The sequence below is a fragment of the Phyllostomus hastatus genome, unplaced genomic scaffold, assembly GCF_019186645.2.
Source record: "Phyllostomus hastatus isolate PE091 unplaced genomic scaffold, TTU_PhHast_1.1 phas_contig_58, whole genome shotgun sequence".
In the NCBI taxonomy this organism is placed as follows: Eukaryota; Metazoa; Chordata; class Mammalia; order Chiroptera; family Phyllostomidae; genus Phyllostomus; species Phyllostomus hastatus.
Window position 1 is genome coordinate 30,242,703 of NW_025333916.1, and position 576,716 is coordinate 30,819,418.

The following is a 576,716-nucleotide window of genomic DNA, read 5'->3' on the forward strand; positions in this document are numbered from 1 at the left end:
TGCAAATCGCTGGGCAGAAACATAAATAGAGCGCTCCGCTGACACGGGGGTAGCGGGGGCGGCGGGGTTGGGTGCCGGTGGGTTGTGAGAATGTCAGGCTTCCGTGACGCGGTGGGGCGGGGCTCAGGTGGGGTTCCCGCGGGAGAGAGCAGGCCTCGGGACCTGGCCCAAAGTGGATGGGTCTCTGCGCCCCCTTTACTGAAGTTCCCCTTCCAATTCCCTGCCTCTTTCTGATGTCCCGCAAGTGAGGGCGCGCCTCGTGGTTCGCTGCGGGGATGGAAAGGGAAATGTAGGGGGATGAGCCCAGAGAAGAGTCCGGGCTAAGTGGGGGGCGGGGCCCGCGGGCCGAGGCCCCACCCCCCGGTCAGAACTAGCCCGCCGGGGGAAAAGCCTCTGGGCGGAGGAGGCGCTTTCAAAACAAAGAAATGCGGCGTGGAGCCCAGGGGACGGGGGTGGAGAGGAAGGCGGAGGAGGTGCGGCTGTAGTCGCCCGGCTGTCCGCTTCCCCTCCGACTAGCCCGGGGGAACTCCCCCCACTTCCAGCCGGGGCTGCGGCGGCGCGGGGGAAGAAGGCGGAGGCTGCGCTCGGCGGCTGTTTTCCAGTTCACTTTTGTAGACACGGGTGAGGAAGGAGAGCGCCCGCTCCGCTGCCCAGCTTGGCTTCAGCGCACGCAGCCCCGAGTCCCACGTCCGCTCGGTCCCGGGGACTGGGCTGCTGGCCGAGCTTGCCAAGATGTCCGAAAACGCGCAGAGCGCTCGAAACCTACCCCGCAGCTGGGCTACACGCATTCCGAGCGGGCCGCGGCCGCCTTGCCCTCGCGCTCCCTCTTCTCAGCGCGGAGCTGGGGAACTTGACCCAGCCTTCAACTCCCCTGCGGCCGTGCCGCCGGAGACCCTGCTTCAGGCCCAGTGGAGGATACACACGGGTAGTGGATTTAGCAAACACACCTTTGTGAGTACGCAGTCCACGGGAGCGCGCGCACACGCCCCACGAGCGCGCGCGCACCACCAGCCGGCTGCAGACGGCGCGCCCGGGACGTTCGGCGGCGGACGGCGGCTGCGAGCGCTCTCAGTGCGCACTTAGACCGGCGGCCCGGCTCGGCGCCGGGTGCGGGACTGCGGAGAGCCGAGGAGTTCCTGGCCGGGCGCCGCGTTCTCTGACCCCCTGGGGGCACCCGAACGGCCCTCCCTTTTCGGGATAGGCAGCCAGTGGGTAGCACGCGAACGAAAGCGAATAGAGAGTTCTGCTCGCTGGCGTAAGAGTGCTGGCGAAGAAGCGAGTACAGAGCTGAACCAGGAACCCTGCGGACATTGTTCTTTGCGCTCCGCAGAGTTTGGTCAAATCTGGGTCCAAGCCACGGACCTAATTAGTACATTAGAGACATCTTTACTCTATGCCCCACCTTCTGTTTTTACTGTAAACCGTGTTACTGATACTATCGCTATTGTAGAAGATGAACTATCTCCTTTGGCACTTTCGCATCTATTAAGGTTATTGGCTGACACCTGCCTTCGTCGTTGCTTGAATTTAAAGGGATAGAGCGCTTCCGAGTTTTAAAGAAAATCTCCCACTCATGGCCGAGGTGGGAGACCTCGAGCTCCAGCTCTTGGCCCTTCCCCTTGGTAGGCCTTACCAAGGGCTGCAGGTCCCAGAGGGACTGGACACTGGCAGACTTTTCATAGCTGCCTTACTTGTTAGGAAAATTTTGGTGACATTATGTTTTTGTAGATTCCTCTGGTGTTTTTCTGGGCACCTCCTCAATGCTTAGGAAAAGGCCTGGGCAGAAAACTGGAAGAATATCTCTATGGCAGATGAACCTCTTAAAAATAAGATTTTTTAAGTTTTTTAAAAATATAGACGGTAGGAGTACAAAGAAAGTTCAAAAGTAAAACACTGTCCTCAAATACAGTCATGATAGGACTTAGGTTTGTATACTACTGTGTAGATTTCCAAGCATTTTCATACACACACACACCCATACACCCATAGAATCAATTGAACTGGAAAGTTAATGACAAAACTAGTGCCCCCAGACAGAGTAAGTAACTCATTCAGGGTCATAGGAAGTGTTGATAGAAGACATTAATCATACTTAACAGGAAAATAGACATCTTTGGAAGTCTAACGTTTAGAGACCTCAATTTTGTAATGAACCAAAGAGACTGCATTTAAGACTTTGTCCTACGTTGGAAGGATTTAGTTTAACGTGAAGACAAATCCAGAGCCACCACCTGACCCAGTTTTCCCTCTGCATTCTCTAGTACTAAGACCACTCTCTCCCTTTTTACCAGTATTAATCCCTTGGGTTTCCCTGACACTGTCCTTATCCCTCCAGCGCCTCCAGTTTTCTCTTTTCTGCCTTGTTTTTGGGTTTCTCTTTCTCTAAACTGGTTAATGCTGGGATATGCAACCAAAGCTCACCTGAGCTCCGCCTCCTGTTCCCTCCCCCACCCACCCACCCCATTCCACATCTACCACGAAACCGGTCCCTGGTGCCAAAAAGGTTGGGGACCGCTGATTTAATGTATACCCTGTACTACAACCTAGCATGGTCCTCCTCTATTTTTGCTGACCTGCCCCTTAGAGAGCTCCCCCCATTTTTTACTCCCAACCTTAGTCTCTGCTTCAGCTCAGTTATTTCTTCCTGAGGGCAAGCTTCCTTTTCATACATACATACTGCCAGGAGGGTATGTATGGCCACCTCAAACCCAAAGTACCACCTTTCCGTGGAAACCAGGTTCCTTCCCTTAGGTTGTTATTACTGTTGCCACCTATTCATAAGCACTCAAGCTTTATTCCTGTTTGCCTTTGCAAGTCCCAAATAGGTTTATTTGCTTTGTTGTTTATCCCAGCCCTTCTCAGGCTGTATTATTTCTCCCCCTCTGTGCAGAGCCTCCTCACTAGTATGTCTGTATAACCTTTCCTCCTCCATATCCTCCCCCACCCAGCTGCTGTGCTTCCTGAAGTGTGATGGTGTCATCCTTTTGCTCAAGTGCCTTTAAATGGCTCCCTGAGGCCTACTGGAAAAAAGTCCAAACTCAAATATGATCTTGACAAAACCCAACTTCCCAGCCTCATCTCCCACGAAATCCAACAGAACTTGCAGTTCCCCGACAGGAACTTTGTCCCAACAGGACTTCTCCCTGTACCTCAGAAGTCATTCCCACTTTCCTTCTCTGCATTATTTGCTCAGGATATCCCTGCTGCCTGTAATGTGTCTTCCTTGCAACATGTCAAATTCCTGCCCTGTCAAATCCCAAAGACTTGCTCAAATTTCACTTCCTCTGAGAAAACCCACCTGGATGTGTGATCTCTCTCCTGGAGCCCCTCTGCCACATTGGATCTTCCCTGTAACATTAATACTGTTCTGCCAGGCATCATGGTTATGTTTACACTTGCCTGAGCCATCCGTCTCTTCCCTCTTCCCTGGTTAGATACTCTCTGAGAATTGGGATTATGCCTCAGCCATCTCTGTAGTCCCAAGTGCCCCACACTGCACTGCAAGGCTTCTGTCTTCTCAGAGGTAAGCTATACCCATGAGCTAAAGGAGAAGTGACAGTATGTTCTTGTTGGCTGGTATTTGTGCCACCTCTCACTTTTGGGGCATTTATAGTGGTTTTTTTTCTGGTGTTCATAGAAATCATTACTAAATTACTTAAAATTGCTTTTTTCTTACAGGCCCCTACTCCAGGGACCAAATCAGGGCTAAATGCCTCTGGTTATGCTCCCATGTTTACCATTAGGCAATGGTAGGAAATCAAAGTACAGAACGTCTACAGCTTTCCAAATGCAGTGACTCATCATGTCACACCATACCACATCACATTGGCTAGTGTGGTCAAGAGCTAGGCTTTCAGGCAGACTTCATAAACATCGACTTCCAGGACTCCATAAACGGATGGCTGCAAGGAAGAAAGACACACCTCCCCCTGCACCTGGCATGTTGCAGTTGGATGCATGAATGAATAGATGGGTAGATGGATGGATGGCAAAGGACTGTTTGAGAGGGACAGTGGAGTCCTGTTCAGAGATCTGTCATGGTTCCTTTAACTGCCTTTAATTTAAAAATGAAACAATTGAATTAAATTCAACAGATATTATCAAATTCCTGGAGCAGTAGTTTTGAAAGGGAAACCCTTAGGATTCCCCAGAGCATAATGTACACAAACTTGGAATAAGGAACTGGAAATTGACACACACTCCCTTCATGAATCTTCTTTACACTCAAGTCTGAAAAATACACTTTGGTGGCAAGAACTTCGCACAGTTCCAGTGCTTAGGAGGAGGCATACAGAAAGAAAAAAAAAAATGACATTGCCTCGTCAGTATTGCTAGTCATCTAAGCTAATTAAGAGAATAATTTGCCATTAATAAGATTCCAAGACATGAGAATTGGATTAGGTCTAGGGGACCTCAAGTCATTTGAAGATGGACACAAAGTTATGTCCATTTCGATGCTCTTCTTCATACTAGGACATACTTTTTAATATTATGACCAAAGCCATTTATGTTTCCTAGGCTATAATTAATTGTTTCGAGAGGACGAAAAGCTTAAAACAGCACAGTTAACCTGTTAAGGAGGCATTATTCTCTCCTCCAGTTGAATGACAGAGAATTCTTATCTATGTGGCTAACAACAAGTAAAAAGTATAGATGACACTTGATCTAGGCCAAATATCCAATAACACGGAAAAGTGCCATGAAAACCTTGGTGGTCCATCATTGCCACCAAGCAGATAGATTCTTGGGCAAAATAAGAAGTGAACAGAGAACCTAGAACTGATGAACTTAAAACAATTGCTCCATCTTTGAAGAGGGGGAAACATTTGATCCATTTCAACTTGGTTAAATTCTAGAGATTTGAACCACTAATATTTTACTATTAATATTTTTAAGAAAGTGGGTACCTATACAGTGTTAGGTCCTTTACAAACAGTAACTTTTTTGGTGTCCCAGTAACCCCCCATAAGAAATAAATGAGGAAACTGAGACTCAGTGAAATTTGCTGAAGATTTTTCAGCTCTATTGTGGCCAAGCAGAGATTCAAGGTTAGTCTGTCTAACAATAAAGGCAGAATTTTCTCCATTATCCATTATTTCCCAAACTTGCCAGATCAGAAAAAAATTGCCCTGAGTACTTGTTAAAATATATAGATTTCCTTTATCTCTTCTCTGCAGAGAGAGTCAGAATAGGCAAAATTAGGAAGTGTCATAATTTGATGTCGTATTATCATTAACCCACTGTTTTATTCCTTAAGACATACCCATCTAGAATTTGCTGTAATTATAAAAAGTGTACTCAGCTAGTAATCAATCAACCAATTTTTTTCCATACTGCTTCTAAGAACGCTGTGTCCTGTTAAAATGGAAGCCTTTAAAATTACAATCTAGACTCTGACCAAGATGGAGGTGTAGATAGATCCACTTTGCCTCTTTGCACAACCAAAAGAAGAACAACAACAAATTTAAAAACAAAAAATAGAACTGCCAGAGAATTGAACTATATTGAAGTCTGGCAACCAAGGAGTTCAAGAAGAAACATTCATCCAGACTGGTAGGAGGGGCAGTGATGTGCAGCTGGGGTGGAGAGGACTACCAACAAGGTGGTGGCTGGTGGACTGGGTGGTCCCACATTTTTGTGCAGATAAACCAAGAGGAACAACTGGGGAGCAAGACAGACCATGCAACCCAGGGTTCCATCATGGGGAAAGAAAGCCTCAAAGCCTCTGACTGAAAAAACCTGTGGTGGGTTGAGGCAGAGGGAGAAACTCCCAGCCTCACAAGAGAGTTCAGTGGAGAGACCCACAGGGTCCTAGAATGCACACAAACCCACCCACCCAGGAATCAGCACCAGAAGGACTCAGTTTGCTTGTGGGTAGCAGAGGAAGTGAGTGAAAGCCAGCCAAGAGCCAAGCAAGCAACATTGTTCCTTCTCTGTCCTCCCCCACATACAGCACCAAGATGCAGTTATTTGGATTACTCCACCCTGGCCAATACTTAAGGCTCTGCCCCTTACAGTGTAAGAGGTGCACCGAGACAAAGAAATATGTTTCAAATGAAGGAACAGGTCAAAGCTCCAAAAATAGAACTAAGCAAGGAGAAGAGAGCCAACCTATCAAATGTAGAGTTTAAAACACTGGTAATCAGAATGCTTACAGAAATGGTTGAGTATGACTGTAAAATAGAGGAAGAAGTGAAGGCTATACAAAGTAAAATAAAGAAAAATATGCAGGGAACCAACAGTGAAGGAAAGGAAACTGGGACTTAAATCAATGATTTGGAGCAGAAGGAAGAAATATACATTCATCGAGAACAGAATGAAGAAACAAGAATTGAAAAAAATGAGGAGAGGCTTAGGAACCTCTGCAACAACTTTAAATGTTCCAACATCCCAATCACAGGGGTTCCCAAAGGAGACGAGGAAGGGCAAGAAATTGAAAACTTATTTGAAAAAATAATGAAGAAGAACTTCCCTAATCTGGCAAAAGAAATAGACTTCCAGAAAGTCCAGGAAGCTCAGAGAGTCCCAAAGAAGTTGGCCCCAAGGAAGCACATACCAAGGCACATCATAATTAAGTTACCCAAGATTAAAGATAAGGATAGGATCTTAAAAGTGGCAAGAGAAAAGCAGAGTGTGAACATATTCTCTGGGGAGACAAAAATGCTCTGACATGTATGGGGAATATGTTTGTATAAAATGTCATTCCCCCAAATCATTTAAAAAAATATGGCATGAGAATTTTCCAATCAAACAATATTTTGTTTATTCTCATCCTCATCTGGAGGAAGTAAAGATGTACAAGTCAGACAAGCACATAACTTTAGGGGGCACCTTATCCTAGATAGAGAGTACATGCATTTAAGAGACAAGCATGGAAAACAGAGTGTACAATGCGAAAGCCAAATTCTTTTTTAATTTAATTTTTAAATGTTTCTTTTTAATTTAATCTTTATTGTATTTTTTCCATTACCATTAGTCCTCGTGTACCCCACACCCCACTGTAATCACCACACTCTTGTCCATGTCCATGAGGAGTCCTTTTTCTTATTTGCTTAATCCCTCCAGCCTGTAACCCACCCCTACCTCCCCCCCTCCCTTCCACCCAAGGCCTTTTTCTTCTTTGCTCAATCCTCGTACCCTTTTACCATGCCCCCAAGAGCTGTCATCCTGTTCTCCATCTACGAGTCTGTCTCTGTTTTGCTTGTTAGATCAGTTTGTTCATTAGATTCCACATATAAGTGAAATCATATGATATTTGTCTTTTTCTCACTGGCTTATTTCACTTAGCATAATGTTCTCTAGGTCCATCCATACTGTCACAAAGGGTAAAATTTTCTTCTTTTTTAGAGCTGAGTACAATTCCATTGTGTAAATGTCCTATAGTAGTTTTATCCACTCATCTACTGATGGACACTTAGGCTGCTTCCATATCTTGGCAGTTGTAAAAAATGCTTCAATGAACATGGGGGTGCTTATGTCCTTTCAAATTAGTGTTTTAGGTTCCTTCAGATATATTCCCAGAAGTGACATCGCTGGGTCAAAAGGAAGACCCATTTTTATTTTTTGAGGTATCTCCATACTGCTTTCCACAGTGGCTGCACCGATCTGATCCCAACAACACTGCAAAAGGGTTCCCCTTTCTCCAAATCCTAATCAGCACTTGTGGTTTGTTGATTTATTAATGGTAACCATTCTGACAGGTGTAAGATAGTATCTCATTGTGGTTTTAATTTGCATTTCTCTGATGATTAGTGACATTGAGTGTGTTTTCACATGTCTATTGGCCCTCTGTATGTCCTCTCTGGTGAAGTGTCTGTTCATATTCTTTGCCTGTTTTTAAATTGGGTTGTTTTTGAGTTTGGTTTTTTTTTGGTGTTGAGTTTTGTAAGTACTTTATATGTTTTGAATATTAACCCCTTGTCAAATTTATCGGTGAATATGTTCTTCCATTCTGTGGTTTGTCTTTTTATTTTGTTGATGATTTCCTTTGCTGTGCTAAAACTTTTTAGTTTGATGTAGTCTTATTTATTTTTTTTCTTTTGTTTCCCTTGCCTGGGGAGATATATCTGATAAAAAATTTGTACAGGTAATGTCCAAGATTTTGCTGCCTATGTTTTTTTGTAGGGTTTTTATGGTTTAGAGTCTTATGTTTAAGTCTTTTCTTGTGTGTGGTGTAAGAAGGTGGTCTAATATCATTTTTCTCCATGTATCTGTCTGATTTTCCCAACACCATTTATTGAATAAATTACCATTAGCCCATGGTATGTGCTTGCTTCTTCTGTTGAATATTAATTGACGATAAAAGTGTGGGTTTATTTCTGGGCTCTCTATTATGTTCTTTTGATCTATGTTTCTGTATTTATGCCAGCACCAGGCTCTTTTGATTACTATAGCCTTATAGTATAGTTTGATATTAGGTAGTGTGATTCCTCCAACTTTGTTCTTCTTTCTCAGGACTGCTGTTGCTATGTGGGGCCTTTTGTCATTCCATATAAATTTTTGAAATATTTGTTCTAGTTCTGTGAAATATGTCATTGGAATCTTGATAGGAATTGTGCTGAATCTATAGATTGTTCTGGGTAGTATGGACATTTTAATGATGTTAATTCTTCCTATCCATGAACATGGTATGTGCTTCCACTTATTTGTATCTTCTTCTTCTTGAAAACCCAATTTTGTGTATTTACTAAAGGCATTTATCACCTATATTTTTAAATATTCAAGAACTTATTCCTTATCAAGAATAACATTATGACAATTCAGATATGAAAGTGTCACGTCCAATGACTTCAATCAAATCCAGAATTAGATAACCTGTGAAAATGAAGCAGTCTCAGGATAATCTGCTGCATCGGGTATTTTTTCAACCTGAAAATCTGTATTAACACTCTCACAGGACCATACTACAGTAAAACTATGGTTATGCAGAAACTTTGTAAGAGCCATCTTGACTAGATGATTTTCAAAAAAAACTGATCTATTTTTCAACTACAAAACCCTTTTAATAAGCTTAACCCTGTAGGCAGGAAATCTTTCTAAAACATGACACACTTTGTTCACTTCTTAAACATGAGGTCTCATTACAGACAAATGATGCCCTCAAGATGTGCTCAGGCATACAAGAGGAGTGTCCATAGCTAGAAGCCCCAGATGGTTTTCATTCTTTTCTTCCTTCCTTCCTTTATTTTTTTATTTAAGTTCTTGGTTTTTATGTCTCTTTTTCTTAGTTTCTTTTTGAAAAATTTTTGTCCCTTCTACAGTTGTGCCTGTCCCCTGTTACTTTTAATTTTTGTCATATACCACCCATCCTGTCTTCCTTTCTGGATTATCGCTCCCCATCTGCTGTGGCCTTGGAACCTGGAAAACACACATGTTACAATTGTGTATAAGATTAAAAAAAAACAAAAAGCTAAGTTTTTCATGAGGACCTCCCATCTGGTTAAAATCTGCGTCGTCTTTGTCACATTTATTTTGACTTCTTGCAGATCTTTTGGCACCCCAGCTAGGTCCCAGATAAAGAGGCGATTATTAGATGGAGAAACTCTGGCTTCTGAGGGGTTAATATAAGATGATAATTGGAATTCATGATGATGATTCTGAGGTACCTACTGAATAATCATACATGAAATAATATATCTTGAATATGATTTAGATTTAAAGTATTTCATACAACTATAATATTTGAAACTTGGTGGCTCACATCTGGAATTATGGCAACATTCCGATAGGTTTCAGATGAACCAGAAGCTGCCATTCCTGCATCACACACAAGAAGGGCCTGTCACGCATTCCTATTATAGCTTGAGTTCACCCTGGAGTGAGGATGGATAGTGACCAAAAAATCCTTAACAAACCCACCCCATAAGACTCAGTCAAGGCTGTGTATTGGGTATGACCTGGCATCCGCTCACCTCCCCAGTTGTCCTTGCCCCAAGTTCATTTCCCTCACTCTCTGGGGTAAGACCGATTCAGGCAGCTCAGGCCTGCTTTCGGATCCTTGAACACTTCCCCAGAGGGCCTGAGTCCAAGGGTTCCCACTGCCTGGAATGCTCTCTCTCCCAAGGCCCTGTAATCACTGCCCAGTTTCCTCCCACTCAGCTTAAACATACTTCCTTAGGAAGGACTGGCTGCTCTGACCTATCAGCTCTGCCTATTACACACTCTAGTAGTTACATGCACATCTCCTAGGAGCCCTTATCAGAGCTGTAATTTTTCATTTAGTTGTGTGTAGGACAGATTACCTAGGAAATAGTAGGTGCTTAATAAATATTTGTTTACTTCATGGAAGGGAGGGAGCAAGGGCACTTCAGCCAGACTTGCCTCCTCATTGTTGTTAACATCAAGTCTTGCCAGGAGAGCAATTTCCAGCGTCTTACCCTCACTTGATTGCTTCCAAGGCCCGTGGGTCTCTCCTTTCCTTTCTAGAAAAGAATAAAATTGAATCAATGAACATTCAGTAGTATGGTGTGAAGCTATTACTGCTATGTTCTGAAAACCATTGCATTATTTCAAGCAAAGAAATAAGAAAATCTTACCAAATTTCAGAAACTTTGCCACACTGTTATACATGCTGCCTATGACATTTGTCTTTTGTTATTTTTTTGTTGTTAATTTTTTTCTGGCTTTCATCTCAAGTATCTCTCAAGTTTTGGCAATTTTGAGTCTTGTAGTTACCATGGAAATAAGAAGCAATAATATCTAAAGATTAAGAGGGGGAAAATATCCACTATATTGGGGTTCTAGAGTTTTTCTCGTTTGATAATATTTGTGAATTCTGTGTCATCAGTAAAAATTTAAAAGAAGTTAGTTAACAGAAGGTGCCAGATAGGAGTGGGGAGGGAGGACTGGGTGAAGAAGTGAAGGGATTAAGTACAAATCCGTAGTTATAGAATAGCCATGGGGGTGTAAGTACAGTATAGGAAATGAGAAGCCAAATATGCATGACCCATGGACATGAACAACGGTGGGGGTACTGTCTGAGGGAGTAGGGGGTACTGGGTGGAGGGGGGTAGAGGGGGAAAAATCAGAACAACTGTAATAGCATAATCAATAAACTATAATTCAAAAAAAAGAATTTATCTTTGTGCCTATACTGTGTGAGGCATTGTTCAATACCAGGAATGCCTTCAACTCCAAATTATCATGTTAAAGATAAACAAACATATCCCGTCCTAGATGTAGGCTGTCAGGCTTATCCTTTAGTCAAATTTGAACTATTAAGCATAAACGATGAGCTCTAAGTGAGAACCTTTCCTTTTTCCCTCGAGGAATCTCCATAACACTTCGGATACTCTACACAGCTCTTCTGACACATTGAAAACATAGGTTACAAAGAACCGTACTATACACTATCTCAATTTATTTTTTCTTTCTCTATTTCACAGGTAGATAAAAATTTCTTAACTTTCAGAGCAAGAAAGAAACATCTGATCTTGCTTTTTTGGTTGTTCCATAGCATTAATTGTTGATTGTTGCTCATACCCATGGAAACCTTGACCAGTAAAACTGAAAAAGGAAGAAAATCATCTGTCTCCTTAATAAGCAAATGTCCACAATTTTAGAACCTATGTGCCTCTGTATGGTTATATAAGACTTGGTTTTAAACACATTATATAATATCCTGAATTGTAATTTTCCACATCTCATGTCACCAGAAAATTTCCAAGTTCCCTGAAGGACAGATATGGAAGATTCTAACACCGACTGCTAGTTGCTTTCTGTGTGGAAGTCCAGCCTGCCGCCTCCCCCTCTACGTGTGAGGCATCAGGGACACCGGTGGACTGCTCCCCCTGCACTTCCCCACCTCACTGTGACCACTTTTTCTTGCCTGTACCTCTGGCTTTAGGAGTATTCAGAGGTGATTTCTATGTAAGTTTGAACAAGGCCAAGTCTCTAAAGATTTATAATTCAAACATTAGAGGTTTAGTTCTTTTGGATCTTCAGGAGTTCCTTTGGAAAAAAATATCAATATCCTCTGGAGGGCTAAAACTTGAAGTCATTACCAATTTATAATCCCAAGGGATTAGTTAAACTGACTGAGTGGCAATGGCTCCCCAACCCCCCACGGAAAATTAAATTCAGGACAGGCCTTGCAGGGTGGTGCTAATAGGGAGCAGGATGCTGGAGTGGGGGTGGGGGGGCCACTGAATGAACTTCAGTAATTTTACAATGTTATCTTGCCTTTCAGTCTCTTGGATTCACATGGCTATCCCTGAAGTTCTCTTTTTCCCCTCCCTCCTTGTTCCACCTTTGCCCTCTGGCCTAAGTTTATCTCTGTGTATGCATTATATCCGTGTGTGCAAATATCTGCACATATCCTCAGGTCTTTCTTTGTCGTAACACCAAATTGTCTAGCTGTGTAACCATAAAAAAATTAATTCAGATGACTTGCTGGATGATTTAGGTATTTTCAGCTTCATTAACAGCTAATCACCACACAATGGATTACTCAATCAGGGTTTGAAGTATGCCTTCAAGGTGGCTAGACTAACTAGAATGATCAAGTAAGGGGACTTCAGGAGGGCATCATATACAAAAGCTATTATGTCTTTGTGGGAACATGTGTTTGCCTATGAATTGCCTATGCATGTTTTTGGCAGGTCCCCTTTCTTATTCTCCATTCCCTGCCCCACCTCCACCCCAGCTTCTGGCAGGCCTGCCTACAGATCCTTTAGTCCTGAAACCTCCCAGAGAAAGGTGAGAGCTCCTTTGTGTCCCAGGGTAAGGCAGACAAGCCAACTGTACCCCAGGGTTCAGAGTTGGGCTGGGAGGCCATTGTATAGCCAGAAGGCTTGGCAAGTCACCTACTGGGGCCACAGTCAGGTATCTTGCCACCCTCAGAAAACGCTGTCTTGCCCTGGCCTGAGGAACAAATTAGCATCAGGGAGTGTAGTGTGACCCTGGAGCTAAAGTTTTATGGGGACTCCTTCTCCAACCACTGAAAATATTCCGGTGGGTATGGAGGCTTGGTTGGTGTGGAAGAAGTTGAGACCTCAGTCCCCCACCCCACAGATGCCTGCAACCCTGGCTTTGACTAATAAAAGCCAACTTAGCCAAAGTGGCAGCAGATTGGCAAGCCTAGGCATTCACTTGCAGTTTCAGTTTTTTGCAGGTCTGGCACAAATCCCTAACTCCTCTAGCCACACAAAGTGCACTGTGGTTAGGACTAGCCCCATTTGCCCTTCTCAGGGACCGTTTTCATAGCTGGTTGGATTTGTTAGGGGTTTGCTGTTAACATTTGTCCATGACCATTGTCAAGTGTTGCTAGGGTTTCAAGAGAAAGGTTTCACTTGATTGGTTGAGCAACTGTGTTCTATAACCAATCCAAATGCTGTGCTCAGGGGAGGGAGACCCCACATGATAGAACAGTATCAAGCACAGGCAGACACATTCCGGGTACTAATAAGGCGTCTGGAAAAATGGAATTATAGTGTTCAGGAATCCCATGCTCTTCTCCAGCTCCAGTCCTGATGTGGCTGCTGTTCAAGATGTTACAGCCTAAGTTAAAGCCATTCCCACTGATTGGAGGATATCAAGATTTCAAAAGCAGGGGAGTAGCAATTGTAAGGAGGAAGTAAAACTCCTTGCTCATTGTGTTTTACAGCCTTCCTTAGTAAAACTGCTGAATTGTAATTTAAAATATTCCACCCTTTCAAATAAATTAAATACAGTCCTTAAAAACAGGAAATGAGAGAGGCACACATGTATTGTCAACCTAACAGTCACAGACCCTGTACCACAAAGCAAAATTGAAAATCATGGGACAGTCCTCTGAATTCACTTTAGAAGGATGATAACAAGGGTCACCACAAAGGCAGCCCTGATGCCTCCAGCAGTGCAGTGCACTGGCTGCTGGGCTGACAGCCGAATGCTAATCAGGAAACAAATGAAAGACAAACATTAACTCAAAGGGAAATTTGTATCTTGCAAGATCATAGACATTCTGAGATTCAGATAAATCTTATGGCTCTAAGGAAAGTTAGAGAAAACTTGACTGTAGCGATGGCTGAACCTTCCCTTCAGAGAACGTAACTGCCAGTCAGCCAGATGTTCCTGTGAAACTCTGGCAATACATCACAAGCAAACAGCATTATCTTGCCTTAAAAATAAGTTAAGCTTCTGTACAGTACTGTTTTCTATTTAGTTTTCAATAAAATCACCAAACTTTAGCATTTTTATTGTCGGTTTTTATTCAGTCACAAGAAAATTTAGTCTTCTTGTTGTGTCTGTCCTTTTACTCCCAGACCTAGTCCTTAGAAGATGGAGCTGCCACCCAAAAATACTAGTGGAAGAAAGGGAGAGAGAAAGAAAGACAGGGAAGAAGGGAAGGAAGAAGGAAGGAAGATGTGACAATGTTTGCTTCTCATGGGCCCCCTCCCTGCCATCCATTTGCCCTGTCCAAACCAGGCTGTCTGCCCCCGAAGGACTCCACAATCAAGCCAAGTTGCTTGAGCTTAGTTTCAGGTTGAAATGGGGTTTCAAGGTTTTGCATTTAATTTATATACATTTTGAAGTAGCTCAAAATAAGATAAAAGAATAAGAGATTTCAAGACTGAGTGTAAGAAAATTTCACCTCCCACTTCCATTAGTATAAAAAAGAATATGCAGGAGCAGAAAAGGATCTTGAGGAAGGTTGGAAACAAGACTGCTTTAAGAGTTGTGCAGAAAGTACAGCTTTATGACTGTCTGCAGCAAATTCAAGTACAGTACCCACTTATCTCTACCTGCACTGTGAGCCACTGGGACCCAGCTAGCTCAGACTTTGCCCAAGATCCTCAGGCACCTAATGGAGATACTATAAAAGCAGGAATCACTATTCCAAAGGGAAAGAAACTTGGAAAGGATTCCTGGTTCACTTTTTGTTGCATGTGATGCTAAATGCAGATATTTGTGCTGTTGGCAACATCTTAGGAAGTGATTTAACCCACTTGCATAGCCAGACGCAATTCATCATGTGGTCCTATGACTTGAACCCCATTCATTTCTCCCTTCTGATTACTTCAGTCATGTTTATGTATTAATTATTTAGGGCATATCTTTATTTTAGGGGCCCTGAAGTCCTACTAGATTTTTCTAACTCAGAACCTAGCCATCTCTTATCCTGACCTTATCTGCTCTCTTTAGGAACAGATCCAGGAAGCCAGAAAAACTTAACCACCCACATCTAATCTTTGCACTCAAGCCACTGGAAGAGGACTGGTGGGTTAGGAAATTCATCATTATCCTAGATCCTTTCCCAGCCCAGCAAACACACCCACATAGTCATTGGTGAGTATTCTTAGGGTTAGAACTGCCCAGAGCTCTGCAAATTGGTGCTCTCTCTTCATAGTTCATCTTTCAAGATAACTTCCCATGAGAATTGTACAATCAGTAACCAAAATAGTAGGTTATAAAAACCTACCGGATCAATAAAAACCAAAAATTCAACTGCTAATTTTAACCTGCAATCAAACAGGAAAGATCATCCATTTAAGTTTCACCCTTTTTCTCTTTTGAATCGCAGTCTCTAACAAGGAAGAAAATTTGATGATAAAAAGTAGAGCACTGAAGAAGCAAAAGGCTCGGGATAACCCACATCTAAATTAGCAGTTGCTGAACATGAATGATCACAGGAGATGGAATCAGAGAGGGAAAGACACCCAAGGGAGTTTGCATGGAAGTTTGAAAGACAGACCACATTCAGTATGCACCCTCAAGAAAGTGTCTAAGAGAAAGTGGGCCAGAATAACAATGAAGTTAGGGTGAAAAGATATGAATTTAGTTTTCAAAATGTCATGTCCATATTGAGTGTCCTTTTGGTCCAAACAAGAAACAAAGGGAGAAATCGAACAGCTTCACTGACAAGCAGAAGAGTTGGCTGAGTCTGGAGTAAAAAATTGGAGGAAGTTCCAATGTGCAACCTAAAAACAGGTTTGAAGAATCACTACATCCCTTTAGCTGGTCTCTGTTTTTCCAGATCCTGCTTTTCTTATCACTAACTAACTATTCTCCTTTTCAATCTGCTTTTAATTTTGCCCCATGCCATCCCTGACACCTGGGTCTCTCTGTGAAATTTTTTCTTTTAGTTTAATTTTTAAGGCCTTTATGGGGAAGACTTTCCATTCATGCATATCAAACCATTTAAAGTATCATTTCTCAATAACATATGATTGATTTATAAAAACCCATTTATAACGCTCATAAGAAGGGCTGACTTGATACCATAACAAGACCATGACCAGGTGGTTTTATTGGTGGTGACTCTTTCCACAAATTAAACAGAAGGCTTGTTATTATATAGCCAAGTGGAAAGGTTGCTTTATTCTCTGGATGCTCTTGAGAGTGCGTATTTACCAGGTTTTCCTCAGATGTTCCTAATATACATGTAAATGGATGTTTCTTTAGACACATCTATCACAATGAACCCAGTGAAGATTTGAGTTTTATTGAGCCTACAGTAGATTTTGGAAATACCATTTACTAAGATCAATATGCTTTGTTTGGGTCACTGGAAGCAATAACCATAAAAAAAAGTCGATAAATCAGACTTTATCAAAATAAAAAACTTCTCATCAAAAGAAAAGCCATTAACAAAATGAACAGGCAAACCATGGACTGGAAGAAAATATTTGTGAAATGTGAACTCGACAGAGGACTAATGTCCAGAATGTATAAAGAACTCTTATTCAAAAATACAACAAAAATGTTTTGGGAATGGACAGAAGACTGAAACAGACACTTCATAAAAGAAGATACATGAAGTGCAAATAAGCACATGACAACATGTTCAATGTCCTTAGACTTGGAAAAATGCAAATTAAAACCACAATGACATATCACTACACACTCATCAGGATAGTTTAAAATGAAAGGACTAAGCATAATAGTCTTCAGTTCCATCCATCCTATCAGAAAAGGTAGGAATCCCTCCCTTTTTGTTGCTGCATAGTATTTCATTGTGTAAACATATCATGGTTCTTTGATCCAGTCATCTACTGGTGGCACTTAGGCTGTTCCCAAATCCCAGCTATTCTAAACTGTGCTATGAACATAAGGGTGCATAAATTCTTTTGGATTGATATTTTGGGACTGTTAGGGTATATTCTCAGCAGTGGAATTACTGGATCAAAAGACAGTTCCATTTTTAATCTTTTGAGGAACTTCCATACCATTTTCCACAGTGGCTGCACCAGTCTGCATTCACACAAACAGTGCACTAGGTTCTCCTTTTCTCCCCATCCTCATCAGCACTTGTTGTTTGTTGATTTGTTGATTTGTTAATGATGGACATTCTGACAGGTGTGAAGTGGTATCTCACTGTGCTTTGAATCTGAATCTTTCTGATGGCTAGTGACACTGAGCATCTTTTCAAATGTCTATTGGCCATCTGTATGTCCTCCTTGGAGAAGTCTCTATTCAGGTCCTTTGCCCATTTTTTAATTGGAGACTATTATGGTAAGTGAAATAAACCAGTTGGTGAAAGACAAATTCCATAATGAACAAAATAAGCTAATGAGCAAAATAGAACCAGAGGCATAGAGTCATGGAATAGACTAAAGTTGTAATTGGGAAGGGGGAAGGTGGGTACTGACTGAAACAAGGTGATGCTATTAGTCAAAGATATGAAGGACCCATGGACATAGACCATGGTGTTCAGATTCACTATGGAAGTGGGGTTGGGCTGGGTGGATGGAGACGAAGGGGGAAAATTGGGACAACTTAATAGCATAAACAATAAGATACTAAGAACTGTGGAAAATAATAAATGCCATTCTTAAGTGATAAAAAATAAAAATAAAAAAAATAATAAAATGAAACAACTGAGAACACTAAAATATCATCAAGGATCTGGAGCTACTGGAACTCCTACACATTGTTGGTGAAAATATAAAATGCTACCCCCACTTTAGAAACAGGAATAGTAGTTTCTTAAAAACTGAACACACACCTCTCCTGTGATTTAGCAATTACAAAAGTAGGTCTTTTCCCAAGGGGAATGAAAACATATATTTATAAAAAGAATTGTATAAGAATGTTCCCAACAATTTTATTCACTGTAGCCAAAAACTGGATTCAGCCCGGGTGGCCGTGAGCAGGTGGCCAGCTCTGCAAAACTGTGAAGTAGTCACACAGTGGAGCACTAGTCAGCAATACAAAGGAATGAAGGACTGTCACACACAGACATCACTAAACCTCAAAAACTGTAGGCTGCATGAAAGATATCTTACCCAACAGAGTTCTATTTCACTGCACGTATACGAAATTCTAGAGTAGGTAAAACTAAACTGTGAAAGTAAAACCAGGGGTTGCCTCTGGAAAGAGGGGTAGGGCAGAACTGACAGGGAGGTGGCATGGAGGAACTTTCTGGGCTGATGGTAAAGTTCTATTTCTTTATAGGCATTCAGGTACACAGGTAAACGCAGAAAACATACAATGAAGATTCTATATCTCATTATATAGGAAGTTTACATCAGAAGAAAAAAGTAAATATTAAACTGAAGTTTTTAGGTGGAAATTGGTCAATGCCCACAATTTACTTTTAAGGCCATGAAAAAGCAAAGACAGATTAATGGGGGAGGGAGGGATGTGCAGATATGTGATACCGCAGGAACGGTAAAATGTTAATGGTAGATTCCACAAGATGGTGGGTGTACGGGTGTTCACTGTAAAATTCTGTCAACTTTGTGTGTATTTGGAAACATTCATAATAAAGTACTGGGGGGAAGTCTGTGTGCTAGTCTGGCCCGTGGACTCTTTTCGGTTGTTAGATCTGAAGGCTCTCTCGTTCAATGTGCATATTAAAATATGCATAGGAAGGATGAAGGCTTGGATTTGAAAGAATCTTGTATCTGACTTCTTTTTCTTTCCATATCTAGTCTTTGGTATCTTTTTATTTTAGCAGACAAAAGAAGGCAGGAAGTGGTTATTATGAGAGGAAGGGAGGAAGAGAAACCTGCGACCCTAAAAACAAACACAAAACAAAAACAAACAAGAACAAAACCCTCCTACTGTAAGATATTGAATCTCAAAAGCAGACAGGCACTCCAGACTTGTAGAATCAAGAAATTAATGAAAACACTGAGACTGCATCATCCTCAGAACCACTGAGGAATGATAATTACAGACAGTATTTCTGGAGCAGACACATAACCTTGATTCCCAGGATACCCCCTAAAGCACTCTAATAGTATGCTATTTGTGGAAGGTTTTTCCACCTTTAATAACAGAAAAATAATGTTAGAAGGAAAGAAATCCCTTATTTAGCCACTGGGGCGTCATTATAAAGCCCCAGATGAAGGCCCCCTTAAAAGCATCCATATGGTAAAAGAACATGTTTCCCCACGAAATCAAAACTGAGTACATCTGAGACTTCTGAACATCTTTTTCCTTGGATCTTAAAATGGATTTGTGCATATTTGTGAAAAAAAATTTTATGATGTGCGATCTTCCAAAGTGAATGGTTATTTATAATTCATAAAAGACCTGAGCACAGGAAAATTCTTCCCTTTTATTAGCCCTGTAAAGTTAGACCAGCTGATCTTTTAGTACATATTACACACTTTACATCCTCCCTATGGTTGAAGATTCTCTCCCTGAACTAAATGCAAAGAGGCAGTGCTACCGAAGCTGTTGTTCAAAAAGCTGGTGGGGTCCAAATCTCTTTTGATTAAATGTTAAACAAACAAACAGACAAAAAAAAATCACTCACAGAGCCAGTCTCTAAAGACACAGAAGGGAAAATACTTGGAATGCTAAACATGCTTTAGAAATCTTGCACGGCCTTTTGTAAAACACAACAGCATATTTTTTTAACAAATTTTCTTTTCTGTTTCCAATATTTAAGCATTGTCTTTGGACACAGTTGCCACTTCATTTCCTCCCAGCTGCTGCTGGCTGCTTGTGAGTCAGGACAGGTTCATGAGCAGAAGTGACTTGAGTTGAGGAATATGGGGACCAGGGATTGGGGACTCACTGCAGGGAGTCCTGGTGCCAAGAGTTCCCACCCAGCTGCACCTGCACGTCTCTGTCATGACATCACAGATAGTTTTCTTAAAAGAATCCAGCTTTGTTAGCTCGCCCTACCAGGGGCCCATCCACCTTGATTATTGGCGTGCCAGGGGCACACATGGGAGAATTTCACAGGGTTTTGAGAGATCTAAATTCAATCTGAGAATAACACATGGTTTTGCTTTCTTTTATGTTTTCTGCCCTCTAACATTCCAGATGAGCCTTTTGAGCTCTGTTATACAACTACCTGAACCCACTTCTGGGAATATATCCGAAGAACCCAAAACACTAATTCAAAAGAACAGAAGCATCCCTATGTGCATTGCAGCATTATTTACAATTGCCAAGATACAGAAACAGCCCAAGTGTCCATCAGTAGATGAGTGCATAAAACAACTGCGGGACATTTACAAAATGGAATACTACTCAGCAGTAAAAAATAACTACGTGGAGATAGAAACTCTTGCCATATGCTGACTTTTAAATACCTTAGCTTAAAATATAGATTGCTAACTGCCACACACAAAAAGCCAACTCACCTATGGAATGAGATCCTTGGTCAAAACAATTGCCTCACCTTGCAGGCATAAGAGATGAATGGTTCAAATGTTTTTTAAGCAAGGTTTTTACCATCTGGGGCTATCTGACTCAGAAGATAAGAATGAGGAGATCTCAACCTCTTAACGATATGCCAGCTGCGCTGTAGTGCCGGCAGTGAGAATGGAAAAGGCAATATTTATTCTGAGGGCCCTGACAACATCACCATTAAGTCATTCGCCCACTCCTAAGTGGTTTGCATTTTACAAGACCCAGAGAGAGGTCCATGAGCTGTAATTCTAGGCATTTTTTCCCTTTCCACCCTCACTCTTATTCAACATATTTAAGCACCATTTGGAAAAAGCTAGATAGATGACAAAACCAAAAATGCTATCATATTTGTTTTAGTTTAACACTTTCAGAATTTATTTCCCTATTACTACATAAGTGAACTCTTTCACATCCTTCCTCCTTCTCATCTACCACCCAAAATATTAAATCATTACATAACACCAATGTTAATTATGCACTGTGTCATATTCCTCCATCCATTTGTCCATCCATCATCCATCCATCCATCGATCCACCCATCCTGCAAATATTCCTTGAGTACTTACCATGAGCCCAGCCTTAATGTGGAGATACAGACATGAGTAATTTTTATAATCCTTACCCTTCAGGAGCTATTGGTCATACAGAAGATGTCTTCATCTGTGTTTACTATGCCTTCATTGAACACACTTAACTTTCTGCTGTTGCTTCATCAGTGCAAGAAAGTAGGACTGCTTACTTTGCTGAGGCACTACCTCCAGGTTCATGAGTTTTGCCTACTCCATTTCTTCACTTGCCACCCACCCTTGTCCACTGAAACCTGATACACAGTCATGAAAAAAACTAATGTTCAGTGCACTGAAAGCAAATATCAGGACATAGCTCGGACAAGACACAGAATGGTGTCAAATATTCACTCTGCATGCCTAAAATTTACACAGCCACTGCCAACCATAGTGCCTTGAATTTTCTCCCCTTTCTCTAGGCTAGTGACCCCTCCTCTAGAACTAGGCTTTTGGGGTTATGGTTTTTCTGACTAATGCACCCCAATGCATCCTTCAGTCCAATCATTTTTCTGGTTCCCAGAGATAAGACGTAGGATCCTGTCTTTTGGGAGGCCCTAAGTATAGCTGCCTTATCCAACATCCACTGAGCTGAGTCCTTTGAAATACTGTGTGCTTTTTTGGGAGTGGGAAGGAAACTTAACTGGAAAGAAACCTGGGTTGGGGAGAAGATGTCAAGAAGGCACCCAAGACTTCTTTGGAGCTGCATCCCGCAAGGCCTCTAATGAAACTAGGGTTTGTTTATGGTATTTTATCAATGGACCAGACAAGCTCCCTCGGCCAGATGTTTCTTCAGGACAAGATCTCCCTGGTCTGTCTGTTGCAGCTCACCAAGGCAGGGTTCCAGGTAAGCAAAAGTGTTATAGGTGGGTCAAGACACGGATTCTCTCAGCCCCAGAGCTAGTGGGTCAGAGCTGCAGGCAGCTGGGGCAGCCGCTGTGAAAGGCAGGTCAGCTTTGCCCATGGCTGGGCTGATAAGAGTCTTCTGGGGAAATGACTGAAGACAGAGCCCCCATTTGTAGAAAAAAACAGAAATTCTGGTCTGCCATCGGTCCCGTGTGCTGAAGTCTGGTGCAGAGGCCTGCCCCAAGTTTAGCCCTAATCCTCACAACGCCCCAACCTTCCAGTTCAGGTTCTCCCTCACCCTCATTGCTTCTTGCCTTGTACCAAAGGACAGCATTTCTGGCTGCTCTGCTGCCCCGTGTTTACGACCTTCACTCTGGGTGCTGCTGGCCCTGGGTTTCTCTAGCTTCTTCACCCTCGGTCCCCGTAGTGCAGCAGGGCCAACAGGATAGATTGACAACTACTTCTCTGTAATTTAAAATTTCCTGATAGCCACACTTTTAAAAGTTCAAAATAAATATTTTTGTATCCAAAGGTATTTATTTTAAACAGCTTTATTAAGATAAAATTCACATACCATACAATTCACCCATTTGAATTGTATAATTGAGTATATTCAGAGTTTGCTCCGGCACCATAACCAGTTTGAGGACGCTTTCATCACCTCCTAAAGAAACTCCACGCCCGCTAACATTCACTTCCCGTTTCCCTCCCAGGCCTCCTAGCCCTAACCAGCTACTCATCTACCTTCTGTCTCCACGGCTTTGCCTCTGGCTGTTTCATGGAAGTGGAATCACACAATGTGTGGCCTTTTGTGTCTGGCTTCTTTCACTTAGCATAGTGTTTACAAGTTTCATCTATACTTTAACATTTACTTTAACAGTGTCTTTCATTTAGCTCAATCCATCCAAAATATTATCATTTCAACATGTAGTTGATCTTAACAGTGATTAATAATGTTTTTTTTCATTCTTTTTTTCACACTAACTGTGACCTTTGGTGTGTGTACTACATTTAGAGAACATCTCAATCGGACCCGCCACATGTCAAGAGCTAGTGGCCTTTGTGGTGGACAGCAGAGCCTCAGCCAGAGTCCTTTCTGTTACTCTTTGATAAAAACAACAGCCTCCTCTGTTCACCACCATACACCTGCACGTCCTCTCTACCCTGTCAGCACCTGCCGCCTGCTTCACAGGTGGCTCTAGGGGTTTAAGGCACGTACTGTACTTCTCCTCCCTTGGAGAGAGCCCTGAGCCCGTGCACCCACCAGGGCAGTAGCCCCTGAGATCAGAACCTGCTCGATGAATCAGAGCTGACACTGCCTATTCGCTTTCCTGACCCAGGCACCAGGGCTGATGGATCTTTCTAAACTGAAACTTTCAACTTGGAAATCTTAACAAAAGAAGCTTTTCTCTTACTTTCAAGATATAAGCCTGTCATTTCTTAACTTTCTCCCTGGTACATTTTCCAGCCATTGTTTTGCTAATAATAGCTCTAAGCACACAAAGCTCATTGGTAGTTGCAAATTGGGGAAATTACTACAAGCTTCCTCACAGCTTTATCCTGCTCCTCTCAGCCATTCCTCCCCCCAAAGTGAGCACCTGATCAGTGCAAGCCTACAGTTTATTAGTCCAGCTCATCAGCTTTCACCTCTTTCCAGGCTCAAGAGAAAAGATAGAAACCTCTAGTGCCGCCATCAACTGCCCAGGATGCAGGGATCTCAAGAGGAAGCTGCACCTTTATGAACTAAGCACATTATTTACCTCAGGGTGGCTATGTTTTTAGGGTAATATGTAAGTTATTTCTCAACATTTGTGAGTCTTAAGTTTAGCACATGGAAATGTTTGTGAAATTACCTTATTGAAGGAAAAGCTTACAAAAATTGGCATTGAGTCCACAAAATGGAAGATTGAGGGCAAGTTTAATATGTGTGAATTTAATAGAGATGTAAGAACAGCAATATAAGCATCTCTTCTGCTTCTCCTCAAAGCAAGAACAGAGCACAAGCTGGCGTTGCCGGAGGAGCAATTCAGGGGTTGAAGACCTTCTTGTTGACGACTCTGACGGAAGGAAAACCTCACGTAAGGAGCCTCAGGGCTTTGGTCGACATTCATTCTACCAACGTTTACTGAGCACCTTCTGGGGATTTCTTGGTGTGTGTCTGATTCTGTCCCAGAAATAACTCAGGAAGATCTCACCCAAATGCTATTCTAGACTCTGGTTTTCCTACCTTAGTATTTCTCTCTCTCTCTCAACTTTTCATCTTTTGCCTCAGCTACCTATGAAATTTTACAGTGCCCACAGTAGTCCTAGAACCTGCCTCCTTCCTCCCCAGCACCCCTCCCCCGCAAAAAAATCTTTAAAAATTAAGAATTATTTTAAAACCTGACCCACTACACTGGTTGAGGCTTTGGGCTCTTGGTCATGCAGGCGCTCACAAGGCAACGGCATTTTGGGAAAACCAGGCAGCAGCCATGGTAGTCGGCTCTGAGGTCTAGGGACTTCCCGTGAGCTTGTTTCTATTACCTACCTCGTTTTACTCGACTGAAACTTCCTTTTGTTCAGAAAATGGCAGCACCATTATCATTCAAGAATTCCGTATCTTAGGCCTCACCCTACAACTGCTTGGCTGGCTATCCAGAACAGTTAAAACACCCAGTGCCCCAGGGAATGTCGTAAAATTTCACCCTATTCAGTGACGCCCTGTTCAAAATCGCTGAGAGCCAAGTCTCCTTGTGAGCGCCTGGCCGGGACTCGCTGACTCAGTGACCTCCATGTGGAATCTGCGTTCCCGTTGTAAGTGATTTATCCTTCATGAAATGAAGGTGCCTGACCTTTCTTAGGGATAAATGCCTAATTCCACGTAACACCAAAATTACTTCAGCTGTTTACATGGCAATTTGGTGTGATCCCAGCAACTCTACTAGTACAGCTGTCATTTTAAGACCATTTGAAACATCTTAATAGCCGCCCCCTTTCTTCTTTTCCTCTTGCTCACTCCTAAATGGAAGGAATTCTTATGAGGTAATAGGGTGGTAGGGAGAGAGACACTTTACATGAGCTCCTGCTAGTAATTCCAAGTTATGGTTGAGTGGGTTATTTGTGTCTGGTCCCTATTCGTTAACATCAATGAGCTACGTGTGCATAACTAGACCAAATTATAAAAAGACTTCCATCTTGAATGGTTAACTCTCATCAAAAACAAGACAAACAAACAAATAACAAGCTCTAAACTGGAGATACCAGCCTTGGGAAACCTGTGTTGGGGACCAAAAAAAAAAAAAGCACCTCTTAAAGTTCATAACAAAGCCTCTCTGGTTTCAATTTTCCCTCCCCTTTCGAAATAAGACCCAGAACCCCCAGCCCTTCACCTAGAGGAGCAGCAGGGACTTGGCAGGAAGTGAAGTGGCGGATCACCCAAGAACTGGGGGTGTCCGAAGGGAAAGGTCGGCGAAAATCTGAAGACGATGACGAGTGGATGAGAACGAGTCGTGATACTCAGGTGCCCACGTCTCTCCAGTGCAGACCGTCCCGGTTCCACTGTGGTAGTGTTCGGTGAGTCCTCTGGCTAGAAAGAGCTGGGCTGAGTCACTCTACAGTGCACACCTCAGCTTCCAGGCAGGGCACAAACTACCCCCTTGAAAGACCTCCAGTGCTTTCAAGTTTCTGTTCTCCAAACTCCTCTGGTTGTCCTTCGTCAACACACCTCTCTTTCTCACACCCTTTTACTAACAAGTGTTTTCCCCATCTGCTGTGTTTGGTCACTTCCAATAAACTGTGAAGTTCTTGAAGCCAAACAGCAGGTCTTGTTGCACCTGAGAGTGCACCTCCATGCCAGTACCTGAGATAGGGTGTCACTCAGTCCACACCGCTGGGCTTGAATTACTTAACCAGTTTTATTATCACTCTGGATCAAAGTTCTCTCTTTTAGATTGCAAGATTTGGGAGGGCAGTACCTCAATTAGTGAAAAGCTCAGGTGACTTCCTTGCCAGAGTCAGCTTCCTTGGTAGATAGATGAAGCAGCCACATCTGGGGTGTGATTTGAGGGTTTTAGAAACACCCTTTCATCCTCACCTTCTGCAAGTCCACCAAGTTACACCTTTTCACTTCCAGTTTTCATCCCTGTTAAAATATACTTACCCCGGGAGCAGTCAGTAATCTGCGGTTTACAGTAGGTGAAGGGAAAACACCGAGCTGGGGTAAGGAGGGGGAGATAATGGGGGGAATGCGGGAGGGGACGCTGGTGTGTCAGTTGGCTCGGTTCACAGCACACTCTTCCCAAGGAGGTGTGCTGGTGGTGCTGATTATTCTTCTTCCAAAGGCCCAGCCCAGACTCCTTACGTATAGACAAAATATTAATAAGGATGGGGGACATTTAGAGAGTACTCATGTGCCAGACAGTGCTCTAAACACTTAACAAATAGCAACCCATTATACAGTACTTCACAACTTGCAGAGTTTGGCTGTTATTATCCCAATCTTAAAGTTTGGGAAATTGAGGCATGGAGGGTCCAAAAGGTGCACAGCAGAAGGTGGCAGACCCAGGAGAAGATTAAGAATGATGGACACTGTTAGACAATTAAGCTTGCCTTCCTCATCCCTTTCCCACATTCACTCCGTGACTTTCACCCTCCTCCCACCCTTGTGAAATGCCTGACCTCAGACAATCCTAATGAGTCCTAGGCAGCTAAGAAAGCAGAAACAATGATCTAGGTATACACAACTCTTAAAAAAAATGCCAACCAATATGCTGTCATTGATAACACTTAAAAAAGGTCCATTGTGACCCAATGCTTCAGAAGTACCCAGGGATTCCTCTAAATTGCAATATGCCCACTGGGGGTGCTTTTCCCCCCACTATCAATGAAACAGATGATAACCATGGCAACCTTTATATCGCTTGACAGACATCCATGGAGATAGCATTACTGAGAGAGGGGACACAGCCCCTGTGCACATATATGCTGTTTGTGAGGTATATATAAACTTACAAACAAGACTCATCCGATGACTTCATTTCTTTGAGGAGGATGGGTTGAGAAAACTCATCTTGTGCAGCAGACTAGAGAAAATTGACTCCTTAATAACCTTCAGATTGGAAAAATAAAATAAGCATTGGCTTCTGGAATTGGAGGTGATTGCCCAATAATTAGAAGTTCAAGTGCAAGAAAAAAGCAGATACATAGTAGACTGGACCCCGTGCTTCGTTCCCGATAGGTGCTCATGGTTTGGAGGGTCTCGTTAAACGGAAGGTATGGGATGAGAAATTGAATACCCTCACAGTGCTGCTCATGGGGCGACATGACTGGGAGATGACCTTGGGCACCCACATCCCTGTCAACCTCAGAAGAGGAACTCCAGGAACAGTCCTGGTGCAGGGGAAACCAGTATGTCACCCAGGTACTGCTCCATCCTCAGAGGCCTACAAGGGCAGCACTGCTCTGTGGCCCTGCGGGGTCCTGGGAATGGCTCCTAACCGGCCAGCATCAGAAATCAGCAGCAGAGGCCAAACATCTGGGCTTTCCCTCTACAACCCTTCCACGACCTTTCTGGGGAGCCTGAAGTGTTCTCACATATTGTGTGACTTTAAAACTTTTAAGTGATCTTTACATAGTTCCTATTAAAGGAATAGCTCTTTGAACACCTCTTAACCCTTCAGAAATTGTCTTTATAATTTGAAGGCTTTGGATTAATTAATTTCTTTGATGAAGTTTGCAGAGAACTTCCCAAACTTATTCTTTCCTTTCATTATTATCCCTGGAGGCCACACTTTATGTTCCTTGCTATAGGTAGTATAGGTTCAGCTTGTTGAGATTTGGGGGGGGCTTGTAACTACCAAGCATTACTAATTACTGTACTTTGCTCTTGCATTGTAAAAGACAAGTAGTATAGTTTTTACTTTGAAAGAAATCTTACTTTCATATTGACCTTGACCTATAGCTATATAGATACATATATAGTGTTGTAAAGGGTATTAATAGCTGCCTAAGTTGGGCATCTCCTGCTTTTTGTCATCCACGGTTAAAATTAGAGACACACTAAGGACTCTACCCAGCTCAGACATACCCACAGTTAACAACAGTTGGAGGGATTCTCTTTCATTCTGGAAGGAAAAGGTATTTTTTATATTTTGTTTTTGATTTGAGAATGACAGGACCCACACTTGGTAATAAGCATGTTTTATAATGGGTTCAGATACAACCTTCAGTTTATTCTTATTCGGATGTACAGATTGCCAGTCATAAAGACAGTCACGGGGGGTGTCAAGTGCAGCACGGGGAATATAGCTGATAATATTGTAACAACTCTGTACGGTGCCAGGTGGGTAGGTGCTAGACTTACTGCGGTGGTCACTTTATAATGCTAATTATAAACGCTAATCTATAAATGCTAATCACTATGTTGTACTCCTGAAGCTAATATAATAGTTTGCCAACCATAACTGAAAAGTTAAAAAATAATAAAAAGTCAAAACAACAGCAATCAGAAAAATAAATAAATAAAAGGGAAAAAGAACTGGTGGTAATCCTTAGCTGATGGGCGGGGGCAGGGGGGACCTAATTGCTCACGCATACTCTGGAGCACAGGGGAAAACCCCACGAGGCTTTATTATTAGGTCTGTGTTGGAATGTCAGTTTCTTTCTTCAGGATCTTTAATAAGGATTCATTTCTTTTTTAAAAAAGTACTGTGTTTAAATACCAAGTCCTTATCAACTTACTCTTGGGGAAGACTTAGATCTCTAATACAGCTCTTGCTGAGTCCTCTGCAGCCCTTGGTATCTCTAACCAGGGCACTATGTGTTTGCAACCACATTCTTAGGGTGCAATTTAGTTATTTTCTAGAGAGAAGAGGGGAGGGAGAAAGAGAAAGAGAGAGAAACACTGATATGAGATGGTTGCCTTTTCACGTACCTGGACCAGGGACCAAACCTGCAACCCAGGATGTGCCCTGATCAGGAATCGAACCAGTGACCTTCTGTTTTGCCATCTTATATCAAATTTGTGTGATATCACGTCATGCAGATCCTAAATTAAATCCATCAAATTCTCAATTCTCACAATATTTTCAGGAGCAGGACTAGATCCAGCAGTAAGCGGCCTTCAAATTTGCAAGCTTCTCTGTCCTTTCTGAGGTTCCTGGACAGCCCACGTACCTGCTGCTGCAGTAATACTTGACCAATTACTACAGCCAGGACTGGATTTTTATGTCAGCAGATGTCAGTCAATGGGTGCATCAAAAATCATGACAATACTGAGAATGACTACGGAGTGTCCCAACAGCTAAGGAGGCATTCATCACCCACGTTGCTGGCCCACTGGTAAGAAACAGGGCGAACGGAAAAGCAGTGCTGGCCCAAACGCACAGTGCAGACAGATGAGACAGCTGATCCTGGCAGAGTCCTGCATTACTTCGAGGAGAGAGCCAAGCTGTGGCTCTTGGAAGAATTGTCCTCTCCACTTGCAAGCAGAGACAGGGCACACAGGAGGAGCCCTGAGAAGCTGGGGCTAGGCTCAGGCAAACGTGAAACTCAAGCTCTCAAAGCTAAGCCCCAAATCCAAATATGCTGTTACGCAAAACGTTCGCAGATTGGCCCGCGTTTGATTACCGTATGAGGTTACTTGTTGGCATGTGCTGAGTAATTCCCTGGCATGCCCGTCGCTCGTCAGTGGCATTCCTTCCCAAGTCACCACTGGACCAACAGCCTGGCTTGGGGAGCAGGGGCCAGCGTGGTCCACAAGGCTATCTTTTGGATGAAACCTAACGCCGGCAGTCCCAGTTTGCTGATGTCAGCCAGCATGCTTTTCCATCTTCAAAGATGAGCGGGTAGGCATTTCCAGTGAGTGTTTGACAGACTGGGGGAAACATTTTGGGGGCGCACATAACTGTTGAAGTGAGGAATATTTATCTGTCATCAGCTGGATGAGAAAAGCTAAATTCCCTGCCAGAATCTTGGAGGCCTGGGGAGATGGCATCTCTCACAGGAGCAACATTAGGCCAATTACAATGCTCAGCATTTTCCCAACACTCTAGGTTTGGAGTTCTTTGTGATCAGTTTGTTTCTTTAGCTGAGTTTCTTAAACACACACCACCCTTTGGGCCTCCACCCAAAAGCTAAAGGATACAAAGAGGAGGAAGAAAAGACAGAGCAGCCGGCTCTACCCAAAGAGAGAAACCAAGCCAAACATTTCAGTGTTTCATTATCCTCCAAAAGCCTGTCAATGGGGGAAAACCAAGAACAGCCAAAGCGTGCAGCAATAGAAGGTTGGCCACATACAGTATGGAAAAATAAGCAGTCATTAAAATCATGCTGTAGATTGTAGAAGAAACTTTAATGACATGGAAACATAAACAATATGTTGTTAAGTGAGGCTAATTATAAGACAGCATGGACAACATGACTACATTTTGTAAATAAATATATATATTTCTCTGTGATATACACAGAAAAAAAGATTGAAAGAGTAGAAATTAAAATGTTAATAGCCATATTTCTAGGCTGAGCTAGGTTATAAGTGATTTTCTTTTTTTTTTCCCTTCAAACTCTCTACAACAAATATGTTTGAAGTTTATTTCCATCTTTACTACTATTATTATCATTATCAAATAAAGCACGCTCACAGTATAAAGTTCAAACAATACAGAAATGTGTAAAGTTGAAAGTGAAATTTTTCTTAATCCTGCCTAAGAGATAATCCCTGCAATATACAGATCTATACTTTTAAAATTATTTGAAGGTGCTTGTGCAAGAGAATTACATACAGTTATTCCATTTGCCTTTCTGCACTTAAAGTATCAGGACAGCTTCCGTGGTATGCATGAGTGCTTTTTTTCTTCTTTTTTAAGTCGATCATCCGGGGCCCTGGCAGGCCAAAAGGGAATGGGAGTTATAGCCACAAACCCACCCTCCTGCTGCAGATAAGCAGGAGAATGAGCAGGCCCTGGAGTCCAAGAACATGAGCACTCAGAGATATTAAAGGAGACTTAACTAACCCATCCCTTGCGTGATGAACACACAGAGGTCCACAGACTTTCTAGACTTCTAACTCCACATGCCATATTGGCTTTACTATACCACACTGAATACTATAAAATTGCTAAGGACTTCCCAAAGAGCTCTCAGCTTGCTAACCTTTTGTTGCAGCTGCAGAGGGACCTGAGGAGGTTATCTGACTCATTGTATAAATGGTAATGCTAGCTAACATCTGCTAGGCACTTACATGCCAGGTTCTCATATAAGCTATTTGTCTGTGTTATCTCATACAGTTCTCACATGGACTCTGAGGTCGGTCCTATTATCATGCCCATTATACAGGTGGGAAACATGAAGGCTCAGAGGCATTGAGTAACTTCTCAAAGTCCCACAGCTAAGTCATGTGGGAGCTATGTTCAGTCCAAGAGTTCCTTCTTTTAAACATTGCACTCTATTTCTTGCAGGCTTAGCACATGAAGTGTTCACATAAAACAAGTTTTAATTACTCTTTCCCTTTGCCCTTTATTATCACCCAGTCCTTTTCAAAGTATAAGAGGAATGGCATTAGAGAATGCAATTTGGTGTCAGGCAGGGTTCAAGGGCCCCACTCAGTGTTCAGGACTTTGAGCCAAACCCTGGGGTAAACACAAAACAAAACACCCGCTCCAACCACAGCTATTCGCACAGTTGGCAAGGGATCCACCTGGCACTTCTCCTCTCAGGATTCTGCGTGTCCCGTGCAAGGTGGTAAATGGCTTGCTCCCCAGGTATTTTTATTTCTTATGTAAGTGTGCACTCGTTTCAACTCAGCCAACACGTTAGCACTTGCAGGAAAGAGCAGTTTTTTTTTCAGTCAGACACACAATACACACTGAGTCACATGTACAAGGCCCATACAATGTTGTATTGTGAACAAAGCCCCGAGGGCCTCGTCTCACGATCCTCACTCACATGTGTGGTGCCCTGCTGTGGCAGCACGGGGCCATCTGCATAGAGCAGTGGGGGCTGGGTGTGCGGTGGGCGAGCTGTCCCTCCACCCACCCAGTGCTGGCCCTCCATGAGCTGGTGGTTCCGAACTTTCCAGGACATGTTTACTACAGCCTTCTTTATAATTGGTTCCCCTTCTTCTCTTTCTTTACACTCCTAGTGTCCCCCTTTCTCTGCTCCTTCCTGTGCTTCTGTGAAATCTCTCTGCTTTATCCATTTTCTGATTTGTGTCCTGGAAACCTGCCCTGGGTCCACTACTGATCTGTAAAGCACAGAGCTGGCCCCTTTTCTCTTTCTTCCATACTCCCCAAAGCCCTTCTGAGCCCCCTTCCCTGGCCTGCTTTCTCTGCTCACCAGCCTCTCTGACACCGTAATGCCCACTCCCAAGAAAAAGGCTGGAGTACTTTCCTGAACATGGGCACTGTGTGTGCTGAAATGATTTCAGTGTATGGGCTCGGGGGCCCGGTTTGCCTGGGTAAACTTCTCAGCACTGCTATTTACTAACAAGGTAAGCTCGAGGAAGTCATCTGGCCTCTCTAAATCACATGTTCTCTCAAAGTCAAATGGGGATAATGAAGGTCCCTACTTCTTGGAATTGTTTTGAGCTTTGTGTTAGGCTCTGTAGCTTCAAGTTTGGGTTCCAGACCTCTATCCCTTACCAACTGGGTGATCTTGGCTCTCTCTGCTTCAGTGCCCTTACCTGCCCTATTGATGCATTGGGAAGGTTAGTTAACACAAAAGCACTAGAATAGTGCCTGGTGCATAGGAGCCTTCCCTCACATTGTCCATCATGAGACATTTGTTCATGGATGTAAGATGCCTAGAATGGCTGCCTGGAACAGCCAGAAACACTCAAGAGGTGGTAACTACTACCCCATTTGCTGGACACTTTATTCCTCTGGCTCTTCGGTTGCCCATCTCCTGGGAAGCCTAATCATGAACATTCTACCCAGAGTCTGTTCTTGTAAGAACTTCTCTCTGCACCAAGTCAAGCAAGACCAAGCCATGAAGAAGCCAAGCCTATGAACCTATAACTAACGAACTGTACAGGAAGAGAATAACATGGTAGCTTTGTATTATAGTATACTTTGCTTTTGTGCTGATTTATAGGTGAAACAATGTCTTTATTAATAGTTCTACAGAATGGTTTTAGCAAATCACATCATCTTTAATTTTTTCCCTTGAATGAAAATATGTGTATTTTCATATTTGAATGAAAATATTTGTAAAGAGCTTAGGGCAGGTCCTGGGGCTCCATAAATTGTAACTCTTGTTTATTTTATTCTTGTAAGACTAATATAGCCACATTATTAAAAACTTAAAAGATAAAGAAAAGGTAAAAACATCCCTTTCCTTAAGTTCACCACGGTCATTTTGCACTCTCATATTGTAATGCATTGTGAGAACTCACATTTTAAAGGAATTCTACTGAGAAAATTTTGGAAATAAGGCTTCTTTCTCACATTAGTTTGGTTCTTCAAGGTTGCAAGAAACAGATGTGCCTGAATTCCCCTCAGTAATGTGAGGAAGCCCAGAGTGTCATCTCCTTGAGTGATCTCCGGGTCAGAACATTCTCAGCATCCCTTCGAAGATATTCTGGGCATCAGTGTCCCCTGAGTTTATATTTTCCAAGAAAGAAACTGATAGGATTCATTTGTCATGAACCAACTCAAAGGAGAGAATATAGCACCAGATCACTTCAGAAGCACTGGAGTTCACTGTTCTCGGAGGTGAGCCATGGTTGTAGGGTAGTGAACTTTCATTATATGAAGGGTAAGGCTCGTGGAGTTCTTTTTTGTAAAAGTAAGAGTCACTCTGGTTCCCCTTCTATAGGAACTAAGCCTTGCATCCAGTGGGCTCCCTTCAAGGGCGGCACGTATGCCCGTATGTAAGCAGTCAGCCTCCCGGGGCAGCGCTGATGCTGGTGCAGCCTCTGCATTCTGCACGTTCACTGCCCCTCCCTGTCCACACCACAATACTCAGTGTACGGAGTCACAGAAAGCTTTTATCTCATAGGAAGAAAGACTATGACTATGAGTAAAAAAAGCTTTCAATTTGGAGAACTCTACAACACCAATAAAATCATCAGCTTTTAATAATGAGCAACATTTTCATGGCACTATGTCATTTGCAAAGCATTTCTTTTAATAGTCATTCCATATTTACTCACTTGTTAACTTATTCTTTCAACACCGGGACCACATTATGGCATTTGTGCACCCTAGGCACTTCTGTCTTTTTGGGCCCCTTCCTCCATTAAAAAATAAAACAAAAACAAACAAACAAACAAACAAACAAACAAACAAACATTAAGGTAATTGAATAGACTTTAGGACCCTAAATTTTTTTTCTGATATGAGGAAAACTTAAAATATTTTCTTTGACTCTAACTGTTCCTTTATTCTTCTAATTTCAAGAAAAATTTTAAAATTTTCATAGACCCCTAAACACTGCTGTGAGCCCTAAACATAGTACATACTGTGCCTCCTGGATAAACCAGGCCTGCTCCTACCCTGCGCCAGAAACGGGCTGCGTGCTAGAGACGCGAAGGTGAAAAGCCACGGTTCTGCCTGAAGGAGTTCCTCGGTCCCGGGAAACTGGAGCCAAAGACAAGCCCACGTGAGGGTGCACTGCAGCCGGGGAAGGCTGAGGGCTGACGGCAGCCAGACGGGAGCACTGAGGGGCCAGCTTCTCCCTCTGGGGAGGGCCGGAGGACGGTTTTGTGGAGGAGGCACTGCTTGAGTGACTCTTTAAGCAAGTGCTTTTCAGCAATTTTCTGTTTGAGGCCCAGTTTCAACTTTTAGAATTTCTGGCAGACCACTTGTGGTTATTGAGAAGTGAACACTGGGGCAAAGAAGCGAGTTTCAGAGGCCTGAAAAAAACTTACTGTTAGTCTTGGTATATGGAGAGATGCACAGTTTTCTACTATGATCAGTATGTGAGATTATGTCTGCAAGACCCACGGGTACCTCTAGTTTGCTCGGTGTCGGCAGGCACTGTCAAGCTGAGCGGTCCTGTGGTGCCGGATGGAGGGCGACACACCTGGCTGCGAGCGAGGCTGGGACGCACGGGGCATCCAGCTGGCTCCGTGGGAAGGCCACTCGTTCAACGGGGCACGAGAAACCTTTCCCTCCTGATTCTATAAAAGACCATAAAGGAGGCAGGTGATAATTCTCAGTGCGGAAGAACAACCAAATAAATCAGGTGATGATAACATTTAGCCTCATTTAGGAATAAAAGAACATATATTGGGTGTGAATCAAAATCTGGCAACACAGTTAATAGCAAGGTGTGTAAGCCATACCAGCTGCCCAACTACAGTGGTTGAAATCCACCATTCTCAGGATAATAGCAAACACTTAGGATGTCCCAAGGACCATTCTGAGAACTTCATATTTGTTTTCAAGCTTCATAACAATCTTACTATGTGAGTGTGATTACTATCACCATTTTTAAAATGAGGAAACCGAGACATGGCAACTTTAGATAATCTGGCTTAGTAAGTGGCAGAATAAGATTCAAAACCCTGCCTCCTGCTACAAGATTTGTGCTCTCAGTCACTGCACTTCCCCATCTGTGTGGTCACCTTTCGTCATCATGTATCTGGCCACTGCCGCCTCCGATCAGCCTCACACAGGGCCCACTTGCCAGCACCTCCCCTCCGGCTTCTGACCTGACACTGCAGAGTGTAATGGGAACACGCCTCACCCCATGTAACACAGAAGAGCTTCAAGAAGTTATGACCAGGGGGACCATTAACTTAGACCAATGGGAGAAGGGGACAGATGGCTCCATCTCAAGGCAGATTTCCTATGACTTCTCAGTCCCAGAGGATCAATCATTTAGTTACTGATAAAATGCAGGACTCCCAGTTAACTTTGGATTCCAGAGAAATAACAAAGAATTTTTTACTATAAGTATGTCTCAACTATTATATGGTATATACACTTATAATAAGACATTCTTTGTTGTTTATTTGAAATTCAAAGTTAACTGGGCATTTTGTATATTATTTGCTAGAAGTGACAACCCTGAGCAGTAGCCACCCTGAGGATGCCTGCTTCTTTCCCTGCATGGCTCCTTCACGCCCTATGTGCTCCCTAGGGTCACATGCACGATGAAGAACTCGAGTGGAAGCCTTGTCTCAGCCCCAGCTTCCTGGGAACCCAGATTGCAACCCAACAAGGCAAGAATTTTGCCAGGCAGAGGTGGAGCCACCATGCTCACAGCCATCCTGTGAGACAGGCACTGCTCTCATCATCAGGGCACTCAAATGGCAGATAAGGCAACCGAGGCTGCAGGAGGTCCATCTATTTGCCGGACTCACATTCAGCTGCTCTGGCCCTGCCAGCCTCTTACTAGAGAAGAGCTCTTCAAGCTGTTCCTGAGAGATACTGAAGCATTATTAGAACAAGCACTAACTGGTTTGGATAATCGTTGACTCATGTAATAATAACCTCCATTTGTTGAAAGAAACTCCCCCATCCTCACATAGGCAAAGTGACACAGTGACATAGGCATGGAGAGAATCAGCCTCACAGAGGCCATAGAGTGAAGGTGGCCAGCTTCTCCAGGTGCATGCTAGTCAGAATGACCAAGGTTAACACACTCATCTCCTTCATCCTCAGCTCTTCACGGTAAACCAACAGCACACTATTGTTTCTATATATATCTGATTATGATGTATTCCTTCCAAGGTGATGGCTGATTGCAAAGAGATACATTCAGAAAGCCTTCAAATTATATTTACTTTTGACTCACACCAGAAACTTGGTTCCCTCTCCAGGTACCATTTTCCTACAGGTTAAACTCCTAAAAAACATAACTATAGCATCAGTTGAGACCACAGCAAACATTAGAGAAAACCTGTGCTGAAATATTTGCACCTGGTAGATTTACACAGGAATGAAACCTCTTTGCTAACTTAAAAAACAAGCCAAACCTTGGCAGCATTAAATAAGCATAAAATGAGACAGAAGTTCTTTTTTTTTTTGTAAACTCTATGAAACAAAACCTCTGCTTTGTTCCTCTTTGTCTGTTGGAATCTTCATTATGAAGGAAGGAAACTACGAGGAACGAACCATCTTGTAGAGGTGAGAAAGTCTTTCTCTGCTGTATTGCTGGATTTGCTCCTAGAATCAGCCACCTCTGTAGCTCTCTCTCCAATGACACTTTTTCTCACAGCAGCCCAGGGAAGCAGATGGATTGGATGGCTGGCTCTGGTTACCTATGGCTGCCTGCCCAGTCCCCTGGGCATTCCAAGGCCCCACCTTCCACCTGGCTCATGACCTCTGAACCAGCCCTGTGGCCAATACTGGCTTGGGGGAAGTAGTGGGGTGTAGGTATCGGGCTGCCGGGGCCCAGGCCACAAATGAAAGAGTCAATTGTTTTCATTCCTTATGCTCACTTGTGAGGTCCTCGGAGCCGCAGAACTGGTATTTCTCCAGATCCTGGCTACTCATGAGGCTGTGTAGACAAGCTGTACTTGCAGTTGGACATGTGTATGTGTGTTTCAAGGGCGGCGGCAGGCTGGCTCCCAGTCCCAGCTCTGCCATCGACTCACTCTGGGACTTCAGTGAGTCCCTTTGTCTCTCAGGGGCCTCAGTTCTCTTGTCCGTGAAACAGGACAGTTGGATCCCTGCGGGTGCGTGGCCGGGCTGGGGAGTAAGCTGCGGGGCAGGGGGCTGCTGAGCAGGCCGGGCCCGGCCGCCTTCCGTCATCTCCTCACCACCGTCCCAGAGTCAGCTGAAATCATTCCACTTTTATCTGTCCTGTATCGTGTGCTCTCACATGAGATTTTCTTTGAAAAAAGGTTTTCGTTGTTTCTAAGAACCAATGGAGTAGGCTATCTCCAAGTAAACTTGCAAATTTATTTTTCTACAATTCCCCAATTCCAAAACAAAAGTTAGACTTGGCCTTCTTAAAGGATTGCATGCTGTTTTGGGGGGTGAGAAAATTACGATGTATGTGCCGATGCGTTTCTGATATTGAAGATCCTCCAATGCTGCCTCCCCTAGGGGACATATAAAGTTTCCAGAGCCCAAGCCCCCTCCTTTGTTACACCTGATAAAGGCTCACATGTTAATTATTTAGCCCCTGGTGCTAACTGAAATACAGTATATAATGAAACTGCCTTTAAAACATTTTCATGTGAAACATAGGGCTCTTGCAATTGAAACATATTTTTCCTTCTTTCTTATCAGCAGTTATTTTTATGGACAGGGTTTAGACGGCGTAGCAACAAAGGGCACTGAATTGGTGAATTATTCATGTAATCTACATTTCCTGGCTGCTGTGGATAATTGACAGGTGTCATGTCACCTTCTACAGACGTCCCACAATTAGGGACTATATATCAGTGTTTGACTTCGATGTAATGCTCCCTTTCTAAGCCAGTTTCATGTTTTATTTACAGCGTGGTGGCGTTTTTGACTTGGCTGCCTATTTCTCTCACTTTCAATTCCAAGCCTTTTGCTCCACTTAATATAACCAGGAACATTTAAATAATAAGCCTCCCTCTCGTTTGCTAAAGGCCGTCACTCATCGCTGCCGTGTTTTATTCATTCAGCCATTATGATAGTCAACTTCTTGATTTAAGAAACCCAGGATGAAATGCAGCTATAAGGAAACCACAATATAAATTTGATTTTATGACTTGTTTGGTTCACTGGGAAAAAACGAAAAGCAAATCTTCCTGGGCTCTGACACAAGTTGTAAACTGTGGGGAAAGTTAGCTAGTTACAGGCTGTGACTGACTCACGGAGCCAAGGGACATTTCAGACCTCCACCAGAGCTGGAGGGCTTCTAGCCTTAGGAAGAAAGCCAAGCTGAGGTCTGTTTAACCCCAGTGAGAAAAATCAGGTAATATAAACCTGGACTTGATAACCCTGAAGAGAAACGAGAAAACATAGCCATAATTTAAATACCTAGAGTGAAACGGAACCCTTGAAATGCTCTGGTCCTACCTTCTTACATTAGCTAACAGGGGGGCCCAGAGCATGCGAGGGCTTGCTGTCACCCTGCACCAGTTAGTGGCAAAGCTGCAAGTTCGGCCAGCTGATTCCTACTCCAGCACTCTTGCTGCTCTGCAGTGTCGTCGATCATTCCCGTTACCTCTTCAGGATCCACTCACCCGCTGCAGCCAATACTTACCACTGTTGTTCCTTGGGAGAATTCACCCATCCTCATTCTCAGTTGCATGATTTGTGCGGAATTATCTCATGCTTACTCTACGTGTAAACATGACTGACTAAGTCCATCAGTGAATCCGTGTTCCCAAATGGATGCTTCAGAAATGGCCGTGTGACCTATGTCAGACCAGAGAGAGACAGTGAGTTCCAGCCCTTGTCCAGGTGCCAGTGCAGGTGATTTTCTGTCCCAATGCATTGAGCGGTGTCAGGGTGTGAGGTCTGCAGCTGCTACGGACATTTTGCTACCACAGGGAAGAAGCTGGAACACCCGGGAGTGGGAGGAGAGAAATGTATCATGTGATACTAGAGGGTAAATCCTGCCACAAAAAACTGATCGGATAGAGCAAACCTTCATTAAGTAAACATATCATTTATCTGGTAAACTAGGACAACTTTGAGAATGAAACGGGGCGAGATGAGCGCCCAACCAGACAGGATGAAGAAACTGGACCATCCTGGGTAAATAGGGACTTATGGTCGTCCTGTTCCACGATGGCATCATCTGAGCTGCTGGATTTAGCCTCGGCCCTGGGTTAAGCTAGCAGAATTAAGCTGGCTTTCTCTTTGGCCTTTTTAGTCTAGGTGACAATGAACTCACTTCATCATTGAAGCCAATATGAATCAGAGTTTTGTAACTTGCACATAGTGGTTTTGACTGATACTAATAAGCTGCTTCCTAAATTCGTGATTTCTGAAAATTTGTCCTGTATCATATATATGCTTGAACTTTAGTAAATGTGAAAACATTACATTTAACATTTTACTTCAAATAACAAAAATGATCACTTATAGAACCTTTTCAATTTACAGAGAACTCCAAAGTTGTCTTATTTACATCAATACCCTTGTGAAATAGGTATCACTCAAGGTTTGGAGAAGTTACAAAATTTACCCAGATTCTAATGGCTGACACAGGTAGTGGTGACTTTCTGCAGGGGGCAGGTCCTACAACGCTGAGTTGTATTGTTTGCCAGTTTCTGTGGTGCAAAGATTCCAATAACAGCCAGTTTCAAGGCATCAACCTGACATCCCAAACGTGTGGGGAAAAGAGAGAGATGTTGGCCCTCATGAATCAGCTTCAGCACCTCACTGCATGGAACATGAGTTTAAGGCTTCTTACTCCATTTTTAAGTTTACTGTATTTTTAGGTTCAGGTGTCTGGGTGGAGACAGTCCATTCTGAACTGTGCTCTCTTAACAATAGCAGTTGTGCCTCAGGGCCAGCGGGCCTATGAGGCTTCAAAAGAGATTTCCCTGGGGCAGAGCTGCAATAGCCAATCCAGTTCAGACCTTGTGCTTCCTGCCTCTGGGTCTCCAGCATCTGCTCTTCCTCACTGAATGTGGCTACTGCCCTGCCCCTCCTTTCCCATTCTCCTCCTGCTGCAGCTGGTTTCAGTGACTTGTTCAGGCCCTCTGCTCTGAGTCCAGGACCACTGGGTGGAATGTCTGTCTCCCTTTCCCCAGTAAGAAGCTGAAGCTTTGGAATGTCCTTTGTCCTAGAGTTCAATGGGCTGGCTCAGTGACGGCAACTGTCTATGCTGTTTTCTGATCACTGCTATTAGACCTAAGCTTCCACAGGGAAGGGACACTTACAAAGCCCATTCCCATTCGTAATCTCATTGGAAGGGATTGACTGGATTGTGTGCTAAATGTTTTGTTTCGGCAGAGAGAGTTTGGAGAGGAGTTGAGTCATGTGAAAACTCTGGTGGCAGCAACCTAATTCCAGATCTGGGGCTTAAGGGAAATTAGCCAGGCTTTATAGGACTTGCTTTCCAAGCTCAAGCCTACTGATTCTGAGCAAATGCCAGAGTAGTGTTAATTGTCAAAAGTCATGGAGCTGTTGAAGCGCGTGGTAAAAGTCATTTTGCATCTTTAACACCCAGACTATGTAAAAATTGAGAATAAAAATGTCTTCTAGTAGCAGTTCAACTCAAATATTTATAGGCCACTTTCGAACTGGGACTGCTCATTCATCCCTATGACTTAGGGAGGAGGGAAGTGATGAGGACACCGCAGCAGTGAAAATGGCTGATGCTACTATGGGCAGCGCTCAATTGTCCACTCTTAGAAAGATAGTTTAAGTGATCATTTAGGCTTCACTTTCGAATGGGATTTTATACTTAGGCATGAATATGGCATGTCAGAGCATCTGAGCATTCCCTTAGAACAACTTAATGAAGCAAGTGTATGAGGAATTAATTGGGAAGCTGCCCCCTCTCTCTGGCCTGCCCGCCTGCCTGCAATGGCAGTTCCTGGGGGAATAAAAGTTATTTTATAGAATAATTCAAAGGTTTGTACCCATCTAGCTTTCCTTGCAGAAGAAGTAACGGTGACTGTGCTTCATCACGTGCAAAGAAAATAAAATTGAAGTGGATCAACCTACATATACGTATCAGGATGACACTCAGACAAGATGCATGCAGCATAAAGTCACAGCAAAGGCCACGGTCTCAGACCCATGTCAAAGTTTGTGATTTGGTTCAGGGGCTGACCAACTAAACAGCAGGAAGCAATCCATTGCAGTTTATACTAAAACATTAAGATGGTATGAATGGCTAAAGCTGTAAAGCAGGGGTGTCAAACTCATTTTCATCGGGGGCCACATCAGCCTCACAGTTGCCTTCAAAGGGCCAAACGTAATTTCAACTCCTTAACAGTTAAGGAGTAGTTACATTTATACAGTCCTAAAATTATTTCAGCCCTTTGAAGGTAACTGTGAGGCTGATGTGGCCCCTGGTGAAAATGAGTTTGACATGCCTGTTGTAAATGTTCAGAAGAATTGGAAAACAGAGAAACTGGGAAAGTCAGAGAAGAATTCAGAAAAAAGGGGAGACTTAATCTGGGCCCTGGGGGCTGGACTGGAAAAGGAGGACATCCAGCTGTAGAATGGGAGCATTCTGGGACACAGAGAGGCGGGAGGTCCAGGAAGGGGGGGGCATTGTCCATGCATGAGTGCCCTTAACCTGCCAGGGCTCTCCCACAGCAAGTAAGGGAGATGTTTCCAGCTTCTCAGGGGAGGAGGTGTTGAAAGTTCATAAGGTCAAGAATAAGCAGGCCCTGCCATGAAAGAATATGTGGCTAATCTAGCCACCATTAATTGGGAATCAACCACAGATGACATGTATCAAACTGTGACTCAATTACTTTTCTTGCAACATCCATGCATATTCAGATTGAAAAATCCTTCTGATATTTTCAGTGCAAATTGGATTATGCATACAACAGATTTGATTTTCTGTATCATCCACATTGTTGTTAAGATGACCCCCCAAAAACTAGACATTGAAAAATTCATGAATTAAAGTTATGGACTGCATGTGGCAGAGAGTCCAGGCCCAGAGAGCACAACAGTAACGAAAATGAGGACCATTACCTATTCCTTCAAGGTTGAGGTGGTTCTGCTGAATGAAGGACAGTGGCTCACACGGTGGAAGCCCGGTAGGACCCCCATTTCCGTCACACTCATCGCCAGTCTTCCCTTGTAGACAGTGGAACGACCAAAAGTTCTGGATCTTTCCATAGCAAAGTATGTCTGTTTGACCCTGTTTAAGGTTAAAAAATGTTCAGCTTCCTCACACACAGAAACAGGCTGAGAGGCCACTCCTGCTCCCTGCAGACAAACAGGCCCCCCAGTGGAGGGGACTGGGCTCTAGAGGAGGAAACCGCTCACCCAGGAACGGACTGAGCAGAGCCGGGGTGCATGTCTCAGACAGAAGCAGGGTGGGAAAGCCAGATATTCTACCCAGAGCAACTAGAAGAAAGAGGATAAAACCCCAGTATGTGCAAATATCAGATAGTGAGGCCTCATGGCAGATGAGTTCCATCTACTCTTTGTGAGAAAAATTAAGCAAGTCATTGGAGGAAGTTAGGGAATCTTCTTTCATAAATATTTAGGGTTTTAAAATACAGTATTTATTTGAAGACAAGTAAATGGGAATAATAACAAACTCTTTCTGTTTAGTTTCTGTTCAAGTTCTGCTCTCAGATATATTTCTGTGAGACAATAATTTTTAAATCTTATTGGAAAAATGGAAAAGCCCAAAGTAATCAAGTATAAACTTTGTAACTGAGTGAACACAGGAAGAAAAAAAAATGCCTTGACACATGTTGAGACTCTTGGCCACAAACAACAAAGGCTCTGTCAAGTTTTCCTGGAAAAGTGGGAGGTTTACCATCAGGATGCACGCGGACTAGAAGCAGATGCGGAAGCTCCTAGGAAAAGTGCAGCTCTGGGTCCGGCTGTGCTCCCAGCTGTGTCTGCAAGCTGCCCCGACTTGTCCTCTCTTCTTTCCTGACCAATTTCTTGACCTCATCATAGTATCTCCTGCCTCCTGACTAGCTCGGATCTAGTACTATGGTCTCTTAGGCTCCTCTCTAATTAGGACTCTTTAGTTTCCGCTTCTTCATACTAACTAGCGCATTCTAGCTACACTTCAACTCCTCAGAAGACTAAATCTGATTGGCCCAGGTCACCTGTTGGTGCTAGGTCACAATATAGGCCATCATCTGGCCAGTGCAATGGTCGCCCTTGGGTCAGATGCCCGCCACTGGTCCAACTCCTCCAAGCTAATGAAGGATGCGGGGTAAAAAAACAACATGATCAGGGCATTTCTCATTAGAAAGGGCTGGGGCATGGGCAGGCTTTGCTGTTCCTGTCAACATGTAATGATAACTGGCTGTTCTTCAGAACTAGCCAAGTCCTCTTAAACTACAGCTTGTGGGAATTCTTTATAATTTTATTTATTCAATCATTTATTCAGTCTGACCTATCTTGTCACAAAACATTTGAGGTGACTTACAATCTAGATCTGATATACAAGGATCAAATAGTTGAGGAAAATAGGCAAAAAAAATAAAAAGCCAGGGCAAAATTATCACCATGTAGTGTGTAACACTCAACATTAGGAAATTGTTAAACGTGGGCCTTGAATTTGTATCTAAACCTGAAACCAAGTGGCAAGTGCAGGGAAAAGCCCTAGTAGAAAATGTCATGTATATTTAAGCAGGGTACCAAGGAAGTGTGTGGGAAGCCTGTACCTCCAAACAGACAGATTCCCCTCCCTTTTTAAAAGAACTTATGGAGCCCCTTGCTCCTCCCACCCCACCTGGAGCTGTGCTGGGCCTGCAGGTCTATGGTGAGCTGCGGACACGGGTCTCCCTTCTGCAGGATGGAGTTTGTTAAAGTTGTCCAGAATAAGGCCTACTTCTACAGTGACATTTAGAAAATGACAACAGGGTAAAATTCATTACTATGACTAGAAACACTGGGTAATCCAGGATAAAAATACGTACAACACACCCAAATACAGGACAATAGTTTGTGTAACCAATAAAAACATCATTTGTCAGATTACTTATGCTTGTATAGAAGGAGATACAAGTTTGTATAGCTTATGCTCATGAACTCCCAAAGTATGGTGTGAAGGTCGGCCTAACAAATTACTCTGATCGTGCTGGTGTGCTGCTGGCCCACAGTCTTCTCAATAGGACAAGATCTGTGAAGGCCAAGGGCAGGTGACTGGAGATGAATGCAGTGGGCAAAGCACTGATGGTCAACCTGGTGCCTTCACCTGCTCTTTGGATGCAGGGCTTCACCTGCTCTTTGGAAATATAGTTTTGTGGGCCCTGAAGGGAGCTGTGGATAGAGGCCTGTCTCTCCCTCACAATGCCCAGTGATTCCCTGATTTGATTCAGAAAGTGAGGAATTCAATGCGGATGGACATGGGAAGCACATCATGGGTCAGAACATGGCAGATCACGTGTGTTACCTAATGGAGCAAGATGATGCTCACAAGAAACAATTCTCTCAATACGGAAAGAACAATGTAACTGCAGACATGATCAGGGAGATGTGTAAGAAAGCTTATGCTGCTATACAAGAGAATTTAAGAAAAGAAGCCTAAGAAAGAAGTTAAAAAGAAGAGGTAGAACCATCTCAAAATGCCTCTTGCCCAAAGGGAAAATCATGTAGCTCAGAAGAAGGTAACCTTCCTCAGGACTCAGGAACTGGCTGCTGAGAGTTCTTGAAACCACACCACAATTTTCTATGAAGATTTTTCATATAAAGACAATAATAAACTTGACCAGGCAGCTAAAAAAATAATTTATGGGCCACCACGATGAGAAAGGAAACCCTAGGTTATGTCCGAAGGCTTCTTCTGGTCCTGATTTCATAACACTGGTTGAGATTTTATTGATCAAGCAAGAAAAATAATTAAAAGGGCCAGGTTTTATGTAGCTGAAACCAACCTCCAACACAACTTCATTCCATTGAAGCTTTAGCCTCCAGTCCCCTCCAAAATCATAGAAATACTTGACTTGGAGTGGTAAACTCACAACACAGTGCACAGATGATGTGTATGGAATTGTGCGCCTGAAACCAGTATAATTTTGTTAACCAGTGTCACCCCAATAAATTCAATAAAAAGGAAAAAATTAAAGATGTAGTTTGAAAGCTGTAAAATCAGACCATAAATTTCTCATTTCTTTTTTATTATGCATTATAAGGCAAGAAGTACACAGGAAGGCTGGCTCAGTGATTTTTCCACTCCCCAGTTTTTTTTTGCCTGTGGCATTTCTGACATTCTCAGATCTTTTAAAGCTCTTTATTTACTCTTTTTCTTCTTCTTTTGATTATAGAATAGCAAACAGTCCTAGAAAGCTTGGTCCCGGTGCGTGATGATGGAAGAGCTCTGCCCTAGAGCACCAGGCTGGCCTTGCTAGAGCAGCCGCACTGCGGGAGCTTGGGAAGCGAAATGGGACGATCTCTCTCAGACTGGACCTGGGGATCATTCTGTTTAAAAGGACAGCTGTCCTTTAATATTCATTGAGTGGCCACCATGTTCCAAGAGCCACATGAAGTACATATGTGATATGACATTTAAAAAAGAAGAGACTAATTTTAATAGGAACCAGTTACTACTGATACTTGACTTGATGACTGTATAGAAAAGGGTAGAAGGGATTCCGGGTGTTTTTCACTTTTGCTGAGAAAAATGCTAGGTGGCTTGCCAAGATGGTGATCCTGAAAATCCATTTACAATATTCAATTAACAATAATTAAGGCACTCAGTGGGAAGCTCCTGACTGACTTGCTAAATAGCAAAAATTGGTACTTAGCATTCCCAGTGGGTCAGAGAAAAGATAATAAGTACCCAAAATGTAAAGACAATCGAAATGAAACCAATTATGATCAAATTATATTACTCAAATAGAAACACAAGTTGAATCAGGAATATTTAAGTTTTTGACGAGAAATATTAAAAAGAGATATAATAACATTTTAGCCATTAATTGATCGTCTAATCTACTTTAGTTCTGGAAAGGGAGCTGGTTTATAAGCTTTCAAGTTACATATGTTGATAAGGGACCACAGTCTATTATAACAACCTCATATTTTTAGGAGCTGGTAAAGGCTAATTTTCCGTTAATATAGTTAATAATGGACCCTAATTGATTCTATTACCAATAGTCTTGAAAAGACAGCTAGTCTTTCTGTCCATCTTTTCCCAATCACATAATCACACACATGAATGCTAATTTGATTTCTATGTTCAACTTTAGTAATTTTAAACTATCCCTCCCCCAACTAATTTTCTATGGTAGTAAAACAAGGATTCTTATTTTTAAACTTCCTTGTAGAGTAGTCCCCTTATCTTCTGGGATACATTCAGAGCCTCCCAGTGGATGCCTGAAACCACAGATAACACTGGACCTTGAATATACGATGTGCTTTTCCTATGCACACATACATACCTGTGATAATGTCTGATTTAACAATTAGGCACACTAAGAAATGAGCAATAACTAAAAATAAAGTAGAACAATTATAATAATATTCTGTAATGAAACTTAGGTGAATGTGGTCTTTCTCAAAACATCTAGTTGCACTGTGCTCACCCTTCTTCCTGTGATGAGCAGAGATGAGAAAACTCTTATGTGATGAAAGGAAGGGAGGTGAGTGACACAGGCATTGGGACCTGGCACTAGGCTGTCACTGACTTATGGACAACAAGTAACAAGCACTTCGCAGTTTCTCTTTAGCATATCCAAATTGCCTGCATCACTACTCTCGCATTCTGGGGCTCTTGTTAAGTAAACAAGAGTGACTTGAACACAAGCACTGCAGGCCTGCAAGTCAAGCCCATAACTAAGACGGCTCCTCAGTGACTAGGGCGGGAGTGCACCCAGTGTGGCGACGTGATTCGAGTTCTGGACAGGACAAAGAGGGACTCGTGCGATTTCATCACACTACTCAGGCTGGAATGCAATGTAAAACTAATGAATTGTTCATCTTTGGAAATTTCCATTTCATATTTTCAGGCTGTGGTTGACTGCAGGTAACTGAAGCCGAGGAAAGGAAAACAGCAGCTAAGAGGGTATTAAGGCAGTTTTTCCTCACCTACTGTTATAATACTATAGTTCACATTTCCATCAATTTTCCCTCTTTCATATGTTTGAAATCGTACAATCAACTTCAAATTTACAATAATTCTGCAAGATCTAATTAAGTGTGTGTAAAGGGTTGCCTGTATATGCTTGTAATGCAGTGCACCTAAATCATGGAGGACATTAGATGTAATATAATCCAACCTCTCCACTCCTATGTGAATATGTACGTATCCGCATTCTAAATTCACTGTCATTTAAGTCTGAAAACCTAACCTATCCTGATTTCTGGCAAGGAAAAACAATTAGTGTGTTCACCATTAATCATGAAAGCATTAGTGAAAGTTCTCTTTCACATCCTTTGGTCTACTCTTCCGTACGTCCAAACCTCTGTCAGCTCAATTAAACCTTTGCTTTTTAAAACTTTATAAGCCTATTTGAGCAAAATCCTCATATTTATTATCAGAAAGCTAAGCTCAATGAATCCTTTCATATGAAAACTCTGAGAAAGGCATAAATCATGGCTATCATGCATATGTAAACATATATGTTCCTGTGTATATGTTACACATATATGTGTAAGTGTGTATATAAATATATAAAAACGTGTATACAGTATATGTAACTGATTTTCAAAAACTTGGTCATACTTTTCTGTGGCCTGCTTTTTTCCTTAATATGTTGTAAATATCTTTCCATTCCAATGAACATATATCAATTTTACCAATTAATGGCAGCATAATAGTATGGATGTATTGCAATAATTTACCTCATTTCCTTAATCCTCTGTTGTTCAGCATTTAGGTTCTTCCAGTTTGGTTGTACCTTCATCTTTACAGACTTGTCTAATTGTTTTCTTGGGATGAATTTCTGCAGGTCATATATTTAAACCTTTAAATACATATTGACAATTTACCTTCCAGGAAGGTAATTTACCACCAGGGAGGTGGCTTCATTTTGCATTGCCAAGGGCAGGGCAGGAAAGTATCAGGTGACTCTCCTGCAGGAGGACTCTGGTTTTCCCTTATCTCATAGATGGAAAGAGGTATCCTGATGCTGTCTGTGTTCTTCAGTTACTAGTAAGGTTGAAAATGCTTCAGTATGATGATTGGTCATTTTTTGCCTATAAATTCCCAGGTGATGTCCTTAGTCCATGTTTATATAGTAAGAATACTGACCCTTTGTCAGTCATATCTACAGTCTTGCAAATGCTTTGTCCAGCCTGTATTTGTCTTTTAAATTTGTTCATGGTATTTCTTTCTGGCTAGTTTTGCATGCTTGTTTTAAAACATAAATATTAGAATCAGTTTTTAACAAATTTCAAAAAATAAATCCATTTTGGAGACTGAGAGGAATATTGGCAATTTTAAAAAACAGCTTGTAAGTGGCTATGATTTTCAGTGTGGATTCCGGAATACAGAAGCTGTCCTGGACGTTCTTTCCTTATGGACGTCTTCCATGTGAAAGCACGAAGCTGGCCATTGTGGGGCGATTTGGATGTTTACTCCTGACCCCTGTCTTCACTTCTGTGTGAAACAAACAAAACAACTACACACAGTTGGATGCAAGTGCACATAAGAGGGTAGGAGAGCGGTGGCTTTGGGGTTCAGAGTTTGAAAGACAGTGGCGGTTGCACGGAACCTGTGGGGAGATGATCAGTTGTTGCCTTGGTGGCCAGACTGCTTTAATTCGGGGATTAGTTGAACGTGCCGCCTTCAGTTACATCCTGTGTCTCCTTCAGGACATTTATCTATTCTGATCCAGTCATGAACTCTCATTTGGAGCAGAGTACCAACTTGGTCCTATTAATTCCGGCCATCAAGATTTTTTTTCATTCAGATAAAAGCATTGACCTGATCTCACGTATTTTACTAGGGAGAACGTCTGCCGACCTCTAAGATTTCCATCAAAATCATAGTTTGCCAAGGTGTAAGCTGACCACATCCTTTATAGGCATGAGGATCGGCCAGCTGGCAAGGCCTCGCCGCCGCTCTCTCCAGGCAATCAGCCAACAGCCCAGCACTCCCAGCAAGATTCATGCCCACTGCAACATTTATTTTTTTTTTTTTTGAGGTGTTAGCTGCATTCTGTTAATTGGGACCTTTTGCAAAGTCTTTCAGGCACTTTGCAGTGCCTGTTCTCCCATCAATTTCTGCTGAAAATTTATTGTTCTGTCACATGTGTCTTCAGCAAGAAATCCGTAAAACAACTGAAGTTGATTTTTTTTTTACCTAACTCAGTGTTGCAGAAATGAGGCAGAGGAACTGTCAGTCATTTCTAAGGATGACAATTTTCACTGCTTGACAATCTTAAATATAAAATTCTAGTTATTTGGTGAGGTGCCTGTGTACAGCCCATCCCCTAGATGAGAAGTGTGGCAGAGCAGGTTTAGAGTCCTTTGCTTAGGCATGATAATTTAGGGAAATAGTTAGCTCATCAAAATTGGCTGGGCGCCCTGTTTTCATATTATCCAGACAGAAGTCACTGAACCACAACTTTGCTGCTTAGAAACAGACACTAAAAGGCAGGGAGGGAGGGAGGGAACTATGAATAGTTAGCCAGTTACCATATTCAATCTTGAAGTGTACTTTACACTCAAGGATAAACTGATACATGTTAAATTATGACTGAAGAAATGTCGGGAAGAGCACTCAAGAGATCTGCTGGCTGCACACTGCTCTTGCCCAGTCAGGTGACTTTAAGCAAGTCACTAAGGCTCTCTGAATCTGAGCTTCTTCACATGCAACCAAGAGAGTCCGCACTGATGGCCTCTAAATTCTAAAGCTCTATGTTTTAGGGACTTCCTTTAAAGAGCCACAGTAATAATTCCATGTTTGGGTATACTCTACTTTTAAAAAGTCATTCTTCAAAACTATGAACTTACCATCCATTAAGCAATTGCTAACATACTTGGTTTAGTTCAGAGCATACCTTGTCTCACCTTAAGAAGTTCATGGGCTCAAAATGGGTGAATAAAGTCAAGGCACAAATACCCATCAGATAAGGTCACAGAGGCCCAGGGTGCTGTGGGGTTTGGAAAACTAGATGTGATCCCTCCCACATCCTTCGTGCTGAGACTCAGACTCCCTGGTATCTGGTTGGAGACTGTGCATGGCGCAGCTGGCATTTGATGAGAACCTTGAATGAACACAAGATTTACAAAGAGGGAGCTGAAGTGGAGGAAATTCTAGGCAGAGAGAGTAGAATAAACATAGATGCAGATACGAGATACTTCATACAATATTTAAAGAATTCCTAAACCCAAACACCTAGAGAAAACAAATCCAATTTGTTTACAATCCAAATTAAGGTATTATTTACCTTTCCCACAAATATTGGTACTTACTGAATGTCCATTCTGTAGGTCACACTATTCTTGGTGCTATAGGACATCCAGAGATGACTGTGGAAGTTCAAATATAAGTTTAAACTAGGCTTTTAAAAAAGTAAAAGAAATATATGCATGTTTTGTACAAAATAAGGAAGACAGAAGAGGACAAAGAGCTAAATTAAAAATTATATACCTGCCCTGGCTGGTGTAGCTCAGTGGATTGAGCGTGGGCTGTGAACCAAAGTGTCGCAGGTTCGATTCCCAGCCAGGGTACATGCCTGGGTTGCAGGCCATTACCCCCAGCAACTGACCTCTCTCTCTCCCTCTCTCTCTCTCCCTCCCTTCCCTCTCTAAAAATAAATAAATAAAATCTTAAAAAAAAAGAAAAAGAAAAAAGTCACAAATTAGTTAAAAAAATTATATACCTTATTTAAGTTTATAGACTTTGAAGGTAATATATCATCTAGCACACAGACTCAAAGATATAAATTTGGATAAGTACAGAAGCAATCACTGATTAGCCTAAGGTAACATTTAACTTGATCTTTCAGTGAAAAGGCATTAGAAAAAGGAATCTAAAAAAACACCTGTTTAGATGCATTGGAATCAACAATTACATTCTTCATGGAGTGAGCAGTTTTCAGGCCTTTGTGCCAATGAGATGCAAGAGAACTTAACATTTTTATTACTATAATCAAGAACATTTAAGGGGGCCAGAAGCAAACATTCTTACCTACTTCTTAATCTTGGAGAGGAGGCCAGTCCCTTAAACTACTCACTTCATTAGCATAGGCTGCGACTGGAGGAGGGGATACTCTGTAGGATTCCTTCCTTGACACCATTCTTTAAGAATTCTGGGCTCTAGACTTTAGAGTAAAAGAAAAAAGAGAATTAGTCACAAACATGTGACCCAAGAAGTCTCAGGCAGTGAATCTGATTGGCTGAGAGCTGGAAAAAGCAAGGTGGTACCTCCACACATCCTCTGTTCTATGGGTTAGTTCTAAGCCAGTATATCTGCACAACTCCAGGGGGCGTCATACACAGAGACAGTGATGGGAATGTCAAATGCGAAAGCTTGTCTTCACTCCTGGTTGCCCCCTCTACAGCCACGTTCCTAATAATAATAATAATAATAATAATAATAATAACAGCTAACATATCTACTGAGTGCTATGTGCCAAGTGCCATGCATTTTACGTGCAAATCCCATCAATTCCTTGCAGCTGCACCATGAGCAGCTAATGCTGATATCACCATTTTGTAGGTGGTGAGTGACCATACAATAAATTTATTATCCCATCTGGGGCACTTCTGAGAGAGAAAGAAGTGCTATTACTAATGACAGTGGGGCGACAGGCGTCAACCAGGAGCGACTCAGGTGAGCAGAGCATGCGGTCACTCTGCAGATAAGGATGCTCAGGTGCAGAGTGCTAGCTTGTGCAAGATCAAGGATACTTCGCAGAGTCAGCCTCAGAGTTCTTCCACTGCACAGCTTTCATCTTTGTGCCAGGGCTTCCTGAACGTTGGTGTTATTATCTGTAAAATGGAGCTAATAGAACCTACTTTAGGAAGTGATCTAAAGATTTAATTTTGGCAAAGTACCTAAACCACGGGTAGGAGCTCAAAGTGCTAGTCAATCAGCCTCAGTTCCCTTCTTTACAGTCAGGCCTCTGAGTGAGCTTAGCAAGCCCCTTCACTCCGCTGGCCCTCCATTGCATCGTTCATACAAGAATAGGATCGGATGAAGGGCAGAACATTCTCTTGGCTTTCCTTCTTCTCTGGTCCTTTGGAATCCATCCACATTCACTTGCATACAAGGAATACCCCTCTCTTCTGCCTATAGTTCAGAGAAATGGCTCCTTCAGGCTTACTCTCATTGTCTAGTGTTTTCTCTTGGACGTTGAAAATGGTGGATGTGGGAAGCCTTTTCTCTCCCCTCTTCCAGTCTTTCCATTGCCTTTTGCTTGTGCTGGAGCTTCTTATGTAGATCGCTCCTCAAGAGGGGGGAGAGTACTGGGGAGCAGGCGGACATGCCGGACGAGGGATCCCATCTGGATCTGGCTGGAATTTTTTCCCTTTCAGCATCACACCTATCATCTTGTCCTTTCCTGACATCACAAAAATGTCTGTACAAGGAAAACTGTGAATTTGGAGATCACACAGAGTTGTGGTCTGAGATGGTCCCCTGTGATCACAGATCCCACGGCAGTGTGGCCTCCAGAACAGGCAAGGACACCCTGCTGCACTCTTTCCTTCCCTTCCACCCTCCTCTCTCGCTTCCTTTTTTTAACGATATTAGCTGAGTACCAACCATGTTGTATATCAGGAACTAGGCTAGGCTCTAAGGGTTGAATTAAATAAAAAATAGACATTGTCTCTGCCTTCACGGAGCTTCTCACCTTACACAGCAGTGAGAGATGTTAATCTAATAACCCCAGAGGCCGGGCCTCTGAGGAACGCCACGGAGGAGGACGCACGGTGCCGTGGAGAGGTCTGACCCAGTTAGGGAGGCCCGGCAAGGTCTCCCTGAGGAAGTGAGGAGGCTCGGGGGCCCAGACGGAAAGGATGAGTCGGCATTCCGGGCAGAGGAAGCAGCTTGTGTAAAAGCCCTGAGGTGAGAGGAAGCTTGGTGGGTTTGAAGAACTGAAAAAGGTCAGAGTGTCTGGAGCCTTGAGAATAAGGGGGGAGGGGGCAGGATGGGGCTGCAGAGGGAGGAGAGCCCGGACCACACCCAGCCCTATATGGCTTTGTAAGTGTTAGGGCTTCTCCTAAAAGCCAGAGAGAACTTCTACAAGTATGCGTAGCAGGAAGGGTGAAGGATCAATTAAAAGGAAATTACCACTCCAGGAAAGTGGATTTAAATGAGGCAAGAAATGAGGGGAGGAAATAATAGGGAATAGTGGTAGCTCATGGTTATGGAGCGCATTGCTGTGAACCAAGTATTGTCCTATGAACTTCGTCTCATTGATCCTCACACAGCCCTATGGACCAAAATGCCATTGTCCCCCTCTTTGCACAGAAGAAGAGACTGAGACACAGAATAAATGGGCCAACGTTGGTTGGCTAGTAAGTGCTGGAACCAGGCAGGGACCTGGGCAGTCCATCTCTAGAGCTCCCTGCTTAATTCACTACAGTGGAGGCTTCTTCCTGCCCTTGGGCCAAACAAGAAATGGGGTGGTGGCTTGCTCCAGGCTAGTGGCTGTGGACAGACCCATGAGCTATTAAGTGGTAAGGACTGACAAGACTCAGATTGGCAGCTGGGGTGAGGGTGAGTCCCTAGTTTCTCTGTGGGTAAGAAGCTGGGAGGGAGGGCAGCTTAGGATGTTAGAGAGCCAGGGAGGGGCCAGGTGTGTGGTGGAAAGCAATGTTGGTTCTGGCTACTTCTTTACAGCCCTGGATCTACGGGAAAGAAGACAGCTTTGACAACCCAGTGTGAACATTCATGTTTGGGGGTTCTGGGGGTTTTGTTTTTTTTGTTTTTTGCTTTCTTTTCTTCTTTCTGGAAATTCTATAAGTTCTGCTAAGAACTAACCACTTTAGTTCTCTTCTTTTAAAAAGTAGACCTGTGCCATTTCTTTTCCTGCTTTATTTATTTATACAACTTGATGTTTAATTCTTTTCGTTTCTTAAGGTTTTACTTTCACTCTGACTACATTCCTAGAAATTCTGTCTGAAGGTTACTTGGACTCCCAGGCTCACTGATTTATTTTTTTCCTCTTCTCAGGGTTAATCTGAGCAAATAGCCAGTTTTCCAGCTTCCAAACACTTTATCTTCTGCCAACAACTGACATTCTTAATTCTGACATTGGTCAGCTTTGAGTTTTGGAAAGTATACATTGCTTTATTTCAACACTGTGCTTTAGGTATCTGCATGTTAGCATTTCTTAAGTAACACAGACTGTACTCATCTGTAGCTGCCACTAAAAGACATTTTTAAATATACAGTTACTACATTCTTGCCTCAAGATAATTTTTGGAAAACTTGCTAAAGAACAATCTCACAAGCTTCCAGTTCAAACCAGTGAACTTCAGAGCCCAGCCTGGCAGAGCTGTTCACCCTGTGCACAGGCACACATGGAGTTTTAAAAAGGGAGATGAAGGCATGGACTACTGCAAAATTTATTCAAAATTTAAAATATATCACCATAGAGACAGCTCTAACAAATTAGGCAGAATTTTAATTCTAACTCTGGAGAGTGCATTGGCTAAGCTATTTCCCCCTAATGATCCCACAAAATCAGCAAAGACTCCATTTACGCTTCTTTGTCAAATGCATTTTGAAATGGAGCTTGGTCGTGCCGTCATCAATTTGTGCCACGATTATTTGCCCTTGACTCTGTGCCAGAGGTGGTGTCAGGGGGCACAGTAATGTTCTAGGAGGGCATAAGCTCCATCTGAAAAGTCAATCTTGGGGAGAAATTGGAACTAAAGACACAATTACGTGACTGAGTTTCTGGAGCAAGAGAGCTTAAAGCTGAGACATAAAGGATGAGTAGAAGTTATCCAGAAGAAGAGAAAAAGAAAAGGGAGTTCTAGGCAGAGGGAGTAGCATATTTAATGACTCAGAGGTGAGCAAGAACGTAGGGCATTAAAACATTGCAAGTTCAGAGGGGCTGGATCTTAGAATGCAAGTGGGTGGTTGGTGAATAGACAAGGTCAGGAAGAGTGTTGTAACCATGGTGAGGAATTTGAAATTTACCCTGAGGGTAGTGGGGAAGCCATTGAAAGGGTTAGATTGAGAAGCTGATGTAATGACACAGAGAACTTGGGGGTCTGAGCTAGGATAGCAGCTGAAGGGGCATAATGGAAGGATAACTGGAAGGTTGACCTTAGAAGATCAGCAAAGGGAAGGTGACCAGACGACTTCCAAGTCTCCAGCTTGGCCACCTAGATGGATGACAGAGCCATCTCCTGAGACAGAGAAAACACAAGGGGAGACAGGTTTCAACATGCCAAGGTTGGTGTGCCTGCGGGATACCCAAAGTAGACAAATGTTAGTTAGTTGGTTAGTTAGTAGTTAGTTGAGAGATTGGAGCTAAAGATATAGACGTGGTAACTGAAGACAGATGAGAGTGCCCAAGATGAGGTGTCCAGTGAGTTTAGCAAAATGGAGGTCACTCGTGATTGGAGGGGCAAGTTTGGGAGGATGGTGGAGGCAGGAGCCAATTTACAGAGTGAGCATGGGAGAGGAGCAGGTAACAGGCAGTGTAGACAACTCTTTCTAGAAGTTTTCTGGAAAGGAAGAAGAGGGTTAGGGGCAGCTGCTAGAGGGTGGTTTAAAACCTCGGGTGATTGTGGTTAATTTAAATCTCAAAGACAAAACCTCAAGAGGGAGGGAAGGGCTGAGGGTTCAGCAAAGAGAGGCAGGTCCTGGAGGAGCTAGGGATGGCTTCCAGGGACAGGGTGGGGTGGTGGTGGGGGGCGGGGTGGGGGGGGAGGAAGTGTAAAGGGTGGGTGTGGTGCTGGAAAGATTAGAGGCTCTGCTTGGGGATGAGTTAAAGATATTCTCATTGAGATTTTATTTATTTTTTAGTGGAAGGCAAGATACTCCGCTAAGTATGAAGGGACAATCTGAAGGATGGAAGGTAAAAGAAAATGTAGGTTTTCTTTAAAGAGAAAAACTAGTGTTTCTTAATAGATAAAAAATACATGCCATGATTTTTTTAAATCCAAGAGTTAAACAGTAAAATGTAAGTCTGGGCTCCACCCCAGCAGCCCAGACCTGGAGCCCTTCTCTCTGGAGAAAAGCACAGTGGCTGCCTCTTGTACATCCTTTCAGAGATATTCTACGCCCTGTCCTGAACCAAGCTTTTTCTCTTAACATCGTGTCCTGAAGATGGTTTCACATTGGCACAAATAAATCTACCCTACTATGAAGCATATTTTATTTAACCTGTTCTTGTACATACTTTCCAGCTCACACGTGAGAGTGGGTGTTCGTGCAGGAACAACGTGCGGCGTGGCATCGCCTTCTGAAGAGGTCCACACTGTGTTCTGTCACTTTACACTGTGGTAGACCCCCGCGTTGTGCCAATGTCATTTATGAGTGAATTACCCTATCTGATCTGCAAAAGATGAAATCTTCTGTTTGCTTTGGATTTTTCAAATTGTGAGGAGGAGAATTATTTCATGTGTTTAGAAACCAATCTAATCTCTTTTCCTATGAACTGCCTGTTCATGTCTGTGATGGTTCAGGGTATAGGTCAACTCGACTGGCCCAGGTGCCCAGATTAAACAGTCTTCTGGGCGTGTCTGTGAGGGTGCTTCCCAATGAGACCAGCATTTGAATTGGTGGGCTCAGTAAAGTAGATGGCTTCCCCCATATGGATGGGCACCATCTAATTCACTGAGGGCTTGAATAGAACAAAAGGCAGAGGAAGGAGGAATTTGCCCTTTTCTAGCCTCACTGCTTGATCTGAGACACCTCACCTCATCTTCTTCTGCCCAGAACTGGGTTTTGCACCATCAGCGCCCCTGGTCCTCAAGCCCCCAGATGTGCACTGAAGGACACCACCAGCTCTCCTGGGTATCCAGCGTGCAGACAACAGAGTGAGTGACTTCTCAGTCTCCACAGTCATGTGAGTCAATCCCTCATAACACAGCTCTTTCTACAGGTCCATATACATATCCTATTGGTTCTATTTATCTGGAGAACCACGACTGATACCATGTCCTTGTCCATTTTCTGTGGGGCTGTTGGTCTTTTTGCTATTGATTTGAAGAGTGGAGAAGGTTTGAAGTAGCCTTCATGGAAGAGAGGGAAGGGCTGAAGAGGGCCGGCGTTGGAGAAGCTCTAAGCTTCTCCCTGTCTGCAGCAGGAGCTAAGTACAGAGCTCTGCAGGCATTCCTTGAATTGAAAAGATTTTTCCTGAGTTCTCTGTTTGCAGTTCTGGCCTGTGACTTCTTTCTCTAAAAGGTTTATAATTCCCTGAGGCCCCAGCAGACCGTCAGGCCTGCAGTCAGAGAAGGAAGGAAGGAAGGCCCCATTCTTTGAGTTCCCATTGTGGCCTGTGAGTGGGTGGGGAGAAGCTGCCCGAATCCCTGAGTCAGCCCCCGGAAGGGACTTGGGGGCCTCCTTGCAGAGCCTCGGTGTTTACTTGGGGCACCAGTTCCTGCACCAGAGCTAAAGAGTGCACTGCACAGCTGATGCTGTGGTGGCCATCCTCCTTCTGGAGGTTGCTCTTGATGCTGCCTGCCCCCATTGTCCTTCACACAAAGAAGGTCACACAGCTGTCAGCCACTGTCCTGGTCCACATGGAGTCCTAGGCCCAAGAGCCAGAAGGCAGGGTGCTGAGGAAGCTGAAGATGCAGGATGGGGCTGGGGCTTCCCTCCTGCTCTTTTGCATTTCCCTGAGTCCCACAGCGCAGGCCCTGGACAGTGTGAGGAGCCCAGTTATCCCCTAAACTCCTCAATGGGGAGCCAAGAAAATACCTTTTCCCAGGGCAGAACTCGGAGCTTCCTGCTACCCATGAACCCCCAAAGTGGTGTGACTTGTTTTGAAAACTGTCTTATCACAACATACAAGTCACACAGTTAAAAATGACCTAAGTAGTAAAAGAAATTGTTCTCAGCCTGAAAGCATCTGCATACTAGGTGGGATATCTAGGCAGATTGCCCCAAGCCTCATCACACATTCTAATAATTTTTTAGCACATGTGATACACCAGGTACTTAACTAAGGGCTTTACAGGCTGTGGCCCTTACAACAGCCTTATAAGGAAGTGACGAAAATGAGGCTTAGGAAGGGTTAAGTAACTTTTCCTAAATCACAGGGCAAGTGGCAAGGCAGGCATTTGAACTTAGCTCTGTGTAACGCAGAAATTTGTAAACGTAGCGTTAGACTACTGCTTTGTGCGCCCCTCATGGACCCCCAAACAATGTAGCTGTGGCCAGGGAAGTCCTTACTGACTTGCAAGGACCCTCACAATTCTCAATGCTCTTCAGACTCCTCTTTTCCTAAAACAGAGGCCCGCCTAGGAGTTCCACTCCAGAAGACTGGGACTCATCACAGGTTGTCAAAACCAGACCCCTCTCATTAAGCAGGCGCTGTGTCTGAGTCCAGCCGAGCCTCTCTGACCAGTGACTAGATGAAGGGCTGGCGGTGCATGGATGATTTGCGTACACTACTGAAATAATTACGAAAAGGGGTCGTCTCATTACAGCTCCTAATATCCAAATGCAATGGGCCATCTAGCATTTTGCAGTGAAATTTTCATAACCATTTACTGTAGATTCCCCTTCTTGCATTAAAAACAAATTTTTGTCCTCCTTTGCTTGAGAGTGGAGGGTTAGCTGGGAGCCTGGCATCCGAGGAGCTTTGACTGTGAGTTAACTAACAGGTGCTGGGTGCAGACCCACAACTAGAATCCACAGGGGCAGATTATTTTCTTTTTCAACTCTCTTGATGCCCGAGGTGCTAAACATGTCACTCTGTAACAGCTGAAAAGGAAATTGAACACAAAGGAAAAAATGACACACCCCTTAACCCATTGCTTGAAAAGAAAAACATTCAAAACATGTGGACTGTGGAAGTCCCCCCACTTTTTTTTTTAACTTTACTTCATAAGGGTTATTCATGAAAGGTCTCACTGAAATTTTTTTTTAAAGCTTTCACTTTTATCGTTTAGGTCGATGCTGACATGAAAGTACTACCTTTCTTTCTAACACATACTCTTTCCAGGGACATTTATGGGGACAGAACCACATAGAAATGGGAACATGCTCATATGAGCAGAAATTACTATAGTTCATTAACTCCTCAAAAGATAAACAATTTTTGTAAAATCTTTCCAATATCCATTATCCCTTTGTCTGTAGAGTCCAACATTCTTTCAAAATTTCTCAAGCTATAAGTAGTACATAGCTTCTGAAATGCAAACAAATAAAGTAAAAGCCAAAATAGTACTCTGATATTCAATTCCTAAGCCCTTACCGTGAAAGCTTTCTTCAGGGTGGGGAGAAGTGAGGCTTTTTTTCCACAGGCAGTGCAAGTGACTGCAATCGTTTTTAGTTCCTAATAAAGAAAAGTACAGCCAATGGAAATGGCCCAAAATAAGTTAGTGTGGAAACCAGCTTTTTAAATTGGTGTAGTTGGAATTGAAAAGGATGAGTACTTTTTTTAAAGCAATCATGAATGGGATTGTTTTCTTAGTTCCCCCTCCTGATAGTTCCTTATTGGTGTATAAAAATGCAGCTGATTTCTGGATATTTATTTTGTATCCTGATACTTTACTAAATTTATTTCTCAGCTCTAGTCATTTTTTTTGGTGGAACCTTTAGTGTTCTCTATATACATTATCACTTCATCTGCAAATAATGACAGTTTTTCTTCTTCCTCTCCAATTTGGATGCCTTTTATTTCTTCTTCTTGCCTGATAACTGTGGCCAGGACCTCCAGTACTATTTGAATAACAGTGGTGAAAGCAGACATCCCTGTCTAGTTCACTATCTTAAGGGAAATTTAACTGAAGATGTAAAAAACTTAACCTGTACTTAGAAAATTATAAGACACTAAAGAAAGAAACGGAGAAGAAGATACAAATAAGTGGAAGCATATACTGTGTTCATGGATAGGAAGAATTAACATCATTAAAATGTTCATACTACCCAAAGCAATCTATAGATTCAACACAATTGCTATCAAGATACCAATAGTGTATTTCACAGTACTAAAACAACATTCCAAAATTTTATACGGAACAACAAAAGACCCTGATTAGCCACAGCAATCTTGAGAAAGAACAAAGTGGGAAGAATCACGCTACCTGATATCAAACTATACTAAAAGCACATAGTAATCACAACAGCATGGTACTGGCATAAGAATAGACACATAGATCAAGGGAACACAATAGAGAGACCAGAAAAAAAAACCCATGCCTTACAGTCAACTAATATTTGACAAAGGAGGCAAAAACATACAAGGCAGTAAATATAGTCTATTTAAAATAAAGGTGTTGAGAAAATGAGCCAGATACACGCAACAAATGAAACTAAACATTCTTACACCATACACAAAAATAAACTAGAAATGAATCAAAAACTTAAATGTAAGACTCAAAACCATAAAAATCCTAGAAGAAAACGTAGGCAGTAAAATCTCAGACATTTCTTGTAGCAATATTTTTTTCTGATATATCTCCCCAGGCAAGGGAAACAAAAGGAAAAATAAACAAATGGGACTACATCAAACTAAAAAGGTTTTGTATGGCAAAGGAAACCACTGGCAAAATCAAAAGACAACCCACAGAATGGGAGAACGTATTTGCCAATGATACATCTGATAAAGGGTTAATATTGAAGAACTTATAAAACACCACCAAAAACTCCCCAAACAATACAATTAAAAGGTGGGCAAAGGAGCTGAATAGACACTTCTCCAAAAAGGACATACAGATGACCAATGAACACATGAAAAGATGCTCAACGTCACTACTCATCAGATAAATGCAAATTAAAACCATAATGAGCTATCACCTCACACTTGTCAGAATGGTTATCATCAATAATTTGACAAACTACAAGTATTGGTGAGGATGTGGACAAAAGGGACCCTTTATGTACTGTTGGTGGGAACACAGGCTGGTGTAGCCACTGTGGAAAACAGTGTAGAATTACTTTAAAAAGTTAAAAAAATGGAACAGCCTTTTGACCCAGTAATTCCACTCCTGGGAATTAATGTGAAAAAAAACCCCAAACATTAATTCAAAAGAAAATATGCACCCCTATATTTATTGCAGTGTTGTTTACAATAGTCAAGATTTGGAAGGTTTCTGATGAAGGCAGAGATACAGATAAGGCTCACCTCTTTGCACAATGACATCAAAATTACAAATGAAATACAGAACAGCCATCACTCAGGAATGTGAGAAATGGAGTTGAATGGAAGTCTGACAATTACGGAATTGAAGAAACCACGTCCTTCCAGACTGGTAGGTGGGGTGTGGATGTGGAATGGGCTGGCCACACACCTACATGGGTAAAAATTCAGGAGGGATATCTCAGGACCAAGGAATCCCAGGCCCACACCAGGCCCCCCAGCCCAGGATCCCAGTGCCGAGAAGAGCCCACAACTTCTGGCTGTGAAAACCAGCAGGGATTGAGTTGGTGGAGGAGGCTGCTGGATCCCTAAGCAGTCCCTCTTGGGGAACCCACACACAGACCCACCGACTCAGACTTGCTCCCTCTGAGCTCCAGCACTGGGGTGTCAGCTTGAAGGGCACCAGTGATGTACAGGGAGAGATTGAATACCTGGCATTGGGGCAAGCAGAGACCATTGTCTCTATGCTAAGCCCTTCTCCCACAGAGCCGATATGCTGGTGCCATATCTGAGACCCCATCAACATGGCTAACACTGTGTGACCCACCTCGGAAATCCACAGAGACTCTTCTCCACCCAATTTATGGCCCACCCAAGCTGCTTCTCCATAAGAATGGCTGGTCTTGGCTCCTAAATCCTATCAAACAAGCCACAGCAGGCTTCAGTGAGTTGCAGCTGCAGCAAGATTAGAGTCACAGCTTGGCTTCACCTGGGAATCTTCAAGCCCAGCACAAGTAGTAGCCATCTCAGACTGTTTTACAGTTCAGACAGAGTGCCCCAGGTACAAAACAAACAAACAAACAAACAAACAAATAAAACAGGCAGGGGCTGACCTTGGCTTGAACCACCAAGGAAACCACAGGGCCAGCGCACCCAGGGGATAGCTACACCACCACATCAGAACACCACCACCCTGCCCCTGCACAGCTGATCCTCCATGAAGAGCAGAGGTTGGTGGTCAGCAGTCACAGCCAATCTTTGCAGCTGACTGGCCTGAGTAAATCCCTCCTATTTATCTGCCAACAGCAACCAAGCCTCACGTAAAAGACAAGGGTGTGTACTCAGCCCACATGAAGGGCACAACTCAAGTACCCAGCTTGGGTGATGGGGAGGCTGTGCCACTGGACCCTACAGAACACCTACTACATTAGGCCATGCTACCAAGACACTAAGTCAAAGCAGCTCAATCTAATACATAGAAACAAACAAATAGAGGCTGCCAAAATGAGGAGACAAAGAAACATGGCCCAAATGAAAGAACAGATAAAATCTCCAGAAAAAAGGGCTAAATGAAATGGAGATAAGCAATCTATCAGATGCAGAGTTCAAAACACTGTTTAGAAGGATGCTCAAGGAATCTAGTGAGGACCTCAGCAGCATAAAAAGATCCAGTCAGAAATGAAAGATACACTAATTGAAATAGAGAAAAATTTACAAGGAAACAACAGACTGGATGAAGTTGAAAATCAAATCAATGCTTTGGAACACAAAGAAGCAACAAGCAACCACTGAGAACAAGAAGAAAAAAAGAATCCAAAAAATTGAAGATAGTAGAAACAGCCTCTGGGACAACTTTAAGAGGTCCAACATTCACCTCATAGGGGTGCCAGATGGAAAAGAGAAAGAGCAAGAAATTGGAATTCTATCTGAAAATATAGTGAAAGAAAACTTCCCTAATTTGGTGCAAGAAATAACATGGAAGACCAGGAGGTGCAGAGAATCCCAATTATGATAGATGCAAACAGGCCCACTCCAAAACACATCATTATTAAAAGGCTAAAGTTGAAAGATAAAGAGAGAATCTCAAAAGCAAGAGAAAAGAAGTTACTGGAAGTAACTTCTGGAAGTAACTTAGTTACTGGAAGAGTGCCAGATGGGAGTGGGGAGGAGGAGAATGAGTGAAAAGGTGAGGGGATTAAGGATACAAATAGGGAGCTACTGAATAGCCATGGGGATATAAATTATAGTATGGGAAATGGAGTGGCCAAAAAATTATATGCATGATCCATGGACCCCCAATAATGGTGGAAGAATTGCCTGAGGTAGTAGGGGTGCTGGGTGGAGGGAGGCAAAGGGGTAAAAATCAGGATAACTGTAATAGCATAATCAGTAAAATATGATAATTAAAAAAAAGATTTGCAATTAGCCCAAGTGCCCATCAGTAGATGAGTGAATAAAAAAGCTGTGGTACATTACACAGTGGAATACTACTTGGCTGTAAAAAAAAAAAAAGAAGGAAATTTCACCCTTTGCAACAGCATGGATGGACTTGGAGAACATTGTGCTAAGTGAAATAAGCCAGTCAGAGAAAGACAAATACCATATGGTTTCATTCATATGTGGAATCTAATGAACAAATAAAGACAGACTCACAGATGGAGAGCAGGATGGCAGCTGGTGAGGGGTGTTGAGGGGTTGAAAGAATAGAACAAAAGACAAAACAAAAGAAAGGAAAAAACTCATGGACACAAACAACAGTGTGGTGATTACCAGGGGAGGGTGAGGTAGGGGAGGTGGAGGGAAGTATGGGGTGGATCAACCGTGATGGACAGAGACTCAACTTAGTGTGGTGAACACACAACACAGTGCACAGATGATGTGTTGGGGAACTGTGCACCTGAAACCTGTATAATTTGTTAACCAGTATCACCCCAATAAATTCAATTAAAAGGAAAAAAAATAAAAGGGTGAGTACTAATTTACAAATGGCAAGTCACACAGGAAGTTAAAATACGCCTAAGCTTCAGGAACACAGAGTAGTACCCACTAGTCGGTCCCTCCTAGAGCAAGACATCAGCGACTGCCCATGTGGGGTTCCTGTATTTGAGGAATACACTTCCTAGTGTCCTTGATTTTTTTTTTCTCTTAAGGCAGGTGAGTATATAGGGAGGGGAAAGCTAGGAAAGGGATACGGAGGAAGGAAAATACATTTCCGAGTTAGAGAAACTTCATGGTGTAAAATCCCAGTGGACATGAACTGAATTTCACTGGCAACTACACCCATGGTCAGAACAACTAAAGAAGGTCACTTCCAGAGGAAAATTCCAAGTTCTGGAGTGCTAGGATTAGAAACTAATGGCAACTCGCTTGAAGTTCTAAGAGATGGTCTTCAGTTCTCTTCCCTCCCTCATTTTCCAAAACCCTAGCCTCAGTCTTAAGCTAAATTATAATGTGATATTAAGAAAACCATGGCTGAGGAACATGTCTTCCACAAGAAAGGTATTACATTATGTTACAGAGAAGTCAATAGGGTCTTTGGAGAGCGGCCCAGGTACCCACCCTGACTCTTGGCTTACAAGCTGTAAGATACAGTCAAGTTCTGTGACCTCTCTGAGTTTTAGGATGCTCATCTGTGAAATAAGGGCCATAGAACTTACTGTGTGTAATTTTGAGGGGGACTGTAAAGAAGTCCATAAATACAAGCCTCTGGAGTCACACTGCCCAAATCCTCATTTTTCTCTGACCACTGTCCAGCTATGTAACCTCATGTAAATAACTAGCTTATATGTGCCTTATATCCCCTTATCCATGGTTTCACCTTCTGTGGTTTCACTTACCCACAGTCAACCGTCTTCTGAAAATATTAAATGGAAAATCCCAGAAATAAACAATTCACAAGTTTTCAATTGCTAGTCATTCAGAGTGGCGTGATGAAACCTTGCACCATCCCGCTCCATCCTGTCTGGGATGTGAATCATCCCTTTGTCCAGCACGTCCACACTGTATACGCCCCTGCCCGCTGGTCACTGAGCAGCCATCTGGGTTGTCAGGCTGACTGTTGTAGTACTGCAGTGCTTGTGCTCAAGTCACCCTTGTTTTATTTAATAATGACAGTTCGGATATGCCCCAAAGAAGCTGTGCTTCCTTTAAGTGACCTCATTTTTAAGTGAAAAGGTGAAAGTCCTTGACTCAATACGAAAAAGAATATAATATATATGTTGGGGTTGCTAAGATCTACAGAAAAAAACAAATCTATTCCTGAAATTGCCTAATATATAAATTAAACTTTATCGTAGGTATGTATGTTGTGAACCCCAAGAAAGAAGATACCGAGGAAAAAGGGCTCCTGGAGGCTAACTGGGCTAAAATATTTTTTTTAAAAAAACCAGCTTATCAGCCATTTCTGCACAGAGGCCTCTCACTCAAACTGCGCTGCACAGAGAAGCCTGCATTGAACTGAGGGTCTATACTGTGCTTTGGCCATAGGGCCAGCCTTTATAAAGTACTACCTAGAATCTTATTTCAACTCAGGACTGAGGCTTTCCGATTGGAGCTGCACCATTCCAACCAATAAGAGCAGCTCTATTCTGACAAATCAGGATAGTGGCTTTTGGACCAATCAAACTACAAGGACTTGGAGTTCTCATGGGCATGAGGACAGACCAATCAGGGACTGGGGCAGGGAATCCTATCCATATAAGCCAGCTCCTTTCTGGCTCTGGGAGCCCACTTTCTCTTTCTACTGAAGACTGAGGAGTGCATTTTCCCGGCTGAGCTAAAACGAAGTGGAGCAGACCGGTGCAACACAACACAGACCACACAGAGAAGAGCAGAGCAGACCAGTGGGGAGCAGAGCTGGCTAGCTGGTGAGGGGTCTGGCCCCGGAGCTGCCTCACAGCCCAGGTGTAACACTGTCAAGTTGTTCCACGGCTGTGCTATATCACAAATGAAGAAAGTTTTCTTTTGTACTGCACCCCAAACTGGCAATTCCTGTTAGCATAAAATTGGTGCCAAAGACCATCTGTTGAAAATGTGTAGGGAAAAATGTTATATATGGTTCAGGGTTCAGTGCTATCTGAGGTTTCAGGGGGTTCTTGGAACATATGTGCTGTGAATAAAGGGGGGCTATCCTATAGGAGTTTCCTCATTTTTAAAGAGAATACCCACCTCTGTAGTCAGGGATAATAATACCTACTCTGTAAGGTCTCTTAAAAATTAGATGAGTGGCCTAAGTGCCCATTAGTAGATGAGTGGATAAAAAAACTGTGGTACACTTATACAATGGAATACTACTTAGCTATAAAAAAAAAAGAAAGAAAGAAAATCTTACCTTTTGCGACATCATGGATGGACCTGGAGAAGGTTATGCTAAGTGAAATAAACCAGTCAGAGAAAGACAAGTGCCATATGATCTCACTCATATGTGGAATCTAATAAACAAACTGAACTAACAAGGGAAATAGAGACAGACTCATAGAGTGCAGATGGCAGCTGTGGGGGGTGGGGGGTGTCTGGAGAGATTGAGCAGAAAAGAGAAAACAGAATTCCTGGACACTGACAACAGTGAAGTGATTGCTGGGGTAGGTGGGGGGCGGTGGGGGAGGGGGGAGGGGATATGTGGTGATGGGCGGCGACCTGGGTGATGAACGCCCAATGCAGCACACAGATGTGTGCTAGAGTTGTGCACGGACAGTCTGTGTTGTATTGTGTCAACTTGTATCATCCCAATAAATTCAATAAAAAGGAAAAGATTGGATGCGGTAGTTGGTACACCCCTTACAAGTATCTGGCACACAGGAGATGCATAATAAGTGCTAATTGTTTATTATTGTTGTTGCTGTTGTTATTAAAGAACGTGCAATGTACTAGGCCTCCGCTGAGAAAATATATTCTATAAATTGTTACTTGTACTAGTTCAAAAGCTGTAATTGGTTATGTTCTGGTAAATCTTCAGTTATTCAAGTTAAATATACAGGCACATTTCTCTGTAATTTTAAATGTTTTATTGAATTATACATACAGTAAAGTGCAGGCATCTTAAGTGTAAACTTAATTCTATTTAACCTTGTTTTTAGTTGACTTTAAAAGCTAAGAAGATTTTTCTGCTGTCAATTAAAAGAAGGAAGATTAATTTATCTAATTAAAAGACAATTTTATCCAGAGGGAGAAAAGAAGAAATGCAATGTTGAATGTACACATTTAAACCCACGAGCAGCACACATTTTCCCACACACCCACCACCTTCACTCACACTCAGAGCGGCCCTGCGGGGCCGGGGCCGGCAGCTGCTGCCCCGCCCAGCCGACACTTTCATCAAGTGCCTCTGAGTTTGACCTCTTAGCCCTCCTGATTTAGATTCTCAATGTTTTTTCTTTTATTGATTACATCTTGTGGGAAGTTCAACAGCTTCTCTTGAAAGAGTTTGACAGACAGATGTTTTGCATCTGAGCGAAGCATAAACACCAACATCTCCTGGCTTCGAAGATTCTTTATTCTGAAAGATTTACAAGCAAATGACAATTCCTCTTAGCAAGTCCTCTTCCTAGCAGTTGACATGTTTATTTTGACAATAACTGTAAAGCTGATTCTAATTTCCTAATATATTCAAAAGTGAAAAAGCAGGTGGCCTAGAATAGAGGATACATTATTTTAACATTTTGTAACAATTCATATTGCCAAGAGCAATCTGGGTTATCGATGTGTGAAAAGAAAAAAAAGACAAAACTGTGCAGGACACTGATTATGGCTCCTCTATTTGACTTCCTATTTTGGGACCAAAGTTGTAATAGGAGCCAGAGATTAGAAGTTAGGGTTTTGAGTATTTTCTCCGATGCGTGCGTCACTTCATGTTAATATTCATCATTAGTGTCTACTCCATGGTAGGCACTGTGCTGTGTACACGATCTCTCCTGGTCTTCATAAATGTCCTATACATTTGGTATTATCCATTTCTACCGACAAAGAAACTGGGTCTCAGAAAGATTTTTGTTTAGGCCAACTCATCTATACGGAAGAGCTGAGTTCGAACCCAAGCCTGTCAGACTCCAATACCTAGACTCTGAAATACGCACGGTCACTGTCTCCACTTGTGCCACGCTGAGGATATTCACTGCACTCAGAACACCGTGAGTGACCCCAAAGACCTGTTGGGGTAGGGGAGTGGAAAGACAGATAAATGTTTATACAGGGGCAGGCAAAAGTACCTTAATAATAATACTAAATAACACAATAATTAATAAATAAATGACAGTACAAGAATAAACTCTGTTTCGCTTACTCACAACTATAAACCTACTTTGCTCACTTCTATCACATACACACCACAATTCATTAGGGGATCTCCTTTCACTGAAGTTGTATAAAGCATAAAAACCTCACTGGTGTAGAATATTGGAGAGAAGATCATATTGAATTAGGGAAGAGTGGGAATTTTAAATTCGTTTTAAATAAGATAGATTTTACTTATACTTTATGGATTTCAAAATGGGTTCCCACCAATTCTCTCATTTCACGCTCATAAAACCCTTCAAACTAGGCGGAGTTGGTGTTATCAGACTAATTTTACAGTCAGGGGGAAAAAAGAGCTGAAAAAGCTCAGTGTCTTGCTGTTTAGTGATAAGCCCACACCCCCCTACTCTGCAGGGTGACCTCACAAATTCTTCCTGACAATTATTGGATAAGAATGATATGTGTTCTTATATTATTCACATATTATAAGCGGTGGCCCGAAGTACTGAAAGATGTATTTCAAATGTGCCCCCTGTAATCACATTTACATCATTCTTCTGCATTCCTTAGCAAGACAGGGTTTGCTAAATGAAGGAAAATTTCTGCCCAGATCCCAATCAAGTTATTATAAATTCCAAATTAATAGGGTCTAAATAAATAAGAGCTTATTATAGGGCTAAAAGCTTATTATGTTATTTGTTTCTATCTTTCCTCATTTGCTCCAGCCCCAGTTTGAGTATTCTATCTACTGCTCTTTTTCCCCATTTCCTCATTAGAGAAACAGGGCAAAAGAGGCACACAAGGAAAGAATTTCTTGTACACGACCAAAATTAACAGCCTGAAATTATAGAAGGTGGTGGAGAGGCATCTTTTTGGTAATTTATCATAATGTTTAGTGACAGCAATCTGCTGTAATGAAATAACTAATCTTTACTTCTCCTGGGTGCGTGTTGTGTTTACCCATTTATGCTTTACTTACAATTTTTTATTACTCCATTTGTTAAATTATTTAAACTTACAAGGCAACCTCTAACTTATTAATAGTAAAGCAGCCTTCTGAAACGGGAGTCATGCAAATAATCATTTCATTTTTGTATCCATATTAAGGAAACAAGATGTTTTTGTCATTCCCCAGGGGATTGATTATAGGGACTAAAAAGCTTGAGATCATTCACGCTGCCCCCCACCCCGACCCCCACCTGCCCCTACCACCCGCACAGGTAACCCAGCTTGAACTTGAAGGGCTCTGAGAACTATCTCTCTAAAGTAAACTTGATATAAAAGCCATCTGGGTGGAAATGGGGTTTTCCTCACGCTGGGTTTCCTGAGGCTTTTAAAAGAGTCCTAAGGGATTAGGATGAGTGAGAGACAGGCTGATAACATGAAAGACCCAGTGCTCGTCGAGGTACTTCTTCCATGATTAAAAAGTAATGATTTTTTTGTTTGCCAGGTGCAAGGAATAAACACTCCTGGATTCCCTCTGTTCCGTCTTTCCCCTCTAATCTACAAACAGGCCCGGAAGCGTCTCTGTTCCTTCCCGTGGCCGCATTTCTCATTCAGACGTCCTTTCTGTTTGGGGTCCTGTTTACTTCCATTTGCTTCTTTCCTCTCCTTCCCTTTCCTTTCCTGCACGGGCCTCTTCTAAGCTTGTTTTCAGGGTTCTCACATTTTTCTATTTCTGAACTGTCTCCCTCTGCAGGAAACAATCTCCGCATCTCACTCCTTTTTCATTTTGCTCCGTCTGTTTTGTATCTCGTATTATTCATCATCTTTGTTCCTGTTTATTTCTCTTCTTCTAGCTCTTATTTATCTCTGGCCCCTATTTCCTCTCCTTGGTTCTCCTGTTTCCATCTCGATGCCCTTTGACCAAACATCCTCTCCCTGCTCCCTACTCAGAGCAACTGAAGAACGTTCCCCACTGGCATGGACTGGAAAGGTTAGAAGAGAGAAGAGAGGTGGCAGACTGAACTGGGAAGAGCGTGTTTGGTCCTGTTAATACCTTCGCCATCCTCCTTGGGTCCCCTGCGGGCTCTCCCGCACATGCATGCATCCCAGCCTGAGAACAAGGCGGACACAAAGGGAAGGAAGCCGCAGAGGGAAGTGGAGGTGAGGCCTCAGGGACAGCCACAGAAGAAGCTGTTTTCAAAGACCGTCAGGTCAGCATTGGCTCGGACACGACAGAACGGGACTGTGTTTAAAGCACAGAGCCACTCGGATCAGCTTCCCAGCAAGCCAGAATCCACCCCCTCTGGAATCTGAAACTGAAGGTTTGAGGCTGATCAGAATGTTTCCACTTGACCCTGAATCACTTGAGAACTACCTGTAGGAGGGCGCTAATGCCAAGGACCCCCAGAACAAACATCTCGCTTCATGACTTGGCTGTGACCCAGCCCTCTCTTGGCATCTTTTATTTTAAAAATATTTCCAGATATGTTTATAAATAAATCACGCCTTTTTGAACTGCTTTGCCTCTACTCAATTGTACAGCAGAGGAAAAATCCGTGACAGTTGACATTGTGGAAAGTTTGCTCCTCTCTTAGCCTTGGGGGGAGGGGGGAGAGGAAAGCACAGTAAGTATTTAAAAGCCAGAGGAATGAGCAGCTCTCAGAAAAACAACTTCATCAGCCCAGCAGCAGTAAGACAATCAAAGGCACAAACAACTTGACCTTTCTTCCTCCCCTGCCGACACCTGGGGCAGTGATGCCCGGTGGTTCCTGAAGCGTGGCGCAGTCAGTAGTTTGGGACAGCATGGCCCAGGGAGACTCGTTCCCCGTCCCCACTGAGTGCTGCTGCTGAGGAAGGATGATGACAGAGCTGACTCCATTTTTCCCTTTTCAGGCAGGTGTCAGTTTGTTGATTTTGAAACTGGCTCCCAGGGAAAATACCTCTCTGTTCAAATTCTTCAAAACAACAGCAAACCCTGAACTTTTCACATGCTTTTTATTTGGACAAAAGAACTCTTTTCTTTAGGGTGAGGTAAATAGGGGAAGCCACCCTAAATTTATAACACTGTTTGCTAGTATCCTCTGTGATGTCAGTCCCCTCTGCCCTCTCACCCTGGCCTACTGTTCAGACGAGCTGCATCTTAGGGAGAAGGAAAGCAAAGGCTCAAGATTGAGGTCTGCTAACCCAGCACAGAAGGAGGGTGGGTCAGAGCACAGGGCTGGGTCCCGGGCGCAGGACCCTAGGAGGCCTTCTTGGTAAGGCGGCCTCAGGCTGGAGGTCTGCCCCCTCATGTGGGAAATTACCTGCCTTCTTGGTCAGGGGCTTCTCTTTATAATAAAGTCTGAGGATTTTTGTTTTTATTTTCTGGCTCCAAAAAGATAACAAAAGCATGAGCTGAGAACCGAATCGGTATAATAGAACCACACACACACAGAGGAATCAATTATATTCTCACAAATACACACACAAAAATAATGCACTGGGGTTCCAATGTTCGTGCTATCTTTTCCCCCACTAAGGCAGGTTTAAAATAAAAAGAAACAAGAAACAAAAATGAAACAAGAACAAAGAATTTGTGGCCAGATAGGGGCCAGTTCCTGGTGTTCTTGAGATTTTTAATTTCAGTTCTGTTGGTGAACCCTCCTGCCACTGATTCCTGTCTCCATGGCTGGCATGAGAAGAAGGGTCACTGCCTGGTCTCAGGGCATTGATCTCCTTTTGGGAGCCCCAGCACTGTCTTTGTCTCCACTTGTTAGAAGGTTGGGTTTGAAGCAGCTATGCACACTGTGTTAGCTCCTGCACCAAACCGAGCAATGGTCCAAGTTAGGATGGTGTGCCAGGCTGGGCTCTGCACTTCTCTCTGTCCTGCCACAGAGGGAGGGCTTCACTGGCTCTCTACATTCCATGGGAAGAGAGGTACCTCCGGGCCATGGGTCCCCGAAAAACCCACCACCACAGTGGAGAAGCCATGAACCGCTGTTACTTTGTCACACAGACATGTCATACTGGAATAGGCTGAGGTTTCCACCCTTCCTTCATCTTTCTGATCCTTGTTAAGGACACATGACTCTAGTAGATGTATCCGTTTCTGCCATAACAAAGTATCACAGCCTGGGTGGATAGCTATTTCATAAAGAGAAACTTACTCTGTCACAGTTCTGGAGGCTAGCAGTCCAAAGTCAAGGTGTTGGCAGGGCCATACTCCCTCTTAAGGTTCTGGGGAACTGTTCCAGGCTCTCTCCTGTCTTTTGGTAGCTTCAGGCATTCCTGTGCTTGTGGATGCATCACTCAGGTCTTCTGTCCTCTCACTGTATTCTCCCTGTGTCTTCCCATTTTCTCCCCTCTGTGGCTGTCTGTCTCTGTATCCAAATTTCTCCATTTTATAAAGACAAAAGTCATACTGGATTAGGGCCCACCTTAATGGCCTCATTTGAACTTGATTAAATCTGCAAAGACCCTATTTCCAAATAAGGTTACATTCTCAAGTTTAGGGATTAGTACTGCAAGATATCTATTTTGGGGGACAAAAATCCAGCCAATAACAATTGCCAACCTTGTTGTTTAAATATTTTCTCAACTTACAAGAAAAACTATTCTCTGTTGTTTTGTGGGCCAGCACGTGCAATGTTTTATAATAACTAGATTCAAACAAATGGCAAAGAAGAGCTGTCCTCTGTAGGTTGAATAGTGGCCTTGGCTCTAGAAACCTCTGCTTGGCCACTTCCCCTGGTGTGGTCCTGCTCTGTCTCCTCTTCCGGTTTCCCTGACTGCAGTGGGGATCTGATTTGTACTTTCAACTGAGGATTCTCTTTTCTAAGCTCTCCTCCAGTGCTGAGACACATCTGAGTCCCCTTTCCTTTCGGTGATAGTGGCCCTCTCAAGTAACAGAAAGCTTATTATTGATGGGGGGCAGGTGGTGCTGGAAAGTGTGTCAACACAGGTGCTAAGAGTTGCCCTCTTAATGGTGTGAATAGCAATTCGCACCATTAGTGGGCAGTCACATTATAAGACTGTGAATGCTTAAAGAAAAAAGACACCTACTAAGAAAGGCTCCTGGTGGCTAACTGGGCTCAAATTTATTAAAAACAAACAAACAAACAAAAACAAATAAAACAGACCCTAGCAACCAGTTCTGCACAGAGGCCTCTCATGCAAACTGCACTTCTCAGAGTAGCCTGTGTGCTGAACTGTCTGCCTGCTCTGTGTTTCTGCCATCTGAGCCCACCCATGTAAAGGTTTCTTGGAATCCTGTTTCAACCAATAGGACTGAGGCTTTCTCCATCCAGTCAGAGCTATGTAGCTCTAACCAATCAGAGTGGCTTTATTCTGACCAATCAGGACAGTGCCTTTTGGACTAATCACACTATGAGAATTTGAAGTCGTCATTTGCATTAGGACAGACCAATCAGGGACCAGGGGCAGGTGAGCCAGCTCCCCTCTGGCTTGGGGAGGGCAGCTTCGCTTCCAGGGAAGAATGGAGGCTATGTCTCCCTGGCTGAGCTATGACAACAAGGATGTCTCACCAGAGCTGAGCTGTCTAGCCAGCAAGGGGCCTGGCCCCAGAGCTGTCCTACAGCTGTGCTGTTTTCACAGCAGTGCTATATCACAATTGAGCTGTCTTGCACTGAATAAAGTTTTCTTTTTGACTGAATCCCAAAATGGGAATTTTTGTTGCTCTGCATTGGCACAAACAACCATCAGTTGGCAAGACTGAAAGTGATATTTAAGTCCTGAGATTAAAAGTATTTGAAAGAACAATTATTGAGATTGGGTGGTCATGGCATTTTCTTTTTCTTTATTTTTTATAAGATTTTTAAATTTATATTTAGAGAGAAGGGACAGGGAGGGAGAAAGAGGAAAACATCTTTGTGCCCCAGCCAGGGACCAAACCTGCAACCCAGGCATGTGCTCTGACTAGGGATGAACCAGCGACCTTTCACTCTATGGAATGACGCCCAACCAAATGAGCCACACTGGTCAGGGTGTCACGGAATTTTCTTAGTAAAACCAGAGCACACTTGTGTTAATGAACGTCTTGGGTTCTCCTCATTTTCTAGGCAATATTCACAACAAACCTCGGGGCTTACCATTGCTTTGGCGTGGTTGATTACCTTTCATTTCCATGGTCTCCTCCTGCCGCATCAGATCCTCATGTCCTCCTAAGATATGAAGTGTGGGTGACAAAAATGACGTGGTTAAATCGTGAGGGGATCCCCCAGGTGGTCTCTGGGAGCACCAGGGCCTGGGGCTCCGGCCTAGGGCTGCCCTCCTCTCAGCGGCTGCTGGCTCCCTGCACAAACCAGCGGTATGCTGAAACATGTTGGTTCCATTGACAGGTTGGGCTAGTTTTCAGTGTCATGTCCAGACTTCTGTTTTTGACTTTGATTTTCCCGTTTTTCTAGTTGGGCAAGACTTGGGTAGATAAGTTGGATCCGAGGAGAGATTTCTCACCTATCCCACTCTGGCTACAAAGGTTCCCTCCTCACAGGTGAAATTTAAAAGGGAAATAGGTAAGAGCGAGCCTAGGAGAGCCAGGTGAGAGAGGAGCCAGCCCTTGTTTTTGCATAGAGCAGGCAGGAATGATTCATGCAAACAGGGGTGGGAGACGGGATAGCTTTTCTTTTTTCTTTTTTACTTTTTCTCACAGTTGGAAAAATTTATATTTTTCTTTCTGATAATTTATGAGTGCCATACAAAATTAAACAGGACAGAGAAAGGGAAGGTTTCTGCGATCTCAATGCTTCCACACATTGTCTAGGGTGGCACGCCAATGGCAGTTCAGGGTATTTCCTTCCAGACTGGTTCATGCAAACACTACAAAGGTCCACATCCAGATCTCTATCTAAATGGAATCATTAACAGGGCCACAGCATTCATACCGGCTCTTTGTCTTCTTCCAGTGCAGGTATTTTTCATATCAAAGCATGAAAATGTAATCTATTTTTTAAAAAAGACACGTTTCATGTTTTAAAATACAGAAATTCTTGCACAGATTCAAACTATACAGAAAAGTATACAGTGAAAATGAAAGTCTTCCATTCTTTACCTCCAGTCCTTTTCCTCGAATGTAACCATTACAACTATACTAACAGCTTTTATATATCCTTTCAGGAAATAGTTACCAGTATTTCCATATATGTACACATAGATAACTTTGGTTCTGTTCCGTACCTTGCTTTGTTTATGTGATACACCTTGAAATTTTAAAGAACCAATGCATACAGACATACCACAGTCTTTTCTACAGATAGCTCATCGCATGAATGTATCATCATTTAATCAATCAGTTCTCAATTAATGCACACTTAAATTGTTTTAAGATTGTGTACTAAGACAAAGAGTGCTGGAACAAACATCTTTACACACAGGCCTCTGCACACAGAACAAAACGTCGGTGCTCATTTCTCCAACACTCCCAGCAGCACGGGGCACTTTATTGATTGGTTTCTTTTTACAAACATTTTTGCCAATTCTTAGTGGTGATATCTTGCTTTAACTTTCATTTCTTTGATTATTAAGGAACCTAACCCTATTTTATATGATTTGTTGCCCTGAATTGCCTGAGTATGGCTTTTGCCTTGATGTGACTGAAATATTTATCTTTTTCTTATTGATTTATAAGAGGAGAATTGTATTTCAGATGAAACATGCGCACAGAACTCCAATAATGGATTTAGAAGATTTTCACAGGCATATATTCTTTACATATTCATAATTATGTAATAAACCCAACAGAGACCAGGCTAAAGTTCATCTCTGTGAAAGCAAAGTTTTTTTTCTTAAAGTGGAAATCATGTAAAAAAAATAACGTGGTAATCATGTTTTCAAAAACAGACACAGGACAAAAGAACAGCTTGTTTTCCAGCATCTCCTGCCATTGAAGGAGCATTTTCAGGGCGCCCGAAGGGAATTCCTATCCATTGAACACACATTCCTCATCGGCAGCTCTTTGCTATCCTATCTTAAGATGCACATTAGTAAGAGTAATAAAACAATTCTAAGGGACCTCCACTCTTTCTGACTGATTCCCCTTCAGTCGGTCCAAATCATGAGCTTTTTAGATAATACTCAAAAACAAGCCCATTTCCAGAGCAGTGACACCAGAAGGATCGGCCCCCCTCACACATTTCCCTACTGGATGAGTGGCTTCCTTGTTCAAATACGGAGTTCACTGATCACAAAATGGCTTTCATCCAGATGCAAAATATGAAAAAAACGAACTCACGGGAAATGACCCTTGAAATGCACAGCACCCTCTAGGCTTGAAAGGATTTTCTATTTCATCAACTTTAGATGAGCCATCATAATAAAACATAAAATATTATACAAAGACTAGGAAATCAAGAGCCGCATACCTCATAGTTCCTCCCCAGTCTCATTTCCTTAGCCTCGCTCTCAGCACACACAGCCAGCCCCTTGGCCTCTCCCCAGGAATCGCAGCCTTCCTTTGAGTGTAGGGTTCCTCCTCTGCGCTTCTAGAACACTCTGGGCACACTTCTCACCCATCACTTACTGTAAAATTTTGAAATTTGATGGAAGTGTCTTCACCCCACCTTGATTTCCAGCATCACAGGTCCAGGGCCATGTGATATTCATCTTTGTGGACCTGCTCCCTCTCGCACTCCCCGGCACTTAGTGGGTTCTCAGCAACTCCTTGTTTTGTTAGGTACTTGATGTTTTGAACTACGTGGAGAATAGTGTGCTCCCATCTTTCGTTCACCTGTGAAAAACAGCAGATTGCCCCTTAACAGCCATTGCTGCCCTTTCCCACTATATCCTTGCTGGGGGAGCCTTGGTTTGGTTTGAAGATTCACTCTCCAGTAAGCTACGTGCTCAGGAATGAGTCCTCTTGCTGGGCTGAGCCGGGCTGGGCCGGGCTGGGCTGGGCTGGGGGCATGAGTGATGACCGCTCAGGGCAGTTTGGCTGTCCCAGTCCCCTGGCCTGTGGGCCAGTCCTAGCCAAGGAGATCTGAGAGTAAGTCATCTGGTGAGCTTTGAGAAAAGGCTTTTCTTATAGTTTAGCATGCTCATGGGAGGAGAGCCCTGTCTTCCACTGGGCATCACTGTACTGCATGGGGTATCCGGGGGTATTGCAGACATCTCGCAATTCGAGGACACCCGCGACCCGCTGAAGACTGTCGAGACATCCCCCGTGCGTGGGCAGCAGGGGCCCTGCCTGCAGATCTCACCAGGAGATAATTAACCTCTGAATGTGCCCTAACTGTACATCAGCACACAATAAAAATGGGGAGAAACCAGAGCAAAGATAGGAGCCTTCTCTTGGGGAAAATAGAATCAAAATCAAAAGTTAAAAGGAATCAGTTTCATCTTCTGGTGGAGCAGCCCGTGGATAAACCTGGCTGCTGTTTTCGAGTTCATAGAGGGCATCGTGGGTGACATATCACACAGTCATTCCTCACAACTTCCAAAGACGGAACCGGAAGATGAAATTGAGTTAAAGCAGGAGAGACTTTGGCTGGATTTAGGCAAGAATTTGCCTGCAGAAATTACAGACCCTGCCATGGGCCACAGAGGATAAGAATCTGTCCTTTGAAAAAGGACAAGAATGGAAATCATGAATCTCTGGGCAGTTTATCACCCACTTCGGGTGATGCGAGTACACGTGACACCACTTGAAGTTTGTAATTTTATGCTAATCCAGATTACAGAGGTGACTGAAATTCAGACAGATGAGGAATCAGCTCCAGGCCTCCAAAAGTATTCATGTGGCTATAACAGCAGTTTTCAACCTTTTCCATTTCATGGCATGTATAAACTAGTTACTAAAGTTCTGCAACACATGAAAAAAATACATTTTTTACCAATCATGACAAAAAATGGGTATAATTTTCATTCATTCACACTGGATGGCTATTGTATTGGCTGTTGTCATTTTCTTTATTCAACAATCTCAGGGAAAAGAGGTCAGTGCCCTTGACAAAACAGTCAGGCATTACATGTTTTAAAAATTCTCTCGGCCCACCGGTTCAAAATGGCTGGACTCAAAGTTTGATCTGACAAAGCTGGAAATACCTGCTTCAGCACTATCAGGCCAGATGTCAGTCTGACTAGTTTATAATTTACATTGAACACACACTACTTATCGGAGCTTTGTGATTAGTCACATGCCCACAGCGAGGACATTGCATGAGAAATGCAGCCTCAGGGAAGGCAGCTGATTATTTCCGGGGTGTTTATTAGTAAGGCTGATCCTAATCTGAACCCACTTTTCTATGCAAGAATGTAAAAATGAGTACCGGAGCGGGTGAGTCCCTCTGACCATGCCAGTACTCTGAAGTACACACAGCATTCAAGTCACCTGGCAGCCAGGTGCAGAGCAGCGCTGCTTGGGGCCACCCAGTCCCGAGTCCAAGGTTTGGGTTAAAGGAGTTGCTCAAACCAATGATACTGCGAGTTGATTTACTAGCTGTGAAATTAAAGCATGGATCATTATGAACCTGGGGCAATAAGTACCTCTCCTCTTACGATCAATTTTATATAAAACAGTTATTAGCAAGACTCTCACATTAACCCCAGGAGCTAGTGCAAATACAATAAGGGCATATCAAAATCAGTTTTTAAAAGTTTGCTTTTACTGGTTTGATTATGTGTACACCACCACCTCATTGAACTGTAAAGGTGGCTGAGGAGGCATTTTTTCTCCATCTAAACTTGGTAGGACAAACTGAAAATGCAGATTTTGTGTACTGAAACTCATACTTTCCCAAATCAACACGGATGCTTTCAGTCATTCCAGGCCCGTTCCTCCTGAGGACGGTGTCTGAGCTGACGCAGACATCACCGGGGAATGCGGGCTCCCCTCCCAGCCCCCCTTCTCCTCTCCCCTTGCATGGACTCGCCCATTTCTCTCCTTGCCTTTCATCTTGTTTTTGAGGCTCCCTTCATGCCCTGCTTAATTCTCTCCCACACTGGGGCTCGCATCCCTGGTGGCTCAGCAGCCCTGGAAACAGCCCGTGGGTTTTGAAAGACCTTCAGACGAGACGCTGCGAGGAGCCGTGTGAGCCGCTGCCGCCCACCCCTTCCCTTTATCTTCTCACTGCCCGGTGCTGGCAGTGGGTAGACGGGAGTCTCCGAACTTAGTTGGTGCCAACCGGACTGTGTTGTTGGGTCCTCATTCTCTTCAGCTCGAAGTGCGGAACAACCTCTTACCCAGGACTCCAACACCTTACATCTTGGCTTTGGAGTCACCCAGACCTGGGTATGGCCCATCCTCCGCCACTTCGGTTTCCTATAAAAGACAAGAAAATACCTACTTCCAACATGGTAAGAATTAAGTAACAGACATTTAACAAATATTAATTATTCACTGTCACTACAGAGAAGGAAATACCCTTTTTTAATAGCAAAAAGAGACTTCTAAATACCTGTGCTCAGAACATGGAAATACAGAGCATGGCCTCCTGCACTCCAGTCATTTCCTTTAAAAGATAACCCCCATTTAGGGGCTACGACCCCAGCAAAGTCGCTGCAGAGCCGAAGGACCTCATGCCCGGGCACAGAAGAGGACTGTTTTCCTAAAGCAGTGGAGGCGACAGCAATGTTGCGTGTAGCACAGGCCTCACTGGGACACAGGAAGGTTAATGAGATAACATCTAGATGGAAAGTGCTGAGTGTGCTAAATATTACCGTGTTGCAATTACCCTGACACTGGAGCAAGCTCTCCTTCGTGCAGACTACCCAAGAGCGTGCCACTCTGAAAGCAAAGCTGCACAAGGTGAGGAGTGATGGAGGCAAGTCAAACCCGGCCGACCCGGGCACACTGCTCAGTGATGGTGGGAGCCACAGACAGGAAGGGACTTTGGCCTCTGCAGTGCTGCAGCTCACCTGTTTCACTTTCTGGGTTTAGAATGATACCCAGACACGTCTGCCGGGTTTCCTGGAGGCCGCTGACTGCCCAGCCTCGGTGGACCCCTCCTCAGCCCTGGGACCTGGGCTGGCCATGCCACCTCTCTGAGCCTCGGTTTCATTACTTGGAAAACGAAGAGAATAATCCCCATCTATTTCACACCATCCTGAGGCTACACAGCAAAAGTGCTTTGAAAATCATAATGTGATGCACATTAATGTGAACCATCAGATGCCACTTTCTGTCTCTCATCTCTTATCGGACCACGGCCAGTGTTAGGCAAAGGTCTCTGACTTGCATGTTACCATCTATCACATACCACAAAGTCTAGATGAGTTTCTACAAGGCTGCATATGGATTAGGAGCACTGAGAAAAGAAGGCACTGTTGTTTCTGTTTTTAAGGACCAGCTTATCCATGGCCCAGTGCTTATAGTTTGTGGATCCACTAAGCCGTGCTATTAGATAGGAATAGACTTATCTTTTATGTATGCAGCACTAGAATTTTTCAAAATCCTTTTACATGTATTATATCATAGTGGTGTTTAGTGTTCACCTGTGGGCCCCTCTCTCTCCCAAATACATCTTTTGGGATATCTGCTTTTCTCCCCACCGTTTTCTAGTACTTTGCTCTGGAAGAGGCAAAAGCCCAGAGCTTCGAGGAGCCAGGGCATGACCCCGAGAGTCCTACTGGATGTGGCCTTGGTGGCAGCAGTCACTAAGGAGATGAAGACAGCTCTGGGCAGCCCAGCCAGTCTCATGGACTAGACACAGACAGCGCTGTTCACAGGGAGAGAAGCACCCCTCCATGACCTGCGGTCACCACAGCGGTTTCAGGAAAGGCTCCCACGTTCCCAGAGACTCAGCTTCTGCCGACCGACAGACCAGCCCCTCAATAATCTTATTGTATGTTTCAAAATAATTCTCTGTAATGCCCCAAGAATGTCTGAACTTCTCTGTGAACTCACTAGTTTGCATATTTTTCAGCTTATTAGTGGGAACCTCGATAAACAAGGCCCATGACCTTGCCTTTCCACGGATGAGAGGAAGCGCAGTGTCTCCTGCTGGTGAACTCAGAGTGCCCTCCTGTCTCCTGATTCCCCCTCACACCTGCCCCAGCCCCGTTCTTCCTTGCCCTCCATAACCAACGATAAGAAAGATATAGCCACGGTTCAATGACAGGCTCCTCATTAGAGAAGGCCACAGGATTCTGGTCCTGTATTTTCCATGAAGCAAGGTTCTGGAAAAAGGGGAGAGAGGAGCCGGTGCTGTGTTGGATGGCCTGTTTACCCGGACCTCACACTGCTGGGAAGGGAGCATTCGGCTTCTGGTTTCAGGATGACTGCACATGACCCCACTTCTAACATAGCTTGTCATTCATAAATCCCCGAGACGTCACAGGCCCAGCCAGATGTGATGTGGCCTGCTCTAATCCTTCTCTGGAGATGCCAGAGAGAGTGGAAGTTATGCCTTAATTAAAAATGAGATCTGATATTAGGAAGTTAGGGTTTTAAAAATGTTTTGAATGGGGCCTATTTGAGAGTATATTCGAGTGCATGGGTACGTCGAGTTAGGAGATACTATCTTATTTCGCTAGATGCAGCTAATTCTATGGGATCATAAAGAAGATAAATACTAAATTTCATAGCAATAGGACAAAGTGTTTCCCTGAACCTCCACCTATGCTTCCAGAATGCAGCACGATGCATTTTGATCCACATACGGATTTCCAGTCAGAGGTATCTGTCTCAAAAAATGACCTCAGAGTTAGGGTCCTACAGCAAGGACAAGGGGCTCTACTGGTAAATATTATTTAAAAGTAAGTTCCAATTTTTGGCCTAAGCCCTCCATTCACTTACATATTTATTTGTTCTTTACCAGAAACCTTTATTTGTAACTGGCTTCGCGCACGGTATACTCTGAGTGTGCTATACACAAGGAGGAGGTATAGAGAGTTATTCTGGCCACCCAATGACTAAAAGTCATGCTCGGGCAACAAGAAATTTGCCTCTCAACTTAAATACCATTGCAAGAAACGTCACTGCACATACACTGCTAATAACCAAGTGACTGCTGCAGAAAACGAGGACTGGGAACAGAGAGAAAGTCTAGCTGCAGAGTCGAGCAGATCAGTGCTGAGCGGGGCCTCGAAGGATGGAGAGTGGACAATTTTGGCTACATTTCCACCTTTCCTTCCCCACAAAAGGCAGAGGGAACTGTGCTCTTCTTTCATTACACCTGACTATCCCCCAGTGGGAAGTCTAATGTGTATGCAGTAAAACAGCTAGAAGGCCGAGATTCGGAGGGAGAAACAGCGGGTTCCAGGATGAACAGGTCCATTAACATCACAGCCCAACTGACTCTAGCTTGGAGGGATGAGCCCTTTAAACTACGAGCACTTGCTCCGGGAAAGGCTCTCAGTCATTATTAGATTAATGAACGAATGACCAAGGTGATCCCCAGAACTTCCCAGTCTCAACCTTCCCTCTCTTCCCAGTGCCCTTGCCGCCTGCGGAAGTGCAAAAGGCAGTCCTGCCCCCTGGCTCTGTAAACGACTAGATGCTTGTTATTTTGCCCTTTCCTGCCCAGTGGGGTTGTGCAGGGATTTGAAAAAGATATACACAATGATTAGGTTGTTTTCACACCTTTGCTAGTAAGGCAGTGTAATGGTGAACATCCTTGTCTGTATTTTCTTGGGCACGGGAATAAGAATGTTTCTTGGGTCGACACCTAGGTGCATTCCCAGCTTGCCTAGATATTGCCAAATAATTGCCTTCCAAAGTGGTTATGCCAATGTACACCCCACAAGCAAAGTAGGATAGTTCCTGTTTGTCCACAGCCTTGCCAGAACTCGGTACCACACACTTTACCAAGATAAGAAGGGTAAAAATGCCATCTCATTGTAGTTCCACTTTGCATTTCCCTGATTACTACTGGAGCCTTTGGTCTGATGTCGTATGAGATCTGTGTGGGAGTTATCTACTCCCTAGGCCTCTTAGCTACCTTCTCATGGTTTTGATCTCTGTTTCCATTCCACTTTATGAATGACATCTTTGTCATCAATTTTCTATTTAACCAACCCAGAGGCTTTTTAATTTCAATTATAATATTTTTTATTATTTTAAAAAATATTTTAAAGATTTTATTTATTTTTAGAGAGGGGAAGGGAGGGAGAAAGATAGGGAGAGCAACATCAATATGTGGTTGCCTCTCATGTGCCTCCTACTGGGGACCTGGCCCACAATCCAGGCATGTGCCCTTACTGGGAATCAAACCCATGACTCTTTGATTCATAGGCTGGCAATCAATCCACTGAGCCACACCAGTTAGGGCTATTTTTTATTTTTAGAAATTCAATTTCCTTTGCAAATTTTCAGGATCATTACTATGGTCTTTTTTTCCTTATGTATTTTAAGGCCCCTTTATTATTACTTTTTGCCAATTAAAATGCACTCATTTTATGTATGACTGATCATTACAATATTCAGGGTCATTTGTGGCTTGATTCTTCTATTATGTTTCCTGGATATTCCCAACGGTGTCTTGATTGCTTGTGTGTTTTGTGAGTTTTGACGGTCAGGCCAGATTCTCTGGTGTTTCGTTGTAAGAATATTTGGAGGCCTGATTTGAGAGTAGTTTCCTCCAGAGAGTGTTGCTTTTATTTCTGCCATGTGCCCAGAAGCGATTGAAGCCTGAAACTACTTTAAAATAAAATTTTAGCTTGAGATTTTTTTGGTTCTCACAGATAATGGAAATTTTGCATTCAGAAATATGCAAAATACCACAAACCCCTGCGAGGGTTTGCTTGTTTTTGTGAATCTTCAAGGGAGACCTTCCCCCACCCCACCCAGCACAACAGTCACGATAAAGGAGCTTCCTGGTTGCCTCCCACCTACGGCTAGCCGGTTCCCTCACGCACTGAAGCTGTGGAGCCTCGGCTTTATGGCAGGCTCTCCCATTAGACTTTGGGCTGTGGCCTTGGCCTCCGCTAGTCCACGCCACCATCCAGGCCCCAGGTGAATGCCAGCTGGGCTCTGCAGAGGCCTCGGGGGAGAAAGAGAAATTCAGGGCACTCTTACCTTCCCAGATTCCTGCTTTTACTTTATTAGCCTCTAAATATTTCTTACTGTCCCACCAGCTCTGTGATGCATTTAAAAATGACTTTTAATTCTGATATTTTATTTGGCATTTTTAGTTGTTTTCAGTGAAGGGATGTTCAGAGCATCTAATTTGCTGTACTGAGGCAAACAGGAGTTCTACTATATTATTTATTGCATTTTCTGTATGTTTGTAGTGTTTTGTATTTAAAAGAATAGCAATTCTAAGAAAAATCTCTGGAATGATTTTTTTTAAAAAAGTGTTAAGTTAGGATGGTGAGATTACTGATTAGTACTCTCTATCCTCAGATACCACGCAGACACCTAAAATTAAAGTTGGCAACCAAATGAAAGTCTTTAAGATCATATCCGAAGTAATATTTCATTTCCATAAACTTAACTGCAGAGTAATTAACTTACTCTAATCAAATAAATTCAGAAAGCAAATATATCGCCCGCTGAAAAAGACCAAGGAAGTGGGTAACACTGAGTATTAGTAAAAGCAGCAAAATCCCTACCCAATTTTAATGCATAAAATGATCTTCTCTAGAACTTGTCCTGAAAGAGCCAAATACATATTTTCCCCTTAAGTAACGTTTCCAATAAATATATCTTAGGAGAATTAAACTTTAATACTTGCCCATTAGATAATATGATTCGTTAAAATTTTTTGAATCTCTTAAATGTATAAAAATGACTCTATAATGCTTTTTTTTGAGTAAATAGTTCCCGTCACACTGATTACAGCATCTCAGCGTCCTGAGCATTTGTGGACGGAGGGTCCTCAGCCCTCGCGGCGCTCCGGGTGAGGCTGCGTTTCAGGCCCGTCACACCGCTTCTGACCTCTTCCTCCCCCCACTCCACAACAGGAGGTTATCAAGTCCCCAAACGGTTGCCCATGTGGTGAGCAAGAGTAACATCTTATCGTGGATCTTTTGCCCTTTTTGACAGCAGCGCAATTACCACCACGTGTTAACAGAAGAATCTGCTTTTATTTCAATAGCTTCTCTGTTGATGGTGCTTTAGGCTCCTTTCAATCTCTTGTTGTTATAAGCAATGCCACAATCAATTTTTCTGGTACATACATCTTTACACATTTTCTTACATCCTTAAGATTAATTCAATATTTTGCTGAATGTTGCCAGACTGCCTTACATTGAGGTGGGCACATGTTCTTACTTTAGATAAAAGTTCTGAATAAAAATTTAAATCCCTAGATTGAATTTCTAAAACTAAAAATATTTTCACTTATATTTTAAAATTTTATGTTGTATTACTTCACAGTCTTACTGCCTGCCATTATCTATAGATGTATCTTGCTTTTAGGAAAAAAGTAAATACAATTGCCGAAACTCACAAAACAAATAAGTTAGGGAGTAACAATTTGCATTACAAAATTACTATTTGCTTTACAAAATGGGACCAATTTAAATTTGGGATATTGGAAATATGACCAAATTTGCAAAATTTCAATTTATACATAACTTTCCCAGAACGCATCAAGCACAGAAAGTGAGTTATTTTTACTTGAATGTGATTTTATAAATCTGTGGTTGATCAAACCTGCTGCTGCCTTTTTGAAAGGCAAATTGTGTACAGTGTGAGGACTCTATGAAGGATGAACAAAACTGTAATTATGTGATATTTTTTCCCTAAAATGCTTGTTTTGTTTTGTTTTGAAGCCTGTGTTTCAGAAGTGGAATCTGCATTTCCCCGCCCTTGCCTCTCAGGCTCCCCACTGCGTGCCAGCCAGCCGAGTGGCATATGGCACATAACATGCATAGTCAACCTCCCACCAGCTATTTGCAGAACCAACAGTACATATTGAACTAAACCACACCTCATGTCAAAGACTTTTAATCATCCTTTACTCTTTGGTGTAGGACAATGGTGGTAGTTGGGGGTGGAGGAGGGAGATCTGGTTGTTGGCAAGATCACTGAAGGGAAGAGAAATATATCATTACTGAGCGGGGTGGTGGCCTTCTCATTCATTGGCTCTAATTCCCTTGGCAGACAAATGAAATGACAATGCTGTAGGGCTTAGAAAAATTGGGGCAGCTCTGGGGCAGTGGGCGGCTGAGAACGTATTCACGACAGCCTGCCTGGGCCTTTGAGTGGCAGATGAAATACACAGATACACACTCCTCACAGTCAACCAGCCCCAGTGCTGTCTAACGGAGACTTTCCCAGTCTTTTGTCACAATTGCTCATCTTTTTTAGCCAGATTCAGCAATATGCAATATTCCATTTAAAACACTATTTAAAAATTGATTGTGTGAGAGAGAAAGAGGGAGGGAGAGAGATTTGTTGTTCCACTTATTTATGCATTCATTGGTTGATTCTTGCATGTGCCCTGACCTGGGACCGAACCCACAACCTTGGTGTATGGGGTGATACTCCAGTCCACTGATCTATCATCCTGCCAAGGCCCAAACACTTTCGTCTTTGCCAAGAGGGTCTAACATAGAAGCTCGAGGGAGGAGCTTGGCAGGCTTCTAGCACATTTGGGAACCCCAGCCTGCACTCTGACCACAATTAGCATGTGGCCTTCAGAAGAAGCCTAGGAGGAAGGAGGAAGGAGGAAGGAGCCAAGCGTAGGCCGGGCTCTCTCAGCACTTCCTTTCTGCTTGTCTTCACTCCCTCCCCTGGCCTCCCATCAGGCAGCCTAGCTGTAGGCAGCGCCCACCGGTCCCCATGAGATACTGTGCCCAGGGATCCTCAAAGTTTATGTCCTCTGGCTAGAAGAGGGATGAGCCATTTTATTTTATGAGGAGGGTGGGAAATCAATTAGCGGGAAAAGAACTAGACTGGTTGTCAGAAACTTGGGTTTACTTCCAGCTGGGACACTACTTAGCCTCATGACCTTGCACAAGAAACTCAATCCCCCCAGACCCAAATTTTCACAGTTGAAAAGTGGAGGCTGAACTAAGCGATCTAGGGCTCAAGCTCACTTGAACTCATTTGATCGATTCTGTGTATGTAGGTAGCTGGCCTGTGCGGCTGTGTGTGTGTGTGTGTGTGTGTGTGTGTAGGGCACCAAAAGATAAACTCAAAGAAACGTGGATTAAAGCGACCACGTGCAAACACTCAGAAGTGAAAGGAAGCAGCTGGAAGGATGAACTGTGTCAAAGGAGACAGTTCGTTTCCTTGGCACTGCATACTAAGTTACCCTTTAACTTCGTGGTGTGAACCAAACAGAGATTTATTTAAAACTGGTTTTAAATGATTTTGTGGGGTATGCATTCAAGAAGGGCTCAGCTGCTTTGCTGCCACAGGGGGTTTCTCATGAGGCTGCAGTCAGATATTGGTGGGGGCTGCAACCACCTGAAGGCTCAGCAGGCTGTGTGTTCAAGACGGCCCGCTTATGTGGCCAGCAGTGGATGCTGGCTCTTCCGGAAGCTCAGCAGGGCTGTGATCAGAAGGCCTTTCCAGCAAGACTTTCTCAGTGGAAGCAGCTGGCTTCTGCCAGAGCAAGAATCCTAAGGGAAAAGAGCAGGAGCAGCATGGCCTTTTCTGGTCTAGCCCGAAAAGTCACACAGCGATGTTTCCACCATAATTTATTGGCCAAAGCAGTCACCAGCCGTCCTGATTCAGGAGAGGGGACAGGGCTCCTGCTTCTGATGGGAGGATATTAAAGAATGTTGAGATTGAGTTTTAAAAGTGCCACAGGCACCTGATAAGAATGCTTTTATATTTAGCAGTATCTTTGAAATAAATGTCTTGATAATTTATATAATTTGATCAGCATTTTGACTTAAGCGGCTTCCTGAATAATCTGGTTTGCTGAATACTCCTGAAGAAATGCACTTAAAGAATCACTGTGCATTTCAAGTAAATTATATAGCTGTGAATCTGACATAACGTTCACCTCCGCAGCTGCTTGATGTGAATAAAGTTAGCTACATAACTCCTCAGTGCAGGGAATAGGCTGTGAAAAATGAAACAACCAGGCTGTTATTTCTAGACTGATTTGGATACTTTGGAAGCAGGCCTCTGCTCTGGCGAAACTGACGGCTCCCGGTGCAGACGGGCAACAGTGCTACACACACGTGGGAGATACCCAGCTCCCCCTTTCTCCAGAATCCATCTCAGGTAAAACGCATGCTGCCTGGACCTGAGCCGTTTGGATGCCGCTGGCTGACAGCAAGCACACTTCACGCACTCTTCCTGGGGTCTAATGTCAATGGTTATTCCTTCCATCCTTGTGCAGCCACCATCAGACTGATTTTAGTTCCTGGGGATTAACCAGTTTCTGAAGGTTGTTATCACTCCCCTTCAGTGGAGCATATCTTCAAACACCTTCCTGGATAATTACCATGGCCCAGTGACTGGGCAATCACCAGTGATTTTTAAACACACACACACACACACACACACACACACACCCCTCCAGTGTGTTCCTTTGTGTTTGTTTTGTAGGACAAAATAAGAAGACATATGGTAATGCTTAAATTATTCCCCAAAAGGGAAAGTGTCCAATATGAAATTATTCAGTCTTTCTACTATTCTGGGGTCGGGAGGGAGGCATTCCAACCAAGAAAATCATAGTATGCCCACAACGCCCAGAGGAGAACTGAATTATATTATCAACTTCCAAATTCAGTCAGCAATATCTCATCAGAAAAGCTGCTTTGCAAAAATCAAACCTCTACTGTTCACACGGGGAAATACCTGCAGCCCTCCTCTGCCATCGCCCCCAGGCCCTGCACACGCGTGTGCACACACACGTCCTTCTTCCCAAGGTCCCCCCTCTGTCATCCCAACACGTACACAGGTGACTCTGCAGTAAGATGCCCAAATGCCTCCAGAAGTAAAAATTACACAAACTAGAATTTTGTCTCTTACTTTTCAAAATGTCCTAAGAAACTGTAGACTCATCTGATACATGCCATGGAAATGGCAGCCAGAAAGAAATCGATGAGACAATTTCTTGAGCTCTTTTTTCATCTAAATTGATAAGTAGAGGAGGGAGGTGGGGGTTGAGTTTCAGTTTCCTGTTATTTTTACTCAGCTTGTGTAACTTCAACCCATTCAACCCAGGCTTAGGCATGCTATATAAAGCTTTTTTGAAAAGACAAACTTTGAAAAATATTCTTTAATTTTAAATTGAAAAACAGGTGCTACATATACATGATCCAATATGAATAGAATGTGGAAATGTGTGTGTTGGGAGGTCGGTCCCCCTCGTCTGCAGTCCCTCTGCCTTCTCCGCCCTCTCCTTACAGGCGAGCACCTTGTCAGGTTTTTGTGTGTGTTCTCAGTGTTCAGGCTGAAACGAGCAAACACGAACACTCACATTTTGTTCCCTTCCCCACTGTTTTTTACAGAGAATTGAAGAGAGAAGGAACTGGCCTTGTTCGTGCCAGTGGTGGGAGTATAGGAATAGAGAGAGCATAATGGGGTATTGAAGCTTATAACATTAATAGTTAGCTATTTAAATTGCCAGAATCACATTCTTTGACATTGGTTCTTTGGTTACGCCCATTCTTTAGGCCTCGTAATTTTTTAAACATCCAAAATCCTTGTTGTCTGCACAAGCAAAGTTTTAGAAGTCATACAGCTCATCTCTTTTGCCTAGTAACAACAATGTGCATATCCTGCATCTTCAAGAAAATAACAAGAAAGCACAATAGCAAGTGCAATGCAGTGTCTGTTTAAGAAGGGCTCACTACCCCCAGAGGTCTGAAAAGGGACATCCAGTGGGGATGGTGGCCACAGCTCAAGGAGGAACCTTTATTTGGACCCTAAAACTCTTCTTTATCTACATGCACCCGTGCTAGGGAAAACAAGGACCTTAGCCACATCTTGCTCTTCTGACACTTGGGTGTCGACAAAAGAATACTTTTGTGGGTTTTAGAAACCACATGGGAATGTGCATGTGACCGTATAAACGACACAGGGCTTGTGTGGGACGGTGCCAGGTCCCAGAACAACTTGTTCTAAACTCACGGTTTGGAAGTGAACAGGCAACAATGACCATAATCTGTCTTTCAAACAAGTTGAAACACAATAATGACATGATTTGTTGTCATTTTCTGTGTGTATAGTATTATATTATATGCCAAAGGAGTAAAGGACAAACTAAACTGTGAACCACATGGGATTATCCAATAGGTGGGTATTATAACCATTGCTTCACCTGGTCAATGTTTTCTGAAAGAGTTACATGATAAGTGAGTTTGTAAAAATCAAATACAGTTTGATTACATATTGAAAGAAATCCTGAAGAGAAAACATTCATTTTGATTTCTATGTGTTAACTAGCTTTTCTATTGCAAAGAAGCAACATGAACGTTGTGAAATATTTAACAGCACATAAACTGCACAGCTAAACCAGTCTCCATCCCAGCTGCCAGCCAGCTCCTCAGACACAGCCAACACACCACTTTCTCACCTTTCCTATAGAAAATCCTGCATGCTGTAATATGTAAATATCTCTATTTTATTATTGTTTTTTCCATTTCCATGCATCTCCCTTCTACTCTTCCACCTCCACCCCACCCCATAGTCACCACACTGTTGTCCGTGTCCGGGAGTTCTTTCTCTTTTTTCGCTTGATCCCTCCACAGCCCCAGCTCAGTCCCGCCCACCCCTGGAGCTGTCAGCCTGCTCTCTCTGGGTCTGTCTCTGTTTTGCTTCTTAGATCAGTTTGTTCATTAGATTCCACATGTGAGTAAGGTCACGTGGTCCTTGTCTTTCTCTGACTGGCTTACTGCACTTTGCATAATGCTCTCTAGGTCCACCCATGCTGTTGCAAAGGGTAGAAGTTTCTTCTTCTCTATGGTTGAGTAGTATTCTGTTGAGTAAATGTCCCACAGCTGTCTTATCCATTCCTCTACTCATGGACCCTGGGCTGCTTCCACAAGAGCATGTTGTAAACCCATTTTCCCTTGGCTGTAGTCTGTATCAGCACGGCCACACCTGTGCTGCTGAATGTCCCATTGCGGGAAGGCCTCGGGCTATTCAGGCAGCCTCCACCGTGGGTGAGTCTTCTATGCAGTAAGTGTGAGCATCCTTGGCAGAGTAAAGCAAAATCACCTTCCAATAATCTCTTTTTGTAAACCTATTTGTCATCTCCCAAGTGCTGTCCAGCTCTCCCTTCCCGGCCTCTGGACACGAACCGGTTCCCTTCTTGGCAATCACTGCCTCGCTGCCGAAGTCCATTTCTCAGACACTCGGCCCGGTTCCCAGCTGTTTCAGGCAGGAGGGTAGATCTAATCGCTGCTACTCCATCTTGGCCAGAAGCAGAAGTGCCATATTTTTTAAACACCAAAGTGTTTCCTAAACTTGGATGTATACAATCATCTGAGCAACTCATTAAAATAGAGATTCCCGGGCTCCCACCCAGGAGTTCTGATCCGGAGGGCTGCCTGGGGCCCTGTGTTTTCCACCAGCTCCTGGAGCAGTGTCGATGCAGCCCTGCCGTGGACCAGGCTGTTGTGTGGGAGCCATGGGCCCTAAGGGTGATATTTATTTGTCAGCTGTCCTCAAGTGATACAGCCATATGGATGCTTTGTTTTTCAGATGAACAAAATAAAAATAAATGGTGAGAGTGACTTCTTGCCAGACTCAGAATTGCCGAGTTTCTGAAAACACACAACCACCTGTGAGGAGTGGCTACAGAAGCGAGAGTCCTGCTCTGAAGGGACAGCTCTACTCCACATGCGGCACAGCGGCCCCAGTGCTCTGGGAGACAGGTTGGGCATCGAGTTGGAAGGGGAGCATATACTTGTCTGCACGGAGAGGGCACGCATCCCAGCAGCTTCAGCTTAGTTCAACTCATTTTGGAAAATATTTTTGGCTTGTGTGGTTTCATGCTTTCAGAGTTCCATTTTTAAGCACGGGGCTCGTCCAAACCCACTGAAGCTGAGCTGAAGCATCCAAAGAAGATGCTGAGTTTCACACAGATCTCTGCTGAGTCTGTAAAAATTTCTCAGATTTGTCCAAACTGCTTTGTTGAGAAACCAAAACAAAAATCACTTAATCCCAGTGGGGTTTGTAGGGTCCTGTGGTTTTCATACAGAACTATGGCAAAGCAGTGGCCGGTCATGTGACTTACAAGCCTAAAGGTTTCATTATGAAACCTGAAAGAAACCCACAAGCTTCAGTCTTAAAATACACTCCCATGAGACAAACAAAAAAAGAAATAGAGAAAGAAAATCTTCTTAGTTTTGGCCTAGAAGCATAGACTAAGAAAACATGTCCAAACCAAATGTTGTCAGGACTCACTACATTTTAAATCCAAAGCTGAATTTTATTCCTTTGGGAACATTGTTTATTAACACTGTCTGTGGCAATCGGATTGTCTAGAAAAGTTCGGGAGAACTGGAGGGCCCTCTTGTTTGTGCCAGAAGCAGAACTGGCCGACCATCCAAGAAACACAAATGATGAGATTTTACTTTGCCGTCTCTTCCTTCCCTCAGGGTATGCAGATGAGTTATACAATGGATTATATTTTATATTCTTTAATATAAAATTTTACTCAGTAAATGTCATCTCTTTTCATGACAATGACTCAAATTCTAGGACACACAAGAATAACATGGAGAATTTGTTACATCCGCATCTTCTTGTTATCTATCGCTACCTGAAAAACTATCCCCAAACTCAGAGGATGAAAGCAACAACCACTCTATGATCTCGTGGACCAGGAGTTCCAGCAGGGCACGGCCGGTGAGTCTTCTGCTCCCTGTGATTGGGGCCACCCATTGGTTTTCAGCTGGCGTCCAGGCCCAGTCTTACCTGGGGAGTCCAAGACATGCCTGGAACATTGGAGGGGATGACTGTAAACCTGGCTTGGGTGGGCTCTCCTCCCTCTCCATGTACTTCTAGGGGCTCTCCACGTGGTCCAGGGTTCCCAGAGACCAAGGCGAGGCCTGGATCTGGCAGAGTATCACCTCGATGTTCGGAGTAGCCATGGGCCAATTCCACGGGGGAGAGAAGCAGGCCCCACCTCTCGATGGGAGAAATGTCAAAGACTGTGTGGCCGGTTTCCATCCACTGCAATGGGAATGACAGCTGTGCTCCCAGAAACTCTGACTGAGTTTGTGTGTCGGGGGGTCCGAGAATATGTGTTTCAGAGAGCACCCAGCGACATTCTGGTGCAGAGGATGTTCACAGCACACTTTGAAAAACACCACTTCAGAAAATGTGACGGCACATGTGCTTACTCGCCCGTCAATGAACAAATACTGACCGTACGAGACGAGCCCATGATCGTGTTGGTGAGTAGAAAAGGAGCGTAAAGAAAGGATCCCAGATCAGACGGTGCTCACACGTCACTGCAGGTCGGGGTGGAGAGGGCAGGGGTTAGGAGTGGAGCCTGAAGGCCAGGATGCCCCCATAGCAGAGGGCCGCATGGGGGGCAGGGGGCAGAGTAATGCGGGCTCCAGTGGCCAAGGTGACTGGGAACGGCACCCGGAGCTGAGCTTCAGGAACCTATCAAAGGTGTGCTGGATGAGTAGGTGGCCAAAATGAATTTCTGGGGAAAGGGAGCAGGACCCCGCAGTTTGCAGCTGGAAATGGGGCCGGGGCAGAGCAAGGGCACAGGAGGCATGGTGGCTCCCGGGCACATTTTTCAGTAATTATTTTTCTCTCTGGCTTTTGACAGAATCCCTTCCCTTTGTCTTGTATTCCTCCCCAGCCCTGGCCCTATTTGCCTTGCTGCTCCTACCCCAGTAGGCCGTGAAGCTCAGCTACAGGATGGGGAGGCTGGTCCTTCCAGTAATAACATGGACATTCAGTGCTGGCTTCTGACTCATCTTGCATATGGCTTCAGCAACCATGTCCTCTCTGGGTCCCACCCCCAAAGCAAGCTCAGGCTGTGTGTGTGTGTGTGTGTGTGTGTGTGTGTGTGTGTGTGTTATAAGGGGGGTGACCCCGGGGGGAGACATAGGGTTGGGAGGATCTCAGGAGTCGGGCCCAGCTGTGAAGGATGTTATTGAGAGTCTGAGCACGGTGCTGAGAACGGTACTGAGAAAGATCATCTGTAATCTAGAGATGCCCGGATGAGATAACAGTGGTGTGTGCCCTGAGGCTGCAGACCAGAACGGGGTGGGAGGGGTGCTGGAACACGCGGTCCACAAGGCCCTCTGTGAAAAGATGCATGTGTAGGATGCCTCAGTGGTCAAGCCTGGCTGCTCAAAGATGCCTTATTGGTCTGGACTGAAACACTCCACCCCATAGAAAACAACCCCTCCTTGTGCCTGTCAGAGGCTGCTGTCAGTGCTGAGCCCCAACATTTTGAAGCCCAGGGTCAGAACTGAAAGTCAGGCCCAGCAGCACCCAGGGATGGCGTCAGCAACCAGGAGGAGCCTGGGCACTAATAGAAGTTCAGGGCTAAGCTGTGAGCCAGGAGTCAAGCAGGCGAGGAGCCCGAAGGCGGGCTGACAGCAGGCTGGGCAGCTATGGCCCCCACGGCACAGGGCGCTCCTTGGGCTGGAGGGTGCTGTGCAGACAGGCAGTGATCAGGGAGGCAGATCGCACAGGAGCAGGGCTGAGCAGAGAGGCCAGCCCCATGCTCTTGGTTTCATTCCCAGCAAAAGCTGGGGCAGGAAGCAATTGCAAATCAGCCCAGGGCTTCTGGGTCCAACCTCGTGACAGGATGGGGAGAGAATACGAGGCCTCTGCCAGTCAGACAAAGGTGGTCCTCAGCAAGCAGTGGACACCTGTATGAGAAGAAAGGGCCCTCCTCCAGGCAGGTGCGAGGTGCAACCCCCACCCCAGGTTTAGCGAGCAGAGTGCAGCCTGGATTCAGCCCTCCCCGGTCCCTCAGCAGAGCCTTTGTGCAAAACCACATGAGGGGACTCTGCGGGGGAGGCAGGGACAAGGGCTGATTTTCGTCCTGAATGTTTGAATACACTGTCTAGATCTTGACATTCTGGACCCTAAGTCCGGAAAGTTTGGGGTTTCTCTGTACCTCCTCAGACAGGGGTGGTAAATTAGTCACCACCAGAGGGGGAGGAAACATTAACCGTGGGCTAATTGGGCAAACAGGGGGCAAATGGGCAGGCCCAGGGGCCCTGGGGCCTCAGCATGGTGGTGCCAGCCCGGCCTGTCCAGTAAGTGGCTGGCTTGTGCAGGGGACAAGCTGAGAAAAAGCTACTGAATGACACTGCTGCCAAAAACATTGTTCCAGTTGAATGGTAAGCCATGTTCCACACCCTGGCAACTGGAGGACAAAAGCTTCTGCTGTGCTCCTTTTAAGATCAGGAAAACACCACCTCACTGCGGGTCACTGCTGAGGATTTCAGGACACTTGCATCAGAAAGCAACAGTGTTCTGCACACTTCACCACCCCCCGGGAGGCCGGAGCCCCTGACCAGTAGGTTTTTGTTTTGCTAGTCAGAGAAAACCCTTAAAATACCTCCACTTCCTAATTTGTCATCCACCCATTTCCTTATCTGCAGATGCCAGCTTTCCCAGTGAGTGTGTTGGTTCTGGCAGGAGGCTCTTGACCTGATTTCTCTTTGAATAGGTCGGACCAGTTAGGTCTTACTTAGGCTAATCTTGTGTTCAATATTATTTGAATGCCAGAGCTGACCTCAGGGAATGTGGGGGTGATTATGACATGGTCCCTTCTCTCAAGAGTGTGCAGTGTGTAGGAGAGACAGAGTCGTGGCTAGTGGCTGGCCAGTTCCTCCTTCCTCTTCCTAGCAGAATCCTAAAACTGTTCTAAAGCCTCCCTTCACCTGCCTGCGCCACCCCCCACCCCCGCCCCCTGACACACAGAGCCCACTTTGAGGGTAGGGTACAGGGAATGTGCAGCCAGGGGCAGAATGCATCAGAAGCTGTTTTAAGGGGGAGGGAGAAGGGCCTGCACTGAAAGTCCGAGCTGTCCCAGAAAGAGCCAGCTGCCCCATCCTGGAGCTGAGCTGCATGGCCTGCTGGGACAGGGGCAGCCCAGGCCAGAGAGACTGGAAAGAGAGCCAGTGCATAGTTGCTGGTCAGGTATTTTCACTGTTCTAAGATGTTGTATTATGTAAATACGCTGTAATTTATTTCTTCATACAGCCAATGGGCATTGGGTGGTTTCTAGTCTTTTAACATTGTATTTCTTTGAGGGGAGTTGTTTGATTTTTGTTATTATAAACAATGCTGTTATAAACATTCCTAAACAGGTCTCCCAGTAACACAGGCGAATGTTGACATTTAAAAGATAATAACGGATTGTTTCCCGTCCTGGTACCAACTGACATTTCCACCAGCAGTGTGCATGCGCTCTGTCCGCTCCTAGCCTCGCTCACTCAGGGTTTCACTCCACGTTCTAATTTATAAACATCTAGTGCCTTCTGAAGCAAATCTGATTTTGAATTTTTCTGCGAGATAAAGCGTAGGATCGAGAATACTGGCCATTTGTGTTCCTGCTTCTGTGAAAGCTCGTTCAAGACCTTTGCCCACTTTCATTTTGAGATACTTGTATTTTTCTAGTTGACTTTTTAGGAGTTATTTATATATTCTGAAAAACAATAATTTATCAGTTCTGTTTGTTCCAAATATCTTCTTCCATTTTGTAATGCATATTTTCACTTATGTTATAGTGTCTTTTAATGAACAAATGTTTCTCATTTTTAAGTATGCTGATTTATCAATATTTTCTCCATGGTTGGTACTTTTTGGTCTTTTTAGCAAGTCCTCTGCTCCACAGTCATAAAGACATGATCGTCTATTTTCTGCTAAAAATGTCCAAGTTTTCCCACACGCCTTTAAGTTTAATTCACTTAGGATTGGTTATGTGTGTGGTATGGATGACCAAGTGTCCCAGGGCAATTTATTTATTCTTCCTTTTCCCCAAAGTCTGCAATGTTAACTTTGTCATACATGAAGGTTCCAGATGCACGGGTCTGCTGCTGGGTCAATTTGTTTAGTCTGGAGCCAATACTGCCTTACATTGCCATAACTTTATGAAAAAGCATTGATGTCTGGAAGGACAAATCTCCCACCTTCTTCCTCTTTAGTAGCACTGAGCTATTTTTAGGCTGTGCTCAACAATATACATTTAAAATCGATTTGTCAAGTTCTTTGAAAACTTCTGTTGGGGTTTTTATTGGAATTGCACTAAGTTTATAGATCAATTTGAGAAGAATTGACATCTTCATAATACTGAGTTTTTCTATCCATTAATACAGTGTATCTTCATTTCTTTAGGTCTTTTTAAATGTTTTCTTTCACTCAAAATCAACTGCTCTGTGACAGACACTACTTCAAGGGTCAAAACCCCTTGCCCAAATGGAACATACATTATGGTATAAATGAGAAAATAATAAGTAAGTAAAACAAAACAGTAAAAAAAAATAATAAAAGGGAGGTCAGAAAAAAGTGAGAAAACCAGCCCCGTGCCTCTCTGAAGACGGTTTCATCCGGGGAGTCTGGGCTGGCTGCGGAGGGACAACGGAGGCAGCTGCTGGAGGAGAGATCAGGAGACAGGGACCGACTGGCATAGGTCAGGGTGGTGAGCAGGGGCGGGATGTGACCTGACTGTGCAACAGGACTGTCCTGGCTGCCGCACGGAGAACCTGTAAACCAGGAGTAGGAAGTGGGAGGCCCGTATGAGGTCCCTGCAATAATCGAGATGAGATGTGGTGGTGGCTTGGACCAGACAACCGTCGACGCGGTGGTGAGAAGTAGCCAGTGACAGGTAGTGCCAAGATTTGCTGATGGACCAGAAGCGAGGTGGGAGAGGATCGGGACTGATCAGTTCAAAGATGTTTGCCTGAGCAACGGAAGGACGGCACTGCCATTGCTAGGAGAGGGAAGAATGGATTGGAGGGAGGAAGTCAGGAGCTCAATACCAGTCATGACGAGTTTGAGAATTCTAGTAGATGGTTCGGAGGATCAGAGGAGTGCTCTGTGGCCTGCTAGCAACACACGACAGGAGTTCAGAAGAGAGACCCTGAGTGAGGTTCTGCATTTGGAAGTCATCGACCCTCTATCATGCAGGATCCCAACAAAAAATAATGGTATCACCACATTAGGAATAGTTAAAGAGAGCTTCTTTACAAAGGGACACTTCTTAGAAGTGAGCGTGTAGGGAAACACAAAGAATAGTGGGATATCTTGGGTGTCCCCAGTACCCAAGTAATAAAGGAGATAGTTGTTATTGGAACTAGGAAACAGAGAGTTGGTGGAGAAGGCAGACTTGAAGGGAGTCATCTTCGGTAAAGAGTCCTCGCACTGGAGGAGCAGAGGGAGTAAATAATCCAATGTCACTCCTTTCTCCCCAGTGTCCTGCCACCAATCGTTACTATTCACAACCAACCAGAAGCAAGAAGGCACAGAGGGGCCTGTTGGTAAATTACGCACAAGCCAACCACCTGAGGCAGAGCAGGACGGAGAAAGATGCAGAACAGATCTGGAAGGAAAGAACTGCCTGGAGCAAGCAGATTAAATGGTATTTAAAGCCCCGAGACTGGTTGAGACAACCAGAGAATGCCAGTAGACAGAAAGGGAAGGAGGTCCCAGGACTGAGCTCTGGAACATTCCAGTTCCTAAAAGCTGGATAGATAAGGAACACTCAGTGAGGAGGACTGAGAAAAAGCAGTCGGAAAGGAGCTCCAGGAAAGTATGGAGTCTCAGGAGTCAAGTGAGAAACCATTTCAGGGGGGGAGTGTCACATGCTGCCTGTAGGTCCAGTGAGATGAGACCTGAGAACTGACTACAGAACAGCAAAGCAGAGGCCACTGGTGGCCTTGACAGGAGCAATGGCAGGTGCGGGGGAGGGGGCCCCACTGAAGTGGGCCCAAGAGAAAATGTCAAGAAAGAAATCAGAGAATTGAAAATAGGTAACTCTTACAAGGAATTTTGCTGGCAATGATACGATTACACATAAAGGCTTTGAGGGAAATGGGTGTTTGCTGGAAGGGAAAGGGCTCAAGACAGGGTTTTGTGTTTCACATGAGAGGAGATAACAGCCTCTCTGTGTACTGACAGGAATGGTCTACTATAAAGGGGAAACAATGGGTGATGGACGAGAGAGGTGAATTGCTGAAACAAGCCCTGGAAGAGATGAAAAAGGAAGGGGACTGGGGCATAAAGAGAGGGCCTGGGTTTGCCTGAAAGCTTTGGGAGTTCACCCATAGGAGCAGGGGAGGCGCGGTGTGTGAGCGCAGGTGCTAGCAGCGCACAGGTGTGGGGGCAGAGTGCAGAGGATATCTTCTGATTGCCTCAATGTGCTCAGTGCAGCAGAAATCAGGGTCATTAGCTGGGAGAGAGAACCTGGGAGATGTTAGCATTTTGCAAAGAGAGGAAAAAATATCAAGTAGTCAACTAACAGTAATCATCAGATTTTTTTTGCTTGCATATCTCCTAAATATTTTGAAAGTAATGTATTTTCATACATTTTAAGGTGACATTTAACATTTTTCATCATAAATTTAAATCACTCTAAAGGATATAAATTCACTTATATATCTAGTTGGGAAAAGGAATTTAGTTAAAGCACAGTTATGGAACTTTTGAAACTTGTGAGTTATTTATCAAAATCCCAAAGATTATTATAAAATTAATTTTATAAATATTTTATATCTATTATTAAAATTATTTTAGTGAATATTAGCTGACTACTCATTAGTCCTTGTTCAGTTAATTAAAAGCAAAGAATTGGAAAATAACTGAGTTGCAGTAAGAAATATTAACCAACCATGGATCATTCGTTTTCTCAACATGTACAATATTTCAAATGACTTATTTATCTGGTTTCTTGCCCACTGGAGCCATGCACCATAGTAAGATTTATAATAATAGATGACATGTGCAACTAAAAAACTTATTTTCATAAAGAAGAGAACGACAGCTGTGAAAGGGGACCCTGAACATCAGATGTTCTCAGGCAAACTAGTTGTGGGAAAGAGTCTATCTGCACCGGGATGCCCTGGCCCACATGCTTCTTGGGGAGTATTCATGGGACAGTTAAAAAATTGTGGTGAAATATACATAACATAATACTTAACATTTTAACAATTTTAAGTGTACAGTCAGTGGCATTAGGTACAGTTACATTGTTGTACACCAGTCTCTGCTTTTAATTCTTTTGAGTAAACACCCAGAAATGGAATTGCTGGATTCCATGTTAATTCTATGTTCCTGCCTCCAAGACATTGGTCTAGGAGAACGGGAGCAAGAATGAACAAATTGATCGCATAATTCCAGGGCAGCAGTTGGGCCCAGCTGAGGTGAGCAAACCTGAACTCGAAGCAAACCGAGCCAGCACGTTGCATTGTTTTGTTCTGGCCACATTCAGCTGCGAGGCTGCAGGCACGGTGGTTGGAGTGTTGGTTGTGACGGTGATTTCGGTTGGGCAGGCCAGCATGTCAAAGCAGTAAAAAATGCCGTGGACTTGAAGGTATGCATCTACTCCTTGGTGATTACGGTTATTGGTTATGGAATATAATCTGGGTAAGGTCTTCAAACAAATTTTATCTTTTGTTTTTTTTTTCCCATACTGGCCTGGAAGTCCTTTGTTAGGTTCATTTCTAGGTTCTTTATTTAAATAGCCTTTTAAGGTATCTTTTCCAACTCTTTGTTGCCAGAATACGAAAATAAAACTGGCTTTAATATATTGATAATATTATCAAATAAATGTGAAAAACTCTTATTAACCTTAATTCCTTGTACATGGGTTGCTTTGTGTTCTCTCGCAGGTGGGCCTGTCCTGCATCAGTATTATCAGTCACGCGTCCTGCCTCTTCCATCCTTATTCTTTTCTTCCTCTTTAGCGTCTTGGTGGCTAGTAGCCCCAGTATGACACTGACTACAGGCATGGCCATAATGACTACTATGTCTTCTGACCTATTTAAATGGAATGTTTCTTTCATTTTTTCATTAAAAATGTTTACTCTAGGTTTTTGGTAGGTACTCCTTATCAAGTAAAGGAAGTTTTTAAAAGCTAGTTGGAAGTTTTTATCCAATGCATCTGGTGAGATGACATAGTTTTTCTTTAATAATCAATTAATAGGTGAATTACATGTGTGTACTTTTTATATGTGAAATGACTTGCCATGTTCTTGAATAAGCCCAACTTGATCATGATGCAAAATATTTTATATGGGACTAGAGTCTTTAAATAGTCACAATCTAAGGAGATGGGAGTTATTATGTCCATTTAATAGACAAGAAACTAATACTTATAAAAAACATAATATTTAGAAGGTTTATACCTAGCAGGTGGCAGGACAGGATTCAAACTCAGGCCTGTATGAATTTTTAAAATTTTTATTTATTTTTTAAAGATTTTATTCATTTACTTTTAGAGAGAGGAGAAAGGAGGGAGAAAGAGAGGGAGAGAAACAGCAACACATAAGAGACACATGGATCCACTGCCTCCCACATGCCCCCAACGAGGAATCCGTTCCAAAACCCAGGCATGTGCCCTGACCAGGAACCAAACCGGTGACCCTTCAGTTTGCAGACTGGCACTCAGTCCACTGAGCCACACCAGCCAGGGCTCAGGCCTGTATGATTTTAAACTTATGCTCTTTCCACCACCTATTTTTCTTGTGGAAAGAAACCAGGTTTTGCTTCTATGTCTCAAATGCCCAAGGCAGTGCTATGCTTATAGTACCCCACTGAAGAATTTGTGTTAAATAAATGCTACCAGCTTATTGAATGGATGCTTTAGGACCCTACAGATTCTTTAAAGTTCACTTAACTAGAAAAAAAAAACCACTTACCCCATCTAATTAGTTCATATTAGGTAATGGTCACAAAATGATGTTAAATGTAAACAGATCTGTGAAAGTGGGCCTAACAGAGAGTCCTAGTAGTTTTTACTATTGAAGTTCTACAAATTCTTCATCTTATCGGAATGGATTGAAAAGGGCCAACAGGAGATAGAAAATAATGAAATGAAGAGGAAGTCTCTTAAAATGTACAGTCTCTTTCGGTCAATGTTTTTACTCAGGACCAAAGAGAAATCAAAATCATTGATGCTCAAGCTTTTGTTCTAGTGTCTCCATTTCTTCCGTACCAAAAAAAAAAGTGGCGTTTCCTGGGCAGAAATGTTATGGAGAGATGTGGCATAAGCCTCACCAATTAGAAAAAGAGGAAGAGCATGCAAAGGCCTATCTGAGAATGGTGACAGGTAAAAAAAGCAGGTCACAGTGGCTCTGGACAGAAATCCTCCTCCAACCCACAAGACCCCAGGAAGGCCTCCTAGGCACAAATAGGGGCAGGACACTCTCTACATGAAACTTTTGCCAAGATGGGAAGAAGGAGTCAATAGTTGTAGCCAAAATAATATTTCACTGCTTGTCGCAAAACAGGGAAGAAAAACTACACTGTCACCTCTTCTGGGAAAAGCAAAAATAAAGTTGTATTTCAACCTTAATTTTCCACCTTGTGGGCAAAAATAAAAGGAAAATTACTTTGGGGCAGTACTGCACGTATTATGAAATAATGAGCCATCCTAGGAGGTTGAGCAAGAAGCAGAGCCACCGATGTTCTCTCTAGAAAAGAATAATGCAGTAATTTCCTTTAAAGTCAACCTTAAAAAGAAATGCTACCTCCAAAAGGAGATACAATGAGAGACACCATCAAGGGCCATGTAGGAATGCCACACTGGTCCCTACTGAGGAGACGGCGTAACACTGCCTCCTTCAATAAACTGGGAATGAGTTGGAAGTTGAGCATTTGGGAGGCTGATCTGATGCACACATGGCTCCAGCGCTACCTCATGGCCTGCTCTACTTGGAGTCATTTCACTTCAGTTTTCTTCTTTCCTTCTCTTTCTCACTCCCTTCTCCCTCCACCTCTTTTTTTTTTGTGTGTTAAATGTCGATTTCACTGACCAGTTCAACAAATTTTGCTGTGAAGCCAGGCAAGATGATCCTAAATGCTACCAGCTTTAAGACTGGCTTCTAATTGCAGATGGGGCCCCTCTGCATCTGTATTGGCAAAATTCTAAGACAGCCAACAAGAGTCCCATCCCCTGGTGTATATACCTGTATAATCCCCTCCCCTTGAGTGTGAGAGGGACCTATAAATACATGGGATAGCACTTCCGTAATTGTTATAAGACAGAGGGATTAGCAAGTGTAATTATGATCTCTATTTCGTTGACTTTGAGTTAATCAACAGAGATGCTCCTGGGTGAGCCTGACCTAATCAGAAGATCAGGCTCTGATCTCGTGAATGACCTAATCATTCACGAGATCAGAGAGATTTGAAGTGCGACAGATTTCTGATGCTGGCCTTGAAGAAGTAAGCAACCGTGTTGTGAACTGCTTATAGAGGAGGCCGTGTGGCAAGGACCTGAGGGTGACCAGAGTGTCCCTGACCAACAGTCAGCAAGAAGCTGAACTTCACTCCAACAACTCAAGGAACAACTCTTCCAACAACCAGTGAGACTGGAAGAACCTAAGCCTCAGATGGGATTGAGCCTGTGCTGACCCCTTGAATTCAGCCTGATGAGACCCTCAGCAGAACACCCAGCTAACTCATACCCAGATTTCTCATCCATGGAACTATGAGATAATAAATTTTTATATATGTTGTTTTAAGGCACTAAGTTTGTGTAGCAATAGAAAACAAACAAATAATAATAATGGTGATAATAACAACTCTATCCTTGAGCTTTAAAGTTCAGTGACAGTATCCTTAATCTGAGGTTTTGAGGTGTAGTAGTATTTATTAGGTGATGTGGGAGAAGAAGCTAATGAGCTCCTTCATGAGTGCCTCTCTTGTTTTAGTTGAGGGCATGTGAGCTGCTGTTCACCAAGTGTTTCCACCTCCTTCACTCTAGACCCATGACAGCTCTGTGCTGCCAATGCCCCTGGTGCGGTCCTTGCTGAACAGGCCATGTGCGTCATGTTGGTAATGTGTATCACTTCTGGGCCACAGCACTTGATTGATGCAAGGTCCCCCCGGAGCTCTCTTTCCCTCTGCTCTAGTGCCCAGCAATGATCCTGGTGGCCTGGGTCCTAGAATGAGGTTATGTGGGGCAGAGCCTATCCTGCTGACTCGTGATTTCACTGTAGAGTGAAAAATAAATCTTGCTATTAGAAGACAGTACAACTTTACAGTTGTTTGTTACAACACACAACTTAGCCCATGCTGACTTAAATAGGGAGTTATGGAACTACACAGCCAAAGGAACAACCAGAGACACAGACAAGAGAAGATAAGAAAATAGGAGGATATATAGCCTCTTACATGTTTTTATATAACTAAATTATTTCCACTTCTCATTGTCAAAAAGGAAACTAATAAATGAAACAATAAACACCTTAAGTAACTATAAGCAGAAGAGAAACACCATGAGAATGTCACCCATCCCTCATCTATGTTGAAAAGCATGAGGGTCCACCAACGTGTGAGAAGGCAGAACCAGTCAAGGGGCTGGCTCTTCACTCTCTGGGGGAGAAAGGTGGAGGGAGCTGTTCTTTACAACTCTCTTGGGGACAAATGTCATCACCAGTCTTTGGAATTTCCATGTTGCCTTTATTTCGAGCACATAGAGGGCAGAGTCTTCATATCCTGCTCAACATGACTGTCAAAGATAATGTAGGAGTGTATCTATCCAGCAGAAACAACACGAACAAAAGGTCCAAATAAAAAAAAAAGTACCATCATAAGAGAAACAAAGAGATGAGCATTAAACTCCTGCTTTTAAGAGGGAGAGAAACAGTATCAAGTTGATAGGAAGATGTATGTTAAATGATCAGTTTGATCAGTGTTGAAGTCCTTTTGAAAACAGTTCAGATGGTTTCTGTGGCAAACTCTAAACTTAGATCTTAAAGAAAGAGGTTCTGGTAAAGTGTTCTTTGGAAAATTAACAGAAATTCCATTCTAGAAGATTTGGATTTTGAAGATAAAAATACCACAGACTCTGTGAATAGTGGGCTATTCAAAGCAGACATGTATAAATTGAACTAACCTTATGTATATCTTTTCAAAGTGTTGTTCTGTTCAGACCACATCAATAATGTATAGCCAAGGAAATGGATTAGGGAGGGAAACAGATCTCCTTACCCCAGCACCCAGTGGCTCTTGACTGATTATTACAGAAGTGACTAGATTATACTTGTCAGAGAGGTAAATTTGATCAAAAAGATTCATCACAAGAACTAGAGCTGGACACTATTACTTGTGGCACATTTTTCAATTTGAATATATTGGCTGTGTCTATATAGTAAGAGGAAATGAAATACCAAGGCAATGACTTGGTAATTTAGGCCATAAACTTATATTTACAATGAAAACATAAAGTAATTGTGACAAAATAGGTTGTTAAATTGAATCACCTATGGTAATTGCTTCAATTCCCTTGCTCCACCATTTTTTTTTAACAGATGCGTATAGCCTTTGGGAGAGATGATATTATGGGCGCTTGCATAGTGGACTTATGTGTTAAGGGACACACTCCTAGTGGTAGCCAAAAGCTATTCTAAGTGCAAAATACTTGCCTGCTAGTCATATGCTCTTCTCACCCAATGCTAGGTGATATTACTAGTATATGGCTTCCATAGGCAAGCTGGTTGCTATTTTTTCAGGTTCTATCTATATTTCCCTGGACCTGTGCAATGAAGTCATCTGGATGATGGGAACAAAATACATATTCTTTAAAGGAGTGTCATTCTGCTGTCACAACACAGAGAGTTAACAATTTAGGGTACGTTCAAACGTAAATAAATACAGCAGATTTAGCAAATGATCTTATTACCAAAGAGATACTACAACAGGCAACTGATGGCCTTTCATGGTCCCCCCAAAATTGTAAGAAGGTGGCACAAGAGGTAGTCTGGGTCTTTTTAAAGACTCACTTCCTGTCTAGAACCAGTTATCACTCTTGGTTTCTCAGCTTTTCTTCTAAATAGCAATGCTGACGCTTTATTAGTTAATCAATAAGACATGATACAGAGTATGGTTATCATAAAATAATCATACCCTGGAGCATTTTGAGGCCCAAGCCACTTGCCTCTAATCAGATTGGGTTGAGATTACCTTTGGATAACCACACTCTTGGGAACTGTCTCATTTCTATTATGAGTACATTTTATAATAGGGAAAAATGTACATTTCTGCAGGGGGAAAATGAAGTTGGAAGCTAATACCTAGCAATCATTTCAGTTGAGCTGAGAAACATTCCTCGATTTGAACAAAGTCAAACTATGCTTCGTCTATTCGAGCAATGTCAGAGAAAAGAGGCAGCTCACATGTGGTGTGGGTAATTCGATACAATGGAAACTGTATTTTACTTTGGCACTGCAAGCTTCAAATTATATGCAAACATTCAAAAAGGGCATTTGAAACTTGGCATGCATTTTTATAAATGGCACATTCTGAATCTGGAGTGGGTTTAGGTGTCTAGGTTACAATAACAGATGATCTCCAATGTAAAAATGGAACAAAGCCTTTCTTTAACTTCCTACAGAGAAAGATGTTCATTTCTGCTTCAATTATAATCCCAGGCACACTGGAGGTTCTGTTAAGAGCAATTTCCCTCTATTTTTCCTTATCCTGACCAGACAAATTTTTAATCAAATTATATATATTGGAAAGTTAAAGACAGAAAAGCCCAGTGAGCCATGAAGCACACTTTACAACAATGTGCAGAGCATTCACCCCACTGGTTTAAAATGATGAGAAAATCTATGTGAATGTTCGATGCACACATTGCTGGCTGCAGAGATGATTATGAACTCTGAGAGCTGTACGTTTCCATCCTATTTTTCTATGCACAGCATTTATATCCAGGAACTTTTAACGTGGGAGAAGTGATAAAGAAAAGAATAGATGGTGAAAATACTTACACAAATTGCTTTGTGATGGGAGTGAATATTTGTAATTGATAATGAAAGTAAGATACAAGAAAGTTGAGCAATACTATTGCCATATGGATAGAATCAGATGATACTCGTGTTAGCCTTTGTTAGCTGAATAGTCTCATAATAAAACAAAATTATTTCAGATTGATCTTTCAAATAAAAGGAGAGAAGGTGGGTACCATCGGGGGACACCATAAGGAGAACTAGTCTCATTTATGGATTTGTTACATTAGAATTAAGTTCGGCTTCTATATGGCAACCCTGCACTTGATTCATGATACCCCTTCCCAATGTCGGTTATTTCAAGAGTCTCAGAGTATCTGTCTTGGGTCCAAAAATTGCTTAATCCTTCCTACTTATTTCATTTCCTCAGAATTCTACTTGACTTCTGCAAAATAGCTAGGGCAGCTGGACTCCTGGCTTGAAAGAAACGAGGCCTGGCCAAAAAGAAACTAAGCAAAGATTTCTACTCATCATTAAAAATTCAACTCCCAGAACCTGATGGAAGAGTCCATTTTTAATTATTCAGAGAGCAGAAAGGCTCCGTACCTCAGATTTCCCCAAATCGGTGGATTACTTGTGTTTTCTGCTAAAAGTCCCATTTTTGTCTTGTCCGGAAGAGTCCCAAAGCAGCTTAAGTGCAAACTGCGGTGCTGCCGCACATGTCCCAGCAGAAAAGCCAGCTGAGGGCCAGGTACGCAGTTAGACTGCAAAGGGCCTGGGAAAGCTCATTCTCGTCTAGAAGCAGTGACTCCGGGCCCAGCCCTGCCCTGGAATGGTGTGGGAGCTCTCCCAGGCCTGGACCCAACGCTCCTCTTCACACCCACTGACCCGTTAATTCCCGACAGCCTCCACTCTGACTTGACCGCTTCATCCCAGCAGTTTTCTCTCAGGTCACGCATAGTCAAGTGAATGGCTTTACCAGCCTTTCCCTTGAGTGTTGCTACATTCAACTCTATTAATCACGCAGCTCTTGAAATTCCTTCCTGCTTATGGGACAGTTCACCATTAGCTCCTCTCCCACGTTCTGCTGATCTTCTCTACTTTGGTAGGTACTTTTTCTTCCCTAAGTAGTAAATATCTCCCCAAAACAAGGGCGTCTTTGGTGCTTTACTCTCCTCCCTCACAGCATCACAACTACATCAAACCTACAAGTCCAGCTTTGACTTTTCATCCATCATTAGCTTCTTATCTCCCCCTAACACTCAAACCTGGCGTGGACTGAGCCGTGGTCTGCAGATTCCAAGGTGGCTCCCTGTGATCCTGCCCTGGGTATCCATACATTTGTGTCATCCTCTCTTCAGTGTGGGTAGAACCCACACTGGCTTCCAGCCAACAGAATATGGCAAAGGTGAAGGAATTCAGCAGATGTTATTAAGGTCCCTAATTAGCTGACTGAGTTAATCAAAGGGGAAAAATATCCTAGTTGGGCTTATCTAATCAGGTGATACCTTTAAAAGAGGGTACGGGCCTCATCTAAAGAAAAGGCTCTGAGCAAGAAAAGATGCTCTCCTGCTGACCTTCAAGGAGCAAATAGTCCTATTGTGAACTGCTCAGGGAGAGGAGAGCTGAGGCTGAGGGCCTCAGTCCTATAATCACCAAGAACTGAATTCTGCCACCAATCTGAATGAGTTCGGAAGAGGACTCAAGCTCCAGATGAGAGCATCAGCCCACCTGACACCCTGACTGCAGCCTGTGGGAGCCCGAGCAGAGGACCCGCTCAGCCGTGCCCAGATGCCTGTTCCAGAGGAATTGTGTATTGTATAATCCAATAGATTATGGCTGGTTTTTTTTTTTTTGGCAGCAATAAAAAACTAATATCCTAACCCTCCCAACTTCCTTATTATTGTCCTCCCAAGTTCAAACCTTTAAAGCTACTTGTGACTCCTTCCCTTCATCAGATACCAGGACTTGTCTTTTTTTCTCCACCACTATCAATTGAATGAAACTTCATTTCATTTAAACCCCTCATTTATTCAGCAATTATTTGCTGGACACTGAGTCCAGCTCTAGGTATGCAATGATGAATGAAAGAGGCATGGTTCCAGCTTCATGCAAAGCATAGTAGATATAATGAACATTGGACACATAATTGCAAGGTATCTTGGGAGAGTTCTGCAGGGGACTCTAGCTGGGGGAGGAGGCAGGGAAGGCTGTACTACCGCAAGCCTGAATTACTGTGCCAGCCTTCTAGTGTCTACCTGATTCTCACTCCTCCAAGCAGTACACATGGAGTTACTGGGGTTCGTCTTTCTCAAAGGTATCTTAAACCTACTGGCCTGTCTGAAGATGTTCAATGGCTCTCTATTAGCTCTTAAATGTAATAAGCAAAGTAGTAATAAGGGAGTAGCAAGTGTCAATTGTCCCTTATCTAACAAAGGCTCAGAGAGGTTTAAAGGCTGAAGCCACAGAAGTGGTGGAAACAGGGCTGAATTCCCTGTAAGCTAACTGAATCAGACTTTCTTTTTGTACTATTGGTACTTATTTGATATAATTTGAAAGTTTCTAATCATGAGTATGAAGCTTACAAATGTTATAGATTAATCAGGTATACTCCCCAGAGGAAAAGCATTTAATCCATCTTTGGCCCTTATCTCAGCTGAACGTTTCGGTTAGTCTACATGCTTAAAGATCTAAGATCAATATTTGGTTAATACAGCTGAGGCCATAGCCTAATACAGTGAGGTTCACATTTACATTTATGCCTAAATTACTGTAACTCTGAGAACACCCGCTGCCAAAGAGGAATATGGCATCTGCGTTGGTGTTCCTGGTGCCCTGCCCAGCTCCCTTTGATGCTGGTTTGGGCTTTAACAAGACAACAGCTCCCTTTTCTCCAAAGAACTATCCTCAGGAGCCTCTCATTGGGAAGACTGTTCCAAACCTCCATACTTTAGCTAAACTTTGGCCAGTGAATGGCTGATACACAGACTCAAAAAACCAGCCCCCTTACTTCAAGGTGGGACCAATTCTGAGGTGCTATCCACCCTCCAGAGCTCTTGTGTGAGGTCTGGTTGAAGCCCACCTCTGTCTCAGAGCTCACTGCTATCTTCCACGGCCTGATCGGACTTCCCTCAAGCCCTTCTCCTGAGAATTGTCCTCAAAGCAATCACTCGAATAAAAATTCCGACCTCAGGCTCTGCTTTCAGGGGACTTATTCCCAAACAAGAAACTTAATGTATTTCTTATTTGTTTCTGTGAGCTGCCCTGTCATGGAGGACCGCGTGGTGTCCACCACCTCTCCCTCTCCCAGTCAGAAGTCCTCACCACCAGCCAGGAGGCTGGCTGAATGAACCCCACGGCGGAAGGCTCTCACTCTGAGAGTCCACAATGTCTATGCCAAGGATGCTGCTTTTGGCCATTCCTCACACTGCTAGTCTTCAAGGTGCCAAGCTGACCCGACTTTCATACAAGTTGGAAGAATGGCCTCCAACTTCACTTTCTGGATGTTGGGACACCCAGGCCCTACAGCAGGTCTGATTGTGCCCAAAGGTTCAGGAAGTCTGGTTTCTGGCCTTTATTTTTCTCATTCTGAGGGATTAAGCTCATTTCTAAGGGCAGGGGGCAAAGCTGACTGGCAAAGCTGACATCATCCCTTTAAAATCTCACAGCCTGTGCCCCTTACCAAACAATTCCTACTGTTCTGGATGAAAACCAAGGCCCTGTGGTGTGCATGGGTGTGCGGGGAGGGAGTGCTGTTTACACTAGCATCTTCAGCACACAGTTCAAACATCTTTCTAAAAATCTGGCTTATATTTTAAGCCTGTAACAGGGAAACCCTCTTCCTGAAACTATTTTGGATAGACAACTTATGTTAAGAACAGATACAAACTGTTTTAAGAAATTCTTTCAGTGAAATCTTACCATTTACGACAACACGGATAGACCTAGAAGGTAGTAGGCTAAGTGAAGTAAGTTAGACAGAGAAGGACAAACACCATGTCATTTCATGTATGTGTGCAATCTGAAGAACAAAATAAATGAACAAACGAAACAGAAACAAATTCAGATACAGAGAATAAACTGATGGTTGCCAGATGGGAGTGGGTTGGGGTACTGGGTGGAAAAGGGGAAGGGATTAAGAAGTACAAATTTGTAGTTACAATATAGTCATAGGGATGTAAAATTCAGCATAGAGAATATAGTCAATAATATTGTAATAACTATGTATTGTGTCAGATGAGTACTAGACTTATCGGGGGGGGGTCACTCTGTAAGTTTTATAAATGTCAAATCACTATGCTGTACACCTGATACTAATATAAAATAATATTGAACATAAAAATTTTGTTATCAGAAAAGAGAGTAGTGATAAAGATACTTTTCAAAATTGAAAAAAGAACTTCTTTCATAAAAGTTATTAAATGTGCTTAAATACACATAGAAGAAATTTCTGAAGTATAATTCTTCTAGCTTTTACAAAATTTGTTCAGTTTTAAATAAGGAAATACTAGAATGAAATTCAAGGTGTTTTCCATTTCTCTTTCTTAGAGTTTTAATGTTTATAATGTTATTTCCTCTAATATTTTATTAAAAACATTTTCAAACATACAGCAAACTTGAAAGAATTTTATAGTAACATCTCTATACCTAAATATTTTACAATGAACATTTTTCCATATTTCTTCACCATTTACCTATACATCCATCTGTTCCTGTCAATTCATCTTCATTCTATGATGGAATTTTAATTATTTTTAAGAGACATTTTATCCTTTGACTTAGAACAAAAATGTCTAAGTAAGAAAACTCTACTACATATTATCTGCTCAACAACAAAAATTATGCTAGAAGCATAATCTGTTATGGTCTCAAGAAGCTGTGCTTGACAGAGTGGCCTGGCAAAGAAATCTTAAATTATCTTAAAAAAACACAGGTTCTGGGCAAATATTGCTTTAAAGCCACAGGAAGCTCACTCATGAAATAATTGCATGGAAAGTTGAGCACAATGCCAAGTAAAGGTTTAAGTAATAATTCTCTAATGTTCTGGCTTGCTCAGTCATCAATGTGGGACGCTATTTTTATATAATCAGTAGGTAAGTGTGCCTATTCATTTACACTACCCGTGTATGAAGTCAGAAACTGAACTTCATTTACAATATTAATGCACTAAATGAAAGCATATACTTTAGCACATGATTTACAAAGATCTGAATCACTTCTCTAACATTTTATGATCTAATCATCAGAAAAGTGTTAAATTAGGAGCAATACACTCCATTCTGTGATGTCATTTTTGATGGGGCTCCAAGGAAAGAGACACAGCAGCCTGATTTAGCAGGAAGCAGCCATGTGTTTTGATTCACTTTTATAAAAGTAAAGTTTGAATATGTTGGTACACCCAAAGTAGTTTTATTGCTTCAAATAAAATAACCAGACAGCTGACTTCCGGTCAAGATGGAGGTGTAGGTAGATACACTTCGCCTCCTTGTGCAACCACAACAAGAATCAAAACTAACCTCAAAACAAAAAATACCTAGAACTGCCAGAAATTGAACTTTATGGAAGTCCAACAACCAAGGATTTAAAGCCAAATTCATCTAGATGGGTGGGAGGGACAGAGATGGGGAGTGGGTGTGGAGAAGATGCGGTATGGTGCACAGTGGTGGTGGTGCGACAGCGGTGGGACGAGTGGTCCCACATTCATGTGTGGTGGATGAAAATCAGGAAGGATACATCGGGAGCTAGCAATCCTAGCCTCAAGCTGGACCGCACAGCCCAGGGTTCCAGCACCAGGGAGATAAAGCCTCACAACTTCTGACTGTAAAAACCAGTGGGGGTTGGGGCAGCAAAAGAAACTTTTGCTTTCTCCTGCTTTCTCAGGAGAGTCTGTTTAAAGGGCCCACACAGGCTTAGAACATATGCAAATCCACACATTTTGGGAATCACAATCAGGGCAACAGCCAGGAGGGTGCCAGTCATATACGGGAAGTGGGTGAAGTGACTGGAAATGGGGAGAGTGCAGAGCAGTCCCACAGGAGCCAGGCAACAGCACTGTCCCTTCTCTGACCCCTCCCACCACACAGAGCCACAAAACAGTGAAGCAGGTTGCTCCACCTTGGAAAATACCAGGCTCCACCCCATACAACTTAACAGGTGCACTAAGAGGGAGTGAAAGCAGCTCTACCTAATACACAGAAACAAACACAGGGAGGCTGCCAAATTGAGGAGACAAAGAAATATGGCCCAAATGAAAGAACAGGAAAAAAACTAAACAAAATAGAGATAGACAACCTATCAAATGTAGAGTTCAAAACATTGATGATCAGGATGCTCAGAGAACTAATTGAATATGACAAAAACATAGGGGAAGAAGTGAAAACTACACCAAGTGAAATAAAGAAAAACCCATAGGGAACCAACAGTGAAAGGAAGGAAGTCAGGATTGAAATCAATGATTTGGAACATAAGGAAGAAGTAAACATTCAACCAGAACAGAATGAAGAAACAAGAATTCAAAAAAAAAAAAACAACAAAAACAAAAAACCAATGAGAGTGTAAGAAGACTCTGGGATATCTCCAAAAGGGTCAACATCTGAATCATAGGGATGCCAGAAAGAGAAGAAGAAGAGCAAGAAATTGAAAATTTATTTGAAAAAACAATAAAAGAAACTCACAACTTGCAACAAACTCAGAATTATCAACAACTGAATCTAAAAAATCCTTAATTTAGTGAAAGAAATAGGCATACAAGTCCCAAACAAGTTGGACCCACCCCAAGACACATCATAATTAAATACCAAAGTTTAAAGGTAAAGAGAAAATCTTAAAAGTAGCAAGAGAAAAGCAGAGCGTTACCTACAAAGGAGTTCCCATAAGACTATTAGCTGATTTCTCAAAATAAACTTTGCAGGCAAGAAGGGGCTGGCAAGAAGTAGTCAAAGTGATGAAAAGCAAGGACATACAACCAAGATTACTATATCTAGCAAGGCTATCATTTAGAATGGAAGGGCAGATAAAGTTCTTCCCTGACAAGGTAAAGCTAAAGGAGATCATCATCACCATGCCCTTATTATATAAAATGTTAAAGGGACTCATTTAAGAAAAAGAACATCAATACTATGAATATTAAAATGACAAATATCAAAATGACAACAAACTCACAACTATCAACAACTGAATCTAAAAAACAAAAACAAAGCAAACAACTAGAACAGGAACAGACTCATAGATATGGAGATGATTTGGAGGGTTATCAGTGAATAGGGGGAAGAGGAGAATGGGGAAAAAGTTGCAGGGATTATGAAGCATACTGGGAAAGTGCAAAATAGACAGGGAGATGTTAAGAATAGTATAGGCAATGGAGAAGCTGAAGAACTTATATGCATGACCCATCAATATGAAATAAGGGGGGATGATTGGAGGAAGGGGGGTGCCAAGCAGAGATGCACAAAGGGGAAAAACAGACAACTGTAATAGCATAATCAATAAAACATACTTGAAAAAATAACTAGACAGTTGACTCAGAGAGAGATATGGCTGATTTATTGCCTAAAATTACTAGTCCCTTGAGAATGCTATAGGAGGATGGAATGGTGGTGAAAACTAAACCCCTCCGTAAAAACAGAGCAAGTAGACAGCAAAACCCCAAATCTGTGGACTACATTTACACCCAGACTTGGTGACAGGGTATCTCTATGGATCCCAAAGTGTAAGTGGGGTGGAACAAACCAACAACAACCTTAAGATCCGCTCTGGGAAACACAGAGAAGCTAGAGGGAATGTGTCAGATGAGAACAGGAGATCTCAAAACTGCCTCCCGGTTTCACCAAAAGCATAGCAGGCCAATTAGAAGACGGCAGCTGAAACTGGAAGGATTTTACCTAAAAAACCTACTCAGAACCTCCTCACGTACTACGACTGGGCCCCACCCTTGAGCTGTAGGAGATAAGATACGTAGATAGATGTTTCCCCTGTAATCTCCCCAGCAGACAGTTCTGAGGCACATTTTGTAAGACTCTCCAGGGTCTTATAAATCAGGGTCTTGTGAATCAAGCACCAGTTCCTCCAGGTGCCTACAGCCATGGCCAACTCCATAACACAACCTTGTGTTGGCTTTCTCTCCTTCTTTGTGGTCTCTCGCTTTAGCTCCCCAGAGTCTCTCCCTAAACAAACCATCTGCATACAAGTCTTGGTCTCAGACCTTGCTTTTGGGAGTGTCAGTATTTCAAGAAGGAAAAAAGGATTCTATTGTGTTGAATGCTGCCAAAAGGTTAAGAGTCCACAGGTTTGTGGCAGATGGAATTCCTGGGGACCATGACAAGAGTAGTTTCAGTGGAGTGAAGGGGCAGAAGATCAATAGGGGAGGCTGGAGAAAAGAGGAGATGTGGAAATGGGGACAGTGAACTGTAGGTGCTCTCTCAATGGTCCCAATCCTGTGGACTGTCGACTTCTCAGCAGCATTCAACACTATTGAGTGTTCTCTTCTTTTTGCCAATGACTAGGAAGACCAGAAATGGGACAGCAGGTCGAGTGGTAGGTAGGGTCAAGGAAAGGGATTTTGAAAATGAGGAGGCAGTAGCCCATGGGGATGATGAGAATGTCCAGCAAAGAGAGAACATCTCATGCAAGAGAAAGAGGGGGAAATTGAGAGTGAGAGCGGGGTAGAATCTGGAGGCCAGGAGTCAGGTTGGCCATTCATTCCTAGAAGCAGAAGGAAGGCAGAGAGCAGACAGGTATGGGGATGGGTAGGTCTGATGTTTTAGATGGGCGGGCGGGGGGGTAATGGAATTCATGTCTGGTTGTTTCTATTATCTCAGTGAATTATATTGTCAGGTCAAAAGCTGAGGAGAGCAGTAGCAGATATAGCAAGTTTGAGAAAAAAAGAGGAGTGAAATAATTTTGGAAACTAAACACAAACATATTAGCGAAGTGACTGCTGAGTTGCACTGAGTGTCCATTTATTTATTTCACTGGAATGATTGCTAATACATTTCTATCCCATTTTCGGGGCAGATGGCTTTTTAATGTCTAGGGTTATATTCACCTACTGTCTGTTTCTAAAAACTATTTGTTACTGACATGATGGAGTTCGAAGGAATATTACAAGGAAGAAGAGCAAGATAGGGATCTAGCCTCTCAGACCCAAAGGAAGGAGGCAGCGAAGGCCAAAGGCAGCGAAGGCCTCCCGCAGGCCAACTGCTCAACAGAGAGCATGGGCCACGGAGGAACATTTAATTTGGGTCACACAACTGGCTCAGTGCTGTCAATGTCCATCAAAAACTCCTATTGCAAATGCACAGGTGACTTTTCAGAAACAGAACACTTTAGAATACTTATTTTCCTTCAAACAATGCATTAAAAAGAATGATGCTATTTCCCTTATTTTCCCCTTAAAAAATAAAAGTTGTATGAATTTATTACAGAGGTGGAGGTGAGGCATTAAATAGTTATAGGCTTCCAAATCCATGAGCCTAAACCGAGAAGTTAATAAGTACCACGCTGAGCAGTGACATCATTGTTTCCCTAGTTACTCAATGTGGAGGCAGAAATGAATAAGCTAGATATAAATGCAATATCTAATAGGGTGGGAGTGTTAGAACTTTTTATGGCCATGAGGTCGGTAAACCTTGTAACTCAAAATATGGTCACTCAAAACATGTAACTAAAAAATGTCATGGGGCCTGTCAACTCACTGCTTATGGCATTGGCAAAGTATGTTCTATACTCATTTGGTAGTATATATTCATATGCTAAATATAGCTAGCCATACCTAAAATCCTGAATTAGGGCTGTGTGGATATGTCAACACAAAAACATACTCATGTTTTGTATTTTCCACAGAGTTAGCAGATAACAAGTATCTAGTAAATATCACAAGATTTGAAAGTATATGTGTACTTATTTATACAATACACATGGTTCATTCCTTTTAGTTAAATCGCACCTACTTTTCAGACTTGACTCTGAAAAGCTGAACCAATCTTTTTCCTCCCTTGATATGAAACTCAAGTTCACTCTTTCTTTGTGCTTATCATAATATGTAAATCAAACAGTCCTTTTTTCTTTTTCAATTTATTTATTTTAAGCTTTTTCAGATTGTATCTTGTTCCATTACCATTTATTCCCCTTACACTCCCACCCCCTGCAATCCTCACACTGTTGTCCACGTCCATGAGTCCTTTTCTTTTTCGCTCGATCTCTGTACCCCTTAACCTCCTCCCAAGAGCTATCAGCCTGCCCTCTGTCTATGAGTCTGTCTCTATTTTGTTTATTCATTATATGTATCAGTTTGTTCATTAGATTCTGCGTATGAGTGAAATCATATGGTATTGCCATTCTCTGACTGGCTTATTTCACTTAGCATGAAGTTCTCCAGGTCCATCCATGCTGCTGTGAAGGGTAAAATTTTCTTCTTATTTATGGCTGGATGGTATTCCATTGTGTATATGTACCCTAGTTGTTTTATCCATTTATTTACTGATGGACACTTGGGCTGCTTCCAGATCTTGGCAAAAATAAATAATGTTGCAGTGAACATAGGGGTGCTTTATTTTTTTAAATTAGTGTTTTGGGTTTCTTCCTATAAATTCCCAGAAGTGGAATTGCTAGGCCATAGTGATCAAAACAGCATGGTACTGGCATAAAAACAGATGCATAGATCAATGAAATAGAATATGAAGCCCAGAAATAAACTCATGCCTTTGTAGTTAATTAATATTCAACAGAGGAAGAAGCACATACAATGGGCTAAAGACAGTTTATTCAACAAATGGTGTTGGGAAAATTGGACAGATGTGTGCAGAAAAATGAAATTAGACCACCTTCTTATACTACACACAAGAATAAATTCAAAATGAATTAAAGACTTAAATATTAGACCTGAAACCATAAAAATCCTAGAAGAAAACATAGGCAGTAAAATCTTGGACATCGCTTACAGCAATATTTTTTCTGGTATATCTCCTCAGGCAAGGAAAACAAAGAAAAAAATAAACACATGGGACTACATCAAACTAAAAAGTTTTTGCACGGCAAAGAAATCCATCAACAAATTAAAAAGACACCCCACAGAATGGGAGAACATATTTGCCAGCATATCTGATAAGGGGTTAATATCCAAAATTTATGAAGAGATGTGCCTATCATCTCTTTATAAAACTCAACACCAAACAAACAAAAAATACAATTTAAAAATGGACAAAGGACCTGAATAGACACTTCTTCAAAGAGGACATACAGATGACCAAGAGACATATGAAAAGATGCCAATGTCACCAATCATAGGAGAAATGCAAATTAAAACCACAATGAGATACTTTCTGATTTGTCAGAATGACTATCATCACACCTGTCAGAATGGCCATCACCAATAAATCAACAAACAAGTGCTGGTGAGGAAGTGGAGAAAAGGGAACCCTCCTGAACTGGTGGTGGGAATGCAGACTGGTGCAGACTCTGTGGGAAAACAGTATGGAGTTTCCTCAAAAAAATAAAAATAAAAGTAAAAATAAAAATGGAACGGCCTAAAAAAGACTATTTGATTAAATAGTCTTTTTTTAAGGTGACTATCTTTGACAATCATCTTAATCGCTTTTAGGGGTAACTCTAATTACTAACTTAGAATGATTATTCCCATTTTAGCACTGGCAAAACCAAAATATATAATGATTAAAGGTTCTGTGCAAACTCAGCTTTTACTGTTGTTGTAAATACTTCTTGTCTCAGTGGCCAAAGAAGACAGCTTCTAAATTGTGCCTCATCCTCACATCTAGGATCAGTGCCAAGCCTGATATACAGTAACTGGAAGATAAACCACTGTCTGTGGCTAAGAGACACGCTGCCAAAAATTCAGCCTAGGTAACTACTAAACATGCCTAAACAAAAGTATACTTTCCATCAAAAGTGAAGAACTGGATTTTTTTTTTCAGTATTGCAAAAATCCTCATTTTTTACAGTGTTTAACAATGTCACATCATCTGGAGAATAATTTTTAGGACTTTCTTTTTATCAAATAGTAAGTTTTCAATTCTTTTTATGGAGCTTTTTTTGTAATCAAAAAAAGCCATATCTTGGCTTTTGTTGTTGTTGTTAGCTCATCATTCCCAAATAAAAGTTGAACCTCTTTTCAGAATGTTAGCACTGAGCACTATACTATCAATGTAATAAGAATCCATCAGATGAACACACATGAGCACAGGCACAGCATGCCTCTGCCATGGGGGAAATGGCAAAGAAATTGGCTGAAAATCATTTGGTTGAAATAGTAGATCAACTGATAGGACAAGTTTCAGGTAAAAGAGCTTCAGGCACGTTTCCATTATTTTCCCTCATATGTTTCTTTTAACGTCAGTTAGTCCTGACAACTCCTCTTCATTATTTTGATTCATTTTTTTTATCAGTTGCAACTTTTAGAGACAGTTTAAAGAATCAAAGAGCTTAAAACACTTGTTATAAATACCAATTTCATTCTCACTCCCAACCCCATCACCACACCTCCAAGCAACCATTTTGAATTCTGGTAGCAAATTCTGTTTACCTCCTTAGTTCTAATATTATACAATTATTTTGTGGCTTTTTCATTTTAGACATTATCTATAAATTTCCCAATATAGAAGATGAGGATTTAATAACCTTTCACTTCCTGCTCCTCTACACAAAGACCCACTTTTCATCCCCAAATTTGGCCCTATCACAAATTCAGTTAGATTGCTATTGAGTACTTGCATTGCTTAAATGCTATCCCATCTGTACCACATAATACACATGATTATATTTCCTTTCCTACATGAATTCTTTCCTTTTAAAAATTGAACCTGAGGTACACAGATATGGATTAATTATAATTCATGACAGACACTTATCATTGGTCTGTGCATGGCCTTCTTTTATTTAGTTACCTAATTAGCTGTTTTTAAGAATATGATTGACTCCCTTGAACTGACACCTGAAATGAAAGCTGGAGCCTGGAAAATAACCTACATCTCAGCATCTTCTCCCACCCACAGTCCATCCATCTTTCTGCCACCACTACCTGATTTAACCATAGTACTGAGTCTTGTGTCTGTCGTTCTTTACCTTCATCTTTATATAACTTCATTGCACCTATTTGTACTCCTACATATAAGGATAAACAGAGGTAGTACATAAAAAGTATCTTTTGGGAGTTCACTTTAATGACAAACTTTGTAACTAGGATCAACCCTTTCACTAAGAACAGATTGAAATGCTAAAGAAAATAGTTTTAAAAATCTGCTTGAAATTATCAGAGAGAGAAGCAAACAACAGAGAACTGTAAGGTCATGATCACAGAGAAGAAACTTCAAGAGGTAAGCCAGGAATTCGGGCTGTACTCCCTTTAGTCATATGCTGATTTTTTCAGAGGTGACTGAATAACTTAAGAAAGATTCTCATAGACTCATTGGGTCAACAAGACAAAACTGGAGTTCAGTGCCCACTAAATAAAAGGGTCTCTAGGATGTCTGCTAGGTTTCAGATTGAAACAATTAAAAGTTAAATCCTAGGAATAAACAGTAAATTGGAACTAGATTAATCCTCTGAGAGAGTGAAGCCCAGCTGGAATTTTCTCAGTCTTCTAAGGGACTAAAGTGATCCAATACTGCCAATGCCTTTAGCTGTCTTCTGGAAACAAACTCAAATTTTTGCTAAAGAAGACCTCATCTTAGACCTCAAAGTATCTATATAAGCTTTCATATACAATGATTGGCATTCAGCCAAAGATAACCAAGTATATAACAACATGATGAAAAACAATAATAGACAGCAGAGGATGAAGATAGTGAAGTTATCAAACACAGACTTTAAAATAAATATGTCTAATATGTTCAAAGAAATTAAAGACAAGATGGAGAGCTGTAAGAAAGAATAGAAAAATCTAAAATTTTGGAAGCTGTAAGAAAGAATAGAAAAGTCTAAAATTTAAAACAATAACTTCTATTGAGACCCCAGTGAATAGATCTGACACACAGATTAAACACAGTGGAAAAGAGAATTAGTGGATTGGAAAATTGATTAGATAAAAACATGAAGCAAGACAGAGAAAAAGGAAAAACGAATTTTGTTCTTTTTTGTAGCTTTCTTTCTATAAGAAATACAGAGAACACAGAAAGAGAGGACAATTGGACAAAAGTAATATTTGAAGAAACGGTGATTTACATTTTTCTAAAAACAGTAAAATATGTGAACTGCAGATTTCAGTCACATCATCAACCACAAGCAGGACAAACACACACACGCACTCTTAGATGCATCATAGCACAACTACAAAATGTCAACGAGAAAGAGAAAGAAAAACACAGAGAAAAATGACAGACTGTCTTCAAAGGAACATCCACTAAAACAGAGGCAACTGAAGCTGAAGGATAATGAAATAGTATTTTTAAAGTACAAAAAAAAATAAATTTCAACCTAAAATTCTATTCCCAGAAAAAGTGATGCCCAAACAGGAAGTAAATATATTTTTCAGACAAAACCTGAGATTAATTAAAGGATATTCATTGAGCAGAAGGATTATTTCAGAGCAATTCAGAAATGTAGAGAGGAATGAAGAGGGAAAACAGATAAATTTGTCGGTAAACCAAGTCAATATTAATTATAGAAAACAATGGTAATAAAGGTTTGTCAGGTTAAAAATATAGAAAAAGATTAAAATACCTGACAATAGTGGTAAATAAGTAGAGAGAGTGATAAATGCAATTTAGTAGTTTTAAAATCTTTGAATTATCTAGGAAGAGAAAAAAGTACTAATTTATAGTGCTTTTGAACTTTGTACATCAAGTATACATGTTATAATCTGTAAATAACCACAAGAACAGTAAAAGAATATATGACTAATAAGTGGATAAAAGGCAATAAGATTTTTGAAGAAATTTAAATTTTATATGAAGTACATCATGCTATGTATGTGTTTTACTTTTTCCACATATGATAAAATTGTAAAAATTTATCCGAACATTTTATCCATCTGTCACTTAGGTATCTAATCTTCTGGACTGGCCTTCTCATTTTAGCTTTTTTCCCCTACTTTCTTTATCTTCATCTTTTTTGTTTTACTTTCTGGGAAATTTCCTAAATTCTACCCTCTGTATCTATCTTCTACTTTATTTAAGCCCTCTCCATATCTGTTATGATAATTTTCATTTCCAAAAGTGTGTTTCTTTGTTCTCTGAATGATTTATGTTTAACACAGCACCATATTCTTCTTTTATGAATGTAACAGCTTCTTTATTTTCTAACTTTCTGAACATCTCGGTCATAGCAGAGGCTTCCCTTGCCCTTCCGACGTTCCATGGCTGTCCCGGTCGGACCAGAGGCTGCCCGCCCGAAAGTGGGTTAGAAACTGCATGTACCTGTAGCGTGTTGACTGTAGTCTTCGTTGCAGGGCGATTGAACTGGGCCTCTTCCTTGGGAGATTCCCAGTGTCAAAAATCTTAGTTCTTTTCTCTCTCCCAGAGAAGAGTTCTATTTTTCTACCAGGTGCATGTTTGTTGACAGCCAACAGACTGGGAGCTGAGATGGGCAAGGGATATTGCTGTGCAAAGAAGGGAAAGAATAAAGAATAATTGCTTCATTAACACACTGTCAGTGAAGCCTTAACCCTATCTGCACCTTCACCTTCCAGAGATCCCTGGGTCTTGGGGGAGTTTGTGATGTAAATTGAGTTTCTGTCTGGTTCTCCTCACTGACAGTTAGGGATTGCTTTCTCTAATCTGCTAAGTCAGTTCCTATGTACTTTCCAGCCTCTAAAATTTTCAGACTGTTGTCTTCCTTCCTGTTCTCTCTTTTGTTTTAGGTTTGTGCCTTTAAGCTTTTTAAAGGATTGTCAGATCAATTCAACAAGCTTGTATCGAGCACCTATCATGTGCCAAGTTCACAGATCCATCACAACATTAATGGATTTATGGGCTCTGGGCTGTTATTAAATGCTGAACTGGAATGATAGATGCTTCTCGAGTCTTTATTGTTCTCCTGGTAACCACTGGGCTACTTTCTCCAGCTCTGAGGTCCTTTGTTTATTTATTCTTTTCTCTCCAGGGTACTATTAATTCTTTTCTTCATCTTCTATTGACTGAAAACATCTTTTCTCATCTGAAATTTCCTTTTAGATTTAAAGATATAACCTATTTCTGAGTCTGTGTATTCTTTCTACATAAAAATGTCTCCTGTACCAATCTGGAATAAATAGAGAAGATTTTAAACTCTGTCTAGTAAGAAAAATTACTTCCAATTTGTATTCAAGCTAAAAACAGATAATCCTCCCCATTTCTACTGGGCAGTGCCGTGACTCTTCCTGTGTCATAGACCTGGTAACAGTGACTCAGAGCTATTACAGTTAATCACTTAATACACTAAAATGACCATTATTTACTACAGCTCACCACATCCTAGGAATTTTCACGCGTGTTGGGCAGTACTGCTTTCTGGAGGCGCAGTGTCGGAATTTCAGCTCCACCAGTTATTAGCTATGTGCCTTTGTATGAATTACATTTTCATGCTTAATTTCTTTACCTGAAAAATTAGGAAGATAATGGCACCTCCTTCAATTGACAGCTTTTTCTTCTGCAAAATGAATATAGTAGTATTATCTCCTCCAAAAACCTCTTTGAAAATTAGAGGACTTACTATGTGTTAAGTCCTTAGTATAGCACTGGGTGCATAGTAGGCATCATGTGCTGTCTATTATCATTCCTATTGTATTATCATTATATCTATCCTCATCCCATTTAACAAATTAGTTAACAAAAGTTCAAAGAAATTCATTTAACTGGTCCATGGCTGCAGAATTAGTTAACAATACAGCTGGAAGAGTTTGCAGTTGCCAGAATTGCAAACTCTGGCAATTCTGATAATGCTAACACCTTTTTAAAGGACTTAGTGTCAATATAGCATGTGCCCACTTAAAAATGTGGTTCTTTTTTAGTGTTGTTAAGTACTCATTAATTGCCAATTATGTACTAGGTAACACGGAGTTCAGATAGAATGCAATGGACCCAGGTGTCAGGAACATTTCTCAAACGGATGAGAAGAGAAAGTGGGGAGGAGCCCATTCGATAGAGCAGTCTGCGACAGGTATCAAAGCCTCGGTGGGTGAGGAGGGCGGCCACGTAGGTTGGGGCTGGAGGAAAGGGGGCAGCTGCAGCCCCACGCAGAATGTGAAAACCCAAGAGGGATGAAGAGGACATTTGTGTGGGGGATGGGGCAGCATGGGCAAAGGGAGATCGGTTATTACATATAGGAGAATTAATAGAATTAATAAAATAAATAGCCCTGGCTGGTGTAGCTCAGTGGATTGAGCGCGGGCTGCGAACCAAAGTGTGGCAGGTTCGATTCCCAGTCAGGGTACATGCCTGAGTTGCAGGCCATGACCCCCAGCAACCACACATTGATGTTTCTCTCTCTCTCTCTCCCTCCCTTCCCTCTAAAAAGAAAAATAAATAAAACCTTTAAAAAAAGTTTGCATCTATAAAAAATTTTTTTTAATCAAATAAATAAATACATAATCAATTAAAGATGATGGGAGACAGATTTCTCATTGTCAGTGAGGAGAATTACAGCATGGAAAAGAAGAACTAAGACTGACGTTGTAGTGTTGCATTGGAATTGGGTGTACTGGTACAAGCTGCATGTCCTTTCTAGAAATAGCGGTTTGTAACCTTCCCATAAGAAAATTTCAAGCTTATATGGCTTCAGAGTAAAATTTTCCAAACATTTAATAAAGAAATAATAACAATTCTATTCAAAAAATGAAGAGGATATTCTTCACAACTCATTCTATGAGGCTGGCATTCCAATACCAAAGTCAGGCAAAGATATTCAATAAGAGAAAATTCCAAACTGATATCTTTCATAGACATAGATGCAAAAATCTAAACAAAATTTTAGCAAATCAAACCAAACAATGTATTAAAAGGATACCACCTCATAACCAAGTGGGATTTATCCCTGAAATACAGGGTTGGCTTAATATTAGAAAATCTATCCATGGAATGCATGTTAACAAACTGAAAAAGAAAAACATGTGATTACCTCAAGAGAGGCAGAAAAGGCATTTGACAAAATTCAACTGAGACTCTGCTACTACCCTGTCAAGGGAAGCCGCTGTTGAAAATCACAGTTTTAGAGGGAATAACATATAGACAGCTGTCTGTTCTGTCCTTGAAGATACACAGCAGTGGGACTCCATAGCCAATCTTGTTTCATGCTGCTAACGCACATTCTCACTTTCAATGACCTCTTTTCTAAATACGTTACGCTACATATAGTTTAACTCAGTGTTTCACAAACTCTGTTCCTTAAAACACTAGCGCCCTTTAAAATAGAAGGCTTTCTTGTACCCTCAAGATGCACATTAACGTATGAAAAGTTCTCACTCCGGGGAAGAAACCATATTCAAGGTTTTTTTTCTTTCATGTGAATTTCAGTTATTGCTGTCCTATCAGGGCAAATTATTCTATATTTGCTATGAAAACATTTATACTGACTCGTCTATTCTTGCTTACATATTGAATAATATTTCAGAAAGTAGCGTGGGTAGAGCGGTCTGGGACAACACCATGGAAGGGCAGATGTTCTTGACCCTGGCCTGGGGCTGGAATGGCCTCCTGTAAACACCCCTTCAAGTGCAGCACTGCTCTGCTTGCACACCATCCTGCACAGGCCAGCTCTGCACCACGCCATGGAAACTGGCACTTTTCTTAGCTACTATTCTACTTCTTTGATATTTACTATTTTTCAACTTCATAAAAGAATCTCAATTTTTTTTCAGATTTATAAAAACAAGTTGTCAGCCCTGGCTGGCGTAGCTCAGTGGATTGAGCGCGGGCTGCGAACTAAAGTGTTGCAGGTTCGATTCCCAGTCAGGGTACATGCCTGGGTTGCAGGCCATAACCCCCAGCAACCGCATATTGATGTTTTTCTCCCTCTCTCTCTCTCTCTCTCTTTCTCCCTCCCTTCCCTCTCTAAAAAATAAAATAAAATAAAATCTTTTTAAAAAATAAAAAAAACAAGTTGTCAAGAAACTATTTCAAAATCTCAAAGATATCAGTCAAAAAGATACTTCCCTTGGACTCGTAGAGGCACATTAAGGGGGCTTCTCTCCAAATACCAAGAGAAAGCCATGCAGAAAAATGAAATTTCTGCTGGTGTTTGCTAACTGCTATGGTTTGAATGCTTGTGTCTCCCCCCAAATTCCTATTTTGAAATCTTAAACCCAAGGTAACGGTATTAGGAGGGGATGCTTTCGGGAGGTGATTAGGTCTCGAGTGTGGAGCTGCATGAAGGGACTAGCCCTTATGAAAGACCCATTTTTCTGCCATGTGAGGTTGCAGCAAAAAGCGAGCTGTCTGTGCCCAGGAAGCAGGCCCTCACTGGACACTGAATCTGCCAGAGCCCTGATCTTGGACTTCTCAGCCTCCAGAGCTGTGAGAAATAAATTTCTGCTGTTTATGAAATGCCTGGTTTATGATACTTTGTTATGGCAGTCCAAACAGACTGAGACACTAACGTAGTGTTTCTTTCTATAAGCATGGAAAACACATTAAAGGGAACTGTGTCCTGTGAGAGGTGAGTCTATAAAGAAGCTGGGCATCAAGTCATAAACCCACCACAGAAAAACAAAACAAAATGGGAAATCCAGCAGAGCATTTTCCTTTGGTGGGTCCAGGGGATTAGTGACTTATTCTTTGTGCTAACCTCTGCACATCTTGAAAGCAAATAGTTTAAATAAGGTAGTAATATATTTAAGAGCACCTTTTGAAAGTTATAATCCCCAAGGAAGACAAACCATAAGAATCTTTTCATTGCAAAAAAAGAATTCAAACACATCTGTTACAGCAAAAGAGGAAAATGAATTGTGGTATGGATAGTATGCTGAATTCACAAGCAGCAGCATTCTCTGCCACCTGATTCTGGATACATAATTTTTCTATTAAAATGCCTTTTCCTCACATTTGAAATAGTTTTTGAATGAGTTGTACAGTGTTCATGGTAACTGCATTAGGCCAATGGTCATTTTTGTGTAAATAGGAACAAGACTTCAGCTAACCCAGAGAGTGTGACATTTTGATTCTTCTGTGAAAGCTTTAGAATGGAGCCCACCTATATAATTAGACAGACAATTAAATCAGCTTACCATGATTTGGCCTTACCTGGCAAAATCAGGCCTCACCTTAAAACACAGATGCTTTGAAGCACAGGATTGTTGGAAGTGATAAACTTGCATCTTAATGTATTGTCTGTTTTGTCTTCCATTTTGAAAAGCAAACAAAAGGCCCAAATTATAACTTTAAAAGACCTCAGAAATACACAAATATTAGCTGACTTAGGACATCTAAGAATATGATAAAAAAATAAGGAGAAAATAGATGATTACATTGGCTCATCCAAACTAGTATTTTTTATATCTTTCAGGAAAGAGGCTTTGGAAACAAGAAAAAAAAAATTAAGTTAAGCTAATCTATTCCCCCACCCCCACTTTAAAGGATCTGCTCCTTAGCGATTACACCCTTTGTATAAATAATTTTGCTCCAGAGTAAATTTTTTGAGGGAATGCATATTTAGTAGGGACTCAACATCTTTCCAGCATTGCCGTGGTCTCTGTGAAGAACATAAAAGAAATGTAAGATACACTCTCCACCCTCTAAGGACATTTCACCCTAGATATTTTAAAATTCTAGAACTCTAAAATTCTAGAGGTAGCTTAAAGATGAAAATATTTTGTTTTCTTGTTGAAAATACCAGTAGACATGAATCTTAAGCACAGCCACCATCCTGGACGTCTATTTTTTATTTACCTGGATGGAAATTACTATCTCTGTGTGTAGACAGCATCTGTGACCTTAGAGTGACCAAAACAATGGTTGTTTTCCTTCATTAGATAACTGGCTCACTATACTCGCATTTAGGAAGAGATAGTTCCATTGCCTCTTGTCACATCATGTGCAAAGACACAGCGTAAGAATAGTTACAGCCACAGTGTGTGCAGTAGGTGCAAAGTGTCAACAACCTGGATGTCTGACACAGAAGAGTGAATAACTTCCGGTACCTTTATGCAACAGAATAGTACAGAGCTATGAGAATGAATAAACTACAGCTACACTCAACAATGTGGATAATAAACGGAAGAAGTAAGACTGAAGAATCAGCGAGTGTGACTCCATTTATATAAAGTTGCCGAACAGACAACCCTGAGCTCTACGGATGTTTCCGGTGCAGACGGTGCACACGCAAGTGGTAAGACGAAAAGCAAAGAAATGAGCACCTGAAAAGTGAGGCTGGAGCTTACTCAGGGCGATGGGACAAGTGCAGGGAGAGGGTTGTTTAAGAAGAGGTCCATGAGGCTTCTGATGTGCAGGCCAAATTATTATTTTTTATTTATTTTTTGCCATGGGTGGCAGCTACAAGGGGTGTTTGCTCTTCGTAAAATGTACGTGTTATATTATCACTTTTTTACAAGTACATTATAGGTCATAGTAAAACACATCTAAAAACCCCATAGGTTACTATGCTATATATTAAATGCACACATACATATATACATATGTGTGTATAATACACACATGGAACCCTACTGGCTTCAAGGGGAGGGAAAAGAATAATGATTATATAGATTATATCTCAGACTTGTTCCCCACTCTTCTGCTGAACACATATTAAGAGTTCAAATATATTATAACATGAAAGAAATAAGGGTTTAAAAGTACACCAAAATGTACTATTTCCTGTCATGAATGTTATTTGAGATTTTGAGAGACTTATGTGGCTTTTTGGCCGATGGTGGAATTGCATGTACATATTCTTAGTCTCTCCTTTGTGTACTGATACAACTTGTTGATATAATTATGCCCAAGCAGCACCTGAGAAACATTGGCATCACCCGACCCTACAGCTAGGACACAGAAGCAGCTGTGCTTGGATCTTACACCTAATGGCCTGCCCCTAAGTTTCCTGCTTCCACCAGCAATGTTGACTCTAATCTTAGAAAAAGTCGGCTTCTTTGAAGAAAAACAATCCTGAACTCAGCTGTGTCCACCTATAATACAAAGTGTCTGACTTGAGTTAAGCCTTGATCAACATTTTTCTTTATACTACCCTTTCATCTGCTCTGAATTAAACCTACAACATGTAAATACTGGTGATACAATGTCTCAGAGACTCTTTCAGCAATGATCCCAATACAAATCTTGGTAACAGACCGACAATATCAAACTCTGATGTATTTATTACATGAGAAAAAAACTGGGTTTGCCAACTGCTCGCCTCTACACTCTAGAATAGATTCTCTAAAGTGAACACAGAAAAATCTGTACAGCAACTTTATTCTTCCCTCTGTGATCATTATTATAATATAGCTCCTGGGTAGGTCAAACCAGTTTTACATTGAAGAACACTGAATCTGACCTGTGCTCCTAGAAGTTAAATTTCACTTTTCAAAATCAATACCACAAAGGAATGTTCTGGTAGAAAGAATGTAGAGGGCAATGCAGTTCGTTCTTGGATCTTCCAAAGGTCTATCCACTGCATGGCTTGCTTCAAGCAAACCTTGGTCTAGAGCTTGGTAAAATAGCCACCGATACTGCTTAAGTCACATGTGGTCAACACTCTGTCTATTTAATCTGACATCCAGAATCAAGGCCTTAAAGGAAAAATAATGATTTGCCCCTCTTAATCCTGGCAAAGACAAGCACTGAAAGAAAATGGCCATCTCTGTTTAGACCAGTGCTTTATTTCATCCCGAGATACTTCCTTTCATTGTTGTTTTAAAATAAGGTGACTAGAGATAAATTCTGCAAGGAGGAAAAAAAAAGATATAGGACAATCTCATAATGAAGCTGCATTATTTTACTTAAGTAGTATCCGCCTTATAGCCCATCCCTTGGCTCAAAAACACTGTGGGTCAAATGTTATTTCCCCAAATACTGTAAGAACATGATACTCTAGATCATCACTGGTACCCTGTCCCCCAACAGCACTGTTATAAAAGGGGTGACACCGAACTAGAATTTCCCAAAATGCCACTTGCATTCAAACACAAATTCTGAGTTACTTTGAAATCAGATCTCATTGTGTTGGGATTAGTTATCATTTGGCTTCTGTATACCGTAATTGCCCTCACTGACAATGAAATAAGAGAGTGACATTCAGTACATAACATTTTTTCATGGAGCAGAAGCAAGTGCGTTCTAGGACAAAGTATAAACCTCATATAATAAAAAAGCATTTTAAGAGGGGGGATAAAATTAACATCATGTGACATCTGTAACTGAAATCTATCTATTATTTATCTATCTATCTATCTATCATCTATCTATCTACTAGAATTTAAACCCAGGCCTTCCAACTACATGGCTGGTGTGTTTTCAAAGCAGCTGTCCTGTTTTCCTTAAATCTCCATAGGAAAAAAAGTTATGTTAGCAAGTAACTGCAACACCTGCATCTTTTGGTTTCAATAAGACAACACTTATTCTCATTTACTTCTACCCTGATGATTTACCCTTCCCAGATGATTAGGTATAGAATAAAATCAGAGTAAAAAAAAACAACACACATTTAAAAAAATTGTTTTTATTATTTATTGATTTTTGAGAGAGAGGGAAAGAGAAACATCAATTTGTTGTTCTACTTACACATTTATTGGTTTATACTTGTACGTGCCCTGACCAGGAATCAAACCCACAGCCTTGGTGTATTCTGACGATGCTGCAACCAACTTAGCTACTCAACCAGGGCCATATATTTTTTAAGTTTTTAAATAACTTTTTCCCTGAAGAAATATCATAAGGAATTAGACTGCAAATTAGATCACAGCCATATGCTTTCTTTTCCCACTCTTCAGCAGTAGTCAGTGACCAAAGAGCCAGACAACCAAAGCAAGATTAGGTTCCAGAGCCTGCCCATGATAGTAGAGATGATTTTAATTGAGCTCTAGAACAGAAATTAAGTATAGTTTCTAAATCAAATATGGTTTAAGAGACTATCTCAGCCTGGCTCACACTGTGTGCCCCACCCCGATGATTCCCCGAGACCCTGCTCCACCCACTTTCAAGCCCACCCAAGCTGTTTGCAGTGGCTTTTCCATACTAATGGCCTGTCTTGGCTCATGCTTAGAGATTTTCCTAATATCTCTCAAACAAGCAGCATCTGGCTTCAGTGTGCTCTGTACCTCTCCTAAGTGGACCCAGGCCTGGCACTAGCAGCAGCTGTCATTGCTTCACAGCTTGGCCTCAACTGGGTACCCCCAAGCCTAGCCCAACTTGCAGGCATTTGCAAATTGCTTTGTAGCTTGTGCCAGGTCCCAGGAAGAACACAGGTGGTGGCTGACCTTGATCTGTACCTCTCAGGAGGCCCCAGAGCCAGTGCATCCAGTGGACAGCTTCAGATCATGTCAAAGCATCACCACCCAATGGCCTTCACAAGGGACAGGCTCAGTGGGCACTAGAACCCTGCTGAAGTAAGTCCTGCTCTGTGAGGTGGGACCCTGCACAGCTGATCCTCCACAGTAGTCAGAGGTTGGTGGTTGTTCCAGTCCTTGCAGCTGATTGGCTTGGGGATAAATCCCTCCCACTGATGTGCCAATAGCAATCAAGACTCAACTTCAAGAGGACGGTATACACAGACCATTTCGGGGGGAGGGCACGCCTTGAGTTCCCAGCTTGGGTGATCAGGGAGGCTATGCCATTGGACTCTATAGGACAACTACTAAATAAGGCAACTCTACCAAGCCTGGGAGACATAACAGCTCCAACTAATACACAGAAACAAACACAGGGAGGCTGCCAAAATGAGGAGATAAAGAAACATGTCCCAAATGAAAGAACTGAACAAAACTTAAGGAAAAGAACTAAACAAAATAAAAACAAGCAATCTACTAGATGCAGAGTTCAAAACACTTGTTATAGGGATGATCAATGAACTTAGGGAGAACCTCAACAGCATAAAAAGAACCAGTTAGAAATGAAGGATACACTAACTGAAATGAAGAATAACTTGCAGGGTATCAACAGAGTAGATAAAGTAGAGTAGATAAAGCCAAGAATCAAATCAGTGAGTTGGAATATGGGGAAGCAAAACACATTCATTCAGAAGATCAAAGAAGAAAAGAATCCATAAGAATGAGGGTAGTGTACAGAGCCTCTGGAACAATTTCAAGCATGCCAACATTCACACCATGGGGATGCCAGAAGGAGAAGAGAGAGAACAAGAAATTTAAAACTTATTTGAAAAAATAATGATGGAAAACTTCCCTAACCTGGTGGTGGAAATAGACATACAAGTCCAGGAAGCGCAGACAGCCCCAAACAAGATGAACCCAAAGAGGCCCACACGAAGACTCATCATAATTAAAATGCTAAAGGTTAAAGATAAAGAAAGAATCTTAAAAGCAGCAAGAGAAAAGCAGTTAGTCACCTACAAGGGAGCTCTCACAGGACTGTCAGCTAATTTCTCAACAGAAACTTTGCAAGCCAGAAGGGATTTGCAAGAAATACTCCAAGTGGTGAAAAGCAAGGATCTACAACCAAAATGACTTTACCCCACAAAGCTATCATTTAGAATTGAAGGACAGATAGAGAAAGAGCTTCCCATAAAAAGAAAAGCCAAAGATGTTCATCACTACCAAAACAGTACTATATGAAATGTTAAAGGGTTTCTTTAAGAAGAAAAAAGATAAAAAATATGAACAATAAAATGGCAATACATATCTATCAACAATTGAATCTAAAAAAAAAACACAAAATAAATGAACAAGCAGAACAGGAACAGACTCATAAATACAGAGAACATTTTGATGGTTGCCAGATGGGAGGGGATTCTGGGTATGGGTGAAAAAAGTAAAGGGGTTGAGAAGTGCAAATTGGTTGTTACAAAATAGTCATTATTACTATGTATGGTGTCAGATGGATGTGATTCATTGAGAAGATCACTTAGTAAGTTATGTAATGTCTAATTACAGGGGTGTACACCTGAAACTAATATAATAATGTATGTCAAATGTAATTTAAAAATAAAAATGATTTTACCATGAAAAAAATAATATGGTTTAAAATTAATTACTTATAGCAAGCAGCTCACTTGTTAATTCATTAAAGTCAAGATCACACTTATTCAGATAATTTCAACCATCCAGCAGCTTCAATTGCAATTTTATTTTCTTTAATTAATCTCTCAAGACACATATAGGCACATAGAAAAAGTATTCTTTTATTGGGTTACACTAGTTAGACTATTAGCTTTAAAATTTTATAGACCATCATGGTGGCTATTTGTACAAATGCTAGAGTTATGATAAAGGGTGTCAACTATGTATATTCAGTCCCTATGAGTAAACAGTTGTTGTTATATTTAAAATCAAGCTTCCTTAGTTTGTGGAAAGCCAGTGATTGCTTATATAAATAAGTAATGTGCTGTGTATGTAAGGAAAATAAAATTTTAACAGCTTATCTTTGTGTCAAACTGTGCCAAATTGTGTTTCTTTAAACAAGGCAAATGGACAATTCTCACTCTGAGTTAGATATTTTAAAGATGACTAACTCAAAGAAGGAATTCTAAAACAATCACACAAAGCATGACAAAAATGTCACCCTGGTGGACCAGAGTTTCATAAAATTAACTGCATAAGAACCTCTTAGTATCTGAAAATAAAAAAGAAAAAATCTGAAATGCAAAATTTTTATTTGGAAAACTTACAAATAAAAACTGTTGCCTTTCAGTGATTAAATTTCCTGTCATTCTGTGCCTCTACTTAGGCTCAAAGCTGGCAAAATTGATGGAGAATCTGCACAGCAGAGAACCTCCCACTAAGGGCAGCGTAGGGAGACTCTGAGAAGCCAGAGCTGTGCTCTCTTCCCATCCTGAAGTTAACAGTCGTCTAATTCAGTAGTTCCCAAGCTTGTCTGCACAGTGGGATGACCTGAGGAGTCAAAACACTCCTGTCCCACCCCCAGAAAGTGTTATCTAATTGGCCTGGGGTGTGGTCTGGGCTTTGGAATTTTAAAGAGATCTCCAGGTGTTTCTAATGTGCTAAGAAATTTAGAAAAAAACTCATCTATATTCTTTTACATTTTTATCTTTTTTTTTGAGAAATTAGGTTCATGTCCATCTTAGTATACTTCCTGTATTAGTCTCATACCATTTGGGAATCTATGGAAGCGCTACTTGTTCTGGAATATTGCCACAACTGTAAATCCATAGAGCTAAACCAAGACCCAAAAGCAAAAAGTAAAGCCTAATTTTTTATCATTGTCAAAAGATTACAAGTAGGAAGAAGGGCATGAACATGTTTCTTCATGACAACAATTACTAGTGTATGGATGATTTTTCAAATCGAAGCCCCAGAAACTTTGTTTGCCATCCTAAAGCCAGAGGGAAGAATCAGAGAACACTGCCTACAACAATCTGAGTCTGGGCAATGACCTGGATTTGTATGACCTGTTCCAGCTTCCCACTTTATCAGATAGGGCAGAGGCACCTTCTGGAACGAGGCATAAGGAATTGGGTCTTACACATGAATAAAGCTGTGGAGATACTAAGCTCATTAATGTTCTTGTTGGCAGGAATCAAAATGACTTCGAGGCAGCCAAGTTGAATTACAGGTTTGATTTACTCAGGAGATACAAGTTATGCAAACATCAGCATTTTTTTTTACACCAGCCTGAAGGTGGGCTTGACGAGGAGACAGAATGCAATCCTTGCACAATAAGATTCAGTTGTATTTCCCTGAGGCAGGAAGCAAGAAAACAGCTCTAAAGGTTCAAAAATGTCAGTTTATCAATAGCAAATAATTGGAATTCTAGATATCTCTGTTCCTCAACATAAAAAAAAAAGCACCCACAACACTTGCATAGATGGAAACAGGAAGGCACATATGACAGTGTCAGGGACTCACAATAGCAATGTGTAACTTTGCTCTGATACATGGGGTGAACATGCTTTAAATAGGCTGAAGTACTCAGCTGAGTGTATTGCTCCTTTGAAATTAAAACAATGAGTAGATCATAAAGAGGACATGTGGATGTCACCATCCAAACCCTTCCCACCTCATGACACAATGTAATCTGATGTCAGTTCAAAATTCTACTAATAGTTGGGCAAACCAAGGCATTACTCACCCAAATGAGAGGTGGAGCAAAGGTTCCTGAGGAGAAACATGTGGTGTGAGTGGACCGAACAGTGAAAAGCAGCATGCATGGTTCCATTTTAAAGGTTTCTTTGGTTATGGAAAATAGATTGCTTTCTAAAAGCCAACATAACTAGTTCTCAGGATCTCCACAGTCTTACTAAAAGCTAACTGCTAATCACTAAAACACATGGAGACAAAACAGAATCAGTAATTCTTCATCTACTCACTGGAATTGAAAAAATATTGAGGAACTTTTAAAAATACCAAGGCCTGGACCTTACCCCAGACCAATTCAAACTGAATTTCTGGGGACAAAGCTCAGGCACTTGTATTTCTTTATAACTCTACTGATCTGAATATTGTTAGTGGTCAAAAACCACTGTGCTAAATCAGTTATCTGGAGTTGCTAACTAGAACTGTATCAAAAAAAAGCCTGAGGGTCTTTTGTGCTTTTTTTATTTTTAAGAAAGAACACTGTGTTAGTCATCTATGGCTGAGTAACAAATTATCCCTGAATTTAGCAGTTTAAAACAACCAAATCTCATCATCTCTCAGTTTCTCTTGGTCAGGAATCTGGGCACAGCAGGGCTCAGGGCTCCTCACAAGCCTGCGTTCATGGTGTCAGGAGAGCCTGTGGTCACCGCCAGGTCTGACAGGAAGAGCTTGCAGCCAAGCTCACGCATGTGGTTATGGGAGGATTCAGTTCCTCACCAACAGTTGGCCAGAAGCCCTCCTTAGTTCCCCGGCCTGTCCGCAGGGCGGCTCATAGCATGGCAACTGGCTTCCACTGAAATGAGAAAGAGAGGGTGAGCAAGATGGAAGCCAGATTCTTTCTGTAACCTAGTCTTGGAAGTGATATCCCATCACTCTGCTATGTTCTATTCATCAAAAGCACATTATTAGGTCTAGCCCAAACTCAATGGGAAGGAGTAGTACAAGGGCATGGAACCGGGAAGTGGGTATCATTGGGAACTACCTCAGAAGCTGCCTACCACAGACATTTAACGATACTTGGCTAAAAAATTAACCTACCGTAAAGAATCCCAACCAGACTATCTTAGTGCTAGGAATATTCATTGGTTTCCTTGTGAAACTGATCCAACCTGCTTTGACAGAGATGAACTAAAAGTAAACTGACAGGTGCACTTTCAAATAATAAATTTATATTTTGTTTCATTACTAGTTTTATCTAACTACAGATACATTCATTTAAGGCTATTTGTCAAAGCAGGTCAGCCTGCATAATTCTAGCCTCACATGACCTTAGGAATTAGGTCAATGTGCTTTCCAAAGATTAAAAGTGCTCCTCTTTCTTTTCCCAAACATTTTCCCAGTTATGCAAGTTCACAGAAAACAGGTCAGTTTAGGATTTAACATAAAATTTGTTTTTAGTGAAGAGCATGCAACAGTAAGTGTAAAGGTACAAGTGTAAAGGTCCTTGTTAAGGCACAAATGACTTTGCATTCTTGAACATGAAGTTCACAGCATATTTACACAAAATCCTGAACTTTTATATTCCAACTACAAAATGCCATCTCTCCAAAATCAATTAGTTTTTAACACAGAAAGTGCTAGCCTTTCAGATTAGGAGTACTGCCTTTGTGATAGCATGTTTTTCCTTGAACCATTCTCTAAATATTTGTTCAAATATTACTAGCTCATAGAGCCTCATACAATTTTTAGAAGGTATGATCCTAACACAAAGTTATAAAAGATGTAATTGTGCTTTAAGTACATTATGCATGGGCAGGAGTGACTTATGAATGATCTATTGTAATTTGCTTTTACAAATGATTAAATAGCACCTTGGAGGGCAAATCTGCCCTTTCCTTCAGCTGAGGTGGCAATTCTTAGTGACATGATTATACTCACTGAGACTGGGACAATAAAGCCATGATCAGCTACTATCACCCACCAAAAAACAATTCTGTGTCAGACACTCTGAGTTACGGCAAACCTGAGGATTGAAGCTAGTGGTACAGGCTGTTGAAGCTCCCTCACCCTTTAAGCATTCATTCCCTGAGCCTCTCAGTTTTTGTAGTCTAGACACACTTATTTGGAGCTTAAGTTTGAATTTATTAACCTCATTGAAAAAATGGCTCAGATGGCTGCCAAATTGAGAGATAGGTTGAAAACAAATGGGACACCTAAAAATCTGGTCAGTTTTCCTTTCACAATAATGAGTTAATGATTCTCAAATAACCTTTCGTGTATTCTAGCCTTGAGCAAATGAGTAAATATATTGAGGATAAGGGCAGCCAGGTTTCTTTCTGTTGAGGGAGTTACCAGTTGGAAAAGGGAAAACTAGAAAGTAGTGATAGTCTAGAATTGAAGGTATCAATATAAACTTGTGGCTTTCAATAGGTATAGAAGTACTTATAAATGTCTGTACATGGTTCTGCCTGCCAAGAGGGCCTATCAGCAATGACACACCAGCAGCAATGAGCAAACGCAGCACTCAGCTCTTGGTTCCTGAATATCATTCTCCACAAAGGGAAAGCAGGGCTCTTGGAAAATATGGCTGATTCCAGGGCTGGGGCAGAGACAGTACAAGATGACCTTGGAACATGTGGTTGTACCAAAAAGTAATAAAGGGCACAAAGAATGATGAGGATGTGACACAGTGGGGCTCCTAACACACACAGGACACATTCTGGGGCTCCTATTTGTCAAATCTGATAATTAAAACATGTATATAATGATAGTAACAGATTTTAGTGTTAACTAAGAACCATAAGTCTATCTGTTATAAATAAATAAGTGGGGAAGAAGGGAAAACATTTAGGATTTTAATGTTAACTAAGAACCATAAGTCTATCTGTTATAAATAAATAAATGGGGAAGAAGGAAAAACACTTATTAGAATGTCAACTAAAACGTATAGGTAGGATGATGGAGTTAGAAAACAGGCCACTCACGTGGACAGGGACAGCGAGAAGCGGCAGGTTTAAGTATCCAATGGGGAAGCATTCAGTCTCTGCAGGGCCCAGCTACATTCTTCGAAGAGCCGTTTCTCAATGAGTATACAATTACCTGCTGATGGCACGATGGCTCTGGAGCCCAGGGCCCTGCGTCATAATCTCCCCCTGGACTTGCCATAAACCACACTGTGTCTTTTCCCACCATTGACACCCCTATGGCCTGCTGAATCATATGGTCCAAGTGCCAGTCAGGGATGCTTGCCCCAAAGCCTACAAAACTGGCAGCCTTCCATGTCTCTTGGTAACTTGGCACATAAATGAGACCATTACTCCTCATTTAGAATGTGTTGTCTCCAGAAGCAAAAGAGGCCTCCATAGTGCTCTTCTCTCTTCTTTGTGGTAGTGGCTGCTGGAGGCAGCAATTTGTCTTTCATTTTGGAGGGGATATCCTGGCACTCCCCTGACCAGTGGATTGCCAGCAACTTTATTGCAGTGGTTAGTTCCTGAATCTTCTTAGTGTTTACCTCTCACCCTCTGGAGTGCACATATCTTAGCAAGGCCTTCAGCATACGAGCCACCTCTTGCTCATCCGTCCAATCAGCATGATGTTGTCAATAAAACGGACCAGTGTGGTGTTCTAAGGGATACTTAGGTGGTACATGTTTCTTCATATTATATTACGGCTGAGGATGGGAGTGTTAACACAGCCCTGAGGCAAAACTCAGTCTAAATCAACACTGTTGACTGTTCTTCATGAATGTAAACTGTTTGGTACTTTTCAGATTGAAATGGGAAAAAACCACCCCACATTTCCAAATCAATGACATACCATGGATCTGAGGCTGTGTTAATCCGTTCCAGCAATGAGGCCAGCACAGAACAGCAGCTACGAGCAAGGGTATCACTCAGTGTAGTTGCAGGAGTCCACAGTCCTACACCAGGATCCATCCAGTTTTTGAGGACAGATTAGCAAATCATTTATGTTGCACTAATTTAATTATTTCCCCAAGATACAATATTGTGCCTGATTTACTATCTTGGCAGGAGTGGGTGAGGATGGGGGCAGTTTCAGAGGGTTCCATTTGGCAATCCCCACTATGGTAACTCCTACTCCTCACCAGAGACCTGATGTGGCAGTTACTGCCACCTAAATTCCAATTGTGCACTTGGGGACTAGGAGTGACCACTGGGTGGGTCCATGAACCCAGTGGGCCCACTGTGAGATGAATTTTAGCCGGAACACCTGGTCTGGGAGGCTCCCATTCTAACAGGAAGGCCATGATATTGTTTTAGATCTCCAGATATCAACATCAACTCAGATTCTGAGACCAAGAGATCTCAAAACACCTGATGCCCCCCACACCTGACCTTTCCCCCATGTGCAGTCACTCAAATAAATGGTAATAAAGTCCTGAAAATTCTTAGGCCTGGGAACTAAGCAAGGGATCATGACTTTATTGCAGTGTCTACCCTCAGCCCCCTGCCCCTTTATTCTTGCGTTTTATGGTAGTAGCTGTTAATCAGCACCCTGGTGGACTGCCCATCTATTTTGCCCCAGGGAGACTATGCTCTATTAGCTGTCTCCACAACTCCTTGTAGGTCAGCTCCTTTGGCTATAAGAATGACCTTGCCAGTAATTATGGTAATTGTGGCCTTGTAGCTTCTGGTAGTGAAGCGACACCACCTGGCCTCTATTACTACAGGGATGTTACTCCCATGGTTGTTAATGAGCCAGCTTTGTGGCTGCTTCTCCTACCTCCATCCCTGGCCTACAGAGAAGAGATACCACCAAACCTCTTAGTGATACCTCTCTCACCAGTGCTTTCCTGATGGCATTGGGAGAACAGTACATCAGTACATCCTCTGGGCCTTCTCATGAAGCAAAATCCTTTGATGTGTCTTCTGGCCTTATCTAATATATCTATTCCAGCATGCTCACTGCCCTCAGCTCTTTTTAAAAAGAATATATTTATTGAGCCTTGGCTGGTGTGGCTCAGTGGATTGAATGCCAACCTGTGAACCAAAGGGTTGCAGGTTTGATTCCCAGTCAGGGTATGTGCTTGGGTTGTGGGCCGGGTCCCCAGCAGGGGATATGTGAGAGGCAACCACACATTGATGTTTCTCTCCCTCTTTTTCTCCTCTCTGAAAATAAATAAATAAAATCTTTTAAAAAAGAATAATTTATTGACTTTAGAGGGGGAGGTGAGAGAGAGACAGACAGACAGACAGACAGACAGACATCGACTGGTGGCCTCCCATACCCACCTCAACTGGGGATTAAATCCACAACCTAGGCATGTGCCCAGACTGGGAATCAAACCCCCAACCTCTCGGTGTACACGGCAGTGCCCCAACTGAGCCACACTGGCCAGGGCTCCCTCAGCTCTTTATCCCTTTCTCTACAGTCTGACATAGCAACTCATTTTACTTTTATTATAATTTTATTTTACGATTACAGTTTACATGACACTATTTTGTTTGGTTTCAGGTGTACAGCACAGCAAAGAGACATTCATATAGGTTAGTGTTCCCTCCGATAATTCCAAGTGCCCACTTGACAACATAGTTATTACAATATTGTTAACTATGTTCTCTACACTTTATCTTATGTCCCATGACTATTTTGTAAGTACCAAATTAGTACTTCTTAATCCCATCACCTTATTTCACCCGCCCCAACACCCTTCCCCTCTTGCCTCTGTCAGTTTGTTCTCTGCATGTCTCAATTTTGTTTATTTTGTTCCTTAGATCCCACATATAAGTAATATTATATGGTATTTGTTCTCTGTCTGGCTTACTTCACTTAGCATAACACTCTCTAGGTCCATCCATACCATTGCAAATGGTAAGGTTTCATCCTTTGTTATGGCTGAGTAATATTCCATTGTACCGCCACTTTTTATCCATTCGTGTACTGATGGGCACTTGGGCTGCTTCCAAATCTTGGCTATTGTAAATAACACTGCAATGAATATATGAATGCATGTATTCTTTTAAATTAGTATTTAGGATTTCTTTGGCTATATTCCCAGAAGTGGAATCGCTGGGCCATAGGGCAATTCCATTTTTCATTTGTTGAGTAGTCTCCGTACCGTTTTCTACAGTGGCTGCACCCGTCTGCATTCCCACCAATGGTGCACAAGGCTTCCCTTTTCTCCTCATCCTCGCCAACACTTGTTTGATTCATTGATGACAGCCATTCTGACAAGAGTGAGGTGGTATGTCATTGTGGTTTTAATTTGCATTTCTCTGATGATTAATGACATTGTACACCTTTTCATATGTCTATTATTGGTCATCTGTATGTCCTATTCGGAGGAGTGTCTGTTCATAAACATTCTTCACTTCACTGAGATTGGCTGTTTCTTCCCTCAGTTTCTAAAAGCCAACCCATTCGCAAGTTTTCCCCCACCATTAGGGCCTGTTTTAGTCTGTTTGGGCTGCTATACCAGAATACCATAGACTGGGTGGCTTAAACAACAAATTTTTATTTCTCACAGCTCTGGAGGCTAGGAAGTCCAAGATCAAAAAGCTGGCAGATCTGGTGCCTCGTGAGGGCCCACTTCCTGGCTGAGAGACTTTCTGCTGTGCTTCACAGGGTGGAAGGGGCAAGAAAGCTCTTTTATAAGGCACTAATCCCATTAGTGAGACCTCCACTCTCAGGAATTAATCTCCTCCCAAAGGCCTCACTTCCAAATACCATCACATTGGGGATTAGGTTTCGACATATTAATTTGGGGAAACACATTTAGTCCATACAAAGATTCCTCTGTGTCTGAGAAAGTACCCCCAGCTCCTGAATTCATTCAATCTCATGTCCTGGCCTTCTTGAACACCTTTATTATCCAATTCTAGATGTGCAAATCCTTTTTAGTTTAATGCAGTTCCATCTGTTTATTTTTTTCTTTTGTTTCCCTTGCCTAAGAAGACATGTCAGAAAAAATATTGCTACGAGTAATGACTGAAAATTTTCTGCCTGTGTTTTCTTCTAGGATATTTATGGTTCCAGGTCTAACATTTAAGACTTTAATTCATTTTTAATTTATTCTTGTGTGTGATGTAGGCAGGTGGTCTACTTTCATTTTTCTGCACACATCTGTCTAATCTTCCCAACACCATTTATTGAATAAACTATCTTTAGCCCATTGTATGTGCTTCATCCTCTGTCAAATATTAGTTGACTATAAAGGTGTGAATTTAATTCCGGGCTCTCTATTCTGTTCCATTGATCTATGTGTCTGTTTTTATTCCAATAACATGTTGTTTTGATTCCTATGAAATTACAGTATAGTTTGATATTAGTGTGATTCCTCCAACTTTGTTTTTCTTTCTTAGGACTACTATTGCTATTCAAGGCCTTTCATAGTTCCCTATACATTTTTGAAATATTTGGTCTAGTTTTATAAAATATGTCATTGATCTCTTGATAGGAATTGCATTGAGTCTATAGATTGCTTTGGGTAGTATGAACATTTTAACAATGTTAATTCTCACTATCCATAAACACGGTATGTACTTATACTTATTTGTATTTTCAATTTCTTTCTTCAGTGTTGTATAATTTTCCAAGTACAGGTCTTTTACATCTTGGTTAGATTTATTCCCAGGTATTTTATTCTTTTTGAAGCAATTGTGAATGGGATTATTTTCTTAATTCCCGTTTCTGATAGTACATTATTGGTATATAAAAAGAACTGATTTCTGGATATTAATTTTGTATCCTGGCATTTTACTGAATTCATTTATCAGTTCTAGTAGTTTCTTGGTGGAATCTTTAGGGTTATGTACAATATCATGTCATCTGTAACCATCAACAAATAAAAAGACAATACATCTGATAAAATTCATGAAGAACTTACAAAAGTCAACACCAAAAAAAAATCCAATTAAAAAGTGGGCAAAGGACTGAATAGACATTTCTGCAAAGAAGACATATATCAGAGAAATGCAAATAAAAAACCACAATGAAATTCCACCTCACACCTGTCAGAATAGCTATCATCAATAAATCAACAAATAAGTGCTGGTGAGGAAGTGGAGAAAGGGGAACCCTTTTGCACTGTTGGTGGGAAGGCAGATTGGCACAGCCACTGTAGAAGGCAGTATAGAGTCTCCTGAAAAAACTAAAAATGGAACTGCTTTATGACTGGGCACTTCCACTTCTAGGAATTTATCCAAAGATACCCAAAACACTAATTCAAAAGAATATAAGCATCCCTATGTTCATCGCAGTGTTATTTACAATAGCCAAAATCTGGAAGCAGCCCAAGTGATCATCAGTAGATGAGTGGATAAAACAACTGTGGTACATTTACACAATGGAATACTACTTGGCTACAAAAATGAAGAAAATTTTACCCTTGCAACAGCAGGGATGGACCTGGAGAACATTATGCTAAGTGAAATAAGCCAGCCAGAGAAAGATAATACCACACAATTTCACTCATATGAATCCAGTGAACAAACTGGACTAACAAGGAAAATAGAAACAGACTCATAGATGGAGAGCAGGCTGACAGCTCTGGGGTGGGGAGAGGTTAGCAGGTGGAGGGATTGAGCAAAAAAGAAAAAGGACTCATGGACACGGACAACTGTGGTGATTATGGGAAAGGGATTGGGAGGAGGTGGAAGGGGGTATAAGTGGGATAAATGGTAATGGAAAAAATACAATAATAAATGTAAAAAAAAATCCAGTTCTAGGAATCTTCCCCTGGTTCCTGTCAGATGCCAGTTAAACTTTCCAAATTTTTAGGGGACTAGCCTCCTTTGCTGGGATTTAACTCAGTTATTGGCTTGGTTATTGGTTAGTCATTGGCTCAGTAGCCAGAAAAGGAGAGGCGCAGCATAGGGAAGGACAGCTACTGCCCCGTGGGCAAGTAACTTCTGCAGCACCTTCCAACACAGCAAACAAGACAGTTTTCACTAGAGAGGGGCTACCTCTGTAAGCCCTAAGGGCCCAGAGGGACCTCCATCCAGATGACCTCATCCCATGTTTAGGATCCTGGGTTTCCCCACCTTCACATGAACAGACCTGCCTTGCCTAAGCCTTCAATGCCCCAATGTCTCTGGAGCTATGTGACTCCAACAAGGAGTGAACTCTTCAGCTGATGGTTCAACTGAGTCTGTCCTTCCACCAGAGGTGATAAAAACATCTGTATCAGCTCTCACACTTAGCTATTAATTGCTTATTATCAGCTCTGTTCCTCATTTTTCTACTGTAGTGCTTCAACTTAGTAGTAGTCATCCAACTCTGTTGTCATTGTAGGTATTATTTCTCTCAAGTTTTTGAAATACCTGCATCCTCACACCTACCACAGCTCTCCTCCACTGGGACACTGACCCAGGTCAATGCTGGTGAATTAACCTGCAGCCTTAGCTAGGGGCCAACGAGCACCCCACCTGCCAACCATGGGATGTCTTCCGGTTAGGTAATGGATGAGCCTGTCCCAAATCCCAATTTTACCATCCTCAAAGCAAAGATGGGATCATTTTTATTACAAGAAATATTTGTAAGAGAAAATGGGGAGAAAGCTGGGCAAGACTAGGTGGACTGTCACACCATGATGGAAGTCCGACTGCAAGTGAGAGGGAGGGGAACAGGGCTGGGTGGAAGTGCCCTAGATTGCCACGTAGTTTATGGAAGGCTTGGAAAGGCAATGGAGGAAGTCTCTGAGCCCCAGTTGGCCATCAGGGGAGGCTTGTGTCTCTCAGAAACAGGACTGTCTTGGTATGTCTGTCACGTTTAGTCACTGAGCTGTGAAAGAAGCAAGGCCTTGGCACAGATAGTGATGGATTTCAGAGCACAGCAGCTGGGACCCTTGGTCAATTAAGCTCCTTGTTGTGTGGGTCTGTGTGGTGCATTCTCAGCCACTTCGTCATCTAGCAAGAGGTAGAGCTGGAATTCAAACCAGGTACTTTGATTCCAGAGGCTATACTACAAACACTGCACTAAGGAGGCATCTCTTAAAATTGCAGAGGTCTGATATAAATGGTCCTCTATCACACGGAAGATTTATATGGCAGGCTGGGTCAGGCTGGTAAGGATCATTAGGCTCCTCTAAGGAGTTTGTACTTCATTCTACAGACAATAAAGTGGGGTAGAGGGACACATCACAGATTAATGTATATGAATATGTTCCATATGCATTGCATACACACATGAATAATTTATAGATCCATATGTAACTTTCATTTCCTGTGGTATAAAAGGGTTTAGCAGACCTGCAAACAGCTGCAACAGTGACTGCAGGATTGCATATACAGTGAGGTGCATCACTCTGCACATATGGTAAGATGGTCAAAAGGTGCTGACAAAGCAGTCATACCATTTAGGATATAAAAATTTGAAAAAGACTAAGACACATTCATTTTCCATCATTCTTTATAAAATTCTTATTATTGTATAAGGCAACCAAAGATTCAATTAATTTTTACTAATTTATTACCAGTATTGAAAAATACTATATTTTCAACAATTTTTATTCAGAAGCACTCTTTCCACTTATGCTGTGTGTCAAACAGGCATTTAGAGGCTAAATGAGGAAGTTAACTACTATTAATAACATAATTCCCTGGGAATCAGAGTACACTCCTAACAATCAACTTACAAATGAGTTTTACAAAATACAATCTTTTATTAAAAGGAAGCTACATGTTTATTCATTAACTAGTCAGTGTTGCAAAAAATAGGTATATTTTATAGACATGGTAACCTAGACACATAAATATTAAATGATTTCTTTGGTCCTCATAATGAGATCAAACATAAACCTAGAACTAGAGATTAAATCAGATTCTTATACACTTATAGTCATTAATAATACAAGTCTCCAAATGCAGTATAGTTCCACAACAGTATACGAAAACCTCGAGACGAAAAGAATCTCCAAAGAATATTGGTCCAACTTTTTGTATGAAGGCAGGCATTATTATCTGCTACTGTAGAGAACAGAAAATTATTTAATCAAGGTCAAATTTAAATAATAAGGAAAACTCAAAATTCAATACCTCCAAAAACTCATCATATGGAGCACTATTATTTATTATACTTCAAGAGAACATATATGAATCAGAATAGAGTTTCTGGATTTCAGATGGTTTCACTTCCTAACTTAACCCACTTCTGGGTATTCACCTGAAGAAATCTGAAACACTTATCTGAAAGGATATATGCCACCAGGATGTTCACTGCAGCATTATTTAAAACAGCCAAATGTGGAAGCAACCTAAGCATCCATCAGTAGATGAGTGGATTAAAAAGTGGTAGTACATATATATCACAGTGGCAAACACAAGGCCTGTGGGCTGAATCCGGCCCTCCTCCTTGTTTTATCTGGCCTAGCACCTTGTTTCTACCCAGCGGCAGCGCCGAGCTCTCGCCTCACTGTTAAGGAGCAGTTACCTTTACACAGTCCTAAAATTACATTTGGCCCTTTGAAGGCAACTGCGAGGCTGACGTGGCCCCTGAATATATAATGGAATATTACTTAGCCACAAAAAAGAGTGAAATCTTACCATTCCCAACAACATGAATGGATTCAGAGGGTATTATGCTGAGTGACAAATCAGACAAAAAGGACAAATGCCATTACGATTCCGCATAACAAAACAGAAACAAACTCATAGATACAGAGAACAAATTGATGGTTGTCAGATGGAGAGAGACTGGAGGGATGGGTGACAAAGGTAAAAGGGATTAAATACAAATTGCCAGTTATAAAAATAGTCACAAGGATGTAAAGTACAGCATAGGGAATATAGTCAATAATACTGTACTTAACTGTGTACGTATGGTGTCAGATGAGTACTATGCTTATAAGGGTGATCACTTCATAAGGTATATAAATGTCTATTCATTATGTTATACACCTGAAACTAGTATAATATTATGACAACTGTAACTGAAATATAAATTTAAAAATTAAATTAAATTAAAACTTAAAAGAGGTTTCTAAAACTTTTTCAGAATCACATTCTAGCCTACCTTAAATGAGATTTTATATAAAAGGGCACTGTATCACACAGGGGACTATGTTCTCGAAAATACAGCAAATGCAATTAACATGTTTTATATGGTTACTTCCTTCCAATAGCTTGCTTAGATGAAGGTGAAGGTATCAAATTAAAATCTACTTAGCAAAGATGAAGCTGCTAGGGGCTGTTTCTGCAATACACATTCCTTTTACCCTGAAGAATTCTTATAGCATATATGGATTAGTTTTTCCAATTAGACAGCAATTCTTATTTAATGATTAGAAGATGCCAGGACACCTGGCTGGTGTAGCTCAGTGGATTGAGTGCAGACCTGTGAACCAAAGCATCGCTGGTTTGATTCCCAGTCAGGCCACATGCCTGGGTTGCAGGCCATATCCCCAGTACGGGATGTGCTAGAGGCAACCACTCATTGATGTTTCACTCCCTCTCTTTCTCCCTCCCTTCCTCATCTCTCTAAAATAAATAAATAAAATCTTTTAAAAAAATAATAAAAAAAAGATGCCAGGACAGAAGTAAAAGGTGACTTGACCTAGCTAATATAATTATATCATTTAGAGACAGACCTAATAATTGAGCTTCTAGATTCAGCAGGAATGCTTAGTGTCTCTCAAAACTCTAACAGGACTGCAAACGAAGGCTTCAGAAGCCTTCAATTTGTTGGCAATTTTACCCTCTCAAAAGGGTGCTCTTCTAAGGGAATTAGTTTGCTGCAAGTGCATATATAGTATATTCTGGAGATACAGAATTAAATTGTAAAGGTAAATAATTTCAGTGTTTAACAGCAGAAATGACCAATTTTCAGTAGTATGTGAAAAAATGTTATGAATTACTCAAAGCAGCAATATATAACCACCTGTATTAACTGTATTTCTAAAATGCATGGAAAAGGGCAGAAAGAGCAAAGAATAATCAACAAGAGAAGCATCTGCTATCTAACTTCAGTATTTCTCCCGCAATCTGCTTTGGGACTCATAAAGCTGGAAAATATCTAGAAAGGGCATCTAGCCTGCATATATACTCATACCCCACTTTCAAAGATCTCTGTTTAGATCTCTAGCATAGCTTGTTCTTGTCTTATTTCTCAGCACCTACAGTCTAGGACTAATTCCTTTTATCTTATCAATAAAGATGATGAATCACTACATTCCTAATACATACTTTTACATGCTTGAAAATCTTTAAGCAACTAGTTTTCTTTCATTAACAAGCTAACCACAATTACTTTTACCTTTCCCCAAACATCTTATCTGCTAATCTTTAGACTTCTTCTTACTGGGGCATCCCTTATTACCTTCAAAACCTGCTGCAACGATTTGGTACTTTAATATGAACTTCACATCTTCCCAGGATTTACATGAGTTCATGGTTTGTTCAGATGAGATCGGGTGGGTTCAGGGTGGTATGGCCGTAGACTTATGATCTGTTCAAACACTAAGTTTTATTTGTAAGTATAAATGCTGTAACTTGGAATCAACTATTCAAAACAATATTATTGGTTCTGGGGTAACTGATCTCATATAACTTACATTCTAGTGTGGAAAACAGATAATAAATAAACCAGTCAAGAAGTAAGATATCAAAATGAGGCTTTGTGAAAAAAATAAATGATAGGGGTAAGGAGGGCTTTCCTTAGGAGGAAGGCAGGCAGTAGGCCTGCAAAAACATGAGAAGTGTTCTAAGCAAGTTTTGGCCAAAGTGGTCTAAATAGCTATTTTGCTATGTATATTTATATGCGTTCCTTCTGAATTAGAGAACCTTGCACTGCTCCCTAAATCTTGTTATTTTGAAGACTAATTCTATCTTTTAAATGTGCTTCATTACCTCCTTAATTGGTAAAACCTGTAAGTTTTCAAGAAACATGCCTTAAGCAAGTATTTCATAGTATTAGCTAATTATATAAGTTACATTTCACAATGGGCAAAAAATAATATTTGAAAAAAAGTTCTTTGTGTTATTGGATAGGTCTAAATGAACTTTCTAAAAAATAATTGGGTGATACTTTGCAGGCAAACTGGCTGGAAGCAAACTGGCAGCCCAGCATCCCTTCAGAAGACAAGACTGAAGAGAGGATGGAATCACTGATCAGTTGGTCTAACACTGAAAGGGCCCAACAGAGAAGTTGGAGGTTGGTGGACAGTGTGTGCACATGAGATGAACTGGCAAATCAGCTGTCAAGGCTGGAGAGACCCTTCTGCACCTCCACACCTCTTTGAGACATTATGCTACCACCTGGGCAACAGGCAATTTTAAAGTACAGGAAGATTTTAGTTGTGGTTATCAGTTAATTAACAAGTTTAGAATAAAAAAACATACTTTCACTTATGAAACCAGCATTTTTGCCAAGTCTTTAATATTAAAAAAGACCAGGGACTTTGGCAGATGTGCTTAGAACCCTGCTATACTTTGCAAGTCCCTGGTCCCTATTGCATCCGGTTGTTTAGTTTTAGGATTAGTGATAACAGATGTGAAGCATCCAGCTCAGTAGGTGGTATATAGTAAGAACTCAAAATAGCTTTAAAATTATTTTTCAGTACGATCTTCCAAATATCACTAAAACTTATCATCACTTTTTAATTACATAAATATGCCTATTAAGAAATGTGTTTACATTGTATATCTATGAAAGAAAAAACTCACAAAATAAAACTTAAGGAAGAAACCAATTCCATCAAAATAAATCAAATATGTGAAGTGTTACCGCATGGAAACAAGCAAAATGTTGAACAGGTAAGAAAGCTCTCAAAATATTTAGTCAGGTCTAGATTATTATGAGAATCTTATTCAGGCTTCACTCATTTACAATTTTGATAGGAGTCAGGGTGAAATGTAACTTTCTACCACCGAAGGGAAAAATACTTTTAAACAGACACATGACAAAAACTAAGAATTAACTTTTTAAGAGGAAAAAAACTGTTACTATTTTGTGAAACTCCATTTTCAAAATGTAACTGCAACAAAGCAGCCACATTCAACCTTGTTCATCTCATGGCACACAAACTAATTACTGAAACTGCGGCATACCAAAAATCATTTTTTGCAGATCTGACCAAAAACAAGTATAATTTTGACTCATTCACACTGGACTACTATTGTTGACTGTTGTAATTTTTTAATTTGACAATCTAAGGGAAAATAGGTCAGTGCCCTTGACTAAATAATGAGGTAGGTATTGCATGTTTTAAAAATTCATGCTGGCACACAGGTTGAAAAATCACTGCAACAGAGTAACTAATGCAGATGGGGCTGGTGGTGTGACATGCTATGCAGAAATTATTCCAAAGCAAAGACAAAGCCTCCTTAATTAAGTGTAAAGTTTAGTTACCAATAATTTGGTTAGTTATGTGGGTAAGACTTTATTTCTGAAAAAATAAATACTGGCCAATCTTATTTCCTTGTTATTCTAAGTTGGCATTCTGAAAGACACTTGAGAGGAGTAATTAAAACCCAATTGTGGACTTTTTCAAGTAAAGAATAAGACCTTAAGAAAACTGGCTATGATGTTTCCACTAAATTCCTTATTCTGCTGCTGCTTAAGAAGCACAGAAAAGGTACAGGGAATAAGAAGCATAAATGGTAGGTACAAAATAGACAGGGGTAGTTAAGAATAGTTTAGGAAATGTAGAAGCTGAAGAACTTACATATGTATGACCCATGGACATGAATTAAAGGAGGGGAGTGTGGGTGGGAGGATGCAGGGCGGAGGGAAATAAAGGGGGTAAAATGGGATAATTGTAATAGCATAATCAATAAAACATATTTAAAAGACAAAAAAGCATACATCAGAAAAATGGCCAAATCCAGTCCAACTGACAAAACTTCGATGCTGAAAAAACACCAGAGATAACCTAGTACACTTTCCACAAACAGAAAAGGAAACAGGCTCAGAGTGACTTAAAGTATACAGATCAGCAGGGACAAGTGAATCTCAACTCACAAACTGTAAGACTTTCACTGTAGAAAGAACAAATCTTGGCACCACCTCTCATTAAGGCAATGCAGGTTGCAATAAGCAGCTCAGCAGTTGCAACTCCATCTTATTCCTGAACTTGCAGCCTGCTCTGGAACTGGAAGCTAGCTCAGTTAATATCTGACTGTGAAAGGATGATCTAACACTAGAGCCAAAGAGCTACATACAGTGTTTCCTCCTTATGTGCAAGATCTTCTGGCCCAAGACTTCTATGTGTTTAATGAGGGATGCAACAGAGCCAACTATTGGAGAGGTAGTAATTGGGAATACTGTCTCTTCACCTTAGCTTTGTAATAAAGGACGTTAAAATAAATTCTGATCCCCTCCTGGAATTACTATTTGGGCAAGTTTTAAAAGTTCATATATTATTACCTCCAGCAAGTAAAGTGTTGAGTACACGCAATCCAGTGACTGAGTCCATTTTTTTTTTCTGGCTACTACAGGTACAGGCTAGATCCAGCAGGCCAAGCTTTGAAACCATCATCCAAGTCTTTAAACAAGAATGAGTAGGGAAACAACTGCTGCTAATACAACATGCAAACATTAACATATGCCCAACGAACATTATTTTAGATTATTTGCCAAAAGCCTGTTCCCTGGTAAACAACAGTTAACGTTGTTATACCTAAACTAGTTATACATGTTACAGCTTGTTCCTCAAAGAGAACATTCTATAGTCTTTCAAGAATAAAAACTTTCTGTATTTGTCATACAACAATGAAGAAGTCTTGCAACACTTGCTGGAGTAGTCAAACAGTGCAGTTCAATGCAAGCAATCACAAAATTCAGTCACCAACCAAACCAGAGCTAATCTTTCAGTTCCTGTAGATTAGAAGACAATATTAATTCACTCCTCCTGCTTGTTGACTTTTGTATCCCTTTATTTGTGTACTGAAAGAACAAGTGCCTCTGTGGGAGCTCTATACCCAGTATAATTATTTATCGTTTACTTTGGGCAAATATCGATTTTTGTGTATGTGTGTGAAATGAGTTAGGTTCTTAAATTAAAAACAAACAACAACAAAAAGCCCTCCTCGCACAGCATGGCTGCATTTTCCCTTAGTAACCAGATTCAGTGCATCCACCCGAGTCCAATTGCTGTTTTGCCTCCTCTACGTCAGGCTTCAACTACTGTCCAACCAGGAGAGGAGCAAAGGGGGACTCGTGAACCAGAAGCAACTCGCCAGAATACTTCGGAAGTCGTTGTGTGCCCCTCACCTTGACCGTGGGGACCAACTCTTTTCCTGCCGACGCTCTTTGGTCTGAGTTTCCAGGGACCTCAATCCTCACCCACCGGGGCCCTCCATCACCTGGCTCCCGCAGGGCAGGGGGACTGTTTCCCGGCTGGCCTAGAGAGCAAAGGTAGAAGACCTCAGTGAGTCCGGACCCATTCCCAGAGGCCTGTGCCCACCCTCGCCTGCACGTCAGCCCCGGAGGTGGCCCAGCGCGGTGTCACCTGCCGCTGGCGGAAACCCCGGCGCCGTCCCGCCCCCCGCCCCCGGCTCTGGAAGTCGAGGTCCCGGGACCCAGGCAGCAATGGCGCAGCCGGAAACTGGCCTCTGGACTTTCTCAAGCCGGATTCAGACTGGGGCAGACCTGTGGGCGGGGCAGGAAAGCCCGGGCTTCCGCATTCCTGCTTCCGGCCCGGTGGTGAGTGGCGGGTTGGGGTCCGAGCCGAGGTCCTGGGCACGGTGCGCGGGAGGATGGTGGCTTGCTCCGGTGAGGTTTCGCCCTGGTGCCCAGCAGAGGCGGTCGCGGCATGCGAGATGCGAGGTGTGGCGGGGCCTACCCTGTGTTCCCCGGGACGGCCGCTCCAAGTCCCTCAGGGTCTGCACTCGCCGAGGCCGACAGCGTTGGGTGAATGTGGGCCCTCAGGGACTGGTTGGCCGGATGGGCTAACGAAGGAAGAATGAACTAGGGGGAAACCTAAGGAAGAAGCGGAAGTGTCATCAGCTACAGCTTCAGGCGCCGGGCAGGTCCGCCGATCAAGCCGGGTGAACCCCTTACGGAAGGAAGAAGAGTACTATTCCTAAAGTGTGGGAGGCACAAAGGAGGTGTTAACGCTTTTCTTTGTGTTAATGGTTAAAACTTGGCCACAAACCAGGCCCTTCACTCCCACTTTACCCTTTATTGTAAAGTTCTTTTGCTTATCCCTGTATTTTGCATTAGTTAGTTCATTGCTGGGCTGGAGAAGTTGAAACGGACGATCACTGTAGGGCCTAGGTCCGACTCTGTAGGTGGGGCGTACGATTTGGGGGGATGGGAAGGCGGGCTGCGATGTTTAACATACTCGGCAGTTTAATGTGTTTTCAGTTGAAAATATGAAGAAGCCAGAGGACATAATTAAAACCAGTGGCAGTTTTCTTGAGGTGATGGAATTGTGGATAGTTTATATTTTGTTTTGGTTCTTTTTTGATTCTTTTAGGGAGAACACGAATCGTATAATAGGGGGAGAAAAAAGAACCTTTAAAAAGTAAGGCAAGGTGTTTCTTTTTGTAATTATGTACTTAATCCTGTAAATGCTGTAACTAACATCAGTGAGTTAAAGTCTTTTTATGTCAGTGAGTTATAAAATTTATAATTATATTGTTTAAGTAAGTTACTTAGTAAAATACGTGATCTCCAGGAAGTAAGAATTTTTTTTAGAGAGCATTTGCAGTTGTAGTAATTATTTCTTTTTTTCAAAGTAGGAAGAAAGAGATAGATAGTAGATGTCTGTGGTGTGCCAGGCAATTCTAGGTGCCATTTATAGGTTGCATATGTACAATTTAGAAGTTTTTCACTTAACTTGTATTATAATTATCCTGAAAGTTGTGACTTAAACTTTTTATTCTGTTATCTATTCTTTTCAACCCCTCCAGCATATAGAATATAAACCTCTCAAAAGCATATAGTAAAGCTAAAGAAGAAGACAATCAACCAAGGGTCATCTATCTGAAATTGTAATTGGCTCACTAATAATCCCAGGACAAAGTTAGAGATCACAACTCAAGCCTAAGGTAGATAATTTTTTAATACCCGCTGAAAATACGAGTAACTGTATATAGACCCATTCCTACCACGGTATTCTAATTCTCCTCTTTGAATAGGGGTTGACACAAATGTGAAAGGTAGAAAAGCCTCTGGGGCAAAATAAAAATGACACTCAAATCCACGCTATCCTCATTTGCCAGATGGCCCTCCTTATCAACTCAAAAGGGAACAAATGCATGGCACCTGTTATGGTTAATTTTCTCATTATTAAATATATTCTCATTTATTACATTATGTCCTCAAGTAGGAGTCCTCAAAGCTGAAAGAGCACATCAAATAGTATGTCACATTTTGCTTTTATCTCTTTGTATCTGAATGTGGATATTATTGTGGTTTCTTCTTTCTATTCCTGGAAGTGGTCATTCATTACCTCTCCTTCTCCAAGCATTTCATGTAGTCTCGCCTGTCTTTTTCACACACCAAATTTGATGATTTGTATTTTTGTTAATTAGTACTCAATAGTACTAAGGCTGTGTAAAAATAATGATAAATGGGGCTCAACAGTTTCCTGGAATGAATATATAAAACTCAAGATTCTTATAAAAGTTTGCTACTAAAATTTATCTCAATTATAGGCAGCATGTGAGAATGCATAGTCCTTTATGACAGATTCCACATGGTTTTCACTTTTATCTTCTATACCTTCACATTTTTTGAGTGTCACTCTTGTTGTTGTCCTAACTGAATTATTCTTTTTTAACTGGAGATATCTATTAAAATAGTACCAGTTAATACTTTTAAATAGTACCAGTTAATACTTTTAAAAACAACTAATGAGTGATAATGGAATTCTGAGTTAACTGATTGTATGATGTAACTTTTTCAAAAGTTCATTAACCACATATTCTTTTCTCTTGTTCTCTTCCCCCCAGCCTCCCTTTCCTAAGACCGCCACAAAGATGTTTGACATAAAGGCTTGGGCTGAGTATATTGTGGAATGGGCTGCAAAGGACCCATACGGCTTCCTTACAACAGTTATTTTGGCCCTTACTCCATTGTTTCTAGCAAGTGCTGTCCTGTCCTGGAAATTGGCCAAGATGATTGAGGCAAGGGAAAAGGAGCAAAAGAAAAAACAAAAACGTCAAGAAAATATTGCAAAAGCTAAACGATTAAAAAAGGACTGAAGGAATGAACAGGCTCTGCCACTGGAGAAAACTTACTTGGGAAATTATGCAGCTTGCAAGGACCCTCTAAGGTTTCTTGTCTGGATTTATGACTAGTAAATGAAGTTTGAACATATGGAAGATTCATGTTAGTTCTGACCTCTGGTATAGCAGCTTTTAAGCTTCGATACAGAAGTCTGTTGACAGTTATTGTAAATTGGCATTTATTATACTGCAAATTCTTTATGACTGACTTAGTCATTTGCCATTTTGCAGCTTATCTCCTGAAATGTAAACATCCTGTGGGGGGAAAAATGACTTTAAATTACGAACTCTATTCAAATAATGGCTCAAAATGGGGTCCTGTTCTGCATGAAGGAAACTGAGAATGTAAAAATGAAAATTGTCCTGAGGTGAAAAGTACGCTTTGGCTTAAAAGAGATCCAGTATATTAATTATATCTTTTATCCTTATTGCTTGTTTCTTAGAATCATTCTGGCTTTCTCAAAGCAAAATATTATTAATCAATGAGTACTTCAATTTTCTGCATTTTTCTCATTTTTGCCTTTGAGATACTGGTAATTATCAGATATCTTGCCTTTTTAAAATCAAGTTTTATAAAAAATTCTCTTATTATTTTGTCTATATAGAATACCACCTACCGGATATAACAATTTTTGTACTTACAAACACTGCCATTTACTTAGAGATGATTTGTTGAATAGAGTAACACTATGATACAAAGCTTGCAATAAAAATTCCAAACCTTGTAGTGCTTTGGAACCAGTTTATTCTTGTGCTAATTAGAAATGTGAAGTAGTTAAAATGTCTTAGCTGATAATTTGCTGATTATTTAGATACTTTTCCTTTTTATTCCATTTGTTTTAACTCATGGTAGTGATGTCCTGATTTTTGAGCTAACAAGTTAATAGTGAAAATTAAAATTTCAAATTTCTTTTAAGGAACTTTTAAAAAGTAAGTCATTTCATAAGTGGTAAAAAAAGGCTTAACATTTAGAAAAATTTTGTTTGGTATAGTAGTAATTGGGTGAAAAGATAAATTATGTCAGAATGAGTGTGTGTTGTAATTAGAAATAAAATGCTAAAGGATATTTCTTTAAAACTGGAACTCTTTACTATGAAATACAGCTTTTATATATGCATAGTCCAATAATTTTACTTGCTGTCGGTATTTAATAGCTTATTAATATTTTCTTCATCTCTGGTAATGAATTTTAAATTACAGAAATTACCCAAGAGCTTTAATTTAAAAATGAAAGTAGGTATTGAAATAAATTTGATACTTTTTTATAAGGAGGTGCTGGGTTTTGTTTTTTGGGGGAGGGTAGTAAAACAAGTTAGATATGTTACAGAAGTTAGACTTTTCAAAGGGTTTGAATTTCATGTATAGCTAAACATTCTTGTAAAAGTTGAGGGTAATCCTTCTCAAGTGAGAACCCAAGGACCCCTGAGAATATTTACAGACTGGTATGAACAATACTTACTACTATTATTTAGGTTGTCAGTTCCTACTTGATGCCACTGTAATCAATACATTGCAACCCTACGCATTGAAGTAATTCAGTGTTTAGTTATGAGTTAATAATTCAAGTGACCTAGGATATGCTTTTTGTATTATTGAAATTAAAACAAAATTTAAAAAAATGCTTAGGTATAACTATTGATCCTTATGGATCTGCAGAGACCAGTTTAAGAAAAACTATTAAGATATATCTAAAGTGCTTTCAGGTCTTTGTCATCAAGCTGTTAACAAAAATAATTTATATACATATGTACCGCTTTTCGCCACATTTTAGAGTAAAAGTACTATAGCAAAAGATACATTCATCTCAACCCCCAGTTATCTACTAAAGCTGTGGTTTCATTGGTACTGTTGTGATAATGTAAAGGTATTTAACTGAAATCTTTTAAAAATAATTTATTTTAAAGTCCTAACACATTTCAATTTTAAATTTGTTTGGCATATACCATTTGTTGTTTCTTCAGCTTTCCCCAGCATTTATGGAGCCTTTTTATACATGGCGAGGTCAACAGGTTTTACAGTATTTGTGTATCTTTGTGTGTGTGTGTGTGTGTGTGTGTGTGTGTGTGTGTGGCGGGGGGTTCAAAATATATACTACTGTGAGATTTTAGACTCTTCAGAAAAATCGATCTTATTGTAACAAATAATACTGTTGTTGAAAAAATCCCATTTACTATTATCCAGAATACTTCCTTTAAAATTTGCCTACTTATTTATATTGAAGTTCTAAGAAGTAATACAGTCAATTACCTTTTTTGGGCCGGTTTTGGGGGTGAAAAACAGGCTGCCTGTAACAAACATTTAATGCCTCTGCCCTCTGCAACACACACACACACACACACACACACACACAGTTTTTGTGTCAGAATTTGATCCATGTGATCAACTTCAGTGTGGTACTATTACAGTATCAGATTTGCAGGGCATTTTCTTTAATTTCTTGAAATTAAGCATACTGGAAATAAGTTTAGGGAACTATGAGCTGGAAACCCTGATGTTGAAATAAATTATAGTTAACACTCGCCTCTTCTTTCCTTGTGAAGTAAGGGAAAGTGGCAGGGGCACTTGACACCTGTGTTTTAAATTAGAGAAAGTTTGGTTCCTGTTTAGGCATGATTGTTTTTATGCTTGCAACTGATTAAAGGATCACTCTGATTCACTTCATATCTGGAATAAATATATAAGGACAAATTCTTTATTTCTCAAACATTAGAAGGGATTCAATGTTCAAATACCAAAAGTTTTGGAAACACAAGGTAAAACTTAGGATTTATTCCTGTTTGGTATCTTGGAGTCTTTGAACTTAATTCGACTACCATAGACTTACCGATATTTTTTTTTCTCCAAAGAACACAAAGTTTGAAAAAGCCTTGGCTAAATAAATTCAGGTTTCATTTTAAATAGTGTGGTTCATGAGATAGCATTAAGAAAATATATTGGTACTGGTTCAGGGCTGATTAAGAAATAAAAACAGAGAAGGAAAGATAAGTACCATATGATTTCACTTAGGTGAAATCTAAGGAACTATATGAACTAACAAGCAAATTAGAGATAGACTCATAGGCTGATAGCTATGTGGGCAGGGAGGGGAGCTGGGGGCAGGTGGAGGGACTGAACAAAAACAGGTACACAGCAGTGTGGTGCTTGTGAGGGTCGGGGGAGGTGGAAGAGGATAAAGGGGAGGTAAATGGTGATGGCTGCAGACTCTGGTGAACACAATACAGTGCACAGATGATGTGTTGTAGAATTGTGCATCTGAAACCTGGATAATACTGTTAATCAGTGTCACCCCAATAAACTCAATAAAAAGGGAAAATATTTTTAATAATGTAACAAAAATTAAATGACAGCCAGAAATCAGTAAAACTAGGAATGGAAAAAGATAATAGATAATGGGAAAAATATTTCTTCCATTTTGTTAATTTTTAACTATAAATATCTAAGGCATAACTATTAGGCTAAATTTACATGATTAAACTCTGAATAGACTGCCCTGACCAGTGTGGCTCAGTAGGTTGGGCATCGTTCTACATTGCTCCACAAAGCGAAGTGTCCCCAGTTTTACTCTTTGTCAGTGCACGTGTCTGGGTTGGGGGTTCCATCCCCGGTTCAGGGGCATACAAAAGATAACTGATGTTTTCTCTCTAACATTCGTGTTTCTCCTCTCCCAGCCCTCTCTCTATAAATAAATAAACCAAAAAAATAAAATAAATCTTTAAATGCAACAGCCAACACACTTTCTATATTGGAGCTATTAATACACAAAATAAACCCATTATTGATGTAAAAATATGCTATATGTATTGTAGAGGCATAAGAAAGGATTTACCTATGAGAAAATATATGTATAAAACTCCACTTATTTAAAATGAACATTTTTTTAAAGATTTTATTTATTTATTTTTAGAGAGGGAAGGGAGGGAGAAAGAGAGAGAGAGAATCATCAATGTGGGGTTGCTGGGGTTCATGGCCTGCAACCCAGGCATGTACTCTGACTGGGAATTGAACCTGCGACACTTTGGTTCGCAGCCCACACTCAATCCACTGAGCTACGCCAGCCAAGGCAAAATGAACATCTTTTGAAATTTAAAAAAATGCATAGCTTTGAAGTCTGTCTTGAAGAGACAAAAAATATTTTCATTTAAAAAATATAAATACCCAAAATACAATTATTTAAAATATGAAATATTGTGGACAAGCTAATATTCTATTTAACACTTAATTCTGCTTTGCATGTGCCTGGTCTAAAAGCCAAGTATAATGAAAAGATTGTTAGTTAGGCCAAGATTACAGTTCAGTTTTTATGTAGGACATTTAACTCAGTTCTGATACCACCTAAGAGTACAACTGGTCATCCTAAAAATGTTAGCCTTGAGGAAAGCAGTGTGGATGGGTTACTATAAACTTCCCCACCTGTCAAAGTCACTTTGAAAGGGCATACTCTAATGATGGTGGGCCAGTACCATCTTACTACATTTCCCCACCTGGGCTTGGCTGGAATTTCTTGTTTTTTGCTGCTTGTGTAAAACATCTTAAATGAAAACTATAAGTGATAAAGTCAACATAAATTCTGTCATATGTTATCTATAAACATGCTCTATGGCAAATGTTCACAAAATATATATATAGAATATAATTAATAAACTAATAGGTATTTGGCAATAGAAATATTCAGGCATGTTAGAATTTGCAGTTTTTCCTGTAATCCAGGATTCAAAAATATCTTTTTTCTTTTTTAAATTCTGACCGGAGGACACTTTTTCATTGCTTTTAGAGAGAAAGGAGAGAGAGAAGGGAGCGAGAGAAACATCAATGCGAGAGAGAAGCATTGATTAGTTGCCTTCTCGAGGATTGTACGTACTTGGACTGGGGATTGAAACTGCATCCTACGTATGTGTCCTGACTGGGAATCAAACCCGAAACCCTTCAGTTATGGGATGAGGCTCCAACCACCTGAGTCACACTGGCCAGGGGCAAAAACACCTTAATCTTAATTTATAATCATTCTACAAATTTTACCTCTTTTATGTTGTCTAGTGACTAGTTCCTATTTTGCCTCTATGGTATGATGTACTAATACTTTGTAATGATGTAAAGAGAATGTTTAACATGATAGTAACAAGGCTGCTGAAATATCACTATTATCACTTAGTGACTTTGTCATTCAATAAATATGCTATGGTGATTATATATGATTACTTGTTTTAGTATAATTAATAAAGTTGTATTTTTATGTAGCTTATTAAGCAATAAAAATTTTGACAATTTTTTAAGTAAAAATCTTAACCTATGTTTTTAGGAGTTCAGTGTTAACACTTAACCAAGGATTTTAAAAATCCTTTACTCAGAGCATTAAAATTTGGGCCATTTATGCATACATATTTATTGTCTATTATAATGCCAAACACTCTAAAAAGAACTCGGTATTAAAATTAATGACTAATTAGCAACAAAACTTGGTAGTACACTTCAGAAAAATGTATGACTATTCAAAAATACTTCTGTAATAATAGTGTTTAATGTCATCTATCTACATCTTTATTCAATATACAAACCACTGGGACCCCACCATCAGTGGAATCGCTCTCTTAGAATTCTCTCCTATTTTCCATTTTCTCAAATTTTTAAGCCCATGGAATTGTAATTATTATACTATTTCCCTGTTTACTGTTCTTTTAGACTTTTCTGATGGATAGTCTACTCATACTGGTCCTAATTCATGTTTTCAACACCAATCTCAATCCATAAGCTCACTTTAGTCTCATCTATTCATCAAGGGCAAATGATCCCCCACTAAAAATTTTTAAAGATTTTATTTATTTTTTTTAGAGAGAGGTGAAGGGAGGGAGAAAGGAAGAGAAACCTTGATGTGCAAGAGATACATAGATCAGTTGCCTCTTGCATGCCTCCAAGTGGGGACCTGGCCTGCAACCCAGGCATGTGCCCTGAATGGGAATTGAACTAGTGACCTTCTGGTTCACAGACCGGAACCCAATTCACTTAACAACACTAGCCAGGGCAATCAACTAAATTTTCTTGGCCTGCAAATGTTCTATACAATTTTATGTTCCTTTAAAAAAATTGTATTGTATTTTTTCTATTACCATTTGGTCTCCTTATATCACCTCCCCAATGACATAATCACCATAATGTTGTCCATGTTCATTAGTCCTTTTTTCCCCCCTCAATTTCTCCAACCTCTAACCTTCCCCAGGCCTGCCCAAATTCCTGCTCTCTATAAGTCTGTCTCTATTTTGCTTGTAATTTCAGTTTGTTCATTGGATTCCATGTATGAGTGGAATCATGTGGTATTTATCTTTCACTGGATGGCTTATTTCACTTAGCATAATGTTCTTCAGGTCTATCCATACTGTCACAAAGGGGAAAGTTTTCCTCTTTTTCATGGCCAAGTAGTATTCCATTGTGTAAATGACCCATAGTTGTTTTATCCACTCATCTACTGATGGACTCTTGGCTGGTTACAAATCTTGGTGATTTTAAATGATGCTGCAATGAACACAGGAGTGCTTAAGTACTTTTGAAGTAGTGTTTTGGGTTCTTTCAGATAAATTCCCAGAAGAGAGATCACTGGGTAAAAAGGCAGATCCATTTTTAATTTTCTGAGGTATCTCCCTACTGCTTTCCACAGTGGCTGCACCAATCTCCATTCCCACCAATAGTGCAAAAGGGTTCCCCATTCTCCACACCCTCACCAGCACTTGTTTGTTGATTTATTGATGATGGCCATTCTGACAGTTGTGAGATGCGATCTCATTGTGGTTTTAATTTGTATTTCTCTGATGATTAGTGATGCTGAGCATCTTTTCATATGTTTATTAGCCATCTGTATGTACTCCTTGGAGAAGTGTCCGTTCAGGTTCTTTGCCAGTTTTTTAATTGAATTGTTTTTTGGTGTTGAGTTTTGTAAGTCTTTATACATTTTGGGTATTAATGCCTTATCAAATGTATTGGTGAGTATGTTCTCCCATTCTGTGTTGTCTTTTTCTTTTGTGGATGTTTTCCTTTGCTGAGCAAAACCTGTTTAGTTTGATGTAGTCCCAATTTATTTATTTTTTTCTTGATTCAATGGGGAGATATATCTGATAACAAATTTCTACAGGCAATGTCAGAGATTTTGCTGTCTATGTATTTTCCTATGATTTTTATGGTTTTGAGTCTAACATTTAAGTTTTTGATCCATTTTGAATTTGTTCTTTTGTATGGTATAAGGTGGTCTAGTTTCATTTTTCTGCTCGTATCTGACCAATTTTCCCAACACCATTTATTGAATAAACTGTCTGTAGTCCATTTTGTGTGCTTGCTTTGTCTGTTTAATATTAATTGATGATAAAGGTGTGGGTTTAATTCTGGGCTCTCTATTCTGTTCCATTCATCTATGTGTCTGTTTTTATGCCAGTACCATGCTATTTTGATTACTGTGGCCTTATAGTATAGTTTGATATTAGGTAGTGTGATACTTCCAACTTTGTTCGTCTTTCTCAGGATTGCTGTTGCTATGTGGGGCCTTTTGTGGTTCCATATAAATTTTTGAAATATTTGTCCTAGTTCTGTGAAATACAGCATTGGACTCTTGATAGGAATTGTGTTGAATCTATGTTGAATTAAATGAATCTAATTGTTTTGAATTGTGTTGGATTGCTCTGGATAGTATGGACATTTTAATGATGTTAATTCTTCCTATCCATGAACATGGCATTTGCTTCCATTTTATTTGTATCTTCTTCAATTTCCTTCTCAGGGTCTTATAATTTTCTGAGTACAGTTCTTTCACACCCTTGGTTAGGTTTATTCCTAGGTATTTTATTCTTTTTGAAGCAATTGTGCATGGGATTGTTTCCTTAATTTACCTTTCTGTTAGTTTGTTATTGGCATATAAAAATGCAACTAATTTCTAGACATTAATTTTGTATCCTGCTACTTTGCTGAATTCATTTATTAGTTCTAGTTGTTTCTTGGTGGAATCCTTGGGGTTCTCTATGGACAGTATGATGTCATCGGCACATAAAGAGTTTTACTTCTAGCCCTGGCTGGCGTAGCTCAGTGGATTGAGCGCGGGCTGTGAACCAAAGTGTCGCAGGTTCAATTCCCAGTTAGGGTACATGCCTGGGTTGCAGGCCATGACCTCCAGCAACCGCACATTGATGTTTCTCTCTCTCTCTTTCCCCCTTTCTTCCCTCTCTAAAAATAAATAAATAAAATCTTTAAAAAAAAGAGTTTTACTTTTTTCTTTCCAATTTGGGTGCCTTTTATTTCTTCTTCTTGTCTAATTGCTGTGGCTAGGACTTCCAGTACCATGTGAATAAGAGAGGTGAAGCGGACATCCCTGTCTTGTTCCCGATCTTAAGGGGAAACTCTATAGGTTTTCCCTGTTGAGTATGATGCTGGCAGTGGGTTTGTCATATATGGCCTTTATTATGTTTAGGTATGTTCCCTGTGTTTCTACTTTGCTGAGAGTTGTTATAAATTTGTGCTAGATTTTACTAAATGCTTTTTCTGCATCTATTGGTATGATCAAGTAGTTTTTACTCTTCATTATTTTTTTATTGTGGTGAATCACATTTGTTGACTTGCAAATGTTGTACCAACCTTGCATTCCCAGAATAAACCCCACATGATCATGTGTATGATCTTTTTGATGCACTGTTGTATTTGGCTTGCTGATATTTTTTTGAAGATTTTAGCATCTATGTTCATTGGGGATATTGGCCCATGATTTTCTTGTCTTTTTTCTTTTTTGTAGTGTCTTTATCTGGTTCTAGAATTAGGATAATGCTGGCCTCTTAAAATGAGTTTGGGAGCCTTCCCTTCTCTTGAATTTTTTGAAATAGTTTGAGAAGGAGAGATGTTAGTTCTTCACAGAATGTTTGGTAAAATTAACTTGTGAAGCCATCTGGTCCAGGGCTTTTGTTTGTTGGGAGTTGTTATTGCTTCAGTTTTACTAGGTGTAATGTATCTATTCAGATTCACTGATTCTTCCTGATTTAGTTTTGAAAGATTGTATGTTTCTAGGAAGTTAACCATTTTGTCCAGGTTGTCCAGTTTGTTGGCATGTAATTGTTCATAATATTTTCTTACAATCCTTTTTATCACTTTAGTGTCAGTTATTTCTCCTCTTTTACTTCTGATTTTACTTATTTGGGTCCTCTCTTTTTTTCTGCATGAATCTGCTTAAGGTTTCATCAATCTTGTTTATCTTTTCAAATAACTAGCTCTTGGATTCATTGATCTTTTGTGTCCTTTTTTTAAAGTCTGAATTTTGTTTACTTCTCCTTTGGTCTTATTATTTCCTTCCTTCTACTCACTTTGGCTTGTTCGTTATCTTTTTTCAAATTCTTTTAAGTGTAAAGTTAGATTGTTTATATGAGCTTTTTCTTGTTTTTGTTTTTGTTTTATTTATTTTTTTAGATAGGCCTGTATGAATTTTGCTCTTAGGATTGTTCTCCCTGTGTCCTACAGGTTTGGGATTGTTGTGTTCTCATTTTCCTTTGTTTCAATGTATCTTTTGATTTCTTTCTTGATCTCATTGTTGACCCATTCATCGTTTAATGACATGTTATTCAGCTTCAATGTCTCTGCATGTTTTCCAGTGTTGTTCTTGTGATTGATCTCTACTTTCATAGTATCGTGGTCAGAAGAGATGTTTGATATGATTTCAATCTTTAATTTATCGAGACTTGTTTTGTGTCCTAACATGTGATGTATCTTAGAAGATGTTCCATGTGCACTTGAAAAGTATGTATATTCTGTTACTTTAGGATGAAATGCTCTGAAGATATCATATAATCCATTTGATCTAGTGTGTTGTTTAAGGCTCCTGTCTCCTTGTTGATTTTCTTTCTGGAAGATCTATCCATTGAAGTGTATGGGGTCTTAAAATCCTTCACTATGACTGTAGTTCTGTTGATCTCTCCATTTATATCCATCAAGATTGGGTGCATAAATATTTACAAAATTATATCCTCTTATTGGATTGTTCCCTTTATCATTATGTAGTATCCTTCTTTTGTCTCTTACAAGCCAAATAGCCTTGGTTTTAAAGTCTATTTTTTCAGATATAAGTATTGCTACCACATCTTTTTTTCTTCTCCTTTTGCATGAAATATCTTTTTCCATCTCTTTACTTTTAGTCTGTGTGTACATTTCAGTCTGAGGTAGGTCTCTTAGAGGCAGCATATATATGGGTCTTGTTTTCTTATCCACTCAGCTACCCTGTGTCTTTTGGTTGGAGCAGTTAAGCCATTTACATTTAAGGAGATTATTTACAGATACATATTTAGTGCCATTTTATTATTAGACTATTTTTCTCTCTTTTTTTGTTTCTTTCTCTTTTTCTTCTTCTTCCTCAAACAAGCCCTTTAACATTTGTTGTAGTACTGGTTTGATGCTAACAAACTCCTTTAGCTTTTTCTTGTCTTAGAAGCTCCTTATTTCTCCTTCAATTTTAAATCATAGCTTTGCTTGGTAAAGTAGCTTTGATTGTAGCTTCTTGCTTTTCATCACACCACTTCCATCTGGCCTGAAATGTTTCTCTTGAGAAATCAGATGACAGTATAATTGGTGCTTCCTTGTATGTAACTACCAGCTTTTCTCTTGCAGCTTTTAGGATTCTCTCCTTGTCTTTAGGCCTTGCCATTGTAATTATGGTGTGTGTTGGTGTAGGCTTCTTTGGGTCCAACTTACTTGGGACTCTTTAAGGTTCCTGGTCTTGTGTGTCTTTTTCTTTCACCAGATTAGGGAAGTTTTCAGTCATTATTTCTTAATATAGATTCTTGATCCCTTGCTCACTCTCTTTTCCTTCTGGAATTGTCAATTCTCATGACGTGGATGTTTTTATGCTTCATTTTGTCCCAAAGGTTTCTTAAGCTCTCTTTATTTTTTAAAATTCTTCCTCTTTTTTTTTGCTGCTCTGCTTGGGTGTTTTTCTACCTTGTATTCGAAATCACTGATTCAATCATCTGCTTCATCTAACCTACTGTTTATCCCTTTGAGTGTGACCTACTGTTTATTCCTTTGAGTGTTTATTATTTATTTCAGATATTGCATTCTTTATTTTTGACTGGTCATTTTTTATGGTTTCTATGTCCCTTTTTTATGGTGTTGCATATCCTTATAATCATTACTCTAAACTCTCTAGTTGATAAATTGCTTGCCTCCATTTCATCTAGTATTTCTGGAGAATTCTCTTGTTTTTTCATTTGAGACCTGTGGGTTTTTTAAAAAAGATTATTTATTTATTTATAGACAGAGGGGAAGGGAGAGAGAGAGAGAGAAACATCAATGCGTGGGTTGCCTCCCACATGCCCCCCATTGGGGACCTGGCCTGCAACCCAGGCACGTGCCCTGACTGGGAATCAAACTGGTGACCCTTTGGTTCGCAGGCCAGAGCTCAATCCACTGAGCCACACCAACCAGGGCATAGGGGCCTGTGATTTTTTATATTTCCATTTTGGCTGCCTCTGTGTGTTTGTTTCTATGTATACAGTAGATCTGCAAGACTCTAGTGCAGCCCTAAGACAAACCCTGCCTGTGACTGGCCCTGGGCAACCTGTTTGGAGCTAGCAACTGTCCACAGTGTGTGGTTCCCTCTGCTGGGCCTGGATGTGTACGGAAAGAACCAGGCTGCACTCTAAGTCTGGCTTTTATCAGCACTGGGCCTGGGGGAGGGTCAGCTAAAGTCTCAGAGCTCTCAATGATCTGTTCCTGCACACAGACTTTTTGTTGGGTTTATCAGTGAATGTCTTCTAGCTGTATTCCTCAGTGGCAGGGCTTAAATACCACAGGGTGGGGCAGAGTAATTCCTGTGGATGGGGCTATTGCTTCCCTTCAGGCTGATGCCATTCAGAGAGGGGTATTCTGTCTGAGAAAGATGGCTTCTACAGTATGGGGAATGACTCAGCACAGAAATCCTTGTGCTGGTTCCTTTAGTTCTCTCCCCTGAGCCACCAGCCCCAGAGTCTCCCTATGTGTCTCTAGTCCACTCTGCCCTCCCTCTGTTGGAACCCAGGGTAAGTGGCTGAAGCGGAATTTTGTGTGTTGGTCCTTTAAAAAGCTCTCTGCATCTCCAGCCATTACTCCCTGGTGGACAGATACCCCACTGCTTTTCATAGCCATAAGTTATTGGGTTCCTTTCCTGGTTCTGGTGCTATAGGCTAGGGAGCCCAGCTTGTGGTTTAGACCCCACACTTCTCAGGGGGAACCCCCCAGCTGCTGAAATATCCCTTCAGAACTTCAGCTGCCACTGTGCAAACCCAGATGGCCCTCTTGTGCCTCCTCTGTACTCCCTACCAGTCTTGTTGCCGTGAAGGGGTTTCTTTTGTCTGTGTTTGGTTATAAGACTTCCTTCCAGCTAGTGTACAGTTGGTTATTCAGGATGATTTCTCTACAACTTAGTTGTAATTCCAGATTGGTCCTGGGAGGAGATCTACTTACTCCTCTGCGATTTTGGGTCTCTCAATTTTATGTTCTTTGTTAGTGCTTAGAAACTTATAGAGTGCCTCTCTAAAAATAGCAGTCTTCTCATTTTTTTCTTTTATATTTGATTATTTAGGGGAGCTCACTATCTTTATTATCTCTACCAAGATATATCTTGGGGATTTTTAAATGGTAAGGATCCAGAATCCTGAGCATTCATGGCTACATGTTATTTCCTATGGCAGCACATTCATAAACAGAATGATGACTAAATCAAATGAAGCATTTAAGTTTAAAAGAAGTTAGTTCATAACTTCACCTTTCTTATATATCCTGAAAAAGAATTCTTAAGTTTAATGGAATAGAAAACTATTGTATAGTCATATAATCACAAAATAAGTTTCTACTTTATTCGATAAAATAGTCACATACATACAAATACAACAAATTTTTACCACAGTGCATTATTGATTGTGCTTCTTGCTGTCTTGTGGCATCCAGGATCCTGGTTGAAAAGTTTTACCAGTGCTTGTGGGAGCCACTGAGGGTTCTTCCTTTCCAAAGTATGGAGCAGATGCATGCCCTTTAATCTGTGTTTCAACGGGTGGAGCCAAGAGTTCATTGCTTTCTTTACTAAGGAGTTTTTCTTGTTCATCAAAGTCTTTGCTTTTTCTTTGAATTTCTTCTCTATATTTTTCATTCTTTAGTATTTCCTGTATGAATATATAAATGAAAGAAACTTAAATTTCTAGCTAGAAGACAACAACCTACAGGTTTGAAGAAAAAAAACTAGTTAAAAATAAAGTACATATATACATAACACTTGCTTTGCATTCAAATAATATATGGATGTATACAAGATAAATTTGAGAAAGCTATCTTATAGTATACCAATGTTACTGTATTTTGCTGTGTATAATGTGCTCCCATGCATAATTTGCATCCACATTTTTGTGTGCATTATATACTAGTATACCCATGGTATGTAGTCATCATACCCATGTATAATACGCATTCTTATTTTTCCCTAAAAAATTTGGGCAAAAAAGTGTGCATTATGTACAGCAAAATACAGTATTTGAATTAAACAGCTCTGTTTTTATATACTATAATAAAGAGACATGGAGGACCACAACATACAAATATTTACTTCCCCAAAAGTGAAACAAACTACTTAACGTGAATTATTACACAAGGCATAAAAGTGACTCTATCAAAGATTTTCTAAGCCTAATAGCTATTTTTTGCTCCAAAACTAATAATCAGAGATTATACCTTTTACTAGAGATGAAGTAAAGGTAAGATGGCCTCAGAAAGATGCCCCACCAGTCTTTTCTCTGTGGGAGTTAAAGCATGGCATCCAAGGACACCCTCTGTCCTGCCAGAACTGAGCCCCGTCTACTTCCCATTCACCTCTGGAGTGTTATGGCAGTGAAGAGGCAAAATGCAGTTGGAGTTCAGCATGCCCTACACACCAGTTCCAGAGAGGTACTTTGCAATTAGAAATGTTTCCTCAAATCAGTGCAAGCAATTTGTGCAATGCAGTCTGTCTCTCACATTTGCTATTCTACCTGTAAGGCTCTATACCCCAAATTATAAGGAATCTTTTACTGTATTTCATTGACTACAAGTCCATCAAATTTTAAGAAACACCATTGTTATATGTATCACTTAAAAAAGCAATTATACTCCTTCACATCTAATTTCAGAGATGGTAAAATCTGAAAAGATGTGCATCTTAAAAATAGATGAAATAGAATAACTATATATTTTTGTTGATTACTTCCCCCTATCATAATGATTATTCCTAAGTGGGTGTAATTTTTAATGTTCTTTTTGTTGTGGTATTTTCTGATTTTATTTTCAATTCCTCACCTGAGAATATGTTTATTGATTTGAGAGAGAGAAACATTGATCAGTTGTCTCCCGTAAGTGACCCAGCTGGGGATTGAATCCACAACCTAAGTATGTGCCCTAACCAGGGATCGAACTTGCAACCTTTTAGTGCACAGGATGACACTCCAACCCAACCAAGTGAACCACACAGCCAGGGCTATTTTTCAATTTTTTTAAGAGAACATATTTAGAATATGAAAAAAACTTATTAATGTAACCAGTATCTGACAATACTGTAAAACCCAAGTACTCAAAAGTTGTTTTTTAGTTTCAACATTTAAAAAAAAATGGCACTTAAATGCAACATCTGGGTATCTGAATGTATGACACAATCTTGGTTTCTAATGTGAATTTCAAGCAACAATAATCTTTTAAAAACCTAAGCACCAATATTTAAAATTACATTTAAAATAATGGTTTGTACTTAAAGTGAAAAAAAAGGTTTTAGGGGCTATAGTGTTACAGACTTTTAGTTTTAGATGCAGAGAAGGGCCCATCTAATGAAACTTCTCCCTCCAAGCAAATGTGAAGGAAAGAATATTTATAAATATTCTTGTAATTTCCACAAAATAGACCAATTCCTCAAAGTAGTTTACTTCAATAACTACAGTAACTATGATATTAGAGCCAGTAGCTGTGAGTGAGGGTGACAGTAATCTTTGCCTCTCATACACCCTCTAGAATTCTTAGGTGAGGTGACCATTAATCACAAAGAAAATCCCTCAATATGATACTGGAGGTAGTAAAACAAAATACTTTTCCATGCCTCTACACTCTTCAAGATCCTCTTTGAACTAGCGTCTTCATGGAAGTTCTTTCTCGTGAGCAGGTGAGAGGATCAGGACTGAGCTGAACTTGCACTAGCAACCCAACACAGATAGCAAGCAGCTACTGAGGTGTTTGTTGTTTTACAGCTTGCTTGGGTTTTGTATGAGGATGACACGTGGCCTGAAGCTGCCTATGCCTACTTTTCTTCAGTTCTACTGTTGCACTCTTAAAGCTGGTGCAAGCCTGTGCCTTCTGCATAAAAGGAAACGGAGGGCAGAGAGCTGTTCTTTTTTCCTGCCTTCACATCATTTCTCTTCACTCTCCATTACTCTGCCAAGTCAGTTTCTTTTTTATAGCAACTGCTTAGGCAAATGGAAAGCCAATCAGAATATGTTAATTTATTTAACATATGAAGATGGAGTAAAAATTTCAGAATTGAAAAAATAGAGGCTATAATTTTTCCTAGAAAAGAATTTTCCTTTTGTCTTTTTAAAACAAAACTAACTGTATCAGTCCCCTGCTAACAGCTTCTCAGAAAATTAAACAGAGCATAAATAATTTATGAAAGGAAATCTGGTTTTGTAAATATTTGGAATAGATAAGATGAAAGTATTTAGGTAGAAAAATGGGAATTTGTAGACTTACAGTAAACAAATCATTTTGTAAGAGAGCCTATCTTACAGTAGAAACTGCCATAATGCATGAATTTTCCTTATATTCCCTTGGAATAATATCACCTTATGTCTCAATATGTTTATCAGGAATAACAGTATGTTTGTTTCAGTGTTTGTATGGGAATAAACCAAAAGTAAGTGGGTCTTCCTTCACATAAATGATTATTTATTTATTATATATTTAAAATAAGTATTTATCCTTTTACATACTGCTTGTCTCTCTGTCAATAAATGTTCTTTAATGTTTTATTTAAAAAGGTGCTCTTGTGAGCCCTGACCAGTTTGGCTCAATTGGTTGGGTATCGTTCCTCAAAGGGAAAGGTCACTGTTTTGATTTCTGGTCAAGGTATGTGTCTGGGTTGCAGGTTCGGTCCCTGGTTGGGGAACATACATGAGACAATTGACTGATGTTTCTCTTTCACATCGATGTTTCTCTCCCTCTCTTTCTCCCTCCCTTCCCCTCTCTCTAAAAATGAATGAATAGGTATGGGGGTGGGGTGTACATAAAGAGCTTCCCAGATCAAAAACTAAAGGAGTTCATCATCACTAAACCATTATTATATGAAATGCTAGAGAGACTTAAGAAAAAGATCAAAATTATAAACAACAAAATGGCAATAAATAAATACATACCTATCAACAATTGAATCTAAAAAACAAACTAACCAAACAGGAAGAACAGGGGCAGAATCATGGATATGGGGAGTGTTTTGATGGCTGCTAGATGAGAGGAGGTGTGGAAGAATGGGTGAAGAGGTGAGGGGATTAAGTACAAATAGGTAGTTATAGAATAGTCATGGGGATGTAAAGTACAGTACAGGAAATGGAGCAGCTAAAGAACTTAACACAGATGACCCATGGACATGAACAAAGGTGTGGGGTTGCCTGAGGGAGTGGGGGCTGCTGAGTGGAGGGGAGCAAAAGGGGAAAAATTGCAACTTTAATCGCACAATCAATAAAATATAATTTAAGAAAATAAATAAATAAATAAAATCTTTAAAAATAGGGTGGTTGTGGTATTTTATCACTTGAATTGTACAATGATTTATTTAACGACTACCCTACTGTTTCCAGTTCACTTTTTCATTTAAAAAAAGCACTGTGATGATCATCCACATAGACAGTTCCTTAACACAAACAAGTATAGTTTCAATTCCAAGTCTACCTCTTACTAGCTGTACACCAAGAAAGTCATTTAACTTTTTTAAGTCTCAGTTTCTTTACCTGAAAATGAGAATAAAGTAATAGTGCATGTATAAATATTTACATCTTAAGTACTTATCTATATACTGTTCACATTGTTAGGTCTTCTGGAACTTTAATAGTGGTTAAGAACATGGGCTCTGAAGCAAGGCTACCTGCATACAAAACTTCCAGTTTTGCTATTTACTAGCTGGGGGGTGCTGTCAATGTTGCTTAACCTTTCTGTGTCTCAGTTTCCTCATGTCTAAAGTTGAGTTAACTATTGTTTTCTTTAATGGGCTACTGTAGTGACTGGGAAAGAACTGGGTGCTAAACATGAATAGTAGAACATCTCATGGTTATAGGAGACCATTCTGCATGGCATGGGCCCAGCTCCCACTCTGAGATGCATAGGACCCACACCCACAAATAGGTTCTCCCATGGGGAATCAGGCCTGCATTGTACCTAGGCTGCTTTGAGACTTGCTTTTTGCTAAAACTCTCTCACCCTGAATTGAGGCAGCAAGTGCCTACTGTAACTTCATAAAGTCTGTGCTAAACCTCCCCAGTATGGAGTGTAACCGGTTCAACCACTTTTTCATTTGCATTTGCAAATATCCTTCTTCTCTGATGTGATTAGCAAGGGGTATCATCTCCTTTGTTTTCTGTAAAAGGTAACCACCTAAAGCGAACCTGTGCATAGTAAATGAGGACCATCATGTAATGTGTCCAGAAAAGAAATAAAGGCTGGTCAAGGCAAGGGCCAAGGCTTTTTCTCCTCTTGAGAGAGAAGCCATGCTGTCCCTTTTCTTCCACAGGACTCGGTAGTCTGTATGAATTTCTCACGCCTCATCTACAATGTGGCATGCCCCATGAGCCGGGGTCCGCATCACATGGTACAAATACTTTATAGTCAGCACTTATACTTTAAGTACTTAAAATTTTTAATCCACTAGTTTGGAAAAATTTTGTAAATACCAGAATCCCCACATCAATTTCTACTTTCATGAAGAATGAACAGACAATATTCATAATTTTCTGGGATGAAAAGTCTCCAATGTTTTTAATGTACTGTAGCCTCCAACAAAGGCAGCAACCATTACCAGACTGAGATAAAAAGTGTTAGACATAATCTACAGGCTTGAGAACAAGATGGAGTAATTGGTGCTAGACTAGTCCTGCCATAAATAACTAGAAAATCAGACAAAAACTGGACAAAAAATAAACTTCAGATAGTAAACGGGCAGTGCAATACTATGATACTTGAGAGAGGGGATGCAGATGAGATAAGCTCTGTATCACCATAGCTTTCTGTGTAGTGGCATATTATAGGCTGCTGCACAGGGTGGGGGCACCCAAGCAGAGGTTGGAGCTCTCACTGAGCTAATGAGATGGTTGGGGAGACTGAGGAAGCTAGAATTTTTGAGGCAGAATATCAGAACACACAGAGAAATCTGCATAGGGGTCCACTTGCATGTTCAGCTGAACATTATGATGTATGTGGGTAGGGTGAGACTCTAGAGGGCCAGGAATGTCAATTCCTGGCTAAAGAATAACTACTGCAAAGCTGTAAACTGAACAACTGCTGGAGATTGCGTGAGACTAGGAGACATTCAAGTTCCAATTAGCTAGAGATTCCTCACTGAACAGGCAGGGCATTCATATAAAGACTTCCAAAAGATCACTCCTTAGGAGTAAGGATAAACTGGCATGTAAGTAGAGGGAACTCTAGACCTGCACTGTCTGATACAGTAGCTACTAGTGATACATTGCTATTCAAATTAAAATAAAATAATTCAGTCCTTCAATTGTACCAGATGCATTTCTTAAAAAAAAAGATTTTAATTATTTTTAGAGAGAGTTGAAGGGAGAAAAAGAGGGTGAGAAACACTGAAGTGAGAGAGAAACATTGATCATTGCCTCTTGTGTACATCCCGTGCCTCAGAATGAACCCACAACTCAGATATGTGCTCTAACCAGGAATCAAACTGGTGATGTTTTTCTTTGCAGAATGATGCCCAGCCAACTGAACCACAGCGGTCAGGGTGTACCTGACACATTTCAAGTGTTTAGTAGCCAAATATGACTAGTGGCTACCATACCGGAAAGTGCAGTTATAGAACATTTCCATCATTACAAAACTCCTATTGGACAGCACTATTCTAGATCCACCCTAACAGAACTTGAAAATAAGTCTCTAAAAGTTTGCACTGATTCACATCTAAAATAATATACTCCCAAACAAAACTCAACATTTTTTAAAGGAAGATAACAAAATCCAGACAGTAAACAATATATGATTTCATTGTTCATCATTCAATCAAGAAGTGAAGGAAAAATGTGTGATCTAAAACCATTCAATATAAACAGAATCAAACATGACAGAAATGATAAAATTAACAGACAAGGATTTTATCACAATTACTAGCTCTATGTTCAAAGGCCTAAAATGAAAATGAACATAACATAAAGAGAAAACAAGTAGAAACTATTTTTAAAAACCAAATGGAACTTCTAGAGGTGAAAAATACAATATGTGAAATGAAAAACATGTAATGCATATGTTTAAGAGAACATTAGACACTATGGAAGAACAATGGATCTGAAAACAAGGCAGTGGAAACTATCCAAACTGAAGCAAGAGAGAGTACAAGTTTAAAAAGTGAACTAGACCCAGAGCCTCAGTGAGCTGTAGGACAATATCATGAAGTCCAACATACATGTGATTCGGGTCACAGAAAGAGAAAAGAGAAGGAGGAGAGAAAATAATGACTAAAAATATTTCAAATAGATAAGTATATAAATCTACACATCCAAGGAACTAAAGAAACTCCAAGCAGGATAAATATAAAGCCAAAGCACATCAAAATCAATTGTTAAAAACTACTGATAAGTAGAAAATCTTAAAATCTGTTATAGAAAAAAGATATATTTATACAAGAGACAAAGATAAGAAATACTACAGTTCTCATCAGAAACAATGCAAGATATACAACAATAGAATGACTTTAATATGCTGAAAGAAAACTGCCAACTTAGAATCCTATATCCACTGAAAATATCCTTCAAAACTAAAGGCATCATAACATTTCAGACAAAGGCTGAATTTGTCTCAAGCTAGCTTCTACTAGAAGAAACACTAAAGGAAGTACTTCTGGCCAAAGGAAAATGATATAAGACAGAAAAATGAATCTACACAAAGGAATGAACAGCAACAGAAATAATCAGAATGAAGGACTTCACAGCAGAGGAAAATGCTAGATTTTGGGGCCTTCTGCTAGGTACTTAAATGCCCTGTAACTTTATGTCCACCCACTCCAAAATCCTTCAGCATGTGAAGAGCATCATTATACTGTCCATTGAAACAACTTCTAGGGATTTTGGGGCTTATCATGATTTTGTACTCCCACCTATAGGACTTTTCAAACTTTGCAAAGATGTCAGTTACCACTAAGTTGAGAAGTGAAGCTTGAAAGGCAAAAGGATAGTAGTGTTCATATGCAACCTTCAAATTAATAGCAACTATCTGGGAAGCAAGACAATTTCCTTCCTATTCCCACCTGACAAAGAACTTCTGCCCACCAAGCCTTCCATGTCTCACACTATTGTCCTGGCTTCCCTGGCCTGGGTTTGAAGCAGTATGCCAACAGTGGAACTTTTCCATCTGAAGCTGAGTGCAGTGGAGCTGACAACCAGAAAGTCATGCATGAGGTTAACCCCATTTTAAGAAGGGCCCCAGGAATAAAGTATTGAAGGATACCAATGTCAGAGAAGAAGAGAAAGAAATTCTAAAGACAATAAAGTGTGAGCTGTATCGAAATCTGTTATTTCAGACTTTGCCTTAAACACATTATCTACGAATGATGACTGTTCTGTGACAACCTCTCTCCTTTCAACAGATAGCAGGGATGTTCAGTTAGAGCAAATACTCTTATCCTTCGGTTGTTTATGGAGGCTTGATATTGGGAAAACAGACATTCTGTTCTAAATGTATTGTATATTAAGTATTTGAATTTATCTGGGTTTTTATGTCAGATTATAAATTAACATTGTTTGTGAAGGACTACACTGAAAAGAAGATTTAATTTAAAAAAAGCTCTGGATACCTTTAACAAACTCAGCCCTGTTTTTGTAGAACAGGTAAAGTAATGGTTATTTATTGTGTACTTATTCATTAATTCAGTGATGTGAACCCAAAAGGCTGTAGTTCAAGTCCTTTCCAATGTCAATTCTTTGCTAAGAGCCCTGCTTAAGAGCTCTACTGGTAGCTGTACTATTGTATTCAGTGCTGTAAATTTCTAAGTGGGGTAGTGATAAGAGGCTTTTAATGCTTTTTTTAATTAATAAAATACAGACAGACAAAAACAGAACTTGAAAATGCAATTTACTAACATGTTGACTTATACAGCTCATGCACAGATCTCAGGCACAAATACAACCCCACTCCAATTATACAGTCCCTTATGTGAAATTCTAGTATACATGAATATTCCAAGATGGTAAACAAAAAATCAGCTCTAACACACAGTTACAGCTGTGGAAGATATTAGATAATAGAGCTGGATACTAGAACTACAAAAAAAGAGGTAAAACAACTAGCAGAATAGGACTAAGGTCTCTGTGATGATGCTTTGGGAGAGATGAAGGAAACTAAGGCAATGTAAAACTGAACCTTGAGCTGCACTCTAGTATCTGAGAGAGAGCTGACCACAGGTGCTCTTTGATAAGTTATACTGGCTGGAAGAAAGTTTAGTTTACTCAACAAGTATAGGGGAAAGAGAAAGACAGGGAAATATCTGAGTTAAAAAGGTTACCCAAAGATTTTTGTCTTAGGTATCCAAGTCATTCTGCATCTCTGGGACCACATTTCAACCACAGGGTGGGAGTAAACAACTCTGAGTCTATACTATTAAGTAAAATTGAATATTTGGACACAGCTCTAAGCATACATATGAAAACATTTTAGAAATATTACCTGTTATTACATGTATACCTAGTGAAAAATAGAGTATAAGTACAAATAATAAATTATTCATTATTACTAATTTAAGATATGTAGAACATCACTAGTATTTTTAATTTAATGTGCTTATATATTTGTGCCACACATATATGCAAATAAAAATAAATAACAGTTTTCATAATATAATTCAAGACCTCAATCCCCTAACCCTGTATCTCTCTTTAGAGTCTCAACCTAGTCAACTGAGAATTCTTCCATCAAGGAGTATTTCAGTAATGCTACCTATATACATATATATGAGGCTGATGGTGTTATATTCATGTTAAATATAAAGTTCCATAATAACAGACCTCAAAATTATTTGACAATTTTTATATAAATCTACCTAGAAATGAAATAGAGCTAAAAATTGTCAGTCCTTTATTAGGGAATAATAATGTTTGTTTTAAAAATGCTATGAATCCAGCTAGGAAAAAAAAAAGGCGGGCAGAATACATATATACGTCTTATAACTTGTTCTTTTTTGTTGTGCTGGCTCCACGTTCCTCTTTAGTATTCATAAGTGGTCTCCGTTTGGCTTCAAGTGCTTGTGAATTAATAAAGTATACTATATATAACTATGTTCAAACTTAAGTATAAAACACATCACAATATCTAAATACATTTTAAAGTAAATTCAACAGTGCTTTATTGTTAGAAAGTTTGCTATATTCAAAAGCAAGCAAACACATAGGAGTCAGTCTTATGGATAATAATAAAATTGTCCATGGCACTGGATTTTTTTAGTTTTCTATCAGAACAAAATCATGTCCATTTCATAATGATCAATTATATTACATACAAAAACAGAAACATTAGTTTTTAAAAATAATTTAAAAGTATAAATTAGCAATAATTTTCGGCAAAAATAATATAAATATATCTTTAATAAACTATTTTTCAAAGTGTACATTAGCTCAAGATACAATGAAAGTTTGGGTTTTACAAATAGATCACCTTTTTAAATATTTAAATTCCTAAATACATTCTTTCTACTCCATACACTTTTCAACTTTTGGTAGGTATGAGTTATAATATGCGATATAAATATATTTGATAGCACCCTTAATTTCTTTCTATAATTTATACATACTTATGAATACTTTTGTTTTAATGAACATTAAACATTTTAAAGTGTAAGTATATTGACTGAGTCAATTTAAGAAAAAATACTTTTGAAGAATACAAAAATATTTAGTAAATGTATTACAAGTAAAAATTTGGCATGAAGTATGTTCCAGGTCCCCAAACCACAGATGTTGGTTATGACAGAAAGTAGCCTCCCAGAATATACCATAATTATCTGGTATGGTATACCTCACAATCAGCATAATTATAACAGGAATTTGAGGAACAACTGTTTCAAAGCGTTCTAAATTGAATATTCTTTTTACAGTGTCAATTTTGTAACATACCAAGAAATAATTCAGGCCTAGCAAATATAACAGCAATGCCAAAGCTTGAAAATACTGCCAAATTGTTTAATTAAACTACATTTTTCAGTTCTACAAGTTGAACTGCCAGGATAAAATAATAAGTTATTAGATCACCCTTTTCAATATATGAAAGAGAGACGGGGGGGGAGGCACACAGATCCTCAAAATGTACTCTGTGTTCAGACCTGAGGCAACACCTGCTAGATTAGTAATTGAAAATGAACTTAATCTTGCCTGGATGGGAGTAGAAACCAAAAGGGTAAATAAACGACAAAGTTAGGTTAGTATGATAGCACAGGGTTGCTAAGAAATCTATTAGATGAAACAACAAGCAAGCAAGTTCTGCTCCAGCAGAAGCTGCTCCTGCTCTGTGTCGTTGCCAATCACTAGTGTGCCTCTGCCAAATTAATGTCACATTTAATTTATTCACATTCAAATATACTGCAAACAGACTTTGATCAGTTACAATAATGAAAATTAGACTGAGTTTTGTTGTTTTGACCTGCTTTCTTGAACTTTTTCCCTGAAATTTTTTTCAAAACATTTGTAATCGCAAGAAGTTGATGTCAATTATTCTAATTATTTGAAGGGACAATTGTAAGGTTTGTTTATATTCCTTGCTGGCTAGGAATTTCTGGCACTAAGTTTTCTTTCTTTGAACTTGAGCCAGATTAATGATTAAATCTCAAAATGTCACTAAAATGAACTAATCACAGAACCTAAGTCATTAATAGTTTTGTAGGTGGTATTTCCTTTAATAATATAAATGAAATTCCATATATATGAAAAAAGGCCTTTGAGCATAAAGATACAATTATTTAATTGAAAAAAAATTTAGCCATCAAACATTAATAAAAAAGTAATTAGAGTCACTTAACTTTAGTCCTACTTAATTGAATTGCCCTGGTGGGAGACAAAGAAAACCTTTCTCCTTGTGTGAGAGGAAAAGACCATCACCCTTGGGAGAGAAAGTGACATCAGGTCCTCATGGCTTTCCAGGCTTGGGCTTCTTGAGTGGCAGAGAGGCAGGAGCCCTGGAGGAACGAGGAAGCTCCATCTGTGAGGGATTGCTAACATTTATTGAGTTGTTCTGTGCCAGCTGCTGTAGGGAGAAAACTTCTCTCCTAGGTTAAGGAAGAGAAGTAGAGGAGTTAGCTAAGAAGAGGTGAGGTAGAGTTAAGAGAAGCTGCAGCTCCAGCTTTACAGTCTGCCCTAGCTAGAATCAAAAATGTTGTGGCTGAAGGTTGCCCTCTAAGATAGATTGATTCATTCATACATTTTTTCATTCTTTCTTTTATTAAGTAAATATGTCCTGAGCACCTACAATTCAAGGCCTTGGGGATACAGAGAACAAAATCTGGCTCTTACTTTTATGGAGCTTCCGTGAGATAGAGAGGGCAGGCAAAGGAGATGGCTTGCTGCAATGCAGACTTATCCACGAATCAAGGCAGGGAAGGGCTGGGAAAGCACCAATGGCCACTTACATGGCTAATGTGTATGGGTTCCTGCCTACTTTCTCACTCATTCATTGGTTCCTTCATATTTTGACAACCCACTATGTGCTAGGGATATAGAGTTACAAACTGTTAGCTCCTTCTCAGCCAAATTTCTGAATACTGAAGTGCTTTAGGACTCAATTCGAAGTCCTCTTCTTTTTCTATACTTTCTCCCTATGTAACCGTTCCAGTCTTATAAGTTTAAATACTGTTTATATATACTGAAGAATCTCACATTTCAGGCCTAGCCACTCTCCAAACTCCAGAATCACAAATCCAACCATCTAATTGATGCGTCCACTTAGATGTCTAATGGATGTTTTAAATGAAATATATCTAAGATCACTGAGGCTCAGAGGACTAGCTCAGGGTCATACAATTAACCTACACTTGAAATGGAAGTTTCTGCCTCCATGGTGTAATGAGTAGTAGAACACTCCTTGTTACACCTCACACAGTTTTCAGCAAGCCCCACTCTGGGCTCAGCATACACCTGAGCTCACTGTAGTGTTGCCTGACTAAAGTGTTACCCTGACCCCTGGCAGCTTTGCCTTGTTTCACTCAACCCTTGATATGTTTCCTTTCTTTACATGCTGAGATACAGACAAGCTTCAAGGTGACACTCACTGCACATACACAGCGGGGCCATCCAGCTAACTGAAGTCCTGAAAGTTAGCTATCATACTCTCAAAGTAGCCTCTCTGACATATCAAATGCACACCAGTGGGTTGGTCTAGGAAGGAGGAAGAGGCAGCTGGAATGTCCTCATGGTGGGGAGCAGCTAAATCAGCCTCCCTCACACAACTGTACATTTGCTAAAACTTCCTGTTTTCCCCTTACCTCCTACATACACTTAACACTAAATTTTATCAATTCCTCCTCCAAAATGTATCTGGATTTTTGCAGTCTTTCCATCTCCATTGCCAACTATTTGCATTTCTTCCCTAGACTGCAATAGCCTCCTAACAGGTTTTCTTGGTCCTCTATCATCTAATGTTCACATAGTTACTACCACTGACCTTCCCTGCCACTTCCTTAACAATCCCTAGGACAAAACCCAAACTTGCCATGGCAGAAAAGGGAATACTCTGATCAGTTTCTCCCTTACTTCTCACCTGTGGATACTGTGATGAGCAGACAGCTTCTGAAGTATAGGCATATCATTTGGGTTGTTTGTCTTTTACTATGCCACATTTTCTATTTCTATTACAAGTAGACCTATGAATTATGCCAAATGGCATATTTTCACCAGATGCCTACAACAATGCCTCGCATATAACAGGTGCTCAATACAGGTGTCGGCAAAAGTAGGTTTACAGTTATAATACAAACAAATGATACAATAATTAATAAATAAAACAATAAACTGTGTTTTGTGTATTCACAACTGTAAGCCTACTTTTGCCTACCCTTGTATATATTTGCTGAATGGATAAATTTGGCTACCTGCACTTTATTCACTACCAAATGAGGAGATTAACTTTGTATTTTGCAGTTATGTTATAAATCTAAATCTAAACTTAAAAAGCTATTTATTAAGGATAAATCATATTCTATCATTAATAAAACAAATTCTGACTCTAAATGACTTAAAGTCCTTCTTTTCATAATGTTGAAAAAACATTAACATGAAAAGTGAGAAAAGATAGGTACAAATTTATTTATACTCTTGGGGGTTTATACTAGTTTTTAAAAAATCAATGTGGTAGCCCTCACTGGTGTGGCTGAATGGATTGAGCACCGGCCTGCGAACCAAAGGGTCACCTATTTGATTCCCAGTCAGGGCACATGCCTGGGTTGTGGGCCAGGTCCCCAGTAGGGAGTGCACGAGTGGCAACCCACACGTTGATGTTTCTCTCCCTCTCTCTCTCTCTCCCTTTTCCTTTCTCTAAAAATAAATAAATAAAATCTTTAAAAAAATAAAAATCATTGTGGTAAAGATGACTGGTTACTCTTGAAACTTAAGAAAAATTAGTTCTTCCATTTTCTCTGAATATCTTTCACTTGTCAACCAGTAAGTATTTGACTTAAAATATATTACTACCAAATACAAAGTTTTAACTTAAGAAGTTGTTATAGTAAGAAAGTTTAATAGTAAATCAATAATTTTGGTCTTAAAATACTTTTTTCAGAGAAATAGTGTTATAGTGATGGTTATATTTCCTGCCCAGTACACATTAAGCGATCTAACCACAGTATAGCACATTTGCAATAAAAAATATAATGTGATAGAATCACAATACATCATCCATAATGCCTATGACTGACTGAAATTTCAAAACCGGCTGCTGGCATCTCAGGGGCACTGCTGGTGCTACTTCCCAAAAGAAGCAAGGGTACTGTGGGAAGGCAGATGGGTAAGGGAGCCTCAGTGGCTTCAAATGGAACTCAGGACTCCACTCTCCTCACTCCAAAGTTAGTGCAAGCATTTCCCTTCCCATTATGTGACAGGAGAAGGTAGAAATAAGAGGACAGGATTGGGAAAGGGTGGGTAGTGGTAGGGAGAAGGTCACCATGTAGCCAACTAGAAGTGCAGCAGTCAGATAAACAGCCACCACTACCTCAGCAATGTCAACAACATCCATTTCGGCAATGTGAGTAGCACCCACAGACAGGAAATCAGGGCAGCCTGGCAGTTATACTGGAATTGGAGCAGAATTCCCAGAACATTAGCTGATGAAACCAACCAAAATGACACTGTGGGAAGGAGGAATGATAAAAGGGAGGAACCACAGTAACATCTTTTCTTCTAAGAGAAAATGAAAGGCTAGACTATTGTTAGGATTATAGAGTGAGTGCTAAAGGTCAGGCAACCAGGTAACCAAACAGGTGTAAGCTCAAGTGGGCCTCAGTGGTAGCTCAAGAGCCAGGCTTCCTTTAGGTTTGGTGGAAAAGGGAGATGTAGAGATGTTCTGGAAGTAATGGAGATGGGAAGATGAAGAGACATAGGGGGCAGGGTGAGGTGGGGTGACAGTTCTCCTGGCAGTTGGGAGAGTGCAGCAAAATGATCACTGGGAAGTAGAACAAAGGCAAAAGGAAATCAAGGACACAGGAGCAGAAGCTTCCTAAGCCACTCACTAAGAGACCTTTTTCTTTTACTTTCATTCACACACTCATTTGATAATGTCTAACGCCTACTCTGAGCCAGGCTGTGTTCTAGATCCTAGAGATAGGGCAGGGAACAAAACACAATTCCTACTCTCATCAGGCTAAAATTCTAGTAGGAAGAGCCAAACAAATAACACAGCTATTGAATGTAAGTAAGCAGGTGACTACAACTGCAGAAGTAATGGCACTTCTCATTTAATCAGCCTACCCTTTTGGGTTTGCTAAGAACAGGAAACTTGACTAGTGTGGGAGTATTTGCAAAGGAGTAAACAATTTTTTAGCTCCTTTTGAATGTTTGCCCACCCTCAAAATGGAAATCCCTATTCTTTCTACAAAAGTATTCATCTTGAAACAAGTACTGAAACTTCAAACAGAAATCCATGAAGTCCAAAATGTACATCTCTCATAATTTTATATCCACTGTTAAAAAGACTGAGTCTATCATTATAGACTTTCCCCTAATGCTCATATATATTTATAACATAAACATATTGCCCCTCATTTATAAGTGGATACTTCTAAATAAGATATGTACTATGCATACTATTCCATAACTCTTCATTTAATATTTTTTCAGGCATCTTTTTGTGTCAATATATAGATGTACATTATCCTTTTTTCTATCAAGTTTTTAATGTATGAAATCTGAATTCTGTTGGTGATAATATACATAGCTACATCAATTTTGGGGGTCAAAGTAGAGGCTAAATTCACTTTTAAATTCAATTTCAAGCAGTTGAGCCAGCTCTCTGTAACTTATTGGGAGGAATGTCAGCCATTCCTCTCAATAAGACGAATCTACTGTTACAACCTGTGTTAATTCCATCATAATATTTATTACATATTTTAATTACTAGTTTATCAGTCTCTCATTAGACTGGAGTTCATTGAAAGCAGGAACTTCCATGTTCACTTTGCTTTGAAGTAAGTACCAAATTATTTACTAGATGAGTAATGAACAACATTTCTATTCAAATGGTGTGTATTCATAATGATTGAGCATTAATCTCCAAATATTCTATAATCTGATTTAAAATACTCAAATTTACACAGGAAATTTATACTAATGCTTTAACTTAGTTTGTGCTAGATTATTTTTAAAATGTGTGGCTTTGAAGCATTTTATTATAGAAAGCTGGTACTCATATAGATAGCTAGTAAGAACTTAAAATTCATCATAGATTTACTTCATCTTTTTTAAAAGCTTGATCTTATAGTAAATGTTTAGCCTATACTGATTTTGGCTGCTATATGAGATCCTCCCTTGTCTGGGTAATTTAAAAGCATAATTCATCAATGAGCATCTCTTACTTTTTTCTTTACTGGTGGGAGGGCTTATACTTAATGTTAATGAAGCTTCCTGGTTTGTCATTTTGGGTTCAGACCCACCTCTGTAATAGCCACCATGAAAGGTAGATGTTGGTAGACTCTAAAAAACCTGTTTTCCTTGAGGTTCCACATACTTCATGGCTTCAAAACATACAGCCATGGCTGTGGCTCAGCTCTCTTGCCTCCACCAAGGGTGTGGTTCATCGCAGCCTAGAGGCCACAGCCACCACCTCCACATCCTACCAGAAAGCAAGGCAGCCACTATAAGCAGGGACAAAATGTCTACACATGGACACCCCAGAAAATGGCAGTGGTAGCCACCTATATATTCTCCTTCTTAAAGGTTGCATAGTAGATAGTAGTCCATTGTACAGAAGCACTATAATTTATTCACTCAATCCCCTACAGATGGGTGTTTAGGATGCTTCATATTTTACAATACTAAAAACAACATCCTTATATAAAATTTTCACATGTTTTCCCATCATTCCTCAGGACACATTCTCAGAACTGGAGTTACTACATCAACAGGTTCCCAAATATTGGGAAAACTGCTCTCGAAAAAGTCAACATCAACTTACACCTGCATCTGTGGGTTTTTTTCCTCTAATGAGAATGCCTGTTTTTCTGTAACTTTGTCAATACAAAAAAAAGTCCTTATTTGTCTTATATTTTTAAAACTCCCTCACCCCCTAGTCTTTGGTTAATCTTTTGACTTTGTCTAGGATTTCATTTTTATAAAAATCAGAAATTTCTTGTGCTGTCAAATTTTCTGTTCTTTTTATTATGGTCTCTGATTTAGGTGTCATGCCACTGACTCTCCATCTGGCTTGTTGCTTTTTATCCTTCAGGTCCCAGTCTAAATATCACTTCACAGAACAGCGCCCCTAAATATTCCATCTAAAGAAAGCTGTTCCTGTTAGTCTTTCTCAGAGTCCTTGATTTTTCCTTCAGAGCTCTTTTCATACTTTGTAATGATCCATTTTTGGTATTTGTTACATGTCTGTTTCCCCCTAGACTATAATCTCCATTAGGTATACAATGTTCCCCAGGTCATCTGCTTATTTCCCACCATACCTACAACAACTAGCATAGAATAGACACTCCTAAATAATTTAGTGAGCAAGTTTTAGTTTCTTCCTTCTTGGGGCCTATTGCTAGTTTCTCCTTGAACAATGTTCCTTCTAAGAGGTTAAGTGAATAGTAAGGGCAGTTGAACTAACCTTTCACTATAAAGTAACTTAGAAGAAGGGAAGGTAAATTTCACTCATTTCTTTTCCAAAAAGGAAAAAGAGAGAGGGAGGGAGAGATAAAAAAAAAAAAGCATCAAAGTCAAGCACTGATGGACCTACACTAGTCAGTAAATATTTGGCTGGGCTTAATTGAACAGTGTAATATGGTAACTGTGTTAATAAGTCAGGCAAGTTATATGACCTGAGGAAATACTTCTGGTTCAAGGATTTGCAAAATTGCTTTTTTGGCAGCCAAGGGTGCATCCACATACTGTTATTCAAGAATTTTTTATTGTTTCAAAATCCATCATTGGTTCATTTTCAAAAACGAATACATGCTAATTTAGGGTAGAAAACAGAGTGTTATGATGCCAGAGCACCCCAAAAAGTTGGGAACTGGTAACTTATTTTCTACTAATATTCTCTATAATAGAAATTAATCACTTATTTCAAGGAAAGTCATATTTGTTTCAAGTATTTAGGCATAAGCTCCAGCAATAGTGATAGTCAATTCTTTGAATAGTATCAGTTAATAAGGTCATAAACTGAAAGTTAGGGTAGCATGTTTCACAATTTGCTAGATAAAAGAGTTCAAAGATATCAGGGCTGGTCCCTTTTTATTCTGACAATAAAAAGCTCTGTTGTACTTAGATTAGATGGGGCTTTTTTTAGGGTAATTCTTTTTAAAAAAGATTTAATTTACTTATTTTAAGAGAGAGGGGGAGGAAGAAGAAGAGAGAAACATTGATGTAGGAAAGAAGCATCGCAGGTCTCTCTCGCACACGCCCCATCTGGGGATCACACCTGCCACCCAGGCACGTGCCCCACCAGGAATCTAACTGAAACCTTTCACTTTGGGAAACAAAGCCCAATCAACTGAGTCACACTGGCCAAGGCAAGAATAATTTTTAAGAATATCCTTTTCCTTTTAGACTAAAATGTCTTTTAACTGTGGCAGGAACTAGGAAAGTTCCAATCTGGGAATTTTTCTCAAGAATACTTTTGAATCAGGATTCAAAAATCTAATATAGATATTTAAGTTGAACAAAAGCTGGGTTCTATTTTTCCTCATGTAAATTAATAATATCATTATCATTTACTTGTAAATTCTTTTGCTTCTTAAATAGAGAGACAATTAAGAGGCAAAAACTGTGCTGATTTCTAGGTCAATCCATGAAATGTATTAACCTTCATTGAATACTTCATTGGACTTACATGCAAATATTTTTCCAGTACACAAATGAATTTTGTTAATAAATATTAGTCTATTATGATAATACAGGGTTGGGCAAAAGTAGGTTTACAGTTGTGAGTATGTAAGACAGTTTATTCTTGTACTGTTATTTACTAATTATTGTATTATTTTCCATACAAATAACTGTGAACCTACTTTTGCCCAAGCTTTTATACCCCAGTTTTTAAAAAACAATTATTGCATTGTCCTGCCTGGTGTGGCTCAGTGGATTAAGCGCTGGCCTATGCATAAAGTCACTAGTTATACTCCCAGTCAGGGCACATGTCTGAGTTTGGGGGCTAGGTCCCCTAGTTGGGGACGTGTGAGAGGTAACGAATCTATGTATGTTTTGCACATTGATGTTTCTTTCCCTGTCTTTCTCCTTCCCTTCCCATCTCTCCAAAAGTAAATAAATAAAATCTTTAAAAATTTATTACATTTATATTATGATGCAACATTATTTTCTTGGCAAAAATAACAATCTAATGGCGAAAATTTGCAAATCACTCAATAGAATGATTTCTTTATTGTCTTTATTCAACAAACACATATGAAATGAAATGTTTTTATGATAAACTATCATGTAATTTGGTGGTCAAAAACAATGCAATTAGTCTAACTTTGTGAAGGAGAATATTACTGCATCTTTATACTTATTTGTCCTCACTAAGATATACCCTTTCCTTATGGGTATATTTTAAGAAGAGAGACTGTCAAGAGAGACAGGTAATTATTTTAAAAGCTAGAAATAGTTTGAAAGAAGATAGGACAAGAAACTTTATTTTCCTCTTTAACATTTCACCTTATATTAGAGTGGGCAATTCAGAAAACATTTAAGTTTATTACTGCATATTAAGAACTTCATACATTAAAATTGAAAAGCAATCAATTTTTAACCCAATGTTTTTCATACTTTAAGTACAAATAAAGAAAAAACATGATTTAATAAAAAAGAAATTAAGAAAAAATTGCTAGATTTATGGCATCAATTTGAAGTAAAAAGCACTTCTACATCTTTCCTCAGAAATAGATCTTTTCTTCAGTGATACTGTATAATGGACTTTTAGTGTGATCCATTTCTAAGCTATTGATATGACTGGATGCACAGGATTTGTGGCGCACTGAGCGCAGGATGCACTGACCTGTAATACTCTTTTATAGCATGTAGGTTATTTATTAGCATTGTTGCCAGGCTTTAAAGTCATCTAAGATTACCTAGAAGCAGAAGAATTGGCCCATAATAAATGAGACTAATCATTTCTAAATTTTAAATATATAAGACTCTCAGTTAATATACAACTAGGAACAAGCTATTTTTAAAATGTTAATTTGTTTTTATTGTTCTTTAATTTCTTTGCATTTGTTAAATTAAGACAATTTTCAGCTTCACTGAAGTATAACTGACAAAACTGTAAGATATTTAAAGTATACAATTCGATGATTTGATATACATATACATTGTGAAAGGGTTCCCCCCATTGAGTTAACACATCTATCACCTCAAATATTTAACTTTTTCTTTTTGTAAGAACATTTAAGTTCTATTTGCAGCATATGTCAATTATACAATAGTGTTATCAACTGTAGTCATATTTTAAGATCCTCAGACCTTATTTATCTTAATTTAAAATTTGTAATCTTTTGCCAGCCTCTCCCTATTCCCCACATCCCCCAGCAACCACCATTCAACTTTGTTTCCATGAGTTTGATTTTTTTGTTAAGATTACACATATAAGTTATACCATGCAGTATTTGTCTCTCTGTCTGTAGCTTGTTTCACTCAGTATAATGCCTCTAGTTTCATTCATGTGGCAAATGACAAGGTTTTCTTTTTAAATTGAATTTATTGGGGTGATACTGGTTAATAAAATTACATGGGTTTCAGGTGTACAATTCTATAATACATCATCTGTATAATGTATTTCTGTGTTCACTACCCCAAGTCAAGTCCCCTTCCATCACCATTTATCCCCCTATATACACTCTCTTCTACTTCCTTCCACCCCCTCCCCCTCTGGTAACCACTACACTGTTGTCTGTGTCTATGAGGTTATGTTGTTGCTGTTGTGTGTGTGTGTGTGTGTGTGTGTGTGTGTGTGTGTGTGTTGCTTAATCCCTCCACCTTTTTCATCCAGCTCCAATTTCCTTCTTTTTTTAAGGCTAATAATACTTCATTGTGTGTATATATGTACACATGTGTATATATACGCACACACTACATTTCCTTGATCCATTCATCCACTGACAACACACCTAGGTTGTTCCATAACTATTGTGAATAATGTTGTAATGAATATGTGGATATAGCTATTCCTTTGAGATAATGGTTTTGTTTCCTTTGGGTACATTACCAGAAGTAGGGTCATCTGGTAGTTCACATTTGGCAACCACTCTATGCTATGAGTTTTGATTGGAGAATTTAGTCCGCTTATATTTAAAGTAACTACTGATAGTTATGGACCTATTACTGTCATTCTGTTCATTGTTTTCAGGTCTGAAAATTCCACTGTTTCTCTCTTGCTCTGTGATTTAATGATCTTCTACAGTGGTACGCTTTCATTCCGTTCTCTTTACTTTTTGTGTATCTACTATAGATGTTTGTTTTGCAGTTACCATAAAATGTATTTGATGCTTACATAAAAATATTTACAACAGTCTGTTTTAACCTGACAACTTAAGTTCACACTCACACAAAAGTTCTACATTTTTATACTACTCCTCAACATTTTGTTTTTGATATCACAGTTTACATTTTTTTTTACATTGTGTATCCATTCACAAATTATTGTGCTTTTAGTTATTTTTAATAATTTTGTCTTTTAAGTTTCATACTAAAATTATAAGTGATCTAGCCACTATTACAAGAGTATTCTTAATTTAACTATACATTTACTATTGCCATAGTCTTATAGCTTCATACATTTTCCTGTTACTGGTATCTTTCATTTCAGTTTGAAGAACCCCTTGTAAAATTTCTTTTACTGCCAGTCTAGTAGTAATGAATTCTTTCAGCTTTTCCTTGACTAGAAAACTCTTAATCTTTTGAAGTCTAAAGGACAACTTTGCCAGGTAGAGTAGTGGTCCCCAACCTTTTTGGCACCAGGGACTGGTTTCGTGGTTGTGGGTAGGGTGTGACAGGAGGTGGAGCTCAGGTGAGCTTCCCTCACTTGCCCGCTGTGGGTGGAGAACTGGGCAGGGGTCGGGTGGGGTGGAGGGGGGAAGAGACAGGAGGCAGAACTCAGGCAAGCTTCGCTGGTGGCCCAGTTCCTAAAAGGCCAAGGACCAGTACTGGTCCATGGCCGGGGAGCTGGGGACCCCTGAGGTAGAGAATCCTTGGTTGGCAGTTTCTTCCTTCAGAAATTTGAATATATTATGCCACTCCCTTCTGGTCTGCAAAGTTTCTGCTAGAAAATCTGCTCATAGTTTTATGGAGGGTCGATTGTACATTACAAATTGCTTTTCTCTTGCTGATTTTATAATTCTGTCCTCATCTTTAACTTTTGACAGTTTAATTATAATGTGTCTCAGTATGGCTCTTTTTAAAATTCCTCTTATTTGGACTTGTGAGTTCTGGCCAAGATGGAGGCACTTCGGTAGAAACTGTTCACTTCCTTGCACTACTGAAAGGAGGATAAAAACCAATCTAAAATCAATAAATAACCGAAATCACCAGAAAATCAAACTGCATGGAATTCTGAAAACCAAGGAATTAAAGAAAAAGCCAACCAGACTGGTAAGGCGGAGGGCGCTGGCTGACTCAGAAAAACCTCCGCCAGGCAGTCGAGGGGTGGGGCTCGCTGCCCAGCTCTGCAGAGCTTCAAGGGAGGGGCTGACTTAAGGGGAAAACTCAGACTCAGAGCTGAAAGTGGGCTATGTCTGGGAGAAACTCCCAGTCTGAGAGGGGAGTCTGCCAGAAAGTGCACTAGAGAGGAACAGGTGAGCTGCACTGCTCCCTCTCTGGCCCCTCCCCCACAGGCAGCGCAGCAAACAGGGTCACCCTGCCCAGGTGAATACCTAAGGCCCCTTATAACCTATCAGGTGTACCAAGACAAAGAAATGTGGCCCAAATGAAAGAATACAGAAAAACCTCAGAAAGAGAGCTATGCAATGAGGAGATTGCCAACCTATCTGATGGAGAATTTAAAGCCCTGATAATCAAAGTGCTCACAGAACTGACTGAGCTTGGTTGAAAAATGAAAGAACAAATGAAAGATACCCAAAATGAAATAAAGCAAAATATTCGGGGAACCAACAGTGACAAAAAGGAAAAGGAAACCAGAATTCGAAGCAAAAATTTGTAAAAGGAAGAAATAAACATCCAACTGGATCAGAACAAAGAAACAAGAATCCAAAAAAATAAAGAGAGGCTAAAGATTTTCTGGGAAAACCTGAAATGCTCCAATATCCAAATTATGGGGGTGCCAAAGGAGAAGAATGGCAGCAAGAAATTGAAAACTTATTCGAACAAATAATGAAGGAAAACTTCCCCAATCCAGCGAAGGAAATAGACTTCCAGGAAGTACAGGAAGCTCAGAGAGTCCCAAAGAAGTTGAACCCAAAGAGGAACACACCAAAGCACATCATCATTAAGTTACCCAGAATCCAAGACAAAGAGAAGATTCTAAAAGCATCAAGAGAGAAGGAGACAGTTACCTACAAAGGAGTTCCCATAAGACTATCAACTGATTTCTCAAAAGAAATCTTACAGGCAAGAAGGGGCTGGAAAGAAGTATTTGAAGTCACGAAAAGCAAGGACCTACATCCAGCAAAGCTATCATTTAGAATGGAAAAGCAGACCAAGGGCTTCCCAGATAAGGTCAAGTTAAAGGAGTTCATCATCACAAAGCCCTTATCACATGAAATGTTAAAGGGACTTATCTAAGAGAAAGAAGATCAAAACTATGAACAATAAAATGACAGCAAACTCACAATGAACAAATGAACTCACTATTAACAAATGAACCTAAAAGAAAAGAAAAACAATGAAAACAAAAACTAAGCAAACAACCAGAACAGGAACAGAATCAGAGAAATGAACATCACACAGAGGGAGTTCAGTGGGGAGGGGGAAGGGAGGAATGGGAGTGAAGGTACAGGGAAGAAGAAGCATAATTAGTAGGCATAAAATAGACAAGAGATAAAAAATGGTATAGGAAACAGAGGACTCAAAGAACTTATATGTACAACCCATGGACATGAACTAAAAGGGGGAATGCTGGAGGGTTGTGGGGGGGCGGCAGGATGGAGGAGGGATAAAGGGGGAAATTGGGAAAGCTGTAATAGCATAATCAATAAAAACACTTAAAATAATAAAATTCCTCTTATTTGGAACACCAGGCTTCCTGGATATGAGTGTCTGTTTCTTTCCTCAGGTTAGAGACTCTGCAGCTTTTATTTCTTCTAATAAGCTTTCTGATCCTTTCTGTCTTTTCTTTCTGAGATCCCTATAATGCATATATCGGTCTACTTGATGGTATCCCGTAAGTCCCTTAACCTCTCTTCACCTTTTTTTCATTTTATTTTATTTTTGTTTTTCTGATTGGATGAATTTCACTGCCATGTCTTACGTTCCCTGATCCTTTTTTCCTCCTTGATTAGGACTGCTATTGAATCCCCCTATTGAATTTTCAGTTCAGTTACTACATTATTCAGCTCTAAATTCTATTTGGTACTTTTTAATATTTTCCATCTCTTTAAAATTCTCTCTTTGATCATGCATTGTTTTCCTGACCTTGGTGATTATCTTTATGATGGTTATTTTTTGACCTCTCTATCAAATAAATAACATCTCCATTTTTAAGATCTATTTCTGATTACTTACCTTATTCTTTTGTTTGAAACATATTCCTCCATTTCTTTCTTTTCCTTGACTCTCTGTGTTTTCCTTATTAGATTAAGCAGCCCTCTCCCAGTTTTTACCCCGTGGTTCATGTAGGATACGACCCTGATCAATCAGACCCAGTCTGAGCTCCTGTCTCTCAAACCTTTGTGATTGTCCAAGCCACCTTCTTGATCTTAGTAGTTCACAATATTTGAGATTGTGTCAAGACCCATAAGTATCCCAAAGAGGATAATTGCATGCAGCACCTAAATATAGGCTGATTGGAAGCTGAACCCTTAAGCAGCAGTTTGAAAGTATGTAGTTTACCCTTCCAGGAAGAACATGGGAGATGGGTGTTTTTGCCTGTTTCCGTTGTGATGAGCTCAGGTATACAGCTGAGGTGGTGGGGTTACAGAGGAAGTATGCTCCTGCTCTCATTAAGAACTGCTTCTGTGTTTGTTGCAGTCCTGTGAGACTCATAAATGCAAGCGCCATTGGCTAGCGAAGCCAGATGATCCAGGAACCCGTCTCATGGGTAGTTGTTGCAAAAGCTGAGGCATCAGATGTGTATACAAGCTCCTTGCAGGGAGATACTGGTGACCTGAAACAGGCTAGAGTGAGAAGGTGGTGAGGTGTCTTCTGGTTTCCCTGGGCTCTCAGGAGGACTGCTGGTGGCCCCTAGACATGTACTAAATTAGAAGTATGACCCATAGGAAGCGGCTTTAAACTCCTGCAGATGAACTTCTTTCAGGGAAAGACTGGCAGATGGGCATTTCTGCCTGATCCCTCCACAGTGAGCCCTGAGGGCATAAGTGTGGTGGGTGCTTGTGCCCATTAATAACTGCTACTTTGATTACTATAATCTTGTGGATGCAAGCTTTATTTATTTTCAGAGCTACCAGTTTTGGGGGCATATCTGTTGGGTAGGAATCTTAAAAGTGAGGGTGCTTGTCCTGGCTGGTGTTGCTCAGTGGACTGAACACAGTCCTGCGAACCAAAGGGTTGCTAATTCCATTCCCAGTCAGGGCACATGCCTGAGTTGTGGTCCAGGTCCCCAGCAAGGGGCATGCAAGAGGCAACCACACATCGGTGTTTCTCTTCCTCTTTTTTCCTTCCCTTCCCCTCCCTGTAAAAGTAAATAAGTAAAATCTCTTAAAAATGAAAAAAAATATTTTTAAAAAGTGAGGGTGCTAAACGTGGGGTCCAAACCCTTCACTCCTTAGTGAAAAGCTAGGAGCTCTCTCTCCATTGTAGGGTACCGTGATGAGGGTGGGGTTTATGGTGAGTGTCCCTTAGCATTTCCCACCAATTTGATGTAGGTATTTTTTTATTCCCTCTATGTGTAGAAGCTGCTCATCTAGTTTTTAGATTTCTCCAGAGGTTGTATACTCAGTGTGTGCAGGGGAAATGGGGAGTTAGAAGCCTTTTATGTCACCATACCCACCAACTCTCTGCAAGAAGCTTATCTTCCATTTTGGGGGACTGGACTAATTATCTTTAATCTGAGGTATGGGAAATCTCTAGTTCTTTAATTAAACATGCTTTGTAAATATAGTTTAAAATGTAGATTTTATTCTATTTTAAAACTCCTTACGGGAGCATCCATTAGACATAGAGATATTAGTCTTTCAGTTAAATATTAAGGCAAGATTACTGATGCTGGTCTTAAATATAATGGGTTTAAAAAACTATTTTTGAAAATAAGAAATACAGGCAGATGCCTATAACTTTTTAATACTGTGGCCAGGTATTTAAGATCTGATTCCATTTAACATAGAGTCAACTCAAAATTTTTAATAAGAGTATAAAAAGAAAAGTAGAAAAAAGAAATATAGAAGGTGAAAAAGTTTTAAGTGACAACAGAACACTAAGATGATGGAAATGCTCTAATCTGTGTAGTGTAGTAGCTGCTGGGCTACCAAGCATTTCAAATGTGGTAGTGTGAGTGAAAAATTAAATTTTAAACTTTATTGAATTTAAACTAATTCAAATTATAATAGCCACATGTGGCTAGTGGCTACTGTATCAAACTAGACAGTCTACACTAGGTTATAGAGTCTAGACCAAAGATGGAGAACATAAGTAATTATTAAGATAAGTTTTAAGATGAAAGATTTACAATAATAAAAATAAAATCTGAGAACTATCATAAGGGAGTAATATGTCCAAAGTAAAAAATTCTCCTATAAATTTCACATTTTAATAAAATTCTTCAGAAACTGCAAACTACCCATTCAAAGATATTGGTACAAGTGTGTATATGAAACAAGAATTTCAGAAAATAATACTTATTCTTACTAAGGTTTTGCATGCTAGTATTTTCTATTCCATATTTTTCTACTTCATTAAAAAGAAAAATTACTTATAACCCACTAAATTGATTTCACAGTCCACTAACATATCACAGAAATTGAAAAACCCTGCTCTAGATGACACATCTACTCACTCATGTTTTAGACTACTGCTGAAGAAATGTGTCAGTGACATGAGACTGTGATATTTGAGAAGGAAATTAAGTGTATTTGAACATAATGAACATACATAGATCTAAAATATCTCTATAAAAATGCCCAATTCCTTATTACCATAGCAATATCATATACCTAGCAAATGAGTATAGTATTTTATCATGGTCATAATGCATATTTGAGAATAAAATATGACATGCCTAAAGACATAACAAAATCAGAGCAATCAACTGGTGTCCTAGCAGATATTTCACCCATAAAATCAAAACCATTTCCCTAAACACCATTACCCACCCCCCACATTTAAAGAAATCAAATTATATCTGATAAAAGTGGTCAGCAGCAATTTATTTATTTTTATTTAAAATTATAAAGAAAATCATTACTTCTCCAGCATGGGGAGAATAAGAAGAAAATCATAAGAAATTGTTTTGGTGAGATAACTGAAAAAAGTGTGGATTAAAAAAAAACCTACCCTTATTTTAACTCCCTTAACCTTTTTCACTCTGGATATAAGCCCAGTTCTAAAACCTTAGTTATATAACTTAGTAAGTTATAATGAATCTTGGAAGAACCTGAGCACAAGTATGTCTAAAAATAATGAATAATACAATAGCACTTTATTTATATACAACTTAAAAAAATTTATATTCCACTCCTCAAAAGTCAGATAAAGGTCAAAATAGAAGAAAACTGTGCTAAAAATAAGCCAAGCTCAAATTCAAGTCTCAACTTTGTATAAACTATATAAGAAGCAATCCTTTTAGGCCCTGGCTGGCATAGCTCAGTGGATTGAGCGCGGGCTGGGAACCAAAGTGTCCCAGGTTCGATTCCCAGCCAGGGTACATTCCTGGGTTGCAGGCCAGAACCCCCAGCAACCGCACATTGATGTTTCTCTCTCTCTCTCTCTCTCTCTCTCTCTCCCCCCCCCCTCTAAAAATAAATAAATAAAATCTTAAAAAAAAAAAAAAAGAAGCAATCCTTTTAGACTGAGTGGTGTGAATGCTTGACATTAGAGATACTACTTTTTAATAAGACCCACCTAAAATCAATGTTTTAAAAATAAAAAAAATTTACAACACAAACTAGCATAAACTTTCCTTACACAATTAATAAATACCTATAGTTAGAAAACCACACTTGCTAGTGGTTAACAGCATTAACTTTGAGGAGCTCAAAATACCCAAATGATGCACTCTCATTTACCACCACACTTTTCTAGAGAAGCGTGGCAAATTTTACATTTTCATTTTTACAAAGCTAGAGGTAATATCAAAGAAGGTACATGAAAAAGGCATCTCAAAGTGTTATGCTATTGTTTCTTTTCTTGTATTTTTTCCATTACCATCTATATCCCTTACACCTGCCTCCCTCTGCAATCACCATACTGTTGTCGATGTCCGATGTCCGTTGAATCCTTTTTCCTTTTTGCTTGATCCCTTCATCCCTTAACCCCCACCCCACCACCAGAGCTGTCATCCTGCTCTTTATGAATCTGTCTCTATTTAGCTTGTCAGTTCAGTTTGTTCATTAGATTACACATGTAAATGAAATCATATGGTACCTGCCTTTCTCTGGCTTATTTCACTTACCATAACATTCTCCAGGTCCATCTATGCTATTGTTTCAAGCATTTGTTTTTATTCACTATAATAGTTAAGAATACAGAACCAGAATACAAAATAGTAAGTATACCAAAATTACAGTTATGTACCAATGTATTCATGGGTAAACTAACTTGTTAATATTAAGAATTATGTAGCCAGCCAAAGGATTTGGGGTAGTTTATTATTTCTATTCTAAAAATTATTGTTATATTAATGTTTTTTAAAAGTTTATTTTTTTGGTTATGCTATTATCATTGTCCCATTTTTTCCTCCCTTTTATTCCCCGCTGCCCTGCAACCCACCTCCCACCAGCATTCTCCCCCCTTAGTTCATGTCCCTGGGTCATGTATAAGTTTATTGGCTTCTCCATTTTCTACACTATTCTTAACCTCCCCTGTCTATTCTGTACCTACCATTTATGCTTCTTATTCTCTGTTGGAACCCTGGGTTTCAGGGTCTGTCTTGCTCATCCACATGCTAATGTGGGACTACCTGGTCCACTTCAGCCTTGCCGTCACATCCTCTCTGCCCCAGCTGCCTGTCTCCATCCCTCCTACCAGTCTGAATGAGTGTTTCTTTTTTAACTCCTTGGTTGTTGAATTTCCATACAGTTTGATAGTCTGGCAGTTCTGGTTGTTTTTTGTTTTTAAATTTGTTTTTGTACTTCTACCCATTCTACCTCCTCCCCCTCCCTGCTGATAACCCTCTTGCCATCCCCATTGCTGTGATTCTGTTCCTGTTCTAGTTGTTTGCTTAGTTTGTTTTTGTTTTAGATTCAGTTGTTGATAGTTGTGAGTTTGTTGTCATTTTATTGTTTTCATAGTTTTGATCATCTTCTTTTTCTTAGATAAGTCCCTTTAACATTTCATATAGTAAGGGCTGGGTGATAATGAACTCCTTTAACTTGACTTTATCTGGGAAGCCCTTTGTCTGCTTTTCCATTCTAAATGATAGCTTTGCTGGACAGAGTAATCTTGGATGTAGGTACTTGCCTTTAATGACTCTAAATACTTCTTTCCAGCCCCTTCTTGCCTGCAAGGTTTCTTTTGAGAAATCAGCTGACAGTCTTATGGGAACTCCTTTGTAGGTAACTGCTTCTTTTCTCTTGCTGCTTTTAATATTCTCTCCTTATCTTTAATCTTGGTTAATGTAATCATGATGTGCCTTGGTGCATGCTTCTTTGGGTCCAACTTTTTGGGGACTCTCTGAGCTTCCTGAACTTCCTGGAAGTCTATTTCCTTTGCCAGATTGGGGAAATTCTCCATTATTTTTTCAAATAAGTTTTCAATTTCTTGCTCTTCCTCTTCTCCTTCTGGTACCCCTATGATTCAGATGTTGGAACATTTAAAGTTGTCCCAGAGTTCCTAAGCCTCTGCTCATTTTTTTGAATTCTTGTTTCTTCATTCTGTTCTGGTTGAATGTTTATTTCCTCCTTCTGGTCCAAACTGTTGATTTGAGTCTGTTTCCTTCCTTCACTTTTGGTTCCCTGTATATTTTTCTTTATTTCACTTTGCATAGCCTTTACTTCTTCCTCTACTTTGTGACCATACTCAACTATTTCTGTGAGAATCCTGATTACCAGTGTTTTGAACTATGTACCTGATAGATTGGCTAAGAGATCTTCATGGCTTAGTTCTATTTTTGGAGCTTTGATCTGTTCTTTCATTTGAGCCATATTTCTTTGTCTCAGTGTACCTGTGATGTTGTAAGGGTCAATGCCTTAAGTGTTGGCCAAGGCGGGGCAACCCAGGTCACTGCTTTGTGGCACTGTTTTGGGGGAGGGGTCATAGAGGGAACAATGCTGCTTGCTCTGCTCTCTGCCAGCTTTCAGTCACTTCCCCTGCTACCCACAAGCAAATGGGGCCCTTCTGGTGCCGATTCCCAGGTGGGTGAGTTTGTGTACATTCTAGGACCCTGGGGGTCTCTCCAAAGAATTCTTCTGTGAGGCTGGGAGTTTCTCCCACTGCTGTAACCCCCACAGGTTTTTATAGAGGTTTTGAGGTTTTATTTCCCCTTGTTGGAACCCTGGGTTTCAGGGTCTGTCTTGTTCATCCACATGCTAATGTGGGACTACCTGGTCCACTTCAGCCTTGCCTTCACATCCTCTCTGCCCCAGCTGCCTGTCTCCATCCCTCCTACCAGTCTGAATGAGTGTTTCTTTTTTAACTCCTTGGTTGTTGAATTTCCATACAGTTTGATAGTCTGGCAGTTCTGGTTGTTTTTTGTTTTTAAATTTGTTTTTGTACTTCTACCCATTCTACCTCCTCCCCCTCCCTGCTGATAACCCTCTTGCCATCCCCATTGCTGTGATTCTGTTCCTGTTCTAGTTGTTTGCTTAGTTTGTTTTTGTTTTAGATTCAGTTGTTGATAGTTGTGAGTTTGTTGTCATTTTATTGTTTTCATAGTTTTGATCATCTTCTTTTTCTTAGATAAGTCCCTTTAACATTTCATATAGTAAGGGCTGGGTGATAATGAACTCCTTTAACTTGACTTTATCTGGGAAGCCCTTTGTCTGCTTTTCCATTCTAAATGATAGCTTTGCTGGACAGAGTAATCTTGGATGTAGGTACTTGCCTTTAATGACTCTAAATACTTCTTTCCAGCCCCTTCTTGCCTGCAAGGTTTCTTTTGAGAAATCAGCTGACAGTCTTATGGGAACTCCTTTGTAGGTAACTGCTTCTTTTCTCTTGCTGCTTTTAATATTCTCTCCTTATCTTTAATCTTGGTTAATGTAATCATGATGTGCCTTGGTGCATGCTTCTTTGGGTCCAACTTTTTGGGGACTCTCTGAGCTTCCTGAACTTCCTGGAAGTCTATTTCCTTTGCCAGATTGGGGAAATTCTCCATTATTTTTTTCAAATAAGTTTTCAATTTCTTGCTCTTCCTCTTCTCCTTCTGGTACCCCTATGATTCAGATGTTGGAACATTTAAAGTTGTCCCAGAGTTCCTAAGCCTCTGCTCATTTTTTTGAATTCTTGTTTCTTCATTCTGTTCTGGTTGAATGTTTATTTCCTCCTTCTGGTCCAAACCGTTGATTTGAGTCTGTTTCCTTCCTTCACTTTTTGGTTCCCTGTATATTTTTCTTTATTTCACTTTGCATAGCCTTTACTTCTTCCTCTACTTTGTGACCATACTCAACTATTTCTGTGAGAATCCTGATTACCAGTGTTTTGAACTATGTACCTGATAGATTGGCTAAGAGATCTTCATGGCTTAGTTCTATTTTTGGAGCTTTGATCTGTTCTTTCATTTGAGCCATATTTCTTTGTCTCAGTGTACCTGTGATGTTGTAAGGGTCAATGCCTTAAGTGTTGGCCAAGGCGGGGCAACCCAGGTCACTGCTTTGTGGCACTGTTTTGGGGGAGGGGTCATAGAGGGAACAATGCTGCTTGCTCTGCTCTCTGCCAGCTTTCAGTCACTTCCCCTGCTACCCACAAGCAAATGGGGCCCTTCTGGTGCCGATTCCCAGGTGGGTGAGTTTGTGTACATTCTAGGACCCTGGGGGTCTCTCCAAAGAATTCTTCTGTGAGGCTGGGAGTTTCTCCCACTGCTGTAACCCCCACAGGTTTTTATAGAGGTTTTGAGGTTTTATTTCCCCTTGTTGGAACCCTGGGTTTCAGGGTCTGTCTTGTTCATCCACATGCTAATGTGGGACTACCTGGTCCACTTCAGCCTTGCCTTCACATCCTCTCTGCCCCAGCTGCCTGTCTCCATCCCTCCTACCAGTCTGAATGAGTGTTTCTTTTTTAACTCCTTGGTTGTTGAATTTCCATACAGTTTGATAGTCTGGCAGTTCTGGTTGTTTTTTGTTTTTAAATTTGTTTTTGTACTTCTTTTGGTTGTGTGAGGAGGCAAAATATATCTACCTACATTTCCACCTTTGCTGGAAGTCTGTTATATTAATGTTTTAATAAAACAAAGGAAAAATATCAAGTTAAGTCACAGTACAGGCCAAGTCAAAGAGTCACAAAAGTGCCCCACAGTTACACTAGCTGGTATAAACTGCAGAGCCTCAGGCATTCTAAGTGGGGACAAACCTGCTTCTGTGCCTGGTCAAAGGCAGGCACAAATGGGTTAAGCATGAGAGAGGTCAAATGACTGGCATGAAACCCTGGCCAACAGGGACCTTTCGTTGTGAATGGAGATAAACCTATTCAACCACATCTCCTCTGGGAGGTAAAAATGCTAGTAAGTAAGTAAAGAATGGGACTTTGATCAAGCTAAGGATATAATCCTTTCTGGTCTCAGAAACCAAAGGTCCCTGAATGACTATACTACTGAAAACATAATGCACCTATGTAAACTTGTAATAAGATCCAATATCTGAAGGCAATATGTGAATGCTTTTTCTTTGCAACCTTAAAGAATCAAACTAATTTAGTTTTACAGAGAAAAAATGTATGAAAATAGAATCTAAACATAATATAACAAAGTTATGATATCTGGGAAGGGTGGTATGTACAAAGAAGTCTACAAAGAAATTATGTTAGTCATTAAGCACATACCAGGTGCTTAATAAGTATTATAAATGAATAATAAAACTATGTAAGCATTAAACTTTAAAGAGGAATGCTAAAAGCTGGGCCACCACAATGATTGTTTCTTATGCATACTGCTATGATAATTCCTTAAGTATCTTTAATGGTTTACAATTTCAAGTATTTCACTTCTCAGTTTATTTTGCATATTTTATTTTTCTTTCAGAGACCCAACCTATTCTCTTAAAATATATGATTGTAAGATTTAATTATATTCTTTTTAAATAAAATATTTCATGTATATAAATATAGCTAATATAATATATACCCATCTGCCCACCATCCGACTAAAGAAATAGAATAATACAAATATGACCAAGACACTAAAGGTATGACCCAACATCCACTTTAAGAAATAAAACACTACAGATATGACCACACCAGTTAAGAAAGCACTATAAATATGACTAATAATATAGTGCCTACCATCCAACTTCAGAAATAAAACACTACAGATACGACCAAAGCACCGCAGACACGACCAGTAAAACTCTGTGACCTTTCCCTCTTACATTCTCCTTACCCAGAGGCAATAACCATTCTAAGTTTCTTGTCTTTCATTTTCATGTATGTTTTTATACTTTCACTACATCTTTATATGTACATAAACAATAGCAGCAGTTGTTTTCTAAAATTTTTTGCACACATCTCCTAAACCTTTTGAAAACTATGTACCACCTTGGACATTTGATGTTTAAATAATGACAAAGGATGTATTTTCCAGTTTACTGCATATTGAATGCATGCTTTAAATATGTTTTGTTAAAGCTTTGGAGATTCAGTTTAGCTTGTTCAATTTATGGAAAATATAACCATACAATTTAACTGGCAAAGCCAGTCCTCATTGTCGAACCCAATCAGCCAAATCTGACTTACCCTGTCAGAAAAAGTCTAACTTAATATTTAGATTCAAATTAATGTGTTATGTATACCCATGGCAACTTTCTCACTTGTGAGGTTTAATTTTAAATAGATAAATGGACAGCTAGCTAGCTTGCTAAGAAGAGGAACTGTAAGATACGGAGCCTTGCATGAGTTTGTTGCCTGGATGAAAGAATGTGTTGCCCCTTCAATAATTTTTATTGAAGTTTTCTCTGCTTTGCTGTCAAGGGACTCTCCCTCAGGAGAGATTCACTCTCCAATAGTCTCTTTGTTTTGGTTCCCTGGAGATTTTTAAATCCCAAGGCAATGCACCATAGTAAGATTTAATATAGACAAGGGATAAGGTTTTCTTTTGAAAAGTGGGAGACAGATGATTATAAAGTAAGTCAGAAAGGAGAACTGGCAAACCAGAAGGGAATTCTCGTGCAGATCATTTTTAGGAAAGAATACATATGAAAAGAGAGAATATGGAAATTAATTCTTTAAAGCTATCCATATCTGTATGTCCCTTAGAGAGTCTTTATGTACCCAGTGGTACAGGTATCCCGATTTAAAAATCATCAGTAGCAGGGGTGAGCAAACGAGGATCTCCTTGTCACCTCGTATATACAGTTTGGTATAGAGAGTTCCACTGGATGTTCATTTCCATATTATCTATAACTGCTTTGATACTACAATGACAGAGTTAAATAGTTACAATAAAAACTTTGTCTCACAATGCTGGAAATATTTACTATCGGGAACTTTAAGGAAAAACTTTCTTACTCTCCATCTACATAATTGTGTGTATGCTTTTTAAAAGTCTTTTCTTTACATCAAAGTTATATACTTACATATTTTATAGGGCCAGATCATTTTAAAAATCTTTTTATGAAAAAGTAATACTTCCCTCTCCTCAGAAGAAGCTACCTTATATTCTTTTAGCTAATGTTTGTGGTTATAGTACAGCCAAACCAGGGAGTCACAAAAGTGTGTCACAGCTGTAAAGCTGACCGACCCATCCATAATATCTAAATAACATCCTTATATAATGAATTCTTTATTTTTCAGTTTTAAATAATATGTTAACTTCTCATTATTAAAAAGACTTTTCCATCATTCTTGTGAACTAATATTCTCAATATAGTTGCAAATCAATGTTCAATATTTATATTATGAATAAACACTGACAATAAGGGAGTTATCCAGTAGACTAGGATTATTTTTCCTTTTCGAGCCAAGTTTTTTTGGGGGGATAATTAATAAATTCTGTTTATTTTCCATGTACTTGTCTATAATTCAACCTCACTTGACATGTTCAGTATGTATGTGTTCATTTAATTCCTCTGTTCTCAGAATGGTATGTCTCCCCTCAATACTGTCTGGAAAGCAAATGACACTGTTTTCTCTTTCCTATGAATAAAAGCTCCAGCTTTCAACTGAGTTGAGAAACTTGCCTAGTTTTCAGACTTTCACAAAGGAATTTTCTTTTTCTTCAGGAGACTTAACATTGATATAATGATTTTCTTTAATATATAGTTAATATTCAAACGTTGTTCTTCATGATTAGATTACAGTTGTGTATTTTAAGAAGTACTACATGAATGATGTCTTATTCTCAGTGCATCACACGAGGCACACAAGGAAGTGCACAGGATGTCAAATCTGTCCTACTTGGTGTAACTTTTGACCACCTGGTTAAGGTGGTAGGTATCCTTTAAATTTGTCCACTAGAAAGGTACTTTTTCACCCATTGTAATTAATAAGTAATTTGCAGGGAGCTACCTTGATATCATGTAAATATCCTGTTCTCTAACAAAATCTGACCCAGTGGTTTTAGTCTCCACTAACAATTTTTCCCTGAATCAATGAGAGTTGAAAAATGGTGATTTTTCCTAATTATTTCTTCTACATTTATTGGTTGGCATCTAATGTCTTCTTAAACAGATTTTCAGCTAGGGTATTGTTTTTAGCACAAGCCTCAGTTCCACTTTCAGAGTTTCCTGGCACTGCCAATTACTAAGCATTCTGGGGTTTTACGGTTTAAATTGGGTTGCTTCTGGGCTTTCTCCTCTGACAGATTAGCAGTCATTCTTCTCAATTTTGCTAAATCTGTTACTACTTGTTCATCTACTTTCTAGCTTCCAAAACATTGTTGCTGTTTTGCCTATTCAATTTTCCTTGATCTTGTAGGTTTATGCTTTTAAAAATAAATCCCTTTACTGCCATTTTAATTAGGCTTGAAAAGAAAGTAAACTCATGTGTTTAACTCACTAACTTTACTTGAAAGTTCATTATTCATTCCCTACTTTCAAACTTCATATACATGGCATTATATTGCATGGAATCTTATTCAACTTGCACCTTTTTTCCCCCCTCAAAATGATGTTTCTAAGATTTATCCACATTGATACATGTTATAGTTCATTCATGTTATAACCCAGTGTATGAACATGCCATAATTTTCTTACCCATTTCCACTCTATTCCCCAAAGTGATATTGAGAAGTTTGGGGTAGGGATCTATTTTTCCACGAACATATACACTCCATATTTGCAATTTAAATTAATAGGAACATAGGATTATATATGCAAAATGTTGATTTTAAGACATTTCAATTCTGTAGCTTATAAAATGAACATAATAACACTTGGTAGAGAGAACTCAATAAATGTCAGTTATTTGAAGACAGTTGTGAATTGGGCCTCCAGAATTCAGAAATAAGATTCTTCTGAATGTTAAACTGCAAGATCAACACATTATAATCCAGAGCAGAGAATGAAAATAGTAAAACAAAAGAATGGCTGCAGGGCCAGCAACATTGGACCATAATATAACTATTGTAATAGCAAAGTACATAATATCTCAATCAGAATAAGGAGGCAAAGAAAAACGAATCATAAAGGCAAATGCGGGCAGTCCATAAAAACACTGTCCATGGAAGCAAAAGCCTTACCAGCAGGTGACAATGTTTTCTATTCCAAATCATAAGGCTATTCTTAGGATAAAGATGGCTATTGGAATTGTGGCCAAATTTACTTAAATATTCCCATTCTTATATGTCAGACTGTCCCTATTTTGGGATGAATACAACATGAAATTTAAGCCTGATGTGACAAAACATTTATTTTACTAAATCCTCTTATCCTAATGCCATACTCACCAGATAACCTACTGTTTCTTTTTCCTGTGCCAATTTAATTTCTTTTTTAAAAAAAGATTTTATTTACTTATTTTTAGAGAGAGAAGAAGGGAAGGAGAGACAGAAGGAGAGAAACATCAATCCATTGCCTCTTGCACATGCCCTGACCAGGGACTGAACCCCACAACCCAGGCATGTGCCCTGACCAGGAATAGAACTAGTGACCTTTCGCTTTGTGGGAGGACGTCCAACCAACCGAAATCCTGGCAACTATTTCATACTCACATATGTTTTAGTCACTATGAAATCTTTTCGAGTCAAATTGCCTTATACATGGACAAAAATAAGTCTTCAGAGCCTCAAGTGCAGATTTGAGAACAAGTAATCAAGGTATGTGAGTCTGTCTAGCTGCCTTAGCCTTTCCTTAGTCTATACCATAATCATTTCCAACTCCATTCTCTACTGGTTTCTAGAATTTTCTCTTCCTCCTTCATGCAAATATGTATTAAAAATAAAGTGGGAGAACTCTAATGTTGTAGCTTTCTACTACTGTCTATAAACCTATCACTGAGTCACATATTTTGTCATGGCAACACACTGATTCACTTTTTCAAACAGAAAAGTTCATTCTGCTTCCTACAGTTTTGTCAGTGTGAAAGGAAAAACAATGTTTGAAAATATTTGCTATATTTTGCTGCTAGTGGGATAGAGTCAGGACTAGGAAAAATTTACCTCATTCATTATGTGAAATGTTTATTCAACTTGTACTGCACTGATGAATTTCTATGAAAAAGGTATAGGCAATGCTCAGCTTTGAAATATGTTCAGTTTTACAGGGTTATTTCATGGTTGTTGGGAATTCAAACTCTTAAGTAAACCATGTAATATACTTATAGGGCATTGAGATTTTCATGTCTGTCAATAAAAGCCCATCTAATAATGAATTAAGCTTTGTGTTAGGTGCTTATGACATACAAATGAATAGAATATAATCCCTGTGCCATATGACTCACAATATAGTCAGAAAGATGAACAAATAAAACAAATAATTATAATTCTGAACTCAAAAGGTTATATAGGTACACAAGGCAGTGTAGTTATGTCAAGAGAGAAGTGATTAACTAACTGCAAGTTAAGAAGTTTTAAAAAAGCTGAAGAAAGCATCAAGGATTTAAAGGGCCTTTTTAAATGGAATTAAGCATGAGCAGAGCAGAAGTATGCCAACTAATGGGAGTGGGGGAAGACATGAAACTTGAGAAGCAGCCACGAGTTCCTTAATGAGTGGGGTGGGTATAACAAGTATAAAGGAGGAAAGCTAGATAATTGGGCTGGGCACAAATCAGAAGCCCTTGCATGGTATGCCAAGGAATTAGCCATGCTTCCCAAGAAGGGTGCCAAAAAATGTAACCCTTCAGCCTTTAAGGTAATCAGGAGAAAAATTCTTGGGTCACAGGGTAGGTGTGTGTTTGATTTTATAACTGCCAGGTTTTGAACATGGATGTATCATTTTACACCAGCCACTACTGTATGAAAGTTATGGTTACTCTAGTTATGTTTATGTCAATCTTTTACATTTTAGCCATTTTTGTGGGTTGTAGTAGTATCTTGTGGTTTACTGATGACTAGTGATGTTGAGTACCTTTTCATATGCTCAGTGACCATTCTTGTATCTTATAAAGGGTCTGTTTAAGATTTTCACTCAATTTTTATTATCGTTGTCTTTTTTTTAATCGAGTTGAACTGTTCTTTATATAGTCTGCATACAAGTCCTTTGTCAGATATACTATGATTATTTTCTCCCAGTCAGTTGCTGCCTAAAGTACTCTTTTGAGCAGCATTTTTAACTTTGACTAAATTCAATTTATCAATATTTTTCTTTTATAGATAGTATTTTCTGTCTCCTGTCTACCCCAAAGTTGTGATGATTTTCTACAATATATTTTTTTCTAGAAGCACTACAGTTTTAGCTTTTTTGTTCAGTTCATCTTGAATTAGTACTTCAGTAAGATGTAAGGTAGGAATCAAGGTTCATGTTTTCCCACACAGATATTAAGTTATTCTAGCGCCATTTGATGAAAAGACTTTCTGTTCCTAATTGTGTTCCTTTGGTGCTACTGTCAAAAAACACTGGCCACACACAGTCTGTGTCTGGACCTTCCATTCTTTTCCATTTATTTATTTAAATAATGTCCTTAGGCCAGTACCACACTGTTTTGATTACTATAGTCTTTTTTAAAAAAATATTTTATTTACTTATAGTCTTAAAGCTAGACAGTGCAAGTCCTCTAATTTTGTCTCCTTTTTCATGACTGCTTTCAGCTATTCTTGGCCCTTTGCATTTTCACATACATCTCAGAATCTGCATGTTGATTTCTACCAAAACAAGTCTTATTTGATTGACTCTATAGATCAGTGGTTCACAGAATGTGGCTCTGGACCAGGAACATCAGCATCACCAAGAAATGTGTTATAAATACAAATATTCAGAAATTACCCCAGACCTACTGGATCAAAAACTCTGGGGATAGGGCCCTGCAATATGTTTTAATAAGCCTTCCCAGTGACTCTGATGCATGATGAAAGTATAAGAATTACTGCTGTGGATCAATTTGGGAGAATTAATATCTTAGCAATACTAAATATTCCAATCCATGAATATAAATATTTCTCCTCATTAATGTAGGTCCTTTTTCATTTCTCTCATATATGTTCTTTAGTTTTAAGTATATATGTCTTGCATATAATTTGTTTAAGTTATATCAGGGTATTTTATGTTTTTGATGCAATTGTAAATGGCATTCTAATCACTGTAGGCTAACTTTTAACTATAGTATATAGGTCATGTGGCCAGAAGGCTATTTGGGGGTAGGAGTTTACTAAGATATTTGAAAAAACATAAGAGGTCAAATGATTGGTAGCATCTTGAAAATGAACTAGTTTTAACAGGCATTTAGGAATAGGAGTTTGTTTCCAGTGAAATGATATAGGGATTAAGCATAAGCAACTGCAAGGATCACAAAAAAAAGGGACAATCAGACATCATCCTCTCCTATGGTCTTGCTGAACATTCTCTACTATTCTTGACAAAAAGGTTAAATATGAGTATATAGCATCTAGATCCAGCTGCCAATTTGGGAGAAAGACTGAGTAACGTGAAGAACATAAAATCAGTTAAATTGAGACTATGGCAAACTCTACAGGTCAAATGGACTACAGTTTTCAACAAATAAATTTATAAGGAAATAAGATGGAGGAGGGACATATTATATAGATTGAAAAAGATTTAAAACATATGAAGTTTTTACAAAATAGACAAGTCTAAACTATAATGTAGATTTAAGTGATAAAATTATTTTAAAATGTGAGGAAATAATTATAAAAGTCAGGTTCAGGGATGCTTTTGTGAGGATCGGAGGCTGTACTGAAATGGGGCCTGTGATTCTGGTGTAGCTGGCAAAGTTCTATTTCTTCACCTGGGTGGAATTCATGTCATAAAGTAACCTATTAAGCTATACATTTAATTCTTGTGGTTTTCTGTAAACCTGTCTTTTACATTAAATAGGTTTTCCCCTTGCCTTAACATGACATATCTAGAATCTGTAATTAAAGAGTTTATAGGTTTTAGGGGGAGAATAGTTTTTGGTGAAGATAAGAACGAAGGTGTGGCTATGAAAGCAGGTGCTGCCTTGAGGTAGAGATCCTATGTGGATAAAGGCAAAGAACTGAACGACTAAGACTGGGAAGACACTGAGGGGAGAAGTCTGCGAATCTGGTTCTAATTTCTGTATCTGTGTGGAAGAGTGGCCTGGAGATTGGCAAAGATAAAAGTGACAACCAAGGAGAAAGAAATATACTTGAATTGCAAAAGTACTACACTCCCCTGGGCCCACAAAACGGAAGAATATTTTAGAAGGGACTGGGAGAAGGGAGGGACAGTTGAACCCACTTTCTTTCTGTGGGCTGTGGGAAAATAAGCACAATTTACCTCAAGAAAGGAAGAAATCTTCCAGACATAGACAGATTTCAGTGTAGGCTATGTGGTAGAGAAAGTTCCTAGGAAAATATTAAAGGTGAAGGGTAATTTGCTAACAAAGAAACAGAAATTCCTGAAACACAATGGAAAGGGTTAGGAGGGAGGGAAAGGGGTGTGCGTGTGTGTTTGTGTGTGTGTGTGTGTGTGTGTTGGGGAGGGTACAGAAGAATTTGAAGAATGATGTGATTAATAGTATATTAGAAAAGAGGCTAGAGAGAGCTCCTTTTTAGATATTCAAGAATATAACCACAGCCCTGACTAGCCTGGCTCAGTGGGCTGGTGTCTGGCAAACCAAAAGGGTCTCAGTTCATTCCTGGTCAGAGCACTTGCCTTGGGTTGCAGGACAGGTCCTTGGTTGGGGGTGTGTGAGAGGCAGCCAGTCAATGTTTCTCTTGTGCATTGATATTTCTCTTTCTCTATTCTGTCCCCTCTCTCTAAAAATAAATAAAATCTTTAAAAATAAAAAAAAAACATATATCACTGATGGAATGACTTGGTCTCACTCAGATTGGAGCTTGAGATGCTGGGATTGCTTAAAATTTACTAGAGGGGTGTCTTAGGACTGATCATTGGAGTAGCCTCCAACTAATAATCACTTTGCATATCAATGGTTCCACAGAAGAAGGCTTCCACAGTTCTACAGGACAAACAATGGAGTAACGCCTTTGTTCTTATGACCAACAGAAGGTGAATCACAAGGGCTCCTTGAACTATCCTACCTATGTAAATCACTGGTGATACTTCTAAATTTTGGATCACACTGACTTTTTTCTCTTTTATTTCAAGGTTCACTGATATTAGAAAGAAGGGTCTGAGAAAAGTAGAACAGGGCCAAGGTGGAAACAGCATGCAAAACTAGAGATGGGCTTAGAGATGTGCTCACTCAAACTTCGGCCAGATGAACATTGATGTGGTCAGTATAGGAGGAATGGAGCAAGTAAAGAAAGTATGCCAACCTATGGGTGATTACGGGTTCTTCCCTGGAATACTCTACCTCTCAACAAGTGGGTTCTAAGTTTTGGAGCTCATTTATGTTGTCATACAGGTTTGTAGTAGTGAGGGAATAGGGAAGAGAAAAGAGGAGGGAAGTCCTAAATAGCAGAAGAAAAGGAATAATTAGTATACTAGTGAATTTGGAAATTTTCCTTTTATGAAATACATTTATGTCTTACAAAATATAATAACACTTTATGCTTTTGTTTTAAAATAAAAGTTATAAAATAAACATGTTTTAAAACACATATGCCACAGTATTGCTATGCTTTTTATCCTGCATACCACCAAAACTATATTTTAAAAGTCTTAAATAAAAATACAATTCAATGAGTAATTACTGAGTACTGCAGGTTATAAACTTATTGATATTTAAAAGTTTTTTTGGTTCTGACCGGTGGCTTGGTGGGTTGGGCATCATCCCACAAGGCAAAGGATGGCCAGTTCAGTTCCTGATCAGGGCACATGCCTGGGTTGTGGGCCAGGTCCCTGGTTAGGGGTGTGCACGAGACAACCAAATGATTTTTCTCTTGCACATGGATGCTTCTCTCCCCTCTTTGTCCTTCCCTTCCCCTCGCTCTAAAAAGAACAAATAAAATCTGTTTAAAAAGTTTTTTTGTATACTCAATAGTTCAATTTATGTAAAATTATGACATTTTAAGTTTTATATATAATAAGGGCAAACAAGTATAGCATGATTTGGATAGGACAAAGATATTCAGTGTTTCTCAAACTTTTCCACCAAAGCATCTATATCAGAACAGAGAGCTCTCAGGGGCCAGGGGAAACATCCTGATGAAAGCTGCTATAAGTCCAAACTTTCTAAAAAGTATTTTTACTTTGTTTTAAAATTTTATTATTTTACTTTAAAGTTTATATTAATTTTATTACATTCCATAATTTATATACTTATTTTATTATAAAAATGTTTTAAATTACTTTCCATGGAATAAAATGAATACTTTGGCAAGATGTATCATATTTATTCTGAGTCCTCATGTATACCGGGGGGAACAAATTCCCAATTGAGAAACACAGCATTATAAACACATGCTATTTGAATATTTTCCTTGTGCATTCTTACCTCCATAGTAGGTGGAGTTTTTCTTGTTCTTCTAATCCAAGCTAGAAAAAATAAATAAATGTAAGTTTTCTATAACTTGCACAAACATTTTATTCATTCATGCATAAACTAAATATTTATTGAGTAACTATTATATATTGTTTTAGGCACTGGAGATACAACAGGGAATCAAACACGAATTCCCTCGCTCCTGTAGCATATGTGCTAATGAAGGGAGTACAGAAAAGAAAAACCCAAACATATGATGTCAGAAGGTAATCTGCGTCATGAAAAAATGTAACCATTTGGGAGGATAAAGAGAGGGCATTTTCATATCTGAAATCATACCTCATATAACCATCTAAATTCAAGTTAATATATATATGGCATATATGCCAATCACAGTACAGTAAACTTCAAGGCGATATCAAAATTATATTACCCTGAAAGCTTTAATTAGTTATTGCTCAATTTACAAAGGAAGGGACATAGAAAGTTTCAATTTAAAAGATTTTTCTTCTGATCTGCTCTGGCAAGCAGCCTAACTCTTAGGGTTGGTATCATCAGGTCTTAACTCTAGCACCTGGGAGATGAACTGCTGAGTAGAAAGAGCCCATATTTCTTAAGTGTCTAGTGGGCACTGAGCACTGTTGTAGATGCTTTACAGCAATAGGGAATGGGGCTGCCTCTATGGAAGTGTATCAAAATCACTGATAGTAGAAAGAAGGGTCTGAGAAGAGCATAAAGAGCCATGTAACTAATAGTGCATTAGATGGCCACTAAAATCAGACTTTGAAAGCCTTACAAATAGTAATTAACTTCTTCCAGAGGAGACTGCTGTGGATTAAATTTTGAGAGAATAGTAGGTAAGAAGGAATGATAACTTTCAATTGGTTACATACCTTCCTTGAATAACCATTAACATGAAGAAGGAGATATTTCAAAGTGAAATATTTAAGAATTTAAAACAAAAAAGATAATGGAAATATATAAACCTCTAAGACTTATTTTTTGCTTCATTCTCTCAATAGCATTTATTTACTGCCTACTATGTACAGTACACAAATGTAAGTTCTCTGAATGATGCTAAGGAGAATCTCATATATATCCTGCTTGGCTCCTGAAGTATTTGCAGGTTGAAAGAGATGTCATAATCACAAGGAACTAGAATTCAAGGTGAAAGGTATTTTCAAGTGGAAGTACCCATAAAATGCTATGGAAATTCAAAGGTGGAATGAACATCCCAACCCCCACCCACAATTAGGAATTCACATCTCAGTTTGAATAAAAGATAAAGAATTCCTCTATAAGAAGCTTACATGTTTTATTGTAATTACTTGTTTTATGTTACGTACACTTTCTATTGGGCCATAAAATCGATGAGACCCTGTACCTTGTCTGCTTTGTTCATGACTGTATTTTCAAGGTGGGTGGCAGGTTGATGTGTACCAACAAATATTTGTTGAATGAAAAAAATAGTACATTAGGAAAGAGGTAAGTGAGGGCTAGGTTTTAGATGTTGAAGAATGTAAGCACCATGGATGGAATGACTTGGTCTCATTGTTTCTGATGGGAGCTTGTTTGAGATGTTGGGATCTCAAAGTGTTTAGGAGAGTAAAGGCAGATTTTCTGGGTTCAAATACCAGCTTCATTATTTACTAGCTGTGCTACCTAGGGCAGTTCATTTAATTTTCTAGGCATCAGAGTTCTTATGTATAAAATATGAACTATAATAGTATCTGCATTTTAGTGTTATTATTAAAGCTACATCAAATAATATATATAAATTCTGAGCACAGAGTTTGGCATACGGTAAGCATGCAAGTCTAGATTGTTACTATTCTCATAATTATTCAATAACCTGTATTTTTACTACAAACTCAAAAAAAGCAAAGATCAATATCTGTTTGGCCTATGAAGAATATTGAAAACTGTGAGAAAATATAGTGTAGGGAATATAGTCTTTAAAAAGTACAAAACTGCTATTTTATCACTTTATAGATTCAATCTTCATTACAAAATTGCAAGGAATCCTTATTTTATAGAGAAATTGAATAACTTTCCCAAATTTATACCTAAGCAGTAATGGTGGGATTTGAATCCAGATCTGACCCTGCCTCTGGCTCCAAAAGCCACCCATGGTCTACTAACTAAGCAGTCTCTTAAACTTTAGTAAACAAAGAACACTAAACTAGGAAGAGAAATAGGTGTAATTACATGTAAGAACATAAAAATTATTGACTTTTTACAGTCTGGGAACTGAGTTCAGAAAGATAAAGTAACTTGCCTAAACTCATATAACTAGTGAGTAACAGATTGGGAATCAAATTTGGTTGAACTGACTCTAAAAATCTGAACTCTGTTGGTTCACCTCCTCTCCTGACCACTTACTTCCACCAGCCAGCCAGCCTTCAGTGATTCAAGTAATAACACCAGAACCTAGCCTCATGACAAGCCCAATGCTGAATGGTTGTGGGGAAGAAAGAGCAACATTCAACTGTGGGCCTGGGATTAGTTATTTCTCCCTGCTCTTGTTTTCTTTTCCACTAATCCCATGCATCTATTTTTAATACAGCCCTAGTGTTTTGCCTTCTCTACTCCTGTTTCTGAACTTCTAACCCTGTTATTCTTCTCCACGATGTCTTTATTAATAGCTTCCGATTTGGTCCATTTCTACCCATAACTTGTACAGGTTTTATATCCTTGTTAGGCTGTCAAAGGCAGGATGCATCTGTAGGAGATTTATTTTTCTACCACCTAAATTCCTTGAAAGAGTTGGTATTTAATACAGCTGTTGAGTGAATACTTCCACTATAAAATAATTCCACTGTAAAAATTTGTTTTAATGGGATTTTGACCTGTATGAGAAAATCCAGGTTTGTAACAGCAAGATTCCTCTGTGCAATCAAGGAAAGAAGTGGTTTATGGAATTTTTTAGTTACCTCTTTGTGGTCAAAATAAAATTTACTTATCTATATTTATAGGTATTTTTCTATAAAACGGACTTCTTTTAAAATAATTCAACATGAATCATATAACTTGAAAAGGTTTAAGCACTAAATCTTCAGTTTTATTCTGGATTAAAAACTTAATCCAGAAAAATCAACTGGTAGGGCAGGGGTTGCAGACCATAGCCTGCAAGCCAAAACTGGCTAACAAAGAACAGTATTTCATAACACATAAAAATGATATAGAATTCAAATTTCACTGTCCATAAAAAAGGATTTATGGGAACACAGCCACACTTATTTGTTTATACATTGTCTATGACTACTTTTCTGCTACAACAAAAATAAGTAGTTATAACAGACCACATGGCCCAAAATGCCTAAAATAATTAACATCTAGCCCTTTAAAGAGATTGTTTACCAACCCCTGTTCTAGGGCAACCATTAAGTATTAGCCTTTCAGCAACAACTATATATCTTGATTCAAAACACTTTCATATTACCTAGAATAAAAGTTATTAACTAGCACACTTTTTACTATTGATTATTATGTATTCTAGAGTCTATGAAAACATACTGTTGGCATTAGATCAGGCTGAAAAAATATAATGGGACAACGCACATTTACTATCACTATGAGAAAAATTACTAAAAACAGCAATTTGTCTTATTGATGAGTCTATAAATAGCATTTTCAGTTTTTCTAAGGTTAGAAAAACAAATATTTCAGTAGAATCGAAATAATTTTTTAAAATCCCAAGGCAGACTAATAGGTGGAGGAAACTCTGATATGTGTTTTCTAAAGCTTACTGTTTTTCGATGTTTATAAAATTCATTCATAGATGTAAGAATGTAATATAATTCAGATAATGTATTAAGTACCACCTAGACTATTCACTTTCATGGGACACTATTCTCCAAGAAATAATATAGGAACTTTCTTTAGCTTTGTTTTAAATGTTCAAAGAAAAAAAAATCTTTAATCTGGATATATGCAATTGCTAACATAAATTTGTATATTTATAATTTTACAATAACCAGATACTTGAAATGTCTTCATGAGATGATGGTTGATGTCTATTTTTTGTTATACATCTAATAAAGGTTTACAACTGGAAATTTTCAATGTGACTTCTCATTTATATAACATCCCTAGTTTCCCACTCCCTACATACAACAAAGGAAATGTTCTGCTGAAGGTTGGCCAGATTTAGGAGGAGGAAGGAATAAAAATAAACATTAATATCAAATCATTACATTCCTTTTTTTATATCAGAATAATCTGGAAGTGAATCTGTATCCAATTATAAATTAGATAATGATGCTGCCTTTGCTAATGATATCTGTATGGTAGACTCTATATCAGTCTTCCTTATAATGTAACCATTGTTTGAATAGAATTTAGCAAGATAACTGGACAGTTTATGCCTTAAGATCCTAGTATTCCTTTTTCAACATTTATTCGCACTCTCATCAGTATGCATAAGATTTTCATTGAGTTTTAATACTCTTATTGGAACATAACACACTATAATGAGCATAAAAGTGAGCATGCAAATTAAAGCTAGCACTAATAACTAAAAGAGACTAGAAGAAGCAGACAGGAAAATACTTCATGAAGCATACACTCTACAAATCTCCACAGGCACTGAAACTAGCTAATATACTTTTAGAAGCATTGTCAACAGAGGTTAAGGTAAATGAGACATTTACCACCAGATTCAGTAAAGTGACCATTCAGAACTAAAATTGTAGAAAGATTATCAATAGTCTGAACCAGAAGATATTATGTTAGAAATATGTGTTGTTTACTTCACTCAAGGAAAAGCCATCATAATAAAGCCTCATCTTTACAATACCAAAAAAATGATCTTTGTTAGTTGTGAGTGTTGACACATAAAGAACTATAAAAATCCACATTTTTAATTATGAAAATTTGTCAACACATGAAATGAGCCATTTTCTGATTATTGACTCTTAAGCATATCTGAAGGATATTAATAGATTTAGTTGGCATATTGTGATGCTCATCACTCTTACCGTTCTTTTCTAAATCAACTTTATTGAGATATAATTTATATACAATACAGTGAAATTATTTTAAGTATGCAATTCCATGAATTCTGACAATGTGTACAACCTTATGACCAGCACCATGATCAGTATAAACAGTACTTCAATCACTGCTAAAAGTTCCCTAGTGTATGTATGCACACACCCACCTTAACCTCCTCACAGCCCCTGATGAGTGATATACTTGGTCACTATTGACTACTTTTGCCTTATCTACAATTTCTCATAAGTGGAATCTTACAGTATATACTCTTTTGCATCTAGCTAATTTTACTCCACATATTGTTCTTAAGGGCATTCATGTTAGTATGTGTAAAGAACAAACTCCTAAGGTAGCCTCCACAATCCCTACCTCTCAGTGTACCAGCCTTTGTGTGATCTCTTCCCCTTGAGTAAAGGCAGAACCTGTGACTTACTTCTAACTATAAAAATATGGCAAAGGTTATGGAACATATGTGATTAAATGATTGATTACTTGCATCAACAGTGCAGAATTATTAGTCTTAGATGAAACTCTGCTCCAGTCTACCTGACAAATCTTAAAAACCAGCCCTGATAGGATCAAACTATTTCCAAGAAACTTAACTGTGTCTTAGAACAAAGTTCAATGATACGTATAGGGATACAAAAATATTCAGTATCCAAGTAGGCAAAAATTCAAAAGGTTTGATATCCAACCAGAAATTGCTATGCAAACAAAGAAGCAGGAAACACTTCCCATATTGAAAATAAAAGAATCAACTAACTGAAAACAGACACAGGTAGTAGAATAAGCAGACAAGAATATTAAAAGTTAAAATTGTACTCCATATATTAAAAAAGCTAGAGGAAAGATTAAAATGTTAAGTAGAGACCTGGAATATATAAAACAGACCCATATCAAAATTGTAGAGATGAAACTACAGTGCCTAACATGGAAAATACTCAAAATAGATTAATAGAAATTTTACACTGTAAAAAAAAATATTAGTGGATTTGAAGATACAGCAAGAGAAACTACACAAAATGACACTCAATGAGAAAAAAGTCTCCATAAATGAATGGAGCCTTTGTGAGCTGTGGGACAACTCCAAGCAGCCTAAAACTGTAAATGTACCCAAAATAGAGGACAGAAAATGACAGAAAAAAATGAAGAAATTATGGCAAAACTTTTCTAAATTTGATGGAAACTATAAATCCACAGGTCTAAGAAGCTCAAGAAGCTATAAGCACAAGATACACCATCATGGTACATCATAGTCAAATTGCTCAAAGCCACTCAAAAATGAAAAAACTTTAGAACAGCCAAAAAAGAAAATACACATTACACACAGAGGGATAAAGATAAGCACAACAACAGAATTTCTCAGCAGAAACTGTGTAAAGTAGAATATTTTTAAACCACTGAAAGAAAAAAAATCAACCTAGACTGCTATACTGAGAAAAATCTCTTTAAAAATATATTTCAGGCATATAAAAGCTGAAAGAGTTCAATACCAACAGACTCACATTTGAAGAAACGTTAAAGGAAGCCTTACAGACTAAAGGAAAATGACTTGAGATAGATATCTGGATCTAAAAAAAGGCATGAAAAACATTACAAACAGTAACAGTACAATATGTCATATTTTTCTAATTAATTAAATCTGAATGCTAGTTCACTGTTTACATAAAAATAACAATATAGTGTATAGTGTGTAACATGTGTAAAGCTGTGATGATATGTGATAATATGTGACAATAACAACATGTGTGACAGTATCAACAGAAATAGTAGAAGGGAAACATGGTATACTTTTATAAGATTCTTATACTCCATATGCAGTGGAATAATCACATAAAGACTGTTATATTGAGGATGTAGTCTATAAAATCTAAAGCAACTACTAAAATACAAAATAAAGAGATATAGCTAATAACCTACAAAGGGAAATAAAATTGAATCATAAATGGTACTCAAGAATGTATTCATTTGCCTGTGATGCCATAAGAAAGCACCACAGATTGGGTGGCTTAATCAACAAAAATAATTTTTTTTTCACAATTCCGGAAGTTAGAAGTCTGAGTTTAAGGTGTTGGCATGGTTGGTTTCTTCTGAGACTTCCCTCCTCAGCTTTTAGATGGCTACCTTTTCTCTGTGTCTTCACATGGTCTTCTTTCTGTACCTGTGTGTCCTAATTACCAGTCATAATAGATTAAGTCCTATCCTAGGAACCTAATTTTAACTTAATTACCTCTCAAAAGACCCTGTCTTCAAATACTGCCTGGGGTACTATGGGTTAAGATTTCAATATAGAATTTGAGGGGATACAATTCAGCCATAACAACGAGGAATAAGAGTGGTCACATTGCTACAGATTCTAAAGACATTAAAAGAATAATAAGAGTATATTATGGTCAGTTTTATGCCCCCAAAATTGGAAACGTAGATTAACACATTCTTTGAAAGATACAACCTACCAAGTGTCTCTCAAGATGAAAGAGATAAACTGAATATCCTAAATCTAATAAAGAAATTGAATTTGTAGTTAAAAACTTAAGGCCTAGATGGCTTCACTGGTTAAATTTATCAAATATTTTAAAAAGTATTATTAATTCTACGTAAACTCTTACAGATTATTGAAGAAAAAAATATGTCCAAACTCATGAGATCAGCATTACACTGATACTGAAACCAAGTAAAGACATTACAAGAAGAAAAAGAATTAGATTTCTCCTTCCGGCCAAGATGGAGGCAGAGGTAGACAGACATACTGTGCCTCCTCGCACAACTGGGCAACCCAGAGTTCCAATGCAGGGGAAATAAAGCCTCAAATCTCTGACTGAAAACACCTGTGGGGGTTGAGACGGCAGTGGGAGAAACTCCCAGCCTCACAGGAGAGTTCATTGGAGAGACCCACAGGGTCCTAGAATGTACACAATCCCTGGGAATCAGCACCAGAAGGGCACAATTTGCTTGTGGGTAGCCGGAGAAGTGACTGAAAGCCAGCAGAGAGTAGAGCAAATGGCATTGTTCCTTCTCAGACCCCTGCCCCACATACAGCGTCACAACACAGTGAGAGGGGTGGGTTGTCCCGCCCTGGTGAACACCTAAGGCTCCGCCCCTCATTACCTAACAGGCCCACTGTGACCCCCCCCAAAAAAAAAAGGGGGGGTGCCAAATGAAGGAACAGATCAAAACTCCAGAAAAAAAAAAAACAACCAAGTGACGAAGAGATAGCCAACCTATCAGATGCACAGTTCAAAATACTGGTAATCAGGATGCTCACAGACTTGGTTGAATATGGTCGCAAATTAGATGAAAAAATGAAGGTTATGCTAAGTGAAATAAAGGAAAATGTACAGGGAACCAACAGTGATGGGAAGGAAACCAGGACTCAGATCAATGGTGCAAATCAGAAGGAAGAAAGAAATATTCAACCAGAACAGAATAAAGAAACAAGAATTCAAAAAAAAAATGAGAGGCTTAGGAACCTCCAGGACATCTTTAAATGTTCCAACATTCAAATCATAGGGGTGCCAGAAGGAGAAGAGGGAGAGCAAGAAATTGAAAACTTATTTGAAAAAATAATGGAGAATTTCCCCAATCTGGCAAAGGAAATAGACTTTCAGGAAGTCCGGGAAGCTCAGAGAGTCCTAAAGAAGTTGGACCCAAGGAGGAACACACCAAGGCACATCATAATTACATTAGCTAAGATTAAAGATAAGGATATAATCTTAAAAGCAGCAAGAGAAAAGGAGACAGTTACCTACAAAGGAGTTCCCATAAGACTGTCAGCTGATTTCTCAAAAGAAACCATGCAGATGAGAAAGGGCTGGAAAGAAGTATTCAGGGTCATGAAAGGCAAGGACCTATGTCCAAGATTACTCTATATAGCAAAGCTATGATTTAGAATGGAAGGGCAGATAACATGCTTCCCAGATAAGGCCAAGTTAAAGGAGTTCATCATCACCCAGCCCTTATTATATGAAATGTTAAAGGGACCTATCTAAGAAAAAGAAAATAAAAAATAAGTACAGTAAAAGGACAACAAACTCACAGCTATTAACAACCAAACCTAAAACAAAAACAAAAACAAACTAAGCAAACAACTAGAACAGGAACAGAATCACAGAAATGGAAATCACATGGAGGCTTATCAGCAGGAGAGTGGGTGGGGAGAAAGGGGGGAAAAGGTACAGAGAATAAGTAGCATAAATAGTAGGTAGAAGGTAGACGGGGAGGTTAAGAATAGTATAGGAAACGTAGAAGCCAAAGAACATATATATGAACCATGGACGTGAACTAAAGGCGGGGAATGTGGGTGGGAGGGGGTGTGCAGGGTAAAGGGGAATAAATGGGAGAAAATGAGACAACTGTAAGAGCATAATCAATAAAATATATTAAAAAAAGAATTAGTAACTAGTATCTCTCAAAAACATAGATGTAAAATTCTAAACAAAACTTTAAATAACCCAATCAGCAATATATAAAAAAGATTAATATTTGAAGAAAAAGGCAAGGACGTCCATTTTTATCTCTCCTATTCAACAGTGTACTGGAGGTTCTAGCCAGTGTAAACAGGCAAGAATAATAAAATTATAGGCATCTAGGTTGGAAAGAAAGAAGTAAAATGTCTTTATTCAGAGAGCACATGCTTTTCTACATAGAAAATCTGATGGCATTGACAAAAAAAGCTACTATATTTAATAATTGAGTTTAGCAAAATCACAGAATATAAGACCAATTCACAAAAACTATTGCATATTTATATAATAGAAACACTAAAAAATTAAAAAAATTTCTTTAAAATAGCAAAAATATGAAGTACTTAGGGGTAAATCTGACAAAAGATGTGCAATATCTATACAATGAACACTACAAACTTTGAGGAAATTAAAAAAGTCCTAAATTAAATAAAGAGATATACAGAGTTCAGAAGATCCTTATTGTTGAAATGTTAGTTCTGCCCTGGCTGGTATAGCTTAGTGGACTGAGCATGGGCTGTGAACCAAACAGTTGCCAGTTCAATTCCCAGTCAATTCCCATGCCTTGGTTGTGGGCAGGTCCCCAGTGGAGGCCATGTGAGAGTCAATCATACATTGATGTTTCTCTCCCCCTCTCTCCCCCTCCCTTCCCCCTCTCTAAAAATAAATAAATAAAAATATTAAAAAATAAAATGTTAGTTCTTTGCAGAGTGATCTATAAATTCAACATAATCCCAACTCAAATTCTAGAAAACATTTTTGTATAAATTAACAAACTGATTCTAAAATCCATATGAAATGATAAATCAACAAACAAGTGCTGGTGAGGATGTGGACAAAAGGCAACCCTAGTGCACTGGTGGTGGGAATGCAGACTGGTGCAGCCTCTGTGGAAAGTAGTATGGAATTTCCTCAAAAAATTAAAAACAGAACTGCCTGTTGACCAATTGATTCCACTGTTGGAAATATACCCTAAGAATTCTGAAACACCAATTCAAAAGAACCTATGTACCCCAATGTTCATGGCAGTGCTATTTACAATAGCCAAGTGTTAGAAACAGCCCAAGTGCCCATCAGTAGATAAGTGGATAAAAAAACTGTGGTACATTTATAAAATGGAATACCACACAGCAGAAAGAAAGAAGTCCTACCTTTTGTGACACCATGGATGAAACTGGACACTGTTATGCTAAGTGAAATAAGCCAGTTGGTGAAAGTTATAAGTGAGGTTATATCATAGATCTCACTTTTAACTGGAAACTAATGAACAAAATAAAGTAATGAGAAAAATAGAACCATAGAAAAATAGAGCTGTAGGAGAGGAGGAGGGAGGGGGGAATGGTAGGAGGAAGAGGAAGGGATTATTAGTCAAAAGAACATGCATGAATGACAAACAGATGTGGACAGTGGACAGGGGATTGACTAGGCAAGAGAGGTGGGCTGGGTGGAGGGGGCAAAAGGAAAAAAACAGGACTATAATAGAATAAATAATTTTTAATACTTAGGGAAAAATAAATACCACAAATTATTATTCACTTGTGAATAATCTGTGAATTATCTGTGTTCATCAATATCGATGTTTCTTAAAAAATAATGTTGAGTAAAAAAGTGAGCTGTTAAATAATGTGCATAACTACTTCATATTAAAAATGAGAAAAATATAAAATAAATTCCATATGAAAAGGACCTAGGATATAGCAAAAACAACTTCAAAAAAGAATAATAAAGTTGGAGAACTAACAGCATCTGATGTCAAGACTTTCAGGCTTACAGTTATCAAGGGACTGAGACCTTCAGTCAAATAGCCAGGAAGGACCTGAAGCCAGGCAATAGCCATCTGAGTGAGCCTGGAAGTAGATCTTGTATGGCCTGACAATAGCTACATGAATGAGGTAGAAAGGGGGTGATCCATGAGAGAAGCCTTGAGATGACTGCAGCCCAGGCCAATATCCTACCTGCAGCCTTGGGAGAGATTCTGAGCCAGAACGTTCATCTAAGTCATCCTAGATTCTTGACCCACAGTAACTGGGAGATTACACATATTTGCCATTCTTGGCCTCCGTCTAACTTTTGGAGTAATTTTTTATGCAGCAACAGATAACTAATACATGTTGCAATCCTACTATCTGATACAGGAGATCACCATCAACTCTGCAATTCCCAGCCAAGCAATTTGGTTGACCAGTAGGTCCAGAGACCCTGGGTGGAGCATAAGTTTATTAGAAACATTTCTAAAAGTCATATAATCATACAACATTAGAGACAGATGGAACCTTAAGGATTTTGAACCCAGCCTTTTAATTTCACAGATGAAAACAGAGAGGTAAATTGATTAGCTCTAAATGACCACAATGGTAAATGGCCACAAAAGGACCTGAAAATAACCTATGTCTTCTGATTCTGGGACAAGGACAGTATCATGCTCTGTCCATTAATTTAAGAAACTTACTGTGATAATTCTTGGTGGGGATTTCCTGTGGCCTGAAAAAGACATGCTCACCAATCAAAAGTACATATGACATTTTATACTTAGATGTTGTTCATTATTAACTGTGTTAATGATAGTTAGGTATGGTGTAGTCTATCTAAAAAGTAATTTTTACCAGATTTTATTCTTAAGTTTTATTCTTACATTTTAATGAGTACATCTGATTAGTAAAGCTTAACTTGCCTTTAAAAAGAAATACCAGATCAGGGTCTTTCTGATTTTCCTGCTATATTCTACTTTAGGGTATTTTAGGGTTCACATAAATAATGTTTATTATTGCTAGCAGCAAGCAAGCTTAAACTTAGCATAAACAACAAAAAAGGAACAAAATTGGAAGATAAAATGGTATTTGAATTATAGAAACAGATTTTGAGAAGTTCTGTATAAGAAGAAGACCTCATGCTGTGGATTAAACTTAAAAGAGCTTCTGAAACTTTGTAACTATTCAATAGCTAGTACTATTCTATCTCCTACAGCTGAACCTTTATCTGAATATTCTGTATGTTTGGAACCAATTGTTGTGGTGTGTTCTTTCATGTACTTCTTTTTTTAAAAAGATGTAATTCAATGTCTTCTTTGTTTTTTTAAATTTTTTACTTAAATTCTTCATTTAAAAAATTTTTAAAAATTATTTTTATTTAAGTATAATTGATATACAATCTTAATTAGGTTATATTATCTTCAGGTATACAACATAGTGATTCAACATTTTTATACCTTGCAATATAATCATCCTGCTAATTCTAGTGATCATCTGTCATGTATAAACTTATCACAATATTATTGATTATATTTTCTTTCCCCTTCTCACCCATCCCCACTTCCTCCCATATGGTTACCACCTTGTTTGGTCTCTGTTTATATAAATCTGTTTTGTTTTTGGTTACATATATAAGTAATACCATATGGTATTTATCATTCTCTGCTTGATTTATTTCACTTAGCGTAATACCCTCTAGATCCATCTATGTTGTTACAAATGGCAAGATTTCATTTGTTTTTATTTCTGTGTAATATTTCAGTGTGTGTGTGTGTATCATATCTTTTAAAAAAGATTTTATTTATATATTTTTAGAAGAGGGGAAGGGAGGGAGAAAGAGAGGGAGAGAAACATCAATGTGTGGTTGCCTCTCACACACCCCCTACTGAGGACCTGGCCTACAACCCAGGCATGTGCCCTGACTGGTAATGGAACAAGTGATCCTTTGGTTCACAGGCTGGTGCTCAATCCACTGAGCCACACCAGCCAGGGCTCACATCTTCTTTATCCATTCATCTATCAATGGACACCTAGGTCTCTTCCATATCTTGGCTATTGCAAATAATCCTGCAATGAACATAGAGATGCATAGACCTAGCCACAACAATCAGACAAGAAAAAGAAATAAAAAGTGTCCAAGTAGGAGAGGAAGATGTAAATCTGTCACTCTTTGCAGATGGCATGATACTACATATAGAAAGTCCTACAGAATCCATCAAATATTAATAGAATTAATAAAAGAATTCAGTAAAGTAGCAGGATACAAAATTACCATATAAAAATCTGTCATGTTCCTATACACTAATAAAGAGCAATCAGGAGGAGAAATAAAGAAAACAATCCTATTAACAGTTACATCAAAAAGAATAAAATAGCTGGGAATAAACTTAACCAAGGAGGTGAAAGACCTCTACTCTGAAATGAGACATTGAAGAAATTGAGTAGGACACAAATAAATGGAAGGGTATACCATGCCTATGGGTAGAAAGGATTATTATTGTTAAAATTACCATAGTACCCAAAGCAATGTACAGGTTCAATGCAATTCCTACCAAAATACCAATGCCATTCTTCTCATAACTAAAACAAATAACCCTAAAATTTATATGGAACCACAAAAGACTTTGAGTAAGCTAAGCAATCTTGAGAAAGAAAAATAAAATTGGAAGTATCACACTCCATTATCTCAAAGTATATTACAAAGCTGTAATAATTAAAACAGTATGGTACTGGCACAAAAATAGACACATGGAGAATACAGGGCCAAGAAACAAATTCTTAGTTACATGGTCAATTAATCTATGATCACAAAGGAGGTAAAAGTATGCATTAGAGTAATGACAGTCTCTTCAACAGTGGTGTTGGGAAAACTGGACAGATACATTCAAAGGAAAAAGAAAAGGGAACTAGACCTCTCTTACATCATATACAAAAATAAATTCAAAATGAGTTAAAGACTTAATGTAAGATCTGAAACCATAAAACTCCATCTACTTCTTTTTTTTTTTGTCTGATTTCATTCGTTTATTTTTAGAGAGAGGAGAAGGGAGGGAGAAAGAGAGGGAGAGAATGGACTATTTCCAGCAAGTCAACAAAGTCCCCAAAATGTTTCTTCCTTATCTGCTTTCAATTTAAAATGTATTCATTCAACAAATATTGATAGAACTTGTACTTATTTTACCTTAATTATTGAGGTAGGCCCTGAGACTACAATGACAACAGGGTAAAGACCCTATCCTTAAACAAGCTCTACATCCAGGGAGAAGAGGTAGATAAGTACACAGAGAATATTTTACAGTGTGTTAAGTGTTATGCTTGAAGGAAACATAAAGTGAAAGAAAAAACAAATAAGAAAAAGGAACATCCCAATTAGCACCAGAGGGTGAGAGATAGGAGTCAGAAAAGATTTCCAAAGGAATCAATGTCTACTCTAAAACTTGAAGGATATTTATGAATTAGCCAGTTTATTAATGAGGCAGGCAATATTATATTAAGTGTAAAAACTTTGGAGACAATTTGGGTTCAAATGTTGGCTGTAGCTGCTGTTTGTACTTAGGATGTTATTTAACCTGCCTGTTTCATTTGGAGGAATCAAAACGGAATGTACGCAAGTTGTCACTACCACCTATCTACCTTCTTCTACGTCCATATACTCTACTTCTCTGCTATCACCACAGATGAACTTTCCATGCTCTTGTCAAAGGCCAAGTATTCCACAAATATACTAGATCCTGTTCGGCCTTGCCTTCTCAAGACCTTTCTCTTTTCTTCATCGTTAATAGTTCCTTTCTGACTTGATCTTTTCCATCACTATTACAAAATTCAGTTACTTCTGTCTTTACAACAAAACAAAAAACAAAACAAAACAAAACAAAACAAAACAAAACATTACTCTCTTGACTCCACTTTCCTCTCCAGGTACTGCCTCAATAGTCTCCTTTCTTTTACAGATAAACTAACTCCTCATAAGCATTGTCTATGCTCATTCTCTCCAAATTCTCTCTCTCTTTTGTTTCTAATACTCTATGGAACTATTTTTGTCAGGATCCTTGACTTCTCTGCTGTTAAAGTGAGGAGTTAATTCTCAGTTCTCATTAGACATGGTTGATTACTTTTCCCTCCTTGACATTTGGCTTCTAGCACTAACACTGTTCTTGATTTCTCCTACTTTTCTGGCTGTTCCTTTCTTTGTCTTGTCTCTAAAACTTATACCTAGGGGGGCCAGTCTTTCAACTTCTCATTTTCTATTTACACTCATTCCCTTTGTAATCTCATCCAGTCTTCTGGCTTTACTTGTCATTTATTTGCTATCAACTCCCAAATATTATCTGCAACCCAAACTTTTCCACTAAATTCTTGGCTTATATACAACTTACCATTTCTACTTGGATATACTAATGTAATAGGAATCTTGAACTTAACATTTCCAAAATTTATTTCATCTTCCCTCCCAAATTTGCTCCTCCCACACAGTCTTGTGTCTCTTAGTCAATAGCAACTCTATTTTCCAGGTTAAGTCCCAAAATCTTAAGTCATCACTGACTTCTTTCATATTCCACATCCAGTCTGTCAGCAAATGCCATCAGCTCTGCCTTTACAATAGATCTAGAATGCAATTGCTTCTTTCCATGCCCACTGTTACTTGGGTGCAGATCACAATTATCCCTTGCATGAATTATCACAAGCGCCTCCTGTCTCCATGTTTTGTCTCAGTCTCTTTGCAGTGCAGCAGCCATAGTCATCCTGTGAATTATAACTCAGAGTATACGACTATTCTTTTCAAACTGGCCTATAAGACCCTACATAATTAGGCATCCTGTTTCTTTTCTAACCTTATTTTTACTTTCCCTCTGGCACTATTGCAGTCATTTCGGCTTCCTTGCTATTCCTTAAAACACCTGAGCATGCTACTGCCTCAGGGCTTTTGCACTTGCTCTCTAGTTATGCTCCTCTGCTACTTATCCTCATGGCTAGCTCCTTCTGTATTTATTCAAAAATCATCTTCTTAGCAAGGTTATTTCCTTACACTTCTTAAAATTACAAAACCTTCTCCAACACTATTTCCTTTCTATGCTCAACTTTCTTTAACATTCTATATAGTTATTTGTCTGATTTATTGTCTTTTTCCCTCCCACTCCAGAATGGAAAGTCCATGAATGCAGAGGTGCTCAACACAGCATTAGTCATGGTAAATAAATAGATAAATAAATTAATGAAAGGGCACACTGTCTAATACATACTGTGGTAGGATATGCAGTTTATGGGTACCTGTACTTTGCTACTAATAATTGACAAATATACTATCCATGTGGAACTAAAAGTACTTTAGATTCATTTGGTATTGACGCTATTTACCATAAAAGATATTTTTCTCTTTCCTTTCCTGTATATAGTGTTTTGTGAATTTATGTATACTTTAATTTACTTTTTCATGGTATAAAGTTCTTATTTTTTACATTTAATCGATGTGTAACACTACAAAACTAATTCTAGTTTCAGTGTTTGGTTAATACATTTGTTTTTAGGGTATGCCCTATGGGATAGTTATGCTGAATTAGTAGATTAGGACAGAACCATAAAAAGCATTAGAACTTCATTCTAATTCTCTGAAAGTCTTAAAGGCTAAAAAATGAGTCATTACCTACTTGTTTATTTATAACTTAATTTATTTCTATAAACATTTTAATCCTGTACTATTATTGGGTAAAATGATAAAATAGGCTCATTTTAAGAAGGCACAAACATTATTCGAGAATTACAAATATAGCTTACAACACTGGAAAAGTCTGATAAAAATAAGAAAGCTCAATTTACTCCTCCTAGAAGTTGCCAGTTTATATTCTGTATTTCTTCAAAAAGTCTCTGGTATCTACCCATTTTTATGTTCTTTTCTCATAGTTCTACTATTTTCACAGCTAATAAAAAGAAATGGAGGAAGATATTTCCAAGGAAATATTTACACTCATACACTGGCTTAAAGTAACAATGCCTATAGCTAATATATATATATATATTATATATATATTAGCTATACCCACCAGGAAGCAATGAGTCTACTGCTTAGAGTGTATAGCTGTAGAACCTAGGCAATTTATATAATTATTCCAGACCTTAGATTCCCTATCTATTAAATGGGTATAATTACAGGTGTCTACCCTATACGATTGTTATGATGATTGAACTATATTATGATTATAAAAGCAGTGTCATAATAACAGGTATACAGGTAAACACTTGAAAAGTGTTAAGTTATACTTAAGATAGGTATTGGTATTTTAGTTAAGGTTCTTTTAGTTGTAAATAACAAAAGCTAGCTTAAGCTAGATTTCACGTAGTCAATATATATTTACTAAAGCACTTACTTACTATGTGTCTACCTATGAGCCAGGTACTAAACTAAGAACAGGTAAGGAAAATGGGAATATTTATAACAAGGCTATCAGGTGGTTCTTAGAGCTCAAAGGCAGACTTGCTGTTGAACTTCATTCAGAAAGAAATGAAACTGGGAACTGGAAAGATGATGAAAACCTAGGAAATATTTTGCATCTTGCTATGTACTTCTCTTGGAAGATTGGTTTCTGTTGTCTTCTAAGTAGATCAGCTTTTTATGCAACAAAGCTTAGATAGTAGATTAAAGATAGCCACCCACAAACTATCAAGTTCAAATGTTACTGTTCCTGCCATACTGAGAGACAGCTCCTACTGCTTTATCTCTCTGATCTTTTACCTTAACTTCAAAGTTTGATAGGGATCAAGTGTCCATACTTGTCTACATAAAGGGTCAGTTAACAGGGTCATGTGGTAGCTACAGCAAGTATTATCTACAATTTATAAAGAGAAAAGCAAGACAGAAGTATGAGTTACTTTCCCAAATTCATGTGGGTACTGAGTACACTTGTACAACACCAGCACATGACAGTGCCCTCTTCAGTTTTCTATTTTTGGAGCTTCGCCTGCCCTAGTCCCAGTTCTTCAAATGCTTAACAGTTCTTTTCATGATATGGGTTGGCCAAAAAGTTCACTTGTTTTTTTCTGTAAGATGGCTCTACTAGCACTCAATTGTCTTAAACTTCATTCCAAACAATTTTGTTAGATTTTACTGTGACACCTGTCATATCAGTGTACATTAAAAAAAACATCAAAATTGGTGAATTTTTGTGTAGACATTTTAATGAAGGTGGAAGAAAATATACAACATGTTCAATATATTATGCTTTATTATTTTAAGAAAGGTAAAAATGCAACTGAAATGCAAAAAAATATTTGTGCAGTGTATGGAGAAGGTGCTGTGACTGATCAAATGTTGTCAAAGGTGGTTTGCAAAGTTTTGTGCTAGAGATTTCTTGTTGGACAATGATGCTCCATGATGGGGTAGACCAGTTGAAGTTGACAGCGATCGAATCGAGACATTAATCAAGAACAATCAATGTTATACCATGTGGGAGATAGCCAACATACTCAAAATATCCAAATCAATAAAGTTATTGGTGAAAATAAAAAATGTGTCTTTCATTTTACAGGACACACCATACAGACTTGTTGGCCAACTCAAAGCTGCATTCCCTCACCGTCTCACTGTTATGCATTCCCTCACTGTCTCACTGTCATGTGTTTTCTTACTAAAATGTGGCATCCGCAAATTTCCAAAAAAAATGCAATGTCAAAAAAAGTTTCATGGATTAAGGTTTTAAAAGGTTTTTGCAAGAAACAATAAACATATAATTATATGTTCTCTTACTGAATTTGCATATAAACAATTTGCCTTCCAGAAGATACTACAAAAAGCAGAAACTTACCTTCCCATTCTGTTGGGATATCTCCTACGTCATAGTCTATTTCTCTTTTACTTGCTGCTTCTACAATTCTTTTCTCTCGAATAGTCTGTCCTATAAGATAAAAGTGGTTATTACATTTTTAAATATTTTAATGTATTTATTTATTTCTAGAGAGAGAGGAAGGGAGGGAGTAATACAGGGAGAGAAACATTAATGTGTGGTTGCCTCTCATGTGCCCCCCCACACTGGGGACCTGGCCCTCAACCCAGGCATGGGCCCTGACTGGCAATAGAACTAGCGACCCTTTGGTTCACAGGCCAGCACAGAATCCACTGAGCCACACCAGCCAGAGTGATTATTATACTTTTAAATGAACTCATGACACAATAGTTACAACAAGTAAGGTTTTCTCTTTGAATATTGTACACCTTTTCATATGGTAAAAGAATTAACAGGAAAAAGAATAGATTCCATTTAGAATTAGGCAATTTCTACATGACTGCAAAAAAATTTAATTTCCTACCTTAATTTTAGTGAAACAAATCTAGATTCTATGTACAGAAAAAGAGGAGCCAATTAATCTGTAGGGCACTAATGGCTGACAAAAAAAGTTTTCCTTACTAATCACCAGTGCTCCATTCCCTCAACTTTGCAAGCGCGCGCGCGCACACACACACACACATACATACACACACACACGTGACTTGTTACTCAAAGGGATAGATATTTATGGTCCCTACTAAGTCTGTAATCAACCACAAGACTCTGCTGCTACCCTGTCCCCATAGTACACTGGCAAACTAAGAGAATAAAGTCATAGGTTGAATTCTGTGACCCATTTGAGTAACTATCTCTCAAGGGAACCCAAATAAAGAGGTACAGAAACTGGTGAGTTTTGGATATGGGCCTTAGGTGAAATCAACATCTGGAACAGGATGGTGGCAAATGGGGAAAACATAAAAGCAGAGAGAGCAGTAAAGAGAAAGTTGGAGAGAGGCACAGATGGGATGAGAATGTCTGCTGCTTATATTTTTCAATAATAAAAAGTTGATTAGTGACTGCCAGCCAAGATGGAGGCACAGGTAGACACACTGTGCCTCCTCACGCAACCAAGATAGGGACAACAACAATTGAGAAACAGAATAACAACCAGAACTGACAGAAAACTGAACTGTATGGAAGTCGGACAACCAAGGAGTTAAAATAGACACATTCATCTAGACTGGTAGGAGGGGCGGAGTCGGGCAGTGGGGTGGAGAGGGGTCACAGCACAAAAAGCGGTGGTGCCAGGTGTGTAAGGCATCACGGGTTCACAAGACCACAGCAGGGGGACCTTGGGTGCACAAGCGGCAGCTGGCAGACCCCAGCCAAGGGGTGGCTACTGGCAAAGCAAGTGATTGTAAAGCAAGGCACTGAGCGCAAGGCGACTGGCTGACCAGGCAGTCCCAGGGCCCCAGCACCGGGAAATAGAGCCCCGGGGCACTGATTGAAAACACCTGTGGGGGTTGAGGCACAGGGAGAGACTCCCAGCCTCACAGGAGAGGTCATTGGAAAGACCCATGGGGTGCACAAGCCCACCCACACGAGAATTAGCACCAGAAAGGTCCAGTTTGCTTGGGGGAAGCAGCAGAAGGGACTAAAGTCCAAGGGAGAGCAGAGCAAGCGCCATAGTTCCCTCTCGGACCCCGGCCCCACATACAACGTCACAACCCGGTGACTGGGGTGCCCCACCCTGGTGAACACCTAAGGCTCCACCTCTCATACACAACAGGCGTGACAAGACAAAAAAAAACAAGAAGAAGAAGAAGATGGCTCAAACAGAAGAACAAATGAAAGCCCCAGAACCAATACTTTTAAGCGACTGAGAGATAAACAACCTATCAGATGCACAGTTGAAAACACTGGTGATCAGGATGCTCACAGTGTTGGTTGACTTTGGTAGCAAATTGGATGAAAAAATGAAGGCTACAATAAGTGAAATGAAGAAAAATGCACAGGGAACCAATAGTGATGGAAAGAAAGCTGGGTCTCACATCAATGGAGTGGACCAGAAGGAAGAAAACAACATACAATGAGAAAAGAATGAGAAAATAAGAATTCAAAAAAAATGAGGAGAGGCTTAGGGACCTCCAGGACATCTATAAACGTTCCAACATCCAAATTATAGGGGTGCCAGAAGGGGAAGAGGAAGAGCAACAAGTGGAAAACTTATTTGAACAAATAATAAAGGAGAACTTCCCCAATCTGGCAAAGGAAATAGACTTCCAGGAAGTCCAGGAAGCTCAGAGAGTCCCAAAGAGGTTGGACCCAAGGAGGAACACACCAAGGCACATCATAATTACATTAGCCAAGGTAAAATGAAGGAGAGAATCCTAGAAGCAGTAAGAGATAAGGAGACAGTAACCTACAAAGGGTCCCATTAGACTGTCAGCTGATTTTGCAAAAGAGAGCTTACAGGCAAGAAGGGGCTGGAAAGAAGTATTCCAAGTCACAAAAGGCAAGGACCTACACACAAGATTGTTCTATCCAGCAAAGCTTTAATTTAGAATGGAAGGGCAGATAAAGTGCTTCTCAGATAAGATAAAGTTCAAGGAGTTCATCATGACCAAGCCCTTATTTTATGAAATGTTAAAGGGACTTATCTAAGAAAAAGAAGATAAAAAACATGGATAGTAAAATGACAGCAAACTCACAATTATTAACAACCACACCTAAAACAAAACAAAAAGAAACTAAGCAAACAACTAGAACAGGAACAGACCCACAGAAATGGAGAACACATGGAGGGTTAGCAACAGGGGAGTGGGAGGAGGAGAGAGGGGGAAAAGGTATGGAGAATAAGTAGCATTGATGATAGGTAGAAAATAGACAGGGGGAGGGCAAGAGTAGTATGGGAAATGTAGAAGTTAAAGAACTTATGACACATGGACATGAACTAAGAGGGGGGGAATGTGGGTAAGAGAGGGTGTGCAGGGTGGAGGGGAATGAAGGGGGTAATGGGACAACTGTAATAGCATAATCAATAAAATATACTCTAAAATTTTAAAAAGTTGATTAGCGTTTAAGTTCATAGGAAAGGCATAAAACTATTTAGTATTTTTTTCTGTTTTCAAAATGTCTTGATTATATCCTTCAAAGTAGGTTTGTCAAACTTGTGGTTTCAAAACATGTTCCCTTTTCTTTTTTCTTTTGTAGAGAATAAAGTTTATTCACTGCCCAGGAAAGGAGAGGGGTATGGTGTGGAGAGATACAACCAGCATTGAGGGATGAAGGCTTTGAACTTTTATTGGATTATAATTACATTTAAAAATGTAATTATAAAAGGGTGGGAGGGTACTGTTGTGTGGACCCTGGGTCATTGGGGTGTTGTAACAGGAGGCTGCAGTTTGTTCCAGTGTTATCTTCTGCCTGTGGATACAGGGAGCAGTTAATTCTGTTCTTGATTTCCAGTACGTTCCAGTGCTGGGGACATAGGCTCAGAAGAGTAAAATGGCAGTCATGGTTAATGAGGTTATTGGTCTGGTAGGCAAATGGTACCCAATAGCAAATGGGGCTGACTTTATCCTTTATTCCCTCTCTGGTTTTAAAATGGATTTATTCTTTTTTTTTTTAAATGCTGAATTTTTTATTCAAATCAAGAGTTCAAGATTCTTTGTCTCATTTCAATTAAATCTAGTATATCCTAAAGCAATCTGAAAGACAAAAATACTGATACTATATACTTTTTAGCATGAAAATAGATTATATTTTTATTTATTTTTGCTAGAGATTAGGGTCAAAATTGGCACTGTGAGGATACCATCTGTATTGGTTTGAAGCAGGAGTTCAATCATGTCTGTTTTGTCCCTCAAACAAGTAAAATCACAGTGAGTAATGACAGTATACTTGTATCATATAGATTTATTCTTAATGACCTAGCCTGGTTCTGGTTTTGGGCAGTAGGGACAAAGGTCTCATATTCTGTAACTACTTCAGGTGGGCCAGGGATATATAGCATCCCTGACTGTGGGTCCAGGTATGAGTCACTAAGGAGAAGTGGGTGGAATTGGACAGCCCAAAAGTGAGAGCTGTGGCCGGAGGCCATTTAATCTCCCAAGCCTGGATGCTCTGTTGAAAGATATAAGATATTTGAGGAGACATGGCCTAAAAACAAGAATAAAGAAAAAGACTGCTATAGGTCCTAGAAAGGGAATCAGCCAGGAAACGAAGACCAGATATTGACCTTAAAATCTCCAAAAGGGAGAGGCAGAGTAGCAGGTAAATTCTGTATGGCTGACACTGCATCAGTAGTTCTCAACAAGTCAAAGGATGAAGGAAAGAAATGAAACATTAGCTTGGAAGAAAACTAGGAAAAGCAGAATTCAATCCATTTGTGGGTGACAATTGGACATTGTGACTTCCACTGAAACACAATTTCTCTCCCTGAAATCACCCTCATTTTATTAAAGAGACTGAATATAAGTCCAGTTTCAATTTGGCCTGATTATTTGTATGAACACCAAAAGAACAGTAATCGATCATGTAGGCTTTTGTGTTTAACCAATTCCTTGATAATTACTGAAAAAACACCTTTGTTTACAAATAGATGACATCAAAGATGTATAAAAAATGATGTACACATCTTTAGATGTGTAAAAAAAGCCATTAGTTTATAAAATAAACTCTTTGTAATCAGATATGAGATTTCCCCCAAAAAAGCAAATTGTTTTAAAACTACTCAATTCTTTGAAACAAATCCAACTTGAACAATTTTTATGAATTGGTAATAAAATTTATGCCTCCTACTGAATAAGTAATTATGCACAAACTGTACATGTACTCATACTAACAGTTGTAAAGACAATTATACTGATCACAGCAAGAAAATTTCCACCTAGTAAATAGAGCAAATTTAAGTACCTGCTAAAGTGTCAAAATTTTAGGATCTAATTTACATTTAAAAATTAACTTAAGACTTCCAGTCAAGAGAGTGGCATAGGTAAATGTGGTACTTGCATCTTCGTACAACCACATCAAAAATACAACTAAACTACAAAACAGCCATCATTTCAGAACAGCCTAAAATCTAGCTGAATGGAAGTCCTACAACAAAAGATGTAAAGAAGCCACATTGAAACTGGCAGGAGGGTTGGAGACAAAGAACGGGCTGGTCTCACACCCATGTGCAATGGATAAAAATTGGGAGGAATATCTTGGCTGTGGAGGGCCCCTTTGGTAGCAAGGGGTCCCAGCCCCACATCAGGGCCCCATGCCCAGCACTCCAGTGAAGAAAACTCCCCAGGAAGAGAACTCATAACTTCAGAATGTAAAAACCTGAGGGGACTGTGGCTGAGTGAAATAGAGGGCTTCTGGAGTCTCAAGCAATTCCTCTTAAAGGGCCCACACATGAACTTACTCAGACTTACTCCCTCTGAGTTTCAGCACTGGGGCAGCAGGTCAAAAGGGACCAGGGACATAGGAAGGAATAGGAATGTCTGGCATCAGGGTGAGAACCAGAGGGGCAGCTTTCTCCAAGACAGAAGTGCTGGCAGAGGCCATGTTTTCTTTTCTGAGTCCTCCCACAGAATCAGCAGGTGGGTGCCATATGAGTCTCCATCAACCTGGGTATAACTATTCACCCCTGCCCTAGGGATTCCCTGAGCCCTGACTCACCAACTTGGGGGCCCGCCCAAGCTGTTTCCAGTGACTTTTCCATATGAATGGCCAGTCTTGTCTCGTGCTTCAGGTTTCCCTGAAATCTCTGAAACAAATAGCACCTGGCCTCAGCATACTCCATACATCCCTCTAAGAGGCCCTAGGCTCAGCACTAGTAGCAGTTGGTCTTGCATCACAGGTTGGCATCACCTGAGCACCTCCAAGCCCAGCATAAGTAGTAACCATCTAAAGATTGCTCTGTAGTTCTTGTGGGGTGGCCCTGGGCAGAAAACAGGTGTGGCAGAAAACAGGTGTACCTCATGATAGGCCCCAGACCCAGTGTACCCAGTGGATAGCTTCAAACTACATCAAAGCACCACCCAGCCACCTCCACAGGTGACATACTCAAGGGGCAGACTCAGTGGGCACCAGACCCTGCTAAAGTAAGTCCTGCTCCATGGGGTGAGCCTCTGACTGCTGATCCTCCACAGCTGACTGGCCTGGGGATAATTCTCTCCCATTGACATGTCAACAGTATCAAGGCTCAACTACAACAGGAGGGTGTAGTTGTACATAGTGGGGGAACCTTGGGTACCTAGCTTATGTGATAAGGGAGGCTATGCCACTCAATCATATAGGACCCGTACTACATCAGGCCACTCAACCAAGCCCAAAAGATGAAGCAGTTTCACCTAAAAGATAGAAACAAACACAGGGAGGTGGCCAAAATGAGATAATCATGTCCCAAGTGAAAGAACAGAACAAGACTCCAGAAAAAGAACTAAACAAAATGGAGACAAGCAATCTACTAGATGCAGAGTTCAAAACACTGGTTATAAGGATGCTCAATGAACTTAGTGAGAACCGCAACAGTCTAAAAAAGAACTAGTCATAAATGAAGGATACAGTAACTGAAATGAAGAATAACTTAACAGGAAAACAACTGTAGAGCAGATGAAGTTGAGAATCAAATTAGTGGTTTGGAATGTAAGAAAGCAAAACCCACCCAATCAGAACAACAAAAAAGAAAAGAGAACCCAAAAGAATGAAGAAAGTTTACCAACTCTGGGATAACTTCAAGCCTACCAAAATTCTCATCATGGGGGTCCTGGAAAAGGACAGAGAGCAAGAAATTGAAAACCAAACAAGATGAACCCAATGCTAAAGGTTAAAGACAAAGAGAGAATCCTAAAAGCAGCAAGAGAAAAGCAGTTAGTTATCTACATGGGAGCTCCCAAGACTGTCAGCTGATTTCTCAACAGAAACTTTGCAGGCCAGAAGGGATTGGCAAGAAATACTCAAAGTGATAAAAAGCAAGGACCTACAACCAAGATTGCTCTACCCTGCAAAGCTATGCACCCCATAGCTTTGTATACATAAATTGTGATGCAAGTACCACATGTAGAACTGAGGGACAGAGAAAGAGTTTCCCAGACCAAAAAAAAAAAAGCTAAAGGAGTTCATCACCACCAAACCAGTATTATAAGAAATGTTAAAGGGGGGAGGAGGGCAATATAAAGGGCAAAACTGCAATAAATACATAACTATCAAGAATTGAAGCTAAAAGTAATAAACAAGCAGAACATAAACAGACTCAGATACAGAGAACAATTTGATGGTTGCCAGATCCAAGGAAGGTTGGGAGATTGGATGAAAACACTGAAGGACTGAGAAGTACAAATTGGTAGTAATAGAATAGTCATGGGGATGTAAAGTATAGCATGGGGAATATAGTCAGTAATATTCTAATAACAATTTATGGTATCTTGTACTAATAGATTAGTACAAGAATTATCAGAATGATCACTGTAGTAAGTTATATAATGTCTAATCACTGAGGTATACACATGGATCTATTAGAATCATGTCAACTGTAATTAAAAAATTAAAGATCATTAAAAAATTAACTTAATACCAAAATTATTTAAATAGTACATGTATAGGTTTAATAACTCCTAGTACAAGAAGGAACAATTGACAGTGGTAAATTATTGAATTTACCACGTGTTAAGTAAAACAATGCATAGTTGTCTAACTTAATATTAAACAATTTTAGACTTACTCAAATAGTCAAAATAAAAGTTCGAATTCTGGTAGATCAGAATGATCCATGGTACATGAATTTAAAGACTATAGTGTAAGTAACAATATTATTGCCCAAACTTAAAAAAATTTAAAGCTAGCTGCCATTGGGCTAATTCTAAGAGGATAGCAGATTTCCTCTTCTTTTGTTTAGAAAAATATGGAACCCATGAAGAGTGATCCTGGGTATTGGGTAGATGACAGGCTTAGGTAACAGATTTCATGTTTTATCAGGTTTCTGGGACAGAGTATGCAAACCCTGACAGTGATATGGGAAGGAAGATCTAAAGCAGAGAGTCCTAAACTTCAGTCACTCAAGTATCAGCTTTGCAATCTTTGTCACATTGTATAGTATTCTTTCCTTAACATTTTTCTTTAAATTGGCTTGTCTTTTTCTTCAATAGTCACTTTTACCTTACCCTAAAAAATAGAATCATTGATTGAATATACTAGTTGTATTTTGTGTTCAAACACACATAAAATAGATGTATCTTTAAAATGTAAGAGGCTGTCTTTGCGGCCCATGAAGTCATCAAGCAGACCACACTTTGTAAACCACACTAGCCCATAGAGACACAGGCCCGGCAACACAAATGGTGATGCAGGGCATAGAAACCAACACAGCAGTACGAAAGTCCTGGGGATGGGAAATGGCTGAATAAACTCTTTGCAATCAGATATAAATATCAAAGTCTTGCTTTGATTATGTTTAATCTTCATTTTTATAAAATCCTATGTTATGTACAAGGTAAGTTTGAAAGAAGACAGCAGAGGTTCTGGAATTCCAGGAGTGAGCAAAGGGGGGAAAAGCTAAACTGCATGGCATTGTTACCATATGCCAGACATTGAACTAAGTTTTACTTTGTAAGGGTAATTTTATTTAAACTTGACAATCCTCTGACATTATTATTACTCCTTTTTATAGAGACTGAAGCTTAAGAGAACTTAAGAAATTTACTTTCAGTCACACACAAGATAAGAGGAATCTAGATTTGAACATAGGTCTTCTGATTCCCAATCACAGACACTTAGCCATGAAGCTATGTTGCCAAACAATTAAGACATCTACAAGTGTTATTCTGTAAATATATCACATTTCAGTTAATAAAATAGAAGGGCCAAGCTAAAAAAAAAAGGAACTGCCATTTCCCAGAAGATCAAAAATCAACTATTTCTCACCAAAAAAGAAAAAAACACTGCCTTTCACTAGGGTATTTTCAGAATATAGAAAACACATTTTAAATAATTTAGTGTAACAATCCTGACAGTAATTTAACTTTCAGTAAACATTCACTGAAGAATGTCTGGAAAATACACACAAAAAAGTTAAAGAAGAAAATAAAGTCATCCATAATATCACCACCCCAAAAAATCAGGTTAATACTTTCTTGTATTTCCTTTCAGTGTTTTGTCAACATATAGATTATAAATACACAAATGCTTATATGTATATATTTATAAGATTAAAGTTTAACACTTGTCCCTTTCCACTATGTAGACAATATGAAATTTCTCACCTAATTTCATATCTTAAGAAATTAATAAGTATTCAGTTTCCAAACATGTTATAATATTATGAGGAAAAAGAAAACTCTTGTATAAGTGTGTATATTTCTTTTATTTAATTGTGTTTCAAATGTAAAAAGTAAAAAAAGGCTTGTCTCTTTAAGAATACACAATAAAGCAGGTTAAAAAATACATACTAAAGGAAATTTTATGCTAATTATAGGATAAGTATCAGGTATGTGTGCAAAGTAAGTTTTACAAACTATGGCAGTATTTCATGATCAGGAGAGGAAGAGGTAAAGTACAGTGATTTATTTCATATCTTGGTCACCAAAGGAACTCTTTTGAAAGACAAAAGAAAACCATCATGGGAAAAAGTCTTATAGCCCTTTCTCTTTTTTCTTTTCAGGAAGAAAGGTGAAGTAATCCTGGCGAGAGGAAAATGCTTTAAGGAATCCCCTTAAGTAAACAGGCAGTTACTTTCCAGAGAAAAGGGGTTCATTAAAAACCACCACTGCTGAAAAGAGAAAGCCCAAATATTCTCTACTATCGGATGAAGTCTCTGCAAGAGAATAATCAGAGTATGTCTTTCTGAGAAGTAAAGAAATGACCAAAGAACAAAGAGTTTTGGATATTTTGAGCACCATTTTTAGAATGTAGATTTTATGGTCTTGCAGTATTCCCTTTAAGAATATAAAATTCATTTATTTTTTGAATAAGCTATATCAGCTCAATTGTGAAAGTCTCCTTCCCATTTCTGTCTCTTGGCCATTCAGTTACCTTCCCTGGTAGCAAACATGATGGCCAGTTTCTGAAGTAATTTCCTAGGGACAGCTTATAGATGTACAAGAAAATATGTCTGTAGGAATTCCATGGAGACAAAAATGGTGGCATACCCAAAGTTAGGGATTCAGTGTTTGTGTCCTCACTCCTGCCACCCCCTTCCCACAGCAAGCAAATTCACATATTGAAATCCTAACTCGCAGTACGATGGTATTAGGAGTAGGCCCTTTAAAAGGTGATTAGGTCATAAGGGTGGAGTCCTCATGAATGGAATTGGTGCTCTTATAAAAGAGATCCTAGAGAGCTCTCTGCTCTCCATTATGTGAGGACAAAAGAAGAAAGCCATCTACAAACCAAGAAGCGGGCCCTCACAAGACATCACACATGCCAGCACCTTGATCTTGGACTTCCCAGCTTCCACAACTGTAAGAAATAAGTATTTGTTGTCTAAGCCACCCGGTTTACATAAGTTTCTTATAGCAGCCCAAGCAGACTAAGACACCAATCATACTCTTTTCCATCTTGCTTTTTTCCTCCCTTAACAACCTACTTTGGAGATGTTTACACATGAGTATAAAAAGATCTGCATCATAATTTTAAATAAACATTGAATAGTGTAGAATGGGTGTATCATAATTTTAAAAACCAATTCCTGTTTGATGAATATTTAGGTTACTCCCAATCTTTTACTATTACAAATAATGCAGCAATGAATAATCTTATATGTCTGTTCATGTATTGTAAGTACACATATATACATGAGCTAAATCCCAGAAGTAGAATTGCTAGGTCAGATGGAATGTACATCTGTACTTTTGATAGCTATTTCCAAATTACCCTAATAAAGGCTGCACCAGCTTAGCTCCCACAAGAGTGGTGTAAGCACACATTCCCCATGTTGTTACCCTTTGATCTTGCCATATGTTGGTTAAAAATGGTACCTTGCTATAATTTCAGTTTTTGTAAATGGGGCTGGCATCATTTCACTATAAGATCATTTGTACTTCTTCTTCTATAAATTATTTGTTCATGTCCTTTGACCATTTTTCTTTGTTGTTGGTCTTTACTTAATAATCTCCCTTTCCTCTGCATACAAGGTGTTCTTACACATATGAAAGCTGAACAAGACTTACATATCAAAAGGATGGTTGGGTAAGGAATTATAAAATTCTAATTTCTTACCAACATACTGCCTTCCTAGGGTCTTAGTGACCCTTTAGGTGATGAAGACCCTTGACAGATGCCAGTTTGAGGCAGGTGATACCAATGGCCTGAAGAATAAGATGGCCTGATATCAATGGCCTGAAGGCTCAGGCACCTCTCCTTCCCTTGGGCCACTGCTCCTTCCCTAATCCATCCATGTAGTCTAGGGAAGATATTTGGGCAGCTTTAATCTTTAAATTTTGGAGCCTCCAAACACAGAAGAAGGACTTCCGGTCTAGATGGAGGCATAGGTAAACATGCTTGCCTCCTTGTACAATCACAGCAAAAATTACAACTAAATTATAAAACAACTATTATGCAGAACTGTCAGAAAATCAAGCTGCATGGAAGTCCAACAACCAAGGACTTAAAGAAGTCACACTCATCTAGGAGTGTGGGAGGGGTGGAGACGAGGAGACAAGATGTGGAATGGGCAGTCCCACGCCCTCATGCGATGGATAAAAATCAGGAGAGAGATCTTAGAAGTGAGGGATCCCAGCCCCACACCAGACCACCCAGCCCAGGGTTCCAGTGGCAGGAAGATAAGTCCCCATAAGTTTTGGCTGTAAAATCCAGTGGGTGTTGGGGCACTGGAAGAAACTGGGATTCTCAGGCTTCTCCTCTGAAAGGGCCTGAAATCATCTTAGGACTTATGCAGAAACACTCCCTCTGAGTTCTGGCACCAGGGCAGCAGCTGGAAAGGTACCACTGGCATATGTGGAATTACTGAAGTGTCTGTCATCCGGGCAAGTGCTGGGGAACAGCTTTCTCCCAGATAAAACTCCAGTGGCCAGCAGTGGTCACTGTCCCCTTGCTGAGCCCTCCCCAACACAGAGCCACATGGAGGTGGGTAGCTTTGTATCTGAAATTCCATCAACCTGGTTCACACGGGTTGCCCCACCCAGGCAATTACCTAAGGCTATGAGTGCACTTTTATACAATAGGCCATGCTGCAAAGACAGGGAGTCAAAGCAGCTCTTCCTAATACATAGAAACAAATGCAGGGAGGCTGCCAAAAGGAGGAGATAAAGAAATGTGGTCCAAATCACAGAACAGAGAAAAACTACAGAATAGAACTAAATAAAATGGAGATTAGCAACCTATCAGATGCAGAATTCAAAACACAGGTTATTAGGATGCTCAAGAAACTCACTGGGTACTTCAAAAGCATAAAAAAGACCCAGGCAGAAATGAAGTTACACTAAGTGAAATAAAGAAAAATTTACAGACAGTCAGCAGTTGAGTAGATGAAGCCAAGAATCAAATCAATGACTTGGAACATAGGAAGAAAAAATATTCAATCAGAGAAACAAAGGGAAAAATAATTCAAAAAGATGAAGATAGGGTAAGGAGACTCTGGGAGAACTTCAAAGGTATGATTTGAATTATAGGGGTGCTGAAGAAGAAAAAAAGCAATAAATTGAAAACCTATTTGAAAAATAATGAAAGAAAACTTCTCTAATTTGGTGAAGGAAATAGACATACAAGTCCAGGAAGCACAGAGAGTCCCAAACAAGATGGATGCAAAGAGGATCATGCCAAGACACATTATAATTAAAATGCCAAAAGTTAAAGATAAAGAATTCTTAAAAGCAGCAAGACAAAAGCAGATAGTTACCTACAAAGGAGTTTCCATAAGCCTGTCAGCTGATTTCTCAAAAGAAACTGCAAGCTAGAAGGGACTGGCAAGAAGTATTCAAAGTGATGAAAAGCAAGGACCTACAACCAAAATTACTTTATCCAGCAAAGCTATCATTTAGAAGGAAGGGCAGATAAAGTGCTTCACAGACTCCTTTAGATAAAGCTAAAGGAGATCATTATTGCCAGGCCTTGATTAAACAAAATGTTAAAGGGTTTACTGGTGTAGAGGTGAGGGGATTAAGAAGCATGAATAGGTAGTTACAGAATAGTCCTGGTTTAAAGAATGGTGAAGTGGGTAGTGTGGTCAAGGTAAGACAGTTTCTGTCTGACTGATGTCTGGCTCTGTACCCAGTGGCAGCAATTAGTGTAACCTGGTGATAATTCTAAATCAGTTTGTCTGGTGATAATATAAAAGACTGAATTTTGCATATATAAGGAGGCTTCGACGTGTCAATGCATAATATATGAAAGTGAGGGCAACTGAAAGCAAAGAACCACACTACATATAACAGATTTGAGAACTTTACACATTACTATTCTGAAGCATTGTAAATTTAAAAATAAATCAATTAAGACTACAAAAATAATAATGCTTATATTGAAAGCCATTTTCATGTAAGAGTTTTCACATAATTTGACTGAAGTTATCAGATTTAGCATCTATTTATCAAGAGCTTGCCGTGTACCAGACAATGTTTAGGTGTCTTCAATATATTACCTCTTATCTTTAAAACAATCTTTAACTGATGAGGAAAAAGAGGCATAAAGTGATGAGCTTACCCAAATGCATATCTCGAATTAAAGTAGCCAGCATTTAAACCTAAGCATTTTTCTGATTCCCAACCATAAGCATTTTCCATTTAAGATTTTAAAATAGTTTGCATATGGTATCATTATACATATCCAATTAAAAACTAACATTTTATTCATAATAAAATGGAAAGCTATTATTTTCCCATAGTGATCAAATAAGGCATTCCTTCTTTAAAATGTGATGATTCTATAATTTGACATATTCTACATATATTTATTATTTATGTGAGCATAGAAGACTATCTCAGCAGGTCTCAGCAGGTAGTGCTTCCTTTTTTAAAGCAATTAAAGAGTCCTTCTAGATAAGCTTTCAGAATTTTTAAGACTGCCAACTAGTTCAATGGATTACCTAAAATCTTATTAGCTTCCCAATCCTTACAGATTTCCCATAAGGGATCTCAGTTTCTTTCATCTTAGAAAATGCAAACTTATATCGAAATGCTTGGTTATTCTGAAATGCCTTAAATTAATGGTTTTGCCTTGTAGGGCCCAAAAGCTGAGAGGTCTTAAACTATATTCAGAAAGACAGAAGAAAAATTCCAAGGGACCTATTTCCTATATTAGTGTAAACATTTTGTGGCAAGTTTATAGCATACCAAATTTGTTCAAAACTGACTTCATTAATTTCTGAAGAGCTATAAATAAAATTATAAAATTTAAGCCTGCAAGTACATATGAAAAATATCACACTTTAAGAAAAAAAGATGAAACTATTGCAAATTTGTGTCTGTGCTTTCCATGTGCACAATAAACTCTTACTATTTATTTTTAAACTTCCATAGTAATATTATATAGAAACAAAAAATTTGTTCTAAAAATGTTATTCAATCAACAAATATATATTAAAGTCTTTTGCATTAGTCTAAGAAGGTTTATAATCAAAAGTTAAATAAGTTTTCTGATTGTATTCCCAAATCAAACACATGATTCTTAGAATGTCTAGTATTTTATTTCATTTACTTCCTTTCCATTACTGTGGACATCAAACACTGAAAACAGTTACACTTTTTAAAATAAAGAAGAAAAACACTCGAATGTTATACAAAAATCACTTATTTTCCAAACAACAAAGAATTGTTGATCCTTGGACTGCATGTAGTGGTAATCACACACACCCCTGCCCCCAAAAGCAGGTAACCATTAAAAGGGAAAACTCAGGTGATGGATTCATGACTATTTGGTCCATGTAACAATGTGTTCACTCTGACAGACTGAAAGGGAAGCAGCCATTTCAGGTTTTGATTGCTGTATAGAAAATCAGTATTTAAAATTATTTTATTCATCTAATACATTCTACAATATTTTAAACAATAAACGCAGACTTTTACTCCAATTTAAAAGTCAGATACAGTATATAATTCCTTATAAAGCTAAATTATCTCCAATGTATAAAGTACATTAATAATTGAGAATTTTAGCATTTGACAAAATAACACAAGAAACTAACACTAAGTGATTCTACTATGACTACACCTGAATCACGATAGATGAGTTAAAATGTCTTAAATATGGATAAAAACTGATAGACAAAAAGGGGAGATTAAATTCTTGTTAGCCAACTTAAATGGGCCTTCAGATACACCATATGGAAATTTCAGGTTTTTAAAAGAATGCTTTACACCCTGGCTGGGTAGTTCAGTTGGTTAGAGCGTTGTCTGGATATGCCAAGGTTGCTGGTTCCATCCCTAGTCAGGGCACATACAAGAATCAGCCAATGAGTGTGTAAATAAGTAGAACATCTTTTGATGTTTCTCCCTCCCACTTTTCTTTATCCCCCACCTCCAAAAATCAATAAATAAAAATAAAAGATTTTTACAATGAGGCTATTTATAATGTTGAAAAATCTTCATTTTATGGCCATATTTGCTAACTAAAGCAAGCAAATTCCAACCTGGTATACACTTAATATAAAAAGGAATAATATTTTCTCCTGTCAAAATTAGCATACACTCATAGTGTGGTATAAATCAATATAATTAGTTGATTTTCACTTTGAGAGTCTAACTTGAACACTGGGGCTGTCAATAGAGAGGTAAAGAGAGAAACTGAAGAAATTAATTTAAAAACAGTGGCAAATATTCCTAGAATTTAGACAATTATTAAATTATGCCACTTATAAAGCTTGGGATAGTCCCCAAGCTTGGGGTAGTCCCCATTTCAGATTTGAAATGTAGAAGATATGACTAATTATTTGACTGACTTCTAGATCTAAATAGTTTCATAGAAATCAAGTAATACTTGATAATTTATCAAAGATCATAAAATAAAAAAGTCGAGTACTGCACCCTTTATCAATCTACCTAATTTAGGTTATATCAGATACTACTTATCATAATGAATAGGAATATTATCTGATATAGAAAGAGACCACATACTCATCTAATGAAATGTGATATTCATCAACTTAATAGGAACTAGTATTTACAGACCAGATTCCTTAGCATAAAAATCAGGCTAAGTTGGTAAGAGGATGAGGTGTCAATAATATTGAAAATCTTTTCTTTCAAAATATCTTCAGTAGAGATTGAAATTATGAAACTGTTCTAAGCAGAGATTCTCTAGTTGAGACAGCAGGGTCCAGAGTACCAATCACCTTTCCTCCCCTCACTTTCCCTGGAGGCAACCTCCTCAACACTCCTAGAGCTCTAATGAGCCCCATGAAAATCATTTCATCCACAAACATATGCTGTTTCTCAAAGAAAACCAAGATCTTGTGAATGGCAGAAAGCCCATCGTACACTTTACTTGTTTCCATACTTTATATCTTTCATGTAGTTAATCAAGAACATTGTCACAAACTCTTGGGGTATGCAGTTCCATACCCCAAGGAGACATAAGGTCTACCTCAGTTGTGGAGCTATGATTTAAAGTAGGAGCCTGACTTAAGGCTCTCCTTCTAGTGTTTAGACAGGATGAGTTCACTGAGAAATCATTCTCTCACTATGGAGCAAGAAGTTCTTAGGACGATACAAAGAAGTCTGAGTAGCAGAGAGGGAAAACAAATCTTCGGTTCACAGGTCTTCAAGGAAGCATACCTTCACTAGACCTAGAGGCTCTCACGAAGGGGAAGAGATTGATGTAGCCGGAAGCCAACCACAAGCAGTAAAAGATAGGAAAGAAAATTCTAGCAAGAACAATTTATTGATAGCATCCCATTATTTTAGTCAATAACTTAAACTTTCTTTATAACAAAATTTTACGTGGCTAATAACTAATTAAACTGGATGACATAAATTTTACCTTTGTCCTCTATTCTAGTTCACTGGTATAAAGACATGCTAATTAATAAATTGTAATTTCACCAAAAGTAAGGCTGTGGGAGCATGAAAGGGGAAGGTTGGTCCCATTTTGCTTGTCAAGATTGCAATAAAGACAATTCTTCCTGCTACTTCTACCTATGCATTCCTTATTTTCCACTGATGTGGAAAAGGTAAAGACTACAGTCATAAACAGCAAAGATCTGTAAGATGATAATATTACTTGAAGATGGGTGTCTCCAGAAACACACATAAAAGTGAAGACTGCCTCTACTCAAGGGTATACTGGTAATGCATATCAGGATACTTAACTACAAAAGAATCAAGTAATTGGACTTGAAACATTCTTTACTCTTAGTAATAAATGATAATGGTGAACATTTTTCCTACTTCTTGCTATTTCTTTATAAGTTTCCATGGTCCAGAGATCATACAATTTAGTCTAATTTAGCAACGTATCAATTATGTTAACATAGTTTATTAATCAATGTTACCTGACTCATTTAGATAAGCAGATTCATACTTAATAAGCAACAATTATATGTATGGTACTCACTAGACACTTTTTATTTTCTTGTTTAATTCCCACAATAATCTTCATTTTTATAATTGAATAAACTAAAGCTCAAAGAAAATGTTATGGATGTGAAAAGCTGTGCTTTGAATTATATCTAAATTTCACACGGAAATTTAAGAAAATGAACTAGTATAGTCACCTCCTATGCTACAAACCTGATGTGTCAACATCATCAACATATAATCAGGTTCACACTGACCCCCACCCCTTCTTTTAATAACCCACTTTAAAACACTTTGCTAGTTTCCCACATCCTCCCCTTCCCTTAAGCAACTTAACTATTGTGTGGCAATATCACCACCTATTGGCTACCAGAGGGATTGCAATAACCCAAAATAGCATCTGCTTCCTTGCCTAAGGAAGACCAATATATCATTTGGACACTTCTTTTCTTCTGCATTTTATTGAAATGCAGACCTACTTGAAAAACTTTTCAGCTGAGTTAAACCCACTTGAAAAAATATTTTTCATATGTATGTATATATATATGTGTGTGTGTGTGTATATATATATGCATATAATCTTTTTTCTCCTTCATCTCTCCTTCAATAACCTATAGAGTTATTGCATCTCTCTTGATTCCACTGCTAAACAATATGTTTTTTCTAATGTACAGAAATTCAGGTGAATTATGGATTAAAAGGGATTTGAAAATTATTCTGGAAATTAAACTACCATTTATTACAGTTCCTATGAAAAAAAATGTGTTGAATTTAAACAAAATGCTTACATAGAACTTTCAGAATTCAAATCAATTTTAGATTGGGAACTGCTATATTACTAAAACATATAAAAAGCTTTAAGTCTTTCACTGTAGTATCCAAGGCAAATAAAGAAATAGACTGCTATTTAAAGCAATATTGCATATATTTTCATCTCCTCTTCAGAGGATGGACATCTGCCTGTCCTGCGTAATTTGAACCTTGCATTACATGTAATAGAACACTAAAATATTTATTGATAACAGTGATGAGCTCCATTGCTACTTTGCAGTGGTTCATTAAAGTTACACCAATGATACAGAAGTGAATAGGTCCCATTATTTAAATTTTTATCTCTGTGAAGAAAACTTCCAGGATTATGTCTACAACTGCAACCACTCAATAAGTTCCAATCATGAACTTTTGTGTAAAGCAATGCTCTACTTGCATGTCCTTACACTTCTGTTACAGAGTTCTACATCTTACTGTAGTAAGTCCCTGAAAAATGTCCTATCTTTATGGGATGCCCTTCAAGGTCCCTTCTGTGTGAATTTTGTGGGGGAAACATGTAAGATACCCCCAAGCAACTAGTCAATGTGAAGTCACTTTCATTGTTAGCACCAATCAAGTAGCAATGGGTTTTTGTTCCTTGGCCTTTGTCTCATAGCTCAGTTCTAAAAACTGCTTTTTAAATTCTGATTTGAGTACAATTTCTTATAGGCAGGAGAAGACTGCCACTGCCTCATATATTTTAACCATAACTGTTCTCACCTGCCTAGACAAAGCCTATTCCTGGTAGAAAGACAGACTCTAACTCCCTTCTACTGATCCCATGGTCTACTGAGACCTGTTTGTGGCCAAAGGCTGGTGTCAACTGCCCAGGTATATGACCTTCTCTTCACTGTTAGCTATATCCCTGCTTTGCAAATCACCTGCTCAACACTATTTTATTGGCTTCTCAGGACTTGGAAACCTAAGGAATGGCCTTTTAACCAATAGTTATGACATTTACCTCTCCTGAGTCCCAAGTGCTTTTCCTTCCAAATCTTTTGATAGTTCTATTATTTTACTCATTTCCTAATTTAAAAAGTTCAATTGTTTTTACAGTATGAATATATGTTATACTACATTTTTATGGTTAAGTTAGTTATCACAATTGAAATTTAAAAAATTTTTTAAACAACTTCAACTGATTTTACTATTGTTACTACACTCCCCAACAAGGCAAATGTTCAACAACAAAAAATATATTAATGTTTCTTGGATTTGTTCCTTTTATTTCATATTTACATCACAGCCCTCCTCCAGGGCCTTCTTGTTTCATGCCTACATTAATAGAAAAACCTCTTTAACCATACCATAGTCTGATGTCTATTCTTTATTGTTTAGAAATCCCTCCTTTAGGGAGCATTCATTATTCCAGTTCCTTTTGACCCTGCCTATCCATTGAGTTTGGGCAGTGCTGCCACCCCTCTGTCTAGAGGTAGGTCTCAAAACCAAGTTTAAGCATAATCTTGTATCCCTTTAACCACAAAATTTTTTTTCAGAAATGGGCACATGACCTCAGCTGGACAGTCAGCATTTTCCCAGAACCTTTGCTGGAGCTTCCAGGAAATACTCTTAACCTCTATGATCATGAGATATAAAGACCATAAAAACCTAGAACTGCTGGGGCCACCTATCCTACATTGTAGAGAAAACCTGTCCATGAATGAAGCCAAATCAGAGGAATGTGGAGATGTGCAATAGAGAGAACATATCTTCTTAATGTTAATATTATAATAATATAATATCCTCTTTAATATTAAACACTTGAATCTAGTTCATTTTCTATTGTTATGTTTTCTAAAATACTGTATTAGTTTGTGTATGGAGGCTACGTTGCAGTAGCAAATAGGCTCTAAAAAATAAGTAGCTTAAATGATAAGAATTATATTTCTTTGTTATGTAACAGTCCTGGATGGATGTTCAGGTAGGCCAGTTCTTTCCACAGTCATTTAAGGACCCAGGCTAATGGCTGTTCAGCCATTGTCAAGCCTTCCAAGGTTTCCGTGAACACTGTCATTTCATTCAGCCAGGAAAAAGAAAAAGCGCTGAGAAACACATATGGAGATTTTTATTGGCCAGGCCAGGAAGTGACTCATATCACTTCCACTTACAATGCACTGGAGAAAACTTAGTCATATAACCACACCTACTTTAAAGGAAGCTGGTAAATGTGGTCTAGTTATATGTCCAGAAAAGCCAAAAACATGGATTTGGATGGAAAGCTACTGGACTACAAATATATCCTTGGATAAAGGCAAATCAACAAAGAAACTGAACACCAGACCATATCACACTGACTCTCACAGAAAAGCTTTTTTTTAAAAGATTTTATTTATTTATCTTTAGACAGAGGATAAGGGAGGGGGAAAGAGAGGAAGAGAAACATCAATGTGTGGTTGTCTCTCATGCACCCCGCACTGGAGACCCAGCCCACAATCCAGGCATGTACCCCGAATGGGAATCAAACCAGTGACCCCTTGATTCACAGGCCAGCCCTCAACCCACTGAGCCACACCAACCAGGGCAGAAAAATTGTTATTTTTTTTAAATTAAAAACCTAGTGAAATACCATTACCCATATTTCAGAGCAATTTGAAGAAATACTCCAGAAAAAAATGCATCAAATCTATCAAAAGATTTTGTTAAAAACTTGTTCACTAGCATCATATATCTGCTAATATTTACATACAGTGGGAGAAAGTCACAACAGATATCAGTACTAAGGATAATAGAAAAATAGCAAGCATCATTTTTTTCCTTTTAGGATTAGGAAAGATTAATAACACTAAAACAGTATTATTGAGGGTGCAAGAAAATTAATAGACTGTGACTTCCAGCCAAGATGGAGGCACAGGTAGATACACTGTACCTCCTCACACAACCAAGATAGGGACAACAACAATTTAGAAACACAATAACCAGAACTGACAGAAAATTGAACTGTATGGAAGTCGGACAACCAAGGAGTTAAAATAGACACGTTCATCTAGATCGGTAGGAGGGGCAGAGTTGGGCAGCTGGGTGGAGAGGGGTCGAGGCACAAGGAGTGGTGGCACTGGGCGCATAGGCATCCTGGGCACACAAGACCACAGTGGGTGGATCCTGCGTGCTCAGGCATTAGCTGGCAGATCTTGGGTGCAGGGTGGCAACCGGCAGACACAGCAAGGTGGCGATTGTGAAGCAAGGCACTGTATGCAACCCAGGGCCCCAGCACCGGGAAATAGAGCCCTGGGGCACTGATTGAAAACACCTGTGGGGGTTGAGGCACAAGGAGAGACTCCCAGCCTCACAGGAGAGTTCATTGAAGAGACCCATGAGCGTCCTAGGACGTGCACAAGCCCACTCACACAGGAATTAGCACCAGAAAGGCCCAGTTTGCTTGGGGGAAGCGGGGGAAGAAACTGAAGTCTGCTGGAGAGAGGAGCGAGCGCCACTGTTCTCTCTCGGACCCCACCCCCACATACAATATCACAATCCAGTGACTGGGTTGCCCCACCCTGGTGAACACCTAAGGCCCCTCATACGTAACAGGTGCGACAACACACACACACAAAAATGGCCCAAATGGAAGAACAGCTCAAAGCTCCACAGCAAACACAACTAAGTGACCAAGAGATAGCCAACCTACCAGATTCACATGGTGAATCAGGATGTTCACAGTGTTGGTTGACTTTGGTAGCAAATTAGATGAAAAAATGAAGGCTACAATAAGTGAAATGAAGAAAAACGCACAGGGCACCAATAGTGATGGAAAGAAAGCTGGGTCTCACATCAATGGAGTGGACCAGAAGGAAGAAAACAACATACAATGAGAAAAGAATGAGAAAATAAGAATTCAAAAAAATGAGAGGCTTAGGGACCTCCAGGACATCTATAAACGTTCCAACATCCAAATTATAGGGGTGCCAGAAGGGGAAGAGGAAGAGCAACAAGTGGAAAACTTATTTGAACAAATAATAAAGGAGAACTTCCCCAATCTGGCAAAGGAAATAGACTTCCAGGAAGTCCAGGAAGCTCAGAGAGTCCCAAAGAGGTTGGACCCAAGAAGGAACACACCAAGGCACATCATAATTACATTAGCCAAGATTAAAGATAAGGATATAATCTTAAAAGCAGCAAGAGAAAAGGAGACAGTTACCTACAAAGGAGTTCCCATAAGACTGTCAGCTGATTTCTCAAAAGAAACCATGCAGGTGAGAAAGGGCTGGAAAGAAGTATTCAGGGTCATGAAAGGCAAGGACCTACATACAAGATTGCTCTATTCACCAAAGCTTTAATTTAGAATGGGAGGGCAGATAAAGTGCTTCTCAGCATAAGGTCAAATTAAAAGACTTCATCATGACCAAGCCCTTATTTTATGAAATGTTAAAGGGACTTATCTAAGAAAAAGAAGATAAAAAACATGGATAATAAAATGACAGCAAACTCAAAATTATTAATAACCACACCTTAAATAAAAACAAAAACAAACTAAGCAAACAACTAGAACAGGAACAGAACCACAGAAATGGAGAACACATGGAGGGTTAGCAATAGGGGAATGGGAGGAAAGGAGAGGGGGGAAAGGTACGGAGAATAAGTAGCATAGATGGTAGGTAGAAAATAGACAGGGGGAGGGCAAGAATAGTAAAGAACTTATGACAAATGGACATGAACTAAGAGGGGGGAATGCGGGTAGGAGAGGGTGTGCAGAGTGGAGGGGAGTGAAGGGGGGTAATGGGACAACTGTAATAGCATAATCAATAAAATATATTTTAAAAAATTAACAGACTGTTACACTGTTGGGAATGTAAATTAGCCGGTATAAATTATAAAACCAATTGTTTCTTTTTTTGGACTGACTACCAAGGAACTTAGGAGTATGGCCACAAGTTATCTCTAGTGGCGTAACAGCATGAAATTTTGTATTTTCTTTATTGGTTGATTTCTTAAAAACAAAAATCTTTTTTTTAAGAATAAAAGCAGCCCTGGCTGGTGTAGCTCAGTGGATTGAGCGCGTGCCTGTGAACCAAAGGGTCACTGGTTCAATTCCCAGTCAGGGCACATGCCTGGATTATGGGCCAGACCCCCAGTAGGGGGTGCATGAGGGGCAACCATACATTGATGTTTAGTTCCCTCCCTTTCCCTCTCTAAAAATAAATAAATAAAATCTTTTTTAAAAAAAGATCTGTATTAAAAAAGATAAAAACAAAATGAAGGTATTTTTATTTTTATAAACAATATTCATACTCCTCCAAAACAGTTGTTTAGATAACTGATCTCATAGCCATTGTGAATTTCTGACAATAAGGTTGTCCTTTTTGAGTTGGCTGCTATAACACTTAATTAGAGTTGCATTTGTGGCTCACTCTTAGAAAATGTGCAGGTAATCAGGGTTTACATTAGAGCTTATATCTGGCTCCACTTATCCCTCACTTTGATTTGCTTTCTCCTTTCACTGAAATTTTATACCTCTATCTGTTAGTCCTCAATCTCATGTTTCTTCTGGAGGAAGGAAGAGAATGATATTCTAACATAGTTTTATTGTATCAGAAACTCTATCACTCTTTGTATACAAAATTTAAAATTCTGAAAAACAAATATTTTTCTTAAAAAGCAAAAATTCATCTTAAGTTTACTCACTTAAAATAAATAAAAATACAACAATGCTATATACAATACATATATAGGAGAATGAGAAAGAATGCTCAGATAGCTCATAGTATGGTTCAATGGTCCCAATATTTTTTTTTTTCACAATGACTCATAGCAGACAACCCAGTGGCCTCTCATTCCAGGGGCATATCACAATGCACATTACATACTGTCCCCAGCATGACAGCAACAACTTTATCTCTGGCTGTTACTGATCTGAGTCATACTAGTGATCTAAGGAGTCAGATGATTAAGAACACAGATTGACTACAATGTAGAGAGATAAATATAATAGAGAAAATGCTGTATGCTATGATATGACACAGGGGAAAAAAATAAAGAACCCAGAAATGTAGAGAAAAAAATGGGAAATTTTCTGTAAGAGATACCTATTGTATCGGAATTAGGCAGGCAAAGGAGGAAGAAAACAGAGATTAGAAGAATCAGTCCATAAAATGGAAAATTAAAAGGACGATTGGATTTTATATAGAAAAGATAGTGAAACTATTTCTGGGCACTCAAATATATGTTAAAAATAGGTTAATCCATGTGATAGCATTTTTAGATAAATGAAGCCAATTCCTTGAAAAGCAAAATTTTTCCAGACTGATCATTTTTATAAAAATAATTTTAAAATGCTTTAGGGTTTTTTTTGTTTGTTTGTTTGCTTATTTGTTTTTTGTTTTGGCCTAAATAAATTAAACACCATTCAGTGCTACTTTCTCTTTGGATCTCAAGCTATTTATAAATAAAGCATACTATACTGCACCTTAACATATATAGGTCCTACTGAGATCGTTTGACTTTTAAACAATCTCAGTACATTATAATAACTTAGTTATTTCTTATTGCCAATCAGTGTTACTGCTTCTAACTACTGTATATCAGCTTTCCACCCCCATGAATCCTTTATTTGTACAAAATCAGGGTTGGGGGGACAGGAACTGGCAGTGAAAAGAGTATTATTGAGCTCACTAAATCCCTGATCTATTTCTACACACTACATCAAGCCAGCAGCTCTGCTCTGAGGATAGCTGCATTCTGTATAATGCTCAAAGTGCATATATTTTATGATTGATTTATTTTTTTCACACTACCTCAGGAGATTTTGTTGGGTTTTGTTCTAGTCTAATTCCCAGGCAGATTTTCCTGACTTTTCAAGCTGTTATAAGCCTTACTCAAGCACTGTCATTTGGGGTACTGAAAAAGAAAAAGGTCAATTGGCATAGTATTCAAATTTAGACTTTTGCTATAATCTCTAAACGAGATTGTACATTCCATCAAAATTATCTGTTTTAGAGTTTGATTTAACATATACTACTATACCACACACTACTTAGGATAGCTATTATCAAACCCTCCCATCCCCCTAAAAATAAGCAGAAAATATATTGGCAGGGATATAGACAAACTAGACCCCTTATGCACTGTAGGTAGGAATGTAAAATGGTGTGCCACAGTATGGTGGTCCTCAAAAAAATTAAAAAACAGAATTACCCTATGATCCAGCAATTCTACTTCTGGACACATAAGCAAAATAATTGAAAGCAGGGTCTTGAAGAAATATCTGTGCACCCATATTCATAGCAGTATTACTATAGTTAAAAATCAGAGATAACCCAATGGGTAAATGGATAAACAAAATGTGGTTTATAGATACAATGGAATATTATTTGACTTAAAAAGGAAGGCTCTTCTGACACATGCCACAACATAGAAGAACTCTGATACCACTATGGTAAATAAAATAAGCCAGTCACAAAAAAGACAAATACTATATGATTTCCACTTACATGAGGTATCTACAGAAATCAAATTCATAGAAATAGAAAACAGAATGGTGGCTGCCAGGCATTGAGGGGAAAGGAGAGGAATGCAAAGTTGTTGTTTAATGGGTGTAGAGATTGTCTTCTAAGCTGAAAAGAGTTTTGGAGACTGGCTGCACAATAATATGAATGTACTTAATACTACTGTGCAGTATACATTTTAAGATAGTTAAATTGGTAAATTTTTTATGAAGTGCACTTTACCACAACTATACATATATATGTGTACATATGTACATATATACATATACATGTGTATTTGTGTATATATATATATATATATAAACTTACAGATTTTATAACCCTGTTTTAACAATTCTTCAACTTTTGGTAATTAGTGAGAGTCCTCTAAAAGGAAATGAGTGGGCATTTAAAATGTCCTGGGGATTACCACAGAAAGAACAAGTAAGTATGTTTTTCTACATATTTCAACTGTATCTTGTTCTCCAAGTGAACTGCAAATTCCTTAGGTATAAACACAACTTCTTCTAATTGTTTTAGATAATATTCTAAACTGGGAAAATGGAAAGGAATTAATGCTTGATGACATGAGAATGTTTAGGTAGCATTTACTGTATCTCCAAATTGCCACATGTAACGTTAAAATAACAAAATTAAAACTGAAAGGAAACTTGAGAGATCCTGTTATAATAGTTAGTCATCAAGCCATTTCATAGAGCTCCTAAAAATCAATAGATAGAAACTCACTTCTTATCGTTCATTCCAAGACATTATACACTAGGTTTAAAACACATCCTCATAAAATGTGGAATTAGGCAGAAGTGCTGGTCGCACTACTATGTGAATGTACTAAATGCCACTGAACAAGCACACCTTAGAGATAGCACAGGTTCAGTTCCAGACCATGGCAATAAAGCAAATATCATAATAAAGTGAGCCACACAAATAATTTTTTGTTTCCCAGTGCATATGAAAGTTATGTTTACACTATAATGGAGTCTAGTAAGTGTGCAATAGCATTGTCTAAAAAGACAATGTACACACTAATGGAAAAATACAATAAATATAAATTAATTTTTAAAAAGAAAAATAAAAAGACAATGTATACAATGCAATTAAAAAGTACTTTGCTAAAAATGCTAACCATCCTCTGAGCCTTCATTAGGTCATAATGTTTTTCCTGGTGGAGGGTCTTACCTTCAATTTGTAGGGAAAAAAAACCATTATCTGTAAAGCACAATAAAGAGAAGCACAATAAAATGAGACATACCTGTATTGTATACTTTTAAATGGTTAATTTTATATTATATGAATTTTACCTCAGTTTCTAAAAAATCCTCATATATACATTTGACACATAAAGAATCCCAAAGATAAGGGATAAAGCATGAGGAGTTGTGGCTGGTCATGGGCAGGAGACTGCACTGAACCTCATGTAAGCCTGACAAGAAAGGATGGAGTAAGATTCTAGAAGAACTAGTTTTGAAATGTGGTGCTGCATGAAAAGTATTTTATGGTAACAAGGTGACATAAGATTGTGAGCTGATAAACCTTACCACAACCACCAACACTACAAACTAAAATTATGTATAAAAGGCAACAAGCCTATGACTTGGGGCTCCTCTCACTTAGCAAATTCAGTTATCAGGTCTGTAAATCAAAGAGGTCAAAGAGGGAGTGGAATCAAATCATGTCAAGACAAGGAGCTTGGACTTTTCCCTTGAGACAACAGGGAGTCTCTGGCAAGTTTAATAACACAGCAGAGTAATGGGTTCAAAGCTTTGTTTTTAAAGAATCACTTGGGTGGTATCACTGAGGATAATTAGAAAAAAGCAGGGCTTGAATACTAGACTACTACTACAGTATTCCAGAGAGAAGCTCATAAAGTGAACCAGGTTAAACTTTAGGATCAATTGGATATAGGCTTAAGGATGGTACTAGGTGCTTTTCTTAGTTATTCCTTTTAATCTTCACTTTGAAGCTTAATATTCCCATTTTATAGATGAAGATAAGCTTGGGTCAAGGTCACATAATTAGTTGCTAGAGAAAATGTGAATGCACATTTTCTGCTACCCTGTGGTATAAACCAAAACAGTTAAACTGCTTTACATGACAAAAATGTAGGTTTATGTATACTGAGTACTTCTTGTCAGCAGCACAGCTAGCCCTCATCAAGTGAGCACTCGAGGAGATCCTAAATTACTTGAGCTAAAAACAACTTTTACCTGGAAGTGATTTAAAAAAAAAATCCTAATAAAAGGGGACTCTTGCACCAAGTGAGACTAAACTTATAAAAAAATCACTATGTCCTCTTGTGGTCTATTTATACCTTTTTAAATAAAAGGTTACATGAATATATTGGCTCAGTATATACCTAGAGGCAATAATCCAAAGGGATATATTTGATCTTTAAAACTGCCAAATTAAAATCCTTTCTACATATATTATGTCTAAAAAGACAACGTACAATACAGAATATAAAACTTTCATATAAATCCAAATACTTAACTTTATATGGGTGTGTGTGTGTGTGTGTGTTACCTTGGCCCCCACAGAGAGATAACAGAGGTGGACAGATTTACCTTGCATGTTGTACAAAAGCAACTTGAGACACAGCCACAAATCCTGGAAAGGTGAACCTGATTGCTTATGTTCTCCAGACATCCCTCTCCTCTCAAACCACTCATCTTAATCCACTCTGATCAGAACTTTGGTGTTCTTACATCTCGAGGATGATGGTTTGCACTGTCTGCTTGCTTCTAGAAAAAGGATGAGTAACGTCTGAATCACACACACACAAAATGAGGAACGACACTTCTCCACCACAATGTCTTCAAGAAAAAAACCACAGGGATTATATGAAGAATTCTTATTCAAGTGTTAGAATTAACATCAATTTTGCTGAGACTGGGAAATAAGGTGACTAGCCCAGGTGTAATGCCTTGAAGAGAGTTGCCTGGGAGGTAGCTTTTGACAACACTAACCTCTCAGTACAATTGATTAAACATTTCTATTACCCCTATCCTTAGGCAAACTTGCTATCCAACAAAAATCTTAATTTGATAATTCTAATGCCTCTTTCTTCACTTCATATAAAAATAAAAACTGTCCATGCCTTTGAAATAGTGCAAGGTATCCTATCTGATTAAAAAGCATACACACTTTAAACTCAAATACCTTTTCAAAAAGCTTAACTGAGTAAGCACTAACCCCAAGATAGAAAAATAATTTGGACAACTGAAATATTTGACAAGAAATAATAAGAATATTTATGTTTTTTCTTGATTTAAAATGGATAAACAAGCAAACATAGCTTCTCAGTAAAAGCCACCCAAATGTAATTTCAAAACTCTCCAAATTGTAAAAGGAAGAAACAGCCAAGGGAATAAATTTTTAAACTTTTTAGAAGTTTAAAAAAATATTAGACATTGGGTCTTATTCAGAAACACACTTAAATGTGTGATATGAAAGAGAAATGAATTCATTTGTCAGTAATAAGAAAGCAATTTTGAAGAAGAAAATATGAAAAGAAACAAGTCTATCTTGATTTTTTCACTTCATGTTTAATAAATTGCTTTGGAAGTAAGCTTTCTTTGTTCTTTCATTCCATCTGCTATGAAATAAGGACTGTAAAATCACTGATAGAAGACTAGAAAGGTTCTCTTTTCACCATTGTGACAGTAGACACACTTACATAAATGCCATTTCAGCGGGCTCTGGGCATACACAATAGCACACACTCCATTTTACTCCTTTTACTTTTCCTGACCTTAACATCTCAGTAGGAAACATTACTGGGATGAGGTATTTTTCTGGGAATAGTTGGGTTGATTCTTTTTTTAGGTTGTGGGCTCTGTGACAAGTTATAATCCTACCTGACAAAGATAAGATTTTCATCATGGTTTAAACAACATGAAACATCAGAAAGAAGAGAGGAAAATGACTGCTACATACTGAAGTCCACAGGCAGTGTGTACCTAGTTGCAAATCATGAGCTGGTTCAGAAATTGCTGAGGTCAAACCTCATCTCAGTGTCTAACTTCACAGGTCTCTACAAATAGCTAAGATTACTGTACAGTGCCTTGATACCAGCTAAGCTAAAAAAAAAAGTTGAATAAATGGGTTTTTTTCCTAATGCATAGGCAACTGGTTAAGAACACTGACTCTGGAGGAAGACCACTTGGTTCTGAAATTTACTGGTTTATATTCTTTAATATTATTTAACTTCCCTGTGCCTTAGTTTTCGTGTCTGTGAAATAGGAATAATAAGATAAAATATGATCATAGGATAAAATTTGCTATATGTAAAGTGCTAAGAATAATGTTCAGAACTTAGCTATAACTATAAACTAGTACATGTATTAGCTATAACTATAAACTATTCTGTTGGTTGATTATAAAGTCATACTACAAACCAAATAAAGATTTTTTAAAATGTTGAACTTAGAGAGATAACAATCAGATATTACATGAGGCATCAAAACAAAACCAACACATATGTTTGTAATACTTGCAGTGCTCTTCCTATGGTGCTGTGAGGCTGGTGTGAGCAGAAGGGCCCTCATACATCAGGTTTTCACCATGGAGCATAAGATTATGTTTAAACAGGCAGTTTTGATGTTATAGGGGATGGGTGTACAAGGGGAAGACCTGATACTCTTGAAGTTTGGGCTAGCCTGGCATCATGTAGGGCAGTCATACTTATGCCTGGAAATCTGTAGTTCCATCAGGATCAAAAGAGTATCTTGGAAAAGTTGGTGGAAAAGTTAAAGGGGAAATAATTGTGGAGGTGGGGGAAGGGAAATAAATGCAGTTTAGGGCAAAGCATCATTGCCAGTGCTATTATCTTCCCTGGCATGGGGGTTTCCTCCCTTCTCTGGGGTACAATTAAAGTGCAAAACAGAATAAAGAAGACCATCATGCTACCTACCCTCAATCCACAAAGCATGGGGTGAGTATGGATGGTTTAATTTCCAGACATACCAGGGGCATGCTCACTTCATTTTGGTTTTATAAATTGCTTAGCCACCAGGTGATCTTGAATTGTGGTAAATTATGGTTCTTTCACAAAATATATACACATCCAAATTGTTAACTCTTTCCCACATGTCCTGTCACTCTATCCAACCAAATATTTAGTAAAATGGGTGTCAGAGACTATGGTTAAATAGTAACTGTCAGAAGTCAAATGTTTTTGGTTATCTACCCAAACAATTTGAAACACTTATTCATAAAGATATATGTACCCCTCTGTTCACTGTAGCATTATTCATGGTGGCCAAGACATGGAGACAACCAAAGTGACCTTTGATGAATGACTAGATAAAGAAGATGTGGTACATATATACAATGGAATACTACTCAGCCATAAAAAGATGAAATATTGCCATCTGTAATAACATGAATGAATCTTGAGAGTATCATGTTAAATGAAGTAAGTCAGGCATAACAGGACAAGAGCCATATGATTTTACTCATATGTGGGATATAAAATAAAAAGCAACAAATGAACAAATGAAAAAACAGACTCAAAAGTACAGACAAAGAATGGTTCCTACTGGGGGAAGGAGGAAGTAGGAGCAGGACAAAAAGGGTAAAGGGGTTCAAATATAAGGTGATGGGAAGAGAATGGACTTCTGATAGGGAGCACACAATGGAGCATACAGACATCATATTATAAAGTTGTACACTTGAAACTTATTTAATGTTATTAACCAATATTACCCCAATAATTTTTTAAAAAGAAGTCAAAATGTGCAGAGGAACCCATGAAACAGTCTGTGGGGTCTAGGAAAAGCAAGACCTTATATTCTTGGGATGCCTTATTTGAAGTTTAATATTTCAGACATAAAGAGACATGAGTAGATTTTTAAAAAATAATCTTGGGTTTAAAAGGCTTTCTATACATGACAAGAAACCCCAAAATTTTGAAGAAATGTTTTATATAATTTTCTTTATAGATATAAACTAGGAAGCAAAAAAAAACAAAAACCATTAAATAAAATCAAAGACAAAGTAAAAAATTGAAAAAAAAGTTTAACCAAATAAAAGTCAAAGTAATAAAAATCCCTAATAAACAAACAGGGTGAACAAAATAAAAGGAAAACAAACTAATAAAACTATAGACAGAGGATATTAATAGTTTTCATACAGGAGAAAAACATAAATAGGCAAATAAAGATGTATAACCTCACTGATAATAAAGAATATAAATGTAAAAGATATTCTAATTTGTTAAGTGAAAATCTAAATAGCATAAACAGAGAAAAATAGGCAATAACACTATGGTAGGGATTCCTATTGCTCATCCTTACTAAGTACTCCTTTTCACTCCTTGTACCTTTGAACATGAACCTCTGGCAATTGGTTATGAACTGAAGTAACACATCCAAAATATTTAACTACTGGTACAAAGAAAGTCCTGAGCTGTATTTTCCTACCAAAGTATCTGAAGAGACCACATGATCTACATAGTGCAGCTACAACATGGTGGATTCTCTCCATCAGCCTGAGTCTCAGTGTGGAACTGACACTTCCACCCTTGACCTGGAGTGGGCAAATGAGAAGGAAACCTGTCATGTTAATCCACTAGAATTTCATGTTATTCTGCCATTGTAGCACAACTACCTATCCTGACTAATATAAATATACCTCAAATTGCAAGTTATGTTTTTTGTATTACTTTTGTAATTAGAAAAAAATTAAAGGATAAAAATATAAGAATACAATGCTGACATCCCAAGTACAAATATTGGTAATAATTCCCCCAGATTTTCACTACTAAATTTGTAAAAATATTTCTTAAGGTAATACATCTGTCTCTAAAAGACTGCCTACAGGGAAGCCATCTCCCTATTCATAAATGGCTTTTGGTAGGGTTATACTAGATTTATTCAGGCCTCAAAGATAATTGTTTCCACAGAATGAACAGAATAGGGATGGAATATACCCAATAACATTAAAAGATCAAAAAGAAGGGTCCTATGTTTCACTAGAAAAGTAAGTTAAGTACCCTTATAAGAAAAATGAATTCACATTACAAAAGTATCCAAATTGTTGATAATAAAAATTACCCTCCTATGAAGTAAAAAGTTCTACAACTTTCTTCCCTAAGGTTGTCAAAAATAAGGCAAATGGAACCTTACTTCTATCAATTTGATTTTTCTGGGCACAAAAATGGAAGTCAAATTAAACCTTAAACTTTCCATGAAAATATTTCAAGTGTTGCCTTTGGAGGAACAAGGTTCCAGGGAAACCCCTTTGTTCTTTCATCAAATCCTCCATTTCAACCCAAAGAGCTTCATTTTTAGGTTTTCTTGACTGGTACGCCACATGAGATTTTGTCTGAAGAAATGACCTGGAGCTAAAAGATACAAATCCTTCATCTGAAATCATGATTGTAGGAAGATAACAGACAAAATATATAAATCCCATGTAGGAAATTACCACATTAGTGTGCTTGCCTTTTGAATTCCAAGGGGTTGATAAGAAAGGGCTCTAACCACTGCAAAGCATACACCTTTGCAAAAGGCGAAAAGAACATGAGCATACTACATAAAACAGAGTGGTGTTCAAGCTGCTGTTCTTAATGGAATAGTGCATCTGATAAGCCAAGCTCATCTAACCTAGCGGCCTGTCGAACTACTTCTTCATAATAGGAAAGTGTTGCCCAGTTCAGCTGTATTGAGGGTAGACAGGAAAGTTTGAAGTCAGCAGTAGTTGAACTCAAGGATAGACCCTGGGAAGACAGAGTTGGACAACTGAGAGATTTCTAGAAGGTCTTGTGCTTCAGACAGGAAAGGATTGCATAGGAGGTGTATTTCATCAAGTCTCACAACAATAGGCAGTCCCTCCTTGGAAAGACAGTGTCACAGAATACAGAAAATCTGCGATGAAGCTGCATGCTTGTTATGGTGCCCTATAGGGCCAGGACCTATTAGGATATACCCTGCCCAATGGCAGAGCAGCAAGTTCAATGGCTGATAGCTGTCAGTAGTCTGACGGTTACCGAAAAACTAATAAAATTACAATAATTTATGTGACTGGTCCTCTAATGAGTTTAAAAGAAATTTAAATTATAATTATATAATAATTATTTGCTTATAAAGGACCAACAAATTTGAAACAAAAGGAAAATAATCTCCTATAGTTAAAATAGTGCTATCAAGTTTACTGAGCTTATGCGGGTATTTAGAATAATAGTTCTGTAATAGCTCTAAGTCCAAAAGTACAAATATATTTCTAAAAAATATTCTAGTATATTAGCGACAAATATTTTTGCTCATACCTGGATTTTTAATTTGAGTTTATTATGGATAATTTTACCCATATGATTCACTCATATGATATGTCAGGGAAACTGTCAGGTTTCAAGAAGCGTATCTGGTTTGCCCATGGCTGCCACAGGGATTTTTATTTGAATTCATGGTATGTGAGAGCATTGTTGAAAAGCAGACAGAAAATAATTACCAAGTGGCCCTTAAAATGTTCACTTTCTTCTAAGAAATCTGGTGAACAAATGTCTGCAAAAAATCTCCTCTACTAATTGAAAACAATGACTCTTCTCCTTATTAGGAAGATAATTTGTGTCAACGCATGGACATATAAAGATTTAACCATTACAAGTGATGCTTACCTAGTTGGATAAGCCAAATTCTGCTTATAATTCATTAGTTTATGCAACTAAAGAAGATGTACATTTAAATCTTTGCCAAGCTTTAAAAGGTGAAAGATTTATACAATCTAAAGGGAAACCAGAGTATGCCAAGCTTTAGATTTAGCATTCCCTTATTCTAATACTGGTCTATTTCCTGTAATGAGTTAAGCAATTAATATTTCTTAGTCTCTCTAGGAAGAGTGAGAATTTAATATACAAAAACTGAGAATCTTTGTATATTAAAGTTCATGAAAAAAAACTGGGACAGATGAAAATAATCTACAGCTACCTCAAATAGTCATTAGAGCTTCTACTGGCAATTTTTCAACTCTTGGGTAAAAATATTCAAAGGGACCATTTAAAACTGCTTACTAATTAAAGAGAGATAAAAATTATACTAGTAAATATAGAATATGCCTAAATTGAGACATAAGAATATTAATTAATGACCATTTTTCACATCTTAGAAATTTAGGCTATAGCCAATCGCTTAAGATTTTAAAATTTAAATATTTTCATGTATCTATTTAGATGTAATTTTTAAATACCATGTTACTTCCAATTATATATTTTTTAGTTTTTTTTACCAAAATATTAATCTGTATAAATGATCTGGGCTTTGAACAGAATTTTGATAGTTAAGCAATTATTTTCAGCTGTGCTCTATCATATTAGAGCAAAATTATAACAAACCAAATATTTTCTGAAGAATTCATATTGAAAGCCCTTTAGAAATTTCACTTACTTAAAACTCACTTCAAAACTTATCTTCCATATGAATGGGATATAAAAGTGCTAATAACAGCTAGCATCTCTTTGCTAACCAGAGAAACCTAAGCCTGGTAATTATCTACAACTGTCTCCTTACGGGTATTTTTATACTGGTCTTCCCAACATGCAAATTTAATACAAATAATGAAGAATACATTTGGGAGCCTTAAAAAATAAGAGTGTACACACAGTTATATGATAATAAATGTTTGGGGGAACTGAATTATGTGCCTGCTATGAAAGAGTCCTCATTGTTTTGCCCTCAAGGACTACCATTTCGTGGATAAAACAAACATGTAAAAATCAGTAGTAACATGTAAGTTTATGGGAGAAGGCGTAAGAATACTGTCTTGGTTTCCTGGGGTTGCCCTAATAAAGTCCGTGAACTGGGTAGCTTAAAACAACAGAATGTATTCTCTCATTGGAGGTTAGACTTCTGAAATCAAGGTGCAGGCCTGGCCATGGCTCCCTCTGAAGACTCTATGGAAGACATTGTCTTTGCCTCTTCTCATGTACTGGCATTCCTTGGCTCATAGCTGCATCAATCCACTCTCTGCCTCCATCTTCACATGGCCTTCTCCCCTGTGTTCATCTCTGTGTATCCTCTCCTCTTCTTATAAAACACTGGTCATTGGATTTAGGGCTCACTCCAGTCCACTAGGACCCTATCTTAATGAATTACATATGCAAAACCCTATTTCCAAAAGGCCACATTCTGAAGTTTCAGGCAGATGTAAACTATTTGGGGACACTTCAGTCCACTATACTGACCATGTATGAAGGAAAAAAGCAAACCAAACAAACTTGTCACACTATGTAAACTGAGGTTACAGTATTCTAGAATTTGTGTATCATGGTTAAAGTCAGAGAAAAAGAACAACTTAGCAACTTAAAAGTTCTTAAAGTATTCAGTTAGGGGTTGTAAAAATCTTCATTTCAACACTGGATTTGAGATGATTTAATAGAATATCCTCAAAGTCCAAACGAGTTATTGCATCTTGATGAGTATCAGTGGCTCTACAAAATTTTCACCTCTGTATTATTAAACATAACAAAATAAAATATTACTGTTTCATCCATTCTGTTTACAGCAGCATATCTTGTCTGAATTAAGGGCAAGGCTGGTTTTCCTTGTGATATCAGTGAGATTCTGTTTGATTTATATTAAATATAATTATTCCTACTTGCCAGAAAGAACAGACATACAGCCATACTCAATAAGACAAAAGAAAGGCTACCTATCCCACCACTGAGGGATTCTTAAAGACATGAGAGTTCCCCAAACTGTACAAATCACAGTTTGACAATGAATGATCTAATTGGCAAAACAGAGGTTAAATACACGTATCTTTACTTACACTGGTTACCAAATAGTATTTCTGTGGTAGAAAATAATAAAATTATTAAGTAACATTTGGTTTGAAATGTTGGTTTCAAATTTGTTCTTAATTACTATTTTCTAGGAGGTAAATGTATTTGTATTTTTAAAGAAGATTTATGCCACAGAATTCATGGTTTCCAGTTCTTTTTTAGAAGAATGATTATGTATTGGTTTCATGTGATTATAAAATGCCTGATAGATGTTATACCTTCTTCAAAAGCATGATTCTTTAGAAAATGAATTCTATAAAATGCTTGCTACAAATGTGGTGTGTTCCCATCTCTTTTTTCAATAGTAGCTTAAATAATGCAAGTACAAATGCCACTTCTTTAAATATCTGATGGGTCTTCAGCACTCTGGCATGTGGTAGCTTTGTCCCCAAGCTTTTTTTTTAAAGCCTGTCAGCTGTGAGAAACAGTTTTCTACCAATTACTGTCACAATATGAATAAATTCAAAACTGAAAATATAAGCACTGAATATTTTCAGTAAATTTATCCCAAAACTATATTAAAATAGGGATTTAGCATATAAACAAGGGATTTAGCAAGTAATAAGGAAGAAGCATCACATTGTACTTTGTCTTCTATAAATAAAAGCACAATATAAAAAGAAAGAAAAAAAGCACTCATGCACAGAGAGAAATGGGCAAATGACAGAAAGCATATGAAACAAAAAGGAAAAAAAGGTACAGCTGCAAAGAGAGTACCAATTAAGAACTATACGACTCCCCAAAACTGACGTAACACAGTTGTTGTTGGTTTTTCCCCATTTTAAATGATTAATTATGCCTTACTATCAAATAATTTTTAGATTTATATAATACTTCTCTCTTGGTCCAAAACCAGTTTCTTTTAGTATGTGGCTCTACAAACACTTGGCCAGTGGCTGCTGGCTAACTGATTTTGGTTTGGAAGGTATTAAGAAACATGCTATGAAAATTTACAAAATTCTTAGGTTATTACTAAGAATTTAGTAGTTAGATTGTTAATAGAATCCCAAATAAACAAGATATATTTGGCTTTTAGTTTAAATTAGTTCCATGCCAATATTTTTGTGTTTGTGTGGGTAATAAAAGTCCTAAATGTATAGGTATGACTAACAGATATACTGTTTGAGTTGGTTATGTACAGACCAATGTATTATAATCCCAATGGTCTGGTCTATCAACTTAGTTTGGTCAGAATACTGTTCTTGTCTCTGAATCACAATCCATTTTGACATCGTGATGAGATTCACAATTATTTCCAGGACACATTCTTTTAAACTCATTTTTGGAATAGGCATTATGTTGCTTTTTGAGTACTGCCACTCATTCTTCTCAAATATATATTTTTTATTTTTTATTCTTGATGGTTTGTGCACATTATAGACTGCAGTTTAACAAACTCAGTAAGAAGATTTGGGCCTGAAAATCAGTGTGTGTCATTGCTGACCTCTACTTCTCTCTCTGGCTTTCCCTCCCCTCTCTCTTATCACCCATATTTAAACAGGCACCAAGTCATGTTATTTCTTTCCTAATGTCCCTAACATGTACATATTTTACAGCCTATATGACCCCATACTTCAGACTAGCCCTGTGCCTGTATTACTGCAGTAGCAATAGCTGCCTAAATGATCATCTGCACACCAATCCACCTTGCATAACCTGCCAGAATAATCTCTCTAAAGTACCCCCTCAGAATACCAGTTTCACAAGATTTATGTTTTAGTTTTTTTTAAAAAAAGGGGAAGAGGGTGGATTTCCTTGCCAAGTATAGTTTAACAAAAAAGTGGTTTTGGTACAGAAAGATTTTTCAGAGCTTTTAATGTGCTGAAGATATACTACCTGTAGTCAAGGGTGGAAAAGTACACACTTCCCAAATTTATTACATTGCAGAAAGTCTTTAATTTTGAAAGTCTGACCTCAAACTACTTCCAAACTTACCTCTCACTTACTTTTGTACAAATTTCTACCTTCAACTAGACTCTACACTCGTATTCTGAACAAGCTATATGTATGTAACACTTAGTCTTTCTACTGGTATATAAAATTACTTCACACCAAGTTCAAGTTCTGGTTCCTTCACAAAGTCTCCCCAAACAATTTAAGAGTGGAATAATCTTTTCCTTTTTTGAACTACACAAAATATACTTCATTTAATGTGCCATGTGGCACTCAATCACTGCTTGAACACAAATCTTCTAGAATCTTGCCTTTGGATTTAGTTTTTGTTTGTAGTTGAGCAATGTCCTAGAAGGAAAAGATATACTGTATTTTGCTGTGTATAATGCATCTTTTTTTGGTCTAAATTTTTGAGTGAAAAATAAGGATGCACATGGTAGTACCTGAAATACTTTATATCTGTTTTTGTGTTTTGTAATTATGTTATGTAAAATTTCTTGTACCATAATGTTAATAAATAATGCTAAAATTCCTTTATAATACAAAAAAACAAGTGTTTAAATATAAATCAATAAAACACTGCATTAAAAATTTAAAATTAAAGAAATTTTCTGGCAAGACTGGGCCAAAAACATGTGCACACATTATACATGGAAACATATTATACACAGCAAAATCCATTACCTTTATATATGCCCAATAATACCTAGAGCTTTGCAATGAACAGGACCTCTGAAATATTTCCCAAGTAGGAAAAAAAACTTTTTAAGGATAGTATGTTATTTGCCATTCCATATCCAGTCTTCACCTTGCTGCCCTCTGTTCCAGAAAGCTGACCTACATGGATTATGTACATCAACAGGTTCCCTTGCACTCTAGCTTCCACTGGAATTCACATAATTGGGAGGGAACCTAAAGGCAAGGAAGAGAGAATGAGGTCAGAGAATTTATTTTGCTGGCTCACTCCCTGCAAGCTCAAATGGGCTGGTGGTTTCTCTTAGCCCAAGGTCACAACTCCAGGTCCCAGAAACCCTTTCAGGCTTTGAAGTGATAACAATTCCCTGCTGTTAGCCTTTTTCCCTTCCCTTCCCTTCCCTTCCCTTCCCTTCCCTTCCCTTCCCTTCCCTTCCCTTCCCTTCTCTTCTCTTCCTGTTTGCCTTTCAATATTGTTAACAGCAGAGTGGTTTCCCCCACTCTGGTTTCTTTCCTACACCCTGCCCACACCTTTATGTAGTCCCTTTATTACCCAATTTGAATATACCATCTGCCTCTTGCCTAAATTCTAACTGATACAGTATTGTTTGGCTATTTTAAAAGAGAGCTATTAGTCTCATAATACCAGGAATAGACAATGGATTTATTCAGAGAATATGAAACTAAATATAAACTATAATCTGAGTTTTGGATTATGATCTACTTGAGGGAAGAAACCATGACATTCATCTTTGTATCCACTCCTTTGCCTAGAGAAGTCCCATGCACACTGTTGGCAATAAACATCCATCTAACTGAATTTAATAATTTGTGGCAGAGACAGTTAGTGCTCACCAAACATGCATGCACTGCTCTCATTTTCCAGCCTCCCCTGCAGTTAGATGGGACTGGGTTCTGACCAGTGGAATATGGGCCTTCCCCTTAAAATGTTCCACATGAGCCTTCAGGTCTCTTTTCCCCTTGTCAACCTTGGAGATTTTTTCAGTGATTAAAATATAAGAAAAATGAGAGCTGCCTGATTCACGAAATAAACATTCATGTTAAGTCACTGAGTTTTGCGGCTTATTTTTCACTTACCTTACACTGAGTGTCCCCTACTTATAACAATTTAGCATTTTAAATGATACAACTGATTTTTTAAATTTCTATGTATTGATTACAGAGAGAGAGGGAGAGAGAAACATCGATCTGCTGTTCCACTCATGCATCTATTGGCTGACTCTTATAGGAGTCCCTACAGGAATCAAACCCAAATCCCCAGTGCGTAAGACAATGCTCCCACCAATTGAACTACCTGAGAAGGGCAAATACAACTGATTTTAATGTCTGTCTAGATATTATAGCTGCCTTATGAAAATTTTCATTATTTTAAGATATACATTGAATGAATATTTCGGATTATACAATGAATGAAAATACATGCCTTAACAATTACTGACAAGTAGAAAAAAAACACTAAAGATCTTCATTTTATTTGTTTAGCATTAAGTAAGCCTAAGAATGAGACAACTATAAAACGAGGTGACAGGAGATGATCTGAGCAGCTCTACCTCCAGGGTGAAACCCCAGAAGCAGGCCCATGCCTTGTTCTTAGTGTAGCAGTGAAGAGGAAAAAAGAAAGGACTGTTCTGTGGTTGAAAAAAAAAAAACAAGGTATAAAGAATGGTGTTTCTAGAACGTTGGGCCATTTTTAAATTTGGTAGGCATTTTCTTTATGTCCCCTCTTGCCTATGTTTGTTTCATATTTTCAGTTTAAAAGCATTTCTTCTCAAAAAGTAAGAAAAAGGGATAGAGTTGTCTTGTTCTCTATCATCCATTAAAAACACACTATCTTCTCAAGCAATGAGTAAAGCTTTTGAAATTTTTATGATCCAAGTGTTTTTAGTCTTTTGTGGGTATTTAATGCTCATATTTAGACTATAAATATTATCAAGGTAGAACATGTTTGTTACCTACATACCTAAGAAAAAGCAAATATATATACATTTGAATTCATACATAAAAGTAGATAACCATTTTGTGTCATTTGAGAGTTTGAAAAAAATGCATCTCTTTTTTAAAAAAAGATTTTATTGATTTATTTTTAGAGAGAAGAGAAGGGAGGGAGAAAGAGAGGGAGAGAAACATCAATGTGTGGTTGCCTCTCATGTGCCCTCTACTGGTGTACTGGCCCACAACTCAGGCATGTGCCCTGACTGGGAATCGAACCAGCAACCCTTTGGTTCATAGGATGGCATAGAATCCACTAAGCCACACCAGCCAGGTCTCTTTTTGTGGTTTAGTCTTTCTTATTTTATGTTGTTACATTTACTGATTTGAGGAAGTGTATTTGGCGTTGTGTTCCTTTCATAGTTTAAACATGCCATTTAGTTAAATTTCCTCCTTAAATGGCTTAGAGAATTATTATATTTATAATGCATCAAAAATATATAGTACATGTTTAATGACTATGTGGGAACATGTCAGGTCCCCATCTTGCTGCCATCATGTTTCTTGTGGCTACAGTTAGAGACATTTTTTGTGTACCTGTCCTTTTAAAACACTAGTTAGAGCACTCCCTTTGGCAGACTTTCCATCTTCTCCACATTGGGATCATTAACAGATACACTATCAATAGTTTTTTTAAAAGATCTTTCTTGAAACAGAAACAAATACCTCTTTTCCCCTCAGAGCTTTCTGAAGCCTCCTCTTCTAACGTGTAAGTTAGAATACACATCTAAACCCTTACAACACTGCCTTTCTTAGCTATCATAAACTCTAATACGATATACTGATTTCTTTCAAGTTTCTACTTCACTGGTAAATTTTCTCCTTATGATCAAAATTATGCCATAAGTACATGTCCCACTCTTGTTCTCACATAACAAAATGAAAACCTCAACCACTGATTAATCATATAAAATTGTGTATATATGTGCATATATTTATGTATAGTTTTTCCATAGAGTTAAATGTAAAAGCACTCCTTTTGTTATTTAATTTCTTTCTATTCCTTTTTTTGCAAGAAGTTATGACTCCTACTAAATGGTCTTAATAGTTTTTAGGTTTATCCCTTAGTTTATCTCTGCTTTGATTTTTAAAAAATGCATATGAACCAAAACATTTTCCAAGAAAAAAGTAATTCTATCTAAGGAGAGTTTAAGATTATTATGCTGTTGAACAAATACTGAAATAAATGTATTTGTATGTATAAGAGAACTTTTAGTACTTATATAAGAAGTGTCCTAAGTAGTTCTAGGTTTACTATCAATAATTACAGGTTCCATTAAATGAAAATGTGAAAATTCTATGAAAAAAATTAAATCTTACCACAAAATGGATATCATGTAGAATAATATAAAACATTTATATCATGAGGGATCATATGTAATAAAGCCCCTACTTGAAGCAATGCCTTTAATAATGCCTTGTTATAATTAAACATTGACATAGATAGCATAAAAATCTACATCACTGTATTTACAAAGTATAATAATTAAGATTTTTTAAAAAACCTATATAAACCCAATTTCTTATTATGTAAAAACAAACTGGTTATTTGATGATTGCTGAGAGGTAAAGAACTTGCCACCCATATCCATGACTCTCATATGAGTTCAAGAGGTTGATAAATCTGATGGGTACTATAAAGGGGCCTATAAAAAACTAAGTTTAAAAGAGTAGCCAGAGAAACTAACAAGAACAGATGATGGTGATTTAGCAGGGCCATCAGGAAAGGAGTTAAGGAGACAGAGAAATGGTACACGTAAGACAAAGGATGATGATAAGAAGTGGGTGTTTGGTGGAAAGGTTATATCATGTAAACTGCTTAATTTGCTACAAGAGACCCCATTAGTTACCTTGGGAATTAGAAGTAATCTTCAAATATGCTTATAAATATTAAAGAAAAAAGAAAAAGAGAAAGGAGAAAAAGAAGAGGAAAACAGAAAGAAATATTTGTAAACTATCTAGATGCCATCATTTCTTACTTTTAAATTTAGATTTATTGGACTTCTAATGAAATAAGTTGAAAACACTTCACATTTTTTAAATGATAAGAAAGAAAAGAGTTAAGGCAAAAAATGGATTGGAAAACATAATCAATGATTTTACACAAGGAAAAAAATGTAAATTAAGAAGTTGAGCGCCCTGGCTGGCGTAGCTCAGTGGATCGAGCGTGGGCTGTGAACCAAAGTGTTGCAGGTTCGATTCCCAGCCAGGGTACATGCCTGGGTTTCAGGCCATAACCCCCAGCAACCGCACACTGATGTTTCTCTCTATCTCCCTCCCTTCCCTCTCTAAAAATAAATAAATTAAATCTTAAAAAAAAAAAAAGAAGTTGATACCTTGTCTTGGCTGGTGTGGCTCAGTGGATTGAATGCTGGCCTGAGAAACAAAGGGTCTCTGGTTCGAATCCCAGTCAGGGCGCATGCCTGGGCTGCAGGCTGGGTCCCTGGTTGGGGGTGCACAAGAGGCAACCACACATTGATGTTTCTCACTCTCTCTTTCCCCCTCCCTTCCTCTTGCTCTAAAAATAAACAAATAAAATCTTAAAAAAAAAAAAGAAGTGACCATGTAGCCTTTCTAGTAGTTCCTGAAAACCTTTCCCTCCATTACTCCCTCCCCCATCCTCTCTGGTTACTGTCAGATTGTTCTTAATTTCAATGTCTCTGGTTGTATTTTGCTTGCTCTTCTCTTTTGTTGATTATGTTCCAGTTAAAGGTGAGATCATATGGTATTTGTCCCTCACCACCTGGCTTATTTCACTTAGCATAATGCTCTCCAGTTCCATCCACAAAACCAAGTGGGAGGGTGGAAGCAAGGGAGGAAGGTGGGTTTGGCTGGGGTGGGGAGGGTGGAGGAGGGAAAATGAAGGCAACTGTAATTGAACAACAATAAAATAATTTAAAATATAAATAAATAAACAAAAAAGTTGAGACTTCAAAAAAAAGTGGTCCAGAGTAATCAGTAAGGTTCAATAAAGGATTTAAGAACTGAGGCCTGATGTTGACAGCAGAGCCGAGAAGAGTGTTATTCCAAGTCTGTGTCTAAATTACCCCATGAATTTCTAACAAACAGTGGAAGAGTAGCATATACTCTGATCACATTAAAACAGTAAGAATGAATTAGACAGGGAATGAGAAAACAGGGAAAAGGAAGGCAAAACAGAATGGGCTGCTCTGCGTAATTCAACTCCAAACATAGCTTGAAGAGATGATATGACTCCCTCTTTGTCATGCCCATTCTGCCTATATTCTCAAAACTATACTTGTCATAAATATCTTGGATTAACCGATATGTTCTATCAAAGACATTATAGAATATCCCCTAAGATTCCTATATGTCCCACATTACTAAAACTAACTTCAAAGACCCTCACACTCATCCAACAGTAAAAACTCAAAATGTCATCTGGCTCTTTACACTTGTAAAGACTGAATAATCTTTGAGACTCACCATTTAAAGGCACGGTCTCTATCAACCAGAGGTTAATCAGGATCACATTTCCCCTTTTTCTTTTTTTTTACACAGCTGAGCTACGCCAGCCAGGGCTTCCCCTTTTCTTTAGAGTCCAGCTGCTAATGCAGACTACTTCTGCAGTCACTCAGGCTCTTGTTGGGTCACTACCGCTCTCATTTTTCATGAAGAATCAATGAAGGCAGAAATCAAAATACACAAGAAACATAACCTTCTGGAATGGGTGGTGATGAAAAGGAGAGTAGACTAGCTGACAGCAAGGGGGCATCTCAACATTAAGATTCTAAAATGATGAGACTGGTTGGGACTAGGGATGAACTTTATTTGCACTTTAAATTTGAAAATGGGAATATGCTTTTATCTGGTTGTAACAAACAGCTTAGAAAATGATGAACAGCTTTCTCCCTCGTCTGACCTCTATTCATTGGTACACATCACATACTGGGGTGAAGACACTTGCTCAATAAAGTGTCAACAATATCATTTCAAAATATTTCAGAAGACGGACCTAGAATATGTATGGGATTTCAGGGCTAGAAAAAATGCATAATAGCCAGCAACAATCTGACAAATATAATAATTGTGTCCTGATCATAGTAATGAACAATATAAGAAAAGATGCCTACTTAAACCTCAAAGAAAAAGTGTCTAAAAAAAGGAGAATATGTTTGACTTTTCAGGTAACCAACTTTTAAACATAGTGAACTCTTATGTTTAAAAGTTGGTTAAGTTGGACAAAGAGAAATTAATGGCACAGATAATGTAACAGACTTTGTAATAAAAATATTATACATTTTTTAAAGAAATATATATGTTTTTATTTTTAAAAGGTTTATTTATTTTCAGAGAGAAGGGAAAAGAAGGAGTAAGAGAAGGAGCAAAACATCGATCAGTTGCCTCTTGCACGTCCCCACATAGCGACCTGTCCTATAACCCAAGCATGTGCCCGGACTAGGAATCAAACTGGCAACCTTTTGCTTTGCAAGCTAGCACTGAAACCAATAAGCCACACCAGCCAGAGCTACATTTGGTTTGGAAAGCAAGCATTGGCCCAGACCACTCTCCTATAGCACACCAGGCCATGTGTTACTAACGCGTTCAGGGTTAGAGTGAGTAAAGACATATACTTAAACATGTATTAAAACACAACATGGTAAGATTGCTAAAAAGTGGGTTGTACAGCTCTTTCAAGGCACATTGTTCCACTGTTCTAAAGTACATGCCTAGAGCACCTGGGAAATAATGACAATGGGTTAAAAACAGACAATGGTAATACATAAAACATAATAAAAAGTTAGCTAGTGCTAGTAAGACTGTGGAGAAAAACACTTACCCACATTGCTGGCAAGAATGTGAATGGCTAAGGCCTTTTTAGAAAATACTCTGGTAACACCTATTAAAAAACTTGCACACATCCTTTCCATGACAATGCCACTTCTGGACATTTATCTTTACAGCTGTAAAATCAATTAGGAAAGGACAATTGTACAGGACATCTACTGGAACATTTTTAGTAGTAGTAAAAAAATTGCAAGCAACTCAAATGTCCATCAGGGTATTAACCAAAGATTAAATAGACTATGGTATATCCACATTATGAAAATACATGCAGCTTAGGCCTGTACCTTCTGATATAAATGATGGTCATGATTTATGGCTGAATAAGAAGCACAAGTGCCAGGGAAAGGTAAATATGATTCTATTTTTTGTAAAAAAAAAACAAAACAAAACAAACAAAAAAACAAAACCAATACCCCTCAAGAAGGCTTATTTATATGTATTTGTATATAAGTAGACAAATTATATAAGCATGCACAAGCTACTGGAGCTGTGGAAAGTCTATTACTGTGGCATGTGACTCGAGGATGGGGATGAGTGAAAAGCAAACACAGAAAAATCAGGGGGAAATGTTCCTGCTGTGTAAAACAAAGGGGAAGTATGTAGAACTATTGCATACTCCCTCACCTCACTGAAGTTTTTTTCAAATGGTATATCCTCAAAGAGACCCTTTGGAACTTCCTAACTAACTAGTTACCACGGCTCATTCTGTCACATTATAGCCCCTTACCTTGTTTTTGTTTTTCATATTTCCATAAGATATTACGTTACACATTCATTTATTTATTGTCTATATGTTTTTTATACAGAAACATCAAACAATAAATATTTGTTGAATAAAGGAGGAATTATATTTCATGTATCAAAACTAAGAATACACATGGGCAGGGACAAGAAGCCAAAATAGCAAATAAAGATAATGATTTGATTGGGTGATGGAATTGATATCAAATTAAAACAAAGAAAAAAGGTCTCTTAATAAGCAGTAAATTAAAATAGTTAAGCTCATATATTTTGGAATGTTGAAAATAGTGAATCCTCAAATGGGGTAGGCAGGGAGACAGAGGTACAAAGAAAGAAAGAGAAGCCTAGACTGAATGAATGACACCAAATGTGTATGCTTGGGTAATGCTATGAAGAAAAAGCACAAATGAGAAAATAGTATTTCCAAATACCTCTGAAATTTATATGATGGACACAGTGGTACTTCTCTCACAAAACAGTTTTGTTTTGGCTTACAAACTAATAAATAATACGTAAAAATATATTTAAATGGCAGATTCCAGTATTAACACACTAAGAGCAGAACAATAGCAAGCGATGCTGAGAAAGGCGAGCATTCACAGACTCCTGACAGAATGAGCACGCTCTTGTCATCTAACCTGAAGATGCTTATGTAACACCCAAAGCAAATCCTGCAACACTGAAAAACTCCACATATATGTTTTAAGCATAAATACCAGAAATGTATACTCTTCTTCTGAAATTAAAAGTTTACCATATAAACATATGTATACTCAAATATAATTACATATAACAAAACTAATGGAATTAGTCTATATGTTCTTATACTCTTAAAAATCTAGTGTGTTAAAAAATAAAGATTAACACTTATGTATCTATTCACTGGGTAATAGTCTCACTTTTTTGTTTTTAGACTATATAATTCTAAGCCAAATGTATTTTTTTCTCAGTAAGGATGCTATTTTCACATATAGTTGTGCAAATACTAATTTTCAAATAAAGCCATCTGAGGGCATCCTGTTATGGTTAAAACGCACTGTCCACAGAGACAAAGAACTAACTCTACAGGAACAATGAGCATTCTTAAGTCCTTTAGTGCACCTACAATCCATGAATATTTTAAAGTCATGTACATATGAAATTGCTATGAAACAAACATTAAACAAAAGAAATAACTTTTTGTCAATTTTGCTAAAAGAAAATAACACTTTAAAATGAGAATGCAATAAGGTCCTTGAAAAGGCAACTTATGTTTGTTATCTGTTGCCTGTCCATTCAAAATTTTTATAATATTTTAAATAAGTAGTTGGTATTCTCAAAAAGTGAACTGTAGAATACTTGCAAGAACATAAAATGCTTTTTCAATCCCATAAAAAAACAAAATGAACTTGTACTATGTTCCTATAATACTAATTTTCGATCTATCTTCTATCTGGAGATACTCTTATGAAAATAACCTATACAATAAAACCTTCTATAATGTAAAGAACTACCTTATTTCCCTGATTAAATAGTAAAGACGAATAAACTGACTTTTAGGTACATATTACATTTTCTACATATGACTAAACATGTATTTAGATATCAAATGTAGACATATTTAGTTAAAATCAATTAAACTGAAAAGTTCTTCCCTTCTGGCTGTCTATATTTTTCTTTAATCCTGGTCAGTGTAAACCCTTATTACCAGTAATTTGCCACTATAATGCTGAGGAAAAATGCTAGCCTCACAATTTTTGTCATTTCTCCCCCCTCTTCCCCTGCAGGCTGCTACTGTTGATGGCCTTTATGGAAATATAAATTCAATCAGCAGCTGCAAATTTCATGAGACGTCCATCTTCATGCTGAATTTCTAACTGAGTGTCAAAACAATCTGTGGATTTCTCCCTGATGAAACACACATTGAATTGTAAATTTCTGCAATTTTCTCATGTTTGAATTTCAGCTGCAGCAAAATAGTGCTAGCCCAGATACACTGCCTATCAGGCTGAAACAAGTAATTTTCTCTTCTTTTCGTGCCATTTAAAGAGTTAAATTCTTTTTAAGGCATAAACAAAATATTTCCCCAAAACTAAATAATTAAATATTCTATACAATTATTAAAAAATGAGGATATAAAAACCATTTACCTGCTATATTTTAAAAAGAGATCCCCCCCCCAAAGGCTTACTTGTTCTATACAGTTGTCTGCCTGTATTTATTTATTTATTTTTACTGTATTTGGTGGTAAAAATGCTATGAGCTTTGATAAAATTAATATTTCTATATACAATGTCAAGATAGTAGAGAAATGGAATATAGTCAGAAAATAATTACTTGTAATTTCAATTTCAATGAGATACACTTTCATTAAGTACTATCAAACATAAAAATATTAAAACAAAGAATAGTAACACCTAGGCTAGTCATTCTTTTTAATACATACTTATAACTGTATTATTATTTTTTTAACAAGGAATCATCTTTAATTGGATAAAAAGAATTGCTTTTAAATAATGTCCTATTAAGGGACCTGTGTTATTTTGCAACTAAATACACAAAAATATTGTTTTAAATAGGTATCTTAAGAAATTCATGAGGTGAACTATATCCCAAAATAGTAACTTCATGTTCTTACAAACATCTTTTCATTAATGTTACTAAAAAAATAATTCATAGCCCTTTTAAAAATTCAACAAGACACTGTAATAAACAAACATTATGAGTGGTCTATAAAACAAGTAATGAAATGACAATCATTTATTCAACAAACATTTATGCAACATCTCCTACATGCCAGGAAATTTTTACCAGGCTATGGGGACACAGAGATGTGCAAAACACAATCCTTTACCACAAGAAAATAGTCTAGTGGAGAAAAGGAAAATTGCTTTTAAAACATAGTAAAATAAGTGCTATAAACTCGTATGTTAAGACAGGACAAATTTAGGAGAGCACTGAGGACACACAACTATTTCATGAGCAGTTATAGAAGCTTTCAGATAAAAAGTCACAGTTTCTAAGGACATATATGAGTTAGCCAGGAAAGAAGTAGGAGAGGTCAAATTCCAGCCAGAGGGTAGAATATAATAAAAAAGATGGAAGCATTAAATAACACAGTGCCTTTGGAAAGTTATTAATAATTGGAGATGAAAAACAGGGCTGATAAGTGATGTGGTAGAATAGGCAGGCTAGAATAAGGTCATGAAGAGCTATGAATGCCATGTTAAAATATTTATTTAAACATTATGCAGAAGGCAGTGGGGGTCCTTTGAAAGAGATGTAATGATAATGAATATCTCTCAACAGAATACTGGTATAGAAGTTAAAGTATAATAAAAAGAAGACAGACTCAGTTCAAATTCAGCCCTGCTACTTGCTAGCTATGTGATTTGGGGCAAGTTACCGTACTTTGCCATGTATAATGTGCTCCTGTGTAGAGTGCTCACCCATATTTTTGGCCCAAACTTTCAGGAAAAAAGAATCTTTCATTTAAATTTTTAATTCAATTATTAATATTTAGAAACAAAATCAACTAACATATTCTAGGGTATTATTTTGCATATGGATAGCATTATTGCTTTCTAGAGTTATACTTTTAACACATAAGCATAAATAAAAGAATTAAAAACATATATATAGATATAGAATTAGTGCTACCCATGTATAATGTGCATCCTTATTTTTCCCCGCAAAAATGTGGGCAAAAAGTACGCATTATATATAGCAAAATACAGTTCTTCCTCTATGTCTCAATTACCTCACTGGTACAACAGTAATAATACTATATACTACAGAATTAGTATGAGAATGAAGTGCCTTCTAAGTATGTGAAGGTATTATTGTTATTATCATTATCACCATCATCTTCATTGTTATTTTATAGTTTGTTAGGTTCTTTAGGTCTACCTTTAATATATATGAATCCTAAAGAAAATAATCTAATTAAAATCAGCTAGAACACTGCTTGGCACAAACTACACATTTAATTTATTTTCACATAGAAAATATTTATTGAATACTCACTATGTACAGACACATGCAAAAAGAAAATTTTTTTTTTTGTTTTTCCCTGACCAGGTGGTTGGAGCAACGTCCCTTACAACAAAAGGTTGTGGATTCAGTCCCTGGTCAGGGCCCATACCTAGGTTGAGGGTTCCATCCCAGTTGGGAGTGTCTGGGGGTGGGGAGATGGGGCAGCTGATGGATGTTTCTCTCTCATATCGATATCTGTCTGTCTGTCTGTCTCTCCCTTCCTCTCTCTGAGACCAATCAAACATATCCTTGGGTAAGGGTAAAAAAAAAAAGATTGTAAAAAAAATCCACTGGAGGAAAAGGAAAACAGAAAATGATCTAAAAGTAGATGTTTTTAAAAATTAGTAATAATGTTTTAAAACTACAGACATAAAGATTCAATCAAATTTCATCAGTATTAAAAAATATAGATAATACTTATATGTTAGTCTAACATCTCACAGATGTATAGGGACTCCCTAATATAAACATATAGAAATGAAAGATAACATATTTTATAAAAAATACATTGCTAAAAAATAATAAAGTGACAATTTCTCAAATGCTGAAAAGAAACAGACATCAAAGCCAGAGCCACAATCTTGAGTTGAGACAGTGGGAAATCCTAAGTTCTAAATCCTAAGGGCTGAGGGTTGGAAGTATAATTTTTAAATCCCTTGCCCAAGAGAAAACATACCTTTAGGGGGTAAGCATCTACAAAAAGCTCACAGAACCAAAATGCTGTTTTACTCACAGAAAACTAACTGGGAACACTTTGCCCCATGAACTTTGGGAAGGAACAGAGAAGCCAGTCATTAGTTTGAAGCTTTGAATGAGATGGGAAAGAAGTCACATGTATGTGAGGGTTTCAAATTTACACAACTACATGGTAAGAACATCATTCAAGTTTAAAATAACATAAAATCTGGCTAGACCTCTGAAATCTTTAAGGATCCAGAAGATGTAACTATAAGTAGCCCCATAGGGATACTCACATACTATACTGGACTTTCATGGAAGAAATAATCCCTACCAAAGATGAATTCCTAATTTAAAAATTATAACTTGAAGAAGTCACCACGAGGGGAGAGTTTTAGCTGATGCAATAAACAGACAAATTAGCCTTATTATTCTTTTTCTTTTTTTAGATGGGGGGAAGGAAGGGAGAAAGAGGGAGAGAAACATCACTGTGTGGTTGCCTCTTGTACGCCCTCTACTGGGGACCTGGCCAGCAACCCAGGCATGTGCCCTGACTGGGAATCGAACGGATGACCCTTCGGTTTGCAGGTAGGCAATCAATCCACTGAGCTATACCAGCCAGGGCCAAATTAGCCTATTTTAAACAAATAGAATAATCTGGAAATGACTAAAACAGTAAGAATGTTTAGAATGATTATAGATTAAAAAAAGAGAAGTCACAATGAAAACATTGATTACATGAAAAAGAACTAAAATATTTTTAAAAGAACCAAGGAAAAACTCAATAAATAAATAATCACTAAAGAAAAAAAGAAAACCTCAAAGATGTGGAGACAACCTATGTCTCTAATAGACATTCTAGAAAGAAATGATACAAAGAAGTAGAGAAGATGCAATATTTGAAAAGATAATGGCTGATAGTTTTCCAAAATTGATGAATCACATAAACTCTTCCCAAGTCCAGTAAGGTAAAAAACCAGGATGAATATAATTAAATCCATACCTAAATAAACTGTAAGAAAAGTGCAGAACATCGACAACAAAGAATCTTAAAAACAATCAGCCAAAAAGGACACATTGTTTACAGAGAAAAAGAAATTACTTCAAAGGTAGGTTTTTCATAAACAACAACAAATGCTAGAAAACAACAGAATAATACCTTTAAATAATTGAGGACATAGATGTGTTAACCAAGAATTCTATACTTAAGCTAAACCATCATTCCTGTTTGAGGGCAAAATAAAGGTATTTTTAGACAAATGAAAACTAAGAATTTGTCCCCCCCTCCCAGTCTCAAGAAAGATCTATTAAAGAAAGCAAATTGAACATAGAAAGCAGAGTGAAAAAGAGAAAACAGAATATAAAACATATAAAATGTAAAGGAAGAAAGGTTGGGGAAGGGGAATCATATAGAAAAGTTGATTGATCAGAGGGCTAGCAAAAATAGAAGAAAAGGCATAATCAAAAGAAAACATGGATAGAGTGTAGAAATGAGTCCAAATACATCACAAAATATAAAATAATAAATAATAAAAATATTATACTCACCTATCAAAAGACTAAAAAATGTTTAAAAGTATCACTTTTATGCTGTTTATGGGAGTTACCTAAAACATTGTAATGCAAAAAGGAAGGAAATAAAGGGATACAGAAAAGATACACTAGACAAATATTAATCAAATAAAGTAGAGATAGTAGTATTAATATAGACAAAACCATGAACAGATTTTGAAAGGGCCATCACTTAATGTTAACAGGGAAATTTTAAACAATTCTGGAATGTAAAACAATTCTGAAGCTAAATACACCGTACAACATGCCGCAATATGTGTAAAGAAAAATCGATACAATTATAAGTAGAATGTACTAATATTAAATAAAATTCAGATTTTAACATATCTCTCATAATCTACTAAAGAAAAAAATTAGTAAAGATTTGAACAACATATTTAACAAGTTTGATCTTGCAAATATAATCTTGCAGAGAATTACATAAACAAAACTAGATTCTTTCCAAGCACATACAGATTCTTAATAAAAATTAACCATATACTAGGCTACAAACAGCCTCAATAAGTATGGAAGAGTACATGTGACATGAACTACTCTAACCATAGTACCTGTGACAGGCAGAATAATCCTTCCCCCCACCCCCCTACCCAAAGATGTCCATGCACTAATCTCTGGAAGCTATGTTACTTTACATGGAAAAAAGGAATTGTAGATGTGACTAAATTAAGGGCCTTGAGATGGGGAGATTAGTTTAGATTACTTGACAGGTCCTACAATCAGAGGAGTGATAAGAGTGAGGCAGGAGGGTGACAGAGAAGATATGAGGACAGAAGTAGAGGCTTGAGAGTCAGAGAGAGATATGAAGATAGACGAAGGAACCACAAACCAAAAAACTCAGGTAGTCACTATAAGTCAGAAAAGGCAAAAAAACAAAACAAAACAGATTGTCCTTTAGAGCCTCCTGAAAGAAGATATACTAAAACTTAGATTTTAGCCCAAGGACTGAGTTTGGACTTCTTTCACAACTGTAAGATAATACATTTATGTTGTTTTAAAGTCACTAAATTTGTGGTAATTTGTTGTAGCAGCTATAGGAAACTAACACCATGACATAAAATTAAAAATTAGAAGTCATTAACAAAAGAAGCACTAAATTACATTCCCTAGTATATTTGGGAACTTAAAAAAATTCAAAATAATTCATGGGCCAAATAAAGTTCACAATGGGAATTAGAAGGGATGTATCCAAATTATTATTTCTAGGAAAATCTATAGCCTTAATATTTATATCAGTAAGAACAAAAAAACTAAATATGGATGATCTAAATTTAATTCAAAAAATTACAAAAACGCCACCAGCAGGGGGGGAATTAAAGAGAAAAGAAAATATAAAATAACAAGAGAAGTAATAATTAATAAAATTAAAAATGATAAGAAGTTATAAAAGTGAAGGCTGCATTTCTGAAAAGAATTAGAGACAAATTTTTAATTAATTGGTCAGGTTTTTAAATGGATAGTATAAACAATATTAATATCTACAAATATATGTAAAAGTATAATACTATAAACAATTTTATGTCAATAAATCTGAAAACTGAATAATTTACAAAATATACAATCAAATAGATTAAAGAAGAACTGGAAAAACTAAATAGAACCTGCAATTATTTAAGAAATGTAATTCACAGTCAAAAATCTTCTTACAAAAAATACCACTGAGTCCAGAAAGTCTAAATGGCACATTTTCCAGGACACACAGGAACAGATAACCCTTGTTTTATAAAATCCATTCCAGAAAACAGAGAAAGAAAAAAAATACCACAGTTATTTTTAAGACGCTACCATAATCTGATACCAAAATCAGAAGAGGCCAGTACAAGAAAGGAAAAATAAAGTGAATCTCATTTATCAGAAGACATGTAAAACCATTTACTAAAAATACAAGTATATTATCAGCTGGACTTTTTAAAAAGTTATATTTTATTTACCACTACTGAATATTTTGTAGCAGAAAAATTCCTCAGGTTTTATCCTGGCTGTATGGTGGAAAAAGAAGTCTTTCTAAGAGACTTTAATGTTCTTCCTAATTTAGTATAAACTTACTGAAATGTATTATACTTTCACAAAGAATATTTCTTAATACTCTACTTGTGAATAAAGAAAAAGGTAGTATTTTAGTATGAACTAGATACATCTTTACCATCAACCCACCAAAAAAGAAAAGGGACAGAAGAGTAAGGTAGGGGAGGAAGTGGTGGTAGAGAAAGGAAGGGGAAAAGGAAAGAAGATAGAATAGCAGCTAATATTTATATGGCATGTACATTATACCAAAAATTCTTTCAAACACTAATACATTAATTTACTGAAACTCCAAAACAATGATAGGTACTATTATTATCCCTATTATACAGAGAAAGAAACAAGTCTGAGAGAGAAAAAGAAATTGCAATTATTCTAATTTTCTTTGGTGGATAAGATACTCAATGGACTCAGAAGCAGCACTAAAAAAGGTAGTATTTTGACTGATCATTATTTCTGTCTTAAAGATTATCTAGTATAATCATATTTTAACAGATGAAGAAAAAGGTCTTTAGAGAGTGGGAATTATACATGCAAGGCAATAAAACCCCAAAATGACAGAATCAGGAAAAGAAAACAAATCTTCAGATTTTGTGTGAGTACTGATACTTTACTTGGATAAAAATGTTCTTAGTGATGAACCAAAAAGACCTTCAAATTACTTTGCTGATGGTATTTTAATAGCAACAACATAAGATATACAATTGTGTCCTTAAACTCAAGAGATAAACAGCACCGAGTTTACTGAAGTTCCTTCTTCTTTACTTGTTCCAAGTAAAGGTTTTCAAATATTTAAAAAGGCATTGGAAATTATTATTGAAAGTACAGTGATTCCTAAACCTGGCTGATGAATGGTACCGACAGGGCAAATTTGTAAAAGCGTAGGTTTTTAGGCCATCCATAAACCTATGGGATCAGAATCTCTAGTATATAACTCATGTTTTTATTGTCATTATTTAAAAATTTTCTGTTTCTCTGATCAGTCCCATTAGGGAACTTCTCATATAGAGGCTGTTAAGGATATTAAAATTTAAGAAAAATGTGTCTTCCAAATCACTGATTCAATCTTCTGCTTCACCTAAACTATTTATTCCAGTGTGTTATTTCAGCTATTGCATTCTTTATTTCTGACTAGTCCTCTTTTATGGTTTCTATGTCTTTTTTCATGCTGTTGAGTACCTTATAATCATTACTTTAATCTCTCTATCTAATAAATTGCTTGCCTCCATATCTAGTTCTTCTGGAGAATTCCCTTGTTCTTTCATTTGGGGTTACTCTCTTCGTTTTCCCATTTTGGCTGTTCTTTTTATTTTCCACCTTAGCTATTACACTAAAACCACATGATCATATCAATAGATGCAGAAAAAGCATTTGATAAAATCTGGCACCCATTTATGATAAAAACTCTTAGCAAACTGGGAATAGAGGGAACATACCTGAACATAACAGAGGCCATATATGAAAATCCACTGCCAGCACCATACTCAACGGGCAAAAACTACAAATGTTCCCCTTAAGATTGGGAATAAGACAAAGATGTCTGCTTTCACCTCTCTTGTTCAACATAGTACTGGAAGTCCTAGCCACATCAACCAGACAAGAAGAAATCAAAGACATCCAAGTTGGAAAGGAGGAAGTAAAACTATCTTTATTGATACTGTATGTAACAAGCACAAAAGATTCCACCAAGAAAGTTCTAGAACTGTAAAATGAATACTGCAAGTAGCAGGATACAAAATTAATATCCAGAAATCAATTGCATTTTTATATGCCAATAACAAACTAAAAGAAAGGAAAGTTAAGAAAATAATCCCATTCACAACTGCTTCAAAAAGAATAAAATACCTAGGAATAAGCCTAATCAAGGATGTAAAAGACCTGTACACAAAAAATAATAAGGCACTGAAGACAGAAATTAAAGGTACAAAGAAGTGAAAGCACATACTGTGTTCATGGATAGGAAGAATTAACATCATTAAAATATCCATACTACTCAAAGAAATCTGTAGATGCAACACAATTATTATCAAGACTCCAATGATGTATTTCATAGAACTAGAACAAATATTTCAAAAATTTATATGGAACCACAAAAGGCCCCACCTAGCAACAATGATCCTGAGAAAGAACAAATTTAGAAGAATCACACTATCTAACATCAAACTATATCATATGACCATAGTAATCAAAACAGCATGGTACTGGCACAGTACCATAAAACAGACACATAGATCAATGGAACAGAATAGACATCACAGAAATAAACCCACACCTTTATAGTCAATTAATATTTGACAGAGGAAGCAAGCACATACAATGGGCTAAAGATAGTTTATTCAACAAATGGTGTTGAGAAAATTAGATAGATTCGTGCAGAAAAATGAAACTAGACCGGAAACTAGACTGGAAACTTGTTTTACAAGAATAAATTCAAAGTGGATTAAAAAAGACTTAAAGGTTAGAACTGGAACACACAAAAATCCTAGAAAATAACAGGTAGCAAAATCTTGGACATTACTCACAGATGTTTTTTATCAGATATATCTCCCCAGGCAAGGGAAACAAAAGAAAAAAATAAATAAATGGGATTACATCAAACTAAAAACATTTTGCACAGCAAAGGAAAACATCAACAAAATAAAAAGACAACCCACTGAATGGGAGCACATATTCTCCAATATATCTAATAAGAGGTTAATATCTAAAATTTATAAAGTACTTACAAAACTCAACACCAAAAAACAAACAAACAATCCAATTAAAAAATGAACAAAGGACCTGGATAGACACTTCTCCAAGGAGGACACACAGATGGCCAATAGACATATGAAAAGATGCTCAGTCAGCATCACTAGTCATCAGAGAAATGCAAATTAAAACCACAATGAGATACAATTGCACACCTGTCAGAATGGCTATTGTCAATAAACCAACAAACAACAAGAGCTGGTGAGAGTGTGGAGAAAAGGGAACCCTTTTGCACTGTTGATGGGAATGCAGACTGGTGCAGCCACTCAAAACATTAAATTAAACAATTAAAAATGGATCAACCTTTTAACCCAGTGATCCCTCTTCTGGGAATATATCCAAAAGAACCCAAAACTCTATTTCAAAAGAACTTGAGCACCACTATGTTCACTGCAGCATTATTTACAGTCACCAAAGTATGGGAGCAGTCCAAGTGTCCATTAATAGATGAGTGGATAAAACAACTATGGGAAATTTATACAATGAAATACTACTCACCACAAAAAAAAAGAAGAAAATTTTACCCTTTTTGACAGTATGGATGGACCTGGATAACATTATGCTAAGTGAGATAAGACAGAGAAATACAAATATCATATGATTTTACTCATATGTGGAATCTAATGAACAAACTGAACTAGCAAGCAAAACAGAGACACACTCACAGATGGAGAGCAGGATGACAGCTATTGGGGAGGTGGTTAGGGGGTGGAGGAATTGAGCAAAAAGGAAAAAGGACTCATGGACATGGACAACAGTGTGCTGATCATAGGGGGAAGGGGGATCTAAGGGGACTAAATGGTAATGAAAAAAAATAAAGATTAAATAAAAAAATAAAAATGTAAGGAAACTATAAGCTGGCTTTTTATTAAAAATGCATAAATAAATTTCATGTTCTGGGTTGTAACTGATATTGGATGAATAAAATACATTTTATTAACAAATGTGTAGGTTAAATTTAAAGTACTTATTTTAACCCTAATTTACTGATAAAAATTTAACAAAGTTTGATACATTTAAACTAGTAGTATGCTGATAAATCTTCACAAACTGGCTCTCTGAGTAAAATACCATGAATATTAATTGGATTATAGTTTTTAAATACTGAGAAAGTATTTCCTCAATTTTTGTGCTAATCACAATATGTCTTATAAATATTTTTCCATCACTTTAAAAGTAGATAATCATGTCCTGGCTAATGTGGCTCAGTAGATTGAGCACTGGACTGCAAACCAAAGTGTCACTGGTTTGATTCCCAGTCAGGGCACATACCTGGGTTGCAGGCCAGGTCCCCAGTGTGGGGCACTCAAGAGGCAACCACACATTGACATTTCTTTCTCTCTCTTTCTCTCCCCCACCCCTTCTCTAAAAATAAATAAAATCTTTAAAAAAAAAGTAGACAATCAACAAAACAATATATCAAGCCTTGATTTGTAGCATTTGCCAATTAGTAAAGTATAAATACTCCACCGATGGCCAAGTTCAAGCTAACATGTTATTGAACATGAAGTTAGGAAAAGATAGATGCACAGTAGCCCAGCATTATACAGTATTTCTACCACATATATATACAATAGGCAAAATCTCAAGAGCCTAGATAATAAAATGTAGTCAATTAATTAGGAAGTACTCAATTTTGAGTGTTTATCTTTATTTTTAATATAACAATTTTAAGTTTATATAATTAAAATTTTAATAATGTCTGTATTGAATAACTAGCACACAAAATTCCTGAAAAGTTAACCATCAGCTCTCATAAGGTAGTGCTAGCTGGCTCCAGTATACCTCTGAAAAATCTATTGCTGTTTCTGAAATTGCACATAAAATCAATCACACATCATGTTAGTCCAAAAATTTTTTCAGTTATCTGATTTAGCAAAAGTCAATTTATAACAAGTTACCAGTATACCCAAAGAAAACCCAAATCAATAATCTATCTGATTATACTTAAGTTCAAAGTTTCTACAAAGATTTTTAATTTAGATTATAAGTTTACATAGAAAGGACTCCCATGCTTAAACATTGTGGATATGAGGTTTTTATTTTGATCTAATATACACTGTCAACATAACATTAATATGAATTTGTGCTATTTCAAAATAATTTTATTAAGATAGAATTGATTCTTATGAAAACCTATTAGAGTAGGAATAAAAGAGGAAGAGAGAAAAAAGAGAGAAAAGAAGAAACTTATGATCTGAGGCAATGAATCCCTAGGCTACAAAAGAGGGGCAGAGAGGAGAAAATAAGTACTTTCCTCAGGGCAGTCCTGACTCTTGTCAAGGGTAGTCAGGCACCAGGGGCTAGACATCTTAGATACATCAGAGGTGTAGTGACTACACAGGCACAAGCAACCAACTACTCCTTTAAAAAACAGACACCTTAGAGCTAATGTCACTCTTTAGCTTTTCAACACAGCATTGGCCCCTGAACTCAAACTCCCTTATTATAATCTAGACTCATAAATCAGCTTCATATCTAAAATTGCAAGCTTCAGCCACTTTAGGTGACATTTAGATGATTATGAAACAAAGTATCGGTAATATCTAATCTGGGGTCCTCTGGCTTTGGGGAGAGAATTGTCCCGGAAATTCCTACCATGATAGCAGGGGAAACCATGGTAACTGCTCCTGCATTTATCTCCACCTTAAGAAATACACCACTTTAAGACAGAATATATTAGTGTGGTAGAATGCAAAATGAATCCAAATAGAACAAAGCTTCACATTCCTCTCTGACAGTTAATCCATAGTTTTCCCACCACATAGTTATTTGCTACCAGCTTTCATGCTATTTGCCTGCCACCTACCAGAAACGTCATTATTAAAATTTCAATATGCATGCAACCACAGCAATCATCCAACAAGATTTTGTTAAAATTAATACTATTTCTCCCAACATATACTCATGTAATTTCAGTCTTTTGCCTCTCCAGCTTACATAGTATCCCACTTCCTACTGCTGCTGCCTTTTGTCTTTTTCTGCTTTAATGTAAGAAGGGCTCCTTAGTGAAACCAAAAGATGAGTAATTTTTACCTCTCTATGAATCATTTTTTAAAAAACTGTTAGTAATGTATTTAACCAAAATTTAATTTATAATTATTGTTGTTGTTTAACCTATTTCCTTCAGATTTTAAATGATCCTTTAAATAGAAACTTGGAACTTTACAGCAATGATTGATTTCTGACACATAGAATTTTCTGTGTAGTAATGTGGAAAGATTTGTGAGTACTGTAGAATGCCAAGAAATATTTAAACAATCATCTTGCTTCCATGACTTTCCCATTAAATATGGAAATAAAAGAATTTGGGTGTAATATTTATTTAGTAACATTTTAAGTAATTTAAATAGTATATCAGATAAGTATATATTGGTTTAGTCACTCAGCAAAGGATTTTAATTCTACCGTTAGTAATTACATACTTTCACATTTAATAGGAGTTCATACCTAAGCATTTCAGAACAAAGTCAGAATATGTTCTAAATTCTACCTTGTTTGTGATAGTTCTTTTACCTCAATTTGGTTTCAATGAGTAATAAACAAGAAACTGGAGGAGAAATAAAGAATCTGCAGCACTCTTATTAAATGCCTGTATCATGGGTGTTCCATAAGTATTGAACACATGCAAAAGAAGTTCTTCCTATAGATGGTTAGAATTTAACATTATCCTAAAACTTATAAAACTGAAGGTCTGTTATATGGGTAATTAACAATAATAGGAAGTTTATCAGCTCTGGCATTTCCAAAATAGCCTCAAATAAGGAAAAACAATCTTGCCAAAATAAAAACTGAAAATTGGCCTACAATCAAATTTAACAGTCTCCAGTAGGAAATGTCCCAAGGTCAAATGTATAAAGCAGTTAGAATACCTATAAAGATGGTTTGTACATAACATACATTTTTATATATATTAAATAAATTATACAAATGTCACAGAAACTTCTCAGTACGTTTTCAAGTTCCTTTGAATGTTAAATTTTACTCTCAAGAATTCTTAACTCTACAAAGAAAAGAGATAAACTTGGGTACATTCAGGACCAAAGATATCTTGCATAGGCCCCAGTGATACACAAGCAACAGCCCACAGAATTTATGACTACATAAGCATAGACAATTCATATGATTCACAGCAATGAATTTAAAAACTGGCTTTATTCAGAATCTTCAAACATTCATGCAGATATCTAATATAAAAGGATAACTAGTTAGAAGTGAATCCACAAGCTTTATTATAATTCAAGTATACAATATATAGAGCATTATATCAATATATCTATAATATATAAACACTATTTTAAGAGAGTTGAAAGAAATTATTATAAAGGGAAAAATTTCTTTTTATGTACCTTTGAACAAAAGACATTAAACAAAATTAAAATCCAAAAGAAACTACTGTTCTCCCATAAATTAAGTGTTTGAAAAAAATCTAATTAAGCTTAAGGGTTTCAAATGAACAAAATTGCACTAACATATTGTATGCATCAGCTGTTTCCTGGGCTTGATTAAATATAAAATGCTACCCTGAAAATTTCAATAATTTTCTCATCTTCTGTTTAAATGTTTGTGATATTAATAACCATTTTATGTGGTTTAATAATTCACCAATACCTTACAAGGTAACCAAACTGTTGAAGACATTTTTAACTGAAGTTGCCCTGTCATATTATTTACATGACTGCTACTTACAGAGAGTTCTGGCAAGATATAAATTTGGTTAAAACAAATTATTGTTATAATTTTCAAAACAATTGAAAAAGTCAAAGTGAATAAGAGAAATTATAGGTGAATTTTTTGTCCTGGATTTGCTTTTTATTGTACAATTGGTTTTATTTTCTCAAGTTTTGGCTTAATTTGGCATTTCTTCTTTTGTTTTTTATGCCTCAATACCAAATTTTCTGTAAATTCCTTGCAGAACTAAAAATCTCTAAATACATTCAACAATATCAGATAATCTGTTGGTTTTGTTTTCTTATTAGAAATATCCTCTTACTCTGTTCAGGATTCTCTCTAGGTTTACTGCCCAGAAATAAATGTGACTTTCTTTGACTGTATTTTCAATTACTATGTCCTATTTCTTTGTATGTTTTATTTTTTTTTTAAACTTTTTTAATTTTTGTCTTCATTTCCTCTCCACCAATCTCCCCCATACCAGCCATCCCCACTCCTACCCTTGATCCTACCTGCCTTTGGTTTTGTCCATGCATCCTTTATAGATGTTCCTGAAAACCCTTCTCCCTTTTGCCCCATTATCCCCTCCTACTTCCCCTTTGGTTACTGTAGGTTTGTTCTTAATTTCAGTGTCTCTTTGCATGTTTTATACCACAATTTTCTGAAAACTAGGACACTCATTTTAATTTGAAAAAATTACAAATTCTATTAAATAAAAATGATAAATTGTTTAAAATGTAATTAAAACGATTCCTTAAAGTAGATAGATATAGATAAATGCCAATATATCATACAACTCAGGTCTATTCAATGTGCAATACTAATATATATCATTATTCATGTGTACATTCAAAAGTAAAATCCTGCTACTACACAGAATTTTGGAAATTATAAACAGCCTTAATTATATATTACTAGAAAAATACAAAGTACTAAAGAAAGAAAAAATATCTGAAATAAATTTTAAGTGAATTTATATATGCATAGTAACAATTCCAGCTAATTTTCTGAGAATTAAGTTAAGCAAATGATTTAGATAATAGCTATATCTACAATATCTGTCTGCAGAGGAGGGACAACAACATTTATTTAATTTTAGACATGTAGGACATGTTGAGTCTGAGAGGTTGTGGGATATCTAGATCTCTTGTGATATTTATTGAATAAGCACTTGGATAGAGTGGCTTGAAGCTCAAGAGAGAGGTCTGCATAGAAGATAACATTTAAAAGTCATCATCATATATAGATTCTGAAGTCATAAGAGTGGGTGACCAGAATAAATATTCTGGCCCTGGCTGGTGTCGCTCAGTGGATAGAGCACTGCCCTGCGAACCAAGGGTTGCCTGTTCAATTCCCAGTCAAGGCACATGCCTGGGTTGTGGGCCAGGTCCCCAGTGGGGGGTGCATGAGAGGCAACAACACATTGACATTTCTCTCCCTCTCTTTCTCCTCCCTACCCCTCTCTAAAAATAAATTTAAAAATCTTCTTTAAAAGTTCTAGGGGAACACAAAGGTATAAGAGCTGGAAGATAATGAGGAATAGCTTTAGAACCTGAAAGAAAATAGTCAATGGTAAAATGAGAATCAGGAAGAAACAGTGTAATCAAAGCTTTAAAAAAGTTAATCAAGGTAGAGCAAAAAGCATCCACTAGATTTGGAAAGTAAAATACCAAGTAGTGATCTTAGCAAGAGCACCTGCAATTAATTAATGGAGCTAAAGTGAAATTGCTGGGGTAGGTAAGAAAGTTGAGATCAGTGGTATGGATTCTTTATTTATTTAAAAAAAAAAAAGAAAGAACTGAGTGCTTATTTATTGTGCCAGGCATTGAACTAGGATATATTAAGGTGCTAGGCACTGTGGGGATATACTGATGAGAAGACAGCCTTCACAGCAATTACAATCTGCTAGGGAAGACCAGTCATGACTGTATTAGTAAAGGATTTTAACTTCATGGAATAGAAACCATTGCTTATCCTAAAACAAAAAGAAAATGTTAGATAGTTCACAGAATTGTTGGAAGGCTGAAGAAATAGGCTCAGAAACTATGTACTAAAGAAAGAAACCATGGAAAATGATGTCACAGAACTAGTCCAGTGAAAACCTACCCCCAGCTGCTACAACTGGCACCACCTATCTCACTAGCACTGAACAACAGATGGTGCCTCCAGTCTCAGTGCTCCAGTTCTGCCAGCCCCCAAACTGATTTAATAAAAAAACCCTTCGTTTAGGGGATACATCTTGCCCATTATACACCCACCTTCCCTCTTAGAGATTCCCAGTGCACAACAGCAAACAGAAAGCTCCAAGAAGTTTTCTCCATTTCATTAGGTAATCTATGTAACTCTGCTAAACAAATTGTTTCCCAAATTTATTGGCTTCAGAATACTTTCATCTTGTATCACCTAGAAATACTCCATAATTTGAAAGCACTGCTAAAGAGGGGTAACAACATGTATGGAATTGATGTAAACTATGTTGATAATGATAATAAACATGGATTAGTAGTAAAGACCACAGTAAAAAATATACATGACACCTGGAAGTGTATATGTAAAAAGACACAAACAGCAAAAATGAAGCTCAAATGAAAGAAACATTTTATTATTTATTCAGGAAAAACTGATAAGAGAAAAAAGAAAGGCAGTTCAAAAAGCCTTGAGTGCTATGAATGCAACCCATTTTTCAAGGCCCTATTCAATGCTATTTTCTCTATAGAGTTTCATATGTTCTGCCTCTATCAAAAAAGTAACAGTAGTAGCCCTGGCTGGCATAGCTCAGTGGATTGAGCACAGGCTGCGAACCAAAGTGTCGCAGGTTCGATTCCCAGTCAGGGCACATGCCTAGGTTGCAGGCCACGACCCCCAACAACCGCACATTGATGTTTCTCTCTCTCTCTCTTTCTTCCTCCCTTCCCTCTCTAAAAATAAATAAATAAAATCGTAAAAAAAATACCCCTTTAAAAAAAAGTAACAGTAGAAAGAGATGAACATGAGCTGGAGTGAGAAGGACCTACATTCACCTCCTGATCGGTCACTTACTAGCTAAGTCAACTAGCCAATATGTGTGTCACATGTTTGATGAATACAATGATGAAAGTAATGATAGTAATACTGGTTACCATTTATTGATTGCTTATTACATACCAAATCCTTTCCATACTCAAATACTCACATTTTAAGTGGAATCATCCTCATTTTATAGGGAATGAAACTGAGGCTCAGTGAATTTAAGCATTTTTTTCTATGATCTTGAGAGATCATTTTAAACATTGAGAGGAATAAGGTATAAATAAAGTATTCTAAAAGCTATAAAGCACCAAACAAATTTTAGGTGTTATTAAATACCTTTGCTATTTGCATATACATGCTTATTAGTCTTTCTTACAAAGAATATTCTTAGTGATACAGTTATCAAGCTATGAGAAATGTGAACATTAGTTCCTTGGGAACTAAACACTGATTGACAGCTTCTTTCTACTGCATGATTTCAAAACCTGAGACTTAGTGTTATCAGTATTTTTGGAAGGTTCGATGAGTCAAATGCTTTGACCAAAATGATCATTGCATTTAAGTAAAAAAAGGGCTATGTTTCTATTACAGTATTAACTAAATGGTAATACCCATGTTCCAGTACATTCTTCAAACACATCCCAAGGAACAGTCTTTCTAATTAAAAGAATAAATATACAAGTCATATTAAAGTGACAGACATTTAATAGCCATAGAGGATCAGTGTTCCAGTGTCTGAAATGAGACTGGCCTAGGGACTTGACTGGACTATTTTGGGTTCAATGTTATGGGTAACTCACTGTATCTCAGAAAAGCTTTAACTTCTTTTGTGTATGTTTGGTCTGAAGCAGCTCTTGGCATGTCTCTCTCCATGATTTGTGGTATCTGATCACTCAGACCCTATGTGTTCTTCCATAAGCATATTATTCACCTGTAAAAGTGCCAGTTACCATGCTAAGGTGCTGGGGATAAAAAAGTTAATAGGACATAACATCTATCTTCAAGGAACACAGTCTAGTAAGGAAGACACTATCAACACTGAGATTACTAGCCAATATCTATTTTATTTTGTATTCTTAGTTTTCTAGATTAAACAAAACAGTCAAATGGGATAACTCATTCTCTTCTTCCATTTTGGGCATCACATTTTATAAAACAAATAAAACAAAGAGGCTATTTCTAAGAAATTAAAAGGTTAAAAGGCAATTCATACAATATAACCATATTTTAAGCAGGAAGACATGCTTAAAATCTTTCAATAGCTTCCAAATATTTAGAATGAAAAACAAACTCATTACCATAATCAATGAGCCCTCTTTGATCTGGCCTCAGATTACCTATGATCTCATGTCATATTATTCTCTTTGCTCACCAGAGTCCAGCTATAAGCCTTATTTCTGTCTTAGGGACAGAAAACCATCCTGCCTTAGGGCCATTTCTAATCATTCAATAAGAAAAAAATTCACATGTCCCTGTCCCTATCTCGTTTATCACATATTCCAGTTTATTTCTTCATAGCACTTCAAATTATCTAACAGAATAGTGTTTAATATTTGTTTATTGTTTATCTCCCTCTTCTAAAATTAGAATGTCATGATAACCTCACATTTGTTAGAATGGCTACTATCAAAAAAAGCAAAACAAAACAAGAAATAAGTGTTGATAAGAATGTGGAGCAAAGGGAACTTTTGTGCACTGTTGGTAGAAAGATAAATTGATACAGCTACAATGAAAAACAGTATGGAAGTTCCCCCCCAAAATTAAAAATAGATCCAACAATCCCATCCTTGGGTATATAGCCAAAGAAATCAATCAAAGAACTATCTGTACTCCCATGTTCATTGAGACATTCTTCATATTAGCCAAAATATGGAAATAACCTACATGTTGATGAACAAATGGATAAAGAAGATGCAATATAAATATATATAATATAATATATATAATCAGTGGAATATTATTCAGCCATGAGAAAAAAGGAAATCCTGCCAGTAGCAACAACATGGATGGACATTGAAGGCATTATGCTAAATGAAATAGTGAAAGACATATTCTGCATGATCTCACTTACATGTGGAATATAAAAGAGCTGAACTCATAGTAATAAGAGTAGAATTATGTTTGCCAGGGAGTGGGGGGATGGAGGAAATGAGGAGACATTGGTCAAAGGGTACAAATTTCCAGTTATAAATAAAGTCTGGGAATATAAATGTAGTGCATGGTGAATATAGTTAACAATACTGTATTATATAGTTGAAGATTGCTGAGAGTAGATCTCAAATGTTCATACAACAACAAAAAAATAAAGCAATTATGTAAGTTGATGAAGATGTTAACTAATCTTACTGTGATAATCATTTCCCAGTATAAACTTATCAAATCATTATTTGTACACATTAAACTTACACAATGTTATATTTCAATTAAATCTCAATAAAGCTGGGGAAAAATTGGAATGTTATGAGAACACGTACCTTTAATATCTAGTTTACCACAGTATTTTAGCACTGAGAATACCTGACACATAGTAGGTGCTCAATAAATATTCGTGAGTAAATTAAAGGATCACTGAGTGGTTTAACTAGCATTCAAATCCAGGTCTGACTGGCTGCTGAGTCTTAGAGTTTGTCAATTATATCAAGTAGCTTGTGAAGTCAGGGTTGGCTCTGACTTATTTTTGTATCTGCCATATCCCCTAGTACATTGCTGTGTGTAAAATATGCTATCAATACATACTCACTGAATAAAGTAACATTTTAGACTTCATACTGTAAGTTCTTAGGTACTAGAATAACAAAAACAATGTGTGTGTATCTATAGGTACAGAACCATTTCATGGCATTCCTTTTTCCCAGAATACTTTCCTAATCCTACTCCCCTTCTTTCTCCATTTAAAACAAATTGCTTTGCTTTCAAAATTCAAAGCTTGTTTTTTCCCCAAGCAGAAAGCTCTCTTTTTCCCTTCCTTTCCACTTATTCCCTCCCTTCCTTTCTTTTCATGTTAGCTGATTAAGGAGAGAGGTTTAAAATGCTTTTAAAAACATAAACATCAATAGTCCTGGAATTATAATAAATTATAATCCTTTAAATGCCATCTAGTTACATTTCCCCAAGAAAATGGTCCGTAAGGGTAGTGTCAAATTAAAGCATTCCCAGTGAAGCTGAGACACTGATAACAGCTCAACAAGAGCATTTGTTGGATCATGAGATCCCAGAGACCTCAAATACTAGATTCAAATTTACTTAACCTCCCATAAAGTATAGTAAAATATATGAGTATAGTTTCTATTACTACAACTAAAAAATATTTGAGATCTGGAATCCTTCAGGTCTGATGTTTAATGCCCTCAAGAGGGATCTTTTACTCCCTTATATAATATTCCAATGGATTTCACAATCACAGTTTTTTAAATACTCCACAAATTCAGTAGTCTACAGTTGGTTATCCTTTATATCAAAGACTTTGTACCATAAGAAAGCATCTATTTCAGTTTAAAACTATTGTCCTTTAAATTGGTAGCATAATACATCATTGGAAAATAGTATTCTTACTCACTGATTTGATCCACAGGAAATCATGTTTGTTATAGAAAGATACATGAGCAAAACAGAACCAGAGACTTGGAAATAAAGAACAAGCTGACAGTGACCAAGGGTGGGGGGCAGATAACGAGGGAAATAAGGAAAGGGGCAAGCAAAGGAACATGAATAGAGGACTCATGGGCATGGACAATGGGGGGAATTGACCATGGGAGTTGTGGGGGATGCGGCTGGGGTGAGCAATGGAGAAAAAGGTAGGACAACCTTAACTGAACAACAATAAATTTTTTTAAAATGTTAGAGGAAAAAAAAGATACATGAAACAGAGGAAGATAAAAGGAGTATCTGCAAGCCAATAGCATGAGAAAAGAGAGAAATAAAAGTAACAAGGATAGAAAAACTAAGTGAGAACAGCCACAAAGGATAAATAACATAAATGCAAACAGCTCACTATGTTACCTCAAAAGAGCTATGAAGGCAAAAATATTTCACAGGACAGAAAAGTAAATGGTGGCCATTACTATAATGTAAATTACAATCTCTTCATATAATCTCAGAAGACTAGAAAAGAAACAGGTTGTGTCAGAGATATTTATTAAAAGTGTAGACATTTCAAAGAAACCCAGGTACCTATAATCATTTTTTTCTGGGGTTTGGCATAGGTTAAGTTTTAGTGTGTTGCTATGTCTATTTTACAGTCACGAAAATTAGTCATTTTAACCTGACCATGCTGCTCCAAGGATACAGTCCTTCATTTGATAGGACCTTGATTAATTCAGTGCACTTAAAATTTTTACCTGGTCCATAAATAGATTTTGGGGGGTTACTTTATATGGGAATAATAATGGTAAAGTCTTCCTGCCATTTCAGCAACAAAACTTATTTTAGGCAATATTCTTAGTTTTTTTAAGTAAAGAGTTAAAAACTTTAAAGACAGTATATTCCAAAGTCTTCCTCAGCCAGTTTTCTAAAGTACAGAATGATCAATAAAAATCAGCCTGTAACTGTACCTTCCAAAAGTCAATTGGAAAGAGTATGCATTCAATGGAATGCCAAATAGTGCCTGCAGACATTTACTCTTATAAAAAGAGAATGCTGTGTTTGTATTGTCCTGTTAATAGCATGCTAACAAATATGTTTCCAGTGGGGTCACTAACGGACAGAAAAAAACACATAATAAAACAGTGAACAGTTGGACAGCCATTCATGCTCTATTGGTCTACAGTTACTAGAGAGAAGAAGAAAGAGTAAGTTCTATAATCTTAGGCAGCTATAAAAAAATACTCTTGTTAAAGCTCAAGAGAATCTAAAGAGGAAATAAAAAAGTCAGACAGATTATGCTGTCAATTTTAGTTGTCATAATGTGCTTTAGAGATAAAACATTCCTCTGAATGGCAATTGAACAGATGGAAATTTTCATTTTTGGTTAACTGGATGGAAGAATTGGACCAGTACCTAAAATGACATTGAAATGAAGCACAAACCCCCTCCCACAAGAAGGAAACAGATGCATCACTCCAGATACAAAATAAATTATTAAACAGTGCATATATTATACTGGCATCATTGTATCCAACTGTACATCTGCACAATGTTTTAGTCTCCTGGTGAGAGAACAGACATTTCTGAAAGGGAAAATAGGCAACTATTGAAGTGAATCAGATAAGTTATACCATTTGGGTAAGAAAAGCCAAATAACACTTCACTGAATTTGAAGCTATTCATGCTGAGAGGAAAAAAGAACCATAAATTATACTGATTCCAATGCCCTTGACCTTATAGATTGATCTAAATGTGGTAGATTTTGAAGTATAAAACCACATTTTCAAGATTTTTATAATCTCAAATCAGAACGAATAAAAAATGTGTGACTACTTAAGACCCTAAAGGAGTTAGTGTTGAATACCCTCCTTGCTTGATCTGACAAAGAAGTGAATGGATACTTCAAGCTAAAATTACATTCCTTATATTAAGCTATGATTAGACAGGACTCACAGAATAGTAACTAAAAGGAGACCTATTTGATCATTTAAATTTAGTAATTGACCCTATGAGTTGAACTCCTTTCTAAGATGTAAGTTCCAATTCCACTCTCTGACAACACTGTCCAGGTTGGTATTTTCTTAGTTGCCTCTTGCTCATTTTAAACTGATCCAAGCAGGCAGCTTACACCATCTTACACTTCCACCTGTCTTCCTATCCATACTTTCCACTCTTTCCCAACTCATTAAAACTATAGTCCGGCTGCCAAGGAGCTATTAGTATATACTAGCTTTATAGGATAGGTAAGAATGTGTTGAGTGAGCAGAGTTTGTTTTCTTATTTTGTTTTTAAGGTATAATCTTGTTTGCCATTGGGTTAGCAACACTCCTGTGTTATATGGTGACCATATAAGAAGGTCTGATTAGGGGATGCAGATGATGATTGAGGAAGCCAGCAGAATCAGTCCTAAGGTTAGTACCTAAAAAAGAAGAGGCAAAAGGAAAAATGTCTCTAATATAAAAAAAGATTTTATAGTTAAAATATAGAAATTCTACTTCTTTTTATTAAGCCATTCATCAAAAATAATCAGATTTTACTAAGTAACTAAAGTAATAGAATATTTTATCAGATATGACTTCTAATCAAACTATATTTAATAAGAATTCACTATCTTGAAGCCCAACTGAATTATGTCTCCCAAGACTATTAGAACAGCAGAGGTGAGATAAATATGTTCAGCAAAACCCTACAAAATATTAATGGAGAGTGGATATCATGGGCACAATGAATTACAAGTCTGTATTGGTACACAGTCTTCATAATGGTATTCCCTTTGGAAATAAGTTGCACAGGGAAGTCATTCTTTGCATTCTCCCAATCATTTTTAAACACAGGCAAATGTGAAACAGAGCTCATTAAAAAGAAACAGAAAGACAAATATAACCTAAAAGTAAAAGTATAAGGAGGTTGGGCCCATCTGGACTTATTATACAGAGAAAAGCCTTGAGGGGAATAGCTGGGAATATGGGAAAGGAGAAATAGTTAGAAGGTAATTGGGAAAGGGGAACTCGAGTTGGCTCCCTCCCTGGGGTGTTTCTGCCAAGGAAAGAGAGTAAGAATAGAACCTTTAGGAATAGTATCATGTGGTGGCTGGATGCCCAAAGAGAGTCTGTTGCTAGAAAAGGCCATGGTGTAATATGGTAATGATTCACAGAATAAGATGTGGACCAGAAATCGTATTTTGCCCCTCAGACTCATTCTGATGCTCTCTCTCTTATTTAAACATAAGCTGTTCTTTGGTTTCCAGTCACTCTATTACCCATTCTCTCTTAGCCATCTCTCTCATTGTCATTCTTTAATAATTCTTATATTAATATAAGCAGAGATATAATTGAATAGGTAACCTAAAACAACGATTTCACAAAACATTTGACATATTCAGGGGGTTTATCTCCAGTGGTCACTGGTCATGAGACTAACAGAGGAGGCTGATGGACCAATCACTAGGGAGCCAGGTGAAAATTTCTAATCCATAGGGTAAAAAGGCAGGTAGGGGGCCAAGTCTTCTTACGTGAGGGTAGGAGGAGAGTCAAAAGGGCTAACCTAATGGAAGCAGTATATATTTTCATCTCAGGTTAAGTCTATTTCCAATTGTATTTCATTGTCTAGTGTCAATGGATATTTAAGATTCTTAGTTTGATATCTGTGTTTTCTTATCAAACATAGTATCAGCGCAGCATTTGCTGACTTTAAACATGAAATAAGCTAATTTATGAATAAAGTATTCCTAAACATGGTTTAGAAAGCACTGAAAGATACAAGCAGAACAATCAAAAGTTCTGGGAAGTGTGATGGGAGGCTGCATTTAGGTATCTAAGTGTAAAGCCTCAAATGGAGCAGAGAAAAGCTGAAGTGCTATTAATGAAACTATATGTGGCAAATGAACATTAAATCTACTCATCTCTCATTGAAAAGGAATATTAGAGACTAAAACACTTTTATTCTCTTCATCTTTTTTGGGAAAGCAAATGTAGCACATTTTCAATGCTGATAAATTGCATACTCTTAAGCACTGGATCCTTTAACACTATGAAGATTTCATAATATTCTTTAGCAATCATTTATAACAATTCTAATTTCTTCTTCTATCATGTTATATTCAAACATTTTTTATTTCTCCCATCAAAAATCATTATGCAAATTCTAGCCAACAAAGGAAAATATTCTCTCAACCTGGAATTCTAAACATTGTTTGCTTTTCTGATTTATATAAGGCAAAAAAAAACCCAAACAAAGCAAAGACTTCTGGTAAAGATGGCAGCCTAGGTAAACATGGCTCCCATCCTCGCGTAACCACATCAAAATTACATCTAAAATATAGAACCACCATTACTCATAACCTTCAGAAATAGAGTTGAATGGAAGTCTGACAAGTACAGAAGTAAAGAAACCATATCCATCCAGACTGGTAGAAGGGGTGGAGACACAAAACAGGCTGGTCTCACATCCATGTATGGTGGATAAAAATTCACCACCTGGGAAACCCCAGGGCCAGCACACCCAGTAACAGCTACAGACCACATCAGAGCACCATAGTCCTGCCCCTACAAGCTGATCCTCCATGGAGGATGGAGGTTGGTGGTCAGTGGTTAGAGCCAGTCCTTGCAGCTAACTATCCTGGGTAAATCCCTCCCATTGACTGGCCAACAGCAATCAAGGCTCAACTACAAGAGGAAGTTGTACTCACCCCACACAAAGAGTGCACCTTGAGTACCCAGCTTGGGTGATAGGAGAGGCTATGCCACTGGACCCTAGCAGGACACCTACTATACTAGGCCATGCTACCAAGACAGGGAGTCACAGCAGCTCTACCTAATACATAGAAATAAACACAGAGAGGCTGTCAAAATGAGGAGACAAAGAAACATGGCCAAAATGAAAGAACAGATAAAATCTCCAGAAAAAGAGCTAAATGAAATGGAGATAAGCAATCTATGAGATGCAGAGTTCAAAACACTGGTTATAAGGATGCTCAAGGAAATTTTGGAGGACCTCAATAGCATAAAAAAGATCCAGTCAGAAACAAAGGATACACTAATTGAAATAAAGAACAATTTACAAGGAAACAATAATAGAGTGGATGAAGCCAAGAATCAAATCAATGATTTGGAACATAAGGAATCAAAAAACAATCGATCAGAACAACAAGAAGAAAAAAGAACGTCCCCAAACAAGTATAGTGTAAGCAGCCTCTGGGATGACTTCAAGTATTCCAACATTTGCATCATAGGGGTACAAGAATGAGAAGAAAAGGAGCAAGAAATTGAAAATGTATCTGGAAAAATGAGAGAAAACTTCCCTAACTTGGTGAAGGAAATAGATATGCAGTCTCAGAAGCACAGAGTCCCAAACAAGATACATGCAAAGACGCCCACTCCAAGACACATCATAACTAAAACACCAAAGGTTAAAGATAAAGAATCTTTAAAAAATTTTTTTATTGTTGTTTAAGTATAGCTGTCTCCATTTTCACCCCCCATACACCCCACCCTGCTCCACCCTTCCCTGCCTCCCACCCTCAAACCTATCCCCTTTGGCTTTTTCCATGTGTCCTTTATACATGTTCCTTGATGGTCCTTCCCCTATTATCCCCTGTTATCCTTCTCCCCTCTCCTCTTTGATTACTGTCAGTTTGCTCTTTATTTCAGTGTTTCTGGTTGTATTTTGCTTGCTTGTTTGTTTTCTTTATTAGATTCTACTTATAGATGAGATCATATGGTGTTGGTCTGTCACCACCTGCCTTATTTCACTGAGCAAGAGAGATTCTTAAAAGCAGCAACAGAAAAGCAGTTAGTCACCTACAGAGTTGTTCTCGTAAGACTGTCAGTTCTTTTCTCAAAAGAAACTTTGCAGGCTAGAAGGGTCTGGAAAGAAGTATTCAAAGTCATGAAAAGCAGGAACCTACAGCCAAGATTGCTTTACCCAGCAAATATATTTAGATAAAGAGCTTCCCGGATAACGAAAAACGAAAGGAGTTCATCATCACCAAACCATTATTATATGAAATGTTAAAGGGACTTATTTAAGAAAAAGAAGATCAAAACTATAAATAAAATGGCAATAAGTACATATCTATCAACAATTGAATCTAAAAAACAAATTAAGCAAAGAAGACGAACAGAGACAGAACCATGGATACAGAGCACGTTTTAATGGTTGCTAGAAGGGAGCAGGGTATGGGGGAATGGGTGAAGGGGTTAGGGGCTTAAGAAGTACAAGCAGGTAATTACAGAATAGCCATGGGGATATAGAGTACAGCATAGGAAATAGAGTAGCCAAAGAACTTATGTATGACCCATGGACATGAACAATGGTGTGCCTGGAGGACTGGGGGTTGCTGGGTGGAAGGGGGCCAAGGGGGAAAAACTGGGACAACTGTTAACAGCGTAATCAATAAAATTAAAAAGAACCCACCACACCAATAACAAAGCAAAATAAGACATCTAGTGTTTTTTGAGAACTTTCTAAATACTTCTAGAATAAAGTATTCTGATTCCACAGCAAACATTTTCTAAAAAAACCCCCCAAAACAAAACAAAAAAAACACACAACTGTATTTGATGATGATATTGACAGCATTATCCCTGTGTAATTGTGTAACCCGTTATCCCCTTTTTAAAAAATCAAGGTGAAATTCATGTAAGATAAAATTATCTTACAGTGCATAATTCAGTACATTCATAGTTTTTCTACCAGGTTCCAAAACATTTTCATCACTGCAAAAGTAAACCCCATAACCATTAAGCAGTCATTCTCTGTTCTCCCCTCCCCCTAGCCCTGGCAACCTGCTGTCTTTCAACAGATTTACCTATTCTGGATATTTTAAATAAATGGAATAATACAATATGTTACCTTTTGTATTTGACTTCTTTTATGTACCATGTCGGTACTTCATTCCTTTTTATTTATATTTTAATACTCTGTACTCATCAAACTTTATTATTTGGCCTTTATTATTAACATTCTCAAATAGAATTTGAAAGACTGCCATTTACCACTTATGATTATAATTTTAAAAGGCATTTTTTATTGTTGTTCAAGTACATTTTTCTGCCTTTTCCCCCCACCCCAGCCCAACACCCCTATTTCATTGTAGGTACATAACCACTATTTGTTTTTTCATCCACCCACTGATGAAAATTTGTGTTGTCTTCACCTTTTGGTTACTGTGAATAGTCCTATTAACATCCATGTACAAGTGTTTGTACTTGGATATATACTTAGAAATACAATTGCTGGGTCATATGTAATTCTATGTTTAACTTTTGGAGGAACCACCAAACTGTTTCACAGAGCAGCTGCACCATTTTACAATCTCATCAGCAATGTATGAGGGTTAATTTTTCTGTATGTGGTGTGAGGTGGGGGTCCAACTTATTGTTTTGCATGTGATGTCTGATTGTTTCAGCACCATTTGTTAAAGAAACTATTCTTACCCTCATTGAATGGTCTTAGCACCCTTGCTGTAAATCAACTGGCCATGGTTCTGTGGTTTTATTTAGAAATTCTCAGTTCTATTCCATAGGTCTGTTGTTATCCATTTAAACAATATTTCTCTGAGTGCTCAAAGCATAAGTACAAAAGAGTTTAGACAAGAAACACTACTCTAAGATCTTTAATTTGGTCTAAAATTTCCCAGTAAACTGGTGATGTGTTTTCTCAACAGCAACCACATCTGCAACTTATTTTTCTTTTTGGTGGGGATGATACCTAAGCTAGCACTGATCATAAGCACCCTCTTCCTGGAGCTGGCATGAGGAAAACGGAAGTTGTTTAGATTCTCAAAAATCAATTTCAGGCTCTCCTCACCATAAACTTATATGGCACTGAGACAGCACTACCAACCTTCCTTTATGTTTAGCTCAACACTAGGAGCAGAAGGGTGTTAAAAGAAGAAAAATGGGACAAAAAGAAGGCACAAGCCACTAGTCTTGGGAGAGCTATATCAATTATTAGCAATAGCTAATAAACTTAGGCTAACTGACCAAGAAGACAGTTTGCCACATCTATAGGCATCATTATTAGTAACCTCATAGCCATAAATACTAGAAAAGTTTCATTGAAAATACCATGAATGCTTAGCATTTGCTGCACATGACACTCATGTTCTCTTGATTTATTAATTCAGGAAATAGTACATAAAATGGGCAAATGAAAGAAGTGAAGGGGTAAAATATTATCTTATGTTAGTTCCAATTTTGAAGCTATCTGCAAGACTCATTTTTAAGATAGTTTTGAGGAAGGAAAGTCTTAGGAATCATATTTTTATCTCCATATTGCAAAAAGTACAGGAAATTATTTTCATTTTTTGTTTGTTCTCATTAATCTTCTAGTTGCTACAACATAACCTTGCTAGCCCTGATCTACCAAGTCCACCGTTTTCAACAATGAACACTGTTAAGAGATTAATTTACAACTCACAGTAAAATGACATTAAAAGGGAGAAAGGGTCATAAATTTAAAAGTGTGGTATGAGCATGAAAATATCCATCGTTTTTACTTTTCAAGGAGAGGGATGTAGCCTCTTTGGTGCCAAAGATGCCATACAAATTAGATGCTGCTTGGAATTTACTCATGAGGTATCAGAAGTCTGCTTCTTTTCCCATACCAGCCAGAGAAGCAGAACACTTAAGAACAGCAACAGAATCAGTTGCCTGGCCGGAAACTGTCAGCCCTGGTATCAGGTTCTGTGAAAACACTACCATGCAAAAGCTCTACCCCAGGGTGCCCCAGGATGTAACAATCCCACTTCCTTACATGGGAGGCTCTCTGAGTTTACAGGGAATATCTTCTGAAGAGTAGTGCATAAAATAATTTTCTACCATCTGATAAATCATAAGGTAGGCGATGAGGGTCATGTAAGAAAGAAATTTGACTTATTTTGCCAACCTCTTTTAAGTGATACGTTTTCTAACACATTTTCTGCTCTTCTTTCTCTCCATGTCTCAACAGGGAAGTACCAAGGATACATAACGCTGAGCTGTAAAATAAGTCTAGAGTAGCCTGGACTAGGAAGATCAAATTAAAGAGGAAGGGAGTTGGAGGAGTAGGGAGGGGCATTGAGGGTGGAGGGCTGCTTTCTAAACTAAAGACCCTTGCTTAACTCAGACATCAGTCACTTGGAGCAAGGGGGCTTCTCAAGCTTTAACATGCACGTTCACATGCATGTTTACAAGACCTGTGGGTCTTGTAAAAAGATGCTGATCCAGGAGGCCTGGGATGGGGGCAGAGATTCTGCAAGGATGTGTGGAAGTTTTTATCTGTCAAAGGGAAAGGTGATTTTCAGGGACTCTAAAGAAAATTGCAAAGTCTACCTTGACCATTCTACTTCCTTTCCCAAATGTCTCCCCCATTTTCGGGCTCCTCATTCTCTAATAAGTCTTCTACCTCATAGAGGTAAATCTCACAAGTAAGAGAGAGGTAGATCTCTCTTTGTAAACTTCTGAAACTACTCTCAATCTCAACTGCCCTTTAATCCAATCTGATATTATTATCCTTAATGGTTAAAGCAATCCAGAGTGAGAATTAATGATAGCTCTACTTCTCAAAAGGGGCACTTATATTTTTTTATTTTTAAATATATTTTAGTGATTATACTATTACAGTTGTCCCATCCCCCCCCTTATTCCCCTTCACCCTGCACACCCCCTCCCGCCCACATTCCCCCCCCTTTAGTTCATGTTCATGGGTCATATATGTAAGTTCTTTGGCTTCTACATTTCCTATACTATTCTTAACCTCCCTGTCTATTTTCTACCTACCATTTATGCTACTTACTCTCTGTACCTTTTCCCCCTTTCTTCCCCTCCCACTCACTCAGAACCCTCCATGTGATCTCCATTTCTGTGATTCTGTTCCTGTTCACTGTGATTCCCTCCATGTGATCTCCATCTCTGTGATTCTGTTCCTGCTCACTCAGAACCCTCCATGTGATCTCCATTTCTGTGATTCTGTTCCTGTTCTAGTTGTTTGCTTAGTTTGTTTTTGTTCTTTGTTTTTTTTTAGGTTCGGTTGTTAATAGCTGTGAGTTTGTTGTCAGTTTACTGTACTTATTTTTTATTTTCTTTTTCTTAGATAAATCCCTTTAACATTTCATATAAGGGCTGGGTAATGATGAATTCCTTCAACTTGACCTTATCTGAGAAGCACTTGATCTGCCCTCCCATTCTAAATGATACCTTTGCTGGATAGGGCAATCTTGGATGTAGGTCCTTGTCTTTCAATGACTTGGAATACTTCTTTTCAGCTCCTTCTTGCTTGCAAGGTTTCTTTTGAGAAATCAGCTGATAGTCTAATGGGAACTCCTTTGTAAGTGACTGTCTCCTTATCTCTTGCTACTTCTAGGATTCTCTCCTTCATTTTTACCTTGGCTAATGTAATTATGATGTGCCTTGGTGTGTTCCTCCTTGGGTCCAACTTCTTTGGGACTCTCTGAGCTTCCTGGACTTCCTGGAAGTCTATTTCCTTTGCCAGATTGGGGAAGTTCTCTTTCATTATTTTTTCAAATAAGTTTTCAACTTCTTGGTCTTCCTCTTCTCTTTCTGGCACCCATGATTCAGATGTTGGAACATTTAAAGATGTCCTGGAGGTTCCTAAGCCTCCCCTCAGTTTTTTGAATTCTTGTTTCTTCATTCTGCTCTGGTTGAATGTTTCTTTCTTCCTTCTGCTCCAAACCATTGATTTGAGTCCCAGGTTCCTTCCTGTCTCTGTTGGTTCCCTGTAGATTTTTCTTTATTTAATATAATGCAACCTTCATTGCTGCCTGGGTCTTTTGTATGCTTTTGAAGTATCCAGTGAGTTCCTGGAGCAACCTAATAACCAGTGTTTTCAACTGTGCATCTGATAGGTTGGCTATCTCTTTGTCACTTAGCTGTATTTTTTCTGGAGCTTTGATCTGTTCTTTCATTTGGGCCAGTTTTTTTTGTTGTTGTTGTTTTGGCTTGCTGGTTATGTAGGAAGGGTAGGAGCCTTAGGTGTTCACCAGAGCAGGGCAACCCACATGTGGCTGTGTTGTGATGCTATATGTGGGGGAGGGGTCCAAGAGGGAACAATGGTGCTTGCTTTGCTCTCTGCTGGCTTTCAGCCACTTCCCCTGCTACCCACAAGCAAATCAGGCCCTTCTGGTGCTGATTCCCAGGTGACTGGGTTTGTGTACATTCTAGGATGTTGTGGGTCTCTCCAACAAACTCTCCTGTGAGGCTGGGAGTTTCTCCCGCTGCCACCTCAACCCCCACAGGTGTTTTCAGTCAGAGGCTTTGAGGCTTTATTTCTCTGTGCTGGAACCCTGGGTTGCGTGGTCTATCTTGCTCCCCAGTTGTTCCTCCTGGTTTATCTGCACACGAATGTGGGGCTTCCCAGTCTGCAAGCCACCGCCTCACCTGGTCCACCAGCTGCTGCCTTGCCACAAGTCCTCTCCACCCTAGCTGCCCGTCTCTGCTCCTCCTACGGGTCTGGCTGAATGTTTTTCCTTTAACTCCTTGGTTGTCAGACTTCTATAGTTTGGTTTTCTTGTCAGTTCTGGGGTTTTTTTTGTTTTTAAATTTGTTGTTGTTCTTTTTGTTGTGCGAGGAGGCAAAGTGTGTCTACCTATGCCTCCATCTTGGCCAGAAGTCCAGGGGCACTTATATTTTAAAAGATTATCTTATCAATCTACATTAACATCTAGTGGGGTAACTACTATTTGGAAAATAAATATTTTTGAGGCTCTCTGCTCCTTACCCACCTGGGGTAACATGCCATATTCAACTGAACTTTAATTGGTCTGCTAGGGTTTTAAATACATAGAATCTATACTAAGAACATGTAGATTCAAAGACTCCAATTTCACTTTCTCTATTATGGATTAGTGGCTTTGTATTTCATTACATTGAAAGCACAAGTTGATACAGTGCACTTAAATACTCAAAATTTTAACTCATAAATCTGACTGCAACGGGTCTCATACTTAAAAACCTAATTTTAACCATAAGTTATCTAGCTAAAAAAAATTAAGTGGTGGCTTATGAAGTTTTGGTAAGGAATTTTCCATGGTTAGGTCGTACTATGGGAAGGAGGCCAGCCATAGGTATCATCTACTGTGTGGAATACTATTAGAAGCAAGAAAAATGTTTTTTTGTTTTTCTTACAGAAAGGAAGGATGATCATACAGATTAGGATTAAGTAACAGTATCTTTCACTTTGGAGGGAGCACATGACTCAAACCTCTATTACATTTTTTTTGGTTTACCCAACAGTCAAAGCTTTTGTGAAGTCTCTGATTCCAACATTCATGCTTATTCATAGGAAAAAAAAATGTTTTCAACATCTTAAGAGCAAATAAAATTTTGTAAGTCTATTAAACAAAGGGAACATTTTTTTAAAGGCCAAGCTACTATAGTTCCAAAACAGCAATAATTTCTTATTGCTGAAACAACTTATTTGGAGTTTTTACATATCTTATTTCAAAAATTTCAGAAACGGATATAAAAAATAACCCTCTAAAATGATACATACTATCCATAGAGAGAAAAGGAAGTGATAATTAAATTTCTTGCCCCTTCAGTATTAGTTTCCTAAAGGACAGTTAAATATTAAAGACTGTAATTGCCCTTATTAAAATTAAAGCTTTAGATGTGTTGCTTTACATATTCACTCATACAACATTATAGCTGCCCAAAATGTTCCTGAATTTGTTGTCTTTTTGACAATTTAAGCAGTAGCTACAAATTTAATTCTGCTGGCTCCAAACTTGACCCAGACTCATTTCTGAGACTCCTAGAGTTTAAAATTTTGAGTATTTTCTATTCATAAAAAAGAAATATGTGGGTACTACTTATTGGCTAAGAATCACAGTAAGTACTTAGTTGCCAACAATTTAGCAGGACATCTTGCAGATGGTCCATGAATAAGCCATTCTCCAAGATGCTAATACTTCAATTAGAGGCTCCTATTTTAGACATTTAAAAATATTTGTTCTTGTACAAGCATTTAATTAAAAAACATAAGGAGGAGGGAACCAAGCACAATAAAGGTAAAAATAGAAAGGGAGATGCTGAAAAGATTTTGCTAATGGATATAAAATGGTGGTCATTAAGATAATTCTCAAAGAAAATTTTATCTTCTACCATATAAATCAAAAGTAAGTCATCCAAAAAGAATTCAGTTAAGTCTTTAATTCTAATGTTAGCAGCCTTTTCATAAGTAATTTAACTAGACAAATGGTTGTATAGCTGACTAAAATCTGACACTAACTGTGACCCATTTTCCTTTCCTATAATTTAACCAATTGTTTTTACAGTATTTCCAATGATTCAGTTATTTTCCTCATTTGGAAATCCTGCCTAAATGAAAACATCTTAGTGAAGTCATACACAGTTATAGGGATATTGCACAACAGGGTGAGACAGACTTTTATTATGTGTTTCAAAAGAGACTGATTGGAAACTATACCCCAATCACCGAACCTGTGTTGATGAACATGTATCACACTTATGACACAGTACTGGGTTACTATTGTTGGTGTGTGTCAATGCTTCCATTGTGAGCCTTGCTGCTTTCATAGTTTTGTGAACTAGCTATAAAGTCTGATTTGATTCTAGTAAGTACAATATTTTCAAAAGAAAAGCACGTAAAAGGTGTAAATGTAGCAGGCGCAAAACATATACATATATAAAGTAGTAATGACATTAAAAAAAGGTCAACTGGTATAAAAGAAGAGTAAAGTATTTATTGCGTGGTACATACTAATAAGAAGTAGCATACTACAAAATCACTTTAAAGATAATTTTTCTTAAACTATACTGGGAAAATGTAGCCTGGGTTCTTAGGAGATTTGAGCCAGTAACAATCTCAGTTGCCTCATCTATAAATGAAAAAAGTACCCATTCAAAAGGCCCTTCATTTATAATTCATATCTGGGAGGAAATAACCTTGTCTTAAAGAATTGCACATGTATATATACAGAGACAAACAAGTTTAAAAATTTAAATGACAGTGATTTTTTAAATATTCTTTAAGCTGGTTATATGGTTTCTGTATGATAAAAAAAATCAAAGTAAAAACACTCTGATTCTAATTTTCTAGCAAAGTAACTTCCAGTGTAATTAATTTAATTAGAATATTTTTTTAAAATATTTTTTATTTTACTGATTTTAGAGGAGAAGGGAAGGAGAAAGAGAGGGAGAGAAATATCAGTGTGAGAGAGAAACATGGATCAGTTGCCTCTTGCACATGCCCGAGCTGGGAACCAAACCCACAACCCAGGCATGTGCCCTGATGAGAAATAAAACCAGGACCTTTTGGTTTGCAGGATGATGCCCAACGAACTAAGCCACTGGCCAGGATTAGAAATACTTTTTAATATAAATTTTGATAGATTATTTTTAAATTGTTCATTGGAAAACTACAAATACAAAGTCAGTGCTCTCAAGTGGAAAACTTAAAGATCAAGCAAGTGACTCTAAGATTCAGAGGGGGGAAAGTACCTTTGTTAGAGTCATGAAGGAAACACATAAGGCACTTCTATTAAAAATGGATTTAAAGATGAGTGCTGTCTTACCAGCAACCCCTGTTCTTTGGTACAGATGGTTGAGGGGTCAAAAGAAGTCTTGAGAGCAAGAGTACTTTGGAAAAGAGAAAATATGTGGGAGATGAATGTCTACTAATGGTATATTTCAAGTATCATTTGTATTGTTATCCCATACTGATGGCATTAATAAAATATGATTACATGAGAAAGTCTGCTTAATAAAGACACATCTCCTACAAAAACTTTACCATAGGTTTTAACTATGTTCTAGCTTTGATAAAAGCTGGCCATTTTAAAAAGCTGTATTAAAAGGCACATAAAATTTATATATCCCACTCCTACATTTAACACTTCAATTGATCATAATTTTACTTTTGACATTCAATGGTAATATGTACTAATCTCCAATGTCTGAGGAAAAGTACTTTTAATTTTAAAATGCCTATATTGTTATACTATTAAATTTATTTTATGATTTTGATAATTAACTAAATTACTTGAAGTATTTCATTATAAACTAGATCTTAGTATCTAAAGGAAAATAATTTGTTGAAATTACATTTCTAAAAAATAAATTCTGTTAATGTTAAATATATACACACATACTTCTAGTGTGACTGGCACACACATTATTTAATAACTATTAAAAAGATGAATGCAAGTGGCAGAAAGTGGTCCTAGTCTTGATGGACTGCCTTCCTAGATACTTCATAGGCATAGAACAATGTATCTGAAAATTCTTTTAAAAGGTAAGAGGAGGAACAGTCACTAAATGTAGGTTCATTTCAAAGACCTCAGAAATAACATCTTAGAAAAACAAAAAAAAATTAAAGGTAAAAAAACAAGGACATCTTTTAGGTTTAATGTGAAACCACCTCACAGGCTTTTATATTTTACAGGGACTACTTTTTATTCCTCTGTTCCTTAAAAGAGAGAAGCAGCAGAAGCACTGCAAGAAAGGAAATGAGGTAAGGTTTCGGCCAAAGTCTACCCCTGTGGAGTCTATTTCTTTCAATCTAACAAACACTATATCTAACAAGAAATCTCACAAAATATATAGTATATGTTAGGCATCAACATAAGTGCTGAGGCTAACTCCCATTTCACTCAGAGGTAACTGCTCATTTGCACTGCTATTGCCTCTGACTAAGCACTCTTTCTTGCTCCAGATATCCACTTGGCTAATGTCCTCACCTCCTTCAAGTCTGCTCAAAACGTTGATATCCAAACCAAGCTACCCTAACAAATTCCACCGCACTCCCTACTTCCAGTACTCCTGATTTCTTTACTCTGATTTAATTTTCTTTTTCCCTTAGCACTTACCATACTGTGACAATTATGTAATTTCCTATTTATGTATATTTTTAAAAAGATTTTATTTATTCATTTGTTTAGAGCAAGGAGAAGGTAGGGAGAAGGAGAAGGAGGGAAACATCAACGTGGTATACATTGATTAGTTGCCTCTCACACGCCCCCTGGCCTGGGGACCTGGCCTGCAACCCAGGCATGTGCCCTGACTGGGCATTTAACTGGTGACCTTTTGGTTGGCAGGCTGGCACTCAAATCCACTGAGCCACACCAACCAGGCTATTTATGTATATTTTTAAATCATCTGATTCCTTTAGCTACAATAGAAACTCAAAAAGGGCATGGGTTTTTGAGTATTTTATATATGTCATGCCTAGAACTGTACCTGGCACACAGGGGGTTTTCAACAACTATCAGTCAAATAGATAAATAAGTTTTCTTAAACACCTGCTACAATTCAGACAGTGTCCAGTAGAACATGCAAGAGTCAGGGAAATAGCTACAAAAGCAATCACCTATAACACAATGGGGGCATATAGTACAAACTTCAACACTTTTGAAAATGGTCTATTCTAGATGAGGGTTAAAGTAAGCACAATGACTATATTTTCAAAAATCTTGCCAGAGAGGGGAAGGCAAGTCCCAGAGGTATTTAAGCGTAGGAGTTCTTCACTGACTATACATTCATTAACAAATTTACTGAAGTTTCTAGTTCATGTAGAAAGGTAGTAGTTTCAAAATAAATAAAAATACCTGCTATATAAATTTATAATATTAGTCCACATTAAATATCTACTTAATATTTTAATCCCTACCCACTTTCAATGCAACCTCTTTCTTTATAAGTCAATTTCTCTAATTTTCCAAGTTTTACAAATATGTTAGTTGAATGCAAAGTGAAATTGCAAATCTTGCAAAATATGATTTCATGAAGTCTAAGAAAATAATTAATTTCTAGTTGAGGTGGCCAGGATAGATTAATAAGGATTAAAAGATGAAAGGAGATTCAAAGGATAATGAACAGAATATTCCTCAAAGATTAGTAAAAAAAATCCTTAGGAATATGATTAAGCCTTCAAATTTTACAAAAGAACACTTTTCTTAATCTTATTAAAAGAGATAAATGTAAAATGAAGGGTGTCATATTGTGCTATAATATTGCCAGAAAAACTATGTAAAAAAATCATTATTTAACTCTCAATTCTATTAATTAGCTTACAGTTGAAATTACATAGTAAATTTTCCTGAAGATTTCAGGTTTCATTTTTTTCAACATAAAGGGCTGATCAAACTTCTCCCGTTCTCTCATAGATACACACACACAACTACTACCACCACCACTACCATCAAAATAGCTCCTTTTCTAGATGCTTCATACTTAAATGGGTCACTTTAAATTGTCCCTTTGAGCACCTTCTGTTCTCTGTGAGAACGAGGAGACAATGAAGAGGAAAAGATGGAAAATCAAATGGAGTCTTGTGGTTCTTAACCACGTGTGGAGAGGCATGGCACAGTCATGCTGGCGACCGACAGTGCAGGGCCCTTCGTGTGTCCAAAAGTACGTCCTCAGAATTACTCACTTTACTTACTGGCTCCTGAGGACAGTTTCATCAAGAGGACGTGGCTTGGCAGCTACCAAATAAAATTTATGAAAAACAACAAAAACAAAAAGGCCCCCCACCAAAAACGAAAATAAGTGGAAAAAGCTGAAGATGATCTTCACAGCAAAGCCCTTGTGGGAAGACTGGATCAATGTCTATTTAATAAGAATTATGCTTTTTAATAAACAAAACATGGAAAATAAGTAACTTTACATCTTTAACTGAGAAAGAAAAGCTCAGTTAGAATCTTTAGTAAAGGGTGCAATTTGTCAGTTGGACCACAAGATGGAGGCACCAGTGACCTGGAAGGCAACGAAGACAAAAGGAAAGACATAGCTGCTTTGGTGTTAAAATTAACAAAACTAATTTTTAAAAAAACATGTATATGCTCCTAAGTAATTTCATTAAAATGGAAATTTATTCTAACAATCAAATGGTTCTCTGCAATACAGTTCTAAAGATAATTCTCTACCCAACCCCATTCAATTGTCAATTCTCAAAGGAAAGCACATCAACTTGATTTTATAAACCTTGAAGAGTATCTAACACTTAGAAAGTCTTCAAATGTAGCAGAAATGAATTTTGAATAGAGCATTCCTCTGAAAAGTGAGTACAGTGAATCATGACAAGTGCTAGGTGTCTCGTTCACAGTATTTAATTATTATCATTCTTGTTGTTATTGGCATTACTATTTTTAGTGTAAAACAACTATGAAATCCTCAAAGCAAAAGGGGACAAGTACTGTTTCCTTCTTGCATAAAATATTTCTCAGCCTCACTTAGAAATAGATCTAATATAGCTTCGTCACTCATTCAATATTAGTTTTCATTTCTTCTCAGAAGGTCCTGTATTTCCCTGGTGAGGAAAGGCAGAATCCAAGATTAAAGTTCCTTAAATTCATTTTCCAGTATAAACTCATTCATCCAGTAAAAAGGATTGACATGCTTAATTGTGAACACACTTTCTCCCCCTGTTTTTCTCTTAGGAGAAAGTAAGACACAGATGTGGTTCTACTACATGAGATAGGAATGCAATCAAGAACCACAGGAATTTGTTGGTATTTATCCTTCACCAAAGTACAACTGTTTAAGTATATGCATACATACTCACACAAATTAAGGAAATTCCATAAGCAACTGAAATAGTCTCATAGGAAAACACAATTAAGAAATAAAATTTAAAAATAAAGATTAAAAAATTAGAAGTCCAACCTTCAGACAACCTATATGAAAAGTTTATAATTATTACTTTATATTCAACAAAATGGTTTAAAGAAAGTTCAACTTCTTCTAGATATCCTTAAACAGAAGGCATGTTTTAGCTAAAATCATACAAGAAATTTTAGGATATTCTAACAATTTGATGATGTCCATAGTGATGATTATGTGATCACTGAAAACTCAAGACAGAATATTACTTACTGTTGAGAAAATTACATGTATAATTTTTAAAAATTGTGGTCAATTCTTCAAAGTATCATAGTCACTTACATTAGTATGCATTACTGACTAGGAAAAATCCATAGTGTCATTTCAAAATTCTTGTTTTAAGAGTTAGCAGTTTATAAAGTAGTAATGCAACTTTTTTTCGAGAAAAAATAAAAATCCAATTACTGTAGTGAAAAGATTCCTCTCTCCAATCAGCTCGAAAAATACTTAATAATCTGACAACCTACAATTTTTAAACAATGCTGCCACCTGCTGGAAAAATCTGAAATGTCTTCATTATTTTGCAAATGATACAGTATCACATTCTGTTGAGCTATATTATAACCTTCCAATTACCTACTGAAACAAGATACACCTTTTTAATAATTTTGACCATTTAATTTGCCTGATTCTTAATAACTATGTCTTAACTGAATGATAATTCATTAAAGATTTTAGTATATTTAAATACTAAGTACAAACAGGTTGAGGAGACATCATCAAAAACAATGAGCTCTGTAAGTACATATAACAGCAGGTGGTGCAGGTTTCAAATGATCAGATCATGATATGTTCATCCCAAAAGGAAAAAAATTAAATTGGGTATCTGAACAGAAGTTTGATGCTAGCAATGAAACTAAACTGAGAGGGTCATTGACTAAGCTAAATCCAAACAGAAACCACACTAGAAAAGTTATGGAAAATACACTTACTTTCTCTGAGAGTATTTTAGTCTCTGAAGAACCTGGACGATTTATCATAAGTAAAAAATATATCTTAATCCCCTGTTTTAAGATTTTTAAACTACTGCCCTGGCTGGTATGGCTCAGTGGATTAAGCACCAGCCTGTGAACCAAAGGGTTGCTGGTTTGATTCCCAGTCGGGGCACATGCCTGAGTAGTAGGCCAGGTCCCCAATAGGGGGCATGTGAGAGGCAACCACACATTTATATTTCTCTCCTTCTCTCTCTCTAAAGATAAATAAATAAAATCTTTAAAAAAAAGATTTTTAAACTACTTATCATTTCCTGTGGTTTAAAATTTTTTTGCTTTTTGTTTTTATAATTCTAAGTCCATAAATATCTCAGTTCATTTAACAGCTGTTTTTTGAGTTCCTACTCTGTACCCAGGCACATATGTATGAAGTTCATTTGAGTATTCATAAATGAAATGTTCACACATGTTTAAGATGAGGTTAATAATTCTTATTATATAGTTGTAAAGACATGAAATAATCAGAGTTAACACTCAATGAATGCTATCTGTCATTAATGTAGACATTACTAAAAAGATTGGAAGCTATGTTAACAAGATGGAGGAGAAAAATTGGTAATTTGTTACAAATTAAATACGTCAACTTCAGTTTGAAATAGCTATTGATTCATGTTTATCTTATTAATCTTCCCAAATCCTATTGAATTTATTAAAGAATACTATGTAAGGAGGTATGTAGCTATCCTGGAAAACAGATAAAGGCACTAACAGGCCAGAAGCTGAGGTCAATAGATATGAAATACATAAGCAGATATGTTTTGCATAAAGCAGTGCTGAATAAACATATCACATGAGAAAATTAATAAATGATACAGAATGAAATGGAAGGCAAACTCAGCAGTGCTGACTGGCCTGTGAATCAGCATAGACATACAGGTCATATTGTAAAGGATCTATATGAGTAGTTCCCAAAAAGAACTACTGAGAAAATCCTAAGCTTGGAGCAGCAGGACTGTAAGCAAGGGGCAAATAAGTGGTAAGGGTCAAGTCGAAGGAATTCGTTAATGCCACCACAGGGAGGTCTAATTATCACTAATGTGAATAGCTTATAAGATGTCATAAAATAAGGTTAAAAAGCAAATAGCATCTGCTAACTATCCCAGTAAACTCCTTCCCCCTTTCTCATAGGCAACTACAACTCTGACCTGATATTGACACTCTTAAGACTCCAACTTGCAGGGGCTGAAAGTGAAGGCATCCTAAGTAATGAGTACAGCTCTCCCAGAGAGTTCTACCAGAGCCCTGTAGGAAGACAAGAAATGTAGCACTCGCTCAGGTCCCACTTGATAAAAAATAGTTAATTTCAAGTAAAATGAAGCCTGTGCAGCAAAAGACATCTAAAAAGCGTAGTCAACAACAAGAAAACACAAATAACAAAAAATATAAAAACACAAGATGACTAAAGTAAGACAATATATAACCACTTATTGTAATAAGTATGAATGGGTTAACAGTATTAAAAAAAGTAGCTTTTTTCCAACACCCTCTCATAAAAAAGCAGAGGTTTGTGTGTGAGAGAGATAAAGGGGGAAAGAGTCAACATAAAGAGAAAACCTATAAATTACAAGAGGCTTAAAAACATATTAGCAATCACAATCTAAAGACTTTGTTTGGAGCTCAATTAAAACAAACTAGGCCCTGGCTGGACGTAGCTCAGTGGATTGAGCACGGGCTGGGAACTAAAGTGTCCCAGGTTCGATTCCCAGCCAGGGTATATTCCTGGGTTGCAGGCCATAACCCCCAGCAACCGCACATTGATGTTGCTCTCCCTCTCTCTCTCTCTCTCTCTCTCTCTCTCTCTCTCTCTCTCTCTCTCCCCCCTCCCCCCTTCCCTCCCTAAAAATAAATAAAATAAAATCTTAAAAAAAAAACAAACTAGTAAGTAAAAATAAGTAAAAAAAAATCAATCAGTAAGAGCATTATGGGACTACTAGGGAAATGAGAAGGACAGGATATTTGATGATAATAAGGGACTGCTGATTTTTATATGTGATGATGGTATTATTATATACTTAAAAATAGGAGTCTTTGTGTTTAAGTGATATATACTGAAATGTTTATAGGTAAAATGACAGGATATTTAGTATTTGCTATAAAATAAGAGGAAGAATGAGTGGGGATATATAAAATTTAGTCATGAGTTCATAACTGTTGCAAGTGAGTAATGGAGGTTTGCTTTATACTTCTTTCTACTTTTCATATTTGAAATATTTCATACTTCAATAATTAAAAACAAATAAATGGATAAAAAATAAACAGAATTCTCAAGTTGGAAAAAAAGGTAAAATCCAACTAATATTTGTTTTTTAAGGAGGCACATAGAAATGGTATAAAATAATCTTCAGTTTTAAACAAAATTCAATTTTAGATTGAGAAAACTCCACTTTGAATTATACCTTTAAAGTCTAGATTCTACCTCTTCTGATTTGACTTCACAAAAGTGTTTGAGAGCTCCATATCGAAAGGCCATCTTTATTTTTAACCAAAAAGCATGAAATATAAAATTCAGACAATGTTATTACAAGTAACGTATTTGTTATAATGATAATCCAAATGTATTTGAGTCTAAATATACTCATATAAACATTGAAAATGTAATTTACCAGTACTTTCATGAAAACCTTAGCACAAATTTTTGTTTGCTCGTAATTTTTATAAATGTACAATGCTTCATTAAAAAACTGAGAGCAAAATGAAAAAATCTTTTAGCCCTGGCTGGCGTAGCTCAGTGGATTGAGCATGGGCTGCGAACCAAAGTGTCGCAGGTTCAATTCCCAGTCAGGTCACATACCTGGGTTGCAGGCCATGGCCCCCAGCAACCGCACATTAATGTTTCTTTCTCTCTCTTTCTCCCTCCCTTCAATCTCTAAAAATAAATAAATAAAATCTTTTTAAAAATCTTTTAAAATATAAGATTTTGTAAGAAAATGTTCAAGTTGAAAAGATTTCATAATTATTTTTAAAAATGAACAGTTTGAAGATGACTGCTAATAGCCTTGTATGAACAATTCACTATGCAAAAAGCGCTAATGAAGGTTATATGGTGTTAAAAAATGTATTCCAAAAGTCTACCATGGTTGACGAAACACTCATCCTGCATTTTAAAAGCAGGCATCACTGCTAACTTCTACCCACTGCTATCCCCACCTTTCCCTTAACCAATTCCATTTTGGGAACATCAAATGTTCAGCTCAGTATTATGAAAAGTAACTAGAATACTACTTAGCAATAAAGAGGAACAACTATTGACACACGGATGAAACTCAACTGCATTGTGCTATCTGAAATAAACTAGACTCAAAAGACTACAACTATATAATTCCATTTATATGATATTCTAGAAAAATCAAAACTACAGGGACACAAAACAGATCAATGGTTGTCAAGGGCCGGGTATAGGGTGAGGGAATGAACCATTAAGGGTTGGAAGAAATTTGAGGGTGTGGGTGCGCGAAGGAACTGTTCTATATTTTGATTGTGGTAATTTACATGACTCTAAGCATTTCTGAAAAAATCATAAAACTGTACATCAAGAAGTATGAATATTACTAAAAGTAAATTATACACTGTACTTCAATGAACAATCTGACATTTTCCATATTTTTAAATGTTACTGACAAATAATGGAAAAGAATACATTTCTCTCTGCTTGAAATCTGTCAAAAAATACTTTATCATGCCCTGGCCGGTTGGCTCATTTGACTGGAGCAACACAGGTTCCATTCCTGGTCAGGGCACAAACTTACTTAGAGGTCTGATCCCCAGTCGGGGAGCCTATGGGAGCCCACCGATCAATGTTTCTCCCAACCCCCTCTCTAAAATCAATAAAAAATAAACACATCCTTGGATGAAGAATAAAAATAAAATTGAAGTACTTCATCACCATGCTAGGTTCTTGAAAGAGAGAAAAAAGAAAAGATGATGTTTTCCTTAGCCTGGCAGAGTTTAGCAGCTTATTAGGGAAACGTCTAAAATATTTAAACAAAAGTTTTAGTGTTTCTCATTATGATTATTATCACCTCTAACTTGCAAGTAAGGAGACTGAGACCCGGGGAGAGCAAATACTCTGTCCGTAAACCCCTCAAGTGTTAGCTGTTAAAGCTGAGATTCTAAACCGAGCCTTTCTGACCCCAAAGCCTGAGATCTTTTGCATTGCGGGGCGGGACGTGCACGGAGGAGGTCTTCGCTACTGCTGTGCGGTGATTTCAACGGAAGGAACGCCCCCTAATTCCTCAAACTTCATTCACTGCGTACTTCTCCCGAATTCCGCACAGAAATATCACGATTCAGATCCACGTGTTGTAAAGTGAGCTCAGCAGGGTCCTGGAGTGCAAACTCGTGGCAAAGGTAATATGGAGCCTTAGGAGGAACTCTTTTCCACACGGTTAGTGCACACGGACCTACTTCTGACAGGTTTGGGTTGTAAGGAAGGGGACGCAGGGGCCAGTCCGGAGCTACTGACAAAGGTCAACTCCAAGAAAGACGAAAGCAGAGGCGCTTAAATTTCCCCAATTATACTACTACGCCCAGGTCGCAAGCGGGGCACAGGAGGAAGGCCACTTTCCCCCCTCTCGGAGGACCTTAGGTAAAAGACCTCCGTGGACTTGTCCCGGTCTGCGCCGTCCCAAGGCAAGAACCAACACTGGGGCGCCCAGCGCAGGGAGGAGATGGGTCCGGGCCGTGCGCGCGCGGGCTGCGGCCGGGTGCTCCAGACCCAGGCGCTGCAGCGCTGGCACCGTGGGCACGCACCGGGCCGGGCCGTGGAACAAAGCCGCTCATTGAAAGCCACTAAGATGATGGGGTGGCGGGGTGAACGACCTCGGTTTGTCCCCTCAGGTGACATCACATGTGTCACAGGTTACCTTAGTTTCCGAGACGCTCTTACTTTCCCCCATTTACTGACTACGCCACCGCTGCCCTCGCTGTCATCTCACCTCTCCAGTTCTTGTACTCCGGTATATGGTAGTACTTGTTCCCGAACTGATCAGTGCCCACTAGCTCCTTCACTTCCTTTGACAGCGCTCTCCACAGGGCGCGGAACAAATCCTGAGACCAACCCATGCCGACAGCGCATAGCCCAGCGTGCGTAGCCGCGTCCACCGCGACAGTAACCAGAACGCGGAGCCGGCCCACCAGCAAAGGAGAATTCCACTTGCCTTCTTCATCACACCCTTCCAGTAACGGCGCTTACCATTGGACAGATGGCATTATTGCTCTGCCAATGGAAGACTCCGTTGTTACAGCCTCGTCTCCGAGTTCTGTCATGGCTGCGTCCAACACTCTATCCAGTGTAGAGGAAGAGGATGCTAGGGTTTTTGTTGGCGAGACAAGCTGGATTGGAAGACCCTCTTCGCCTACGAAGAGTGGAGTCCACACGAAGGTATAGAAAACTTACTGTCTTCTCTAACAAGCCAGTTAAGCTTTGTACCAATGGCTGTGTTATCCTTGCCTCACACTTTCCCTAAGCATCACTTTTCCTCCCACTAAGCTCGACGCGACTCTTCTCTTGGAGCAAGTACCAAAATTCCTAGTACATATAAGAATGTGCCTAGCATGTATAAAAATTTCATACTCCCAGAAGGAAAACGGGTATTCAACATAAAAGAGAGTGTTTGCTCTAAATAGTTTAGGCACAGTGAACCATTGTTACACTGGAATGATGGGAAGTTTTCTGAAATCCCATAAACCAGGCTAGGGCGAATCTCGCACACAGGCCTTTCTAAGGATACTAGTTTCAGGCCTGCTATATTAATTTTTTTTGGCACACCTTGCCTCCTTCCACACACCTTGCCTCCTTCACCCCTGTTTCCCTCTATCTTATTACCTTAACCCCTCCTAGTTCCCAAACAGTTGAGTCCCAAAGTCTTTAGACTGAGCAGAGGTAGGCTTCCAAACTGGATTAGGTTGACCCAGAGTGTTATTTCAGAGCCTCAGCGGGATGAGGAGGTAGTCTAAGTGTGGGGACTGACAAGCTCACACGATAACGGTGTTGGGGGATGCAGAAATCAAAGCCCAAGCCTGGTGAGTAACATCCTTGTTGGGGAAGGGGATGGTAATGGTGACAGTAGATTAGTTATACACAAGGGAGTTGGTCTAATAAATACATACATTAATGATAATGAAAGCCACGTTTCTCATTGTTAAAACTCAAGGAAGGGATGATTGCCTTTGCACATGTTTGTTTGATACTATTTTTACTTGTTACAAGAAGCACATATTAGTTTTATGATTTGGATAATCATCAAATAGAAATATATTTTAAGAAGAAATGAATTTCAATGGAAAATGTGAAAAATTACTTTCTGGTGAAATATTGAAGCTCAGAAATGTCAGGACAGCATAGTGGTCTGGAGAAAAAAAATGTCAGAGTTCAGATGCAATTCAGCCAATTGTTAGATGGATGACCTTAGGCAAATTACTATGTCTTAGTTTTATAATCAAAAGCATTTAAAAATGTAACTTACCATCTAGGAAATCTGTCACCTAGGATTACCAGTTATTACATTTAGTATTACCACTGAGTACAATCAGCAAATAGCAGGCTCTTAATATTAGTTATTGTTACTGATCAAGGTTAGGGAAGTAATAAGTGGATATTTGAACCTAAGGCTAAATTGTCTTCCAGAAGACAAAGGGCTATGTATATCTTTAAACCAAACACTTGATATTGCTAAAATGATTTCCAAAATGCTTTTAATTATCACTACTGTTGTCAGTGTGTAAAAGTAACATTTTGTACCTTTTCTAGCACTGTGCATTATTTATGAAACCTAATTAATTTGATAGGCTAAAAATTCCATATAAATTAGCATTATATTAATCAATAATGAAATTAGAAATCAATCTGGTTAAATTAATGTAAATTATTTCCAACTTCCAACAGATTGAGACAAATTTTAATAGTTAACATTCACTAGGCACTTACTATGTCTAGATATTGTAATGAGTACTTTTTATGTATTAACTCATTTAATCTTAATATTCTGACCAGAATAATGATGTTTTACAACTATAGAATACCAGAAATTTCATTCACCTTAATTTATGAGAATACTTGTTAATCATTTTCTTTCTAAATATTTAATTGGATTCATTTAAATGTGCCTACTTGTTTAATTAAACATAATAACTTTGTATTTATACCTAAGGCATAAGAGATATTCCAGGGAATTTATTTAAAATGCTGTAATTCAAGATTTTGTCCACTAGGTGTCCTCAGTTAAGCTTACATTACCAATTTTGTGAAAATTTGTCTCATCTCAATAAAAGTTTAATAAAATATTCTCTTCAAGTTAAGTCTAAGATAATGTTTCAAGAGAAATTCTTTACATGTAACTGTTAGTACTGTTGATTTTTAAAAAATTTATATAAGGTCTTTAAAATCAAAAATCTTTGGTAGAAAGACTTAAACATTACTTGCAACTTTTGTACTATATGTAATCTTGGTAAAATGAGGACATTCTTTATGTTTGAATTAATTTATTGTTTAGTTATGTCTTTTTTCCCCTTGTTAATTTTTATATTTTTAAAGGGTTTTGGGACTGGAGTTGAATAAAGACAGAGATATTGAAAGGATCCATTGCAATGGCGTTAACACCCTGGACATTGAACCTGTTGAAGGGAGATAGTAAGTTTATATATTTTTCTTCCTAAGTGAGAAGCAGTAAAATCTTGCTTTCAGATTAATTATGTTAAGGTTCATGAATATTAGAAAAAATTATAAATTGTAGTAATTTTAACCTACTATTACTAATTTCAAGTAATACAGAACTTCATACCTATAAAAATGTTGCCAGATAAACATTTCCAAATAACTTTAATATAAACATATTCATTGTTCACTCACTTAGCTGTGTAACTAAATGCTGTTTTAAAAGATAGTTGCTACTCTGAAGGGGACTAACGGGTGAAAATATTAAAAAGTAAAAGTATCTTTTAGAGCATTAAGTTTGAAACAAACGACACTTGTATTTGAATTTCTTTTGGTTGTAACACCAGCTGTGTGACCATGAGCAATTTATCTAACTTCTAATTCTCAGTTGCCTTAGCTATACAGTGGGAATAATAATACTAAGAAGTTTGTTGTGAAGACTCCTTGAGATAATACAACAATTAGCATAGGACTTGGCTTATATTACTCATTGCTACTACTCCTATTAATCAAAAGAATTATCACCCATACTTTTACACCATTCAGTCCATTTTTCACACAACAGGTGAAGTGCTCTGAAAAATACAAATCTGGCCCTGGCTGGTGTGGCTCAGTGGATTAAACGCTGGCCTGCAAACCAAAGAGTCACTGGTTGGGTTCCCAGTCTGGGCATATGCCTAGGTTGAGGGCCAGGTCACCTGTAGGGGGGCACGAGAGGCAACCACATATTGATGTTTCTCTCCCTCTCTTTCTCCCTCCTACCCCCTCCCTCTAAAACTAAGTAAATCTTAAAAAAAAAAGAAAAATACAAATCTGAACATGCCATCACCCTACTTAAAACTCATATTGACCCCCATGTGATAGTCCAAGAAAGTTCAAAACTCTTCATGTAGTCTAATAATTAGAACAGGTGTAAAAGTAACTACAGAAAAATTTATTGTGTCGTGTGTTCAGCATTTGCCCCACAATTTTACATTATAATAAAGTACTATTATTATAGTTATTTTAATTAATATTAAGATAAGCGAAGAAAAGTTTTATATAATTCCTTTTTTTATTTCCAGCTTCTGTTATGGTCTCACCTGGTAGTATTTGAAAAACATGAACAGTGAACAAATCCTAACTTTAACACCTGGTTATATCTAAAAGATGACCAGTGATAACTCTTTTTATTTTCATGACCTTTTCTAGACTTAATATAATAACCTCCTGTTCAAGGATAGCTGTGGGGCATTTGCTTATAAAATAGTGCAGATATAAACAGCTAATTTCTTTTCGTCTTGGATTCTGGTGGAAAAAATATTTAGTACAGATTCTTTTTTGGGATAGTGATCAGTTGTTTAATCTGTGGAATATGTGAAGCCAGTAGGCTACCAGGTGGCAGAGCCACTGAGAAATGTGGGGAATTATAAATTATATGTACATGAAATATGTGTTTGTAGAGCATATAGAGAAAAGTCAAGATTCTAACTGCAGTGGTTTCCTCCTTTATTTCAGGCTAAAAGTCTACAGTTCTTTCATTGTTTGCTATGGCTCGTAAGCCCTTTTGGCAGCAAAGAGAGAAATAAAAAGCCAGCCATACATTTAATGGAAAATTAAATACTGATTTTCTTATTCTTAAGAAAATCAACGTATGTGAAACCTGCTCTACATACTTAATAATACTTACCAACCACCACAGAGCTGTAGTGATATCACTGAAAACCAGAATGGAAGCCAGAGTACACAATCTGATAAAGAAGCATTTATTTCCAAATTAGGAGTTATTCTAAGAAGTCAACCCGAAAATAACATTTTAACAGGTGCAGCTGCATAGAGTACATATGCATATCATTCTGTAAATCTCGACTTTTCTTTTATACCTTCTCAATTCTTCTAATTAATTTTATTTATCTTTAATACCAGGTTACCTCATCTATATAAAAACATGAAGCCTTATCTCTTACTGTGTTTACTGTATTACAGAATAATAACATCACAGTTAAATAATGTTAGTGCCATCATATACTTCAAATAGTCAATAAATTTTGATAATGGTTTGGTTTTTTCACCCAACTAATGGAATCAAAGGAATGCTTTTGGAAGTCATTCTAGCAAAGGTGAAACATTTGGCGTTATTGTAAATACCATTTAAAATCAGTTTAAGAGTACAGCTTTCAAAGTATTTGTTTTTGGGTTTCTTTTTTTTGTTTGTTTTTTGGGTTTTTTGTTTTTGCTAATACACATAGAGCTGTGATAAAAAAATATTTCACAAAGTTCAGATATAAAGCATAAATGTTTTTCAAATTGGTTGTGGTATACATATTGCTCACATCTGTTTCCAAACAAGTCACAGCATTTTATCAACCAAAATAAAAGTTGTAGTTGTTAAAATTTACATATATTTCTCTACATACCTAATTAGAGTAACAACTACAAAATTTTTGTAATGAAACTAATGAATATTTTTTTTTAAAACTTAGCCATGGCATTACTTGCTCTTTCTTTTTTTTTTAAAAAATATTTTATTTATTTATTTTTAGGGAGGGAGTGGGAGAGAGAAAGAGAGATCAATGTGCGGTTGCTGGGGGTTATGGCCTGCAACCCAGGAATGTACCCTGGCTGGGAATCAAACCTGGGACACTTTGGTTCCCAGCCCGTGCTCAATCCACTGAGCTACGCCAGCCAGGGCTTCTTGCTCTTTCTTTATTGCCTATTATCAGTTGGACTTTAAAACTATTTGAACAAAGAACTTGGAAGAACTACTTTTAAATTAACCTAATTGTTCTACAGATTGATACTGAATTTTCCTTAAAGCAAGTCTGTAAACCAGACATGTTGCTAGTTCATAAAGCCTTTACAAGTGGTTCACAGCAAGATAAGGAGCTTGTATTAGAATGTAAGATCTGTGTAGCATCAGCATCCATACCAGGGATGGCAATTAAAAGCAATCAGGCATCAGATTGACCTGAACTCGAAAATAACCAACAGTTAGTTGAAAGCTCAGCAAGTTGACTACAGCAGCTGAAACTGGGAGAGCATGGCACATTCAAATTGTTCAAGGGGTTCACAGTAAGACCTGGGGCTGGAGTAGTCTGGGCCTTAATTTCTCTAGCCATATCAACTAATAGTCCCTTACAGGACAGAACCCTGCACTGAGGAAAAACTGCTTGGACGAGAATCCAAATTAAGTAATATAGGGATAATAGAAGAAAGGAAAAAGATGGTCCAGGTAAAAGTTGGAAAGGTGAACAGAACCAGGAAATCTCTGAAAGTAAACTGCCGTATTTTGAACATCTTACAAAAAAAAGAAGAAAACATTCTAGAGATATAAAATGTAACTATTCTAAACCAAGTTTCCCTTCTAAAAGTTTAAGAAAATTAATTTTATGTAAAAATAAGCAAAGAATGGGATTGAAGTCAAATTACTATAGGAACAATGAGAATAAGTGGAGTAATGCCCCTATAGACCATGAAGTTGTACCAGAAAGGTATGCCAACAAAATAGATGAGAACTTTAACCTAATATTTCAAAATTAGTAGCCTTGGCTGGTTTAGCTCAGTGGATTCAGTGCAAGCCTGTGAATCAAAGGGTTGCCAGTTTGATTCCAAGTCGGGGCACATGCCTGGGTTGTAGGCAGGTCCCTGTCGGAGGCATGCAAGAGGCAACTACACATTGATGATTCTGTCCCTCTCTTTCTCCCTCCTGTCCCCCTCTCTAAAAATAAAGAAATCTTAAAAAAATTATTTAAGAAAACTAGCTAAAAGTTCTTTTTAAAAGATACAGTATATGGAAGAATAATGTAAGTTATAGTTAGAAAATCAGAAATGAGATTATCAAACTCAAGAAAAATTTAGAAATAAAAATGTTTCAGAAATGAATACTAAAGCATAGGGAACACAAGCAAATAAATACAAGAGACAATGCCTTAGGTGAAGGTGGAAAGGAAAAAATTTAAATCAAAAAGAAATGGAGAAAGGAAAGGTATTTAAGAGATAAGGACCTGGTAGATAGGCAGAGGAGAACCACCATACATATAAAAGGAGATTCCAGAGAAGGGAACCAAAGGAAGAGAACAGAATGAATGTTAAAGCTATAATCCAAGAAAACTTTTCTAGAATAAGTAAGATCTTAAATTGCATGAAAGGAAAAGGAAATCATATTTATTTTGGGCTTTATGCAAAGAAATGCAGTTTCTTATCTAAAATGTCCATGGAAGTAAAATATGAGTCAGAGATTTTATATCCAGTCAGATTTTCAAGTACAAAAGGACAAATTGTCAATAACGTACAAAAATTCAGGGAGTACTGTTGTGATTAGCCCTTTCTGAGGAACCTCCCAGAGAAAAACATCAGAGAACCAGTATGAATAGAGAGACAGCAATATGGGATTGATGGTGAACAATAATATTAGGAAATAGGAATACTTTTATAGATATATAAATGCACAGGTCTGTCACTTCCCTACTACATTTTAGACTCCGAAAAGACAGGAACCATGCCTGTCTGTTCACAGCTGTGTTAGCTGAGTGCCTTGCTTCTTGCAGGTCTCCAAGTGGAATGAATTGAGTAAAAACGTTCTTAACAGAAGGACTTTAACATTGCTGAGCCCGTTTTTTTTGACAGGCAATATAAAGGCACTTGGCAGATTATTTTATATTTACATCAACTTTATGATTTAAATGAAACCATCCCCCTTTTTCTAAAACATTTAAGGCTGAAACAGGTGAAATAACTTGCCCAGGATCAGATAGCTAGCTAGCATCAGTAGTAATAGCTGCTCTGTCTGATTCCACTTTTATTTAGCACAATTGTAATTAGGACAATTAAAATTACGTTGTAATATTTTACTTTCTAGTAAGAAGTATCTTTTGCCATCGTGTTTCTACTCTCTTTTTGGTATCATGAGGTAAATTTTAAATGATCACATAAATCTTTCCATATTTATTCTACAAATATTAGATTAAGAAAATTTAGTTTAGTGAAGTCTATATTAATTTTTACTCAGTATTTGTGGGCATAATATATTTGGATGTTTAAAGATCAGTAATTTTAAGAAATATGTAATTATAAATAAATGAACTACATAAGATGATAAATTAATGTTAACTTTTTTATTGTTAGCATGTTATCAGGTGGTTCAGATGGTGTGATTGTTCTTTATGATCTTGAGAACTACAGCAGACAACCTTATTACACATGTAAAGCACTGTGTTCTGTTGACAGGTGTGTATTAAAAATGTAATTCCTGAATTTATAAACAGTTGAGTGTTTTTGCTTCTAAGGAAAACTATGAAAATAGCAGTCATATGAATGTCTTAAGCAACTTGTTCACATGTTGTATTTACATGGATATCTCTTGATATTTCCTTAAAAATAATAACTGAAATTTAAGTGTAGCTGTTTTTAATGTGACTTTTCCAAAACAACTTTGGCATCAGTTTTTAAAGGATTTTATTTTAAAACTTGATTATGTACTTTTTTCCCCATATCTACATAGCATTTCTCAGTGACCTATTTTTAGTACTTTTAGTGTAAGATTCCTTTATGAGTACTTCAGCTAATTATAAACACAAATTAGATTTTCGGTTGATATTAATCAAACAAAAAGATTAATCTCTAGAAGCAATAAATATAATGGCATTCCCTCACCAAATAGACACACACATGCACACACAGGCTCTTACCTCTATAATTACTTACTCCAAGCTTCCTAACTTAAAAACATACCTCTCTTTGTCTTGAGTTTCCTACCTGTTCTTTACTGTCTTTGCAGTCTTGTGAAAATTATTTTTGTCTTGAATTAAATGTTTTGTGACTTTGTTATAATTTGCTCATAATGGTCACTTAATTTTTGTCACTTGTACCCGATTTTATGTTAAGCAGACCTTTGAATTTACAGAAGGAATAGGTGTTGAGAAAATGCTTTTAAGAGGAAAAAACTCATGAACATTAATATCAACAACCACTCTGTATTATAACTGTGCCCAAGGTGTTAGAATAGGTGTGTAAGTCCATGAATTGTTTGTGAGGAGATTTATGATCATTTCTTGGCTCTGGTACTTCACTTTGGAAATACAGATTTGGGAAATATTTCTCAGCCTCAGATTATTCTACTAGCTTTCTGTGGGAATTAAATGAAATATCTTTCAAAAAGCACCCTGGAAACTGTAAAGCCACTGTGTGGATAGAAATACAGTTATAGGAAAACTATGTATGAAGCAAGATACCACCTCAAATACTTCAAAATGTGCATTGAGAGACTTATACTCTTCACTCCCACCAAAAAAAAATCTAAATTCTTAAGTGTAAGGCAGTTATATTAATTAAATTCCTTATTATCTTATTTTATCTTAGCTAACATTTAACATTGTTTAGTTTGTTATGGAAAAAAAATAGCATTCCCATATATACCACATGCTATATAATGTTCTGTGAAGGACTATGGTCTGCTTTTCTGGTGTGTAAACTCAAGTAAATGCTTAGTGCATGAGTCTTTTGCTTTACTATGACTTTCTTCTTGGATTCAAACTCTGTCTTTAAAAGTATGGCTTTGAGTGTAAATGGGCATGTAGTGAGCTTATTTACAGAATGAATTTTAAGTAGAATATTTACATCCAGAGACTTTATAAACTAACTTTAAACAATAACTTTAGTAAAAATTGTTGTTGAGTTACTGTGGCTTAGACTATTTCCTGGTATTTATTTTGGCTTTACTTATTTGTTCTTGAACACCAAAAAGATTCCTTTCCTCTACCAAAATTCTTATTAAGTGTGAGTGAGAATAATAAATCATACATAGTAAAGGAATAATATAGTATTTTGTCCTATTAAATTTAAAATATAAATGAGCTTTTATTTGTGATCAATAATTAGAGTTTTTTTATTTAAAACTGGAGAAATCTCTGTATCCATAAGATCTTAGGATCAAACAGAACTTAATTCTGCTTATTTTAAACAAATTTATTGGAAAATTGGTTTAAAAAAAGAAATTTATTGGAAAGATAATTATCGTATGTTGCTATGTATAATGTGCTCCCGTGTTTTTGGCCCAAACTTTCAGGAAAAAAATATTTCATTTTAATTTTTTAATTCAATTTTTCGGCATCGTTTGTCTTATCAAGTGGATAACAGTCGACATCATCTATCTTTCTTTGTGGATAACAATACATCACCCTTCGTTTCAATTTGTTGAATCGTTGCCAAACCTGCTTTCGTTGCAAGTTCATCCTAAGTTCAACAGAACCAATTATTGTATTCCAGGGTATTATTTTGCATACAGATATCGTTATTGCTTTCTAGAGTTATACTTTTCATGCATAAGCATAAATAAAAGAATTAAAAACATTTACATAGATATGGAATTAGTACTACCTATGTATAATACACATCCTTATTTTTCCCTCAAAATTTTGGGCAAAAATGTGCTCATTATACTCTGCCAAATATGATAGTATCTCACATACTTGGCAGGAAATGTGGAAAAATGAGCAAAATGAAGAGAAACTAGGATAGAGAACACAGTCAGGGTCACAACACAGGAGCAATTTAGTTTCTGCTACATGTCACCAACACAGACTCTCAACTCCACAGCTCTGAACAATTGCTAACTATGCCTAGTGTTTGCATTCCTAGCTAGAGTTTTAGAGTCCCGGCAAGATTGATGAAGCCCAGGACACATGTCCATGCCTTTGCTGCCAAGGGGGAAGGAAAAGAGAATGTCTGGAGTCTGTTGCTTTCTGTGGCAAGAAGCAGGGTCCTTCTGTCTTTCAGTAACACACAGGGGATTTCCCTGTAACAGGAGGAGTTTGTATGCTCAGCGGCCAAGAAAAGGGCACATATCCACTACAGTCCCTCCATGTGGCTGTCCAACAACTGTGTACAATTTTCTTCCCATGCTTACCCCTTTGCGGGGGACAGAAAAGTTCCAGCCTAACCTAATACAGGTATTCACTATTCAACCAAAATATATCATCCTCTTCCTCAAAGAGTGATAACCAAAAGTCTATTTAGTTACCACATCCAGCTCCAGTTCAAGATAATACCCATTTTTCCACTAGTTTTACCTGATCTTCTATCAGTATTAATGCAGCCTATGGACTCAGTTGTATAGTTAGCCTAATAAACTAATGGAGGTAAGAGAGAGGAAAGAAAGGGGAAATTAAATTAGTTGAAATATATATATTTCATATACATATGAAAGAAAATATGAGTAGGCACTACAGTCCTTTTATTTTTGCAGCTGTCTCAAGGCCAGAACTGGCACTTAAGACTTTCATTTTTCAGGTAGCACCACAGGTGTTCAAGGTCCTTTATCTTATATTGTGATTCCAGACCATCACCTTAAGGAATTGTAATTCATGATGGTCCTATCTTCACATAGTCGCAGTAGTCTTCTGTTAACTTTTGTCTTACAGAAACATGTACAAAAGTAGAGAGTGTATAATGAGCTATGCACCCAATCACCTAGCTTAACACCTATCAGTCATAACTAATCTTGTTTCATCTCTACCCCACACACCCACTATGAGGATTATTTTAAAGCAAACCCAGAAGCATTTATTCACAATTATTTGTATCTCTAAAGGATAAAGACTTTATCATAACCACAGTATCATTATCTCATGTACACAATAATTCTTGACATTAAATACTAAGTGTTCAAGTGTCCCTCCATTATCCTGTGTTTCTTAAGACCCAGTTTGTTGGAATTAAAATTCAGTAAAGTGACACATACAGATCGTGTCACCACTGGTTCAGAGCATATACTGCATCCTTCAGGACTGCACATCTCCCTCACAAGGTGGTATATTGTAGGTGTATCATAACTGAGTCATCAACAGACTGTGCTGCTTCTATGGGTGATGGGTTACCTGAGAGTGCGGAATCCCATGGGCATCACAGTTGCTTTTTTTTTGTCATGAAGTAAATTCCTTGATCAGAAGCAATATCGTGGCTACCCTGGAACTATGTGAGGCATTGAACAATTCTAAGAATGATAGTGTTGATGAAATAGTACTGGGAAGAGCAAATCCAAAACCAAAATAGGTATGCCTTCCAGTAAGGAGAAATCACTGCCCCCTCCATAAATAGGTCCAGTGTAGCTGGCTGGTCCCTGCGGGCTGTGGTACATAAATAGGAAATCTCTCACTTTAAAGGCCTCAATAGGAAGCAGGCCTCCACGTCACACTAGGGAATCCTGGAACTAGAGGTGCCTGAACATTCTCTTTCCCTGGACAGCTAGGGCACAGGCATGTGATCTAGGTTTGCTGATTCATACCATCCTTCCTGAAACTGCTATTTGTTAATACAATGTAAGTTTCAAACTCATGTAAGTCAGTTATCTCTAAATTTTGGTTGCTGTTTTGTAGAAATCATCCTGATGTTCACAAATATAGTGTGGAGACTGTACAGTGGTATCCTCATGACACTGGCATGTTCACATCAAGTTCATTTGATAAAACTCTGAAAGTATGGGATACAAATACATTACAAGTAAGTATATTAAAACCTTTGCAAATGGCACTATTGGATGAAGGAGAATTTAACCCTAAACCATTTTAGTGTGATTATTTGCTAAGATGTCACATAATAATGTGAAATTAGTATAGTGGTTAAGAAGAGTTAGATTGTTTGAATTCATATCTTGGGTTTGCTCCCAACTAGTATCTGAACCTCTCTCTGTTTGTCTCCTTATCTGTAAATGTAGGTAATGATTGTATCTTACAGAATAGTTAAGATAAAGTAGGTCAAAATACTTGTAAAGAAACTAGATCAGTGCCTAGCATATAAATGCTCAAAAACCATTAGCTATTATTATTGTTATTATTTAAAACTACTGTGATCTTGTGATCTAGTGAAGAAAATTGGATTTATCTCCTGTTGACCTAAAAACTTAAAGGAAAAGAAAGTTAAGAATACTTTAGCTTAGTAAAGGTCAACAGTAGATAATAGTTTTCATGATATGATATTTGGTCAAATTTATATTTCAAGTGTTAATCTTTTCCCTGAGCTCTAGTCCCATATTTTTCTAGCTGTAGTGCCATCTCCTCAAACTTAATTTGTTGCAAACTGATTGCTAATCACATCCATTTAGTACTCAAATCTTACCAATCTTTCTTCAAATTCACATATTTCTCTTTTTCTCTTTCCCTCACCATTACCATATATCTAGACTACTACCAAAAACTGTTAACCAGTTCCCTTGCGTTTTTCTTCCCATGTTTCCATCATAAGTTCTACCCCCAAATTAATCTTATTATAAACCTGTTTCATCCTATCTGTACCCAAGTCCACTAGTGACTTCCCTTGTCTAAATTCAGTCTGACCGTCTAAGTTGCCCATAACCTCACCTGCTGGTCCCTCAACTTTAGCTTCTACCTCTTTTTGCATAAATGTCTTGCCACCACTAAACTGATCTCCTTTTGCTGCTGATCATACCTTGATTGTATTGTACTCCCTGCCTTAAGTCCTCTTCCCTAGGCAACATTTTCTGTTACTTGTCATACAGCTGGAAATGTGGGCCCTTCGACCAGCGCCTTCCCCTATCTCCCACTTCCCAGCCCCTGGTAACCACCACTTCATTCTGCTTCTGTGAGTTTGGCTTTGTTAGATTCCACATATAGAAGAGATCAGCCAGTATTTGTTTTTCTCTCGCTGACTTACTTCATTTAGCATAACTCCCTCAAGGCCCATCCATATTGTCACAAATGGCAGGATTTCCTCCTTTCTCATGGCTGACTAATATTCACATATATAAAATAAAGCTGCAGTGAACATGGGGCTGTGTATATCTTTTCAAATCAGTGCCTTTGTTCTCTTTGGATGAATACCCTGAAGTGGAATTGCTGGGTCATATGATAGTTCTATTTTCAACTTTTTGAGGAACCTCCATACTGTTTTCCATAGTGGCTACACCAACAGTGTACAAGGGTTCTCTTCCCCATCCCTGTAAACATTTGTTACTTCTTGTCTTTTTTATAATAACTTACTGTTATCTAATAGGTATGAGGTGATATCTCATTGTGGTTTTGATTTGCATTTCCCTGTTGCTTAGGGATGTTGAGCACCTATTCATGTACCTGTTGGCCATTTGTATATCTTCTTTGAAAAAATATTTAGCTGCTCTGTTCTTTTTGTAATTGGATTCTTTGGGAGGTGGGGTTTGCTATTGAATTGAATGACTGTTTTTCATATTTTAAATATTAGCCCTTTATTAGATACTGGTTCGAAAATATTACCTCCCATTCTGTCAATTGCCTTTTCATTTTGTTGGTGGTTTCCTTTGCTGTGCCGAAGATTTTTGGTTTTATAATTACTTTTGCTTTTGGTATCAAATCCAAACAATCATAGTCAAGGAGCTTATCCCTGTGTGTTCTAGGATTTGTATGATTTCAAGTCTTTAATTCATTTTGAGTTAATTTATGTATATGATATAAGAATTTTTTTCTTTTGCATGTGGTTGTCCAGTTTTTTCAACATTTATTGAAGAGACTCTCCTTAGTTGTAAATTAATTGACCATATATGCCTGGGTTTATTTCTGGGCTTTCTATTCTTTTTTTGATTTGTGCGTCTGCTTTTCTGCCAATACCATACTGTTTTGATTACTGTTTTGTAATATAGTTTCAAATCAGGAAATGTGATGCCTTCAGCTTTGTTTTTCTGTCTCAAGATTGCTCTCGCTGTGTGGGGTCATTTGCAGTTCCATACAAATTATAGGATTTTTCTTTTTTATTTCTGTAAAAAAATAGGAGAAATTTGGGTGAAAGGTTGTGTGTGTGTGTGTGTGTTTCTTTGGAAGGGGATGCTATTAAGATGAAAGAGACTTGAACATTTTTTTAGTGCTGATGGGAATGAGCCTGTAGGGAGGGAGAGGTTATAGATACCCAGGATATAGAGGAGATAATGTATAGGATGAGATTTCTGGCAATGCTAATAGGTATTTGAACATACTTCCTTTAAATATGAATAGGGATCATTTTTCTATGGTACCAGGAGTGAAGAAGGAAAAAGGCTAAGTGCAGGCAAATATGTTTGTAAGCTTGTTGATAAGACATTAAGAAGATTCTTATTGATTGGCTTCTGTTTTCTCTTTGGAATATAAGATCAGATCCACCTGTTGTGACCAAGTAGAGGTATTTGTGGAAAGTGTAGAAAGTTTGAAATAATTACAAATATTGCAGAGAAAGTGCAGAAAGTTTGAAATAGCTGCAGATATTGCAGAGAAAGTGCAGAAAGTTTGAAATAGCTACAAATATTGCAAGAATGCAGAGAATTATTGTAGGACTGGCAGTCAATACTGAAAGCCCTGTTGAGATTAATGATCTTTTATGGTGATCATCAGTCTACCTTATTATAAAGGTAGAACCACGCCCTGGCTGGTGTGGTACAGAGGCTTGAGCACAGGCCTGTGAACCAAGGGGTCACTGGTTTGATTCCCTGTCAGGGCACAAGCCTGGGTTGCAGGCCATGTCCCCTTTAGGGGATGCCTCAAGAGGCAACCACACATTGACATTTCTCTCCTCCTCTTTTTCTCTCCCTTCCCTCTCTCTAAAAATAAATAAATACATAAATAATCTTAAAAAGAAACTTACTTCACTAGGGTAGGACAGAGGTCAGCTAACTGCAGCCCACAGGCCAAGTTTGGCTCATTGCCTCTTTTTGTAAATGAAGTATTATTGGAACACAGACATACTCATTTGTTGTCTGTTTCTACTTTGATGTGCCAATGTCAGAAATGAGTAGCTGGCCCTCAAAGCCTTTAATAATTACAGCCTGAAGCTTTATGGAAAATGTTTGCTAACCTCTGATGTAGATCAGCCTGAGTGTAGGTGTACAGAAGGCAGACATTTGGAGTCATCAAGGGTTGAGGTCTCGACTGGTGCAAATACAAGCATAACAGCAAAAGAGTTGAAGATATTTGCAGTTGAAGTATCAGACAGACTTTGGAATCCAGGCTCAAGAAGGGAAAGTGAAGACAGGAAGTACTGATAGGAGTTCTAGGCTTTATTGGGTGTCCTGGAAGTAGGTGGGGGGGTGGGGGGGGGAGCTGAAAATGAATGACAGTTGATTATAGTTGTATATAACTGAAATGTATGATTTGAAAGGAGGTGATGGGAGAGAGTATCCTGGGTGTGGTAGCCGAACTTGTATGAAACTAAGACACAGAGTACTGGCTAGATCATCTATGTAGATGCTGAAGTCCCTAAATGGGGTAGAGAGGAAGATGATGAGTCGGCGGGGGGGGGGGGCTGTCTTTAATCTTAATCTCTGTGATTTGCTAGAGAAAAACTATTTTTCTCACAAGAGGGAGAAAAATGTTATAAATAACATAGGATTTCAAATGATCAGGTTTTTGAGGGTATTACCATCCTATGTTTGTCAAATAAATTGCTAGCAGTCAATTTAAAAATTGCTAACAATGTGAAAATAAATAGAAAACTTGTTGCATTTGTCACTGTAATTAGAACTTACACTTTAAAAATATCTTTTGATTATCAGACTGCAGATGTATTTAATTTTGAAGAAACGGTTTACAGTCATCATATGTCTCCAGTTGCCACCAAGCACTCTTTGGTAGCAGGTTTGTTCATGTATTCTTTTGTTTTGTGACATTTTGAAAACTTTCTCCCTTTTCATATCAAGTTAGTTTTGATATAGATATTTTAACCCAGATGAAGAACAAAATTCTTTTTTAGAAAAGACTTAAGTGCATGTTGCTATTTATATTCAGTTTAATAGTAATTGTGCAAGTCAGGCATTGTGCTAATGGGTAGGAAGCAAAGATTAGTTAAGAAGGTATATTTCTGTTCCCAGAGAATCACTTATAAACCACCAAAGTTTCAAAGATTTTACATGAACAAAGTTTGACAGCTTTTTCAATTTGACACAATAAAACAAGGGAATTATTTCCTTTTCTCTAAAATCGTGCGATTCAAATTAAACATCCATTTTTATGGAAGTACCTGCAACAAAATTTTCATGTTTTTGGAAGAAAAAATGTTTTCTGGTGTCAGGGGTCAGGTCCCTGTAATTTTATTATTCTCTGGCGCTGCCTGAATCTCCTCACCTCCAGACGTCAGTCAGCTACTTCATCTTAGAGAAGAGATGGGCACAAAATTGTCTTTGGGCTCCACTCTTTCTGTGTCCAGACTGTCTATGAATCTACTACTAGTGACTGGAAGTATTTCATTATCTTGGAAAACCTAAGCTATTAAAATAAAATAATTGAAGATGATAAAATAGTATGGAATTATATACCACATTGTACCAATACAAATTTCCTGGATTTGATATTGTACTATAGTTACCTAACGTAACTATTTAGGGTACTTGACTGAAGTGTAAACAAGGGCCTCTCCATACTATCTTTGCAACTTTCTGTAAGCAAATATAATTATTTCTAAATTAAATGTTAAAAAAATAATGCAATAATAGAGTTGTTTTAGTACTAAAATGTAACTACTATTAAAATAAGTTTTCTAATTATAAACATTAAAAGTGATTTGAAGTGCATTTTTAGACTACATTTTCATATTTCTGCGTGGATGCAGTGAAAAGGCCATAATTCATAATGGTAGTTTCTTATTTCCTTTTGGTGATGACTTAAAATAAAATTATCTTTAACCATCCTTATTTTTGTTTTACAGTTGGTACTAGAGGACCCAAAGTACAACTTTGTGACTTAAAGTCTGGATCCTGTTGCCACATTCTACAGGGTATTTTTTATTTGTAACAATAATTACTTTGAGTACTTTCAATAAAAAGAAACATTACTAACAATGTATTCTTTGTAAGTGACATGACTGATGTATTTTGTGGTAGTTGTTAAAAGTCAACAGGGAAATAAAGATCCTTCTGTGCATTATTCTTTAAGACTGAACTATTTAGGAGACATTTACATGAACAGTCACCATAGGGGGAGCTCAAAGGTCTAATTCAAAACTGTTATTTCTACATGTGAAAAAATAAACTTTTTATGAAACTTAAATGAGTACATTTGTCTCATGAACATAGTGTAATATTGCTCTGGCTGAGTAAAGATTCTAATACTTAGGTGCTTTTTTTCTCAGTGAAAATATTTTAGAAAGATATTAAAATAATACTTTGGTAAAGTTATATTAATTTAAATTATTTTTGCTACTTTTTATTGATATTAGATCATCTAATTCTAAACAATGAAAGAATGGGATGTAATTCAGAAATATAACATCTTTATTCATCTCAGAAACATTTAATAAATATGTAAGGAAAACTTGGGGGAAGATTTAACATTTGTTTCATATTATTATGAGTTTCTATTTGATATAAACTAGGTAAATTAAAATAACTGATTTGAATAGTTAAGTAAAAGTGAATTAAGATGCTGAATGTCACTTATCCTATGAACTCAGCACTTGTGCTTTGTAGAAAAAATTTTTATACGTGTTTTTTCATAGTTATGAATTTAAATAATTTTTTGTTTTATAACTTTCTGAAAAGTTTGAAAACTTCTTTTATTGTTTAGCATGTTTATCTTGCATGGTATGTTACAATGGCTTTTGCCGTAGAGACAAGTGAGTGAGCTTGAGCTCTATCCACTACCGGTGGATTGAGTTATTAGGCCAATAGCTGAATTTAAAAAGAAAGAATCACTTGCTCTGCCTGTTCTTTCCAAAGCAAAACCAGGCCTTCTATAATAGAATACCATGTGAGTGAAATGCCCTATAGATTTCACATTAATATTTAAACAGATTTTTTATCAATCTATCACTAATATTTTTTACTTTCTTCAGAATCAAAAAAATAATTGTACTTCATCTTTGATTTTCCAAATATTTTGCAAGACTTTTCATACAGTTGTTGTTGCAGGTCACAGGCAAGAAATATTGGCAGTTTCCTGGTCACCACGTTATGAACATATCTTGGCAACTGCAAGGTAAATTGCAGATAATTTGGTCTTGAAGTTAATAATTAATGAAAAACTACATTATCATTTATGTAATGAAAGACTGCATTTATGTAAGATGCATGTTTTGTTATTAATTGGGTCCTTAAACATAAAATAATTGAGTTACAGGTTTTAATTAATAACACCAGAAGAAATCTTCCTTGGCATCATAATTCTGATACTCACTGTGCTTCTTGAAGGTGCTCACTTTTTAAAATAGAGAAAACAAGAGAATTTATGTAGCAATGTAAATCTAGTACTGCTGGAATAACAATAAATAACTGTGTTGTGTCTATTTTGCATATACAAGTATAGCACTATTCAGTAGCTTTTTATTCACTTTCTGTAATCCAGAATTACTTTGAATCTGATTGGATACATCTGTCAATTCATTGATTCAATTTACTAATATTTAATGACTTTCTACCATGTGCAAAACACCGTGCTAGCGCCACAGTTAAACCAAGGCATATGCCCTTCAAGAAGCTAACAGTCTATGGGGAGTAGTCAAAAAAAAAATTAGCGATTACAGGACATACTGAAAATGCTTTAATAGAGTTACAGCTCTGAGAGATGTAATATGGGAAAAGAGAGCAGAAGCACTTAATCTAAGTGCTTCTGGGGGGTTTTATTTGCTGGAGGGAAGAATCTTTCCTGTTTAAATGCTGAGAAGAAAGTATCAGTAGAGAAAAATCGGTGAAGGTAAGAAATGGGGGGAATAGTTGTTACCTCAAGACCTTAAACAGATGGAAGAGGATGGTGTCAAGGGTCCAGGTAGAAGGGGGACACTTGATTTGACACATGAAGGGCTTTGGGAGACCAAATGGATGGAGGAAAGGGTAGACATGAATCCAGTTTAATTTGTGACTTTGCAGTGAGTTCAAGAAGTGCAAACCTAGTGGCCTCTATTGTTTTTTAGTGGAGTAGAACTTCATGTCATCTATTGAAAATACCAGAATGGGGATGGAATTTTAAAGGAAAGTAGTAAAGCTTTGGATGAACACTTTTAACAGTTTGGCGAGAGATCTTTTTAGGGGCACGTAAGAATGCTGGTTGGTGTTGTGTGCTTAGTTGAAGGTGTGGACCACAGCTGTGTACTAAGCTACAGAAATCAAAACATTAAATGACACAGACTTAACGATTGTGTGGAAATTGTTGAAGTCATGGGTGTAAGGAAGGAAATAAAATCACAAAAAGGGCCCTGGCTGGTGTAGTCCAGTGGATTGAGTGCTGGCCTGCAAATCAAAAGGTCCCCTGTTCAGTTCCCAGTCAGGGCACATGCCTGGTTTGCAGGCCAGGTCACCAGTTGCGGGTGCACAATAGGGAACCACACAGTGATGTTTCTCTCCCTCTCTTTCTCCCTCCCTTCCCCTCTCTAAAAATAAATAAAATCTTTTAAAAAAATCACAAAAAGGTTTATGGAAGGGGATCAATGACCTAATGAGATAGAAGAAGTATGTGTATTAGAGTAAGAAAATTAAAAAACTGAAGGGTAGGAACTAGTAGCCAAATTTTTTGATATAGATGTTTTGGTAAAACTTTTTTGCAGAATTATTACAAAAGTTATTCAGATTAGTTTTATAAAGATATCTGTCTGGATTTTTATAAAGCTTCTAGCCCTCCCTCTCTGTCACAGTTTGGTCCCCAAAGACTATTTGTTAATAGTTTGTAGAATGTTAGGTTGAAATTTAAAATTTCTGAAGTAGAACAAGGTCTACAATGTAGCCTTAAGAGGCTGGCTAAAGAGGTGTGATAGGGAGATGCTAGGTTCTTGTTGTGGGTCCATGTTAGGGTGAAGTCACATTGTTTATGCCTAACTGGGTTTTCCTCAAATCACAGGGAGGCCAAGAGGCATTTGGTTCTCAGAGTACCCAAGGAATTTGAGTCAGTACCAGAATGAATTTAGTAATCAGTGTTAGGAGTCAGGTATCTTTAAATCTAATCTGTTTCAGAAGAGACTTAAATCCTCAGGCTTATCCCATGGCACACGTTTTCCCCAGATGGAAAGAAAGAAAACCAACTTGAGAATGGAAAATGCTAGTTTTTTGCTTACTATTCTAATTGGCTAGCTGTGATGGTGATCTGTGAAATGAATCAAAGAGATGTATATATATATCTCCCACATGGTGTAACATTGACTGTTCTCATTTAATGTCTTGACTTGATTGCTGTCAGCTTCCACTGGGCTACCTGACTGTGGAGTGTTGTCCAGCAAGAAATCACCAGCACAAAACTTTGCAAACCATTTTTGATACATTCAATAAGTGACAGCACCTTTTCCATATATGGCACAAATCTTATTTTGAGTTTCAGTTGCATTTTTACCTATATTGAAATACTAAAGCATAATATGCCAAAAATGTTGCTTATTTTCTTCCACCTTTTGTATTAAACTGACTACACAAAAATCCACCAGTTTTGATTCTTTTTTTTTCTGTTTTTCTTGTTTATTTTTACATTTGAATGTTGAAAGATATGTATTTATTGCTATTTCATTGTTCATAGTTTTGATCTTTTTCAAGTCTTTTTTTCAATGCATGCTAATGTGACAGCTGTCACAATACAATCAAACAAAATTGTTTCAAATGAAGTTAAAGACAACTAAGCTGTACTAGAGCTAGTTTATGGAGAAAACCAAATGAACTTTTTGGCCAGCCCAATCATATATATGATTTACCTTTTAATGGGGAATAGGTTTATAAAATGCAATGCAATGGTTTTCTAATTAAAATGGCCTGTAGAAACCCAGTGGATTAGAATATTGTTGAGGTCTTTGTGAGGATATGAAAGCGTGAGTTGAACTGATCAGTATATTTTTAGTAGTAGTTTAGAAGTTGAAAATAAAGTGTGATCATGGTTTTTCCTCTAAAATTAAAATAAATATCTAATTTCCAGAAGACATTAAGTTTCTTTCTTGTATATTGGGCAAAGATTATTTGAGTACAGGAAGTCAAATAAAAATACATTGTTCTTATTATTCACTTTGTTCTGATGTTTTTATCACATTAAAAAAAACCACCAAATTCATGAAATGGATCCTGAAGCAAAGGGGAATTAGTTAACTGCTTGATTGTCTAGAGGACATTTGAATAATAAAAATAGTAAGGATGTAGTGACAAAGTTGCTTAAATAAGTATCAAGCTGTAAGCCTAACTAGTCCTTGGGGAGAATGATGTTCATGTCATTAAAAACAAAATGAAAAGTAGCAGAATTCTGTCCTTGTGATCTAAGAAAAGGTTACTTTTTAAAATGTTTTTATTTCTTTGTGCTCCTATTGACTATTTAATATTTGCTGAAAATAACCCAAATGTACAAATATCCTGAGCCCTCTATGTGCCATAGTACTGGAAAGGTAGGTGAAGAGGGTGCAGTCACTATCCTAGTTATATATGTCAATGTAACATTTATTTTTTCTCAGTGCCGACAGTAGAGTGAAATTATGGGATGTGAGGAGAGCATCAGGATGTCTGATTACTCTTGATCAGCATAATGGGAAAAACTCACAAGCTGTTGAATCAGGTAATGAAGAATGCACTAACAGAGAAATATAAAAAATAGTATTTTTTAAAAATTTTGAGTGAAACCAAATAATAAATGTATATAGACAAATTTCAAATTTTGTGATTTTTAAAAAAGTCATTCACAATGAATCAATTTCATAATTTAAATAAATTATGGTTGTCTTTAAGACGCAAGTAAATATGGCATTTCATCTGTCACTGAATTTTCAAGTGGAGAAACTTTTCTGGATTAATTTGTTACCTTTTTTTCCTCCAATGATGCCAATTTATACAATTTAGTGCCACTTAGAAAGTAGTAAGTTGAAAGAATAGTGACATTTAGTGGCCATTGTGTCACAATAAAATTTGCAAGTTGTGTTAAATATGCCAGCTGCAATCCAGGAGATAAAATACCACACTGTATTTTTTTCAACAGAATTTAATTTTTGTGTACATTAAAATTCTGATTCACGATTAATTCTGGACCAGAAATATATAAGGAAGAACTATGTAAAATCTATGATTTTTAAATAATCTTTTTATTTAAATAAATAAGGCTATTGAGAATTATGCTTTTTCAAACTTGTTTATTTTAAAAGTAATATAAATTTTGATTGAGACTAGAACAGGTTTCCTTTTTTGTTAAAGTTTTTAAATAGGAAATAGTATCATTAATGATTTTTAATATTCTGTGGATTGATTTTTAGATTCAAAATAGAAATAATATATAAGAAGTTTGAAAGGTGCTTAAATTAAATTTTTAGTGTTAAACTATGTAATTGAGTTTTATAGCACAGCTTTTTAAAGACAAATATATTTGGCAGAATTTTCTCCCTTTGGTTTTTCAGTTTTCCTCTATTTTTATGGTTCTAATTTATATAATATATTTTGCTGTGTATAATAGACTCCCATGTATAATGTGCACCAGGTTTTTGGCCCAAACCTCCAGGAAAAAATCTTTCATTTTAATTTTTTAATTCAACCTTTTATCTATTTATATTCAGATCCTTTTTTTTGTATTACAAAGGAATTTTGGCATTTATTTTTGAACATATTATGGTACGATAAATTTTAAGTAATAAATAATTACGAAACACTAGAACAGAGACAAGGCATTTCAGGTGATGCCCATGTATAATGCTAATCCTTATTTTTCCCTCAAAAATTTGGGCAAAAAAGAATGCATTGTACACAGCAAAATACAGTAGCTTATATTCAAATAATCCAAAGGGATGATTAATTTTAAATATAATCCACTATACATTTTAAGTAATTCAAGTAGTTGCCCTTTAGTATGTTTAAATAAGTAGATCAACAAGTATTAAATGTGTGCTGAATACAAGAACGTGTAAACGAAATTGTATTTTTCATTGCAGCAAACACTGCTCATAATGGGAAGGTTAATGGCTTGTGTTTTACAAGTGATGGGCTTCACCTCCTCACTGTCGGTACAGATAATCGAATGAGGCTCTGGAATAGTTCCAGTGGAGAGAACACACTAGTAAGAGATTTTTAAATACATCCACCTTTAGAATGTAAAATAAAGAAATGGATCTGTGTCATACACTTGATTTTTTTTTCTGTAGATTTAACTCTGTTTCTTAACTCTGAATCACAGCTTTCTTTTTATAACATTTTCCCATTATTTGAACTAGTAATTCACAACTCAAGACAATCTACCCCACCTCACCCTCACCAGTCTCCCCACATAGTAGCGAAGTGTTGCTCTATTGATCCACTGTGCATAAAAGATTGGGAACAACTGATACAAAGTAACAAAACCGTAGGTGTGCCTGGCAAGGACCATAACATGAATTTTCAAAAAGTATTAGAAATCAATTACCAGTTAAGAATCTAGCACCTTTAAAACACATTTATTTTAGTACTAAAATACTCTATGTTCTGTGTACTAACTTTGGATTTTGCTTATAAGTCACATATAGTATAAAATTTGACACTTTATATTTATTGAGAGTTAATGTGCCAGATCCTGTGCTAATAAAAATTAACATTTAATATGTGTGCTGGAGCATATATGATCGTATTTAATCAACACTATCAATGCAGTTCTTGTTAAAATAGCCATTATGCACATGAGGAAATGAAACATAAAATAGTTAGGTAACTTGCCTAAGTGTACACAGGTACAACAGTTTGACTCTAGATTTTACTATCACCATAATGCTGATTATACCCAGACTTCTTAAAGTATTATTTTTGTAGGGGTTTTTTAGTTACAGTTTACACTCAATACTGTTTTTATCAGTTTCAGATGCACAGCATAGTGGTTAGACAATTATATACAAGTACTTTACAAAGTGATCCCCCAATATTTCAAGTACCTGCCTGATACTGTACATAATTATTATGATATTATTGACCGTATTTCCTATCCTGTACTTTACATCCCTGTGACTATTTTGTAACTAACAATTTGTACTTCTTAATCCCTCTACCTATTTTACCCAGTCCCCCAGTCCTCCTCCTATCTGGCAACCATCAGTCTATTCTCTGCATCTGTGAGTCTGTTTCTATTTTGTTTGTTCATTTATTTTGTTCTTTAGATGAAATCATGTGTTATTTGTCTTTCTCTGGCTTATTTCAGTAAGCATAATACCTTGTAGGTTCATCTGTGCTGCAGCAAATGGTACGATTTCATTTTTTTTAGATGGCTGAGTAATATTCTTTTGTGTATATATATACACCACAGCTTTTTTATCCACTCATCTATTGATGGGCACTTGGATTCTAAAGCATTTGTTTAATATCTTAAGGTAGGTATTAATATTAATAATGTTCCTTTCTTTAGTCATTCTTTCTAGCTAATTCACTTTCATGTACTCTGGGTATCGCTTTCTTAATTAAATACTAATTTTACTATGTGATCAAAATTGTTTATACAGTGTTCTTCATATTCTTTATTAAATGCTTCTTCATTATGTCTCAGGCTAGAAACTCAGGCATTGCAAATTAGTTTAGAATCTTCCATTTCTAATTAGATCATACCTTCTTTTTCTCTTTTTATTTATTTGTTTAATAAATATTTTTTAAGTACTTCCTATTTGCCAGGCAGTATTATACAGCAGTAAACAAAACATAGAAAAGTCATCCTCATGGAGCTTGCATTCCAGGGAGAGGAAGAAAGACATCAGTCTTTCCAATTAATAAATGGATGGATGGATGCATAAAATATGTGATAGATGTGGTAAGTGCTATGAAGAAAAGCAAGAAAGGGGCATAGAAAATATTAGGAAGTTGGAGTTGCTGTTTTTCCATAGAGTAGTCAGGGTAGCTCTAAGAAGATAACATTTGACCTGAAGGAAATGAAGGAGTGATCCATCAGATATCTGGGAAGGAGAGCATTCCAGGCAAAGAAAGAAAGAAAATACAAAGACGCTGAGGCTGAAGCATGCTTGAAATACCCAAGGAACATCTAAGGTGCTTTTGTGTTAGAATAACCACGTGGGAGAGTAATAGGAGAGGAGGAACAGGACACCAGAGTATGTAGGCTTCTGGGTCTTTGTATGAGTTTAGGCTTTTTCAGTGGATGGAGTGGAGAGTCACTCAAGACTTTTAGAGGGAGAAATGACAGGGTCACTTGGGAAAAGTAGGCTGGCATGTGTGTCAAAGGTAGGTGTGATAAATATAAATGGTATTGAATACATAAATTGTTAAAGTGATTTTATTCAACTTTTCTCTCCTTACCCTCTGCGTTTTTGCTAATAAATTTTTATCTTGAATAGTGTGTTTAAAATAGATAGTACATTTTAAAATGACTTTGATCAAAGCAAAAGTTGTTCATGCAAAGGTGACTAGAGTAGGCCAGAAATTCACCTACAAAGAACACTTAAAGGAATTTCAGACATTGATCTCAGTAAAAGTAACTGTCTTTAGAGTAACACACTGTCTTCAAATATTTAAAGGGCTGTGAGACAGAATAAGAAGCAAACTCCAGTCCTGCCATGTAGTAATTTGAAGACACTTGACAATTTATTCACAGTGACATCATGAAGGACTACAGTCAGAGTTTCAGTGTCTCCATCGTGTGATTGGGATTATTATGTACCAAAACAGTAATTGTAAGGGCAAAATGAAAGTATGTAAACAGTGGTACTGTACCTATTAAATAGTAGATGTATACCATAAATAATAACTATTATATTGGTGTTGCCTTATTAGTAGTGCCCTTAAAGGTTTAAAAAAGATATATTAATACATGCTTCCAGTATATGTATAATTATTTATGAATTATACACAAATAGTATTGTGAGTCTATATATTTCATAAAAGCTTAATTTCTTATTTTTCACATTAAAATGAAATAGAAGTTCTCTGTTTTCTTCTTATACCTTAATAGATCATTTTGCAGACTCCCTGAGGTGTGGGAACTGCACTTTGGAGACCATTGCCTTAGAGTACAGAGTGAACAATTCACAGAAAGGCAGCTTTAGGAACAAAAGAAGAAAATTTCAAAATAGCCATTCTGGTCCTTACTGTTTAGTTACTGGTATCATCATTCACTAGTTACCAATGTCTAGAAACTGGGGTCTGTCCTTTATTCTTCCTGGTCCCTTATCCCAGCTGTTAAATCAATTACAAAACCTTGTAATTCTCCCATCTTGATTTTTTTTCATACCTCTTTTCCAACCTCAATCTGGGCCTTCATGGTCTCTATTTAATCACTTTCTAACTTTTCCCAAACTCATCTCCCAGTGGAAGTTTTTCAGTGTTTCCTCAATATGCTCAGGTTGTTGAAACTGAATGCCTTTGCCTCTTGTGCACAAGGCCTTTATAAGCTGTACTCACTAGCATTATGTCTTGCCATTTTCCTATTTTTCCCTGTCCTTATCTATACTGAGCTACTTAGAATTCTTTAAATAGGGCATGCTCTCCCTCCCTTCCATTCTGCTATATTTACTATTGCCTTTGCTTTAGGGTACCATTCCTCTCCTTCCTGTCCTAGCTGCTTCTCAGCTTTCAAGATTCATCTGAGGCACAATGTCTCTTTAACTCCTCTAGTCTAGCATAGATGCTGCCAGAGTCCATACTGCTTATTTGTATCATAATGTCCTGTGATCATCACCTTATGGACTGAAAGAAAATAGTTTACAACACTGTGGTACAGTGCTTTTTCATTAATGTAGTCTAGATTCAGTTTTTGATTCTGTCATTTACTAGCCAAGAAACCTTGATTGAAATATTTAACCTTTCTGTTTTCTTTTTATATAAAATGTTACCTATCTCATAGTATTGTTTTGAATGTTACATGAAAATGCATGTAAAACATTTAACACATTGTCTTATACTTACAAGTGTTGACATTTTAGTGAATGTTGCCTGTCATTACTATTAAGTAATTATTATGCTGTTTGACAGTAAAATGGGCAGCTTTGTGATAGAATCTGCATCACTGTAGGTGTTTACTAAGTGACTAGATGGATATATTTTCTGGGACAATAAAAGGGACACACAAGATAGGGAGTTGGATTTGCCATCATCAAATCCCCAGTCTGTAATTTTCCTGCCCTATCAAGATCTTTTCAAAGCCTGTATATACCACCTTTAAGACTTCATAGCCAAAGGTAGCCTGTTTCTCCACAGAAATTCCATAATAATATGGATCATGCCATCTATCACACTGCTTTTTATGGTATTTGTAGATATAAAATGGGAACCTAGATAATCACCAAGCACAGTATAGGACATGTAGTAAGCATTAGTAAAAGGTAAATCCATCCTTTCATTAATCTGTTATTAGAACTTTATTCCATAGGCATTGAAAAGATATTAGTAGTTTTGAGCCCATAGGTGATTTAATCACAGCGGTGATTTACAGGGATTAATAGGACAATAACTTGCAAGATGGGTTGAAGGGTTGAATGCATAAGGACAAAGGTAAAAGTTAGTGAGCTGGTCCAGTATACCTCATTCCACTTCACATTTTAGAAGGAATGTAGGTTTTGCAGGTAGTTGCTCTGATAAATATGAATAAAACCATCACAGTCTAGCAGTTCATAATTTTCTAGGAGGAATAGAACATTGCTAGTTGAGAAGATTTGTGGTTTTTCTCCACTATCCCCGCCCCCCACCCATGGCATTCTACAAATTGTTGTACATGTAGGATCAAAAGATGCAAATGAGATTGAGTCTTAAATACTTTTAAATATATCTAGGAATTATTAAATCTAGGAACTTACTGTACCTTTATGTCCTAGGTGCTCTCATATGCATTATTTTATTTGATTTTTCATGATAACTTTGATGATGTTACTTCCATTGAACAGATTAGAAAAATGAAACTCAGAGGTTAAATAATTTATTACTCATAAGAGGCAAAGAAAAAAGAGGGTGTGGAATGGGTTTCAAAAACACAAGTCTATTGACTGTAAGTTTTAATGTTTTCAAGTTTCACTCTATACCACAGGGCAGTGAGGTAGTTGAATGCCTGTGCTCATTTCTGTCCCTTGTTAACGGTAAGGGGAGGTGACCCAAGTGTAGTGTCTACATATCAGCAAATATCCATATAGGCCTCAGTGTTTGTACACACACACACACACACACACTTTCACCCAACCCTTAGAAAGACAAATAACTGTTCAAACTCTAGTATTAGTTATTGTAAAGGGACATTTTGGTGATCTGCATGTTCATAATCCCCAAATTATTATGCACCTACCCTAAGCTGCTTATCTAAATTATCAGTGGGAAGTAAATCTGTCAATTTCTTTAATCTAGAGCTTCTTGGACCTTGATGAGCCTACAGATCACCCAGGGATCTTGTTAAAATAAAAATTCTAATTCAGTAGGATTGGGGTAGGCCCTAGAATTCTGCATTTCTGACTGCTCAGGTGATGCCAATACTGTTGGACCTTGTACCTTTGGCATACGGTTGCAAAATTTTTATTTTTATACCAAATGCATAATTATGTATATAAAACTGAAATTATAGTATACACACTATTTGTGTTCTATGGTTTTTTTTAGACATTTTATTTATTTTTAGAGAGAGGGAGGGAGAGAAGCATTGATATATGAGAAAAACATTGATCAGTTGCCCAACCCACTGAGCCACACCAGTCAGAGCTTCTGTGTTTTTTTTATACTTAGCTTTTACTCCTATTTTCAGCATAATTTTCATAATTATTATATTAATTGCTATATAAACTATAGAATTAATATATTATTAGAAATTTACATATATTCTCAGTTATTTTGTCATTTGAGTTAATGCTGCATTGAATTCCTCTGGGCATACAGTTTTTTGCTGTTTAATTATTTCCCTAACATAAATTCCCAGGAGTAGTTACTAGGTCAAGGAATAAGAATATATTTGTTGTTTAATGGGTACAGAGTTTCAGTTTTACAAAATGAAAAGAGTTGTGGAGATTGATGGTGGTGATGATTGCACAATTGTGAATGTTTCTAATGTCATTGAGCTGAACACATATATGATTAAGATGGCTAATTTTGATATGTATATTTTACCATAATTAAAAATGTTTTAAAATAAAAATGTTATCCCCCCCAAAAAAAGAATATCTTTGTATGTTGCTGCATAATAAACAATTTGGTCTTTTAGAAGGAATGACCAAATTGCAGTGCCACCAACATGTTCATATCACTTGTACCCATATTGTCTTATGGTTTCTTAAAATCTTTGCTAAATGGTTGAAAATTATTCTTAAAGGATACCTTAATTTGCATTTTTATTTCTATCAAGAATGAATGTGAACATTTGCTTTAGCAGCTTTTTTTTACTCTCTGTATTTCTCTTATGTGAAATATATATTCATATCATTGGCCTTTATTTGTATTAGAACATTGGTCATTTTTTTTTAGATATGTAAGAATGCTTTTTATAGTATATTCAATTATTTTAAGTAAATACTTCTCTAATTTTTGTTGTCTTTTTAATTCAGATTTAAGAAATGAGTAACTTTATCATTTTACATCCTACAGGTGAATTATGGAAAAGTTTATAATGACAGTAGAAAAGGACTGAAATTTGCTGTCTCCTGTGGCTGCAGTTCAGAATTTGTTTTTGTGCCATATGGTAGCACCATTGCTGTTTATACAATTTACTCAGGAGAACAGATAACTATGCTTAAGGGACATTATAAGAGTGTTGACTGCTGTGTATTTCAATCTAATTTCCAGGTAAGCATGATACTTAAGGGAATTTAAAATGTTCAGGTAGCTAATTTGCCAGGCTAGTTCTATGTAAAAGAATAAATTGTAATTTCATTCTGACGAATTATATTGGGTTGGCCAAAAAGTCTATATGTTTTTCTTTCCATGAAATAAGACACATTTCTCACTTACACCAATAACTTTATTGATTTGGATATTTTGAGTATGTCAACTATCTGCTGCATGGTATAATGTCGATTGTTCTCAATTAATGTCTTGATTTGATCACTATCAACTTCAACTGACCCAAATGAAACAAACAAAAAAAACCACAACTGAAATGCAAAGAAAGATTTGTGCATTGTATGGAGAAAGTGCTATGACTGATTGAACGTGTCAAAAGTGGTTTGGGAAGTTTCATGCTGGCAATTTCTTGCTGGACTGTGCTCCATGGTCAGTTAGACCAGTTAAAGTTAATAGCTTTCAATTCAAGACATTAATTGAGCATGCTTTTGCATACAGGCTCCATTTATTTAGCTGTTGAAAATTTCTGGCAAGTTAAAATAATTTTTGTGCAAACAATCTTTTGGGAAAAGTAGAATATATGTGTCTAATATCAAAATATAGTTTGGGTATCTTGATTTATGTTTGTGTGAGTCTAAAATTTTATTTATTTCTTCCCTTTATGTCCATCATTTTCTTTATACATTTAGGTACTCCTATTTTGGACACATAAATAATTGACAAGAGTTATATCCTCTTATTGGATTGATCTCTTTATCATTATGCAGTGTTTTTCTTTGTCTCTTATTATAGCCTTTGTTTGATATAAGATTATTACCGCAGCTTTCTTCGTTTCCGTTTGCATGAAGTGTCTAGTATCTTTTTCCATCCCTTTACTTTAAGTCTGTGTATGTCTTTTGGTCCGAAGTGAGTTTCTTGTATGGGTCTTATTTTCTTACCCATTCAGCTACCCTTTGCATTTGCTTGGAGCATTTAATCCATTTACATTTAAAGTGATTATTGATAGGTACATATATTGCCATTTTCTTGTACATATTTATGTTCCTCTTTGTTTTTTCTTCTTTAAGAAGTCACTTTAACATTTCTGGTAAAACTGTTTGGTGGTGATGACTTCCTTTAGCTTTTCTGTCTGGAAAGCTTTTTATTTCTCCTTCAATTTTAAATGATAGCCTTGCTGTATGAAGTCTTGGTTATAGGTCTTTGCTTTTCATCACTTTGAATATTTCATGCCTATTTCTTTTGGCCTGAAATGTTTCTGTTGTAAAATCAACTGACATTCTTATGAGAGCTCCCTTGTAGGTAATTGTCTTTCTCTTGGAGCTTTAAAAGTCTCTCTTTGTCTTTAGACTTTGACATTTAATTTTGATGAGTTTTGTGGGCCTCTTTGAGTTCATCTGTTTTGGGAGTCTGTGCTCTCTGGACTTAAGTATGTTTTCTCTTCACCAAGTTAGGGAAGTTTTCAGTCATTGTTTGCTCAGACAGGTTCTCAGTCCCTTGTTCTCGCTTTATTCATTCTGGTACCCCTGTGATGTGGCTTTTGTTACACTTCATCTTGTCCCAGAAGTCCCTTAAACTATCCTCATTTTTTAAAATGATTTTTTCTTTTTACTGCTCTGATGTGGTGTTTTCTGTTACCTAGTCCTCTAAATCACTGATTTGATCCTCTGCTTTATTCAGCCTGCTATCAATTCCTCCCCAGTATACTCTTTATTTCAGATGCTGCATTGCTTATTTATGAGTGGTTCTTTTTTATGGTTTCTATGTTCTTTTTTCTGTTTGCTATCTCTTTGTTTGAGCTCACCCTAGGTTCAATGAGAATCCTTACAACTAGTGTTTTGAATTTCGTAACTGACAGATTGCTTGCCTTCATTTCATTTAGTTTTTTCTGCAGATTTCTCTTCTTTCATTTGGGGACATGTTTCTTTGTCTCCTCCCTTTGGCTGCCTTTCTATTTGTTACTGTATCCTACATAGATCTGCTCTGTTTCCCAGTCTTGGTAGGGTGGCCTTATGTTGTAGGTGCCCTGTGGGCCTCAGTGGTGTAGTCCTGATTACCTGAACTAGGTCCACTAGGAATGTCCCCTGTGTGGGTTATGTGAGCCCTCCTGCTATATTTTAGACTTGATTGCTGTTGATGTATCCTTGGGTGGGGTTGGCCCTGATCACTGTGTACAAGCTGCTGTGCAGGAGCTGAACTCACAACAGAATTTGTCCCCAAAGGATCTTGTGCTTGTCATGATCTCCCTTTGGGTGTGGCACTTATGGAACTAATTCAGTCATGCTCTCATGTGGTCTGAAGCCAGCCACTGGATGTGTTGGTTCCAGGGCATTTTCGGAGGGGCTCTGGTGCAGGTCACTGTCAGGCACTCCCTGTGATCAGTCCTGGGCTACCTATTAGGAGCTACAGAGTGATTCACAGTTGATGTCTGCCTCTGCTGGGCCTGGATGGGTGTGGGAGGGACTAACCTGGGCATCCAGTACCAAGCTGGGGGCAGGTCAGCAAAAGGCCAAAGGCTCCCTAAGATTTCATCTCCACTTGCCAGCTGGATGTTAAGCTCAGCTATTGAGTCTCTGGCAGTATTTAAGTTGTGTGAGGCAGGCTCTGAGTCTGGCTAGGGGCAAGTGGTATTCACCAGGTTGATACAAATTCAGACTTGGCACCAGTACTGGGTCTGAGGCCATTCAGCGAAAGTCTCAGGATACACCAAGGCCATCCATCACCCACCTGAGGCCTGCAATGCTTTGTAGTGTGGCAGTGTCACAGGAAACCATCAGTGTAGGGCCAGCAGAGTTCAGCAGGCTAAAACAAATTGAGATTTGGCTGTGTGGTGGGAGGGCTGTGCATAGGAACAGTGGTGTCTGTAAAGCTCATGGGGAAAAATGACCCTCGCCCCAAAGACACACAACTCAGTCTCTCCCTTTGTGTCTCTGACACCCTCTGAGAAGTAGGGTGTCAGAGACACACACATTCCTAGATCATGAGAACCTTCCTGGACCTCTTTGAGAACCTTCCAAGAGAGACCGAATCACAGTCACTGGCTGGCTGCAGCTGGCAGGCTCCCCTGCAGGGTGTGAGCTTGGTAGGGGGGTCCATAGGGAGTCGGGTGGGTGGGACCAGTGCATTCCCCAAGGCTGATGCCATACTGAGGGGAGTGCTGTACCCAGGAAAAATGGGCAGCTGTGGGCAACATAGGAGAGGAACTCAATGCAGGGACACTGGTGGCTGTCCCTCTAGCCCTCTTCCCAAAGGTACACAACCTAATCTCTCCCTGTATGACCCTAGGTTGCTCTGAATCATCATCCTCAGCTGGAGCTCAGGGTGAGTGCCTGCAATTTAGATTTTGTATGCTGGCCCTTTAAAAGGGCTCCTGGTTTTCTAGCAGCTTCCTCTCACCCTGGCAGACAGAATCCCCAGTGATTTTCACAGTCAGATATCATGTGGGCCCCTCTTCCCAGCTCTGGAGGCTGGACTGGGGAACCTGGTGTGGAGTTGAGCCCCCTTACTCCTTAGGGGGGTCCTTTGCAGCTGAGATAGCCCTCTGAATTCTCAAGCACTGCCTATGGGAGCAGGGGCAGCCCTTTTCTTGTCTCCACCCTTCAGTCTCAGCATGGGTTTTTGTGTATTTCTTACTTATAAGACTTCTTGTTCAGTGACTCTTTAGTTGGTCATTCAGGTTGATTATTCTATAATGTAGCTGCAATTACAATTTGGTCTTGAGATGAGGTGAGTGTACCTTCCACCTACTCTGCTGCCATCTTGGATCCCTCCTGAATTTTCTGATTTTGTTTATAGCATTGTAATTATGTAGGAGAATGTCCATATTCACAGGTAATAAACACTGAATTATTCCAGGGTGATAGGGCCTCATGTTGGCAATTTACCTTCATGTTTCAGGAAAAAAACTACTTTTGTGTTACATTTATAACTTTTCTGTAAGCATTGGTGTTTTTTTCTAATCTAATTAGCCAACTGAACTCCTACACTTACCTAAAAAGCTTCAAAACTCAATTCTAATACCTCCATTTAAGTAAAGTCTTTATTGAATCATTCTGATTGAAGTGTTCTCTTTCAAGCTCTCTTTCTTGAACATCTACAAAATTTTCTTTGTATCTTTATCAATATAGCAGTACTTAAGCATGAATTGCCTTTTAAGTTTAATATCTTGGGTATGTGTCTTGCCTTCTCAGAAAATTAAATTGCTTGAGGGCATTGGACATATGAATATATCTCCGCATTATCTACAGTTATTATAACCATATATACTATATTTCATAGTATAGTTTTATATCATTTTGTTCTCTTTAAGAAATTTAATTATGTTTAACTAAATCTAATTTAATTTTTTACATCTATATTTCTTTTTTTAATTTTATTTTTTAATTTTTTTATTTTTATTTTATTTTATTTTATTTATCTTTAGAGAGGGAAGGGAAGGAGATAGAGAGAGAAACACATCAATGTGCAGTTGCTGGAGGTTATGGCCTGCAACCCAGGCATGTACCCTGGCTGGGAATCGAACCTGCGACACTGGTTCGCAGCCCACGCTCAATCTACTGAACTACGCCAGCCAGGCTATATTCTTATAAATAACTTCATAATCTTATTTTTCCTTTATTCAGAATCCCTATTTTTTTTTAGAAAAATACTAGTTGTACCAGGTTTCAACTAGTCTTTGAGAAGAACAATAATAAAGATAAATAACTAGATACCAGAACAGACAAAAGTTACATTGTTAATAATATTTGTGTAGAAATATGGAAATTATTCCTGAGGGGGGAAAAATCACTTAGTCATTCAGTTTTACAATCACTTAACACTTTGCTACTTTTTGCTTTTTATTCTTTTTGTTGCCAAGTAGCTTTTTTTTCAATGGACCTAGTATTTTACATCCTGTTTTTTTCCTTCACGCTCCGAGTATTTGGTGTATATCTTATTCTTTTCTCTTGACATTACTATGAGTGATTTCCCATGTCATTAAATAGTCTTCAAGAATAAATTTAATGGCTATATATAGTAATCCATCATATGAATGCAACATAAATTTATATATAAATCATTACTCAACTTTGGACAATTATTTCTTTTTTTATTAGAAATATAATACTTATGATATCCTTGAATTCCATGTGTGTCTTTGGCATGACTTAGAAATGCATACAAGAATTTTTTATATATATTGAGATTCTGTTTTCGGAAAAGATTATACCAGTTTACGCCCTGTGTATATGACCGAATCTGTTTCACTCTCCCATAGGAATGTTTCCGTACAAACCAATATAATATATTCCTTAAGGTTTTTGAGGTAGGGAAATGAACATCGTTCAGCCACGTGCCAACAGCATATCCTAAAAGACACTGACACAGATGGACTACGCATCAGCCCAAGTTTTCCCTTGTAGAATGAACTTCTCAATGAGCATAGCATATGGATCTTAAAGGTCCTTAAGTTGAACAGCAGCCAGTTAGGCAACTGTGAGCTAGGTAAAACATTATGAACTTTTGGCTAGAAACTCATATGGTTTCTTCATTGGAGTCTTATTAAAACTTAGTTACTGACAGAAGACAAACTATTTCTTCCATTTTTTTTTCTTTCTCTACTTTGACACTTGAAATAAACAAATACTATAAATGATAAAAACCAGTATGGTGTTGACTGTTTTTGTAAATTTTTCACATTAGCAAGCTCCGAGGCATCATAATATTGTGTTTATATAAAAGATATACTACATCAACAAATAAACATTTTTAAAGGGCACAAGTCAGTTCTTTGGAGTAGAAATAGAGGTAATCTAATTGATGTAAACTACAAATTAGTCATTTAAAAATTAATGTAGTTTGTTTCATATTGGTATCAACTTGAAATTAACGCAGTCATCTCTTTGCTTTCCATGTTCTAGGAACTTTATAGTGGTAGCAGAGACTGCAATATTCTTGCTTGGGTACCATCCTTATATGAACCAGTTCCTGATGATGATGAGGTAAATATCATTTGTACAAATTGTATAGTGACTTCTAAATCATGAAGAAAAGTTTATTAATGTACTTTATATGGAAGAAAATTTTAAAGCACTTTTTTGCTACTTTCTTAAAAGAACAAATTTATAAAGTTGAATTAATTACTATTTACATTTTTATTTACTACTTCTTTTTCCAGTGCATATGTGCTTTTTTTTAACACACTTAATACCATGTTTGGATGTACAACTTAACATCCTACTTTTCTCAATATTGTACAATAAGCCTTTTTCATGTCATTAATAACTCTTGTTTATAATAATATAGCATTCTGTCATTTACATACCATAATTTACTTCAATATTTACTCATTTGGAGACATTTGTTTTGAACATTATTAATAAAGTCAGTATCCGTTCATAAGTTGTTTATATTTCTGATTACTTTTTTGGATAGAATGGATGACATTTCTAAGGCTTGTTTTTTTTTTTTTTTTTTACACTGTCAAGTTTTATCAAGTTACATTGCTACCAGCAAGCAGTCTGTTAGTTCCTATCTTAAAGCATAAATTTATATAAATATGACAGTTTAAATAAAAAGCCTTAAAAATTTGATAGATAAATAAGGATGAATCCCTGGTCTTAAGTAGTAGCCTCTGTATTTTTTTACTTTTATGTCAAGCTTTTTGTAGGTGATATATTTCCTACCAAAGATTTTTTTACCAAGCACTGTTAATCATCCCCAATTATCATAATTTCTGCAGTATAAAAAGGCTAATGTCTAAAAACCAATGTTTCTATGTATAATTTTTTTAGACCTGAAAATATAAATGTGGTTAGTAACACATTAAGTTAATCTTACTCAAGTCAGAATAAAAATAAAACATCTTATGGAGATGGAAGAAAATCATTGAGAGAGCAAGTTTGAAATTCTAAAAACATTTTTCATGTATTTAGTTCCTTTATGAAAACAGACCTCTGTCTAAACCACATGGAAATGAATTTTTATGGGGGTAGTAGGTAGCATTTAGAAGCTATTGACAAGATATATTTCATACCTAAATTTGCAACTGCTATGGTTCCTGCAGTGTAAAGCCTGTGAATAATTTTCTTTTGGCCCTAATCTAAATGACAGAAGGAATAAAAACACGATGGTAAATTTTCAAGCAGCTGGCCAGACACTGTATGAATATTTCCAGATTTTATCACATATCTATTTTGGTTTATTATGGCATTGATTAATTTTAGTGTTTAGCAGCTTTAAATGACTTAATATCCTTCTGTAGAAAGCTTAATATGGTCAAATATTTTGGTTCAGCCATTTATTTTGCATTATTATTTAATTACTGTGTCCTGCTGTTTGGTAATTACTATATATATTATATACACACACACACACATGCATGTATATATACTACATACAATTAGTAAGTATATAGTATACACAGTACATACAGTATAGTTTTATAATCCAAGTTATAGCAGTATAGGTCCTATTAAGGAAGTATAACAATTACTTACCAAATGAAAATAAAAGTAAATCAACTATGACTTATGTTTAGAAAAAGGATATTAGGAAAAAACTGTAATGTTTAATTTATAAAGATAGTATGGGATTCTGATGGTTGATTTTCTTATATAGTTAGTGGTAGTTCAAATTTGTCATCTAGAAAAAGTTTTGTATATGAGAAATTAACCTGAACAAGCAGCAAATCAAATAGGGATAAACAAGTTAGCTTTATTTTTGTTTTAGAGCTATAAAACTTTATCTGTTAAAATGTACTGTTTTACTTTAAGATAGCCATCATTCTCATATTAATATAAAATGGTATGTGCCAAGATTATTATCACAGAACTTTAGTTTGAAAGATTTCTGTGAGTATAGGTGGAACATGAATGTGATCGTGATACAAATCCCAGTAGAGAAGTCTGTCTACACAAGACCCTGCTCTCTGTGTATGTATATTCACTGTTTAACTCTTACTTAAAAGTTTTTCATCTCAACTGTCCAATAAGTGATTCCTGCAGTTTCCCAGAGAGACAGCATAACACAGTTCAAAACAAAACACACATACACACACTCCCTCACTCAGTCTTTAGTTTCAGGTACTCTAAGTAGTAATAATACTGGTAACTGGGTTTGAATCCCAGTTTTGCCACTTATTAGTAATCTGGGACAATTTTATATCTCCAACTACAGCAATATAATGCTTAGGTTTCCTTTCAAATCCATCCTTAGATGAGCTATACTTCCCCATCAACCAAGATATAATGGATAATAGGAATAGGTTTTATTGTAGTTAAGCATAAGTCCTGTTACTTAATTGGCAGTCTTAGTATACCTGAGGAATCTACCTTCGTTTTGTCCCCTCTTCGTAAAACTTAGTCACGGTCAAGGCAAGCCTATATGACTCCTAATCAGTTTTTCCTTTCTGAGATCTATAGGTCACCACATTACAGTTTAACTCTGACCTCTTACCAAGAATCTTACTTTATTTTGTTGGTTACACAATACAGAGATGTTTTACTTACCATTTGTGTTGGTGTATAATTACTTGCTGATAGAGACAACCCTATATTCTACCTATGGAGACTTTCCAGTAATTACCATTAAGAAACTTAGAATTTATCAATATATATGTGTGATAGATACTTGGTTTTGCTGTTCCTCCCCAAGTTTTTGGACTTGGACTAGATCCCCTCTAAACTTTTGCTTCCCTATCTCCATAACATTCAGATCTATCTTTCAGTAGAACAGGCAGCCTGGTGAGGTAGAGATGGTATGTTCAAGCATAGAAAGGATGTCCACTAGGAGATGTAGAGAAAACCAAAACATTTCATCAGTGTAATTCAACCACTTCATCAGTGGGTCTCAAACAATATGTATACTACATCCATACATATTTTTACTGCAGCTTTTAACTATAAGTATGATATTTTAGTTGTGATTTTTAGCAATAAAACTTTTTTAGCAATATATTTTTTGTAATACTGTAATAAATTTATATTTTTATCCTTTACTAGTATAAACAGTAAAATTTACATGCAACTACATTTCTTTTTGCACTTTGTTTTTTTGCTCACCATAGCAAAAATAAATTACAATAAAATACAATTTTGCTTCTTTCTGAGTCTTCAAATGAAATTTAAATGTTTAATAGGTGGTTATATATTGGGCTTCCATAGTGGAATTTGGAGGCATGACCTTTATATGGTTTATCCATGCAAGCACATTTTTGATAGATATGTAAAGCAAAGTAAAGGCTTCCAAAGATAGAGTTGGAGAGATGAATCACTTAACCCATAGGGATAAAACGTCTTTGAATAAACTCTCACTAAATAACCTAACTTAGTAGTTAAATTATAAACCCAGAAAGATAGGTAATTAGGTAAACATTTGAATGAAGGAATAAATAAACTTCAGTATGCTACTCTTGCAAGCATATGGACTACTGCTAGAAATAAGTGAATAGCTGAAGTGTGATAATAGTTTTGTATCTGGATATTCAAGGTAGTGATGATTGCTAACATTAGATTTAGTAATAGTGACAATATCCAACATAAGGTTGGTGGTAGACTCTAACCTATAGTTTTAACAGCTACAAAGGATGTTTAAAATATATACTGTTTTATGATACTTTGGGTATTTACTAGAAACACCTACTTTTTCTATAGCTATATTTGTTTGAATTGTGGTCATCAAAAAGAATTAAATATTTTCAAGCAATACAGTAAGGGTTACCTTTATCACAAAATATTGCTATATGTTATAAAAAGCAATACTGATGTAAGATAATTTAAGGGTAGTCTCAGTGCTAATATATTATTGGTTTTGGATCTCATAGCAAATGTAAAAGCTGCAGAATAAGAAGCAAACCTGGCTCATAATTCCTAGATACCCCAAAAAGGGAGACCATCTTAAAGCCCTTTAGTCATTTGCCAGAGAATAAAAAGATAACCATTTAAAATGTTTTCAAGAAAGTGAGTTGATTTAAAATACCACAGATAATTAAAATTCCTCTAATTGTTGGTTACCCTAATCAGGTATGACTCTGAAGTTGTAAGAATACTGTGATGTTTTGTTGTTTTAGATTATGAGACTGATGCGCTGCCTTCTGTGCTAAGAGAGCGGGTTGTTTTGTTGTTTTGTTGTTTCAAACAACATCTACCAAATGCACGTTATCTTTCTAAGAAATCTCCTAGGGAAATCTATGTACTAACAATAAACATGGTACCATTTCGGGCACATTTTGCATTGCTTCTGAACTGCTTTACCAACTATAAAAAGTAAACCTCACAACTTAACCAACATTACTTTTTGAACACAATATGTTATTGCTCATGTATGGATAGTTGCTTATTTATAAAAGTTAGGTAGACCCAAACAATAAAAAGTTGTCAGTCAGACTATAGACCTAAGTCCAGTCTTAACTGCATGGCTGGTAATTTGTTACCTTCTCCAAGTAGTACCAAAGAGTTGCAGAAATGCATTAAGCAATAGCATCATGGTATATGTATGCATGTGTGTGCACGAATGCTCTCATGAGCTCACTTGTAGGTATGTGTTGTGAGGTAACCACTTTGAGGGAAACAGATAATATGGATAAAGTCTGGTATGTCTATTTAAAGTGAAATCACATTATATTGTATATGGGGCATTTCTTACATTACTTTTGCTTTTTTTTTTTCATTTAAATTGTTGCAGTACAATTTTCTATCTTTTACTCCCATCCCAACCCACCCACCCAACTCTCCCCTCCTCCCTCTCATTTCCACCCGCCCCTAGTTTTTATCCATGTATCCTTATACTCGTTCCTGTAAACCCTTCCCCTTTTCCCCTGGAATTCCCTCTCCTCTCCCCTCTGAACTCTGTCAGTCTGTTCTTTATTTCAGTGTCTTTGGTTATATTTTGCTTGTTTCTTTGTTTTGTTGTTTAGGTTCCTTTTGTCTTGAAATTAACAATTATATAGTTTCTTTCAAAATATCTCATTGTTTTTCAGTTGATATGTTGCACAACTGTATTGTGAACCTAAAATCATGAAATAGATTAATCGAATCTTCCTTTTCCCCCCTATTCTTAGACTACAAGCAAATCACAGTTAAATCGAGCATTTGAAGATGCCTGGAGCAGCAGTGATGAAGGATGAAGATCAATCCTAAGTACCTTTGCATCTCTATTGATGAAATTTTTTTAAATGGGACTTTTTTTTTAACTGTTCAGTGAAAGCTAAGTTAGCCCTGAATTTGGGTGTTTTTCCCCCCATGTTTTAAAATGAGGTTAATATTTGTACAAGGTCCTGAAACTGACTTATATATAATTTCTTTAATTAAAACATGTCTCTTGATCCCAGTTGCTGTGGCCTGGGATGGCCCCTATTGCTATAGTCCAAGGAGACAAGTCATGGCACCCACATGTGGGACCTGGAGCAGACTCTGAACTGTGAGACGCTATCTCTACAGATGTGCAAGTGGCAGTTAACAGCACTGGCTTTCTCCTACTGGCTATGTCATCAGCCTGTTCGTTTTCAGTTTCAAGGATGATTTTACTGAGGGTGATTATACCAAAAATAATAGCTGGAAAGTTAGCATCAAAAATGTTTTATTCTTTCTCATTCATGTATCCAGTTTTTGCAATGATTTAATTTAGTTTACTATTGTCTAGCCTTATGTTAAATATTTTTGGATTCAGTTCCACAATCCAAAAAGTGCATCACAAGAATCTTTTTAACTTGGGAGAACCCTATGTGTTCTTTATTTTAATGCATCAGGTGGCAGCTTGTACTCACACTTGAACCTCCTTTCTCTGAACCGTGTTAAGATGTGACCAAGTCTTACTTCATTCATCAAGGCAAAAAGTGTCCTGACAGGGGATCTGGGTTAAACATGAACTGTTAACCATGAAATTTCTGTTTTGCTGTCTACTCTTACTGTGTTATAACCCAGAAGTTATTATCATGAAGCTAATTTTACATTTCCTTTGTTCCTGGATGTTATCAGCAGGAGACTAATAAAAGAGGTTTTTGTGAGCTCAAATTCCAAATATACAGTTGTTGAGGTTTTTTAATTTTTATTTATTATTTTTAAAGATTTTATGTATTTATTTTTAGAGGGAGGGAGAAAGAGAGGGAGAGAAATATCAGTGTGTGGTTGCCTCTCACGTGGCCCCCCCAGGGGACCTGGCCCACAACCCAAGCATGCACCCTGACTGGTAGTCAAACTCGCAATCCTTTGGTTTGCAGCTTGTGCTCGATCCACTGAGCTACACCAGCCAGGGCCAGTTGTTGGGTTTTTAAGTGTGTAATGTTAGGCCTTATAGCAGACCTTTTTGGTCAGATGTTTTACATACATTTACTTCTGTATGTTGATTTTATTAAGTAAGTTCTTACCATTTTTTCCCATTTTTATGTAATTGTTTTATTTTAATTGTTGTTCAAGTACAGTCTTCTGCCTTTTACCCCATCCCAGCCCACTCACCCAGTCCTCCCCACCTCTCTCCCGTTTCCACCCCCAGCCCTTACCATTTTATTCTCACTTTTATCCCCTTGATGAGGATGCTTACAACTTTTGAGAATGCTGTTGAAATTGGAAATTATTGTTTTTTGTAACTCAGGAAAAAGTTTTCTCCAAACCGCAAATAAGTGTATTGCTGCTGCTGCTTCTTTTTTTTTTTTTTTTCCCCATAAACTAACCCATTTATTTTAGGCTAACAGTGTTTCAGATTGTGGCACTTCTACTGGTCTTTCAATTTTTTCAGTCTTCTGAAAGCCAACTTTACTCTGATGGGAGAGTGAACAGTAGGTCCAGGCACCACTGGCCACTGTTTTCATGCAGGAGCCGCAGTCACAGATCCCCACAGCTCTTCTCTTCACCTTGGTTTTGCCATAGACAGAGGAGGAGTATTTGACATGCCAGCTGATTTGAATTTTCTTCACCATTATCCTTACGGCTCCATAACGGTTCCCACATTTACCTATGAGCCTGACCTTCTTGGTGCATTTAGCAATGTCACTGCAAACTAGGTTGGAATCCCAGAGAGTATATTGCTTTTTTTCTAGTTAAATAAATACTGTCAGTCCTCCATATCTGTGTGTTTCACACTGGCAGATTCAACCAACTGTGGATCAAAAATATTCCCCCAAAAAGAAAGGTACATTGTTGATAACATGTACTGGTTAGGCCTATGCTGGTTATGTCGGTGCTAAACACACACAGAGGTTGTTTTTTTTTCTTGTCATTATTCCCTAATTAATACATTATAACAACTATTTACATTGTATTAGTTATTAAAATTAATCTAGAGATGGTTTAAAGTAAACGGGAGGATGCGTGTACTATACCATTTTGTATAAGAGACCTCAGCAATCCCCTGCAGATACCAAGGGGTGGTTGTATATAAACTCACTGTAAAAAATTCCAGCAGCATAAAAACTTACCAAAAATATGTAGTGGTCATGTAGAGTTATACTACTGTACGGTGACCACTACTGACACTTTGGTGTCATGCTTCCAAGTATCTCTGTGACACATGTGATCGACATCTCGTTATTATCATGGAAACCCTTCTCCTCCCATATCAGCACCTCCTCCCCTGTCTTCTATCCCTTCTGCCACAGTCCAGTTTATCAATCAAGTGTGTGTTCTTTCACATTATAATCCAAAGCAGACATAGATGGGAAGTATTTTTATTTTGCAAAACTGGAATATACACAGTCCTGTCTCTCTCTTTTTTTTTTAAAGTTATAGCTCATAGAAATCCATGTATTTTTATATAACTAAGTATATTGGCTATATTGTCTTATTTTCTCCATTCTTGATACTCTGGCGTTTGGGACCTTGATCCTGGGGACACTGTCCCTTCTAGGACTTGCTAATTCCCAAAGATAACAAAGGATTCCCCTTTGATATACAAACCAAGCCGAAATCCACACCCACAAACTCTCATACTCCAAGTCCATATTCTTCTTTGTTCTAAATCACCCCAGGGCCGGGAAGCAGACAATGGAGGACATCTTTATAGCCCAGAGGTTACCAAAATTATTCAAACTGTCCAACCCTATATGTACACAGTGAACCATCCCTGCCTCACTCATTCCTTCCCAGAAAACTCCAATAAAGGCTCTGGGCCATGCTTTGCCCTCTCCCTAGAGCAGATGCCTCCTGACCAAACGTGGTCCTTCCCCATGTGGTCCTGTATGGCATGTTGTGCCGTGCCTGCAGGTTCTAGGGATCTATGAGTATGAACTTCCTCCTTTATGACAGTCGTTTCCATGTAGTATGGCTTACCACATCTGATTAGAACAAATCCCCGATGCAAATCTTAACATACTTGACACAGTGAGCTGGGTGGTTTGGTGCCAAATGGAGATGGTATGTGATTAAACTGCTCATGTCCCTGGCCAGTGTGGCTCAGCTGGTTGGAGCATGGTCCCATAACCAAAAGGTTGGGGTTTGATCCCAGTCTGGGTGCCAGTCCCTGGTCCCAGCATATATGCGAGGCAACTAATTGATGCTTCTCTCTACATTGATATTTCTGTCCCTTCCTATAATTGTCCTCTGGTGAGCAAACAAACAAAAAACTTCTCTTGGCTTACTGACTGGACCCAACAGTCAGTGGACACTGCCTGGAAGGTCACCCCTGGTTGTTGGTACCCTTACTGCTTGGTGGTTTCTGCGTTGTACTGTTTTTGTCAGGTATTGCCATGGTTTCCCAACCAAAAGGGGCACTCAACATATTTCCCCATGTTGGTGGAAGGCCCAGGGTCCAGGAAACAATCCCTGGGGGTATATAGGTAGTTGGCTACAGCTTGAAAAGTTCCCTTCAAAGGAGGTGGGCGTGACCAACCTCCTAGTGCCTTAGGATCTAATTCACTGGTGCCTGGCAGCACTGACAAGCAGCGGGGCCATCCGAGCCATTTAGATGAAATTACCTAGTGCCCAGGAAGACACATGCTTCTGGAGGCACTCCATAAACCAGTCCCCACCCCACCCCCAGGGTTTTTTCAAGTCAAATTTCAGCCCGTTCCTCAGAGTAGGAGGAAATGGCTCCCCCTGAACACTTGCTCATGTGCTAAGGGCCATTTATGGATTTGCTGTGAAGGCTTCCCCAGGAGATCATGGCTCCCACAAATGTTAACAGTTCAGGTCATGAGCTTCCAGGCTATGTCTGCTTGCTGCTGTCACAAGTGATTGGTTTCCCAACCCAGTGAGGTGTAAGAAGTCCCATCACTGGAGACCAGTGTTCAATGTTTAATGAAAAAAGGGAAGAAGGGAAGGGGAGCATCTGGTTCCAGTGCAAACCACCTAATCCATAGCCATGGGCTCTCCTAAGAGCTGCTGCTTCTCAGTATGAAAGGGTCTCATGCACAAAATAGAGCTGATGCCACCTTTGCTTTCTGAGATGTAAACCCTAGTTCCTCTAAGGTGGATTGGGACACCCTAGAGAAGGGGGCCACAGCTCACAGCAGAAGCCGCTTGGGACCACCAGGAACTTATCAGGTAAACATCCAAAAGGAAAAAGGTTAGTGGCCCAAAAACAGAAGCCCTAATTCTAAAAAACTGTTTAAAAAGAGGCAGGACTATGAGGAAGAGACGATGATTCCGTGGACAAGAGTGATCCCAGCAAGAGGTTACTTAGAGGCACCTGCTTTCTTCAGCCCTGCCCCCACCCCCTTTGTTATCAGCCAGAAAAAGAAAGTAAAGACTGCACCTTCAGGGGCAAAAGACTGAAACAGGAAGAAAACAAAGGAAGACTGCCACTTTTGGTGGCTACAAGCTCAAGGGGGGAAATAGAAACTTTTAAAATTTTAGGCACTAAGCAAATGCCAGTCTAGCAATCATAGTGCTAATCATAGATTACTTACTGATTTAGAAGTACAAATAGGTAGCTACAGAATAGCCATGGGGATGTAAAGTACAGTATAAGAAGTGGAATAGCCAGAGAACTTATACCTATGACCCATGGACATGAACAATGGTGTGGGGATTGCTTGAGGGTGTGGGGGTGCTGGATGGAGGGGAGAAAGATGGGGACAACTGTAATAGCATAATCAATAAAATATAATTTTAAAAATTGTTAAATTCATTCCTGCTCCAAAATCACACATTGAATATTTAGAAAGAATTTTAAAATGGCATTTACTGTGTGAAGTACATTAGTAGAGGTTTATATTCAAGATTAATTGAAGTTTATTGAAGGCAAATGTGGAACATCTTTATAAAAGTTTCCTGAATTATACTGAATGAACACTCAAACTATAATGGAATAACTGTGCTGTTTTGTCTCGACTAAAACTTCTACAGTAAAGTTTCCATCTAAGTTATTATGGAGACACCAGTGATTAGCTGTTTTATTTAGCAAGTTGCTTAGCCTCCCCAAGCTAGTTTCTTCATTTGTGGAGAGGGAATAAAATACACTTTACAGAGTTGAAATAAAGTTTTGACACATAAGAATTGTTCAGCTATTAGAACTCTTTACTTACTTGAAAATCTAAGATTATTGGTCTCTGAGCTCTTACCAAAATTTTCTGAAATTCACCTCCACAGAACATGGTCCACACATATATTTTGTCTTCCACTCCCTTGTAGAATGTACACTCCATAGGGCAGGAATTTTGTCTATGTTGTTTATCTTCAGCACCTGGAATACTGCTTAGCAAATGGAAGATGCAAAAATATGCATGTATTTATTTGTTGAATTAATTAGAGAAACGACCATTAGCATGCACTTAACTGAAAAACACTTCATAATTTGCAGGTAATGAAGTGTTCAATTGTGTTATTGTTGTAACTTACTATGCAGGAAATTTTAAGTATTATTAAATATTAGTTAATAACCTGGGATTACTTTAATATTAGAGTCTTTCTTTTTGCAAAATGGCAAAGGGTTCTATTCTCAAGGTTACTACTAGCCCATACACCAACATAGATTTTCTCTGAATCCTTTTAGAGAGCTGCTGTTATACTGGGGACTTGCTTTGTGACTCTCAACAGCTAAACAAAATTAGGAGAACTTTGAAACCTTGAGTCTAGATTTCTTAGTAGTGTCTTCTCTGACTTTTAGCCCATTCCTACCTTGTAATATTATGATTGGACTGATTTTCTCCAGTGCCTTAGGCTCTGAAGTTTCTGGGCATTCTTCTTGTGCCCCACTCACCATTATGGAAAAATGACAAACATTTCTGAAATCTTACATATTTCAAGTCATTGATTATTTTTGTACCCCAAAGGAATGCAGGAAAGGGAGGATAAGGACTCACAATCCCAGATGCTTACAAAGGGCAGGAGAACGTGGTGAATGAGTGAAAGGGTGGGAGTAACAAGAATCAAATATAAGAATTATAGTCATACCCTTTATTTCACTTTGATACCAGCATGTAACGTAATACATGCATAATATTAGAGGTTAAATTTGCTGATGTAAAAATCAGATACCCAATTAAAAGTAAGTATTTTGGTTATTATGTTTTTCTCCTATAATTTATTTCTTTTTATCTCGAACCAGAGAAATGTGACATTTTTCTGTGTCATTTGAGAGCAATATCAATTTTACTCAGATTAGTAATGTAACAGTTTTTTACAGATATGGTCTTTCCAAAACCTAATTTCCTCCCTTGGTAATTGTTTTTATATTTAATGTATGTGAATTGTTCATACGATTCAGTTCATAGTTTTCATAACTACACGTCAGTATTCTAACTTCCAGTTTTTTTAGCTCTTTATTCACATAATCGTTATTAGCTGAGAAAAGGCAAACTGATCCAAGTTTATTTTTACAGGTATTTGTTTGAAATCAAATAACTTTTTTAGAATTCAGCTCTTAGCTCCAAAATGGGTAATCATCACTTAAATTTCTGGAAAATGGTTTCTGCATGTAAAAGTAGACCATATTTTCCTGGTTAAGTGAGTTTCCAAAGGCACAATTTGGTTAGACGCTTGATGAATAAATGGATGATTTGTTTTGTAACTGGTTGTGAACACACTTATATAGAAACAGAACATATATAATGTCAACCAAAGTCCCAATCTTTGACTGAATCTTCACTAATGAATCAGCTGATACTTTCTTTAGATAACACAAACCAATTTCTTACATCCATCCAAAAAAGGAGTCTTTTCAGTCTTGCACCACATGTCTCCTGTGGATCAAACCATGGTGATACATCCACTTCATAGTATTCATCACTGCACTCATGACATGTTCTCTTTTTCTAAATTAATATGATTCCTGTTGAATTATGAAGTATACTTCATAATTTTGTGTGACTTATGCAGACTGCCACCATGGATTTGAGTTTTGTAGAACAGGTCCAGTGTTAGTTCTGACTTTCTGGATCCCCTCCTGCAGTCCTGTTTACCCACCTTACTCATCTCACAAAAATAATTTCCTGATATGCCCACCATTGGCATGATGTCTAAAAGCTATTCAAACACATAAAATCTTTTGGACACAACATAACTATAGCTAATTGAGTGGTGTTTGTATATTTTGTATCTGTACTCTTAGTGACTGGGGGAGGAAGAAATATAAACGATTTAACCATTTCATGAAATTTTGTACCATAAGCCCCTTCACCCCAGCTTCAACATGCTAGGAAATATACCTGTTTAAACTCAGATTTGCAAATGTTAGTTGGTGTTCAGGAAGCAGTATCTGCTGTAATCAACCTTTTTGTAATCCCATCATTGGCGAAAGGTTTTCATGCCAAGAAAATTTTTTTAATATGTTTTACACCATTATCACTGCTGTAATTCCAGTCATTGTTTTCAGTCCATTAAGTATTTCATTAAGTTAATTTGCCATTACATATCTTTGGTATTCTGGTCATAATTCTTACTGTGGCTAGTTTCATAATAGCTTCTTAAGTCAAGTACATTTAATACAATGTGCATTAATACTTGCTGTGCAGTATTAGTCACATGGGAATAGCCACTTCTTCCACAATGGCATATGCTCTTCCACTCATGAAACATAGCTAAGCCTGTCTTTTATTTTGCCATATTTGATGGAGAGAAAAACAGTATAATGTGATGATAACTGGCAACTCCCAGTCAATATTAGGGAGACATTGGGCAGTGGTGGAAATATGATAAACCTGCAAACACCTGCCTGATAGCGGCAGTTTTTATAAATTAGGATTAGGTTTACTTGATAATCCAAGATAACTTAAAATATAAATGAATTTCCTTTGATAAAAGTCCAGGAAAGCAGTTCTCAGCTGGTACACTGGTCCCAAGATCATCAAGAAACAAGGCAATTTCTATCTAATTACTCTCACACCCTCTATTAAATGCTATTGGGCATATTCAGGGTGTTATGGCCATAGACTCACACCCTCTATTAGCAGCTTCCCCTCTTGTGATTCAACATGATTTAAAGATTCATTCATGTTGCAGCATGTATCAGGACTTCATTCCTTATTTATTGTCAAGCAATGTTTCATTGTATAGATATACTACATCATATCTATCAGCTCATTAGTTGATGGTTATTTGAATCATTACCACTTTCTGGCTCTTGTGAATAATGCTGCTATGATCATTTGTGTACAAATTTTTGTGTGCATAGAGGTTTCGATTTTCTTGGGTACCAACTATATGCCAATGAACAAAACAAACCAAACCCTTTGCTATGCTCAAATATTTCCATTGAGAATAGATGCTATTGGACTGAATACAATGAAAATATATGTATTTCTCAATTTTTCTCATTAAATTCATTGATTCACTTGGAAAAATAAATTGAGATTGAATAAATGGAAATGGAATGAGAGGAATGCAGTTTTCAAAAGATGAGGATATATGACCTTATACTCAAGTGAAGGAAAAGACAATAAATACAGTAGACATGAAAATCAAATATATTATTGCAAAGTGCACAGAAGAAAAAAAAGGATTGATAAGTGGGAGGCAAGAAACAGCACTGAAATTTTAGATAGGGCAGCCAAGAAAATCCTCATTGGAAAAGATGGGATTTTGAGTATTGAGTTCTGAAGTAAGTGAGGGAGCAGGCTATGCAGACTTCTACAAAAGAAACATCAAGTGCAAAGAAAGGCCTTGAAACGGGAGCATAAATAGAGTTTCCAAGGATGAGCAAGACAGTGAAATGAGGAAAAGTAATTAGGAGGATAGGGGTTGGAGATGATGTCAGATTAAGAAAGGCCCTATCGGTCCCTGAAGGGGATATGGGAAGCCATTGGAAGGTTTTGAGCTGGAGAGAGACATTATCTGACTTCCGTTTTAATAGGATCACTCTTGTGTCAGTGTGGGGATTGGTTGAAAAGGAGCAATGTACAGAAGCAAAGTAACCTGTTAAGAATCTGTTTTAATCCAAGCAGGGGATGCTGGTGGCAGCGTCGGGGTATTGGAAATACTCAGAAAGGCATAGATGGGAGAAGAGTTAGAAGATTTTTAACTGTATGCCTTCTTGGTATGTAAGGCATGTGAATGTATTATCCACTCAAAAATAACAATTTAAAACAATTACAGATGGCTTAAAGATCTAAATTTAATAAGGAAAACCCATACATTTTAGAAAACCAAAAAATGAGTATATTTATGACTTCAGAAAAAGAAAAAAACTTTTTAAGAAGCAAAAAGCATAGGAAAAATACTAATAAATTCAATTATTTTTAAAATTACAAATTTTATAAAGTAAAAAATTTTAAACCTAAGAATAACAATCACATAAAGTTAAAATATAAGCCCTAGATGGAGAAAATACAAAACATAACAAAATAACACAAATCACAAATTAAAATGTGAATAATTCTATCTCAAAACAAGCACTTTACATGAGAAGTAGACAGTGGCATGGCACGTTCAGACCTAAGGCCACGTTCTCTACCTGTGCACCAAATCCCACCCCTCTTGCCTACTCAAGGACATCACTGCAACAGTTGTCCTCTGTTTCAAGCATTAGTAGCCTTTCCTTCTCTATGAAAATTTTTCCAAAATATACAAACATACTTTAAATGTCATCAATTTGAAAAACAAAACTCTAGAGCCAGTCCCCCTTCCTGACATTACTTTTCTTTTGTGTGTGTTCCTTTATGCAACAGAACCCTTGGTGAATTGTGTGACCTTGTTTTCTCCAATTTCTTTCTTCCCACTTACTCTGGAAACTCACTCCATTCAGGTTTTCATTCCTTTTGTTTCTCCAAACCTGCCCTTGTTGAGCCCCATTGACTTCCATATTGCTAATCAGCACTCAGTTTCTGGTCCTCAGCTTACAGCATTTGACACAGGGGATCACTTCCTCCACCTTAAAGAGCTTTCTTCCCTTGCTGTGATAAAAGTTTGGATTATTGTTTAGCAAATAATCATTCTCCTCACCCTTCCACTGTGGGTTGAATATGCTTTCCTACTCCCACCTCATGTTAGATTTGGCTGTGTGATATAGCTAACCAACTTAATGTGACCAGAGGCCTTAAATGTGCTTCAGAGATGGAGCAGAGGCCCCAAAAGTTTGTGAGCTTTGAATTGGCTCTTGTGCCCCATTTATCTACTATGGGGAGATCTTTTTCACGTGGCTGTTTTCTCTTCAGTCTGGACTCTGTCATAAACACACATGGAACAGATTTAAGCTCAATCTGTAACCTAAAGCAGAACCCCTCAGCTGAGCATAGCCTAGGTCAGGTGAACTCCAACTAAACTGCTGACTTGTGGGCATAATGAGTATTTTATTAAGTTACTGAGCTTTTGTTATGGTTGATTTGTTACGCAGCATTATTGTGGCAATAGCTGACTAACCCACTTGCCATCCAGGATACGTTACTCTCACGATTTTATTTCAAACTCATTTCCGTTCTTTCTTAGATACTTCTTTCTGATTACTTACTGATCTCTCCTTATTTCCCTCAACCAGTTAATACTGGAGTTCCCCAGGACTCATTTCTCACACCCCTTGTCTCACTCTTTTGCGCTCTTAAGCATTGTCATCTCATACTTTTAAATATTATCTGAAAGCTGACTACTCCCAAATTTCTCTCACCACCTCCTACAGAGTGGTATAACCAACTGCCTACTTGATATTCCCACTAAAATAGCTAAGAGGGATCTCAAATTAAGTCAGTCCCCCAACAATTCCTGATTATCCTCCTCCCAACTTTTCTATAGTCTTTTTTTTTTTGAGGGAAGGAAAAGTTTGAAAAAGTAAACTTCAATTGAAAAAATACAAAACAACTTCTGATTTATTTTAAGCTCTCACTGGGTCTTTCACAGGCAAGTCCATTTCCCATTGAGTGCAGACCACCCAAAGATGCACCCGCAGTGGACAGCAAGCCAGCCCCTCCTGAAGAGGTGAACAACAGCAACTGCTGCTCAGGTGGAAACAAATGTCCATGACCTGGGAGACTGAGCAGCAAGGTTGGCTTCCCAGGTGGTCCAGAAGGCCAGTTTCTTCCTCAGCTGAGAAACTCTGGAATCCACTTCAAATTCACGCAGGATGTTGGTTGGCATCATGCTGCAGCCTCATGAGCAGGCCCCCATGGGACACATAGGCAAAGAGCTGTGTTGCTGCTTCAACAGAAATTTCATCCCCCTCAACCCTGTACACTTCCCCATACTTGACATACTGTAATTGGTCAGCCCTGGAAGGTCTATCATCTGTGGGGTTTTATTCACCGTGGTCCAGGCTACCGTCTTCACACAAGATCCTGTCTGTCTGTGACCAACTGGAACTTGTCACCCAAGTCTCCAGGGCGCTCTGATTGTATACATCTAAAATAAGGTCCATCTTGAAAGATTCATTCTCACAAATCAAGATACTTAGTCAAACTTCTTGTCCTCTGGGTCAACGTCTTCCTCATCAAAAATATCCTCAAAGAGGACACCCCCCATGGGGAAAGGGTTGTGAGAGTAGCACAGGCTTAGTGTGTGACCACTTTTAGGGATGCATACACCCACCCTCTCGAGTGGGCAAACACAATCTCTTCTTTTAGTACATGGCAACTCTCCAATTGCTCGAGGCAAACAGCCTCAAGCTGAAGTCATTATTTGTTTCCTTTCTCACAGCCCACATCAGATCCTTGGGAAACCCTGTTGATACTACCTTCAGAATATATTTTAAAAACCTAATTACCTTTCCAATTACTAGACGGGACAAGCCACTTTTATCTCTTATCCAGATTTTGTAAGATCCTCCTAATTATCGATGCTGCTGCCCTTTTCCCTCCCATCCTTTCCCCAGCATATTCTCAAAAAAATTGCCAGGGTCCTCCTCTGTAAAATTTCAATCAGATGATGTCACTGCTCAAAATGCTTCCTTTACCCCTTTGACCTTACTTGTTACTATGGTCCTCAATCACTCCAGTTCAACCACTCTGTCCTGCCTGCTGTTGTATGAGCAGGAACGTCCCAGACATACCCCAGGGCCTTTATTTAGCTTTGCTGTTCTCAGGGACTGCAATGCTGTTAACTGGATAGACACAGGCTTGCCAACTCACATCTTTAAAATTTTGGCTGGGGTGGGAGGGAGTGGTGGTGGGAGGAAATGGAGACAACTGTACTTGAACAACAATAAAAAAATTCAAAACAAAATAAGGAAAGTAGAGTTAAATAAATACATAAAATAAAATTTTGGCGTGATGCCTCCTTCCATTGAGGTCTTTCCTAACCGTGTTAACATTGCAGCTCCCCACCTTCAAAGGCCCCCTCTCCATCCCTTTATTGTTTTTTGTAGCGCTTACCACACCATGAACACTGCATATTGTTTATTCATCTATGGTCTGTCATCCCCAAGAGAATGAATGTACACTCCATGAGAACAGGATTTTTTTGTGTTTTGTATTGTCTGTTGAATCTTCAGGACTTGGAACACAGTAGTATTCAATAAATATTTGTTAAATGAATCAATCCATTTGACCTGCATATTTGAAATTTCATGAACATACATACAGATTGGTAGGTATTGACAGACTCAAAGGCAAGTATCATTAAACAATAGTCACCAATTCCCAAAGGACTTCCCAAATCTACTAAACAAACTGTTTCCTATGATGAAAGCCAAATTTATCTAAAAGGAAGGAGGAATCTTTGACTTCAAGATTCTCTTGAATGTCTAACCTGGTTTTTGCTTTCCTTTTAATGGCTACTCTGTGGGTTCTCAAAGATTTACATAAAACATTTAAAACCTCTTGCTCATCGCAGCAGGATTCAGTGGTGGAAGGCAGACCCTGTGAGAAAAACACGCTTCTGGTCCTGAGTGCCCTCCCTACCCACCCTCCCTGGTAATTTTGAGCCTTCCGTCGCGATTCCCTGTTTAGGGCTCACAGCACAAACCCACAGGCCACGTTTGTGAGGTGCTTGGGTCAGGACTGCAACCTCTCAGGTTGTTTTTCAGGTTTCTGGGAGATAATTCAGTTGCAGTTCTTGGTTTTGCTTTTAAAGTTGGTAACTTCTTCCGACCTTCATTTTGCCAGCTATTGATGCCACGATTCCAAAACGTAACAGCATTTAAGAGGACCGTCACCAGAAACAGGCCAGGTAAGTTTAAAAAAATAGGGGAGTATTCTCCTCCCACTCCCCGATCCAACAGTAACAGATGAGGAGAAAGTTGGGTAGACTTTGTTTCTTTGTTTCCTACTGTTGCTAACCAGGAAAGTAGTGCTTAGATTATATACAATTTGCTCTAAAGGCCCTCCGCACCCCAGTATTTGCAGCGTTCTCTTAATAAGCAGAGGATGAAGCCGATCGAAATTGGGCCTCCTCCCTTGGTTGGGTCTGGCCTCCACTTCACAAAAGAATTAATCCCCGGAATAGCCTTTTCAGAACCATGGTCGCCCTTCTTTCTCCCTCTCCTCCCCTAGCCTCATCCTCAGCCAGGTTTTCTTCATTTCAGATTTTTCTGTAGTTTCATTCTTCAATCATGCCCGCCGTCAATTTTCACACGTTATGTTAAGCCTCGAGATGACCCCGGATGATGGCATCTGTGCTCCGAAAAAAATGTAATTAGCCCTTGGGCCAGAGCCGACACCCCAAAGCAGCCTGCAGTGCCCCGTCCTGGGCCACTCTGAGCGACCAGCAGCCCCGCGGAGGCGGTCACACCCACAGGGCGCGCGGCTCCCGACCTCTCCCTCCCAGTTCCTCCGCGGCTCCGCCCACCCAGCCCCGCGCGGGTACCTGGCGAGCGGGGGCGGTGCTGCGCGCCGTCACGCAGCGGAGTGGGAGGGTGGGCAGGTGACACCCCGTAGGCCTCCTCCCCCTTTTCAGCTTAGGTGGCAGCCAGCGCTTCCAGGGCCGCGGTGAGGAGCTCCGCGCTCGCGCCGTCGCCTTCTGCTCTCGTGCGCGCCGGGCGCTTGGGCTCCGGTCCCCGCGGGGTGAGTGCGGGGCTCTGGGCCCGCGGGCTGGGGCCAAACTTTTACTGGATGTGGAGAAGAGTTGGGGGAAGAGACAGAGTACCCGAGGGAAGGGAATCGGGAGCAGCCAGATGGAGGAACTTGAGCGCAGCGCGTGGAGATTGGGATCTGGATGCCGGAGATTCGGGGAGCCTGGCGGGGCCATCCTTGGGCTCTGCGTGGGGGAAGGAGGGCTTTAAAAGTTCCTGCACCACGGCCCGCGGTGCCGAGGAAGAAGGCCCTTTCCCCGCTGGAGGGCGGGCCCGCCGTGCTCACCTGCGCGCTCTCTGGGAGCCCCCCGCCTCCCTCGGCGTCCCAAAGGGACCGTGGTCCCCGGCTGTCGCAGGGCTTTGAGCCTCCCCCCAGCGCTCCTGCGCGGCGTGGGTCCTGCTTTTCCAGGCGGGAGGGCAAAGGTGCTAGCTGGTAGGACCGGGAGAGAGAAGGACCTGCACGACCTTGACCATCGAGGTCACTTTCCCAGCCCCGGAACCTAGTCTCGCTAGCTACCCCCAAATCCCGTGCCCCTTTCTTCCTGTTTCCTTCCCTTCTGGGGCGCTTTTGTGTCCTTGACGCTGGAATGAACCTGGGGCGCTGCTCGTGCGGCGGGGCTCTGCCTCTTTAGCTCCTGGAGCTGCATCCTGTCCCGGCGGCTGCTGGTGGCCGAGGAGAGGGGTGATGAGTACAGAGCCGTGGAACAGGTCAGGCCGGAGAGGGAAATGGGAAAGCCTTTTGTTTCATCTTTCGAGATAGCGTTCATTAGGAAATGGGCCTCTCCCGATAATCAGTCAGCGCTGATTCAACTTGCCGGATGCGGCGACTGTTTCGAGCTCCCTGGAGAGCTGGCCCTGGAACGGTGCGGTCTGTACCCCGTCCAGCTACCTGTGTGGTTGGGGAAACCAGTTCCACACTGACTGAAGAATAGTTTTGGTGAGCCAAGCCTTTTCCTTCTTCCTGAGATACCCCCTCGGAAAGCATTTTCACTTAACCCTATGCTCGCAGGTTACTCTTACTGCTTACTTTCATTGCTCATCTGCTGTGAAAGTCATCGATACTTTGCGGCTGCCTCCGTCTTCTTACTGCTCACTTGCTTATTAATTCCCTTACTTTGTAGTTTCTGCTCCTACTACTGGCTAGAAATTGTTTCCCCCAAGGTCACTTGAGTGCTAAAAAATCTTGTCCCTGCAACGGCAGATATTTATTGAGTGCTTTAAGTGCAGGGCACTGTTCTAAGAACTTGTATTAACTCTTAATCCTCCAAACAGTTCTGTGAGGTAAATGATATACCCTCTTTTTCCTGATGGAGAAACTGAGACAGTAACTTGCCCAAAGGCACAGGACTAGCAGGAGGAGATTCCAACTCTGAGGCTGTGGTGCAGCAGGGGGCTGGTAACCACCACATACTGCCCAAGAGATCCTTTCTTGGTCCTTGTTTTCCTGAAGTACTGGGCTGTGTCAAGCACCACTAGACTGTCTTTCTGAGGTCCCTCTTTTTCTTCTTGTGTCATTTTGTACTAGTTTGGATTCTCCTTTTCAAAATTTCATAGAACTTTGTTTCTTCTGTTATCACATCCACTCACCTGGCTTAAGGTTCTGTGCTTCCTGTGTGCCTTACTCAGTTTGAGTGGAGCATCTCTCACTCAGAGCATATAGTAATATTCCATGTGGATTGGCCCTGCTTTGCCCAAAGCATTTCTAGTTGACATCATTTCTGGCTAGGACCCACTCCATTTTCCTAGTCACCTAGGCGCTCAACTCAGTGGTCCTATCTCCAATCACCCACCTCCCAGCCATGAGATCTCTTCAACTTTTCCCTTGTTTCTTCCTTCTAGCCTTCACCAGTCTCTTTCTTTCCCATCTGTGAACACTCATTTATCCACTTAACACGCCATTTTCTACTGTTGGTTGTCTTCTTTCATTAATATTCAGTGTTCGCAAAAAGATTGTACATATCTTCATTCAGGCCTTGCAACTAGTAGTTGCTTGATAAATGCTTGCGGAATATGATCACTATGAGTTAAGACTGCATATATCAGGTGAGTTTGCTGGTGGTGGAAAACTGAAATTTTTAAGCTAGGATTTACAGGATGTTAAGGAGTTTGCATTGGGAGACATAGGGGAGCTGGCAGGCATTGTAGAAGAACAACAGCCTCTGCCAACTCCATTGCTGTGACGGGAACCCAGCTCCTTCTGGCTAAACATTACACTCAGAAGTGTAATGAAATAGGACCATATTGGCAGAAAAGCATGAATCCTAATCTCAGCAAAACAGGATATGAAATCACAGTAAATTACTGAAAAATAACCCCCTTTTATTGAAAATTATGACACATACATAAAAATGCATAGAGCATAAATGAAGAGATTACCACATCAGATATTTTTGGCTGTGGAGTAACTGTTTTATTCTGGCAGTAGATATGATAGTGGGATAAGACTGCAGACAGGCCAGATCGGAATCTTTTCCCAAAGAAACCTCAGTACACATTGATACGAGTCTGGGTCCATCCTGGGAGGCATTGTCAAAAAAGAATTGGCTTTGTTTGGGGAGGTGTGAGGAGAGAAAAAGAGTGGAAGGAGGTACCAACATGGTGAGATTAGGGAGCCAAAAAGAGATTTCTAGTCCACCGAACATAGCTCTACCACAATGAATATTTTTTTCAATTGTACTGTTGTCTCTCTCCTTTTCTTTAAATGCGTGTTTTCCTACATCACTCCATATAGAATTTTAATATTCTGTGTCTTTCCATATAACAAATAGTAAGCATTTTCATTTTACATAATTTCCAGAAGCCCTGTTGTTTGTGTTATATTCCAGTAATTACAATGTGATTTACTTAACTAGTCTTCTATTATACCTGTCTATTTGGACAGGTATATTAGCAACAAATTATAAACAACCTTAGTTACAGAAATACTTATCTTTGCAGATATATCATTGAACAAATTGTGGTTTGTTTGGTATTTTGTAGTAGTTTTCCAGAAGTGGAATTACTTTGTCAACAAGTATGGTCATTTTTGTTCTTAATACACCTTGACAGATTTCTAAAAGAAAATTTAAAACCAGAATGGATGTGTTGTGCCTACTTTTTTCTCTCTGAAGCAGCAGCAATTCAATTCAATGTGAACAGTATTATGAAGCTAGTTTTGCATATTTGGTACTGTGTCGGTTTCCTGGGGCTGCTATAACAAAGAACCACAGACTGGGCGGCTCAAAAGAACAGAAATGTATTGTCTCAAAGCTCTGGAAGATAGAGGTCTGAATTCAGGGTGCTAACTGTGTTGGTTACTTCTGAAGGCTTTGAAGGAGAGTCTGTTGTGTGCCTTTCTCCTAGCTTCTTGGTGACACTGGCAGCCATTGCCTTGTAGATGTGTTATTTCAGTATCTGACTCAGTCTTCCCATAACGCACTCCCTGTGTGTCTGTCTTCATATGGCTGTTTTCTTATAAGGACACCAGTCATACTGCATTAAGGTATGACCTCATCTTAACTGGTTACATCTGCAAAGAACCAATTTCCAAATTATGTCACATTCTGAGGTACTTTGGGCTGAGATGTCAACATACTTTCCTGGCGGTCACAATTCAGCTTATAACAGGGACTAGGGTAGACACTGGGATATACACAAAAGAAAGCCCTCTTATTCTTTTTTATTGCATTTATCAGGGTATCATTGGTTAATAAAATTATATAGATTTCAGGTGTACAATTTTATACTATATCACCCTTATATTGTATTGTGTGTTCACCACCCCAAGTCAAGTCTCCTTCCATCACCACTTATCTCCCTTTTACTCTCTTCTCCCTCCCCCAACCCCTTTTTCTTTGCTAATGCTATTATAGTGTTATTGGTGTCAATGAGTTTTTTGGTTTTTATTGTTTTGGCTTAATCCCTTCACCGTTTTTTCACCCAGCCCTCAACGCCTTCTCCCCTCTGACAGCTGTATCGATGAATCTGTTTCTCTTTTGTTTGTTAGTTTATTTTGTTAATTAGATTTCATGTATAAGTGAAATCATATTGTATTTGTCTTCCTTTGACTGGCTTATTTCATTAGCATAATATTCTCTAGGTCATCCATGCTGTTCCAATGGGTGAGATCTCCTTTTTAAACTTTTTTGGTAAATTGATTTGAGAGAGAGAGAGAGAGATTAAGATTCTTTTTAATGACTGTATAGTATTCCATTGTATAAATGTACCACAGCTTTTTTACCCACTTATCCACTTATCTACTGATGGGTACTTGGGCTGCTTCCAAAACTTGGCTATTGTAAATAATGCTGCAATGAATGTAGGGATGCATATATTCTTTCAAATTAGTGTTTTGGGTTTGTTTGGGTATATTCCCAGAAATGGAATCACTGGGTCATATGATGGTTCCATTTTTAATTTTTTGAGGTATCTCCATACTGCTTTCCACAGTGGCTGTACCAGTCTCCATTCTCACCAGCAGTATATGAGGGTTTCCTTTTCTCCACATTCTTGCCAGCACTTGGTTGTTTGTTGATTTATTGATGGTAGCCATTCTGACAAGTGTGAGATGATATCTTATTGTGGTTTTAATTTGCATTTCTCTGATGATTAGTGACATTGAGCATCTTTTCACAGTCTATTGGCCATCTGTATGTCCTCTTTGGAGAAGTGTCTATCAGGCCCTTTGCCCATTTTTGAATTGGGCTGTTTGCTTTTGTGGTATTGAGTTTTATAAGTTCTTTATAAATTTTGGATATTAACCCCCCCTTACCAGATGTATCTATCATTGGTGAATATGTTCTCCCATTCAGTAGGTTGTCTTTTCATTTTGTTGATGGTTTCCTTTGCGGTGCAAAATTTTTTTAGTTTGTTGTAATTATGTTTGTTTAATTATTTTTGTTTCCCTTGCCCAAGGAGATATGTGTATATCAGAAAAAAAATGTTCCTATGAGAAATGTCTGTGATTTTACTGCCTATGATTTCTTCTAGGATTTTTATGGTTTTTAGTCTTACATTTAAGTCTTTAATTAATTTCAAATTTATTCTTGTGTATGGTGTAAGAAGATGGTCTAGTTTCATTTTTTTTTTTGCACATATCTGTCCAATTTCCCCAACACCATTTATTTTTTTTTAAAGATTTTATTTATTTATTTTCAGAGAGGGAAGGGAGGGAGAAAGAGAGAGAGAGAGAAACATCAATGTGCGGTTGCTGGGGGCTGTGGCCTGCAACCCAGGCATGTGCCCTGACTGGGAATCGAACCTGTGATGCTTTGGTTCGCAGCCCGAGCTCCATCCACTGAGCTACACCAGCCAGGCCCAACACCATTTATTAAATAGACTATCCATACTCCATGGTATGTTCTTGCCTTCTTTGCCAAATGTTAATTGACCATAAAGGTGTGGGTTTATTTCTGGGCTCTCTGTTCTTTTCCATTGATCTATATGTCTGTTTTTATGCCAGTACATGCTGTTTTGAGTACTGTGGCCTTGTAGTATAGTTTGATATCAGGTAACATGATTCTTCCAAATCTGCTCTTCTTTTTCAAGATTGCCATGACTATTCAGGGTCTCTTGTGGTTCCATAAAAATTTTTGGAATACTTGTGCTAGTTCTGTGAAATATACCATTGGTATTTTGATAGGAGTTGCACTGAATCTGTAGATTGCTTTGGGTAATATGGATATTTTAATGATGTTAATTTTTCTTTTCTATGGACACGGTATATATACTTCTGCATTGTGCCTTGTTTGTTTGTTTTTCTTCAGTGTCTTATAACACTGAATATAATATTTCTTATAATTCAGAAATTTTCTGAATACAGGTCTTTTACATCTTTGGTTAAATTAATTTTTAGGGTTTTTTGATACAATTTTAAATGGGATTGTTTTCTTAGTTTCCCTTTATGTTAGTTAATTATTGGTGTTTAAGAATGGAACTGATTTCTGGATATTTATTTTGTAACCTGCTACTTTACTGAATTTACTTATTAGTTCTAGTATTATTTGGTGGAATTTTTTAGGATTCTCTATATACAGTATCATGTCATCTGCAAATAGTGGCATTTTATTCTTCCTTTCCAATTTGGTTGCCTTTCATTTCTTTTTCTTGTCTGACTGCTGTGGCTAGTACTTCTAGTACCATGTTGAGTAAGAGTGATGAAAGTGGATATCCCTGTCTTGTATCTAATCTTAAAGGGAATGCTTGTCGTTTTTGCCCACTGAGTATGATGTTGGCTGCAGGTTTGTTATATATGGCCTTTATTGCATTTAGGTATGTTCCCTCTATTCCCACTTTGCTGTGAGTTGTTTTTTTTTTTACCATAAATGGTTGCTAGATTTCATCAAATGCTTTTTCTGCATCTATTGATATGATCATATGGCTTTTATCCTTCATTTTGTTTATGTGGTAAATCACATTTATTGATTTGTGAATATTATACCAACCTTACATCACCAGAATAAATCCCACTTGATCATGGTTTGTGGTCTTTTTAATGTATTGCTGGATTTGGTTTGCTAGTATTTTGTTGAGCATTTTAGCATCTATGTTCATCAGGAGTATTGGCCTATAACTTTCTTTCTTTATAGTATATTTATCTGGTTTTAGAATTAGATAATGCTGGCCCTTGTAAAATGAATTTGGGAGTCTTCCCTCCTTTTGAATTGTTTGGGAATAGTTTGAAAAGGATAGGTATTAGTTCTTCTCTGAATGTTTGGTAAAATTCTCCTTTGAAGCCATCCAATCCAGGGCTTTTGTTTTTGATGAGTTTTTTAAATTACTGCTTTGATTTAATTAGTTGTAAGCTGTCTATTCAGATGTTCTGAATCTTCCTGATTCAGTTTTGGAAGATTATATGTTTCTAAGAATTTATTCATTTCATTCAGATTGTCCCATTTGTTGGCATACAGTTGTTCGTAATATTTTCTTATAATTCTTTGTATTTCTTTGGTATCAGTTGTTACTTCTCCTCCTTCATTTTTTAATTTTATTTATTTGGGCCCTCTCTCTTTTTTTCTTGATGAGTCTGGTAAAGGTTGTCAATATTGTTAATCTTTTCAAAGAACCAGCTTCTGGTTTCATTGATCTTTTGTAGTTTTTTAGACCCTATCTTGTTTATTTCTGTTCTGATCTAAGTATTTACTTTGACCTTTTTGTTTCTTCTGAAGTTCTTTTAAATGTGAAGTTAGATTTTTTTATTTGAGATTTTTCTTGAGATAGGCCTGTAATGCTCTGAAATTCCCTTTATAGGACTGCCTTCACTGTGCCCCATAGATTTGGGTTGTTGGGTTTTAATTTTTATTTGTTTCAAGGTATCCTTTAATTCCTTTATCTCATTTGAACTCATTCATTGTTTTATACATGTTATTCAACCTCCATGTATTTGTGGATTTTTCCCCCTTGTGATTGATTTCTAGTGTCATACCATTATGGTCAGAGAAGATGCTTGATATAATCTCAATCTTCTTAAATTTACTGAGACTTGTTTTGTGACCTAACTTGTGGTCTATCCAAGAAAATGTTCCATGTGCACTTGAAAAGAATGTGTATTCTGCTACCGTCTGGTGAAATGCTCTGAAGATATAAATTAAATCCACCAGGTCTAGTGTGTCATTTAAAGCTCCTGTTTTTGTGTTGATTTTCTCTCTGGGAGATTTATCCATTGATCTCAATGGGGAGTTAAAATTCCCTACTATGACTGTATTACTGTCAGTCTCTCCTTTTATGTCCATCAAGATTTGGAAAGCCCTGGTTCCTAAATAGTTGTTGATTGAAGAATTTAAAAAATTTGTTTAATTGTTTATTTTCCTTGGTGTGCTACATGTGCAAACATCAGTTTTAGGATATGAAAGAATGCCATTTACCAAATAATTTTGGAGCATTTGTATATATGGTAGCGTGTTAAATTGGGAGATAACTGTGAATTTCAATAACACACATCATATAACTTGGAAAGAAGCCTGCCATAAACATATTTTTAGAGAAAAATATATCTTAGATGTGTTTCTGTGACTCATCCAATTTGGACTACTAGTTATAAAAATGTTGAAAACTAATGTAAATTTGCCACTTTATAAGACTGATCTAAAAATATTGGTATGTCCAATTATTCCTGATTGATTTAGATATATTAAATGCACATATTACTAAAAAGTCCATTGTCAAGTAAAATGATCATTTTTTAAATGATAGAGGTAGGCACACCATCATAAATATTTCTAAACAGACTATTATCCAGATGAAATAAGTCACCATATACTTATAAGCCTGCATGTGAGAGACAAGCCTTCATGCATCTGGAGAAGCAGCCACACCGGCCGCATATACCAGCCGCCCAGCTTCTGTGTCCCCTTTACTATGAGGTAATGGAGCCAAAGCTACCTCAAATTAGGGAGCTTCAGAAGTACATATTCAAAAAACACTGAGTGTCAGCTTTTTGTCAGACACAATGCTAAAGCCTGTCCAATTCTGTGTGGGCTGGAGGGAGGTTAACAGTAACAGTACAGACAGTACTGTTAACGTGGGCAGTGCTGGGGAAGCCCGGCAGGGGAAGGCAGACAGACCGAGTTGTTCCCCGGAGGTGAAAGAGGGACGACTGGGAGGTAGGGCAGCAGAGAAATGGGGTGAGGACAGAAAGTCAAATTCAGGCCCAGAGAATGCAGGTGTGATCAGAGAATCTGAAGGACTGTAAAATCACCGCAGAAGAGGGTGTGAGATGAGGTTGCCTAGGTATGCGTGGGCTGAGGTGCTGAGAGCCAGGTTTGACCTGCTGAAGATTTTGGATTTTACCCCAAAGTTAATTGGGAGCCTATACGAAGGAGAGGGACCTGTTAAGATTTGTATTTTAAAATTATCCCTCTGGCATTTGCAGCTTCACCTCTTTGAAATCTCTTCTCCCATTGGAGGCTGTCTCACTTCTCCGTGTGATCTGGAAAGGACAGCTACCTTCCTTGCTTACATTTGATGTATTGGTTATGATCAGTTTGCATAACAATTTGGGAAATAGAAAACAAACTGATGGGTGTCCTCTGTGCCACCTATTTATAGACTGCTCATGCCTGCATTTAAGATTTAAACCTTTAAGTTGACAGTCACGAGGTGAAAAGTTTTGGTGCCTTTTAGATATCAGTAATAGTTGCAGGAAGGCACTCTGCATGCATTTTCTCATAAATCCTCCAAAGCCAGTAAGGTGTGCACCGTAATCCTCATAGCACACATGGGTGCAGAGAAGGAAAGAAGGGTGTTTAGAAGCAGAAAAGCAGAAAGGGTGAGCACCTCTTCTTCCTGTTCTGCACCCATGCGTGCTATGAGGACTATGGGTAGAAGTATGCAGCCGGGATTGAAACCCGGGTATAATTACAATGTTTAGGCTCTTCTCACTCTGCATACAAACTCTGTGGGTTGATGTTTTAGAGGCTCTGAAAGACACTGGGACTATGATATCATGCAAGAGTTTTGTGTGGGCATAAGGGCAACCACATTTGCAAACCTACTTAGACTTTTTAGGGTCAGGACTAGAAATGTGAGAACTTCTAAGAGTTTGAAAGTAGTTCCTCATCTAAATACAGCCCCTCCTTCTTCTGCCTTTCTGTCCCATATTTCTAGGTTTTGTCTTAATGGCACATTTGTGATGTTTGGTTTGTTTATTATAATTAAATGGCACTAACAAAGAACAAAACTAAAAGGTGCTTGCATTTAAGGATGGCTTGTCCCAAGTCTGTCCAGGGGCTTCTCTGCTCACTCCCCTTTGTACCTGTGTTGCATTCCATAGGCCAAAAAAATGTGTCTTACAAGCAAACCAATAAACGGACAAACTCATGCCAGCCTCACATTTTAATCCCTCTGCTGTTTGTCGTTCGGTTAGTTAGAAGACACAGGCTTATGCCTTCAGCCTCTTTGAAATCCTAACATGTGTGACTTTAACTTGAAGAAAGAAAGAAGGTAGAAATAACATTCTTAGGAATTCAGAGTCCATGTACTGATTATCCAGTAGCTTAACATGAGTTCCAAGGTAAATGTGGAATAGAATTTAAAAAATAAAGTTGTGAGAGTCACTATTCATTGTTCAAAGGGAGAAAAATGGGTAGTAGATATAATATTGAATAGTAGTTAATATAAAAATAATAAAAATGTTCAATACATTGAATATATGCACTTGCATTTCTCTAGATAAAAGACAGCTGGATGTTGGCAACTGCATATGGTTCATCCTAATACAAAGACAACCCTCTTGACATCTAACCCATTGGCCAGCGAGCCTATGCACTTCATTTCCCATAAAGCAGACTGAGTGCTGCCCAGGCGGCTAGTAGCCTATTCCCTGTTCCAACTCCTGGGTTACTGGCTCAACAATAGTCTGTTGTAGTTATTGCAAACCTGTTGGTACCAGTTACACTTATTATGGTAATTAAATAATTTAAGTAAGTACAAAAATCTATGAAACATAAGTGCAAATGGAAAGAGTGTTATTGTTTCTGTGAAAGGAATGTTGAATTATTTAGGAAGATTCCATACAAGTTAGTGGCTAAAAAAGTGGGCAGGAAAACTGTCAAAAGATTGCAGAGAAAATTATGAAAACTTGGAAGGTAATATCCCAAGCTTGCTTTACCAGTTTGTTTTGTTGTTTTTGTTTTTAGTTTTTAAACCACTTAGCAAATTAAAACTGGAATTTGTACAAAATAAATTCTGATTATGGCTTATACAAGAATAATATTGGGGAAGTAGTCCTCTTTAAGGATTACTTGTAACTGCTTTGAAAAATTAGGGACTTAATGCATATTTATATGTGTTCAGGTTAAGTCAGTGTTTATGGTATGCACATAATTTTTTGATCTTTACTGTGAACATTAATTTTGATTAATGAACCAGAACCAGGCAAAATTACTGCTGCTATTAGTCTGACAGTAGTAGTTTATGCCATAGCATAGTAAGTAGTCAGAACCTTTGCCTCTGCAGTTATTCTAAGGACACATGTTAATAAAGACAAAGGGAAATTTTCCATTAAGAATGTAAAAAACGGAGCACGTGGAGATTTCTTTTTCTTTGCTAAATATACCATGGTAAGGAACTCATACTTCTTGCTTTAGATTAGGCTTTTAGCATCCATGTAACATTTATTTTAGTAATGTGAACCAATATGTAGAACCTACAGCAGCCAGTTGGTTCCTACCTCCCTTAAATGGCTTCCATAAAAATTGAAAGCAAAAATATGTTGTGTGGCATTAACTAGAGTTTATTAAACTTGGTAAATTTCCTAGTGCTGTGAAAGTGACAGGTTGAATTGGCCAAGATAAAACTTATTCTAGATTCAAACTAATTACAGAAGTTTGTAGTTATTATCTAAAGTTTTACAAGTTAGTGAAGAAAGACTGAGCTGATAAAATGAGTAAAATAAAAGTACATTTTATAATAATAGCATTATTAGATACTTGGTATATGCTAGGCACTTTGCTAATTTCTACATATGCCCTACCTCATTTGTTCTTCACAGATACTGTTTCCACTTTATAGACAAAGAAACTGATGCATATAGAAGTCAAGTAACTTGAGCAAAGTTTTTGGTTAGTAAGTAACAGAACTGGGAGTGAGACCCAGTTTAGTGTGAACTTACTTCCTGATATGCCCATGCTTTTACCATTTTACAATGCAGTACTTTTGACCTGAATTTCTGATGCATGTAAATTTTATTAACCCTTTTATTTGAGAGGTGATCCTAGACAGTACCAGCTGAGAAAGGGAGGGGAGGCAGCTAGTGCAGGGTGTGTTAATGGAGATGCTACTGCTACTGCTGTGCAGACCTGGCCTTCACTCCCACTGCAGCGTGCCTCAGAGTCATCCCACCTATGGGGCGAAGGAGCGAAAACTTTGCTGGGATATGAGTATGTAGACAATTTTTTAGAAGTAGGTTTTATGTTATTAATAATAACCAACACCTATTAATAGTTTACAATTTACAAAATTACATGCATTAACTTTTAAAATTTTTATTAGTTAATACATATGTTTCAAGTGTACCATTCTAGTAATACATCATCTGTATTTTGCATTTTGTGTTTACCACTCAAAGTCTAGTAGTCTTCCTCCATCACCATCTTTTTGACCTCCTTGACCCTTTTCATTCTCCCCTCATACCTGTTCCCCTCTAATAGTCACCCTTCTGTTGTCTGTGTCTATGAGTTTATTCATTTGTTTTGTTAAAGACATGTTAAAGTGTTTCTAGACCTCTAAGGTCCTTTATGCCCACCTCCTCTTTTTATAAATGAGGAAACTGAAACCCAGTGAGGTTGAGTCATTTGGCCAAGATCACAAGCCTATTTAGCATACTGAGACCAGAAGCAAGTTCTGATTAGAGTTCAGATGCTTTTCAAATTTACTAATTATTTTTTCTTTGTTAGCCTTAACTCTGAATTATGTTTTACTACTGAATTTATTCAGTACTTTTGCAGTACTTTTGATCTGCAAAAGTATGTCAAAAGTACTGCATTTTGGAGTTCCTAAATTGCCTCATCCCCATCCTTGTCTATAAGTAACAATGTCAATTACTCCTCATGCTTTACTATAGAATTTGAATGGGGCAAGGATTATACTTCCCCCATGTTACAGGTGGGAAAACCAAAGCTCAGGGCAGTGCAAAGCTCATAGCAAGTCCTCAGGCCCATGTGTTATAAAACCTAATCCTGAATAATGACTGAAAGTGTCAAATGAGAAAAATACATTATCTTAGCAAAGGTGACTAAACCATCCAGCCAAGCCATACTATCTCATCCAACAGCCCTGTCCTGTCCTCATTCTCTGCTATTAGACAAAACTCATCCCCTTTAGGTGACTGCCTGAGAAAAGTAGTGGGGCTAGAGAGGTAGGCATTAGGTCAATGGAGAGTTAGTACCCACTGCTTTGCTGAGCACCCACTAAAAAATCTGTCAGCCTCCAATTTGGTCTTCGCCATTTCATCAGTAGACAGAATAGGGATGGGTTGTTAGCTGTCTCCTTATTAACAGTCAAGTGTGTGTGGATGCTCTTGCTGCTACTACTGTTTCTGTTTCTTGTCTTTCTTTTCATATATGTCATGAAAATAACTTTTGCATATATGTCATAAAAAAAACTTTTGTATGTATCATCTCAGATATTATTGCAACATTTGGTGATATGTGCTCTGAACTCAATTCTAAAGACCAAAACTCTAAGACACTTAATTAAAAGGCCAAAGTTTAAAGATAAAGGGAGAATCTTAAAAGCAGTGAGAGAAAAGCAGTTAGTTACCTACAAGGGAGTTCTCATAAGACTCTCAGCTGATTTCTCAAAAGAAACTTTGTAGGCTAAAAGGGCCTGGCAAGAAACATTTAAGATCATGAAATGCAGGAACCTACAGCCAAAACTGTTCTACTCAGCAAAGGTATCATTTAGAATTGAAGGGCAGATAAAGAGCTTCATAGATAAGAAAAAAACTAAAGGAGTTCATCATCACCAAACCATTATTACATGAAATGTTAAAGAGACTTAAGAAAAAGAAAAAGATCAAAACTATGAACAGAAAAATGGCAATAAATACATATCTAGCAACAATTGAATCTAAAAACCAAAGCAAACAAGAAGAAAAGAAACAGAATCATGGACACAGAGAGCATTTTGGTGGCTGCCAGATAGGAGGGGGGATGGGGGAGGGGTGAAAAGGTGAGGGGATTAAGAAGTGTTAAGTAGGTAGTTATAGAACAGCCATGGGAATGTACAGTACAGTACAGGAAAAGGGAGTAACCAAAGAACTTATACACATGACCCTTGGACATGAACAATAGTGGGGAGATTGCCTGAGGGAGTTGGGGGTGCTGGGTAGTGGGACAAAGGGGGAAAATTGGGACAACCACGATAGCATAATCAATAAAATGTAATTTAAAAAAGCTATTTAGGAAAGACGTGAAATAATTGTGTAAAAATGCTTAATAAAATTTAACTTACTACACATATGAAAAGGATTAGCTTTTAATGTTAATGTTGGAATTAGGTTTATAATGTTGACATGAATTAATTATATAGATTCTATCCAGCTTATAAGGATGTAATCAGCATAGAAAGTTGGACCTAGAAAAAAGGTATCTCCTGCATCCTTGGTAGTTTTCATGTTTGTTGTCCTTGTTCTCCAGGAAGAAAAGTTCCTACTTCTTAAATATTAGATCATTATAAACTCGTCAATGAAACACTGGCTGTAGACACTGGAGATGGAAGAATCTAGAAGTCATCTCTACTCCTTTCTTTCTTTATATCATGGCCACATCCAAATTAGCAGTAATTATATTAGCTATGTCCACAAAATGTATCAATAGACTCCTAATCCTACTGTCTCCCTACAATCAATTCTCTGTTGAACAACCAAATTAATTTTTAAAACCACGTTAGATTATGTCATCGCTTTGCTTAAAAGCCTCCGATGAAAGATTCAGTTTGCAAGATGTGGAGCTCTGGAGATGGGTGGTGGCTATGATTGTACAACAGTGTGAATGCACTTAATACCACTGAGCTGTACACTTCAAAATGGCTAAAATGGTAATTTTTCTGTTACATGTATTTTAACATAATTAAAAAAAATAGTCATACTGAAATTTAAGAAAAGCCTCTGATGACTTCCCGCTGCACCTAGAATGATACCCTGGCTCTTTAATTTAGGCCTCAAGGCCCTGCCTACCCACGTTTCCCAAGTCATCTAGCATCACTTTTTTGCGCCCTGCTCCTGGCTCCTCTGGCAGACTGTTTGTTCCTGCCTCCTGGCCTTTGCCCTTGCTGTTATCTCCTCCAGGATCAATGGTCCCTCATATCTTCTCGTGTTCTAGATTTTTCTGACTGTTCTTCTGTTGCAGTCCTCTTTCCTTAGTGACCCTGTCACATCATTCTCATGGTTTATTTCTTCATATCTTTTGCCACTATATGTCTTATTTATGTTTGTGTTTCTCTTTGTTTACCTGTGTGTCTTCCCACAAGGATTTCAACTCCATGAGAACAGGCATCTTCCTGTGTGTATTCCTAGTGGCAAGAAGGGTGCTTGTTACATAGCAGGTGGTCAAATATTTAAGGACTAAATGAATGTGAATGCGAATGTGGTGCCTTCCCCGAAGCCCTTGCACTATCTGATTCTGAGGCTCAGGAGTCCTGAATTGTGACTGAACAGGCCTTTGAGAGGCTCACAGTTAAGTCTCACATAGTTTTGCCCAAAATATAAGATGTAGGGGAGGACGAGGAGGACAGAATGATGTTGGGGGCAAAAGAGTCAAAAACACAAGAACTGTTTCCTCTTATTCAAGGACCCCTCCCCCCATCTAAAAGAAAAACAGGAAAGAACAAAACTATAGCTACATAACCAGTATCTGGGCATGAACCCTGCCCAAGCCAAGCTTAAAATCAAAGTTGTGTAAGATATCGTATATCACATTCCCAGAAACGCCTCACTCCTCTAGAACATTTGCTGCTCTTAGAGGGTCCATTATGAGCACTCAGTTGTTAGTCAATAAGACAGTCTTGCCAAAACGAGACCAAAATCTTACCAGGCTTTTTATCATTTCAGAATTCTGTTCTCTGGCATGTGTTCCCTAATGACAATCAAAACTCGCCCTTTCCATCATGCTGTCACACTACAGGTAGTTTTGTGAATTACTGGACTTTTATGTGCATATTTTTCATTAATATTTTTCAAGGTAAATATGGAAAAAGGCCTAGAGATTTATGATACAGACATATGTTCTGTGCTTGACGTGGGAAATCACACTTCTATATAATCAGAAAAATCAGATTATTTTCTAACTATGGTAATAGTATATCTGATTTTAGAAATATGGAAAACTTACAATAAGAAAAACAAAAACTTGTAGCAAATAAGAAAGCAGACATTACTGGTTAGCCCACTGTTGACGTAAGAAATGTCCAAATCTGTAGAAATTTTTTTGTAAGATTTTTTTTGAGTCAAACTGATTTCATATGCTCCAGAGAAGCACAGCTTTGCAGTTTCTTTTATGCATTTGAAATTAAAGAGGGGCCATCAGGAAGATTGGAGAGTGAAAGACGGGTGTAACTTCTGGCTATTTCAAAGCTGTATTAGCTGTGTTAACCCAGCTGCCAGAGAACAATGGATGGGCTGATTAAAACCTTTCACTACAGAAGCTGTATGCCTGGGGCATGACTGCCTGCCTGCTTCCTTAAGATTCAATGATCAGATCTCCCTGTGAGGTTACCTTTCCATGGAACTCCCCTTACCACCATCTGTCCTCACCACCAACCAGAAATGACCATTGTAACATTTTGGTAAATTGTAGTCTATTGTAGGCTGTTTTTTTTTTAAGGTTGTAAATGTTTTTTTTTTTTAGAAAAAGGTAGGAACTATTTAGGTGAAGAAACAAAAACCATCTCCTAGTATACTGAAAAAAAACAAACTCCAAACAACCTTGTAAGTGTTTTCAACATGGAGATTTTCTTTCTAAAAATTCATATTATGGAAACTCCCAAACATTTTTAAAAGTAGAATAATATGATGAATTGGATGTACACATTACTTGGGCTCATGGCTAATCTTATTTTATCTGTGAATATTTCATTATGTTTCCAAAAGATTAGAGCTTAACAAAAATTACCACAGCACCATTTTTACACCTAAAAAGCTAAAAGTAACCCATTAATGCCATTAACTATCCAATCAATAGGAAAATTATAAAAACAACAAATGTAAATCAGATGCTGACTACAGGATAGTAGTGTAGAGATTCTTGGCTAATAAGATGATGCACAGGCTACTTCACAAATTGTATAAACAGTCACAAGGAAATATTAAAAACAATAGAAATTCACTTAGTGCTTATCTCCTATAGATAAGTGTTAATGTTAGTTAGCAATCTGACAGTTCATATTTTAATAACTTTGCAATGTCTTTATCCCCAGTGTTTAAAATGCAGTGTCCACCGATAACGAATGGATTTTTAAACTCTTACGCATTTTGGGGGCTAATATAGGGGGAAGTGTGAACTTGGGTGTCTAAAAGTCAGCAGCTAGACATGTTCCCATAGGTCCCATACCATGGTACATTTAATACATTTTCCTAATACAGTAAATACTGTAACTAAAGAGGAATAAAAATGAGATCTTGTTAGGCATATGCTCTGTTAAATTAATGAAGCAGGGCAGATCCATTTATACTTAGGTTTTACTTCAGTTCGTAGAAACCATTTTTATGCTCTAAAGATACATGGGAACTTTTAAAGGAAAAAAGGCGAAAGTCTGAATAATTTATTCATACTACAGTTATTGTGAGGGCATAATAGACTTCAGGGAAAAGGAGAGACGTTTACTTGGCTGAGAGACTAGTTCATCAGGAATCAGAGTAAGAAGGAATGGTAAAAAGTAAAAGGAGTCCAGTGAATGAAGTCAATGACCAGGAGTTCAGTTTGGATCCATTACAAATTTCTGAAAGGAGAAAGGACCTGGTCAGAGTTGCCTCGAGGTGGCTGATTCAGGTCGCTGGCTTGCCACACTGTCCAGCTGAAAGGAAACTAGGGGGTAAAAGAGGAGAGATTATATCTGACTTCTTGCATGGATGGAAAGGAAGGAGAAGGGCAGAGAAATTAGGGGGAAGGTAAAGAAGAGGAAGGTCTGGATGAGGGAGAGACAGGGGGTTACGTTTTGGAGCCTGGAAATGTGGGTGGATGGTGTCACCAAAGTGGGTCTTGGGGAAAGTAGGTCAGGGGAATGTTGTGGTTGAGGTTCTGAAAATTGCTTTATTTCTATTGCTGGTTAATCATTGCAAGGTAAGTGAACAAATTAACATGATCATTTGTAGAATTTGAGACTTTCAACCAAGGTGGCCTCTTCCGGGCAATTACCTCAGGATAGAGCAATTGAGAAATTGTTGAGATAGTCAAAGATCAGATGATTAAAAGTCATAATGGTAGATAAAGCCAGAATAACTAGACTTTTTCCCTTGTTCCTCTTTCCTCATGAGGAGGAACATCTATGGAGATGTTCCATCTATTTAAATAGTTCGTGTAAAATTAACTAGAAAGACTTTATTTACTGAGATAAAGGTAAACATGCATAAACATTTTCCATGACCACTTGTACAGGGTGGTTATTGTTCTAATCTCATATTATCTGCAGTTTCTTTTTGTGGATGTTGAGCTGTTGTTTGAAAGGGTCAAAGAAGAGGGGCCTACACTGAAACCATATTGAACCAAACTGTATTTTTCTATTCAGAAAAAAAGTTGGGGGAAATGTTAGTCTTTCTACATTGTTGTTCCTGGAATTTTTCATTCAAAATTATCTAACTTAAAAATTAAGCAGTGGTGTTTAGCAATGCTATCCTTCATTATAAATGTATTTAAATATATTATGCATAAATTAGTTTGACTACTAGCCTAGAAATGTAGTCACACTTTCCTTGGGGGAAATGTTTTCTTTGGCTAAAGTAACCAAACAATAAATTTTGGTCTCAGTGGGATGTATAGATATGGAATAAATACAAATCCTCTGTTGTTCTAAGTCTGTATTCATTTTTAATTTGTTAAACAGGTTTGAGATACCTTAGACATAAGAACAGTGTGCTAACTTAGAGACCATTTATTATGAAGTTTTAAGACCCCAGATTCTGCTGAAAAGCAGTAAGAAAGCAGAGACATTGTCCCTGAGCAGAGAAAACTGTGTCACAAAGTCCACTGAGTATATCTGTGCTCAACCCATAGGGAGACCCTTTGGTTTTCAATCACAGCCCACGTAGCGTTATTTTAAACACCCAGCATCATTGGTTATCTGATTCACGGTCCCAGGGCAGATTAGGGACCGCAAGTTAGAATGAGCAATACCTCGTAGAAACAGGAACACTGGTAACAGTGTAGTGGCTAATGGGCTGGTAGGAGAAGACTGGAATTCTACCTTTACAATAATGCAGGTATTTGAAATGCCTAGCAATTTGGAATCTTTTCCTTGTTATTAGTTTTTTTATTTATTTTCTGGTGCGGAATTTTATTTTATTTTTGGAATCTTTTTATTGGAAGGCAAAAGTCCATAGCCCTAGACATGGATGGTAGTGCCAGAGGACACTGGTGTGATGTGCTACACTTGGTAACATCCCCAGACCCCAAGCCACCCAGAAAAGCTCTGCATAGAAGATGACTAAAGTCTTTTAAAAAATGATTTACATTTTGCTATCAGAAAACTAAGTTTAAAATTAAAGTTGTACCTAAAGATAGCCATTTCATTTATCTAAAGTACTTCTATGAAGCACTGTTTTCCTGGATGAGGCTGAATAAATTAATTGTACCAATAAATGGAAAGAAGCAGGATGAATTAACTCAGTCTCACTATTGGTTACTTTTCACATCCATTGCTTCTCTTTGAGAATGATTTGTTTTCTTCCCCCTTTGATGGACTTAACTGTATAGTATTTTATCTAGGTATATTGTAACACTTTCCTTATGTTCAAATTTGTAGCAGGAGGGAACATTATGGCTTTTATTCTCTCTAGGATTCACCAACCCGCGTGACCTACCCATCCACCTCAGGGCACCATCTCTCTCCCTTGAAGGGGCTCTGTGCCCAGTTCCGGGTCCTGCCTGCACTGAAGCTGTTACTGCCAGGTCTGGCTTGTTTTCTCAGGGTTTTGAAGCCAGTTGATTCTCACTCTTCCTCTCATTCTTATCATTCTTAATTATTGCCTAAAACAGAAATCCATTACTAGGTATTATATAGCCTTTTTGTTGTTTCCACTGCTAACCACATGTTCAGCTTTGTCCTTTATCCTTCAAAACCCTTGTTCCACAGCTTTAAAACTCTTATTACCTCAATCCCAGCACCTTCCAAACAAAACTGCCCACCCCATGCCCATATACTCCTTTTGGGAAAGCTTATCCATTCCTCCACCCAACAAATACCTGAGTGTCTGCCATGTCCCAGATCTGTCCCAGGTGTTAGAGAGGCAGCTGTGCACAAAACAAAAAGATCCCTGTCCTGAGGAGTTTATATTTCTAGTGTTATCGGGGAGTGGGTATTCAGACAATAAAAAAATAAGTGTAGAATACTGATGAAATATATCAGCCATGTAATAGGAAATATAGAGACAATTATTGAAAAAGATACAAGAAACATTGTGCATAGGATAATGACACCTCAGTCCCCTTCAAAGTAGGCACCTGGGGACCTCACACAGTTCTCCCAGTTGCCATCAGCTGCCCCATCTTATTTTCCTGAATCTCATCAATGGTCTGAAACCTCTTCCTTTTCAAAGGTGATTTTAGTTTTGGGAAAAGCCAGAAGCCACAGGGCACCAAATCTGGGTTGTAGTGGGGCTGAGTCACCTGAGTGATTTGATGTTTCTCCAAAAAACTCTGCATAAGATGTGATGCATGAGTGGGCATGTTGGGTGATGAAGCTGCCAATCACCAGTTGCCTATAGCTGTCGCCTTCTGAATCATCTGAGTAGTTTCTGTGGAGGAATGTTCAAGCTTAATGCAAAGTTTGATGCAAATTCGTTGCTCTACTCACTCAGTCATTTTGAATGCAATGGCCACACAGTACACATGCTCACTCAATAGCATCTACCTCCTCCACTGACCAGAACAGTGAAGGTGTCATTATTCACGCATGCACATTCCATTCCTCTCTCCTTGGCTGCCAAGTTACATCGATGTGATGCAAACTGTTCTCATTATATTAACGATGGCTGGACTTTTCCCAGGCAGACCTCATATATAATGATGAAAAGTGCTGTAGAGAAAAATAAAGCAACAAACACTGGAAAGTTCATGTTGGTGGAAGAGGTAAAGGTAACCTTTTAGCAGAGATCGGAAGGAAGTGAAACAGTTGCCAATGGCAGATATGCACAAGAACAGAATTCCAGGTTGTGGGAACAGTGGTTTCAAGTGCTTTGAGGCAAGAGCACTTTTGCCGTGTGCAAGTATGGACATGGAGCCCAATGTTGCTGAAGCTAAACAGTGGAAGTAAGGAGGAGGTAAGGTCAGAGGTGAGGCCCAGATCATGCAGAGCCTTATAGTCCATTATAGGAAGTTTGGCTGTTAGTGTCAATGTAGTGGGAAGACATTGGCACATTTTAAGTAGAGAAGTGACATGACTTGGGTATCTTTTGTTTTGTTTTGCCTTTTCTTTAATGTGAGTTGAAGCGGGACAAAGGTGAAATCAGGGAGACCAGCTGAGAGGCTATTGCAGAGATTCACATAAGGGAGGACAGTGCCTTGGACTACTGCTAGAATGAAGAGTGGTTGGATTGGAGAAAATATTTAGGAGAGAGAGTTGCTGGGTTTTGGGATGGGTTGGATGTCATCCACACATGGGCCCTGGCTTCCTTCTTCCTTATTAACTCCCCCATGTCCTGCCCTTCTTTCCCTTTTCCCAACTCTTGGAGGATGAGGTGTCACCTTGCTCCAGTGGAAGAAGAGCATCCCCTGGCAGGCATCGGTTTCCCTCCCCTCCATTTCTCCTCCAAACTTTTATTGGTTGTTTCTCCTGTTTCTCTCAACTGCTTCACCCTCTCATTACAAAAATTCTGTAGCTTGATTGTGTGCCTCCTTCCTCTTTTCTAGTCTTCACAAGCAGACCCTCTTGAGAGTGACCAGTTCAATGTCTTTTGTTTCTCACCTGCCTTTATGTTTTGGCTCCTGCCTGATCGCACTACTTAACTTTCCTCAGATCACGGGGGCTCCCAGTTTCACTTGAGTTGGTGGAAACCATTCAGCCCGGTCACATTAGTTTTCTCTGCACTTGGCTATGTTTATCACCCTCTCCTTCCTCAGCATTCTCCCCAGTTTTGTTTGTGTTTCTGCAAGTACTCAGTCATCCTTGTGTCTTATGACTCTCTTTTTCATCTGCTTTGTAAGATTCCCTGTCTCAGCCTACCCCTTAAATTGTAGTATTATTCAAGGGTTGGTCTTTAGACCATGTTTTGTTTTTTTTTTCATCCATCCATTACTGTGGTTTTAATCACCATCTCGATGTGAAAGCTTCCAAAGTCTGTATCTTTAGATGCCTTGACCTTCCCAAGTGCCCATTCAGCATCTTCACCTAAATGTCTCACAGGCTTGTCACACTGAAATTTGTGAATTCCCTGCCCCTAAAACCTGTCCCACTTTCTTTTCCTTGTTTCATCTGGTGACATCACCTACCAATAGTTACCCAGACAAAACCAGAAACTATAGAGTGATGCTACTCTGTGCTTTTTTCTGATCTAGTGAATCACCATGCCCTTCCCATATTGCCTCATAAAGATTTCTTGACTCTGCATCCGCCGCCACTGCACATCCCAAACTGCCTCTACCCATGTGGAGACCTTTTCTCACCAGGATGATCACAGCTTCACCCTGGCTGGTCTCCCTCCCCAGGCTGACCTCCTGCCTCGCATTCATCCTTCGCACAGCTAGGTCACAGCACTGGTTCAAACCTGTTAGGGATCCGTCTGCCTAAGCTAAGGCTCACAGACTCTGCACAGAGCGGGTGCTTTTGAGTAAGCCTGATGGGGGAGATAAGAGTGGTAGGACTCTGGAAGAACTGTCTGGTTGAACTCTTTTACATAATTACACTTCTGTGTAATAGTTCGCCTTTAGAAAGCTTTCCATTGCCTGTGCAACATCTTTCCATATCTTTTCTCACTGTTCCTCATCTGCACTCCTTTGTGCATTCACCCATCCTGTTACCCCAAAGTGCTCAGCTCCTGCTGGTCACTGAGACGTAGTCTACATCTCACCTCTTTCAGGAAGTCTTTTTATCATTCACATCTTCATGGAGTTATTTACTGATACTGATTGGACATTCATCTCAGGCAACCAGCAACATCCCAACAGGTGGACGATGAGGACATGCCTGAGTGCATCCAAGCATTGCTGCTCAGAGCATCGGTGGGGGTGGCCAGTGGGTTTCATGTGTTTGTTTTGCTCTGTTAGGCACAGTAAGCCATCCTGTTGCACATGGATAGAATGCAATTTATGACACACGTGACTCACCACCCAAATTCAGCGACACCCAAACAGGTCTATACCTTGTTGAACAAGTATCACATACTTGGATGTCACAGCAATGCCAGAGTTCCATAAACATTTCTAAATACTTACAGGTGATTTCGTGATGAGCCTTGTGCCACACTGGTAATAAACCATCAGCTTCAGTCCACAGGCCATCTTTGAGTGACACCACAGTAGAGGGTTGGCTGTAGAAGCCACGGTAGGAGAGGAGACAGTTTATGTTAAGAGCCCAGAAGTAACTAGACACTTTTCCTGCGTTGTTGAGCTGTAAGGGGAGAAGAAACCCTGCTAGAGGAAGACAAAATCTTAAAAAATGAGATCAGTTTACCAGCCAGGTGAACAAAACGTTTTTGCCACGAGGGGAAATTGGACCGTAGAGAGCGAGGGGAGATGGAACAGCCTGGGATGGCTGAGATGAAGGTTGAGACAGGGGGCTGCAGTGAGGGGAGAGATGAGGCTGGAGCATCAGGTGGAGCGGATTTTCATCATGTAGCAAATACTTTCCAAGAATCAACTACGTGCCAGATCCTTGGATTAGAAGCCAGGCAGGGACAGTTTTATACTAGTAGAGTTCAGAAAGGTTGCTAAGGGAAGCCAAGGAGTTAGACTTTTACCACAGGCAGTCTTCAAAGGATTTTGACCCAAAATATGACATGATCAGTTTAATCCTTCGAAAGATGTCTCTGGTGGCCTGTGGAAGATGATGACCATTGAGTCAGGACAGTTAGCTAAAAGGCCATTACAGTAATGCAGGTAGGAGATGATTAGGGCCTGGAAGCAGGAGGTAGAGGTTGGGGGAAGAAGTCGGGTCAAGAGAAAGAGAAAGGGACTTTTTAGGAAAAGCAGTATTAAGGTGATATAAATCACAGATCACGAAGGGTCAGCAATGTTTAGGATGGCATGTGATTTCTGATTTGTGATAAGGTTGGTGTTCCAATTCATTGCCAGAAGGGGGAGGGATTAGAGAATTGATAAGTAAAGTAACTGTGTGTGTGTCGTGCCAGTTAGCACCTCTTTGTAATCCTGTAGTGTGTTGTGCTAACCTCTATCGCAGAATATTCTGTGCTTGTGAGCTCCTTGAGAACGTGTCCCCATTTGTCCTTCCTAAATACGTGGCACAGGGCCTAACATGGGATGAAGGCTCAATAAATGGTTCATGGATGAACAGAAAGATAGTGTATTAGCTTCCTGTTACTGCCATAACAAATCATCACACAGTGGATTAAAGCGATACAAGCTTACTGTCTCACAGTTCTGTAGGTCAGAAACCCAGGTTGTCAAGAGTGATGGCTCTATTCTGTGTTTCACCTGGTGCTGGCCATCTGGACTCTTTTTGGAAGGCTCTAGAAAGAATCTGTTGTGAAGTTCATTCAGGTTGCTGGCAGAATTCAGTTTCTTGTGTTTCCAGGACTGGAATCCAAGTGTCCTCCTGGGTGTCAGTTAGGGGCTGCCCTTAGGTACTGGGGGCTCCTCTCCAGTCCTTGAACCCATCTTAGAGCCAGCAACAGTGCATCGAATCCTCATGCTTCAAATTTGTCTGCCTTCCTTGTCTGCTGCATCTCTTCTTCCCAGCAGAAGCAGCTCTCTGCTAGGAAAGGCTCAAGTGATTACATTGGGCCTACCTTGATAATCTAGGATAATCTCCCTATTTTAAGATCCGTAACCTTGATTATGCCTGCAGAGTCCCTTTTACCAGGTAACCTACTCACAGATTCCAGGAATTAAGGCATAGGCACTTTTTTTTGCAGGGGCGGGGCATGATTTTGCCACCCATGATAGAAATTACCCACCAAGTCATGTAGGGATTATGATCATGTTTTTTAAACACATATTCCTGCACCTCCCATTTGTATGGGGAAACACAGGGAAACGAAGGCATGCCCAGTGTCAGAAGGAAATGGAAGCAGAGGTAGATCAAACCTTTCAATTTATGGTCCTCCTTCTAACCATCCATCCATTTATTCATCCCATCCATTTATCCATTCAATGAGTTACTCATTCACTTGTAAATATTTGAGTACCTGCTCTGTTTTAAAAGTCAGTGCTGGGTTGAGGAAAGAGGGAAAGAGTGAGCTACAGAGGTAAATAACACCTGCTCATCTTCTGTATATTGAGGTCTGTATCAAATTTTCTTAAATCCATGATATCTACTGATAAGTTGGGCTTGCGTTGATGCTGTTTTCTTCCCTGCTTAGTGAGTGACCTGTTTTCCATATGCTTAGCTGTAAAGCCTGTACCAAGGAGTCAGTAAATGTGTGTAATTATGATCGTTACTGCTTGGTTCATTGCCTTCTATGTGAGACCATAAAATTGAGGAAACAATACCTATTTTAATTGTTGTTTTAATTTTTAACTGTATTCAAATAAGTAACAAATATTACCAACTTCTTATCATCTTTCCAGAGACATTCTGTGCGTATACAAGGAAGCGTTCGTCGTATACCTGGTATTATCTATAAAAGTAAACCTACTCTAGTGGGTTTTTTTAAGCTACAAAGCATTTGCTGGTATAAGTATTATTGTTCACAAGTCTAATTGGTGGACATTTGGAGAGTTTCCCTTTCTTTTGCTTTTAAAATGTTGTAAAAAATCTTGTAAATGCACCTTTCATATGGGTGTTGAGTAGATACCTAGGACATCTGCACTGTGGCAGATACTGCCAGATTACGGCCACAGGAGTCGTAGCAGTTCACATTCCTACCAGCAGTGCACAGAGTGCACATTTTCTACGTTTCGGCCAACAATGTAAGTCATTGAACTTGATGGACTTTGCCAATCTGATGAGTAAAAATGTTATTTTGTTCTCATTTACATTTGCACTGTCACATTGCTGAATAAAGTTGGGTATCTTCTTTGTATATACTATAGAGTTATTTCTGTTAATTTTTTTAAAAGATTTTATTTATTTATTTTTTTTTAGAGAGGGAAGGGAGGGAGATAGAGAGAGAGAGAAACATCAATGTGCGGTTGCTGGGGGTTATGGCCTGCAACCCAGGCATGTACCCTGGCTGGGAATCGAACCTGGGACACTTTGGTTCCCAGCCTGTGCTCAATCCACTGAGCTATGCCAGCCAGGGCCCATATTTTCTGTTAATTTTTAATAACCTGTTCATACTTTTATCCATTTCTCTGTTGGGTTGTTGGCTTTTTTCTTGTTAATTTGTTGGCAGTCTATATAGTAAAGAAATTAGCCCTTAAGGATATGAGATGCATGTAATTTTCTTTGATTTGCCTTTTGATTTTGTATATTGAGGCTTTTGACATGCACAAACATTTAGTTGTAGGTGGGCATATTTAATTATTCTTTAACTCTATGACTTCCGTGCTTTTTGTCATGGTTGGAAAGGCCTTCCTTATTTTAGGATTATATAATAATTATCTGGTCTCATCAAGTATTTTTTAACTCTTTTTAAATTAACATAGAGTCACGGGAAGTTGCAAAGGTAGTCTAGAGATGTAATATGTATCCTTCACTCAGCTTCATTTTTGTAGTTTTATTTTTTTACACTTAAACTTTTGATGCATCTGAAATTTATTTTGGTAAGACATAGATACCAATTTATTATTATTTTTTTTACCAATCTGGTACCCATTTATCCTATTACTATTTATTGAATAATCTATATTTTCCCCAGTAATTTAAAATGCAGATGTATTATGTGCTAAATTTCAGCACATAGTGTGGTTAATATTTTAAATATTTAAAGTATCACAACTTGAGAGAAGCTGAACTGTTAGTGTATATTTTTTCAAGAGCTACCTGTTGAGGTGACCAGTTCTGGCCTTGTTTCGAAATCCTGTATTGGTGTAATTTGGCCCATTTGTCTAGAATTGACTTTGTGGTGGTGTGGGTTGTGCTGGGGTACAGGTGAATGACATCCATTCCTTGGCCTCCAAGAGTTCATCTTAGCTTATCTATCTCCATCTTTTCAGGTTATCCATGCAATTAATCCTCACAAAACATTTCTGAGGGACATACTATATTATCCCCCATTTTGTGTACGGGAAGTAGAGACTCAGAAGGATTAAGATTGCCCAGACCTCAGGTTATAGAGTAGGATAGCAGAGTTTAGACAGTTTCTGGCTTTGTGATGAATATTATCCTGGACTGTATTTCAGGACGTGCCTCAGATCCGCCCGAGATGTCTCTTCACTCCACGGACCGGGGGTAAAAACCTCTCAGCTACAGTGCTTTTCTGCCGCTCCATCTCTGTTTTAGCCGACCTGCAGGCTTTCGGCATTTTCAGTTTCTGCTTTTCAGTGAAAAGGCTAAGCAAAGACAGATGGCTCATCTACTTATTTAATTATCTGAATTTAGAGGGTAGATTTAGATAATTCTTAAATTCTTTCCCAGCTCCATGATTCTAAATATGTTCTTTTTTTCTTTTTATCTTGCTAGTATTTCCAGAGTTTTATGTTCCCATATAGGAGGGAGTGAACAAAAGCATTTAAGGAATGACAAGTATTTTCATGTGGGTTATTTAGAGCGAAAACATGTTAGAAATTTTTCAATCCAATTAAAAATCACAACTGCGAGGGGAAGTCATGTAGGCTGGTTATTGTAGAATAATGGACTTAATTTCCATTAATTACATTAGCTTGCTAGCATACATTTAAAGGCTACCACTTAAATTCTGTATGTGCTTTAGTTTGAAGTTACCCACTCACACACCTTGTAAGGTCCTCTTACAGTTTCCCGTTAGCTGCAATATAGTCCATGTGATGCTTTTCATGGAACAGGGATTTTAGGGGAAGTAAAACAGGTGAGTCTCCCTCTCTCAGTTTTTCACTTCCTGTTGAGAATTATCACTGTAGTATAGGGAGGTCTTCCAGATGATTTTACCCACTTCTGTTGGAAGCCGTGTCTGTGTGAGTTCTCCAGGGATAGCGACCAATTTGGACACCAGATACAAAAGTCCTTTAGGGTTTGGTGGGGAGGAATATGTTCTTGGGTTTAGTGAGTTAATGAGAGGCCAGCCATTCCCAAGAAACTGGTTCTTAAAATTAGAATCTCAGGTCATTCGTTTAAAATTGGTTGTATATTTATGTAGACAAAGTCAAGACTGAGCAAATGTACAAGTAGGTCATTCTGCTCAGGAGATCCAAGTCTAAGTGAGAAGATTGTTTGGTAACATTAAAGTAAAAAGAGCTTGATTAATCCCATTCTCCTCTCTAGAGATGATTCTGTCTCTCTCTCTTTTTTTTAAGATTTATTTATTTATTTATTTATTTATTTATTTATTTTAGAGAGAAGGGAAGGGGGGGAGAAAGAGAGGGAGAGAAACATCAGTGTGTGGTTGCCTCTCATGTGTACCCCACTGGGGACCTGGCCTGCAGCCCAGGCATATGCCCTGACTGGGAATCGAACCAGTGACCCTTTGCTTCACAGGCCTATACTCAATCCACTGAGCTACACCAGCCAGGGCTGATTCTGTCTTTTAAAACCTTCCTTCACATCCTTCTCTCTATGCAGTGCTGAAAAAACCTGGTGAATACTTCACCAACTGTGTTTTGGAGACATCAAGGGGACTTCTGGCTTTCAGTTGGCGTTCAGTTTTACATCACCTTCCTCAATTTCAACAGAACTGTCACAACCTACTAAAGTCTATCCACCACATAAATTTTACATTATTTCCTTTCACATAAAGGGTGGCATCTAACTGTTACCAGTAGGTTGGCTATCTTTCATTCCCAGTCCTTAGCTCTTCATGTAAAGACCTTCAACTCTATATTAACCTCAATCTGTAAAGGTGAGTGGTTGATGCTTCTAGATTTTATCCCTGAATTTAGAGGTGTATCCCATTGGGGGAACTTGAACTTTCTATTTCTGAGTCTACATTTCCTCCTTTCTGAGACTATTCTACATGGTGATAGGCATATATGAACCACAAACCATCTTAGGTTAAAAGTCAGTAATCAGGGAAGCTGGAATGGATTGTATTAACTTTCTCTTATGAGATATTCCCAGGTTAGATTCTGAAGGGTACTGTATCTTTTTAATCAGCCTAGCTCTTACTTATCTTTTGAACAGTCTGCCCTGATACAACTTTCTCCAGGAAGACTTGCTTGATCTCTGTCCATGACTCTGGTTCCCAGGCTGGAGTAACTACCCTCTTACCTTTGCTGCTAAAGTGCCCTAGGCTTATTGGTATTATTGTAACTGTTTACTTGTATATGAACTTAAAGAGAGCAAGCACTCTCTGTTCAGTCCACATTTTATTTTTTTCTTTTTAAATTGTATTTCTCCCTTCTTTTTCCATTTAGCATTTAGTTCCCTTATATCCCCCTCCTGAAATCACCACCCTGTTGTCCATGTCCATGAGTCCTGTTTCCTTTTTGCTCAATCCCTCCATTCCCTAACTTTTCCCCACCCCCTTAGCTGTCATCCTGATCTCTATGTATGAGTCTGTGTGTTTTGCTTGTTAGCTCAGTTTGTTCATTAGATTCCACATGTGAGTAAAATTATATGTATTTGCCTTTCTTTGACTGGCTTATTTCACTTAGCATAATATTCTCTAGGTCCATCCAAACTGTCACAAAGGGCAAAATTTTCTTCTTTTTTATAGCTGAGTAGTATTCCATTGTGTAAATGTCCCATATTTGTTTTATTCTCTTATCTACTGATGGATACTTGGGAAGCTTCCATATCTTGGTAATTGTAAGTAGCACTGCAATAAACATAGGGGCACTTATGTTCTTTCAAATTAGTGTTTTGACTTCCTTCAGATATATTCCCAAAGCGAGATCACTGGGTTGAAAGGCAGATCCATTAATTTATTGAAGTATCTCCATACTACTTTCCACAGTGGCTGCACCAGTCTGCATTCCCACCAACAGTACAAAAGGGTTCCTGTTTCTCCACTCGCCATTCTGACAGGTGTGAGATGATATCTCATTGTAGTTTTAATTTGCATTTCTCTGATGATTAGTGATGTTTAACATCTTCCCATATGTCTATTGGCCACCTCTGTGTCCTCTTTGGGTAAGTGTCTGTTTAGGCTTTTTGTCCATGTTTTAATTGATTTTTTTTTGTTTTTGTGGTGCTGCATTTTAAAAGTTCTTTATAAATTTTGGATATTAATTCCTTATCAGATATATTGGTGAATATGTTCTCCCATTCTGTGGGCTCCCTTTTTATTATGTTGATATTTTCCTTTGCTGTACAGAAACTTTTTAGTTTGATGTAGTCCAATTTGTTTATTTTCTCTTTTGTTTCCCTGGGGAGATATATCACATAAAATATTGCTATGAGAGATGTCAAGATTTTGAAGCCTATTTTTTTTCTATGCCTTTTATGGTTTCAGGTCTACCATTTAAGTCTTTAATATGTTATCAATTTATTCTTGTGTGTGGTATAAGAAAGTGGTCTAATTTCACTTTTCTGCACATATCTGACCAATTTCCCCAGCACCATTTATTGAATAAACTACTTTTAGCTCATTGTATGTGCTTGCTTCCTCTGTTGAATATCAATTGACTGTAAAGGTGTGGTTTTAACTCTGGGCTCTCTAGTCTGTTCCATTTATCTATGTGTCTGTTTTTATGCCAGTTCTATGCTATTTTGATTATTATGGCCTTATAATATAGTTCGATGTTAGGTAGCATGATTTCTCCAGCTTTGTTCTTTCTTAGGATTGCTGTTGTTAGGTAAGGCCTTTTGTAGTTCCATATAAATTTTTGAAATATTTGTTCTAGTTCTGTGAAATACATCATTGGAATGTTGATAGGAATTGTGTTAAATCTATAGATTGCTTTGGGTAGTATGGACATTTTAATGATGTTAATTCTTCCTATCCATGAACATGGTATGTGCTTCTGTTCATTTATATCTTCTTAAGTTTCTTCAGTATCTTATAATTTTCTAAGAACAGGTCTTTTACATTCTTGATTAGGCTTACTCCTAGGTATTTTATTCTTTTTGAAGCAATTGTGAATGTGGTTGTTTTCTTAATTTTCCTTCCTGTTAGTCTGTTATTGACATATAAAAATGCCACTGATTCTGGATATTAATTTCATATCCTGCTACTTGGCTGAATTCATTTATCAGTTCTAGTGGTTTCTTGGTTGAATCTTTGGGGTTCTCTATGTACAGTATTATGTCATCTGCAAATAAAGACAATTTTACTACTTCCTTTCCAATTTGGATGCCTTTTATTTCTTCTTCTAGTCTGATTGCTGTGACTAGGACTTCTAGTACTATGTTGAATAAGAGAGGTGAGAGCGGACATCCCTGTATTTTTCCAGATCTTAAGGGAACGGTTGTAGTTTTTGCTCATTGAGTATGATACTGGCAGTGGGTTTGTCATATGTGGCTCTTCTTATGTTTAGGCATATTCCCTCTAATCCCACTTTTCTGAGAGTTTTTATGATAAACGTGTGCTGAATTTTATCGAATGCCTTTTCTGCATCTGTTGATATGATCATGTAGTTTTTATCCCTCATTTTGTTGATGTGGTGAATCAATGTTTATTCATTTGCAAACGTTGTGTCAACCTTGCATTCCCAAAATAAATCTCACTTGATTATGGCATATGATCTTTTTGATGCATTGCTGTATTTGGTTTGCTAATATTTTGTTGAGGATTTTAGCATCTATGTTCATCAGGGATATTGGCCTATAATTTTCTATAATTTTCTTTTTTTTTTGTGACTGTTTGTATCTGGTTTTGGAATTAGAATAATACTGGCCTAGTAAAATGAGCTTGAGAGACTTCCCTTCTCTTGAATTTTTTGAAATAGTTTGAGAAGGAGAGGTGTTCTTCTTGGAATATTTGGTAAAATTCACCTGTGAAGCCATCTGGTCAAGGGCTTTTGTTTTGGGGGAGTTTTTTGATTACTGTTTCAATTTCACTAGGTGTAATCTGTCTATTCAGATTCTCTGATTCTTCCTGATTTAGTTTTGGAAGACTATGTTTCTAGGAATTTATCCATTTCATCCGGGTTGTCCAGTTTGTTAGCATATAGTTGTTCATAATATTTTCTTACAATCCGATTTCTTTGATGTCAGTTGTTGTTTATCCTCTTTCATCTCTGGTTTTATTTATTTAGGTCCTCTCTCCTTTCTTGATGAGTCTGGTTAAGGGTTTGCCATACTTGTTTATCTTTTCAAAGAACAAGCTTTGGATTCATTGATATTTTTTATCATTTTTAGACTCTATTTCATTTATTTCTGCTCTTTTACTATTTCCTTTCTTCTACTCACTTTGGGCTTTGTTTGTTGTTCTTTTTCAACTTCCTTTAAGTATAAAATTATATTGTTTATTTGAGCTTTATCTTGTTTTTTTTTTTGAGATAGGCCTGTAATGCTATGAATTTCCCTCTAAGATTTGCTTCCCCTGTGTCCCACAGATTTTGGATTGTTGTGTTCTCATTATCATTTATTTCCAAGTATCTTTTGACTTCTTCCTTGATGTCATTGTTGACCCATTCATTGTTTAATGACATGTTATTCAGATTCCATGTCTTTGTATGTTTTTCAGTGTTCTTGATTGATTCCTAGTTTCATAACATTGTGGTCAGAGAAGATGCTTGATATGACTTCAGTTTTCTTCAGTTTATTGAGACTTGTTTTGTGTTCTGGCATGTGGTTGTTCCTAGAAAAATGTTCCATATGCACTTGAAAAGTATGTATATTCTGCTGCTATGGGGTGAAATGCTCTGAATATATCAATTAAATCCATTTGATCTTGTGTGTCATTTAAGGTCGCTATCTCCTTGTTGATTTTTTTTCTGGAAGATCTATCCATGGAAGTCAAAGTGATGTTAAAATCTGACTATGACTGTATTTCTATTAATCTCTCTTTTTATGTCCATCAAGTTTTGCTTTACATATTTAGGTGTTCTTATGTTGAGTATATAAATGTTTACTATAGTTATAAACTCTTTAAGGATTGTCCCCTTTATCATCATGTAGTGTCCTTTTTTGTTTCTTGCTGTAGCCTTGGTTTCCAAGTCTGTTTTATCTAAGTACTGCTATCCCAGCCTCTTTTTTCCTTTCCATTTACATGAAATATCTTTTTCCATCCTTTTACTTTTAGTCTGTATGTATCTTTCATTCTGAGGTGGGTCTCTTGGAGGCAGTATATATATAGGTCTTGTTTTCTTATCCATTCAGCTACCCTATGTCTTTTGGTTGAAGAATTTAAGCCATTTGCATTTAAGGTGATTATTGATGATATATATATATATGTATATGGTGTCATTTTATTGTTACACTATTTCCCTCTGTTTTTTTCTTTCTTTCTCTTTTTCTTCTTCTTCAAGCAAGCCCTTTAACATTTGTTGCACTATTGGTTTGGTGTTAACAAACTCCTTTAGCTTTTTTGTTGTCTGGGAATCCTTGCTGGGTAAAATAGCCTGTGTTGTAGATCCTTACTTTTCATCACCTTGAATATTTCACACCACTCTCTTATGGCCTGAAATGTTTCTGTTCTGGAATCAGATGACAGTCTAATTGGTGCTCCCTTGTATGTAACTACCTGCTTTTCTTTTGAATCTTTTAGGATTCTTCCTTGTCTTTAAAACTTGCCATTTTAATTATGATGTGTCTTGGTGTAGGCCTCTTTGTGTCCAAGTTGTTTGGGACTCTCTGATCTTCCTGGACTTGTGTGTCTTTTTCTTTCACCAGATTATGGTAGTTTTCAGTCATTATTTTTTCAAATAGGTTCTCAATCCCTTGCTCACTCTCTTCTCCTTCTGGTATTCTCATCATGTGAACGTTGTTATGTTTCATGTCATCCCAAATGTTTCTTAAGCTCTCTACATTTTTAAAAATTCTCTTTTCTTTTCATTGCTTTGCTTGGCTGTTTCTTTTCTACCTTGTCTTCCAAATCTGATTTGATCCTCTGCCTCATCTAACCTACTATTTATTCCTTCCAGTATATTATTTATGTTAGACATTGCATTCTTTATTTCTGACTGGTGCTTTTTTATGGTTTCTGTATCTTTTATCACGCTGTTGAGTATACTTACAATTATTACTCCAAACTCTCTGATACATTACTTGTCTCCATTTCATCTAGTTCTTCTGGATAATTCTCTTATTCTTTCATTTGGATTCTGTTCCTTTGTCTTCCCATTTTGGCTGCTTCTTTGTGTTTGTTTCTATGTATTAGGTAAATCTGTAAAGGATCTGGTGTAAGCCTATGTCAGTCCTGCTTGTGACTGGCCCTGGGCAACCTCTTTGGAGCTATCAGCTATCCATATTGTGTGGTTCCCTCTGCTAAGCCTGTCTGTGTATAGAAAGAACCAGGCTGCACATGAAGGCCAGCTTTAACCAGCATTGGGCCCTGGGGGAAGGTCAACTAAAGTCTCAGAGCTCCCAGAGATCCACCTCTGTCTGCAGGCTTTCTCTTAGGCTTAAAAGGTCAAAATCTTGCAGCTGTTCTCCTCAGCAGCAGGGTTTAAGCACCATAATGTGGGGCAGAGTATTTCCTTGAGTGGAGCTATTGCTCCACCTCAGGCTGTTGCCACTTGAAGGGGTGTGCTCTGTCTGAGAAAGAAGGCCCCTACAGTATGGGGAATGACTCAGCACAGGGGTCCTGGTGGCTGACCATTCAGTTTTCTCCCCAGAACTAGCAGCCTCAGACTCTCCTCATGCATTTTTAATCCACTCTTCCCTCCCTTTGCAGGAGCCCAGGGTAGGTGCCTGAAAACAGAATTTTGTGAATTGGCCCTTCAAGAGGCTCTCTGTGTGTCCAGCTGTCTCTCCCTGGCAGACAGAAACCCTGTTGCTTTTCACAGCTTGTCATTATCTGGGTTCCTTTGCCAATCCTGTAGCTATAGGCTGGGGAGCCCAGCTTGGGGTTTAGACCCTATACTTCTCAGTGGGAATCCCTTGGCTACTGAAATATCCCTCCAGAACTTCAGCTGCCACTGTGGGAGCCCAGCCAGCCCTCTCCCACCTCCTCCACACTCCCCACCAGTCACATTTTGGTGAAGTGTTTCTATCTGTCTGTGGTTATAAGGCTTCTCTCCAGATATTGTTCCATTGGTTATTCAGGATGATTTTTCTATAATTTAGTTGTAATTCCAGTTTGGTTCTGGAAACAGGTTAGTTGAGCTTCCACTAACTCCACTGCCATCTTGGTTCTCCTAGTCCACATTTTAAAAATAGCTTTAATGAGATGAAATTCATACTCCGTAAAACTCACTCATTTAAAGTGTACATTTCATCGATTTTTAGTATGTTCACAGAACTGTACAACCAGCACTATAAACAATTTTGGAACAGAGAATCCCAATAACCATTAGCAGTCACTTCCTGTTCCCTCCCCACCCCCAGCTCCCCAATTCTCCAGTCCTAGGAAGATATCACTCTACTGTCTTATCTCCAAGGACCTGCCTATTTTGGATATTTAATGTAAATGAAAGCATATAATATGTGATGTTTTGTGACTCATTTCTTTCACTTAGCATAATATGTTCAAGGTTCTTCTGTATTGTAGCATGAATTAGTACTTCATTACTTTTTACTGTTCAGTAATATTTTATTGCATGCATATACCATATTATATTTATTGTCTCCTTAATTGATGGTCATTTAGCATTTTTGTAATTTTTGACTGATATAAATAATGCAGTATGGACATTTATATGCAAGATGTTTTCAGTTCTCTTGGGTATGTACCTAGGAGTAGAATGGCTGGGTCATATGGTCCCTCTCTGTTTAATATTTTGAGAAACTGTGAAACTGTTTTCTACAGTGACTGTAGCATTTTACAATCCCAAGAGTAAAAGGCATGAGTATTCTAACTTGTCCACATCCTTGCCAACAGTAGTTATTGTCTGGCTTTTTGATTATGGCCATCCTAGTAGATGTGAAGGGGATAGTACACTTTTTATTTTAATCCTAACCCAAGGATATGTTTATTGATTTTAGGGAGAGAGAAAGAGAGAGAAATATTGATGTGAGAGAAAAACATTAATTGTTTGCCTCCCAAATGAGTCCTGACTGGGAACTGAACCTGCAACCTAGGTATGTGCTCTGACTGGATGATGCTCCAGCCAAGTGAGCCATCCAGCCAGGGCAAAGGTTGGTCCACTTTTGAATCCCCAGCATAGGGTCTGCTATGGTGTTTATACATTGTATACGTTGGTTGATTAGCTAAGTCTGTCCTGCCATCTTGCTCCTCTCACCACCTTTTGCACTGGAAACCTCTATGCTGTAGTGGGTAAGCATAGACCAGAGTCCTGTTGAACTCTGGACACCTGCTCTGCAAGGTAATAACTGTGTGATCAGAAGCAAGTTACTAAACTTCCCTGAGCTTCAGTTTCCTTATCTGTAACAAAGATAATGTACCTCTGTTTTTGTGTTTATTTTCATTTTTTATTGAATTTATTGGGGTGGCATTGGTTAATAAAAATGATAGGTTTCAGGTGTACAGTTCTATACCTCATCTGTATATCATATTGTGTGTTTACTACCCCAAGTCAAGTCTCTTTCCATCACCATTTATCCCTCCTATACATACCCTTGTACCTCCCCCCTGCCTCACACACACCTTTCTCTCTTTCCCTCTTGTAATCACCATTGTTGTTGTAATCACAGACCATCTTGTTGTCTGTGTCTGTGAGGGTTTTTTTTTTTTTTGCTTAATTTCTTCACCTTTTCCACCCAGTCCCACATCCTCGCTCCCCTCTGACAGCTGTCAGTCTCTTCTCTATCTATGAATCTGTTTCTATTTTGTTAGTTTATTTTATTCATTAGATTTCAAATATATGTGAAATCCTATGGTATTTATTTTTTTCTCTGACTGGCTTATTTCTCTTAGCATAATGCCTTCCAGGTGCATCCAAGTATCCATCAGTAGATGAGTAGATAAAAGTAATGACACCTCCTTCATAGGGTTGCTATGGGTTACCTATTAAATAGGTAATGTATATAAAACACCTCACATTGTACCCAGCCCAGAGTCCTTGATAAGTGGGTGCTGTTGTCGTTCTCTTGGATAACTTGGGTAGCTACACCCTTGCCTCAGGAAATAGGCTACAGTTGATTTCAGATGTGTCTAGTTGGCACTGCCTGTGGTATGCTGGATCAGCTGCCTTTCCTCCTTCAAGCAAACTGCCTGCAGTTTCGTTAGAGGATCTGTACACATCTCTTTAGTTTTTTGAGCAATACTCTGTGATGATTGCGAGGCCTTTTCAGAAAACTAATGGTCATCTGTGGTTCTGTTTCTTTCTTATTAATTTCTAAGCTTTAACTGACCCATTTCACAGATTTGCTGGCTTCTATGAACTCATTTTTAAAATTATTTTCTTTTCAGAAGCATCAATTTTTAAAACTTTAATCAAGACAGCTTTTTAAGTGCAAAAATCCCCAAGAATGAAGATTTCATGTTTACGCAGGTTGATTTGGGCGCCTGAGAAAAGCTTTTCCGACCTTTGTCAGAGAAGTTGCTCAGTAGAACTTGTTGCCGCTGTGCTTTTGAACCTCTTGGTAACTTATGAAAGCAGAGGAACTGCTTTCATCTGAGGGACACAGTGGCAAAGTTCCCATGGCAGGAAGTGTTGTTCTTACAAACCTCATACATGGTGGTCACAAGGGAGACCTTGGGATTTTGTTTTTCTTGCTTGCACTTTATGATGATTTCATGATTGTTTCAGTGTTTTCACTCAAGAGCTAAATCTCTAAGAGAAATAAATGCGACACACTTGCCCTTAGGGATCTTTCTTATTCAGCGCCCACCTACTTGTCCAGTTTTAGTGGCTGCTTCCTCTCTGTACAGATCCTTGAAGTTGGACTAAGGGTCTTGTAACAGCACCGTCTGAAGTTGCCAAGTCCTCACTTCTGCTCGTGAAAAGAATGTGATGGGAAACAAACCAAACAGCTGATGACTTTGGGGGTTAGGATGGAGGGAAGGGGCCAGGTGGGAAATAGCTTACTAGAAAAACAGAAAGATTTTAACATTAGAGAGCAGCAGGGAGAAGTGGGAAGTGAACTTGAGTGGGGAGAATAGAGTCAGACAATAGAGATGAGAACGTGGAGCTTGATGTGATTTATGATAGGGAGTCATATTATATACATGTATCATTTATGTATATTCTTTAGAAGGAGAAAAGATGATGAAAGTGGTATTTTAGAAAATTTTTTTCTGATAACAACATTTACCCCAAGCATGAATTTTAAAAAAAAATTAGCGTAGAGTTAGATGTTTGGACATAGTTGAGGTAATACAGGGAGAAGTGGGGTTCTTTTTGGTTGTTAGCAGTGAGAATAGTGGAGAAATCTTTCATTTAAGAAAAGTAAAGCTTGCAGATTAAAGGTAAAAGAGCAGAGTCAAAGATGATACCATTGTTTTAGATCAGAAGAAAAATTAAGCCATTAGCATCAGTGAAGGTGTTGGACAAAGAAGCCAAGTGGTAGGAGGTGGGAATTGGGCAAAATTGTGCCTTTTGGGATTAGTTGGGTTCCCTGTGACAGTGAACTACTTAAGATATAATGTTTATTAGCAGTTGGAAATAGTGACCTCTAGTATGAATGAAAGGTTGGGGTTTGGAGTTCAGATTCTGGGCTCATTAACATAGTATGAGGAGTAAGTAGATAAAAAGAAAAAAAGTGGCAAAGGTTGAGGGGAGAAACCCCCAGTGCAAGGGTATGAAGAAAAGAACCAACCAGACAAAATGATTCAGGGCTGAAAAATGGAATGGCATAAGGCCAGTTAGAAGAGGGGTATGTTCTGAAAGTCAAAGTCAGGGCTTCAGGAAAAGGAGAGGTCATCACAGTGGGACTGCAGAGAAATAGGGTGGATAAGAACTCAGGCAAAAGCCTTTGCAAGAGGGAGATTCCCAACATTTGTGTATAGCTCCAGTGAGAGCCAACACCTTTAACTAAGTGGGATGGTTATCTGCAGACAGTCACACCCTCCATCAAGCACTCTGTAGAAATGCTAGTGTCCAGAATCCCTACCTTGTGAATCATGGTATGATGGATTTACTCAAAAATAGTTCCTCTCCCTTATTTCATTAGCAGAGGCCTATTTCTTCTTCTTATTATTTTTTTGGTTAGGTTTAGCAGCTTGTCTGCTCCAACCTAGTGAGGGGCTTATCACTAGTGCTATTGCTCCATCAACAAACATTATAATTGGTTAAACTTTTCCTATCACAACACATGTTTCCTGATGAAAATGAACTATATATCCAACAATAAGTTTTGCTTTCTATTGTCAGATTTATTGGCAAGGATCCCTTTATTACTTTGTGCTCTTCCCTTTTTCCTCAAGATAAGTTTTTATTGCTTTTATCTCATTTTTGGTTTTTCCTAGGACTTGTCTTAGATTAAAATTGAGATGAGGTGAATAGAGAAACATTCTCAGTAGAGAATATAGAAGGAGAGTTAGGGGCATAAAATGGGTAGCATATCAGTAATGGCTTGGGGAAGGGATTTACGGAGTAAATGAGAAGATGTCACATTGTTACTATCCTTAAAACTGTTGTCAGCTTTCTCAGAACTCCACAAGTGATGTTTGAATGAGAGATATAAGATCAACACACTTAATAGTATGGTTCAAGGTTATAGCCCCAGCTGGTATGGCTCAGTGGACTGAGTACAGGCCTGTGAACCGAAAGGTACCCAGTTTGATTCCCAGTCAGGGCAAATGCCTGGCTTGTGGGCCAGGTTCCCAGTAGAGGGCATGCAGGAGGCAACCATACATTGATGTTTCCCTCCTCCTCTTTCTCCTTCCCTTCCCCTCTTGCTAAAAATAAATAAATAAAATCTGTTTTTTAAAAAAGGTTATATTCCTAAATTCTATTTGGAGGAATCAGAAACTCTGTCTCAGATGACAGATTGGAAGACATTGAATACATATTGCCTCTTTCTTAGGTCAGGAAAAAAGTAAGAGTAAAGGTGAAATCCTTTGTAGTTTAAGTGGTGTGATTTAGTTGTAGGGCTCCTTTTGCTTTCTTTTTTTATTATTATTGACACAGGGCTACATTTTTACCTAATCATTGATCACCTAATATACTCTGTCAAAAAGAAGTTCCAGATGACAAAAAGGTAGTGTAATAGCTATGTTGCTCTCAGACACCTGGGAATTCGTAGGTGATAAATGTCTCTTGAACGCTATTCTGAAAAGATGTTATATGACCTTAATTACTCTGAAGATTTTGGAACTTATCTATGCCAATTTTATTTTCATAAATTTTATTTCACTTAAAATCTTCGATATATACTAGATTTGTGTTTGGTCAGATTAGTAATATAGTAGAAAGGGTAAGAAAACATTTTTATGTGCAGTTTGACTAATTATAAATTTATCAGACTTTACAATGTTGCATCTTTCTATTTACTGTCCAAAAGGAAAAACACACCAAATTTCCAAAAATTTATATTAGCAATAGCAAGAAGTGTGTTTCTGGTCAATGCCATCTGGACCAGCACTAAATTTTGGTACTTTACGTACTGGGGCAAGTAAAATTCAGAGTTGAAGCTGGCCTGGGATGTAAAGCTCATGCGAAAACAAAGGTTGCCTTTGTGTAACTTATCCAGGTCCCAGTTTCTCAGTTTCTGATCTTTATTCTTGTTATGTCATTATTTGCCTTTCTAACAAAGTATAATGAGAAAGAGTGAGAAAACTCAAATTAGTACTGCTACTTAACTAAGAACCAAGTTAAATGAACTAAAAAACTCTTAAGTCAGTAAAGAGAAACTTAACTTAGAATGCTTAATTTAACTCTACTACCTTTTATTCTATGTGCTAATTTACCTATACTGTCTTATATGCTATACATGATATTAAATATATGAGTTCTGTCCGGAAACAGTCCAACCATTGTTAATATAATGAAAATGGTTTGTGCAACATCAGTATAACCTGGCAGCCAAGGAGAGTGGACTGGAATGCACCTGTGTGAACAATAACACCTTCACTGTACTAGTCAGTGGGGGTGGTAGATGCTATTGAGTGAGCATGTGTACTCTATGGCTGTTGCATTCAAAATGACTGAGCTAGTAGAGCAACTAATCTGCATTGAATTTTGTGTTAAGCTTGAACATTCCTCCATGGAAACTATTCAGATGATTTAGAAGGTCACAGGTATGGGCAACTGATCATTGGCAGCTTCATCACAACAATGCTCCTGTATCACATCTCACGCAGACTTTTTGGCAAAACATCAAATATCCCAGGTGACTCAGCCCCCCTACATCCCAGATTTGGTGCCCTGTGGCCTCTGGCTTTTCCCAAATCTAAAATCACCTTTGCAAGGGAAGATATTTCAGACCGTTGGTAAGATTCACCATAATATAGTGGGGCAGCTGATGGAGATTGGGAGAACTGTGTGACATCCCATTGTGCCTACTTTGAAGGGGATTGAGGTGTCATTGTCCTGTGTACAATGTTTCTTTTATTTTGTACCTTTTCAATGTCTCTATTTTTCATATTGCATGGCTGGATACCTTCTGGACAGACCATATACAAGGTAGACTCAACAGTGTCTACCACCCCCACTGACTAGTACAGTGAAGTCATTATTGTTCATGCATGTACATTCCAGTCCTCTCTCCTTCACTGCTAGGTTACATTGATGTCACACAAACCATTCTCATTATATTAACAATGACTGGACTTTTTCCAGACAGACCTCGATGTGTATATACACACACACTCTCTCTCTCTCTCTACACATACACACACACATACTTTCATTTAAATGTATTATGTCTTCCTTTAAAACATGAAGATTTGGTTAAATGGTAGTGATTCAGATGAATAAAAAGCAACTAATCTTAGTCCTAGAGTTTAAAAAAAATGTGCAACTGACCTTAATGAAAACACATTCTTCAAGTTTTTCAGAACCAAATCCCATTAAAGAAAATCTTTTGAGAAGTTCAAGTACAGCCTCTCAGTACAAGTCAAGAGCACAAACAGACTATGAATAAATAGTTAAAAGCTGAGAAGAAGTTGACCTCGCCACATGAGTTATTTAAAGATGAATGTCTTACTTGCTTATGTGTCTAACTTAAATTTGAAGCTGAGAAATTTGGGCCTTTCTGCCAGCAGTGTAGCAAAATTTGATCATCAGCTGTCATAATTGCCTTTGCTGATTGTTGATACCATGACGTTTATTTCTAGTCTCACCTGCCCTGGGTTAGCTCTATATAAGACATAAATTTGTATGTGGCAGTCTTTCCACCCTACCTTGCCAGAACTTACAGAATTTAAGTGACATAAGACATATCTACAACTAAAATAAAATGCAGCATGATGACTATCAAATATAGAACTATAAACTGGAGTGAGAACCACAATTATTAACAACCTGTGTGGCATGGATATCCAGCCAGTCAGGATGGATGCCAGCCATGATAAACTGACGTGGTTGTCCCAATGCCCAAGAGCAGAATGTCAGTACCCGTGACATGCTATGCTGTAGGATTGCACATAATTTGTGTAATTCAGAAATTGATTCAGCTGCATAGTAATATAGGGTAGCAGATTAAGCTATTACCAGTTTTGGACAGAACAATATTTCTACCTCATGAATTCTCCATTTAATCTCTTTATGAAGAAATTTAGATAAACCATAGACAATATCCAAGTAGTAGGATTAGAAAAACCCTTATGTGTAAAAAGCCTCTAATGAATGAATGAACTCACTTTTGCCCTTACCCTTCAGTATGTGATTCTACTGTCAGTGTTTTCACCCACGAACATGAAATGAAGGTGAGTGTGAAGCATTAATACGTAGCCGGGAGAGGACCCTAGGGGTACTGCCCAGGCTGGGCCGACCTGCTTCTGTAGTTCTTGTGCTCCAAAACATTTTCCTTCATGCTGTAAGACTACTTTATTTTATGTTCTTAAGTACATAAAACACTCACTTAAGAATTCATTTGTGTTAACAAGCATTATCTTTAAACAAAACCAGAAGATCACAGCTCAGTGTTCTCCCCTAATTGTGGTTGAAGGACCACCTGTGGGAACGACATTACCTCTGCAGGAGGCCCTGGAAATACGGCTCTCCACCACGTATCTCAGGAAAGTGGAATGTACACTAAAGTGTAAGAATTACTCTCCTATTCTAAATAATAAGGAAATTGTTTCCTTTCCAGTATCTGGACAACATGAGTTGAAATTTAATAATTTCACTTTTATTTGATGTTTGAGGGATTAGGTAATTATGCACTCAGGAAATTTTTGGTGGGATTACATCTTGGTAGGTAGTTGTATTCAGGGATTTAGGGCAGAATGAGATCTCTGGGTATAATGAGGTTTGTCTTGAGGCCCTAGGAAAGGTGTGCCCTTTTTCTCTGCTGTGCTGAACACCTTCCTATGCCTTAGAACCAGAACTCCAGTTAAAACTGTATTTACTCACATTGTGAGCTGAGTCAGTGTTTGTGGCTTGTTCGGAAAACTAAATGCTCATTATACTTTGTTTCAGTGGAATACTTTAAATCTCCAACAACTAAAATATAATTGTACTTTAGAAACCCCAGCTGCTTATAGGTTGAGTTACAGGCGTTGAAATAGGGACTTCCTTGTGCCTGCCTTCCTTGCAACTGTGGCCCAGGGATCTTTACTTGAGGCTATAGTTTCGTTGTTTTCCTGCTTTGTTCTGATTTCCTGTGAACCTAGATTTCTCATTTTAGGCGTATGCATACATGTACAGTTTTAACCTCTCCTCCACTACCAATTTTTCCTTGTCCCATACACATATTCAAAGTGTTTTCATCTTTTTAAAAAATTGTTGCAGTACAATTTTCTATCTTTTACTCCCAATGTTTTCACCTTTTTTTAAAGTATAATTTCCATTTTCTTTTTTCCAGAGAACTTTTTTTCAGTCCTTAAGGACTTAGCTCCTTACACAGGCTTTGGTGGAGGTTGTGGGCAGCACTTGTAGGTTTAAATCACTGTGGGACTGTTTGGTTCTTCCCGGCTTCATGAGAATGATTCCTGACTACCTTGCTGTGAGCGGCACTCTCAACTCACACAGTAATGTAGTTTCACACACAGCCTGTGAAGCACATAGGAAATGAAGATACTAGCTTCGGAAATGTCCCTGATGGCTGCAACCTCTATAATTCAAATAGCAAACTTCTTTATGGCCTTGTCCTTGGGCACGGGTCTGGCGCAGGTGGTGCAGCGAATAGGCTGTAGCTTCTTTCACCCTACTAACATTAACTGTTGGCCATCCTCTTTCTTTCTTTTGAACAGTTTAAAATGGAATTTTCAGAATACAAAAGTAGAGATATGTAATTATTAATAGCCATGTACCATCACCCATCCTAACAAATTCTCAGTGTTTTGCCAGTCTCTTAACATTATTTTTTGGGGGAAAAAATCATCTTGTTCTCATAAAACAGTACATTTATCAGTAGGGGAACATTTGGGTTGCTTCTAGTTTGGGGTGATTATGAGTAATTAACTATAAACATTTATGTACAGATTTTTGTGTGAACATAAGTAGTTGTTTTTCTTGGGTAGTTCCGCAAGGAGTAATTTTATTGTGTCACATCCTAAGTGTTTGGGATTTTGATTGAAATTGTGTTGATTTGAGGAGAATTGGTATCTTAACAATATTGAGCCTGTCATTAACATGTTATAACTCTCCACTTATTTAGATCTTTGATATCTTTGTTTTTTCTGCATATATGAACATTTAAAAAAATTTCTCGCCCAGCTGGCATAGCTCAGTGGATTGAGCGCGGGCTGTGAACCAAAGTGTTGCAGGTTTGATTCCCAGTCAGGGTACATGCCTGGGTTACAGGCCTGACCCCCAGCAACTGCACATTGATGTTTCTCTCTCTCTCTCTCTATCTCCCTCCCTTCCCTCTCTAAAAATAAATAAATAAAATCTTTAAAAAATAATCTTAAAAAAAATTCTCGGGTCATTAATTTAACCAGAATTTGCCTTGATATTGATTGTTTTACATTAAATTTTCTTGCAATCTAGTTTTCAGTCTATCTGTAAAGTCAGTAGTAAATTTTAATATTTGAATATTAATAGCTTTTCTTTTGTTGAATTTTGTACTTTAAAAATACCAATTATCCCGTTCTGGCCAGGTGGCTCAGTTTGTTAGAGTAATGTCTCATATATCAAAAGATTGTGGGTTTGCTTTCCAGTCAGGGCACTTAACCTAGAATGTGGGTTCAATCCCCAGTCAAGGTGTATGCAAGAGGTAACTGATAGATGTTTCTCTCTCTCTCCTCCTTCCTTTCTCTCTAAAATCAGTTAAAAAGAAAAAACAATTATCCCAATAGTTGATCATCTTTGCCGTAATAGCTTTTTCCTATTCTTTTACTCTTTGTCATTTTCATCTGATTATTTCAACCTCCCTTCTATATCAGAAATAAGTTGTTTAGTTACAACTCTTCTGTTTCTGTCTTTTTCTTATTTATGTGTTAGTGCTATAATAATGCTTTGGTCCTCAATTTGTTTTCTTGGTTCTACATTTTCCAGTTCCATTTCATTTTTTTGTTTTATCATTTTATGAATTCATGTTTTAAACTCAAAGTACTTGTGGAGAATTTCCTTTCGTTACTTTACCTTTTTTCTTTTTTGAGTTCTTTGTTTACTATGTGTTCTCACTTTACTTTTTTCATAATCTATTTGTGAAATTTTTCAGTCACTTTTCCCCCATTTTCTGAGTACTTGGCACCTCTGATTGGGCCATCAGTGTGCTCTGATGCATTATGGGTGCCGTGTTGTCCCCTTCCCATGGTATTTTTAAGCCCAGTTTGTTTTTCAGCCTGAGCTGAAGTTTGAGGGCTGAGGATTTATTTCAGTTTGTGCACATTGTTTTCTATACCCTGAGACACAGAGAATGAAAGAAAGAAGAATTCAGCTAAGGGAGGTTGTACTTGTGTTCTCAAGTGTTGTTAAATATGCCAAGATTCACTACGTCTCAAAGGTGTATCCCATTCCCAAGGGACACCTTTAAGGCATCTTTACTTGTTCACCAGTTTAGTGTGGAGCCTCCATCATCAGAGTCTGTCCTATTGGTTCATTCCCTTGCTAGAGAAGGGAAAGGTGAGATTATTAGTCCATTTGCTTCTCTTCAGATTTGGGGGAACTTGTCAGAATTCTAGGGTTCTTCTGCGTCAACAGTACAGCTAGGGAAGAGGTCATGTGGGGTGAGGAGCTTGCCACGTTCCAGATGATGCCACGCTGCTCCAGAGCCTTCCCTGGGTCGCACAGCTTTTCTGAGATTCTGAACATCTCTCTGCGGCCCCTCCTTATTTGGTGGCTTCTGAGAAATTTTGTGGGTATTTTTCGACTGCTTATTTTACTTTTCTTAATCTTTAGCTCCCAGGAGGGAGATTCTCCTGGGCAGCTTTAATCTGCAGCTTTCTGTTGCTGCTTTACATTTGTCCCTGGCTTCTCTTTCTGTTTCCTAAGCATGGGTGTTTCCTCCTGTATCATTCATCACAGATATTTATACTGCTCTCATATTATCACCTCTTGTCATTTACAGTTAACGACGACCTTAATCCTGAGCTCTAATTCTGGATGTTCCTCAAGTTAGATGAACATTTTCACTTGTGGTTTTCGTTTTCTAGTGTGCTGGCACAAAGTACCACAAACTGCATGGTTTTAAAAACAGAAGTTTTTTATCTCACAGTTCTGTAGGCTAGAAATTCAAAAACAAGAGGTCAACAGGATTGCGTCCTTCTCGTGGCTATGAGAGAAGGATCCGTTCCAGACCTTTCTCCTTGGTTTGTAGATAGTGGTCTTCCTGTTCTTATTGTGTCTTTTTCTATGCATGTCTGTCTCCAAATTTTCCCTTTTAAAAAGGACACCAATCATATTGGATTAGGGCCCAGCCTAATGACTCCATTTAACTTGATCACCTCTATAAAGATCCTTTCTCCAAATAAGGTCACATTCTGAGGTCCTGGGAGTTAGGACTTCAACATATCGATTTTGAAAGGACAGAATTCAACCCATAACATTTGATCATTCACTCATACCATAACTATTTTCTGCTGCGTGCCAGGCACTAGTCTGGCATCGGGAACACAAAGATAACGAAGCTCAGGCTCTTCGCTCTTGATGAGTGGAAAGGTAACAATTAGTAAACAGGCATTTGCAGTGCTATGCAATAAGTGCTGTCATACATGAGATAAATTGCTATGAGAACACCTTAGTGGGACACCTGATACTGACTGATCTGATTGAATCAGGGGTGACATCTCGAAGGAAGTGATACTTATATTAGACACTTCTCAACCTTACATTGGATGCAATAGTGTGTAATTGTTCTCCCTGCTTCCATACCACACCCTCAGTCACCTAGCCCTGGAGTCTGTCATCCAGGTAACCTTTCCAAACACCATTTGGTTAAGACAGTACCTGCTTGAGAAATCTATAATGACTCCTCAATGTCAAGAACTAAGTCCAAAAAATTCTTTAGCCTGGCTTTTAATTCCTCCATAATCAAGTACTTTCTCTGGAATCTACCCTTGCTGTCTTGGTCTTTCTGTTCTTCTCTATACGTTACCAAAATGGACTAACAAACACTCTGGAAACACACCAGGAGCTTTTCTCTAATTTCATGGAGGCAAGATTTTTGTTTTGTTTTCTGCTGTTTCACTGGCATGTAAAACAGTGGTTGGCACATAACAGCTACTTAAGAATATTCACCGAATAAACAAATGAATGAATTTCCCCCTGGAGGTCCCCCTGCCTGTGATGTATGCCTCTCTCCTTTTCCAGGTACACATATTTTTGCCTATTGAAATCTTATTCTCAAAGCTCAGCTCATGTATCCTCACCTTTATTATGCTTTTCTTCCAGGTCACATGCCAGATGTGAATCTTCATTTCGAGAGGCTGTAGGTTCTGTGTGAACCATTTGTGTGACCTCGCATTCTGCTTTGCATTTTAGATATCTGTTTGGCAGGTGTTTATATTTCCTGCCAAACTGAAAGTTGTTTGAATTCCAGGACCATATTTTAAAAATAATATTGCATATTGCTCGGCACTTGCTTGCGTAATAACAGATGCTCAGAAAATACTTTTTGTTTGAAGAGAAAATAAATGATAGGAGTATTGCATTCATTTGAACAAAAGTAGAGAAGAAGGTCTAAGAGATGGTGTTTGTTCTTGCCCTGCCTTATTTTTCTGATTTTACATTTTAAAATTATTCAGCAGATTTTTATTGAGCACCTATTTTACTCAAGGACACAGATTACAAATAGGAATTAAAGTGCCCATGAGGTATCTTACAGAAAAACAAGTCCCACTGGTTCCAGTGGTCACTGTAGTCAAATAGTCTGGTGGGCCATACATATACTCTTATAATGCTGTAGTTCCCAGGGGCATCTAATCTGCACAGTTTTTCAGATGCTTTTCTCTTCTCGGGCTTACTCATCACGTTTGTTAGAATCTTTCCACGTGTTGAAGCTGCCTGAGGGCAAGGTCCCATCTTTGTCCTCCTATCCTTTACTACCTAACACTGTTTTATATCTGCTGGTGATTTGAGCAGGTCCTTTATTTGCCCTAAAAGTTCTCTGACTCTTCTCTAAGTTTGCCCTGCCTCTCTAATTATAGAATAGTGTTTGGGGACCAGAGACTCGGCAAGTGCATTGATTGACCTACTTAGCCTGGGAGGCCTGCTGTCTTCATAAGTAACATTAAGCACAATAAATAGCATAGGTAGCGTTTTGCTGAATATTCACCATGAATTGTATTTCCTAGTGGGGCCTGTTCCTAGTATCTTTGGTTTCTAGGACTCCATGGGTAACAAGTTGTCATATTAACATGTTGAGGTTGTTAAATGAGCATCTGATCTAAAGGTTTGTCTGCCTCTTTGCTCAAACTCATCAGTCATGATTGTGCTGCACAGCTCAAACCAAATAGAAATGTAATCTGGACTATCCTGGAGGGTCATGCATATATAGTGTTATATTTTCTAGAGGTACCTACTTTTAATAGGTCCCTGTATTAAGGGAAAGTGAAGAAGTGGAAATTAAGATGAAATGATGATAAGGAATGGAGAAGATGATGAAGACATTTGTTTTGAGGTCCTGCCTGACATAGAAGTTACAACTCTTAAAGCTGATTGAAAGGCAAGCCTGAGTTTATTCCTACAGAGAGAGCTTTGATATGTACTACAATGTCATTGTTACTGGGGTGGGAGACATCCATTGTATTTAAACCTGCTGTATACCGGTCAGAACCACATAAGTTCGTGGAAGTGGTATAACAACAATTACACGTGAGAGTTCAACCCCACACTGTCTGTGTTTATGTGTTTATCATGTATTATCTATATCATCAAAGAGACTGTGGTATAAGGTAATTTTAAACAGCAGATATGTAAAAGTCACTAGAAAGCCTTATGTGGTGTTGCACAGCATGTTTAACTCATTGATCACATTCTGTTTAAAACAAATTAAGATTAGTTTATTCTGTGCCCTTATCACCAGGATGAGCAGAGTGCACTTAGATGGATGGACTCACTGCCTGAGCTTCATTTCATACTTGAACTATCACTGCCAAGTAATCTCTTCAAGTCACAGTTACAGCAGACATTGGTTCTCAGAGATAACTTCCTTTCTCTCTTGTGGGGTAATGATTCTTCTCCCTTATTCCAGGCTACTTCTTCCTCCCTGAAGCCACGTGCTTCCCCATGTGACCGAGGGGAACTGGTAGTAAACACAGTACTGGCTACCCTAAAGAAGCTGTGTGGTCCCAATTCTTTTTCTGTGCTTTGTGTAGATACTGGCATGTAACACAGTTCTGGGAGGGGAATTTGAGGGGCTTCGGGGAAGCACTGGGGAGGGTTTTGAAGCTCCTGAAAAAAAAAAACAAAAAACACAAGACCATTTCAGTGCTCTGGATGGAGTATGAAAATGTGATGTTTTGGAATGATCATCACTGTCTTATATCAAAACAGATATTAACAAACTTAAAAGAAATCTATCTACCTTTCAACTACTTTTTCTGTAAAATAATGCAGCTCCTTACTGCTGAAGCCATTTGAGTTGAGTGTTCTGATACTTACAGATGAAAACATCTTCCCTGATAAATAACATTCCCATTTAAAAAACAGAAAGTTAGGTGTTTGGTATCTTTGTTTGATGATATTTGTGTTGATAATTTTGCTTGCCTAGAACACAAGACTTATATTCTAATTTCCTCTAATTTGCCAAGACCTAAGGTGCAGCAATGATTTTCTCTTTTACAGATGCTTGAGAACTTCAAGCTTATTTCATCCTCAAAATAGGAAGTTAGTTTCCTTATATCCTGGGTATACATGCTGGCTCAAAGGTCTGCTCCCAGATTTCACATCTCCTGTGAGTTGTGGTGAACAACCAGGGAAACCTTTTCCAATATGGATTGCATCTCCTGTTCCTGTTTCTGTTCCTGCCTTTCTTGACCCAGTTGCCTTATCACATCCAGGTGACATTCATTAACTGAATCTTTTGTCACAATTTTTCTGCCTGTCCTTATGCTGTGGGTGTTGTCATGGCCAAGAATGGTTTATGCAGTATTGAGAAGAGATTCCCAAACCCAGCCCACATCAGACTCTCCCCAAACATATTGATTGTATCCGAATCTCTCACCAAATCTGAAAACCACTGTTATAAGGGACACAGAAGACAGAAAAATTGTACTGACCTGATCCCATATCTAAAGTAAAGGGTTTCAAACCTTATCTGACAAAGTCAGCCATGTAAAAACAAAATTTCTTTACAGCTTTACAGCTTAATATTTACTATAGGTTTCTTTATTTTTTGAGGAGGTAGGAACTTATTTCATTCAACTCTAAATATGATCACTCCTCCCAGCAATTTAGAAAAAACTTAGTTGGGAGGAGGAGTCCTTTTAGTCCTCTGTCAACATTACCATCCCCTGAGATATGGAGGGTCCCATCGTTTTTGACCACTTGTCCATGCGGGTCTGTGTTGTCACTGGCTGCGCGACTCCATTTTCTGTAGCTCTTCTGCAATACTTCCTTGTCTGTGGAGGTACTTAGAAGTCTGTGCCGCTTTTGCTTCACAGTGGAGAAAGAGAAATTCTCTGTGGCTGCCGAAGGGCCCATCAGCCACCTGTTCATCTTTACCCAAGCAACAGAACCTGACCTCTTCTGCTCTCTGTTCCCATAATCCTCCTGGGCACCTTGCCAGGGCTGTTGCCCTCTTCTCTGAGGTCTGCACTAATTGCTTCCCTCTGACAACCAACCCTAAAGCCTGAAGTATGCTCTTCTGTGCTGGGAGGCATGGAAACCTCAGAGGTTTCCTCCCCAATCTCTGGTCTATGCTCTTGAGGTCTTCTGTATGGGTAAGTGCCTAAGCTTTGTAACTCACAGGCGAGGATAAAACTTTCTGTTTCTCTGCCTTCTGCTGTCTGTTTCATTCACAAGGCAGTTTGCACAACCTAGCTATGAAATAGAAATGGCCAAGAGTGTGTGTGAGAGGGGGGAGAAAAGAAATCCCAGGGAGAAACACACACACAGATACACACACACACACACACACACACACACACACACACACACGGATACACACACACACGAGAAACCTTAACACACAAAATCCTGTATGGCAGTTATAACGAACCTGTATTTTTGCTTCTGCAGTGTGTGAGTGTGTGACTGCCATCTAGGAAAGACTGTCAGATGGTCAGGCGGTGTGCAGCTTTGAGAGCTCAAATCTTAGGGTGACCCTCCCCCAACTCTACTCCAAGAACAAGGAACATTAGGTCCGTTTCCTCTGTATTCCTCAATTGCTTGTCCTCTCCAGTCTTTTTAAAACAGACACTGAACCAAAGGAGAACAATTACATGTGGCTAAAATGCTGGAACATGAACACAAAGTAATTAAGAAAATTGAAAAATGTGTCCTTTGAAATAAATTTTTGCTGAGTCTATTTCGCATTCTGTATTCACTGGCTTTTAATTGGAGTTTATAATGATAAAGATAAAAGGATTTAAACTAATACACTGTATGTTAAGTGAGTGTTTTCTAGTTACCTCAGGCAACTATACATTTATTCCACCAATACTGCTACAGCCCTGAACATTTCTGGGTTTGTTCCATTGGAATTGTCCTCATTTGGCTAAGCGTAAGTTGAAAATGTTAGTAGTAAATTATCATTAAACCCACTTGCACTCCTCATTCCCAATCCCACTTATCAAGATATAGCTTACCTTGATCCATTTACCCCAAAACCATTCTTAACTTGTGATTAGTTATGAGTTTGGTTTTTAGAAGCGGTAGACAAAGGTTTTTTCCTCCCTTGAAGCCATTTAATGAAATTTTAAAAATCTCTGAAGTTGATGGGTAAAGAAAAGCTCAACATGTGTTTTGAACAACAGCATCACTGAAATAAATGTATACAATATTCCCCCCTGATTCTCAGTTTTGTTTCATGTGGTTTCAGTTACCTGCTGTGAACCACAGTCTAGAAATATTAAATGGAAAGTTCCAGAAATAAACGATTCATAAATTTTGAATTACACACTGTTCTGAGCAGCATTATGAAATCTCACGCTGTCTCGCTGTCCCACTGGCACATAAGCCCCTTTGCGAGCATCTCCCCCTCACTCCGTCTCATCATACAGGCACTGTGTCATCCCATAGCATCACAAGAAGAAGGGTGAGTGCGGTGCAGGTGGGTATTTTGAGAAAGAGAGAGACCACATTCACATAACTTTTATTTCACTATACTCTTATGTGTTCTATTTTATTATTACTTGTTAATCACTTACTGTACATAATTTCTAAATTAAACTTTGTCATAGGTATGTATGTATAGGAAAAAACATAGTACATATAGGGTTTGGTGCTGTCTGTGGTTTTAGGCGTCCACTGGGGGTCTCAGAACATAAGCCCTGTGGATAAGGGGGGACTACTGTAATTGCCAAAGTAATTACTGTGAGGGAAACTACTCTGATTTGGACAAATAAATGTTGGTGGTTTACTTTAAACCAGTGGTTCTCAACTGGGAATGACTTTGACCGCCTCCCACAGGGACATTTGCCAATTTCTAGAAAGCTTTTTGGTTGTCTCACCTGGGGAGGGGGTGTTCCTGGCATCCAGTGGGTCGAGGCCAGGGTTAGTACTAAACACCCTTCAACGCTCAGGACAGCTCCTCACAACCATGAATTGTCCGGCCCAAAATGTCAATACAGCCGAGGCTGAGAAACGCTGTTTTAAACAAACAAATTATTACTTTATAGTTATTTTTCACAATTGAATATACTTAAAAGTTTCTCATGCCCTTTCCCCAGTCTCAGTCTTCCTAAATCAATGGCACAGAACAAACACAAGTATGCAAATCTTTCTGTCCAGTACTCAAGTTCATAACCAACCTCTTTGGGGCTGTTTCTGCTTAACTACAGAGGGTGTGGGGTGGCAGGGGACAACTGGTTCTAGTGAGAAAACCACCAGGCTCAGGAATACACAGGAAATGCATGGATCAATATTGAGGTGGGAGTTTCCCTAGCAGCCTTTGAATTCTTAGTGAGAATTGTATTTATCTCAGAGTTTTTCTTCCCCAAGATGGCAGGAGCAGAGACTGTCTGAACTCTGATTTTCCGGAATCATAACCCAGAGAGAGGCTGTCTGTGATACCTTCACCTGGGAAGTCCTTTCACCGTGGGCAGGCTGAGTGCCTGTCACCTGTTCTGGCTCGGTGCTGAGCTCCCCTGTCTCTTTCCAATGAGTCAGGTGCTCCACCTTTTCCTGTTGCTCTCTGAGCTGGCCCTACTCTCCTTGCCAAACCGTCTGCTTTTGAAGGTCTGTTTCACCTATCAGTTCTCCCATGAGCTATTGTTATTTTTTATGGAATAGCTTGATTTATCCTGTCTCCTTCATCTGCCTTACTTTGAACAAAGGTCAAGTTTCAAACCACAACCCAAAATCTGAGGCTAGAATTGCCTTTTCTACAGAAAATTTCCCCAGTTCCATCACAGACCTCCATCACTATGCTGGTGCCTTCCTGTAGCTCTTTTTGGCTTATGCATCCCCAAGCATCATCTGTGACTAGCCAGATCTGTTCTTGAAGGTTTGCCCCTGATGTCTGGTTTCCAAAGCAGAAATCAATGGGTAGAGCCCAGAACCTCCCAAACATCAAAAGAGAAAGGGAAAACAATGTTGCCCTGTTTCCGGATCACAGACATGACCTAGGAAAGCCACGTGCTGGCTGTACCACTGCTTTCCCTCAAGAGAGTGTCCCCAGCACGTTTTGTAGAGTTTGGAGAAGTCTACTTGTGAGGGTCCACCTAGAAATGGTTGGCCGTGGTTTTAGATTTTAGTACTCCTGCTAGGTACTTCCTACTGCAGGAGACCCTGAGGTCTCATCCCCATCTAAGTGAATTCCAGCAAGAAGTTCTCTCAGATGAGTTCTGCCTGTGATTACTATTAAAATAAATTGGAACAAAAGAGACGAAGAGATCAGGTACCTAAAGCATACTCTGTGTCCTCGTGTTAGTGTCTAAATTGTACTGACCTCAGCTTGTGGCTATGAATTGTCTCCAGGTAAGCTGTTTTGTGGAAAGAGCCTTCTCCTGTAGGCAGCAAGCATATTTGTCACATTTGTACTTGACATCTTTAACGTAGACCCAAGAAACTAGTCTGGGCAGATTAAGTCTCTTCTTTACTACATGACCCAGTCACCATGTGATACTGTCAAAAATAAGGAGCAAAATTCATGAGTCAGTTGCAAAAGCTGGGGAACTTGGCTCACTCCCCTGTCAACGAGCTCCTGGTCACGCTAACCCTGTCACATTGTTTTTGAGGCAGACCGACTCTGACCGGGAGCTTCTTTCTCTCCCTGCTGCACCTCCCTTGCCTCTTCTACCCTTAATGGAAGTGTCTTATTTACTGATTTTGAATTTTAAGTCTCTGCTTCACATACATGAGAGACCTATTGTCTCTGGCATCTCCAGCCCTGAACTGTGTGCCATTGAGTATTTTAAATAGGTTGTTATGGTCCCAGTGCTGCTGTTAGTGAGAAGATAGCTCTATATCTTGACCACGTAGAATAAGTTTCTTCTCATCTCTATGTACCATTGTCTAAGTGTCCATGTATACTCATGGTAGAGGGTCGGTGGGGACATGCCTGGCTCTTGTCCAGGGATAACACTATATTGGCAGGGCAACCCAGGTTGCCCCAAATTCAGTTATTAATTTTTTAGACAATCCCCAGAATGTACTGTTGACATTCAGTCCATCATTGCCCCAGCTTATAAGGAAATTCTCAGAAGTTTGCATTCAATTTCAAATGGATCAGGTTTTCATTTTATGCCCCAACATTACACAATTATGGCCATTCCTTCTTTTCTGGTAGGCCCACAAGTATTGAGGACTATCGGATGGCAGGTTATTACAAGCACAGGGTCAATGAGAATCTCCACTCCTGAACGCTTGGGTTAATAGCTCCCTCCCCTCCCCCTCCAGTCCTCTCCTGCTTGGAAGATGCCTGTTTCTGCCACTCCATCCTGTGCAGTGTGTGTTGCTTCTCCGACTACCTTTTTCTCTTCCTCCATCTCAGTCTTGTGTAATCTTTGGGGTTAGAGAGACCACTGTGTTTGCTGCCCATGAATATTTCTCAACTGCATTGGACCAGTTTCTTCAAGTCTTTGTGCTGCAGTGAGGGCCAGGGAGAGGAAAATGGTAGAATGAGTGGGAAAAAAAGAGGAAGTAGGAATTGCACAGAAAACAGAATAATACTTTGAAATGTAACCCCACCACATGCCATACAGATTTAGAATCTTTCAGTCTGATTGTGAATAATTTAAACAGCATTATTTTGGCAGTTTAATTATGCAAATAATAGCTTGAGGTCTGTCATCTCAGTGGTTAAGGTGAGAGGGAGGGAACAGTCACTTTAAGACAATTAGAAAGCATCAAGGGAAGAATGATGTATAATCAGTGACATACATACGGGCTTCTAAAATGAAAGTAGTACAGTTTTGTCTAGATTTGTTCCATAAACTGCCAATCAACTGTACAAGGTAATGAGTTTGGCCAGATGTTTTCCAATTAAATTGGTACAACCTGTCTCTACAAAATGATAATGTCTGACTTTAAATCTTCATTCTTTATCAGATTCTGTGCTCTAAACTTTACAAATATATGGTTCTCAGAACAACTCTGTGAGTGAGTGTATTTTATCTTGGTAAGTTATAGAATTCCTGTTTTACAGAGTGGGAAATTGAGCTTTCATTTTGCCACAGCTCACACAGCTATTAAACGGTGGGATTCAAACCCAGGTCTTAGTGACCCCACAGCCCCTGAGCCCAACCCCACATCACACCTTCGCTGTTGTAAGTCTGTAGGGAAACAAGAGTCCAAGCTGACTCTGGCAAAACCCTGGCATCACCACATCTTGAGCATGAGCTCAGCTTGAGGGTACAGGATGTGCCAAAGCAGAGAGCATGCTGAGATGCCTTCCTGGACCTGGAGAGATGGTCTGGAGTGGGCAGACCCTTGAGGAATTGAGATAACAGTTCCTCTTTTGTGTATATGCACATTTACGTGTGGATATTTAAGTAAGAATTGTCCCAGCAAAGGGGTAACTAATTTTATTCTTTTATTTTTTTCCTTTAACATTTTCATTCTTTATTTTTGGATATGTAATAATATATTTATATGAATCAAAAACTAGACAATAGGTCTTCCTTCCACCCCTTCAGCCCAGTTTGTACCCCATTCTCTTTCTCATGGATGTCTTTTCGGAATTCCTTTTATGCTAATATAAATAAATATAAATTTATACTCCTCTTTCCTCTTTTCTATATAAATTGTAGTCATTTAAAAATTCTGTATCTTCCTTTGCTCTGTTTCACATAGAGATTTATCTTGGATACCTTTCCCTGGCAGCACATAGACAGCTTCCTCATTCTTTTTGACAATGGCATACTTTGTCATGGTGTTTGATGTATTAGCATTTATTAACCAGTCCTCTTTTAATAGACATTTGGCTTGTTTCCAGTCTTTTGCTCTCACTAACCAATACGGGGAAGCACCTTTAATATGTCATTCTGCATATGTGCATGTATGAGAGTACATCTATAAGTTTCTAGAAGTAGGATTGCTGGGTTGAAAAATATACATTTATAGCTTTTACTGATAATGCTAAATTGCCCTCCCTAAGGGCTGTACTAATTTGCACTCCCAGCAGCAATGTATCAGTTGATTACAGAGTTAACACATTTTTGGATTTGGGCCCATCTGATAAAAATGTTTGGACTTAGGCCCTTCCAATTCAATAAAATATTGTAGGTTTCTCCCTATGATTAAAGTTAAGCAACTTTTCATATGTTTTAAGAGCCATTTGTATTTCCTTTTCTATGGAACTTTGTTCATTTCCTCTTGGCCTACATGTCTTATCAATTTCTAGGAACTATATATTAGGAAGAATAACAATTGTCTGTGATATAAATTGAACATATTTCTTCCTATTTGTCATTTGGCTTTTTTTCCTTCTTGCTGTTCATATGATTAAACCTGTTAGTCTTATGTCTAATCAGAGAACATAAGCTCAAGTCAAAGGCCTTTTCCACGCCAAGGTTTTGTTCTCCCATGTCGTTGTCGAGTAGTTTTATGGCTCTATTTTTCCTATTTAAATTTTTTACCTACTTGGTGTTTATTTTGGTTTGTAGTAAAATGTTTGGATCCAACTTTTTTCAGATGGCTGTCCAGGTGCACCACACCATGTGTTAAGTAATGGTAATTTAGTGCCCACTGTGTGAGATGCCACCTTCATCAATACCATATGTGTGTGTGTGTGTGTGTGCACACATGCGTATGAAATATTAACATGGTTTTATTTTAGAGTGCTGGAAGGAAGGCTCAATTTTTCTATTGTAGATCTAGAAATTTCTTTTTTATTGCAGTAAAATATAAGGTAAAATGTACCATTTTACCCATTTTTAAGTAATAAAGTTCAATGGCATTAAGTACATTTGCATTCTTGTGCAACTGTCTCCACCATCTGTCTCCAGAACCTTTTCATCTTCCCACCATGTATGACTTGGAGTCAGATATACTACTCATTTTATAATACACTATCCACCTGTGAGGTGTGTACTGATTTCAGGGATGTTAAAATGTGGGAAAGTGCACATCTTAGAATTTATGGAATGCAGTTCTAAATCCTCAAATGTATTTGGTCTGTTTCTTGCTATTTTGTTGTATTTCATTGGTTTGCCTCTTCCTGAGCCAGTGTCACACTGTTTTACTTATTGAAGATTTAAAGTATATTTTAATATACGATACAGCTAGTTTTCCACAGTGGTCTTTTTCCAACTCTTCTTGTCTGTCTGTTCAGATAAACAGGAAGCTTCCCCTTGGCTCTTGTAAGTCTTTCCCTCCCTATTTCTACCTCTAGTCCTCTTAAATTGTAAAAACTTACACATAGAAGACCTTCTTGTGCCTGATGATCAGCTATAAGTCTGGACCAGAGTAGCTTCTCTGAAAGTTTTCATTTGTTCTAGACTTTCTTTTCCTGGGTTTTTACTTCAGCATTGCCGTGGGAGGTACAGCCTATTCCTGATTTCCATTGTTGCATAAAAGGAAGATGCTGCCGTGAAAGTTCTTATAATCTTTTATTCCTTTTGTATCTTGTACATCGAATGTTAGTCTTTTTCAGCAGAGTAAGCATTGTTTTTACAATGATGAAAAAAATCTTAAATGTTTGCAACCCCATCAGGGTTCAGTGTGGCTCACTAATGCATTTACCCTCAGTAAAAGTTTGTTGGTTTGCCAGTTATTCCTATTAAATTTTTAGCATTTTTAATATTGTATTACTAGAAACTTGGCTTTATTTGCATTCATAGATCATAATGTGTTTCTTTTTTTATTTTACTGAAGAACCTATTGTAAGAGCCAGTAAATCCAGTGGAAAATGGCCTTCAGCGATCTTACTTCAAGGACAGTGCGTCTTTATGATAACTGGCTCAAGCATGCTGGTAAGTAACCATGTTTCCTAATTGAGACTCATCCTTCCTTTCATGACAGATTCTCGTGTTTAATAGGATTTCACTGAAACAGAATGACAGATTGTGCAGCGTAAGACTCCCTCAAGGATACCCAAAATCTTATTTTTATTACTAATTAGTAAAGAAAAAGTGTCAGGGCTTTCATTACAGATATGTGCAATGATAGATCTACAGAGATGTTCATTGTGATGTTTACAACAGTGAAAATGGTTTTACTATTGAGTGAAGAGAATCAGTTAGTAAATGATGGTACATTCCAACCGAGTAACCATTAACAGTGATTTTGGAGGCACAGTGCTCTTAGGCTTGATTCTGCCCTCACACTCCTCCTAGGGGAGATAACAGTTATCTCCACCAAGGGCTCTGTTCGGGGTGGTTCTAGAATGGTAATGGCTGAATCCACACCCCTGCCCCAGGGGTGTATCAGAATGGGCGGGGAGTGTTTCCTGGGGTGACCGCTAACTACTTCTGAAATGCCTGCTTTCTCCTCTTGCCCATTAAAAAAAAAGGTTATAGAAAAACATTTAGCCCCACAGCAAGAAGTTTAAAGATATGTTAAATGAAAGCAGGTTATGAAACACCACATGTATTTTTGTGTAGGGGTTAGCAGTTATCTCTGTATGGTAGTGATTTACTTATCTATATCTACCTAGATTTCCTTAAACTAATAACAGGTGTTGCTTTTATAACTATTACAAAATGTTCTAAAAATATAACAAAGGTAAATTTTTAAAAATAGACAATCAAGCATTTTAGAGCTGAGACGGACCTAGATATGATCAAAGCTAACTCCTCATTTTCGAGTTGAAAGAACCGAGACCTGGAGAGGTGGCTAGTTGTCGGCCACTTCTAAGTTGTCAGCAGGAAAACTAGAACCTATGTTTTCTGATTAGGATTAGTATGCTGGTGTTTCACATGTGAATTATTTTATACATGTTCCACTGCCATCACCACTTTAGATTAGTTCTCGCCTGTCAGCCAGAAATTGCAAGCTCACTATATTCAGGAGGAAAAGGTGCCACCTCTTGGCACCTTTGGTAGGTCTTGGGACCTACCAAAATTGGCATTATATTCCAATTAACATTAATTTCAGCCATGATACACTATTTCATGCTGCCGTCATTTTCAGCAGACTGCTGAAGACCAATTTCATTTCACTAAAAAAGGTCCCGACAGTTTTCCCTCTGAAGAATGCCAAGGATCTAAAAAAGATCCCATAAATAGAGGTGCCTCACTATGGGAGGGAAATAAAGAGTGATTATTTTCAAATTTTCTTCTTCTCTTTTTGTCTTTCTTTTTTGTTTATTTTCCTTTGGCGGGCGGGGGGGGTTCAACTTATGTAATGATGCAGAGAACATACAGATTTCTTTAGAGGTTGTTCTTTGAAGGTTTATAGTAGTTTTTATAAATTCAATATTTAATTTAACGACTGTATTTCATTGTCTTTGAAAAGTTTTAATTTTTATTCATTTATTTTTTAAATGTTAATAATATAATTGCCTTTCAAAGTAGAGGTATGCCTTGCTACCTGAATTCTTGTGATTTGAACTTGGGAATGAAGTAGTTTTGGGTACATTTTTTGAAATACACCTGTTTGGAAGAACAGATCCCTTGCTATTCACTATTCCAAATGCAGGAACCCAAGAGATTCAAGTAATCAATATGCTAAATCAAGAGCCAAATCGATTTAAATGATGGTGAATATTTGTATAGTGCTAGAAGTATAAAATATTTAAAAATGAACTACATCTGATTTCCACTTCTACTTGTATCCGTGGATCAGCTCTTTACTTTTTATTAGGAATACTTACATTGAAAAGCTGAATATTATTAGGTCAGAAGAGGGAATGACCAAGGGCTGAGGGTGGTAGTGGAGCGACAAGGAGAGCCCTGGAAACAGTGCCTCAGGCAGTGCAGGAAGGATGAGAGGGACAGGCAAGCAGTGCTACCATCTGAAGTTGGGCTAACTTGAAGTCTTGAGAGAGGAGGGCAGGTATGGAAAATGTAATGCAAAAACCTAAATGTAAGTTCTGACACTACTGTGTACTAGCTAGGTGGTCTTGAACCAGTGATGTATTGTCTGTGAGTCTGCTTCTTTGTTAGTAAAAACAGAGATGAGAATGCTACCTACCAGCTACCAGACAATGTACATGAAAGTGCTCTGTCATTTGGGAAGTTTCCCAATGCAAGCAGGAGTGGTGGTTTCACATGATTGATAGAGCATTTTCATCTTAAAATACTTTCAGCATAACATATCACCTTTTAAAGAAGTGTTTCACATTTTTCCCCCTGTGTTGAGATTTACATCTTTGTAAGGACACTTTCAAGTAAAAGAGGAGAGGGTTTTTGTTCCTGCTTAATGGGGTATTGATCTCCGAAAGCCATTAGGAATTGTTTCTGGCCATCCGAGTTCAGTTTTACTTTGTTTAGCTTGGGAAGTTCTGAGCACCTGATCAAGGGCCAAGAATTTCTTGTGTATTCTTGGCTTTGTTCCTAATCCTGAGTCACCTTCAGGAAACTTACTGGTATTCTTTGGTTTTCTGATTGCTAGAGAAGTTGTGATCATGCATAGTTATTTCATGTGGAAAATTCCGTAGCTACGGAGTTAAAAAATGGATTAATTAATACTTAAGCTATAAGAGGATTTATTATGACTCTTAGATATGAAGTGCCAAATTTTGATAAAATTTTTAATGTTTAAAAATCAGCTTTCCTTGTATTAGGATGGTAATAACTTGTCAGACTTAGTTGGGATCTTTTTGCAAGAAGATGGGATCCTCAGTAAGAGTGCTGCCATTCTGAACCTTGCGTACTTCACCAAGTACTGAGGTACATGCTTGCTTCTTCTTCCAGCTTCTTCTTGCTGGTGCTTAGAATTGTGAAGTGTGTACTCTTTGAGCTAGTACATGCTACTTGAGAACAGAACATTGCCTTACAAGTTGTTGATGGACAAGTTCATTAATACTCTATGCATGTGGCACTTGTGTTTCCCCTGTACTCTCTCTCTCTCTGTGACACACTTAGAAAAGAATGATCAGGCTGGTAAATAAGTCACAACTTTGGTAGCCACTGGGGTGTGGACTCTCAGACAGCCAGCCTTCTTTGCATCCTCTGCTTTCATCTCAGTTCTGCTCATGACACTTAAACCCAGCTCTGATGCCAAATAGAAGATGCATCATCAGTCCTTTGGCTCGGGGAAACAGAGCTCACCTCACATGTGAACCTTTTGTAATTTGTGAAATCATAGACTGAATCAGGATCAACTTCAAATGAGCAGCCTCCTTCTACCACTGCCCCCACTAAGTCACCATCCACACCTGACTTGTAAACTTTTCATCATCCACTACCTCACATGGGAAATATTAAAGACTTTGGATTTTATCTGCTCAGTAGAGAGAGCTAATTGAAGCAGAGGAATCATCTGAGCAGAGCTTACTTTTAGGAATTTGGCATTTGTATGGAAGACCAGATGTAGCCGATTGGATCAGGAGGCAGGAAAACCACATGAAAGACGGTTGCAGGGCACCTAGTGAGGGACTCTGGGGCCCTCAGTATAGGAGAAAGTAGCTCGCCAAACCTCTGTTCTCAATTGAGAGGTCATCTGACAGGTCATCATGGTCACCTGGGCCATTTTTTTCAAAATATAGATGACTGCAACCCATATTCTCGGACCCTAGGATTCTGATTCAGTTGGACCAGGGTCATTTTTTTGGCCACTTGACTTTTAAGCCCTCCAGAGGTGATCCGGCTGTGCTGACAGAATTGACACCTGCTGCGGTAATAGGAGCTACACTTACTCAGCACTTGGGCTGTGGTGGCCTCTTTACATGCAGTACACCACTAAATCCTCTGTGAGACACATGCTGTTTTATTTTATTTTACTTTTCAATTAATTTTACATTCAACATCATTTTGTATTAGTTTCAGGTGCACGGTGTAGCAGGTTTGTTTGTCATTCATATGCTTTACAAAGTGTTCCCCCTTGCTGTGTTCAGTACGTACCTGGCACCACAGGCAGTTATTACAATATTGACTACGTTCCCCACGCTGTGCTTTACCAATTGGTACCTCTCAATCCCCTCACCTTTTCCGCCCAGTCCCCCACACTATGCCCTGCAGTACGGGCTGTTTTATGCCCAGTTCACAGATGAGGAAATTAAACTGAAGGACTTTAAGTCAATGGCCCCAAGGCACATAAGGAGTCAGGAAAGGAGTCAGAATCAAAACTCCCGAGCTTTGCTGAAAAGGGATTTAAAAGCTTAGTGTTTTGTTTTATTATTTGCTTTTAAATAACAAGAAATCAGATTAACTAGCTTTCCTCTAAGGATATAGTGATTTAAAAAAATCTGTAGAACTTGGAAGTCACACACAGGGTATTTTAAAAGGCGTTTGCTTAAAATGTTAAATTTTAGGAAAGCGTTATTTATTTTAAGACTGTTTTCTACTGTTTCCTGCGCCAGCCCAGCATGCTTTTCCTGACTCGTGTTTTGTTTGTGCCCTTACCAGCAGAATAACAGAAAGGTGATGTCACTGGAATTTCTCCCCCCTGCTGAGTCCATGCCAGAGTAAAATAAAATATATCTCTATTCAGGAATTCCTTTACCGACACTTACCAAAAACCAACTAGTTTTCAGTCATACATGTGATGTCTTTTAATAACAGAAACATTAGAAAAAATAAAAACCATTACTACTGTCACCATCCAAAGGTGATAAAATTAATTAACATCCTTGCACAGGTCTTTTTTTGGTACTAGATTTAAATCCTTATTTCACTGGAGGTAAAAGCTAGCCATATTAATAAGGCTCATAATATTTTGTATTTAAGGTTTGGATTATTCACTGATAGAAGAAACATATTAAAGTTTGATCAGTTCTGATTCTGTTCCATGGTCCCCGGTTGTGTGACAACTTTTATTTAGTGAGACTTCCCTGGTGAGGTATGGAGCTGTGGCTAGGGATCCCTGTGGCCCTTTTTTTTCCCCCTTCACTGATTTGGGGGGTGGGGAGGGAGAGAGAGAGAGAAACATCGATTTGTTGTTGCACTTATTTATGCATTCATTGGTTGTTTCTTGTATGTGCCCTGTGCAGAGATCGAACCTGAAACCTTGGTGGATCTAGGTGACGCTCTAACCGACTGAGCCACCCAGCCAGGGCTCTCATGGCCTTCTTAAAATCACATGGCACACAGATGTCCCGGAAAACTTGTGAAGGAAGGAGGCTAATAGAAGCAATAAAAGACTTCAGTGACATGTTCTTGGATAGCTGATTTCAAAGTTCTTTCCAATTTAAACTGTAACCGCCTTAATTTTAAAATATTTTTAATTTTGACAACTTTGTGTGTTTATGAATGTCAGCAGACTTTTATTGAGTTTCTGTTTGGGTAGGAAGTCAGGCTTGAAGGGTATTCAAAGTTTTCCAGTAGTTGGCTATATCATTAATAGTTTAAATGAGCAAGGGCTATAACCCCACCCCCCATCTCTCTTTGCCAACAGGTAAAAGCGACGGTATTTAGCAAAGTAAGGTTAGTCAGGGTGCACTCAGTTTTGAGTCAGATGCACATGAAAACTTATCCATACTTATTTTATTGTAATGTTCCAGCTTCATGAGTCAGTTTAGTAAAATTACCCCCAAACTACTTAAGATTATATAGATAATCGTATTTTGTCTTGAGTGGCACTTTTCAATTCATCTAACTTTCCTGGCCTGGAACTAGCAGTGATCAGGCCACTTTCTTTTTACACAGTTGTAAGGCCATTACATTTTTTTTTTACTTAAAATATCCAATTTGGACTCTTAGAACCCACACTTTAGATACTTAGATGCTAAGGTAGCTTTCCATTTTATGATTCTGATATAATTGAAAATGTCCCAGTTTTCTTGGGGAAAGAAGAACATTAGAAAACAGAAAACACAAACATTTTGTATATAGAAGAATGTCTGGATGGAAGAATTCTAAAATGTTACTAGTGGTTATAGATGGGTGGTAGGACCTTGCTGAGTACCTCCTGTCTTCAGTTTCACTCTGCATGCTGTGCTGGGCCCTGGGGGAATGACCAGTATGGATTGTACCCATGGGCTTGCTCCCCTGCCCTTTGGTTTTCAGTTGGGTTCACCCAGTGGAGGCCCCTAGGAAAATTGGAGAAAGGGAGGAGGGCAGTGTTGGATATCAGTTCCCCTGACTTGCAGAATTGCCTTGTGCTGGCTGAATCCCTCAGCTAAAGGTCACAGCCCTTATCCAGATGGTTTCTTCATACAGCTGTCTCCTGTGTGCTGGAAACCACTACCTCTCTTTGCCCTTAGATACCTAGAGTGCGAACAGCCTCCGTTTCTAACCCCAGCACTATCCCTGAGGATTTCCCTTTACCCTTCCTGAAGATCCTAGTAATAATTTCCCAGCCAGCCCACTGTCAATGTTAAGGTGCAGGTGCTCACTTCAAGAAATGCTGGCTGCTGTCAGTTATCTCTTGGCTGAGTGGATGTGCACTTATGTCTTGTTTTTCTCTTAGATCCAAGAGTTGAAGACTGGCTCCTCATGTCCTCGCCTCTGCCACAAACCATCATCTTGGGACTCTATGTCTATTTTGTCACTTCCCTGGGACCAAAGCTCATGGAAAACCGAAAGCCCTTTGAACTCAAGAAAGCGATGATAACGTACAATTTTTTCATAGTACTCTTTTCTGTGTATATGTGTTATGAGGCAAGTGTCTTCAGTATTCCTAAGGGGAGAATTTTGCTGAGTCATCCTGTTTTATGTTTCTTGTTGTGGCTGTTAAACTCTGCAAGATTTAAGGAATTTTAGAAACGTGGCTCACTAAGTAGGGATTTGCCCCAAAATTGTCATGTGTAGGCCAGATAATAAACTCTTTAGGGGATCTATGTATAATTTCCTCACAGGTAGTGAGAAAAATTAACATTAAGTCAGCAGACTTGCATGTACTTAGCCTTAATAGATGATCAAATGAATCCATAAATGTTAGTTTTAAGGAAACATACTTGGAGAAATTAAGTAACGTACTCAAAGTAGCATAGCTGGTAAGCTAAGGGCTGCTATTGGAATACAGGTCTGACATCAGAGCACATCCTGTCTCTAATGGGATCGCACCACCATGGGAGGACTCTGGTGCTCTGATGAGCTGTGTCGGTGGGCTGTTTGGTCTGGTTTAGGTGGGCGTTGGAGCAACAGAGAACTCAAACTCACACAAAGCAATACATAAAGAGCCTGTTCCTTAAATGTCAGTAAGGGAGATGGGGATCTCTCAGAACCCAAAACCAGACTCACGGATTCACTTTCTCTCTCTCTCTCTCTCTCTCTCTCTGCTTTTAACCTGCCTCAGCCATCCTACTTATCTGCTTTTCTGAGATTCCTTGTCCCACCCCTCTATCCCTCTACTTGCCCGCCCCCCCAATACTGGCTGGCTTCCTCTGCATCATAGACTGTGCTTCCTCATACTGGACTCAGAAGAGTCCATCACGGCCCCTCTGACCTCTCTTGACACTGTGGTGATTGTACATGTGTCCTTCCAACCTGATTCCTGCTGTGCATCCACCTGATCAGGTCCTCCTCAATCTGTTCTGGCCTCATTTCTCATAGGCCTCCCTCAAGTCTGGCTTACTTTGCTATCTTCCTTCTATTATACTTTATTTCCAAAATTAACTCAGGTCACCTTACTGTCCTTTATGGAGCATGAGCAACTGAAAGGGAAGAAGTAATAGAGGTGGGGAACTGAGAAAATATATGCTCTTGGCTTGTTATCGGAGATAAGAGAGAGCCTGCTGTAGGACAGTGTTAAAAACAGACCTGGGAGCCAGGAGACTAGGGGCTAGTTAGTCCCAGTTACACGACTAACTAGCTGTCTGATTTTGAGCAAGTCAGTTAACCCCCCTGGGCCTCAGATCTCCCATCTATAGAGTCATGACTGAACCAGCCCGTCTCTCAGGGCTCTTTGTGCTGGGTCTGATTGTGTTGTTGAACGTGTGGTCCTCAAATATCTCTCAGGAAGTAATTCAGTTATAACTAGTTAGTTTTGGTTTCTGCTTTAGGAAAAATAACATAAAAAGTTTTGAAAATATCTGAATTTGAGAGCTGCTATCTCCCATTAACCACTAATACTAGAGTTACTTATATGTCCATTTTCGGGCGTATTAGCTGCTAAATATAAATTACTACTTTTTCCTCTTGATAGCCTGAAACAGAGACACATATGTTAAAAGCTCCACAAATGTTTAGAGTGTTTTTAAACTTAATATCAGGAAAAGGTTAAGTTCCACTGTCTGTTTAAACAAAGACTTGACAGCCGAGCAGCACATCAGCTCCGGACACGCCCAAACACACGGTTTATTGGGTGGAGCGCAAGTGCGTCTGGTCCACAGAGTAAACTCTTCCACCTGCGGCGTTAGCACAACTCTGAACAAGGTGAAAGGGAAGTAAATCAGACTAAGGGAACCCACTTGCCTTATTTTTTAGGGCTGGTTTGAATGTGCTAGTTACTTGGCACCAGTCAGACACTAATAAATAAAGACCAGTGAAGACCCCCTGGAAGGCCAAGACACACAGTTTCTCCTGTTCTGCGCAGTGCTTGTTTGGGGTAGGGAAGGGTGGGGAACAGCTTCAGTGAATGGACTTAGAGTGTTACTTACATCAGTTGAAAGTTAAGTCTGTGCTCAGGAGAGTATGAGGGTCCTCACAGACAAATTTTGTAAAGCAGAATTTGCCATTTCTGGACCACAGTTCCCTTGTTCTTTAGAAAAGTTAATTGACTTTTTTTGTAAGATTTTTTTTCACTCATGAAATATGACTTTTCTCAACCTTAATTTTCACGATTTCATAACTTACCAAGTTAACATTTGTGATTAAATCATCTCACAGTGCACGCTAGAAACTAGTATTAGAAAAAGATGGTGTGTTTTTAAATACTGCAGTCTAAATACTTGTGCTTTCTCCTTTGTTTCTTTTCGTTTTACCATGGAAATATTATTCTGATCATCCCTCATAAATCTTTGTTTTTTAGAATTTATTGTAAAGTTGTCATTTTAGCTTTAGTAGTAATTAAAAATAGAAATTTCAAATGTACTTCAATGGCAGAAAATGATATAACCATTATACTGAGAAAGAAAGCATTCCAGGGAAGACGTTAGCACTTGTGAGACTAGGATATCAAAGAAGAGAAGCAGTCGTATTTTCAGAACTCTTAGTTAAGCCAAACATTTAACATAGGCATTGATTTAAAAACAGCCCTTAGTTTTTCATTTTCAGATAGTGTTTTAAAAGAAGACCTTCCCACATCAGATTGAAAGAATGTTGATATAATGTTTGAATTATGGGTCAGTCTTAACAACAGTAGGCTTTTTCTTCTCACCACTAGTATAAGGTCACTGCGTGGGTGTACTGGAATTAAGGCTTGCTAGATCGCATTTTTAACTTGTCATATGAACCCAAAGCAAAACTACTATCTGAGTCTTGTGTTTGGTCAACCTGAATTTTAGGAGCCATGGATCATGATCACCACTTCGCATTACACTCATCAGCTAAGGACAGGAAAAATGCAGTTGTTGCAGCCAGCTCATGAGTACACTGAGGAATTTTGGTTTGCCCATTTATTTTTTAACTAACTGGGAAGATTGGAAATCACTGGAAAAGACTGGATTCGGACCCAGTTATTCCCTTTAGAATACACAAACATGAATGGGCATATATAGACATATATAATATGCCTACCAGTATTGATGGCTAAGCAAAACACTCCCAGTGTTTTGTTCTCTGCTATGTTAATCCCAAGAAATGGGCATTTTATTCCAAATACAATTTATCTAAATAATATATGAGTTTGTGATTTTGAAAATTCTTATTGCTTTGATATCCAGCAAGTTCCTAGTTTGCAATCGTTCTTGCCGCCTTTCCCTCTGCACTGACTGCTGACTCAGCCGAGAACGTTATGAAGGGACATTCAGAACTACGTTTGTTGTAGCTGTTGAGCAAATGCTTCCTTCTTTAAAATGCATGTTCGTCCTCTCTTGCAGTTTGTAATGTCTGGCTGGGGTACAGGTTATTCATTTCGATGTGAAATTGTTGACTATTCACAGTCGCCTACAGCATTGAGGGTAAGTTTCTCTTGGGAAAACATAACTCAAAATCAATGTTAAAACTTTTTGGACTCTATTTGTAACACTTAAGGTAAACTCAGAATGAGTAAGTGACTCAGTTATTAGACTATATATATTGAAAGAAAAAAGCTAAAGCTTACCAACCAGAAAGAATCAAGGTGTGTTATATTCTATAACATGAAAATTGGTGCTTTTCTTTTTGAATTTCTTGAATTTAAAAATAAATTCATATCTGTTTCCTCAAAAACTAGAAATAGAATTTATATGATCCAATAATTCCACTTCTGGGTATATACCTTACAAATGAAAAGCAAAGACTGAAAAAGATATTTGTACACCCATATTCATAGCAGCATTATTTAGAGTAGCCAAAAAGTGGAGGCAATCTAAGTGTCCATTGGTGAATGAATGGTTAAACAGCATGCATGTATACATTCAATGGAATATTATTCTGCCTTAACAAGGAGGGAAATTCTGACATGTGCTCCCACATTCATGAACCATGAGGACATTATCTAGTGAGATAATCTAGGCACAAAAGGACAGGAGTACTGTATGGTTCTATTATATGAGGAACCTAGAGTCAAATTCAGAGACAGGAAGTAAAATGGCTGTGGTCAGGGGCTGGGGGAAGGGAGGTGGGGAATTGTTTAATAGGCACAGTCTTGGTTTTGCAAGATGAATTAAGAGTTGTGTGGATGGGTGGTGGTGATGATTGTGCAACAGCGTGAATGTACTCAGTGCCACCGAACCGTACCCCTAGAAGTAGTGAAGATGGTAAATTTTATGTTATGTGTATTTTGCCAAAATTTTTTTAAAAACTGGTTTTTCTCCATGTAAAAAAATAAATTTACATTTCTGTTTCTTTAGATGGTACGCACCTGCTGGCTTTATTACTTCTCCAAATTTATCGAGCTACTAGATACTGTGAGTCTGTAGTCATCTCATTTGATAAATGTTTAATGTTCCATGGAAGCAATAAACTGCTAGAGTTCAGTTATCTGATAACTTCAGTTATCTCTCCTCCTCAGGCATTTTATTATCAGTAATTTTAGAGAATAGATAGGATAAGCTTATTTTCAGTCTTTTGCACACTCCAGAAGGTTTTCTTATGTATCCACCACCTGTTTAAGATAAACACGTAGCTGTTGAATACACTATAAAACTGCATTTTTTTGTAGATGGATGACAGTTGTTTCAGGAAGCAGGTTTGGGAAGGGAAAAGCAGAGGACATTTTACCTTTGGTCCTTCTCACAAAAGCACTGCGTCATCCGTACTCCTTTAAGAGGATAAATGCTTCAAAGTTCATACACTTACACAGTAATGTTAAGTTACCCCTGGCATATCAGTAATTTTAGTAATATCAAAACTACCTTCAGCTGCCCTCTGAGTCCTCTCTCTGAGTGGGGATAAACTCTGAATCTGGGTGACTGAGCCCTGGGAGAAGTGAGTGCCTTGGATTAGGGTCCATAAGGAGAAGAAAGTGGTGTGCCTTCATTCCCAAAGTAGGAAAGCTGAATGATTATTGTATATTTGTGGCATGTGGGTCTTGGTTATCCAGAACCAGTCCTGGGCCTAAGACAGACAAGTGTGTTCTCTCTTCAGAATACATACCACTACATTTCTTGTGGCAAATCTCAGTGTGTTTATCCTTCTCAATGTTATAATTGGAAAGGACTTCAGTGAGCCTGGAATCACTCCTGTGGTTCCCAAACTATATGTGGTTCCCATGCATTAGGATCCCCTGGAGAGCTTGTGAAAAACACAGATGCCCATATCCCACCCCTAGAGTTTCTGATTCAATAGGTCTTGGGTGAAGCTCAAGAATTCACATTTTCAGCAAGTTCCCAGGTGGTGTTGTTACTGTTGGCCCAAGGTCCACACTTTGAGAACCCTTGTGGGATGGTCCAGTGGTTTTCAGTCCGCACGGTGCAGTAGATTCAATTGTATTAGCAAGTGAAGAGCCTGGGCCCCATCCTCAGAGATTTGGTGTTAAATGGTCTAGAGTAGAGACCAGGCATGGCTATTTTAGAAAAGCTTCTTAGACATTGTAATACATGGCCAGGGTTGAGAACTATTGATCTATTAAAGCCCAGAGCTCTCAGTCTGAAAATACATTGATGCCAAGAGGTTAAGTGACTTACCCAAAGGAATTCTGCTACCGATGGGCTAAGACCCCAGATTGCTGTTTTATGGCTTTTTCTACTGCACCATGCTGCTTTCTCTCATGTGCATAAGCAAATGCATTTTGACTTCATTTTTTCTGCTTTGCATGTTCTCAGTTCTAGCTTCCATAAGGAAATGGTTGCCACCTCTATGTCCTTCTTTAAACCAGGCTTCTGAAATACTCCTATGAGTACTGCTCCTCTGCTCAGTCCCATATTTAAAAGTCTAACTTATCATTGCTCTCCTGAATGTTGAGTATTTTTTGACATTCAATTCTGCTTTTGAATATTTTTTGAAATAAATTTTCTCCAAACCCTTTACATTCTACTTCTTTGTAGAGTTTCTGCAGACCACTGGGTACGTTCTGTCTGGGTTGTGCCTTTGCTACCTTTCTCATTTTTCCAAGGCAGTTTCACTTTCTTTTCCATCCTGTTTTCCCAATTAACTCTTCAAACTTTTCCCTCTTCACTGTTCTTTAATTATAACTTGCTAACCTTGATTTGTTGCAAGTCCTCTTTCAGTTTGCTAATCCCTCCCCTCAATTAGTAGGATGTGTTAGAGAGCAATGCAGAATAATTTCAGTCATAAGAATTGATTCCCTACCTTCCCATATACTTCAAAATCCATGTGGATTTCTTTTTGACCAATAATATTTCTTTTGATTATTTTTGGCCATAGTCTTGTCTTTACATCTTTGATTTTCAAATCTGCATGCAATTTCTTTTTACCTTTTTATCGATTCTCCTGTGACTAGGCATCATGCCAATTAGTTCCTTCATACCAATTCGTTTTTGAACTGCGCCTTGGAGAATCAGCTGCTTCTGGGAGCATCCATAAGTCAGTCCTTTCAAAGCAAATTATGATGTGAAATAGTTTTCACTTTGCCAATATTTTTATAACTCTCGATGAATTATTGCATGATTTTATATGAACTTGATTTTCTTTAAATTATTTCAGATCTTTTTTGTTCTGCGTAAGAAAAATAGCCAAGTGACTTTTCTGCATGTCTTCCATCACACCATCATGCCATGGACCTGGTGGTTTGGAGTCAAATTTGCTGCAGGTAGCCAAGGGAGATGGGGATCATTTATCATAAATAATATCATTTTTTATGCTATAAACACTAACTCTATTTTTAAATGTGATTTAAGGGAAACTCAAAACATCAAAGAATTGCTTTGATCTAACTTTCATTATTACTTTAAACCTAAATGCAGGACTCTTACCTAGGTCCTTCTCAACCCTTCCTTTAGGAAGGCATTGACTTTTGGGTACAGTTGCTACACATATTTTTTTAGCTGTTTTGTTTGGATTTTATTTTTTCCCCATAGAGTTCTATTAAATATCTTTAAATAAATAAATAATAATAAATAAATAAGATGATAAAAGTCTTGGTTTTATAGAATTATAGCTATATATCTATTCCTTATATGTATTTAGAGAGTTGAATGTTTAAGCTCCACATCTTATTTGTTTTCAAATTTCTAACTGCTGGTACTTACTCTAACCCCTAGCAGTTCTTTAGAGATGTGTCAAATTGCAGTTTTAAAGCATCCTACCGTATTAAAGTTTTGATATTATTTTTTTAAGTCAAGAATAGTTTAAATCAAAAGCTGTTGGGTTTGGTTTGGGTTTTATGTTTTTGAACATCTACAGTTGGAAAAAACCAGGAAGTTAAGTATTTTTATCTTATCATAAAGTTTTTAAATAAGTGATATTTCCAAGGACATATTCTTATGTTATTAGCAAAAGTTGGTTGGGGATTTATTTATGGCAGTTTCTTAAAGTTAAGTAGTCTTCAAGTAGGCCTGCAGCCTATCTTAGACTATGTTTTAACAGTTCTCTGAACGGCTCACCTCTATCAGTCATTCTGACTCTGCAAGACTGAAAAAACAAAAAAAGAGGAACCACCGTCAAGGAACTTTCATTTGAGCTTTAGACTCTCTGGGCATGGGGAAAAAATCCGCATGTCTCAGAGCATGAGAGGACATGGATAGGCCAGCCGAACAAAGGACAGGCCAGACCTGGAGGAGCCAGGAGGGCTGTCCCTACCATGTCTGTGGGCATCGGATTTTCCAGTAGGGACAGTGTCTCCTTGCCCCAAATTGGCATTTATTTGTTGATCATTTTGAAAAAGTAAATGTAGCTGTTTTGTCTTATAATGTATGTTAATGTAAAAATTGAATTCACACTACAAGATAGTCTCATTTGTATCTGTTTCACAGGTCAGGGGTAGCTATATTATCTAATCTCCATTATTTTACTTACCTCGACTTTTTTCCTTCCACATGCATGTCGTGCCTCTCAGTTCTCTTTATAGTGATATCATTGCCATCTTGTTTTGCCTGGGTGAAATGTTGGAAAAGGCCTGAACAACCACTAATTGAATGGTTATCGTTTCTTCTGTGTATATAATTGTGAAACACAAATGATACCGAGAGGCATCTAGCTGCTTTTTAAAGCAACTTGTCTCCTAAATTATCAGAAATACGTGAATATTCTATTTTTAAAGTATTCTAGAAGATGTTCTTTTATACCCTTATAATTTATTTATTCAGATTTCTTTCATGAGACTAGAAAATTATCACAACACTGAAAAAATATATAAAAATAGACAAAAAAGATTGGAAAGCAATTCCCCAAAATACAGTGATTTAGAGATGTTGGCACAAAAAGTGGTTTCTGTGTTCTCTGTTCATCTCTACATTTTCTGGTTTTTCTGTATTGAATACCCATTCATTCTATAATGGGAAAAATAAATTGCACTTGAAGAACAGAGTTGAGCACTTTCCTAATTTTTATCTTTCAATCCACTTCAAAAAAATGCTTTCAAGAGCCCTAGCTGGTGTAGCTCAGTGGATTGAGTGTGGGCCTGTGAACCAAAGGGTTGCAGGTTCGATTCCCAGTCAGAGCACATGCCTGGGTTGCAGGTCAAGTCCCCAGTGGGAGCTACATGAGAGGCAGCCACACACTGATGTTTCTTTACCTTTCTTCCTTTCAACCTCTCTCTCAAAGTAAAGAAATAAAAATCTTTTCAGAAAAGTTTTCAAGAGTAACAATTTAAACACCTGATATACCTCAATTTTTCAATGTTACCATGTTTATGGACATTAAGCACTTTGTAGTGGGTTCATTGTCCATACCTTAATCTCCCTTCTGCTTTACAAAATGTAAAGAGTGGAAAATAATGCTTTTTAGTCTCATGTGCTCCATGAGTTGGCACTCCTGTGCAGCCTCCACGTGGCCTCCAGTAGACACACGTACTCCTGCTGTCCAGTCAGCGGGCAGCGCGGCAGTAAGAGCTAACGTGTTTCCAGAGATGTGGTTTGGCATTGGCTTCCATTCCTGCACTGAAACTGCCCGTTTAAAACTGTTCTTTCAAAAACTTGAGCATAGCTGATCTCTATTTAGTGTTTAATTTCCTGTTTTTCTATTTTCGTACAACTGTCTGGGATAACAGCAATCCAGCTTTTCTTTTGAATGTGATGCAAATATTTTTGTGACAGGTCTTTTATATTATGCACAAACTCCCTTCCAGAGATACAGAGAATTAAAATAATCACCCGGGTGATTCCTTTCTTTTTCCCAAACCAAAAGAGTAAAATGTGACGGCACTAATTGTAATTCATTCTGAGATGTTTCCTTTGCACAACTGTTATTACAAAGAAGAAGGCAAACTTAGAAAAAACTTGATTAGAGAAGCCTTTCAAAGAAGATATGAAAAACATTGCTAATTAAAATGTGATTGTTTTGTGAACAAACTCATTAAAATAGCTTATCAGGAAATAATTATACACTAGAGAAAATATGCAAGTTGATTTTGATAGCTTATTTTTATCAGTAATCCTTACTAAACGCTCTTAGCTTTACTACTGCTTTGTTAAATTCCTGTCTATAGAATCCTCATTTTAGGACATTTAAATGATGGAAGTTTATGAATGGGAATATGGACATATACCAAAAATTGAGAGTGCTGCCTTAATGAGACAGGCTCCGATGAAATCGGTTATCAAGGGTACAGTAGATTTCCTGTGTGTTTTTTAACCACGAGGCGCAAATAGAATTGAGAGGTATTTGGCATATCCCCGTGAAGCAGCTTATTTCTTTAAATATTTAATATTTATTTAAATTTCTTTTGGAAAAGAAGACGAGCCCAAATGTAAATAATAAAAGCTTCAGTTTCTTCTGATTTAAAGTGTGTGATAATTAAAGTATCAATTAAAATTTTATTTACTCAGAAAGGGAAAGTTTATGAAGGGACAGTACATCATAAATGAGGCATTGGAGGAATGCTTAAGCTACTTAAAATAATTATTTAAAACAGGTTATTTTAAGGGAGTACCTTAGCAGTGGTAATACCTGGAATTGCCACAATTATAAATGATTATTAAAAAATAATTAGTTTCTACTATGTAACAATTTTACTTTGCTTTAAACTTTCTGTAATTCATAGTATTCATGAATTTGGTTCTTCTTCTTACACAGTTAATCCAAATTTGTGAGGTTTTGCTTTATTTCTGAAATTAAAGTACACTGGAATAAAGAAACTAGAATATTTTGGAGAAAAATTTAAATTTAAGGCCAACATTACTAAGCTGAATTAGGCTATACATAAAGAATGCAGGTTCTTCTAGACTGTGCCACTTTGGAAAGAAATGCTAGGGAAGAGTTTTATTTCCCCCACTACCAACTAATCACCCAGCTACGCCTTCCACTTGACCACTGGCCCAGGTAAAGGTAGTTGAAATGATCTCGGTTTACAGTCCCTCCAGCATTCTTTGCTTCTCAATTAAATGTGACCAGTAGGAGGTGTGGGGAAATCAGACGATGAAAACCAAGCTAGAAAGGCACAATTTATAAAAACCAAGTGGAAGCAGTAAACAAAGATGGTTTAACAATAAATGTTTATTTTGGAAAAATAATAAATGATTAAAGCAAACTTAGCATAGTTTACTAATGGAAGCCAGTGGTTTTACTGCCAAAGTTTTATGGTACTAAAAATATTTATTGAAAATTGAGAGTATAAAAAGGGAATTTGATTTCACACAATGGTATATGCAAAAGTATTCTTAGTGGTTTTATTCATAATAACCCCAAATGGAAACAATTCAAGTGTCATTTTTTTAAAGATTTTTAATTTATTTTTAGAGAGGGAAGGGAGGGAGAAAGAGAGAGAGAAAGAGAGAAAGATCAATGTGCGGTTGCTGGGGGCCATGTCCTGCAAGCCAGGCATGTGCCCTGACTGGGAATCGAACCTGCAATGCTTTGGTTTGCAGCCCACGCTCAATCCACTGAGCTATGCCAGCCAGGGCTCAATTCAAGTATCTTTTACTAAGAGAATGGATAAATTCTAATGTATTCATATAGTATAATACTATATAGTAATAAAAAGGCAAACTAATATGCACACCAACATGGATGAATATTAAAACATGCTGATTGAAAGAAAGGCACAAAAGAATATATCAATTCTATTTATATGAGCCTTAAAAGCAAGCAAAACTAATACTTGATTGTAGAAATCAGAATAAATGTTACATTGTGAGGGGTGTATTCTTTGAAAGGGGATGTGGGAACCTTACCTGGTGTCCTAAATGTTTTATATCTTGAATTTGGTGATGGTTCTGTAGGTCTATGCATACATAAAAAATCTATCAAATTGTACACTTAAGATTAATGTACTTTGTGTTCTTTATATATGTTAACCCTCACTAAAAATGAATTTGATTACTGTTATTTAGCAATATATTGTGTTTAAAAAGTAACTCAAATTAGATTGTTAAAGTAAACTCAAATCATAAGCCCATCTTAAGTCAAGATATTATAGCATAAAGACATGATCATTTATTTTCTAAGACTTGCAGATATTTTACTAAATGAGTATATTTTCCAGCTCCTTCTGATTTCATAGCTGTTTAATAAGATTGATATTTCATATACTGTATGTTTTTTCCCACTAAAATTAAAGAAATAAATATACTAAAATCTCAGTTCAGGCAAAAACATGCCTCACTGTAGGAATAGTGCCCTCAGTTTACAATAATTTTATTTTCCAGGTGGTTTGGGAACGTTCCACGCCTTTGTAAACACAGCTGTGCATGTAGTCATGTACTCCTACTATGGACTATGTGCATTGGGACCAGCCTACCAGAAGTACTTGTGGTGGAAAAAACATTTGACATCATTGCAGCTTGTGAGTAGTTAATTTTCTTTAAGACAACATATGAAACTAGAGTCACTTATCTTCCCTGTGAATTAAGATATTAACTACATAAAGAACAGAGTTTACAAAATGACAGGGATATGAAGCGTCTGGCCTCTATATGGCATCACGTCATTATCGTTTCTTGTTTAAACTTTTGTCAGGAACTTTACTGACAGCAAAGCATATTTGTTAGCGAAGAGGCTCAGACAATGAAATCAAAATGTGTATCTTTATACCATCTTTGTATTATTTTATGCATTTATATAAAATAAACATTTATGACCAAAATAATCTCAAAGTTATGTGAACCTCAATAGACATAATATTAAATTAGAAGTTAGAAGTTTTCTTTTCTATTCTAGACCTGAATGACCTTGAGGGAGTGTAACTTTAAGGGAATTATGAGCCTTTAAGGGAATTATGAGCCTGCCAATTTAGCCCTCACATTTCTAAGTCTATTTTCCTCCAACTTGTAAAAGTACTGTGAGGATTAAAAGTGGGCAGTGGTAATATAATACATATATTGACAAAATCGACAACACTCTAAATAGCCAAACATGAGGGAATAAATTATTTTAATTTCTACTTTGGAGTATTACAAAGTCATGAAAATTATTCACCATTGCTTTCTTTTTAAGAGTTTTTTTCCCCTGATAACATAAATTAGAGCACTGTCCTCAAGTAACCACTGTTGAGGAGAGCAGAGGTGCTCAGTTTAGGCCTGATGATACTTCCCAACCATTAATCCTAAAAATATATGGCATGTATATATATATATATATTTTTGAAGAGTAACCATGGGTTGATATGATGATTTGCTTCAAATTTTGTCTTCTATTAAAAGAAAAATTCTGTGATCCTCATCTTTTTAGATTTACAGTCTATAATAATATAGTGTTGTATTTTGCCAATAATGCTAAGGAGAAAGCACAAATTTAGGTGTATCTAGCCCACTGAATCATGATTTCTATCAAAATCCTACAACTTGTTACATGACATTTGGCATATTTATATAATGTGTTACCCCAGGTGAGAGACTGACATTTTAGTCTGTAAGGATCTTAAATCAGTATCAGAGTCCTTCCTTGCAGCGTTGTTTACTGTATTTAAGATTGAAAACGCCCTAAATAAGCAACCCTAAGGAAGTGGTGCAATACACTATTTTAACTCCTCCTTTGGAAAATGTGGAAGTCGTGAGAATTATTCACAATTGCTTTCTAAGTATACTTTCTTATTTTAAAGTAATATGTGCTCATTGCAGAGAAATAAGAACATCAAGTTAAGCAAAGAGAAGGAAAAATGAACATGGTTGAGTCACCAGGGATAATCAGAGCTGATATTTTATTTTATTCTTATCTAGTGTTTTTCCCCTGTGTATATACATTGTATACCTTTTGCATGATTTGTATTATACTGCCTATAAAATTTAGTGTTAGGTTTTTTTCACTTAGCATACTCTTAAATTTGTAAGACTTTTTAATAATGTAGGAAAATACTTACATAGAAAGTAGAATAGATGTTTGTTCATTATTATTTCCAATGCATCAGTTATACACAATCACACCTGCATAGAATGTTGAGGATGTCGCTTAGGCTTCCTAAGGTTTCATTTCTTCTTCTGCAAAATGAGAGGAATAATTATAGCTACTGCACAGAAATGTCACAGAAGTTCTTTAATATAGTATAAGAAAAGTTGATGGTGATAATAAAAGAAACTATGTGGAAATCTTAACTATAGTGATAACTGGATGTATCGTGGGTAACTATTATTTATTTTTATTTATAGAATTTTTACTTTTCTAAAGAATACATGTTGCCTTTCAATTTTAAGGAGAAAAAATATATCCAAAATAAAATTTGACATTAACCCAGAAGTGTCCCCTTAAGATTGTGTGGAATGTTCTAGAACACAGTCTTTGGGCATCACTGGGAGGGTCTAAACCTGTCTCAGTCCTTGCAGAGTGTCTGCTGCTGTTGGCAGATAGAATATATTGTTTATCTATGACAGTGGAGGGCAAATGGCAGAGATGGAGACTCAGGCACTTTGGCTCCTACAAAATTGGCAGGGCTGTAATTAGAGTGTTTTTATTTCCACATAATTGAAACACCTGATCTAACAGCAAACTATTTGAAATTAAAACTATTCTAAATATTAGGCCATAAGGCAATGACCTCGTGAGCATCTCAGCAGTCAAGGACTCATGTCAAAGACTTGCAGAAAAACTGCCCTGATGGCTTTCTGCATGTGAAAGGGCTGGCACGTCACACAGCTCCAGGAACATTGGCCTGAGGTCTCTGGAGTTGTGCGGTTTGGTGGCCCTGAAGAGTGGATCCACATTCCCATCTGAATTTTGACACTATTCCACCCACTGTCACTCCCATGGAGGTTAGATTGAAAGATAAAATTCCCTACCCAGCTGTAGCCTGGAAGTGGTTGGAGAGTGTTGAAACATAAACAGGCAAAGAATGCATTAACTAATTGCTCTTGTGACTCTTCATGTCTGAACTATTTTTCATTCTTTCATCTGTTAGGTCCAGTTTATTATTGTCACCATCCACATAGGCCAGTTCTTTTTCATGGAGGATTGCAAGTACCAGTTTCCAGTCTTTCTGTACATCATTATGAGTTATGGGTGTGTCTTTCTGCTGCTCTTTCTCCATTTTTGGTACCGAGCTTACACAAAAGGTCAGAGGCTGCCCAAAACTGTGAAAAATGGAACCTGCAAAAACAAAGACCACTGAAATTTGAGCACCACATGAATCTATGAATGAGACTGATACCTGATCTTCCTTGACAATCAAGATATATTTCCATGTGCAGTGCATTTTGTATATTTTTCAGAATCAAGAGCTTGTATTTTTATGATAAGCTATGGGGGTTTCTGATATTTGAGAGCTCAAGCTCCCAGGTAACAGAGTCTTCTGACAGTAAAGCAGCCAGTTTTTCAGCTGCTTTTAAACCTCATCTAAAGGTTCTGGTTGATACATTCTGTTACAATAAAGGATTGTGTGAAGTTGTACAGTACTTTTCAAAGAAGTTCCATATAAATGAAAAATGTCATTAGATATTTTGAGTACGGACAGAGATCCATGCTGTACAATGGATTCCTTCTGCCAGGTCTGAAAACCTCAAACTGTGGGCTCTGGCTTTGTAGTTTGTTGACGACACTCAGAAGACACTCTGTTTATTCTAGAGTTAAATTCCCGTTCTAAAGAACTAACAAAGTGAACATTAAGTGAATTTTAGATAAGTTGGTCATTTAACATCACTAACAATAATTTTTCATGGATCTCTGGAGTGCCCACCACCAGTTTTGCTGACAAGACTTTCTCACAACCTTTGATTGTATAAAGTATTTAGAAGTAACACTTTGATGAGCACACTGATGCACTTGACACTAAGGTTAATGTTTGAAAACAGGTGATTTGTTCTGATGGCTTAATTGACACTTTGCTACGACTGTTTTTCAATTATGTTTGTGTATTTCTAGAAAGAGGTGAGTTTGTCAATGGAAAAAGTACTATGTTATTTCACTGGGAAAAGTACTGTGTTATTTTAGTCTGTCGTGTTATAATGTCACTTTCTAATATTGCCATGGTTTAAAAGGTTATCTTTTTTTATGGGGAATTCTTTTTTTTTAAAATTATTTTGTTGTTGTTAAATTACAGTTGTCTGCATTTTCTCCCTCCCCCTCCCCCCACCCCCTCCAAACCCATCTCCCTCCCTTGCTTTCACCCTCCCCCTTGGGTTTGTCCATGTGTCCTTTAAAAGGTTATCTTGGTTAAACGTATACTGGTTAGATGTGAATGCTCATGTTGTCAGCACACAGCAGGGAGCCTGAGATCGTGAATGATTTCAGACCACCCATCGCAGTTTGCAGACACGTGTTTAAGTGGCCTGTGAGGCAATTGGAGGCAGATGGTGACACAGAGATTATCCAGGGAAGATTCAGTTGTACAAGCATCTCTCTCAGCAGAGAATACATAACAGTTATTGTTCTAGATATACTGCATGAAAAAATATTTTCCAGAATTGTTAATAGCCTGAACTTCTTTTTACAAACTTATAACTTATATAATGAAGGACTAAAATTTATTTTGCTTCTTTAAAACTGCTACTTTTTAAAATTCTCTTGTTCTCAAACCCAAACTAATGGTCAGTAGATTTTTATCCAAGAAACACAAATATTTAGACATCTAAAAATTTTTTCTTACAGCTTATTTTTCCCTGCTATATTTATGCTGTATTTTTGAAAGACTCCTTATGCTTGTATGACTTTGAACAATTAGCACTGTATGACTCAGTTATTGTGTAACACCCAGTGATCCTTACTGTAAACAAAGTCCAAGTGTTTACTCAATTACTCACTGTAATTGCCCACAGTCCTGTGTCTTCCAAGCCTATTAATCTGTTCCATGGCCTTTCACACTTAGCAGATTCATAAGGTTATGTGCCTTTAAGTGACCTTTAGTGACTTCACTTGCTTAGAGTACAAGAAGATGAGGGTTGAAAATGGGGGGAATTAATACCTTTAAAAATAAAGAATAAAGGACGGGAGAGCAGAGCTCAAAGAAGCAGAGATCTAATTCACCTCTCAGAGAGACTCAGGATTCCCAAGGTGTTTTCTTGTTTTGCTTCTTCAAATCCAGCTCGTGCTAAATGAGAAGGTGTGGTAGGTGCTGCTACATATACATACAATTGCCAAAGACCCCAGCAGGGTAAAGACCAAGAGCAAAAAACAAAACATAAAAATGAAAAGAAATAAAAGAACTTAAAGCAACAGATTTTGATTCCTTTCCTTGCATACTTTCTAACCTGCCTTGTACAACCTCTCCTAACCACGTGGTAGTCTTTGAAATATTTGACATGCCTATCAGCTAACAGCAACATGTGAGGGGAACATCCTAAGTTGCATGAATCAAAGTGGAGAGCTAGAATGTTACATGAAAAGAAATCACAGTTGGCAGAAGCGTCTTCCATGTAAACATGAGCAGATCAAAATGCATACACTGGATGCAGAACTTGCACAGGCAGTGTTTTATTAAAGGGCTTTGTGGGTCACAGAGAGTTTCTCCTGGGGCTTCATCCCACTTTTCCAGACATTATTGCCTTTGGATTTGCTCACTTAACAAACAGATAAAGAGCCCAGTTACAAAATCTGGTTTATGACATAAGGCTTTATGAACCCTTGAGGACATATATTCTATAAACAAATAGAAATGCAAAACTTTAAGTGTGTAAGGGACATTGCAATTTTACAGTTTTAATTTAGTAGAATTCTTAATTTAGTAGATTATGTTATCTAAATTATAAGATTATGAGGTTACATTTTCTCATTCTATCCCTTCTTTCTGTCATGTTTTTAAAGACTGGAGAGACCCCTGGAGATTGTTAGTTTTGGTTGTGTGTCTGTGTATTATAATAAATTAGTGGTGTTACATGTGTGCGTACGTGTGTATATTATAACAGATTTGTGGCATTGTGTGTGTGTGTCTTTCATTTGGACTCTAACTGCATATGTTTGCATGGGTAGGTGGTTTTTAACCTAAAGTCTCATTTATCCAAAGCATTTTACACATCTGTTGTATACTTGCTATGTTCAGAGCCCTGTGCTAGACATTAGAGTGATAGAGATGCCTGTGGTGTAGTTGGGACCTCCTGGAGCTCACAGACTGGTAGAGGAAAGTATGTTACAGGACAGTGTATGACAGTTGCTGCATGGGTAGAAATCCTGTCACTTGGCAAACAGGAAAGGCTCTATGAAGAAGTGTGAGCTTGAGTTCTGTGTTTAAGACGTACAGAATTTCAAAATGGGTGGGGGGTTAATGGGCAAGGTGTTCTAAGTAAAAAGAAATAACAAATCAAAGGCCAGCAGAAGGAACGTATTAGAAAAGTTACAGGAATGGCCAATGGACCAGTCATAGTGAGGCTTCCTGTAGGTGCTTCTAGAGAAATGAGGCCAGCTAGGGAGGCGGGCTTTGACATGCGGAGGCGCTGCTGCAGCGTCTGGGAGGATTCTCCAGGTGAGTGGGAGTATTCAGTGGTTTGTGAGAGAGAAGAGATGTGATCGAAGTGGTACCTTAAGAAGTGTCATCTGGTGGAGAGGGGTTGGGTGGGGGCATGAGACAATAAAAGCAAAGTTAAATAAGTTTATTAAGGGTAAGGTGAAGAGAGCTGCTGTGTGTGATGGAAATAAAGAGGCTGAGGAGTGAGACCTTATGGTGAGTTGGATCTGGAGATGGACCTGCTAAAGTTGGAACGTGTAGCACGGTCCAGGGCAGTGGTGTGGTGGTGTGGAAATCCGGCTGCATTTGAAGCTGTGAGGCATGGGTGTTAGCTGCCATGTGACCTTGGACAAGCTGGTTAACCTCTCTCACCTTTTCTTTCTTCCTCTACAAAATTAGAATACTAGTACACGTTCTTCTTGCTGGATTGTTGTGTGGCTTAAATGAGATGATGTATTTAGAAGCCCTTTGTAGTAATTGATAAAAATATGAAATAACATATGCACAGAGATACAGACTCAGCAGAGTTGAGTGGGAAGGAAAAGAAAGTGAGTTCCTAGCTTAAGACAGGGTGAGCATCATGGTTCTTCCCACTTCAGGTAGAATACAGTGTGTGTTGATTGGGATGGGTTGGGATAAAAGTTGTAAATGTTTCCAGCAGATGTTTCCAACAGTGGAACAGGTTCATAGCATGTCCTGTGATATTAGGCTGTCCCAGAGCAAGGACTAGAAGGCTCTTACTTTTATGTGGTTATCTGGATGTTGTCGTGGCTTTTACTGACAGCTGGTATCAGGTCAGACTGTACATGTACATATAACCCCCAAATTCTTTCAAACTACAATGCTATTAACATCCAAAGAGCCTTTGTGTTTACATTCAGCCTGCAGCATTATAGAAATATTGCTGTATCTTCTATATATTCCAGGGCCCATGATATTCCATTATATGCGGGGATAGTCTGGTTACTACAGAGCGAAAGCTTGTTACAAGGTCATAATGGCTTGAAATGCCCAGCCTACACCAGGGGCCATTCTTTGCCTTGTACTCACCAACTTCAATAGGGATGATGTAAGCATCTGACGGTCTGAATGTGAAAGCTGAGCATTCAGAGCTGATGTTTTCAGTCTGAAAAGCTGCACAAATCCCTGTCAGTGTGTCTTGTGCCTGCTTTGTGTTACCTTGTCCATGAATCTGTTCCTTTGTTTCTTTTTATTCTGGAGCCAAACACCCTACTTCAGGCCCGGATACTTTTGCCTAGATTATAGAATTATCCTTGATAGTAATAAATTTTTCTCCCAATATAAAGACTTTTTATCCAACGAGGCTGCTGTCATGGAGAGAAGCTTGGTGCAGTGGTCGAGAGCACAGACTCTGGAACCAGTCCGTCTGGTCAAATCCTGGCGCTGTCCCTTACCAGCTGTGTGACCTAGACATCCTCTCTGTGTCTTTGTGTCCTTACTGAAAATGGGAACGATGAGGTTCCCATTACTTCCCGCATCAGTTTGGCATGGGGATTAGATGAGTTAATACGGCACAGACTTTCAGAGCAGTGCCTTCTTTCTAGTTGTTCAGGCCTCCAACCTCAGAGGCATCCTCAGCTCTTCCCTCTCTCTCACTCAGCACCAAAGGCTCCACCTTAAAGGATAACTAAAATCTGACCACTCTGGGCCCTCCTTTTATCATGCCTCAGTCTATGGAACAGCTTCCTGTCTGACTCACTGCTTCTGCCCTCACCTCCTTACCATGCATTGTCTGCATGTCACTCTTACTCAAAACCCTCCAGTGACACCTGGTTTTGCCTGGAGAAACAGCCAGAGTTTTTACAGTGGTCTGCAAAGCCCTCCGTGATCTGTCTCCTACCTGCCATTGTACCTCCGACCTCATCTCCTGTGACAGCCCCCTGGGCTCCCGCTGCCCCAGTCATGCAGCCTCCTTGTGTCCACTGGACCATGCTAAGCACATTTCTATCTTAGAGCCCTTGGTTCAGCTTTTGCCTCTGCCTGAGGGGCTTTTTCCCAAGTAACTGCTTGGCTGTCACTTCTTCAGTCTTTGCTCCCACTTTCTCAGCTAGGCTCTGTTTACATTACAACCTGTACCTTGGTCTCTCTTTGCTTTGCTCTTTCATTCTTCCATACAGCACTTACTACCTTACAACGTGCTGTACAATTGACTAGTTGGTATCCATATTGTCATCACTTTCTCAGTGAGGCCCTGTTTACATTATAACCTATGCCTTGATGTCTCTCTGCTCTTTCTTCCATACAGCACTTACTACCTTATAACGTGCTGTACAATTGACTTAGTTGTTATTTATCTTGTGTATTGACTGTCTTCCTCATTATAAAGGAGGGTAGTCTTGTCCTCAGGGTAGACCTTGTGGTTTGTTTTGTTCATTGCCAGTATGTAGCACAATGGCTGGCATATTATAGAAGTGAAATGTCTCTCCACTGGAATTTGTCAGGTGTTTTCCTCATGATTAAATTAGTTTTTAGGAGGAAAACAATAGAGGTAAAGTATTCTTATCATGGTGTCATATCAAGGGTACATACTATCAGTATGACTTTAACTTTGTTGAAGTTAACCTTGACCACCTGGTTGAGGTAATGTTACTCTTTTTCCTTCTCCTTTTATACTTTATTTTTTGGAAGGGAGTAATTGCATGCAGACACTTGCCCTGGCCAGTGTGGCCCAGCTGGCTGGGCATTGTCTCACAAAACTGAAAGGTCATGGATTCATCTCCTGGTTGGGGCACATGCTTGGGTTGTGGTTTGGTCTTCAGTAAGGGCATAGGCTAGAGGCAGCTAATTGATATTTCTCTTTCATACTGATGTTTTTCTCCCTCTCTTCTTCCCCTCTCTAAAAAAAAATACCCCCCTTGAGGGCAAAATATCTGCATAAACTATTTAGAATTCTTCTGCATGGGTAAGTTGCCTATTCTCTTCTATTATTTATTCAATCACTTATTTATATTAGTATGGACTCATGAATATGTATTTTATACTTTGGGTTATAATTCAACACAACCTTACTTATTTCGTTGTTCATGTTTTTTTATCTTGAGCCAATGGAAGGTCTTCCAGGTGGCTCCTTCGTCACTTTGACATACACCCACTTCCTTACTTTCTGGCACTACAAGATGCTCCCAGCTCATCTTACATATTTCCTGCCCTAGTGTTAGATCAGCCAATTTTCCAATTTTCCAAGATCAGCCAATTTTCCAATTTTCCAATTCTTTGCTTGGAGAATGGTCTTAGAAACCAAGAGCTGTCACAAGGTATGCTAATTTCTCCTGGAGTATCATTGCCTCTAAGGCCTCTCAGCTGGTACAGCAGGGAAGATGTGTGCATACTAACCAGAGTATATTCACATATCTATAAATATTTCTATATGTAACTCTCTGTATCTGTATTAGGATAAACAATTCATATTGATATCTCCAAACATGATCCATTACCACATGGACCATTCTAGCCTTTGCCTCTTATTGTCTATAACTCCATTTGCCACTTACTTACTTAATAGTTCCAATGTAGTATGCGTGCACAGTGGCTTCAGAATTGGTAACCCATACCCCACTTGATCAACTAGAGTTCCTTTTGTCGTTCCTATGCAAACTCCGCTTATTTCCAGAATTGCTTAGGTCAGCATCTTCCTCCCTCATCCTCTTCAGTGAGGTTGTTTCATATATTTGTAATACAGCTAGATTCTTTTGTCACAGTCTACATTTCTTCCTGGGACCCTCTCCACTTCTAAATGATTTTAAATGTTTTGCATTCTCAGAGGTTGACTCTCTGGGCTGTAAAGTGCTTTGAGTTTTGACAAATGTGTGGTGTTATATACCCACCATTACGGTATCATATGAAACCATTTCAATGCCCTGAAAACCCTCTGCACATCACTGGCTCAACCCTTCCCTACCCTGAACTCCTGGCATCCACTGACCTGTCTGCCATCTCTATGGGTTTGCCTTTTCCAGAATGTCATATAAATGAAATCGTGTAGTTTGTAGCCTTTTTAGATTGGATAGTTCCACTTATAAATATGTATTTGAAATTCCTCCATGTCTTTCTATAGTTGGATACCTTATTTCTTTTTTACTGCTCTATAATATTCCATTGTTTTTTATCCATTTGCCTATAGAAGGACATTTTGGTTGCTTCCACTTTGGGAGTGATTATGAATAAAGCTGCTATAAACACTCACATGCCGGGTTTTGTGTGCACGTTGGTTTTCAGATCAGGTGGGTAAATACATAGGAGCACAGCTGCTGGGTTGTATAGAAAGACATGTTTAAATTTGTCAGGGAAATGCCAGAGTGTCTTCCAAAGTGGCTCTGCCATTTTGCATTCCCACCAGCAGTGAGTGAGAGTTCCAGTTGCTCCACATTCTCACTGCAGTTTGATATTTTTAGTTTTCTGCATTTTATTTTCTGATCTTTGCATATTTCCATACATTCTCCAGTCTTTCAATGTTTCTCCATGAAATCTTTACAGATCTTATTATCCCTTAGCAGCACTTTCCTTGTTTGAATTTTTATTGCACTACAGTGGAGTTACATTGTACCCACATGCAACTGACTCAAATTCAACTGTAGGTCCACGATCTTTTCCTATGATTACAAAATCCAAGAGGCCTGGGACCCAAAGTTTGTAAATTCGCAGCACACTAGTTGGTAGCCAAACTTGAGAGGCTGTTTATCTTCTTATTCATCCACATAGGGCAAATGTTCATATATTTTAATGTAGAAATATGAATGTGTTTGCCTTGACTGGTCTGACTCAGTGATTTGGGCATAGTCCCCCAAACTGAGAGGTTACCAATTTGATTCAAGGTCTGTGCACATGCCTGGGTTGTGGGCCAGGCTCCCAGTTAGGGACATGCAAGAGGCAGCCGATTGATGTCCCTCTCCCTCTCTCCCCTCCTTCCCCTCTCTAGAAATAAATAAATAAAATCTTTAAAAAGTATATGAACATGTTTGATTATAGGGGGCTGCCTGAACTTCTGTGATGTTAAACAATATACATGTACAACATATCTCCTCAGAAATGTTGTGGATTACATTTGTTAATTCTCGGGAGGGTGGGGTGGATGTATTTTAATTCTCTAGGGACTGGTAGGGAATGGATCTGAAGAGGCTGACAGATACCTTTGCATTCCTGAGAGCAGGGAACCTGCACTTTCTCTCTGATAGTGTCTCTAGAGATAGTATGTGGTCTAGACAGGGCCAGAGAGGGCCTGGTAAAGATTTCCGGGCCTTGAGGCTGGTTCTAATGTATAAAGGAGCTGTTGAATCCATGGAGAGGGGTGGAGAGGGAGGGTCAATGGACATCATGGGAGCCATCTCTAATGTCAGATGACAAAAGGCATATTCTAGCCTCTCCACCCTCCCACACCTTGATAAAACTGTGGAAAGAACTGAGGGTATATTTTTATCTGTTAGAAGTAAATAGTACCAGCCTTGGCTGGCGTAGCTCAGTGGATTGAGCATGGACTGCGAACCAAAGTGTTGCAGGTTTGATTCCCAGCCAGGGTACATGCCTGGGTTGCAGGCCATGACCCCCAGCAACTGCACATTGATGTTTCTCTCTCTCTCTCTTTCTCCCCCCCTTCCCTCTCTAAAAATAAATAAATAAAATCTTTTAAAAAAAGTAAATAGTACCAAACTAGTAAGAATAAATGTTAAAGTTAGAAATTCAGAGTGACTATTAAAAAATTGAAGTTCTATTTCTTGGAGTCATGAGTTTGTGGACTAAGAATTCTACCTGACATGTAGAGATAGTATATCCTCACAGTGAAGTTGTTACTCTCCCCATTTTATTGAAATGAACTGCCTGGGGCCTCACGTCTGGGAGGTCTCTGAACCAGCTTTCAGCCCTGAGACGACTACAGAGCTCAATGCGGTGTCATCCTGGTTTCTGTCCTTGACAGCCCTGTGGTGTCATGGGGACTGATTGCTTATAGGATGGTACTATATCCATGTCTTTTCCCTGCCTGTGTACTGTATACAGTACTTTTCTGTTTTCTTCCTCGTACCATTTTACGAAGTGAATCAAGATAAATGCTTTTCACAATCCCCCTACCCATTATAAGACTAATCACAGTTGCCAAGAGAGAAACTTTTAACGCTGTGATTTTAAGAATATGAATCAATTTCACACCTATCGGCAAAGTAGCCTAACATGCAATCCCTCATTTAAAACACACTTCCTTTGTCATTATTTACTTCTTCCACTGGAGAGCACTTTGGCATAAAACTACAATTTATTTTGTCCTGGTCAAGAACTCTTTCAAAGGAGTGGCACCTGGTCCCTTGTCCCTGACCGCAGGAGGGAGAGCAGCATCTGGTGCTGCTGGGCAGTGGTGCCGGCCGTGGGGTGTGAGATTGTTTCACATCTAGCTGATTCCTTCTTACTTGGATAACTTTGCCAACTTCTTCCTCCTGGGCTCCTGATGACTACCATGGACTGATTCTGCAGACTCTTCTTGGTCTTCCATGGTGGGCGGGAGTGGGGTGGAGAGACATATAAATCTCCCAACTAAATATAACGACTACTTTGAAAATCTTTTGTCACCTGGGATTCACAATTACAGGTGGTATTTATGCATAATAGAATATTATTTAGCTTAGAAAAAAAGAAGGAAATTCTGACACATGTCAATATGATGAATCTTGAGGACATTATGGTAAATAAAATAAGCTAAAAAGACAAATACTGTATGATTCCACTTGCATGAGGTAGTCAAACTCATAGAAACGGAAAGTAGAAGGGTGGTTGCCAGGGTCTGGGGGGAGGGAGGAGTGGGGAGTTAGTATTTAATGGGTACAGAGTTTCAGTTTTGCAAGATGAAAAGAGTTCTGGAAATCAGTTGCACAACAATGTGAATGTACTTAACACTGCTGAACTGTACACTTGAAAATGGTTAAGATGGTGTGACTTTTATGTTACTCTTTCCCCTTTCCATTTACTAGATTATGCTAGTATTCTAAAAAGAGTTGGAAAGCTTTTAAAAATGTGTTCAAACACTTTCACATAGCATACAGATTTTATATGGTTTTAAGGAATCATTCAGATTATTCTCTGTACTCCCTTCCACACATCACTGCTAAAATTCTCCATCTCTCAGAACATTTTACCTGCCCCACCTGACGACCAACCTCCAGCCTTGCTGCTCTGCATTCACCATTCCCACTGTTCTCTATGTCAAACTGTTTCGAGGGCTGGGACAGACCGGGTTCCTAGTGAGACCACATGTCTGTATGGTGTTAAAAGGACAGATCCTTTGGAGTGAGGGAAGGGGGAAGGTAAGCCCTGCGCTCAGACACCTGCCCCCTTCACCTCTCACCCATCGTTTCTCCTTCCCGCAAAAGATCCAAACAAAATTCCAGGTTCCTGTGCCATCTCTTTCCCATCCTCCAGAGACCTCCGGAGCCCCTGCGAGACATGTTTACTGGCTTTGAGTGCCTCTGTGTTCCGAAACCCCTATTATGAACTCCCATCTCATTTTTGTATTTACTTACCTGAGTATAAAAGAAAAAAGGGAAACAGAGAGCGTGGGGGCTGCTGGGGTGAGCTTAGGGTAGAGCCCGTAATTAGGTTTCCCATGGTCTACAGAAATATTTAGAGAACCACAAAATGGGTGTGTGCTTGCTTCGGTGACAGGAAGTGACTGATATGTCACAGCCACCGCCCTAGAACACTCCCTATGCACAACTGTAAAGAGCCTTCCACCTGGAATGCTAACATGCACCCTTGCCCAGCCAATCTTTTCTGCGTTAGCCAATATTCATTTTAAAATATGGATCCAATCATGTCTCTTTCCTGCATACGCCTTTTAATGGCATCCCATTTATGCATGATTAAAAACTAAAATCCTTAACTTGCTCTCAAGGTCCAATGGAGTCAGCATCTGCCCAGCCCTCCAGCCACTCCGATAGCTCCTGTCCCTATTTTTTGCCTGTATCAAGACCTCAACATTCTTTCGCCTTCTCAACTACTCTAAGTTCCTCTTTTTACCACTGCCTGGAACCTACTCCACTGACTACCTCCCTACCCCTCTGCCACCACCGCTGCTGCCCCCAGCGTATATACAACCCCCTTGCCCCTATCCATTTCTCAGGTCTTAGATCCAAGTTCTTATTTTTCAGGATGCTTTCACGAACTGCCCGGAGTATGTCAGATTCCCTGCTGTATGCCTAGCACTCATTGTGCCTGCTTTTAGAGTGTGCACAGTATTTTCGGTTCAATATTTGTATGATCTTCTAGCTGATGTTTGTTCTGCCTTCTAGACTGTAAGCTCCATGAAGGCCACAGCTGTGCTTGTCTTGCTTCAGGTTTCATCCTGGGTGCTTCGCACAGCCCTGTGCAGAAGAATCCCTCACACGAAAATATTTGTTAAATTAATATAAAAGTTGATCAGTATTTAAATGATAAGATGTGGGTGTGTTCTGTACCACACTAGGTTAGGTGTCGAGGTGTAGAAGGATTAATTCATGACATCTTATTTTTTCCCCTGCCTGAGTTTAGAAAGAACTTGGAGATAGATTCAGGAGCCAGGCAGGTAAAAATAAAAACTTCACTACAAGTACTAAAGAAAAGTGGTATAAAAATACCATTTCCAAGTAAGAGGAATGGAGACTCTTGGAGAAACGGAGGAGTTCAGGCCTGCAGAAGGAACTATATCTGATGAGCTGGAAACCTGTTGTAGAAATAAAGACACTGCTCAAAGATTACTGGGATATGTTGAAAGGACACAGAAGCTGGTTTCAAAAAGATAATAGTAATGGATCATCTTTCATTAATAAACAAAGTATTCATGAGTTCATAATGATTCTCAAAAAAACCAGGAAGTGGAGTGAAGGTGAGGAGAGCTCTTTACACAGAATGCCAGTTAAAAACTGTAGAAGGTGTGATAGAGTTAAAACATTGCTACTTGCAACCTTGGTTGTAATCACAGGTTTTCAAAGGATGCAAAAACCACTGGGTATGAATTTGTTGAGAAGCAGGATATTCATATGATTTCATATAATCACCCTACAGATTATTTTTTAAGTATAAAAGAAACCTTTAAAATGAGGAGATCGGTGGGTACTGTGTTAACCAAATGATTAAGCTCAGCATCAGAGACAATGGGACAAACTGACATGTTCTTTCTGATGTGATGCAATAGGCAGAAAACATCATGAATAGTACTCTTGCTAAATATTTAATATGAGTCTAATAATAAGGAAGCATCATTATGGCATACTCTGTGACACAGTCAGTCTGGTCTTTTCAAATTTGTCAGTGTCCCATAAAAAGGAGGGAGATTATTCCAGATTATGAAGAGGAAAGAGACCAGATAACTATGCAGTGTACAGTCTTTAAGTATAAAGGACTCGTGGACATGGACAACAGAGTGGTGATTGCTGGGAGGAGGGGGACATAAGAGGACTAAATGGTAATGGGAAAATACCATAAAGATTAAATAAAAAAGAAGTATAAAGGAAATTTTGTGATAAATTGGAGAAATTTAATAATGGATTGTATATTAAGTAATGTGTATTTATTAAACTTCCTGGGAGTAAAATGGTATCATGGTTAAGTAGAAAAATGCCCTTGTTCTTAGGAGATGCTTATTGAACTGTATAGGTGCAGCTTTCCCCCAGCCATGAGAGACAGCAAGAGAGAGAGAGCATGCGAGCGCAAATGGAGCACAGTGTTAACAATTGATGAATGTATTTGGAGGGCATATAGGTGTCATGGGACTGTTCTTTCAACTTTTCTGAAGGTTTGAAATTTTTCCGAGTGAAAATTGGAGAGGTAAGCAGTTAGGAGAAGATGGTTTAGGCCTGTTGACTAAGTGGGCTTGCTGATCCTTCCTTATACCCAAATTAGATAGACTCACCTGGCTGAAGTCACTTGTAGAGAACCACAGGCTTCTCCCATCTCCTGTTCCCTCTGCCCCTTGCCACAGGGCTTCTTATTATAAATGTATGGCTCAGAGCAGCAAAACAGGCTTGGTAAACTTTGTAGGTAGGCAGATCCCACAGAAACCCCTGCAGGGCCTGAGCCATTCTTGCCCAGTTTCACTTCTAAACTCACTGTTCAGAGAAGTTGCAAGGCAAGAAATATTACTCTGAGACAGTGGTTCTCAAACTAGATTGCACTTTAGAATCACTGGGATATTCTGCCCATACCATAACCCAGAGCCATTAAATCATAATCTGTGTGGGTGGAAGCCAGGCATCAGTAGTTTTGGAAACTCCCCAAGTGGTTCCAATGTGTTGATAAGTTTGAGAGTGGCTGCTTCAAGGCAAGTCTTTCCATGTGGAAATATGATTAACTGAGGAATAAGTATCACTCCCAACATCAGTCAGGGAAGACAAACAACCCAACTGGGGCCTCCAGGTTGTGACAGGTTGCAGGCTCAGAAAGGCAAAAAGCTCCTTGGAGCTGTAGAGAAGAGAGAGAAAGCCCTGCCCCTACAGCCATCCAGTCCTCACAATCATCCAGCCCCTACAGCCATCCAGCCCCTACCCTGCTTCATCCCTCTCTGTGGCCGTAGTATTGTAAAACTTCTACATTAGTTTTGGTAGCTATTTTGTAGACCTCATAGGATTTTCTATATAGATGTTGGTTGTCTACAAATAAAGACAGTTTAACATTTTCTTTCCAATCTGGATGCTTTTTTATTTCCTTTTCTTGCCTCATTGCAGTAGTTATAGCTACCAGTATGATGTTAAATAGAAGTGGAGAAAAAAGACATCGTTGTCTTTTTGTTGATCTTGGGCAGAAAGTTTACAGTCTTGGCTATTATGGCTGATGTTAGCTGGAGTATTTTCATAGATTTTTATTAGTATTAGGTTGAAGAACTTTCTTCTGTTCCCCAGTTTGTTGAGAGTTTTATTTTTTTAATCAGGAATGAGAATTGGATATTGTCAAGTAATTTTTCTATTATTTCTTTTTCCTTATCCTATAAAAATCTTTCTAAAATAGAAATTTTAAACATAACAAAAATAGACAGAATAGTAATATAAACCTGCATGTACCCATCATCCAGCTTGTTAGAAATGGAGGTTCTCAGGCCCCAGTGAAGTGCTGAGGAATTAGGAACTCTGGGGCAGGGCCCAGCAGTCTGTTTTAAGTACTCCTGCAGGTGACTCTGAGGCATGTAAAGTTCTAAAACCACTGCCCTAAGACATTAAGGAGTCTTTTTAAAAAATGACTATAATACAATTACCACACTTAAAATTTAAAAGTCCACTTTTTGTTTATTTTCAAATATGTACTTAGTATTCTGGCTTCCAATTTTCTAATTGCTTTTAAAACTTCTAGTTTTTGTTATTTTTATAGTTGGTTGAATTATGATCCAAATAATGCCCCCACACTGTGATTAATTGATTTGTTTCTTAAATCTCTTTTGGGTTCTCCCTTCACCTTCCAGCCTCCGTCTTCCTTGCAATTGCACACACCTGGTCATTTATGGAACCTCCCACATTCCAGATTTTGCTGGTTGCAACCCCTCATATTCTCCTAACCTCTACATTTCTCATAAACTGGTAGTTAAAACATTACATTGAGGTCAGGTTTACGTTGCATTTCGGGGGCAAGAATTCTTAGCAGATGATGTTGTGGTCCTGGTCTCTTAAAGCTTCTGGCTGAAACTTGGTTCTAGCTATTTGCACTGCTCCTGTAGTTACTCCAGGCTCTGCCTCAGCCTCCGAGCTCATCATATCCTCTTTCCTCCCAGCTCCTTGGGTTCTGTATTTCTCCTGGCCCAGTTTGGAAACGGGACAACTCTCCTCATGGCCTTTACCTAACATTCCTTTAAAATGCTGCTTCTGGTAACTTCAGCTTCAAGTACAGGTGAATAGGCAAGAGTCACTCTCTTCCAGGATACTGCCTAGTCCTCAGGACGCTTCCTGGCAGGGCCTGCAGAACCTCTCCCCCAGGCCACAGCTTGCCCGCAGGAGGGGGTCTCATGATTCTGGCATTTCTGTGGTCACTCCTCTGGTGTCCTCTCTCCCCTGAGGGGCTACTGTCAGGGGACCTGGAACAGCCTTGCATCCAGGTTCTATTGAGCGTCTCCAGGGTCCTGGTGTGTGGACGAGCTGGGGACAACTTGAAAGTGAGCCACTCGCCCTCCTAATCCCTTGTTGGAGCTGGACTCAAAGCACTGCCCATTGTTAATTCCAGGAGCAACAGAGAAAGTTAGATTTAAAAAATGCAGTGGAGCAGGTTTGAATGTCTAGAAAGTCTCTCTTTAATTTTAAATGAAAGAGAAAATCCATAAATGGTATACCCAGTCAAGCTTGAAACCAAATGCTGGGTTTTTGTCCTCTAAAGAAAATCCTTTCATCCCTTCGCTTTCTTAGTTGGTTTTTGAGTTACAATGAAGATGACTAAATTCGTGGTAATTTGTGAGTTGGCTGCTGTTCCCTCTTTGGTCTGGGGTACACTCTTTCTTGTTTCTTTTTTTCCTTACAAGTGCATGATCTGCTTCTGTTAACCTTGGTTGCAGGGCGGGAGGCTGGAGGTGGCATGAGGAGGCCTGCTCAGTGCTGGTCATTTTTGTTTCGTGATCTGGGTGCTGGTTACGAGGACGTGTTTAGTGTGTGAAAATTACCCAAATGCTATACTGCTAATCTCTCGCGCTTTTCTCTCCATATGTTATAATCCAATAAAAAGTTGAAAGATGATCTGTGCCAGAGATAAACAAAAGAATAAAATATAAAGTAATCATCACCAGTAAGGACAAATGCTTAAAATGATTTTGTATTTTACAGCCGAGCCAGTTTCAGTTACTTGGCTCTGAAAGAACATACAAGCGGCAGTGTTGTAGGCGAACACAACCACCATTGTGGCCTTTGTTACTCTGTGAGATAGCCCAACACGTACACACACCCTGCCCCAACCCCGGCTCACAGACCTTCCTTGTTCCCCAGCAGCTTTGCCTCACAGTCTCATTTTCACCCTGTCTGGCTTTGTGCTGCTGACCACGGCCCCACATTGGGCTCCGCAGACCTCTGTGTCTGTTTGTGGCCCGTGGGCCTTGCTTGCCAGGACTCTCTGCTGCTGCCTCCAAGAAATTCTCTGTTCAATATCTTGCGCTCAGTAACCACCTGGTGTATACATATATTTTTAAAAATGTATCATAGTTGACTTGTCCTCTCGCCTGCTAGGATGTCCGTTTCTGGAAATAAGGGCTTTGTTTTATCTACCATATTCCAATGACTGGAACAGTGCCTGACATGGAGTAGGTACTCCTGCATGTTGAATAAATGAAATGAATGTAAAGCTTTGTATTTCTTTGTGGCATTTATTTTTAAATACTGAAATAAAAATACTATTCAATTGTTAAAATGAAATAGTATGGTTTTATATTTTCCAGATGTTTTTAAGCTTTCTTCTTTATCCATGCCCCAAAGAACATGATGCTCCTATTAGTGAATTGTATCGCTGCAAGCTCTGTGGGCAGGTGGGGTGTGCATTTCCCAACTGAATGGTGACATTGCAGATCCATAACAGGGGAAATCAACTTTTAAGTTGATTTTACAACTTTTAAGAACACCAGCCAATAGACTGTCTTGATGGCTTAACTGCCAACAAACAAAGCTGAATGTAGTTGCAGAACAAGCAGGTTTCAGTGGAGGCATTCTTTCAAAACCGCACATCCAGCAGCTGGGAGACCTTTCAGATGCAGAAGGACGGACTGTGGCAGCCAGGAGTCCTCCTGGGAATGAAGGCATGACTCCCAGCCACTCCCTACTTGGTGTGGTTGAGAAATACCCCTAACAACCCCGCAATATACTGGATATCTATGCCACTTTTTTTTCCACAGCTCGAAATTTCCTAACATTAGTGATAAGTCAGCTGCTGATGGTGAAACTGCCAGTGTACTACTACTGACCTTATAAAGATGTTCCAAGGCTGCTATAAGGAGCTTGATGGCTTCCCACAGACTGTGCCACAGCAAAGTACACACAGTAATTTATTAAAATTGCTATAATCGGAATGTGGAAATGAATTTTCACAATTTAACTGAGATATAACTGAGAATTCACCTGTCTTGGGGGGGTAGTAATCAGATTAAATTTATTCATATGCAGTCAGTTCCAGTGAACACAAAAATATAAATAAGCCAAACCATATTTAGAAGGATGAAAAAGAATTTGAATAGTATGATGTGTGATGTATTTGAATAGTATTTGAATAGTGTGATGTTTATGGAACTCATTCCTGGGAAGGCTCACTTGAACAAATTTATGAAAGGTTTTTATTTCCTTCTTCCTCTTCTCCTGAAATGTATCTTTGCATAAATAAAAATGAAAATTTGACTTTATATTTGAAAGTTATCCCTGAAGGAGTTAGTAAAAACCAGCTAATCAAGCAACCAAGCCAAACCAAACTCCCCAGGTTTTCACAGCAGAAGGTCTGGGTTCAAGTCCACATTTTGTTAATGGGACACTTAACCTCTCTGGTTAAGCAAGTCACTTATCCATGCTGAAGCCTAGTTTCCTCAACAGTAAAAAGGGATTATTCATAATTTACCTATTCAAATAGTCTTAGAATCAAACAAGATAATGTGAAAAAATTTCGAAAGCTACTTTACAAAAGTAAGGGTTGTAATTTATTTCTTACAAGAAATAAAAAAATAGTTCCTCTTTATAAAAGGGAGCTGAGGCAGCTTATGATATATTTATATAAAATCAGAGAATAAGTACAAAATAAAGGTAGATTTTTGATCCACTTATTTACTGATGAGCACTTAGGTTGCTTCCAACACTTGGTTATTGTAAATTGTGCTGCCAACAATATTGGGTGCCTTGGTTCTTTTGGATTGGTTGGTGTTTTAGGACTCTGGGTGTAATCCCAGCAGTAAAATTGGAATACCATGCAGCAGAAAGAAAGAAGGAGCTCATACCCTTTGCAACAGCATGGATGGATCTGGAGAGCATTATGCTAAGTGAAATAAGCCAGGCAGTGAGGGACAAATGCCATATGATCTCACCTATAAGTGGAACCTAATCAACAAAACAAACAAGCAAGCAAAATATAATCAGAGACACTGAAATAAAGAACAAACTGACAGTAACCAGAGGAGAGTGGGGAGAGGGGTTATGGGGAAAAATAGGGGCAGGGTTGTCAAGGAACATGTATAAAGGACACATGGACAAAGCTAAAGGGGATAGGATCAAGGGTGGGAGGCTGGGATGGGTGGAGGGGGAGGGGTGGGGAGAAAATGGAGACAAACGTACTTCAACAACAATAAAAAAATAAAGGTAGAAAAATAAAATAACTCACCATTACATTTTTAATAGTTAGATATCGGTCACAAATTTGCCTCTAAATTCCAGTAGATAACAGACATAAATATTCAGTTACAATAGCCATGAGTGTGTCAGACAAAAACTAGCAATGTTTTGTGCTTATCATACTGAGGTACCAGTGGGGAGGGATTGGGGACTGTGGCATGCTCAAGTGTGAAAACTCAGGACAAACTATCTTGTGCTTCAGTTTTGAGTAAGCTACAGACATTTTTACATTAGAATACATATATATCATTAATTTAAATTTTTTGTTTGGGTATTTGCTATGTAGCAGATATTGCTCTGTGATCCCCAGTTCACAGTGAACCACAGTGTTTCCCACTGTGAACCCCAGTTCACAGTGGGAAACAAAAGACCCTTGATCTCACCAAGTTTATATTCTGGGCCAGAGCAGTGGTTTGCAACTGTATCAGGATGAATATCCTTTTTACTGTGCTAAAATGAAAGTCTCAGATAATCAACCTACATGTAATTAACAGTTAATACATCATCCTTTTATATAAAGGTGAAGTAAAAAGGATGTAATTTATAATAAAGTAATATTTATTTGAAAACATAAATAAATACCTAAGCATTTAAACAACTAAGGTATAATACAATAGGAAAGTACTTGCATCTTCTTAGAAAAATAAATTTGGATTAAAGAGAAGTAAAGACAATAATTAACTTAATGTTATCACTTTTTATACTTGATATTTTGAAATAAGGACTAAATAAGTGTATATGGACATCGATAGTACCATACCCATGAGTTCAACCATTACAGATACAGAATTTGTCACAGATATGTGTCTCAAACACCACAAACTGCATTGTCATCACTGACATGATTTTCTGACATGGCAAGTAACTTTTCCTAAACAAAACAGACCATAATATTCCTGGAAACTTCAGTGTATATTAAAGCTGGCTGAAAATATTTTTTATTTATGTGAAATAGAGTAGGTGCTCAGCTGAGATCATCACAAACAGGGTTTTCTCTGACCTCAAAGACCAGTGGGACACGGAAAAGTCATGCAGAGCACCGGGCAGCTGTTGGCTGTGCAGTCTCACTTCAGCCTCACTGGATATCCCTGGCTCTTGCCTCCAAAATACTGGCCCTGCTATCTCTTTAAAAACCAGAAAACTATCCCACAAATGCTCACTCAAAATACTCGCAGAAGATGGAATTCCTTTATTTGCAGCCTTGCAAAGTGCTGGGGCAAGGACGTTCTAGGCAAGGGGAAACTCCAAAGGCGGCCGGCTAGGTGGGACAATACTTAGGATGTTTAAGGAACAGTAAGAAGAACTTTGTGGTTGGAGCTAGGTCACAAAGGTGGAAAGCATTGAACTTTTAGGGCACAGAGAGGAGGAGAAATTTCCTAATTATTTTTATGAGGTGTAGAAAGACTGATACTAATAGTCCAACATAAACTACATTTACAAAGACTGTGTGGTCCCTGATCATTTTGAAGGGGTGTGTTTCCAGTAAAAGGAATTATCTTGTCCATGACTTATGATGGACTCTTGGGAGAATGTTCAGGAAGCACATACGATGTTTTGTATCAGGTCCCAGCTCCACCACTGTGTCAGATTCTGGGTGGACAAGGCTCTGAAACTCCTCTTCTCTTTCTCCTGTGCTGCCTTGGTATTCCCTGCCAAGAACAAGCAAACTTCTTCCTTGGAATTTAGAGATTCCCCTCCTCCTCAAAAGAAGTTTTGACAAGGATTCACTCATTGGAGGTAAAATGACCTTAATTGCTTTTCTGATTACAAAATATACATGCATCATTCCAGGAAATTTTTTTGCTTTCTAAAATTCACATAAAGCCATACCTAAACCAGCAAATGGAGGAAGGTGGTTATGAAGATAGATTGAAGTGGGTATCTGATTCTTTATTCAACTCTTTCTTATGTCTTACTCTGAGCACTCACTGAGATGACTGGATTTGAATTTTGTACTTCAGTATAGAGTTGGTACCTCATTTGTCCTTTTGAAAAATTGCGCATCAGACCACCGATTCCTAGGTGGGGAAAATCCTGAGCAGTGAAAAACAACTCACAGACTTATGGTGAAGGACTGAAAATTTCAGTCTGATACAAAATATAGAACTCAAATTCAAGGGAGAGAGTACTTTTCCAAAAGTACAAATAGAAAAGCCGAATCGGGGCTCTTTCCCGGCTCTTTATTGTTCTTACAACGCTATCAACACTCCTGTGGCTAAGTGCTCTTACCTAGTTTTTAAATGTCTCTCCACTTGCAGATGCTGTCTGCTCGCTTTATTTCACTACCTACTTCTCCCAGTCTTGGCAGCGCCCCCAGGTTCAAGGCACACTTCGAAGGGCGGATAGGGATTTGCCTATTCAGACCCGCCGGGTCTCGGTAGAGACTTCCATTGACATTTTTGTAGAGAAAGCTTACGTCTGCTGACCGACGAGGGTAGGGAACTTCAGCCACCCTCGCCCCAGGGCGTGGCGGAGACACCCCCGTACAATCAGTCCACGGCCGTCCCTGGAATGTGCTTAAGGTGGGGCGAGGATCGACTCCCACTTAGTCTAGGGTGCGAGTGGGAGCACAGCTTCTCCAGCACCAGCGCTTCAAAGAAACACCTGCCCCGCCCCTACCCGGTGCGTTCCTGCGGCCCCGCCCTGCAGGCTCCCCTCACGCGCTGCAGCGCCGCCCAATCAGCGCCCGCTGTGCGCAGGCTCGGGATTCAAACTGCAGCTCGGTTGGGTAGCGGGGTTTAGCAGTGTTGGGGCCGCAGGCAGCCACGGTGTGCGGGACATGGATCACCGCATCGTGGGGCCCGGCCCATACCGGGCCACCAAGCTGGTAAGTGAGCATGAGGGGCCCTGGGTAATGCCTCCAGCTCCAGGATTCCCCGGCAGTCCTGCCGACTGCTCAGTGCTCAGCCTTCGTTTCTCCGGGGCTGGCGGGCCAGGGTTTGGAGGCGGGACGTGTTTGGGCCGGGGCTGGCGTTTTCGGATGGAGTTCAAAGAAAGGATGGCAGGGCCCGGAGCCCAGGCAGTCGGGGGAACACCTTCGTTCCCGAGGGCTTGGCCGTGTTTCTGGCAATCAAGGGCACCTCCCAATTTGAGGAGCCCGTAAGACCAGGTGACCCTCCCCACCCCTGCTCCTCTTTGTCTACGTAATCCCACGCCTACTTCCGGGAGAGGAAAAACCCTGTTCGTTACTTTAAGGCCACCCGCCCCCTCGCCGCAGTCAGGGAAGGGTGTGTCTCGGTCCTGAGTGTCTCTGTGGTGATCCTTGAGGTTCTTTCTAACGGTGCCCAGAACAGAGGTGGGTGGTTCTGGCCACATTTCCCGTCCCTGGCGTTTCTGTTTTTGTCATCACCGACAAAAATGAGGGTTTGGCCTGAGTGATTGGTCTGAGAGCCTTTGTAGACCCTGGTGGTCCGAGGTGCTGCCATTTCTCCTGGGAGAAGAGCTTGGTATTCAGAGTTCTGAGGGTACTTATTTGATTTCCTTGTGACCTGGAACAAGTAATTTTAGTGATGTCTGTTTCAAAGGATTAGCATAGTGGGATAACTAGTGCAATTTGGTATGGCCATGGCAGACATTTAGACAGCTTTCTGTGAGTGCATAGGGGTAATTTGGGAGGAAGGGACTTCCCTCCTTGATCTGTCAACCACTTCTGGTCACGCTTTAACTTGAGAATTAGTCTCCCTCAATAAACCCTAATGGATATCCAGGAAAAGATGGGAATTAAGTTCCAAACTCTCATTCAACTAGACTTATATATGGAAGAGATGAGGACAGTGGGACAATGGGAAATATCACTAGGGTTTCCTTTTCTTTCTAGAGCCAGTCACACCAGGGTTGGTGGGGTCAAGCCAGAGCTAAGAAAGCCAGCTTGTCGGAGAAATCAGGGTTGTGGCAAATGGCTCTTTTTTTTTTTTTTTTTTTGGCTCATAATCCACTTTGAGAATCTTATCTTCTCTTTCCAGAAAAGTGCACATGCCTCATAATCATGAAATTTTATATATGATTTCAGGGGACTTGGGGAGTCTGTGGCATTGTTTCATTTGGCCTTACCATTTACTCCCCCACAATTTTGTGGGTCAGCAATCTGGCCTGGGCTTTTGTCAGTGTTTCTTCTGTTGGTGCCACTCATGTGCCACAATCATCTATCTGGTGACTGGCCTAGGTCTAGGATGGCTGCTTGACTTGGTTCTGGCTGTTGGCAGGGCCAAGTGTGTTTACATAGAGTATAGTGGCTCCAACACAACTAAAAGAAAATTTCTGCTTGTAACTTCGTTGGTCAGAGCAAGTCAAACAGCTAATCCCAGATTGTAGGAATTCAGCTCCACTTCTTTTCCTTTTTTTAAATTAAAAAGTTCTTTTCAATTATAGTTGACATGCAATATCATATTAGTTTTGGGTGTACGGCATAGTGGTTGGACATTTGTGTAACATATGAGGTGATCTTCCCCCCCCCCACCCCCCGCCATAAGTCTAGCACCTACCTGACATCATACAGTTATTACAGTGTCACTGACTATATTCCCTGTTCAGCTCCACTTCTTTATGGACAGAATTGCGGTCACATCACAGAGGTCCCTGTGAACAGGATGGGAGGAGTGATTGCATTTATCTTTTTAAAAAATTATACTTATTTATTTTTAGAAAGAGGGGAAGGGAGGGAGAAAGAGAGGGAGAAAAACATCAATGTGTAAGAGAAGCATCCATAGATCAGATGCCTCTTGCATGCCCCCAGCAGCGGACCGGGCCCAGAACCCCATCATGTTCTGGGAATCTAATCAGTGACATTTTTTTGGTTTGCAGAACAGCAACACCTAATGCACTGAGCTGCACCAGTCTGGGCTGATTGCATTTGTCTTAGCAAAAATCTACCACAGACACCCCAGAATGATTCATTTAAAAAATTAACAAATACAAATGTAGGTTTTCCGTTGGGCTAGCTTCTAAGAGGTATGAATGGTGGTGGTAGGGAACAAATAGGGTGTTTTAAAAACAATGTTTTCATATCTGCTTCTGCTTTACCATCGTCTCTGCCATTTCAAACCATCTGGGCTCAGGGCTATAGGTAGTTCCAATGTTAGGGACGAACTAGAGATTGTGCTTTATCAGGGTCCTTCAAACACTTTGCTCTCCTTTGTGGAAGGAAAATAACATCCTCCCCTCATCCCAATCTATTCACATCATTTATGCAAGGGAAACAGAGGGCTCTCGGTATTGGCATAACTAGTTTTCATTCTTTCTGCTTTATACTAAAAAAAACAATACATCATAATTGGAACTGTTTTTTAAATCTCACTCACAGAAATGTATGAAGTACATTTTTTTATAGATGCAGAGTGCCTATGCATTAGCACTTGATTCTGAGCCACACTACAATATTATCAAAGGAATTGATTTAAAAAAAAAAGTACTCTCTCCAGAAGTCTTGGGTCCCCAAGAAGTGATTTGCAAGCCAAATTTAGCCAAAACTGATAAAGTTAAGTGGGAAGTTATATTATGTGAATAATTAATGAAAACACCTCAGTTTCACCTGAATTTCCTAGGTAGTCAATCCAGTTCTAAACTTTATTCTATTTGAGAAACTTGATCTTAAAGTAAGATTTTGAAAACACAGAAACAATAGCCACTTTTTAAAAAAAATATTTATTTATTTTTAGAAGAAGAGGGAATGGAAGGAGAAAGAGAGGGAGAGAAACATCAATGTATGGTTGCCTCTCGAGTGTCCCCCACCAGGGAGCTGGCCTGCAACTCAGGCATGTGTCCTGACTGGGAATTGAACTAGCGACCCTTTGCTTTGCAGTTTGGCACTCAATCCACTGAGCCACACCAGCCAGGCAATAGCCATTTTTTAAAGTGAGAATTCTTGCTTTGTCGGTGACCTCACTCTCATTACAGGTGCTTTCCCCCCCAGCTGTAAACTCTATAAATGTTTCCCTGGGCAAAATTCAGTTGTCCCTCAAGGCTTTTACCAGGTAAATTATAAAGCTTGTGATAGCTATCTCTTTACTTTCCTCCCACTTTCAGCTTACCATTTCCTCTTTCTCCCAACATTACCCTCAACCTAATCTCCAGGAAAACCTTTGGAAAATCTGTTGGCGTACAAAGAGCAGGCCTTTACTTGATCCTTTTATGGCTCACTCTGCTTTCTCAGACCACATACAGCTCCATTTTCTAAAGCACCCAAGTCTTATCTAAAAATAACTTTTTATGACTAGGTAAATTTTTATGCCAAAAGTCAGATGACAGACTTATAAGTCAATTCATGATGAATATGGAAGCTAATTAGCAACTTACTCATCATCAGGGAAATAGCTTTCATTTTTGTAACCCACATACATAAATGGTTAATTATTTTAAAAGAAATGAGAAAAAATTGCTTTTACTGAAAATTGCTTAAATCTACTGATCCTTTCTTTGAGTTTAGTTCTGAGTTATCTATATCATCTGATGCAATTGGTAAACTGTAAAAGACTTACAGACTGATCATCGAATCAGAGAGTTAGAATGTACTCCAAAGATTGTCTAGTCCAATGCCCTCATTTGACTGAGGCCTAAGGGTGAACTGACTTGATCAAGTTCATACTGCTGGTATGTGGCAAGTATAACCCAACCTAGAATTTTGTTGTCTGATTTCCTTGCCCAGGTGCTATATTATAATACTATAGCACCACTGTCATAATATTTTTGATGCTAAGAAGTAAGGGAGTGGAGTAAATATTCTGGAGGAAGAAACAGGAAGCGCATTTCAGCATTCAGGGTTGTATTTTTATAGTGTGGTGTATGATGTTAATTGAAGCTAAAACAGTTGTGCTGTATGATTCTTTTATCTCCTATACTGGGGGTTTGAAATAAATAAGTGAAACATAAATAGTTTTTTAAGCATAAAATAAATCTGTTTGTTCCCTTCGCTATAGAGATTATTTCCTTAGATGTAATGTACCGTGGAAGAATATCACATTCTCAAGCTCTATCGTGTTCTTTGTTGACACAGGATATTTTCTTCCTAAATGCAAGTGAGAATGGTTAATTAGTTTAAAGATAACTTAATTTTTTTTCTTTCTTGGCAGAATAGCCAAATAACTACTTATATTTGGAAATAAGTCGGTACAGAGACCATGGTCCTCGCTAGGTTTTGAAGTTATAGTTGAAACACTGGATTGAGTAAATATAAACTGTAACGATAAATACCATGAAAAATCACAATAAATAAATTCAAATTTCTTTTTGTAAACTTCCTATTTAAGAAGAGATATGAACCTTTGAAGAGGATATCTTATAACACTTTTAGTGTGAGATGAAAATCAGCTGTCAGGAGGACAGCTAAAAATCCAATCAGCATCCTAATAGATATTTTTTTTTCTCTGTGAGGACTGTATTCAATTGAAGGCTCATACACAAGAGTGAAAATGCAAGAATCCAAAAAATTTTTTAAAGACCATAGGTGCCTTGAAATAGACAAATATCTCAGTGGGATAGAAAAAGAGAGTTCCATATTCCATATCAAGAAAGGTAATGTCTGAGGTGACGATGTTTCAGTTCAGTGAGAAAAGGGTGGTAGAACTAGCTCTCCATCTGGAAGAAAATCTCCATCTGGAGGACAATTAGAGCTCTCCTACCTCCCACCATAAAAATTTCAGTTGAAGTTTCAAATATTAAAATAAAATCCCTCTATAATATTAAAAGAAAATTTTGATAAATATTTTTAACATCTCAGGATGAGGAAACTCTTAAGAGAGTAAACCCTGAAACCATAAAGAAAAAAATTTATATATTTTTCCTTAAAACAATGACATCGTAAGCAACAAAACCTTCCCAAAGCTAGAGACCACATAAACAAATGAATAAGCTAGGAGAAAACACTCTAACATACTTAAAGAAGGATTAGTAGTCAATATTTCTTCATTCAACATATATTTATTGAACATGCATACTGCATGTCAGATACTATCCTTGGTGGCTGGGATACTGAACTAAGTAAAATAGACTAACTTTCCTGATTTATATGCACTTAGATTTAAATTCTAGATTTAAAGAGTTCTTAAAGTTGATTAAAATTTAGAGAAACAACACAATAGAAAAAGGACAAGTCTCAGATGAAGAAATAAAAATGATTAAAGATGAAGGTAGGAATACCCAACCAAAACATAGAGATAGCATTTCTTGTGCATGCGCTGACAGTAGTGAGAAGAATGGGAACATCTAGGTGTGGGCGAGGACAAGGCAGTTGGCCCATACCGTTGTTGGTAGGAGTGTGAATTGCTGCAACTGATTTAAATATGGTGAAACACTATAGAAATCTGTTATACCAAAGGTAAATAAATGAGGGCATGGTACTTCAGGTTGTATAAACAAGAGCATACTTTTACAACAAACTGGAAATAGCTGCGTGTCCATCAGTTAGAAAGTGATCAAATGAATTATGAAACTCATTTATTTGTAAGAACGGGCCAGACCTACAGGTGTTGACTTAGAAAGATATCTTTGGTATGTTAAATGCAACAGCACATTGTAGGATAATATGTACAATTGATTGATTTTGTTTCTTTAAAAAGGAAGCAAACAGCAGCAATGATAAATAATACATACATACAAAAGGAAAAGTTCTATATATGTGTGTTTGATATGTACAGAGAATTGGAGAGAGACAAGGCAGACTCTTCATATACTTCTGCATTTAATTTGTTACTATATGCATCATTCTGTAATTAAAATAACAAGTAATAGAACTGCTAACCAGTCTGATTATATTAATAGACTTAATACATTTTAATATTGTATTCTAGTCCATTTTATAGACTTTTTAAGTCTATTTTATAGTCTATTTTAATAGACTTTAATACATTTTACATATTGAAATTTATATTTCAAAATACTGCATTCCATATAGCTATGTCTTTAATATGTTTATGTAATACATAAAGTACTATGCATTAAGTTTAGTTGATAATGATTATGATAATTCAATTAACATAAAATAAATGAAAATCTTTGTTAACCTCCTTCTTTCTCCACCTTCCAATGTACTTCAGCAGGACTAAAATGAAAGTGTCAGCAGAGGACTAAAAAAATTGTTAAAAATACATGGACATTGTTTAATGTAAATGCTCATAGGTACTTAGTATAATGAAATGATCACTTGGGGAGGAGACCATACAACAGGGTTCTAGGTTTTATTCTGGGACTAAGTACCTGAGTGACATGTGCCAATTTCTGAGTCTTCCTTGGGTTGTGATTTTGCCCTAAAGATTCTTTTTAGCTCTAGAACAGACTGAACCCCCTCCCCCGCAATATGTTTTAAGAGGTTATCCTGGAAATTATATATATTATCCTGATGTGTGAGGAATGCTTTGTTTTTTATAAAGAGCTTTCAGAGTGATCATTTCATTTGACTTCACAATAACCCAGTGTGGTAGGTTAGCAGCTAGAGTTATAAAAATGTTCATGGACTCCTCATGGGCTCTCTTTCTACTATTTATTACGTAGTTTCAGCCCAGTTGCCCTGCTTTCCTCTGTTTACATTCAGTCCCTTTTTCATCAGCTCAGTTGGTTTCCTCTGCAACCTCCCTTCTCTCTCTCTTCTGCATCCAACCCACCACCACAACCACCCAATTCGAATTTACCAACTTTCAGGTTGGTAATCTGAAATTGTGGATTGCTCTTTTTTTTTCTTTTTTAAATTTTATTTTAATTGTTGTTTGAGTACAGTTTTCTGTCCTTTACTCCCATCCCAGCTCACCCACCCATCCCTCCCCAACTCCCTCCCATTTCCACCCTCTGAATTGCTCATAAAGAGGGTTTTAATGAGTATTTGTATGCACATATGTGTGTGTGTGTTTTGTTTTAGCTTTTTATCAAGCATAATATGTACAGAAAAGTGCATAAAACATAAGTGTACAACTTAATGAATTTTCACAAAGTGAGCACCAACACCCAGACCCAGAAATACAGCATTATTGTACTCCAGAAGTCGGTCCCTCTGCTCCTTCCCATTCTCCATCTTCATAACGAGTTAACCACTATTATTATTTCTAATACCATAGATTAATTTTGCCTGCTTTTTAACTTTATGTAAATGGAATCATTAGTATTTACTTTTTATGTCTGTTCTTATATCAGTATTACATTTTATCTGTGTTATTCATCTATGTTATTGCATGTAGCAATAGTTTATTCATTTGCTTTGCTGTATAGCATTCTATTTCATGAATAAATCACAGTTTATTTAGCTATTCTTTTGTTGATGGACACTTACATTGTTTTTGCCTGTTAAGTGTATTGCTACTATGAACAGTGTGTTTTTTGGTGACTATATTCAGTAGTGGGCAAAAGTAGGTTTACAGTTGTTTGTATGGAAAATAATACAATAACTAATAAACAATAATAATACAAGAATAAACCCTACGTCTTGTGTACTCACAACTATAAACTTAGTTTTGCCTATGCCATATATGCATTTCTAATGCATATCTACTTAGCAATGCAATTGCTGTGTCGTAAGGTGTGCATATATTTAACTTTTATAGATACTGTCAGCCTGTTTTCCAAAATGATTGTACCGATTTATGTTTCCTCCAGCAATGTATGAGATTTCCAGTTACTCCATATTCTTACCTGCACTTAGTATTGCTTTTTTCATTTTAGCCATTCTGTAGGTTTGTAGTGGTATTGCATGGTGGATTTCTTTTGCATTTCATGGATAATCAATGGGATTGAACAGCATTGCATATTCTGTGGTAAATTCTGTGGTAAATTTGGAGATCCTTTTATGTGAAGTGCTTGTTTAAGTCTTTTTCCATTTCTCTGGTGGAGTTTCTGTCTTTTCTTTCTTGATTTGAATTTTTTTGTTTTGTTTTAGAAACTCTGGTTATATGTTATCCTACTCTATGGCTTGCCTTGTTTCTGTATGCGTTTTTAAGACATTGAAAAAAAACTTAAATCTGGACCAGTATAATTTAGAGCACTGCTTATAACAATGCCAAATGAAGTAAAAAGATTAATATGCATAAGGGCAAAAGGAGTATGCATTTTGCCAGGAAGAAGACATGATTGGGAGTCAGAGTGGAATTAAATGGCATGAAGTTGGAAGGTGGTTTTTAAAAAAGCAAGAAGTCAGTGATCAATTATGCATTTGCTTTATTGTGTACCTCGTGGGTGTCGTGCACCGTGCTGTGTGTCCAGGGTGCATGCTGTTGAGCTGCCACTTCTTTGGGAGCCTCCCAGGTGTGATCTGAAACTGGCCTCCATACATGGAGGGCAGGGAGAGTCCAAAGAAAAAGGCGGACCACTCAAGATTTGTCAGTGGCAGGTTAAATAAGCAAGGAAACTTACATATGAGGATTGTCTTGGGTGGCTGCAAGATAAATAGTTTTCTGCACCCACCTACCAAATCATAAAAGATTTATCGAGGCCCTAACTGGGTTTAGTCATGTACACAGTCTGTGTAGTCTCTTTACCACATTTCTATCTCAAGGCTGTGTCTTCGGAGCAGCTTCCAGGAGCAGGGATGACAAGTGGGAACATACATTCCATGCTCATGGGCAGGTGGGGGAGTCTCCAATAGCTCAGGTCCAGCTCATGGGTCCAAGTAGTGGTCACGTCTTCTTGATGACCTTCCCCAGTGTGTTTGCACAAACCCTGCCCACTTCAGCCCTGTAAGCACCTGGTGTCTACTCAAGAATTAGTACCATGGCTTAGAAAGCCATCAAAGATAGAAGAGAAATGGGACAATAGTTGCAGAGGTGACTGGGCAGCAGAGAGTGAGTGTATGAAGAGAAACCTGGAAGAAAAGGCCTGATCAGAAGGGAAAAACAAGGAACCATTGTTGAGCAAAATAAAAAGAATATACAGAAATAAAAATGTGCTAAGGTCAAAACTATAGTGGAAAGAAAAGAGCAAAATCATAAAATCTGATTTCAGTAGGAAGGGAGATCATAAAATTCACAGTTTGTGAAGTGTTGTACTAGAAAGAGAAAAGTGCAAGGAGCAGGAATGCCTATGAGAGTAAGACTGAGTTTCCAGGACTTTTAGGAGGGTGGAAGGGAAACCCAGGAACCTAAACGATGTTGGAGTGACTGTGTAGGAAGAACACCGTATGCAAACATTTCATTTATTGTAGGGATGGCTGATGAAGGCATGGATGCCTAGATTTATTTGTTTGTTTATTTAGTTTTCTATATCTTTTAAAAATATATTTTATTGACTATGCTATTACAGTTGTCCCAATTTTCCCCTTTTGTCCCCCTGTCCCACCTAGTACCCCCATTCCCTCCAGCAATCCCCTCACTTAGTTCATGCCCATGGGTTCTGCATATAAGTTCTTTGGCTTCACATTTCCTATACTATTTTTAACCTCCCCCTGTCTATTTTGTACCTACCAATTTATGCTTCTTATTCCCTGTACCTTTTTCTCCCTTTCTCCTTTCCCCCTCCCTGCTGATAACCCTCCATGTGATCTCCATTTCCATGATTCTGTTCCTGTTCTGGTTGCTTGCTTAGTTTGTTTTTTAGATTCAGTTGTTGATAGTTGTGAATTTGTTGTTGTTGCCTTTTTAATGTTAATTGTTTTGATCTTTTTCTTAAATAAGTCCCTTTAACATGTCATGTAATACTGGCTTGGTGATGGTGAACTCCTTTAGCTTTACTTTATCTGAGAAGCACTTTATCTGTCCTTCCATTGTAAATGATAGCTTTGCTGGATCTAGGTTGTAGGACCTTTCTTTTCATCACTTTGAATACTTTCTGCCAGTCCCTTCATGACTAAAAAGTTTCTGTTGAAAAAAATCAGCTAACAATCTTATGGGAACTCCTTTGTAGGTAATTCTCTGCTTTTCTTTTGCTGCTTTTAAGATTCTCTCCTAATCTTTAACCTTTGGCACTTTAATTACAATATGTCTTGATGTGGTCCTCTTTGTGTCCAACTTATTTGGGATTCTGTGCTTCCTGGACTTGAATGTCTATTTCCTTCACCAAACTGGGGAGGTTTTATTTCATTATTTTTTTCAAATAAGTTTTCAATTTCTTGCTCTTCCTCTTCTGCTTTTGGCATCCCTATGATTTGAATGTACATTTGGAGATGTCCCAGAGTCTCCTTATACTATCCTCATTTTTTTTGATTTGCGTTTTCTTCTTGCTGTCCTAGTTGAATGCTTTGTTTTCCTTATGTTCCAAATCATTGATTTGAATCCCAGCTTCCACCCCTCCACTGTTTGCTCCTTGTAGATTTTTCTTTAAGTTATTTCATGTGAACTTCAGATCTTCCTTTGGGTCTTTTTTATGCTGCTGCCACACTCAATGAGTCCTTTCAACATCCTGATCACCGGTGTTTTGAACTCTGGATCTGATAGGATGGTTATTTCTGTTTCATTTAGTTCTTTTTCTGGAGTTTTGTTCTTTCATTTGGGCCATACTTCTTTGTCTCTTTGTTTTGGCCACTTCCCTGTGTTTGTTTCTGTGTATTAGGTAGAGATGCTTTGACTCCCTATCTTAGTAGCATGGCCTGTTGTAGAAAAGGCACCTATAAATTGTGTGGGGCAGAGCCTCAGATAATTGCCAGGGTGGGGCAATCCGCTTCACTGCTTTGTGTTTCTATGTGGGGTGAAGGCTGGGAGAGGAAACAATGCTGCTGCCTGGCTTCTGAAGGGTGCCTGGCACTTGCCCTCTTTCCAGTCACTTCACTTACTGGTAGCAACTGGTGCCCTTCTAGCTGTTGCCCTGGTGCTGAATCCCAGAGGGGTCTGTGTCCATTCCAAGTCCATGTGGGCCCTTTAAGCAGAGTATCCCCAAAATCTGACAGTTTCTTTCACTGCCCCAACCCCCACTGGTTTTTACAGCCAGAAGTTACAGGGATTTCTCCTCCTGCCACTGGGACCCTGAGCTGTGTTGTCTGTCCTGGGACTAGGATGGCTCACTCCCAAGGTGTCCCTGCTGATTTTTATCCACTACAAGTGAATGTGGGACCGCGCCTTTCTGCATCACATTGTGGCTTCTGGGTCTCTCCTCCCATCTTTGTGTCTCTGCCTGTCCTGCACATCTGGATGAATGTGGCTTCTCTAAATCCTTGGTTGTGGGATCTCCATACAGCTTGATTTTTGCTGTTTTTTATTTTGTGGTCCCGTAGTAATTCTTTGTGTGGTTGCCTGAGAAGGTGGAGCTTGTTTACCTACGCTGCCATCTTGTAGATTTCTTTTTAAACAGGAACATATTCTGCAGAATTTTAAAACATATTTTGACATCAGGCATTATATCTCTCTTTTCCTCTCCCCATATAATGCATTTCATGGGATAAACAGTAAATAATTGCCAAGCAAGGCCAAGTCATATTAAACATAGGGCTCCAAGAAGTGAATTAAGCATATTGGGCTCAGTTTGCTATTATTTTTGATCACATGTTTCTCAGTGTAAAAATTCATTAAGTTCACATAATAGGACAACTTGGTGGCATTATCTCCAGTAAATTTTTACTGAAGGAATAAATTCATTTTTAAAAATTACTTTTTTTTTTAGAGTGTGAAGCTTGTAAGTACATAGTTTTCAAAGCTCTGTTACTAAGGCAGTCCTCTAAATGGAAAAATTGTATTTGTTATTTTAAATATTTTGGATTCACTAACCTTTAAAAAAATCAGTTGATTACTAAATGCCTTTCTCTTTTTCCTTCCAGTGGAATGAGACAGTTGAGCTTTTCCGCGCTAGGATGCCCTTACGGAAACACCGCTGTCGGTTCAAGAGTTACGAACACTGCTTCACAGCGGCCGAAGCGGTGGATTCGCTGCATGAGCTGCTGAGGTGCAATCAAAACTTCGGCCCTGAAGTGACCCGTAAACAAACGGTGCAGCTGCTAAAAAAATTCCTGAAGAACCATGTTATTGAAGACGTCAAGGGAAAATGGGGTCAGGAAAACTTTGAAGACAATGGTCACCTGTACAGGTAAGGCCAACTTGTAAACTCCGAAGGGGAGGAGTATGGAGAGGCAGGGTGCATCTGGTCTGCGTCTGTTGAAACTTCTTATGTGAAAAAAAGTTTACCTTGCCCTTTGGAGGGTTGCTTCTCCTGTGAATCTGTTGTTATAATGAAACCAATTGCAATATTTCTCGACTCCATAGAGCACCCCATAGCAGTCTTGTTGCACTTTTCAGTAAGGAAATCTTTTCATGCCTTTTGCACGCCTGAGAGGATGGCTACATAGCCTAGTACTTGGTCTAGGGAATCTGGAAAGGGTTAAACAATAGGTCTGGGTTGGTCTTTGAGAGCAATGAGAGGGTGTGTGTTCAAGGGCACTAGTGGCAGAGGGGGTCTGGTCTTTAGGCAGAACTCAGGGCTCGTGTGAAGAATTGTACTAGAATTCCCTGATGTCTCAGATTAACTCTGGCAATGCATGCATGCTTTTCCTCCAATATTGTTGCTCATATTTCAGTGCTTTTTTAATGTTTGGACACCACCAGATAATTGGGCGGAAATGGATGTCTCTCTGCTTGTACTTCCATGCCCACTGCTTTCTGGGCTGGTATTGCTGGAGGTGGAAGGGACCTGCCTAAGATTCAGGGAGTGGGAGAGGACTAAAGAGAAATGAAGTCTCGTGAGTCCAGAAAAGAGGATTTGTTGTGTTATCTACAGAGAGGCCTGCTAAGGTGCTAAGAAACTGAGAGGGATTTTTTTTTTTAATGGAGTCCATATTTTTAAAAATATGGACTCAGTATTTGCTTTCTTTTACTCCAGAAAAATAAGGAATTGACTCTTCATCTATATTCAAATCTAGTCTGCCTCTAGCTATGACACAGCTAGATGCCTCTAGCTACCACAACATGTGGACTGCCTCTTTCCTTGTAATTTAATGAGGGCAGTTTGGGAGGGACTGAGACACCTGGGTTTGAGTAGAGAAAACCTAACTCTTTCCCACCTGAACCATTTCTTTGGCTTCTTTGAGACTAGCTGCTGAGAAAGGTTGCAGAGAAGGAGAGAGTGCCAAGCCCAAATCAGACATTGCTGCGTGTTTAAGAATCTAATTTCTTCATAGAGTTTCATCAGCAATCTTCAGCTTCTAGATATCAATTAGTTTTTGTCCATTTGGCAGTTATTTCTGGCTTGCTGATCCAACTTTTAATTAGGATCATGTGTGATTTTAGTCTATGCAGAGACCATAGTGCTTACTAGCATCAGGCAGCAGAAACTCTAGCCCTGGCTCCACATGCCATACTTCACTGGGGATTCTTCAGTGATTATTTCTTCGAACACTAATTGCTTGTACCTCATCAAGATTTAGCCAGCACACTGCTGAAAGATTCTCTGGTTGAGCAGCTTCAATCTGTTTTATTGTGACTTCAAATTGGGTACCTGTCTTTGAGTCCCATGAAGCTTTAAGAGCCATCGGATCTGGAAAATAGGGTCATGCTCTAGGAGCCAACCGCCCAGCACCGGCTGAGAACATGTTCACTTCAATATAAAGACTTCCTCATGTTTCCCCTTTAAAAAAACAGAGTGTACACATTCAATTTTTCCATGAAATAATGACCCCCCCCAGCCCCCAGTTTCTCTTACAGAATACTTGTGAGTCATAAAGGGAACAGTATTTTCCCTTTATAAATCTCACACTTGACACAAAAAATTCAAAGTGAGTCATACATTTAAATGTAAAACTACAAAAATTTAATTAAAAAGGAGAAGAATCTTTATGCCCTGGGGTTAGGTAAAGAGTTCTTAAACGTGATACCAAAAATGTGATTTATAAAAAAAAAAAGACATGATAAACTGGACTTTATCAAAATTAAAGACTTTTCCTCTGTAAGATAGCGGATGAGTGGACTAATGTGGGGATGAGAGGGCAAGCCACAGACGGGGGTCTGCAAACCACAGGAATGGCAGTGGGCTGGTATCAAGAATATATAAAGAACTTTCAAAACCTAACAGTAAGAAAACAAAGAACCTAATTAAAAACTGAGCAGAACACTGGTACAGACACTTCACCAAAGATAACCAGATAGCAAATAAGCTGTTGGGAAAATGTTTCATATAGTTAGCATTAGGGAAATGCAAATTAAAATCATGACAAGATACGACTACATATCTATTGGAATGGCTAAAATAAAAACACTGACAATATTAAGAGCTGGTGAGGAGGCAGAGCAGCTGGAAATCTAATTTATTGCTGATGGGAAGCCTAGATTGGTAGTTACTTTTGAAAACAGTTTGGCAGGATTTTTTAAAAGTTAAATGTACATGTATGCTATGAGTAAGCATTTTTGCTCCTGGGCATTTACCCTAAGAAAATGAAAACTTAATGTTTACATAAACACTTGTATGTTAATATTTATAGCAGCTGTGTTACTAATTGCCAATAGCCAAAAACAGCCCAAATGTTCTTCAGTGGGTGGGTGGGTGAACATCGTATATCTATATAATGGAATGCTTCATAGTGTGTGTTGGGGGGTGGTGCAGATTGCAATGGGAGGGTGTGATAAAGTCAGAGCAGGAGGGAGTTTTTGTTGGGGCATATGGGAACTGTACTGCTTGCTGATTGTGGTGGTTATACTTGTGTGCAAAAATTGATAGAAATATAGACCAAAAGAAAATATACACCGAAAGAAAGAGAGAGAGAGAGAAAGAAAGAAAGAAAGAAAAGAAAGAAAGAAAGAAAAGAAAAGAAAATCAGTTTTACTATCTGCTAATAACATTTTTTTAAGTGTTGGAGATTTAGAAAGTCTCTATTTGTACCTCTAGTGAAAGAAATCTGAATTTACATTGGTTTAGATATGTGGCCCTTTAGTAATTTTCCGTGGCCTGTGGAAAGTCCTTCATCACTACCCTGTGGATCTTTCAAAGGGAACTGTTTTAGGAACCTCACCTTCAAGTTGATGTACTGCTGGTTCCCTCTAGTGGACATCCTTTGTTTTAATAGTCAAGCTGAGCATGTGTGCCTGTGATTTTGTTTTTCTTTTGTTTTTATTTCAAGTCTTAGGTTCTTGGCCTATAATGGGTAAGTTCCTTAGCCTTCTGAGGCATCACTTTTTTCATCTATAAAATGACAGGGGTTGCCCAGGCTGGTGGTTCATTTGGTTGGAGCGAGGTTCCACATACCAAAAGGTTGCAGGTTCGATTCCAGTCATGGTACATACCTAGGTCGCAGGTTTGATCCCTGGTTGGAGTGCATAGGGAGACAACCGATAGATGTTTTTTCTCCCTTCCTCCCTCTGTAAAATCAATAAACATATCCTCAGGTTAGGATTGAAAAAAAAAGATAAAAGAATGGGAAGAGTGAACTAGATTTTTAAAGACTTTCTAAAATTCCAAACTTTTATGGTTCCATATATCAGGAACATAACCACATGTCCAAAGCAATGAAGAAGATAAAAAAGAAATGTAACAGGCTTCTTTTCCTCCTTAACTTTACAATCTCTTGTGGTAGAGTACACATGTGTGAAAAAGAGAAGTAGCAGGACCAAGGCAGCATTTCACTAGTTAACCCACACGAACCTGTAACGAACAATAAATTGGCTATTTTGTTTTACCTGTATACTGTTTTGGTCATTAAAATTTTGTCTATCTGATTTTCATTTTTCATTTTATGTATTTTGTGAAGGTAATACTTTCCATGTGGTTCACAATTTACAAAGTACAAAACAGTATCTACAATACAAAGTCTCACCTGGCCTGTGTGGCTCATTTGGTTGGAATGTCATCCTGTAAACGGAAGAGTGGTGGGTTTGATTCCTAGTGAGAGCACACACCTAGGTTGTTGGTTCAGTCCCTGGTCGGCGCGTGTTTGAGAGGCATCTGATTGATGTTTCTTGCATTGAGGTTTCTCTCCCTCTCTCCTTCCCTTCCCCTCTCTCTAAAGCCAGGTCCTTGGGTGAGGATAAAAAAAGAAAAATAGAAGTCTCCCTTCCAGCTCTTTTTTCCAGCCACCCAGTTCCCTTCTACAGAGGTACCTAATGCTATTCATTTCTAACGCAGTGTCTTAAAAAATTACGAACCTGAAAGTCTTTCGATGGGGCAAGCTCATTCTGGTTGCCACACTTCCACTGTTTCCCTACACGATACCAGACTGTACCATGACTGTGTTGTCTGTCTGGCCAGTGCAGGATTGTGTCTGACCTTCTTGGTGAAGACTGGAGTGTTTTAAGACCTCGTGGAGGGGAGAGGGAGGACTTCAACCTGAGTCCTGAGGATAGGGTGGGATCCAAATAATAAGGGATGGGAAGGGAGATGTTTCAGGTGACAAGAGTGGTAAGACCAAGGCTCTCAGAGATGCATGTCAGCTTCACTGGGAGAAGGAGGAGGAGACCGGCCTGGCTGCGGAGGAAGTTTTAGGTCAGCACGTCATATGGATACATTTGATGGAGATTCTTAAATATGTGGCTGTGGAGTAGACTTTCATTTCACAAAGACAAGACAGTTGAGGTGTTTTGATTAGGAGTGAAGTCTGTGTTCTAGGATACAGTTAATTGAACAGTGGTAATGGGGTAGACATTTGACTTCTTTTTTTTTTTTATTGCTGAGCATTCTAAACTTTCCTGTTTTATGGGATTCCTGTTTGTATGAACTGTGGTGGGAGGCAGAGCCCTGTTCCCACCAGTGGAAGCCTCGATAAGCAAGATTCTCCCTCTTCCTGCCCCAAGCAGTTCAGGCACAGGCACGTGTCCTGCTCTTGCAGGTAGTATGTTCCCACCTAGAACTCTGAATCTTGAGTGAGGGATGCAGAGAGGAGGGGACAGCTTAGAATTCCTTGAGGTAGCAGCGGCGGCCTGCAGGAGCAAGGACAGGAGTGCGGAGAAGCAGAGGCGTCCAGAGGCCACGGTGTCCCCCAGTGGCTTTCACACTAGACTGCCACTTGCAGTTCCCGGTGTGTGTGCTGCTGTGGCCTCCCTTTCCCCCTTGTCCTGGCTTTTTTCCCCCTCTTTCTAATCTTGGTTCTCAAGCTTTCCTATTGATTTGGTGACTTATTTGGATGTTTCAAGTTTCTTTCTGGTTAAATTAGCCAGCATTGGTTTCTGCTCCCCAGCACTCAGACTGCTATAACAAGCAATGCCTGTAGAGGGAGGAAAACTGGGGTACCTTATGAGGCCCGGGAAATAGTGCCAGGATTTTTGTGCATATGTGGACTGTCCAAAAGCTAAGCAGCAGAGCAGACTGGGCTGTAGCAAGCAGCAGTAGGGGATGCATTCCAGCTGAGGATCCTGGTGGTCCTGAGGCAAGGAGCACAGTCCACTGGGAGTAAGCAGGTGGCTGTTACACTTGGGTCTGGGCCAAAAGTTCTATGTTGGACTGTCAAGTCCAGCCAGTTCTGAGGTTACATTACCACTGCCATCTTTGGATGCGAATGATGCCAGTGCATGTAGGTGTGTTAAATAACGCATTGACATAGACTGTCCTTGTTACTCAGCGAAAGTGGTATTCTGCTGCCCACCGTTGAACACAGGCATATTCCAAAGACAAAGGTTGGTGAGGAAGGAAGGAGGTCTTTATTAGAATGTTGTTCTATTTGCGGGGATAGGAGACGCCAGGGGCTGGGGGCAGCGGGTCACGCGGGGCTCTGTTTGTGGATCCCAGAGGAAGAGAAGGGGTGAGTCTGTGCCCTCCCCCATTTTAACCCCCCCCGCCCTGTGTAAGCTTCTGTGTGCTCTGAAAGGGTCCAGGTCCCCAGTCAACCCTGTTCTTCTCCTGGGCTAGACTGGCAGGTCAGCACCCCGCTCTGCTGCCCTGTTCCAGAAGGGAGTAGGAGGGCTTCCCCTTCTGTCAGTCACCCTCACTAGCCTCAGGCAAGGCAGGGCCCCCTCCTGGCACATCTCTGCAGGGAAGTCTGTCCTCATGCACATGCCGGCAGGGGGGCTTCACCCCGGCTTCCTCAGGCGTTTCCTGTGACCCCTCTCTCACTCCAGGGTCTGGCCAGATCTACCTGTGTCATCCTCACTAAGAAACAGCAGTTCCTGGTTACTGATGACCATCCGTTTTGTAATATTTTGAAAGGCTTTTGATTATTAATTTGTAAAAATTTCAAACCCATGGCTTATCTTTCTATCCTGGCCCTTCAGTTGTGGTCTTATTTCGTGCATTTCATGTCCCCTGTCAGGTTTCTCTGTCCCTCCCCTTTATATTTATTTGTTAGAGCCTCTTGCTCTTTGCCAACTTGCCCTTGGAAATCCTTTTCTTTAATCCTTGCCTAGGTTTCTATCCTGTGAATTCATGATACCTGGTTGTTATCATTAATAGGGAGTGGAGTAGTAGAAGCCAGGAAAAGCAAAGGAGCGTGGCTCACTGAATGCCCCCATTTTAAATGAAGAGAAGGTGGGTCGAACAGGAGTGCTTCTCAAATACTGTTAATCGAGAAACAAAATAATAAAGATCATATAGGTATCGCTCTTTTTTTTTTTTTTTTTAATCCCAAACCATAACTTTCCGAGGGGAATGGGAACTTGCCTTGAGATGCAGGCTACATATAAAACCAGATTTATAAAAGTCCTTGAAAGGTGAGGGTATACCACTCTCTGGATTGGAGGAGTTGATACGTTTGCAAAGCACAAGTGGGAAAGGTCAGAAAATGTTTTATGTGAGTAGCAGAAAGCATCTATTTAAGCATTTATATGCAACTGATGTCCAGCTAGCATTTTGCCAGTTGCATGGCTAATAGTTACGTTCTGGCCTTTTCTTAGTGCTCTTTGGTGTTTCGGGGTCAGTGTTAGCTAGATGTGCTGCTTCTCCCTGTCCTCCTTCCCTCCTGCCTCCTTTTCCTTTCTGAAGCATTATGGGGTGCCTACTCGTGCCAGCCACACCGCTAAACACTTTAGATGCATGACCCTATCTTCAGAGTTAAAGTTTAGAGAGGCAGACAGATACATTAGAATTCACTCTCACAGATGCCATCATGAGGATGTGAATTCACTGCTGTTGGAAGACTGGGGAATCAGCTCTGCTTGAGTAAGTCAGAGAATATTTTGCTTCCGTGGTGACACTTGGGTGAAGAATGGATGCATCAGCAGGTTCCTGCCAGGCAAGGAAGGGAGAGGGGTCAGTCAGGGTAAGGGAACTTGCTTATAAAGGCTGTCCTCCTGGGACCATGAGCGAGGTTAAGTGATCATGAGCAAGGTTAAATATGTCAGAACGTGTTGCCTGTCGGTATGCAGGGCGTGGTGGAAGATAAGGTTGTGGAAGGATTTGCTTTTCTCTGTGTCCTTCTCACCTAGCCCAGTACCTCATTTACTGAGAAAGAAGTTCAAAGGTTAGTAAGTGGAGAGTTTCATTTTTACAGGGCAAGAGTTTAGCAATAATCACCCCACCTGTGTCCCCGAGTTAAAGTGGTTCAGTCATTTGGCACATCAGATGAGCGGTGGTTAAGTACGACACAAGCTCAGGAATGCAAGGGCCGTAATAAGCACAGGTTTGGAGTGAGGAGGGCAGGCCTGGGTTTGAATCCCAGCTCCGAGTTACTGTTACCCATGTGGTCTTAGGCAAATTGCTTCCACTCTGAACCTCCATGTCCTCATCTACAAAGTAAGTATGGTCACATTTCTGTTTTGAGGGTATCTTTGGTCCCGCTAGCCCAGGGCTCGGCACACTTGTTCTGTAAAGGGCCAGTTTGTGGGTCAGACAACCTCAGTCGCAACTGCTTGACTGCTGAGCACATATAAAGGGTTGGGCATGACTGTATTCTAGGATAACTTTACTATGAAGGGAAGTGGTGGGAATTGGCCTGCTGGCCACGCTTGCTTACTCCTGCACTAGACTAAGTTTCTTGAGGGCAAGAACTGGTATTAATTCTTGTATCTCTGTTATCCAGTGGTGTCAGATAAGTGGTAGGCGCTTACATTGTTTGAAGTGATGTGAAGCCATCATACACAGATGAGTGCAAATTACTAGAATATTCTGTTAGTTCAGGCCCTCTGAGAAGAGAAGGAGATGCCAAGATGGACCTAGATAATGGACATGATTTAATGCCAGGGTTCTGGGGCCCCTGAAACCCTGAGGTTCCTGGAAAGGATAAAGGGAAAAGGAAGAGGAATTGGGGTGAGCCTTCATATTATGATGCAGGTCTGACTTCTGTGCAATAGAGAGAGAAAGAATCGGATAGGAAGGGGCTCAGCCCACAGGGTGCAGTTCTGAGGAAGTCTTGGCCAGGCTGATGGGGAGTCCTTGGGTAGAGGTCGCCTGCTGGAAGAGTTCTGTGTCTTCTGTTAGGATTGGCTTGGCCTCAGAACCCCCACTGTGCTCATGCATGTGCTGGAAGCTTCCTGGGAGAAGCATGAAAGGTACAGCAGCTAGAGACTGGCGTCTGTTGGGTTCTTGAAGGGAGACGTGGGCTTTGCACCTCCATGGCTGTCACAGTCCCTTTCTTGTGCTGCCAGGATCTGCTTCTCCACACACGTTCGTGGGGCTTTATTCCTGCTGTCACATCTAGGAGAAGGGATTACTAGGAAGAATACAGTCCCTTTTGCGGGTCTCACGGCTGCAGCTGATGTTCATCCTTTCCCTTTCCACTGTAAATTTCCTCACCCCCACCTGTCACCCTGTCAGGCTTTGGCTGGCTTACCTGGTAGTGTGACCCAGAAGTTAATTTCTGAGACTTGGAAGTCTCGGTAACCATGCACTTACTTACCAGGCTGGTGCTTCTGCACATGTCCGGTCACAGTTACAGTGGGACAAGGAAGTACCGAGAGCTGCCACAGATATCCCTGCCTCAATGGGGTCAGAGCAGCCGACCCTCCTCCTGCTGGTTGGGATTGGCTACTGCTGCTGAGTTAGTGGTTGTTCTTCTTGTCTGCTGCTCCCTGCCACAAGGAGTCCAAAGTACCCTGCTGTGTTTCCTGGCAAGAGTCCTCACTCTTTAGGCTCTTTAGGGGATGGGGGCTCTAGTTGTGGGAATGGGTCACTGTGGCGAGGGGTGAGTAAGGCAATTTCCGCTTCCTCCCCATTGTTACTGGCCATGTTTCATATGTATATGAGACATAGCACCACACAGGGTCCTATATGTCCAGCTTGTCTCCGGTACAACACTGTCTTGATTTAGTAGGTTTATATTAAATCTTGAAACCTGTTAGTGAGTCTTCTAACTTTGTTCTCTTTTAAAATTGTTTTGGCTATTCCAGTGCTTTGGCCTTTTCATATACATTTAGAATCAACTTGTTCTGTTGAGATTTTGAGTAAAATTGTATGGAATCTGTATATCAGTTTGCAGAGATCTGGCGAATTAACAAAACTAAGTCTTCCAAATCATGAATATGGTACATCTTTGAACTTATGTAGGTTTTTTAAATCTCTCAGCAGTGTTTTGTAGCTTTAAGTACCAGACTCTGCAACAGAAGAAAATGTATAAACTACCTAGGACTTCTAAAAAATGTACACGATTTGCATTTACAGGAAGAACTAGCACCACTTAATTTACAATAGCACCAAAACCCATGAACTACTTAGATCTAAATCTAACAAAACTTCTGCAGAATCTATTTTCTAAATAGTTACTGTCAATCTACAGTAGGAGTGGCTTTCAGATTGGATCACATCTTTCCCCTCCTTAAAAGTACTCATTTGATCCTTTACTCATAATGGAATCTTTATTCACATGGAATAAAGAATGGTTTCTGGGCTGGAAGTTCAAAGGCTTCCTTAGTTTGACAGCTAGTTATTTTTCTTATCTCTCATTCTTCTTCCCTCCAGCACTGAAATGTTCCTGACAGACCTTCAAGCAATATTGTGAAATGTGATGTGGGTTTCTGGGACGTGGACGTGACCTCAGGGAGGTCAGCTCCTACGATAACCACTACCCAGCTGGCTTTTCTGTACAAATGCGATAGATTACTTCCGAAGGCAAAGAGGCAGGCTCAGGCTGGCAAAAGGGGTGCCCCGCCTGCGGCCTGCAGGCTGCATGCAGCCCGGGATGGCTGTGAATGTGGTCCAAAACAAAGTTGTCAATTTACTTAAAACATTATGAAATTTTTTGTGATTATGTCACAATGTATGTAATGTGTGACCCAAGCCAAGTCTTCTTCCAGTGGGATCCAGAGACACCAAGAGGTTGGACACCCCTGCTAGATGCTGCAAACTTCTGCTGATGCCAAAGAAATGATTTCAGTATATATTATGGGAAGGAGTTTGTCATTGTGTCCTCTGTCATTTATGAGTCAAATTTATTAAAATTGTAAACTGTGTTTTCCTTATGGTTTAGATGCCCTAGACTATTTTGATTGATTAAATAATGAATTCAAATTTGTTTCAAGTAAATTAATCAAAGAATAGTAGTTCTACTGTAGATTATTTTCTACTTTTTTTGTGTGTGCAACCAATATTGGCAGTTGAGGGGGCAGTAGGAAGCCTGGGTTGTTTTGTTGGATGACCAGCTGTGGTTAGTACCTTCTCCGGCCTCACTGTAGAAATGTGGAGTTTGTACTACATGTTTGTATCATTTCCAAGGGACTTTTGGTTCTGGAATCCATAGCATAATGTAGGGATTAAATTTGTCATTACAAAGCAAAACCAAATGTAGCCCACTAGAGGGAGCTCTGTTCTTTTTAATGTTTTCAATTTTATTGAAAAATAGATCTTTCATAGGACAATGTATAAATGGTAGTTGAACAACCTATGTAGGAAGGATAATATGAACATCTGTTGACCCACTCTTTGCATCATTTCCTTAGAGGTCATTAATTAATATTTTGATTTCTGTCTTAATCATAGCCTTGCTTCTCTTTATTGTTTTAACACTTACTCTTGGCTCCTTAAACAATGTATTATTTGTTTCTGAAATATTTTTTTCTTTCAAATTTTTTATAAAGGATACCAAAGAGTCTTTATTCTCCTCTCACTTGTTCTTTTATTTCTTACGATTTTTGAGATTCATCAAGTTGGTTGGTATATTTAATTATAGTTTGTGGGATTTTCTCATCTGTATTCTATTGTGTTACATCAATATACCACAATCTGTCCTCCTGTTAGTGGTGATTTGGGTTGCCTTCTGTATTTTACTGTTATGCCCCCATGAACATTTGTGGGTATGTTTCCTTTTGCACATGTGGAAGTTTCTCTAGGATACCTAGAGCTACCTCGAAGTGGAATGAGTTTAGAGGATGTATACATGTTCAGCCTTACGAGCTAGTGGCATCTGCCTTCCATCGTGGGTATGCTAATTTTTATTGTAGTAGTAGAAAATGTTTGAGATTGACTGGCTTAACTTTTTGCCAGTCTGTTAAGCGTGAAATGCTGTCTCCTTGTGATATTATTTTGATGACTTAATGTGTTATATTTTGCTCATTTTTTTTTTTTGTCAAAAATTTAGAAAAAGCTCATTTAGCAGTTTGCCCCTTACCCATGCACCATCAGTTGGGCTAGAGAATTCACTTCCGAGACGGCGTGAATTCACTTCTTTCCCTGCTCACAAACACGGGGTTGCTGGCGTCTGACACACAGAATCCGTCTTCTGTAAGCCAGGCTCCACTTGCTGGCTTTAGCATTTAATTTCATTTGTATTTTGGAATTATTTGGAAGTAATTGCCTTGGTAACTTAAATACCAAAAATGTAAGCTATCTTTCAGTTTATTTATCTTTAACTTGATAATGATTTGCAGACCTCACTTTTTTTCTTACTGACTCAAAACTGACCTTTCAAATAAAGTGCAGTTATTGGATGTTCTTTTCAGAGAAGATGAAACTTAGCTTCTCTCCATCAGTCATCTTTTTTCAAGTCTATGGCGACTGCTCTTGAAATGTTTCTCCATGGTAATGTTTATTTGTGATTCTCCTAATTCACCTTGATGAAACTTTTATTTGTAAACTACAGGTATTTAAAAATTTTTTACTTCTGCATTTGCCTTAGGAATAAGATCTTTATAATTAATTTGAGTTATTTTTTTCTGTGGTTATCATAGACAAAATTGTAAGCCTTTGTTTTGGCCTAACTAAATAAAAAGTCAAAATAAAAAGCTAATTGTCAACATTAAGAACTAGAGTTCTTGTGTTGCTTTATTATCAATGCAGTGCAATGTAGTATTTGTTGTTTTCTAACAAGCTAACCTAAAAAGGTCCTCCAAGGAAAATACATATTAATTACCTTTCTGTTGTTCTTTATCAGGTGTGGTCTAGACCAGTTTAAAGAGAGCTAGATTGTGTTTAGGCTTGTATGTGTTAGTTCAGGAGTGATGCTGTCGATACCTAGGAATGTTAGGAACCGAGGGTTATTGAAAGGCAGAATAAGGACATTAGACAGCTTTTTACTTCCTTTGAGATGGATTTCTAGAGAGAAGCTTCAATCTCAGTGTTAAGTGTTGGGTATTTCAGGAAAGGAGGATTAATCTTTACTAGAAGTAGTTACAAAAATGACTATTAGGCCAAATGACTTTGTTCTAATATATACTTCCTTAGCAGGTATTACTGAAGATTTATCTATCAATAGTTTGTATTTGCATACTTATCTACACATTTCAGCAGCAGTTATGAGGCAGTTATGAGGATTTTGAGCTAAGTGAAAGAAATGGCTTACCCACACATCTCATTAAGAACATATTTAATCATGAAATTCAAATGATACCAGGACAACTTTTATTTATTTTAAAATGTGTTAAGCTAGGTGTCACACATGTCTCTGTCCTCCTGCAGCAGGCAGTCAGTCCCTCCTGCTGTCCCATTGACAGGGGACAGCCCAGGGCCTGGGCTCCTGCACCCCCCAGAGGGATTCAGGGATCCCCAGGGCCCAGGAGGAGGAGGAGGAGGAGGCAGCATCCTTGAGGTGAGGAGGAGGGGCCCATCCAGGGGGCCCTACCAGATGTCAGGAGCCTCGGCCCTCAGTGGGTTCCAATGGACTTGTGATCACCAAGGGGGCCACTGTGCCTCTTCCCAGTCCCTTCCCTAACCCTACCTCTGTCCCACCACCTACCACTATGGCTCTGAAGAGAATTCACAAGGAATTTCATGATGACCTAGCACAGTGTTATGCAAGTTCTGCTGGAGATAGGTTCCTTCCGCAGGGTGCAATAATGGGGACAAAGGACAGTCCTTGTCAGGGTGGAGTATTTTTCTTGTCAATTCATTTCCCAACAGATTACCCCTTCAAACTACTGAAGCCTGCATTTACAACAAGAATGTATCATTCAAATATTAATAGTAACAGCATCATTTGTCTGGATTTTCTGTGGTCACAGTGGTCTTCTGCACTAACTTTCTGAAGGACTCTTGTCCATCTGTTCTCTGTTGTTCGATCCTAATCCAGATCATCCCTTGGTGCATAAGAGTGCCCGGGCCTACAAAATTGGTAGAGACAAATACAACAGAACAACTCAGGGATAGACTCAGAAGTATGCAATGTAATGAAAGAAATTATTGGATAGCCTCTACAAATAAAGATAGGGGAATTTGGAAAGAGGAAAGTCTTTTGATTTCCATTTGACTGCTTTCTATGAGCTCCTGCCTCATATTCCCCTGTGCTCTTGTTTACCTGATACAGCCCTGCTGCCTATTGTACAGGCTTGTTACAACAAACTAGAAACACTGTGCTTCTGGACCAGCATTGCCCCCTAGCGGCGAGGTGTGTGGGTGACAAGCCAGTTTTCCAGGTTTAACCCAGGTTTGGGACTGAAAGCTTTCCTGTTACCTTAAATTTGGATAATGGCAAGGTGAGGGGTGGTGGGTATGGTGTGTGCTTGGATGGGCGGAAACAGCTCCACTGACCTGTAGGACATGGTTTATTTAAAAATATATTTTACTGATTGTGCTATTACAGTCGTCCCATTACTCGCCCCCTTTCATTCTCCTCCACCCTGCACACCCTCTCCCACCTACATTCTCCACCTTTAGTTCATGTCCACGTGTCATAAGTTCTTTGGCTTCTACATTTCCCATAGTATCCTTGCTCTCCCCCTGTCTATTTTCTACCTACCATCAATGCTACTTATTCTCCATACCTTTTCCCCCTCTCTCCTCCTCCCACTCCCCTGTTGCTAACCCTCCATGTGTTCTCCATTTCTGTGGGTCTGTTCCTGTTCTAGTTGTTTGCTTAGTTTCTTTTTGTTTTGTTTTAGGTGTGGTTGTTAATAATTGTGAGTTTGCTGTCACTTCACTATCCATGTTTTTTATCTTCTTTTCCTTAGATAAGTCCCTTTAACATTTCATAAAATAAGGGCTTGATCATGATGAACTCCTTGAACTTGACCTTATCTGAAAAGCAGTTTATCTGCCCTTCCATTCTAAATGAAAGCTTTGCTGGATAGAGCAATCTTGCATGTAGGTCCTTGCCTTTTGTGACTTGGAATACTTCTTTCCAGCCCCTTCTTGCCTGTAAGGTCTCTTTTGAGAAATCAGCTGACAGTCTGATGGGAACTCCTTTGTAGGTGACTGTCTCCTTATCTCTTGCTGCTTCTAGGATTCTCTCCTTCATTTTTACCTTGGCTAATGTAATTATGATGTGCCTTGGTGCGTTCCTCCTTGGGTCCAACTTCTTTGGGACTCTCTGAGCTTCTTGGACTTTCTGGAAGTCTATTTCCTTTGCCAGATTGGGGAAGTTCTCCTTTATTATTTGTTCAAATAAGTTTTTCACTTGTTGCTCTTCCTCTTCGCCTTCTGGTACCCCTCTAATTTGGATGTTGGAACGTTTAAAGATGTCCTGGAAGTTCCTAAGCTTCTCCTCATTTTTTTGAATTCTTATTTCTCCATTCTTTTCTGTTTGGTTGTTTTTTTTCTTCCTTCTGGTCCACTCTATTGTTTTGAGTCCCAGTTTCCTTCCCATCACTATTGGTTCCCTGTGCATTTTCCTCCATTTCTCTTATCGTAGCCTGCATCTGTTCATCTAATTTGTGACCAAAGTCAACCAATTCTGTGAGCATCCTGATCACCAGTGCTTTGAACTGTGCATCTGATAGGTTGGCTATCTCTTGGTCGCTTAAAAGTACTGTCTGTGGGGCTTTCAATTCTGTTTGAGCCATCTTATTTTTTTCTTTGGTCTGGTTGCACCTGTTATATATGAGGGGCGGGGCCTTAGGTGTTCACCAAGGCGGGGCACCCCATTCCCTGGTCTGTGACGTCGTATGTGGGGGCAGGGTCTGAGAGGGAACAATGACGCTTGCTCTGCTCTCGGTTGGACCTCAGTCACTTCCACTGCTTCCCCCGAGCAAACTGGGCTTCTCTGGTGCCAATTCCTGTGTGGGTGGGCTTGTGCACCCCATGGGACTTCCCAAGGACCTCTCCTGTGAGGTAGGGAGTCTCTCCCTGTGCCTCAACCCCCACAGGTGTTTTCGATCAGTGTCCCGAGGCTCTATTTACCAGCGTTGGGACCCTGGGATGCATGCAGTACCTTGCTTCACACTTCCCGCATTGCTAGGTCTGCCGGTTGCCACCCCTTGGCCAGGTCTGCCAGCTGCTGCCTGCATACTCAGGGACCACCCACTGCAGTCTTGTGTGCCCGGGGTGCCTTACATGCCAAGTTCCAACGCTCTCTGCTCTCCTGGACATGGTGACCTGCACCTGGCTGCCCTACTCTGCCCCTCCTACCGGTCTGGATGAACGCGTCTATTTTAACTCCTTGGTTCTCCAACTTCCATTCAGATCAACTTTCTGTCAATTCTAGTTGTTCTGTTTCTAAATTGTTGTTGTCCCTATCTTGGTTGTGCGAGGAGGCACAGTTTCTACCTATGCCTCCATCTTGGCTGGAAGTAGGAGATGGTTTTTAAATGGAATACTTTTACTCTCAAAACAGATCTTAAGAAGGGGCAGGGGCAGACTGGATAAAAGGAGGTGAAGGGATTAACTGAAGAACATTCGCATAGCCCGTGGACACAGATGATAGTGTGGTGAAGGCCCGGGGAAGCGGGGGTGAAGGTGGGCAAAGAGGGGAAAGTGGAGGCATTTGTAATAGTGTCAACAATAAAAAAGTGAACAAAACAAAACACAGATATGAAAAACAGGGCAAAGAACACAAAGCTGTTTCCGTACTCATTTTGTGGTGAAGGACCTGTGCCTTAGGTGACAGTTATGACCAACCGGATTAAAGTCTACCCCTGTCCTGCATTGTAAGGTCTAAGTTTGACCGGATTGGAGCTGTTCATGCATGAAGTGTGATGGGCTTTGTTCCCACTTTTTCAAGTCTGCCAGCCCTCGACCCTTTGTCCTGTCAGCCCCCTTTCTTGCTTCTGTTTTCTTTGGTTTGTATGTGGTTGCTCAGTTGACACATAGGTAGTACCTCTTATTTTTCTTATGTTTTTAACTGCTTAGATCTCTTTGGATGTAAGGGTGAACATTCATTGGATGGAAATACTTGTATATATTTAAAGATCCTGTTCTTCCTCTGGAGCTTGTATGTTTAAAAGTGATTAATCTGTGTAATAAACTCATTACTACCTTCATAGAAAATGTGTCACATTTTTTCTTTATAAATGCTATTTGATGGGCATGATGAAGAATATTTTTTAAAAGTTATGTACTGTTGGGTATAATTAGCCCTGTATAATGACTTGATTAAGTAGGAACTCATTTATTATATGGAATTTGCTGTTAAATGAGTTTTCAAGGATATAGGAAGTGACTGTGTTAAAATATCTGTGTTTTCCACTGACTACAGTAATGGAGGTTTTCTTCTTGGTTTTTAGATTTCCTCTTTCCTCACCCCTGAAACCATATCCAAAGCGGCTTCCATGCCAGAAGGATGCTGTTAAATTTCCCCAGTGGACGGACCCCCTACCGGGCACTTCACAAGAGAACATCCCAGTGAGGCCGGTTGTGATGGTGAGTGTCACTGCTGCTGGGGGCAGCGGCTGGGAGAGTGAGCAGTGGTCTGGGAACCTCCAGGCCCAGTCTGGTTCCCTCTGTCAGTTCCTCGTTGTGAACTGTGGTCAGAAAGTATGTCAGAGCAATATCTTACCTGTCAGTAGCTGAGAGACCAGTAACAAAGAAAGACTCAGCTTTGCATTTTTTTCGCTCTTGTGTATTGACATTTTGACCAAATATATGGTAGCTGTTTTCAGATGTTCAGACCAAGCAGTTTTTTGGTAAAACTCCCTTATTATCTCCTTTTCCTTTCTGTTCTATACTTTGCTCTTTTTCCTGTTTGTCTTCTCCTTCTGAACTTTATGACCAGTTGAGAGTGAGAAGGTTGGGATGTGGAGTATTGTGGAATGAGTCCTACACAAAATATGGACAAAGGAAGTCCTGGCTGGGTAACTCAGTTAGGTGGAGCATTGCCCTTCACAGCAGAAGGTTGTGGGTTCCATTCTTGGTCAGGGCACATACTTAATTTATGGGTTCGATCCCTGGTTGGGCGCATATGACAGGAAACCAGTCGGTGTTTCTCTCACTCTCCTTCCTTCCCTGCCCCTCTGAAACCTAAGCTCAATGAACTCCTTTTGGGGGGACATAACTTTTTCTTTGAAATATCCCCAGAAAGACTATCAAGATTGAAATAATGCTTAAAAAATAAAATACAGAGAAAAATTTTATAGAGCAGTTTTTAGGAATTGGAATAACACCAATGTTTTAAGTTAATCTAGTCTTATAGGATTTGATGTCCAATTCATACTTTTGTTTGCAAAGATTTGATGTAAACATTTTTTGGCAGCGTAATGAAAAGAAAAGAGTTACCTGATGAGGTTCTATTGTATCTTGGAGAGAATAGTTAAGCAACTTAGGCTTTATCAAAGATAATTCAAGAAAAAATGACACCGTTGACAGAAATGGAGACTCTGTAAGGGCTTGCAGATAAGTCAGGGACAGTGATGAATTTGGTTTAAAATGTGTTTAATGATAAAGTTGGGTTGTGTTAAATGGAAGTGTCTAATAGGCAGATGGAGAGAACGGCCCTGGAGCTTGGAGGAGAGGCCATATTTGGAGTCATTGTTGTTTACTCGACAAAGATGTATTAAGTGTCTGTTGTGAATCATGTATTGTGCGAGGCTCTACAGATACAATGATATGCCATACAGTTTTGCTCCAAAATGGCTCATAATCTAGTGAAGCATGCAATACAAAAATAGATTATTAGGAAATAAAGTGGAACTACTCTGAAAGAGAGAGCACAAAAGGTATTTGAGGACTATTTAATTAATTCCTAATGAGGAGTACTTAATTAAGGTCTACTTGATAGTCCCTATCCAGAGAGAATTAAATTATAAGCTCTATGAAATAAGGTACATTATCTTTTTGCACATTCATGTTTAAACACCTCATCAGTAGACCCTGTCAGTAGGGTTGTTAAATAGGTTGTTCAATAGACATTTTTTTTTATTATAAGGTCACCCAGTGTTGTTTATACAAAAGAGATAAAATTCCATGTTAAATTAATGTGTATTTATGGCATCAATATAACTTCCCTTTTCTATTCTGTGTTTCTGTGAAGTTGTAATATTCCTGGTATTACCCCTGGGAAAACCAACTGCTCATTAGCACACTTTAATGCACTGATGACAGTGACTTCTATCTTTTATTTTCAGATTCAAATTTTTGAGGAGCCCTGAAGTGGTAGAGAAGTGTTTTAATTCATTGGCCATTGCCCCGCACCCCACCCAGTGTATCACTTTCCTGGTCATCTGACTCTGCATTTGTTTTGATAACTGTTGTCTTGCCTTTTCTTATGCTTCCCCCTTAAGTGAAGTGGTAGAACTTTGGAAGCTCTCTGCTTATTATAATTCCGTCAAAGCCTACACTGCTGCTTCTTGAGAATTGTCCCAGGAAGGAATGGCAGAGCAGGATCTCTTTCCCTTGATAGAGGTTTTAGAATGATGAGGTTAATACTTAATAGAGAAATAGTTCATCTTTCTTAAAGAACTTGAGTTCATTATTCATTTATTTCTTTTCCTCTTTCTGACTCTGCCTCCACTTTACTAGTTGGTTTTGGGTTTTGTTTTGTCCTATCTTCTCCCCTGCCTAGCCATTATGTCAAATAAAATGAAATACATAAAATTATTTCTTGCATTTGCTGAGGGGACAGTACCATGTGGAAAGTAGGAATGTGCGCTCTGGAGCCACACTGTTGGGTTGAATCTTGGCTCCTCCTTTACTAGCATTGAGCTTGTTTCTGTTTCATTCACTGGGTTTGTGTTGCAGTTTCTTTTCGGTGGAACTGGGATGGTATACCCCTCTGGGGTACGGTCGTTGTGATAATGAAGTGAGTTCTCACGAGGACTCAGTAACTTAACTGCTATTTCTATTACTAATGTGTTCAGTAGAATTGTTTGCAGCAGAGACGAAAGGAAAAAATTACTCATAACATCCAGAGAGAATTGATATTAATGTTTTTGTTGTGTGTCTCTCTGAGCTTTAGTTTTGCTCCCTGCTGTCCTTGTGGAGTCCTCATTTTACCTGCCTGCTGCAGATGCCAGAGATCTGGGGCTGCTGTTCAACATTGTACTCCTTTGATCTTTGCTTACAAAAAACAGGATTCTTGAAGTTAATATAATTTATTTTAAACAATCATTTAATTTGGACTGTGTGCATTTGGATAGGAATTCCTCTACTTAATTTTGAAATAATACATTTTATTTCACTGTTGCTTCACTGAGTGTCTGGAACTCCCACAGGAAATGTCGTCTTCTCATAGCTGATCTGCCGTTCATAGCTGATCTTGGATGTTCACTAACAATACGACCTGAGTTTTAAGAGTCATACTTTATTTTTCTGCAGTCCATACAAAGAAAGTTAGTTTATATTTGCTATTACTTTAAGTCAAATTAAAGAAATTTCTCATAAAGCCTTACCACTGTCTATTGAAGTATTTATTCTCTTTCTTTTTACTCCCCTCCCCACCATTAGAATTCTGAGATGTGGTACAAGCGTCACAGTATTGCTATTGGAGAGGTGCCGGCTTGCCGTCTTGTCTACCGCAGACAGCTGACAGAGGCCAATGTGGAAGAGATATGGAAGTCTATGACGTTATCATAGTATGTACACTTGACATTAATGAGACTTTTTTGTGATTTTTTTCTAATTTGCTTTTCCACTATTCTTGGCATATTTAATTTTCTGAACTTATGTATAAAAATCTTAACTTTGTATTATTTGCAGCTATGCTGCTTATTAAACATAATTTAATTAAATTCTGGGTATTTTCTATGCTACTTATAAAATACTTAAGAATAGACATTTGAAAGTTCTTAAACTTTCTAGAAACTCTGAACTCTTAAGGAAACACATAATGGAAAATTTAATGGTCTTTTAGATATTAGATGTACTACAGGTAATTAAAGTTAATGATGTTATAGCAAGTTTTTTTTTTCCTCACAAAGATGTAGCAGTTTCTCATCATTGGATATGTTAATGGCAAAATGACATTTTTCAAATGTGTTCTATCATACTCAGTTTCTAGCTTTTTTGCCCCACAAATATTGGGTGAAATGCATAAAAACAACACATTTTAAAGATTGATTTTTTTTACAGTGTCAGTTTTTCTGGCAAATAATGATTTTTTAAAAAGTAATTAGTTAATGTAATTATATTTATCTTTTTAGTTTACAGAAAATCCTTGGCCTAGATTCCTTAGAAGAAGTTTTAGATGTCAAACTTGTCAAGTCCAAGTTCATCTTACATAATGTATATAGTGTGAGCAAGCAGGGAGTTGTTATCCTTGATGACAAGTCAAGTAAGTGCATAAAACTATTCTGTTTCTGGTTGATCAATATGTTGGTGCACAGTTGTATCACTTTCTTCTTGACACTTCCCTAAACCCTAAATAAATTTACCCCTCATTACAAATAGCCTCCTGTCACATCCTAATACTTTTTACCTAAGTGCTCGGATTAAAGAAATGTCATGGAATGATGAATATTCAGGAGTGAAAACCTCAGCAAAATCCATCCAGAGACTAGTTCAGTGTTTGCTACACTGGGCATTAAGTGGTTCTGAAAAATCCCTGAAAAGTGAGTAGATTTAAGACCTACCTGAGAGCTTGAGTCAGTTTTCAGGTGGACCCTGGGGTCTGATTGATTTTAGGTTCTCATTGACCTTTTTGTAATGGTATTTCTGCGTCAGTTTTTCTAGGATACTCTTGGTTTATGTTATTTTTTTCTTTTTATAAAGGTAGCTTTTTAAATGTTGAAGGTATTTTAATTTTTTTTTAATGCCTATTTTTCCCAAGCCAGTTTACAAATCAGAAAAAAGAAAGACATTTAGTAGGTACCTATCCTGGTTTTTGATTTGGAAAAATAGTCGCTGTACATGGAGTGGAGTCAGAATCTCCACACTGACTTTTACAACCTCCTTCCGCTGGATAAGGGAGGGACTAGAACTGAATGGGCTGTTTGGTTGGTTCTTCCTTCCCTTCCAACCCTTGATGCTGGGAATTAGCTGGAACTAGAATGACCTTTGGCTGTGGAAAGGTGGTACAGTAATTTGGGGTTTTATAATTTACTGTTAGAGTTAAGGCTGGAGGTTCCTGGCAGCAGACAGCGCTGTGCCAGAAGGGGCCTGAGCAGTGGTGAGAGGGGAAGAGTTTGCTTAAGGCCAAGTTTCCTGACAGGCACAGCATTTGTCTTTGAAACCTAAAATGCTTCCCCTTCTATAGCCCCTGTATCAAGAATGGAGGACATGAGGAAACAGAAATAGATTTGTGAATTTATGAGTTGTCTGGTTAATACCACATGTAAAATTAAGTTACATAGAATGAGGGGGTTATGGCCTTTGAAATACATCTGAAGTCCTTTCACATTCTCTAAGTACAGCAAACATTAATATTTTTAGCCATTGGTCAGATGACCAGTCATCTTTTGGCATATTAAGTAAGTTCTTAAGAAAGAAGAGAGCATTTCAGAGGACTCAGCCTCATTAGATCTAACAATTCAACCAGTGCCTGCAGTTTTGCTGAAGGTGAAGATGAAGAAGTGGAAGCATGAGTGCTGGCCCGTCTCATCAGATGCCCGTGGCAGGGCCAGAAGGAAGCAGAGACTCTACCAAGTGGCCCATCTAGGGTATTTGTAGCGGTGCTAACCATTATTATTTTAAGGCTGTCCTAATATGAATGGCTTATATTAATATGTCAGTAGAACTTTGCCTTAAAACATTTTGAAAATTGAAACATAATGTGATACCTATATTGGACTTTGGACATAGAGATTTCACCTTTTATTTAAGTGTTTGGTGAACTGATTTCACAGGTGCATTTGATGACTAATATTTTTGCTTCTCCTATTTTTGTTTTGCCTGATGCAATTCTTAGGATAATTGATTTATTTGTTAGTTTGTTTCCCTGGAAGAAACCATCTCACTTCTTGTCACTAAATCTTTGAAAAGTTCATCTTGTTCTTAGAGAATTTTGCAGGCATGATTTATACAAGCACATGAAATGCTGCTGCTAAAGAAAAATTTCCATCTTTTAAATGTTCCGATACATAGATAGATGATTTGTGATTGGCAGATATGTTTCATATTACTTGGGCAAGTACTACATTCTTATGATACCAGCAATGTATATATATAATTCCTAGGGTTATATGCAATTGATTAAAATATCTTTTTATTTTTATTTTTCTGCAGAAGAACTTCCTCACTGGGTACTGTCAGCAATGAAGTGTTTGGCAAATTGTAAGTACTAATTGTCTGCCAGTTTTATGAAATTAACAGAAATTAATGCCCTGAATTAGAATATATTTTTGCTGGTCCTCTTTTCTGTGGCACCTTGGAGGTGGTTGGCTGCTTCAAGATGAAGTTGAACATCTCTTTCCTAGCCCCTGGCTGTTAGAAACTCATTGAAGTGGATGATGAATGCAAACTTCTTACTTTTCATGAGAAGTGTATGACCACAGAAGTTGCTGCTGATGCTCTGGGTGAAGAGTGGAAGGGTTATGTTGTTCGAATCAGTGGTGGGAGCGACAAACAAGGTTTCCCCATGGAGCAGGGTGTCTTGACCCATGGCCGTGTCCGCCTGCTGCTGAGCAAGGGGCATTCCTGTTACAGACCAAGGAGGACTGGAGAGCGAAAGTGCAAATCAGTTCAGGGTTGCATTGTGCATGCCAATCTCAGTGTTCTCAACTTGGTCATTGTAAAAAAAGGGGAGGAAGATAGTCTTGGTCTCACTGATACTACTGTGCCTTGTCGCCTGGGGCCCAAAAGAGCTAGCAGCATCCTCAAACTTTTCAACCTCTCTAAAGAATATGGTGTCCGCCAATATGTTGTGAGAAAGCCCCTAAACAAGGAAGGTAAGAAACCTAGAACCAAACCACCCAAGATTCAGTGTCTTGTTACTCCTCATGTATTGTAACACAAACATTGGCGCATTGCTCTGAAAAAGCAACGTTCTAAGAAAAATAAAGAAGAGGCTGCAGAGTATGCTAAACTTTTGGCTAAGAGGGTGAAGGAGGCCAAAGAAAAACACCAGGAACAAATTGCCAAGAGATGTAGGCTGTCCTCTCTGACAGCTTTTACTTCTGAGTCCAGCCAAAAATGAGGTCTTCTAAGAGTAACAAATAAATAAGGATAAACATAAGAAAAAAAAGGAATATATTTTTGCTCAATGGCCTGAACATTGATTTGACACCTGTGAGACTGGTAGTTAATTGTTTGGGGATTGCTGTACTTTTAGTGATAAATTTGTCGCATGGTGAAAGGGCTGAGTTATAGAATGCTTTTAAAGGAATTTTGTGCTTTTATTTTCTAGTGGATTATTTTTATTCCTAAAACATTTATTCCTAAGTACGTCCTATATTTACATTATCAATTTGCTTAACGGATCCTGTCTGCCATTGGCTTTTTACAGGGTAATAGTTTAAGTAGGAGAGAAATGTTTCAGAAGACTAATCTAATGGTATGCAGGATGGTTTGGGAGGAGAAGGACCCACATGCAGAGAAACAGGAAAGACTGTTTCAGTGATACGGCGAAGATGCCTGAATCAGGGTGGGCCCTCTGAGGTTTTTCGTAAAAATCCATTTCACAGGTATGATATCCACTTTATTGGATATCATAGGCACTGTGAAGCAATGAATGATTATAGTTTCTCACGTCATACTATTTTAGGGGGGATTTTCTCAAACAAATGATTTTAATGAGAAGAATTCTAGTGATTTTGTTGACTGATAGTGGTGACGTTTAGTCTCCAGGGCCTTTTGCAGCCTCGCTTGCAGGTCACCACTGAGAGGTGGTTTCTTTCATCCCTTTTGAGTGAGACTGGTATGTACAGAGGCAGGTGTATAAAGTCTTGAATTAGTAGACTCTGAATTATTTATTTAACTGTAGTTAGTTTTGTTTGATTAGAATGAAGCTAAAATAACTATTTAGCTTGCTGTGAGGGATCTCAGTGGTGATATACAGAAAATGATTATATACTATCGATCTGAATGTGACTAGCCATATAATAAGTTTGTGTGAACCCCAAAGTTTTGTGTGTTAACTATTAAGACTATCATAACTTTTTGGTTAATATCTTGGAAACTCTGTGATGTACAGTTCTGTGGTTTTCCCTTGGGACAGTAATTTTTATTCTCCTTGCTCAGTCATTTGAAATCAATTAAATTTAAATGATATCTTTGGCCACAGTTGGCAGTGACAAGATAGAAGGTATAAATGGGAGGTTAAATTACCCATTTCTCAATTACTGGCAAACTTAGGATCTGGTGGTTGATCAGCAGGGAATGAACAGAGGAAGCCAGAATAACAAATCTAGGCTATAATATATTGTAAAATGTGTGTGTGTATACATATATATATATATTTATTATTGTTGACACTATTAAGGAGTGGTTGAATTTTCAGATGATCAAAACTTAGTGAAGAGTACAGTTTTCCCTCCAGGAAAATGTATCAAATCACAAAATTTTGCAGAAAGATTAGAATAATTGGAATTTCTTATGAATGGAGGAGATGGGAAGAGCAACTTAATAGTTTTCTCCATGTGTGTCAGGTGGTGGTATAGTAGGTGGAAATTCTTGGGGACGGGGACATGTGTCATATGTATCAAGTGCAGTGGATGGTTGGTATATCCATAAAGATACTTATGTATCAAAGAAGAAAAGGTGGTCAAAGGGCAAGGCCAGCCTTTTGAATAATTGTATGAAATTATTAATTTCCCAAATTCTTATTGGTCCCCCAAATTTATTTTGAGTCTATTAAAATTCTGGCCTATTTCTTACCCTTCTTTATTTTTAATGAGTCTAGATTCCCTTAGAGTCATCTAAAAGGAGCAGAAAGGATAGGCTGATTATATGATATTTTGAAGGCCTAGCACCTTCTTTTCTGTAAATCTGCTGCCTCCTTCTTTCCTTTAAGCCTGTCTGCATTTATGGTGGATCGTGTGCACATCGGCCTGGGTACTTTTGTTGAGTACCAGCCTTATGGTTGACCACAGAATGAAAGACTGACGTTAAATATATATAAAGCCTGGTTAACTGTGGTTTGTTCTTTGTGCATGTAGATTGCAAGGATTCAATCAGAAATGGATACAAACAACTTTTCCAAAGTCTGTCAGAATAACGTTTATAAAAAACTAGTTAAAAAATATTCTGAAATTCAAGATGCTTAAGAAATAAAAGACCTTAGAAATGCAGCCTCTTCTTACAGAAGTCAGTATGTGAGTTTCCCTAAAACTACCAGTTTTCCTAAGACTACCAGTTTCCCTAAAACTACCAGTAGTAGTTTTAGGGAAACTGGTAGTTTCTCCCCTCTCTCCCCTCTCCCCCCCGCCCCGCCTTTTTTTTTGTATGTGATGAAGTGTTCACAAAAGGGTATAGTTGCTTAGAATGAACTGCATACTTATCCTGGGAGGGAGGAAGTCAAGGTGGTGTGCATTGCTTGCTGAGGAACATCATGCTAATAATGACAGTATTTCCATTGACTAAGCCTGCAGTATTTTAGTGGAGGAAGCAGGTAAAAATGGTGGCTGTTTGCTGCTAGGTTAATGTGGTACCACACATAGAGATCTTTCAAAATTTTTATTACTTAATCAAACAAATTAAGTTATTTTGTAAGAAGTATACTAGACTATTAAAAGGTAAAAAATTTTTAGAGAGACCAACAAAAAGCCACATGCACAGTGTCTCAGTGGCCTTGGAATATGAAGGCCCAGAGTGCTTGTCTTTTTTAGTTTGATGCTTTCTCTTTGGTTATAGCACTTCTGTAGTTTGCATTTCCTTTCGGTTTTTACTGGCTTCATCTTTTATTCTGGGGGTGGAGATCTGTGTGGGTACAGTCGTTTAGTCTTGGGTTCTGGTCCAGAACTGGCCGATGCAGTTGGACTCCTTTTCTCCATGCCGTGAAGGAGAGTGAGAAGGCTGGTTGAACTGTTCCTCCTGGGACTACTGGCCATGTCTCCGAAGGCGAGGGGCTGTAGCTCGTCTCTCCACGTGGCAGTGAAGTCTGTGGTCTCTGTATGGATTGTTGGGGGCATTTGCTGCCAGCTCTGTAGAGAGCTAAGCATTTCTTTCTTGCTCCTCTTTGGTCCCACGTGCAAGTGCACCTTTGCCCTGCTGCTGGCATAGGGCAGGGCCGGGACCAGGTTGTTCCAGGCTTCTTACAGTGACTCCAGCCTTGCAACAGGACTCTGCTTGATTAACTGTCTTTTGAAGGTTGGTTGGGGATTAAATAGAGTTTTATGATCAGAATGAATTATAAGACACAAGGTAAAATCTCCTCAGAATATCTTTAAGAAAAAATGTATAAATTCTTATCAGTCTGAAATAGTGTACAGGCAGAAATTGATTATTTCACTCAACTCTGACTCTAGAATTTTATAATTTAGCAATGATAAAATAATGAAAAGCTTTAAAATATCCTTGTGACTTGTGTGTTACACATGTGAGCTAATTGTCATCAGGGTCAGCTGTAACAAGACTAGGAAAATACTGAATATTTCAAGGAAAAATTATCATTCTTTACATTGAGTAAAAATGCCTTTCAGAAGGGCATAAAAGAAAGAGTAGATTTTTTAGAAATGAGAGTAAGCCAGTGATTTTTCTCACTGTTTCATAATAGATTTCAATTTAGACATAAATCATATTTGTGTAAACAAAATGTATGGCAATTTATTTAATGTCAATTTCCCCCATGAAATCTTTTCTGATCTTTACTGTGCACCGAGACTAATACTTAGAGGTGGTTGTCATGCTAGTGTTTCTCTTCCTATCTCATTCTCTTTCTTTTTTTAACAGGGCCTAATTGTTCAGATTTGAAGCAGCCTACATATTTAGGATTTGAAAAAGATGTCTTTAAAACAATTGCGGATTACTATGGTCACTTGAAAGAGCCTCTGCTTACCTTTCATCTCTTTGATGCCTTTGTGAGTGTTTTAGGTAAGTTGGAATATAATGAGCATCTATACATTGATGTCAGACTATTTCATTTTCACTGTTGTGAGACTTCCATTAGCCAAACTTCCAGAAGCCTGTTTGAAGTTAAAACTGATGGGTTACTTGCCTAGTTGGTGTCCTCCTTTCGAAGGAGGAAAAGAAGATGGTTAAGCTATATTAGGAAACTCAAAGCAAGGGCCACTGATTATTTCTTAATAAAGAACAATATGTTGTATGTCATTTTTGTACAAAAAAAGTGTGACTTTATTGGTGGAGAAGAATGTAAATTTGACACTTACTGTTCACGAGTAAATCTGCGGCTCTGAATGTGACTGCATGAACTGTCCGGTGTGGGAGATGTGTTTTCATTTAGAAATCTAATTTCTTCTTACAGCAGGAACTGATTTTTGTAGAACTATTTGTTAATTGTGACATGTAAAATAGAATTACTTCATCAGTCTCTAACACTTGCTGCTGTTCCTCATGTAGATTTATCCTTCAGAATCCACACCCTAAAAAACATGGTAAAAGCAAAAATTCAACATTATTGCTGTAGGTCTTTCTGATATTGTTTTTTCTTCTAGGAAATCAGATTTTCCTCTTGCTGTTACGATTGTTTAATAAGTACTGTTGTTTTCTTGTCAGAAGATTTGGTTTAATCACTCAATTTTTGTGTGGGTACCGTACTATGTTATGTAAATTTGTAAGAATTAGCAATCTTTTCCCTTTCTTCTCTTCCCTTTCTTCTTCTTTCAGTTTTTCTTTCTTCTTGGAAAGTATGGGTGCTGCTATAGTATCTTAACAATGTATTAACAATATGTGAATAATTTACTGATCTCGTAGCACGGTACTTTAAATTTTTTAAAGATTTTGTAGGTTTTCTTATAATGAACAAAAACGACAACTATAAATCATGTAAGAGTGAATTTTGTTTTTAGAGAGACCAATATTGGGGACAGACGAAGGGATTAGTCCTGTTACCGAGTTTTGAGGCCACTGGGTCTTCTTGGTGTTTTGTTTTCAGCCAGGGAGGACCGGAGGCCTATGTACTTGTGAATATCATGCCTGATGATGAATACTTGCTGTTATTTAATATGTGTGCGGACTGATTGAGTAGATTTTCATTATAGCCACTTGACTGCCATTATGCTACTGGGAAAGAATTCTAAAGATTCGCTTAAAAATCACTTCTCAGAGTTTTTCCCCTCGTTTTCCATTTTTATAATGTCTTATTGTACAATTATCTGTTTTAGAAATGAAAGCACTTGGAACTTTTAAAAATGAAGTCTAATTTGAATCATTTATATTTAAGGTGTCACTGGTCTATTTTACCACAATTTTCATTTTGAACTCAGCTGGGAATTAAAGCTGATTATTTCCAAATTGATGTCAGAGTCAGCCACCCTCTAAAATATCATCTGTTGAGGGGTTAGTGTGCAGAAGGCTAGATGGAATGGAGAATTTCCCTGCACTTGGGTATCAGCAAGACCAGACTAATAATGTATGTGGATGGTCATCATGTACTAACCTTCCCTGATCCAGCCCTTCCTGCTTGAATACATTCGAGACATTCTGCACTGAAAACCACATCCTTATGTAGAAGCAGAAAGTCTTCTAGATTATGGAAGACTATTATTTGTTTGTATGGTTAACAAAGATTGTCTGATAGAGAAATCCTGTTAGAGCCTATGGGAGAAGACATCATCTGGAAACTATGTATGGACATAGCAGATGTGCAGGTTGAATGCCGGTAGGGTTAACTCCTTCCTTAAGTCTTTGACTTACTTTGTTTGGAATAGAATGCCATTAGGTACAAATGTTTTAAAGGAGGTAATCAATCTGTTTTGTGTAGAAGCTAAAAACCCTACAGCATTTTCAGTGGAAATGATTTTCAGTTCTGTTAATAAATTTCTTTTGAGGTCTATTCTTTTACTTCTAGCATGAAATAATGCTAGCTTGGTGCCAAAGCTGTGACCTGAGAGCAGTCAGTCATTACTGGTATATGAAACAGGACATTGAAGGGTTGTTAAAGGGAAATAAAAGAGGCATGTTTGGAGATGTAGGACTCATTCTTTATTTACAATTTAAAAAATGATGGGATTTCACTCAGCAGTCTGACCTAACTATTAATAATAATTATCTTTATTTTCTCATATATATTATTATTGTTCAGTTACAGTTGTCTCACTGTTTTCCCCATTGCTCTCCCCTTCCCTGTCCCCCCAACTCCCAAAGTCAGTCCCCCCCCAGTGTCCATGCCCACGAGTCCTCTATTCTTGTTCCTTGGCTTGCCTCTTCCCCTCCTTTCCCCTATTATCCCTCTCCCTTCTCCCCTCTCGTCACTGTCAGGTTGTTGTTTATTTCCATTGTCTCTGGCTCTATTTTGCTCATTTGTTTGTTTTGTTGATTAGATTCCTCTTACAGGTGAGATCGTATGGTATTTGTCTTTCATCACCTGGCTTATTTCACTTAGCATAGTGCTCTCCAGTTCCATCCATGCTGTCGTGAAGTGTCGGAGTTCCTTCTTTCTGCTGCATAGTATTCCCTTGTGTAAATGTACCACAGTTTTCTGATCCGCTCATTTACATAGTAATTAATATTTGTTTTAAAAATAAGGATCCTTGTATTAAGATCATAATTTGTCTGACTCTTGAATGGGTTGAATGAGGTACTATAGCATCATTTATTCACACTGCGGACACACCCTAGAATCTGTGTAACTTGGCAATACTTTGGCATATTGAGGAAAGAGGAGGTGGATGGGAAGCACAGTAGGGCATGGGAGCAGGGAAGAGCACTTTAGAATATTGGGTGACTTGTGGATTTGTATGTATAATGTTATAATTTGAGCTCCCACCCAGTGCTCTGTGGGCCATATCTGGCTCATAAACACATCTAATTTGACCTGTGTGTTTTTAAAAGAAATTTAACTGTCAAACTCTAAGAAACAAAAAGTGCACATAAGAATTTATAATTTTGGCTTCTTTAGAAAAAACTGGAAGATCTGGCAGTTGCGGGCTTGAATTTTCAGTGGCACAAACTGTTGCAGCTGTGTAATGTCTCCACTAGAAGGAGCTATTGTTTCAGGGACGTGAATTGCAATTTGCTGAGTCTCCAATGCCTCCCTTTGCTTTTCAGACTGTAAAGCCAAGTTCACTTACTCATTTATTCCATTTGTCTGTTCCTGTAGGCAGCTGAGCTCGAGACCCCTGGTTTATTTGCTAGTAGGCTGGAAGACTGAGATAGTAGCTCTTTGTTGTTCCTTCTTCCTAAATGTTAAGTTAGAAGATACCATTGAAATTCACTACTGATTGTAGACTGGATCATCTGATCAATAGGTTGAGGTCTCCCTTGTGTTTTTAACCTAGAAATATCCATGAGGTCAGGTTTTCTCTTCTTTGGTTCCTTTGTCTAGTGACTTCTAAGAAATCTTTGGCAATGTGCTCCCCCCTCACCTTGTTACCTCTTTGCACTTATGTCCTTCAAGTTACCTTGGGGTCCTTACCCAGTGATGGTTCCAAAGGGGAAAACAGCTCTTGTTTTGCAGAGTGCCTAGGTGGTGTTCTTGACCAGACAGGGCTCTTGCCCGTGTTAGTCCAAAGTTCTTGCTGTTGGTGCTCTCTGCTCTCAGGGCCCAGGGCTTGCTTATGGCTGGAGCTTTTGAAGGTACAGATAGGCCAAGGTAAGGATATTGAAGCACCTCCAAATGTAATGACTATTGTTGTGTAGAGATTGTTGGCTAAGTGGCTTAAGGTACTCCTTAAAGGTGGAACTTTAGGGAAATGCCTAGGTATTCCCTGGCTACAACTAAATACATAAGCTATTTACAAGCATACTGGCAATTACTAGAATAATTGAAAAAATTTGTGGGAAATAATTTCCTACCTTTCTCATACCATTCAACAGGATAAATTCCAGCTGGGTTAGAGAATTAAATGTAAAAAATGCAAGTCTAAAATATAGTTGATATTTATTTGATATTGGGGTGGATGAAGGACTTTCTAAGCATAAAATCAAAAGAACTCATAGATATGCCGAAGCATTGGGATCCTTCAGGTAGTAAAGGGCATCATCTTGTGCACGGGTGAATCTATATCTACTTTTAAGCAATTCACAAAGGCAGCTTGTTTGCCTTTGTCTAAAAGCCGCTAGGGAAATAGTTTCTCTTGCTGTGTCTTTCTTTAGGCAGGGTTTTCTTATCAATTGATGTGTGGTCTGCATTCTTTTGGCTTAGCATAAACCTCTTCTTTTTTAAGCCTCTTTTCAGTGAAAATGAAATTGTGACTTTTTTTTTTATTCCTTTGGTTGTTGGAAAACTACAGTGAAACTTTCCTGAGTCTCTTGTTCTGTGGCTGAACAGACATGGTCCCAGCGGCCTTTCTGGGAGCAAATTCCAGGCCCTCTCAAAAGTCTTCATATTTTACTTCTTTTTTGAAACTCCCATAAGGAATAGTATGGTTAACATTACAGATGCTGGTGGGCTGATTAGGTTTACTTTGCCAAAATGAAAATTTGTTTTCTTTATGATTTGGAAATGGAAATCTGATGTGACCTTGGGGAATGGGAGGAGGGCGACACAGGCAGGCTATTATAGCCAAAATGTCACCTAACCTTTAGTAGCACAGAATATTATAAATTTTCATTGATTTTGGCTTTATTTATTTCTATTTTAAGGAATAGTTGGGTTTCTTTGAGTATTAATTTATTTATTTACTTACTATCCCTGAATCTAGCTAAATAATGAAATGGCTTCATGATTGAAAAAACTCACAGATGATTTGGTGGATTTTTTATTATCTTTTCATTATTTTACTTTTATTTCACCAATGGAAACATTACCAAGATTAGGTATCTTGGTTTGCAGACCTAGTTGTATGGACTTTGACAAATTGTTCTGCCTCTCTAGGCCCCAGTTTTCTTGTTGGTAAGTGACAGTAATGCCAGTCATACTTATAGACACAAAAACGTGAAACGCAAAGCAATGGGTAACACTTATTTTCCTACAAAGTATCTTTTTTGTTGTTGTTTTGAAAATTACAAAAGTTGGAACAATGTATAAACTAAGATAGGATAGTCATATGTTGCCATCTATTTATTTCTTCTCTCAAGTGATTGGAAGATTTTTATGTAAAACTACTTGTGATAGATCTTTACAATCTATAGTTGAGATAAGCAGTATTACATCATTCTGAAAAGGAGACAGGTTACCTCTAGGGCTGCAGAAGGCCCTTGTCACTTTCTCAGGAGAAGGAAGAGTCATTATTTTTATGATGGCATTGAGACTGTAGAAATGATGCAAGATGAAAAAGTTACTCTTTTAGCTTCTGTTTTAGCAAAATGAAATAAATCCAAATAATAAAATAGGTACAACATTAAAACTCTTTGGCTGTAAAATGAGAATAGGATGCTAATATCCTGCAGAAGTTCTTAAAATGGAACCTAAAAAAACCAAGAAACTCTTTGAAATCATTAACACTTTATGATCTTGAAGAACTCGAATGTACTTGCTGAAGATGTCTCTTGAGTTCAACTGCGTTTTAAAGCTATGTTCTCTTGCATTCATTTTTTTCTGAATCCTGTAGTGTGCTTTTGTCAGTAAGCTTTTATTGAAGGGGAGAAAAACGATTAGATAATGGTGAGCAATGAGAAAGAAGTTAGGCAAAAAAGTAGACAGCTCAGATTAAACTACTTTTGAGAATCTAAGTATTCCTACATGTATTTGAACTGAGGAATGCAATACATAGCACTCCAAGATTCAAAGGCAGAATGAAAAGCGAGTCCTGCTTTGCCATTTGAATGATGAGTAACATCCTTGGGACTGGATGCCAAGAAGGCCTTAAGTATTAAAGACACATCAGACTTCAAGTCTTTTCTTATCTTTGACCACATCCTTACCACTTTGTGAATCACCCATGTGCTGAGTATTTTCAGTCCTTATCTTTATCTCAGATCTGTCTCCTGAAATCAAGACCAGTGTCTGACTTCTGGCTGTGTATTCCTAGATGTTTGTTGTGCACGAGCCTCGGTTCAAACTCAGTAGTCCCTAAGCCATTGTTTCAGAAACTGCATGTTGGATGTGAATTCTATGTAGCAGAACAACATTTTTTTCTTTTTTAAAAAATATATTTTATTGATCATGCTATTACAGTTGTCCCATTACCCCCCTTCATTCCCCTCCACCCAGCACACCCTCTCCCACCCACATTCCCCACCTTTAGTTCATGTCCACGTGTCATAAGTTCTTTAGTTTTTACATTTCCCATACTATTCTTGCCCTCCCCCTATTTTCTACCTACCATCGATGCTACTTATTCTCTTTACCTTTTCCCCCTCTCTCCTCTTCCCACTCCCCTGCTGCTAGCCCTCCATGTGCCCTCCATTTCTGTGGTTCTGTTCCTGTTCTAGTTGTTTGCTTAGTTTGTTTTGTTTTTGTTTTAGGTGTGGTTGTTAATTGTGAGTTTGCTGTCATTTTACTATCCATGTTTTTTATCTTCTTTTCCTTAGGTAAATCCCTTTAACATTTCATAAAATAAGGGCTTGGTCATGATGAACTCCTTGAACTTGACCTTATCTGAGAAGCACTTTATCTGCCCTTCCATTCTAAATGAAAGCTTTGCTGGATAGAGCAATCTTGCATGTAGGTCCTTGCCTTTTGTGACTTGGAATACTTCTTTCCAGCCCCTTCTTGCCTGTAAGGTCTCTTTTGAGAAATCAGCTGACAGTCTGATGGGAACTCCTTTGTAGGTGACGGTCTCCTTATCTCTTGCTGCTTCTAGGATTCTCTCCTTCATTTTTACCTTGGCTAATGTAATTATGATGTGCCTTGGTGTGTTCTTCCTTGGTCCAACCTCTTTGGGACTCTCTGAGCTTCCTGGACTTCCTGGAAGTCCATTTCCCCTGCCAGAATGGGGAAGTTCTCCTTTATTATTTGTTCAAATAAGTTTTCCTCTGGTTGCTCTTTCTCTTCTCCTTCTAGTACCACTATAATTCGGATGTTGGAATGTTTAAAGATGTCTTGAAGGTTCCTAAGCTTCTCCTCATTTTTTTGAATTCTTATTTCTCCATTCTTTTCTGTTTGGTTGTTTTTTTTCTTCCTTCTGGTCCACTCTATTGTTTTGAGTCCCAGTTTCCTTCCCATCACTATTGGTTCCCTGTGCATTTTCCTCCATTTGTCTTATCGTAGCCTGCATCTGTTCATCTAATTTGTGACCAAAGTCAACCAATTCTGTGAGCATCCTGATCACCAGTGCTTTGAACTGTGCATCTGATAAGTTGGCTATCTCTTGGTCACTTAAAAGTACTGTCTGTGGGGCTTTCAATTCTGTTTGAGCCATTTTTATTTTTTTCCTTTGGTCTGGTTGCACCTGTTACATATGAGGGGCAGAGCCTTAGGTGTTCACCAAGGCGGGGCACCCCATTCCCTGGTCTGTGACGTCGTATGTGGGGGCAGGGTCTGAGAGGGAACAGTGGCGCTTGCTCTGCTCTCCGTTGGATGTCAGTCCCTTCCACCGCTTCCCTGGAGCAAACTGGGCCCCTCTGGTGCCAATTCCTGTGTGGGTGGGCTTGTGTACCCCATGGGACTTTCCAAGGACCTCTCCTGTGAGGTAGGAGTCTCTCCCTGTGCCTGAACCCCCACAGGTATTTTCAATCAGTGCCCCGAGGCTCTATTTACCAGCGCTGGGACCCTGGGTTGGGTGCAGTGCTTTGCTTCACACTTCCTGCCTTGCTGGGTCTGCCGGTTGCCACCCCTGGACTGGGGTCTGCCAGCTGCCGCTTGCGCACTCTGGGTCCACCCACTGTGGTCTTGCGCGCCCCAGATGCCTTACGTGCCCGGTCCCAAAGCTCTCTGCTCTCTGCACGGCAACTCCCGCCTGGCTGCCCAACTCCGCCCCTCCTACTGGTCTGGATAAACGGGTCTATTTTAACTTCTTGGTTGTCTGACTTCCATACAGTTCAATTTTCTGTCAGTTCTGGTTGTTACTCTGTTTCTAAATTGTTGTTGTCCCTATCTTGGTTGTGCGAGGAGGCACAGTGTGTCTACCTATGCCTCTGTCTTGGCTGGAAGTCTGTAGAACAACATTTAAAAAAATTTTTTTTTAAACCGACATAGGGTCGTTTACAGACTATCAGAGTGCTCTGTGTATAGTAAGATTAGGTATTTTTATAAACTTTTTTATTTTAAATACCTATGAATATGCATATGTGGTGTTACTATGTAAAATGTATTTTTTAATTTTAGTTGTAAAAAAACTTTAAAAAAAAAACCCTGCTCTAAATTTACATATGAAGGTGATTGTAAGGATTTAATTAATGTAAAGGCCTCTCAGAAAGTATAATATTGCTCAAACATTACTATTAATAATAGTTAATTGTGACAGATGCTTATATTTTGCATGGTTTGTCATTTATGCTCAGATAAGGCAGCACATGGTTTGTTCCTTACAGATAGATTAAAAATACCTTTAACTTAAGGCTTATATTTTAGAGTTATATTCAGTTTTTCATGCTTATGTATTGTGGAGTTAGCATTTTAAAGTGGTTTGAGTTTCTTCAGGCATAAACTACATCCTATTTTTTGCTCCTGAGAGGGAAATTAGCCATAGTCATCACCTGGCTTTATTGTTGACTCTCAGGAAAACGGTTTTGAAGTGCTCTCCTTTGAGTAAAGGAGCTAGTTTCGGGTTTAGTTATGTTCAGAAATTCCCTGCTCTTTTTATTGTTTCTAATCATGCCCCCAAGTTGAAGAATGTAGACTGGCACTTTCTTTGTCTCTCTGCTTGTAAAATGTTTATCATGCTCTTTGAACCAGCATTTCTACTTCTAGGAACTTCTCCTTAGGAAATAATTGGCCACATGGAAAAAGTAGGAAATACAGTATAGTATTTAGGAGTTAGACTCTTAGACTCTGTGGGCTCACATCCTACCTACCACCAGCGAGCTATGTGATTTGGGCAAACGACCTGATCTCTTTAAGCCTCCCCTTTTCAAAATTTATAAGTAGAAATAATAATGGTATCTACCTCAGAGATTGTTATAAAGAATAAATGAGATATATTAACTCTTTAGCACACTGCTAGGTACATAATAAAATGCTTAATAAATGCCAGCTATTTTCAACATTATAAATTAGTTTCATCACTGTAAATATTAGCTGCTATTATTAGTTTTAATTTTTTAATTATATTTTGATTATGCCATTACAGTTGTCCCAATGTCCCTCTTTCTCCCCCTCTACCCAGCACCCCGTTTCCTCAGGCAGTCCCCCCACCATTGTTCATGTCCATGGGTTGTGTTATATCATTACTTCCTGTGAACACAGATTTTATTTCATTTTTTATCTGTTCACTATTTTTATGTGATATGTATAGTGATGTGATAAACTGGGGCACAGCTAAATGTTCTTACAACTCAGTTCTTGGCCTGTCTTTAGCACCTGTGTTGCTCACACTAACAGATATCTAGGCATGTAACCTTTTACACTGCTGCCTCTTTAAACATTCAAAAACATTTTAAAAATTATCAAGTATTTCCCTATCAGTTTTGTAAGTTTTCTAATAATTAATATTTTTGTGATTTCAAATTATAGCCCTAATGTGGTTGAGAAATGTTATTAATCCATGTGTGCCTTATACTCTAGGTTTGATCTCTTCTAAAATGTAGATTTACTTAATGACTACTAGGTCCTTGAGGCTTTTTTTTCAGGTTCCTGCAGTTTTTGCCAAAAGACTATTTCTGACCTGGTACAATGATGATAGGTGGTGGGCAGATGAACTTTTAAAACACAATCCAAAATTAAAATAATTTTTATCGAAGACATATATAGTAGCCCAAAAAAGTGTGCCTACATATATAGAGTATGGTATTAAGTAGAGAGCATAATCTTTTAATTAATAATTAATAATTGCTGACCACTCGGTGTTAGCATCAAATAAACACCAAGTTGAGTTTATTGAGAGGAAGTTGCTTCTGGAAGCTGTCCTCTTATCGTCCAGATAAGAAGAATGTAGTTGTGTATAAGGAGGACTAGCACATAGATTTGAATACCAGTTGAGTTCCTGGGTCAGGTCCTAACTATTTTGAGCTTTGGTTTCTTTGTCTGTTAAATGGGGCAATATTTCCTTCTTTACAGAATAGTCAAAATGATTAAATGTGAACAGATAAAATTGCTTAACATATAGTACTGTAGCCTAGAAGGCATTCAGTAATGTTACTCAGTCTTCTAAGATGAAGGAGCAAGGTTTTCTGAATCTCATTTGATTCATAAGCAAACAAAACGGTGGTATTACCGATGTCCCAAGTCTTTTCAGTCACTGAAATGACATTAATTTAGCACCTGTAATGTTCTGGACACCAGGGTAGGAAATGAAGAGATACTTGGCAGCATTAAGATTTGAAATGTGTGAGACCTTCCCATATTAATTCTGTGTTTAAGTTTAATTTGCATATAGATATTCTCTCGACCATTATGACTATAGAGGCATTTCTCAAAATTTTGGAATCATTTTATTACCTAAGTATTACTTTAGTAATCTTCACCATACTCCTGTGAGATTGGTACTGTTAGTTACTATTATATTTCCATTTGCAGTTGAGAATTTTAGTAGATTTGAAAAAGGGGTTGAATAATTTGTCTAGTCATTTTGTTCTATACAGTCATTCCATGCTCCTAGTACCTCTACTTTTCAAATGTTGAATATATGACATGACTTTGTAAAAATTCTCTTTAGTAACTTTGAGGAAATTTTATAAATTATAGGTATTATAGGAAATTATTTGTATGAGTTCCCTTGACACTGTAAAATCTGATTTGTTATATAGCAAGCAGAGCTGACATCATTGTGAATAAGAATGAGGAATATTCTTTCTTGTCGGCTTCAGTACAGGTGGTACAGATGTTGAGAATGCAGACTCTGGACCTGACCAACTCCAGCTTGTGTCCTTGTAAGCTGTGTGACTTGGTACTATCATGAAAATTAAGCAAACAAACATATATGTATGTTAGCTATTTTTTGAGGAGTATTGACCCACAAATTGCAAACTCAAGACTAAATATATAAGTTTTTATTTTTTAAAAGGTAACGGAGGAACTTTTCTGCTTTTGACTATGATGGAGAAACTGGGATTGGGTTTACCCTTCTGTCAAAAAACAACTACAAAACTGGATAAGATAAGAGGCAACTATGTTCAGACATTGGACCACATGTAGGACTGTGGCCCATGGCCGAAGTGAAAACAATGAATTGAGCACTACGGTGCCGTGGCGTCCTGCACAGGAGAACTTCTCAGGTTGCGATGAAGGGAGGTGGAGCCCAGCTGAGCGTGTCCGTCTTTCTCAGTTGGACAGACAGAAGTTGGATGAAGAGGCTGGACCTTGTAGTTCAGAAACCCAGAGAATGTTAAGGGTTGCATTGTGTCCTTTCTAAAATTCTTTTTTTTTTTTTTTAAGATTTTATTTATTTATTTTTAGAGAGGGAAGGGAGAAAGAGAGAGAGAAACATCAATGTGCAGTTGCTGGGGGTTATGGCCTGCAACCCAGGCATGTACCCTGGCTGGGAATCGAACCTGCGACACTTTGGTTCGCAACCCGCACTCAATCCACTGAGCTACGCCAGCCAGGGCTTCTAAAATTCTTATGTTGAAGTCCTAACCTCCATTACTTTATCATGAGATTGTAGTTCTATTAGGACCTTTAAAGAGATAATTGAGGTAAAATGTAGTCATATGGGTGACTTACCAGCATGACTGGGGTCTTTATAAGAAGAGTTCAGGACACAGACAATACACAGACTAAGGGATGACCAGGTGAGATCAGAGCAAGAAGGCAGCCATTGGCCAGGCAAGGAGAGAAGTCTCAGGCGAAAACAGCCTGAGTTGACACCTTCATCTCTGACTTCTAGCTTCCAGATTTGTGAGAGAATAAACTTTTGTTCTTTTTTTCCCCCTAAAATATGGAACACTTCATGAATTTGCATGTCATCCTTGAGCAGGGGCCATGCTAATCTTCTCTGTATTGTTCCAGTTTAGTATATGTGCTGTTGAAGTGAGCACAAACTTTTGTTCTTTAAGCCACATAGTTGGTGATAATTTTGTTATGACAGCCCTACCAAACTAATTCAAGCCAGTCATGCAGAGAAAGAGCTTTAAAAATCTGCATAGGGATCCCCTTGCATGTTTCTGAATAAACAGTAAGCTGTGCATATCTAGTGTAATATTCCTTAAAGCTGGATAAATCTAAACCACAATGAGATACCACTTACCACACACAAGGGTGACTATAATATAAAAGCTGGATACCAAGTGTTAGTGAGGATGTGGAGAATGTTTGGGGGCGGGAATGTAAAGTGGCACATTTTTTATACACTTAGGGTGGTTCCTTAAAAAGTTAAACATGGAGCTACTATGTGATTCAGCAATTCTACTTTTAGGTATATGCCCAAGATAATTGAAGACATATGTCCATACAGCAACTTGTACACGAATGTTCATAGCAACATTACTCAGTATAGCCAGAAGGCACAAGCAACTGATATGTCCATCAAATGATGCATCACATGTAGTGTATCCTTGCTATAGAATATTACTTATATGCTACAACATGGATGAATCTTGAAGACGTTATTCTCAGTGAAAGAAGCCAGACTCCAAAGATGACAATATTGTATGATTTCATTATATGAAATGTTCAGAACAGGCAGATCTATAGAGACAGAGATTAGTGGTTTCCAAGGGCTGGGAAAAGGTTATGGGAAGTAACTGCTAATAGGAATGGGGATTTCTTTCTGGAGTGACAAAAATGTTCTCGAATGAAATATGAAATAGTAGTGAGGTGCATAGCTTCATGAATATACCAAGCCCCCTCCCCCAAAAAAACAACCCTACAAAAAATAACAACAAAAAAAAACATTGTACACTAAAATAAAGATAGTGTCATAAAAAAGTGAACAAAGAAAAAGGACAGATTCAACTGTAGGATTTTAAAAAAATAGAATATTGCAAATGAAAAAAAAAGCTTATTAGTCGGGATTAGGAACAGATTAGACAGTGCAGAAGAAAAGGTCAAGGAATTTAAATACATAGCATGAAAGCTAGCCTGAGAAAAGCACAGAGAGAGAGAGAGAGACTGGTGGGTGGGGACTGAACGGGACAGCCCCAGTGACAAACAGGACAGTATCCAGCAGTCTGCTATACATGTAATCAGAATCCCTGAGGAGGCTTGTCAGACTGGCACACGTACCCTTTTGCCACATCCCCGTCATTCTTAGAGAACTTCCTTGCACTTACAGAATCATCTTGTACTTTCTTTCCCCAGTCCTAGAGTCAGCAGTTTCTTCAAGGATTCTTGGTTCCTTTTAGTAAAGAGTGATATTTGGAAGCCAAGGTCTAGTGCTCAATGTGCTCATTGTTATTGGAATTATGGTTCATAAAAAGAGAAGAATAGCACTTAAAAAAGGAACCAAATCTGTAATTTGATTTCCAGATTTCCATCAAAAATACTATTTGGGGCGGGGGGTGGTGTTAAATTAGCAGAACAGAGACTAATATAACAGACTTCCCTGTGCACCGCCCCTAATTTAACACCACATTTACAAGTTGCAAAGGCATCCATGTGTTTCTCTGTATATGGGAACAAAATTTCTGGGTTTTTGGTATTCACTAGTTCTAGCAAGTTGCTTCCCAGAGTGGTTCTATTAGTAATTTACATTCCCATTAGCACTATATTCCTACTTGAACATTTCCTTCCCAATATTTTGTTTCATCTGGCTTTTTAATTTTTCTGATCTGTTGGGTGTAAAAAAGAATCTTAATGATATTTATTGGTTATGTGGGTTTCTTCTTGGGTGAAGTATTTTAACTGTTCTTAACTCATTTTTTCTTTTGATTTTATTTTTTGGTCATTTTAAAAATACGAGATCTGTCTGGGAAAAGTTCAGTCATTATTAATATAGAGAGAACGGTTTGCATGACATTGATGTAACCTGGCAGCCAAGGAGAGTGGACTGCAATGTGCATGAGTGAACAATGACAACTTCACTGTGTTAGTTACTGAGGTAGTAGATACCATTGAGTGAGCATGTGTACTGTGTGGCTGTCACATTCAATAGCCAAACATGAGCGAGTCTAGAGCAACAAACCTACATCAAATTTTGCGTTAAGCTTGAACATTCCTCCATGGAAACTATACAGATGATTCAGAAGGCCGCAGCTATGAGCAAGTGTTGATGGTCAGATTCATCATGACAGTGTGTCCACTCATGCATCACATCTTGTGCATAGATTTTTGGTGAAACATTAAATCTGCCAGGTGACTCAGCCCCACTACAGCCCATATTTGGCACCCTGCATCTTCTGGCTTTTCCCAAAACTAAAATCATCTTTGAAAGGAAAGAGATTTCAGAATATTGGTGAGATTCAGGAAAATACGATGGGGCAGCTTATGGCAATTGGGAGAACTGTGTGAGGTCCCCAGGAGCTTACTTTGAAGGGGACTGAGGTGTCATTGTCTTGTGCACAGTGTTCCTTGTATCTTGTATCTTCTTCAATAAATGTCTATTTTTCGTATCACGTGGCTGGATGTCTTCTGGATAGACCTCATATATTCTGAATACTAATTCTTTTTACCTTCAGTCAGATAGGTATCATTTCCTAGTCTGTGGCTTGTCTGTGATTTTAACTATGAGCTAAAGAGCTTTTATGTTTTACTTTGGTCAAATTAATTTATGTGTCTCATGAAATATTTTTGTATGGTTTTATTTTATGTTTAGGTCTTGGAGAAGGGAAACAAAAGAAAAAATAAACAAATGGGACTATATCAAACTAAAAAGTTTTGCACAGCTGTTATGAATATCCATGTATAAGACTTCGTATGAATATATACCTTATTTAGGAAAATAGCTAGAAGTGTAATTGCTGGACCACATGGTAAATGTATGTTTACTTTTATGTGAAAGTGACAAGCTGTTTTCCAAAGTAGTTGTGCCATTTTACATTCCCATCGATGGTAGATGAGTCTTCCAGTAGCTTCACATCTTTTTCAACACTTGATGTCATTAGTCTTTTAAATTTTAGCCACGTAGGTGGGTTTGTAATGGTATATATCTCTTTGGTTTTCATTTACATTTTTTGATGACTAGTAATGTTGGGTGTTTATTCATTTGCTCAATGATCATTCATATATCTTTTGTTAATTGTCTTGAAATTTTCTGCTCATTTTTTATTGCCTGTTTGTTCTCTTTGAGTTTTAAGAATTTGCTTGTTCTGCACGTAAGTCCTTTGTTAGCTATATATATTTCAAGTCTTTTCCCCTGGATTGTGGCCTTCTCTTTCTTTCTTTCTTTCTTTCTTTCTTTCTTTCTTTCTTTCTTTCTTTCTTTCTTTCTTTCTTTCTCTCTCTCTCTCTCTCTCTCTCTCTCTTTCTTTCTTTCAAAAAGATTTTATTTATTTACTTTTTAGAGATGGAGGAATGGAGGGAGAAAGTGAGGGAGAGAAACATCAATGTGTGAGAGATACATGGATCGGTTGCCTCTTGCACGCCCCCACCTGGGGAACCTGGCCTACAACCCAGGCATGTGCTCTGACTGGGAGTCTAACTGGTGACATTTTGGTTTGCAGGCCAGCGCTCAATCCACTGAGCCACACTAGCCAGGGCTCTTTTTCTTTTTCTTAACAATGTCTTTCAAAAGGCAAACAATTTTAATTTTGATAAAGTTTACTTTATTGTTTTCTTTTATGGTTTATGCTTTTTGTGTCCCAGGAAATCTTTGCCTAACTTTAAGTATTACACTCTTTCACATACAATGTCACTACGCTGTTATCATATTCTTTCATTTTCTCCCTCTTGCCATTTGTGCTATTGTTTCACACATTTTAGTCCTACATGTTTTTTAACAGCATATTATAAACCTTAATACACATTGTTATCATTTTCTCTTTAAACAAGCAATTTTCTTTCAAAGAAATTAATGAAAATATAAGAAGTTTTATCTACCCATATATTAATCTTTTCTGGTATCTTCATTCCTTTGTGTAGATCCAGGTTTTCATTTGGTATCAGTTTCCTTTTGTTTGAGAAGTATCCTTAACATTTGTTGTAATATAGGTCTTTTGGAAAATAAATTCTCTGGGTTTGGGGGGGGTGGGACTCTGAAAACTCTTTTTTTTTATTCATTTCTGAAAAATATTTTAAATAAATACAGAATTCTAAGTTTAAAGTTTTTATTCTTTTAGCACTTTACAGATGTCAATCCCTTGTCTTCAGGCTTAAATAATTTCTGATGAAAGTCCTGTGGTAATTCCTTATTTTTGTTCCATTGTACATTATGTGTCTTTTCCCTCTGACGGCTTTTGAGGTTTTCTCTGCCACTGATTTTTAGGAATTTAAATATAATATGCCTTGATGTGATTTTCCTTGTGTTTATTGTGCTTTGATTCATTGAATTTCTTTAATTTGTTTATGTACGATTTTATCTAGTTTGGAAACTTTTGGGCCATTATTTCTTCAAATATTTTTTCTACACCTCCTTCTCTTTTCTAAATCACTTGATATTTTCCTATAGGTTGCTGCAGCTCAGTTCATCTTTTTTCTCTCTCTTGTTGCTTCTATTTTGTCTAGTTCATATTACTGTGTATTTAAGTTTTTTATTTTCTTTTTTGCAGTGTTTAATTTGTTATAGTTCTCATCCAATGAATGTTTGAGGCTTAGTATTTTTCACCTCTAGAAAATCCATTTAGTTCTCTTTTATATTTTCCATTTCTCTCCTCACTGTGTTCATATTTATTTTAAATATGTAAACATAGAATGCCTATGAATATGTAACATATTTATATGCTAATACCTTTATCTATCATTTCCGAATTACTTTTTACTCTGGCAGCCAGTACAGAGAATAGATTGTAAGTGGATAACAAGGAAGAAGAAAGATGCAAAGTTCAGATGAAGTAGCAGCTGGAACTGGCAGGAAGTAATTAAATTCTGTATTTATTTCTCCTTCTACTTTTTCCATGAAGCCTTCTATCCTGTTAGTCCACAAATCCCTTGTTCCAATTATAGAACCAGATTTCACCTATCTTACTATGTTTCATGTGTATGTGTATATATAAAAAACACCTGAGGCCTGTCTAGAAAGTATGTGATATGAAAGCCATGTGATATGAAAAACAGACATTTATTGAAGAAGATACAAGAAACATTGGACATAGGACAGTGACACCTCAGTCCCCTTTAAAGTAGGCACTTGGGGACCTCACACAATTCTCCCAATCGCCATAAGCTGCCCTGCCATATTTCCCTGAATTTTACTGATGGTCTGAAATCTTTTCCCTTTCAAAGATGATTTTAGTTTTGGGAAAAGCCAGAAGATGTAGGGTGCCAAATCTGGGCTGTAGCAGGGCTGAGTCACCTGGCTGATTGGATGTTTCACCAAAAATCTCCTCACAAGACGTGATGCATGAGCACGTGTAGTGGTGTGATGAAGCTGCCAATCACTGTTGCCCATAGCTGTGGCCTTCTGAATCATTTGAATAGTTTCCACGGAGGAATGTTCAGGCTTAACACAAAACTGATGCAGGTTCGTTGCTGTACTTGCTCGGTCATTTTGAATGTCATGGCCATACAGTACACATGCTCACTCAGTGGTACCTACCACCCCCCTGACTAGTACAGTGAAGTTGTCACTGTTCATGGATACGCATTCCAGTTCACTCTCTTTGGCTGCCAGGCTATATTGATGTTGCACAAACAATTCTCATTATATTAACAATGGCTGGACTTTTTCCAGATTCCTATATAAGGCCTTAGTCCAGAAGTCCTTGTATATATGTATATATGTAATTTATATTATATATAAATACAAAACCCAGAATTCTCCAATGACTTCTCAGGTCACTTGTAATAAAATCCAAAGTCATAATGGTAGTCGACAAGGTTCTGTGTGTCTCTTGGTTTCCTCTCTACTCTCCTTTCTGATTGAATATTCATTACACCCTGTTCTCTCTTCACACAGGCCTCACTGCTGTTCCTCAAAGACCTCAAACATACTCCCACATGAAAATCTTTATAATTGATATTTCCTCCGCATTGAAATTTATCTCTTGATATTTCGCTGGCTTACTGTCATTCTTTCAGGTGGCTTCTGAAATGTTACCTGCTTAGGAAGAGACCTTCCCTGGAACACCAGAAGTTTTTCCCATCACCCGCAGCTCCTGTCCTTTATTTTTCTCACGGCATTTCTCCACCTTAGATCATATTTATATATCTTTTTGCTTATTACCTGTTGGAATTGGAGCTTCATGAGATCAGATAGGAGTTCATTTCATTCCTCACTGTATTCTTTTTGAAATAGTCCCTGGAATATAAGCATGGCTTAATAAATATTTTTTAGATAAATGAAGGAATTGAAATATGGTCATAAACATTTTTTTCCTTTTCATGGATTTGATTATGTTGAATTGAAAACAGATCTACATAAATGATAATAATAATCCACAGCAATATTTCTGGTAAACATATAGGATCTGAACTTGGAATATAAAAGCTCCCTCCTCCAGCCCCCTTTCTCTCAGTGCATATCCATTGCCTTTGGGATCAAACCCAAGCTCCTTAATCTGCCATTCAAGGATTTGTTAGATCTTGTCTCTGCTGGTATTTTTAGCTTCACTTCTATACTAAACCCTTACCCTCACAGCCTATGCCGCATTCATGTTGAGTGACTTATAGTTCCCCTAATATGCTCCTTGCAGATGTTTCTTGCATCACCTCTTATATTTACATTTTGTCATTTATTTTTTGTGGATCTCTCCTCACAGTTTGTACGCTCTTCAAAGGAAAGAAGCTGGCATATTTTTGTAATTCCAGGACCATAGTTCCTGTTATATCATGCATGGTCAGAAAATATTTATGGAATGTAAAAGATGATTTTGCCTACAAGTCAGAGACTAGAAACTTGAAAAGGCTGGATCTGGACCCGTAAATTGCTGAAAGTAGTTTCATCTCTAGTGGTCTTGGAATAGCTGTGTCCACGGACAAATAGGGAGTTCATGATACTAGAATACCCTAATTTTTAGCAAAATCATACTGGGTGAGGACAAATGGCACACAATTGAATCAGCCCCTTAACTAGAAAAAATTGCTTAAGTGGAAGGAAGGGAGTATTGGACAGGTGTTATTGAGAAAGAAGCAGATCCATTTGGCAGTGGACTGACTAAGAGCATTAGGTCTATTATTCAGTCTTGGAGAATCATGTAGGATGGTATCTGCTTGTCATGAGGAAATACTACAGCGGGGAGAATTCAGGGCATTGATGGCACATTCATGTCTTGCTTGTGTTATCTTGGACCTATTAACAGTGTGAGTGTTGTGGGGTAGGTTAGGCTCAGTCTGACTGCTCTTGGTTCAGTGGGAAAGAATGCTATGAGAGTTTAGTTGCATCTGTCAAGGGTGTGGAAGGGGAAGTGGCTGTGTTTGTTTTATATATTTGTGAACACTAGATGGTTTGCATTTTCTGTGCTGAGTTGTGAGTGACAGTGGATCTATTGTTTAATGAGTTGATCCAGTATAGTTGAATATGTAAACATTTCTATATAATTTTAGTAATATGTATTTTACAAAAATGTTAACATAAGAGAGTCAAGGGGTTTATAAGGATTAAAAATTTTCTTTCTAAATCAGGTTTATTACAGGAAGAGAAAATGGCCATCGAGGCATTTCAGATTTGCTGCCTCCTCCTGCCCCCTGAAAATAGGAGAAAGTTACAGCTGCTGATGAGGATGATGACAAGGATCTGCTTAAATAAGGAGATGCCACCACTTTGTGATGGCCTTGGCACCCGAACACTGGTGGGTTGATTTCTAACATCTAACATGGCTTGAGTTTTGGGAATAAAATTCACCTGAGTAAAGGTCACCAGCGTGGTAACCAGAGGAAGGTACCCGGCAGACTTGCTTCATGTGCCGTGGCTCGGAATCCACCCCGACTGGTCTTGTGCTTTTGTCTTAGGGCCTTAAAGAACATGAGGAAAAGCACAGAGTGAGTAGGGGTAGGCTCTTTAGTGCACAGAAATCTGTGGTATCCTGCCTACTGTCAACACAAAGAGAAGGAAGGGTGAACAGAAGGGCGGAGGGATCTCTCGAGAAAACAATGGTCTCTCCTCCAGCTCAGAAAGGGTTGCAGAGCCTGCAGCACATATAAGTGGAGTAAAATTGGGAAGAAGTAAAATACAGAGTTGGACAAGATAATTTGAAAGGAGAAAGAGAACTTTTATCTCCTGGGGTATTATCTAAGGGTCCATGAGTGAGGGTTTTTTGTAAAATATTCTCAAGTTTGCTTAAAATTGAGTAACTTTGAATTCTACTTTGTAATGTCAGCATGTTTTAAAATAGAGTTTATGTTTAGAATTGCTCACTAGCTAAATTTCCTAATTTCTTTCAAAGACAAGGCTTGGAATAAAATTGATGTTTCATTGGTGTGTGTATGTTTTTTCCACATCCTGGTGAACCCCCGTATCCCCCTGGGGGTCCACTGGCCCAGTTTGAGAAGTGGGGAGTGAGGTTCGAGGAGGGCTCAGTGCCCATCGGAGTGATTCTTGACCTTTTTTTGGGGGGTAGGGCTGGATGGTAGGGAAGCTAATGGACCTTTCTGAAACGCTGAAAAAAAGTTTGCACTTATCCTCCAGAAGATTGCATGTGTAAAATTTTGCACACAGTTTCAAGGCATTCGTGGATTTTCTGGGCTCCACAGTCTTCTGGTAAAGAATCTGCATACACATAAATGTGAGTGAAGATGAAGTATTACCTGCAGTGTTGATAAAGTGACATCTTACTAAACAGAATTACATGCTTATATGCTTTGAAATAAGATTGTCAGCAATAAGATTAGTGAGAAAGAAAAAAAGAAGTCCCTCCAAAGGATAGAATTAAGAATGGAGTAGTTAATGTGAATTCTATGGAAGCAGTGGCTATAATACTTTTTATATCTCTGCTTACCATAGTCTCATCACTTAATACACTTCTTATAATGTCTCACAGTTTTCGTCAAAGGTGACTGTCAAGTGTATATTCAAAAGTCCTAGAGAAAATAACAGTTAAATAGGAAAATATATAACAGTTGAGCAACACAGACTGTGCTAATAGATCTCTTTTTAAAAATCAATAATAAAATTAAGGTATTATCAAAATAAATGGCACCAAACTTAAGAGTGCTACATGATCCAGGTCATTTGGTAACGGTAATTTTCAGGATTTGTTTAAATATATATGCACATACATATTTAAAACCATTTGTGAAAGGGGTTTAGAAGCTATTCAGAAAAGGATCTCTGCTAAGTCTCTGTGAGATGCAGCACACATTCTGTTCATGCTGATTAATGAGAAAATCAGTCCATCTGAGATGACCAGGTGTGGCATGAGCCAGGTGGGGTGTGTATCCTGTGCTGCGGGCCATTTCTCACTGACTAGTCACATTTGCATTTTGCAAATTAGATTGCACTTACCTCAGAGTAGGAAAAAAAAATCATCTGTATTTATTTAAAAATCCCCCCACCTTTTTTTTTTTAGATGATTCAGACATTTTCCCGTTGCATCTTGTGTTCCAAGGATGAAGTGGACTTGGATGAGTTATTAGCTGCTAGGTTGGTGACGTTTTTGATGGACAATTACCAAGAGATTCTGAAAGTCCCTTTGGCCTTGCAGACCTCCATTGAGGAGCATGTAGCTCACCTACGAAGAGTGCAGGTAAAGGAAAGGATATTACTAGATCCTGTGAAATTGTCAGCAGAAAGTCTGTAAGCTTGGGAGACTTCTTGGGACTTTACGTTATGAGGATTAAGCGAAATAGTATGTACAAGGTGCTTACAACAAGACTTGGCACTTAGTAAGCACTACGCATTTGTTACTCAAAATCTGTGGATTGCCTACTTGGTTGTGTTATATCCATGAAAGCTACATATTTTTTATTGCAAATTCCTTAAAGGAATTTGTTCAGAGTCTACATATACTTCCTGATGCAAATGATTTATGTGAAATACAGTCTTGATTCTTAATAGCTCTGCAACCTAGATGATGTTCATATTTGTACTGTATGGATGAGAAAACTGCAGCATGGAGAACTTAAGCAACTTGTCCAAGGTCGCAGAGCCAGGTTCACACTGATGAGATCAGCCTCCAGGATCAGTGCCCCTGTCTACCATGCCATGCTGCCTCACTTTACCATGTGGTGTGGTAGAGGAGCAAGAGCCGTAAAGACCCGGGTCAAACTCGTGGCTCTCCCCTTTCCTGGTTGTGTGGCACTGGGCACGTCCCTTAACCTCTAGGTTTTAGTTTCCGTAAGGGTTAAAATGGGCCACATGTGCTGTAGAGCGTTGTTGGACAGCGTTTCACAGTGTAGCACTACACTGGAAACTACTGCAAAGCCCTCTGCACGGAAATTACTGCAAAGCCCTCTGCACGGTGTCCGACACACGGCAGGCAGTCTTTGAAAGGGAGTGTTGTTATTGTTGTTGCTATTATATTAAAATGATGCAAAAGAAATGTAATGTATTACTATTATGTGGACCCCACAGTGGGATTTGTATGTCAGCCTGTGGAAGCAGAAACTTTTGATAAGAAGTCTTTTGGCAGAAATTGTGTTTAGTTCCTTCTGCATGATTGGACTCTTCACTGGAGCACTTTTTGAGGTTCCTCAGTTAAGGCCCAGGGAACTGCTACCTTCCAGCGTATTAGTAAAAGAAGTAACTGTTTAGCTGTTTCCAGTGAGCAATTTAAAAGTTAAAATGAATTTTTTTTCTATTTTGATCATTATTAACTTAATACATTAAAGGAATTTGGAAAGTATAGAAAATATACACCAAAAATATCAGCTACACCAAATGTTCTGTAAATATTAGTCTTTCAGGTATTTTTCTGTTACCTTTTTTTCTTTCTTCTTCCTCCCTCCCTCTCCCCCTCCCTCTCTCTCCCTCTCTTTCCCTTCCCGTCCCCTTCCTTCTCTTCTGTGTCTTTCATAACTTACTTTCTTTCACTTAATAATACAATGAGAAAAATTGCCCACATCGTAAAATATTCTTGTTTGACACTAGAATGGCCAAGAGCACAGACTGGAGCTAAGAGGTGTTTGAATTCCTGGCATGCCCTTTATTAGCTGTGCGACCTTGCACACATTGTGTAATGTGTCTCTGCTTCGGCATCTGTCCCAACAACTCTCTTTCTTCATTTGTCCAATGGGATGATAGAAGTTAATACCTGCCTTCCAGGTTGCTTTGGGTATTGAATGGCTTAAAATGTCAAGTGCTCAGAATAATGTTTATCACATAGTAAGCTCTCAGTTGGTAGTTTTATCATCACTGTTGTTCCACAGTGTCGTTGCTGTTGGTAACATAGTGTTCCACAATATGCTTATACCATAACTTATTTAAACGATTTACTTTGGTTGATATTGTTTCCATATTTTTCTTTTGTGAGCGATGTGACAGTAACTGTTTTTATAGCCAGCTTTTGTTGTTGTTGTTGTTGGTGATCCATGATTATGTTCTAAGGAATAAATTCCTAGGAACAGCATTGCATGGTAAAGGCCATGAATGTATTTTAAGTGTTGGTTTATGTTGCCAAATTTCCCCTTAAAACGATCATTCCGATTTATATCCGTTAGTAGTACAAGACAAGTACAAGACAGTGTTCATTTCTCTGCACCCTTTCCTACTTTGGGTGTTCTCATTAAAATACATACCTTTGCCATTTCAACAGATGAAAAGCCTACTCTTACTGCTGTTTTACTTTAATCTCCCTGCCTCTCCTTGATATTTTTCTGAGTCAAATTTAAAAAACAAACCAAAAGAAATACTTCACTGAATTTCTGCAAGGAAAAGTGGTTGCAAGAGCTGCCTTGTGCAGTATACTGGCTGGTTTCGTGTATTCACATAGCACCAGCATCTATCAGCGACTTGTACTCGTCAGCCCTTCGCTGTCAGTTGAAGATCGGAAGGCTGAGCTGTGATGATTAATTTAGCTGTGATGGCACTGAATGGAATCAGTAACTGCTGAATTGTCCGATGTCGTTTTCTCTCTTAGAATTATCCAGTGGAATTGCCACAGAGCTGTTTGTTTTAGTACTTAGCTCCTGCAGATCTCTGTTCTCTTGCGTAGACTGCTTAGCCCCTGCATCATGACACGGTCAGGGCAACGCTTCTCTGAGAGCGAGCAGGGTTCCACGGGCTGTTCTGGTGACTTGTCGGGGGCAGCTTCGGGCTGACTCCGGGAGAGATCAGTTGTGAGGTTGGCATTGGTTCTTTGCACTAACTTTCTATCAACCTTGTTTGCAATTCTCCTCTTCCTCTTGTGCCCTTTAATCACAGGTGTCTAGTGTTTTCCTCCTGTCCTAGGCTCTGACTGTCACCTTGTACCTAGGACTCACACTTTACTCCGACCCTGTCCTGCTGTTTCTGGCCTCCTTGCATGGAATGAAAAAAGAAAGTGTCATGTGTACATACGTCTTTTCCTTCATGGTACTGGTCTGCCTCTCCTAGGTTGTCTGTAGCCGGCCTGGTAAACTGATAGTGAGGCCTGGAATGCACTTAAGGGAATAACTCTTCTTGGCAACATTTATTTTTTAACTGTGGCTTCTGGAAAAAAAAATCTTAAGCCAAAGAAGTGAGTGTAATAGTAGTAATTTTATCCACTGCAGGAGAACAATAGGTGCTGTATTTTTGAGAAGATGACCCCCTTGGACTCTGAAATTAAACAATATTTTTATCCTTACCCGAGGACATGCTTATTTATTTTAGAGAGAGGGGCAGGGAGGAAGAGAGGGGGAGAAACATCAATGTGAGACCAAAACATTGATCAGCTGACTCTCGCATGTTCTGTAACTGGGGACCGAACCCGCAGCCCCAGCATGTGCCCTGACCAGGAACTGGACCAGTGACCTTCTGGTCTACCAGATAATGCTCCAACCAACTGAGCCACACCGGCCAGGGCTAAAATTAATTATTTTTAATGGATACTCATTTGTTCACAGGGCTTGGCATCATTCTTCCTCTCATTTCTCTCTTTTCTTTTTGTCCTCTTGCACTGTCTGCACATTTGTTGTTTGCACCTGATTCTCACTGTTTACGTGTTTGGAAGAAAGTTGCAGTACTTCCCTCTCTGTGACAGCTGAGCTGGGTGCGCCTCTGTTTGTCCCAAGGGAGGGAGGACCAGGCTCTTCAGGTGGGGGAAGGAACCTGGATAATTCACTGTGTGTCCAACATCGTCTGTTTTGAATTGTTTATAGTCAACATGTTCAGTTTATGTTTCAACTTCAGACCTTGTTAATTAAGAGGGCATTTGGTTTATTAAAATGGCTCTTGGGTTTAAAAAGGTAAAAATCTCTTTTAAAACTGTGACATTAAGTGATTTTTTTTAAGTTCTGGAAACACTTGAACTTTTTAGTATGGAGTTTTCTCCAGTGGAACTGAGAAATGGCACTGCATTCCTCGTAGGAGATATTCTGTGTTTGAGCTGAACAAGTTTTTTTTTTTTTTTTTAAGATTTTATTTATTTATTTTTAGAGAGGGAAGGGAGAGAGAGAAACATCAATGTGTGGTTGCTGGGGGCAATGCCCTGCAACCTAGGCATGTACCCTGACTGGGAATCGAACCTGTGATGCCTGGTTCGCAGCCCATGCTCAGTCCACTGAGCTACGCCAGCCAGGGCCGAGCTGAACAAGTTTTTGTAATTTATTTGAAAATACAGTTTTTTCTTTCACTCTTAATTCTTCTGCCTCAGATAAAGTATCCGGGAGCCGACATGGATATCACTTTATCTGCTCCATCATTTTGCCGTCAAATCAGTCCAGAGGAATTTGAGTACCAAAGAGCGTATGGCTCTCAGGAACCTCTGGCGGATTTGTTAGAGGAAGTTATCACAGATGCCAAACTCTCTAGCAAAGAGAAGAAGAAAAAACTGAAGCAGGTAAAAAGGATATTCTTTATTATCTTATCTTCTTCCAGTTGTTCTTATGTGTTTTTAAATTCTGTATTGTAATAGGCTTCATACGAATCTCATCTTCTGTGATAGCAGTTTTGAAAATATATTTTTTAGTTTATGTATTCTAGAAGTCTCACTGATTTACACAGTTGTCAATTTCTCATATCTTTATTTTCCAGTGTAGATCTTTTACCATTATTGAACTCTTGATTTATTCTCTAATATTTGTCTTTTATTCTGATATGGGCATATGATATGAATTAGTGGAATAATTACTTTAAATTTAGGGAAGCTATTAAATGAGGACAGATTTCTTTGAAAGGCAAATCAGACTGAATTTACAAATATAAAATGTCTAGAAATTAAAAGCCTTTGGTGTTAGATATCCAGAGTCAAATTTGTTTCTTGCCTCAGGCATTACTAAGTTTCTAGTTCCTGCTGGACAACATGGATTAGGGTTTCAGAGAATAATTTTCAGCTCAAAACAGATTTACTATGACCATTCTTAAATTATTGACCCAAGACTGAGTGAACAGTTCTTATTTTTTAAGATCGATTCCCGATCACACCGTGCACGCATGGTGACACAGGGCGCCCCAGTTCTGGGTTCCCAGCCATGTTCTTCTTAGTGATTTTGAAGAAGGGTTCATTGGTGAGGAACAACTTATTGCCTCTTTTTAAGCTTTTTTCATAGTATGATATAAACCAAAACGTCTTCATTTGGGCAGAAGCAGGTGGGGCTGCGTTGGAGATGCAGAGAAAGGTTGAAATGTGGTTGGACCAAAATTTTCTGATTATTTAGAATGTAAGTTATTTTCAAGTCAGATTACTTGTGCCTATTTTAAAAGTAAGCTTTACTTATTGTTGGCAGCAGGGGAAGTTTTAAGAAATGTTACTTAAATGAGAAGTTTATTTGACAATTGGACCAAATTAAAGATGTGTTAGATACATAGAAAATGGAATCAAATGATTTCACATATGGAAACATACAGATTTGTGTCGAAGTAAATTTGTGATCTGTTTTCTTCTTTGTTCTCTTTTCTGATGGCAAACAATAAACATTAAAGCAAAAGAGAAATCGGAAATTATGGGAGCAGGAGCTTTTAAAATTAGATTGCCCAGTTTTATTAGCTCTTATCTGTATGATGGATTCAATGTGGATCATTGTTTTTTTGTAGTTTCAAAAATCCTATCCTGAAGTCTACCAAGAACGATTTCCTACACCAGAAAGTGAAGCACTTCTGTTTCCTGAAAAACCAAAAGCAAAACCGCAACTCCTAATGTGGGCACTAAAAAACCCCTTCCAGCCGTTTCAAAGAACTCGAAGTTTGCGGATGTAACACTTCCACAGCTGGTAGAGACCTCTGATGCCGTTTTGAGTAAATGAGTGATTAGAGAGTATGATTGTGGAAGAAAGAACAGAAAATAGAGACTACTGAAATATCAACATGATCTGACCTCACAAAATTTTCTTTGAGCCATTACCAGTATTTTTCTGAAACTCAGTGCTATTTTGAAAGTGTACAAATCAGTTAAACATGAAATGAGTATATAGTGGTCATGTTAACATGTTTATAATTATTTGAAAGTTAAGGGTATTTTTATTTGTTATTTTTCACGGCGTTTATGAGATATTTGTGTATTCATTTTTGTGCGTAGTTATTGTTGTCTTTGTTATAACCAAGTCTTAGAAATGGTGCACACATTTGAATAGGGCACTGGGTACTGTTACCACGGTCACTGATACTATTGACTTAACAGTCAATCATGATATTTCCTGTGTGAATTGTGTTTTTCCTTGTTGCAGAAAGATTTTTAAATGTTCTGTGTTGTGATGGTGGTGTGTTTCATTGGCAATTTGTTGGGTGCAGATTTTACTAAAGCTGGTTCTTTTATGACATATGCATTAGTTGGTGTTCACCTGTAAGCTGAGTAGCTTTCCACATGCCCGCAGTGGTATAATTTCAGTCTTGGCTAGAGGTGGAAAACTGAACGTGTCCCTTTAGACACGTGATTCTAAGTCAAATCTTTGTTAGTTCATGAAAAACACAAATGGGTTAAGTAAAATGAGACTGCCTTCTTTATAAATGTGTGCACATTTCCCCCAACTTCTTCATCCTTTTTAAAGTAAGTAGAATGTAAATAAATACTGTTTTAAAAAAATATTGTACATGGTGTTTCTTTTCTTTGGCATTTATTTAAGTTAGAGAATGTCCTCGGATGCTTAACATCACGTTGCCTTGGCCCCTGTTCTCAGATTAGTCACTTACTCTATGATAGAAGAAGCGAGATTTGGGGTTTGTACCAGCCTTTGGGAGGGTGACCTGTCCGTTTCTTTTGCTTTGCTTTATGCCTTTGCAAATAGAGGAACACTTGGATTAGGTAGTATCTTGAAGGCTTCTGAGAGCCACTACCCCAATAAGAAGAGCAAATTCACTGACGCACGTGCTCTGCTCTTCGTGGTTTTCCCTGTGCGGGGATCTGCTCGTGCTCTGCTGGAGCAAAGTGCCTCTGACGATGGGCTCAGACTCTGCTTACATAAAAATGGACAAAAGTATTTGTGCTAGTTTGGGTCCCACCTTACTTTATATATATAAAGCAAATATATAAAGTAATGGGGGTTTTTAGTGTTTCTGTATTTATTCTCAAACCTTGGAATTCTGTTAGAGCAAAGAACAAGTGTACTTTTTATTCAGTTTGCCTCCAAAGTCAAGTTTGCTGTCCAGAGTCTCCTCTCCTGCTTTATCTTTGGAAATATATGTTAGTTTTCTCTTTTCCCCTTAATATTACTTTTCTTTTAAGTATACCACACTTATGGAGAGATCATAAAACATCACCATCACCTAAGTGTGAAACTGAAAAATGGATAATACCAGTTTTTCAAAGTGGTGTACCAATTAACACTCCGTCAGCAGTGTATGAGTTCCTTTCGTTTAACGTCCACACCAAAACTTAACTGTTGTCTGGGTTTGAATTGTCCCTGTGGTGGGTGAATCTCATTATATTTTAATTTGCATTGTTAATATGGTTAAAGACTATTTCCAAATATGGTTTCACTTTTCCCACTTTTGTTGAAATTTTGATATCAGATTATCAAGCTAAACATACACTCAAACACACAGCTTAAGATTTTGACTCTGATTGTATTGAATTTATAAGTCAACTTGGAGAGACTTGCTATCTTGACAGTATTAAGTCTTCTAGTCCATGAACATAGTTTATGCCTTATCATTTATTTAGAATAAGTGAGAAGAATATTCAAATTTATTTGTAAAGTTTGCAAATGTTTTTTAGACTTCCTAGGTATTGGATATGTTTAACAAATGTAAGTATTAAAATTTTCAAATATATGTAAAAGTAAAGGTAATAGTACTCATCCCTAGCTTCAACAGTTATTATGTAACTGATAGGCACTTTGATGTTTGATTCTATTATAAATAAGGTTATTTTAAAATTCCCATTTTCTGTTTGTTGTGTATAGTGTGTGTGTGGATGTGTAGTATATTTTGTGGACTGATTTTTGTACCTAACAACTTTGCTAGACTCCTATTTTAAGCATCTAGTATGATTCTTTTGAATTTTCTACATTCATTATGTATAAGCAGACAAAGACTTTGGTTTTTATTTCTGTGGTTGACAGCACTTAAAATGTTCCCAAATCCCTGCCTCTTGGTCCTTACGCTGTTGTGTCATCTCCTTTCCTTGAGTGTGGTGTGGGTTGGCTCTAGTGACACACGTAACAAATTTAATAGGGCACAAAGTGATGGGATATCACTTCTGAGAACAGACTACAAAAAGGTTCTGGCTTCCATCAGCTTACCCTCTCTCTCACTCTCTCCCTGGCTTGCTCTGAGGAAAGCCAGCTGATCTGTTGGGACCTGCCCTATGGAGAGGCCCATCAGGCAAGGAACTGATGTCTCTTCCCAATAGCCAGTGAAGACGTGAGGCCTACCCACAGCTGTGTGAGTGGTCTTGGAGGTGGATCTTCTGAGGCTTGCCAACAGACACGTGAGTGACCTTGGAAGTGGGATCTCCTTTAGTCAGGCCTTGAGATAAAGTTAGCTAACACCTTAATTGCAGCTTGGGTGAGGCCCTGAGCCAGAGGACTTAACTAAGCTGTGCCTGGATTTCAAACCCACAGAAACTATGAGATAATAAATATTTGTTGTTTTAAACCATTTAATTCTGGGGTTATTTGTTACAAGTGGTAGGGCAATAGATATGATATCCTTTCTAATTCTTATTTCTTTCCCTCCTTGCCACCTTTATTTTGTTAGTTTATTTTTATGAAATGTCACTATCTCTTGTATTTGCAGTCTTTCTGTATACTTGCATTTTGTGTCCCTTATAAACAGCATGCAGCTGGATTATTTTTTAAAGATGCCAACTAAACAATCTTTAAATTTAGACAAATTTTATATCTTCACCTGAGGATATAATTACTGATTTTAGAGAGAGGAAGGGAGACAGGAGAGAGAGAGATGTCAATCAGTTTCCTCCTGTACACTCACTGACCGGAGATTGGATCCACAAGCTAGGTATGTGCCTTGACTGGGGATTGAACCCATAACCTTTCAGTGTATGGGATGACTCTCCAACCAGCTGAGTAGCCGGTCATGACTAGACAAAGTACATGTAATATAATTAGTCCATATTTGGGTACAAGTCTTTATTAATGCTTTCTCTTTTTTTCTTCACTTTCTTGCCTTTGTTCACATTTAAAAATAATTTTATGTTTTCTACTAATTGAAACTTAAGCACTTTTTCTAATCTTGTTGAGTCCCTAGAAATTATATCTTGCATACTAATTTATCAAAGTTAAAAGTTAGTACTTTTTACTCTCAGACTACTCGGGGACCTTATAAAACACTAAGAACATCCTATCAAGTGAGATACTATTGTAATGTATTTAATTTTTTAAACTTCATACTATATTGTTATTATAAGTAGTCCTTGTTTATCAGACTTACCCACATATATTTATTTTACCACTTTCTTCTTTTTGTGAAAATGCATTCTTTAGAATTTATCTTTAGTAAGGGTATTTGTCTGAAAACTTTTTTTTATTTTGTCCATATTCTTTTTCTAACAGTTTTATTGAGATAATTAACATACCACACAATTAACTCATGGTTTTTGGTATGTTACAGTTTTAATTTTTTAAAAGTTGTGGCAAAATATGCATAACATAAAATTTTACCATTTTAATCATCTTTAACTGTAAAGAATGTCATTCTTTAAAGATATTTCTGTGGTGTATAGAATTCTGGGTTGATAGTTATTTCAGTACGTTGTAGCTACCATTCTTTTATTAGCTGACCTCCATTGTTAGTGTTGAGAAGTCAGCTGTCACTCTCATTGTCACTTACTTATAGATGTGCCTTTCTTTGCAGGTTGCTGTTCAGGATTTCTTCCGTGTCTTTGGTAGTCTTTAGTTTGCGTGATACCCTTTTTAAACAATTATTCTGCTTGGGACTTGGGGGTTTTTAAAATAAGAGGATCGAAGTCTTTCATCACTTCAAATACTGTCTTTGTCACGGTCTCTCTGCTTTTGCATCTCTAAACATATGTTAGGTATTCTCACTCTGTGCTCTGTTCTTTCATAAGGCTGTCTTTCTGTGCTGCATTTCTTCCATGTTGGCCCTTGTGAAATTCCTATATTCACTGTTATGGAATTTGTATCCATTTTATAGCTCAGGAGAGGGAAACTCAGTGAGGATGGGTAACTTCAGTAAGATTACCCAGCTTGTGAGTGACATAGTAGCCAGTGGTAGCTAGCTCTGTCTGACTGCAGAGCCCAGGCTCCTGACTAATGTCTTATAACCTCCCAGGGAGCACTGCTTTATGGTTTTTAGGAACAATTTTTAGATACTTATGCATAAGCTCACGTTATTTTTTCAGCCTATACTTTACAAATCTCAGTTTTTTCTTTGATTTGCAATGTTTTCATTGTCCTAACCTAGCTTTGCCAGATTCATTTCCAGTCTCTTTTGGTCACTTTCTTTTGGTCACCTGGTGATGATTTTTTACCGAGTTTCCCACAAATTCCCACAAAAAGTACCATAATAGTAATGAAAACCAAGTATTCCTTTGAAGCTCTGTGAACACAATCATGTATTTTTTTTATTTGTAGGTTTGATTTTTAAAGTAGTTTTATCTTCATGTATAATTGCTTTTATTTTTAGGTTGATATAAATAGAAAATGACAGTGATTATCATGATCACAGAGACTATAATAAGGAATTTATCAAGTGAATGTTCTGTATGGAACATCTGAGAGTAGTACTGCACATTTTTAAGGCTGAAATACCTGCTGTGTGAGCAGGGTGATGGAATTCAGCCATTCATCATTCTGACTTCTCACACCTCCAGGTGTACCTTCGGGGAAGTCTTATCTGGGGTCTAGCAAGTGTAATAGACACATGGGTCATGACTTAGCATTTGTGTTATCCAGGAGCAGATTCTGGTTCTAGAAGAGAGTTTCTATTCATTTTTTATAGGCATTGTAATTTGAAAAGAGCCAGCATTTATGAAATTGCTTGCATACAAGAAGAGGAAACTAAATATCCCTGTGTTTGAAATGTCATAAAAATCTTTTATTGTGATTAAGAGAGGAATCAATTACAATGGCTCTCTACTATATGGGTGTGGCTTAAATTAAATTATATCTTTACTTTCATCCTCAAGAACAAAAAACTTCAAACATTGAATGTCTGGAGTGAAGTAAGGCTATTAAGAGGCAACTCAACTATTTCTATCCACCTTTATAGTATTTGCCTAAATTTGAAGTATTCACTTCAGAATGAGACATTGGAAATTCTAATCTTAGGGCATTGGAATCATTTGTGCATTTCCTTGCTTAAGACAACATAGCCTGCAAAAAGTATAATACTTTGACATCTTTGCATATGAGGTCTTAACAGGCAAACAAACTAATATATACACTATGATTATTGGGCCTTTAAAAAATTATTTGCTCCTAGGTATCCGAGCGATTTGAAAGTTGGGATCTAGGACTACATTAGTAAACAGAATTCGCTTCTTTGTGTCAACTTGGAAATGCATTTATGGTTTAATTTTGTAGAACAAATGTATCACCTGGAATAAGTGAAGGATGTATTCACTAACAGTATACTGAGTAACTCCTGATGAATTTTTTGGTGTTTCACTGTCTAGTTAATAAAATAAAAGCTTAATATTCAAGCTTTTAATTTGAGGGAATAAACGGAAACAATAATAAGAAAGGAGGGTCAATTTTTAAAAAGGTCACCATCAGTTGTTTTGTGCATATTTGTGTTATATAAGTTTTATAATTTCCTAATGAATGTAAGATTTAATTAAACACGTGCAGTTTTTCAAAATTGCACCTTTGAGTATTGTTAAGTGAATTGCTCGCTTCACTTGAGGATCTAGAATAAATTGTTTTCCATAAACCATGCCTATCAAAGCAAAAAAATAATTATGTATTTGGCTAGGTCTGCTCACTCTCTATTATCTCCTTTGGGGGCTCTTCTGTCAAAACTGAGAATACATTATACCCAGAGCCTTTTCTGTGAGAGTATAGCAAGTTACCCTTCCTCCTTTGGCCCCCTCAGATTTCACACGTTGCAGTCAGCCTCCCTCTAGTAGCGATGACAAAGTGTCTTCGTGGGCATTCTAGTGAGACAGATGCAGCCCTGTTTAAAAGAAAAGACACCAGAGGACTAGGCAGTATTTTATTTCCATAACAAATAAGTACACTACAATTGATACTTAAAATTGAAGTACTTTTGTTTCGATTAGTTGTGGGCTAATCCGACATGGGCATGAAAGAAGCCTTTTGCTCACTGTTTCCACCAAGAACTTGTGACCTACTGAAGAGTCCTGGCAATGAACATTTCAGTGGTAATCGACCAAGACAGCGGCAGGTTTGCTGCTGAAAAGTCGCTATGCCGGGAGATAATGCAATCTCTGATATTCTGAGAGCCGGTTTATCTCTGGTTACTTGATATTTATGCCAGTATTTTAAAATCAGGTGTATTTTAGACTTGGCTACATATTTTAAAAAGCAAAGTCAAATGGGAAAGATGTTTTGAAGATTAGAATCTATGTGGATGAAATCAACTTTGCATGAGATCTTAAATCAGACCATAATGTGAGTCACAGAAGAAAACAACCAAATTCAGTCATTTGCCTAGTATGTTCTGTATAATTTTTTATTAAACTCGTTTTTTTTCCATATGCAAGTTCGTCCTAAAGATTCCAGCCTTCAAAACGCTTTTTGATACTTATACCTGGGTGCAAATCTGATTGGATAATACTGTGTCAGTGTTCTAACTCTTAAGTCATCTGAAGTGATAATTAACATTTAAAACATACAGTGACATCATTTGTAAATTCCTTAAAATTTTCTAATTATCAAAATACCAAGTATAATTAGACACAACTACTGCTTAAATATGATGAAGGCTCTGATTTCAGAAAGTCCCTCTTACCTTTTCACAGAGAATTAGACGATGTGAAGGCGCTGGGAGGCAGGTGACTGGCTCAGGCTCTTTGACTTTTCACAAGTCACGATCCACCGGCAAGGACAGGTGTTCCCAGCCGGGGTTGGCCTTGTGCTGCTAACGATGGTACCATAAAGGACAAATGAGGGATTTTATTTAAAAGTCCAGTATACTTTATATGGTTAGTAAGTCATTAATGGTGGAAAGAATAAACATAAAAACCAATTATCACTTTGTAACAAAAGTAACTGAGTAATATTTTGGCTCCTCTATTATGTTTTTCCCTAAAGTCTCAGAAGGCTAAACTGCTTGCTGTGTACTCTCTAAAAGTCAGCTATAAATGGTAAAAATGAGCAGTTATCTAAATTCAGCAGCATTTGATTTGGGATAAATGTCCTATTATTAGGTTTTAAAGTGAAAAACATTGCCTGCTAAATTCAGTTTGAAGGGAAAAGAACAGGTAAGATAATTTTGTGCGCATCAGCCCCTTGCCTTAGTTGTGATCTGCAGTGTGGAATAATTGCCTGCTCTCTTTCCTTAAAATAAGTCTGTTTTACTCTCATTCCTCAGACTGAGCTAATATTTTGCTTTCCAAACCAAATACTTTATCATAAACACAGAGATGGAAATAAGGTAAAACATGAATTTACAAATAATGCCTTTGGACTTGTCTTATAGTTGTCAACATACTGTAAGCAGTCAGGCAAGTGTAGTCCAGAAAATATTATTTAATTTTAATTTTTTATCCTTATTTTTTCTCAATGCTTTTAGAGAGAGAGGAAGGGAGAAAGAGAAACATCTGTGTGAGAGAGAAGCACCGATCAGTTGCCCCCCACGCAAGCCCAGGCCTGGGGTCATACATACCAGGACTACACCAAACCCACAACCACATTCCCCCGGGGCAGGTGTGTGCCCCGACGGAATCAAACCACAAATCTCTGGCTGTGGAATGGCGCTCCAGCCACCTGAGCTACACTGGCCAGGGCCAGAAAAGGTTTTAAAGGTTCCTGGGAGAAGTGACTTTACTGGAGGTGGACCGTGCCCTGCAAAGAGCGGTGTGTCGGCAGCAGCAGCAGCAGCGGTGCCCCTGGAAGCTCAGGGAGGCTTTCATCTCCCACACCTTACACGTGCTGAAGTAAACACTCTGTATTTGCTATTCAAGTGCAACTTCAAGGCAAGACTCTGAGACCCTTCTTCCTGACTAAATTATTATCTGGGCCTTTTGTACCAGAACTCTGAGACCCTTCTTCCTGACTAAATTATTATCTGGGCCTTTTGTACCAGAATTTGTAGCGCCAGTTTTGGTTACAAATCAGACTATTTGGACTTTAAGGCAGTCCAAAGACTGCCAGTAAAGAGTTGAGCAAGTGTCCTTGACCAAGGCCCAGCCTCTCTGGGCTTTGGTTTCCTCCTCAGTAAAGTGAAGGGAGTGGATTTCAGAGGTCACAAAGTCCATTTTCCAGGGACGGGAAGAGATAAGTTGCTGAGACTGGTGGGGCCGGTGGAGTGTGTAGTTCCTACGACAAAGTTTGGATGCAGTAGTATGTCACATGCCCCACGCTGGCCGAACCAATCCTGTGAAAAGATGATGATCTGTGGATTAGATGGTTTGTAAGGCCACTTCCAGGGCTAATGTTTTGTGATGTTTTTAAACCATTATGCACAGTGGGCCCCTTATGGCCGTGTGCTCATTTTCCTATCTGTATCTTTTCTCCTCTGCTTCTGAGGGAAACAGTTGTATCAACAAATTCAGTTCGGTATCAGGTAGAAGAAAGCTGGTCAGGGTAAGTTTAAAGTCAATGCGAATGCATCATGAAACCCCTTTTCTCTGAAAGAAGTTTTATCCTCATTCTTTGGCTTGTCATAATGTGCCTTACTTAACTTGAATTAGTATTTGTCTTTGTTTATATTAATATGCCAGTTGATTTAATCCATAATAGCTAACAAAAGCTTTCTTTTATTTGTATCAATACTTGTGTCATATGTCTGTACCTGTTTCATCCAAGTTGTTGGTAAAATGCTCAAGAGTTTTTATAGTCACTGTACCAACCTAAATTGCTAGAGCCAACCTATAATCTCCTTACATATGATATGTTCATTTTCACTAACAGGTGGCTTTTTAAATTTATTGGCTTGTTGGTTAGACCAAAACAAATGGTACTTTTCATTCCTAGGGGACTTTGCACAGTGATTTCATGTATATTTTCTGACTTAGTCCTTTCAAATCCTAGTAGGCAACCAGAATAAAATGAGAAAACAGATTCCAAGAGGGACCCAGTTACAAATGCAGAACTTCAACTCCGGTCTTCTCTCTGATGATCGGTACCCTTTCCTCCGCCTCACCAAATCCCCACTCAGGTGGTGTTGGGCTTGATCCAAGCAAATCTCTGAGAGAGGGGCTTGTATTTGTTTTCCTGTATCCTCCACCTGTGCCCATTTTTTATATGGGGGTCTTTTTCTCTTCACCCTCCACCTCTGAGCCTGTGCTCATGTGCTTATTTTGTATGAGACCCGTTGACAGTTGGCAGAACAGTCTAGTGCCCCCGTGGGATTGCCCTCTGGATTCAGGATCACCACCATGATGCCAACCTTTGTCCTCAGCCTAACTTACCCTGGCTGCACTACATGTCTTCAGATTAGATCGTTATCCAGATCCTTAGAGCTTGTTCACTCATTCATTTTATTTTTAGAGCCTGACTAGGTCAGGCTCTCGGCTGGGCAGTGCTGGAGGAAGAAGGACAGCTTGAACTCCAAAGGGAATTAGCCCCTAGGAAAGTGAACATGTCTACACAGAACTGTGGATGGTGTGACCTTCGTGCTACAGAGTCCTTTAGAGTGCAGAGGACACGGGGGAGAGAAAGGCAATTTTTCCAGGGCAGTCGGAGGGGTATGGAAGGTTTCACCGAGGAGTTCGTTTGAGCTGAGCCCTGAAGAATGTGTTCAGCAGCGAGGGAAGCAAGGCAAAAGGCGTTTCCTCTGCAGAACCAGCATGAAATAAGGCTCTAGTGGCAACTAGAAATGATTTACCCTTCCACATTATCTGAGTAATACTAATATTTTAATACAGAGTCTTAAATGGTTTTATGTAAAAGTTCTAAGAGGATTTCATGAACTGTGCCCTTGCAGGCAGGGAACTATTTTAACTAAAGAGTTTTATAGCATCTCTTGAACAACATCTCCAAGGTGGCTTCCTTTTATTCCAGCTCAGTGGGTTCAGACCCAAGTGCTTTTCGGAACTGACTTTTGCATCTGTTTTAGGTTGCTGCTATCTCACGGTTTCTATTTGAGAGTTTTCACTGGGCCTGCCGGTATTTGTTTATAACAATACGTCTACAAAGCTTGCAAAAAATTGTTGGTGTTGATGAACCTTGTGCTTTGTTGAAAAGAGTGATCCTTTTATTTCCCTGCCTCTCTTTTTCCATCAACAGTGTGCGATTCCATGCCTCTGGGTCTGCGCTGTTTTATTTCATGACATTTAATGAATGTTAGAGCTGGCTCTGAAAATGCATTGCCTTAATCTTGTTGCCTGCAGTGAGATGCTTTTAATATTTTCTCTGCATGTGAGCTCAGTGTTTCCTTTAGCTTTCCTTTAATTTCCATGTGGTTAATCCCCTTCTACTGCAGGAAGCCTAGATATTTATAGATTTCCCCCTTCTACTCTATCTTCCATAATTTGCTTTTTACATTCAGCGAGCACATCCATCACAATAAATGGTCTTTTCCCTATTAGTATTGAGTTGCATTTATATAACCCAGACTCTCTTTTTATATTGTTATTAACATTCACGGTAATTGTCAGTGGCTTGGGAGGCTGGGTATGAGAGCTGGCGCAGAGATCAAATGACTTATGTCATGACGCCTGATTTCAAGTTTTATTACTAAGTCAAAACCAAGGCTATCTGGGTTTTTTCCCCTTAATTGACCCAATATAAAATGAGAGTATTAAATAAGCATCTCTAAATTATTCCTCATTTCATTAAATGTCCTTGACTTGATAGCCCCCTTTTGCACCAAAAGATGCAAAATATTCCCATTACTAGTGTTGAACATTTTCATAATTGTAAACCCATTTTATAAGCTTTTATAGCCCCTAGTAGATTTAAATAGGGGACTGAGTTAAAAGCAGTTAACATTGGCCAAACTTAAATGCTATGGCTGTCTACTCTCTCAATGTAGTTTAACAGAGTCTAGAATGATATAGTTTTTAAATTCTTATATTCTTTTTATACTTCATTTATATTCTTCTACCATAGAGTAATTTTTTCCTCTCACTAGGCATGTCACCAGTCTGCAGATGTAGGAAAGGGTCGAATTGGCAGGACTAGTACTGCTGTTTATAATATTTACTGCTTTTACAGCTTGTGCAGATTTCTCAGAAAACATCTCTCAGAGTAGCACTGTGTGCTTCTGAGAGCCTCCTGAAGCAGTCATTTTGCTGTAAACCAGAGTCCTGTGCTAACCACTTTGACTGTTTGGTAACCGCGTCAGACATTAATGGCATTTCCATAATTCCAGTTGTATGTGCTTTTTGTTCCATAACCAAACCATTTCAATATTGTGACATTAGGAGCATTTAATATTTGTTTTAAAATCCTGCATCTTTGTTAAATTTTTCTGTAGTAAATTCTGTATGTTGAATTTATTTCTTTATTTCTTTTTGTAGTAAGTTCTGTATGTTGAAAATATTTCTTTTTGGTTATTCCAGAAGTTCTTGTTTTGAGTTATGACCTTTGCAGCTTTTCTTTGTATCTCCAATATAATTTTAAATAACCAGTTAATATTTTGCATTTTAGGATTCAATCCTCTCCACTACCATATTTCATTAAATTATCGATTGTAAGTCTAATTTTCCTATCAATTTTAAAGTATCCCTGGGGTCTCTGCGACCCCTGCTATACCTGGGCTCATGATATGCTACACACCAGGTAGGCAGTGATGAGACCGGTTTTAACTTACAAATTTTAATTCAAATTAACTCCATCCTTTTAAAGAGTGAGATTAAGACATATTAAAGTCCACTCATCTTAATTAACAAGGATTCCATTGTTCAAGACATTTTTGACACCCTTTTCCTTGTCTTTGCCAGGCAGGAAAATGTCAAAACTTCACAATGACATCTCACCTGTGTGTATGTGTGTGTGAGGGTGTGTCTTCATATAGTGTGGGCTAGTGTTGTCACTTGTTTCCAAATGCTTCTTGGCTGTTTTAAAGTTCACATCTACCCTTAAAGGAAAAATAATTCACCACTATTGAGAATATTCCAAAGATTTGACCGAATGAGGCTCATAGAACTAGGTGGCAGATGAAGACTGAAGAAGAACTGGGCTCGGAAATTTGAGAATGTGGCAGCAAATGACACAAACACAGTGGGGTGACGTTGCAGAACAGTGTGGTTTAGGATGTCCCTGCTCACATGGCCTCCGTTAGACTTACACCCACTGGTGCCAGTTGTCCACAGAGTCCTATGTCACTTCCTTCTGATGCATTTGTCCCAGGGGTGAGTGTTGGTGCAAGCTGAGCTGACATGCCTTGCACCAGGCACCTGTGAGTGAGGATGTGTGAATTCTTTAGGAAGCACAGCAGTTTCTTACCCAAATTTACACAACAGAAGATTTCCACACAATTGCCTATTGCAAATTTGCTTACATTAAACATTGATATTATAGATGCATCTTTGGAATGTTTTAATTAGTTAAAATGAGCATGAATTACTTTTGTAATTTAAAAAGTAGACTACAACATTATTATTAAAAAATAGATGTTTTTCTTTTGAGTTCCAGGCAGAGTTAACACCAGTGCTATGATATGGGGTAGATAGGTACATGGCTGATGCTCCCCCAGCTCACTGCTCCTTGGTCTCCCTGCAGGAGACTTGGTGCAGGAACTTATACACAGTGTGAGCTGGTGGGAGAAATCAGGTAAGCAGGGCAGAGAAATAGTAGTGAAATGTGCGGACATTCTCCCCACTCCACCCCCATCATCAGTAAAACTGCACTAAGATCTTCAGTTTCTTCTCTTGTCTGATTTGGAAGGGCAAAGTACCTGAAGAGTGATCAAAACAGAACAACACTGAGAAAACCTGGGGAAGAAAACCTGGGGAGGCGAGTGCACTGCCCTATGCTAAGAGCTCTCCAGGAGCCTCTCCTGGCTGTGTGACCACTGTTAGCTGGAAAAGTGTGAGCTTAGGGATATTTAGAGGAAACATTTTTCTTCATTTTCTTCTCAAAGGAAAAGGGAGCAATAAGGCAAGGGAAAATACAGATGGGTCAATACAGTCATTGTTCCCTTAGGAAAATTGGTGATAAAGTGCTGATGCATCTTTTTATTCTATCAAGTCATTTTCTAATTGGCTGTTCTTGAAATGGTGTTTTTTTCTGTTTGCTCATTCACTTCTATTTTTCTGTTAATGTTCTTTTTAGGAGAGGGGCCAACTCCACCCTGGTGAATGATCAAATGTTCAGCTAGTATATCTTGGTGTAATAAGCTCGTTAAACTTCTTGCCTTTCCTTGCCGTAAGTGGGGGAGTGCTGCTTGCGGCCCATTTCTGCAATGCAGAACCTGTCTTCTGTGAGAGTCATGGAAGCTCCTCTTTGATGATCAGTCTCCTGTCTTACTGAGAGCTGTGAGCAACTCTAGCCACTGCCAACACGTGCGGGTGTGCCGAGCCCCGTGAGCTTCCTATGGCTGCTGCTGCAGGTGGCAGTTTGTGATGCTTCTGGAAGTGTTTCTCAACTCCTCTTAAAGCAGTGGTTCTCAAACTTCAGGGCTTATTAAAACCACAGATTTCTGGGCTCCAATCACTCGGACAGGGTGATTCAGCGTGAGATACAGCCTGGCAATTTGCATATCTAACAAGTTTCCAGGTGCTGCTAATGCTGATGCTGCTGGTCCTGTGACCACACTTTGAGAGCCACTGGGATTTTTAGCTGCAACAGGTACGTAAACAGCCTAAGTGAAACAGGGAAACCGGTGCAGTGAGGAACTGAATTAACATTTGTTAACTACCACGGGGTGCAGAGTATCATGGGAGGAGTTGGGGCACTGTTTCAGGTAAGTGTATACAACTCCTGCTCCCTAGGGTATTAATATCAACTATAAAACAGCATTTTGGTTTTCTAAGTAATTTGAATAGTCTCATAGAGAATGCTATTTAATAAAATTCTTCTCCCTTTTAAAATAGTACTCTAACATTTTTTGTTCGATACGTAAATGCAAAATTATTTCATGTAAGCAGCAATTGACTATTTCTGAAGGCTTTTCCCCTATAAAATAATTTGAGAAAGTTATTTTAAAATAGAAAAGATGTGGGCTTCAAAAAAACTTTGTAAATATGTTGCAGTACTAAAAATAATTTCACTGTTGAAATCCATTTGATTTGTAAAAGCAGACTTTGTTTACGTTTTGGACCTATCTTTTGGACCTATCTTCTAAAGTGGTTGCTTTTATTAAGATTCCACAGGTCAGGGACCTCTGGACCAGAGGTAGGTTGTGAGCAGCGTTTTAGACCATGCCTGGTTTTGCTTTGGGGAGTCCAAGAGCTCTGGGTCGTCTCAGCCCTGCCACTTAAGCAAATTGTGTATCCTATGGGATGAACCAGCCTTCAGCTTGTTGACCCTAGCCTATATATGTTTTCTCTTTCTTTACCTGGTGTTCTTTGTTATTCTTCACTCTACTTATTGGACTTTAATTTGCTATTTTTCTTTGACCTTTGTGTGAGATAAAATCTTAGATTATTGATTATCAGAATTTTGTCTTTTCTACTACAGGCATACAAGCCTATACATTTCCCTCTAAATACAGCTTTAGTAGCCTCCAATGAGTTTAGGTGTGTGTGATTTTTATTACAAGTCAGTTTGAAGTGTATTCTATTTCTATGGTGATTTCTTGCATTTATGAGTTATGTAAAGTGTATGTATGTCTTACTATGTAAACAGTTGGGGGTTATTTAATGTCCTGAACCTAAGGTTCTTTAAAATATAACAGAGTTGCTGGGAGGACCAACTAAGCTAATGTTACCAAAATATCTGGTATATCTGGTGTAATATCTGGCAGTCAATATTGAATGAATAGTACTGTTGCTATTATTATTATGTTTTTGTGTGACCCAGAGGTCCAAGGTAGAAAACGTAGATCACTTACCTTTCTGTACACTACTTTGGGTTGGAAAAAAACCCAGTTTCTATCCACAGCATATCCGAACCATCCACAAGGTTTGTACTTTACAGATTTACCCGATAGAAATATTTGGACTGATGGATTCAGCTATTCCTTTTTCAGGGTTCACTTTCCTGCTGATGTTATTGTATAGCAAAAGCCATGAAAAAGTCTGATGCTAGTTTTTATTTAAGTGACTTCATATCCTAGAATGTAAGATACACGTTTACTTTTGAAAATTAAGATGCATTTAACTTATATATATATTTAATGTACCATTATTTTAACAAAACTTTGAAAAATTAATGCTGTATCTTAACATTTGTTAGTGTCTTGTAATTGAAGAAATATAAATATAGCTTTTGTTGTTGGGTTTGACCTACCAAATTGATTTTACAACTCACAAATGGATCATATACTGTAGTTTGGAAAATGCTATATCGTAGTTTATTTCCTGGGGCTGGCAGGGTGCTGTATGGGGTTCTGTGAGCCAGGAAGGTGGCCTGATGGTTGGGAGGCATGCGTTCAGCCAGAGTCACAATGTTGTCAATCGGTTCGCCTTTGGCCTCTTTGCTCTCCTTCCGGTAACTCTCTGCCACCACCATCTTCTATGCCTCCCGCTACTATACGATCCCTGATATGAATAGCACTTGGTAATTATAGTTTTAACTCAAAGGTTTATAACATACTTACATGGTGAGCAATGCAAAAGGCTCTGAATGGTTTCAAACACTTTTTCTTCAGGACCGTCCCATGGACAGTCTTCCTAAAGCCAGAGGAGATGCTGCATGTAGGCGGGGGCTGAATCTCTCCCAGTAACACTAGCTACAAAGACTTGGTCAGGTTGGTGCAACTTTACTCAAACATGGTGCAGAAGATGTTTGGTGCAATAATTGATTTCTCAAGGTTTCTTTAAATCAAGTTTTCCCAAAATGTTTGATTGCTATTTGGTTAAAAAAAAAAATTACCCAGCTGATTCTTCTGTGCAGCCAGGGTTGAGGGCCACTTGGGACATTTCATTTTTCTTCTTGACTTTCTTGGCCAGCCTCTCCCCCAGAATGACTCTCCCCTACATGACCAGCTTAAAAGAAATTCCTTTTTATTTCAATATGAAACGTTGACATAAGTGGAGCCATTTTAAAATAGAGCTAGGGCAGCCATATGGGGGGAACTGCCTTGCACGTCTTACTCCTGAAACCTTTGGAATCTTTGAACAGGCAAAAAAACCTTTGGACTGGGCCAAACCATCATTGTATTTCAAACAGTTGTTTGTAAAGCTAACAAGAAAGCAGACATTCTGGCTACCAGGCTGAAAGTATAAGACATTCTTCAGGATTAGCACTACCATGTATAGCTAAAGAATAACTTAGTTTATTTGTTCCTGCAGGAATTCCTCCCTTCTATTCACGTAAATATTTCCTTTCCCTTTTTCACAAAACCCCTTTGCCTTCACTCCCTAGTTTGAACACTGTTTTGGTTTCTGCTTGAATCAGCACTCCCAAATAGCTAGTTTTTAAATCTCATACACTGGTTTCCTCTCACTTTGGCCTTTATTTTTAGGTTAATGCCACTCTGAAGGACAAGTCTTGAATTGCAACCCGCCCTTCCCCACCCCCCTACCCCGCCGGGATTTCCTTAGAAAGTTACACATGAAAGTTATGGTACAAACCAGCATTTCTACTCCTAGGTATATACCCAAATGAATTTAAAATAAGTGTTCAACAAACACCTCTACACAAATGTGATATTGTGATATATAATAAGAAAAGTGTATTTAATCTTCATCTCTGTTTGTGGCACGCAGCTCAAGCCTTTGGAATTTCCTCAGTCATGAGAGCAACACGATTGTCTTTTGTTATGTTAATAAGGTGACTACTGGAAAGCACCTAAGGATGGGTCTGGTTGCCAGGAGAACCAACCCCCACATGGCCTCCTGGGAAGGTGTGGGGGTGGTGCTGGAGACTGAATCAATCACCTGTGGCCAATGATTTAATCAATCATACCTATGTAATGAAGCCTCCATTAGAAACTTGAAAGAAGAGGGCTCAGGGAGCTTCCAGGTTTTTGAACACATGGAGATTTGGGGCCAGTGGCATGCTGGGAGACTATACCTTGTCCTCTGCATCTCTTTCATCTGGTTATTCCGGAGTTATATCCTTTTTAGTAAGTAAAATATTTCTCTGAGTTCTGTGAGCTGCTTTAGCAATCTAATCTAACCAAAGGAGGGGTCATTGGAACCTGCGCTCTGTAGTCAGTTGGTCAAAAGCACAGGTGATACCCTGAACTTTCGAGTGACATTTGAAGTGTTTGTGCATGCTATGGAATATGCTGTCCCTCAGTAGACTGTGTTAGAATTACATTGAATTGTAATCACCCAGCTGCTGTTGAAGAATTGGTTGGTGGAGTGGGGAAGAAAACCCACACATTGGAATTGTATAGAATCCTTACAATGTTCATAAGAACAGTAGCCAAAAGGTGGAAACGACTCAAATGTCTGATAAATGGATAAACAAAACATGTTATACTCATACAATAGACTATTATTCTGCCATAAAAAAGAATGAAGTACTGATACCTACAACAACATGGATGAACCTTGAAAACATGCTAAGTGAAAAAACAAACACGAAAGGCCACATATAGTATAATTTTTATTTACATGAAATATCCGAAACAGGTAAACCTGTAGAGACAGAAAACAGATGAATGGTTGCTAGGGACTGGAAGGAGGGAAGAATGGGAAGTGATTGCTTAATGAACACAGAGTTTTCTTTTAGGGTGATGGAAATGTGTTGCAACTAGACAGGGCTGATGTTTGCATAGCACTGTGGGTGTCCTAAAAGTAACTGAATTTTGTATTCATTAAAATGGTTAATTTTAGGTTGTGTAAATGTTACCTCAATTAAAAAAAAATGAAACAAACCACAGAAAACAGTACTGAAAATCTACATAGAGATGCTTTTAACTAAAAATTCAGCCTTTCCCATTTACTACCAAGAAAATGAAAACAAAAACAAAAACCCTAGGAGAGGTAAATAATGGGTTAGAGGAAAATTTACCTGAAACTACTGAAGCTTTAGGTGGAGGGTCTTTCATTTGCATGGCCCCATTTTAAGTTAGTTTGGGGGACACTTACAATGTCTTTGAAACTAAGGTACTTTAGCTATAAAACTTAATAGAGTTGTATTCATTGAGTTGATACAACAAAGTCCTAGATTCTGTAAAATTTATCAAAGTAGTATGTTCCAAGTTCAATTAGTTAAGACTCATTCCACTTTGACTTGTTTGTTATTTTCCCCTTTGGGTTCTGGTGGTAAAGTGGCCGCAGGCATGTTTGGAATCTAGCTGATAGGAGGTTGGATGAGAGGTGCACTTGGTTTGTGTTAGCTGTGAGACATATACGGTGTATGTAGAAGACTTTGGTACTGTGATGGGCTGTGTAATGGTCCCCACTGATATCTAGGTCATAAGCACTGGACCTGTGAGTGTTTTCTTATGTGGCAAAGGAGACTGCAGATATGATTAAGTATTTTAAGATGGGGAGGTTATCCTGGATTATCTGGGTAGGCCTTAAATGAATCAAAAGTATCTTTTTGAGAAGGAGGCAGAGGTATATGTGACTCAAAAAAAAAAAAAAAGGGCAAAGTGATCACTGATGCAAGATACTACCTTGTTGGCTTTGGAGATGAGGAACGGTCCCATAAGCCTAGGAATGCTGGCAAAGGTAAGGAAACCGTTTCTCCTCCAAAGCTTCCAGAGGGAATGTGGCCCTGCTGACACCTTGATTTTAGTCCAGTGAAACTGACTTCACGTTTCCAATTTCCAGAACACTAAGAGAATAAATGGGTGTTGTTTTAAGCCACCACGTACATGGTCATCATTACAGCAGCCCCAGAAACAGAGGTAGACAGCAGGGGTAGTGCTGGCTATGCTGGTGTGAGAACAGCTGCCAGTGATCCTCCTGTTGCCCACTGCATCAGCCCACACGGCAGAGCGGAAACATGGAAGGACAGAACCAGAGTTTTGTCAAGATCTGAATGTGTCACATGGTGTCTAGCAACAGAAGCATGCAGGTCATGTAGCAAGGCTTGAAAGGTAGAGAACCAGAAGTTAGTCTGGAAAAACTACTATTCTCATTTCCAGATTTGTCAAATTATTTACATGGATTTCTAGTCAAAATGGAAATTCTCTCCTATCAGCAATGTGTTCAATAATGCCTCATGCCAATTATAAATACACCATATGTATGTATTCCTCTCTTTTTTAAAAAAGATTTTATTTATTTTTTAGAGAGGGAAGGGAGGGACAGAGAGAGAGAGAGACATCAATGTGCGGTTGCTGGGGGCCATGGCCTGCAACCCAGGCATGTGTCCTGACTGGGAATTGAACCTGTGACACTTTGGTTTGCAGCCCACACTCAATCCACTGAGCTAAGCCAGCCAGGGCTATATTTCTCTTTTGAGGGGAAATGTGCAAAATAGAATTGATCAGCATTTCCATGCAGACCCAAACCCGTTGCCACACTACAAACAGTGAATGTGTGTGAAGCCATTTTTTTTAATGTTTCCCTGTGTATTGGATTGTTTCAGCATTTCAGATGCACCTTGTCCTGCTGAAATCCTGTGGTTCCAGATGAAATAGCATGCCTGGTGCCAACAGTGCAATAAACAGTCAGAAGTGTTCACATGACTGAACTCATAGTATTCACTAATAAATCAATGTATGTAGTAGAAAAGTTACTATAAGAGTAGGCAATATGAGTAATTGTATAGCTCAATACACTCTAGCCACGTTCTGAAAATGCATTTGAATTGTCCTTGGACAGGGGTTGGCAAACCATGGCCTGGGACCCAAATCCAGCTAGCTGCCTTATTTGTGTATAAGTTTTACTGGAATGCATTCATGCCCATTTATTTACATATGACCCATAGCTGTTGGTGCTATAAAAGCAGAGTTCCAGAGTTGAGACAAACCATAAGACCCCCAATACCAAGAGTATTTATCATCTGACCCTTTACTAAAGAACTTGCCAGCTCCTACTTTTGTGTGTGCCTCTATTTCAGATGAATTATGCTGTATAAGCTATATGACACTGCATGTTAGTTATACATTATGCAAGTTATCGAAGAATTATTCACTACAAAAAAATATAAATATGAATGAAGCATCCCTAGGGAAGGCCAAAATTAAAAATTGAAAGAAAGGAGGCTAGCAGAAGTTTCAACATATCAAAAACTCTCTTAATGGATGGATCACAATATAAACTAAAAGCCTGGATGCTCAAAATCATGAAGATAAGAAAAAGAACTAAGAACACAAAAAAATTATGCACAATAAAGACAGAAGACATGAAGACGTTTAGGAGAGCCGGGACCTTCTCAAGCAGAAAGGGAACGAGCAGAAGGAAGACGAAAACATGAGTAAGGGAGGCCTCAGTGTGTACAGCGGAGGGGCACGAAGGCCAGCGTGGCTGCGTCACGGCAAGTCATCGATTTAGATAAATAGCCAGCTCCTGTTACCACTTGTTTTTTGAGCAATATGTCATCCAACAACATTTAATTATTTTTTCAGACTCATGATCTCCTAACATTTACAGCATAGAACCAAAGAGAACATACACTGGACAAAAGAGATACTTCTTAATTAAATATTTTGGGAAAAAAGCTCATTCTCATATGACAAGGCAACCAAAGAGTATTCAGCCAACACTGTAGGGATAAAGCTATTCTAGAAATGTGCTAGTCAGTTAATAATGAAATTATTTTCTAGATTTTGTGACGTTTATGAATTTCATTGCCTTTAAAAGTTTATAATTTGTTGTAATTTGTTTTTTCATTTTAAATATTTATTTTGTGTTTAATATATACCTGTATCTAAATAGTATATAGTATTCTATATCAAGTATTCTCTATATACATTTATATTCATTTTATAGTTTTATAAGAATATTTATATTTTATAATTGTGTTCATTTTATATCAATTTATATTTTATATTATTCAATAAAGGCTAAGTCTCTAGTTTCCTTTGTATTTTGTGGGTAGAAGATTCTCATTCACTGAATATCTGACTATTTTACTTACCTAGTAAATTAAATCAGGTAATATTTGAGGGAATAAATTTAATTTTAAAAGTCCTTGAGCAACATCTAGCTTATAATTCATTCAAGTGAACAGAAATGGCTCAAGCAGCTTTCAACACCTTGATAAAATGTCATCAACATGACTTAAATGTGGGATTAGCTGATGTAAGTAGCAATTAGAATTAGGTTTAACTTGTACACTTGGAGTTGTATGATGGAAGGCTCTTATGGGGATTCTTTTATTTCACACAAAAAGAAATATGAGAAAGGAAAAGGACTTGTGTATTCCTTTATTTTTCCTGAGGTGCCTTGCTTTGCAAGATCCTCAGGGAGGAAGAGAATGGCTGAGTAACGGGAAAGAAAACTAACAGGGTAACCCACCTGCCAGCCGCCTGCGCGAGGCCAGGATGGCTGTGAATGTGGCGCAAAACAACACCGTAAATTCACTCACAACATTATGAGATTTTTTTGTGATTACGTGTTGCAATGTGCTTAGTGTGTGGCCCAAGACAATTCTTCCAGTGTGGCCCAGAGATGCCAAAAGCCTGGACACCCCTGACAGGATTTAATTATTTCAAAATTGTCCCGTTTTTTTAAAAAATCAGGAATAACTTCAGAAGACTTTATTTAAAAAAGAAATGATTACTTTTCCTAGGGAAAATGGCAATAAATATAGCAAATAACTGTAATAAATAATTTTTAAGCCTCATCGGGGACTTCTTATTGTGAAGTCAGGATTTGTTTTTATCTCCATCTAGCTTCTGATTTGCTGTTTGCCTGGTTCCCTGAGGAAAGGTAACATGAGTGGTTTGGAGCGACTGTGTTTCCAGGCAAATTTGATAGTCATCTAGGCCATGATACTTCAGTATTTAAGATAAAAAATTTACTCCCATTTGCAAAATTTGCCTAGAGCTCACCACACTCACCTTTGCCTTCTATCATTGATGAAAGAATACGAATATCTACAGAGCAGAATCTCAGACCCACAGGAATCAGAGACAGAGACAGAGAGATCCTCAGAGACCCTCTCCTTTCACCACTCTCGGTTTGCGGCTTAGACGAGAGCTGTCCCCACCCCCACTCCCCACCCGAGACACAAGGCTCCTTCCACAGATCTAGCCTCCTTTGAAGAGGTGAAACTAGCAGGACACCCCCTGGCATTTCCCATTGCACTTTCCTGCTTATTATCTCTTATGAGCTGGTCTTTAACATTGATTTAGAGCCGTTGCTCTTTAAATCACGCTCACAAAGCATACCCTTCGGGCAGTCTGATGAAACAGCCTGTTATAAAACATCTGAGAAAAATCATCCAATATCCTCTCCGACGTTTCTCAAAACACGTTTATTGGAAACAAATACAATGAAGCAGCAAACCAAATAGCCAGATACACTTTTTAAAATAAAGATTTTGTGACTGGGTTTAATTCTTGGTTTTATTGTAGTCTCACTTTGATATATTTCATGAGCGATAGTGGCAGAACTAGAGCCATGATATTTTTTAAAAATTTTAATCTTTATTGTATTTTTTCCATTACAACTTAGTCCCTTTATACTGTTGAAAAGGCAGATTTTCAAAATAGCTTTATTAAGAACTACTTCACACACATTTAAATTTATCTATTTAAAGTGTGTAGTTTACTGTTTTTATTCACGGAGCTGTAAAACACCACAATCTAATTTTAGAACATTTTCATCAACCCCAAAAGAAACCCCATTTCCATTAGCGGTCATTCTCTATTCCTACCCGTCTACTCCCCTTCCCCTGGCCCTAGGCAACCGGCAGTGAACTTTGTGTCTGTATAGCTTTGTCTGTTCTAGACGTTTCATACAAATGGAATCTTACCATATGTGGTCTTTTATGACCGGCTCTGGTTTCTTTCACTGAGCATACCACTTTTAAGGTTCATCCATGTTATTGCACACACAATACATTCATTACCTTTTATGGCTGAATCGTATTCCATTGTACACATGTATCACATTTTATTTATCCAGGTGTTAAATATTTGGATGGTTTCCACCTTTTGGCTATTAAGAGTAATGCTGCACACACTTTCATGAACAAGTTTTTGTGTGGCATATGTTTTCACTTCTCTTGAGTCTAGACCTAGAGGTGGAACTGCTGGATGAGCTAGTAACTGCATGTTTACCATTCGAGGAGCTGACTGCCACGCTGTTCTCCAGGGTGAATGCCTGCTCTACTTCACAGTCTGCAGCAGTGTGTGAAGGTTCCCGTTTCCCCATGTCTTGTGAAAGGCAAACTTTACAATTCTAGTGACCAAAAGTTCAGTTATTTATTGAGCATCTCCTTGGTAAAAGGTCCTGTTTTACGTGTTGTATTTTTTAATAATATCAATAATATTTTTCAATAATATCATCTGTGGAAAGAAATTAGAACTTTCCTAAGGGGATTTTGTCCTGAAGGAAGGGGACTGTATCTGTCAGTGTCCAGTGAGGAGAGAAGAATCACACCAGTAATCTGAACAGAAAAATTTTTAATTAAATTTATTGGGGTACTGTTGTTAATAATACTATGTAATTTTTAAATGTACAAGATTATAATTTGACATCTGTGTACTCTATTGTGTGTTCCCTACCCTAAGTCTTCTGTTACCATGTGTGAGTGGGGCCCCCCCCAAAATGTGGAATTATCTTCTGGTGGCCAGGCCCCTTGTAGTCCAGGCTTCCCCTGCTAAGTGAGTGTTCTAGGAACCCATCTGTATCGGTGCACCAGTTGGTGGTGGTGTGAGAGGCTGTGTTCAGCTTCAGTGAATTGATTTTGAAGATTCTGTCAACATGTTTGCCCGTTTCATGATGGGGGATTTAGGAGCACACCTGCCCATACTGCGCTGACTGTTCAGCAGCTTTTAACCAAAATCTGGCATGCCTCCCATGCCCTACCCTCCCTATTCACCTGATCTCTCCCTGAGCAACTATTTTTTTGTTTCCCTGGATGAAAAAAGTCCCCAAAGGGAAACGTTTTGCTGATGTGAAAGAGGTGAAACAAAAAGCGGCAGAAGCACTAACAGACATCAAAATTGATGAGTTCAAAAACTGTTCTGAGCAGTGGAGAAAGTGTCTCGACGGGTATTGCATCAAACGGAGAGTGCTTTGAAGGTGACTGAAGTTTCAACATGTAAGAATAAATACACAATTTTTATAAATACAATTTGTTTATGAATAAATTCCATTTTGGGGGGTCCTCCTTGGTATTTTTGAGCTACTTTATGCACTTCGCCCTCCCCCAATCCCTTTCCCCTGTAACCACCATTTTGTTGTCTGTATCTATGGGTCTATTGTTGCTTGTCTTGTTAGTTTACTTTTTGTTTCATATCCTACACATGAGTGAAATCATATGGTTTTTTTGTCTTTTTCCATCTGACTTATTTCACTTAGCGTGATACTCTCAAGATCCATCCATGCTGTTGCAAATGGCAATATGTCATCTTTTTTGAATGCCTGAGTCATAGCCCATTGCATATCCACATCTTCTTTATCCAGTCATCCACTAATGGGCACCACTAATGGGCACTAAGGGTATTCCCAGGTCTTGGCTACTTTTAACAGCCCTATAGTGAACATCAGGGTACACAAACCTTTACAACTATGTGCTTTCATGTTTTTGAGTAACTATCCAGTTCTATTTTTAATGTTTGAGAAACCTCCATGGTTTCCCATTAACATTTACTATTGGCACCTCCAGAGGACCCCCTGCATTCCAGACACAGCCCTTCTTGCCTCCATTGGGTAGTAGATTTAGATCTCTAAGTTCCCCTTGGTAACCAGAATCAATCACTCCCGCCAATAGAGTGACCCTTTTCTTCTGTCTGCCAGCTCAGTGGCACGAGGAGTGCAAGATGGCCTGGTGGCATTCTCTTTCTACAATTCAGGGGAACCATTGTTAGGTCCCTTGGTGGAAGCGCTGCCTCCTCGATGACTTGGACCTCTGAGCCAGCTGAGGTAAGAGTTGCTGGAAAGGGAAGCAAAAATTCTACAAATGGATGAGCATTCACACAGGGTGGGGCAAAAGTAGGTCTGCAGTTGTTCATGTGAAAAATAATCTAGTAATTATAAATTATAATACGAGAATAAACTGGCATATTCACAACTGTAAACCTACTTTTGCCTCACCCTATATAATGAGAAGAGCCACTTTTATTTGCATCCTTTGATTCCCAGATCCATGTTTTCTGGCTATGGGGGAGATAATGCCATATACAATCTCTGATTCAAGACGTACAATTTATTCTATAAAATGCAACCCCATGCTTTCAGAGTATTTTCTCTAACCGGTGCTGGAACTGACTCTTCAGTCAGCCATTCAGTATTTCATCAGCCCAGTTGCTTCTGGGTGATGAGACATGTGATGAAATTAGTAAATTAGTTGGGCATAAGCCCATTGCTGTACTTCATTTGTTGCGAAATTAATCCCTCAATCAGAAGCAGTGCTGTGTGAAATACAATAATATTGGATGGGGCACTCTTTGAGTTTCTGAATGGTGGTTCTAACAGAAGCATTATGGGCAGAAAGACTAATCCACATCCAGATATTCTGTGTAGTATAGTGAAGACAAATTTCCACGGCCCCCATAATGAAAGCGGTCTCACATAATCAAACTGCTATCAGTGGCTGGCTGTTTCCCTTGGGAAATGTTGCCATAGCAGGGGCTCAGTGCTTGTCTGCACCGTTGGCCAATTAGAAAGTCAGCAGCAGTGGTGGCCAGGACAGCCTTATTCAGCACCAATCTGTGTTGTTGAGCCTGTGCAGGGTCTCTATCTGTGGCACTTGGGCCACTTTGCTCATGGGTCCTTGAATAGCTGGGCAAAGTGTCTGACTGACATCAGAAAACAGGATTTGAACGGGCGTCTTCTGTAGTGAATGTCCTTTGGTAAGCATTCACCTGCAACCCAAACATCTTTATATGATGCTCATTCTGAGAATTTTATCCAAATGCCTCTTCTCATCCATTGTTGCAACTCAAGCAAAGTATTTGGCCACCAGACCTAGAGTTTTCTTTCTTATTAAACCCCGTTTCAGATAACCATTACATCCTGGGTGCCCTTATGGTAAATGGGTCTATCTGGTGGTCTTTGGTGGTAAATTGCTGCCTCATGGCTTCTGTTCCCCTGGAATCCCATCATCCCATTGAAATCAGGGGTCATATTTCAATGGAAGCTCCTATCATGGTCATGCTTGGCCTACACAGTGAGCAACTGCAGAGCTTTTCAAGGACACAGGCGCTCCACCCAATTTTGTATGTATCAGTGCCTCAGCGAAGGGAATATATTCTGGGCCTTTTCGGGGAATATGATTGGGAGCTGGGTGTCCAGGTCATACATTAAAAGCTTCTCCAACACTCTTGTCTCCCTAAGTGTTCATATTCTCTGACATCTCAAGCTCCTTAAATGTAGACCACTGTTGAGACCAAGTTACAGTCGACCATCCACGTAAATTGTTAGAGCCACTTCTGGCTGCATGAACTAACATGTTAAATCCGTAATTCTGGTATGTTGGATGGCGTCCACCTGTATCAGTGAGTTTGGCCCAATCGAACATTATACTCCACCTTTATCCTGTCACCCTTAGAATCTACTTCCTCCTATATTCCCCAGGTTCATGACAATGAATTTAGCAAAATGTTACAATTCTTTTGGAGAATGAGCTATTTCCTTCCATGTTATAGTGTGTGCCTGACTCCCTGGAGCATGCTGACAGTTAGGCCTTGGTATTGGTTAAGTGGCCATGAGAGACAATCGTAGCTGTGGTGGGTCTTGAGACGAATGATCATCCTCTTTCAGCCATCTCTCCAGGTAATGTGTTCATAGGCTTTTCAAGCAAAGAAAGGCTGGTGTCCTCGCACAAGAGAGGGCAAGTTACTCCAGGGTAAGGAAGCCCTGGGGTGACTTGGGGGTTTCAGGATTGTCAGTTTCATTTCAGTATGACCAGGTATCCTCATTCTACATATTAGGGCTCCATTCTTACCGAATCAGTGCCCTCGCTTTCTTTCACCTGAGAAACGGTGAGGTTGTGAGTTCAGCTGATGTTGAAAATTCAGCAACCTGCACTATTAAATTTTATATTTGAATTTTAGCAACATCAGCCCTGTGGCTGCAATAAACAAGCAAATGTTTCTGGGTTTTCTGATGCCGTATGGTTAAATAATATTTATTTTGGCCATTATGATGTTTTATGTTATGATATAGTGGTTAGAATACTTTCTGAGGACCACAGGATCCATTATAAAAAGTGAAACTAAACTGCATTTAGTTCTATTGATAACCCGCTGCTTTGATGTTTATGTCTTGGTGTTTTTATATGCAATGTATTAAACTTTTCCTTCTGACCTCCAAGTAGAGGGCATTGTGATTGCAGCAACATTTGTAGATGTTTAAGCTTCCTCACAATGCCCTGGTTTCATAATGCAATAAAAACAGATAGGCTCAATGAAATAAAGACCATAAATGTCTCTGCTTAGTTGGAAAACTTACTATAGAAGATTAAATATTACTTTCATAGTGAGTATGAATCTCAGTCCACAAATATTGCTGTTTTTCCTACAATCCATCTTCATTTCTGTTACCAATTTCCATTCTGCCATTGCAGTGGAAATAGCTGTGATCAGACATGAGGCTGCCTTTTCTCTCATTTCCCTCTTGGAGTCCGGGCCCTAGGGCATGTTGCTAATGTTGCAGATGAGCCATCTGGTCCTGTGCAATTGTTTGGGCTGTTTTCCTATGTGGGTCCTTGGGCCTCGTGGGTTGCTGCCAAGTCATTTCCGATGCCTGTCTGTGCCACTGTAGGTCCCACCATGCATGTTCACGCTGTACTTTGGAGCTCTGTCATTACAGTCTGCTGTTGCTCTGACGTGCTGGGGGTCCAGAATCCCTGCACAGATGCGGCCACTCTTTTTCTGGACACTTGGTACCCAGGGACCCTCTTTGTAGGAGACCCCTCCCCCGAGTGTCTGTTCTCCTCTAGTCCATGGAAACCATTTCTTTAATGTGAGCTGGTGAGAAGGTGAGGTAGGAGGTTATTTTCCTTTCTTGTTTGTCTCAGACACTTTGTACAGGCCTCAGTGTTTATTTACTCAGACTTACAGGTTTAGTTCTTACACCCTTCCTCAGGAATCAAGGCCAGGAAATTCTATAGGCCTTACCCGATTTCTGCCTCGGTTTACTCCTTCCCTACAATAATGAACACAGAGCTGATATTCTGCTTGTAAACAGGGAGTATAGTACAAAACGAACAAAACATATCTTACAACTGTTTTTCCACAGTCTAATAAATACATAGATCTTAAAAGTAGCCACCTATTTGAAAGTTTACCAAGTAATTAAATTCTAACGATTATAGATTATATATTTATATATAACAGACTGTATATATTATAAATGTCATTATCTGTGGCATAGATATACATTGTAACCACTTCCCTTTAAGTGTTTTCTCTTTACCTTTTTTTTTAAATTGAATTTATTGCGTTGACATTGGTTCCCAAAACCATATGGGTTTCAAGTGTACAGCATTTT

At 38.6% G+C, this 576,716-nt stretch overlaps 5 protein-coding genes, 1 long non-coding RNA gene, 1 other non-coding gene and 4 pseudogenes across 22 annotated transcripts; 7 read left to right on the top strand and 4 right to left on the bottom strand.

Moving 5' to 3' along the window:
• The first annotated feature begins 44,297 nt into the window (after positions 1 to 44,297).
• LOC123824958 lies at positions 44,298 to 45,156 on the top strand (annotated as a pseudogene).
• A 105,763-nt stretch (positions 45,157 to 150,919) lies between these two features.
• LOC123824659 lies at positions 150,920 to 152,816 on the bottom strand. The gene is made up of 3 exons (XR_006786735.1): positions 152,694 to 152,816; positions 152,456 to 152,586; positions 150,920 to 152,059 (listed from the first exon to the last, which is right to left on the bottom strand). It is a non-coding gene; the product is annotated as an uncharacterized LOC123824659 (long non-coding RNA).
• Positions 152,758 to 156,145, top strand: SMIM15 (small integral membrane protein 15). 9 transcript variants are annotated; one of them, XM_045847936.1, is made up of 3 exons: positions 152,758 to 152,887; positions 154,099 to 154,236; positions 155,143 to 156,145. In XM_045847936.1, the coding sequence occupies exon 3, from the start codon at positions 155,170 to 155,172 to the stop codon at positions 155,392 to 155,394; it is 225 nt and encodes a 74-aa protein (XP_045703892.1). In that variant the 5' UTR covers positions 152,758 to 152,887; positions 154,099 to 154,236; positions 155,143 to 155,169; the 3' UTR covers positions 155,395 to 156,145. The 9 variants fall into 9 exon arrangements, with proteins under 9 accessions (XP_045703892.1, XP_045703896.1, XP_045703893.1 ...); XM_045847940.1 differs by having other exon boundaries at positions 152,878 to 153,010; XM_045847937.1 differs by having other exon boundaries at positions 152,879 to 152,956.
• Positions 156,146 to 168,232: 12,087 nt separating this feature from the next.
• On the bottom strand, positions 168,233 to 324,395 carry NDUFAF2 (NADH:ubiquinone oxidoreductase complex assembly factor 2). The gene is made up of 4 exons (XM_045848125.1): positions 324,173 to 324,395; positions 230,742 to 230,831; positions 211,752 to 211,792; positions 168,233 to 168,560 (listed from the first exon to the last, which is right to left on the bottom strand). The coding sequence occupies exons 1-4, from the start codon at positions 324,297 to 324,299 to the stop codon at positions 168,312 to 168,314; spliced, it is 507 nt and encodes a 168-aa protein (XP_045704081.1). The 5' UTR covers positions 324,300 to 324,395; the 3' UTR covers positions 168,233 to 168,311.
• Positions 324,396 to 324,487: 92 nt separating this feature from the next.
• ERCC8 (ERCC excision repair 8, CSA ubiquitin ligase complex subunit) lies at positions 324,488 to 376,772 on the top strand. 4 transcript variants are annotated; one of them, XM_045848265.1, is made up of 13 exons: positions 324,488 to 324,618; positions 326,770 to 326,865; positions 331,993 to 332,094; positions 336,240 to 336,363; positions 340,370 to 340,451; positions 341,518 to 341,586; positions 342,719 to 342,785; positions 346,216 to 346,316; positions 347,674 to 347,798; positions 354,257 to 354,454; positions 360,349 to 360,429; positions 365,487 to 365,565; positions 376,624 to 376,772. In XM_045848265.1, exons 1-12 carry the CDS (start codon positions 324,542 to 324,544, stop codon positions 365,550 to 365,552), a joined length of 1,188 nt encoding a protein of 395 aa, XP_045704221.1. In that variant the 5' UTR covers positions 324,488 to 324,541; the 3' UTR covers positions 365,553 to 365,565; positions 376,624 to 376,772. The 4 variants fall into 4 exon arrangements, with proteins under 4 accessions (XP_045704221.1, XP_045704220.1, XP_045704219.1 ...); XM_045848264.1 differs by lacking the exon at positions 376,624 to 376,772 and adding an exon at positions 365,757 to 366,447; XM_045848263.1 differs by lacking the exon at positions 376,624 to 376,772 and having other exon boundaries at positions 365,487 to 366,447.
• On the bottom strand, positions 376,723 to 377,768 carry LOC123824862 (annotated as a pseudogene).
• A 1,799-nt stretch (positions 377,769 to 379,567) lies between these two features.
• On the top strand, positions 379,568 to 460,747 carry ELOVL7 (ELOVL fatty acid elongase 7). 5 transcript variants are annotated; one of them, XM_045848042.1, is made up of 8 exons: positions 379,568 to 379,718; positions 438,460 to 438,557; positions 445,096 to 445,286; positions 448,607 to 448,687; positions 449,561 to 449,617; positions 451,815 to 451,920; positions 456,914 to 457,050; positions 459,595 to 460,747. In XM_045848042.1, exons 2-8 carry the CDS (start codon positions 438,494 to 438,496, stop codon positions 459,802 to 459,804), a joined length of 846 nt encoding a protein of 281 aa, XP_045703998.1. In that variant the 5' UTR covers positions 379,568 to 379,718; positions 438,460 to 438,493; the 3' UTR covers positions 459,805 to 460,747. The 5 variants fall into 5 exon arrangements, with proteins under 5 accessions (XP_045703998.1, XP_045704000.1, XP_045703999.1 ...); XM_045848044.1 differs by lacking the exon at positions 379,568 to 379,718 and adding an exon at positions 380,317 to 380,434; XM_045848043.1 differs by lacking the exon at positions 379,568 to 379,718 and adding an exon at positions 380,461 to 380,663.
• A 20,325-nt stretch (positions 460,748 to 481,072) lies between these two features.
• DEPDC1B (DEP domain containing 1B) lies at positions 481,073 to 548,590 on the top strand. The gene is made up of 11 exons (XM_045847947.1): positions 481,073 to 481,191; positions 493,018 to 493,283; positions 509,906 to 510,041; positions 513,060 to 513,187; positions 513,755 to 513,885; positions 515,775 to 515,822; positions 520,377 to 520,517; positions 540,178 to 540,344; positions 542,061 to 542,237; positions 546,264 to 546,449; positions 547,643 to 548,590. Exons 1-11 carry the CDS (start codon positions 481,144 to 481,146, stop codon positions 547,802 to 547,804), a joined length of 1,590 nt encoding a protein of 529 aa, XP_045703903.1. The 5' UTR covers positions 481,073 to 481,143; the 3' UTR covers positions 547,805 to 548,590.
• Positions 506,210 to 506,636, top strand: LOC123824663 (annotated as a pseudogene).
• Positions 515,941 to 516,684, top strand: LOC123824662 (annotated as a pseudogene).
• Positions 532,457 to 532,562, bottom strand: LOC123825068. Its single transcript, XR_006786835.1, has one exon. It is a non-coding gene; the product is annotated as a U6 spliceosomal RNA (small nuclear RNA).
• Positions 548,591 to 576,716: the final 28,126 nt, after the last annotated feature.

Excerpts from the sequence above, each read along its gene's own strand:
- SMIM15 (XM_045847936.1), top strand. The coding sequence starts at position 155,170 with ATGTTTGACATAAAGGCTTGGGCTGAGTATATTGTGGAATGGGCTGCA.
- ERCC8 (XM_045848265.1), top strand. The coding sequence starts at position 324,542 with ATGCTAGGGTTTTTGTTGGCGAGACAAGCTGGATTGGAAGACCCTCTT. Across the intron at positions 347,799-354,256 it reads CCAGTGGAGAGAACACACTA|GTGAATTATGGAAAAGTTTA; the intron begins GTAAGAGATTTT and ends TACATCCTACAG. Across the intron at positions 360,430-365,486 it reads CAGTTCCTGATGATGATGAG|ACTACAAGCAAATCACAGTT; the intron begins GTAAATATCATT and ends CCCTATTCTTAG.
- NDUFAF2 (XM_045848125.1), bottom strand. The coding sequence starts at position 324,299 with ATGGGTTGGTCTCAGGATTTGTTCCGCGCCCTGTGGAGAGCGCTGTCA. Across the intron at positions 211,793-230,741 it reads TATCCCAACAGAATGGGAAG|CTTGGATTAGAAGAACAAGA; the intron begins GTAAGTTTCTGC and ends TATTTTTTCTAG. Across the intron at positions 168,561-211,751 it reads AAACTCCACCTACTATGGAG|GAAATACTAAAGAATGAAAA; the intron begins GTAAGAATGCAC and ends ATATTCATACAG.
- ELOVL7 (XM_045848042.1), top strand. The coding sequence starts at position 438,494 with ATGGCCTTCAGCGATCTTACTTCAAGGACAGTGCGTCTTTATGATAAC. Across the intron at positions 449,618-451,814 it reads TTATCGAGCTACTAGATACT|ATCTTTTTTGTTCTGCGTAA; the intron begins GTGAGTCTGTAG and ends AAATTATTTCAG. Across the intron at positions 451,921-456,913 it reads TGGAGTCAAATTTGCTGCAG|GTGGTTTGGGAACGTTCCAC; the intron begins GTAGCCAAGGGA and ends TTTATTTTCCAG.
- DEPDC1B (XM_045847947.1), top strand. The coding sequence starts at position 481,144 with ATGGATCACCGCATCGTGGGGCCCGGCCCATACCGGGCCACCAAGCTG. Across the intron at positions 493,284-509,905 it reads GACAATGGTCACCTGTACAG|ATTTCCTCTTTCCTCACCCC; the intron begins GTAAGGCCAACT and ends CTTGGTTTTTAG. Across the intron at positions 520,518-540,177 it reads TGCCTTTGTGAGTGTTTTAG|GTTTATTACAGGAAGAGAAA; the intron begins GTAAGTTGGAAT and ends TTTCTAAATCAG.